A 460998-nucleotide genomic window follows, 5' to 3' on the forward strand; every position below is an offset into this window, starting at 1 on the left:
TCCAGAAAGCTATTCAGTAGAGAGGCTGACTGATTAATTGATTTTAATGAAGGTCTCCCTAGGCTCAAATTCGCAGACAGCTTTATTTAAAATTAAAAGAAAAAAAAAAAAAAAACAGATCGCTTGTCAGGAAGGCTCTCCTTCCCCCCTCCCCCCTTCTTCTGTTTTATATTAATCTTTATAATTACAAGATTGTACAACATTGTTAATAGTTTTGAGCAAAAGTGGTGCTAAAAAAAGCCTCAGAATCTGCATGAGACTCTGAATTGCATGGACATAAGTGGTTCCACTGATCCCGCTGACAGATTACAGTTCCAAGCTGTTATCTCTGTAGAATCAAGCATGTGCACAAGAATAAGCCTAGCCCTGGCATATCTTGTTACCTGTATTGCAGGTAAGGATGTTCCCAGCGTTGCTGTGGGAGCCAAAGAGTAGCAAATCCTAAAAATGCAGTAGAATGGTTAGTGAATAAAAAAATGAGTGTTTGCCTATTTCCTTAAAGGACAAAAATTCTTGGAGCTAGTTCCTGGTATCCTGTATATCAGAGAACTCATCATTTGTGTTGAGAAAACAAGCTTTAGCTTGCAGTTTATTTTAGTCATTTTCTTACGTGTTCACTTTAATATTTTTCTGATGTTTTCCCCTCGTCCATTCTATTTTTCTGGATGTATAAACCCACTCATCTTAGTTTACATCAAAACAAACAAAGCAAAGACAAAGCCTTTCCAGAAAAATACAATGTGGAGAGATGCCTTCTCTTACTTCAACACTCCACCCAAGCTGGAGTTTGTAAATAGAATTTTCATAGCCATGAGATGCTGAAACACAGAACTATTGCACTTTAAAAAAGAATAGTAGCATGGACACATGATAGTCCACAGTATGTTTTCAAGGTTCACTGTGGTCAGTGTATAGTTTAGAAGGTTGGAAAACTGCTGCTTTGAGGCATTTTATGGAAATGAATATTTCTTTTGAATAATACAGAGGCACATCTGTCATTTGGTCCACCTGTTTCAAGCCTAGCTACTTCACATTTTACTATTTTTCTAATTTCTGCACTGTCTTTCTGGTGTTACAAAAGGAATTTGCTCACGGTGAGTTGACTCAGCTCAGGAGGAGTTGTTCCTATCTAAGATGATCATCCTGGAAACTCATGCCACACAAGCTGCTGTCATGAATAATACCACAAAGTCAGGTTGTGGAAGTGCCCTTGTAACCAAGACATAAACAAACAAATGAGTGTGGAAGAGGAGTGAAAAAGGAAGATAAGCATCTTCCCCAGTAAATTGCAGGTTTAGAGGCTAATTGTAGAACCAAACACCTAGGCCTTTTAAACGTACAAGTAAACGTTGTGTTGGTGTCATTTACCAGCATAATTCAAATAGAAATTTTCTAAGGCAGTAAATCAAGATTAATCAGAATTAGTATTAAATATGAGAATTTCACGTAGCTAATCTATCAAGGTCAACAGATAGTGATTTAGTCTGTTATGAAACATAACTATGATGGATATTGTGTTGTTATCAAAACCTTTTAATACCTATTAACAAAGACACTAGTCACCTACAAAGAAATCAAAGTATGTTTGTAACTGACAAGTAATAAACATTATGGTTAACCACCTGCTAGTAACATACAATGTAATGATTGCTTTCTGATGTGTGAACTCTTCCAGTTAGCTGCAGGTCTCTTTTGATTAATTGTTTGCTAAACTCTCAGGATTTTTGTGACCCTTTGAGATAGAGAGAGAGCTTAACTCTTGCAGCAGCCAAGAAGAGCTGGAAAGCCAGGAGTTACTAGTGTCCCATAGGGATTCCATTCATTATCTTTTGATGAAATTACTGCTATTCCATAGGGCCTCTTTTTGCACATATTCAACTTTGATGGCTTCAGTAGAAGTTAGAACAGTTAAACCACTTCATATGTTGTTTCCTATGATTTAAAAACTTGGAACACTCTCCCTGTTCTTCCACAGAGGTGGAAGGGATTTCTCCCCTACACAATAAAGGAGTTTCTGCCCCTGGTTTTGATGTCCAGGCTCATAACAGACAGGCATGAACAGACACAGTGAAGAATGCCCCCAAAATTAACTCTTCCCATCCCTGATTCACTGTCATTATCATGTTACCATCTGTGTATTACAGACAAAATACATGATGTCCTGATAATTAGTGGTGCTTGTACAAAGAACTCCCACTCTTCCTCGTGTATTTGTTGTTTTTTTTCTCTAATACCTGGGAAGTGGAGTAGTTTTACTAAACTTCTTATCAGTAGTTTATCTGATCCAGTATGTTTTGAAGTTCTTTATTATGAATGATCAGAGTGTGAAGAGTGTTTGTCACAGGTCAGTGTTGGGACAGGCACCGTCTGACATCTTTGTTGGCAACAAGGGCAGTGGGATTGAGGGCACCTTCAGCAAGTTTGCCAATGACACACTGGAGGGAAAGTTCACCAGCTAGAGGGACCTTGACAGGCTTGAGAGATGGGCCTGTGCATTCCTGAGGGAGTTCAGCAAGCCAAGTGCAAGGTTCTGCATATGGATCAGGGAGATGCCAGGCACAGATACAGTCTGGGCAGAGATTGGATTGCAAACAGTCCTGCAGAGAAGGACTTGAGAGTGTTGGTGGATGAGAAGTCTGACATGACCTGGCAATGTGTGCTTCATCCCAGAAAGCCAAACGTGTCCTGGGCTGCATCCTGCCTGGAATCCCTGCAGGTTGATTCTCCCTCTCTACTCTGCTCTCCTGAGTCCTCGCCCAGAGGACTGCATCCAGCTCTGGAATCCCCAACATAAGAAGGATGTGGACCTGTTGGAACAAGTGCAGAAGAAGGCCACAAAGATGGTCAGAGGGCTGGAGCACCTCTCCTATGAAGTTAAGCTGGAACCTGGGGCAGTGCAGCCTGGAGAAGAGAAGGCTTTGGGAACTCCTTGCCTAAAAGGGGCCTATAAGAAGGTTGGAGAGGGGCTGTTGACAAGGACATGCTGTAATAGGACCAGGGGTGGTGGCTTTAAATTGAAGAGGGTAGGTTTATATTAGGTATTAGAAAGGAATTCTTTACTCTGAGTGTGGTGAGACACTGGCACAGGTTGCCCAGGGATGCCAACCATCTCTAGAAATGTTCAAGATCATGTTGGATGGGACTTTGAGCAACCGCTCTAGTGGAAGATGTCCTTGCCCATTTCAGAGGGAAGTCTTTAGGGTCCCTTCCAACTCAAACCATTCTATGATTTTATGGGCATTTTCTTACACAGGCTTTATTAGGATAGAGACCTCATGTATCCATATGACAAACTGCCAAAGTGCTCAGAAGCTGCCCTGTTATTTTGTTCTGTGGGAGAAATAAATGGAAATTAGGCCCAAGTGATCTGTCAAGCCAGAGCTAATTGCTGGGTAGATCCAATTCAGAGGTGTTAATAGCTACTGTAAAGGATCCTTCATATAAATGGAGCTGAGAAAGAGCTCAAAGAGCTGGTAGGACCCTGATTTATTTGTTTTTGAAGAAGTTATTTTGAAGACCCCCTAAGACCTTAGTTTAAAAATCATTCTATCTTGGGCAGACTCTTGGGCACAGCTGAGAGCAGGACTGCATGTGAGAAGGGTGTGCTGCCATTCAGACCTCCTGTACAAGGCTGAGGCCTGATTAACTGAGTAAATTTCTAGATCATCTTATTACCTGCTTTAAAATGCGTGTCTTAGGGCTGCATATTTTCTTCACTTACTTAATATCTTTGTGCCTCATTTTAAGTCCATTTTATAAAGTAAAGAACATGTTTAGAGTAATTTTCATTCAGTTCTACCTTGAACTGATGTTTTGTCGTCTTGGACCCCTTATCTCCTTAAACAGTCTGACTCTTAGACCCTTTCCAATGCCTTTTGTCTGCTGCTCTTTCTAATCAACAATTTTAACTAGTAACTTAGCAGTTAGATTGTGGTAATCAACTGCTTTAACTGCTGGGCCTTTTCTGTGGGTAGCTTACTACCAGCCACTCATACGGTTCTGGATTCCCAAAAGCCAATTATCCTGTCCTAATGCTTTCTGAAGGTTACAGGTCCAAATCTGAAAAACCTGGTAGTTGCTACAATTGGTGCTTTGAGGGTGATAAGATTTTTATTGAAGACACCAGCCCCCATTCAGATAGTAAGAAAAAAGCCAATACTTTCTTCAGAGTCTCATTTAAAGCATAGTTTAAGTACTTGTTTTCTGCTGTATTTATATTAGTTGACAACACAAATCTGTGAAATTTTTTTCAATTACTCTTTTAAAACTACATGTTCTGACTCTTACACTGCCAAAGTCATATTTGAAGATATTTACTTAAAGGAAAAAATAAACCAAGGGTAATAGCATATTGCAAGGAAATGATTGGCCTCACCTTCCCTTAAATAGTTACTGATTCATTCTACAATAACATTTTAAATCATTTTCTTTCTGCTTGCCTCTGCATACTGGCCATTATCAGAAATGTCACACATATTGTGAAGATTTCATAAGCAAGACATATCACTGCTGCAAAATAATTACACAAGTAAACCGTATTTTCACTGCTGCAAAATAATTACACAAGTAAACCATATTTATGCAGTTTGTGTCACGAGAATCCTATTTTTAATTTATACTGCTGAATTAGTTTTCTCTTGGCAGTGTACTGTATAGCTTCAGGGTGCAATGGAAATACAAAATGTTAAGCTGGGAAAACACTGTATTCCCCACTAGTTCCAGATGCCCCAAAACAATAGATAGAATTCCTGCTTAGTTTAACTTTCTGAGAGACTTCACATTTTGAGAGGACAAAGTTTCATATATACAGGAGATTAAACTACCTCTGTATTTCTAGTTACTTGTAGCCTATAAAAAAGAAAATTTTCTTGTTTTGACTACTTCAGAAAATTTGAAGCTAACATGATGTTATAGCATAAATTACTATTGCAGTGTTAGTCTGCCCTGGAATTATAAAATGCCAGCTATTTCAATAGTATCTTGTAAGAGCCCACAATTACATAGGTGTTGAATAACCTACTCTCTTCTTACTATTGATTATAGTGGAATACTTTGCCAAAATCTTATATGTTGTTTTACTCAGACAATTGGGGATGATTAGCATGGCCATTTTAAAATAACTGACTAGAAAAGTAATGCAGTTTTGTAAGTTTATCTTAATGAAAGGTAAACTTGTTCTTTAATGAAGATTGGTGGATGGAAGCTTTCATTTTTATAGTTTTTACAGCATCTTAAAACTGCAGAAATCTGTAATTTAAATTTTTTTTCCTTTTCCATTTTTACTTCCTAAACTGAGTTCTCAAGTTGTAAGCAGATTTCATGGCATTGGCTGACATCATAATTTGCAAAGTCAATTAAAAAAGACAAATTCTTTCCAAAGTATATTGAGATTATATTATCATTTTCACAAAAAAAATCTCAAATTAGAATGAGCATTTCTTAGTGTTCTTTCTTTGGAGTAGAAATGCCATCACAAATGAAAGAGCATCAAACTCTCTTATCCTCTGGCCCTGATGATAATTTATGAGACTGTAGTTACAGGGTGGTTTAAAGCAATTATAAGGCTATATCTTATATCATTTATCTGGAGTCCAAAGACATGGGACACAAATCCCATGTGATTTTTGTGCTAGGTCACATTGTCCTTCCTTTTCACCTATTCCTCTGCCCCAAATCAAAGTTTACTTGAGAAAATCCAAGTCCTTCATTTCTGGATTTCCCAGTCACAGGGAGCTGTGCATTTTAGAGCCTGCAAATTCAGAACAGACTCTCTTCTGTTTAGCCTGAAAATTCCCCATTTAAAAATTCTTCACTGAGCCAGGAATACTGGTGACAGGGAGAATTCTGCACTGAGGCATGGATGCCAGCAGAAATCTGCTTGCTAAATCACATGTAGGGTCAGAGAATCCCTGGTGTTGGAACAGTTATTTGCTCAGGGAATTCTTCCTCTTCTTAAATACATGCCTCTTCTCATTCTTAACTTAGGTGGGGGAAAAGAAGGGTTTGGCATAGAATTAACTTACAATGCTGGGGATGGATGGCAGTTTGTAAAAAAAAGAGGATCAGGTAACTTTTAACAGGAGGCTTGGCAGTTGTTGGCTGTGGAGCCTGACATAATTGGAAAGGAGATCCAGAGTTCAGAATGAGATTCATTTGCAAATGAAAGAAACGCCCATCTTAGTAAACTTCTCAAATGATCTTCTGGGCTGACTGAAGTGTCAGAAGCTGAGCTGTGAGAATATTGCAAATCAGTTGCTATCACCCCCAAGAGTGTTTGTCAAATAGATATGTATTTCTTGTGACAGCTTAAATCAGAGATACAGACAGTGTGCCTGTCATCATCACATGGATTGTGAGATGTGAATATGGACACTTCAATTCTGGACAAAAGAACAAAAAGCCATCAACTAGTGGAAGTTTAGATAGTTCTCCAGTAACAGCTGAAGACTTTTTTATCTTTTTTATAAAGATTTCTCTGCCCTCCACTGAGCAGATTGCTACCCATAGTTTATGTGGAATCACCTGTTCAAATCCACAAATACATTGTATCATTGGAAGCAGATATGGAACAGGAATAAAAGAAACAAAATCTCTGGAAAATCAAAGTGGAATAGTAAAATTTTGCCATGCCAAAAATCCAGAATGAGCAAATCAGGTGAATAGTACAGAGCTGGGAAAAAAAAAAAAGCAGTGGGGAGAAAATACATGAATAGTTACAGAAACTTGGGAAAGATGATCAAGAATGGGGATCTAATACTTTCACAGGCAGTATTTTATGTATGCCATCCTAGGCAAGGGATATAATTCTATATCATATAATATATGAATACCCACTGAAGAAAAGTGGCAAGTAGACCCAAAGGCTCCATTGTTTCCTTCAGAGGAATGCACAGTTAAGAAGGCTTCAAGGACTCTTTTGATACCTTTCAATGTGTATTACATCATAAATCTTATGTTGTAAAAAAAACCAAAAGAACAAAAAGTTGGCATGTTCCTACAACATTAATTCTTTCCCCCATCTTGATAACAATGTATAAGAGTTGGAAGCTGGGAGATACATAATTACTTGAAACCCACACTCGTTTTGTGTGCCTTCTGACTTCTGCACTGTGTGATCTTAGGTATTCAGCACTTTGCAGAATTTTGCTTGTAAACAGCTGCAGGAGCTCCTGCTTTACATAAACAAAAAGCTACTCATCCTAGTTGCAGAAAATCATGGGTTTCTTTCTAAACAAACAAACAAACAATCCTGTGCATAATGCAGTATTTGGAAAGAAACTTGGACATTACTCAATCTTCAGAACATCTTCTGATTTAGAAATTTCACATGAAACAAAACCCCCCCAAAAAGTATCACAGGACACAGTGAAATGAAAATCCTTACTCCTGATTTTCTCTTCTATATGGACCAAACAGAAGAGATATTATTTTCAAGAGCTCACTCACATCTATGTGCTCTTGTTTGGAGTTCAGATTACTTGTGCTTAATCCATTGTTTATACCAATCCATCTTCCAGTATAAAATCTAAACACCTAAACCCAACATTATACCAGAAGGAAAAGAAATTTGGGAACTTAATAAACAGAAAACTTGATTAGCTCTTTTCTGAAAGACAATCACCAATGCATGTGATTTTTTTTTTAGTCTACAACAATTTTTACTACTTTGTTTTATATAGTTTTGGAGTGTACAAGTGTGGGGGGCATACTCTTCTGTAGAAGAGTAGAATTAGAGGCTTTTTTGTGTTTAACAGATATGACTTCTTGTGATGATAGTAAAACTCTGTTCCAGCACTGGCAAGCAAAGTTCACACTTTGTCTTCAACTCATTTTTGTAGCACCTTTCCAGCTCAGCTGTAGCTTGAGACACCACATTTTCATATTGTATTGTATTGGAAGTATATAAATATCACCTCTTAAATTGTAAACCTCAAATGATTCTTTGATATACAAAAATAGAAAAAAATATAATTTAATTTAAAACTTTTAGTATGTAACACTATTTTCTTTCTATCTCCTCATTGGATTAATAATCAGATGTTGGCTTTTTGTTTTCATAATGGCTTTGTCCTTTGAGAATTGTCAAAATAATTTTTATATGCATACAAGTATAATTAGATCTTTAAACTTAGTTTATTATGTAGATTAGAAAGACTCTTTCAACTGAAGTAAACTATTACAGAGCCATAAAAGTTGGAGCATTCATTTAGGGTAGGATTTCAGAGAAAAGACTTGATCAGACTTATGTGTAACTCTGGCCATACCTGAACCTCCACACCCCACTGTTCCACTGGTGATGTAGGCCTTGATCACAGAAAGCAGATGGATTCCTTTCCCCCATCACTTAACTAACCCCAGCTGAAGGCAGAGGGGTTCCACACCTATGTAGTCTACATGAAGCTCACAGCTGGTTTGCAGTGCCAATGTTTTCTGTGTACAGTTCTTCTGTTGGATCTGCAGTGTCAGACTTCACAAGATTGGCAGTGGGGAATTTATGATTCACTTTGTTTTGGTTTTGTTCTGATTTTCTTTTGTTTCTGCTGTCTGGGAAAGCAAGAGCCAATTTCTTTTTCCTCCTTTCTCCAGGATGCTGGTTTGTTTGATAAACACATTCAAAGGACTGTTAGTACTCAGGCAATGTCCTTGATTCGGCAGTGAGCGTCTTGTGCACCTTTGATCTTGCTCAACAATGATGATGATGGCTCAACTTGTCTCTTGAGAACATGATTTCCTTGATGAAATGATGGGGATGAGCCTTGAAAAGGGTCTGCATGCTATATTTTCCCACCTCCCAACAATGCATCTGGGACAAAAAAAAGTGAGAGGAAGAAAAAATCCCTGGAGAACCACAGGAGGCCAGTGTAGGTGGTCATATTTCTCTTGCTGCTGTAAACGAGTTGCTTTAATTGGCCAGGACAAATCTAGCCCAGAAAGAAGCTCAGTTAATTGGTCTACAATAAATGCAGACAGTTTGGTAAAGTGGAAGAAATTGGTTATTCATTGGTTATTTTATTCATCACTGTTTAAGTTTAAATTGGTTATTTTATTCATCACTGTTTAAGTTCCAGAGGAAAGCATTTGACACAATACTGAATTTTAAGGACTTTAGTGAATCTGAAGACTGGTTATCGCTGAAAATAACTGTTAGTATTGATTTAAGCATGTTACCAGATCCCTTCTTCATTTTACAAAGTAGATTTGTGCAGGCTGTTTTCAGGTGAGAGGTCTATTTCACAGAAAGCTCCAGGCTAAATCTATTTCTGGAGCCATCAGGCCAGACTGGTGCTTCTCATCCTTAACTTTCTGCTCTCACACAGCACCTGCATAATCATAGTCAGCAGATTTAATTTGGCTGGACAAGATAAGTAAGCCAAAACCATCATTGCTCAAGCAAATTGTTTGAATATCCTTCACTGCAGGGAAGCTGCCTCTACTTCATGAGTGATGCTGCTCAATTCTGTCAGAACGGTTCGTGTGCAGGAGAGGAGCAGAAGTGCCACATCTTCATTATCAACATTTTTTGCTGGAATAATAGAAGTTTTGGGGGCACTTCTAATTCCCTTTAATGTTTGAGACTCATCTCCTTTTTTTACTTCTGGCAGTGTTTGGGAGGTGTTAGGTCCCACACTGGTGGTAGTGTTCAATGCTTTATTAAAGACCATAAACTGTTGACTTGAAGCACACAATTTTCTTATTGTCTAGTGATAATCCATTGTTAATTATTACCCAATACTCTTCTTATTACCATGTGTTACCTGGTGTTTTTCAATTTCAGTTTTGAGGCTGTATGGGAACAGTTAACACACTGACTTTTGGCCAGAGTGCTCCCTGACCCACATTATTTCATTTGTGAATAGAAAAGAAACACTCTAGCATCTCCCCCTGGAAGTGAACTAAGATCTGATGCTGATGGTCTTAAGCTTCTCACTGCCTTGAATCACAAAAATATTTTGTCTATTTTGCTACTAAAATAGTATGAGGTACCCTTTGGAGGGTAGTATTGTTGCCTGGCTGAGCATTTCCAATGGCCAGATTGTCACCTTACTGAGATCCATGCAGTACCTGCTGGTTTCCCTTTGTTTAATGTGCATAAGTGATTATTAGAGTGTACACATTCTGTGTCATTTTTACCCCTTTCCAACACTTGGTGACCAAGCTGGCTTTATTAGTAGCAGAAGAAAGTGGTTGTGATGGATAAGGGCCAGCAGTTGGATAAGACAAGAGCAAGGTGGTACAGCAATTGGAAGAGATAATGATGGTTTCTGTCTAATTGATTTCAGAAGATTTTGGACACCTAGATGCTCATTCTCTGGTGACTCTTGTCATCAGGGATAGAAGTTGGCTGTTCAAGGATGGCAAGGCTGTATTTTTTTGGGGATGATCAATGTCATTCAATTACAAGACAGAGCCCATGGGACAGAGATCACAGTGCAAAGGGCAGCAGACAACTACTACAAAGTAGATTGTGAAGGTGTCCTAAATCAGAAGAACAGTGCAGTTCTGTAATCTGTTATACCCTTTGGTCATTTTATGTAGACTACTGTGTTGGAAAACTTAATGTCTAACAATTTGGGACCACTGCAGAAAAAATTGGTAGTTTTGCTTATTAAGACACATTTCTTTCCCAGCTACATTGTAAGTCTAGCTTATGGTTGGCACTGTCTGCCTTTTGACTTTTGGAGTAATTTTTAGCTCTTAGTTGTGATCTGGAAAATCATCAATGACCAGAGTTCCACTTAGCTGAGATATTTACTCCAGCTCCATGATATACTAAATCACCTGAGGCCAGGTGAGTACCTGACTTAGAATCAATCATTTTTTAGTGTTTGCAGATCCCCTAAAGCTTTTTGAGGGACAAATACCTTGTTTTTCCTTTGGACTCAGCAGAAGTAGCGTAAGGATTCACTGGCATGTGTAAGTTTAAAGTGAGTTGGGAGTGAATGATCTAAGGAATGAGTCAGTCTTCTAGAGGGCCCTGGGCTATTGGATCTTCTTTCCCTGGCTTGTAGTATGTACTGTATTTCAGGACTACCTTTTTTTCTCTTGCTTGTAGAAGCTGAGTGTTGCTTGAGCAGGGATTTGACGTTTGAAATTCTGGAAATTATTAATAAAGTCAGTTTAAATTTTTTTTTATACACACACATTCATATATATATATATATACATATGCATGTGTATACATATACACACATGCATATATATGTATAAAAATATGCACATATGCACGCACACATACATGTTTACATTATTTGTGATAGAGTTTTCATAGTTGTGCTTATTTCTTTAGTGGAGTGCCTGGGTTTTTGAACAACATGGTGAAGAAGGAACCTGCCATTTAACCTAACAGGGACAGGGGATCATAGTTTGCAGTTCTGGACTGCAAAGCAGTGCCTTGTTCCATCTCATAGTGCTAACTGGAGAGTCAAGAAATAATCCTATTAGAAGGCTTCAATAATGCCAGAGGCTAGGAGAATTAAAAAAAAAAAAAAAAAAAGAGATGCATTGTTTCTATACAGCAAAAAGTTGAAAGGTAGAACTTTTAAAATATTTAATTATTTACAAATCTATACAAAACATTACAAATGTATATTGTTGGTTTAGGTTTATATATATGTCTAATGCAGAGGAAACACATCTTAGTGATTGTCTTTCTGAGAATGTTTCTTTTCCTTTTGTAATAAAAAATTCCTTATGCATGGTCTCAAACCCTTAAACAAAGAGGAAAAGTAACTGAATCTCTGTAAACAGGAATTTAGTTCCTATAGCTGAAGCTGTTCCTTTTCAATGCCATCTGAAACAAAAGAAATGCAATCAGGTTGCATGGTCATGAAGCAATTTGTTACAGCTGCACAACTTTAGTAGTGGGAATGGAAGGTGTTTCCTTCCAAATATGATGCTTCCTTCTCTGAAAATAAAACGGGGGCATGAGTGGGAATTTGCTAGACCTGGTCTGGGGGATGAGGGGGAATTTACTAGGCCTGATTTACTCAGAAATGCAACTGAGTTTCTAAAAATTAACTTTTGTGGCTTTAGAGCAAGTTTTTTGGTTGGCATTGCTGTTTTCAGTAAACTACTTAAAAGTGTATATACTTAAAGATTTGAGATTATCTAAAAGTTTCCAACCAGGAATTTGTACTGACCTAAATACATTGTGGTTTTTTTCTTTTCCTAAACCCATTTAACTCAAGCCAATGCAACTCCTTTGTACAAAAAATCTTTGTATAATCACAGAACAAGAACAGGCATTAATAAGTACCCAGGAAAGGTGAAATATCCTTTAGAAATCTTTTCCTTCTAAAATGAATGGAGGCTAGATTACTAGTGTGATCAGAAGGAGAAAAAGGCATTAGAGAAGTAAAATAAAAACACATACAGAAGCCAGGATTCTGCCTATAGAAAATACCTATCTCAATCTCAACTGCAAATATCTGCAATATTATTCTGGCAGAATCATTTAAATCACTGGGAGGGATGCATGCATAATAATCAAAGTAACAAAGAGATCTCTTCAAATAAAATTTTGAATTTGTGTCAGGAAAGGCTTAGGCTGGATATTAGAAAAAAGATCTTCATCCAGAAGGTGTTTGGGCACTGAAAGAGTCCCAGGAAGTGGTCACACCACCAAGCCTGACAGATTTCCAGAGCATTTGGAAAATATTCTCAGGCACATGGTGTGACTCTTGGGGATGATCCTGTGCTGGGCCAGGAGTTGGACTTGATGATCCTTGTGGGTGAGTTCCAAATCAGGATATTCTGTGAGTCCATGAAAATCTCCTGGGGCTTCTTGACTTTTTCAAAAAGGCATTCACTGCTAAGCTGAATGATGATAAATAAAAATAATTAAAAAGAAAAAGAAAGAAATAAAAAACATGGGACGAAAATAGTGATTTCCCCCAAAATGCAAACACAGCCCCACCAACAACCATTTCTGGTTTTATTTCACTATGTGAAGTTTTACAAAAGTTTAACCTGCTGTATTATATCCACCCCAAACTGCTCTGCAGTTTCAAACCTCTACCTTCACCTTTAATTGGTGTAAAAGTGGTTTGGTTGCATTTGGTTAAAGTAGTTGATGTAACACAAACTGAAATAAGCTCAGCCTGGACCAGATTAAGCCCAATCTCACCACTTCTTGCACAAGGTAATTAATATCAATTAAGAAAAGGGTTCCCCCTCACAGTTGGGATAATAATTCTTGGAAGAATAGTAACCACAAAACTGAAAGCAAGCTCTTTAGACAGACCTTCTCTGCAGAGGCAAAAAGCCATCCTATCTTAGAAGGAAATAAACTTCAGAAAGGGCCTTCTCTCCACAAGGGAATGCTCTGCCTTGTCACTGAACAGCCCACATTACTGAACATTGGTGGTTTTTTGGTTTCGTTTGTTATGTGTGGTGACTGTATGAACATTCACTCTGTGTATTCTGGTGAATAATGGTGTGGTTAATGATAATTTCCCAAACACTTAATGGCTTTTTAAATAATTTGAGCATTTTCAGAGTTTGGCACTTAGTTTCTGCCTTCAACACACAGAAGCAGTGACAGTGTGCATGATTTTTCTTCCAGAATTACATGTGCTTGCAGTTTAAGAGTCACAAATATCTCCTTCTTTTTTTCCCCCTCAGATACAATCAATTATTTAAAGAAATATTAAATTTAAAATTGAAGTGAAAATGATGGTATAAACTAATAAGACCCTAAAAATGAAAGTCTAATCAAGACAATACTGCTTGGAATGCAAAGCATTTTTGCCTTTCCTCTCTCTCTCTCTCTCTTGTATACATATATATGTATGCATATGTAATACATGTATGGTACAGAAGAATGTGTAACAGCATTTGCTTGTGAGTTTTTGACTCTCCAGTATAAGGATGCTGATATATTGTGGTGGGTTCAGCAGAGGGCAACCAAGATGATCAGGGGCTGCTGCACATGATGTGTAGAGAGAGACTTTCTTCATGAGCAGAAGAGAAAGCTACGAGGGGATCTTCCTACTCTCCCAACCCACATCATGGCAGCAGAGCCAGACCCTTCCCAGTGGTAAACAGGGACAGGAAAAGTGGAAGCAGACACAAATCAGATAATGAGAAATACTGATTAGGTATTAGGAAAATCTTTTTCACCACAAGGGTGGTCAAGCTTTGGAATGGGTGCCCAGAGAGGGTGGGCAATTTCCATCCTGCTGAGAGAGCCTGAATTTGGCTGGACAAAGCTCCAAGAAACCTGCTCTTGATTGGGTACTGGGCTAAGTAAAGACCCCTTCTGATCTAAATTATTATATGATTTTGTGGTTTCAATGATGCACAACAAACTAATCTATGCATATTCTAAGCCATAGTAATTAGGCAGCTCTAGCCACCTCCTCTCCTCTTGGAAAGTTTTTTAAAATCTCCAAAACTGAAAAAAAGGTTGTGACTCTGCTACACAGTAAAGCTGGCCCAGGAAAATTTATGAGCAATGGTTGACAACATACAGCACGGGATCATTATATTTAGAAGTATGGTTATTATTTTTAAAACTCCTGTTATGAGTCATATATATTAAAGCAACTTTTATCAGTCTGTTACTGAGACAGGTGGTGGCATGATTCAAGTTATCTGGCCAAGGGTTCTTTCATGAAATACTATTTTCCTACAGAAAACATTTTTCTTTTCTTTCCAATTAAAAAGCTGGCCTATGGAATTTTGAGATGTCTGTTGAAATAGTACATTTAGTGTACTTCGCATTCCTTAAGTGTTGTTCATGCTTGTAGTCCCTGGAAACCATGGGAGTTTGGGTTGCACTGTGGCCTAAGAATATCAGTTTGAACATTTTGTAAGCGTAGATTCTTGCCTTTTATATTTTCATTGCAAGTTCCTGTTTAAACTAGAATCCTGGCGGGTTTTCTAGAGAAGATAGGACTATTTCTTGTGGTATATGTATATTTTAATGGTCTTTTGTAATATAGAAATTGGGATATAAATTTATTGAGTAAAGACTTATTGACCTTCAGGATTTACCAAATAGCTATGCTGGATTTCATAGACTAGTACCTTTAACCTCCTCATCTCTTCACGTAAGAATGACAATATGATTGAAGCAAAAATTTTAATTTACTATGAGTAAGTTTTATAACTTTTCCAGATAATTCAAGGCCCATGGGTGCTTTCAGCCTCTATGCTAAAACACATTTTAAATACTTAAGGTCTTAAATATTTTTCTTTGCTTTGTTTTTTGTTGGAGTTTAAATGTGGCTTCATTTTTGTGTCTGAGGTTTTGCAGATAACAGATGATGCACAAATTTTTCTGTGACCCATTTTTTTTTGTTTTGTGGATTTGCATATAGCAAACTTTACCTTCACTTTAAAAATAGTGAGGCTTTACTGCTGAACAATATGGTCCATTTTTGCTGTGAGATGGGTGAAAAGAATAATCAGAAAGATGTATTGATGTAATCTCTAGATGCAAGATAACTTAAGCAGATTCTGTGTTGGAGGGGCAGCAGCAGGTAACACAGGAGCAGCCATTATTCAGCAGGTTTCTCAAGGACAGCAGGGGGTACTGCAAACTCAGGTTTGTCTGAATGGCTCAGAGCAAAAAAACCCTCCACTGTTACACAGAACTGCTTTTCTGTGGGTTTAAGTCCATCTTGACAAGTGTTGGTGAAGATACCAATCCCCGAAAAATATTGTCCTCTGTTTATTTATAGGACAGCTGTTGCCCTAAACTCCTGGCTATACTGGCTGCCTTGACAACATGCCTGAAAATCCTATGGGAATAGTTAAATCTCTGCACAACTTTGGCCTCTCTTGCTGCATATGTCAGAGAGTTCAAAACTTTATGTGTTAAGTCTCTTTTTTTGGCTCCTTCGACTCTCATATCACCTAGATGGAACAGAAAGCACCAAATGAACAAAGTAGCCTTGTTGTTCTGGCTTGACTCAGATTAGTAAATTATACCTCACTTGCAGTACTTAACAAATAACACCCACACATAAATGCTAACTTTATTCTCTCTGCGTTGCTTTCTTGAAATATGAGTTTATTAAATCAAGCTTTGCCTTTCTATTTACGTTTGCAAAATATACCTCATGGATACATAACCAAGAACTTGTAAAGTACATCTGTTTTCTGTAAATGATTTGTAAAATCAGGTGTTCCATCTTATTCTGAAAGGGGCGGATTGCATATATGTGGCATGAAATTACTCACAAAATAGTAAAAATATAAGCTCTGCTGGATACTATTCAGTATTTACTCTATAACACATTTTTTATTTAGTATATGCCTCACTATAACTTCAAAAAGGAAGGCTACATAAAAAATAGAAATCTAAACAGAAAGCTTCCTTGGAAAAGTTGCTAACCTAAGTACAGTCAAACAGTATAATTACAGAATTAAATTTATTTGGTTCTGACTCTAGCTCTGCTGGAACCTTCTTTAGAATCATAGGATAGCATGGCATAATTTTATTTTTCCTTTCATTCATAGATCAAGAATATAAGCTGTTTGACAAGAGAGATCATTCACTTCAGTTCCAATTTCATTTTGATTCAAAACTCAGTGGGTAGTAATTAATGAACTTTTAAAAAAACTTGGTTTTTAGGATTCCTAAATTCCTAAAGATGTTCTTTCATAAGTTATGTGATAGAAAAATACAATTTTTAACACTCTGGCTAAGGTTGTTATAAATTGTTAAAGATATACTTTCAACCTGAGATAAATAAGTCATCTGATATTCACACAGTAATTTGCCATTGCTCTGTATATTAAATATAAAATTGGATTCCTATAGGCAAAATACTTGACTTATCTCAGAGGGCAATGAAAATTGAAATCCATGGGTGATGAGGCATAAGGTGGTGAGTTCCATGACTGTTATCTGAGGCTTTTGGTGTAAGGTGAGCTCAGGAGATCTAGGTGGATAGGTGATTGCACTACAAATTGCATAACAAGGATTTTTTTCAGCAGGGATCTTTCATGGATGCTTCCTCTGTACTAAGAAAACCCCCCAGAGATGGAAGGATTTTCTGTGATCAGTGGGTCAAGGGATACAATCAACACCCTAGCAAGATTTCTTCACCTAATGAATGAGGGACAAGGAGCCTTGAAGTCAGAGACAATGCAGAATCACAGTGATTAATTCTTTTTTTTTTCTTTGAAGATACTCTAAGAATAGCTACCAGACCATGCAGAGCTAAAGTCATTCTATCTATACCTGAAAGTATATTTTATGTATATAATTATATATATTACCATCCCTAACAGTGTTCAAGAAACAATTCGGCGTGGCACTTTGTGCTATGGTTTGGTTGAAATTAGGGTGTTTGATCAATAGTTGGACTTGCTGATCTTGGTTACTTTCCAACCTTAATGATTCTATACATAAGAATTTGGAGGAAATAACTGCCCTGATTGCTTCAGAGGTGAAGAACCTACAGACACAATGGCATGGGTTCCAGCCTGACAGCATACAAAAAAACATTAACATTTTAAGCTTTCAAAATGAAGCTGGCCTCATTCAGTGATGTCAAAATTAAGGCTTCAAAAAGCATACATTAATCCTGAAGTACCACACTTTCTACCAAGTGGTCTGTAAACCATTGATGGACTACAAAGCTTATTCCTGTATGTACTGCAAAGAACCAAAATGGCCAAACCCAAACTTTGTGTTTAGTTATTTACTTAGATAAAGCAATCATAGGAGTGCTGCAAAAGGTAGTCTTGGGATTTTCTCAAGAAGCTTAGCTGGATCTCTGACTAAAACATAAAAAAGCACCTTTATGATGATATTTCATATAATATGTTTGTGACACAATTAGGGGGAGAAATAGAACTCCTGGAACCAATCCAGTGCATTAGGAAGAGTAGCTTACTGTTTGCCGAATGCAATAAAAGAATTGTAGAAAAAATATTATGTGATAGCCTGCTTTCTGCTATACATGGAGGGTCAGAGTTAACTCTGACATTTTTAGTATTTATTACATAGGCAACTTAACTTAATTAACATTGTTTTGACTGCCTCAAAATTATGAACAACTGAGAGCAGAAATTTGAAACAGAGTATTAGAGTTGTGTATGAGCTTGTTTGTCACAGCCCTGTAGGAAAGAAAAGAAAGAAAAGGAAAGAAGCAAAGAGAAAAAACCAGGTACCTGAACAGGTAGCTGATTAGTTGCAGTACTTAACAAATAATTGAAATGTAAATGTAGTTGGTAAACTACATTTATCACCCAACTGATACTCCATAGCTTGTAATGGATCTAAATTTTAATTCATTTCTCAAACTGGATCATGTACAACTGTGGTGGTTTAATATTGGCTAGGTACCAGGTGCCCACAAAAGCCACTAAAGCCACTCTATCACTTCACTCCTCAACTGGACAGGGGAAAGAAAATAAAATTAAAGGCTCATGCATGAGTTGAGATACAGACAGGGAGAGATCACTCACTGATTAATGCAATGGGAAAAACAAACTTGACTTGGGGAAATAAATCGAATTTGTTACCAATCAAAATCGGGGTAGGCTAATACAAGGAAAACAAATCTTAAAAACATCTTCCTCCCCACCTCTTGTTCCTTCACATGTCTCACAGGATTAGCTCAGTTTGTTAGAGCATGGTGCTAATAATGCCAAGGTTGTGGCTTCAATCTCTGTATGGGCTGTACACATCGGAGTCAGGACCTTCTGGGTCCCTTCCAACTCAGAATATTCAGTAGATGATAACTGTAGGTAACTTTACTCCTGATTTCCACTGCAGTGCAGGGAGTCAAGGAATGGTGGTCCCAGTCAGTTCATCACATGTTGTTTCTGCTGCTGCTTCCTTATCCTAAGGGAGATGAATCCTTTCCCTGCTCCAGTGTGAGGTCTCTTCCACAGGAGAGAGTTCTTCATGAACTTCTCCACTGTGGGTCCTTCCCACAGGCTATAGCAGGAACTGCCCCAGTGGAGGCCCCTTCCACATCAGCCTGTCCTTCAGGAACAGCCTGCTCCAGTGTGGGTTTCCTATCTTTACAAGTCTTGCCCAGAAAATCTGCTCCAGTTTGGGGTCCTCTCTATGGTTTCCCATGCATATATCACAAGTCTTATCTGAGGAGGTTGTCTATAAAATTATCCATTTAGCAGGGCTAACCCTAAACTTCAAAATAAAAACTTAAGGTACAGTGATACTTTTGTCAGATATCCACTAGCAGCTAAGCTGGAAAGCAGCTCACTTTACAGAGATCATGAAATAATTGTGGATGGGTAAGTGCTGTGATCATATTTACCTGGGCTAAATTGGAACAAGCAGCTGAGAGCCAAAGTGTCTCGGGTCCCATCACCCATGTAACATAGAACCTTCATTCCATCTGTTGCTGTGTTTTTGCATGTGACACAAAGAATACATTTTATAAACATCTTTTTTAAAGGATTAAGCTACATTACATTCTGAAATTTTATGTGTTGAAATCAACTCTTTATTAAGCCAGTATATACCAATGAACTGAAAACTGTTGATTTTAAACAGTACAAGGCAGGGAAGAATCCACCCTTCTCCTACTACAGTGCTTGCAATCTCATTTCTAGATCTGTATCTGTAGCATACAGCACCCATTTCTGTTCACAATTTCACAATATACTTCCCATATTTACACCTGTTACAGGCCCTTCCAAATAATTTGTCTGCAGAATTTGGTATTAACACAGTTTCTTCTATAAACTGTGCCATGATGAGAATATTTGTATAGTTCAGAGCACACAATCTTCACATTATCTCTGTAGCAGTGTGAACTGATGTCAAGAAATGTGGGGTTTAATCTGACTGAACAACTTATTTTCTTAAACACACTCTTGTCTTTTGGAGTCAGATCACTTCCCTCTGGAGTCAGTGGAAAATTCTTGTGAATTTAAGCAGAACTTGGACTGAAGCTTTAGCATAAGCATGTGTTTCTTTTTTATTGTATGCCTTTTAGAATAGAATAAATAGAATAAAAAAGAATATTGGAAGCAGAATAAGTATAAGAATAAAACACACAGAATATTAAAGAAAAGGAACCTTTGAAATCAGATGTGTTACAGTTTACTCAAAGACATTTACAATAATGTACATAGCAGATAGGCAATGGGACTGGGAGTTTTTTGTAATGTTTTAGTGCAGAGAACATAGCCATGTTTAATGAAAGATGAACAGTCTGCATTGGCTTGAAGGGGCAGCTGTCCAGGCTATTTCCCCAGGAATGCACTGGTGGCAACTGGCAGGGTCCCAGATGATGTGCCCCAAAACTGAGTGTCCTCTAGAAAATTCAAAATGTGAAAAGGACTGATTCAGAGCTCAAGCACGTTAAAGAAAGTGGAAAGATGCTAAAAATCTCTGGTGCAGCAGTTAAGATACTTGTTAGGAGTAAAGTGAATATAGGTGAATACTACCCCACTGAAGTAAGTGAATGCTTTAACAGGGACTTCAAGAATATCATGGTGATCTCCATAAGTGAAGAAAGTCTCTGTAAGCATGTGATCCCAGCCATGCATGTCTTATTCCTGCAAGTAATCCCTTTCCTAGCTAGTCTCCTTCCAAATGGTTATGTTCCTGTGTATAAACACTTGGCCTATGGTTTGAGCTCTGAATTCACTGCTGGTGAGTATTTAAAAGTCTCTGTCACAAGACCAAGGATTTAATTGTCACTTTGCTTACCAGTCCCTTCAGAGAGGCTGAAGCATGTGGGAGTAAAGGTCAGTCCTTCCCATGGATAACTAAAGGCCCTCCAAATCTTCATAACAGTTGATATAATACTGTTCAGCTACTAAAAATTGCACTATCTTCAAGAAGAAAAAGTAGAATTCCCTTCATGTTCCTAACTCGTCCTCTTCTGAATAAAATACTTGTTTCCCCAGATGAGGTTTCTCTTAAGAGATAAGACATCTTTCCTTTTTTTCCTTCTGTATTTAATAATTTCATCATCCATTATGTAGTCCATCTGCCCTCTTGTGGTTTCCTTTTTGATCTTTCCACTTTTACTTTTCATTTTTCAGAGACTTCTTGACTATTTTATATTTCCTGTTCTCTAAGTATGGGATGAGCTCACAAGTCAAGTTTCACCTAGCAATGTATTTTTCTAGTCTGAGTAATTCTGAAATCCATTTTTAGAGTTAGATGAGGCTGGGAATTAGTTGCAGCCCTGGAAAGACTCCAGTGTCATGAACAGTACAGTCAGTTCTTTTAGGACTTTTCCCAGTTTCTCTCACAGTCTGAGGGGAAAGTCCTTTCTCCTAACTCTCTGTTCTAAATGGATTTTTAAGTTTTTTTCTCAGCTGACTTGAAACACCTTTTCTTGGAAATAGAGCCTTTAACTAAGAAGTAGCCTGCACTACCCTTAGCCTGGTGTCAATATTGATGTCAATAGGGCTATTTGTTAAACATTGCTTTTTAAGAGAGGCTTTATATTCACCTTGTCAAGTCAAACTCTGTCAGGCAATAGGAGGAGATCTCTGTGGTGTATGGTTGTATCATGGGATACAGGATACTCACTGATGATAAGGTGAAAAAACTTTGTCCTCATTATCCTTTATTCTTCAAATGGAGTAATGGCTAAATCTCAAATCCTACCATCACCATGAAAGGATGTATTTGAGAAAAAGGTTCTTCCCAGTGTATCATTATCTGGTGCTCAACACAGATTACTGAATGAAAATCTAGGATTGGATTCCTGGTTGTTTGCAGTTTTGACCTTTTTAAAATGCTTTTCACATCTGTGCTCCCAGATGGGGCAGCTGAGGTGTGTGTGGCAGGTGGTTGGCAGGAGAGTCAGGGGATCCTCTACAGCTCTTCAGAAAGGACAAGGTCTCTCACTGGTTGGTTCTCTTCTAAATTCTGCATGGGGCAAGCTTTTTACATAAACTTCTGGACTGCCTAAGGTGTGTACTAGAATTTGCTGAATTATGTACTAAGATTTACCTTATTTGACATTTATTTTCTTCTTATTTTGGTTTACAGAAATTTTTAAATTGTGATCAACTTGTCAACCTCCTGTTTGACAGAAAAACCGTATACAATGCCATGAACCCCTCCCATTCTTCATGGCTCCTTTGAGACTCACAAAATGACCCTGAACCTTGCTTAATGAGACCTGAGAAGTGTATGTGTGGGGAAAGTTCAGTGCTGAAAACACCAAGTGTTTGTCAAAGATTCCCAAGACAGAGTATAGAAAGTGAGAAAAACAAAAATGGACCACTGCTACATTTTTATATTCCTTAGCTTGGAAAGAACAACTTAATATTATTGCTAAAAGTACCCCATAGGCATTTCTAAGCCTATATGAGCTCTGAAAATTGAGGAAGCTGGAAACTGCTTCCAGGAAGCCTCAGGGTATATCTATAGAGAGAGTTGCAGACAGAAGGAGGGTACTCATCCCACACTAAGTTTACTGGCTGCAAGCCAGCTGTGAGCAAGGGCCAGGTACAGCTATTTTAGCACAGTCCTGAGCTTCAGCTAGGATGCTGTCTGCCTCTAGGACAGCAGGCTCTTGTGTGAAGAGAGAATTGCTTCCTTTTAGAAATCCCTCCTTTAGAGTTGCTACTCTCACAGCCAATGAAAACTAAATTCTCACCATTTGTAACTATATCACTAATCCAAAGCCTTTTCTTTCTTTCTTTCTTTCTTTCTTTCTTTCTTTCTTTCTTTCTTTCTTTCTTTCTTTCTTTCTTTCTTTCTTTCTTTCTTTCTTTCTTTCTTTCTTTCTTTCTTTCTTTCTTTCTTTCTTTCTTTCTTTCTTTCTTTCTTTCTTTCTTTCTTTCTTTCTTTCTTTCTTTCTTTCTTTCTTTCTTTCTTTCTTTCTTTCTTTCTTTCTTTCTTTCTTTCTTTCTTTCTTTCTTTCTTTCTTTCTTTCTTTCTTTCTTTCTTTCTTTCTTTCTTTCTTTCTTTCTTTCTTTCTTTCTTTCTTTCTTTCTTTCTTTCTTTCTTTCTTTCTTTCTTTCTTTCTTTCTTTCTTTCTTTCTTTCTTTCTTTCTTTCTTTCTTTCTTTCTTTCTTTCTTTCTTTCTTTCTTTCTTTCTTTCTTTCTTTCTCCTTTCTCCTTTCTCCTTTCTCCTTTCTCCTTTCTCCTTTCTCCTTCCTTCCTTCCTTCCTTCCTTCCTTCCTTCCTTCCTTCCTTCCTTCCTTCCTTCCTTCCTTCCTTCCTTCCTTCCTTCCTTCCTTCCTTCCTTCCTTCCTTCCTTCCTTCCTTCCTTCCTTCCTTCCTTCCTTCCTTCCTTCCTTCCTTCCTTCCTTCCTTCCTTCCTTCCTTCCTTCCTTCCTTCCTTCCTTCCTTCCTTCCTTCCTTCCTTCCTTCCTTCCTTCCTTCCTTCCTTCCTTCCTTCCTTCCTTCCTTCCTTCCTTCCTTCCTTCCTTCCTTCCTTCCTTCCTTCCTTCCTTCCTTCCTTCCTTCCTTCCTTCCTTCCTTCCTTCCTTCCTTCCTTCCTTCCTTCCTTCCTTCCTTCCTTCCTTCCTTCCTTCCTTCCTTCCTTCCTTCCTTCCTTCCTTCCTTCCTTCCTTCCTTCCCTCTTTCTTTCTGAAAACCACTCTGGTTTCACAAAATGTATTTCAAAAGCTATAATAGAATTATTAAGATTGGAAAAGTCCTTAAAGAACTGAAGAATAGGATCTTCTTCATCCACATAGAAAGTTTACTTACTGCAGTGTTCCTCTCTCGCCAAGGTATTTGTGTGTTGATTTCCAATTTAACACCTAAGGACTTCTGAAAACAGATAAACAATAAAGAAATAATTGTATTTATCTTTATCCCTTGCTTTATTAATGAACTCAAATTATTTTCAACCAAACAAAACCCAGTTCCTCAAAAGATGGTACCTGGCCTTATGAAGGCTGAAATGAGAACTAACAGATCTGCACTTCCATACCTCAGACTTAGTTCACCTTTAGTAAATCATAGGTATCTGCTATCTCTGATTAGTTATTGCTCAGGATGAGAAATTGTATATTAAGACTCAGAAGGAGACAATATAGTTATTGCTCCTGCCCTTTTTCCACAAAGCAAAAATTAAATTCTGTCATCAGTGTTATACACCCTTCTAAATGCAGCTCCTGTGGTGTGAGCTATGAAGTGCAGCCAGCTGTATCTACAGCCAGATGCTCCAATTGTGGAGGTGCAGGGGAAAGAAGTGTATTGTCTGTGGAACCAGTAAGCCAAACCAAAACAAATCTTATCCTGAAGACTCTCAGAAGTTAGTTGGTACTTTAAACCTTACTTGTTTTCATCAGAAATTAGGAGGTACAGACAACCAAAAGAAAGTAATTTAATTTTTTCAATTTGTCCTGAAAGCCTGTGTAACTGAACTTTGGACTGAAGTAGAAGATTTTTTGTTCATTTTAGGACAAACTCCAGTTTTATGTACCATATCTTGCCTCCAGAATTACTTCAGGTAATATTTTAAACATTTTCTAATTTACACTTAACCAGAAGAATATAAGCCTGCAGAGGTTTCAGCATTCATGAGAATAAATTTGGTGAGCAAGAGTTACTCAATGCTACACAAAAGTTACTGTAATAATAGAAATTCTGGGCTAAATTCTGTGATGAAGTAAATGGCATGTTTTAGTCGATTCTGTGAAAACTCATCAAGGGTTACCACCATGCAAACTTATCCTGGCTTTATTTTCTTTAAAGCAACAGTGTTCATGTGGCTTCTGTGAAATGTAACACTTTTTTCCTAGCAAAAGTAAGTTGTAGTTAAATTTAATTTGTCCTATGATCTAACACTTAAGTTTAGTTACTAAAAGGTAAGTTTTCCTAAGTCATTACCAAGGAGTAAACCGGGATTCCAGGGGTAGGCTGTGTTTTTTAAAGAAATATCTGAGCAAAAAAAAGAGAAGTATTATAAAGCAGGGCAATTTACTGTTCTGCATTGTTCTTAAGACTGCATGAAAAATCAAAGGCTTTTGAACTGCTTATGTTCTGGCTTTGCTTTTTAGCTACAGTATTTCTGAGTTTAAGTAGAAGTAATATTTACTAAGAAACTATAAGCAGCAAATGGTTCTCTTGTGTTGCTTATTACACTCACATGATGTCACAAATATTATGAGATTGTAATATCACAGTTTTAGACAGATTGAGTTACACTCCTGCTTCATTTTCTGACTGTGGATACAAAGAGCTGACGTTTGTGGTGTACAGGGGTGTTCAGTTAATGAACACCACTGTCATTACTCTAGTGCCTAGTAATGAACCCTGGCAATGAACACTAGTGCCATCAGTTTTAAAAATTCTGACAGACAGAGTAGATTAATAAGATTACTACAGAATTAATAAGATCTACTAGTAGCAAAAGTGTTGCCCTCATAAGACACATGTATAGTGAGTTCAGGCTAGGCCATTATACCTGGAATTCAGCTGACCTTGAGCTAGCAAAATCACAAATAGCCTAACTAACAGCAGCAGCAACAATTCATTAGTACTGCAACAAGCCACAGAGTGTAATACTGTAACCTTACTCAAATGCATGGCCAGTGCAATTGAAAGATTTGTGTCTCATCCTCATAGGCAACATAAACTCTATCATATTTCTTTTGCTTTTGAGATCACCTATGTTATAGGTTCATATAGCATTTAGTATGTTGGGTTAACCTGACTAAGTTGATAAGACACAGGAAGTTCTAAAACCACCGAAGGAATTTTAAGAGCAAACTAAAGGAAAGCAGAGAACACAAGTCTTGTAAATTGTAGAGCACAGAGCTGTCCTTGAAAAAGTCATCCTTGAGGGGAATGTGGTTGCTAGCAGTTTCAGCAGAGAAATCACGAATGGAATGGGCCTCGAAACCACTGTTCTTTCATCAGTTTGAGGTCAGGTTGTGGCTAAAGTATATTGAAAAAGAAAGGAGAGTTTTCCTTGTGTCATCCCAAGAGGAACCACTGGAACAAATGCCTTTCTTACAAAGGAAGAAGGAGGAGGAGCATACATCTGTCTCAGGCAAAGGAGCAAGAATAGCATTTGTTTTCCTATAAACAATATTAATTCTTGTAGTAGAACATGGTCATATTGGCAGTGCAGCAAAACAAACCTCCTTATGCAACTCACGCTTTTCTCTTCTGGCAACTGCAGTCTCAAGAACACCAGCCTTTGACTTTCTCCAGCTGTCACATTCATACAAAGAAGCAGTATAAATGAAAGTGCTATTGCTGCCAATCATCAGACCCTCTGAAGGATCTTCTGTCCTCTCTGAGTACTGTGAAGCATAAACATTAGTCACTATTGAGTATTGTATTTTAATGTTTACCACTGTAAATGCCACAATTTTGAATAGATAAAGACAAGTAGCATAATAATGACTGGACTAGCTACATCAAAAATGTCCTGACTATTACAAACATGCACCACATCAGTATTTCTCATTGTGCCACCATCCTCAATGAGGAAGATTCATGCACCTCTTTTACCTTAGCTAACTCCAAATTATTTTGCACCCTTCCTAAGCTGATCTGACTGAGTTTCCACTCCTGTGGACCTCCCTTGGTCAGTCTTTGCCCACTAATAAAGTCAGTCAGCAAAAGGCAATCTCAGGACCATATCCAGTGCTAAGTAGGAAGAAAAGGCAATCTGATAAAGGCACCCAATCTAGCAACAGTTCACACTACCTGTGTCTGTCTTACAGCCATTAGCTTTGTGCCCTTGTCTTTTCCAAGGAGTCCTGTGATCTCTGAGCAGCCTGATCACTTTAGACAGGTTAGGCTGGGAGTGGATGTGATTGTGTAGCCATACCTAAATTTCCCCAAGGAACATGTCAAGAAACTCAGTGCTATTTAACTACACCATCATACTGATTTCTGAAACATGCTCACATGTGTTTTAGTGTGGCCAAACTATTGCATACCTCATTGATCAGCTTTTCTTCCATTGCAGAGTAATGACTGAACTTCCAACATCACTCAGGGATGCTGCACCAACACACAGCATTGTTTCATTACTGAAAGGGTCAGATTTTGACAAATCCACAGAAACGGTGTAGAGGCCACAGAGGATCATGTCTGAATGAAGATTTCTCTTCAGTATAAGTCATCAAATAGGAGGAGAGAGGACACTGTACTGCCTCTCAGGTGGAGTAGCATAAGCTTCAAATCACTGCAATTGTATATCTAAACACAAATAGTTCCCAACTGCTCTCTTCCTTCCTTTCGCCCAGGAACATTAAAGGGATGTAGGATTCAGATACAATAGCATCACTGCTCACCATTTGGAAATGATTGAAGGAAATTCTACCTGAAATATCTTTGGGTTTTCTTTATTTATCTTCTGTCTTACATCACAGGCAGTTGAGTATCTTCTCTCCCCTTTGACATGGGACTTTACAAGAAGTCAAAAAAGTGTGCATGGCTTCTGGATGCATTCAAGTGTGATCTAAGGACTGAGCAGCACAATTATTTGAAGTTACTGCTTACAAAATCACTTTACTTTAACAATATATTTCTAGAAAAAGCAGACTGTAGTGCTTTTTTAACAGCTTTGCAAAATCAACACAGAGGCTTTGATTGTATGTATTTACTGCCACTCACCTGAGTCAAACTGTGCAATATGCCCAAAGGATAATAACCTTCAAAACGAAGCACATAAATTTTCAGTGGCCTGGTCACTGTTTGTCTTACCTCCAGCTGGAATTGGTGCTGCTTCAATAAAGTCAGTCCATGGACTGGTCTTGAATATCAAATATAGTTGTGATTTTCAATGACCTGAGTCTGCAACATGGATTACTCTCAGTCTAACTAAACTTGACTCTTCATCCCTCCCTGTAAAAATGTCTGAAAGAAGATTTCTGCAACAATTGCCTGGATCCTCTACAATACAAGCCATTGCTATGATTCATGTGCCTGTGGATGAGGAGAGAGTGCAATGAAGCCTCTGTACCTTCAGTGCTGCTGTCCATGTGCAGTTCCATCCAGAAATATGGACAGCATTTTTCCTGCCTGTCACAGGTGTGTCCTAAATTAAATCTGTCCCAGTTCCCCTGAAAGGACAAGTAAATATTCAGCCTTGGTGAACTGTGGTGTTCCTGCTCTACAGAAGAGCCCATGTGAAGTAAATAAAGAAAAACAAAGAGAGAATTTGAATTTACTAAAATATGAATATGGAAAGATTTGAAAAAGTATTTTCATTCTTTATCAAAATTTAATCTATCTTTTAATCCTTTGGCCACCAGTGTGAAGCACCATGCATTCTTCTGAATGCAAAATGTAGAATTCCTTCCCTTCACTTAGCTCTGCAGAATTGTAATGTTTTATCCAATCATATTCACATGCTACAAGCTGTCAGAATACTGATGGGAGATACTGACCCTCCATCCCCTGCTGGGAATAAAAACGTGTTGCATCTAAATGGCTGTGCTATAAATAGTTAAAGCTGGTGATATTTCTTCAGGAAGGCTCTTCCTGGCTGTCAATGAGGTATCTTGGAAAAACACTTCAGAAATTGAATGTCTCCTGCTCCATTGCTGGCAGGAAAGAGGCCAGGGTCCCCAAAAGGAGGATTGTCACCAGGTGGCACATCTTGGGGTGTGCAGAAAAAAGTGAGTAGCTGCTCAACTACATCAGATGATAAATTCTGTCTCTCCATCCATGGAGAGACAGAATTTATCATCTGATGTAGTTGAGCAGCTTTACTGGAGGAAGTTGCCTATGTTGGTGTCAGAAATTTGTGGCTATTGTTTGCTCAAGTGCTCCACAAAGGGTTCATCAGCAAGCTGACATGAGACTTAATTGCTTTTAAAGGAACCTAATTTTTAGAATCCATGCTTTCTTATGGAGTGTATTATCTTAAAAATCAATAAATTTAGAAGTCCACAAGCTATAACTATAGTTATATAACTATATAAGTCCCCAAGCCCAGAACAATCACTGACCACTTGAGCTAATCTTTGTTGTCCTTCTCCTCTTCCCACTTCAATGCTATATAAATATAGAGCTGGGTCTAGTGTAGAACACAAATTACATAGGCATTCAGATTTGTGTTATATGACCTTCTTGGCAGTGAAGTTGTTTTTGTCTTGAGGGTTGAGGGGAGTAGAAGAGTTTATTCTGTTGTTGAGTTCATGCACTTCAACTTCCCATAGCACACAGTCAGAGACAGCAGTGCAGTCTGAATATTACAGATAAGCAAATTAATTTTTGCACCTAGAAAGACCCTAGACAGGATGAGTAGACTTGTGAGACACTGACTCAAACTGGGTCTCAAGCATCCTTGTTCACAACCTAACTTTGTTGCAATCTTTATATTTCCTGTGCTGGGCAGGTCACTGAGAATAGGGACATTTCTATCTGGAGGTGTAATTGCAGCTTGGACTTACTTATGTGGGCTAACTTTAAATTAGCTCAGTCAGTCATGACTGTTTGAGAATGGCAGGTTGAACTTCAGTGCACTGCCATAATCTCTTTGGGTTTGTGAGTAGACATTCAGTAGGTAACACTTGTGAGTTAAGTGTTTTGCACTGCAATATTTACTATTGTGCATAAAATCTAAGGAAGAAACTTTGAAGGTTTGACGTGGTGTAGGCTGCAATGTGAATAGTATTTTAGGACTACAACGGATTTGTTCAGTTTGTTCTGCAGTTCCCAACTGTGTTAGGGAAATATAAATATTATTCTTGCCCAGGCTTTTGTCTGTCTTGTCTACTTAGATTGTGACCTCTTTGGGGCAGGAAATGTCTTTTATTTAATGTTTATACAGCAAATAAGCCTTGGATCTTCGTTGTGATTTAGAGCAGTTATTGAAGTTATGAAGCCACCTCTTGTCTCCATCTGATAGTGTGTTGTTTCATGAGTCTCCTGCATGAAGCTTTTGATGGGACATTTTGCTGAGTTCTCTTCTGCATGGAATAAACCCAGCCAAACAGAAACCATCCTCAGGTTTCTCAGGTTGTGTGCTTCTTTTAATTCTCTTTTCTTTTGCATAGTTCTGAAGCAGTGCTTTGGACATTAGGGAAAAGCATTAAAATATAAATTAATAATGGAAAATAATATTTCTTTGTTTATGTTTGGTGCTCCAGGAAAAATTAATAATTTGCATCACCTTGAAACCCCACTGTGTGTGTAATGCCCACTGTCTTGTCTTGTCTTGTCTTGTCTTGTCTTGTCTTGTCTTGTCTTGTCTTGTCTTCTCTTCTCTTCTCTTCTCTTCTCTTCTCTTCTCTTCTCTTCTCTTCTCTTCTCTTCTCTTCTCTTCTCTTCCTTCTGTAGCAAAGTCCTTGTTTAATCAGTAAGCGATATCTCTTTATAATCAAACAGGACCAATTGCTAACTGTCAGATTTCTATTTTGATTAGAAGAAAAATGTTTATGGTCTGGCCCAAAATGCATGCTATTCTGAATAGTTCCTACTTATTTACTAGTCGAGATATTCTTTGTGTATGTTACTGTTGTTGACTGAGGTAGAAAAGAAAAACAGTGTTGAAAGTTTCCATTTTCACTATTTATGAGATGAGGAATTCAAAAGCATTGGTGTCATAAATCACCAGAGACAAGTGAAATGTGTTATTCGGTACATTATAATGTTGTAACTTTGCCATTGGAAACAATTGCTTAGCTAGGGACAGAAATCTGTGTGGGCCACAGGTTATGGTAGATGGGCAATGACAAAAGGTCTGACTTTATGGCTGATCATTTGTGTTGCAAATGATTTAGAGCAGACTCAAAGCTGGACAGGCTTGGGTCAAATTGAATGAGCTGGTGTCCACCCATGGCTGCACCTTTTGTTGGAAGGATGGGTGAGCATAAACATTTAACAAAATGTTTCAGATGAAACTGCTGTCCAAACCAGGGACACGTTTGCCAGGTACTGCATGTTTCAGCTTCAGGAAAAAACTCAAGCCGAGGCATGGACTTAGGACGTGTGCAAGCACATAGATATCTAAAGTCAGCACAGCTGTTGGTGTCAGTGTAAGCTATGCTTGCTCACAGTGGTTGCTCTGTGCATGTAATGCGCTGGAGATTCATTTTGCACAGAAATAGTATTTGGTACTAACAGGGATTTCCTTTTCCCAGGGATTTGTAAGGGATCTATGAACCAGTGCTTGGACTGCAGAGTAGTCCAGGATAATGTACTTCAGTTGCAGGAAAGACAAAATAACTCTTTTTCTTTTTCCTTATCATTTTAGAAGAGAAAGATAAAGTTCAGGACTGGCCATCTCTGGAGTTTTACTGTTATACTTTTTGTGCTGTTACTTTCAACTGTTATTCTGTAAGGTGATGTACACCGACAAATTCAGTAACACCATCCTTGTATTAATCCTTGTTCATAATACTTTTAATGACATTCTAGAATGAGAAAACTTACTGCAGGGCCAGTTCTTTATTCCATCCACTACTGTTTGTTTGTTGTTTCTGGGATTCTAGAAACGAGAACATTACACTGTGATATGTTAATGCTGCTGGAAAGGGGCATGAAGATTGCTTACCAGGAATATTTGCTGTAACTTTCTTCAGATGATAAAGTCTGACCTTGCTGAGTTCTCTTTACTTTTCCAACGGGTTCTTATGATGTCTTTATTATTTAAAAAAAAGCTAATTAAGTTTGTTATGCTATTTCAAAATAGGCAGAATGAATGTATTTTAGGATCATCCATATTTTGGAATGTTCTCAAAACATCTAAATTAAACGTCTTGCTACACAAGGCTGTAGAATTGTTACAAAAGGTTGACACCCTGGGCTAAGTCCTTGACTCTCCTCAAAATATTGAAACAAATTATTTGCAAAACTTTTTTTATAGTGTTGTCCTCTGTGTAAAGCGAATTAGAACATTCTTTTTGTTTGCTTTTTGTTATGCTTGCATTTGCAAGTCTGAAGCCAGCAGTACATTTTTTTTCCCTGCGTTTCCTTTTCTTCTTTGTTCATTGCTTAAACTCAAAATGGAATACCAAATCTAAAAAAATCTTAGAGTAGAAGGAAACATTTCACATCCAGGTTTTGCTAAAATGGGATGAATTTCAGAGAAACTTTGAAGAAAATGTCATTATTTTAGAAGAATTATTACTTAGCACATTTACTTATTAAATGTTTCTGTGCCATATTAATCTAAAACACAGTACTGCTATAAATTTTCTATAAAAACTGACAGGCACTGTTAGTGTAGATGAATCTTGCTTGCAAAGCAGAAACAGAACTAGGAATTTCATGGTATCCCACACTGATTATGACCCATATAAACTGTTTTACTCTCCTCTGAGAAGATTGAGCATCTGTGATGTCTGGTACTGTTTTGTGGGACACAGTAACCTGCTGAAAAACAGCAATTAACAGGTACATGGAGTAACTTCATACATTGCTCCAGGTCATGCCACAGGTCTCCTACTCTGCCTTTTGCTGGCAGTTACTTGCTGGGGAAAATGGTGTTGCCTACATGTAAGCTGTGCAATACTTGAATACTGTGAAGCTATGACTGTTACACTTTAGAACCTTTACTTTAAAAAAAAAAAGAAAAAAAAGTAGGTTTTGTGTTTGTTTGTTTCTTTGTTTTTAAATAAGGCTCCTGGTGATGTGCAGCCCTTCACATTATCTTCTTGTACATTGTGACTATGCCAGTGAGTGTATTGAACAAACAAAATCAGTCACCCAAAAATTGGAATAAAAGCAAAAACAGTCTTGTAGAGGGAAGTAGAGCTTCAATTTGTACATTATTAATGGGTGTTTAACTTACATAGTTATAAAGTTATTTAACATATATCAATATTAATCTATCTTTGAAGGATAAATTTATAGTGCACATACAGAAAGCTGCATCAGTGTTGCCTGCTGATCCTTAATAATTTTTAAGACAGATTATGAAAAGCTAATTTTTTTTTAATGGAGAAAGTAAGTTTTTAATACCTAAACAGCATGGGCTAGCCATCTGTTGGAAAGAGGATAAAGCAAAAATCTGAACTTCCTTCTTGTCTTAACCCATCCTGAGCCATTCACAGAAAGCAAGCCTTTCCCTCTCAAGGGACAGCCTTTGAAGGTGCTCATGTCCCATGCCAAGACAATATTGCTTCTCTGTGTAACTGGTCTGCTAAGGCATCTAACTAAGCAGATCCCCAAAAAATGCTCTTTTAGTTTTAAAATGGAGCTTAGTCAAAGTCTGCATCCTTTTTAGTCAATAACTGTTAGCTTTTGATATATGTCTGAAGTATTTACAGTTTTTGCATGACAAAATGTTTTCAGGCTTAACAAAACCCACACTCTTCTCTAGTGTCTATGGATTGTTCAGGTCTAACATTTCAAAGGTTTGCAAGATCCTCTCCTTATGTCTCTGAGGATATAAATAGCATTCAGTTTAATTAACATCAGCAAAGGCATGTTGAAAATAGATTTGCTCTGTTACTGGCTTTCTCAGATTCTTAATTTCAAGATGTTAAGCTTCCCAAAATAATTATATCTATATATACACATATACATATACATACATACATACATATATATATATATATAATATTTTTTAAGGAGGAGAAATGTCCTCCTGTTTCTCAATAGAGAGGAATTGTTTCAAACCAAAAGTTCATTTTATTGGTGAGAAAGCAGTGAGGAAGTGAAGTTATTGCTATGATGGACTAAGGATATAAGGCAGATTTGGCCATATAGAGCAGCTGGTATAAGCCAAATACCACATTTCCCTGCAAATCCATGTTTGCTTCTTTTTGTAGCACCATTTAGTAGAGAATAGGGGAAAAAAAATCCTAATTCTTGAGGCAAACGTGAAGAGCTTGCACTACAACAGTGACAGCGTAGCTCAGGACAGAGGGCTGGGCAGTCTCGAGTCTGGCTACAGTAAATGCCAGGCCAAATCTCATCATAATTAAAACCATTTTGGAAGCTGCTTCCAATTACGACAGCTGCGGTCACACCGTGTTCCTCCCCGTGCCCACAGCCCCTCCTGGTCGCAGAGGAGAGGAGTTGCCCCTGGAGCAGCTCCACACACACCCACAAACCCTTCAGCTGCGGCACGGGAGGAGGGAACTTTCTCCTGCAGTTGTCACCGGCACTTGCAACCGAAAGGTTGCTTAGGAGGCAAGTGCTCTGGTTTCCCAAAAGCAGGCTTAAAAGGCTGTAGGGTATGTTTTCAAAGCAGGATTTCAGCCATGTGACTCATTAATGTCAATGGGAATCATGTTGTTAAAACTTTGTGCAGTGCTTTGAAAATATATCCCTGTATGTCAGTTTTCTTTTCTAGGCAAAATTATCAAAAACAGACCTTGTGGGCTGTTTTTTTAAATGAAGCTTTTCAGTATTATATGCTAATAAATCAACGATCTAGCAGGCTTGATCTGCTCTCATTCCATCCCACTCCATCTCCACTTTCCATTTTATCATTGACTTTGATTTTATACAGAGTTATAGTAGCGTATAGTTTTTGCAGACATTGCCTGGAGGAAGACAACTGCAACATTTCAGGCACTGGATTGCAAATTGTGTGGAAAGCAACAATGGCGCTATAAAGGGATAATAGTATTCCTTGCATCATTTCAAAAATAAAGTAGAATCAGAAAGGAAAAGACCTATATTTAGATTCTTTTAATTACAGTTTTCATTAGCAAATTGCAACAAATCAACCCTTACTTATTAAAAAATAATTAGGTTGAAGGATTCAGAATTACCTTTTCAGGGTAACTCTGAGATCTACTCATAACAAAATATCAGATGGCAAGACTGTGTGCTTAGCAAAAAAGCAAACTAATATAATGAGATCTCTGATTTCTTGGAAAGAATTATACTTCCTTTTACTCCATTGACTACAGATAGAATTACACTGAAATGCTTGTAAGCTTGAACTACAACAGAGGGATGATTTGTGTATTCCTGTTAGCTGTGTTTTGTATTTTGTCACTGATATGTTTTACTGGAGCAGCAGGAGGGTGAATCGTTTCTATGTGCTCCAAAACTGTTCACCTTTAGATCATCAGCTCATGTCTGTCCTGGCAACCACATCTTCATTTGAATAAGCCTCTGTAACAAAATGATTGCTGTCTGTATGGATAGTGTACTATATGATTCTGTAGTTTTGTTTCTCAGCCAGCAGCTGTTCCATGCAGTAATTGCTCTTTTGCAAGTCTTAGCAAAGACACAAGACTAGAATTGCACTCTCTTTTTTTCTCTCAAGTCACTGTTGTGGAAAGTTTGGGGTTAGTATTGTTAAGAAAGCTTGCATGCTTCTGCTTTTTGACTGTACATGGCCGCTGGTAGTCCATCAGCAGGAATGTCTCCTAGATAATGTAAGTTGAAAATAACAGAGAAGTCTCTTCATGATTGCAAATAAAGGAATAAGGAACTGCCAGAATTCTCCAGCTACCCAGACACAGGTAGATAGAATTACTCCTAGAGAGCATAAAGAAAGTGCACCCATCTGCTTACCTGGTTACTTTTATCTTCATTCTTCCTTTCCATAAAGATGTCACAGTGTTGTGCACTCTCCTATGTTCCTTAGTTTTCTGATAATGCTGGATCTTAGCATTACTAGGCTATGTCTTAGCTTAAAAGGGTAGGATTATTTTATTCAATGATAATTCTGTGTAATGATGGTCTCCTATGTTCCAAGAGCTTAAAACATGCTCTTTTTTAATGACTTCACAGAATGTGGCATAGTGCCAGTGAAAAGTGGACATCTGCATTATAACACCAAATGCAAGGCTGCCACAAGGGTTACTTTGAGAGAGAGACAAGTTCCAGCACAGATTCCAGTAGTCACATTTCTTCCTTTTTTACTTACAATTTTTTTCCCCCTGGCATGCAAAAGCATTTTAATATACTTGTCTTGAATTGTTTGGGAAAGTTTAACTTCTGGACTGTCTAGCATTGTAAGTCATTTTGGTTTTGGGGGAAGACAGAACTCTGTTCTGTACCTGATAGTCAGTAGTCATCCAAAGTGTAATGCTAAGGGAAAAGCCTGAGATGCAAAAGTTACTTTAATTTGTTGTTTTGTCTCATAGTCAGCAGCAGTTACTTCAATACAAATCCTAAAAATGAGAGAGAAAGTGAGAGCAGATACCTTTAGATTCAGCATGAACAGCAATGTGAAAACTTGAAACTCAGCTTGAGCTCAACAAAGTAAGGTTTGTATGCCTTTCTCTCATCACTCTCATATTATTGGTAAGGAAATAATTTCTCAGTTTCCATGACACTTCTCTAAAGCTCAAGGCACTCTAGAAACATGCTTGTGCTCTATAAACTATGCAGGTGGAAAAACTGGCACATGGAGAGGTCTGTCTTCTGTCATGCTGCCCTGAAGTCCCACCTATCCCCGGTGCCCTTGTTAGCATTGTGGTTCTTGCCCTTCCTCTACTTACAAGGCATTAATTTTGCTCTCTGCAGAACACTGAAAGCTCTTACAGAGAGATTTAAAAGTATTTAGGTTTGGATACCATGGTGATAAATGTAATACAAAACTTCAGTGAAAGAATGAGTGCTATGTTTCTAAAAGTTAGGATTTGGGGATGTTTTACAAGGTACCAACAAAAGAAATTGTAATAGATTTCTATGTGCAAGGGTAGTAAGGTCACTTTTCTAAACTAAGTTGATATATTATGAATCTCATTAGAACCATTTATGTTATAATTAAGTAATCTTAATAAAACACATGCCACATTGAGAATGGGAGAATTTTATTTCTATTATGAAAATACTAGATAGTTTTATATACTCCTTTTGTGAGAACATGAAAGGGGAGCCCTAGAAATGACAAAAATATGTGTATTTTTTTCCTTAACCCTGTTACTCAGTACATTTTCATACTTTCAACAGGTGGACATGCTGCCATATTGCTTGCTTTTCCACAGATGTGTAGCTTTAGTCTCCAGCACTCAAGGTAAAGCAAATTATGTGAATCTGCAGTAAGATATTGGACGAGCCATGTTCTGTCTAATTAAGCCTAGTTCATAAAATCAACAGTTTCCTTAGACTTTTCAGGGCTTAATGGGCTGCTGCTTCTCATATACTCTTCCTCTTGACATAGCAAGAAGTATGCACCATCTTATGTATTATAATGTATTATTTATGTAACTTCAGATTATATCTGAGTTTGTTTTCCATTTTTCTGTCTCTTGGTGGTAGCAAAACATCTCTTGTGCTTATCCTCTGTATTTAAAGACTTCATTCCTACTAAGATCTGAAAGCATGCTGACAAACTCATTCCCTGATGATTATGGTGTTTTCCCTTGAATCTGGGTATATAATAACCAAATTACTCCTAATAACATATGACTGGGGTGACATAGAAATTGAATAAACAGGCTGAGGACCATCACAGCTCAGTAACCCAAGTGCTTACTCTATCATACCTGCACAGGTTCTTAACCTGCCCTGGGGTCCTCTTCTGAGAGTGCAGTTGGAGAGTGAACACTGGGCCTGCGATCACCCTGTTGACAGAATGAGATCTGTGATCTGGATCCATTACATGGATTGCTTTGGAGCTTTCAGGACTGTCTTAGAAGAACTGAATTGCTGCATGAGAAGTTTGAAGTGGGGATGCCAGCTAGACTGAAAGTTTGATCAAAAGCATGAACCAGAGCAGCAGGTGGAAAGACTGACACCAGACTTTTCAGTGATAATCCATTAGTTCTGTATTCTAACCTATTACGGAAAGAATTGTAATAGGTGCTGAGCTAAGTCAACTTGTTTATAGAGAAAATAACCAAAAGGGAAAAATAACTCAAGATCAGTCACTCCTTTGGCAAATTCAGTTTAACCTCAATTAATGGAAAACGTGGAAAAGCCTGATGTGCTCCCACACCTTGAAGCTTTGCAACCCACAGACCCACAGGTCTGCCAAGGTCTGGCACTTTGCCTGGACTAATAAACTCTCTGACAAGCATGAGCACTGGGGATCTGTGTGCTGAGATACCCTTGTGGCTCATGTCTGGCAGAGCTTAATGAGTCAGGTTCAGCATCGTGTGAGAGCAGCTGCACTACTGCTGGACCTGGTCCCAGAGCTGGCTCAAAGTTTCTCAACAGCATAATGACTCAGACTTGAAGTGGTGGGTGAGAAATTTTGGAGCAGGTAAAGGAGAATGGGGGAGGGAAATGGTATTGGAACAGTTATTAGGGGTTTTGTAGTGCTGTTCATGGAGAAGCGACAAAATTTTTGCATTATGATTTTGCCGAGGGAATGGACTGAGTGGAGTGAGCTGTGCTTTGAGCTGATGAGTCCATTGAAGACTTGACATATTTTGTGGATTACAAAAAGCTTTCTCTTCATACCCCTAGTTCTGGAACCCCCTTGTAGTTTAGTTTCATGAGTGTGAAGCCTCCTTGTCCTAGGTCTGCCTTCTGGAAGGATCATGGATCCTCTCTTCTCTCTTCTCATGCAGTCACCTGCTCTGAGCCCACCCTACACAGGCAACCACTTCTCCTCTGATGCGGGAGGAAGTCCAGGAAAGTTACTAAGGGGAAGAAAGTCTTGATTTTGAAGCCATTGTTGAGATTCTGAAAGAGCCTTAGGAGGCTTGCTGGGTCACAGAGCGAACATCTTGGTCCAGCTTCAGCCCATCACTGTCCCCAGGGAGGTGCCTCATGGCCGGGGCTAGGGCTGTCCCCACTGTCCCCTTAGCTGCTTTGCTGCTGGCTGGGGTGGTGGGATGGGACTAAACAAGCTGCAGTAACTTATCACTTGTGCTGCTTACTCTTATCCCTCTGTAACAGCGATGTAACTCTAGACTGTACACCTTGCATTGGTTGAAAATATCTTTTAAATGAAAATTAATCCATTTTATGGCATTTTTTTAAAAAGTGGAAAAATTATGGAGTCAAATTCAGGATTATCTCAGATTTCAGTAGCTACAATATTTACAATATTTCTAGACACCCATGAAATCAGCCATGGTTGCCTTATACTTTTTATTGAGTCAACCTTCTATTTTTGTTTTAGATTTCATAAAACTTGATGTCTTTCCCCCCATATTTTACTTCCTATGCAAGACTTCTTTCCCACCCATAATCTTAATTTATTTCGTTTCACCTAGATTTCATTGGCTGTGTTGGTGTGCATTAATTCTTCTGCAAATATTTTTAAGGTGTATTTTTTAACAGTTTAATCTGGTTATATACATTTTTTTTCATCTTAAATATTAGTAAGTAAGACAAATAAATAAAGGCAGGGAGCAACCCTTGTAGCAAAATTGGTTTCACTACTTGCTCAAAAATGTTGCAAAGTAATTATTACTGTTGCAAAACTTTGTTGAGCAAGTCTCAGACTCCTTGTAGATGCAGAGAGCAGGGTAAATGAAACTCAGCCCTTTGAAAAAGGTGAGCACAAGGTCAGCTGGCCACAGAAATCCCACTCTGACTCCATAATGACTGGAGTTTAAGATGAAATGTCACTTCACCTGTAGATATTACATTAGTTTGTATTTTAAAATGTTTTTTCTACTTTTGTTGCTATCTCCTTTGTTTCTTCTCACTTCCTTCCATTTCCTGTTTCTTGCACCATTTGCTCCTTTGTTCCATCGCTGTCTTTCTCCACCTTGCTCTCCTGGCTGATCATTGCCAGAGATAAAGGCCCACATGAAGCTTGATACAAGCACAAAGGAATATTGATTTTGTTATTAGTCACTAAGGTATGAATATATTCCAGTTCTCATGAAGACAGTTTTCACACATCTGACTCACTGGGGGACAATGCTGCAAGTAATTGAAATAATGAAGGTTTTGGTCTAGTTGCTGTGTGAATTGAGCTGCATAATTTCACTTATTTTATTTTCTATTCCAGTTTTTCTTTGTGTGTGTGAGTGTGTGTGTTAATTTTACCAATCTGGTTTTGTTTCAGGTGCCTCTGAGTACTGTTTTCACTAATGGTGTTATTACATTTAAGTTCTTTCCCCATATTTCATGAAAACTACCAGCCAAAAGATCAAAAGCTTTTCTGTGAAAAACAGATTGTTTAAACAGCTGAAATACTTCTTATACGTGTCTGCATCTACTGTAGATTTCTATGAAGTACTAAGTATCACACATTTAGGCATCTGCCATCTTCGAAGTGATTTCTGAGTAATGGATGCGAACAAGTCAGCTCTTCAGATGGCAACTTTCCATAACTGTATTCAATTTTGGGAGTGCTGTTATTTGATACTGCTTCTTTTTCTGGTAAATTTTATTTCTAAATTTCATTTTCATTATGTTTCTTTTTATACCATTTCCATTATTTATGCCAAGGGAGAAACCAAGAAAGTACTTTTGAAATAAGAACAACACAGAAACTACATTTGTATTCTTCTAAAGCTGGGGTTTATATCTTCTCTCACAAATCATGCAAATTCATAGCAATAGGCTCATCTGAGTACAAGATGAATGGAAAAACATTCCACCAACTTCAGAAAGTTTTGAATCAGGGCTTGTGCTGTGTTCTTTGGAGTATCAATGAAACATTTGTGCTTTAAAATATTTCTGTAAATTTTCTTTTCTTGCATTTGTCCTTCTGTCTTCTTTCTGAATTTTTGTCTTCAGAAGGTACTACAGGTGAATTGTATATGAAGAAAGCTCACTTCAAAAATTTTACTTTTACTACCTTTTGTTTTTTTTTCACTGTTTGCCTACCTAGATATGTATAATGCAAACTAGTGTCTGCATTATCTTTTTTTTCATAGATGTCTGGTATTTTCTAATCATGGCATGTATTAAGTTTTATCTTTGAAGCTGACATCTCCAACATTTTCAAGGTCTCTCATGGATATTTTCATGTCCTTTTCTGCTTCCAGTTTTAAATTCCATCTAATTTTGCAATACCTTTATTGAGATGTCATTCATACTACTGATTTATTTGTGGAAGAGCATGAATTCTTGATATAAATAATGTCATCATTCATATGGCAGTATTTCTCTCACCTTTTCTTTTGCATCCTCTTACCTTTTGTTTCCTTTTTCAAGCTTATCTGGGCATTGAAGTTACTTGCCTGTCCAGGGGAATGTCTGTGTCCCTCTATTTAAATAAAACTGTCAATTTAGAACCCACAGTCTTTAAGGAATTATTTTAAAATCTGTCTACCCACACATGGTGGGCTGTCTTCCAAAATTCCTTGATTGTTCTTGTATTTACTGCTTAAGAGGCTGTAAAATATGTTTAAAGTTTCTCACAATAACTGGTCAACAAACCTTGTGAGCTGGTGGGAAGAACTTACTCCAGAGGGAGGAAGAATGTTTTGTTCTCTGTAGGTTAAGAAGTTTTCTAATGGTGTTATGTATGAGGGTGGTATTGCTGCACTCAGTTCCAATTCAGTGTATTCTTCTCTCAGATATTAAAATAAACATTGTTTTAAGTCAGCGATAGCTTATTTTTTTAAAGTTTTCTTGCAGTGAGGGAAAAGAAGAAGTAAAGACACCTGAATGTGAAGGTCTTCATATGTGTACAGATCTCTAATTAAAACAAAACAAACCAAAAACTTAATTTTCCTTTTCCAAGGGTATTTGGGAAAAAAATTCAGTCCAGCTGAAATTGAATTCCTGGAGGGAATTTCTATTCACAATGCTTAATATAGGAGTAGACACCAATTCTTCCTCACAGGGCAGGAGTTTTGTCTTTAACAGTTCTTTGTTTAAAGAACAAGCTTCTCTGTCATGTATGTATTTGCTTACTCAGGTCTTTTAAGGATTAACAACCTCCTCAGTGCTGATGGCAAGACTTTTCCTGATAACTTTGGCATTTGGCAATGCCCTTCAAGTTGTTCAATGTTGTTGGACATTTCTTGAAGGCAAAGGAGGAGTAAATTGTTCAACCTTTCCAACAGTGTAGGATCAAATTGGGATGATGAAGAATAGTGCTTCTATGATTTTGTCTGAAGGTCTGAATTAACCAATGTGTTGTAATTAGTTACTGAAATTCTAAAAATAGTAACAGATGCTTTATCACTTCTTTAACCAACAGATTTTGAGACACAGGTTGCTTTAAGAGCAAAATAATATGAAACTTCTTTGTGCTAATTTCTTTTTTCTGACAGAAAAAAAAAATCAGTGGCATTTTATCTTGGATCTGCTATTAGTGACTGTTGGGTCAGCTTCATTTAAAAACTAGGATTGCCTGGGTTCTTGTAACTTGGCCATAGGTTTTGGAGGACATCTGCAAATCATTGAATGAATCAGAAAAGTACAAATTCACAACAGCTCTACTCTCTTGAGTTGTGTTTGATATTTCCTGTTTTTCAGGTTTCCTTGGTATCTAACACATAGCCTGCTAAACATCAGCTGTTCCCAGTGACTCAGATCTGAAGACCTTTGATCAATTTATCTTGTCATGATTAACCAATTTCTATACTGGAAGAAGGATGTTATTGCTTTTTGAAGTAAAAATATTACACAAACATCCTCTCTAATTCTGTGCAGAGCCCAGTTTCTGATGTGTCCTGTATTCTAACTGCAGGTCCCTTTCTCCCCATTAACCCAAATCCTCACAATGACATGAGGGTTTTTTGAAATTATTCTCAATAATGGATTGGAGTTGGAGTACTGACTAAACAGGACTTTTTTTTTTTTTTTTTTTGAGTGCCTATTTTCTTTCAATTAAATTTATTTAAATATTCTGATTTATTACCTGAAAAGGACAACAAAGGGGAAACATAAAAATGAAACAGTTATGGCATGGTGAATTCAACCTGTTACTGCTTACTAAGTAAGACTACTTCTTGTTCCTTAGTCTCCAAATGGAGGGATTTTAACTCTTTATACCTGCAAATGCTGTTAATGAACATGGACCCCTGTACAGCTCCAGTACTTGCTCTGCTCAGAAGATTTTGAAACTTCAGGGTTCTGTGGATCCTAAGCAAGGAACACGTCTATGAAGCATCATATGCATGAGAAAGGGAGATTGGTACATATGGATATACTAAAAATAATTCCATATGTATATATGCACATTTAGTCCATCTGTTAATCTGTTTTCTGCTACACCAGGTAAATTCCAAATCCATCCTGAAATGTGAAACAGAAGAAGTAGCAGCATGTGTGTTAAACCTGATCCTCCTTGACGCCTACACACATGTTCATTTCAATTGTTGAAATCCTTGATTCACTTGGAATCATTCCATTCTCTGGTCCCCTAACACCAATACAGACTAGTACATGCTTTCCTGGCTGTGTGCATCTATTCAATGTCTCTCTCCAGGTGTGCCTATGGACTCTTTTATTTTATTCATTTTATTGAGCATGCTTGGTATGTAATGATTCAATAATCAGATTATATAAAATAAATATATTCTAATCTTTCTTCAAACCAACAATGCACTAGTGTCCACATCACTCTGAATACCAAATTTAAAAATAGTTTCTATACAGTCCTAAAATGAAACTTTTCACAGCCATTATGCATTTTTAAAATTACTATTTTAATAATACCGCTCTCCAGAATGGGGCATTAGCCCAAAATGTTTCAGCAACCCAAAAAAAGTTTCATAAAGCTAAGAAAACACTGAATTATTCTGGAAGTCTGGTCTATAGAAGAGGGCTATTGAATGACTTGGCTAGGGATGTGTTAGCTGCACCCAAACTTTCAATTGCACAGGTCGTATCAGAGACACTTGTCTGATCCAAAGTGCATGCCACCATTATTCCATTGGGTGTTCAGATCCCAGGATCTCAGTGTGCCAGAGGAACCTAGGTTAGATGTAGATAGTGAAGAGGTCACTGAGCAGCAATCTTCCTGCTTCCCAGTTATTACAACATATGGGTATGGCACTAGAAATCCTCTTTGCTTAGACACCTATGATCCAGTCTGTTCACAACACAATGTTATTTATCCTTCTAGAGATATTTTCAGAAAAAGCATCCAAAATCAGATCTTACTGAATCTTATTTTTCATTGTAAAGTCTGGGGAAGTCTTCTTATCTCATATATGGTCCCTTCAGTCTAGCAAACTTTATGTCAGTAGTTGCTAGATTTTCCTCCACATCCCTTTTTCCTCTAGCCTTTTATATTTATCTATTTTTTTATTTTATAAGAATATTGTCTTAAGACTAAGACATATGGATAGTATAAGGAGAAAGTGGTTTAAAAAAGGTGGTTTTTTTCCTGCTGTTCTTAGGCATCATTGCATTTCTTACTGAAAAAAGCATCTCTCAGCCATCTGTGGCTTTGTCTCCTATTTTTTTCTTGTAGTGACACTTTCTGATACAGCTCTCTGTAGGCAAACAGGTGAGTAATAAGGAATATTTAGAATATTCATAATAAAGAAGCTGATAGATTTCCATTATTCCTCCATTCTCCCCTTTTTCTTCTTTTCTTTATCTTCCTGTAGAGAAAAGAATTGGGCAGGTTTTGTTCTTTGGGGAATTCCTGACTCTTTATCTCTGCTTAGGGTATCTGGTGCTGTCTTCAAATGACTTTTTCATGGGAAAATGTTTCCCTAAGTTTAAGAGGAGCATTTTCAGAGCTTCTCTCAGGTCTAATGAAGGTCTTACAACTTAGTAGGGTCCCCTTACTACATTTCAGTTTATTATTCTTGAATGCTTTGTTGCACGGTGCAGTAGATATTTCCGGTAATACCTGGACACGTTGAAAGGATTTTTTTTTATTTATTTCTGGTTTGCCATTCCATTATTGGGATAACACACTTCTGGTTTTTAATTGTTCTTTATTCATTTAATCAACACTGCATTTGGACACTTCTTCAGTTATTAGGCTTTTCATACTCCTGTGATCAGTTGAAATTATCAATTGTATCAGCATATGCCAAGATAAATCTCCTGTTTCTTTCAAAAGAGAAAAGAGATGTTGAAAAGTAGCTGAAGAAACCTAATTCTCAAAGTATTAAACCAGGAAGCTGGGAAGACCTACACATGTTCTGAATGCTGAGCAGTCTGGCTAGAGTGCCCAACAACCTTTTGGACTGCCATTTCTGGTCCCTGCCCAGCAGCAGCATGTGTTGCACATCACTCAGTTCATGCTAATCTACTCACAGGCTGATAATCCCAGCCACATGGGCACCCACAGTTTTGGTGATGTGCATGACTCTTTTATTGCGAATTGAGCTGCAAATCCACTGTCGCTCTAATTCTCTAATTAGCAGTAATCTGTCAATTCTTGTTTGGCACATGGGGTCTTGTTTCCAGCCCATGAGAACTGACTCAGCAGAGTCAGCGTGCTGTGCAGCAGTCAACTGCTGTGCAGCTCTGATGCTTTTCCCTTTCATTACTTTTCAAAAAATTATTTTTAGTTGTTTTTGCATCTTTATATTCTGAGAGAAGATTTTCTGACTCAACTACTTGAGTCTGAAGAGATGTGAAACATCTTAACTTGCTTCCTTCTGCTTGAAAAAGCACTTTTTTGGAAAGATGACCATGTTTTGTGAAGTCCTCTTCCCCCTTCAGGAATATTTCCCTGACTTCTCAGAGTAAAAGGTGTGTCAGTTTTTTCTTCAGTTTTGTGAAGAAATGACTGCTATTGAGCTTTTTCAGTTATTGCAAAATATAGATGCTTTTCCATAATAAAACAATTTTCCATTAATCACTGTCTGCTTACCTTGAGAGCAATTTAGAGGTGGTATTGAACTTAATTGTGTTATTTTTTGGTAATATTTGTACCATGATTAGGAATTTTAAAAGAAAGTCTTGGGAATATCTGAAAACTGCTTGTGCTTAACTTGCTTTTTTTCTGTCAACGGTCTTCTGACACAGTCACCTCATCATCCTTTGGTATTTATAATCATGTTGTTATGTCTGAATCAGGTAGCTTCTAGTACAAGTTCCCAAAGAAACAATATTCCTGGTGGTTTACTTTTTGTGGATGTTACACTAAATTGCATCTTGCATGGGGGATAAAAAAGCAGCACAACACAAATTTCTTTTGGTAGATATCAAATATACTACTTTGTACGATAGCAAACACAGCAAATTTGTATATAAAACATTGTTTTCATCTGTGGTTTCTTAAGGTCTTTGGTACTAAAAGTATAAATCAGACTTACCCTGGTACTAAGACTTGTCAATAGCCAGAGACCAAAAGTAAGCCAGGCTCTCACGAGAGCAGCACTTTCAGAGAAACATAAGGCAGCCATGTGTATGAGTACTTCATCCACACATATTAGGCATCTATTTACTTTTTTCACACGTTATATTGTTGGAAAAAACAAGCTATCAACTTCTAATCTTTGGCTGTTTTTCTTAGTAGTTTTTGTGGTTTTGTGCATTGCAAAAGCTCGTGGGGAAGAAAGATCTCTAAGAACTGAATACCAAGGCTTTTGAATATCAATATGGGCCTTTTGTACTTCACTTTGCTGGGCCATATTAAGTCACTTTAGGCTTTGTCATATTATAATAGTGTTCAGGAATGTTTCTAAAATTAGTCCTGCAAGAAATATTTGATGTGAAATTGCTTTGATTTGAATAAGAAAAGTGGCTGCAAATCAGCACACTTTGGACAATGTTCTGCAAGGTCTGTAAAAAAAGCTGTCAAAGTTGGGTATAAGTATCATTTTGCATTGTCTGGAAGTCTGGAAGCATTTATAAAGTAGATTCTATAGGTAAATTTGACTTGGAATGTTTGTGAAGGCAGTAGACAAGAGAAAAAAATTGCAAGCCTGAAACTGTATATATTTCAAAACTAGGCTGCTCTCAGAAATGGTGGCTGCAGATTATTTGGTTTCTTTTCTCTGTGGAAATACTGCCTTGGCTTGTTGTGATCTAATCAACAAAAATAAGCAAAGGAGTGCTATTTTTTCCAAGGAGCATGGTAGGGGCTACAATATATCCAAGAGTCTTTCAAGTGAGTGTGCAGGATCCAGCTATCATGTAGCTCTAAGTCATAATATAGTGGAAGATTCAAGACAGTATTTTTTGCTTTCTACCGTAATGTATCACTGAAGCTCAAAAACAGGGAAGGAAGGTGGGAGGGAGGGAAGGAAGGAGAGAATTGGCCTGGTCTAGACACAAATGAGTTAGAGCAGATAAACTGAATCTGTTCCCTCATTTGTAGACATTCAGCATGAGGCATCAGTTTTGAGAACAAGGGTAAGAACAAGGAAGCCTTGGGGATAAGGCACAATATTGCAGTCAGAGACTTTGGAGATATAAATGTTTAGATTTTTTTTTCCAGAATAATCCTTGGGCCCTTTGGGCTTGTGTCTTATTCATACACATAGATGAGCATCAGTGAAGCTGTTCTGCAAAAAACTCGACATGTCTTTAAGGCCAAATACTTTTTGCACTGTGAAGAAGTGGGACACGGAAGCAACATATCCTGGGATTCAGGGCAGAGGAAACTGTAGACAGTGTTTAAAAAATCTGACTTACGTAAAATCTGCCTTCCCTCCTGCTTCTACTCCCTGGGTCTTCTCAAAGGAGCATATGACTTCTGTGAATGGACAGGTCACACACTGAGTAATGTTTTGGCTCAGTGTTTACAATAGAGGTAATGGATGCTGGCGGGGGAGCACACTGGGAGATCTGTCCCATCTGTTAAGATCTGCTATGGACTCTGCTGGAGATAGCTCAGTGTATTATCTTTCTATGAATCATCATTGCTCCTCTAGCAGTGTGCAGAATTCAGTTCAGCATAGCTGATAAGGCTTTGAGTACACCTTAGGTAAGAATGCTATTTTCTACAGTTCCTCCTCTGTGCTGCTGTCCTGTGAATCTTATTTTTTAAATTCACTTTCACATTCTTCTCTTTTGAGAGCTGCTGCTGTGTTAACCTTCCACAAGAAACTCAGAGCAGCAGAGCACATTTGTAGCAGTTTAAGGAAAGGACCTGCAACTTTATGTTTTATTTCTTTTTGTTACAGTTTCACTTGTTTCTGAGCAAATAGAGTAATTTTGAGAGACTTTTTCCCAAGTTTGAACATACCAGGGGTGAATTTGGCCTGCAGACAGAATGTAAAATAATGGACAGAATGTGAATTATTACCTTGGAGCTTAATGAAATTTGAATGACCAGTGGAGTTTCTCCAAACACACTTTTTAAATATAAAAAGTGAGTTCTTGCTCTCTTTAATCAGATTATTGGCTAAGGTTCAGGAATCATTTGGCAAAATTATGTAGCTTATTCAAGCTAGGTTTACCTAATAGTTCATAATGGAGGAAAACCTTGCATTGTGCTCAACCTTAAAAATCACAACCAACCTTCAAAATTCCAGACTAAAGTACAAAGAACCACAGAAACGGATATAGCAATACCCAGAGAAATACCTTTATTCCCAAATAGCTCAGCTGTAATAAGCTGTTGCTGTTTAAAATAATAGGTTAAACCTTCATAAAACCAGGATTTTAATAAACAACATTCATCCCATATTGCCTTTGTATAATTTAGTTTTCTAATAAAGTTACAGTTTAGATAAGTAAGTAATAATATCTATTGATTATCATTAAATATTAGTTTTTTACTTAATCTATTATTTTCTTTTGCTAACCAGCAGAGTGCTTTGTTCTCATGTATCAGTGAAAAGAGGACTTGCCTTTTAGACCATGTGGAAAACCCCTAAATGTTATTATGTTAAAAAATAGTAAATTATATCTCTTATTTATTGGAACACTTGTTCTTATTCATTGTTGGGTAGAAATGCCTTTGGATAGAAAGAGAAGAAGAACAGCTTTCCAGAAAAAAATTGATCTGCCAAAGAAAAAGTATATGGAATATACTGGATACATAGAAAATATGTGATTCACTTAAAATTGATTTCTTTTAAAGAAATCTTACCCATGAATGATTAAATTAATCTTTCTGGTCATTCAGTCATTCAGAATTTTAGAACTAGCATGTCCAAGCCCCTCAGACTTTTTATTCATAGCTTGGAAGCAAAACACGAATTTACCTACTATTCAAATCCAAACAAATTTCTCAGTTTGAATGAACTGATTATTGCCTTGGCAAAGCTGAATAAACAGAAATGAGGAGGATGTTATCTCTGGAGCTGCAAAAGAGCCTATATTGGTCATGAGTTTATCCCCTAACATATTGTGTTTCCATGGGGTAAGGAAAAGATTCCTCCAACTCAGTTCTTGGTAGTGGTTAAAAATAACCGTCAGCAAGTATTTATTTCTTAATTGCGATTATTTAAAAATAATTTCAAAAATCTGAATTTAAAATAGATAAGTAGGTGACCATAATTTCAATTTAAACAGCTACAATTTTAAAAGGAGAGCACTAAATAAAAAAACCCCAAACCTTCTTATATGGCAGAGGCATGTTTGCTATCTGTCAAAAAATTTTTGTTGCCTTTGATAATAGCCAAGTGTTCAGAAATTGTGCCTATGGGTACCATTCTCACTAAAACTTCCAAATGAGGATATACCCTGATTGAGGATACACCTGTCCACAAGGGTACATCCTGAATCTAGGAATGGAGAGGCAGAGCGGCCTGCAGTATTTTTGTACCAAAGGGAATTACCATTCTGTGCATTAGGTGTCACTGCTGCCCAGTCACGTGGGATGAAGCCTCCTGTAATGAGCTAAGGCTTGGTAAAACATCCAGAGAGATACTGTGGGTGAGCTGTAGATGGACCCCATCCCTTTCCTCCTCTTCACAGAGCTCTTCTGTGCAGCTCCTCCTCAGATGAGGTTTGCATATGTTGGACCAGTCATTTCCTTCAGGAAACAGCCCTGGGCTAAGAGTATCTGAAGTATGGTGCTCAATAAAGCCTTTGGAAAGACAGGGAACCTCGTTGTGATGGCCCGTGAGGTCTGGCCAGAGCTGCACCACTCACCTGTAATGTTACACATGAGGGAAAATGTCCTGAGGAGTCAGTGTAGAGCAGGCTTCCATTTGGCAGGCAAATAAGACACAAATAACTGATTAGCAGAACACTCAGTTCCAAAGGAAAATGGACATTTAAGGCCATTGGGTTGGACTGCTGAAAGAGACAGCTACATAAAGGATGGTGAAATACTAGAGGGGGAAAATGTCTGTGTTTGGGGCAGAATAGGAAGATTTTCTGTGTTTGTTCATGAAGTATTAAAGTGCTCTTAGGTATTTTCTTTGCCTTGTGTGGTAGTCTCACAACCCATGGGTTTGAAGCTCTTTGAGGTCATACTCTCTAGTTTGAGAGTAAAAGTCAGAATCCAGGTTGCACTTCAGGCTATGCACTTCACCCAACTTTTTTTGGGTGATAACGCAGATAAAAGCTACTCTCCTTAGTGCCAAAAGCATGTCATTACCTCCCCACAGATCCTCCACAGATGTAGTTTCCTGACCTTGTTTTGTTTCCTTAATTGCATGTATGTCGACTGGGACATGGAGCCTGCAATCATATGCATTTCTACAGAGCTCTCTAGTGGAGAAGAATTTGGGAAGTCTTCCTCCCAACATTCTGCTGATTGACTAGTGGCTATTGTCCTGGTTCAGATGGGAAAATGAGAGAGACGGGCTTAAAATTTAGGATATCTTTAAGAAGTTAATGGTAGAGGTGGTATAGGTATCAATTCAGTGCAAGGTGAATAAAAAACAACCTCTGGAATTTGTGTATGTGTGTATGTATTTAAAATTAAAAGATTTAAAAAATCTATTCCTTTATTCCAGCTAAGTCAAAGATATGGAATGTTTTTTTCCCCAACAAAGTATGGTAAAACCATATAAAATAACAAGGATAGTGCCTTCCTCACTCTTTCAATACTAAAAATGCAAAATCCTAAAGGGAAAATAGATTTTTCCAGGTCTTAGATAAGATTTGAACTCGTTCCCATAAAAGGAAAGTTAAAACTTCCCATGAAAGGAGTTAGTCAAATATCTCTCAGAAAGTTGAAGTCACCAAAGAGCTGTGGTGTTTACCCCTGAAGCAAGTTTCTGACCTGTGTAAACCCAGCCCATCAGTGTGGGCTCCTAGAGTAGTGCTGCAGCTCGATTTCAGTCAGACCAGCCAATGTGGCAGCAGCAGCAGCAATGTGCGACTTTGACACTTTGGAAATGTTGTCATTGCCTGGCTGTGCTTGGGCTTTGGATCCAAATATTCCAGGTCTGAAAACAATCAGCCTGGGGGCACCCCTAGGACATCTGCAAGGAACACCTTGAAGAGAGCAACAAAGCTGGGGACAAGGCTGGAAGGTGTGTCCTGTGAGAGGTGACCTCATTGCTCTGTACAGCTCCAAGGGGAGGGACATGCTGATCCCTTCTCCCTGGGAACCAGTGAGAGGACTGGAAATGGCTCAAAGCGGCACCAGAGGAGGCTCAGACTGGATGTAAGGAAACATTTCTTTACCAAGAAAGTGGTCAAACACTGGAACAGGCTTCCTAGAGAGCTGATCTATGCCCCACACCTTTGAGTGTTTAACAGGCACCTGGAAAATGCCCTTAATAACCTGCTTTATCTTTTGGTCAGGTCTAAGTCAGGCAGTTGGACTGGATAATCACAGTAGGTCCCTTCTAACTGGACTACTCTATTCTGTCACTAATCTTCACATTTCATCTAATTTAAGATGTCTTCTCCCAGAGGAGAGGAATTGTGCCCTGGAAGTGCCTCTGTATTCCCAGTGAAAGCTAGCACCCTTTAAATGCAGATGTAGATACATATCAGAGTTGATCAGAGGAATCCCATACTTGGCAATTTTAATCACCAGTTTCAGCAATGATATAAAGAGTAAGCTTCTATTTTTAAAATAGTGATGCTTAAACTTGTTCTGCCTTTTTTTTCCTTTTCCTATAAAAGGCTAATTATCATTGGCTAGAGAAGCAGTTTAAACAAATAAACACTTCAAGCTCAATTTGATACTTGGTTGTGGCTTTTTTTTTCCCCAAAAATGGACATAAGACATCTAGAAATATTTATATAGCAACTAAATACTTTAATCTTTATCCAGACTCTTAATATTTATTTATATTTCTTCATACTAAGAAATGGCAAATAAAGCATTTCTTATTTACTGAATTCTAATTTCAACTTTGGGTTTTATCAAGCTGTATTTAGACAGAAACCGTTAACAGTCAAAAGCTAACATTATTCATTTTAGTAATTTACTTGTCAGAAAGTATTCAGTAAAGAAGAAAGCTTTTGAAATTTGGAATGGAAAATTAATAAAGCTAATGAGTCTACGAAAGAAACCATGATGGTACCACAGACTGGGTCTGGGCACCACAGGCATGGTATCTAAGAGTCATGTAAAGTAAGCTTTGTCCTCAGAAGGGTTTCTGAAATTGCCCAGCCAGCTCAGTGCTCAGCTGCTTGTATAGTAATCATTGAGGGACAAAGTCAGTGTGAATTGAATCCTCTGAAATCTTGGAGTGCTCTCATGCCTTTGGGAAGCAGGTACCTTTTCTCCAAGATCCTGATTTTCTGATCTGTGTAAAGGATATACTCTGTTTAATGATTGAAATGAGGATATAAATTTTCTTGCTTTTTCCCCCCAAGTGTCTAACACATTTCTTAGCAGTCTAAATGGAGGAAAGATTCTTCCCACTCCTGTGAGCTAACTTAAATGCTCATGGGAAATTCAGGCAAACTTTTTTTAATGTGCAATGGAGTCTGAACATGCTTTCAGTCAGGAGAAATGTAAATATCAGAAGTTTCTTAATTGAAAAGACTGAAAATAATGTAAATATTTAATGTAGTGCATGACTTTGCAATGTATTTATAAGGTGAGCTGACCTCAAAAGTTTCCTTAACTACATATAAGAGTAGCACCTTTTATCTCATTGGAGTTTAAGGAGAGCTCATTGATTCAGAATATTTTTAAAGTGTACATAAACAGTTTTCAGGTATTAAATCTTGGCTTGAATGTAGGGTGTTATAAAATCAAAAGTAACTTTAAGCAGGTCTATTTTTTTATAATAAAAATATGTTTAAATAGGAAAAAATATTAGCTGTTATAAAGTAGCAAATGTTATCCTGCTAGAATTGTTTAAAAATGCATCAGTTTTATAGGTTATTTTGGCTCTTGTAAATTAAAATCTACCAGGCTGGCTGAGGCAGGTGATGCCAATGGCCTATGTCTTTCTGACCAAGGGACTACAGATCTGCTAGTTAGACAGTGAGTTTGGAGTGGGCATTTCAAGCTTGAATTCTGATCAAGCTGAAGGCCTTATACAGAGAGACTATTTATTTCCTTGGCCAGGAAGATAAGAAGGCATTGTGGAGGTTGACAGACTAGCCATGAAAAGAGCTCCCTTGACTGCAGGGAGATATGAAGCCTACCTTCTCAGCAGGGAGTGGATGACCAGGCTGGAAACCAAGCCACATCTTCATTTGAAGGAAGAAGATATGCCCTGTGAGAGTCCTGGAGGCTTGTGGAAGCAGGTAGGTGCAGAGACAACCTGTGTGCCATTTCTGTGACTGTGGCTCATCTCTTCTGCCTGTTCCCTCTGCCACCCAAACTCATGCTCATCACCTTCTCCTTCAGCTGCCAGGAGTGTCCTGGGCAGTGGGCGATGAAGCATCCAGAGGCTTGCCCAGAGGCTTCCCTTGTGAAACAGGGAGAATAGGCATGAAAAGTGAAGAGAATGTGTGGGTCATGGAAAAATCTACCAGGAGCTCTATATGTTCCTTACGTAGCCAAACAAGCACTGGTAACACTAACACAGCTCAGTCACACTTGTCCTTGTGAAACTTTAGTCACTTTTTACACTGCTCATGCAACAGCAGGTAAGTACATAACTAAAAGGAACAAATTCAAGCCCAGCAGCCAACAACCTCCCATGTCTTTGAGCAGCATTATCTGTTGGGCCTTCGCCCTGGGGGCCATATTTCTTTGGGAAAAGCCAAGAAGATTGCTATGCCTGGACAAAATATTGCTTTTCTTTGCTGACATTTCTCTTTAAGGAAAAGGTGTTTAGAAGAAAAGTTAAGCTCAGAATATTAAGCCTGCCTCAAATGGATGTCACTTTTATTGGAATTCTAATTAAACATAGACTCATAAAAAAGAATACCTTCCCAATTTAAATATGGCTAGCTCTCATGTCTGTATGATTCCAAAATTTATGATGACAGATTAATGACTAGACTGAAAGTCTGTCATAACCTGGTAGGATAAAGCTAATCCAAAACGACTATATGCCATGATTTAATGACACAAAGTTATTGAAAAGTACAAGAATAATTAAGTGGAAATATAATGGAGGAAGCATTTTTCTGGGCTCTGGCACTGAGGACAGAGCCTGCCATCTGACATGGTTGGTTAGAATAGCAGGCCTGGAGTAGTAATACATTTTTATGTTACTTTTTAAAGAAGCTGTGGCTCAAGTAGTCCATCAGTAAAAATTTGCTCTGAAAAAAATCATGACAGCCTTGGCAGTTATAAAACAGAGGTGCTTTGTTTAACTGGGTGACACTAATTACAGGTAAGAGCTCTATAAACACAATCCTTTGTTCCCTGGAAGCTGGACAACATATCATAAAACTCTCCCATAACAAAAATGACATCTATAAAGAAACAGAAGATAACTGCATTTTAATTGAACACTGATAAGAAAAAAAGTTAGGGGAACTTAAGCTTAATTTTGAGGTTTTTTTTTCTTTCAACAATGTTATTGATAAGATCTTTGCAATACCTCCATCTGGGTCTTTCAGTGGTGACACTTATATGCAGGCTGAGCTGAGCAATGATCCAAGCTAGTCAGCTCCATAAACTCATTATGTTGGTCCAAATCTCAGTGTCTGCTTAAGACTAGCTACAGATGCTTTTTCTAATGATGACCAAAATCAGAGACAGAAGTCCTATCAGCATTACATTCTGTCTGAGACAATGAATGCTAGTCAGAGGCTAAATTCAGCTCACATTTGGTTTCAAGACAGACCTAGGATCCTTGCACAAGTCCTGTATTCCTCCAAGCAGAGACAGTTTCATTAATGCTACCTGGATTTGCCTGGCTTGTGTTTTCCACTGCACAGAGGAGATGTATGCTAAGAGATGTCAGTTTCTAAGGTTGTAGTGAAAGTAGCCAAGTGTAGGTGTCTATTGATAGAGAGAGATCAGACTGTTAGTAACAGACTAATTAATGGCAAGTATTACATAAACTGCCGGTGAAATTAATCTCCACTATCCTGTGTGTCTGAAACCTACAAGAAGGTCACTCATGTTATTTATCCGGAGTTCTCTGTAGTTGGTGGAGGGAGTAGTGCTATTCCAGAGGATGAAATACCACAGAGTATTCCTGAAGCATGGTAGGTAGGACATGCTTTGTCAATGCTTTACACACTCTTTATGACATCTGGCCTTCATATATTTCAGACACTTCAGTGCGAACAACATTTTAAGTATTGCCATACTGAGTATTAATGCAGAAAAAACTAAAATGTTCTGGTTTGCAATTAGAAATATGTATTCTTTACAGGTGAGGTATGTTTGGGATGGGTGAGAGAAATGCATGCAGCAGAACTCAGGGTGATGTATGTGGCTACTTTGACAGGTGCTGAGGCATCACAGCGCTCAGAGCAGGCTGGACTGTGCCTGGGAGGCCAATGTTTCATGGCCTGAATGCAGAGTGAGGGAACAGGTACCATGTCCCTGTTCATCCTTGAAAGCCTGAATTGAAGCCACTTCTCACAATTTCTGCAGAAGGGCTGTCTCCAAGTCACTTTGAAACACCTTCTTCCTGCAGATCCACCTCTCATTTCACTGCCTTTTGAAAATCCATCTGCAGATCGCTGTGGTGGTGGAGATGAAGAAGCAAGCAGTGAGCTCTTTGGATGCAGTGAATGTCAGAGATGTGAAGAAAGGAGGCTGTGGGCTCTGTTTATGGGATTTTTGTAGCCTACCTCAGGGCCCAGTTTATCAAGGATGGTTTCCATATGCCCTTTTATTCCAAATCCCATCCTATAGGCCAAACTATATTTTAACAATCTGGGAAAAGCTGTTTTAAGTGCTCTTTTGTAAACAGCTCGAGTTCTAACGATGCGGATGTTTTCACAAGTTGTACTGGCCATCAGTCACAAATTCATTAACAGCACAACTGCGTGGCCGGCACCAACGTAAGAACCTGCTTTCCTTCAGCTCCTCCTGCCTGCCTCCCCACGGAGGCCACTCGGGAAGCTGTCCCTGGGCACTGCCGGGGAGCCGAGGCGGAGCGGGGCCCTGAGGGCAGCGGGGCCCTGAGGGCAGCGGGGCCCTGAGGGCAGCGGGGCCCTGACGAGAGCGGGGCCCTGACGAGAGCGGGGCCCTGACGGCAGCGGGGCCGTGCCCGGAGCGCGGAGCGGCTGCGGCAGCAGAGGGAGCTCTGCGATGGGGAATGGCCCAGGCAGAGCCCGGCTGAGCTCCGCTCTCCTCCCGGCCTCGGGGAAGCCGAGCCCTGCGCAGATCCCACCCGTGCCGAGCAGCCGTGGGCAGCGGTGAGATCCTTTATTTATCGAGGAGCGATATTGCCAGCCGTCCTAGCCATGCCCAAACGTGACTTCAGCCCTTTCTCGGAGCTCGACTCTGCAGAAAGGCTGCCCAGAGATGGTATTTGTGTGGAAATATTGGCTGTGGGACACCAGAGCCAGAGCAGATGGGCCACGGGCATGGAGTACCAACGGGGAGCGCAAGGCAGCTGATCCACCCCGCGCCTCCCGAGCCAGAGAGGCGAGGTGAAAGGCCGAGGGGCAGGAATCACTATTGCAGGAATACAGGTGGAACCCCGAGTGCTTTCCTGGGATCAGAAAATATTGTTGGAGATGAGGTATTAAAAAAAATTGGTCAAAAACCCCAAGTACATTCCGAATGGGTTTTCATGCTTTTGTGATTGCTGTACTTGAATTACCAGGTATACCTCTCATTTCAGCAGACACTTTACTGAGTTTTCAAATAATATTTAATTGATATTTAGTTTCTTTTAAACTACTTGCTGCAGAGCAATAACAAAAATTTAGGACAATTTCTTTTCTAAACAGAACTAAACAAGGTAGCTTGCTCTTAAAAAAGCTGAAAAACTGAAATACTGGGAGCTAAGCAGTTTGCAAAAGGTGTGCTAGTTAGAGCTTTGTAACATGGACATAAACATGAAGTTTTATGTGCCTTTCTTATATTACCAAGTAGTATATTTTAAAACTCTAGTTTGCCCTGGAGTTGTGAAAAACATTAAATATGTTGCCAATTGGAAATGTGACTGTTCACTTTAAGTGTCACCTGTAAATTAAAAATTAAATAGAAAATCAAACTGAAAAGAGAAATCCATTAAATTGAAATAAGCCCAAGTGAATAAGTGCAATATCTCACTCAAATGAAAAAGCATAGGGCAAGAGCTTGTTTGCTGGAGACTTTTTGTCCTCCCTATGTGGCTTTTTTGTCCGACATTTCTAAATGGCATAAATGCTTACAAGTTCTGGGTATTTTCAATTACTATTGTTAGACAGAAAACCAGCTTCAGTTTCTTCAAACCTTATTTCATTGAATGTGTCTGAGTCATAGGAAAAGTCATTCCATCATGTCTAGAAACTGTTTTTACTCAGAGCACTTGTCAGGAAAGAAAATAAACAAGTATTAGTTCCTGCCACCATTCATTTCAGAACAGTTACAACCAATATAATTAGGTCTCAGTTTTTGTTTTTTTTTTAGAAAAGGTCTGAATGAAAAGATATAAGATTATATATGTCAGTTGCTGAACATTTGGCATGAACAGCTTTTCCAACACTTGCTCTGGTTATTATAAGGTTTGAGTTGTAAATGACGGCATTCAGCAGCAAACCTGTCAGGTTGGAGAGCTTTTCATTAAATGTTTGATCTAGAAATTTTTAATCAGTGCACAAATAAAACAAATTATTAAAGCTCTACATCAGCTGCAGTATGTGTAATTGGGATGAACGGGGTGATGTAACTGGTGGGGAACAGCACAAGCATTCTTGACAGAAGGCCTGGAGCTACAGAACTTGTTACCGCTGGAGATAAAACAGAGCCTGAGTCTTAACCTGTATCTTGAAAATGGTAAGATACAACTATTTAAGACATTCCCAAATAACCTGGTGATAAATCATGTACCTTGCAGAGCTTTGTTGGAGAAGATGGGGAGGGATCACCTTCTAGAATACTTTGTGTTTGTGTGGGGATGGAGTGTTTACTGAAAGCACATGAGATTTTATTTATAAAAGGAAAAATAAGGATTTTATATTCTTAAGCTTTTTACTGCTGCTCTCTGTCTTAAGTGAAGTATCTTTAGGAAGTTATCTAATGTAAACTATTTCATGATTTTAGTACATTAATCAGGGGTAGTAGTTGTAGCTGGGCTGAAATCAATGGACCTACTATGTCTTTGGTAGTTGAGATGTTGGTACAAGTTATACCAACATTTTAGCTTAAAAACAGGAGGTTTTTTAACTTGTTTGGTTAATGAAATTTCTGAAAATACCAGCAATTAGGTGTTGCAGGTAGACTAACAATGAAAAAGTCAGCTAATTTAGATTAAAAGCCAATGCCACATAACAATCAGATACAATTTTTAGGGTGTTTTTGTTTAACATTCATATCTAGACTAAGATAAAAAAATTTCTAGTTTTTAAGTTTTGCTTCTTGTCTTTTTAGAGTTTAAGTTAGGCAATAATACAAAAGCAGGGACATTGTAATGTTTTGCTCAGAAGTCTGCAATAAAGATCATGTTTCAGAGCTGAGAAATCTGCCTTCTGTCTCTCCATCTGAGAGTGTTGCTGCAGGTTTGTGTGCTTGAAGTCAGCAGCTGAGGTGAGTCAGTGAGTATTCCTATAGTCACACTCAGGGGTGAAGCCTTCCCCCCATCCAAATCACCAGAATTTTTACTGCTCTTTTCAGGGGAGCCAGAACTTTGCTTTAAAACATTAAATTTGTCAGCAGCATAGGATTCCAGCAATCTTGTGTATCACAGGGGTTACTGTTGGCTTTGTGCTGGGATGCCCATGCAAACCCTTGAGTGTTTTCATCTTTAATCCCAGATATAGCAGAGGTAGAAAAACTTGAGCTCTGTTTCTGATCCAGAGCCTCACAAGTCTGAAACAACAGGAAGAGAAATATGTCTTGAAATTGCAGGATCTGTCATGGTTAAACACAGCCCTTGTGACAAAAACTCAGTGCAGAAACCAGATCTGGCTCTTGGTCTCTAGACACACACATTGGCTAATGCTCACCACATGGAAAGGCACCAAAGGTAAATGAAAGCAATTTTTGGTCGAAAATCTTTTGACTCCCACATTTTAATTCTGTACAGCTGCCAGTCTTTGTTGGTGTCTCCCGGCAGGATGAGGAACCTGGAGGTGTTGGAGCCCCAGCCACGAGGGCAAGAATGGTGCTGTTTTTAGGTGTCTTTAGGAAAATATGTCTTTAGTGCTCTGTAGGATAAGGGGATTAAAAGGTTTTATTAATTGGTTTGATGGAAGCTGGTTTGGTTGTGGCTCCCTAGGCCACAGGCAGCTCCATGTATAGCTGGGCAGCCTCAGCTGGCTCTGCAGCTGACAGAGGTGTTGTGTTTCCCTCTCATTGTGTCACTGTAGGGATAGAAAACATGACTAATAAAATTTGCCATCATCTTTAATCTTTACTCCCGCTGTACCTTTAAAATAAAATGTTTCTTTCATTCCTTTTTCCTTGTAATTTTTTTTTAATTTATGTCTTGCCTTTAGAACAGCAATTTATATCCTGTGTGCCTTATCTCAGGTAAGATAAAAATAGTGGCTTCACTCCATCAGTGTAATCAGTTGTGTTAATATCTCTGATTGTATGCTTGGCTCAGAGTTTGCATTACCCCATACAGGCTGTGCCTGTGCAGGTACATTCTACAGATACCTTTAAAAACTACCACATTAAAGAAAAAAAAATCTGAATGATGAGACAGTAGTTTTTAAGAGATATTTTAGAACAAAAAAAATTTCAATGGTTTCCTTCAGATTACAAGTCTTTAAAACTTAGTTGAAATTGAACAACTTAGTGTATTTTGTCTCATTTCTCTATAACTTGCTAAACATGCTCTGACAGAGTACAAGCCAGTGCTTATATACACAGAAAAAAGTTCCCAGTTACAGTGTGAAAACAGTCATGTCTCTTTATGGTAAATAATCATTTCTCGATATGTAAACAAGAATATAATTAGATGCTACAATTTGCTGCGTTTGAAGAAGGTTGACTTTGGTATGGCCAAGCACCTAATAATATCCCTGTTGGCTCTCATCTGTTTATTTCTTCTCTGATTCCCTGAAAATCTCCCCACATACTACTTCTCATACTTTGCCTGGCTATTTTCTGCTCCACTTGCAAGATGAATGCTTCCAAAAAGAAATTAAACTCCTTAGAAAGGGCTTAGCTTCCTGTTTCAAAGTTACTCTTTCTTTTCTAGAAACACTCAGCAGCAGAGTTCTAGACAAACTTACTCTTTGTTATTTCATTCCTGAGGCACGGACAATCTTGGCATTTTTCTGTGCATGTCTTTTAGTAGCTCACAACATTTCACCATCTCTGATTGTCATACCTGCTGTTCCCTGTATGTTCTTCCCTGTGGGGAAAAGCTGGGATGCAAACACCAAGTCAGCAACTCAGAGTAAAACTTGCATGAGAATTGCCACATCTAGGATTTCAGCAAAAGTCTTTTTTCCCCTTGCAATTCCAGCAGGCTTTTTGCCATCTCTTAGGGCTTTCCCTAAACAAATTGATGTCTCAATCAGTCGTGATTGCCTTTTATTCTACTCTCCTGCACACAAATAAGCTGTTACACTTCCTAGGTATTTTTGTTAAGGAGAACCAGCTCTATCACTGTCTGGCCATTTGATTTCCACTCTAGCCCTGTGATCTTTACAGCACTGTTTATTTCATGCTACCTTGTGCTCAGCGTCATCGGATCTTCTGGCAAGGGTTGCGTCGTTTTTCTTTCCTGACATTCGCTATTTATCTTCGCTACTGAAACAATACTTGAAACCCTTTAGAGGTACAGCTTCAGAAAAACAAGTTCTCCCTTCTTCCACGATGCAGTTTTATTTCCTAGAGGCAATTCTAGTAAGCCTTGCTATAGCTGAATGATTTTTAGTGGTGCTGTTTGCTTAAAGGACCTAGGTAATCCATCCTGGATATAAAAGTGCATTCATCTTTTCTAGCAGCAGGGACTATGGAAAACTGTTTTATTTCCCATTCTGATTTCTCTTCAAGCTCGGATATGTACTCTCCAGCTATACAAGTGGTGACAATGGGTACTCTCTGCCTGGTTTGTGTGGTGGTTATTAAGGTAAAATTGAGGTTAAGTGGGATTTTTTTGAGCTAGAAGGATGATATTTATTTCTATGCTTCTCTATTACTTGCTTATATAGACCCCCCACCCATCCACACTTCCTTGTAATTTATTGACAGGGCCTTGTGAGACTTTTATGCTGACAAATATTCCAGGGATTCACTTTTATTCTTATGCTTACAACTGATATATGTAACTTTCAGCAGAAGGAGTTAATTTACTGTCTCTTCAGCATCAGGTAAGTCTGAATTTCAATTTCTTTTTTATTTACATAGCATGTTAATTTGGTGGCTAGCACTGCTATTAGCTAAAGTTAAGCTATGTCTGAATAAGGGTCTTATTTATGCCTTTGTGTCATATGCAAGAAAAATCCCTCCTTGAAAATTTAATGTACCTTGTATTTTAGAAGACTTTTAAAATTTGTTTGCCTTGAATATTACATTGCAAATGTAACTGTGAGATACAGTGTGTTGCTTGATCTGAGAGGAGGGGAAGGAGAAGGGGAAATCAGGTTCAAAATGTGTACCACATCTTTTGTCCTACTTCTCAATTTATTGCTGCTTTCATATGTCATTTCTTCTTTTTCACACTACTATGCTGAGGATGGAGACAAACTTAATGCATTGTAAAATAAAATAAATTACCTGCAAATATTTATCTATCTCATTTTTTTGCAGTATCATCTAAGATTAATGACTGCCTCAATTTCAAAAGTGAAGATATTTGAATGCTTCTCCCTTTGAAACAAGGAAGAAAACATGCAAAAGAAATTTTGCTTATTAAAAAATGAATAATTCGGAAAGAGATTAAATTAAAATCAATGTATTTTTTAATACCAAGTATCGAACATACTTCAAAAATCCTATCTGGAACTTGCTTCCATAAAATACAAGTTATTTCCCTAGGAGTAACTAGCAGAGGCATTAATCCCTGAGTCTTAAGACTCCAAAATATTTGGAAACTACTTAAAGTATTTTTCTGTAATTTTTTTCCAATGTAGTCATACATTGGACCCTGTTACATTTTAATAATTGATTACAGACATGGGATGAAATGTTGGCCCCACTGAATCCATGGGAGTTTTCCTATTGACTTCATTGAAGCCAGGATTTTACCCATGGAGTTACATCAGTAAAATACAACAAACCTGATTCTGTACTTCAGCTAAAATAAAATCCAGAGCATATTCTGTGTTACAAGAATGAAAGCAAAGCTTACCCTCTCTAAAAAAGGTTTTGTGCATCTACATGATTTTGACTAAATGAATGTTTTTGCACCTGTTGGGTTAAAAGCAATAAAAAGTAAACCTTTTGTCGTTGTTTTGGAATGTGTATCTAATTTTATAATACATACCACAGTAGTTTGTCCTAAATGAAAAAATTGCAAGTTTAATTCTTTTTTGTACACAAGTAATATAATCTCTAAGTCACATGTGAAAGTACCATGTAATTTATATAGTCATGATGTCAGCAGTGTATTATGTAAGTTCTTAATGGCAGATGAGGTTTAGTAGTGCAGACTGATTTTTGTTTTACTTAATGTGACTTTTGGTAATTTTCCTCTTGAAAAAAAGGGGTTTCAATCCTTGGGTCACCATGGCTTTTTATTTCTTCCTGATAGGGCTGTCACTAACATGTGTCTAAACAAAATCATGCTAAAAAAAAATTACTGACTTTCCTGACTGATGTTTGTGTGAAATGGTGGCAGTGCTGCATGGCAGCAAACACTTTACTTCTCTTGCTGCAATACCACAATTACAAATTTTGCAATTGCATGGGAACTGCTGGGATTATCCCTCATCATCTCCTTCTCAGTTTTTCAGCTAGAAAATAAGGAAAAAGTTTGATTTGCCCTGCAAAGCCTATCTAAGCAGACTATATAGAGAACAGTAAGAGTGGTTATGAATCCACAAACTGTGGGAATCTCCATTACAACCCCTCTTCAGCCCTCATCTGTGGGCTAGAAAATCAGCCCCTGACAGTCCACACTGCTGCCATAGAGTACCTGCACATTCTCATGCAAAATATTTTCTCTCATTTTGTTTCCAGCAGCAAAACCCAGGAAGTGAGTAATGTGAAGGTATGAATAAGACATCTTTATAGCACTTTTAAAGGAGGAGGAACACCTTTGTATCTCTGACACTCATGACATCCCCAAGAAGAGAACCAGTAGGAGACAGTCTGTTAAAAAAAACCCTACACTTAAAAATGTCTGTAAGATCTTTTTGTCATGTGACTCCATGATTTTAATCTGTAAATACAGCTTTGTGTTATTTGATTCCATTATTAATCAGAGATTTGACCAAATGAGACAGATAAGAATTTGTATTTTTTCCTTCTTGTTTAAATACAGTTTCTAAATTGGGCTCTCAGAAACATATAAAAATGTTACATCTTTCAACTCCTTTCTTTTTAAACCTCATTCTGTTCTAAGACAAAAATAACAACAACCCACCAACTAAAAAAAACAACAATCCAATAAACTAAAACCAACTAAAATCCAGTCAGAGGCCAAAAATCTACCTAAACCTCCATATGTGTCTAACTGGAGCTATAGTACCTAAAATTTGTTTAACAAATCAGACTTCCCTATAATGCACTAAACAATTAAATTATTACTAGGACTATTCCAACAAGCACAGCATTAAAAATAGTGAAATAAATAAAAAAGAAGTCACACAGAATCTCTGTGAAGAAAAATAATTTTGAATAATTTTGTTACCTCATCCCAAAAGACCACGAAATAATGGTGTCTGAGTACAAAGGAAACAAACTGTTCTTTGAATTGTTGTGAGTGTAGAAGGAAATACAAAGTCTCTCTTTTTGGTCTCCTGGAACAGAACACATGGCACACGGCTACAGTGAAGAGAACATTCAGGTTTCTGGGATCTGACCTGCTTGGAGAACCATTGTGTACCTGCTTGTCCACAAGAGGTGAGGAGTTAAATGGCATTGTGTATCAGAGCTCAGAGAACATGTACGCCTTGAACAGGCATCAAGAACAAATGTACACTGAGATCAGCAGGAGAGGAGGTTGGTCAAACCGTGCTTCCTGACATGCTGGCATCACTCATGAGTGGAGCAGGAGAAATTATGAAAAAAAAGGAAACAATTCTCTCTCTTGCAGTTCTGGGCCTCATGTGCATCCTCATTATTGTCACCAGGTTGAGGAGGCCAGCACACACCTTCCTGCATGAATGAGCTTCTGTTTGGGTCTTTTCTGTGGGAAGGACTGTGCTTCTCCATTATTCTGCTCATTCTTTTTATGTGGCACAAGCATGAGCTACAGCTACCCTTAACTTTACCAAGTGAAAGGAGAAACATGGAATAAAACTGATTTTGGCTAACTTAAGAAGAGTGAAAAACCATCATTTAAAGCTCAGTTAGATGTACCCAACCAACACATCTTAAAAAATTGTTAAAAGCCTGTGGGTCTAGAGCAAGCCTCCTTCCACCAGCTAGCTCTGTAGCTTCTCAGTAGTTAACACACACTGATTTTGTCCCACATATGCTCAGCAGTTCAGTTCAGACAGGGGAGTTTGGAGTTAAGTGATGTGATGCAGCCTTCCAGGAAGTGGAAAAGAAATGGCTGATTCCTGGGCTGTGGCTTCTGCAGCATAGATGAGGTGAAACACGGAGATCTCCGGCTTGGCTCATCCAACTTCAAGGCACTTTGCCTTTGCAGATAAACTCCAGCAAAGAGAATATGAATTCCCTCTTAGATTCATTTTCAGTACTCACATAATCTTGTAAAAACCAGGAGGTACTGCTAGGCATCTTCATTTCCAGAGGGCATAGTACTGTGGCAATTAGTACTGTTATGGGACAAAATATGCTCTCATGTAAATCCCTACTACCAATGTATGTAGGAACTTCCCCTTGCAAAACATTTTCCTGCTTTGCCTCTACTCCTACTGAGATCAGGCTCCCTATTTTTGTCACCTGCTTAAAACACAAATGTCATTAAGAAAATGTGAGATAGATCATCAGATGAATGGGTGAGGAGACGTAGGTAGAGCACAGAAATGCAGATGTGACTTGCTTGGCATCCCACAGGACTGTTTCACATCCCTGTGATGTATCACACTTCCTTTCCTCTCCAGTCCACTTGAGAAATGATACAGTTGAACAGGAACAGTGCATACCATTTACATTTCAGCTGATAGAACTTTTTTTTTTTTAAAGTTTGATACTACGTAACTTCTGGCTAACTCTACTTATTCACTAGTTTCTGTCTCAGCTTTAAAACTAATCTGGTACTTCCTAGTAACCTCCTGAAACCATAGAGAATACTTGGTTCCCTTCGCTGATATCCTGTTCAGTCAGTTACTAAAATAAGGAGAGGTGAGGTCTGAACAAAGATGTAATAATTAATAAATTGAGCATTTCATAAAAACACCAGAATTACATTTGTTCAGGATATCATTAGGATTGCTATATATTAAATAGCATAATTTGTACCTCCTTTTAAAATGCATTTTACTATCACCATGGATTAAAGTATGTGTTAAGATCTAGAAATCAATTTTTCCCCTTACCATTTTATTTCTTAGGCTTCACTTCTGTGTAACTAGTGCTGAATTACTTTTTTTGTGGATAGTTTCACATGATAAATGGGGAGATCTGAAGTTTTAGTAGCACATAAGGAGGTGAATAAATTACTGTTCGATTAGACTAAAAGATATTGCTGCAAAGTACTTGTAACAAGATAATTGCAAGTGCCAGAGCTGAAAGTAGCGCTCAACACTGGCAGCAGCTTAGTTAAACATGTGGTTGATGATGTTATAGGAAGAATGGGTATGTAAAATATTCAACTCTACCAGCAGTAAATATTCATTTTATGTGACAGCAATAGTGACTTGCTGAGACTGATATTTGACATACAAAACTCCTATAATTATTTTAATATCTTTACTTCCCAATGATTTTAATGATATGACAAAGATTTTAGGTGTTTGCTGAAACAGCACTACTGTCATTTACTATCAGTCAAACAAAATGTCATTCTAACTCATACCACTTCAAATGCCTGAGTAGTTTTAATATCTATTAAACTACTGTTGTAAAGAGTGTGCTCTTTTCAGGTTTTATACTTACAGACTAAAACTGACAATGACCTATATGTTAAACATTTGTTAGAACATACAATACAGAAAAGTATGTAAGTTGGGATTTTGCCATAAGAAGAAAGCAGCTTTATAAAAGCCTGAGTATAAAAATAGAAAAGCAGCGTATAACTTTGTACCTTTAAATTAGCTTATGAAAAAACAGGTAGTGCCTCATGGAGTTGATTGCTCAGTACTTTTCATTACAGGTTTCTTCAATCTCTTAAAAACATTGCCAAGTTTTGAACCATTCAGGATGGAGTTTTCCTGCCCTAGGCAGGAGTATTTTGGAAAGCTACTTCCACAATTCAATCACTCCTGAATAATATTCCATAAAAAGGAAGTTTTCTTGCCTAACATTAACCCGTATTTCACAAGTTGGTGTTTTCTGTTTGGTGGTGTTTTGTTTCTTTTTTTTTTTTTTTAACATATAGTGCTTTTGAAACAGGAACCTGAAGTTCTGCAGAATGATCATTTTGCTGTTCCAGGAGGTGCCTTTGATTAGCTTCTAAGATTTGTTCAAATTTGTCCCTCATATAGAGCATGTTCTCAAGTTACGGCTTGTCAGCTGAGCTGTGGTAACTGACTCTACATTCCTCATTTGCCGAGTGGAATATGCTAATTCAAACCACCTTTAGAGGAGTTCATATTAAAGAGTTGTTCTTCACGTGTGACAGCACACAAGCAGACATCAGCTCAACTTGAAAGCAGCAACTTTGCAGGCAGAGGAGCATCTCTTTTACTATCAGCATCCCACAGTTTAAATCAAGAAAGAACTTGGCAATTACACTTTCTCAATGTCCCTTCTCTGCTCAGTGTTCTCAGGCTGAAGGCATCGACACATTTTCTTCTCTGTGAACTGCTCAACCACCAGGGATTAAAGTGAGCATAGAACAAAACAAAGCTGCATCTCGGTGCTCCTTTTCACATCCCCATTGAGAGATCAGAGGAGTTACCATAGAACAGAGAGAAGGTTGGTAACAGGCAAAAGAAAAACATAGAAATAGAGAAATAAAGATCTGGAAGAGGGAGGAGAGCAACAGAATCTGAGGGTGGCAAGTGAAACAGAAGTTGGGCATGGGGAAAAGCAATAATATGTGACACATATTGCAGCAGATTTGAACCTCAGAGGAACCGTTGATGTTATTCTGTACTCATTCTCCCCCCCAGGACTCCAACTCATTTCAAGAATCTTTCCTCAGGCCCTGAGACTCATATCAGGAACCCAAAACTTCTCTGGCTCTGCTGTCAGTGAAAACCAAGGTAACCACCTGTCAGAGCATTTGTCACCACCCTCTGTGGGGCAGACACACACAAACTGCTGTCACAAGCTGCCTGTCTCTTTAAGTGGTAGAGATCTGTCAAAGTATCTATGTGGCAGGTAAAGCTATTGATCTCAATAAAGTGGTGGTCCTGTTCATCTTGCTTTTAGGATCTTTTTTTTTTTGCCATAACTGAATCGTACTACAGAGGTAGCCAGCAGATTTGGGCCCTGTTGTCCTTGACAGGCACCTGAAATCTCCATTGCCATTTACAGATTGATCTCATTGAGAAAACTGGAGAAAACCTCACTGCAATCCCAGGAAAACCCATTGATCAGCCACAGTGCCAGCTGCACGTCTGTGAGAAGTGTGAGTACATAAATTGTACAATGAAATCTCAATGAGAGATGCAGAGCTGTTTCCTGTGCTTAAATCTTTTTGTCATGGCCTTAAAAACTGCTGTGTTTGTGTATGCTAAAACCCTTCCTGTGAGACAGAAATAACTGCAATTATTAATTTAGTCATCTGTGCAGTTTATAATTCCAGGACGTTTGGAGGTAAGGCACTTTGCACTCGCTATGCAAGTTCCAAAGATAATACCTGACAAAACGAAGGCTTACAGTGACAGCATCATTGAGCTTTATCCTAAGGAGTTAAATGAGTTCAAAACCTATCATCAGTCACTGATAGGATTCGCTTCTATCTGCCTAAATCCTGCATAAAGTGCCAGTGAATTGTTAAAAGCTGAAGATGATAATTAGACAGCCTAATATAAACCTGCAAAAGAATGGTATTATTGGGAGTAAAGTGCTGTATTATTGCCATTTGTATAGTAGTTCCTGATTTTGGCAATGTGTGTTGTATTACTCTCTCCTTTCTTAATGGAATATCGGAGAAAAACCAAACTGAGCAAGCCATTGCAGATTCTGAGACCCTCAAAACACTGAGCTTTCCTCATGAGACATTTCAGGCTTAGGTGCTAAAACACTGCATCAGAATTAAGTCATACCTCCTGGCATGAATCAGCTGCTAAATCCAGTTCAATCGTGTATCTTTGATACAAATCCCTCCTGGATAACTGCAGTGTGGAGTCAAGTGCCAAAGTAACAGCCTCCAGACCCAGGTGCCAGAGGCACTGTTGAGGAGCATTATTAGTCTGAGAGTAAAAAAAAAAAAACAGAAAAGGAGGCACTGGAGTAGTTACGGGGTGGAACAATAACTTTGGCACCGGCAAGCGTCCCAGACGACGACTCAGAGACACTGCCAACTAGATGCAGAATGTTTAAATGTTCAAAAAGCAATGAGACACTCAATTATATCAGCTAAGATTCTTTGTGACTGCTCTGCTCCAGCGCCGCTGGGGTTCCGCCGCGGCATCAAACCCTGCCCGGCGGACGCCGGGCACACCTGGGCAGGTGGACAGCGGCGCATCCTCGCAGGGCTGCAGCTCGAGACGGAGCTTTTCCTCCCTTGTCGGGCACCGCGTTACTCTTTAAACATTTTCTAGATAAAGAAACTCGAGCAAACAAAAATACCCGAAAGAGTTCGGGGCTGCAGGACCCGAGTCCCAGCTGAGCGCGGGCCTCCCCTGCGGCTGTCACTCAGCAGAGGCTCCGCGCCTGCCGGAGCCCGGCACGGCCAGGACACCGCTTTCCCCTGGCAGCGCCCGCCGGGCCCGGCTGCGCCCCTTCCCGCCCGGGCATCGGTGCCGGAGCCCGCGGGTGCCCGGGACGCGGGGGGCGGGCCGCCGCTGCCAGGCTGACTCACCCCCGCTCCGCTCCGCTCCGCTCCTCCCAGCGCCCCGCGGGGGAGGGACCGCCCGAGGCCGCGCCCCCGCCCCGCGCTCCCGGCCCCCCCCGCCCGGCACGGACCGCAATGATTTAGAAGTTCAGGAATCCCACGTGACGTCACGGAGGGTGATGTAATGCTTCTCTAAATAGAACGTATTGTAACCGTCCCTCAGTCCAACGTGGTTCCTCCGGCCGCGCTGCCGGTCCCGTCCCCGCCGCGCCGGGCGGTAAGTTCCTAAAAATACGGGGCTGCCCCGGGAAGGCGCCCGGCGCGGCGAGCGGCGCGCCCCGCAGCGCGCCCCGCACGGAGCGGAGCGCAGCAGCGCAGCAGCAGCGCCGGGTGCGCGGCTGGGGAAGGGGCAGCCTGCGGCTGCAGGGGCTCTGCCCTCCGCCACCGCATCTGCTCCGCAGGCGGCAGCGCCGGTCTCCGTCGCGGGCGCGGGGTCCCGCCGCTTCCGCGTCCCCGCCGTGCTCGGGGAGAGGGGCGTGAGCGACCCCGCGTCCCGCGGAGGGTCGGGCAGGGCAGGGCAGAGCGGCGGGGGCGGGAGCGCACGGTCGCCGAAACGCGGGGAAGTCGGACTCCCCATCCGCACTTCGGGGAGTTTGGGAAGTCTGCGCGCTGCTTCCCGGGACGGGATGGGATGGGATGAGATGGGGCGGCTGCCGCGGAGCGCAAGCAGCACCCCGCTGGTGCTGCCCCGAGCGGAGCGAGCGGGTGGGCAGCTCCCGGCGGAGCGAACGCGGAGTCCCCGCGCCCGCGGCGGGCTGGACGGCTCCCGGCGATGACAGCTCGGCGGCGCGCTGCCCCGCCATCCTCTCTCCCCGCCGCCCCCAAAACTTCTGGATAAGTTTCGCGGCGGCGGCCGTGCTTCCCAGCGAGCCGGGAGCAGCCGGCGGTGTCCGCGGGGCGGTGCGCGGGGTGGTGCGCGGCCGCTTTCCCCGTGAGACACCCCGGGTGCCGGGCTGCTGCTGCCGGCCCTTACGTCATGCTGCGGGCCGGTGCGGGGCTGATGCTCCGCTTCTGATGCCCTCGGGTGCGGGGAGGGGGCGAGTGTTGACAAGGTCCCCCCTCTGCAGCCTTCCTCTCCCTTTACAGCCCCTCTACTCCGCTCATCATCCCCCTGCCTCCAGCTCCGCGTCCCCCCGCTACTGTCCTCTCTTACAGGGGTCTCTCTCTCCCCAGCGAAGTTTTCAGGACGATAAGAGCTGCAGGAGTGTAAGGGGAATACTTGCTAAACTCTGCCTCCTCTATTATTTATGTCCGAGCATGGTGAGTGATCCTTCATCTCCAGGGCTCAATATAAGCTTTATAATTGGAAAGAGAGAGGTAGTTTCAGAGATGGGGGTAGAAATAAAGGAAAATGAAATGTCCATATGTTGTTTGGTTTTTTTCTTTTCTTTTTTTAAATCCAGTCCAATATGAGAAGTGACTTAAGCAGCAAGATTAGAAGATTTCCATATATTATCAGTAAGAAACAGTGCTTAGCTAGATGAAATTGAAGCTTGAACAGAAGAATAAGAATTACTGTGAAGCATCTTACTTGGGCTTTTCTTGAGACTGCAGTTTTTAAAGAAAGATTCACCCGCTGGTGTGCACCAGACTTTCCTTGTCTGGCCATTTGGACAAGTAGCAGTGCGTCAAGGAACAGTGGTGTAGGAAAACTTTCTTGTAAGAGATATATGGGGATAATCCAGAAACTGGACTGAAATAAAATTGAGAGGTAGAAAGTGAGAGCTGAATGCAAAAATGTAGGTTAATTTGTAGGAATTTTGCTGAAGGAGGTATGCTTCCATAAAGGTACTGTTTATATTCAATATAAAAGTGTAGAGTGGTGAAAGTCCCTGCTCAGTGTTTTGTAACTTTCATGTGGCGAATGAGGTTGTCGGTATCAAAAGCTGGAAATTCTTAATAAAAAATGGCTAAACTCCTTATTTGTGACTCCTTAATCCTAAAGGGAGCTGTACAGGTCGCAAAGCACTAGGGAAAAGTGTGATTAATGATCAGTGATTAGTGATAAGTGATTAGTGGTTTTATTCAAACTGTTACCTCTGACCAGAAGCACACATCAGAGGATTAACAGGCTCTTTAGATAAATGCTCATTAGTGGAAGGGGGAAAGCAAAGATAATAGGCGTGCACACAGGGACAACTTTCTAGGAAAATCATTCCTGTCTCTGGCATAATAAGCTCTATTAGCAGAAAGGCTCTTTAATTTAAAAGTTGCTTTTATCTTGTAAATCAAAGATAGATGTAGAAGTTTGCTGCGCTATTATTGCCTAAATTTTCCCATATCAACTAGATGTGGATTATCTCAGTAGTGATATTTTATTAAAAAAACCCCCGCACCACAATTGAATCTGTAAGAAACGGAACATTCCCAAGGGCTAAAGCCCTGCATCCCGAGGCATCTGCTCCCCAAGCCTGCTGCTGGCAGCTGACTAGATGGCGCAGTCCTGTTGTGAGTGAATGCACACTTCTGGGTTATGAACTTAGCAAGTAGCAGCTTGCTAGGTGTCCTTCAACACTTACAACAAAGTTGATTCTGTGCTGGGTTGGAGGCTAGACAGTGCTATGAGTTTGTAGTCACATTTTCCACTTCAGTTAATCTAGGGAGTTAAAGGCTGCTGGAAAAATTAGTCTCATTTACTGAAAGAGATGGTGAGAGAAAGAAGAAGAGAATGAGAGAGGGGCAGATAGCTACAGCCCGGGACATAACTCTTGATTGCACTGTTTTGTACTGCTTAAATGAAGTACAGTTCTGATGGCCCTAATTAATGAAGCCTGAAAGCTCTTGGGAGTTTTTCCCCCAGCTATAACTGGCAAAGTGAGTGTTTTTCTTTCTTTTAAATAAGTCACTAAAAACAAGGAACAGTTGGTGTGGTGGTTGAACAAAACAACTTGGACCTGACTGTGCTTTACAGATTATGGTAAGGAGCCTGTTTTTATGATAACTAACCAGGGATTTTTCATTGCTCTTAATTATATATGGCTTGGGAAGAAGTGGTATCCACTGCTGTCGATAGACTTGGGGGTTTCCTTTGTCCCATTAGCTTGCATGGGATTTATGTTTGGTTTCAACTGTGGAGATCATCAAAGTTTCAAAACTTTAAGAGAAACACTTGAGTGAAACAGGAAATAGAAATAATGAACTTATGGCATGAAAAAGAAATGGCTGTAGTCTCCTATTGTTACATCTTTAATTGGAGACTCTTAGGAATAGTTGGGCTAATGTTTAAAATCAAAAAGTTTTGTAATAGCATATAAAAAAGGTAATAAGCGCTGTCTGCCAGTTGTGAATATTGGATGGCACTTTTCCAGGATTTAAAATTGCAATATTTTTAAAAGTTTACACATTTAGAACAAGCGGAAACCTTTTCTCCCTTCCAAAACACCCATTTATAGTTCAGCTTCAATTTATCACACTCCTCTTCTGCTAATTTAACCCAGGGAATGTAAGGGGAAAGAAACCACGTATATACATTTAAAGGGAAGATAGAAGCGAGATTGTACATGTAATTTTATTTATATCACCACTTAGCAGAATGACTTACACAGATAAAGAGTAATAGGTGCTTTTTAAATTTGATATTCATTTCCTCACGCTGAGAATCTAAAATGTGCTGCACTCACATTTATCCTGTTCAGTGCCGAGGAATCTTCTGTAAAAGATCATTGCTGTGAGAGCCGGAGTTCACTCTGGAGTTGATAAGAGAGAGGTAATCTCCCCGCGCCGTCAGAAGGCTGCTCTTACATACTAAACCTTTCAACTCTGTGTGGGCAGAATCTCTCTGAGCTGCAGGATGATTTGAAACTGGGTTATTAACTTGTCTCCTTGTGGCCCCCTCTAAAAACCTGTCTCTGTGCTCCCAATCAGGGTATGAGGATCTTAAATATTAGATGAATTCTTGCAAGGTCGTTGTTGCTTTTAAAACAATTTCTTTAGTCAAGAACTTTTCCTCTACTTTTTGTCATCCTGTGTCTCTAATTTCTGCCATTAGTTGACTTTCTGGATTTCCTGTAAACCTGTTGCTTTGAGGGTTTATACCTATGTCTGTGTATTGTTAGCTTTAATTTTAATTCCAGCGACCGTCTTTCTTATAAACTCTTTATTATGAGAAAACTATTTCAGGACAAGATTTTGCAATAAAAGAAGAACAAAACTGTTTTTACTTCAAACATTTAAAAAATATTATTAAGGACCATGTGATTTATTATTGGAACAAACTGGGTTTTTCTCTCAAGGCCCGCGAACACTGATTTTTCTTGTAACTTATTGCAGGAATACTCTACCCAGCAGACACAGTTGCTGGAAAAGCAGATGTATAAAGCAACAAGTCTTTCAGTTCTGCTTCACAGGTCTAGGTGATTCTTTTGCTTTGATTCTGTTTTGGTTATCTCATGCTAATCAAATTAATAGGCAGACATATATAACTAAGCCAGCCTTTTTGGCTTAATCTTTCATGTGTAAACTTTCATTGATACAAATACATAGAAGTCTCAGTGGAAATATTTAAAATACTTTGAGATTCTGTCAGTCCTAAGTACTAACTTCAGGGCTGATCAGAGAGCTTGGTAGGTCACTCTGCAATAGCTCAAAAAATTTTTGTTGATTTGTCCTCTCTTCATGCTGCAAACTATTCAACCCCTGTTCCCCCCTCCTCCATCCCCACCCACCCTTATTTCTTGGTAAATTATCTCAGCAAATTATAATGCTCCAGAGCTTTTAGGGCTCTAGCCTTAAAAAAGAACTTTTAAGGCTTTTGCATTTTTCTGCCTTGACAAATGATCGAAGTTGATCACAAATTTAAAGCAACAGTTTGGAATAAGAACTATGAAAACATATTTTTTCCTCCTACCTAATAAGTGATATTACTATGCTAATTTACAATTCTGAAGGTGTAGTATTCTTGGCCACAGACAAAACAGTGATCTCAGACAATATGTTATCATGCTGGATTTTAACTTTAGCTATGTTATAGCATTAAGTACAGAAATGAACTTCTGTAGACTTGACATGTAAAAACAAAATCCTGTTATGGAAATAATTTTTGTTTTGGTTACATATACAATCAAATAAATTATTTAAATAGTCTCAGGTATACATAACGAGCACAACATAATATACATAAAATTACTGTTTTGGATATGTGATGAAAGGCCTTGTTGAAGCAGATAAGCTCTTGTATTTTTTTATATCCGTGGAGCTCTTGTGTTACTTTGTGCACTGATTATTTTGCTCCTGTTATGGCTCAGGTTAACGGGGCAAAATTGAAACTCTAAAATAATACTTCATCTACTATTTTTTACTAAGGTGTCATTTTAGTCTGTAATTAAAATTACTGAGAGTCAGTGTTTCTTTACTAGCCGTTGTATGGGAAATGCAGGTGTTATTTGCCCTTAGAGAGTTAGGAAAGGGCTGGTTGCACTTGTTTGTAGGTTTTTAGGTTGTGATATCAAATGCTATTTCATAAACACAAGAGATTTTCCAAGGATTTTGCTGAAGGCTGTAGGATTTTCAAAGTAAAACATTGAAAGCTTACAACAATTTCCTTAGCTTAAAAGATGTTTTGCTTTTGGTTCTTGTTTCCGCCTTATACTTTTTTGAGAATTTGTTCAAGAAGTTGGTCCCACACACTACTCCAGAATAAATTCCTTGAGACACTGTCATCAGCAGTGTTTGTATAGGTGTGTGGTTTTAATAATCTCTTCCTTTGAAACAGCTCATATCGCTGTCGTGCTGCCCTGCCACGTAAGGTGATTTTAAGGCGTGGGGTGAAGCCTCACTTGGCCAGAAGGCTCCACTTTGTGGCTGATAAAAATGGCAATGTCTTTAGAAGAAGCCAGAAGGAATGAGATTTGAATTTAATTGGGGAAAAAAACCTACAAATCCTCTCTTACCTTTGCCAGCTGATTCTGCTTTTCTTTAGCTCTGAATGTTTTCATTGCTCTTACTGGGGTACTGAGACCTCTGCTAGCTCAGGAATTGGGCATGGTTTGATCTCACCTGCAGCTTTCTACCACACATAAACTCTACAAACAGTTTCTATGGCCTTTTTAACCTTTGTAGGGTTTTCTCAAGCTGCTTGCTTTTCTTTCATCTCAGCTTCTTTCCTTCCTAAGGGCCTTGTCTTTGTGTGCCCCCACTCACCACATCATTTCAATGCAGTTGAAATGTCTGGTCCCAATCACTGTATGTTTGTGTATTTTAATGTTTTTTGTCCAGGGATGTACTGGGTTCCAAATAGTCATCCTTAAATACAATGCCTAAAGTTAATACTTTAGAGATATGTAATTAATTTGGCTGATCTTTCCTCATTTAGAGGAAGCTGCCTTTTTTCCTGTTAACTTTGTGGGCTTGTGCCTTTAGTTACTCTCCCATTGCATGCAAGGCAGCATTGTTCATCATCACCTTTTTCTGAGCTGTACCCAGAAACTAATTTGTCTTTTCAGGGAAATCAACCTGGACCAGGGGCTCCTAGATCTAACATCTGAGTTTTTTTCTCCTGCTGGTCTAATGTAAAGAATGCTAGTTAATATGCTCAACACAGGGGGCTCTGTAGCATAATAAACAGAATCTGAGACTGGATTTGGGATGCGTTGTATAGAGCAGCTATAGCAGCAAGCAATTAATTGAGATGTTAGTGTCTTGTATTCCCTCTCTTTTTTCACTTTTCTGTCTTTTAAGTCTTCCAGTTCTGGAGTGCTGAAAATACTACCTGAAGAGTAATATTCTGCCTAAGTAAACGCTCCAAGATATGGACGATGATATTAGTAGGTCACTTGGTCATGCACTGATACTGCAAACCAGTAATTCAGTCATGGCCGAACTAGTTTGCAATCATTCCCAGTCCAAATAACTCTCACTTAACTTTTCAGAAAACTTTTATTCAAAAGCAATGCTCTGTTACTAGGTGCAGAGCTTTACATTATGAATGGCCTCAAGTTGCACCAGAAGAGGTTTATCTTGCATATTAGGAAAAATTTCTTCACCAAAAGGGTTGTCAAGCACTGGAATAAGCTGCCTAGGGAAATGATTGAGTTACCATCTCTGGAGGTAATTGTAATTACAAGATGTGTAGATGTGGCAGCTGGGGACATGGTTTTGTAGCAGATTTGGCAGTGTTGGGTTAATGGCTCAACTTGATGATCTTAAGGGATTTTTCTAACTTAAACAGTTCCTTGATTCTGTAATAGTAAATCATACCTCCATAGGTACTACCCTGAATTAACTTTAGGCAATTGGTTTGGTTACATCTGCTTTTGGTTCTGGTCAAGTCAGTGAACGAGTTTATCACAATTCTTTTTTAGGTGCCCAGCAGGAACTCCAAAGGTGACCTGAGTGTGTGATGGCAAAGAGCCTGGAATTCTGCTTGTCCAGAAATGACACTGTCTGTGCCATTGGGCTTGCCAGTATCTTACTTATATGAAACTTCTCAGAATGGTTGTAAAAACTAAAAGTGGAGCAATGGAGTAGAAACAGATAATCAATTGCTTTGTTCAGGACTGTCTATTCCTACCTGTTGTTTAACTTCATTACTGAATAAATGCTTTAGGAAGAAGAAATTTTGGTTAAGGGTTTATGATAATTTCAATCACGACATCAACTTCATTTTTTGTGACTTAAAAAAAAGCTCATTTTGCTGGTGATGACTTGGGCATGGGGGAAATGGCATTTGCATATTTTTTCCCAAATATGCAAATGAAGAGATCAGGATCAACATCTGTAGAGACTTCCATAATTTTCTAGAGTGCGCAAAATGAGGGAAAAGAAGGGATTCTGTAGTTAAAAACAAGTTAAGGAATTTTCCTTCTTTTCTCTACTTCCATCCTTAAGTGTATCAGTGTAGCACTTTAAAGTTGTTTTATATCTGTTATTAAATAAGTCCAGTGTAAATTTCTTTTACTGGATGTGTGACGGAAAAGTATTTTAAAAAGGCAGTGGGAGATCAAAATGAATGATGTAAAACTTAAACCACTTTCTCCAATTCCTGTACTGCCCTTTCATTCTTCAGTGCTAGTAAAGCAGTACATGGACTCAGGCATGAAAATGGGTTAAATTTGAGTACTTGATGGTTTTTCACAAAAAGTGAGAGAAAGCAGTAATCTAACATTTTGATGAGAATCTTTAAAAGACAAGCTTCTGTAAATAATTTGCTATGAAAGTAGAAAGGATCAAAAGAGCCATGGGTTTTATGACTGGGTAAGTAGAATACATTCTTGTGGATTTCAAAAATATCATAGTAGAGCCTAATTCTCCACTCACCCTGATACAAATCTGGAGCAACTCTATAGAAATCTGTGGAGTTACCAACTGCAATAATACTCATTGAAAAGAAAATTAGATTCACGGGGTCTATTCTGAACATAGCCTATCAGCTGTGCACTGTGCAAGTCCCATTATTGAAGTAATAGCCTTACATGTCACGTTAGGGACGGCTGTTTCCCCAAGATGAACATGTTTGCAGCTCTCCTCATCTTGTGGCTACTTTTTAAGGGGGCAGGGGGATATTGAGAATACTTATTTTCTGCTCAATTAATATTCCTTCCGTGCACTCTCCTTCCTCTCACGCGCTTTATGTGTGGGTGCGCAGTCTGCACTCTCCATCATCTATCTGTCTGTGTCTCTTTGGCTGTGACAGTCACCACTCTGGCCTCAGGCTTGCACAACATAGATGAAAAGCCCACCAAGCTTTTCAGTTAAACATGGCAGGATATAATTCTGCTCCTAAATATGATGTGCACTTTCACGATTAACGACGCAGCTGTGAATTGGAAGTAACACCTTAGACTTCGGTTACATTTTTTACGTGGAGGTTTTAGGTTTTCTTTCAGCATCTGAAAAAAAGGAGGCGATAGAGGGCAAAAGAAGCGAGGAGGCACTGTGGCTCGGCAGTTTTAATAAATTGGAGTATTTGTCTGCAGCACTGCATAAAGCAACACCCAGGACACTCGAGCATCTTGCATAGCTCCCAAGCTGGCCTGAGAGTGGGAACAAAGTCTTTGAGAAATGGGGGAAAAATGTCATCACTGCCTGAGCTGCTCTGATTTTGTTTTTTAAACAGCAATAAACAGGGAATTTTGAGTAAAGAAAAACATTGTAAAGAGTGATAAATAGGCAGTGTCCTGTGTACAACTCACACTTTGCCCAGGCCTAATCATGTACACTTACTTGCTTCCAATTTTCTTCATTTGGCCCAGCATATGTGGGGTCAGCTCTGTTTCTTTTGAAATTGGTATAAATTGCTTGACTTTTCTGAAACTGTGTGGAGTGAGGGTATGGCCCATGGTTGATTATTAATGGCACACAAAGGGCATCTTCTGTGTATATTCTTTTGTGAGAAGATACAACAAATATTTTTAGGCCCTATAACCACTCTGGTGTGCAAAGTCTCTGGATCCCTAATAATCCAGAGGTTAATTTATAAAAAAAAAAAAAAAAAGAAACAAACCCACAACTATTATTTCATTGCCAAACATTTTTAAAAAGCACTATTTATGTAGGCCCTATATAAGCACACATTGTTTTATGTTCCTTCTGCTGGCTTTGCGTTTGACTAAACCATTATTCTCGAAGCGCTGCTGTGCTGAGATCATCAGTGATGATGGTGTGAAAACAAACAAGTTTTAGCATGAGAAGTCACTATATAATTTGACAGGGAGGTTGTCAGCACCAAAACATCTACATTCATTTCATCTCTGGTCAAAGCAAAATAAAAATCAGATGGCTAATGGGGGAAAATACATTCTTAGGAGGAAAGAAAGAGGATTGGATCTAATTCTGCAAGGTGCCATGTCAATCAAAACTAGGACCAATCTTAATTCCCACTGAGGTCAATGGTTGCTCAGAGCACTCAGGGACTAGTGTCATTGGGCACCTTTTCTCCAAAGTTTAGTAAAACTGCTGAGATGAAACTCAATTCTTCATTAAGTCAAGCTGCTAACAAGTTATTGGGAGTAAAGCTCTCTTTGTTAAAAATCAAGATATGCTTCAGCTCTTCAAGAGAGAGCTAAAAAAAGTATGTGCTCTAATTCTGTAGCCTTCAAGGAGTCCTTCAACATGAAGAGCTCTGCATATACCTTAATGGTACAAAAATCCTGCTTCGGAGAAAAACATTTCTGGCCTCTGTTACATTACACAAAATAGGGAATTTTATTCTTTTGAAAGTGACCTTTAATGTTATCAAGAATGATTTTGTATTCCCTAGTGTTAAGTTAAAAAGCTTTGGGACTAATGAATGTAGCTCTATGTGTAGTCAAATAGGTCCTGTCAAAAATAAGCTATCAGCTATGTGAGCTATGTGCATGCCCCCCAACATTTTTTTCTTTGTTCCTCAGCAAAAATTATAGTGGTCTGTTTTTAACAGGAACAGTTAAAGTCAATGGATCCCAGATGAGTCAACCAACTTAATAATACCCTAAAATTTAGGAGTTCCAGATAGTTTATTTTACTGCTATGCAGTGGCCTTACACCTGAACCTCTTACTGGATTATCTGAATTGAGTGGAGCTTGCAGGACACACAAGCAAACACTGGGAAACATTGCTCTCTCTGTAGCAGTCAGGACTCTACATGTTGTATTTTCTCTCTCATGTTGTCTGATTCTATACGAATTTTCTTGCCAAAAAGCTGCTATTCCAAAATATTGAGACAGCCTATTTCTAGGCTGTCAGTCTTCCAGTTTTCATTTCAGAGTTTTGAGTCAGTGCACTGTCAGCCAAAAGCTTTTCAGCAGGCTGAAAGCTTTTAGGCACAGAAGGAGCTTAGAAGAAATATTTTCAGCATTGTAATTAATTCTAAATTAATTTATGATGAGGACAATAAGAGGCATGATGATGACTGTTTTATCAAACTAGTCATGAAAATAGATTTGATTTTCTTTTTAAATTTGAATTTGCTCTGTTGGTGTCAGATAGCTTAAATGTACTGAGGATGCCTTGCAAGCGAAGCGTAGCTTTGACATACTGGATATGCAGAGCTCCTTGTTGTATGTCTTCTTTCAAGGAAACGGCCTTCCTTGAACAGGGAAAAATGTGGCATTGGGAGTGCTGCTGAGCCATGTGGCTGTATGACTGTGGCAGTGAGATCCTCTCCCAACTAATAAAATTGTGGCCACCAGAGTTCAGGTGCTTTTGGAAAGCCCAAGCAGGATTTCAAACAAATTTCTCAATTGGCTCCAGTGCTTAGAAAATACTGGACAGGCGAATGCCCATGTCTACATTTATAGAGAGGTATGTGCTCATTAGCACCTGGAATGGGCAGGTATTGCATGGAGGATGCATTTTGTAAAATATCAATTTTTTTTGTATCCTGACATCACAGAATTTTAAGAGAAAAACCAAGCCTGCAGTTCGGCAACTGGTTTGTACAGACGGACTCGTGTTTACACAATAAAGGATACACAGCAGTAAATTGTATAGCTTATTGTTAGGTGAGAAAGAGGTAAAAGCCAGTGATCCATGACACGGAAATAACATTTTTTATAAAGGTTGGTTGTGAAAGAGTTAAATGAAAATCTAAACAGGAGTACTTTTTCCGGCCTTTTGCAATTCTGTGAATACCACTTTCCTCACATACCTAGTGCCTTCCTACTAACCATCTTCAAAATATATGCTAAAAAAGAATCAACCTTTTGGTGCCCACATTAAAATGCCACTTATTTCTCCACCTAATGCCTGACTCTACCTGTGCTCTCAAGCATGGTGGGTGTGAGATGGTCGAAGAAGCAGCAAGGTCCTGACAGAGCCTCTTGTCTCTTGCTAAGCCCCATATTTAGCACAGAGGGGATTTCCTTGCCGTTGTGTAGAGAAGACAGTTGGGCCACAAGGTTTTTTCTGCACCCCATCCAACCCTGAGTTAAATCAAGTAGCAGTTGCCAGGAGTTAAAGATGGTGGCCTCTGAGCAGCTTCTTTGGCCTTTGCAGCCAGGCTAGTGACATTTTTCGAGGGAAAAATATACTCACCAAAGATTTTCACACAAAGAACTTTACTGAAAAGGGAATGGAGGCCTGAAAGTATTCACTGTTAAAGATCAAAATTTCTGAGTAGCTTCAGCCAAAATAAAAGGGGAGAAAATTATATGAAAAAGGCAAAATACTCTATTTCAACATTTTTTCAAAATGAGGTTCATCTCCTTTGAAAATTTATTTATATTAAGGAAGACATAAGGCACTACATCTTTCAGAGGTTTGTTTTTTTTTTTTTTTGTGATGAATAAAGTCTTTCAGGTTGATGCAAACACTTTCATGTTTATCTGCATTCATTTCTCTGCTCTTGGCTTGGGAGGCTGGGGTCTCTTTATCTTTCTTATCTGAACAATATGGTCTGTGCATATAAGACAGGGACAAGCTCCTGGAAAGCTGTGTTGTTTGAGAACTTCAAATAGCTGGGTAGAGGCCTTTTGTTGGCCACATCTCCCAAATATTTCCTAAGACTTGGTCTGGTCTGATCTGGCTGGAACAGGGAAGATGATTGCCTTCCCTGGAGGGCATTGCAAAATCAATGTAATCAACTGACGGGATCGGAAAAAGATTGGCTGAAAGAAACCAAGTCTTGGTATAGCACCTTTGCTGAGAGTAAATGTGGGAGAGGCTGTCCTCTATTAAGAATACTGTCAGAAATATCTTGGACATTTTTGAATTAAGTCATTGCATAATTGGTAAAATTCAGAAATTGGAGTAGAAATTGGAGTAAATTTTTTTAGTTATGCTTTTTAGTTATGCTACTGGCTTAGGTTTTTAGGGTCTTTTAAAACATATTTCTTCTTTATGGGAAAGGTAGATGACTTAAATGGATTTCTCTTACTGGGAATTATCTGGTGGAAGTTCTGATTAATTTGAATATTCCAGGATGGATTAAAAGGGAGCTGAAGGAACAATTAATGCTTCCTAGGTATGGCTTCTTTTTTTTTTTTCCTTTGAGCAGATTAGTTTCTCATTTTTTATCAGGAGACATACTGACATACTAGGATTTGATGAGGAAGAAATTCTGGCTTATTCTAGTTGTGTGGAATTGCTTTTCTTAGACCATGTAAAATATTTAATCTCCATATGATGGCTCTTTAACTTGTCTTTTCAAGTGTGTGTTTTGGTGGTTTGATGGTATGTAGAACATTTCCTTCCTGTACTTCAGCATTTCTAACCAAAATCTGAGTATGTTTGAAACCTTAGCTTATTCACACTTCCTAATCATAATCCCTTTGGTTTCCTTGTCAGCACCTTTGTGGTATTTCTCTGGACACCTCTATCTAATATCTCCAGAGGTTATTCTACAGAGTAACCTTTGACAAGATCTATTACTTGCTACTTACTGCTTTTAGCAAGGTGAAAAGAGGTCAGTCTCTGTAAAAGGCAGGCATTATTAGAAGACTGCTGTAGAGTCTCTTGGTGGCTTGTCCATCTCTTCTAGCAACACTGCAAATCAGTTCAGGCACCTCCTCTACAGCACAAAGAAAATTACATTTTTGACTGGGTACGATCATATGTAGGTAATGCATGTCCTTGGGAAAGGGGCTCCTTTGTGCATTACAAAGCCCCAGGTGGTTTCTGTGTCAAGGCTGAAACACAGGGATGCACTCACTGGAATCTGTGGGATTTTTGCTGTCAGCTTCAAGAGTAACAGGACTTCAGCCTGTTAGTTTTTGTATGATCCATTTAATTGAACTTCATGGCCAATGCTAATGATGTTTGCTGCTGCCTTGAGTTGAATTGATAATTTGGTTACCTGTCCTGTCAGAATTCAGGATCTTCTAAATGAAGGTTGGTGTTGTCTGTTTCTTTAACCACATTAAGATGTAAAAGCTACCTCTTTCTGATTTGAAAAACACAGTTTGCAAAATCTCATTTTGCAATGTTACTCTCTCAAAAAAGTAACTACAAGATAATTTTGGCTGACGATACAAAATCCTAGAAATTAGAAAAAACATATTTTCTTCCAGATTAATTAAAAAGATGACAAATTTCTCAGGAGACTTTAGACAGATCCCAGAGGTGTTGAAAATACAATTTAAAATGAATGTCTAGTCAGTTTATCTGCGTGCATCCTCTAGAAATGAATGAAAAATCTTCCCAGGTAGCTTTGAAATATCTCAGTCTCAGGTTTTGTCAATGAAGGTAGCCTGGTTGTATCAGTTACTGATCACATGAAAAACACGTGTTTTCATGGTTTCTGTATATGTAAATTCTACAAAAGCTACTGGTATACCTTTCATATGCAAATAGTTACAATGCAGGGAAAAATGCCTTCTGTTTGAGCTTTAACAATAAATTATAAGTAAGGATTTTTCCTCTCATCCCCAAACACTGAAATCCAGGCTAACTTGTTGCTAACATGGCTTTCACTTTCTGTCCATAGTCTACCAATTAAGCACATGCAGATAGTGACTGAAATGCTCTGTCTTGGAGTAGAATTTAAATTTGATTTACCTAATGGGATCTCATTGCCACATGACTACTGTATGTGTATGGGAAGCTGGGAAGCTGAGCCTGAGCTCTTTGCAAAAATTAGGCATGATAGCTGTCTGAGAATATTTAAAAGTATATAGGAAGAACAGGGTATAAATGTGAAATATGTATTACTTCTTTTGCTTCCAATAAGAAAATGAATAATGAAGAGAAGTAATGTTTTTTTCAGTGTGATCATATAGAGGTTAAAATACAAACTGCCAAGGCAAAACAACTTTCTGCAAGATGAAAAAGAGGTTTCTGTGAAGTGTGGTGGTTCCTGATGTTCTGCTTGTTTTCTGTGTTAGCAACCTCTCAAAAATTAATTCACTAAGAATTTACCTGTAGGAGTGCTTGGCATATTCCTTTTTTCCAAGCCTGCTCTTTATTTTTAAGCATGCAGAGAAGTACTCGTGTGTGTGTGTATGTGTGTGTAATTTGAGTTTTATTTTTTAATTGCATCTTCCCCTTTGGTTCAAACTCTGTAGCTGGAGATTAAATAATTAACCAAGTGAATTGGCCTTGCACTCCAGTGTTACAACCCAAAGCTGTAGCCTGTGGTTACAGTTAAGGGCTCTATCCTTGCAGAGATGAGCAAGTGTTTGCAGAACATTCCTTTGAGACTGAACCCAAGAGAATAAGACCAAGAGGTTGTCAGGCAACTGGATGCATCAACATGGCAGAGCAGGAGAAGTATATACAAATCCTTACTTACAGAGGTGGAAGACCTTGCAGACAATTTCCTGGTCTGTTTTTGGAGTGAGAAACTAAAGACTTTCTAGTGGGGATGTTGGAGGCAGGAGGTGGTGTAGAACCAGGGTAGGACTAGCCAACAGTGGGTGAAATTTGCTTCTTTCTCAAGGCCTTTGGGTTTTGTGGAGGCTCTGAAAAGAGCCGTGAAGTCATCCTCCACAGGTGGAACTCTTCCCTGCTAGAAACTGCTGACCTTATACAGTAAATTAAGTCTCAACACAAATTTAGTACCTTGTACATTTTAAGTTCCAGCCACCAAAGTAAGGTGCTGTCAGAACAGAGAGTAATTGCTGCTCTATTTTCACTAAGATATGGTAACTCATGGTTGATGAATAACATCTGACTTATATTCTGTCTGAAAAGCTTGTATATGTGCTTCTTTGTTTGTTTATTTTATTTCTCTCCCTAGACCAGCCACAAAACCCCTACTGCTCATCAGTGCAAAACCTTGCACTGACTGAAGGGGGAATTCCATGCACAACCGCCAAAAAAAAAAAAAAAAAAAAAAAAAAAAGCAGACCCTGTAGTGAGGGAGAAAAGGAGAAAAAAGGGTTTCTGTTTCTTCTCATCTGCTTCCATGCTTCCTTTTACTCAAGATTTTCAAATATTATCAATGTTAGAAACTCTGTATGTCCCATTTTTATTGCATTAATGCTGTAAGGCAGATTTGCATGGATTTTACAGTTTGTTTCAAACAAGAAAAAAGCCTCTGCATGATGGGCAAACTATCACTTAAAATCAAACTCCTGCTGATCAGTTCCCTGAACCAAGTGGTAGGTGGCACCCAGCTTTGCTACAGCCCCAGAATTTGATGGCTGGGCTGTCTCTCTGCTGAACTACCAAACTCCTTATTAACTGTAAAAGACTGTGAAGCTGTAATTACAGAGAGTGTAAGTAGTTGCAGTGGAAGGTAAAGGCCAAAGAAATTAAGAGTTCAAATAAAAGAAGGAAAAGACTCAGTGAATCCTTGTGTGTGTGATGATTGAGAAGATTGATTCCCTCAATGGTCAGCTTTTGTTTGTGAAGAACTTGCTTGTGAAAATTTTGACCAATCTAAGTGCATTTTATACTTTGATAAAGGTACCCGTGTGATGGTCAACTTTATGGCAAATTAAATTACAGCTACAGATCTGTTAACTGTGGAGAAACTCACAACTCTCTACCTCTCCACCACATGTCCCTATGATAGGTCAAAAAAAGGGATTTCTTAAAAAATATTTGCTTTCACTTTAAGTGACAGTTGGAAATGGGAGGTCTGTTTGGTCTAGCTGGGTGCCTGCTTGTCCCCGTGGGTATGGCTTTTCCAAGTGATGGTTGATGATGCGCTCGGTTTGAATGAGCTGGAGCAGAAATCTGAGACCTGCAGGGACCTGAGGGTCTCCATCAAGAATTTGGGCTGTGTTAGCTCTTGCCACTCAGCTGCTTCCTGACTGGGAGGATGTATCTGTCCTCCCTTTTGGACAGGGGGAAGGCACATCCCTTGCCCTGCTTGTTCCTGTAACTTTCTCAGTTACAGGATCTGCCTGGGCTCCCTGCACCCACACAAGCTGTGCCACATCTATCAGGGAATTCCCCCAACTCTAGGGTCATCAAAATTACATATAAACATGGTGTCCTGCAGTGTTCCTAAGAGAAAACTCTGGCTCACCTAAGCAGAAAGTCTGTTTGCAAATTTCTGGAGGTATTCAGAGGTGGCATCAGTTGTGGTAGGTGAGTGAATATTCTTTCTCTGTAAGCTGGACCAGATGAGATGTTGCTTTCTAGCAGACCATCAAGAGAAGACCAGCTCTGTGTTCCTCCAGCAGTGTCTTCTGGTGGCCTCCTGTGCTCTGTCTCTTACGGTTGCTGAAAAAATCTTGGAGGAAACAGCCCCAGGTGAATTGGAAGAAGGGTGAAAGTGAGGAAATGTGATATTTCCCAATCATGATGTTCTCAGCCCCTCCCATGTCTCCAGGATAAAGTTCATTTGCCATAAGATAAGGCAGGTTTTCTTATCATGAAAGAATACTTCAGAAAAACTTTGGCTTTAATTTCAAAGCAAAGGGAAAATGCAAATTCAGATCAATCAGAAAGTCAGTGAAGGTGTTTTGTGTCAAAAGACATGTTCTTTTTTTGGCTGTAAACATTGTTACACTGTTTACAATATAATACTGTTGTTTATACTTCTTTTGTCCATTAGAACAAATTTACTTTCAAGATGATTAAAAGCTTTCAATTTTAAAACTTTCTATTTACCTGGTTATGCAGTGATTGTGATTTCTTTGGGAATAAATTTTTGAGGTTAGGTGATTCTGCCGTGCCAGCTGGATGAAAGGCCTTGCAGTAAATCGGTATGGTATTAAATCAGATTGCTGCTGTTTCTGCCACTCTGAGCTGGGATTCTGCTCTAAGATGCTTGTAATTTCTGCATTTCCAAAGGCTTGGAAAAATACTCTCATGAAAAACGAAACGTAGTGGGTAATGAAGGCTAAAATTGTTTATACTAATCACATCAATTGGAAAATGATCTTCACTCAGCAACTCTTCTACCAGCAAATTAAGACAGCAAATGAGTACGTCGGTGTTGGGGATCGGCTTTACTTTACAACGAACTTCTAGTGGGCTCTTGCTCTGTATTCTTCCTCAAAACAATGAGTGCATCTTCCCTTTCTTTTTGAGGGCTTTTCTTCTCAGTTATATGGTTTGTGTAAAAAAACCATTAGTATGTATATGCTGCAACTTGTTGCAGTTTATCCAGCAGAAGTCTGAGTTTGTGTTCTGTGCTGTCTGAGCTTCTGAGGAGTGACTGCAGGCTATGCACATCTGCCTGCACCTCACTGGTGCCTCTTCGCATCATTAAATGTAATTTTTGGTTACCTTTCACATCTATCTTTAGATAAAAGTTTGAAAACCTGGAGGAACTTGCGTACTTTTCTAAAGAGCAGGAAGGAAGAAAATCACAGCACTTCCAAGGGAAATACAAGCGGGCTTTTGCCAGTGTTTAATGCCGTGCAAGCACTCCTCGCATACTCAGAGATGCTCAGCTGCGGCCGGGGCAGCCGGCTCGGCTCTGAACGCGGCCCGGATTGCCGGTAGCGGACCCGGGGGCCCGCTCCCTGCGCCCGGTCGCCAGCAGAGGCTGCTGCCAGCCCGCGCCTGGCGCCGGGAAGGGGCGGGACGCACCGGCCCCGCCCGGGCAGCGGCTCCGGCCGCGCCGCCGGGAGCTCTGGGGGGATGGATGGATGGATGGATGGATGGATGGATGGATGGATGGATGGATGGATGGATGGATGGATGGATGGATGGATGGATGGATGGATGGATGGATGGATGGATGGATGGATGGATGGATGGATGGGCAGGCTCACCCACGGGGTGAGCGCAAAACGCAGTTTCAGAGGTGAATGTTTCCTGCTGTGAAAACACTCTCTTAACAAAGCCCAGTGAAATGGGGCTTATAAAGGGAGTTGTTGACTTTGCCTGAAGAACTCGGGGCATTTTTCTCCTATGTACATTTTCAATCCATTCAGCCTTTGCTTTCTGCAGCAATGCTTGGTTTAAAGCAGACTCTCATCTGCCAGTTTGTTTCATGTGTTCAAGCATTCAGTAACCCAAGGGACTCAACATCAGATGTACATAAATCTCTCTAAAGAGCAGGGAGACTATACAGAGAACCGACTTTTTGCAAAATCAAGACTGAATGGCAACAAATTGGTGTGTTTCTCTTATGGGGCATTAAAAACATGTTTATGTGAGCAGGCATTCCAATATTTTTGTGATAATATGCTACTCTTTAAAAAAACCTGAGCATGATAGGTGGCAGTGGCTATTTTCTATAGACAAATGAGAGCTCTCTCTTTTATTTTTTTTTCTTTATTTTTTTTTTTCCCCAGGAGTGCATGGAGTTTAATCAGCAAGATTTAGATCTTGGGCTTGTTCTCTCAGCATAATAATAAATCATTCCTAAGTCTTAAGGAGATGTGCCACAAATTCTACTGACTTTCAATGTAAGCCATCACATCCAAGAGCATTGATTTAAATATAGGTCTCTTGCCTTTTGAGAAGATACCATCTGCTTAAATTGTGTTTACTGTATGGAAGAAGTCAGGATTTTCCTGGTGAATTATAGAAAAATGATAGCCTGACTTACTCTGTAAGTGACACCTGTTTAGGAATAATTTGTTAATTGCTACTTCGAGGCTGATTCTTGTGTTCATCAGCTGAATAGGTTTAGTTAATATCACATACTAATTTACTGAATAGCTACTCAGTCTAATGCAGCACTAATAACATGTAATTACCTGCTGCGGTTACTCCGGTCTCCTTGCAGGGCTCAGCTCTGGGGAGAGAGAAACATGTGGGATAGAGAGGAGGTCATATTCTTCACTGGTGTAAAGTCACATTATTCATTCTTGTCAAGAGATTGCAGTTTGTAAATCTGCCACCCACTTACTTGATTTTGGGAGCCTTCTGTGGAGGGGCTCTGGTGAGGTACAGTCCTGCTTCCTGCAAAGAGGGCTGCCAGACTGCAGTGCTGGCATTTGCATAACTGCTCTTCTGAAGCATGTAACATCTTCATTTTAGTCCACTTGCAGTCCTAACAGCTGGCCCATGTTGAAAATGATAGAAAATTTTTCTTAGTGAAACAAGGGGAGTTTAATACTTTTTGTGAAGTAATTGTGCATACCTTCTTTCTATGCCTGGCTTGCACATGAAATATTATCTGACATTATAGCAGCCTATATACATGCATATATATATATGCATTAATGTACTTTTGGTAGTGTTATTTACTTAGGATACACATAAAATTGTTAACTGTGAATGTGGAACTTCAAAGTGAAGCTGGGCACATGAATGAAAATTGAAGATTCTCTGTTGGGTGTACACTGCTCTTACTGTTGTCAGCTGGAGCTGTAAGTGCTCAGTCAGTGAGAAAAAAAAATGCTTCAGATGTATGTACTGCTGCTGCAGGCTGGATTTTGGTCTATGAAAGTCTTTATTTAATTATAGTGAGGTCTTTTATTACTGAGCATTTAGCTGCTTTGCTCAGTATTTTTTCACAGTGTGTACTACACACGCCAGTAACACACACACTGCATAGAGATATGGTTTAGTACAGGACTAAACCATAAAGTTGTATTCCAGTAATGCACAGGAAAATATATCAGTCACTTTATTACAGGACATGGATTTTTTTACATTAAAAATTATGTAAGCAAATGTATACCAACAAGTACAGTGTGTGCAGTACGTACAGGGGAGTAACAATTGCAGTATTGGTGATTGATTTTGCACTTGCTTGTGGGTCTATGATGGTAATGAATTTGGCTACAACAAGGAAAACTGTGAGAGAAAACCTTTTGTTTTATGGCTCTTCCCTTCTATACAAAGGATACTACTGGGAAACTGGGGAGGTATCCCTGCCAAAAAAGGGCAGCAGCCACAACAGAGCAAGTGGCCATTTAATGTACGATATTGTGGGTATTGGCATGGGTGGACACCCTGTTGCAAGAGAAGTTGCCTTCAGTGAGACAGCCATTTACAGGGGTACTGCAGCTTTGGTCATCTCTAAATCCAGGTGTACATAATACATATGCATATGAGCTGGGTGATCTCACAAGTGAGTTTGGCTTGTTTTGTTTATCTTGGAGAGGCTGGGTTGTTGCTCACTCATGACTGGTGAGTGGGCTTGGGAGTGCACTGCTGAGATTTGTTTAGTCCATCTTAGCAACTAGATCTTTCACAACTTGACTTTATATTTTTTAAATGTTTAAATTTTTAAAAATTTTTATTTTAATTTGTCTACCTTTGTCTATTTTCATTATCTGGACTTTGCCTTCCAGACTCCCCACCACCTCCACTCTCTGTGCAAGGCTGGATTTTAACTGAGTACAAGCATCACATCATCACATCGCTGCTGCATATCAAATCTGGAATGACGGTCAAATACTCTGCCCACTTGTGTCTGGGTGTTTCTTGGGCGTCTTGGATTTCTTGGGATTTAGGATTGAGTCTCCATGTCCAAAGCAGAAAGTCACATTGCTTTTTTATTTCAGCTTACCAGTTTTCAGCCTCCTACTCTGCTGTGTTTAGGAATAACTGAAACTGGTTCTTACAGTCCTGAAATGCCTCTTCCTTAACATCTTCTACAGTGACAGCAACATTAATACATGAGTCTCTTCTCATGTCTGGGCCAGTTTACAGTAGGCAAGCCCTTGTATTTGCTAGCCAATAGATATGGCAGTGTGCCAGACCTACTTTTATCATCTTAAACTAAGATGCCCTGAATATATCTTGATAGTATTGCTTCAGCTGGTGCTAATAGATTTTGACCTCTTTGATCTGCCTTTTTTCTCAGCAATTTTGAATTGGGGTACAGTGGGTACAGCCTCTGATTTACTTATTTCCTTTTATTTTGCTAGGATGACTGATCTATTCTCAGCTAGTTTCTACAGCCAGAGTGCTTTTTTGCAGGGTTGCTGGATTCAGTAGCTCACCCAAAGCCTAACCCCCCCCCACCCTGCATTTTAGCATGGGCTTTTAAACTTTTTTTCCTTGGCTGTACCTTGTTTTCTAGGTGTTCTTGTCTTTGAAACTTAACCTATGTGTTCAGCCAGAGCACTGCATGACCCACAGTGACTATTCATTCCCAGGGTATTAGATGAAGGAGCCGTGGTGTTGTATTGCATTCAAATCAGTGTCTTGCTCTGCCCCGTTGCCCAGCGGTGGGTGGTACTCCTATGAGTCATCTGCTATAAATGCCAAATGATAGCATCTTTTGCTTCATGATGTTCTTGTTGGCAGCGTTGTGCATCACCAGCACTCGGTCACATTTTTCCTGTCTAATATTGCTGCTCATCACAATTGTGATCGTGTTGCACCTGGCTCCACAGCCCAGCTGCAATCCAGCGAGCTGTTTAATCCAGGGGCACACTTGCAAATACAGCTGATAGTTTTGTGTAGTATTTGTACACAGGAATCTTTTCTTACATTATGTGTCCTATATTCTCCTACTACAGTGATTTTTTCTGTCCTCAATCACTGCCCATACAACTACATTGTCTACCCACTCACCCCTTCCCCAGGATTACTGTGGCATTAGTATATAAAGCAGTTCTGGTTGCCACAGTTGTCCATAGTTTGTGTATTTTTCCTCTTTCAGCCTTTCCTGATGCTTTCCAGATCCTGTGCACAGCAGCAGAGTGTCAGCAATCTCAGTTAGTCTCTGTTCTGCCTTCTAAATTCTTCAGATATGTCTCTATGTGCCTAATCTTCACTAGAACTTCTCATTGTTTTGATCCTCTCCCTGTGTAATTCAGCTCCCTGTGTTGTTTGCAGGTAGTTACCCGGGGTTAAATTTGTTTGCTTCTACTGATAGTTCTACAAATGTTCTTGCTCTAAGTAATGTTTTTTATCTGTCTAAACTTGAAGTGGATGTCTGCATTCCTCATTCTCTAATACAAGCATCTATTCCTTCTTTTTCTACAATATCTTTTGAGGTCACAGAACCCATTGTAACTGATTTTTTCCCCCACAATATCTCAGCAATTTAAACATAATCTTCTTATTCACTTTTTGTCTATTCACTGTTAGACTGGGGTAGTGATGGGACAGTGTAGTAGAGTTTTTAAAAATTGGTATGAATTCAGGTCCTTCTCCTAAGATTGTGGAATGTATTTTATATGAAAATCTTAACTTTTTTTTGGTAGTCTGAATCCCTTCATGTTTCCAGTACTTTCTGTTTCTAAAATCTACATGAGTCTTTGTTTTTAATTTTCTGGCTATCCCACTAGGCTGGTTGCTGTCATGATTTTGGCATGTTGGGTACTGATTATCGATGCTGGAGGATTCTCTTCTGAAAGTGAAACTTTTAAAAACTAAAATCCAGCCTGCTCCTTTTGTCAATGCAAAATGCTACAGAATGCCTCTTTAGCTTTCTGAACCTGTGGGGCAATGTTAGTGAAGTCAGTGGGCACCAAACTGCTTCTCATCTCCTGGCCTACAGCTGCAGGGGGGTACCCAGCACACTGGGTACACCTGGATGGCACAGAGCAGGGATGCTGCAGGGATGTAGGGCAGGGCAGTCCAGGTCTGCCTGACCCACAGTGAGCCATGCTGATGCAGACCTGCCTGTGACAGAGATACTCAGGTGTCACTGGAATATGTTTCCTGGCACTCTGAGTCCTTCGTGGGTAAATTTGATACAAGACCAACTAGCCTGCATTGGTCTCATGATAATAGATCTAGCAGGAGAGCAATGCCAGCCTGACCCCAGAGCCTCACAGGCTCCAACACTGGGTACTGCTTTTCTCTGTTGGGAGAACAGTTAATCCACTGAATCTGAAAAACCACCCATAGATAATTGAGAGTTGAGAGTGCTGGTGTGTGCTGAAGCCTAAGAACTCAGTGGAGGGCTTTGATGAATCAGGGCACTGATGATTACCCAGGGTGCAAACCAGTGGGGAACTGGAACGAGGATTCTTGGGACCTCAATGGGAACATGGAGGAAGCAAATAAATTAACCAGATTTTAAATCTGAATTATAGAAGCAGGTGTGGAAATTCTGCAACTGCCCCACTCAGCAGTTAGCTTGGGGACACCAAACTCTTCTTTCCTGCAAACTTGTGCTTCCTTAAATTTTTAACTTTTAATCCTATCTCATTCTTAATCTGTTCTAAACACAATACTTTATGGCTCATCATCTCTTGTTTTAATTTGATACTGATGTTTTCTCTCCCCTGATGTCCCTTTGCTCATGTATCCTGTCAGTAGAGCAGAGGAAATACCTCCTCTGCACCTTCTAATGTTGAAAGTTTGTGGTAATGTTAAAAGATGGTAGCTGGCCCCATGCATGCTCTCGCAGCCCATCAACAGGGAGGAGAGCTGGAAGTGTTAAAGTCAAAAAAACCCTTACAATTTGGGATGAAGACAGTTTAAAAGGAAAAGCTGCACACACAAAGAAAGCACACCAGGGAATTCAGTCACCCCTTCCTATGAGCAGGCAGGTGTTCAGCCATCTTCAGGAGAGCAGAGCCCCATCAACCATAATGGTGACTTGGGATGACAAACGTCATCACTCAGAATGTTCCCCCCTTCCTTCTTCTTCCCATAGCTTTATACACTGAGCATGGCATCATTTGGGACGGAATATCCCTTGGGTCAGTTGGGATCAGCTGTCCTGGTTGTGTCCCCTCATAACGTCTTGTGAACCCCAGCCCCCTGCTTGGTGAGGTGGTATGAGGAGCTGAAAATGTCTTGACTGTGTCAGCACTGCTCAACAGTAACTAAAATATCCCTGTATTATCAACACTTTTCCCAGAGCAAATCCAAAGCATAGCCTGATACCAGCTACTACAATGAATAAAATTAACTCTCTCCCAGCCAAAATCAGTGCAAATTTATTTGTGCTAAGCTCTTTAAAGCTGAAAAGTGATAGTAGCAGTAGTTATTATTATTATTATTATAGCATTTTACTGTGAATCTCCTAAAATGTTTTAAATATTCTAAATAATTTAAAAGCTTTCATCTATCCTGCCTATGCCAAATCTTGAGACTCATTCTAGATTCAGGGCCAATAACATTATCACTGTTAGTCAAAACTTGATTGGAATGGGGATGTCTTCCATATTGGCCTACACTTCATCATGGCATTGAACTTGAAAGGTCTTTGCCCCTTTTCTGAGCATAGTTTCAACACATTTATGCCAAAGGAGAACAAGTAATTGGCCAAAAGTGAGTGATCATCATGACTTCTTTTTAAGAAATCATTATGTTAATTTTCCTTGAGGGACTTTCCTTTGGATTGTTCTGTAACTTATTTTTTTAATTAAAAAAAAAAGGTAACGTTGACTAAAAAGCTCCCTCACTGTTTATGAAAGGGTTGGTATTGCACTTATAGTGAATTTAGTGCTGTTTTTTTTTTTTTTTTTCTTTTTGTTTTGTTTTGGTTGATTGGTTTGGTTTAGTCTTTTTATGCACCAGAAGAAAATCAGTATTTTTTGAAATTAAAGACAAATGGAGAAAATGCAAATATTCCCTTGTGCGGGAGTAATATATTTCCGGGGAGAAACCAGGCTAGGAGTGGCTTTCAAACTTTTAAATCTGTTTTATGTGGTGTATAAGAGATTGCTGTCATCACCCAGATGCAGGAAATACCAGTGCTGGCCTTAAGGGGGACAAAGTAAACTCGACAATGGACTGAAAAGAAAAATAAACAATCGACCAACCGTTTTTATAGCTTGTTTTTTCTCTTGCTTTAACAGTAACATTCACCTTCATTTACCAGAGTTCTGTGAAACATCTGTATCAAGCCTTAAACTTGCTTGACCTTAGTTTAGGTTCAAGGTTCAATATATTCCATGTGCATGGATGATTGTACAAATCCACAAGAGCTCTGTCTCTATGCAAACCTTTTTCCCTGTCCCAGATTTGGCCTCTTTCTCGCTAAATAAATCCAAGGACAACTTTCTCTCTCTGTCTTTCTTTCTGCAAAAATTGCTGCAGGGGTGCCCTTGGGGCTTGCAGGGTGTTACAGGGCTTAGGAATAGAGAGGGAAAGTTGCCTTAGAGGATGGGGTCAACCTACTGTAACAACTGCCCCGGATGGAATCTTTTATAACTTGAAGAATTGAATTTAAAGGCCTCATTTTGCTAAATCTCCCAAAACAAATGGTTCAGCATTTGTATAATTTTTAAATCTGTACTTCTTCTCTCATTTGTAAAATCAGGAAAGATTTCTAAATGGCTCCGAGCAAGTCTCTGAGCTGAACAATTGCTCTCCTCCTGCTGCCTAGCTATATTTCTTCCCAGGGCTTCTGTGGGTTACTTTACTTAACAAATAGCTGCCTGTATAGGATATAATATTTGGGTCTTAAAGAAGAACTTGGTGGCAGCAGAAATTAAGTTTTGAATTTGTTACAGTTCCCAGCACAAGCTATATTGATATGATTATTATTTAAATATATTTAAAATAATTTCTCTATGCAATAGCATACAAGCTCAGTTGATATCTCTTGCACACCTGTTATCTGAACACAGATGTACTTTGGGGAAAGAAGGATGAGAAAACACGACTTGTTTTCAGTGTCTTAGATACCCTTTGTGCTGGATTGGCCCCATAGCATGAGATGCCACACCTTGCTTGGGGTCCTGCATCATGGTGGTTTTCCACCTGAGGAGGGTCTGCACCTCTCAGCTGGAGGGTTCTGGTGTCCTTAGGGAGTTCACCATGAGAGGGGGAAGCACTTCTTTCACATGGGATGGTGTAGGGCATTTCTTCTTGCTGATTCCAGCCAGGCCCATGGCCAGGTGGTGTCACTTGGATGAAGTGAGGAGATTGGAGCCAGCCATCTGCTCTGGTGACAGCAAAACTCGATCCAGTTGCGAAAGAAGTGACCTTTCTTGAGCAGTTTCTGAACCCATGACTTTCTCCTTTATCAGTACTTTATGAATATGAATAGCACTCTTCAGACAGGCAGCCAGCATTATTCTAGCTCAGACATCTGGGGCAACACTGGGTGTGGAAGAGTTGGTTTTTCTGACTGGCATCTGTGTGGTTCCTGACTTAATCCTACAGTCTTCTTTCAAAGCTAGTAGTGAGAAATTGGCAATTCTAGCTCATGATTCCTCTCTTCCCAGTGGAGATGTCTGTATCAAGTGGATAGTGTTCATGTGCCTGTTTCTCTGTTGACTGTGGAGGTCTGGAATGACTGATGGAGGTAGAGACGCTGAGGAAGTGTAAAGCCAAGATGATTATGTGTGTGTCATACAAACCAGAAACCTCTCAGATGGGTGTGGTAGGCAGACTTCTGTCTGGAAGGGGCATATCCCCATCAGCTAATTTTGTGTTTAACTTCACTAAAGATGTGGCTGCTTAGCTCAAGAGCACTGTTGTGCTGATATTACTTCCACAATGTGAGCTGGTTATCTCTGCCCAGCTCTGCACTGTGCTGTGTAAACAGCCACATTCCCTCAGAGTCAGCTTTGGTTATTTTGTGTGGCACAGTGTTAGCCCAGGCATAACTTTTTGAGGCCCCAGTAGATTTTGCATACCTGTAAGGCATTTTATTAAGTTGAAGGTTTTGCTCTCCAGAGGGCAGGAGTTTTGTTGAAGAAACACATAAGGGCACTGGTATTTGTTCTTATCCCCAAGTGGAAAATGCCTCCTTGCAGACTGGCAGGAGACAGCTCTTCTCCACTAATGACTTTGATGTCATGAGATGCAGGCCTTATTTATCAACACACCTCTGGGAAACTATAGATCCCTCCTGCCCTTTCATTCCCCCACAGTCAGTTCAATTTTTCCTTTAAGTAAATGAACTTTCAAAAGAGCTAGGGTTTATGGAAGAGAGTTCATGGAGCTGTGATAAAGCACTTCAGGCTGTAACTTACACTTGTTTCTGAGGCTTCACTTTTATTGCTTGAAAAAATTCTCATATGATCTCATTTTAGAATTGGGTACTTCAAAGGTTGTTCAATCCGTGTTCCTTCGAGGCTGCCTATGCAACCCTATAATTTTTTCCCATGTTCTGTTCTTTTTTTTTTTTTTTCTCCCTCCTTTCATCCTTATTAACTGGAAAACACCAAAGGGATTTTCACACACCAAAATGAGTAGTCTTGCAATATTGTAGCCATGCTGCTTTAAAAGTTACTGTAAAATCAGTCCATAGTGGATATGTGTTTGCACATTCGTGCTCTATTATTGAGTGCCTGAACTAGTCTTACTAACCAGGCTCTGTTATGGTAGATCTGCAGGCAGAACTGTTCTGGTAAAGCCTTCAAAAGGGATTTGATTTAAATTAGAAATAATTGTTTTACCAAAAGTGTTTTATCACACAATTACAGCCTTCCATAAAAAGGCACAAGCTATACAGGTTTTGCGAGAAGAGATGAAGGCAAGAAAGGATCTTTCCTGGCATATATGTAGTCTTGTTTTTTTGCTTTCTCCTCCTTGCTTCCCAAATATGGAGTCATATTCAGTAGTGAAATGAACTTGACCTCTCTTGAAATGAGGTTGGACAGTTTGAGTCCCATGTTCTCTGGTTGGAAGTTTTGATGGCCTCACTAATGTTGTTTTGTCAACTCTTGCAAAATGGATTTCACTGTCAGTCACATCATGTGTGTGAACGGAATAGCTGACCTGGAACTATAAAATTCCCTTAAAACAGCACTGAGCATGAAACCCAAAAAATTCCAGAATTTTCCTTTGTGACAAAAACATCTTCTCCCAAACATTTTTCACTGTGGTTTCAGTTTCTTTTTGCTTTTCTTTTTCAGTAGGAAAATGTGAGAATGGGAATGAGATTGCCAGAGAAAGACATTAAGAAAAGAAGACATCAAGTACTTAAAAAAGTGAACTACTTTCCTTTATTTTCTTGTTAGTGTTATGGACCAATATAACAGACATTTTTTCCTTTGCTCTGACACTTACTTGCCAAAGTGATTAATTTCAGTCCTTGTACCTAAGATTGAAATCTATAGAGAAAAATGTAGAGTCTACTTAAAGAGTTAAGCATTAGTGCTGGAAGCAAGACAACCTGTGAATACTTCTCACAAACGATTGAAATGAAATAAGATTTCAATGTATTGATCTTTGTTCTTTCATGTTTGTTAAAACTCAGGTAACACTCAGTGGAATTTTTTCAGGTTAACTTCAAGTAGAAGATGCAGCCTGTATCTCCACATATGTTTTTTGTTATTTGTGAAGTGATACCAGAAAAGACCCTTGTATTTTGGATAGTTACCCCAGATGTTCTTACATGAGTAGAGATATTTTGCTGCCTCTTTTTTTACCATTGTCTGCATAAAGAAGATAACTTTTTGAGTCTACAGCCCAGCCAAGGAAACAAGAGCTGTATTAGTATAGTATCAAAGTGCCTTGGAGATTGACCTTATTTTCTTTAAACACTGTAACAACAGAAGTTCATAATGCACTGTGTACTGCAGTCAAATGCATGCTATGATGTAATACAAAACAGTATAAAATAAACTGTTATATATGTAAGTGCAAAATGAAGGATCCAGGATCAGAGGCTTCTTCACTTCAGACCAAGGCATTGCTTGAGAAAGGAGAATATGAGGGAGAAGGAGGCAAGTGTAGCTTACAAGTCTGCTAGAGGAGATGGATGGTAGTGCTGGGAAGGAGATTCATGACAATCCTGTTTGTTCTTAATGCTCCCCAAATATTTTTATTCTCCAGAATTATGCAAAGAATCATATTATTTGGATGATCCAAACAAAATGTATGTTAAACTTTTTTTGCCTGTTTTGACAGATGGGAAGATAATAGCACCTATTTATAATTGCCACTTACTGTCTTGAAAGAAATTCTAGCAGCATTAATACTCAAAAAGCTATTTGTGGCATTGATAAATGCAAAAGCATTAGTCAGTATCTGTAGCTGTCCATAAAAATAGCTCTCTGTGAAGAAAACTTAGCCTTACCTATGAAAATATTGGATACGATGTCACACAAGATTATGACAACTAGAGTATATAGACTTAATGGCCTACATATCATTAGCAAACACTTGGAAAGGACTATCCTGCAGTAATATGGCTTTCTGAGAAAACTCCTGACTCCTCAGGTGACTGATTGGGGGCAGATGATATACTGAGAGGATCTGTCAAGTGCTTAGGATCAAAGTGTCTTTCAAAAAGTGCACTGCCTTTCCCAATACTGAAGCCTGCATTTGTAATCCCTTTATTGGAGGCAGTCACTGATCTTACTACCCTGTGAAATCTGCCTTTGCTGGGACACTGCCACCTCAATTATGCCTTTATTTTCTGATTATATAGCATAGGTACATAGATCTGGGCAGTTGTACAAGTGTACAAGTTGTACAAGTGTACATAGATCTGGGCAGTTGGTCAGCTGGTAGAAGACATCTGTTTGCTTTATAGGCACATAGATGGCAGTAGGCTTAGTGAATCTGTGTGCTCTTTGTTCTTTGGTTTTTTTTTTTTTTTTTTTTTTGTAATGGATTATAGTATCTATATTATTAGGGTGTGAATGCTTACATTTGGATTATTTTCAAAATAAGACTATGTTTTTCACTGCCCTGGTACAAATCTCAGTGTTTTTCTGTTCTTGCAAGTAAGGGAAAAGGAATTATGTATTCATATACTTGCTAGACCTTCAAAACAGCTTATATATTAAATTCTCCTTTTAGAAACCGAGGCAATTATATGTTGAAATAGCTTTTTAAGTTTTTTTAAAATTCTATTTTAAGTTCTCATACAAAGTATTCGTTAGTCATAACTCTCTGCACCCTAGTTCAAAATGAGATAAATTATATTAATTAAAAATGCAAAAAGCCAGATCAGTCTATGCAGTCCATTCCCAAAATAATGATCTTGTAGTTAATCAGTACATTGTAACTATAAATACATATGTATTTATTTCCTGACTTTGCCACCAACTTTGCATGACTTGGGATAGATCATGTAAGCTAGAATCTTCTAGATGAAACTACAGATAAAATATATCTAAAACTTCTTGCAGTTGTGATTGCAAGCATCTTTCAGGTCTGTTAAAAAGAATTAAAATCAGTCTTTAAAAGTGTGTTCTTTAGCCTCTTGTCTATAATTTTGGCATAGTATTTCATCTTTGTGTTAGAGAGACTACTGAGAGAATGAACAAAATAATGTGTGTCTGACTTTTCCTTATTTGCTTACTTTCAAAGATAAATATTCCCTAAAAGAATATAATTGGAAGAGGGTGTGTGCAGCAGGAGTTGAAAATGAAGCCTTTTAAAGTATTTCTGATTGGACACATAAAAACTGAAGGCTCTCAGTATCACTGCTTGCTCTTGAAAACCTTAGCCAAGATTTTTTCTTTTTTCCCAGAAGAGCTATGGCCAGGATGGCTGAGGCTTGAAAGCTGTGTATTTACATAAGCACAAGTTACAAATCTGTGGTTTTTAGAGATGTTTGAATTTCACCACTTTACACTTGCACTACGTTGTAAGATGCCGTGAGTAGTTCACAGGTTGTGAATGTACAGCCTACAGAGAATTACCCCTCACGTTGCCTCCTTCTTGTTAGGAAAAGTAGTAATTTTTTCATATGTGCCAGTTTTTAAGGTTCTTGTTTGCAGTTATGAATTGGTTACTGCCAGAAATTTGTGGCTAGTCACTGATTAGGAGTTGCTTCATTTTGATGTGCTGGCTCCTTCACTGAGGCAATAATCCATGGACCAGAAAGGCTGATTTTTAAAAAGTGATACAGCAGTCCTCTGAGAAGGGTTCTGGAGACTTATATTGCTGAGGATACTTATATTGCTGACTTACATTGCATCCCTATAGGAGGAAAGGAAAGGTCCCTTTGCACACTCTCACCTACCCCACAGACTTGCATGTCTGTGCACACAGACAAGCACAGCCACTCCTGGAGTGCAGAACTCTCTCTCTCTCTCTACTCCTGGGAGGGTCTCCTGTAGTTTGCATGGACATTTGCCAATGAGGGGTGCTGTTCCAGGTGATTCTGGAAGGCAGACTCATCCCTGTGCCCAACCACTGGTAGCAGTTCACTTTGCAGTTGCTGTATTAGTTGAGGACAGGGTGGCAGCCCAAGTCAGATGTCCCCTTCTTGTCAAGTGTCAGTGGAGCAATAGCTGCATTTATGTCCCTTCTGAATCCCAAATCTCTCATTCCTTGAGGCAGGGCTAGAGGTAGGCAGAAGTACACAGGCTGTGTATAACCTGTCTGGGTTTGTTACAGAGCCATGGAGTGCTCCCAAGGGACCAGCAGCTGAGCAGCATCCCCACAAGTGCTGTGGGCTGTGCTTCTGCTCCCCAGTGGAGACCACCAGAAAGGCTCTGTGTCAGGCACCACGGGGGTCTCCTGGGGGTGAGAGCCTCAGGGGGCTCATCAGGGTGTCAAGACAGGATCCATCCCACCTCTCCAGCCAGGGAACAAAGCAGCCAGAGCAGCCCCTGCCATGGTCATTGGCGCGTCTCTGCTTATCCCAGAGTTCCTCTGAGGGGCTGATGTTTGAGCTGCTCTTCTGGGTATGGAGAGGGAGGCAGACTTGTTTGTCTCATATGCAGCAAATGTATTTGCAGGACATTGTTAGTGCTGGGGACTGGAGGAGCACCTCCAACCCTCAGGAGTACTTCTGGAGTGTTCTCGCCCGAGGAGAGGAGAGGGATCACCACTTTTGTGCTCAAAGAAAGCATATATTTGCAGAAAAGCCTTTGAAGACCTGTGTTGGCTTCCCATCAAAGTTAGCTCCTCTCCTGAGTCCAGACCTTTAGTGGTTGAGAAGCTTGACCCAAGGCTTGTGGACACATCCAGGGCAGAGCAGGCAGCCAGAGCCTGGCTGGGGGATCTGCAGGAGGGCAGGGGAGCAGCACAAAATGGTCTGGGCTTTTTGTTTTGTTTTGGATGACTGCCAGGCAGTTTGTGGGCCATTCTGTTCCCTTCCCAAGCCAGGTACCTGAACTGCTGGGGCAGATGATCCTCAGCCTTCTCTCTGGTGCTGGCTGGAAGGAGGTGCTGTTGGGGACTCTGCCACCAGCCTGTGTCATGGTAGGGGAAGAGGGGCTTCTCTGCTGAGCCTGCCAGCCCAGGGCATTGCTTGCTGCTCCTGGTGTTTTTGGTGCTGGGCCTTGGTAATGCCTGACTTCAGAGCCCTGGGAGCAGCTGCGCCTCTGTGTTTGTTGGTGATGCCTGTATGGGACAATGTCCTGTGACTGCTGATGGTGCCTCAGGTACTCCAGGAGACTGAGCCTAAAATACCTGCCCTGCCTCCCCCAAAAAGCTTTCATTAACTGTTGTGAAGTATTCTTCTAGCTCATAGTTCTAACTCATTTAATAAGCTGGAAGACTCCAGTCTCACAAACAACTTCCATGAAGAGGTGGTTGTAAGGTGTAAGTGGGCCACAACTTACAAGGTTGTAAGGTGTAAGTGGGGACAACCTTTTTAGCAGGGACTGTTGCAATAGGACAAGAGTTAATGGTTTTAAACTGAACGAGGATCAATCTAGAGTAGGTATAAGGAAGAATTTTTTTACAATGAGGATGATTAAATACTGGAACAGGTTGCTCAGAGACGTGGTGAATGCCCCATCCCTGGAAATATTCAAGGTCAGGTTGGAGGGCTCTGATCTAGTAGAAGATATCCCTACTTTATTGGAGGGGGTTGGACTAGATGACCTTTAGATGTACTTTTTGATTCAAAATATTATATGATTCTATGAAAATATAAACTCTTGCTTTAATGTCTGCAGCTTCTTTGAGTGTATTTTTTTTCCTGGGTTATTAGTTCAAGCAAACACATGCTTACTGCTTTATTTGTGTTCTGCCCTTTCAAAGTCTAAATACACTGTGTTTATTCAATGCAATGGATGATTTGGAAGCAGCTTTTTAACTCCCAGTCTCAGAACTCAGACCCTCTTATTTTTATGAAGGTATTTCAACAGCAAGATGATTCCATATTTGATTTCCTAAAAACATAGAGATAAGCCTAAATCCAAATAAAACTTACTAAAAACAGGTTGTTACACTGCTGTTAGTAAAACTAGTTATAGGACTGGTGAGAGACGTGTCTGAAGATGAAGTGTGTGTATTCGAGGATGTGAGCAACTTCACCCACACACAATGTTTAAAGTGTTGCAAATCAGCCTGCCCTTGATTTGTCAGGGCTGAAAAGAACAGTTTTCAGTTTCTAGTGTCTAAAACTCTCTAGTGCTGAGTATTGCCTGAGGGGACCTGTGGGCTGCTAGTGCTCTCAGCAGAGATTTATTGCCCCAGAGGATTTTATCTCATATCCAGGAACAGTGAACACTGAAGGTTTGATACAGGACTTTTTTTTTTTTGGTCATTTTGCAGAGAGAGAAGTTTCCCAACTAAAAAAAAAAAATCTTTTAAAATGGCAATTAAAAATTGGTGAAAGTTAATAATTAATGGCTTGTAGCTGGTTTATTAATAGCCTCATTTTTCTATGTAATGAAAATCTTAAACTGTCTTGTATTTTAACTATAAAGCAAAAAAAAAGTAAAACGTGAGATTGGTCCTAGTTTAAAATTATTTGAAACATACAGAATTACAGAGTTTTTTTCATAAAATGTTAAAGTTTGTTTTCAGAGTTCTGGTTTAGGCATTATTTTATATAATAAAATATGGAAGGAAAATTTGGGCTGGCAGAATTTTCAAAGCTTGTGTTAAAGCCCCTAACTGCTTCTGGTATGAAAGTCAGCTAAGCAGCCTTGTGTTGTTGTTTCCCCCAGGATATCTTTAATGCTTTCTTTTTTTTTTTTTTCTTCCTTCCCTTTGGAAATCCAAGTATTTATTTACATGCAAGTTAGGTAAATTCTTTTATCTATTTGTGTATCATAAACCAAAGCAATTAGCATACTGCAGTTACAGTACACTTAAAAACCAAAACACCCCTACAAAAACCTTCAGTCAATATTTTTCCTGGAGGGACAACTCTTAATTAAATTGTATGCAAACTACAACGATAGGCAGAGTTGTTTGGTGTTTAATAATAACTCTTTGGGTCAGGGGGAAGAGTGAAAAAGTAAGTGTAGCAGAGAGCTTTGCATGCCATTAACCCAAGGATAGAAATGAGGTCAGTCTTTGAAGGGACAGACAACACACTTATCTGCCAGCATTGGAAAGTCCCAAAAGATTAGGTTATTTGCCAGATGTTACTGGGAGTTCATCATTGACACCCTCTGCTTCATGGGCTTCATCTCTCACCACAGTTGCAGTTGCCTTTTCTGCCCTTTGCAGGCTTCCTGGAGATCTTCTCCAGTGCATAATGCATGTTTTTTTTCCTTGAAGTAGGTTTTTTTTTTTTTTGTTTCATAGCAATAGGCATGGTGAACTTGTGAAGCTGATCTGAAGCCTCATTGTTTTTCTTTCATACACCCACGATAATCCTCTTGGCATAGGAACCATGGACATGAAGCACAGTGACTGCCACAGCTCCAGGAATGGGGCTGTGTTTGTGAAGAGATTTGTAGAAGACAGACTACTCACCTCACTTAATATTGGTAACCTTTTGAAAATTAATGAAAATTGGGGCAGACTTTCTCATAGCCTAAGAATTTTCTGTTGTTTTTTATCCCTTTGCCTGAAAAATAACTGTAAATGCAATTCTAAGCAGACAATTCTTATATTACTAGCAAATTTTTAATTAATCAAATATCACACTGAAGTGTATTTAAGTGTGTAATCCACTAAAAATTGGTAGTGAGGGAGAGTGGGTGCTATCAGATCCATGTTAGTAATGACTGTATCAACCTGGACTGGCATTCTCTGCATGTATCTTCTCCTTTAAATCTTTCAAGAGTTTGGTAGTAAATATTGATTTCAGCTAATGGTGGTTTTAACTTTGTGCGCATGCTTTGCCCCAAGGGACTCTGTCACATACAGGGAGAAGCCAAGACTTGCTCATAAAGAACAGAGCAAATATGTTTTTCCTTTAAAATGTTGGATATTAGTGGTGGTCTCTCGAAGCAAGATTCCTGCCACTTGTGTTACTGCAGTTGTTTTGCAGTTCTGCAGAACAATTTGGGAGATGGACAGTGACCTAAATAAGGACTATATTGTCACCATGTACATCTGGAACATTATATTATACACTGTATTATCACAATGCATCCAGTAAAAGAAGCCTCAGTGTTAAAGCTTTTAAAATAGTGCAGAGTCCTTTTGTCCCGCACCATTTAAAGCATTTGATGCTTTCAATCTGGCTCTAACATAGCCCATCCTTCCCTCCCCTTGCTCCTTCTATTCCCTTTCCTACCTTTATTCCCTTTCCTCCTTTTCCTCCCTTTCCTCTTTCTTCCCTTTCCTCCCTTTCTTCCCATTTCCTCCCTTCCTTTTTCTCCCTTCTGTCACTTCTTCCCCTTCCTTCTTCTGCTTTTTCTCATTTCCCCCCCTCTTTTCCTCCTCTTCCCCTCCCCTTTTTTTCCTCCATCCTTCCTTTCTTCCTTCCCTCCCTTTCAAGACCCTCATGTCTAACTTAGTCTTCTGACATGAGCACTTCAGTTAAATGTCTGATGATACAGGACAATGACAGTACTTGTTCATGTTGAGATAAACTTGACATTCAGATGCTGTTTGACTATCCATGGACACTTGGTGTTCTCCCTAACACTTGTCAAGTCCACAGACCTAGATACTGGTTTTACTTCAGTAGGGTGAATTTCCAGCACAGGAAAGCAGAAATATTGCATGTAGGGAAAATGAAGAAGTGCTCTGTTGGTGTGCTGAGTAGAGCCTTTTCCTTACCTCGGTACAGCCTGTGCTGCTGCCTGTTCTGTTAAGCCAACCTCGGTGCTGTCAGTGAGGTTCCAGTCTGGTCTCTCATGTGGTTTCAGACTTGTAACCAGGGACAGCAGGTATTAGGGTTATTCTGCAAATGCCATCAGTGGGGGACAGTTGCAGAACTACAAGCCTGGGCCATTTCCAGGTTAGGCTGGCCCTGTTTGGCCAATCACAGAGTGCAAAATAACCACATTATTCCTCAAAGTGTTTTTCCAGAGTTGAAGTAATAGCCATCTTGCCCTATAAAGATCTTATTTCTCCTATAGAATATTTCTGTGCTGAGATAACTTTCATGAACTGTTTTCAAAAGGGCTAGTTTTTTTGTTTTTTTTTTTTTTTGGTATTTTCATTTTAAAGTCACTTTTCACCTCTGTTCTCCTATTTTCATTTTTGTCTTCTGTGGCCTGTGCTTAGTAATTCCACAGCCATTTCTGTAAAACAGCAAATCCATTTGCACTATAGCAAGTGAATCCGTGATGGGCTTCCTTTACTGAAATGGGGAGTCCAAAGAATGTAATTTTTTAGACTTGTGCATTTCCACTAGACTTGAGAGACTGATCATCCAGTGCAGAGGACAAATTGTGCCCTCTACCAAGTACTTGCATGGGTGATACACAGTGCTGGGCTCTCACACTGCTGCTATGTGGGAAGGCAGTAGGTCATCTGCTTTCTATTTTGGGTTTCTTTTTCAGAGGTATCCTTTTACTCCCCTCCTCTTCCTCAGCCCAGTCCTCAGTGGTTTGCAGTCCTTCCACTGTCTTTCTTTTTTCCATTTCCACCGGGGTCTTGCCTCCAGTTCCCTTGTGGTTCTTTCTCCCTGTATTTCCCCCCCTCCTTAATTCTGGAGTTTTCCAAAATTCATTCTTGTTCTATTTTGAAATATGCTATATTTACCCCATATTCTTTTAGTTATCCCCAGTTATGCTCTTTCTTGAGAAGAAAGCAGCTCTGCATAAGCAGAGGAAAGTCAGAAAGCAGCTATTTGGCTTTTTTTGATAACAGAAACAGTGGGTTTTAGTGGACAAATGCTGAGTTAGGGGACCAAAAGCTTTTCTCCCTTGGCTGATTTGAAGGTAAATACATGTACCTGTAAGAGAGAGAAGGGACAAAACCTTAGGACTGTTGGGGAGCCTTCCCAGCTCTGGGTTTTGTTCAGGCAGGCAATAAGTAAACCATGTGTCCATTTAAAAAGAACGAGGGTGTTCAGAAGCATGAAAAAGGAATCTTTTTGATACTTTTTGCAAATGATCCTCGAGGGTGCCAGTGGCTAGTGACTTCACAGATGCCAGCCACGGGGAAAGGACCGAAGGAAGGCTGCTTGCTGTTGAGGCAATTCACACATCAACTGCTTTTTGAGAGCACTCGGCTCTGCCTGAAGATTTATGGGCCTCTCTTCTTTTAAAATAAATGAGTAAAGGACCAAGCTGAGTGTTTTTCCACACATAAATGTCATAAATGCAATCCCAAAAACTTCACTGGAGCACCAGCAAGGGGCTCAAGCCCCAGCTCAAATGTGCATCGTATTAAAGTCCTTCTTGGGGACTCCAGACACAAATTGCTTTCCAACATCCAGAACCATTTGGAAATGCTTTAATCCTGAAACCAGGGGGTTTCTAATGGAAATGCTGACAGACCCTTCGTTGTAGCAGCTGAACCAGGCAGGGCTGTGATAATGAGCCTGTATGCCTGCATGGTGGAAAGCGTGGTGCTAGCTCAGAAAACAAGCACTTCCACTGAAAAGCCCACGCTGAGAAAAACCACCGTGCACCATTCCAGCACAATGCTGCTTCAAATTGGCTTTGCTCAAGGAAGTATGTATTGGGAACAACCATGGGCATTAACCCTGCGTGTATTACGCTTCCAAAACCAACAAGTCTTAATAGCATTTCTAATAACGCTCTAATTATCTATAAATAGCACAGTATTGAATAGCCATGGCTAGCAATTTAAAATGCTGCATACACACTGATGGGGTTCTTTGCTATTCACAAGTGCAGTGTGACCATGTCTCCTCTCACTTTTTAAACATTGTGCCTGTGACCCTAAAAAAAAAGGCGATGCTTCATTTGCTGCTCATGTCTCTGCATAGCTCTGTTAGCGCTAGAGACCATGTGCTGTGTACCTGTATTTGGAAATCTCAGTGACCTTGGTCACACCAGGCTGAAGAAACCTGTCTTGCAAGCATGAACCCAGGTGATTAATTTCAACAAACAGGTTGCTTATAAGAGTGTAATTACTCACTTGTGCAAATGGCAGGATGGGTGCACTGACCTGCATTAGACACATTGTAGTGTACACCTCCCCATCGGTTCTTTTTCCTCTGTTAATCAGAGGCCTGAAAACCCTGCAACATTTAGACAGCTTGAGGTTGAAGGCTGAAATGTCACTTTTAAAAGAGGGTTAAAAAGGTCACACAGCTGCAAATAATAATAGCCCAATGAAAATCAGATTCTTACTGCAGCCTACTTCAAGAATAACATTGAAACAGGAAACAAGCCTGCTTGATGTTTTTACCAGTATGGCAGTAAGATTACTGCTGAGTTTAAAAAGGGGGAGAGAGAGACAGAAAGGAGCATGCTTTCTTGATCTTAGATGTAAGAACAGTTTTTCTGGTTCAGAAAAGATGATCCTGGGGCTATGCAAAATCTCCTTGAGGAGAGGACATGGGGTACTTCCCTCTGCATGCTGCTGAGAGGAGATGTAGTTTGTTGCTGTGTTCTGAGAGTGGTTTTGTTTCTTCTGTTTGCTTTTTTTTTTTCTTTGTTATGCTCTTGCATTCCTCACTGTGGGCTTCAGTTTTATTAATTATAATAAAAACTTTTTAGAAGACTCTTATGCAAAAATCAAGGAGTAGGAAAAAAATCTTGACTTGCTGCAGAACTTACTTGTTTCTCTACCATGTGCTGTAGGTTGGAGAAGCCTTTCTCTTGTATTTTTATTTATTTCTTTTTATAATTAGGGTACCTTAACTTCTCCTGAGCAAAGTGATATTTCAGGAGAATGGCAGGCTACAACAGCATAGCAGATTTCCTCACTTACACATTCTGCCAATAAGGCTCTTTACGTGGTCACAATAGGGCAATAAATGCTGACAGATGTTGTTAACATGTCTATTAAAATTCAGCCCCCTTTTCTTCTGGATTATACACTCATGGCTATTGTTAATAATATCAGAACTAATGCTGACATATTGATAATAGTGTTCGCTTTTATTTATAATCCTTGACTGTTTCTTCAAAAAAGTCACAAAGTTGCAATAAATTAAGCTATTGATAACAGAAGCAAAAAACTCAGACTGGAGCAATTTTTTAACTTTACAGTCATCATAGATTTGTCTGATATTCTTCATGTGCATTAATTGCAGTGGTTATTAGTAGTACTACAAGAGTTGCATGAGTGGACCTTGAATTTTTAAGATCCAAAAGGCTAATAAGCACCTTAATTTAGATGGAAAAGCTGCTGTGATATATTTTTATTAGGTGAAGTGGAAATGTTGCCATTGGTTGTGTTATTTCCTTCCTTCACCTGCACACAGTGTGGAAAAAGAAGATGTGGATTGTGTGGCCCAGCAACACCCGTGAGACACGTGAAGAGAAGTGTGTGCCAGAGGCTGTGTGCAGCTGTCTGGGCTGAAGGATGGGAGATGCCTACCTGCATTCTGAGAAGGATGCCATGCACGCTGTGCTGTGCACTGCCAGAGCAGCTCTGCTGCTGAGAGCCCCCATCCTGCTGCAAACCTGGGGCGAGGCCCAGTGGTGCCAGTGCCTCCAAGCTTTTGCAGAGTTCAGTGGGACTGAGGCATGCAGGAGGTTCACACTCACAGCCCAGAATTTCAGCTGCTTGTGTCTGGTCAACATTCAAGCACAACACTGGTATTACTTCCATATGATAACCAAGAATCAGACACTTGCAAAAAGCGTAGGCAGCAGGCAGCTTCTTCCACTCATTTACTGTTGTAAGAGAGTCAGTGGCACCAAAGCCTCAACTGCAATGATTGCACCACATGCAAACACCAATTCTGCACGGTGCAATTTGTCTTTAGGGCACTGTACCACCTGGTAACACGTTGTACAGGTCAAGTTCTCCTAGACAGCACTTGGAGTGCAGGTGATAGAGTCATTCTGGATTATTGCTTCTTTTATGTTTAGTGTCTATAAAGAATGATTCTCATGGAAATAAGCAGTTGCTTAAACATTTGGGAAAAACAATTTGATGTTGAATCTGATGCCTTTTCCAGGTACTCAGAGTAAACAACAAGTCCATGTCTTCTTATAGTTGATTTCCTGCAGCTGATCCCTGCACTCAGGATTCTAGTCCTCATCTAAGATGTTATTTTGCTGCTTAGTCCATGCTTATCTACTAGATAACCTTGAGAATAATTTAATTGTTATAAGAGCATCCGCTGATGGATTCAAGGACTAAAGGTCAAGCTCAGGGTGGGGAGGGAAGTCTTAGACTTGCAATACTCAATAAGAAATCAAACTCCAAATAATTCCTGGTAATGTTTTGAAATTCACTTGGACACTTGGGACCAGAATTATAACTATCTTGTTTTCTTTAACTGAGTCTCATCTGTTGTTTTGCTATTGAAAATGCTGTTGTCACTGTCCCCTGAGGAGGGGAAAAAGGGGTAACAGAAATCTTTGGCAGTGCTTCAGTTGCAGGAGCAATTGAGATATTAAATAAAGCCTTTCATTATCCATGCGTAGCTTCCTTTTTTTTCTTTTTTTTCTGTGTAAAGGAAAAAGTTGTCTTTAGGAAAGACAACATGCCTGGGGTCACATCCCATAAATAGAGGTGGATTTAAAAATCTAACTTAGCTGGAGGTTCTGGTTTTGTTTTTTGCGGGGGTTTGTTTTTCTAGTCAGTTATCTCTCTGCTGCTTGTTTCTTTCAGACAGGATAGTGTAATTCAGAGTATTTTTATGGCTTCATCTCTGAAGAGCTTGTCTATGCACAGTCTGGAACTGAAATGACTGAAATTAGAAGTAATTTAACACCTTAAGTTATTTTAGTATGCGAATATACTCTTTCATTTCTGATTATGAGTATCCTATTTCAGTTTAACATAGCTGTAAGTTAAATCAAAACAGGATATGAATAATCTTAAAGGAGTAAATTAGGTACAATTTTAGTTATTTTGGTTCTACCCTTGTGTGGATACATAACTTATGCCTGAGTTAGGGTCTTTCTTGGCACTTTATTGTATTATAAATCATTTGTCTCAGGCCAGATGTTGGTAGAGATGCCCATATCAGAAAGATCATTTGAGGCTTATTATCAACTTTTGGGAGAAGTGTCCATGTGGAGGTTGAAGGGCAAATGAAAGTAGAAATCCTTCACTTCTGGATTCTGCTTCTAGGAGTCAGTGGAGTCAGACAGAGTGGAGTTTTTTATGTCACAATTAGGAAAATATACTGTCAGGCTAATGTCCAGCAGAATGAAGTTTAATTAAAAAGAAAACGTTATCACCCAGTGACAAGAATTGCTGCAAGTACGGGTCTGGCTGATGTACAGGTTAATGGTGAATTACATTCTCAACTGTAAGCATGCTAAAGATAGTCCTGATGATAGGAAAAATGAACTGTAGTTTGAAAAAAATTCAGTGGGTTTGAGCAATTTTACCACCTGTCCCTCTGCAGATTTTTGCAGTTATAAAATCAAATTCTGCTTCTCCAACAAGATATTTCTCTTTGGGTCATGAAAAAAATTACCCAAACATCACCCAGATATTTTTCTAAAAGAGGCTGTGGTTAGGTTGTTTTAAGGGATTTCAGGGAATCTCTAAACATAAGTCATCTGCTTTAAGATGGGTCAGCCACTACATTCTAGCTGGTAAAAACAGTTGTTCCAACAGGCTGAAAACATTTCCCAAATAAATGACTTACTTATTTCACTCCCTAGAATTTTACTAAAATTTAATTTTTTTTTCCCTCAGGGACACTGCCCGAGTATTGACTCAAATTCAGGTGCATAACTGCATTCTGAGGGTGAATGTTTCACACCTTGCCTTTATTTAAGACTTGGGAGCTTTCCCTCAGGGTTTAGTTGAAGGTTACAGGACTGGAAATACTATGTGGAAGTGCAGTTTTAGACAAAACTTCACTGCTGAAGCTCCTGAGGCTCTGGTTGACCTTTTAAAGGATGGGGATGCACAGTTACCTTGTGTGCATGGAGAGCATGTATGTAATGTATTTAAGCTATTAATATCAGACAGTATGGATGCAGAACTTCAAAAAGTGGGCTCTTTCTCAGAAGTAACCTAGACGTCTGGTTTTAATGTTGTTCAGCAGGAACTGAAGGAGGAAAGGTAAAAACCTTTAATTCAAGATATTTCTGAGAAGACACGGTCTTATCTAATAACAGCACTGAACATATGCTATTTTTTGAGGCAGATTTATGCTGTGAAAGCTGAACTTTATTTCTTTCTTAACAGTAAATTGATGCTCAGGAAGGAGCAATAAGAACTTAGACTCTAGAGAGCCTGCTGAATATTAGCAAAATTAGTGCTCTGTTCTGATGTGTTTGCGGAGTTTGAAATAAAAGCACAAACTGCCATTTCTGTATGTTGCATGCATGTGTGAAGTTTAGAACGTATATATTCATAGGTTCCCTTTCTTTCCCCCTTCCCCTTTTAACATGTAGATTTATGAGGAATCAAAGATGAACTTGGAGCAGGAGAGGCCTTTTGTCTGCAGTGCCCCAGGCTGCTCACAGGTGAGTGGAGTCAGCGGTGATATTAATTGAGTCCTCAGCACTAGCTCTGGCTTGTATAATGCCTCCTGATATATTAACACATGTCTAATAATAATATGTGTGTCAGGGGTTTCTTTGTGGGTTTTTTTTTTAAGACCTGCTTCCCCTCAATTCTCTCCTTTCCCACAAGACACTGTTACAAAATATTTCAAGCAAATACTGCAGCCAGTCAAAAGCGAGATGGTACAAGTGCTCCTCAAGCTGCTTCTGTGATTTTTCTCATCCCAAAGCCTAATGTTTCAAGACATGTATTGCAGATTCCTTTAGGGACTATCAAGAAAGGACACACTAGGTAGAACACATTTATTTGTCTTCTGTTGAGATGTATAATGGAATATACTATGTTGCTATTAGAAGGCCCTAACCCTCCTGTGGTTTTCTTTCTATTTTAAATACTTAAATGCACTGATATCTTATTAGGTGATTTTTATTTATTTATTTATTTATTTTTAGTCTTTAAGACATCTTCCTACTAAATATTTTGTGTGCAACCTGTAGATAAATTTTGCCCAAGGGTGTGCATTTGGGATTCCTGTCCTTTTGACTGGTGCTCTGCCATATGTCTCCAAGGGCAAAACCTGACTTGTAACATTAGATGTTTAATGAGCTTAAAAAAACCCTGAAGTGACAAGGATTTTACCTGCTGAGATTTGAACTGGGGTGTGTGTGGTTTTTTCAGTGATTTTGCAGTGGTGAGGGAAGTTCCCCCACACGCAGTGATGAGGGAAATTCCATGTGTGGCACTTCTGACCCTAATTTGTTTTAGTAACAAGAGTTTGTGAGTAAAATCTTCAGACAAGGTCATCTTTTGGGCTTTTGCCATGGGCTTCCTGTGTGCATCCATGACACATGATACAGCTTACCCATTTTCCAGAGTCCTCCTCTCTTAATTAGTGAACCTTTCCCTGTTTCAACTGTATGTTGGGAGTTTTCAGCTGGGTAAGATATTTACAACTCCTTAGGTTCTACTGGAAGAGGGATGGGTGACTGTTAATGAAGTGTAGGTGTTGATTTTGCCAAGAGCTGAAATAAGGAGAGGCAGAAGCCTTCAGTCCAGTTAACAACTGGCTGAGTGGCTTTGCTGTTTCACTACGTGGGAGTTTTTCCATGGGAGGCAGAGTGCATCTTTTGGATTATCCCTCAGGCTGAGAATATGTCCCTTTAGATTTCCACATTCAGAGTTAAACTTTCACCATTCTGTCACAGACGTAGAATAGAAGTATCTGAGTTGAATTGTGATGTTTATTTACCTTTTTGATGAAACTAAATTCCACTGAAATCAGTGGACTTGAGTGTTTTCATGTCAACTCTCAATTAGTTTCCTCAGTGGAGGAGAAGCTGATCCAGACAAGCTCTTTTAGGTGTTCAGAGAGCAACTTTGGTTGCATGCTGTTACAATTTGGAAAGATGAACAATGTAGATGTAAATTCCATCTTAAAAAACATTTAACTTCCCATTCCCCAACATGACCCCTGTTTGTAAAAAATGAGGACTTGACACAAGTGCATAATGCAGAGCTGCTGTCCAGCTAAACTGGCTGGGGCTTCTCTCCTAGCCCCTGCAGATGTGTGCTGAGGGCTGATGGAGTCAACCTTCTGCACAAGGAATAAAGTAGACTTAGAAAAAAGACAGAGAAGTCTGGGCTGGAGGAACAGTTTCTCCTCTGTTGCCACACACCCTGTTTAAGCTGCCTGATTTCATCATGAAGAGAGAGTGTGGCATCCATGAAAGAAAATCCATTTTCAGGAGAAATAAATGTGGGGTTTTTTCACCCCTTTCATGATTTCATTGAGCAAAGTCTTTCTCCGACATTCCCCTTGTTCTTAACATAAATTCCTAATGCTGCATTTCTTCCAGATGAGTAAGCAGTGAACCAGGATTTCACAGTGAGAAAAAGGTCTTTGGGATTTCTTTCTTTTCCAGTTTTTTTTTCGTTTTTTCCTCCAGAGAATTCAATTCCATTATTTATGCTGCTTTGTCTACGGGTTTAGAGAGATTCTCAGAAGGTGTAACATATGGCAATTATTTATACTTTAGCCACAAGCAAAGTCACTTAGCCAAGAGTATACTGTGTTGAAACCATTAGGTCCCTTTAGCTCTGTTGTTGCCATTGTTTTTTGTCTCCTATGTACCTGTTGATTTAAAGAGCTGCTTTTAATTTTTTTTTTTCCTCAAGCCTTGGTGATACTACTTTTGGCTTTTGGTAGTCCTGAAATAATCCAGTTGAAACCTCTCAGTAGCAAAGTTCTGTGTATGCACATTCTGGTGAGGGAAACTTCACAGAGCCATTCTGCTGTTTGAGCCCAAATGTGCAAGTGCTTGGGAGTTTATTCAAACTTGTCTCTTCTTTGTTTTGTTCAAAAAAAGTTATTTCTGTTAGAAGTCTGTAATCAGATTGTAAAACAAACTTAGCACACTGATTAGTTTCTTACAAAAAACATCTCTCCACCTTCTCTGCTTGACAAAGGAGAATAATTTGATTTAGTATCATAAAGGGTCATAACTAGCTGCTATAAAACTGTGCACCATTTAATTGCCACTTCAAATCAAGTCAAAGTATCAGATATTTCCAAAATTAAAGACGTGTTTTGCCTGAATACTTTTGGATAGAAAAAAAGCTGGCTTATTTAGTTATTTTTATAGCTGTTCATCAGATATATGTTGCAGAAAGACACAAAAGCAGAAAAATCCAGTAAAGTGATTTAAGATTTGCCTCATTACTTAGCATTTGCCGTGGGCTAAGAGTATACAGAACAGCAGCTATTGCAGATGCTCAGGCACGTGGTGACTTGTGAGGCTGTGGTAGCTGGAGTGGGTGTCTGAGACCCTTAGAATCTAAAACTTAGACTGTAATTTTTTCCAAGCAGTTGCATGACACCTTACGGTTTGTCACCCTAGAGAGCACGGCAGCAAATGTGTTTCTAAATCAAGTACAGCTATTTGTTACTCATACTCACTTGTATTTTCAAATATTCTGTTTCCTGTGCCATTTGGACACATTTCTAGCGGGATAAATTTCTTTCTGTCTCTCATTTTTGAAATTCTGTCCAATGCCAAAAGTTTATTAGAGAATTAAATTCTTCTTTTTTTTCTTTTTTTTCTCTCTTCCTCTCTCTCTTTCTGTGTTTGCCTGACAGCGTTTTCCAACAGAGGATCATCTGATGATTCACAGGCACAAACATGAAATGACTTTGAAGTTTCCTTCAATAAAAACAGATAATATGTTATCAGGTAAGAAGACATGAATTCAAGAGTTGAGATAACTATTCAGATGATGTTGAAAGCATGACTCCTATTGGAAAGCTACTGGCAAAATCACTCCAAGATTGGTTTTAAAAAGCCTCAGCTCCAATTAAATAACCAGGAGAGGTGGATTGAGCTAGAATGCATATATTTGAATAAAAAGACAGTTGCCATTCTTCTGCCTTCATATAAGTTTGCCATGAGAGGGAAAGAAATCATTGAACCTCGGGCATGCTGGCAGCTCTATCATTGATTTCCAGTGAAATACAGGCACTTAAGCATGTGTCACTTGGGAGCCCAGCAGTGAGAGTGTTAATGAAGTACATTTGTGCTGTTGCTGGAAGAATTGCTATTTAGGCTGGACAGACTCCCTTCAGCAACTGGAAGAGGCCACATTGTGGGGGCCACCTGTGCGGTGACTCAGGAACTGGCCCCTGTAAATAGCCATAACCAGAAAGGTGAACAAGTGGGTGATATCCAGTGCTCTTTCCCCATCTCTCTCTGCACTTCCCCCTTCATAGGCAGGGTTATTTGGTATTAGGTACAATTGTACCCTATAATTTCTTGAGTAGTATATTTCTTATGCAGTCTTTCTGTGCTCTTCTCTGTGTAACCACATATCGATGGCTTGCTGGCCTTCAGCCAGTGTTGGGTAAAGTGAAGGTAGCCCTTCATTTTACTTCTTTCCTCTCCTATTCCCTTTCCTATTGTTCATTCTTTGGGCTGTAGTAGTGGACTATTTAGAATAGTATCTCTAGAATTTTTCAGGTTTCAAAATAATGATAGAAAACCCCTCTGTGATGCAAATGTGTGTGTGGATGTTCAGTAGTGTTTGATATCTGTCTTTTGCAATAGGCTTCTTCAAGATAAATTGTGCCATTTCAGATGCAAATGTATATTTATTAAAGGGACTCCAGCAGGCTAACTATTTTCTGGTTAAACTGTTACCATTTTTATGAAAATCATAATGAAGTAACAATGGCTTGCAAATATTTAGGGTTTTTTTTGTTTGGGTTTTTTTCTTGGAACTTTAGGCACCAATGAAAAGTTAGACAGCCTTTTTCCCAAATAAAATTTATTTTGCTTTTCATTTTTAAAATGCCATAGTGGACTAAGTTTAGAAAGAAACAGTACATGGCATTTTGAAGACTAGGTCTTGTAAAGTGCCTGAGTGCCAGCTATGCCCACAGAATCCTGTGTTTGCAAGCACAAATGAGGAAAAGCTTCTTTTGCATTTGGCTGCGTCCTTTGGCAGTGAAACTGCTCGAAGACATCTGTGCTGTGGGCACATTAGCCCTGTGCAAGTGCTGGCTTTTGTTAAAACTTTCTGTTTGGCAAGAACTTTTGTTTGAGTGCAGTTTCTAAGGAATCTATTCTGTCATCAGGAATCCCCTGAGCAGAGTAGCTCCATTTATGTTTGGTAACTTCTGTGATTTAGCCATCCTTCTCCTTGCAATGGGTTGCTTTCCTAAGCAAAAACAATGTCTGTCTTCCAGCACTACCACTGGTACTGGGCCCCTAAACCTGCAGTTAGCCAGCTGTACATACTAATGTGGAATTTTCTGGCCAGAAAGACTCTGAGATTGCTTCTAAGGGATGCATTCTTTGAGGTTTGTTTATGATGATCCTGTGTAGTAGTGAAAGAATAAAAAGACACATGTGCTCCCAAGGACTGTGGCCAATGTTCCTGACCATAATGCCCTGGCAAATTGGTTCTGCTGGTGTATTGATTCCTCTTTTTGTGTTTGTTTGCTGAATTTGTTTGGCATTTTGCAGTCCTTACTCAGGAAGCATCATAGATCATCTACTCTCTGCAGGAAGACATTGAAAAATAGTTGTTTCATTGCCCACTGAAACCCTGGGGAAATCTAAATACCTTAAAGTTTAAGATGTTTTATTCTTAGATTTCAGAATGAAAAATTAATGATAAATGGGGAAAAGAGACATACTTTTCTCTTAGACATTTGTCTTCATGTCTTCCTTGTTTTTTGCATTTTTGCTTATGTGACTTTTTAAAAAAAATGTTCCTGTCATCAGTAGGTTCAAAGAATTGCAGCAGCAATTGCCCTGTAATAAGCCAGGTGCAGTGTTAGTTTTCCCCCCCTCCTCTTTCTCCTAAGCTGCCTAGAAGTCAGATTTCCTAATTTTTTTCCAGTATGTTGTGTACTATCTTTTAATTTGTTGTGCATGATCCATATATTATCAAAAATTAGTCATGAAAAATAACACACTGTATGCTTTCAGGTAGACATTAAAATTATTTACCCTGTTTACAGAGGTGGCTTAATCCACAGTCTGGGTTCACTATAATATCAGTAATATTTAACACACATTAAACATGTTTTCTATAAACTGTTCCTGGAAGTAGGCACTGAAACTGTTGATTTTGTACAAGACATCTTAGAAACTAAGCAAAATATGACTTGGGAAGAAGTAACTTGTTTTTTGGGTGAAATCTGTGTTTGGATCTAAAATATAAGCTTCTAAGGCAGAGGTAAAGTTATGTTATATGTGAAGTTATATGTTGTTATGTAGGTGGGGTCAGTGTCTAATAAACAATGGTGCATGACCTGATTGCAGCAATTGGTGCTGTGCTGGTTTACCAGGTATGTCTTTCCAGGAGCTTCCAAGCTATCAACTAGCTTCACTATGTTTTCTGCCTTTGTTTTCATGCTGGCTTAGGAAGAACAAGTTATATTAAATCTGTTCAACCAATCTCTTGAACCAATTCAGAAACTCCAGCTACCCATGTACACCAAACTGCTTTCTGTTCTCTGAATGTATAAATGGAAGGAAAATCCACTAGAGGCATTGCACTAAAATGCAAGTGATACTTTTGTTGCACAACTTGACAATGCAATTCTGTCTTTTAGAATTAATTGTATTTGTTCCTCTTTGTTTTATATATTTTATTTTTGTTTGTTAGAAAGTCTTGTTAAGAATATGGATAAAGAGTCATTGGTGTTTTCCATTTCCATCTTTCCAGCTAAAAAAGATCTGTTTGAGATAACACAGGATATCTTATGTAAGTTTTGCATGCTAGTCACCATTGCAGGCCACTTTATAGCTAAACTGACTGAAATAGATATCAGCTCTTTGCTGTTGTAGAGTGAACAGTGTTTGCATTGCTTTGAAACTCTACATTGTGTTGTGTGACAAAGCTTTTGTGTTTAAACACCAAAATATTAATGTCTGTAGAATAGATTGCTTCCTCCAGGGAAATAATAAAAGCCCTGTGGGACTGAACTTTGGGAGCTGGGGATTATCTACATAGAAACCTTTTTTTCTTCCTCATTCTATTTAATGAAACCAAATCCTCTAGAGTTTTGGTGATAAAGCCCACTGTGGAGGTAGAAGCAGTTTTCTCTAGATGGAAGAAGTGCCTGTAATAAAGGAAGTGCAAAGGTATTCCTTTTCCCAAGTAATGCCTGTGCCAGTGAGGTAATTTGCATCACTCTTGGGTGCCTTAATTTTTCCCTCCTTGTAGTTTACACAGAAGGGTTTATCTAGGCATGAATTTTGAGGTGTGCGAAATGATTGGGTGTGAGGACTCATAGTGTAGTTTGTTTTCTTGCTTGCTTCTGTGTCCCTTGCTTTATCAAAAATGAAATGAAACATTTTCTTACATTTACTGGTCAGTTTCAGAGTGACCAGAAGACTTTAAAAATTGGTTGTACCCAGTATGTTTATCCCTCCAGGAAAGTCCAACCAGCACTTTAAAGAGTACATATTTAGGCAGTAAGGTTCTTGGTAGCCCTCATCTGGGTGGGAGCAGTTTCACCACCTATGTTTGGATGCACTTCTTCCTCTCCTCTTTCTCCACCTGGTTGTTGTGTTATGATGTTGAACTCCTAAGTACACTTGGGTGGAAACCTGTGTAATCAATGAAGAAACCTTTTTAAACTTCTCAGGACATTCCTCTGTCTTTGTGGCTGCTGGATGGGCAGCCCTTCAAATTTCTGTGCTAGCCCCATTACTCTGACTTTGTTATCATTGTATGAAAGCACAACATGGGTAAGTGTATAACTTCAACAGAGCCCACAGCTGAACAAGCCAAGTGTCTATTATTATTGCACATCAGACTAAACAATTTTTTTTTTTTTTGGAAAGAAAAATGAAGAATCAAGTTACACACTTTGCAGCTTGGCTGTTAGGTATCTTTCACCAAATCAGATTTTTTTTCTTTTTTCTCAAAATGAAAGCTTGTTTCAAATAAGTGTCCTTTGATTCTCCAGGGCTTTTTTAAACTGGTAGCATGCTTTAAAGTTTCCTTTTGTGTTTTGAGGGATGAAATTCAGGAATTCAAGGTAATTTTACAAAACACATTCTGGATGAATCAAGTAAGTTTCTGTATAGCAAGCTAATGTTGTATTTCCTTAGCTGTTGTTTTGAAAACAATGTATTGAGACTGAGTGTCCTTTCTGAGACTATTATTTCAATCCCCACTCCCCTAAATGAACAACAACAAAGAAACCCCCATGTATTGTCAAACATTGTGAGTACATAATGGAACCTTTTGACTTTGTTGAAGACTGCAAGTTCCCCATTGCCTTAACACACGTATATTTTTTATGAGTCTGAAAAATCAGGTATCACTTCAGACATTGAGGACAGGTATTCAAAAGTCAGCAAGCAAAATATACTCAGTATGTGAAAGTCTGGCCTGAATATGATTGCTGAGTGCATCTGAAATCCCTTCCTGTCAGAAACAGTAGGTTAACTTGGGATCATATTGGCTTGCTCTTGGCTTATATATTGTCCATTTACTTTTTTGAGACTTATTTAAACTTGATGTTTCCTGCAGCCTTTGTGGTCACGGCTGTGGCATCAGAGAGGCTGATTATTCTCCTGAGTAATAGGCTGAACAATATTTTCATTGCCTAGTCTGAATCTGTGTTTAGGCTGTTAATGAATTTGAGATAGAAAAAGTTCCTAAATAATTATCAGATGACAGGTCTACCTATGAAGTGACAGATGGCTAGAGGTAGATGCCTCAAAGGACAGTAAACTGCTTCTAGAGGATGGAACTAGTTGAGGATGGAAAGATTTTTCCCTGTTGAACGTTGGGATAGCTGATCAGTATCTTGGGTTAACCCAGATAATCCTGTATCCCAAGCTGCCAATACAAAATACAGTTTGTGACTAATATTAGAGCCCTGGGTTATGTGAGCAGCAGTGTGCCTGCAGAGCAGCTTCCTACATAGTGTGTGTCCTCAGCAGGAATGCTGAGAGTGGTGCTGGCTCTGTCTGAGTTTTGGTCCAGATGGGTCTGGCTCCTCCAGTTGCTGAAGTGCAACAAATCAGGGCCCTGTTCTCAGTGAGTCTGCAATAGTTGTGGGCGCTGGTGATAGCAACAAAAGCTTTGTTTGTACCAACAGGGAACAATGAGGTCAGGCACAAGCTGTTGGAACTATTAATGCATTTTTAAGTGCTGAGAATTAGGAATATTTTATTAATTCTGGGAGACCTGATTTTGTAGCTTATGCTAGGGTGTCCCTTGTGATACTCCTCCCAATTAAAACATAAAGGCTTGCTCAATCTAGGTAAGAGAATTTCTGTGGTGTTGAGAGTGATTTCTTCTACTAATTTGCCCACATCCTAAAGGAGAACTGGTGTTTAGCAGAGACAAAATATTTGGTTGCTTGGGAGCAAATCAAGCTCATTAGACTTGGGAGCCTTGAAATCCTGAGACCAATGAGTGCAGTGTATGTGCAGTGTAACTACTTTACTACATAAAGTCTTAACATTTTAAAGTCTGGATCTGTATCAGTTCTGCCCTCACAAAGACAGATGTTTTGTGACCTTCTGGTTCCTGTGAATGTTGAAGGCTGAAGTATTAGAACTAGGAAGGCAGGTCTTGTTTTACATCTGGCTGAGCTGACTTCCAGGAGGTCTGAGGATGAAGCTTAGGCTGGCTGGTTGGTGGTGCTCCTTCCTCAGCTGGGAGAAACGAGGGGCTGTCTGTTTTAACAAAAAATCTTGATGTGAATTCCTGGCAGTCTGATTTCTGGAAAATAGGACCTGCAGTAACAGTATGGGGTGACTGAGGTAATAAAATAAGATCACCATTTCGATATGTAGGTGGTGTAAACAGTGTCATTATCAGTTTTGATCTTTTGAGATATTAAAATACTCAATTGGAAAGTTCAGCTGTAGGTAACATCATTGGTAATCTTGTGGTGCAGAAGACAGATTTTCAGCATGAGTGGAGAAAGGAAGCCATTGAGGCCCTTGTGCATTTGAAGTCACATTCTTACTCTGGCTTGCTTTTTTCACTGTTAAAATGGATTTAGTTCAATGTGATAACTTTCTTTTATTTTGGTCAGTTCTGGGCCCAAACAACTCTGAAGAAACCCAGAATTTTTGGTTCTAATGAAAGTAGTGGCATCCACTTTATGAAACCATATTTTCTCATTTTGGCCATGAAATTGATACCTTGCTTATTTGATATGGCTATATCACTTCTAACAATAAAACATTTCCTCCATTTACCTCACATTCAGATACTAACGTGCCCTTTGTGTCCAGGAAGGCTTAGTGACAATTGTCTTTGATTTTCTACGAAAGAATGGTGTTTTTCACTAAAGTAGCATTTAATCCTTTTTGGAAATTAAATCTATTTCTCCTGCATTTTAGTGCCATTCATTTCCAGCACGAGCTCCAGTCCAAGGGCCGAAACCAACCCTGGTGTAAATCTACTGAGTTTACTGAGGTTACTTCAGAGATTTGTTTGGCACTGCTTATTTAGGATATGGACCTGTAAAGGGCCAAGTGTCCTTAGCTCCCATCAATGCCAGCACCTTGTTGATTCATCTCCTTGTGCTGAGTTCTTGCAGGATTCTTAGAAAGTTTTGTTTCTAACTCTGGTAATACAGTCGTTAGCTGTGAAAGGTAATGGATAAATAAGTGTGCATTCCCAAATACTTGAAGTTTGTTTCCTTTATGTTCATAAGCAGGATGCTCAAGCCAAAAGAAATGAAAACAGAATTTTAACATTAAGGACTTGCATTCTGATGTTCCATCAGAAATATGAATGTGAATGAGTGTCTTTGCCCTTGGATTACCTGAAAGTCAAACCTGGAGGACCATGCTTGATACAGGTGGAAATTGCCTTCTCCTGGCTCTATAGTGGAGGAGGCTGATCCTCTTCCTTAGTTTCTAAGTGAAAACTGCATTTTCTTTTGTGCACCTTGCTTTTGTACTGCTCAATTAAGGGCTGATGTGCATTTCTATCCTGATCATGTAAAATTCATGGTGTTAGGTAACTGCTGAAAGGGGGTAATATTAGAACTTGACCCAGCTTAGGTAGGTGCAAGAAAGCAATTTTTTCTGTGTTGAAGTGGGAAGCTTTTTTCTGAGGTCAGAATTGACCCAATATAGGCAACGGGGTTTAATATGACAGAGTTTTCATTCTTTAAAGAATGAAATGCAAACAATAGGTAGTAGTCAAGGACTATGCTGAAGATTATTTTTTAACAAAGTGAGTCCACTCCTTCTGTAAAATCAAGTACAAAGCAACTTGAGCTGGGACAGAGCCCTGGAAGAAGGAGCCAAGATGGAATAATTAAGAACTAGACTCAGAATGAATGGAGATACTTCAGACCTGTGCTTTGGGGAGTCTTTGGTTGCCAAAATTGGGCTTGATTTTTCATTTCCTGAAGAATGAAACTGAAGTCACTGAAACTACAGTCTGCATGGCAATTTTGCTTGTCTGTCTTGCAGGTTTTTGAAAAGGTATCAGAAAACCTTGCAATTTCTTCAGTCCCTCCTGCCTGTGGCATTAATGAGAATCCTTAATGTATTAATTCTGAGAGGGCAGAAAAATCCTAGAGATGAAGGCATTGAATTTTTTTTTACTCCAAATTTAATGGTTTTGCATGTATTATCAACACTTCCAGGTATAAAATGCAAAAGGATGCTTCTTCATGGCCAGAATGTCACTTTTCGTAGCTTTGCAATATGTTATTTAACTCTTCAAAAATTGTGCTGGAAGCAAAACCTTTTGCCATGGCTACCTTTTTTGCTAGGTATGTGTATGTTTGAGGTGGTTTTTGAGCACTTGAAGGCATTAACTAGTGTGTATCCACAGCAGTTATCATGCATGCTGTGGTCTGAATGTGCATTACGAGATGCGCTGTGCATTGTTCTGCATGAGACTATTTTTGGAGATTTATAGAGAGTTCTAATGACCATTTATACATGTTAAGGAGATGCACTTGTGTTATGTGCCCTGCAAAAACCCATGCTGTTGTCTTTCTACCCAAATGATGACTGCTGCCTAGTTTTGGACATTGATGGCAAGCATGGCTGCCTGCAGCGTTTAGTGTCAAAATTCAGTACTGTGTGTTTTTTTTAATGATGGTGTGGTAGGTAGGGGTGGGAAGGCAAAGAGAAGTTTGGTTAGAACCTCTCTTTTCCTGGAAGTCTATTTCATTGTCTCCCTCTCCTTTTAATATTGAGCACCAACAATCATTTCTTGTCTTGTTCTCAGATCAGACTCCCACACCAACGCGCTTTCTGAAGAACTGTGAGGAAGTCGGCCTCTTCAACGACATCGACTGCTCCCTAGAGCACGAGTTCAGGAAGGCACAAGAAGAAGAGAACAACAAAAGGGTGAGTGTGAGCACACCAAGCCCTTCCTCCCCTTTTGATTCCTTGAAATGGTAAGGGAATTGTCCTTTAATCTGGGAGAAAGCAGACTGAGCTCTACTACCTAGTAGTAACCTGTTGGTTAGAAACTAGGTGGCACTATAAATTGAGACATGCTTTTTAAAACTATTGAAGCAGTTGACAGAAATAAAAACCCCAAACCAACAAAAAACTAGTATTAAATAATAAAAAAAAAGTGTAACTGTGTTTGCCAGGGTTTGATTCCAAGTCTCTGCTTTTAAGTAAACTATAACACAAACCACACACCTCTTGATGGAGAGGCTTGGGAAAATTATATCATCTTTGAAGGGAGGATTGCAAACTGGCTCAAATATGTTACAGGGAAATTTGGCTTATGAAAGGGCATTTACTTAAGAGCAAATTTTTTTCTTTTTATTTTTTTAAAAATTTCTCCACAACACGTTGCGCCCTTGGATTTATTCATCATCAATACCAGCTTTATTGTGTTTCTGTACTTCTCATAAAATTGAGCTCGGAAACTTTGACTTGAAACATCTAGTAGATAACATATCCCATTTTCAATTAGTATTCTTTTTGTTTATTCTTAAGTTATTCTGTGAGTATTCTGAGCTTTAGGTTGAATTATATAGGCCACCTTGTATGTACGTGTACTCCTGTACCCAAAGACAGTTAAGAGTGTTTTCAGAGATCCTAAAGTGCTGTTAAAATTTTCAAAGAATGGTAAAAGAGCACGAGAGAGGCCAGCAAGAAAAGAGGTGAAGCTGCATGCTGTGATGCAGAACAGGAGAGGAGGCTTGTAGAAAGAGAGGGGAGTCCAGGAGCAGCTTGGTTTTGGCTTACAAGGAAGGGAGTCAAGGTATTGCTTATTTGTGGTTCATAAAGAAAGAGACTGGGACAGATAGAGGAGGAGAGGGGCTGTGTCATGGTATGCTGAGCAAGGCATAAGAGTGTCCAAATGTGAGGGAGTTCAAATTTTGGGAAAATAGCACAGATTGACCCTCACAGCTTTGTGTATTAGGAAACAGCCATGCATTGAGATAAATGTGTCTAATTTTAGACTTGTTAAAAAATTTGCAGTTTAGGTTCTGCTGAGGGGAGTCTTAGTTAGAATCAGGGAGAACATTTCTGTACATTCCTACTTCTTTGCCATTATGGGATTTTTAAGTTTTTCTCTGTGCCTGGTGTTTATTTTGCAGGAGTAGGAGAACAGGAGAAATCTACTGAGGTGGACCTGAGTGCAGCTAGCCCCAGACTGCAGCGCTTGATGTTGCAGAGAGATTTCAGTTTGTGAGGGATAGTTGCAAAATCTGATTAAAACCTAGACAAGGGCATCAAGTTACCTGATAATTCCAGCTGTTTAGCAGTCTCTGGGAGTCTTACTCTGCCCTCCTACCAACCCCTGCAGCTGCCATTGGTGATCTCCAGGGAGCAAATAAGTGATCACGGCGGTGGGAAATTAAAAAAAAAAAAGAAAGAAAAAAAGGAATGAAAAAGGAAAAAAAGGAAAGAAAAAGAAAGGGGCATAAGTCCCACTAGCTGGCTAACCTGTAACATTTACTCTGTGTTTCCAATTAGTCTGCTGTATGTTCATTCTTACATTACTGACTGACTGTCAGATAGGAATCTGAAGCAGGCCCCAGTAGGGCTTTGCACAAATGCAAGAGACAAAGGCCAAGACAGAAGGAGACTCCTTGGGCTGCAGCTGTCCCTAAGGAAATGCTTCCAACAGCCTATCCCTGCAATATGAGTGTGATGTAGTGTTGGCCTAATGGACCTACCAACACATGGAGACTAAGGTTAACTGCATGGAAATCTTACTCACTGCACAGAAAAGTCTTCCAAAAATATTTTTGGTCATATTAATTTCTCCGGACTCTGAAAGAAACAGTTTTGTTTATTTTAGTATATCACTGCAGCTTAGCACACAGCTTGACACTGAAATCTTGTAACAGAAAAACACTTTCATTTCTCATTGGCTTTTTTTGCTCCTTGAGAGTCAGACTTTGAGAAGTCAGAGGATAAAGTTCAAGTAGCTGCATTTTTTTTCCTTTCTTTCTTTTTTCTTTTTCTTTTAATCTTCTGGGTGGGAGCCCATGGATAATCCATGAGAATTTGTTGTGATGAAGCTGGTTATGCAGACTGGTAACTTTCCAAATTAGCTGTGAAGCTCTGAGTGCGTGGGTTTAGGAACACCATGTGTACCTTTTTTTGTAAAGGTACTATTGAGCGTAAAGCACTTGCATTAATATCCCAGTTTCCTATCCAGGAATAAATCACTTGACATCCTTCTGCCAGAGTTGCTCATGTGTAGAGTGGAAGAAGTGTCTCTTTATGCCTCCCATACTTGGTGTGCCTTGTGGTGGTGAGATCATCTGTCAAGGACCACCTCTGACAATGGATGCGGATTAGCCTTTGCTTGGGGACTGAGGGGACTCAAGAAACAATAATGATGATGATGACCTCCAGGACCTGAACTGAGAAAAATAAAGCTATAGATGGGAGTGAGTTTGTCTGTGGTTTTGGCTTGTCTGCTGTTTGTACCATCCTATATTAGCTGGAAATCTCTCCTTGAGAAAGACCTGCTCCCTAAATGCAAGGGATGCCACAGATCAGCAATAAGCATATGGATAAGCATGTGAGAAAGAGGCTTTTCCATCCTCCTGACAGCACTCTTCCCAACACAAGCCTCCTACCTCCCAAATTCACTACCAAAATTAGCACAGGTAAAAGCATATTTATACTATATTTCTACTTGGAAAATTGTAAATGTCAAAGTTCTTGGGAACTTGAGGCAGACAGCAATTGACAGCTCAGACCCAGACAGAACTTGCAACTCAACAAGGCAGGTGGTGCTGGCAGATCACAAGGCCATTTTAGCCCACTGGCTGCAAGTTTTAGGCTTGCACTGCCTGGAACATTAGGTATCCAAAGCATTTGCACTGAGTTGTAATTGCAAACACATGACCTTTGCTGCTGCTGGATAGGCCCTGTTGTCACATCTTGTTCTGAGCATTGAATTGGGGCTGAGAGGATCCTGTCAGAGATGGGAAGAGTCAGGGTCTGTTACTGAATACCTTAGTGGACCCACTTTCTTAAAATGCACCTAGCCTGATGTCCCTGTGTGGAATGAGAAAAAGTGGAAATATGCTGATTGTAGCAAGTAGAGTATTGCATCAAATAGCATTTACAAATAGTGAGCTGAATATTTTCAACGTGAGGGCATGTTTAAAATCACATTCTGTGTATGCTGGACTTTGGATGCATTACTTCCTAAGACTTATCTTGAAACTTTGAAATCTTCTCACCACTGTTCAGGGCTGCAAGATAATGTATGAATTATGCAAATGAGGCAGGGAAATGGCTATTCTTAATTACAATTTGGTTTTAATGTGGGTTGTTCAGTGTCAGTTCAGGAAGCTCATTAGTCCTCTGCATGGCCTAATGTTCCTGTTCTAAGTGTACTATCCTACGGCAGGCACCTCACTGCTAGAAAAGTATCATCACATTGAAGTAGTCCAGTAAAGAAGAAGAAGAACAAAACCAAATACAAAGCCTTTAAGGGTTAAATAATTTCAATCTGCAGAAGGAATAAAAATCCTGAGTATCCCAGTTTAGCTGTGTTAAAAAAGGGATGATGCTACAGACTGATGTGTGTTTGAAAGACATTTATTTGGTTTGTACCTTCTAGGACCTCCTTCTGTATATTTCTGTGTATCAGTATAAGAAGGTAGATAAAATGCACTTGTCTAGCTTATAGCACATCACTATTTCATGCTGAGCTCAGTGACTCTCTGACCTCCAGAAGAAATTTCTTGCATATATTGCTGAATGTAGCCTATGAGTGTAGGGAAGATGATATAATTCAAAGCAAGCTGGAAATGATAGAATCTGTTCCTAAAGTAGCATAGTTGGGTGAAAAAATTAACTTAATTTCCACATCTTGCTTAAATTTCATGCAATGTGTATCTAGCCCATAGGTTTTGCCCTCTTCTGAAAAGTAATACAGAAAAATCATAAAGGATTTTGCCTGTATTTAATAGTTGACATTACAGCAGCTGAAACTAGCAGTGCAGTAAATCACCCTTAGCCAGGAAAGGGTGATATGTATGGGGTCATATGTACCCTTATAGGAGAAGAAAAAATATTTATATGTTGACAAAGCACATTGTGTAAGTGTTTGGGTTTTAGAGGCCTGTATTGTAATACTAATAGGCCATGGGGAAATGCTGGCAATGCACTCCCTTGGTGAAAGAACAGGGATTAAGAGTTCATTTTGGTGGTTGGCTTGGCTGATGGGTGACAAATTAGCCCCAGTTTTCCCTGGTAAGTACTCTGAAACCCCAGTAGGGTCCTGGAGAAGAGCAGTGTGCTGGTACACATTTCAGAGGCAAGTGCTCTGAAAGGCCTGAATTTCACTTGTGAAATAATACAAACCAACAAACCCATGAGCCTGTTCCTGGAGCACTTTGCACTCATTGTCTGGCAGTCTGTACAATGGAAGTAATGACCTATGTTTAAATGCTTACTATTTTGATTTTTTAAAAAAATTTGCTATCATAAATGCACATATGTACATTCTCCCTCCATTTGTCTAAACATGATGTAAGACCATCCATATTTCTAAGTCAAAGGGCCCCCGATTTCTTATTTTCCCACTGAGATTAAGTATCTTATATACTCAGTATGTCATAGTAGACACAAAGTAAGACTAGAAATTAGTAAGACTAGAAATTGTTTATGTTAATACAGTGCTTAAGGGCCAGAGTACCATTGGTGTATGTATTGTAATAACTTCAAGCTGTTACTTTATCAATCAGTTAAGCTGTTGTCAAGGTGATAGCTCAAAACTCTAAATTTCAAAGTCCAAAATATCACCCCACATTCAAAGGTTTCAGTACAATAATTTCTATACTCTAAATATAATATCTGTATCTGTAAAGATGTAAGCATTCTCACACCATAACATTTTTTCTGGGTGACTCATTCAAGTACTGGAAAGATACACTGTAACTCTGTATCTGAGTTTTTCTGAGGGTTATTCTGGATTTTCATATGCATTAATTGTATTGGGTTATTGATCTGCTTTTTGGGTTTATTTTTTGGCTTGCAACACCCCTTTTCTCTTAATTAAGTTAACTTTTGCAGTATTCCTATGAAGAAGGCAGATAGTCTGTCTCTTATTTTATAAGGGAAAAAACATATTCCAGAGGACATTGCTTTCTATGTGGTGACACTTTGTAGTGTGTCACCAAGCTCTCAAAGGAATCACATACGTGGAGTGAGAATTGCAGGGTATCTGGGTCCTCTCCACCATTCTGCCAAAAGAGCAGCTTTCTGTCTCAATTTGGTTCCTAAATCTCTTTAGCAGCATGGCCCCAAAAGATTCATGGAGTCCCTCAAAGACATTTTGGTGCCTTGCTCTGGCTGAAACAAAGCAGGAGTAAATCAGAGAGCTACCATAAAGGATCTGGGCTCAAGTGACATGCTGAAAATTGCACAGGAAGTCTGTGGCAAAGCCTGGGATTGATTCCATATCTCCTTGGTCTCAGCATAGGGCATCCCACAGACCATGTGTGTTAAAGATTTATCAGCTGTTGTTCAGTGTTGCTAAAGACAGGAAGAATGCTCTCCTCCTCTCTCCAGATGGGTAGGCTTGCTGGATTTTAACTTCTTAACCTTTGTAGGTTTCATGGTAGACATGTGGTGGTTTGTTGTATTTTCTATGATGGCAGCTCCACAGTTGGTGCTTCAGTCCCCAGCTTTATGAGTCCTGTTTTGAGCACGTATCTGTGTCCAGACACTTCACTGCCATACTGGACTGTGTTACAAAAGGGGACACTTTCTGCATAATGGCACAGGAAAGCTGTCAGGACAACACTGTTTGTGACCTTGCAGAAATTCATAAGAACAGGCTTTAATTGAGGCTTGTTGCTTATCGTACAGTGTCTTGTCTTCTGCTGGCAGGCAGGACTCTCTTATCTTGAATGGACTTTTGAGTGGATTTATAGGTTTGGATCCTCATACTCAAAGAGAAGACCTGAATGTTTTTCCAGCAATAAGTTCCTGTTTCGTGCAGAAAGGCAATTCTTGAGGGCATACATTTTTGATTCAGCTAAACCTCCCTAACCATCGTCCTTCCATGTTCTTCTGAATTCCAGCTGATGAATCATCCTTCAGAGCTCAGTCAGGATGGTCCACTTTCCTCCTTCTTATTATTGTCTCTGTCCCAAAGAAGCTGAGTCACCCTCTTGCAATGTTTGGAGGTTTGTTATGTTTTCTGTATTTTGGCTACCCACAACAAAAGGAGGCCTATCTGATTTCATTCTAACATTTTTTTCACAGCAACACAGCAAAGTTGTGCCTTTTGCCTTGGTCTCCCTTGGAATGTTTTTAATGGCACAGCTTCCTTGTTACCAGTTCAGGTTTCAGCAGCATGGACTGGATGGCACATGAAAAAGGGATAAACCTTTCTGTAGTGGCATTTTTATAAGTCTATCTGTTAGGTAAAACCCCTAAATCTTGGCAGTCTCTTTAGAGCATAAGCTCTGCTATTAAACACGAGCTCTTTGCTCCCCGGAGTGGGCTGCAGTCTCTATGGTTGGGTGGGTAATAAGATACTGCTGATACACTTCAGAGCAAGGTGCACTTTTCCTTTATTTATGAAGATAGACATGCTGGTCAAGGGCTTAATCACAGCTGATAAATCATTTTAGAAAGCCTATTAGAACCATATGCTGATCCTTCGTATTAACATGGTGTGTCTGTTTTGAGTCTAATAAGGCAGAGCCTCTTTCCCCTCTCCCTTCCCCCTGCCTGGTGTGCAAATTATTTATCTGTTTAAGTGATATTGCTTGCCTGGGGGCATTTCTCTCTACAAGAGGTACTGTTAATAAAGCAAGGTGAACTGAGGAAAGAAGGATTCTTTGTCTCCAGAGAGCGAAGCTGAGTGTTTTTGGTCTCCTTTGTTGAGAGGGGATTGCAGAGCAATTGTCCGAAAGCTGAGGCAAGGAAACCTGTTGGTTAAACCCTGGGACACCGTGGCATGGCCTTCACTGCAGCATAAGGTTGTCATTTTGGCCCAGGTGGTTACAATCCTGGAGCCCAAGAACCGCCAGGGTTGGGTGTGCTGACATTTCGGTTACCTCACCTTTCCCTCACTCGGAGAGGGCTGCTGCAGGAACAGATTCCACAGCCATCTAATGAGATCCACATTGGTGAAGTTATCCAGAGCCAAGTCCTATTTATCATTAATTGGTGGGTTTGCTTGCAGATCTTTCCTATTATTTGCTGATTATACCCCTACACATTTTATTATCTTGCCAAAATTCAAATGCTAATAATTTCTTGATTTATTGTTTATTTATAACACTGTCTATTGCCTAAATAGATGTAGTTAGAATATTTCAAAACAGCAACAGCTCTTTTGCTGACTGGGTTTCTTTCACATTTTGCACATGGCAGTCAACTATTTATAAACCTCAATGGGGACTCCTAAACCTTTACAGTTGGGTTCCTCCCACAACTTCAGCCTCTTTTCTCTCTTGCTCCCCAAGGCAAGTCTTGTTTTTTTGGCATAAAGACAATGATGGTGATTGTTAGGTGGAGAAAATGTCCACAAGCTATGAACTGTGGGTAAGGATTTTAAATTTGTACATCAAGCAGGATAAATTGGAAGTTGGAGACATCCAGTAGAGTGAGGGTATCTTCACCATAAAGCGGGAGATCCACATCTGAGTTGCTAGTGTTCTTTAGATTTACAAAATCTGAAACTGAAAAACTGAAGACTCATTTGTAAAGTGAGTTTGTGTGCAGTGGTGTGCATGCTGTAGCATGTCCCATTTCCAGCAGTGCACAAATTTGACTTTTAAATCTGATGAACTTTAGAGTAAAGAAAGGAATGGTGGAGAGAAGAAAAAAGCCAGAGCAACTGGTCACATGTGATGGCAGTTAATGAACGCCAGAGTGGGATGTATAGCCTCATACATCTCTGGGGCGGTTTCATTGACTTAAATGGAATTTAAATTTTTAACCTATTACAACTAGGCAAAGATCTGAAGGGAGAAAAGCCTTGTTAAGAGACCAGAAAAAAACCTACTGTGCTCATGATGTGATGGGAAGTATCTGGGTAGCTGTTGATGTCTTGCTTATGTGTAAAAACAGGGCCTTTTAAAAATCACACCAGGGAGGTAAAAATTATACATATTGACTGTTTCCTCATTCTGGTTTCTCTCTCACATGCTTCTCTACAAAAGCTGCCAAACCCACTATTATTGAATAAATATCAGTATCAATATCAAGCTTTTATTTTCCCTTAAATGTGGGTAAGCTGTGTGTGGCTGGGTCTGGTCCCTGGGAAGGGAAAAGACATCGGGTTGCCATGTGAATGTACATGTCAAAGTGCAGCTCTGCCAGCCAGTCTGGGGCTGGGTGGGGAGAGACACGGGGAGAATGAACTCAGTGTTACAAACCGTCTCTTTTGAATTTCTACAACCTATTAGTCACAGCAAGCTGCCCTTATTGATTTTGGTAAGAGAGGTCACTTTTAATCCTCTAAAGTGGAGAGAGCTACATGCACTCTCCATAGCATGACATTAAAATTGACACAGCTCTGCATCAGTTCTATGAAAAAGCCCTAAACCTAGATGGATTATTGCCTTGCTTTTCAATGGATACAAGCTGCTAAGCAGACCATGCTAACCTAGATTAGGTGTAAAAGCTTTAAAATGCTTCGTAAGGAATGCACAACCAAAAGAAGCTAGAAAATATGAGAACATGCTAAAAGAGCTGGCCCTGCAGAAATAGGCCATTAGTTTTCAGATACTTATTTTCTCCATTTTAAAACATTTAAATGTCAACACAAAAGAGTGGAGATTATCATATAAAAGAACAAACAAAAGCTGACCTTACTCTATGATTATGAAGAAAGCTTTATTCTAGCTGATACCCCTTGCTAGTTTTGTTTATGTTCTTTAGAGAACTAAATAGTTGAATACAATCAGGACTCTCCGACTCGAATTTTAAGTGTGCCTCAAAATAAACATCGGAGGTGAACTCTCAGCAGTTTTCTTTTCATCTTTGTTGTCCTTGCTCTGACCCTTTTTTCCTGCCTAATGATCCTCTGTGGCATACTATTATTAAGAGAAATCTTGATAGAAAAACATGCTTTATGAGGATAGGAATATCATTATGAGCCTGGAAAAGTTTTTTTTTTCTTTCTTTGGAATTCCAGAAAATGACTAATGCCCCTTTTGATTTTATGCTCTTTATTTATTTGGAAATTTGTTCTCTGAAGCGTTTTCTGATTTTTTTTCTGTGAGTCTCAGTAAATATTTACAATGTAGTGTTTAGGGAAACTTGTTGCCTTGTCATGCAAGCTTGGTGTTCTCCCTTTTCATTAGTTGTAAGTTTGCACCACTATTTCTTACTGAAGCTTAGAAGTTCCCTTTCTAAATAAAAGACATCTGCAAAAGAAACAGTGACAAAAACCATTAAGGTACAAGACTGAAGTTTAATGTGTGGAGCCTGTAAGAGGTGCCAGAGCAGCTTTCAGTAAATGTTAAAAGTCCTCTATGAGAAGGTCTCTGATTAAAGTATGTGTGTGTCTGTGAGGCCAGCATGGCTTCCCCTCCTACATTAAGAGATACTCACTCCTCCTCCCCTTCCTCCCTCACCTGAGATGTGTGTGGGGGGTGCTGGTATTTCCTCCCTCTTCGTGGACTTAGCCTAGGGAAATTCAAAGCAGGCACAGAAAGGGAGCTGGCTTTTGGCTTTGTCACTGACACTGAGACATGACACTTAGGAGAAAAGGTGGAAGATGCCCAATCTGCAGATTGTCTGGGCTTCTATCTGACAGCTTTTTTTCTTGTCCTAGCCCTACCTTTCCTTTTCCTATCAAGGAAGTCTCTCCTTTGTGTTGGAAGAGTCCTCCCTGATGTCACAGAAGGGAGAGAAAGAAGGAAGATGAGAAAGTAGGGGTTCCTAAAGGAGGCAAGAAATAAAAGGAAGAAAAGTACCTTTCTTTTTTACTTATATAAAAGATGTATTCCTACCCCGGATCAGACGTGGTGGGGAAAATGGAAACGAAAATTCACGCAGAAGGAGGAAAAGAATATTACTAAGCCATGAAGAAAGCTGAGGGAGGCTATCATGAGGCTGTTCAAGTGAGAGAGTTAGAGTGAAAAATTAGCACTCATATGAAGCCGACATTAAAAAAGACAGCTCTTTCTTTTTTAAGAAGTGGGATATCAAAATATTCCTGTGGTGTAATTGGGGGAGCAGAGACTGAGGAGTATGAAGAGTAAAATTTGTTTTTCTCCCCATCATGCGCATCCTGTCCCTTCCACCCCCAATCCAAGGAAATGGAATTAGTTTCTCAGCTTAATATTGAAATGAGATGTCAAGGGATGTGGCTGCACACAAAAGAGGAGACATGAAGGTGCTAAGTTGATGTTGGGTATTAGAATAGCTTTTCCCTGAAAAAGTGGAAACGAAAGGCAGTCTGGATGCTCATGTTTCTGCTTTCTTTATAGTCTTTTCTAAGATATTTTTTCTCTCATCATACTCCTGTCTTATCTCTGAGATCTCTTTGTATGTCCCTTGGGAAGTATACATCTGTGTAAGGCCTGTTCCTGTAATGACAAAGTAACCATAGCTCTTTCCCATTTATGCTATTTTTTTCCCAGTACAGTAAACTCATGCAAATGTAAATGCCATCATGTATGTTTCAGGAGAACCAGGAAAACTATTATGTGTGTTACACCTCTGCACATAAGTTCTTATTTTGTGGATTATTGTGTGGCTGGAATCTTTTTCAGGTGCACCTCTTATATCCAAATTTCTTTTCTTTGCTTCATCCATCTCAGCCAGTTAAATGTGTATATAACTGATTTTCTGAAATGGGGCCAAAGTCCATGTACTTCAATAGCTCTTAAACATATGGTTAACTTCAAGCATGTGTGCAGGGGTTTGCTGAAGAGAGATAGTTTGCTGAATCAGGACTTCCCAACACCAAGATTTTAAATTGCAAACAATCCTGTATTTTAATGTGTTTTAACTACTGCCTCCCATGGACTAACAAAAGGTAACTATTGTTAGTTGACTCCTGTAGATGAAGAAAGTTGTACTTGAATAAACAGAAATTTAAGGGTAAACCAAATTTTTCTGACACCCTTCTGTGAGAACTATTTTTTTACTTCTTCCTAATAACTAATTATACAACTTGAAAGGGAATAATTATCATAATTTCATTTTATGATTCAAAATTTATTTTTCTGGGGTAGATAGAAAAGGTCCACTACTTAAAATAAAAGACATTTGTTACAGTTTTTTCTTCCTTTCTTTCTTTTTTTTTTTTTTTTTAGATTTCTGTATTTTTTGACTAAATGCAGTACTGAGATTATAATATATGTATGCCATGATTGACCAAATAAATATCAGCCAGCTATCCAGTCTTCTGGACATGTAAATCTATGTTACTTACAGAGAAATATTAAAAAAAAACAATGAAAGTGTGTATATATGTAAAAAAACCCAAACACTTAAAAGGCTTGAAACAAATAAAAACAAACAACCCAAAGTCCACCCACAACCAAACCAACCCAACTAAATCCCACCTCACAAAAACCCGAAAGAAATAGGAAAAAACGCAGCAAAAAACGCAGTTGCCTTTGTCCTTCACTTACATTCCTCCATGTGAAGGGATAGATGGGATGGGGCTGCCTGCCCTGTGTTGTTGTGGTTTTCCCCATCCTGGATCACAGGTAGTGTGGGGTGGAAAGTAGATCCCACAGAGCAAATGCATCTGTTGGAAGGTGCAGGCAAGGAGAAAGAGTCAGTGAGGGAAATGTTCCTTTCAAAATTGTACTTAATATGCTGTTAGTGATGGAGTGCTCAAATTGCCTTCCTGTTGACAGTTGGGTAAGGAAAAAAAGCATCTTTTGCTATTGAAGGTGATAGACTTATTACATTGTTTTAAAAGAAAATGTTCTTCCCTTGGTTTTGTGTAAGGTGGTAAGACTTAAAAGAAGTTGGGCTTTCTTCTTCTTTTCTTCCTACTTTTCAATATTTGTTTCCTCACATTCCATCTTCAAACAGCTAATCTGTATCCCCTTCTTCTTGAATAGCATTATCCTGACAACAGAGCAGTGAAAAAAGCAGAGACTGCAGGACTTCTAACAATGCCACAGGGCCCCAGGAATAGGAATGCCCTGAAAAAAATGTGCTTCCATCCAGCTGCCCTTCATATTGTTGTCTCCCTATCCAATTTACTAGAGAATTTCCCACTGGCTCTTGGCTCATTCCCAAATGAGAATGTAATCTTTTAAAGATTACACTGCATAATGGAGGGACAAGGAGCTCTTTATTAACTGGGATGGGGAGTCACTTGCTATTAGGCAAGGGAAGGGGATGGGATGTAGCAGTGTTTTGTGAGCTCTGCTTTCTGCTCCTTCTTGTCTTGTCAGCAGCAGGATGGCAGGTTGGGAGTGGGAAACCACTGCAGCTGCAATGTAGAAAAAGAAATAATTCAATGTAGCTTATGATTATGGCAATTACTTTTATAACATGAGGGATTATGCCATAACTATTATATTGCCAACAAGATTAAATTACTAACCTAATACCACAACATGTTTTCCAGGAAAATAAAAAAATAATTCTGCTTGTTCCAGAGTTGATGCATTCAAAGAGTATTAATACAGTGTCAAAGAGATGAGCAACCAAGGAACCTGCAGTGCTGTCTGTACAGACATTGTCTGGACTGGACCCCTGTCACTTCCATGAACTCTGCCAGCTAGACACCCTCACCCTTTCTGGGATGTAAAGCAATGTGGTACTCTGGTAATTTTAAATGCTCCTTCTCCTGTCAAGCAGATAAGCTTCTGGCAGTAATTGTTAGTAAAGAAATAATTAGAAGCTGCAGCTGCAATGGAGAAATTCTTGAAACTTCACGAAGAGACCAATTTTGCTCATGTAAACCCACTGAACTGATTGGAAAGCTTAAACTTCAATGTATTTTCATACTGGGCTCTTATTTTTACTACATAGTTTGAAAATATTGCTCAATACAATGAATATCTTTATGTGAAATAATTTTAGATCATCTCTAGTGTGAAGTCATTTTTCTTGAATATGCAAATTGCTGAAATGCAATATGCATTTTGAGACAATTTTTTTCTGGAATATGCAGTGTGTTTTTCAATGGTTTTTAAAAAATATTTTTCATCTACATGCATAGCAAGGTCATAAATGAGAATTTGTCATATAGCTGGTACAGATACAGCCTCATATAGAATGTTCATAATAGGAGTACAAGCTAACTTAATTATGCAGGAAGAGCAGTTTCCTTTTGTTCATCAGCTGGAAAATTAGTAGAAAATTTAATTTTGGAGACTTCAGAGATATATCATGTGTTGATCATTATGAGCAAATTAACTGGCTTTATGGAAAAGCCAGTTCTGATTCTGAAGAGAAAAGCAGGTTAACAATATAATTCTACAAATATTTTTATTACTTTTTATTTGGTATGTGATGAATGATACCTCAAACAGTTGTTTTCATTTTTTCTGCATGTACATTTAAGTCTTCTCACCATTGTGCTTTATGAAAATACCTGTTGTTACACAAAGATATCGGAAACATTTGGGAAGACTGGACATGCATTTGTAAATCAACCTCTTCTTTTTCTGCTGAAGAACTGGAGTTATGGATATCAAATTGAGGTCAAACAGGAGCGTGTTACTGTATTATTTTGTCAGGATTAGAAACCTCTGAATGACAGCCTATACCTGATTTTATTCTTTTTTTCCTCCTCCTTTACTTCTGAATATGTAAACACAGAAAGAAGCAAATATGGTTTCATGGTGGATATTTTTGTTCTGTAGCAGATACGACTAGTGCAGCATGCAAACTGTTTGTCTCAATGACACAAACTCTTGGCTTTTTGACCTTCCTATTCATTTGAGCTTTGAAGAGTCACCTTAGGCAAAAGGTATTCTCAGTTACCTTCTGGGACTGAGAGCTCTGGGCACTATTAAGAAGGTTTTATTGTAAGATGGTTTCATAATTTCCTTGTAGTGTCTAACCAGATGAACAAGGTTTTACCTCTCTTTGATAACTACAAAACATTTTTAGTCAGGTAAGGGTATATTTCTAATCCCTTGGCTTGTATCACTTTAAGACCGTTGTGTTTCCAGAGAGACATCCTGTATTAGTCTCCTCTGAGGGCTTTTTATTTTTGTCCCTGGTGCATTAGTTCCTAGCTGGTAGAAACAGTTACACAAGAAATCAACCTGTTTTCTTACATCTCCTATGCCCAGGGCATATTAATAAGTCTGTGGTTGCTGCTTGCTTTTAGAAAGAAGGTCAGTGTGGGTTTATTGCACATCTGCCAGTAGTTTGCAAAAGGCTGGATCCTCATAGTGACCTGTGTGCCCACCAGGCAAGTGTTACCTTTCACAGACTGCGAGGAGGGAACCATAACCCATGGAAAGGGGCCCAGCAAATGCCTGAGGCCATACCTCAAGCTGTCACAGGGGTTTCACCAGTTCTTGCCGTTCATTTGCTTTCCTGACCTCTTTGCATCGTGTGCTTAAGCACCTTAAAACCAGCCTGTGGCTCAGGGCTTTAACTGCAGGCGGCACTGCAACATGATCTGCTGGAAATTGTAAAGTCACTGATACAGATTTGGGTGGACTTCTGTGTGCCCCCTCACTGTTAATAGGTAACAAAATATTAACATTTCAGTTTGATGGGGGATTTTTTTTGTGTGAGCCTGTGCTTGACCGCCATCAACACACAGGTGTAAAATTATTTCAGTTACAGGAGAAGTACTTGAATATCACCTAGATACTGGTGTGTTCAGAAGGTCTGGAAGTAAAATTGGATGGTTTTCTTCATTTTGTTGGTGTTACAGCATGAGCTAGTTTGAATATAATTTTTTCTTTCTTTTCTAGAAATATTCCAGTGGAATTATTTTCAGCGCCAAAGGGAAATTTCTGTAAGACCTTGTCATAGGCCATGTTTTTGCATTTTTCTTGTTTTCCTGCCAATCTGTAACCTCCCTGTCTTTCTAACACTTGGAAAACTTTCTGCATATTTATGTCAGTTTCTGTGTCAGCTGATGTTGAAATAGGTTTCAAAACCACAGCCTGAACTTTTATTTACCCAAATATTTAGCTTTCAGTTTAACCTGACCCTAGACTGTGCACATCTGAGTTAAAGTAGCCCAACAAATCAGCTACTTTCTACCTCCCCTGACATGCGACTGGCTGTGTGGATACTCTTGGCTTGCCCTAAATATTATGAAGGGAGGGAAATAAGCATGGAAAGGTCAATGCTGCGGTTTACTTGAAGGACAGTGGTTTGTTATAAGCTGCTGTGACTCAATTATTTTTGATACTCTGTTTATCATATCTCAGCTGAAAGATGCTAGGAAAGCTTCTTAGCTAGAAGAGGCAGGTCTCACCAGCTTTTGTTTTCATGAAGGAACATGGACTATAAACTGCTTGCATGAAGCATGCTACTTGCTGTATGTTTGCAGAAGACTTGTGTTTGGATCCCATCTTCAAGTAACACTGTAGAGCACATAACTTCTAAATTATGAGCTTATTTTGACATTAAATCTTTTCAGCTGGATGATTTTTTTGTTGTTGTTGCTTTAAAACAACGGGTATTTTTACAACACATGAGTATAACATAGAAAGTATTTAGTTCCTTGCGATGATTTTGTTGCTGGATGTAGAGACACGGCACTAGCATCTAGCAAGCAAATACATTCCTGTGGTGTTTTCAAAAGCATATGAGAAACCATATGTTTTCATAGGAAAACAGCTGTTACCAAGCATATGCTTTCTGAGATAGAGTGACACATTAAAAGGGCAAAGTAGGACCACGGCTTGTCTTCTAAGTTGAATAAAGCTGGCAATAACTGTCTCTTTCAATGTACAGTGGCACTGCATGTAGATATTGCCATGTGGAGTTGTAGCTGGAAGGAGGGAGACAGATTAACATCCACAGTCTGCAGCTTGGAAGAGACAATATAAATCTCTGTCCTGCTCTGAGCTGTGAATGCCTCTGTAGGAGTTATAGTAACAGACAAATTAGCATAATGTAATTGGCTGGCAAGGTCAGCCCCTCTCCAGGAGCATTAGCAGTGTTTACTGTAAGAAGAGACAGACCAAGTATTGTAGGGTAGTACATTGTCTGTCCTTTTTTGAAGGAAGAATAATAATTTTGTACTCCCTACATCACAGACTTCACCATATCTTATTAAAATTCTGACGATCATATTTCTGCCTTAAAGCAAATAATCTAACAGAACAACAATGTATATTCTCTACTATCACACAAATCTTTATTCTTTATGGTTTTGCTTTGAACCTCATTGAGTTTTCTTTTCTCTCTTTCTCTGTTGAATGGTTTTTCTCTGGATGCTAAACTTCCATATGCATCCCTGCCAATACCTAATAAATCTTGTTGAGAGAATTAAAATTTCTGGTCTTATTACATGGGACACAATTAGTAAATCCAGAAAAACTTATCAGCTTTCTTGTTTGGCTCTTTGAAAATAAAAACTCTGAGCAAAATTCTGGGCCAGCTCTAGCAATCCAGACTCACAGAATCCAGCTTTGTAAACCAAATCACATCTGTAGGGTGAGAAATGTGAGGTGATGTGTTTTGAAGGAGACCTTCCACTGAGTCACAAGGAGCTCTGGCTTTTCAGCCTTTGCTTTCAAAAATGAAAATTTGTAGCAAGCATTTGAAATGAGTTCAAGCATTCCTTTATGAAAATGTTTGAGAAATGTCTTTCAGAATTTCATACAGAGGTCACATTGCCTTTTCCTATATAACCAACAGGAATGGTGAAGATTGTGATATTTAATACTGTCTGTGTCAGGGAGCTGCCACTGTAATTTTCCTAGACAACTGACAGAAAGGCTAAAACACACAGAATCACCTTCTGAGCACTATCTTACTGGAAAACCTCTTTCCTTTTGCTTAGACAGTGTGATCCAATGCATTTCCAGAGCACAGTCCATTCTGTTGTGTTCTGGTGATGAAGAAAAACCAGGTAGCATTTCCTGGAGCCTGCAGTAGCTATTTTTTGAGTCTTGTGTATTAAAAATGTAAGTTAGGTTGGTTTAAAATGAACAGTGTTTAAGGTTAAAGGGTAATATTGCTCTTCTTAATGTGGATACCCAGGAGCTAGCTGCTCTTGAGAACAGGATTGTGGTGCTATTTGTGCAAGGCTGGAACTCCTGACCCTCTTCTCTGCTCTTCAGCTTTCAGCTATCACATTACACAGGTTGTAAACATCCCACTGACAGCCACTTTCTAGGCAAAGCTGCTGTGTGAAGGAGAGGACTCCAAATTAACAGTTCTCCAAGTGTAGCTAGGTTGTGGCTCAAGGATGCCTGCCTGCCCTGTTTAATTCATGGCTTAGCTGAAACTCCTGCCTGAATCATGTTTTTCCTCCTTGAATGAAGTTATCTGTCTGGCTGGGTCACACCAGAAGGACCAATTATACAGGAGGATGAATAATTTTTTACTTAGGAAAAGAAGCATTGTGGCTCCTCAGATGCAGTGAGAACTTCACCAAGGCATTTCAGAAGCATGTGGTACTCCAAAGGAATGGGATGTAATTTCCCCAGGATGGCTCCACACCACATTTAATTAGTGTGACTGGAAGAGTGTACATCTGGATCGTCTGGTAGCATTATCAAATATAGTGCAGCTTCTTTGTTTTTCTCTCCATTTCCTTCACTCGGAAAAGAAGCTGAGCCAAACATATCCAGCTTTTACAACTGAGAATTCACCCCCTTCATCACCACCACCACCACCACCATATAATGTCAGTAAGATTTTTAGCCTGACTCTCCTAAAATGGCTCCTAATTTTTACTACCCGTATTGGATGTACAGCCAGGAATCCTTTAATTGGATACAATTTTCTGCAGATAATGAGCTCCCCTTTTCTGAAGAATAGATCCTGCAATGTTGTCTGGACTCTCTGGATTTGAGTATGCAGTCATTATTCTCCTTTACTGATTTACATGTCTTTCTCTCATGTTTACAGCTACCAAATAACTGTTCTTTTGTCTCACAGTTCTTATAATGGTATTCATTGTATAACTATTTTCTGTATTGGTTGAAGTATCTAGATTATGATTGCTTGTCGTTTTTGTGGGTTTGAAATGCATGCTATTTTAAAGTCCTGTGGAGTTCTCTTAGAAAAAAACCTTCTTCTGCTCTGTCACTGCTATGTTACATTGCCTTCCCAAGTACAATGTGCTGTCTCTAAAATCTATTCCTTTCTCATTACTTCCAAGCACTGTGTAGCTGTTGAAGGTCTTTGTCCTGTTTTACATGTAAGGCAGAAGAATTTGAAATAATTTGATCAAAATCATGCAGTAAATCTGTACAAGGGGGAGGAAAAGGATGGCTGTGCAGTTCCCAGTCTACCTGACCTGCAGAACACATTTGTTCTGTCCGAGGAGTTATATTTTTGATCTTTTCTGCTGTCCCTGTCCTGGGAAGTTGTATGTCCAAGCTCCATACCAGCTTGCTTTCTTGTTCTTTTTCTCATTAACAACAGCTCTTCCAGAGATCTCCATCTGTGTTTAAGACCAAGTCACATGCCTTCGTCAGTGGATGGTCAACTCTGTTTCTTGTAGAAGGACCAATATTGGTTTATCTTTCTTCCAAGCATGTTTATTCTCCTAGTCTTACTATTTTTTTCCCTGCCTCCCTGTCACTTGTTGAAACCAAGGCAGAGGTGGACAAGGGCTGCTTCTCCTCAACCAGACAGCTTACCAGCTTTGAAGATTCAGAGGACACTTCCTTGTAATCTCTGTTTGTCAGTAGCCCTTGCTGTACTCAGCAGAAGTGAACCTCCTTTAACTAGAAATGTATCTAACATTTTGCCTTCAGTGTAGACACTCTGTTTGCATTTCTAAACCTTACCTTTTTTAACTCCTATGGCTACAAGGTTTATAAATTTTTCTCCGAAGGCTTCCAAATTATGAACTTAATTTTATTTAAGTTCTTTCAGTTCAAGATCTAAACTAAACTAGTTCTCCTCTCCCAAAGCACCTACCTAAAATCGATTGAAGTGATTGTGGATCCTGCAAAACTGCATGATTGCCTTTGTGATTACTTCCCAGGAGACCTGGTGAATTCATTTGATCCTGACTTGACGTCTTGGTGTTGCTTTTATGATTTTCACTGATCAAGATGATTTTCCTACCAGCTCACTTGAAAATCCACTTCATTGGTTAAACCTATGATCTCTCATTGTGCTGCAAATGGTTTGTCTGGGTCTTTTTGACAGCACCATTAACCTTCACTCCTGGACCTTTCCCAGCCTCTTGTTTGAGTGCCCATGTAGTACTAGCCTGCCTGGCCCAACACAGCTGGCACAGTGGCTTGGGGTAACAGAATATTTAGGAGATGCATTTTATTACCAGGGTAGCAGCATTTCCACTTGACTTCTTAGCAGAAAAGTTAAACCTGCTGGTTTTCTGCTTGAAACTGCCTGAATGGAAAATCACCGGCTGTTTTGTTGCTACCATCCTTGCTCTCTTTACCAACTGCTCTGTCTAAAAAATGTTCTGGTCATTGAGTGCAGTCAACAGCCAGGGCTGTAACTCATGCATGATGCCAATAACTTATGCCAGTGAAATCAATGATGAGAATTTCAAAGAAGCTTTAAATAAAATACAACAAATTTAGATGCCAAAGTGCTGTCTCTGTGAATTTGCTATTAACAGATTATAAATGGTTTGCATAATGTTGAAAAGCCTAGTGCCTTCAGTTAGAAGTATCAAAGGCTTGTTTAAAGCAATTCCTGGAGGAGTGCCGCCCTCCCCCTCCCAGCTTTCTGTTTCATGATGGATAAAAACAAAACTCCTTACAATAAAGAAAGGAAGGCCAGGTTTTCAACTACCCTCTGACTGGCCTCCAGGTCTGGCAGCTGCTTTTGGATGTCTAATTGCTTGTCCTGCAAAAGTTGACATGCACCTACTTTGAGAAGGTTCTTTGAGTACCCACTTAGTATGTGCGCTCTGTCTGATTTAAAGAAATGAAATAATAGTGCTGGAAAAAACTCAAGCAGAGGTTATAATTCTGTTTCTTTTAATTTTTATCTATTTATTTAAACTTTTCTGGTCTTCTCAATTCATAGATAAGTACTAGATGCAAGGAAACAGTGCAAAGTAAAGGACACTGGACTGGGAGAAAAGAGCCCTTGCATTGAGTCCTGATATTTGGCTAAACAATTCACTTTCTCTTTTTCTTCTTTCCTCTTTCCTTGTTTTGTCTCTGGTCTCTGAGGCTTGTGGACAAGTGTTTTCCCTCAATGTGTCTATATAGGTTTTACCACAGTAAGGCCTTGATTTCAACTAAGGCCTTTAGGAATTACACCTAGTAAGTATCCTAGCAAATTTCTTTTCTTCTTCTCATGGTTCTTAGCAGCCCTTCTCTATTTGAAATGCATGGCAAGCTCCCTTGTTTACAGCAATCTAATGGGACCATAATTCTGTCCCTGAGATAATATTACAGATATAAGTCAGTTTTGCCTTAGACAAAGTTCTATGAAGAATGTATTTTCTTATAAACATGCTTTTTATAAAAGGGTTTGTTGTTTTGTGTTTATTGGTGTTCCATCTGCTCTAGAGAATACATTTGAGAAAAACTAGCTCCAGCATGGCATATAATGTTTCATTAGCAGGCATAACCTTGTTTATTTGCTTTTTAAAATTGTATTTAGAAAAGGAAATCAGTTTGCACCATTGACATGCTGCCAGGTTCCTGTTTATAAATGTCACAATAGGCAACTTAGAAGAAATGAAATAGTCAGTTTATGGCTTTTGCATAAAGAATGACAGAACTGGGTAGAGCCAGGCAGCCAGTTGTGCTCCCCCTGTTTTTTAGCCTCCCAATTAGCAGGAGTTAATGTGGTGTTAGCAGTGCAAAACACCCTGAGTGACCCAAACTGGACTTTGCACACTTAGTGTTACTGATCTTCAGCTGAACAGAAGAAGCTCTTTGTGCTATGTTGCTTTAGTGGCTATATTGGACAAGTAATTGTGCATGAAACAAGCCACCCTGAGGAAAAATGAGAAATATCTGTAGGAAACTTCAAGACATAAGCATGCAATCTGATGTCATCTTTTCCCATGGAGAAGCTATTTCCTTTCAAACTCTGGTGAAACCAATCTTCCAAAGTTTCCTTCTCCTTTAAAATATGTTCCTTTACATCACTTTTTTTCCCTTTGCTCTAGTAAATGGTTTATCATGGGTACCTCTGGTATACACCATATATTACTTACTCTGTGTGTGTAAAGAAGGCTTCATGTATTGCAAGCATAGTCTGGACAGACATGCTGTAAAGGGCACAAGAAGGGTAGTGGGGGAAGAGGGGAGGGAATTGTGGAAGACAAGGGTCATCTTTCAGTATTCATTTCTACTGATAATTAGAGGGCATCAATGAATGACTGTAATTAGATCATGTCAAAAAAATTAAGATAAAAGACCAAAAATTCTAAGTATCCTGCATTTTGTTCACAGCATCAGAGGAATGAGAGCATTAGCTATCAGAGCAGCCAAAGTGGAGGACAGGCATGGAGGCTTCTCTTGCCCGTGGAAGGAGTTCATGGGCATTTCCCTGAGAAGGTGCCAGGAAGGGACTGGAGGAGGTGACAGCGCTCCCTGGGTGCCCCAGGGGCAGAGGCACAGCGGGGCAGGCAGAGCTTGGCCTGCAGCACCAGCAGCATTACAGAGATTTGTGCAGGGCTGTCACCCTTCAGGCAGCGGCCTTAAGAGGATTAGTAGTGCTTAAATGGGCCCTTTGGACTTTGAGTTACAGTGGTGACTGCTAGAGCCTTGAGATGGCTTATACCTGGCTTAGCACTTCATATGTCTGCCCTGTGTCCTGTGCCACGCTGCTTAGCAGTGCTGTGCAGTGTGCTGGAGATTAGCAGATGAGGCTTGCATCACTCAGTGTATCTCAGAAAGCCTTTCTGATAACATATGAACAGCTATTGAAAGAAAACAGGATAAAAAGATTATTTATGGTTTTTCTTTTTTATTTTGTTTTGTTTTGTTCCTCTTGAGGAGCAAGCAGCATGTCTGTGCTTAAGAATAACTCATCCTAACTTAAAACAACAAGGAAGTTTCCCTGCATGTTCCAACACAGATATTTAGGATAAAATTTTGCAAAGCTCCTGCCAGCCCCAGCACACAGGCCTGATCTATTATTTAACAGTTATTGTCTAAGGCTCCAAAAACTGAAGGCATTTTGAAAAAAGGACAATGGTTCAGAGATACCTTTAGAAATGTTCTTTTTTTGTCAATAAATTCTAGTCACGGTGCTCCAATGCCATGTTTGGGTGGCAGTTAACTCTGGTCTGAGAACTGCTGGTGGTCGCAAAGCTGTGCTAAGTCATCTGCATCTGGTCTGTGGAACCATCTTGCCTTAATTACACAATTTATGATAAGAGCACAGAGTGCTCTGTGTGAAATTCAGAGGGTTGACAGAGGTCTGTGATCCAAAAAATTGGAAACCAGTGGCTGAGACTGATAAGTACAGATTCAAAGCTTTATGATTTCAGTGAGAGCAATGTTTCCCTTCTTTCCCCATCTGCCTATCATTACTTGTCATTCTTGAGTAAGGAGTTTAATTTTTCTTTACATTTTTACCCCTTTGGAGATCAGGTTGATAACATTTGACTGAGCAGCCGTGCCTGGGGTTCAAGAAGTCAGATATACCCACACTGCTCCTGGCCTTTCAGTCTCCAGCGCGGTGTGGATAGCTGCCTGGGTCCAGTTTAGGGGGAGACTTTGGATGGGGGCCTTGGGGGCAGGGAAGAGTCTTTCCCCATTCTGGGATACATCATGCCTGCTGTTTCTTGTAATGTGCCATTTTTATCAGGTAGCTGCTAAGTGAGCATTTGCCTTTCTTTGAAATGTTTTGAGGAATAGATCCTTTGGCATGAGTTCTGTATTTTTATGTGTCAGCCTCGCTCAGTGACTTCATACCTCTTGCTAAGTAGGGGAGTTAAATGGATTTTAGCAGTCTGCAATAAGATCTTCATAGTGCTTTGTCCTTATGCTTAATGTTACTACACAGCATTTTCCAGCAGTTTCTTTCTGTGTCCTTTTTTTTTTTCTGGTTTAGTGCTTTTCCTCATTCAAAGCTCTACAGATGTTACAGTTTAAAAAAAAGAGGAAAAGGTATTGCATTTCAGTCTCCACCAAGTTTACACTCACCCATTTCTTGCACAATGGAACTTTTTCTTTTTAGTTTTTATTAATTTAAATCTTGATAGCAGGCTTTCTTTTTCCTGTAAACCTTCAATTGCATTAGTAACATAATTCATTTTTTATCTCTGGTTTTTTCCCTAGTTCCTCGTCTGTGCTTTCTGGCCCTGAGTGGGCAGCAAGCTTCGTTCTGTGCTTATAGGAGTTTAGATTTTGCATGCCAGTAACAGATGAAACAGTTGTGATGGGCTGGCGTGAGGGTGTTTTCCTTCCATTCTGACCTGAGTCAAGAGAAAATAAATGAATTGATGCTGCTTCTGGGGAGACTTGCTAACTTTTGTTTTCAAATTATCTTTTTATCCTGTCAGGAGGGAATTCATAGAGGCTCAGTAATTTTAATGGAGATTATATATGATGAAAAAAATTTTGAAGCTTGCCTTTATTTGCCACATTTAATGTATCATTTTCTTTACAACAATGGCTTCCATGTTTTTAAGCCAGCAGGTTCTTAGGTTGTGTAAGCAGTATGTGCAGTGAGTGAGTGTGTCACTGGAAGCTTCCACTCATGTGTCTTTTATATATTATGAAGTTAGGATCTCAGTAATCAGGCAAGACATGACTTTACACTTCTTAAAAGTGCACATGAAGCTGCCATTTAAATGTGTATTGTCTCAGAATATTTTTCCTTGCTAAAATGTATTCATTGAGAGGACAGGCTGTATAAATTCAAAAGTACTGTTGTATATTTGATTTCTCTCCATAATTTTTTTTAAGTTGATGCTTTTTTCTTGAACTGTGGGAAAACATTTTAAGTTGCTGTGCAGGAAAAAATGGATACATGATATTTTGCATAAAACAAAAATGTGCAAAAATGGTTTTGTTTGTGTTTAAATTGACTGCTTTTTTATTTCAGTTTTTAATGGAAAATACCTTCTGACTTGAGAATTTACATAACACTCAATCTGCAAAATACCTTTATGTATAATTAGTTGTAGGTTACACCTCTATTGATCTAAAAGGTTACACAGAACAATCCTGAATAGTCTGCAGTTCATGTAAAACTAGTGTTTGCAATTCTTGGTAAGCCTCAGTTGAAAAATAAGAGTAGGAAAATAAAAACAGACTGTGGTTCAGAAACTAGATCTTATAGTTTAAAACCACAAACAAACCCTGAAGCTCAGAATATTACAGTAGATTGTGAAGGATGGATCAGTGTTCTTCATCCTTTGATTTCAGTAGATGGTGGTTGATGTGAGGTGGTGCTGTGTGAAATGGATGAGTGTTTCTCTGGAAGAACCAGGGTTTAGGGGAATTGGTGACTGTCTGGGTGTATTTTGCCTGTGTTTGTGTAGCTGTCATTTCTCTGCTGTGCTTGCCAACTGGGTGTGTGTTCTTGTGGAGTGATGTGTAATCCTCTCCACCAGAACATGGAAGCATGACTTCAAGAAGTTTTTAGCCTTTAGAAAAAAGAAGTGTGTTGTCTATCCAAACTTAAATGGTTGCACGTGGGAGAAAAATGCTCAAATGTTTTCTTCAAAGTCTGAAGCAAAAATGGGCCATGAAGTGTAACTGGGGAGAAGTTAATATGATGATGATCTGTATGCTTTCCTCTTGCATCTGGAAAGGTTGAGAATGAACACGTTGATTTAAAAATGGTTTGTGGATATGGTTTATTGCTTTTGGGTTTATTTATTTGAATCTTAAATACTGATGGAGAGTATATACTCCATGAGTAATACTCCATGAGCACATGGTTGAGGGGACCATTTCTATAAAAGCTCTTCAGTGTTATAATTCTAATTTCTGCTTCCTTGGGAGTGACTGGAAACTTCAGTGAGAATGCAACTTAGTCCTAAAGGACATAAATTCCTCTTCATATATTGGATCTTAATTAAGATTCACAAAATTAATCTTAAGAGCATGTCTTTTGTGTCTCTGCAGCTCCTGACATATGGGTGGCCTGCTCCCTGTGTGAACACTTAGGTTCAGTTTATAAAATAGATAATAGTATAAGCTCATATGCCCTCTTCTGATGCTTAAGCACAGTAGAGAAAATACCTGAGAAAACTCCAAGTGTAACTGGAGAGAAGTTATGGGTGTCATACACTCTCAGAGTATGGATGGGTCTTGGGAATGTTAAAAGCAGTGGGAGAGCTCAGTCTGTGTCATTGCTCATGTAGACTTCTCCGAGCTGGAATGCTGGGAGCTCCACACCGAGCATCAAATAATCTTTACCATGGGCTTAAGACCTGGAGGATTATGATAAGGGGAGTCAAAGGAGATTTTATTCACAGATTCCTGGTAGAAGAACACTAAGAACTCCTTAAAAGTAGAGCTGGTAGCAAACAACAGTTCAATATATAAAGTGGAGGTCTCAGTTTCAGTCAATGTTGCTGAGTTCTTCTTCTCTCTATAAGGGCCCAAAGTCAAGTCTGCAAGGAGCTTGTTAATATCCCATCCAGATCCATTCAGAACCAGATGCAGAGCTCAGTGCAGCGAAACCATTTAGGGAGGTCTGAAGACTGGCTGCATCACACATGCAATGAGCCTAGCCTTGCTGTGCTGGTGGTACAGAGTCATTCTGCACATCATGATGCACACAGTGAGATCAGCTGGGCTTAGTGTCAGATCTGCTGTGCAGTACCTTCCTGCTGCATTTTGGAGCATGCTTACTGTCCCTAAAGGATGAACTTCCTTGAACTCCCGTGTAGATTCACAAGCATCTCACTGATGCAAATTATTCTGAGATTGCCAAATCCTTTTCTTATGAATGTTAGAGTCATGCTGAGTTTGACTTTTTGTTGGGAAACCTTAGGCTTTCACTTGGCAGCGTGGTGTATGCTTGCCCAACAGCAGTGCTTGCATTACTGAGAAGAATGGACATCTAAAAGCATTGACTCTGCTTGTACTTTCCATGCACCACATACTCAACCTACTTTTTGAAAAGATGTAGCTTACTGGAAATTGATAAAATTTTGAAACATTGTTGGAAGTTTATGCATTTAAGATAACAACTACAATGTCTTATGGGCAAAAAAAATTTTCCATATCCATCATAATTAATCTGTTTGTACCTTAGAGAGTTCTGTAATTATAGGAGAAAATTGAAAAAGAAGGAAAAGAGAAAGGAAATATCTAATTTAGGAGCACAGGAATCTCATATTAAATCTTTAAGTTCTGCCCTGCCATGGTACAACAAAGTCCAGTAAAACTCTGGGCAAGTGCCAGGGTACCACTTGTCTAAAGCTTGTGATAGATTTCCATCCTATCCATTCCCAGGCCTTGCAGGCTCATGGTACTATACATGGTTCCTTTAGAGATCATTTTAGGAAGAGATAGCATTAAAATATTGACTGTACATGGATAGATATTAGATCTGGTTTTGCAAAATCTGGTCATGATAAAAAAACCAGGTTTGAATCCTGAGCTAGATTTGGCCATATATATTTTTTTAAAACTCAACAGGCTTTTCATCAGAAACCTGTAATGTGTTGAAGAAGTGACATTTTAATAGGAATGTGGTAGGTGAGGGAGAACTTCTTTTGGAGAAGTTTTCGTATATCCAAGGTTATTGCCCGATGGTCATGACATTCTTCTGTGCTATGAAATATTACAGTTAAGGTCCTTGGTCTGGCTTCCTCTTGCAATTCGTACTCCTTAAGTGAATACCTGATCCATAATGTGTAAATTATTTACTGTAAGAGGAACTCAAAGGTGGGTCCTCTTCACTCCAGGTGAGGTGGTGTGACCATTCAACTGTAGGCAGCACTTCTGCCTCTTTATGTGTTAATGAAGACTGGAACAACTCCTGTAAAAGAAACAGAGATCCCTGTGCCCACACTGTTCTGGGAAATCACATGACATATATAAAATTGGGAGATAAGGGGATAACAGCTAATGCCTTCAATTGGGGTCCTCTAATTATTTGCTCTCTTTTTCCATGAGGTGTAGTTCTTTATTTGGCCCATAATACAGTCTTTCTTTAGGTCTGGGATTCAACATGTTGGGTGCCTCTTCTGTTTTCCACATTTGATCAGAGCTCCGAGTTTCCTTTCCCACCAACTTTATCTACCAATATTTTGCAGTGGTTGTATATGTTTCCTAGACAAATTGACTCATAAATTGTAATTTTGAATGAAATAGAACTTTGTTTTTTAATCCTGAGTATTGCAGTGGTTAGGAAGGTACTTTGTGTGAGTCTTAGTGGCAGTGTGTTTATAAGGGGTTTTTTGTTCCCGTTTTCCTCAGCCTAGCATGAGGTGACAATGGAAAGTTTCTTTTCCTCTTGCTGCTAACAATTCACACGTTGATGCCTGATAGGAAAAATAATGCTCTCAAGGTTACCGTATTTTTCATGTGTATACATTGTGGCTTATCTCTGGCTTGAGAGTTTTGTTTGTTTTCAAACGCAGGCCAAGTCAAACCCTGCGGTTTAGCAGCAGTGTGTGTTGTGTGTACAGGCATAACAGCAAGAAGTCCTATTCCATGGCTCCTTCCTTAGCAGTATTCTGGTCTCTCGCTGGTTGTTTGCTCAGTGGATATGTTATCTGTGAACTTCTGTTTTTTTGGTTTTAAGAACTTTTTAAGAGCTCTTAGTTACCTGAAGCAAAGGTTGTATGTGGTGAAATACAGTGTTGTTCTAAGCCTCTGGGATATTTTTGCTCTACAAAATCTGTGGAGGCCAATAGAAATGGCTGTTTCATGATGTGCCATGTACTGTTTGTTAGTTTGGGGCTGTAAAACTTCATTTGCTCGTCAGTCTAAGCAGAGCCAGTACACAGTAAACAGCCCATGCACTAAATCAAGGTGTCATGTGCTCATATCATGTTCAGTCAGGAGAAATATGTGCTAAATATCCCCATTATATATCACAAGACAGAATCACAGAAGCATGATTAGTGAACCTATGGGTATTTTTACCCAACCTGTGGGTATTTTTCCACCTGTGAAAGTAAATATTTATTTTTCATTTCTTTATTGTTGTTGGTTATAATAAGATCTATTGACTTGGGATTTACCAGGAGCCAGTAACTTTTCATGTTGTTGATACTTTCAGATTCCAAATGGAATTCCTGTAGAACAGAAAACCAAGATAAGACATTTATTTATTTATTTATTTTCATTTTCTTCCACCATCTCCCATTTCCCTTCTTCTCACAGAATATCTCCATGCATAACACAGTTGGAGGAGCAATGGCAGGACCTGGGTCCCACCAGCTAACAAACACAAGGATGCCAAACCACGACACCAGCGTTGTGATTCAGCAAGCCATGCCGTCTCCACAGTCCAGTTCCGTCATTACACAAGCACCTTCCACAAATCGGCAGATTGGGTGAGCCCATTTCCATTTTCTCATTTCTCTGGTTCTCTGGCTCCTGCCTGTAGGAGCAGATGTCCTCAGGCCCTCATGCTTCTTAAGGTCCAGCTGCATGCAGGCCCAGATGTTGTTCTAGAGGTTTTTGAAGTTACAGAGTTTGCACTTGACCCTGCCAGGATGAGCAAGGACCCCTGCAGCACCTGTTGCAGACTGTGGGGAATGGCCGGGTTACTCCAGATATGGCACACTGGTTCAAAAAGGACAGAATGCTGTACTTACTGGGAAGTCCTGCTTTCTGCTGCCAGTTTGTTTTTTTTTAATCTTCTTATGATCATAGTGCATGTTTTTTCTATAACTGCTCTGGGAAGAAAGACAAAGTGTTTGCGAAGCTGATCCTTTGACTTCCTTCAGTTGGGAATTCTGGGTTTTCTATGGGTTTGAGCTATTTCCTATGAGGAATGAGGAATGCTGGAAGACAAAAAGACCATCAAGATAAATAGAGTCTGGCACAGTGTAAATAACTGCTCAATTTGTGATGATGGATCCATATTTATTAACATAAATTGACAGTATGGATGCTTATTGTATTAGCTTGAATGCCAATTGAGTGCTAATGCCTGGAGAACTGTATGGACAAAACCACCCAAGTTTAGTATATGTTTACACCTGGTTACTTCCAGTAAGTATGAGATCCTCATAAGTCATAATAACGTGTTTTTAATTGTACAGAAACTGCTCTGATGGCTGGAGGGTACAGTTTTTCATCACACAGCTCTGAGAATTTGGGGGTGGTGTTATACATGAAAATGTATGGATAAAAAGATATATTAGTGGACTAAGAAAGAAGCAGCAGTATAGATTCATTATCTGTCAATTGTAACTTGGTCACATCAATTAGTGATATCTGCAAAAGCAGTCACTGTCCTCGGTCATTATCTAAATAACTGTTTATCAACTTTCAGTCTTTTCAAAGTAAAATCATAAAGTGAAATCCTGGAATTGAAAACTGAAATTCTAGTTATTCTTGAGTTTTCTTTCAAGATTTTTGGTGTAGGGACAGGCTCAATATCTCCCATGGTAGCTGGGATGGCCCATGGCTCTGAGCTCTGGGCTACCCAGCTGTACACAGAACACAGATTCCATCTGCTGCCCTAGTTTTGTGCTCCTGGCCAAGCTCCTCTATTTTCCTTTTTATTACTATTTCAGTATTTGGTTCTTAATACATAAATCTGGTAGGATGGGTCACGTAAAGCTATCTGATAGTTGTGCCCTTTGTATATGTTACCTCTTGTCAAAACACAGTGTTCTCTGAGATTTCACATGCAATACCATTTGCCTGTGAATCCAGCAAAGCTGTTGTCTTATATATGTCCCATTCTGTTCAAAGAGAGGGGGCTGGAAGAGAGGGAGGGAGGAAGAAACAGTTTCTTTTTCAGTTTTAGAAAGAAAAACATTAACTAATGCCATTATTTGCGTTAAGGATGATTAAGCTCCTGTTCAAATTGTGACTTAATAGGTCTAGTGGTAATTATGATCCTAATTAAAAGCATAAAAAAACCCCAAACAACTTTTAATACTCAGTGGTGAGGTGTTTTATGTAAGACTGTACTTGGCTTCCAAACAATTGTTTCTATATAATGAGAAAAAAACTGCATGTGGTTTTGCAAGACCCTGTCAGTCAGGTTTTAGGTTTGTGTTGGTTCAGGGCCATGGTGATTAGAATCTCCAAAGTTGGTGGGGTTGAGGATAAAAAGGCCTTTTCCTAGTCAGTGGTGTGTCTCACTTGGGAAACTTTGCCATGACATATCTTAATTCTTCCCTGTGACTGAATCACACAAATGCTTCCTAACTCTGAGTCTAAAGCTGCTTTATTGGGAGGCAATTGTCAGCATTTTAGTCTCTGTGTGAGCTGGTGTGTGAATGAGACTTATGGTGTGACCTCCAGCATACTCTGTTCCCCATTCTTCCCTCTTCCTAGGAGGTTTTGTTTTTTGTTCATGGTGTGTCCTAGGAGATAATTGCTGTGTTTTCAACTTCCTCTACTTGCCAAAGTCTTGAGCATCCTTGTTTGTCTTCTTTTCCTTCAGTCTTTTCCCTGTGGTGTCTGTTTTACTTATTCAGAGAACATATCTTGTCATTTCCATTTATCTTTATCTTATCCTTCTAAATGTCCTAAGAATTATATCCACGACTCATTCATGAGGAATACAAACTGGACAACTGAAAAAAAGATCAGATGAATTCAGAAAATATTTGAGGTCTTCAAAGTTTGGTGGTTTTGATTTAGCCTTGCAAAGTTGAGGTTGTTTAGCTATTTAACAAGCCCAAATGCTGAGGTCCTCAAATCAGTGGGTTTTGCTTGAGTTTTCCCTTTTTTAGAAATCATCTGAATTTGCCCCAAAGGGTAGATGAGTCTTTACCATGAAGAATTGTGCCAGGGAAAATGCCTTTTAATGAGCAATAAAACCAGCAGAGAGAAACTGGGTAAAACTCTCACTGAGTTCTGTAAGAGCAGGATCAAGCCCTGAAGGTTATATAGAACCATCTTGTAGCAATATTCTGATTTTTATCACAACCACAAATATTTTAGTGTCAGACTATGGCCAAGCCACCTGCAAATGTTTATGATGGCCTTGCTCCAATGAAAACAGGGAACAGCAATGAAAGTCTTCATTTAGCCCCTGTTTGTAGGCTGTGCTCTAGTAACAGAGAATGGGACCCACCTGTGCCCGCACACAGCTCGTTTCATGGTGAGGAGTGGGTGAGTTTGTAGCAGCTGATGTTCCCAAGGGATGTAATTTTCCCCGACTTTCGTTTCTCCTTCTCTTTCTTCTCCCTCTCCCTCTAACTTTCTCCCTCCCTCCCTCTCTCCCTCCGTGCCTCTCTTTTTTTCCTATCCCCTGCTCTGGGGGCTTGCACATAAAATGAGATATTGACACAAGGCATGGGAAAACATGACAGAATGTGCATTGTTGGGCAAGCCTTACTGGCACAATGCATATCCACACATTGTTTCAGGTATTAAGCTTCAGCTACTACTGAACAGGCACCTGGCCAGATTAATCAGATAAAAGGAAGAGCATGAAGGTTATTAACTTAAAAAATAAGACAGGGTGCAGCCCCACTTTCCTCCCACCATGTTCCTTTTGTTGAGAACAAACAGCAACATTAGCATTACAGCAAGCTGGCAGGCTGGTATAAAGGTCCCTGATAGTATTTATGTGGTGAGGCAGTCTCTAACCTCCTTGCCATCCCTCCTCCCTCCCCACCAAGCCTTCAGCATGTGGGAGGAATGCTGGAACTAGTAACTACTTGTGCTGATGAAAAATCAGTTGAGGAACACTTGGCAGTGAAGGGTGTCTTCGGCTGATTAATAGCACATTATTTCTAGATAAGATACATGGAGGAAAAGCAGTATGGCATATGGAGGAAGGCAAGAAAAAATGATATAAGACATGCATTTGTCAAAGGTATAGAAAAGCAGATAAGCTGAATCAGCTCACGATATGGGACTCTGAACTAGGCTGTACAATAGCAGTGCTTGTCTTCTTTTTAAAATAACTCCATTTTTTTCTGTCACTGAATATACAGCAGTGTGTGAGAGAGTTCTGGGCAGACAAATTGGTGACAACACAGCGTGGTGGTTGCTCTATTTGGACACAACTTTTGCTAAGAAAGATGTATTTTTCAGGCTATCAGTTGCAACCCAACAGCATTCATGGAGAAGGTAACTTGCTTTCAAGCTAGTTTTTCAAGCTAGTAGTGGACATTAATAATATTTATTCCTGCTATTCCAACTCTCTGGTACAGCTCTGCAGCTGATAAAGAGCATGGGAGGTTGGAGGATTGTCATAAATGCAGCAAGTTGTTAACATGGTAGTAAACGGAGAGTGAGAGTCAGTCCAGTTTCAGTGAACTCAGGCTCCAAAGTGGACATAGAACACTAACCATGTGATGTAGATTATCTGTTTTTAAAGTGTTTTAGAGCATTTTAATCGAGATAAGATGGTCTTCTGGCACAGCATCAAACGGGAAAAATTGCAACCACATTTGGTGAAATGCAAGCAGGTAGGAGAAAGCAACAAAAGGGGTTTGGAAGATGCTCCTGGTGCCTTGATGTTCTGAAGAATCATGGTACCAGTGGGAGAACAGCCTTTCAGTCCCCACATGCAGCATTCATTTTAACACTAATGCATTGCCTTACTGTTCCTCTCTCTTTCCTCTCCTCACCTGTGTCTCTCTGGTTCCAGTTTATCGACTCTTCATGGCTTTGAAGGCTTTTCAACCAAAAGGACATGGGAAATGGAATAGTCAAAAAATTGACTACTCCATGCATGTAGTGGGACTAACAAAGGTTTGGTCATTTGGAAAACGAAAAAAAACCAACCTCTCAGTCTTAACTGGAGGGTCTCAGATGGCAGAAGGACAGACTGTCTCTGTGGCAAGCACAGGAGTTTCACAATAGCAAAAACTATCTGAGACTGGAACTGCTGGTTTAGTTTTCAGAGTATCCTGCTATCATCCTTTATAGTTCAAGGAAACAGAAAAGACTCCTGTAAGAGACAATCACAGGCAGAAACCCTTCCATAATGCAGCTAGCTCTGGAAGGCACTTGGAACAGGCAGGTGACTGAGAAGGGTCTTTGTACATCCAAGAGAAAGTCTCTCTTTAAGCTCTTAGTAAGTTGGTGGAGTGCATAGCATCAAAGAGGCCATGGAATGATGTGCTTTTATGAAATTCAAAGACTAGTTCCCTTTCCAGGAAATCTGTGATAAAAGCCTCTGTTCCAACTCATGTATTCGAACTGAAGTACCGCAATATGTTGTGAGATGAGAAGAAATGTGCAGTGAGAGATGAAGCATCAAATGACCACTCAGTGGCTTGATCAAGTCCATTCCATAGCCTTGATTGTGCAGCATGTAAGAACATCAGTGAGATCACTGGAAGGGGAGGAAAAGGGAAGAGAGAGCATCTGACATTGTCATTCTGTCCAAATTTTTTTTCTGTCTTTGTAGTAAAAGTGGGGCTTTAATTCCTGTTTAATGGTCCTGCTTCTTTTTTCTCTTTTTATGCTAAGATATGTTTTCTGTAGTCCCTTCTATCACACTGACCTTGGCCAGCCTTGATATGGAATCCCATCAAGCCACATGAGAGCAGCGGCCACAAGTCTCTGGGAAGCTCAGGTGAATGACGTAGGAAATTATTACAAGACAGCCATTCCCATACACAAGCTGTCTCATAGCTTAGCTTAATAGAGAGGGTGATGAGGTAGAAAATGGGCTGGACCCTCTCAAGCTGCTCATCCCTTTTAGCAAGCTGCTGCCCAGGTCCACACATGGGCCTGCAGGCCGAACCATGCTGCTCTGTCTGTGATATTTAGAAGCTCTGTCTGCTCTCCAACATCCTCTGCTGTTGTGTGTTCAGGAGTTGCTGACTCAATTTTTCCCCATACTGCTGAGTCAGGAAGAGAACAAACAAACAGTGCCAGTCTGTGTGCCAGGCACAGCACAAACAGGTGGTTGTTCACAACACCTCTCTTCTATCCTTAAGAATATACTCCTCTGCCTTCCCAAAAACTCTTCCTTGCTGTAAGATGTAGGAAGGGGCTGGAAAGTATTGCCATATATCAAGGTGACTTTTGGGGGACTGAAGGGAAGATCATTAGTCAGGTAATAAATAGCCTTGATGAATAAATAGCCTAATGAACACAGTGTTTTACATTTCATACTTTCTACTTGATAGAAGTCCTAAGTTTGTTAGAAATGTTGCTTTCCCGCAACAAGAGCACCAAAACCAAAAAGTGTAAGGGATATTTTGGGACTTGCTGCCCACTGGCTCTGACTAGGGTTGTTGTCTCGTGTTATGAGAAGAAACCAGCCCTCTCCCTCTCCTGATGGTTGTTTGAGATAGGCAGTGAAACTATGCTCAAGCCAGTTCTGATGCAAGTGATTTCTAAGAAATGGATCATGATGTTTTTGTCCTGAAAATCTTGTCCCACCCAAGAACTATAGGAAAACAAGGTTAGAATATGTACTGCACCCATAATTTTATCTGAACAGAAATACTGAGCTTTCATATGCATTTGTTGGCTCTCACATCAGAGAAAGTCATAAATAGAACTTAAATATGATATATAGAACTTGGAGAATATAGCATTGATTCCTTAATTTTAGTGGCTGGTATCTCTTACATACCTCCCGTATATATATAATACACACTGTATAAATCTTCTTTAAAGGTGTCATCAAAATTTATGGGCAGAGCTTCTGATTTATATGACTCTTTGAACTAAAACAGATGTAAAATCATTTTCGGATGGAAGAGGATCTCAGAATTGCAGTGGGTTTGGTATGACAAATCAAGCTTTTCCTAGACCAGAAAAAGATCATTAGGGCTCTGCACAGCCGAATCTCATAGCTCTGCTCTTCATCACAGGTTTGTGCTTAACATGCCCTGATGCATGATTCCAGTATGTGTTTTATCCAAGTGTCAGCCTGTTTGACAGGTAACTAAGCTGCGGTAAAACACTAACTCAAACAATACAGACTTTGTTTGGTGTAAGGCATTCTAAAAAATTTATTTTCATTTAAGAAACCAATTCGCAGGTTCCAGAGAAGCAGCAAGCTTTGGGGTGCTGCCTTACACCATGTCAGTTCAGAGGAGGGCTTAAAGGCTTGCTGGGGGTGGCACAATGGCTATAATGTTATTAAAAAATGAAGTCCTTTATGTGCAAAGAATTCTGATAAAAGATTAGTTGCCCACTAGAAGTTATGACTGTATCTGTTTCAATAAAGGAATTGGCACTGATGTGCTTAACAGAGAATGCCTTGATTTTATATGGTTTGTCTTGCCAGTGTCTTTTTTGAACACTTCCAAAGGAATATAAAAACATACTATAAGTTAATAAAGTGTTAACACTTTGGGTTGTTTTTTTTCTTTTTTTTTTTTTTTTAAGCTGGTACCTGGCTGCAAACCAATTACAATAGTTCAGAGGAAAGTGCCTGAGGGAAAACACAGGAATTACAGACTTTGTGTACAGTGTATGGATCCTATTTTACCACCTGTAAAAGTAGGCCTCCTTATGAACTGATGAGTTTTCAAAATCAATGGTATAGTATAGGTCCATTTAAGGGATATATATGGTTCTATTTATACTTATGGACAGGCCAAATACACATTTGAAAAAGAAAAAGCAAACAAAAACCAAACCAAAACAAAGCAAAAAAACCAAAACACCAACAATTTGAATCAAAGGCATGGGTAAATCTAAGATGACAACATTACCAAAATTAGTTCTTTACAAAAATGAAATTATGCTTGATTTAGAAGGTAAAAAAGTAATTTAAATAAATCTGTCATTTTGAGACCCTCTAACAAAGTTCCATGTGGTAAACCATAAATTTAAATTCTCTTAGTTATGTTTAGTAAAAAATCGCTGTGTTGAGCAAGGAGCTGATGGCTAGACAGAACCTGCAGGTAGACTGAGAGTGCAGGAAAAGTGTTCCTTGGAAGAAGGAACAAATTAGAGAGTGTGTTTTAGAAACATTTGCTGCTATGAGCATCTGTGTTCTGCGAACAGAGACGTTTATTCTGAGCTCACATAAATGAAGTGGAATTTTGCCAGTAAAAGAAGGGGTTGTGTTACTCCAGTCGTAGGATCCAGGTCCTAATTGGTTTATGAAATGAAGGGGGCAATCTTTGAGCTATTACCAGCTTCCTCTGCTGCAAGTGAAGTGAATCGCAGCTGTTCTGATAGGGTCCATAAAACTTGGTGAGGTAATAAAATGTTTGCAGTGAACAATTCTCAAAATGGGTGAAATCCAAATCCCTAGCTTATTTGACAGTATTAAGAGAATTGAATGTACTTCCTGGGGAATTCTGAATATTATGTTACTTTTATCTAGTTCTTTAACTGTAAGATCCAGGCTCGCCGGTGCTGTAAATGTAAGGGCTCAAAGTAGCATTCTTCTTTTTTAACCCTACAGATTGAAATGCATTATGTACATATATACATATGTGATACAGGAAAAAGCTGTGCTCATTGCTCATTTTCTAATGTTTCTGGCATGTGCTTTTTACTTCTTTATACTTTTCTGTCTCCCGATCTCTTGCTCTGTTTTGGTGAGATTTTTTTAAAAAAACATGATTAGCATCAAATGATCCTACACAGAAATACTTGTGGTGCTTCTAGTCACACAATTTCTTTAATGAAAACAATAGCTGTTGATCTTTTTAAGTTTTCTTCAAGTAACTTAACATTTGCTAGACCTGGTTAGAAGTCAGATATGTCAATTGTAGCTTCTTAGCAGAGCAGTTGTTCTGAACAGTTCAGTTCATAGTGGTTTTGACCTAAAGATCTTTGGCATGAGTTCAAGTCCAAACTGACATTTTTGGGTATCATTGTATTTACTGAGGAATTCACAATTTTCCTTGAAAGCCATTCAGTGTCTGTCTAGAGTTCTGTTGTTCTTCTCAGCATTGCCATAATTAAGCATTTTTATGAAGAGCTTGGATGTCTTTAAACTTTGTTTTTTCTTTTTATTCTCCACTTTATAGAAATGTCTGTGATTTCCCAGGCAAAGACAGGATAATCACACCTTTGGGAGTAAAATGACCTAAAAAGAGGACAAATAGAGAAGATAATGAGAAGTTAAGTGCCAGCTGGTTGGGCTTGCTACTCATCCCCTTTCACACCTGAAGCTTCCCCCTTTATATCGGTCCTTGTATGACAGAAGTTGCTCATCATATCTCAGACAGGCTGTTGCTTCAGGTGTTTGGAGAGTGACCAGCCAGCCTTTCAGCCACAAGGGTGCTGCTTGAAGGGCCTCTGATCCTTCAAGCACTTTGCAAGGAAGTGCTGGCAATGGTGGAATATCTGGCTTCCTTTTCTGAGGTGGTTGCTCATGCCATATGTCCCTGGCTTGTAACAGGCAGTAGGGCTGTCCCACGTATTGCACAGGAAGATGTGCAAGAGATGCACAGATCTGAATGGTGGTGGTCTCCTGGAGCTTCTGGGCAGAGCTGCATGCAGAAAGCTTTCCTGACATACTCAGGGCTAAAGCTTGTGTTTTCAGCAAGTGCTTTTGAGCTGTTATTAGAAAATGTCCCTGGAGAGATGAACTGCTGACTTAATGTGCCTGAAGGAAACTCTCTTTGGACATGCTGGACTTCATTAATTCATTATTGCTGTGAATTGTTGATGTAGTTTTTTAGGCACCAGATGTAAATTAACATAATGAAAGTGGGCAAAAGGCAGCAGTCGTTTTTAAATATTCAAAAAGGACAGTCTGTTAAGCTCAACAGGCTGTTGTGGACGACTGATTGTGGTTGAAATACAACTACAATATCTGAAGATATTAACTGTAGCTGATAACCAAAGCAGACCAAATTTGAACTGATCTTGTATTATTTTTCTCAATTTGTGCTTGTTTCAAGTGGTTTTGTCTGAGATTGTATGGCACAGGTAGTAAACCAAGTTCTGACTGACAGTATGTAGTCTGTAGATGACAATTGGAGCCTATCAATGCATACACCAAATGGAAGAGTTGTGTGGAAAACTTTACCCTCTTTACAATTAATTTCCTTCTTATTGTGTTTTAATTTCTTCTTTCTCTGCAGTCTGTTCCAAGCCTGTAGAGAAGAGAGACCAAGAGTGTTGTTGAATTTTTTCTGATCTGTGGGGAAATAAAATAGGAAGCAAAATAATATTTCTACTGTGAAGTAGCAAAGGAAGTTGCTACTTCAGTCAGTGAGTTCCCTTTGTGCAATACTAAATGGATGTGGAGAAAGGTATGGAATCTGGGCTCCATGACAGGGAAGAAAATCCATACTTTCTTCCAAATTTTCCCCTGGCCTGTATATTGTTCTATTGTTCCAATAAGAAATCTGTGACTCAGAGGATTTATTCAAAATCTATATAAAACATAATAGGCAAAGTTCATTCCAGAAGCCATCAAGTGAAACTATACTTCTCTGTGGGGGAAGCTGGGGTCCCTTCCAGTCTGGTCTTTTTCTGTATACAGCCTGGTAGCATGGAGCTTTTTGTTGCACATTAATGCAACATCAAGGGGTTGTGGGGCCCTAAGTCCTATAAAGCAAATGCTAGAAACAATATTGGACCCAAGCAGAACCCATAAATGCAGAGGGAAGCAAAACCCCTTATATAAAAGGAAACAGGGTTTGAGAACAAAAGCACAAAACCACATTTCAAGCCTCAAGGGGAAAAAAAGCCCCACCAGTTTTTGTTTTGGAAGAAGCATCCTTGGAAATGTTCAATTTTCCTTATGACCAAGTTGGGAAGCTGTAAGTTGTGTCCTTGAAGACAGTGTATGAATATATGTATAAATGACTCCTAGCCAAAAAAAAACTCTCCCATGTTGACAAGAAAACCCCACCACTGAGGTATACATTTCCTTCCTACTCCTCCTGCTTGTCCATTAGACAAACACAAAAGTAGAGACACCCCTGCCATGTTTACAGGGCTTACCTTGTTATTTGTATGATGGACAGAGAGCTAAGAGCTGTGTTGCCAACACGGCTTATTGGAAAAACCTGGAAATAATTAAGGGACCTCATTTGTTATTGCTTGTATGTTCAGTGGTGGAAATTACTTGAGAGAACAGTTCTACTGGTACAGAACAGTGCTTGGTAATAGAACAGTAGAAAAATGACAAAGACAAAAACAGCTTTGGGGAGTAGGATGTAAAATATTATTCTAAAAGAAATTTCTACTTTGGTTTTGAAAGATTTTTTTTGTGTGTGTGTGTTTTCCAGTACAGAAAAAAGAATGTAATTTGCCTTAACTAGAGGATGACTTGCAATGTTTTTACTTGTTACTGATTTATTTACTTGAATGAAACCTATGAATTACAGTGGGAGTTTCAGTTGAGTAACATTCAATATTGTGTTGTTATTTTATTACTGGGTCTGCTGAATGTTCCCTTCTTTGGTGTCTTCTTCCAAGAGCTATGAGCACTGTGAATCTTTTTCATGTTACTCTTTCAAAATCAAGGCTGTTCATTGCAAAACCAGCTACCCAGGCAAAGGGACTTTTAGTGTTTCAGCACACTGCTCCTTTTCTACCTACATTTCTCCTGAGCTGTCTGCTTAATTCCAGATTTGCTCCCACAAGCTGATACAGGTCTTTGTTTACAAGTCGGGTCACAGGATACGAGGTGAGTGTACCTGTTGTACAGAGCCTTTCTTGTTATTGGGATATGATGTGCTTTTCTGGGTGGGAGGTGGCAGTACTGTTGTTTCACTTGAGCAGGCATATGGCAGAACACAGTGCAACAGAGACAAGTGTTGATGAGTGAACAATGAATTGTTAAGGCAAAGCAGAGTATTGTCAAAGGAAAAAAAATCAACAATTCCAAATCAGCTCAAGATCAGTATCTGAAGATTTCAGGCTTTGTTGGAATTTCTGTTTGCAGTTGCTTCTCTGTCATGTAGTGTGTGTTGGAAGCATTCTCTGTTGTGACATTTGCTGTGGCAATGTGAGGCATGCATATGTTTGCATGCTCGTGCAGTTTTTCCAGACGGTGTGATCACGTCGAGCTGCACCTATGTGCTCTTGTTCCCTCCACTTCTCGTTTTGCAGAGTTGCAAGTCTTTTACTGAAAGTTGTGACACTTCTACTTCCAGTTCAGTGGTGGCTCCAGGGTTCAAACTTGCAGCCTAATAATGAGCCAGGCTAAAGGGTTGTTACTGTCAAGAATAAAGCCGTGTACTGTAACTGAGAGTAATCGGTTTGGATCGCATTCGCAGATTCTTTGTATTAGCTTTATCAGGTCAGGCCATCAGAGAGCAGATAGACAGGTAAGACCAAAAGACCTCTGAACCCAATTAAAGTTGTACCACAAAGAAATCAAATTCATGTGGTTTACATTTCAGAAAGTTACATTTGGTGGGCTGTACTTACTTTTATTCTGTAACCTAATGCAGACCATGTGAACATTTGAAACGCTTTTAACAGTTAACCAGCTCAAATAACACAGAACCAGAGCAGCAATAAAGAATGAATTAAGACTGATTGCAGCTACAGCCAATTCTTTTTCCTCATAAAGAAATATAAAAGGCTGATATATTTAAAAACTACCATATATACAGTAATTTTGTCTTCAGGTTTTAGCATGACAATAGCCATTCTCATATCTTTTAAAATAAATGTTTGGTTTAAAAAGCAATCCTAAACCCACAGTCTTTATTTTATTTGCAGTATTTTAGGATGAGTTTGGATGTGCTGTGGAACCACTGATAGTCCCGTTGATGCACATAGTTTGGGAATTGGTCATACAGCTCTGAGATAATCCTGAGGAGCTGACATTTAAAATACTTGGCACAATAAGAGCATGAGAGGATAAGAAAATGGGTGTTTTATTATGGGTGTCCACTTTCTCAAAAATGGGTGTCCACTTTCTTAAAAACTGTAGATTGTGTGCAGCTTTTCAGTCACAAACACTTCTTGCTTGCTGACATTAGATAGGCCTTACATGTGGAGGAAATAGTTTCATCTGATGCAGACTGCTATGTGCTCAGTTTTCCTTTTTTCCTAAACCAAGAGCATGAATGAAAGTCTTGAAGCCTCCAGGAGACTAGGCCAGAGGAGGACAGTGCTAAACGTGCCTGTGTCCTGCATCTAACCTCAGGAAAGTGATGTGGTTTACATGCCACAGAAAAGTGGTATGAAGTGGAAGAAAAGTGACTGGCTTGCTCAGCAGCAGAATCATTCATTTGGATCAGTTTCCTCATTTTTGCTCTTTAAAGATTCTTCAGAACTTTGAGATGTTCTTGTTGGGGAAAGAGATCAGGCCCACAGCTCTTGCCCATGTGTTACATTCTCTCCTGGAGAAAGAAATTCCTATAGCCCCAGCTCTTTCCTAGGGTCTCCAAGACACTGAAATGCAAAGCTGGTGCCATTCTGCTTTCTGGCACTGAGCCACCTGGCTACCAGCAGCTTTCAACCTCAGGAGCATGCTTGCTATCCTGGCTGGATGCAGTTCCTTTCCTGCAGCAGCTCTCCTGATGTGCCTGGGTACAACAGCTTTCCTCTGCTCCTCGTGGGGAGCAGGTTGCTCTCCTGTCTCTTTCCCCCCTTTTCCCATAAGCTTTTGGGGCTGATGTGGTAGAGAGGGCATTCAGGCATGGGGCTCTCAATTTGGCTGGATTGAAAGCTAAGGTGGTATTTCATCCAGATACTTTTGTGGCTGCTATTCTTCATGTGGGCCTTAGAAGCTGATCTTCTCTCCCTGGGCTGAGTACCTTGAAAATCTGTTGTCTTGCTTACTTTTCAGAAGCAGACAAGTAGAGAGGAAAGAGCTGGGTGTTTGTGGTTTTTTTGTTTGGTTTTTTTTTCCTTTGAAATCTTAGTTAAATATGTAGCAAACCACTTGTCTTCTGTGAAGGAATCTTCCTTGTATCACCCTTTCCAAGCAGTGAGTGATGTATTGCTCATGGAATGCAAGCTGTTTCAAAGTGTGCATGTGAGACACTGGGGCTGCCACTGCTAATTCACAGAAATGGGACTGGAAGAAAATCTGCACCTCCACTCATGCACAGAGACTGTTCTACTATGCACAGACCAGAACTAGTGGGGTGAGAGGGAATACACTCCTTACTCTCCCTCATTTTTTTTATGTGCTGGGTTTGGCAGCCTAGTTCAAGATGCTTGCATGGAATTAGTAAAAGAGGGGTATGTCCTGGGAAGGTTAAATGGCTGCTGCTTCTAATGATCCCCTGACACTCAAAAATTAAAAAAAAAACCAAAAAACCAAAAAAACCACCAAACCAGAACTTTGTCAAGTTCTTTACAGAGCAGAGAGTAAAGGGGGAAAACATTTGAGTTCTGATGATTAGAACAACAAAAGATTCATCAAAGAACAGATCAAGTGGATGTTGGACAGAAAGCAGTGGCAGAAGTTATTAAAAGTGCTAGTCTGAACCTAGGAAAGTTCATTTTGGTTTCTTCTTCACCACTGATTCCTTTTGGCAAATTTCTTGGACTCTCTCAGATTTAGTTCACCAATTATAGAATATGGAAAGAAATACTCCCTACCTTTACAGGAATGTTACAATGAATTTAGGTATTACAGGAGAAGAAGGTAAATAGGTTCCTCTGATACAATGTCTTGAACATTTGATATAATTAAACATCAGGAGTTTTACTCAGATTATAGTTCTTTGCCACAGAAATAGAGAAGAACTATGGTATTATGTCTAAAATAATATGCTATTAAAGTCCTGGAAGCTAAAATGACTGGCTGAAGAGTGAGACAACAGAGTGAGAAAAATGAGAAAGATTAACATCATGCGTGGAGAAAGTCTAGTATAAGCAAAGGCCCACCTATGGCAGAGGGGATGGACAAGATAATCCTCAAAGAACCCTTTCAGTGCAAATTATTCTATGATTTTATGTTTTGCAGAAAGGAAACTGAAATGGACGTTAATTATCAGACATATTTATTAAAAGAAACAAATGGTAATATACAAAAAAATATAACTAAAAGTAATTTCCTTTAACTTTTCAAAATCAAGATAAGGCAAAACTAATAAACATTAAGATCTGCTTCAAAGGTGTTCAACATATTGAAGTGTAGGAAGGCTTTTGTTTTCTTTCTCTTTCTTCTTTTTCAATTAAAATTTGAACTTTTTCATTAATTCCATGAAAAAAAAATCCTCTTAAATCTGACATTCACAAATCCTGTAAGCACTGATTTTTCTTTTGAGCAAGTATTATGCTTTGGTTATTTTTGCTTTTTTCATTCCAATTAATTAATTCTATTATAGTAGCCCTCAAAGACTCTAAACCAGACTCCATTATTTGCAAAATACTCAAAAAAGAGTGTTATGTCAAGAGAAGTACAAGCCTGAAATCCTCTCTCTTGTCTTCCATCTCTCTATTACAGGCTTTCTTCTATCTCTTTAGAAGGTATCCATTCATTCATCATCTTTTGTGTGTGTGTTTTCCTTGTTTTCCCTAGACTAGGCTATGCAAACAGTCTTAGTGGCAGACAGACTCTGAGGAAGCTTTCCATCCTAATTTCTTTCCATTAATGAAAGTTATGAAGCACTGCCAGTGTGAATACTGCCTGTAAACAAGAAGTGAGTGAATTCAATGCACTTCCCTACCCCCTCTCCTCCAGGGGAGAGTGGGACACCCGCAGATAAAAGTGACGCTATGACAACAAACGCCGGAGGCGTATCCATGCAGACTATTTACATGAGACAAAGCATTTTAGAAAAGAGGAGATTTAAGGTTCCCCATACGTCCAAAGGAGGTCCTTTTGCTGCCTCTCAATGGGAAGAGTCTGTAGAATTCCAGGAGTTCCTGCATTGCCTTCAATGGACGGGGCAACTGGAAAGGTGATTAGAGGCTCTAGAAAAGCACTGCATGTGCTCTCATGCCAGCAAATGGGAGTTTCTCACTTGGGTATGAGAATAGCAAGCTAAAAGAGTAGGAGAGGAAATCCATTGTGCTGTACTCTGAAAATGTCCAGCTTCTATGAGCAGGGACATACCAAACACAAACACTGGACTATCCAGCAGCCCATAAAAGTAAAAACCTTTCTGAAATAACTTCCACCTGGTGTGCTCTTAGGCTCTCACAATGGATTGTTCCAAGAACAATGAAGTATTTTGGGTTTTTTTTCCAGAAAGATATTAGCAGCAGCTCAAGAATTATACCCTCTAAACAATTAACGCAGCCTATGGTGGCCTAACCAGAAAAATCATTATTTCCAAAAAGTCCTATTGACAGAATGCTGCAGCAACCTTTCAGAGCTGCTCCCGCATCCGATGACAACAATAGAACACTGTGCTATTTTTCTTACCTCATAAAGTTGTCATCTCAGCACAGCTAAACGTCTGAGCTGCCACCCAGCTTGTAAACATCCTTATGTGGGGAAGGTTATCAAATGGGTCATGGAGAAGCAGCTCTCCCATTATCTAGAGTATTATCTAGAGCCCTCAGATTTCCTGGAGTCCTTTCTATCTGGTTTAAGACATGGTAATATTACAAAAACACAGCCATTCTTTGGCCATTGCTAGTCTCTGATTTACTAGCTTCTACTAATGGATAAAGACTAAGTGCTCAATCTAATCTGACCTCTCAGGCGTGCTGGCTGTCAGAGTGTGTTTGCAGCCGCCCTTTCTGTCTTAAGAGCGTCCCTCTAGGAAATGCAGCAACCTCAGGAGGAGAACGCACTCCCTTTGGGTTACCAGCTTTAATTCTGTGCCCTTCACAACTTCTGCTGTTGGATGTGATAGACTCAGCTGCTGCTTCTTGGAACTGGAACAAGCACTCCACTTTCCCAGTTCTCTTCTAGCAGGCCCCCATTCAAAATGTCCTGTGTTGGACAGGTAGCATTCTGTGCAGCATTCACATCAGTTTGATAACCTTCTTTAGTAGCTATTTGCCATGCCAGCCTCTAGACTGCTGGCTGCCATGCTCTCCTTCCTCTGCTTTCATCAATGCTACTAAAACAAGTAGACCTCACTATCCTCTTCTGCAGATTCACTTTTAGTGGTTCTCTAATCAGGTTTTCTGTCATTAAAATTGAGATTACATGAAATATGGATGCCTTGAAGTATTAAAAAATAGAGTGGGCAGGAACATTATCTCTAAACATCAGCTTTAGCCATTTAGAAGCAATGTATTCCCAGATTCTGGGTCTCCTTAAAGCCTTCTCTCTTTGCACAGCCAAGTGCCTGCACCTCATCAGCAAACAATGGAAAAGATTCAAGTAGCAGGATCCTGCCCAGTTCAGATTTATTTAACCCTTTGTTGCCACTATATTCTTTTGACCAGCCTTCCTCTTTATGTCTAAAACAGATGCTGAGATTGTTGGTGCCAGAGAGTTAATCTTATTAATAGTTTCTGTGTTTATTGTCAGAGGGACTTGGTTACACTCTCCTCTCTGGGCCAGTAGGTCAGGGGATTCAAGTTCCCCACTGAGGCTTGGAGCAAATCTCAGTGCTGACTGTGCACCTTAGACTGGAAGAGGGAGAATATGCTGCATTGGTACAGATTTTGAATTTCCAGTAAGACATTAAAGCAAGGTCTTGCCTGCTTTTTTCAAATATATTCCAGGTAGAAATTACTGAACCACTTCTGCAGCAGGGAATTTGATTGCACTTCATCTCTTCTACATGATGGGAAGACGTGACTTTGTGTACCCCACACCGAGAACCAGATCTAGCTAATTTACTACCTTGCCACCCAGCAGGGAATTGTCTCCTTACATCCTTTAGGAAAGATGGTGGGGAGGCAAAGTTTTAAGTGTCTGGGAGCAGAGTCTGTGCACTTGAAGTACATGGGTCTGACACACTCACTTCAGACCAGCAGTAAGTAGCAGATATGTTGGAAGGAGGAAAAAACTATGAGTCTAAACTCTTTCATAATATGGAGTGATGACTGAGTTAAAAAAGGTGAAAGGAAAGGAAGGGAAAAAAGCTGAGGAAGATGTTTTCTTTGGGCTTTCCTTGGAACTGTCCCTCTGTTGTCACCAAATGGAAACTTCAAGAGTTCACTTCTGCCTTTCACCCACCACTCCTCTGCTCTGGGAGAGAGCAGCAAAGGAGTAAGAATGGAAAAGTGCTTGTGCTCAAGTGTTTCCAAATGTTTCACAGCCATAAGCATTTATTGGTTTTCACCCTCCACCCTATCACCACGCCCTCCATATAAAATCAGAGACTGAGCTCCAGCATCCAGGCAATGGGAAGCCTTCTTCTCATTTTTAGAAACCTACATGTTCTGGTGCAATGCTTACAATGCACTCACACTCAGCTAGGACAGCTTGCCAAAAAGCAGCGTCAGAAAGCTGCTGAAAGAAATGTCTTTCAAAGATATCCCAGAGAGTCAGGTCATTTGGTGTGGAAAGCAGGCAATAGTTCTTTCTGGGCTCATGGATATAAGGAACTTCAGCTTGACTGAGTTGAAGGATTAGCAAAATTATTCTCCCACTGTACCCCCTGCCTTTAATACAAACCCAGCAGTTACTTTCCACTCCACTCTGTGTGTAAAACAAGGCTGAAATACGATATTTAAATTATTCCCAAGGATGCATTTGATGAAAAGGAAGGCATGAGCCAGATCCTTCCATGTGCTTGTTCTTTCTCAGTCTTGAATTTTGGATCATTATACAGAGGGGGAGAACACACTAATTCCTAACATTGCTAGTGTTTCAATGAGCACTGCTATCAATCATTTAGGTTCTCATTCTCTCTTAATATTTGGATAAGTAAAATTGCCAATAGTGCAACAAAATCAACCAAAGTCTGCCCACAGGAAAAAAAAAACCCAACACTGCAAAACAATAGACTTGAATGTAGTCCATTGTCTATTTCTGTACAGAACAGAAATAGTAAACCAGCATGAGAAGAGTCTGTGCTTAGACAGAGCAGTGGCACAGCAGATGAGGAGCTTATAAATAAAGGCTGCCATACTGCAGTACCACTTCACTGCTGGCAACTTGAATGGCTGGTTATCTTGCCTGGTCATTTAAGCACTCTGGGTCCAAATCCAGCTTCTCTGCAGCTATTCTGTCTGCTTCACATGGACACTGCAAAGAGACTCTGTTGATATATCCAAGGATTGAACAGACTTTAGAAACTTTCACTCATGCCATTATTTTCAGAAAGAAAAATAAATGCAGCAAACTGCATTGCAAAACATGCATTTTCTTCTTTCCAATTAAGCCTGTTGCTGTTCCTTGTATTACCAATAAAGAGAACAATATTGGAATAGCTAGTATGTTTTCACATGCAAGATTTCAAATAAAACAAAAAAAAAGAAGAGAATGTAGGGGCTCTAGAAAGACACCAGAGCTATGTGCCCAAAGTAGGGTACTCCTTGTCACAGCATTGCCCCCGAGTGATTTCCTCACACATCTTGCAATTTGGGGTTTGGTTCATTTAATGAAGCACCAGCTTCCACATTTCTGCAACTCTCGGAGATGCTTATCTCCCATTTTCAAGACATTTCAAATTCTTACAGCTGGAGATAAATCTTGAAAACATGAGCCAACAAGTTTATAAGAAGAGCAAAAAAAAAAAAGTTTACTTCTTTTTAATCTTTTTGGCTCTAATCAGGGGTAAGGCACAGACATTAATAAAATTGATAGTAAAATAGGTGTTCCTTTGCTTGACATCTGGGTTTTCATCCTGTGGGGTTATGTTGAGACATGCTTTCAAGTCATGCTTTTAAGGTTTTCTCCGTGTCCATGAGGGCTAGTAATGTAAGTTTTCTTTTTAAATGGAGCATCAAAGTCTTCCAGAGCCAGTATTTGAAGAAAAGAAAGACACAGTGATGCTCTCAGTAATAACACTGACATTTGAACTGAAGTGATAATAATGGAAGGCCAGAAAGGGTCTCTGATCATCCTGGCAGAACTCAATTACCTCTTTTTTCAACATCTGGTTTGGTACTGTGGTTATTTTCCTGCTCTACTTGTGTAGCTTATCACATCTTTTTCTCAAGTGGCAGAACCAAGTGAACTATTATATATGAATGATAGAGAAAAATAAATTGAGTCGTTTGTCCTGACTCTGAGGTTTCATCATGGTACTTAGTCCCAGTGAAGCTACTGGCAAAACTTTTATTTGTTTCAGTGTGGTTAAAACTTCTCTGTTACACATTACATGCATTTTGAGGAGCAATCTGGCATAATCAAATCTACCAACACTATCCATTTTTGTGAGAACTGAGCACTGGCATCTGCATTTAAAAGGAAGGGCACCTAGGAAGATCATTTTGTGCTAAAAAATTAAGTTTTTCTTTGTCATGTTGGTTTAGTAGAATTACCACAATATATTTTTTTCAAACCTCTCTCCTTCTGGTCTATTCTACAGAACGTTCTCTGTGAAACACAAAATAGCACAGGACACAGGATTTCTGGGCTATGTCACTGGTAGAGAGAATTGTTTATCAGTTCTGACACAGAGGCATAGATATTTTCTTATATTTCTTCATCTAGTCCTAGACAGATTTCCCCAAACCCCCTCTGTTTTTCTTCTCCATTCATGTTTGCCCTTCCTCTGTCTGAAATCAGGATGTGGATTTCTTTCAAGTGCCTTTAATGTTCTTTTTTTCTTTTGTTTTGTTTTTGTTGCTTCTTAAATGGTTGATAAGTCTGAAAGTTAGTAGAGATGATAATATGGGAATGTTACCCCAAGAAGAACAAAGCTCAATTTCATGGTTTAAATTTTGGAAAATGGGAGATGAATTATAGAAAATTTATTAAATAGCGACTTTGATAAATGCTGACTTGGACAGATTTGGAAAAAAAATCAAAATTCATTTTAAAGAACCATATTTCCTCTAAAGAATTGCTTCTTAACTGAGGCTGGGTTTGCCACAGTTGACTTCTCCCTCAAATGCTATTTCAGATGTACTTTCTCTTTCCCTTCTGCAAAACCCAAGCCAAGGAGTGACACACGTGGTGCTTGTTGTATTATCAGGGCATCTGTCTGAAGATTGACACAAAGCCAGTATAGCACTTTGTTCTGCCTGTTCACCACCACTGCTCATTTAACACCTTTCTCTAACCATGGCCGTGACCACTCTTTTGCCTTGAAATAGCTAACATGGACACACTGGTCTTGTTTTGTGTCTGGCTTGTCAAAATCTTGGTAAAAGAATTTTGACATGGGCTGAAACTTGTTAGGAAAAGGGGAACAAGAGTAAAATGGTGTAAGATTTAAGTCAAAACTATTTTGAGGCTGTTGCAAATTTGTTTCACAGGGCTTTTTTTCTCTTCAGGCATTCCCAGAGCTAGGTCCACGTTCAAATCCGATGCAGCTGAAAATGGCTGTTTTCAGCTTCAGGACATCCAGCCAGGACACTGTAAAAACTTAGGGATGTGCAAACTGCACACATTCTGCTGACTTTGCAGCACTACTTACCTGCTTGCAGTGAAGCCCAAGCTGAAATAACTTACTGCCTCAAAGCTGTATCGTACTGTTTTGCAAGAACTTACACTGTACAAATTTACTTGTTGGTAGTGTCACTGCTTGAGGTCATTCAAAACACTGAATTGAAGGATATTCTGGAGGTGTTTGACAGTGTTTTAAAGAAGTTTTTTAATTTCACTGAAAATTAATTGACTATATTCCTAAATAACTTCTGAAAATGAATTTACTTACATTTACTGAGCCATAACACTAATCCTGCATTTACCTAATTTGATGTTTGTTTAGGCACACTACTTCCACATGAACAAGCTTAATGCAGCTTGTGTTCTACACTGTGGCTGTAGAACTGAATTTAAATCAGTCAGCTGCTTACCTGCTGTCCTTAAGCAGAGTATCTGCAGTAAAGATGAAGAAAGAAAAATCTTCTCCCTCCTGCTGCAAGGGACCTCCCCCTGACATGTCAGTGGGACTGGTACCAAAGTGCCCACGATGGCAGCCAGCTGCTGCAGAGCACACTGCCTTGTGCTGGCAGTGCTTTGCTCCCTCTGCACTGCCCTTGCTTTGGTGATAGCTCAGGCAGGCTATCACTGTGCAGCATGTCTAATCTTGCTCTATCAGTGCCAGCTCCATAGTGCTCTCTGACCTTTTCCAGTCCTGATGTGTGTGAGCTGATAGCAGCTTAGGACAAGCTTGTGCCAAGATTTTTTTTTTTTGTTCTGTGATGATAGACGAAACATGATGTAGCTCAGCCTTGTGCTGTGCTCTTCTGAGCTGCACAGTGAATGACACTGAACTTCTCAGAGTTCTGAGAGTGTTGAATTGGCTTGTAAATAATGGGAACTGTTATTAATAGCCATTAAATACTTTATTTTCTGCAGTTCTGTCAACTTTGTTTATTCCCTTTTTTTTCTCTGCTCAAAGCCAGAAACTGGTAAACGAGTGAAATTGCAGGTTTCTGCATGATCACTTTTGTCAATTCAAAATCCAGTACTTGAATTTAACTACCTGTAAGGGCTTGGATGCCATATTTCAGTTTATGGTGTCTACTGAATTTCTTTTAACCATAATCTGTCTTAAAATGAGACTTTTCTCCACTTGCTTTGCCTCTGTCAGGACCCCAACTGTGAAGCGTCAGTGGTGGTTTGGTCTTCCACACCATCTACTTCTTTTGTGCCATACTCCACCATGCCCATCAGCTCAAGCCACATTCCCTGTGTGCCCCAGCCTGCTCTTGGGGTGAGCAGGGGAGCCAGGGTGGGTGCCAGTGAGGGGTGGTCATGGGCAGAGGGAGTAGACTGTTGGGAGGATGCCGCAGCCAGCAGCAGAAGAGCTCCGTCATACAGCAGGAATCTCTGCCCTGGGTGACGGACAACGCTGATTAGAAAAAGGCTAAATGTCAACATTGTTCTGAACTGGTAATTGGCAATTTTCCAAGAGCATTTTAGACATGAGACTTTGGAGATTTTCTCCTCCCAGGCTGCTCTCCCTTCTCCTACTCCTCCTTCCCCCTCTAACCACTGTAACTCATTCTGTCAAGAACTGAGTGCTGTCCCTTCAGACCTTCAGATAAATCCTTTGCAGCAACAATTTTGAAAGCTGCCGTAGTGTCTCTTTCTGTCTGTCTTTCCCTTCTTGCCTTCCTCCTTACTAATTTATTTTGTGGCGAGGAGAAGGTGGCCCTATGAGCAAGGTGGGGGTGGTGCAGAGCAGAGGGGTGAAAGCCATGTTTTGACACATGTGGCTTTCCATTTTTGCAGAGGTCATTAGCACTCTTCTTAGTGACCAGAAGTTGATTACAAACACCATGTAGCACAGATGCTTTGCCAAAACACTCGGAGAGGAGATCTGCGCTTGTGCTCCCCTTGTCCAATTTGTCTTAAAATATATTATTACCAAAAAGATTTAAAGAAAAATTTATTGCTTGCAAAGAGGGACCCAAATCCCCAGGGCAGAATAAATAAAATAAAAACATGAGAAGTGCATTTATGGTCCTCCTGAAAACAAGAGTGCAGTCTTAAAAAGGTTTCCTTAAAATGAAAAATGAATGACTGAGTCGCCAACTGCTACTAATCTAAAAGTTAGTGCTTTTGATAGTGATGACTGTGCTGCTAACTCTTCGTTAGCAAGGGTATTTAGTTGTAGAATAAGAGTGCTTTATAGAACATTTGCTCCCCTGTGGTTTAGAAATTAGCCTGTATATGGAATAAGTGAGCAAAGATGGAATGTATTTTCCATTGCCCTAGTTATTCCTGTGCATGTGTGTGTGTGTGTTGGTGTGCTTTTGCATGTGTGTGTCTGTGCACTAATAGCTTTGTGGTGATGATGGAGATCATCAAGATGATACAGAATGGAAATACTGTGTGATTTTTTGGAGTCAGCCTTTTAGGACTCCCTTTAGATGGGGAAGGCAGTGATTTCTGGAAAGCAGGTTTGCCAGCAGGCTGCACTTAAGATCCTTAGATGGTATTTACTGCAGAAATGTACATTACTGTGATGTATTTGAATCTGGAAATAATTTTCTCCCACAAGGGAAAAAACACCTTCTCATAAAACATAGTGTATTTTACTTGTTTATTCAGTGTTATGTTTTTCTAATAAATTGTGGACTTAGGCTTGTTTTCATTTATGTTAGTGGAAGATTTTCACCTGCATTCAATCCAGCAATATTGACTGTATCTAGCTCTGATGCTCAGTGTGAGATTCGCTTTCCAAAGCTTATGCTGGCATTTCTGAGGGTCAGGAGCCACAGCTGTTCCTCAAGCCATCAATAGCAGTGTGAGCCCCAGCAGAAAACCTGTGAAACCTTTTTCTCCTACACACAGCTCATGTGTTTTCAGCCCCTATCATACTTTGGCTGAGGACTCTGTCCTCCACCCTCCAGTGGTCTCTGGGCAGAAGGAGCAGAGGCATTCAGGAAGAAGTACACTGGTATTTTCCTCTCAGCGTGGCAGAAAAGCAATGTGGGCTGGTGGGGTAAGAGAGTCAGGGAGCTACATGGGCAGAACTTTCAGTTCAGCTGCTAGATCTGCTTTTTAAGAGCAGCTGGTAATAGGGAAATGAGTTGTACAAACTGACTAGAATCTTGCTTGTACTCTAGAAAATGGGTCTATTTTCTTCTTACTAGGGTCTACTGAAGGGAGTACTGTTTTCTGCTCTTTCCTGGAAAAAGAGCTAGGAGAAATCCCATTTTTCTGTATTGTTTGTTGAGCTTTCCTCTCTGCAGGTGAAATCCAGTCTTTCCCTGTACTATGGTACACTTAACCTCATCACCTTTTACTCAATAGGTTACAGTGTTGAACTGATAAATGACTCGTGCCGTGGGGCGATGCCTTAATGTAATTAATAACAATCCTTTAAGCAAAATTTGTATTTCTTTGAATTGAAAGTGCTGATAGCAGTAGGCAAACCTTCCCTTAGGACCCATGGTGGTGAAAAACCTTGGAGGCAAGAGAAGAAGGTCTCTTGGAGAGACTGTACACACAGCATCATGTCAGATTGCAGTTACTCTGTCTCACGCAGCGCTGGACGTCCTTGGCAGAGTGACAGCCAGGCCTTATTCCCTGAAACCCTTCCCGGCGCTGCAGCCACAAGAACACCCCAAGTATTTTAAGTTAGCTACGTAGGTCCTATTCTTAACTTTTCATCTCATCAGATACTTTTCTTATTAGGACTAGAGAGCCTTCCCTCTAAGGTGATGATGATGTACATAAAACATCCACGATCAAGTCCTGGCTTGTGCATTTCTAATGTGTTATGACTGTGATCCGTGCAGTAGCTGTGCTCCAGCCCTGCTGGGCCATGTGACATAATGGCGTTTTTAATTTCCTCCTTCCAGCACCATTGTCTGCTCTCGCATGTAGGAAATTACTTTGTTTTTCGTGTTAATTGGTAGCATGACCTGTTTCAGCAATTCACCATCTCAAAGGTATGTCTGAGATCTCCAAATGACTCACTGACATAAACGTAGATGAGCTAAAGCCACTTACAGTGTTACAGAAGGGCCGAAAGCCAAAGCAGGGTGTCTTGATATCCGAGATAGCCTTTTAGCCTGCAGGACCGTGAGCCCGTGGCCCACTTTGTTAATGACTGCATTGAAGTCTAGTGGCAAATGGTAGGTTGTAAGAGGCAGCCCGCAGAAGTAGTCATGTTAAATTCATGGCCTCTAGCTCACTTGATCAATTGCAAGCTGGTAGACATTTATTTAAAATTTATACCACATGAATGTCTGAGGTAATAGGTGAATACTGTAAAGGGTTTATTTAAAAGAATATTTGACCAGTAGGGTCTTCAGAGATCAAATATTTCATTTTCAAGGGTGTCCTGCGTATTTGTAGAGGAGGAGGGGGAAGTAAAGAGGGATTTGGATAATGTGAAATACCACAGAAAGCAAGATTTTCCAAGGAAAACACCAGGAAGCTTGGTATGAGCATTTAATGTATGCTGAAGTTTTTAAAAGGAAACATTAATGGTGAAACATGCCCTCAAAGGACAAGCCAGCAATAAATTTTGTGTCACAAAATTACCTGTCAGTGAGATTATGTTTAAATAACGTAGAATTGTTCCTGCTTCTTCAGGGTTTGGGAGAAACTTCACGGGAGATTGTTCAAAGTATTCAGAATTATGTGCACAAATCCCATTAACAATAATGGGATTTGTGTGTTCAGCCCTGCTCAAATGGCATTGAAAAATGTGGCTGTTGGTTGTTCTTCCCCAAAGCACAGACATAGCAAGGGAGCAATGAAATCCAAAATATTTTCTCTCAAGATTTTTTTTTTTATTACCTTCCAGGCACAGAGTATCTGACTACCAGCCTGTGTGTACTGCATTATGATTAAAGCCTACAGGCAATTCTCCTTTTCCCTAGGTCAGGGGTGGGTGGGATATAGCAGCAACAGCAAAAAAATCCCACCAAACAGATTTGACATGTCAGCATTCCCATTATCTGTGTCAATGGGGAACATTATTACATAAAAGATCAGCAGGACTATGAGCATTTTGAATGAGTGGACTCCAGTAAAAGGAGTTTGGTGTCGGCTTTTTTTTTCCTTCTAATGTCCTTACTTAAAAAAATCGTAATCTTTGTTTTGATGTATTGTAGATGAGACCAAGTTCTTACAAATTCAAGTGTAAGGCAGAGAATGCTCCAAAGGTGGAAGGCAGAGGAAGAAAGGGGAAAAATATACAATTAAGTCAACTATGACTGAACATGTTGCCATGGGATTTGATCTTATCTTATTTACAAGAGAAAACTTATGACTCATGGGTTCTAAATGATCGAGTCATTACTCATTTATGGAGTAAAAAAAATGGATACCTTTTATGGGATTTTTATAAATAATGATTACTTCCCCATATTTGTGAATGCTGAGCAAAGACATGCTGCAGTCATAAAGCTCTCTGCATGCATGGCTTCTGTGCAGACTTTTTGAGAAGTATTTAGTGTTAAGTGATTGTTTCTGTTTTCCAGCTTTATTCTCCGTGGGGTTCTGCTCATTGCCTGTGCTGAGTTTTAACCCTTATTTCACAAAATCACAAAGGAAAAATAGGATAGGTTTTGCCAAAATCCAGACAGATGATACCTAAAGTGCAATTCAGGATGGACTTGTAAAAGATATCTTTTTTTAACTATTTTCTTTCCACCTAAGTCTGGGAGGGCTCTGCAGGATTCCAGCAGTTTTGGTTGCCAGTGGTCTGTTGTGATGGTCATGATGCTGCTTACCACGCACTTTTGCCTAGTCAAGTTTTTTCAGCTGTTCCTGAGGAGATTAAAAGACTTTAGCCTGCCCCTTGCAGCCTTTCTAGACACTGCTGATTTGTGGGTTATCACCCTGTGGCTCTGTGGTCCAGCTTTAGTACTGTTTTCTTCTGCTGGTCTTTGTTAGGTGCAGTAAATGCTTTCTGTAATCTTCACCACTGCCCTCACTCACAGGATTATTAAAACAGTGACCATTATGATCTGTTATTGAACTCTGTCTTTTTGCCCCAGGAGGAATCCCTGCTCTTGTGGTGGTACACGTGAAGTGTTAACCTCTTGTGCTGCTACCCTTCCTGAATGGGTTTGAAGAAGTGCACGAAACCATTAACAGGAAAGAGATATCTGCGTATCGGATTAGAATCTGATTTGGTGAGAGGGAAATCTGTTTAAGGGCTTGTGTAATGGAGACAGTCACAGAAAACTAATCTTTTTTTGAAATTTTGATGTATGACAGCTGGGTAGATACATCAGGAAAATGGATTTTTCAAGGGGAGCAATTGTAGTTTTAAATTTTATTGTTTGATGCACAGCCTTTGCAGTGACGTTTCTCCTTGGGTGGGCAGTAATTTTATGATGGCCACAACTGGCTTCTGACTGAGTTCAAATCTAGAATGTTCCGGATCCTAGAGATCAAGCCCAGTTATAAATTTTGCACTTGAAGTTATGCACGTTTTCCTGAGGGAGACTTTGTGAAGAGGAGAGGATGTGGGAGCAGTGAATGCTACATTCAGTGCTTGGGTTACAGTCTACCTATTATATCTTTCCAGTTGTGTTTGGGTATCCATTTTTTTCATATCCCTGAAAATATGTCTCTCTGAAAATCAGACAGACTTATACAGAGGATTCATAGATGTGGATTCTTAAAGCAGCTGGCCATGGTATTGAGATAAGCTTCCAAGGCTTTACTTGATTCTCTGGAGAAAAGAAACAATTGGAAGAGAAGCATAAAATGAGTAGCTCGTACAACAAAGACATCCCATGGACATAAAGATCAGAAACCCCTTCTTGAAATTCATTCCTAACACCTGTCTAGTTACGTAGAGATGCATTTTTTAGAGATGTATTTTTTATGTAGATTGACTCTGGATACCAGAAGAAAGTGGAATCTGCTTTCTTGTTAATTCTGTTTCTGTGCCAAGCTCTGTGTTTGTGGGAGATTTCAGCTTTTAATATACTGGGCAGTAAAATCTAGTGTTTGACTTAACGTGATTCTAGATGGCTTATGATGTCCTAAGTGTTACAGTACATTCACACATTTTAGTGGTTGCTCCAACTCCTAGAACCAGTCAAAGAGAGCTACATGGTGCCCTTGGCATGGTAGCACTGTCTCAGAAAAAATGAGAATTAGAATTTATATTTTACCCTTTTATATAAATTTATTTATTTATTTATACACCTGTACCATTGAATTTCAATCTGTAAGGAATCCATTGAAGAAAATGGAAATTACTACACATGGGTAAATATGTACAAAAGACAATACATTTGTAGAGGAAAAGAGAGAGGATACTTGCAGCCTTTATGGACTAGCAAAAGGTTTTTAGTTCTAGTATGCTTTTCTTTGCACTACCCAGTGCTCAGAGACCCTTTATGCAAGTAAAAAGAAGCATTAAAACTTCACACATGCTTTAACTTGAGGATGTGGAGAGAATTCTGGATAGCACTATTATTCCTGTGAGCAAAGCCAATAAACTATTATCCAAATCCTTTTTGTGCTTTGGTGTCAGACAAGGAGATCAGCCAAAATGCTGGACTTATCTGGCATGTATTGGGTGTCAGTTATGAACAAAATCTTGGTTCCAGCTACCAGAGTCATATCTCAGAGCTGCTCTCAACAAGTTAGATCAAGAAAGCTGTTGGTTTTTTTAAACATTCTGCTCTGTGCAAGTGAACTAATGTCAGTTGTGTTCTGGGTGGCTGTTGGACGTCACAGCTGTAACAACAAAAAGTCAGATTTTCTTTTTAACATCATACTTCAAAAGTTAAATTAAAAATTCTCTTGCAAAAATAACTCTGTAATAAATAGAGTATGCATCAATAAATGTACCAAGGAAGGGCAATCTGCACCTGATATAATAAAAATATTTCTCATGAAACTTCTGTTCAAAGAAGTGGAGCATTTAGTTGAGATGGGTGACCTCTCTACAGAATTTTCGAATTCAGTTTTGGGATGGAATTTCTGTTATATTAATGTCCTATTTACACCATTTGGGCCTCACAAAAGGTACTCAAGTATATAGGAAATATCTGGTCTATAGAACATTTTGTGCTCTGAGAAGAGTTCTTTATTAAATTTTACAGGTTGCCACAATTTTCAAGTCCTTTTCTGTGGAACTTAGAAATTTTAATCATTGTTAGTGTAAATATGGTAGGCACGTGTGGCTTTAATTTGCAGCAAAGCATTCAACACTTCCTGTTTTAGAATTGCACTTAAGCTCAGGCTAAATTTGTGCTTACAATAGCACAGAAAGATGCTGAACTCTCCTGAAAACACTTTGCAGCATTCAAACTATATAAAACCAAAATCCTGCTGTTGGACAGAGGTGATTCTTCTAGCAACCTTTTTTTGTCTTGTAAATAGTTAGCATGTGGTAAAATCCCTGCCTGATTGAAAAATGTACTTGGGAGGAAGGTGTCTGACCTTGCATCAAGTTGGTGTTTTAAGCTGGTTTTTATTTTCTCTCTCTCTTTTGTCCCCCACTGTGGTTTTCTAAATACTTGTATATAGCTCTTCAACTACAGACAATAATATTATAGTAATATTCCAGTATTTGAAAAACACCCCAGATTTAAAACTACAGGTCCATATATGTGAACAATTGGTGATGCTGCATCAAGCTTCCCATAACTTTATTTATTGAGAAATTAGATTTTTTCTTATACGTGAATACACTGCTATATTATTTTTAGGATAATAGTATATTGACTACTGTGACACACTCTGCTGTGAACTAACTTCAGATGTTCATGTTATGTGATCTGAAGAATATCTGCATGGAATTGGATTTTGAAAGTACACATGATTCTGCAAACTGAACCCAATGATCTAGCACACTTTTATCAAAAGCTATTTCAATAATCACTCTTTTGTGGTATACCCTAGTGTCTCCTGTTACAGAAATAAATATCATATCATGATAAACAGAGATAGGTTTTTCATTTGTTGTCAAAACAAGATCTGCCTTGATAACAAAAATTACTTACCTAGTGTCACAAGATGTAGTTTCCATCCATTAAACTAAAAAGCTGAAGCCTTTTAATAATGGTATGAGTGGAAAAATGGAAATGCCAGATTTCTGCTCCTTGTACTGGAATGGTGCCCCAGGAAGGGTGTGAAAAGGTGTGAGGTTCTGCAAGCATGACCCAGGTTATACACATGCTGCTGATCTCTTCCTGTGCTTGAAATCCTGCTTGTGCACATTACTACCCACTTGGAACAGGGATCATTTAGGGAAAGGGAAATCTTTCACAGTCTAACACCAAGAAATATAATAAAAGAAGAGGAGGAGCTGTAGGTTGGTGTCAACATTGGAGAGAATGCTCCCACTGTCTCCCATGGGTCCTGCCTCATAGTGCACCTCTATGGTTGTTATATCTCAACTCCTGACACTGCATCACATCCGTTCATCACTTTCTCTTCAGTTCTAACTAAATTTAAAGGACTTTTGATTTATTAGATATTATTCTTTTTTCTCATCATTGTTATATCTTTCTGTTATTGCTGCATTTTCATGGCAGAAGAGCAAGATATTGCTCAGAGGTGCTGGTTTTCCCCCTTCACATTTCGTGGTCCTTTTTCCCTCTCCTTCATGTCCCCTAGGTTATTACACTGAGAAAACTTGTCTCTCCTGTCTACCAGTGATAGCCTTTAGGTCAAGCTATTGTTTAGTAAGAGCCTAAAAATGGCTCTTACTCCTTGATCTGACTCACTGTTTTACAGTACAATCACAGATCAGTTTGCTTTCAGATTCTCAAAGAAACATATTCTGTGGGAATCTATTTTTTCTGATCAAGGGATAGTACCAAACTAAAATACACTGCTGGAGGGAATATGCTTTCAACTTGGCCCTTAATATAAGGACCCTCTGAAAGTTGTTTCATAACACTTGAATGTCAGTTTCACCCTTCTGCAAAATTTTGGGAACAGTTTAAGGAAAAAAATGCAGGAATATAGACACTCTCATGTCCTGTGAGTTATTGTTTACTGCTTTTTTTTTTTCCTACATACATAGGTAATTTCTTTGTTGATGGAAGATTTTGCTCCTGTCTGTTCTATGAATTTTCTTTTTCTAAGATTGGAGATGTTGCAGGGGAAAGAATCCAACCGCACATTGTCATACAATTGTCACTCAGTGTTTGAAGTAACTGTTTGGCACTTTTGAGATGGTTTTCTTTGTGTTTTTCAACTCAAAAGTAGAAGGGTTGGGAGCACTGCGTTACACTCTGTGCTCACTCAGTCCTACCAGACAGAAGTGGTTAATTAATGGTTCTTTATTTATTACCTGACATTTCTTGGTTTTTTTTGAAAAATGGTAAATACTGCACAGAGTTTATATTGGTGCATCATAACTTCTACCTGACATATTCCTCTAATATTGTATTTTTCTTTTAAATTTTTTTTGTCTTTTACATTTTTAAAGAAATTATTAATGAAAATATATTAGTCTGCATGTCAAAGTAACAATATGCTGTCTGTAAGAAAGGAGGGAGTCCCTGGACCTACACGCTGCAGACCTCTAACATTCAGCCAAGCCCCATCCAGATGCTGATACGTAATTGAATGTTTCTGTCTGCTGAATCCCAGACAAGCAATATCATGCTGTGCAGTAAATCCACTAGGGAGAAAACACATGTACACATCTAATTAAAAAAAGAAATCCACCCCAGGCCTGAGTACAGCCCTGTGATGTCCTCTCTATTTCAGCTGAGGGTGTCATACTATTGAAGGCTGTGAGGAATGCTGTAACACTATTTAGTTGTACTGTTCTTCTGCAAGGTACCTAATTGCTTCAGATGAGGTTGTTTTTATCCAAGGGTGTGTTATTTACAAGTATAATGTAAGGATAACTTCCTGTGTCCCTGCAGTGTTTTAATTGTTATTCTTACAAGTTAATGTTAGAGTTAAAATGTTATTCTCAGTACGTTAAGAGGGTAACAGCAAGACGATCTAATTTTACCTCTTCTTGTGGAAACCAGTGCTTCAGCCATAAACTGTGAACACTTTTTTAATACTAGGGACACATGCAAGGATAAATAGCCTGAACTTGCTGCAACTGGTAAATAATTTTTTTACAGGAATGGCAGAAAGCAACAGTTTGCCTTTTCTTTTCTGAAGAAAGAAAGGGAAGGAAAATAAGGAAACAAAACCAGCCATGCCTTTTTCTCACAAACAGAAGTGCAGAACACAGTCTGATAAAGATGACTTCCTAGAGCAATTGTTTTCCTTATAAAGAAAGGGAATAAAACATCTACAACAAATTTGCTTACAGATTTTGCTTTTAAGTGTGTGAAGGAGAGAATATATGGATTTGCATTCTTGTATCGCAGCCTTTTGCAATCCCTCTGGCTATTGCAGAGACTAATCCCTTCTATTTGACTTGGTATTAAGCACCTGAATGTCTGGATTGTGGACCATTCTGGGGTCTGCCATATGCTGACAAGCAGTCAGTGAGGTGAGAATGAAGCACTTGGGCATCAGGCAACATGTGCTCCACAGATAACCCAGGAGGAATTTTGGCTGAGTTAGGGTTGTCCTTAGGCTATCCCTATAGCTTACTCCCTATGCTCTTTTCAGCTAATTGTAAGAGATAATGCTTCTCCAGGCTTTTAGTCTTTTTGTGTATCCCCACAAGAGAATCTAATTAATGCCTATTATAGCATTGACTCTGTGAGAAGTCATTTAAATGGGGCTATCAATCTGCTGTCCAGCTGTTACAGATCCAAGTGGAATTTGAATTGACAGCAGAGCCTGAGAGGAGCTGTTTTATCTCTTTACTGTTTTCTGATGCATCACTTTAAAAGCATGCGTGGCAATAGATGGGGTTACCAAATCTATATTTTGGGACCTGACTTCCAAAGGAGGTGAACACCTGCATCTTTCATTGAGTTGGGCTGAAATTGCAGATGGTACCTCTGCAGATCAGGCTCACCAGAATTCTTGAAACAGAATTTCAGAGGTGTGGTCTGTGGGCAACTACATCCAGGGATCCTTTTTGATCACCATCACTTCTCACATGTACCAGCAGGGCTACCACAACCACATCCTCCCCTACATGAGTAAAAATGGGAACTGAGATCCCTCAACAAGCAATTCAGCTTCCCCTTCAGATGACTAAAGCTTGCTTGATGCAAGGTTGCCAGTCATAGAGGAGAGTGACACCATCCTTCCTGCCCACACTTCATCAAGGCCTCCTGTTGCATACTGTGCTAATTTTTGAGTTACAGGGAAAACCACAGAGGTTTAGTGGAGGTAAAGGCATTAACCCATCAACTTTAGTACATTTGACTCTAAAAAAGGGCAGTGGAAAGGAGATGCCCTATGATGTGTGAAGTAACCAAGCAGAACAAAGACCTTTAAACTTTGAAAGAAGTTAATGCATTTACATGGTTGCCTGTGTTTTGGGCTCTAGGCAGGGGGAGATTGGGATGGAGGAGAGGGAAGGGAGGAAGTTCATTAATTCTTTAAGAATTTTGTTTTTTCCCTAGAATGTGGTATTTTTTAAAGGCCAAAGTTCATTTAATACCCATGTGCTACCACTTCGAGCATATAACATTTTTACTTGAATTTTACAGTGATCCATTTGATAAAATTTGTGATCCTTTTCTGTCAGTGATGTACTTCAAGAGTACTGCTAATAAGCTTTGGGACTTGCTTAGAAAAAAAAGACCTTTGACATCTTCAAACTGTGGACAGCTTTTGAGCTGGTGGTGGTAAAGTCCTGTTACTCTGGCTGTGGTCTAAAGCCTGTTGAAATGTGTGGGAGTCTTTCCACTTACTGCAGTGGGTTTAGATCCATATCCCCCTCTATAAGCAGAACTAAGTCTAAACCATTTAATGTTTGGAAGAAGAGAGCAACACAGATTACATTTCCTGGCTCTGGAGTTTCCTTTGTGTTGTCCTCAGGTCAAAACTTGTCTTCAAATTCTGTCTCTGCAATGTTTATTCTCACAAAAGGAGATAAAGGTCTTTGTTCCTCTAGAAGTCCCTAGATGACTAGATTGAACAAACAGAGCAGTAGTGTTCTCACTGTTTTCCATCACCTACTAAAGAGCAGAACCTTCTCCCTCCCCCAGCGTTTCCATTTCCTCTACTTCCTGTCTTTGCAGATTGGGTAACAAATGCTGAATATTTCCTGAAGTTGACTAATGACAGGACATTGGTGTCTGCAGCTGAGCAGTCTGGTTAGTGCTGGGTTGAATTCTTGACTGAAAGGAGGTGCTACAGCTGTGTTTATGGAGTCGTCGTGTCACCCCTCTGCCCCCCATATGCTTCTGTCTTTTTACTACCCTTAGGGTATGGTATCAGCCTAGTCTAAGCATCCTGTGGGAAACAGACTTCAAATTACTTTTAATTTTATTGCACTATTATTATTCCCTCAGAAAGATTATTATAGGCCAAGCTGAGATGCAGTGTTTATATGGGTTTTCTCCACATTTTGCTCAATAAAAGGCCATCAATGATGGGGGAAATTCATTATCTGAAATGAATGGTTGTATTTGGTTTGTGCAGGGCTAGCTACAGGGGTGGCTTCTGTGAGAAGCTGCTAGAAACCTCCCCTGTGTCAGAGCCAATGCCTGGCTCCAAGGTGGGCCCACTGCAGGCCACATCTGAGACCATCAGTGATGGCGATAGTGCCTCTGAAATAACAGATATAAGATGGAAAACAAAATTATTGCTCAGAAATGAGTATGTTCAGAGAAGATAGGAGTGAGAATATGTGAGAGGAGCAACTCTGCAGACACCAAGGTCAGTGCAGTAGGAGGGAGAGGAAGTGTTCCAGGTGCTGGAGTGAGATTCCTCTGCAGTCCATGGGGAAGACCCTGGTAAGACAGGCTGTGCCTTGGCAGCCCATGGAGGTTCATGGTGGGAGTAGAGATTCTCCTGCAGCCTGTGGAGGAGACCCATGCTGGAGCAGGTGGATGCCAGAAGAAGGCTGTGATCCCATGAGAAGGCCATGCTGGAGCAGGAGCTGTGGACCCATGGAGAGGGGAGCCCACACTGGAGCAAGTTTGCTAGCAGGACTTGTGACCCCATGGGGGACCCACCCTGGAACAGTCTGTTCCTGAGGACAGCACCCAGATGGACAGATGGACAGATGGGATCCTTCTCTGGAACAGGTTGTGAAGATCTGCAGCCCATGGGAAGGATTCATGTTGGAGAAACCCATGGAGGAGTTTCTGCCATGGGTGGAGCCCTGTGTTGGAGTAGGGGAAGAGTGTGAGGAGTCCTTCCCATGAGGAAGAGACAATGTGTGATGTACTGATTGCAGGCTCCATTCCCAAAGGGGAAGGGGAGATAAAGAAATTGGGGGTAAAGTTGAGCCCAGGAAGAAGAGAGGGGTGGGGAGGGGTGTTTTAAGCTTTGATTTTATTTCTCATTATCCTACTCTGATTTGATTGGCAATAAGTCAAATTATTTTTTCCTCGAGTCTGTTTTGCTTGTGATGGCAGCTGATGAGGAATCTCACCCTGTCCTTATTTTGACCCATGAGCCTTTTGTTATATTTTCTCTCCCCTATCCAGCTGAGGAGAGGAGGGACAGTGGCTTTGGTGGGCATTTGGCATTCAGCCACGGTCAATGCAGCACAATGGCCTGTTAAAATTAGTAGGAAGAGAAGATAAGATCTTCCACAGGTGGAAATCACATTGGGTTTGGTTTACACAAAGTTTGGTTATGCACTCCCAAAACCGACAATGTTTAGAACTGGGTTTTTTAGGTCTCCTAGCTGTCCTTTATACTGAGAGTATAACTGCTGAGAGGGAAAGGAATTTTATTTTATAGCTTAGGCTTTTCCTCTGAAATGGCTAGACTGTCTGTCCTTTTGTCTGGGGGATTTCTTTTTCATTATGTCATTAAAACTTCAGTTGCTCAATTTCTTTTGTGCTGACAGAAATGCATAGATCTGTGTTTCTGTATGTATCAAATTATATGGTCTTCTATGAGAAAAAAAGTCAAATATCCATGTGTCCCTTGGCCTGATTAGTAATGGCATTCATGTGAGCAGAGAAAGTCCAGTGGCAAAGAAAACCAGATTATTTCCTTAGCTGATATGCAATGGCTGTTGATTCCAGTGTCCTAAAATGCTACCAGATATGCTTGCTTTGGAACTGGAAGCACCTCTTCAAAGACAGACAAAGATCAGCAAACAAAACAGTGGGCAGCACGAAAATTTAAGCTCCTAAACAAGGAAGGTGAAAATACAGCATAGAAATGGCTTGTGCAGGGATATGAGGGTTAAGATAAACAAGGAATTACAAGGAATCTTTCCCATATGGCAGCAATGTTTGTGGATCTTTGATCTAAAATCAGATTGCTGCTTTGTATGTGAATCTAATGGATGGAATTCACACCTGCTGGCATATATACCTGTGAAATAAATCTTAAAATGAGTGGGCTCATCTCCTGGCATACTGCAGAAAACTATTTCTTTAACACATATGCTTACTTTGGCGCCATTGGCTTATTCTTGACTTAAATAGGATTTTAGCCTTGTTTAGTAAATGAAAGTAGAGGACATATTTGGGTTTTTACATAAGCTGAGAAAGATTGAAGTAATCTAAATTTAGGATACACATAGAATACTTGTGACTAGTTCTGGGGCATGTTTATACGTGCTATAACCGTTTGTCCTTTTTCAAACTGAATAATATCTTTGCTTTTATATAAACGTTTGTATGCTAGCTATAACAAATGTAGGAAAAATGTGCAGTTCAGTAAAAAGCCCACACACCATCAAATCCACAACACTTTTTCTTCCTTTTCCCCATCTTCTCCGTAACTATTATTAATTTTTTCCTTTGCTATGTTCTGATTCTCCAGTGTAGAGGCTTTCAAATGAAAGTTAACAGATGCTCTTCCACACAATCTGACTGCTCCTGAGGGGAGCTTGTTCCCACCAGACGTTTTACAACATCTGTTTGAAGCTCACTTCACATTCCCTCTGTTCCATCTCAAACTGGAAGCCCTGACGAGAAGAGATGAGAAGGTACATGTACAGAGGCAGGGCTTTGATCCATGATGCCACACACTGACTGACATTTCCACTTACACTTAAACATGCTGCTCTCAGTACATGGCAATAAACAGGACTCTTCAGCTGGCTAACAGAGATGGTGTTGAGACAGCAGGGGAAAAATTTCACCTTTGTTAGCAGAAAAATTTCTTTGTATCTAAACCTTGGAAATATATTACATTGCTTATACAGTCTGGTAATTTTTTTTTTGTTTTTTTCATGTAAAACATGAAATTTTGTAAATTTAGTGATGTGCTAGCACACTTTTTCTAGTGGGTCTGCTGGAGTTTGTAGGCAGAACTTCAGGTTTTTTCCCTATACCAAATTTTATTACTTCAAACTTATGCTGCTACGGTGTGTAAATACATTTTTTTTTTCCATTAGAGCAATGCAAACTTCTGTGTTCATTTTAAACTTTTCTCATTCCAACTATTTTGTCTTTCTGCTCTTAATTAAAATTAGTTGTCTTTGAAATTATAGCATTCAATGCTATCTCTTTAAAAAAATAAGGAAACAAAGATACACATTTTTCAGAGGGGGAAGGATATTGCAAAATTGTTTTCACAATTCTTCAATACATCTAAAAATATAACACTGCAGAAACAAAGAAATTATTTCATTGCAGCGCCATAATACAAGCAGTTCTGAAGTCAACTGAAAACTTTTCCACTAATACTGATGAAAGAGTAGCTCTAGAGTTTTCTAGAGCTCTTTTTTTTTTAACATGTTATCTTTTGATTGCTGACCTGTGAGAATAAAGAAATTTTTTGCAGCATTTAAAAAAATTGATAAGATATATCTTATTTTCCATTTTTGAAAACTGCATGCTTTGTTATTTTAATCTATAGCCTGAATGCCACTGAAAAATGGTGAGAACCTTAATTTATTCTGGGCATTTTAAGTAAAGGTTCTGGAGTGACTTAAAAGCTTATATATTCTGAAAATTAATAGTAATTTTACCAAAAATTCTCCCTGCCCAATGATCATCTCATCTCTGATTCTGTTCTGGCTCCTCAAGCTTTCATGAACTGTTGAATTCCTAGTCCTCTGAGACAGTAATTTAGGAATAAATTGGGTCATCTTTCGAAGTAGTGGTATTGACCAAGTAATAATTTTAATAATATTTGATTCATCCTTCATGTATTGCTATGGTCTGTTCCAGCCCTTTTCCTAATAAGTCATCCTCCTGACTTACTATTTCACTGTGCTGTGTCAATGGCTGCTGGAAACAGGGATTGCCAATGATGCAGCAACCCTGCCATGTCTGTGAGAGCCACAGTACTTCTGAGATTCAGTATTTGAACTGCTTTTAGTTGAAAAATCTCTTAAATTGTCTCCACAAAGTTCTGGATGAATCTTTAAGGGTACCCAGTTGCTCATGTACTATATTCCATGCATCATGTAACAGTGATGGACTGTCTACTTGAAGATCATCACCTGGTCTCACTATGAGAACTCTCTTACTTTGTTCTTCTGCAAACTAAATAGCTTGGACCAGTGATATCTGCCAAGATCAGTAGTACAAAATCAGTGAGCCAGGCAGGGGAAGTTGCTCCAAGATGTGAGGACCCACTATGAGAGTTTCTAATATTTTAGGCTATTTGGATTTTATTGAAGCTGGTTTTTGAAAGCACTGAGAATCTTAGCTGAAGTATCTGACAGGAGGCCAAAATGAATTTCCCGATCATCCAGATCTATTGTCAATTACTGTGTCATGGCAGAGAGAAAGTATGATATTATCTTGAGATTCAATCTTCAAATCCACAGCTCCTTCCTTCCCTACATGGTTGACTCCAAGAAAGATTGGAAATTTAGACAGTCTGGTCATGTCACTTCAGATTTGTGGTGGTAAATCTAGCAGCAGTGACATGGATGAATGACTTCAGTAGAGAAGTACAGTGGAATAGCATCTTCCACAAACCTATTTGCACCTATATGTCATGGTCCCAAATGCTGCTTTAGTAGAACCCACAACCTTGGGGCCTTCTGCTTGTTATTAGAAACATTTGCTGTGAGTTCCTCACCGCTTTTGGTGGTGGTGGTGGTGGTGGTGGTGGTGTGGTGTGGAGAGAACATGGAATATCTGAAAACAGTAACTCTTACTCTGTTCATTGACATAAACCGGCTGCCAGTTCCTTGTGGGACCCAGGCTGATAAAAAACAGGGAAAAACTATTTTATTTGCAATGTAAGGAATTTTAGCCTGTGGAGATTTTTAGTTCAACTGCAGTAAAGGTAGGGACAGCAACCAGTGAGGCTGTTAAAGGTTACATTCTCTCCCACCCTCTCTTTTTTCCCAGTCCCTTGAGTCATAATTAAAACTCCAGAAAGTGAGAAGCTGTTACTAATGCTAACATAGAGTTTGGCACAACAGAATCATGCATTTACTGACTTGTGGTTTTTATTTAATTTCATTTTTTATAGGTCAGGCTGAAATTTTACTTTACTATTTGGTTTACAAAGGGCTTTTTTTCTGAATCTGGAACTTTTAATTTGATTTAAGAGTTTCCCAGGTATAACAATTATAGAAACAAACACCTAGTTCAGCAGCCTGACAATAATTATCTCCTAATGGAACAATTAGGCACTTTAATCAGATGTGACTTTAGAGCTCTCAAGTTGAAAATGCTGGAGATAGTCTCTTGTGCTTTGGACTGTTTAGAATTTCTCCCAAGAAATTAGTTGGACACAGAGATGAATTAGTTGCCCTTTGTATCTTTTTGAGAGCGGCTCAGATTTGAAGGAGTGGTTTCATAATAATGATATTTATATACTATCTTTCCTGGACTGAAACAGTATACAGGGTTACTTAGAAGGCCCCTACTCAGACAAGACGTTGGTGGGTAAAGTCTGAGAAAGAATTTAGGAATTTGTAATGCTGCTTTCAGCCGTTTCCTTAATTCTCTGAAATGTTTTGTGACTCATTTATAAGAAAGGCTCTCTGTCAACACAGGATTCCTTTGAGTACCTGCTGGAGAGGTTTATTTATAAGCCTTTATGACTGTTCATGTAGAAGTTAACTACTGACAGGTCTTAGAAAGCCATTCCTCAGTAGAAGGTGATTATTTTTCTAAGGCAAATGGAGGTGGAAGGCTGTTGCTCAAGCCTGAGACTTGTATAGGAGTCTTATACCTCCCATACAAATATCATGGAGGCAATTTAAACTGGTCAGTGAGATTCTTGGAAAATCTCACAGTGAAGGAGAAAGAATTATTGGCACCTGTTGGATCACCATTGCCATTTCTTAAAATACATAGCCCCTTTTAAAGTCATCTGTTAAACTGCTGGCCACCCTGACCTTGCAGTCTGGTGTGAATTCACCCCAAGGTAATATGAACTAGTAGATTTAAAAAAAAAGTTTCCCTCCTGCTGCAGATGCATTTCAGTGCTTAAGAGCCATTTGTGTTTTCTTTTTTCCCTTTCTTGTCTATGGGATAATTTGAGACCTACCTTTGGTCTCAGAAAGCCTGGAAAGCCTTGGACTGCAGATTACCTGATGGGATGCTGTTCACAAAAGATCCCCCTTTTTCTCATGTACTGAGACCACCAGGTTTAGATCAGCCATTCCCTGTTTCCTGATTTGGCATTGCTGTGCAGGATATGGCAAACTGCAGGGCATGAGTTTTCATGGATTTACTGCGTGACCCCAGGCATGCAGATGCAAAAGACAACAGTATCTTCTGAGATGCAGTTACAATCCTTGAAGAACACTCCAGCTGCCATCCTCATTCTCACATTATTTCTTGATGCTGACATCTATCTCTCCAGTATGACATGAGAAATGTGAATTGTGGGGAAAGTTTGCCTTGTTCTCATTCAAAGGACAGTCCATGGGGATTAAGTCTTCTCCACAGATTGCCAGTAACAAAAGTCTATTAGATCAAACTGCTTGCAGAGAACAAGATGTTGTAAATTGTGGAATCAAAGAGTATTTCCCCTCTAGCTGTCCAGATAACATATCAAAGTGTATCTGTTGCCATATTTAATAAGGCAGAATTAAAATTTTGCATTAAATTATGAGATTGAAGCCGAAATATAAGTGTTTTTTGCATACTAAGATAGGAAAAGAGAGTGGAATTGCTTGGTAAGCTTACCTGTGCTGCTGCTGCTGCTTGGAGTACTATTTTGTAGTGCTTATTTTCTACAACTATCCATTCATCCGTTTTTAATGAGTGAATCTCAAACCAGGATACCAATTTCCAGATGCATTTCTGCTATCCTGGAGAGTGTTTATTTTCATTCTGAAACAAAGTGAATTTTACTGCCATAGAATATTTTAAATAAAAACAAAAAAATCTCAAATTATGTATTGATATAGTGCACTTGTTTCTAAAAACCTCAGAAGAAGCCAAATAAGTATCCATAGTGATTAAACAGATTATTTGCTTTTTAAATATTTTTAGCTTCTGGTACTGCTCCTAGTGTGATCCCTGGCTTCTTGATTATTGAATCCTGAGGGTTGGGTCAGAGAGTCAGATGTTCACTGTCTTGTTTTAGGTCAGGAGTTGAGAATACTTCTTTCATGGTTTGTGACCTGTAGACACCACCATAATATAAGTAATAATAAACACACTGATGTGTGCCTGGTGGAACTCCTCTGAAGCCAATGGGGTTATGCTAGTATAAGGTAAAAATCAGGCTGATTATTTGCCTTAGTGTCATCCTACACTTTATGTATCTGTAAAAACTACTAACAATTGCTCTCTGGGTAGCGTTTACAGCTATGGTGCAGCTGTATGAAGTTTTTCTGAAGGTTTTAATCTTTTTCTGTGTCAACAGTATTTAAGTATGTGCTGCCATGGAGGCTTATTAGTGCATCCCTGCTGTAATGGAGCAGCATTATAAGTGGCAGTCTGTAGTGCCTTTCACAGTAGTGTATCCCAAGCTCCCAGGACTGTTGATCTATCTACATGCCATGGCAGGAGATGGCACTTGGATTGACATTCCAACACCTTTCTTGCCCACACAGCGAAGCTCCAGCATTGCCAGCTGACACTTTCTTTTCAGGCTGGAATTCAGTAGTTATAACTCAGTCTGTTTGCATGTCTCAACTTCTATTTTTAAGCACTGCTAATCCCCAGCTAAGGGCCAGCCTTCATCTGGCCTTACAAGGGTGTGCGGTGGCGAGGGAGGTGGCGAGCAGGGACTCTCCCAGACCTTGTGCGGTTGTCCTTGAGAGCCAGGCACAACTGTTACCTTAAAAACACAGACAGACAAGGTGCTCTTGCCTTGTCTCCCCATTGAATGAAGAAATGCCAGCACCTGGAGGAGCTGTGCCCCACCACATCCCATATTTCCCAGAGAAGGAATGCTCTCTCTCTGAAGGACATGCCGCAAATGGCAGTGTTGACCTACTGCTCTCTTCTATTGTGAATGTTGTCTGCAGAGGGCAGTTGAGCTTTGGGCTGGTTGGGTATGTATTTTTTTTTAACTGTCAAGGTCCTCATTTTGTGTGCTTTCCCTCATCTTCACAGAATTATAAAATGGTTCAAGTAGGAAGAGATCTTCAAGATCATCATGCTCCAATCCCCCTGCCATGGGCCAGGGACACCTTATTCTAGGGCAGGTTACTCAAAGCCCTAGTCAAGCTGGCTTGAACCCTTCCAGGGATAGGTCATCCACAATTTCCCTGGACAATATGTTCCAGTGCCTCATCACCCTCACAGAAAATAATTTCTTCCCAGTAGCTAATCTAAACATATTCTCAGTTTAAGCCATCAGCCCTTGTCTTATCAAGGTTAACAGTTGTCAGTTCACTCAAGGAAATTTGGTCTGTAGTCTGTGCAGACCTATCCTTGCATTTGTTGCATGTTTTCCTAAACAACAGGAAAATAGAGATAATAGAGTGGAAGTCACGTTGCAAAATGAGCAAGCGGCCTGTGTGCTGCTAAAATGAGTAAGGAAACTCTTCTGTTTGTCAGGGAGATATTGTTTCTGCTGGAAAACTCTTGGAAAGGAGTAGGGCACCAAAAGGGCAGCACTTAAACAAACAAATAATTGTTTCCTTGAGAGCCCTACTCTTGTTTTTTTCTGTGTGGTTTTGCAATCCACCCCTCCAGCAGCTCTGTGAGGACGATGTGGAAGGTGACTTTCCTGCCACAGACTCTTCTGACTACCTGGCTGCTCTTGCATCCAAATAGACCATGGAGACTGGAGAGCTGATTTTATTATCTTTTGAAATACCTGGCTTATTGAAGCAAGGAAGGATCAAGCCTGCTCTCTTTTTTCTTCTGGGAATGTTGAAGACCTAACAGATAGGGAATTATGTTATGCTTTCCAAAAGAAAGAGTGTTAGTGCATGCTATCGCTTCCTGGCAAAGGCACTTGTTCATTAAGTGGCCAGCAGGAATCTAACTGCTAAAGCTTGAAGAAGATATGGTTTCAGAGTGCTTTTGCAATCAAAGTAGCTGAGAATCATATGGTCTTTGGATCTTTTATTCACATTCTGTTTACATAATATCCTTTTTAGTGAGATGTTGAAATCCCTTTCCTGCAATATCTTATGAAACCTATTTAAGTCCAGAGCAGTGTTTTGTTTCAGCTGGGCAAGGCCTTTGGCTGATCAATTGGAAGAAGGATGGTGATTTGGAGGACATTCATAAAGAAGATCTCAGTAGTGATACCAAAGGTGTCAGCCAAACCGGTGCTTGCAGGAGGTGTACAGAAAGTCTCAATGCCTCTAGGTTTAAAAGCATCTATCCATTAACATTAACCTTCTGTGACAAAGTAAAACACATTCAATTAACTTTTTCCTTCAAGTCAGAGTTTGCAATTAAAGGTTTGTTCATCCAGACACAAGGTGGACCTTTCCATCTTGCCCCTGGATCCCTGATGTTAAGGACCAGCTGGGGAAGTCTATCACGATACAAACTCATCTGCCATGTGTTACATTCAAAGCCTAAGAAAGAGGCTGTGCAAAGTAAGTAAGTTTCATTTCCAATAGGTATCTTTCTACTCGTGCCAAGCACGTGTCTTGCGACTCACCAAATTTTCCATTACTCACACTGATGTTTAGCAGGATGGTAAAGATTGTGGAATTTGTTGTGCACTGTTATTGATATTGTTCTGCTCTATTTACTAACTTCATTTAAGATATTTCCTTGAGTGATGGAAAATTAGTATGAAATTGTCCAAGTCTGGACCTGAATGAAATGTACTCATTGGTATCTGCCTCAAATCTGATTCACTTGAGAGTAGCACACTGTTCTGAAAGCACCAACTATTGAAACTTCATCTTTTAATTTTTAACAGTAGAAATAAGAAAAGGAAATAATTGGCACTCTGTGTATGGCGAAGCAATTAACAATAATTCTCTGCTTATTATTTTACTTTTTTATTAGGGAAACAAATATACTATACATTTTGTTTTGCCTGAAATTATATAGGCAGTAAAAGTTTGTGAACGAAGGAACACATTTTGCTCTAATACCACAGCACCTCTATTTCATTTTATGATTTTTTTTTATTTCACTTCTGAGAGTACTTTTCCTGAATTCAGGGAACAGTAGGAAACCCACCCACTGGCTAATTTACCCTTTAAAATTTGTTTTTCTTCGAGTGGAAAAAAAAAAAGTAGCCTGCTGACTATTTTATATATGTGATTTCTGTTTCCAAGATTGTTAATTCATATCCTGCTGAACTTTGATTTTGTTTTTAGTTTGTTCTTTTTCCTTGAGTTTTGTTTGTTTGGTTGGTTTACTTTGTTATTGCTTGTTTGGATGGGTTTTTTCCTCCATTCATTTCATAATGTATTTCTGATATTAATCTAAACTAGGAATAAAGAGCCAAATTAGGCATGTGCTTAGAAATCCAATCAACAAATGTGCAAAAAATATTAACTATATCTATAGATTCAGAATCTATTAAAAACCGCAGAAGGAAAAAAGGCCAGCTTTTTTCCTGGTCACGTAAAATAAGACAAAAACCAGACTGGAACTGGGATTCTATGAAGAAAAGCATTCTAAAAGGAAGACCTTTGCAGGAAAACATTTAACCCTATTTTTGTATGGTTAGTCTCAGTATAGTTTATATAGTGAGCCTTTATTGACATGCCAGCTTGTCTTGGTAAGGCAACTTTATATGGGTTATTTGCCCTATTACCGCTTGTCTTTTAAACTCCCATGTGGAATATTTTTGATCATCTGTTATAATCCTGTTTGATGCTTATCTGAAAGCATTTACCCTCATTTAAAAAGTCTAACTGAATGTGTCTGCAATCTTTTATTGTACTTCAAAATTGTTTTATTGAAAATATTGGGCTACTTTTTCAGAGCAGAGTTTTCTTTTTAGCTATTTTCTTCATACAGTCACTGTAGATTCTGCTAATCAGATAATCACAGCTATGAAGTTCTAGAGTAAACTTTGAGTACAGAAGAGAATAAGGATTTGAGTTTTACATCTAATAGACATCTTTACACATCCCTTTTCTATTACTGTGCTTTAGTCCGTGATTCCAACTCATTTGAATTATCATAAGAAAAAAAAAATATTTTCTTGTTCTGCTCTTCTTACAGACACATGCATTCAAAAGACTTTGAGCCATCATGTTCCTTCCCATTATTTATGACCTGCAGAAAACATGCTTATTTAGAAAGTTATGTGACTTAGCCAACAAATGCTGTTCAGTATCCAAAAATTAAACAGTGGAAACAAAAGAACTTTTATTTAAGAGAGAACTTATTTGATGAGATATTGTACTGAATTCCTGGAAAATTCTGATTTTTGGGTTGAATTAAAATTTAAAAAAAGTTTGCGACTGCATGTGGAATAAATGCATGTGAAAATGCACAAGTAATCTACACATGCAGTCACTTCAACCCTGCCTACTGGGCTCCATCTGTACTTGATATTAAATGAGGGATTAGTGAGCCTGTGTGTAGCACTGCATGGGCAATAGGTGGGGGGTTGACCCAATCAGTCACATGTGATGTTAATACAAGTTGGGCTGTGCATCAACTTTCTTATAGGAATAGGAGGCTTATACTTCTGAAAAAGATGCATTTTAGGGTGGATTATGGCGTGGTTCCTGCTGAGGTTTTGCTCTTTGCTTTTTATTGTGTGTCAGACTGCTGCCTTTTGCACTCCAGGACAGCCTGGAGTGTGTAGCTGGTCCTGCTGCTTTTTCCAACCACATGGGTAAAAGTTGATGTTTTCTTGTTGGTTGAGCATCTGGCCTGGGTCATGAGGCTGAAAAGAATGGTGTTATCTCCTTTTTCCCAGCTCTTTGCCCTTTGTTTGGGTCAAGGTAAGCCTAGCTTAATAGCAAACTAGCCTTGCAGGAAAGCAGTCTGAAGGCTGCTGTGGAAAGCAAAGAAAGACACTGGTATTCAAACACCATAGAGCAATGTGTGGTTTCATGTGTACCTTTTTGCTGTCCACTGCATCTGATGTGCAGAACTTCTCTTGTTCCCCACCCTTCTTTTTCAGCCCTTTCAATTCTTTAGTATTTTATCAAACAAGCCTCATGTGACTATCTGTGGTGCAGCAGATGCTAGGCCAGCCAGCATTAACAGTTCAAAATCTGTGATTAAGGGGAGTACTCTACCTAACTTATCTACACAGAGGCTCTTGAAGACAAAAAATTATTTGAATTGGTACTTAAGATTGAGAATAAAGTGCTAAGCATAAGACTCATGAAAAATGATGGGGGATGAGCGTAATTGCTTCTCTAAGTGGTGTGGACTTCAAATGTAATCTTGCATAGCCCTGCCAAAAAGCTCCTAATGCCAATACAAGGATTTGACTTGTAGTCAATTGACATTCAGCCAGTTTTGACTCAGAGGGTAGAGTGCTACTGACTGAATTGTTAACACTGAGCAGCTCCTAGGAGGCCACTAAGCCAAAAATATAATCTTGCACAGCAATGCAGTACCTAATGAAACATGATGAAATCATAATTTATACGCTGTGATCTCCTCCAGGCTGATAACTGTTAAGACTTAGGTGGCCATCAGATCTGGGCTGATGAACTAGACTTTCTAGGATATGAGCTGTGATGACTGCAAGGTTTGCTTTTCCACTATTTGCAGCTTTTCTCCAGCTATGACTGTTACCTGTGAGCTGGGAACATCCATTCTGTGGTTTGTGGAAATTTAAACAAGCTGGCTGAGCTCCTGTCATCCCTGCAGGCTGTGCCACAGGGAGGGTGAGCAAGCTGTGCATATTGACCTCTTTACTGTGGACCTCAGGACTGTGGTGCTAACAGATCCTGACCTACATAGCATCAGACCAACTCCAAGTGCTCTGTGAGTTACAGTCAGCACAGCAGAGACTTAATCCAAGACCGTGGTGAGAACTGCTTGGATCAATCCCAAAGGAATACAAGTTTGGCATCAGTGTAGCTTTTTACCTTGAAATATTTAGTTTTAAACCCAAGTTATTTGTCAAGTCTAAGGTGTTCCCTTACTGTCATTTTATGACATGGCTTTTCAGCCAGCTGTGCACGTGAAGTTCATGCTTGTGTTTTCTGTACTGACACATATTCAATACCTCCTTCTTTATAATGATTCCTTGTCATTGCCATGAAACCTGTGTGGCAGCCTAGGCTTTGGAACACCAATCTTTAAACACAGTTTGCCAGATTAATATGTAAATGGGTCCCAAATAGAGCCTCAGTTCATATCTCCTACTATTTGACCCTCTGCATCTGGAGGTGTGGTTTGGACTGTGTGTCTGTCTAAAGTTATGCTCATGGTGGGATAGTTTGTTGTTATTTGAGGCTTGAATAATTCCTTTTCCTTGAATAATTCATTTTGCAAAATTCTAGCTGATCAGTCTCTTGTGTAATAAAGTAGAACCCGTTAACCATCTTAAACTGGCTGGTTAGATAAATGGTATAGCTGTTAGTGCAGCCACATCCCCATTCACTGAGAAATTCTGAGATGTTTTCAGTGCTTTATTATGTTTGTAAATCTCTTTGTGCACACTGTGCACTGATTGAGCAGGATGATCTAGCCATAGTTATAATTCCCAGGCCGTTTACTGAGCAGGTATAATAGCCCATCTTATGACTCATGCTTTTCAATCAGCTGCTGCTGAGACTGCTCACTCTGCACCTATCACCTCTTTAATGAATTGGCACAAAACAGTATAGATGGACAATACCAGCTGCTGAAACACTGATGGTAGTTACTGCTAGCAAAATGACAGAACATGATGCCAACCTTGACTTGCCTCCATCCATCCATCCAGTTGTCGAACTGCATGCTTCTCTGTGTGGAGCTTTATTGGTTATCTAGGAGTCCAAAAGTAAGCCCCATTTCAGACCCCACCAGAGCATTTCACAGCCATTGATAACAGTGGCTGCTCATTTCTATACTTTTGGAAATACTTTCAAATGTGCCCCCCTGGAAATACCTGGCCCTGATCAGTTTTTGCTCTGCACCTGGCTCTTGTGTGTCTTTAATGTATCTTTTAGTTTTCACTCTTTTGTTATCTGCTTTCTGAAAGATCACTCAGATCTCACAGCTGTGCTCGAGGCTCTGGCGCACACCAAAAAGAGCATGGCTGCACTGATTCACACAGAAATGCAGAGGACAGTATCAGATAGACAGCTAGATGAGGTCTAGGCCACTGGCCCACAGGCAGCTCACAGTGTTCCCAGGAGGACTTAGGCTGGGTTTCTCAGGCTCCAAGCCGATTAAAACAAGAGGTAATGTAAAGGCCATATCGCGTCTCAGTTCTGGGGCTGGGGAAGAAGCTGACAGCTGTCTTGCAACTGGAGGTAAAAGGGGCACAGATAGCAGCCACAAGTATGGGAAAATCAACTGTAGGGACTGATAGTCAAGAGCAAATTAAATTCTGGTATGCATGTGTTTTTCTTCAGGATATACATACATTCGCAAAAGAGTCATTACTTTTCTGTGTAGACTTTGAGGGTCAAAATTATGCACCAAGTTCTGTGCTTACTGTCTCTTAAAGCAGAGCAATTCTGGTTAACAAATTTTAAGTATAAATATTGCTAATTTAGTAAAAACCATGTGTAGGATTGTAGAAAACACATGATGTAGAGAGCCCCTGTAATACAGACTCTAACATATGCTTTGTCTGACACAAACCCAACAGAATGCACTGGGAATAATTAGCAAACATTCTTAACATGTGGTGGTGTTTATGTATCTTATAGTTGTGATGAGGATTGTCACTGGAGATGCTTTTGAAAAAAGTGATGTGCATGGTTTGTCCCTGGGCATCATGTGAAAGTATCCCTTCTTTCTGAGGCATAGGGATAAAAAGAGGCAATGTGTTAGGAAGGCAAAAGCAGGTATTGGTTTGGAGAGCTACAGAGATGCTTGTAGGGAAAGCTGGATATCGGTGCTGCTGGCATATCATGAAACTAGATAGAGATAATTACCACTCTAGAAACACAGGTTTGTTGTTAAAATAAATATGCTTAGGTCTTTTTGTCTTATAAATATACACATTGTAGGAAACTCAAATCTGAAAATTTACGGAGTATGGCATGAGGGGTTTGTAATTGCATTTCTTCCCTGCAGCTTTTCTCCTAAAATATATTTGCGACATTGCAAAGTGTCTGAGAACAGTTACCAAAGCTCTGGTCAGATTTTTAAAGCAGGTACCAAGGCCCATTGAAAATGTATGATTGAGATTTTATGCTTAGTTTAGCTCTTGTTACATCCTGTAAGGTGAGAAACTTTTTGCAAATTTGTAATGCTGAGTCTGAGAAATGTATGAAGTTCAGAGGACTTGCAGAAAGGATTTTGATTCTATAATGCCTGGGGTGTGAAGATATCAAATCTTATTGTCAAACTTGTGATTCTATCTAGAAGTCTCACCAGTGACTTCAGTCAGTAGCACTTAAACAGAAAATTAAGCATGTCTAAGTTAGATCTCTTCGATTTTTTTTTTGTTTCTGAAAAAGCTGATGCCTAACTTACTTATGATTCCTCCAAAAAGTACAATTAAGTGTTGTGATAAATAGCCAAAGACTTAACCCTTTTCTCAAAGTATTCTTTCTTAACTGACAGGCCACCGTCCTTTAAATTTTTGCTGTGAGGATTGTTCTTATAGGTAAATTCAAGATTGTGTGGCTTCAGTGAGATTATTGTACAGTTTGCAGTTAAGGATGGGCTGAAGTCACTTTGCTGTAGTCCTGGGTTTAAGTCATCACCCGTGTAGTCCAGGCTTAACTGCCAGGGTATTGAGCAATGCACTGCATACTGTGTCATCTCCTTAATTATTTTACCTGGTCCTTTAGCTGCCTAAGTAATGGAAAAGAGGAAGAATATTGACTGCCACCTCTTTCCACTAACCTCTTGCTCCTTGGCTACTTATTCTTTATAATATGAAGTGTCTCAAGCTGCTGAAAATGACCACCACAGCTTGAATGTCTTTTGTAACAGGCAGATAAGTAGCTGCTCTGTCAGGTTGCGGGGATTTAGAAAGGTCTATAAAACACTTCTTTCTCCATTCTGCAGTTCACTAAAATTAGGTGAACTCTAGAATCATTCCACCAGTAATTACGCAAACTTTATGACAGCCTTTTACAAATAAATGTATTTAAAAAAAACCCATCATATTCAAACCATCAGATGTAAAGATTACTTGCTAGTGTAATAAATTCCTGGTATTAAAAGAAAAAAATTATTTTAGCTGATTTGGGTGCAAATTTCTACTCTACTTCCATGTACTTGTATTGTATTCTTCAGATATCCAAATGCTTTTTAAAATGTAGCTTAGCTTTGCATGGTTATTGTAAGATCTCTTTGACACTGAAATATGAGCAATTTTTTGCTGCAAGCCCTGTAATAGTATCACTATTAGCATCACAGATGCCCCAAAGTAGCATACATGACAGATAATAGTGTACTCAAGTAATAGCTAATAGATATTTTAGGAGACCTTATTCCAGAGAGTGTAGTTTCCTGAGCTGGATCTGAGTTGTGGTATCAGCCAGGCTGTTTCAAGAGGGTAACCAAGGGGTTTATTTCTAATTTTTTAAAAAATGTATTTTTCTCAGGAATAAACTCATGCCAAAAATTTCAGTGGGGAATATCTGACTTTTCATTAAACACCCAACAATTTTGCGGCGTCAGTTTCCTGTTGGGCTAGGGAAATAAATCAGGATGTTCTTGCAGAAAGCAAACTTTTTATTTGAAAATGAGAAAGTACAAAAGTTCTAGATTTTTAAAGCTTCTTTCCTCTCCCCAAATTTAGTAAAATGTTTTTAACCATCCCTTACCCACACTGTTATCAGTATTGGCATGGGTTCTTTAGAGATCAGAGACAGACTGCATGGTGTCTAGTGGACAGTGAGGATGAAATGCTTGTTTTCCTAGCTTAATATCTTTTTCTGATAACTTAGTATCTTTCCTGATACAATGCTCAGAAAGCACAACAAATGTCTTTGCCTAGTCTATGCATGCATGAGGCTGATTGATGTAGCTGGGATTTCTTTGAGAAGCAGATGTGAGGAATGGGAAATGCTGCTGATGAGAAATGTTGCCTGAAGGGATGGGATGTACATATTACGAGGATAAAGGAGTGGCTAAGCTGCTTCCTTAAAAGGCAAATTTACCCTAAAGTGATTTTTATGAGCTGTCATCCTGAAAGGAATCATGCCTTATTTAGGAAATTGAACTTAAGGAGCAAGGAACGTGCAAAGTATACACCTTGGACTTTACAGAGTATTAAAGAAGCTGAAACAGAGCAGAGGGACTGAATGCTGCTTTGAAGAGCCTGGGAGTTGCTGTCACTGGTAGGGCTTTTGTAGAGGCTGAAATAAATCTTTCTTCTGTGAAAATGTGGTGCTACAAATATGTTGCTACAAATGTGGTTTCACAAATGTTAGTTATTTAGTTAGCCAGACTTTGAGTATAAAGGAGTACCTTTCTCTTTTCCAAGTTGCACACTGACATGGCGCACGTTTGGGAGTAATTGCAGTCACGTCATGCTCTGGGTGTAACTTCACTGCAGATTGCAGTGGGAAAGGGTGGTGCCCATTTCTTGAAAAATCAGCAAGTACAAGAATGTTGGAGTTGATTTTTTTTTTTTTTTTTGCAGAGACATCATATATTGCAGTGTGGAAACATAGTCATTGTGCTGTCAGTACACAGTTGGTCTTGTACATCTGTCTTAGACATTTCATCCATGTGGAGCAATTTAAGCATGTGCCCTGTTTGCATTTGGAGAAGGAGCAGGCAGTGTTGCTCCTGTGTGTGGACTCCATCAGAGCTTGCACAAGGGACTGTTCACACAACCACAGGAGCACCAGGGGGATGCATGCCTGCCTGGCTGCTTCAGAGTATGTAAAAATATGTCCACAGGAGAGTCAGTCTGACCTTCTATAAAGCAGTTCCCAAAGTGCATGTCTAGTGTTCTTTCAGCTTATTTTGAGGATTCCCCCCCCCGCCATCACTAGAAGGGTAAAGATATTCTGCAGGACACACATGTTGGGAGGGAGGAAATTAGTTCAAGGGTGCATAAACAACAGAATATTACTGAAGTGAGTTTAGGTTTATAAAAATAGCAAGAATTTGCCTTGCACCCTTCTAATTATTTTGTTATATTAAAAACCAACTAATCCATTAATTTTTCTGGTCACAGAAAACTAACTGGACTTTATTCTTTTCTCTAGCATGGCAGCACAGGTCATGTATTTCTGTTGTTATTTTTTAATTGCTACCCGTTTTATGTTAAGAACTTTCAAAAACACGTTGTAAGATAAGCCATTTAGATTAAAACCACAGCAAGAATCCCACATGCCTATACATGCATCTAAAATACAGTGAGAAAAAGGAAAGTTATGAGCAAATGATAGTTGTCCCTGAAACAACAGGCCAACCAGCCAGCTGTGAAGGAAACTAACATGATGTACTAAAGCAGAAACACAATATAATGGGGAAATGCGGTTCTTTGTTCAGATCCGTTTCCTATTAACACTTATAATGTTATGCTTGTGCATGCCATCCCCTGAGGACCACTTGGTCAGCCTTAAATGAATAACAGTGGAATATGTAAAAACTGCTAGATGCATAAAACTTCTGTGCACCCCTCGTCTGTTGTGTGTATGTGTTCCTTTTAAAGGAAATCTGAGCTATTTATTGCATGGAAGTTTGAGTTAAAACGCTGTTGTGTTGCCAGGGGCCAGCCACTAGCAATAATTTTAAAGGGTGAGAGCAGAGGAGATTAGGGCAATTTGAGCATGATACTTAAGGTCTCTCTGGCTATTAGTGAAGGAGAAAATGTTTTAGCATTGAAGGAGGGGAAGAGGACTTTGTAATGCCACTCAGCTGGGCTGAGAGCAGTGAGAGAGGCTTCTGTGAGGGGCTGTAAGTCTGATGCCCCATCGAAGTCATCTGTTTCTTGGCTCTGTAGGGTACTGAAGCAGATGCTAGTCAGGTGTGTGATGAGATTCATGGGGAAGGCTGCTGTGAAACACTCCTTCCTGCTGATTTGGAGCTGAAGGGCAAGATTTAAAATAACTGTCCATATGTCTGATCTTACATCCTCTGCCTAATTTTGGGATAGATGTCGAAGTCAAAGGAGTAAACATTTCTCATTTACAAAAATGCATTCATTTGAGGGTGAGTGGGCATTAACACAAAAAGAAGATAATGTGGATAAATGTAGGAATACCTGTTTTATTGGCTGCTTTAGTTGCAGAAGTGTCCCCAGGTATAAAGAGCTCACCATTTTAGGTATTTAAGCATCTAGCAGCCATTAGAAGTTTAACACTCTATACAGTCTCACTGAAAACAATTCTGAAAGAAGCTGAATGTAAACTATCATTGACATAGGAGCTGACATTTAGATTCTGAAAAATAAGTAAGTTTTTTAACTGATACATGGGTTGCCACCTGAGAGGATGTTCCTCTGAATGTGGACTATCTCCTAAGGTTGGTGTTTTAAGAACTGTCCCACTAAGAGCTTCACTAATCTGCCTGATCCAGAGCTGTGGTCTTTCCTGAAGGGGATCCTCTGTGATCAGCACAAGAGGATATGATGCCCATGGTTTGAATGTAAACTGTTTTTTAAAGGAGAGTATTTTTCTGTGTTAGCTTCTGGCTTACTTAAAGGAATAATTGATAGCCTTCCTTCTAGGGAAAAAACGAATTTATAATGCATTCAAATAATAAAATAACATTTTTCTGTTTAGTTCTATTATAATGTGGAGAGAAATCTAGGTGTTAAAAATGAAACAAGCCCTTTAAAGTGTAACAAAATTGGGATCTCAGAGTCTACAAGGGCAAAAGAAGTGCATTTTGTGTCTTGGCTTGTTAACTACCTTATTTATATCACTCCCAAAAGCACAGCTTCAATGTCTGTAATTAAGCAGAATTACTCCCCTAAAACTCTCTTACCACAAGACATTCTCTCAGTGTCTCCCTGTACAACACTTCTGAACACTCATCATGTCCATTTCTCCACCCTGAGGTCTGACTAGTTGAGACTGATGAAGTCTGAACACAGACTTTGAGGGATTTCTAATGGTATAATCAGGAGGTGGCTGTTGAACTTCAGAACATGTAATTTTCAGGCTTCAGTGTTTGTTTTAAAGCTTAAAGGGCACCTTAGGATTCCTAAAAAATTAGTGAACAGAGCCTCCCTAATGCTCTTGTTGGTTGGTTTGGGTTTTTTTTTTTTTTTTTGTTTTTTTTTTTACAAAATTGACAGCATACTCAAGAACCTGTTAGGTAAAGGAGATAAATATAATGGAAGAGCAAAAAGTGGGAGAAGAGAGGACTTGTGTGATAACATATTCTTCCTGGATGTCATAGACCATGTGCAAATAATGAGCACACTGAACGAAAGGCAGAACCTGGTTAAGTATTGTGTCAGGAGAGCCTGTGATCTCAGCTATTAAATACTACAGCACTCCTTCAGAGCATCATCATTCAAAAGGAAGGTGACAGGGTGGTACCCGTGAGCTGCTGCCTGGCATAGGGCTGGAAGGGAGGGGGGAACAAGATCAGCACAGGCTTTGGGATGAAAGGAGGTTATCTCATTTTCATAAGGAAGATTGCTCAAATACCTGCTTTGACCTCTTGTGTTAGAGCATGAATTTCAATGAAGGGATAAATGGTGACATCTCACCCCTTTGCCAGTTTGTGAGGATTGAGCTGCGTTATATTAAATTGTGCTTGGAAATCTCTGGTTAATACATTTAGAGAAACAGCTCTCAGAAACATCTACCTCCCTTCCTTCCTCCTTAAAACAGTAATGAATCCAAATTGCTAATAAAATATAAGAGCTCAAAGATGTTGTACACAGACCGTGTTTCTGGGCTGAGTATTTTTTTAATGTCAGTTTTCCCACAGCTGTTAAAATGTTACAATCATTAAGGTATCAAAACTGTCTAGCCAAGAAGAGAGACTTTTCTTTCTTTATGCTCTTGAATTGTTTGACTATTTTGTTTAGAAGGGCTCAATTCTTTGCTTCATTCTGTGGAGAAAGTAAACTTGTAATCTGTCTGTACTGTAAATCTTAGTTAAGAGCCATTCATTGAAGAATAAACTATGCTTTCTCCTGTGAGGCTATTTTTCTAACAAATAAGATTACGTGCCTGCAGACGAAGAAAGGAGATTAACAGATACATGTTGTCCTATATGCATTTTGAAACTGCTTTCTTAATCATAGGAAAAACTCATTTAAAGGTTATGTTTATTAAAAAATAAAAAAGTACTGACATTCAGGATTTATTTCTGCTTTGCCACGGGTTGCCAAGCAAAACCAGAGAGGCCGTGTTGCAGTTCGGAATTAGAAAAGGACTTGTTGAAGGGATCAGGAATATTTTGAAGTGTATGTATTTATTGCAGGAAATTAGGTCCTTTTTGCATGAGCATGGGGAGCAATCAAAGGACCAAGGATGTCTTCCCTTCTTCAGCCCCGGACCCCTGTACTCAGCATCCCGACCCAAGAGCATGTTTTTTCTCAGGGCCACATGCCAGCACTGCTCAGGCTGTGTTAAACCTTTCTTCTTATTACATTTTCATGCTGCCTCTTCATCTCTCTCCAATGTGACAGCAATCAACCCACACGGCTTTCCCTATGAAATAACTTGGCAAAAGCTTTTCCCCCCGATCATCCTTATTACTGAGTAACTTTATACTTTTTTTGTCTTTGTTCAAAAGAGAACAAAAAAGAATCAACAGAGAAAGGAAGGATCGTTTCAAGGTAGTTTAACCTGGACTTTAGCAATGTATTTTCAGGGAGTATGTTCATTGCTAGGTTTTTTAATGCGGGGTGCAAGAGGCCCTGTCAGCTGGAAGGGTTATCAGCTAATACCAGCACCGTAATTTCTGCTCCAGGGGGGTGATCCAAACTGCTCTGAACTCAGCTGCTAAACTGGTACCCAACTGATGAGAAAACCTCTAGGAAAAGTTGGTGTGTTTCTTGAGGTCATACATAAATATCAGAGAATGTCTTCCTTTTCTCCTTTATGCATACTTTCCCTTTTTTCATCTTCAAATAAAAAGGATCTGACACTTCCACAAGCATTAATAAATTTTTCGTTGTTTGTGGCATTGTTTATTGATTTAGATGTGAAACTCAGATTTTCTCTGGGACATTTTGAGGAAAGAATGGTGGAAAACTCTGGTTACATCTATGTAAAAAAAAGCCAAGTGAGCCAGATCGCAAAACTAATCTTGCTTAGACATCTTAAGAATGGGAAATTTTTGCAGTCATCTCCCTAAAACCGTGGCACAGTTTTTAAACCTCTTTAATGTCATGTGTTTTAGGCTTTTTTTGGTGGGGTGGACTTATTGTTTTAGAGTTAATATAAATAGGAAGAAATCTGTAATCCCAAAGCTATAAATATTTTGCTTTCATAAAAATTATGGAACCATTGAGCTATATGGCTGGAGGGGACTTCAAGTGTTCATCCAGTGCTCTGCCCAAAGTAGGATTAAGTAACATCTACATCATTTCTGACAGAAATATCTTTAATGTGTTTTTGACAACCTCCAGAAATGCAGAGCACACATCCTCTTGCTGTGCTTAACTCTATTCACTTTGAGACAAGTTTTTCTTTCAGGCTAGCCCAAACCATCCCTGATGCAAAAGCAAAAGTTCCTTTTATTTTTGATTCTACTTAATATAGAAATGGAGAGAGATATTATTTCTTCTTTCTGTCTTCAGCAGCCTCTTGTGTATTTGAAAACTCATTATGTCCACCTCTGCCTTGTCTTCAATAGAACAACCAGGTTGCTCAGTCCATCCTTAGTCATCTTCTAGACTTCTGAGTATTTCTCCAGCTGTCCAAAGGCTTCTCCTCTGCCTGACACCCCCCTTAGCTAGAACAGTACCTAAAAGTGGATGTGGTACTTCCAATGGGACCTACTGAAGCAAAGGAAAGGATTCATACACCTGTTTTCAAAATGTTGGGTAGGAAATAAAAAATTCACTCCCTATTGGTGAACACCAAGAGGTCCAGCTACACTTACAGATGGTTCCCATTTGAAACACAATGTTTGCCACTGAAAAAAAAGCTAGAAATCAATTTTCTCAGCTTATCCAAAGCAAGGGAGCTCTGCTGCAAGGACTGCTCAGCAGCAAAGACTTCTTTGTTTTAATTGCAGAATCTATAGCATCACTAATAAATCATGACATTGTGACAAATGACCCATCTCAGCAGAGGAACCTGCCTGAAATCCCATTTGGTTAATGGTGTTGCACCTACTAAGGTTTCCGCGGGAGTGGTTGGTTCAGAGCTGACTCCAGGGGAAGTGTGCCACCTACTGAATCACCAGCTCTGCTTCCTGAAGCACCCTGGGATTTCCTTGGAGGGCTCCCAAATGCATTTGGCCAAGACCAGCCCTGTTTAGCTTATGAGAGCAGAGCAGATCACAGCCTGAGGCTGTTATGGCTGCTGGCCATATTACTCATTGGGGATGTTTAGTCATGTATCTCTATGAAGGGAGACCATATTGCATTAAATGTCTCAAGTTAGTTCTGCATATATTGTTTGTAAATTGCTTTGTGAGCCTTTCTGAGTGGAAAGAGCTGCATATGTATAAAATATTAAGACTTAATGGAGTGTATATAACATGTATGTATACCTTGAGGTAATTTTTATAATAACCATTCACATATAGCTGTGTCATTGAAAATGTAATAAAACAGAGCAGGAAGGCAGCCTCTCTTAAGTTCTGCTGTTTCAGTTCTGAATTATTCTGATTTAACTGTTGAAAGTCTGGCTTTGATATTTTAATGTTGCTAAATTTCAACAACATGGTTTAAATCTAATAGAAATGAGTACTGGGATAAATACTGTACAGCTTACATTAATTGGAATGCAATTCCACTTGACTGAAGTAAGTCTTCATTGATACTTTATTATTAATAAATTCACAAATGGTAGATGTCTTTGCAATGACACACCTCATCTTTCCATTCTAGGCAACACACCCTCCTCCAGTAGGTAACTTACAGCTGTAGTGTCCAAGCCTCCCAATATTAGGAAGAGTTATAATCTTAGGAGAGTGGATGCTGCTGTATTGTATGAGATATTTGCTCCCTCTCTCTAAGTTTTGCAGGGGATTAGAGTTAGGCAAAACAGACACTGGTGGCTGAGTATCCTCACTATTGGGTGGACTATTGCAGTTGATTTTGTGTTTCAAAAGTACGGATAAACCCCAACAACTACAAATTAGCATGCTTTACACCTCTGTTCAAATTACTAAACTTGACATTAATTTTTTTTTTTTTTGGGTCTCTTTTAGAGGTACTAGCCCTAAAATATGTCTTGTCTTCTGTGAACAGTCTCTTATCCTGGCATTAATACCCCTTATGACTTCCCTGTCTGCGGTCTTTGCCTCACAGTATCCCTGCTTTGACTGTGTACAGCAGGAATACAAAATAAAAAAGCATTAAAGAACTGCTGGCACCTTGTGGTAAATGTTTGAAAAGCATTTTTAGCAACAGTTTAGACTGTAAAACATATGAATTTTATCAGTCATTAAAACTATTCTGATGGAAAAAAAAAGGATCCATACTATTTTATTCTATTTACCTCCCTTCTATGACCTTCAGTCTATTTTCTGCTTGCAGCCTACAATGCTACCCAGTACATGCTAAAAAAAAAACTTTTTTCAAAAGCAGTTTGCAAAGTTACAGTGGGCCTGGCTGCTTTCAAATGTTATAGTTTTGTTTGCAAGGTTACTGAGTGAGAGGCAAGACTACTGGGCCAGAGCAGATTTGTATGAAGGAAAGAAAGCTTAGCTCAATGGAAATATGTTTAGGCAGAGAAGACAACTCAGATGTTTTCTCGTGCTGGTTTTGCTTCTTATTAGCTCAATGCAGAGATGCAATATGAAAGACGTGACTTGGGTGGGATTTGAGAAAGGCAGAGCAGTGGTGTGGTGAACTAAGTTGGGAGGCTTTGCTCAGGAAGAATGAGGCTTCAAGGAGCCTCATTTCCAGGGAAGAGATGGGGTGGAAGGGAGCAGAACTGCAAAGGTCACAAATGTAGCCAAGAGTAGGCCGAGTAAGTGAGAATAGGAAGAATAAGATTGGTATCATACACCAGGAGACCCAGCAGGTTAGATCAAATATATGTGTGAGGAAGACAAAACAGGCAGCTCTTATATGAAAACATTTCTTGGGAATGAGCTGAGCTGTGTTTCAGACAGTGTATCAGCCCGTCTCTCATCTGTGCTTGCTTCTAAATTCACTAGAATTCATGCTGCACTTAACAGACCTTTCCTTTCTGTAAATTTTTTTAGAAGCCAGGTTAGCTGAAATGAAAAATTGAGTTGTTTTTCATAGGTGCATGATTTCAAGCTTAGCGAGAAAACTTGGGGAAAATATAATTGGCCTGAACAAAATAAAACTTTGAAGGGCTTCACCAAATAAAATCTAATTTTTTATCAATGCCCTTTTAAACATTTTTTAGTGGACTGCTTTCATGGCAAAGTTCAACTTTGTTCCCAGGGTTTCTGACTGAACAACTTTTTACACTTTTTGCTATCCTTAAAAAAGATAGGCAAAATGGTTTAAGGAAATGTTTTTTAAAATATTCATTATCTGGCAAAGACGAGGCCTGCTGTATTTCAGCCTAAAAAGGGAAAGTTTTGGAGGTTTTTAAAATTAACTAAAAAAGGGAGATAGAATGAAAATGAAGATATAACTGCCAAACGTAAGTTTTCATGCCATTTATTCTGCATCTTTTAAAAAAGTCAGCTTTATCTTTTTACATAGTCACATTTAGTATATATGCATAATACTTTGTGTATGATAATATCTATTATCTAGACCTAATATCTATTATCTAGACCCTACATATAGGGCATATCTCTCAAAAATGCCCCTACATATGGGTATTATGAGCACAGCAGTGAGGCACATAAAATCAAAACAGTCATAACCTAGAAGTAATCCTGGTTTTGCTTTGTATTAACCCGATTGGCTCTCCATTGACTAAATCCTTGGAGCTGCTTTTGGGTAGCTGCAGCTTGCAGTTCTTTTACTGTACTTGTGAGTATTTAATATGTTTTTGTTTGAGCACTATGGAAATGCTGACCAGCTAAGGTATGAGATACAACTGAATAGAGATTTTCTGACTTGACTCCAAAATATAGAGGACCAAAAATCTTAGAAGCCGTCCTGGGTAAAAGTTAGGTGATGACTGTGAGGGCTGCCCATCTTTATGTCTCTTTAAGCTGGAGGCACAGAATTGCTAGCGCGGACAATCAAAGCAAAATAAAAACACAAGAAAGTGAAGACATATTAACTGACCAATAAAAATAATAACATTCATGATAATCAAGCAACCAGACTGTAACTTGTGCTCTGAACCTTGCCAAATTTGGGGCTGCTGGCAAGCCACCAAGAATAGCACATCCAACAGACAAGGGCCCCTCATCTGGGAGAGCCTTGCTCTGGTCCCCAGAGAGCTTTGCCCTATGAACCCGCAGCGAGAGCATGGCAGCCGCTCCGAGCAAACCGCCCGAGATCGCTGGGAAGGGACACTCGGCTAAACTGCTGTGCTGTGTGAATTGAGATTCAATGAAGGGACTCAGTTGTTATTTAGTAAAAACAGTTTCCTAGGTTACCTTGGAGTAATTTTTACTGTGTTGGTATGATGTAATCAGCTGGTTTAACATTTAAAGCTAGTAAAAAATGTGCATATAAATTTTTTTTTAAAAAAAGATGCGCCTAATCACTTTCATTTTGCACCCACTTAGCTCAATATTAATTGCTTGCGTTGGCTGAGGATTTACAAACAGGCTTAGGAGTGTAATAATTTAGATTTCTACATCTGATGGCCTGAAAGTTAGAGGGAGTAAAGAGTTTTGTCAGACTCCTAGATCTTTCCTCCCACACATGCTGGCCACCAGATAAATCATGTGTATGAGTTTATAGTGGAGTCAGTGCTGGATGTTAAGCAACACCCAGAAGTGAAGTTCTTGAAATAATTTCCTGTGAAAGCAACAGTAGACAGATTTGTAATCACAGATCACGACATTAATCAAGTAAACAAACCATCCATTTTTTCCTGTGACATTATTGAAATCCCTTTTAGGAACACTGAAAATTGTACATAATGACACTGCTTAATAACAAGCATAACTGGAGCAAAATGTTACGCAGTGCAGGCAGCTTCTCAGGTCTGTGGAGCACAGATGTAAAATTCCTCTCTAAAACGTGCTGAGTGCCAGCAGACATCTGAAATACTGCTTAAATATTCTAGTAGTATTAATGCAACTACTTATCTTCGTTGTAATTAAAACATTTTTCCTCTTTAAATTTTTACAAAAAAGTTGCTTATTGCACTCTGTCAGCCAAGAGAAATTTCAGGCAGGGCTGAGAGTGAACCAGTAAATAAGGGTAAACTTTGTCCTGCACTGCTATTCACTCTGATGAATTCCCACTCAGTAAAAGCTGCTGACAGCTGCAGACTGCTCAACAACTGCAGCTAATGTGGAGGAGTCTGTCCTAGGAAATAGGACAGGTAGGTTTCACTCAATGTGCTTTAAGATGAGGTTTGCTGGAGGGGAGAGAACTGTGTGGTGTTAAAAGGGGAGGCTGCTTGTGGGGCTACACAGTGCCCAGTATAGTCATGATTTGGTTTAGTGCTATGTTCTCATTAATAATGGTAGTGAAAGTATGTCAAGTCCTGCTGGTGACGCAGGCTTTGGAGACATTGGCAATACTGAGACAGACCTGGATATCATACAGAAGAAAACAAAAAAGGAAAACCAACCCAAAAAACAAGGATGAGCTTTGAGTACAGAAGTAATGGCAAAGGAATGAAATTCAGTATTAAAAAATGCAAGGCTGTTCCTGAGGGGACTATTAAAAATTTCTAGAAGCAGAAGAAGAAGCTGGGAGCTCATCATCTGGAAATGTCTGTGTAGGAGGAGGGCTCATGAATCGGAGTAAGTGGTCATGGAGTGGCAGCAAGCTTCTGTGATGATTTGCTCATTTCCTAGGAACTAGTACTTGTAAATAACACTTATCAGGAAGATGGCTTTCCAAAGGGGATGGGAAGTATGAGATGGCACGATGAATTGATCTGGATCTAATTTTAGTACTGATGAAAGCATGCTAATGAAGGTGGGAAAGGTTGCAGGAGGAAAAATTAGGTGATAAAGGGATACACAGAGAGGGTTGACGTGTTCAGCAGAAAGGGCTGGGAAAAAATTCCTTGCAGCAGGAGTCTGGGCAGATATGAAAGAGGTACAATTACATTGGTAAAAGCCAGAGAAAACGATGTTGCAATTATTGACGTGCAGGGTGGTGAGACATATGTTCCGGTTATGAAGCAATTACAAGAATATATAAGACCTGAAGTGTTTTCAAGCTAAATTCAGGTTGGCATTCCAGGAAGAATAATTAACACACAAAAGCTTGAACATAAAGAATTCTCCTACAATAAGATAGTAGGAGAATTCTAAATCCTAAGAAATTAAATTCATGCTACTCAAAAGGGGGAAAGAAAGATAAAGTTTTGGGCAGACAAGAAAGAAATAGTAAAGGCTAAGAATTTGGAAGGTTAAAAACTGAAGGGACAGATCTCAGCTAGGAGGAGAAACCAACTGAAGGGCTGCTTCTCTTGCATCAAAACTATTCAGTTATAATCACAGAAATGTTCGCTTGCGTTATGTCTTGGGCTATGAATGAACTCTGCAGGTTCTCAGATGAGTTAGTCATCATTGTTTTAATCTGTTCATCCTGTTTCCATAATAAATATATTTTTCCTCTTTAAACAAATTTTAAGTGTAGTTTGTTTGCTGTTTGTTTTTCTTTAAATTGAGCTGTGGATTGTTTTTCATCCTGATGCACTTTTTCTAACACAGAATTTACAGAAGTGCCTCATTTGTATGGGCTGCAGCCACTACGGACAAGCAGAACCATTTGGGTTTGTACAGCAGAGCAGGAACAAGCTAGTGTTAGAGCGTATCCAAGGGAAGACTGTGTAAATCTAGTAGAAACAGTTTGTGAGGGATGTGTACATACTCACTGTGTACTTCAGAGTACATGCATGTTTTGTACAGATACTTTTTTATTCCAGAGTTTGTTTGGCTTTTTTTTATGCAAGAATGGAAAAGATGTACATTTTTATTTGTAGAAACTGATGTTGAAACTAAAGCAGCATCCTGCACCACAGAATGTGAAAGTGAAGCTACAAATTATTTCTCTTTCATTAATCATCACAGTAAAACTAGTGGTGTAGCTCTGACTCTGATCCTTTCCAGTCAGTCCTGAAAGGATTTATCTGAGTGTCTACAAGAGATCTGTTTGGTTTTAATATGTTTGGAGTTAATAGATAGCCATACTTTTTTCAGAAGAAAAGCACTGGAAGACTAAACAAGTATGTAAATCCTAAAACCATAAGTGGGTACAGATGGACCTCACTTGATTTCAGAAAGGGTCTATCAGATAATGATTCTGTGGCTGGAGAAGTTCCTATGAAAGAAACTGAAATGAATTTCCTGGTTTACTCCTATTAAAAAAAAAAAGAAAAAAAAAGAAAATACATTAATTATTCCATTTAAAAATATCTAGTCATGTAATAACTTTATAAGTTTTATGGCTGACTTGTAATACTGGAAACTTTACATCACATTATGTTTCAATGAGAGTCACTGCAAATAGGGAATTGCAGGCTGGCCCTTGGTTGTGGCTGCATCTCAGTTTCTGTGCTACAGACCTGTGTGATTTTTAGGAAACATTAAAAAATTTGAATTTGCACAAGAATAGGCTGGCATTCAGGTGTCAAGATTCTGGATATAAATTAATTTCAGATTATTGGATAAAGCCAAGTTGAAAATGGTACCTCCTGGATCGTGAATTTTCATCATCCTCACAGAGATTTAAAGCCTGTGTGTGAGGATAAACCAGGATCAACAGAATTACTTGGCTACTTGTAATTCATGGAACTCCAAAGCTTAAGTCAGTTTGCTCAGCAAGAGTCCAGAAAAATTTCCTAGTGGACTGTTATAGCTGTTCATTTTCAAGGAGGATATATTGCACTATCAGCTGGATTACTAACAAAAGAGGGCGTACCATATAAACAAGCTATCTTGTGCATGTTTTTATCAAATAGCACTATGAATTTGTCCTGCTGTAATGAGGTTACAGTCTGAGTAAAATCTGAGTCCAAGTGCTCTCCTTTTCCAGTTGGAACTGAGTTCCAGATACTTGCCTATTTAAAAAAAAAAGTTTCATTAGAACATTAATTATTGCTATTGTGCTGAAAAATAAAGATGAGAGCTAACAAAAATGCGTGGAGATGACAGTTTAGGGGAAGAATAAAATTTGGTTCAGTGCTAAAATTTGTTTTAGAGCTCTACTATTTATTTTCAGTGCTTACCATATTGTACTTCAGAGAAAATATTTTCAATTACAGCATATGCTCTTACATGTTTGCTCTTTCAATCCAAATTATACTATTTCAGCTTACTTTTCTGTCTACTAGAAGTAAAATGAAAGAGCATCAAAACCAGATCAGTTTTCCTGTTACAATCTCTGAGATGCAGGTATATGTGATAAGGTTTTCACTGTGTCCAAGACAAAGCCTGTGGAGTTTTGACTAAATATGAAAATATTTGAGATCTAGGGTCAACATATTTATTGTATGTTGACGTATGTTGACAGATGTATGGTAAAGCTTCTTTGAGCAATCCTAAAAAGAGCAGTGGCTCCACATTTTGACCAGCATATAATAATTATCTGTTTGAGTAATTAGAATCTCAGTGGGGGAAAGGCACCTCCTATTCATTATGCATGAATATTAAAGATTACACAATGTTTTTTACCTGATTGCAGCTGTTTGCTTCTGTCCTTTGTCAGCATCTCCCCTCCGTACTCCTGTGCCATTGGCTGGCTGGTTGGGATCTCCCGTGTTGGGGGTAATTGCACCACATCACTTTCAATGGCTGGCCTGCAAGATGCTCTGTGATCCTTCTGGGTAGAAGGTTCTACTGAAACCTAAAACATTATTAATTATTTTATATAAGTTGCTACATTATTTGTCTTGGATATTTGTGGTTTACAGCTCCAATAAAAGAGGAGGCTGACCACACTGCATGACTCAGTGATATGTAACTGAATACAAAGCTCTTCACTTCCAGGTCAGCCACTTGCCACTTGCCAGCGGCCCATGGCATTTGGTGAGTAAAAAGTAAGTAAGCTATTCTACTTCCTAGTAGTTGAATGTTCCCAACACAAACCCCCCCATGATCCCAAGTGGCTTTAACGTGCTTAGAACTGTTAGCGGGAAAGTTTTTCTTGAGATCATTCTTGAAGATTCCTTGCCAAAATGTTTTGGGGAAGTCTACTGGCCATCATGCCCATTGCACATTTCTGTCTCCAGAGAAGTTGGACCCAAACTTTGGCAGGTCTTCTTCCTTAAATATTTTCAGTGAAGTGTTTCTAATGGAATAGTACTTTTGAGCATGTGTGTGAGAGTGGGAGATCTTTATTCCAGGTTTCATTTAGACTTCGTCCAATCCAGTGCTTATCTTAGAATGCTTATGTTCAATAAATCTGGGGCAGTTCTCACTAAGGCTATTTCCAGATATTTTATTTCATTACAATTTGGAGAATACATAGGAAAACCTTTGATACAGCTCAATGCTGAGCACTTTGATCTGAGCCTTCTTAAACAAAGAATGTCTTTTTCTGAAGAACGAAAGTGACTTGGGAATGTGTACCCCATTTTCTTATGAGTAAGTCGACAAATCCATGCTTAGCACTGTTTTACTTTAGTTTCTTCTGAAATTGTGGATATTTACATTTTTATGTCCTTGCTAATGACAGCTAGCCTGCCCAGACAGCCTCCATTGTGCAGACATTTGTTCAGACAGTCCCTCTGTCCACTACAAAAACATGGGACACCCAAGTTGAACTAAATGCTGAATACCACCACATGGGTTTGCAGTGGTCTGTAACTGAAAAGGTTCACTGGAAGCAATTTGCAAAGAAATCCTTAGGAAACCACCTGGATGGTTATTTTAAATTAAAAAAGGAAGAGATGCCACTTTAAAAAAATAATTTTTAATACTGGGTTTGAGGTTCCATACATGTGATAGTCATTAAAGCTTATTTAACCCTGAAATTATCTGGCCTCTTTAATTCCACAGGGACTGTAAGGCTCTTGGGTTAGAAATGAAAAATAATGTCAGAATGAAAATGAGACTTTCCTGAGTGCAGGACCATTATTACAGAATATTTTCTTAATCAAGCCTCTTTAAGTGCCAAGCAGTGGAGGAAAAAAATAGTCAGGTTATGCTGCTTTTTTCCACAGGGACTTTGCTGATGCTTTGGGCCACTGATTGACATAGGCAAAAGTCAGTCCCAAGGGCTGGATGAGACACACTCACCTAAAATGGGTGTAGCACCTGTGATTTGTCCTTCCACAGTCTCAACTGCAGAACACCCAGTTCCTTTTTACAATACACATTTTGGATAATCCCAGTGTACTCTGACGTTTGGGCTCTTAAAAGTCAGAGCTTTCTGGTTGTTGAGACTGGAAACTTTCAGCAGAAGCAGTGATTTTTGTCAAGTTTCAGTTACACCAAACATCTGTGGTGTGCCCCACCACCCTTTCCCCAAGGATGAAACATTCTGCAGGGAGGGTGTTGCAAGAATTCCTGAACTAGACAGCTAAGCTGGAGTCATAACTGTCCTGGCCAGGGCCCTAGTTTGAAGGAGGCTCCCATTAGAATTAAAACATCCCATAACTCTCATCACAACAGCCCTATTCTTGATGAACATGGAAATTTAAGGCTGGGGTTGGAATGGGAGGAGAATGAAAAGACAGACAAGTAAACAGATAAAGAGGGAGCTCTTGCATGCAAGTGGAATTTCCTCTGAGCACAGGACATTCTTTATCATTAACTGGTCTGTCACAGGAAGGAAAAGGGGAAAACAGTGTTTCCTGTTAGGGGGAAGGAAAAAATCAATAGGCTTTGGAAATACCTGCCTGGAAAGAACTTTTTGTTTTCCCATCAGCAAGAACAAATATGTTTTTAACTCCTTTGGAACATGTTGTCTGTTTTAAAACAATTCCTTGAAATAAGACTTCAGCGTAAACATGAAATTTAGAAATGCAGTTCAGACTACTTTGATCTTTCTTGCTCATTTCAGAAAATGCTCTTACTCCTAGAAATATCTTGTATAAGACACTGTTTTGAAAGCAGTTTAATTCTTCTCAGTCTCTGTCTATGAACGTAATAAAAATTAGAAAGGCCATTTGCCATGTACACATGGTGACTCCTGTGATATTATGGTTAAGATGCTCACAGATGGGCAATGGTCTGCTATTGCCCCATCTGGTGAAGAAAATTTTCTTTTGGAAAGAGAAGACTTACCAAGCAAGTCCTCAAAGCCTCAGGAGGATGACGAAACTACCCTGTGGCTCCTGCATCACCTCTTTGGTTGTATTTTGCTTTGAATATCTACAGTGTGGGTTTTTCAGAAGAGTGAGAAGAGGCCTAAAGACTGCAGGAATGGATGTATTATACGCACAAGCAGCCCCATGCTAACCTGAGTTGCTCAGGGTAATTATTTTTCACTTTAGGTGGCAGCTTCCCTTTGCAAAGCTGGACCAGGGGATTTAAAGTCGTTCCTCAGTTGTAGCCACATTCCCGTGTTCTGAGCCAGGGATCTGTCCTGGCCCATGACAAAGTTTACAGCAATGTCAGTGGATAACTGAATGAGCAGAAGCTATGTAATCCAGTAGTGTCAATGTAAGAAGACAAAAAGAAAGAACGAGGGAAGATGACCTCTTAGACATGCACAGAAAAAGGGGTAGAAGTTTCATTTTTTTAAATGGAAAGGAAGAAGTGGGATAAGCTTAAAATGAAACTATCAGCAAGGCTGGAATTAAAAGAGGGCTTTAGGAATGATCTAACTTTTATTTTATTACATGACAGAAGACAAAAAATCAATAGCTGGTAATTCAGACATAAATGAGTTATACAGGCCATTGACACAATGGACCAAACTTTATAACAACCACATCTGATGCTGTCAAGCCACAGGCTTCAGTGGCGCCAGTAATAATTATGGCTGATCACCTCTAATTCAGAGCTGCCTTGCTTGATAAAGGTGTCACTCTGAGTGGCTGCAGCCTCAGTATCTATTGAGGATGTCATCCAGCAGGTCAGGTTGCTGTAGAGAACTGTGTTTTTTTAATTGAATAGGACAAACCCTTAGTTTTCTCCTCTTCTCATTCTGTCTGTAAAAATCATATATATCTTAAACAAAAAATCACTTGAATTCATGACTGAATCTACTTGAATTCAAGATCAAACTGTGACAGAAGCTAATAGTGTTGATGCCTAGAAATCAACACTATATATATTCTAAACTATATATCAACATGATATATATTCTAAAAATAATTTAAAACCATAGGAGTATTCTCAGGAGGATACTTTGGTGCTTTGCAATAATCTCTGTTGCACTGCTGCTGTAATCAATTAAACAACCCACCCCAAAAAACCCCCAGTGTGGTAAAATGCTGCTAAGCAATAGAAATTGATTTTCCATAAACTCACATCATCATAAGGAAGAAAAGGAAGCACTGACTTTCCTGTTTTCCTACTGTTTTCTAAATTTGGGGGGCATAAGTGTTGGAAAACTGAGTTTCACTCAGAGATATGAGGTGAAGTGGCTTTGTGAAATAATTATTGATCTAAAAAGAAAGGAGACAAATACCTCTATGGTGTTTCATGTGCCATTAATACTTAAATCCGCAGTTTGATGTCAAAACTATTAGTCTCTGAATTGCTAAGGGATGCTATGTGTGCTTAGACATTTTCATTTATTATTATTATGATTATTATGAATATTATTGTCGTTACTTAGGCTTTGCATTCTTTTGTGCACCAACTGCTTGGTACTGCACTGACTACAATCAGTTGGGAGTGATGAACAGTGAGAAAGCCCTCTGTGGGGGAGGACATGAGAGGTACCTCAGCCGCAGCCCACTGTGGCATTTAGCATCAGGAGCACTTCGATGAGGCAACGCACTTTACACCACAATAGCTTACCCTTGCGTGCGTGAAAGTTTATTATAGGCTCCATTTAGAAATACTCTCTATGCTTAAAGAAACCAGACTTGTGAGAGAGACACGGGAAAGGCAGTAAGAGCAGCACAGCAGTGAGTTAGTTATAGGCTTGCTGTGCTGTGAGGCTTTTCTGGTACTTTTTTCGTTGTGGGGAAAGAAGGTGCCTTGCACCTGTGTGTTTGGATACGGAGGAATACGGTGCAAGAAACAGCCCCCTCGTTTTCCTTCAAAAACGCGGGGCTCAATTCCAGCTGTGCTCTGCTGAGGCAGAGAAATCCCGGTCCGAGGCGTGACCTGCGAAGCAGCGCTCCGCATCTCCCAGACCCACACACACCCCCGCTGCTCCTCGGCTTCTCCGCTGCCCTCCTCAACTCAGGCTCCATCTCCTTCCTCTTCCAGCGGCGGGATCTCCCCGAAGCTCGGACCGTGCGGGCGCGCGGGAGCGATGCAGGATCTCCTGGAGATCCCCGGTGGATCCTGTCAACCCCGCGCCCGGTCCCAGGGTTTTCCTGCGCTCCGGCCGGCAGCTGCGCAGGCCCTTCACAGGCAGAACTGTTTCTTTCTCTGTTTACTCGTTTCCAATGGCAATTGCACCACCGAGTCTCAGTACGTCTGGAACTTGGCCTGGGGCTGTTTTGGTTACATTGAAGTTTTTGCTTCAGCGCTGCCAGATTTAAATGGTGACTTCACCAGCACTGAGCTAAAAAGGAGAAAAGGGGAGGAGGGAGGTAGTGCAGCGAGCGGGAGCGAGGGAGAGGGCCAGGGCATTACATCATCGCTTGGACGGGAATCAAATGGGAAGGATATGACTCACTCGGGCTAGTTAAGCTTTGGCTCAAGTTCTACATACACTCATTCCAGGGCTCTCATGTTCTGCACCTCAGCAGGGAATTCAGGCTCAGTGATGTCCATGAGGTTTGTTTTTAATTTTCTTTTCCTTTTCTGATTTCTATATAGTTTCCCCCCCTCCTCGCCTTCCTCCTCCTCCTCTCCTCTTCCCCTCCCGAGTCCCCCTTTCCCACTCTTTTCCACTTCTACAGAGTTTGTTTTCTGGTGCGTGTAACCTCAGCTCTTAGGAGCAGAAGCTGCTTTTTCGACCAAACCAAACCCAAACAAGGAGCACAGCAAACTTGAGAGAAGTTTGGTAGTTTGTTGTGGTTTGGTGTCCCCCCCTCCATCATTATGTTGCTCCTAATCGGAGGAGACAGGGAGAGAGTTAAAATGCGGGAGCCAATCGCTTGGACGGTGATGTAATGCTGGAACTGCAGGGTTGTTAAGTAATGTGAGAGGAAGGGGGTCAGGGTTGCAAAGCATTTACCTGCTGTCAAGGGGCTTTAAGTTTATTATCAATCGCAGTGACTGTAACTGGCTTCAGACTGCACTCTCTAATTATTCACAGACTCTCCTTTTTTATCTTTTATTATTAAAAGTAAAACTATATTACGGTATTTTAAAAAATGTGATATTATCACAGCTGTGAATTATTTTCCACTGGGGTTTTTTGATATTTTTAAAATGGCTTGAAACTGGATGTCTCTTTCACAAAAAGCCCGGAGAGAGCAAAGAGAAAGGCAAAAAGGGGTGGTTCTTCGAGCGTGGCTGGCGAATTTGAAACTGTTTGAAGAAAGCAGCCTCTGCCTAGCAGAGCGAGTAAAAGCTTCTGCTGTTGGAAATCCGCTGTAGAAAATAAAGCGTTTAAGGGAGGCAGTTTGCAGAGCTCATCTCGACGAGCCTCAGCTTTTCACCCCTACCACTTGTCAGCAGGATTCTGATCCTCAGCTTACCCCAGGCTCGTGGCTGTCTTGCCTTTGCTGGGACCGCAGAGGTCCCGACCCTGCACAGCAGATCCCCTCCTGTCACGGTTCTGCTCTCCAGAACTGCCGGGCTCTTGGGGCACCTGCCTACATGCATTTCCTTTACAGGACGGAGCACTGCACTTGTCTTATTAAGTCTGTCAGTCTCCCTACAGACCTTTTAGTCTTTTCCACATAGCTAACAGTCTCTAGGTCTGATGTGGAGTGAGGAAAGGTACCTCTTTCCCAAGTTCACTGTGTGCACTTAGCCCTTAGGGTGGGCCACAGAGTTTAGCACTAAGCCCAAGCTTGGGCATTGGTCGTGTTTAGGTGTGTGATGAACACGAGCTATCAGGTGTGTGTTGGTGTCCTGAGGATACCCGTTCTGCTCGGAGGAGCTCTGCATCAGGTTTCTGTGTCAAGAGCTGTCTGCTCTTAAGGTATGACTCTCAGAAGTGCCTCTTTCAAAGGGAATTTTTGTCTCTCAGGGAAGCACTGTATTGGTACCCACTGATATTGCAGTGAACTACAGATTTGCTTGGTTAACTAAAGATAGCCTTAAACATGCTTTTGAGAGTTTAGTGATTTTTTTTTTTTTGCAACTTGTATTGGGGACTAACAAAATAGCAATCAATGTTGTTCTGTGGTTGGAGGCAAAACCTCCCCCTCTCTTTCTGAACAAGACAAGAGCCCATGGCCAGCTCCTGCCTTCCCTTCCGTCTGGTAGCCCTCTGCAAAGCCGTCTTATGTTGACCTGTTATGTTCCTGCACTTTATTCACAGGTTTTCCCTAAGTGCCTCTAAGTGATTTTCAAGCTCCTCAGTCAACTGCTGAAGCACAAACAGTTGCTCACGGGCCAAACCTTTCTCAGTGGAGAGCCCAGCGCTAGGCTGCAGGCAGGCCTGGCCCCTGTTGCAGTGCAGATATACCATAGTGCAGATATACCATATGGACCGGATTACGCAGTGCTCTGCTGAGGAGGTGTGGGTTGGGGAGGGAGCTGTGCTGCTGCAGGAGTTCCCGTAGGATTTCTGACTCATACTTTCTCCTAGAAATGTTGGGAAGTGCAGCTCCACAGACCATCAGAATAAAGCATAGTAGATTCTTCCCTTTGCCTGCCCGCTTTAGATGCTGGGGTGGACTTGTCTTCACTCTTTCCCTTCCTGCCTTTCCTGGCTGGAGACTTCAGGAAAAGTCCGTCAGTGTTGTCCTAGGATAGTGTCTAGCCATGCTGGCAAGATGCTGGGCAGAGGATAACAGACTGTCACACTCCATCTTTCCTCTGCAGAAACGCATCCCTGCTATTTCTTGTATAAAAACACATGTAAAATACATTGTGCAGCGTGGCCTGAAAGTCTTTGGGTATCAGATTGCATTCCACAGGGGATCAGAGCCTCACTTGTCTGGTATCAGCTATTAACATGTCACCTGTCTGGAAGGGCAGCAAAAGAGAAGTCGTGGTGCTCTGGACAGTGTGGACTGGCTGATGACCCTGCTGTGTACTCAAACTTTCAAAAATTACCCACCCTGCTGATTCATGCTCGGTGAAGTTAAGGAGAGGGCGTAAAGATGTAAATCCTTCTTGCCTTTCAGAAGTGCGCTGCAACTCTAAGTAACAATTTACTGCTGCTACGTCACTGATTTCAACACAGCACCACAGGAAAAACAGTTGTAAGAGCTTCTTTCAAAAAGCTGCAGTTGTGAATTCCATATGCATATGCACAGAGGTGTGTGTATGTATGTATCCATATTTGGTTGTTGAAGCAACAGAACATATAGTTAATGAAGCATAACTGTCCAGGTGAGTGTCAGACAGCTCTGGTTGTGCTTGACAGGTGCTTTTGCAATGCACCAAAATTCTTTTGGACAACAACAAAAAAAGGAAAGTAGCTGCCTGTTTGGATTCCTCTGCTGCTAGTTGCTGGGACCCAATGTGCAGGTTTGCCAGTGGACTTGCAGCTTCATGGTCAGAGGTCAACAGCCCTGACAGTCAAGTTCCACACATTTGAAGCTGGGTCTTTTGGCAAGAGGATTTTCTTATTGAAGGATGATATCTTTAGGGACCTAATTTTTAAACGGAAGCCAAGAGAAATATTAACAGTGCTCTGAAAATGAGCATCAGAAGATATATTCAGAAGCACATGTAACCTGTCAAACAAACCAGAGGCCAAACACACCAGAGCTTGGGAGTGATGTTTGCACTGGAGAGCCAACTGTGCGTGGTCGGCCTGTGAAGAAAGGCAATCTGCTCCTAGCAGAGCCTGGCTGGACGAGTCCCAGTAAATTTCCCCACCAAGATCCCAAGTAACATTTCCGCCTGCATTGCTGAATGTGTGCATTGGCAGAATATCTGCTCTATAAGCTCTGTGATTTTAAGCCATAGTTTGGTGCTCCTTAGCCGGTCTCTGCATGCACAAAAAAATTGGCTCTGTTGCTGGGGTGCAAAAGCAAGAGGTAAATAGCAGACAGCGTGTTTTTATTTCACTGAATGTGGTCCCTCTGCTCCTGAATTTCTCAGTTTCCTAGCTCTAACTTGAGACCTTTCCCTTAAACCTTTTTGGAAGACTTGTTTGATGTCTGTGAAGCCCCATGAAGCTTTCAGAGCTGGTGTCATGTGTGCTGAGATCAGGGCAGGTCAGGTGTTGGACAGAGGTGGTGGTGAGCCTGGCCACTCGTCAAGCTGTGGACACAGCAGGCAGGAAGACAAAGTTGTTTCCTGTACTTGGGGGAGGATGCTGGGACAAAGCAGCCTCCTGTGCCCTTCCCCATCTCTCTGTGCTCTCACCTTCCCACCCTTCTTTTGTTCATCCTGCACATGCCTGGGCCGTGTTCAGCCCAAACTGTTGAGATCAGCTTTGCTGAAAATTACACTTCAGATCAAAATGTGAGTTAGGTTCCTCCAGTGTGAAGTGAATTCTGGGTCTGTCTCTGCAGCTACAGATAAACCAGATAGGAAGGTAATTACATCTCATTCCTATCTGACTCTCTTATTTACCATAATCTCTTTTAATCCCTTTGATACTCATCATAATAATGTTAATCTTAATGAACTCATTTGGTATTAATGCGGATGTGATTTGTAAGTTCAGAGCAGGCTTGCCATCCTTGTTTAGCGTTCATTAATATCCACTTAACTCTGTTTATGCTCTCTTTCTCCTGCAAATGGACTTGCATATCTTTGTCTTCCACCTAGATGATGTGGCAATTCCCATAGTGGAACTCTCTTTCCACACTCAGGTTTGTATTTCCTTTCTGTTCTTCTTCCTACTTGCAAGATCCCAGAGCAAAGAGCTGTTGGAAACACTGCACCCATCTACTAGTGGCTCTCTGTACCCTGTTGCTTAGTCATTTCTTCCACTTTTGACTTTAAAATTGAAGGAACCCTTATCCTCTTATTTTTCATTCATGTGGCATTCCTTCTTAGATCACTCCAGAGATATTACCTTACTATAGCCCTCGTTTTATTGTCTCAGAGGGTGAACAAGTAAGAGACACAGCCCCTAGTCTTGGCAAAGAGACAAATTATTTGTTGCTTACTACAGTACTCTCCCCAAACGCTCTGTTTATGGGTGGGGTACCTTGCCCAAACAGTTTCCAGTGTGACCAGCCAATTTTAGTGAGTGAGGACTGCATTTGGATGTTGAGCCTGATCCAAAGCTTATTGCAGTGAATGGGAGAGAAGAGTTGATGGGCTTGGGATAAAATCTGTGGAACTATCCTCTTTTCAGTCCTTTGAGCACCCACATATTTTTTTCAACATCTCTAGCTTTGGAATGTGCCCTCTTGAAAAGCTACTTGTTCAGCCACAGTGATCCCAGAGACTGATGAACCTTGGATCTCTATTAATGTGTGATTTCCTCTCTACGTGGGTGCTTGTGTTTGTTTTTAAATGTGGCATGGAATTTTTGTGTTGTGGTGCTTGCTCCCTCTCGACTTCCTGCAAACACATTTCTAAAGCCTGTATTGTCAAATACAGTGAATTATTTTTCAGTCCCAGTGACACACATTTTGCTTTTTAGGTCTTTTAAATCCTGACAGAGCCAGGAAAGTATCATTTACTTAACACAACACTGTTTACTCCATCCTCACTTCCATTCTTCATTTTATGGCCTGATGTTTCCTTGTAGCATCAACTTCAGTGTTAAAATGAGTATCTCCATTGAAAACACACAACTTTTAATTTACTGAAAGATTTCTGCACATTATAATAAAACTAGCCATTCTCTTAGTAAAAACTACTAATTGAGAGTGAGAATTGTAGCCTCTTAGATCACCACAAGCTGTATTTCTGTGGTGCTCTTTATTTTTACATCATATCTTTAATTCAAGAGCATTGCAGGATGTTTTCAAAATTGCAGCCACTAGTCAAACATATTAGAGCTCTGTATTAATATAAGTACAAGCTGTATTAGTTTAAATAACAAGATGAAGAGTTTTACTGCAGATATCTGCAACTGTCATGCTGCTCCATGTCAATAAAGAATATGGGCAATGTTCTTCAGATATGCACTACTTTCTACAGATCAATAAATCTGTGCCCATTAGCAGAAGAAAAATTATAATTATAGTAATAAAAAAAGTTCATTATTACAAGTTCTGTCTAAAGTAATGTCAGTTGAATGTTTTACCACACTGGAAAAGCCCATCAGCACAGGTAATTTTATATGTCAAATTTAAGATGAGCTAGTTTTTTCCAAATCTTACAAACCAGAACAGAAAAAATGTGCTAGACCAGGTTCTTCCTTGACCTCAGTTTAAGGCAACTCAGTATCATGTCAGAAAAGTTCCAGTACTGTGTTCTTTGTTATCATTTGGTTTCCAGGTCAAAATGAACTTTTCTTTCACTGCAGCTAAGGACATGAGCTCTGTTTCTCTTGTACCATAGAACTGCAGGAATTCTCATTGTTCTGAATACGTTTCAGTTTTCTGATATGCTTTAATGAGTGAGTTTCTTTAGAAAACTCATGTAGAAATAAGATTGGCTAAAAATTTAATATAAACACTAAATTAAGGTTCATTTTATAGTTTGCCTGAATGAGCAGATTCCTTGCCATTGGAATCCAGTGTTGACAAGTATCTCCTGTGGCCATTAGTATGAAGGAGGGATTTGTTGCACAGAGTGCAGATTGGTACACAGATCTCTGTATGTTTGGATCTGTTTGTGTATGTAGGGGGGGTGTGTGTGTGAGTGTGTTTGTCCCCATCTTTGAGGGGACAAACACACTCACACACACTCCCTGCAAGGCAGAATTATCTCCTGCTATTCCTAAGCAATCATACCTGAAAGAATTTATCACCTGAATAAGATTTCAAGTTGCAGGACTTAAGGTGGTGATATTGGTATATAAATTTGATTGATGGTTTCTTTCTTTCTTTTTGAAGTCGACACTCTATTAGCACCCCTCAACTCTCTCTCACATTTCATGTTTTTCTTTAAGAATGAGAAATCAAATTTAAGCAACAGTTAAAGGGGGACGTTGCTGGGCATCACTAAGTGTTCGGTTTGGCTTTTTATTTGCTAATCTTGTGCAGCATGGAACTTTTCCCAGCTACTGCAATTCAGTAGATATTCTAATATTTAGTAATTAATTAAGCCATTTTTTCATTTAGTTTAAACTCTTTTGTCAAGGCTTTGTAGAGCCCTATAAAAATACTGCAGTACATACATACTTCAGGAAAAGTAAAAAACCTTACCAGCAACATTTGTAAAAATATGCAAAAAATAAGTTAATGTTATAGGGAAAAAAAGATTATTGAGATAGTTGGAAGAGCATGAATTTATAAAGGTCTTCTTAGAAAAGTAAAATGAGGCTGATTGAAAAGTTTTCAGTGAGGCTCAGCAATTATTAAAATTTGAGCTTTTCACAACATTTTTTTCAAGAGAAATTGGGATTTTTTTTTTCTGACAAATAACTTTTTTATTTAAGAAAGGGCTTGAAAAGAATGTTTTTTACTTGCTATGCACTGAAAGATGATTAAGCTTTGTACATTTCATTTTCTGTTTGATATTCATTGTCACTTCTAAAGGGTTCTGTTACTTCTGATTTGTTTCTGTGGTCAAATTCCAAGAAAGTGTGACAAGTAGCAATGATAAAACAGGCAATAATACTCTGGCATCTGCACATGCTACATGCCACAATTTTAAACCTTGGTCTCACCTGGTCTTGCCCAGAACAAGTTCTTGACTGAAAGCACAGCCAGCTGCAACTGTAATACCTGTTTCTTTTCTCTCCCTTAATAGACAGTTCTTTATCACAGGGAGACTCATTTTAAAGATGCAATGCTGCAATAACAGGATGTTCTGGAGTGCAGATCAGATTGAGCTGGATGTAGGAAGGGTCTGTGGCTTCCCCATGTAGCACTGAGCACAGGAGCACTGAATTTCAGCAGTACATCTGCACTGGCATGTTTCTTGTGCAGAGCAATTATCAAATAGGACAAACATTACATATAATAATTAACTGATTGGCTTAGGGTCAGATATTTGGGTTTGCCCAAACAATCCCCAGAGAACTCAGAGAAATCTCTGTTGTGAGGGCAATACAAAATTTCAGTACCCAAACAAGTCTGGGGCAGTTTTGGGTGAAATCTACTTGGACTGTTGAATAAATCCAGACAAATGGGCACACATGTTGTTGTGTGAGTCTGCAGTGACTTGCTGGAAGGTGGGTCAGTTGCACAGAGGACAGATGGCATTATGGGCATCTTCCCTAAGCTGAATGGAGAGAGTAGCCACAGAAGCAGAGATTGGGGCATCTTGATTTATTTACCCTGAAGAGACAGCTACCAGGGGATTTAATTGCAGCCTTTAGCTACTTACAGGGTAGTTACAGAGGAGACAGGGTCTGGCCCCCTTTGCAGTGTGAAGGCAGAAGACCACAGGCACAAGTTTCAGTGAGAGAAAATTCCGTGAGACCTAAAGAAAGAAAAGGTTCCAGCAGGAGAACTGTGGCAAGGCACAGCAACTGGCTGGAGTCGGTCTCTGCTGCTGCAGATTTTCACACTTTGTCTAAAAACAGGCCCCCAGCAGCCTGCTTGATGCTGCATTTAGTCCTGGCTGGAGCAGGAGGTTGGACAAGGTGACCTTCTCTGGGTGCCTTCTGACTGAAACTGCTCTCTGGACCTGCCCTTGGCAATGATGGCAGCATGGGCTGTCTGTGCAGGGGGTGGAAGCAGGGAGAATTTTGATGAGTGAAAAGCAATAAGAAAAGCAAAAGGTGAGATAAGAACATAATGTCATCTAAAGCATATCCTGTGCCTGCTTGTGTCCACCTTGAAATAAAGAATGAGAAATAAAGAATGCATGCACTTGACGTAACTCTCTAAATGTGGACTCTGCATTGTTCTGTGCTTCAAGGTGCTTCATTTCCTAGCTTTCCCATCTCACTTACCACTTGGTAAGTGCTAGGCACTCAAGTTTTGGTAGATGCCTGATAAATGTGCAAAGATAAAACAGTAATCATGAAAACTGGCCATTTTTTGGCTGAAATGTTAGCCAAAATACAGCCAAATATGTTTTCAGTCTATAAACAGCTAAAGGGATCTTTTTCCCTCCTTGACTAAGCATCTGAGGTTTTTCTTTATAGTGAAGAATTGCAAGAGAATTCTAAAATACTATGAGAAAATCCATCTCTGATGTATCTCCAAATTAGTCAGCTCTTTAAAAGTAGGCTTCCCCCCCCCTCCTGTTCTTATTTTTAAAAAAATTAATGGAATTAAACCATAGCAAATAAAACTTTTGAGCTCCCCCATGGTAATTTTCAGCATGTTTTGCAAAACTAGGAGACAAGCTTTGTCCATAACCATGTGAGGGATACATTTGCTAATATCCCTATAAGCTCAAATGTGTGTTTTACAGGAATTTAGCTAGAAAAAGCTGCTCCCTCTATAAAAGTAATGGCACATTAATGCCTTTTTGCAGTGAACTCCCTGTATACCTTATCCTGCATTCATGTTTGTCCATTAACTAATGACTATCCAATATGTTGTCACTACTGACAAAATTTTCTGGAGTGACACTGACTCAATCTTATATTTGCCTTCAGCTAAAAGGCTTAGAGAAGCATGTTCAAACTTATGAAGTTTCTAAAAGTGCAGTCTTGGAGTGTACAGCCCTGTTCTCACTACACCACTGGCACCTTCTTTATTGTCATGCATTCACCCTGTTTGCAAACTCCTTTCTTGTACTCTGGACAAGCTTTGTCCTTTTAAAGAGCTGCTCGTGACGCTTCGGTAAATGTCAAAGATGATTTTGCACTGCTCTTGGATGCAGAGAAAATAATGGAATTTGGACGTGTGGTAAAAGCTTCCTGGCTGGAAGATCTCCTTGGAAAACAAAACAAAAAGTCCCATACTTTCCTGTAGAATTTCGTATTTTCCCCTGAAAACAGCATTCCTACCCAGTTAATTTATTACTGAATCTAATCAGTCTTTAAGATAGCTTTGGAATACCAGTGTTTGTTCTGTTTTTCATTAATACATTGATATTGATGTTCAGATTTCTAACTAGCTGTTAAAATCCACAGTTAGGAAAAATCTAGGAAAGAAGACATACAAAGAGGAATGAGTTGGAGTATTGGGTTGTTTTTAATAGAGCAGGAAATGAAGAAAAACTGACAGATTTAAGGTTTCTTTTGTGTCATTGCTGTCATTCATGCAGGTGAGCTATAACGGTAACCAGTTTTATGTGAATAACAGGGTTGTTGACTTAGTGGCTGAAATTAAAAACAGTAATTTAGTTCAAGTCAATATGATTTAATTTCTTAATTGTTCTGTCCAAATAAACAACAAGGACATTCTCAGGTTTACAAGACAATTATATTTTTAAGATAACTAGGTAAATTTCCAGATTAATATGCCATTTCAGATTGGAATGTTTAGAAATGCTAAAAAATTTCTGCTTTTCCAAATATTCTATTCTTCTCCACTTCCAAGATTTATGTTAGTTAATTTGTTAGTGAATTTAATAATTTTGGTCAACCTGAAAGTGCTGCTTTAGCTTTTGAGCTTGGCTGCAATTTTCTGCATAAATCACAGCAGTTACCGTGCAAGTGAATTCACTGTGATAGAGTATATTTAATTTGCACATACTCTCTAGATAATTGAAGTCTCTATCCTCATGTAACTTCAGGGGTTTGAGTTGATATCAGGAGACTCTATAAAAAGCTTTCTGTCATTTCTAACACAAGCATGGCACCATTCTCACAATGAAAAGTAAGGGGGTTGGTGCAAAACAGGCTTTTGCAACTTAATTTTTTCCGGTATATCTTTGTCCTCGCCTCGTGCAGGTTTCAGGGCCAGCAATGCATTATGCTGTACTTTCGTCATCTTTTCCCCCGGTAAAACTAACTGCAAGTTACTGTGGCTGAAGAAATCTTGCAAGGTTTGTAAAACTGAGGAATATTAAAGGAGGGCATGTAAATTCATGTAGCTAGATGATTGCAGGATTGGAGACTAGATGTCCGTAGAAGAACGACTGAAAAAAAACTTGTTTTTTCACCAGTGACGGATTAACAATAACTTTTTACTTTTAACAGCATTTCCAATCTTTCAGGACCTCTGGGAAAGAGCTTTTTGTGGAAAACTAGTGACCTAGAGAGTTAAACAGAGTTAAATCTTCTCTTTGGTGCCTTTATTCCCTGGAGTTTCAGTGACTTGTTATTTTGTCAGTCTGGGGTTTTGATGATTTGAAATACCAAAGGGAACTCTAAGGGATTTCACTTTCACATAGTCCTAAGGACTGGTGGTCAGCAGGGCAGGTGTGACTGGATGCCCACAATGTTGATTGCATTTGAAAATCATGTTTTTGTTCCAATGGGGTATTCCTCAATTATTTTTTCTTCTTCAGGTAAGAGTCGGAAGTTAATGAAGAAGCCCATAAAACTCCATTTTAAAATTGCATTCTTTAAGTCATAAAATGAAGGTCTTTTGAGTGAGATAAGATGTACTAAATATTAAACACATAATTCAGAATGACTATTTTTATTTCATGACCTTTTTTTCTCAGAAAAGAGCACAAATGAAAAATATGTAATGCTCCGTCTAAGAAGAAATCTATCAAAACTTGACAAGTTTTCAGGTTTTTTGTTTTTGGTGAATAGCAAGTTTTGCCTGTGTTATAATTTCAGTTGGTAAACTTTTTATCCATAATGTGTAGTTCTCATTTTGTTACTTCTCTTTGCACTGATCCCTGATATGTTGCTTAAAAAAAAGTCTGAGCAGTTAAACCATATGTTTATATCATAGCTCCTAATGTCAAAATTTTAATTGATTTTCTCATATTAAGGGTTAGGAGGGGGCCGTATCATGTTCCACTACGTCATAAAAACAAAAATATTTAAAATATGTTTCAAATAAAATGAAGGGGGAGAAGAAAAAAATGCTTAACTTAGAAAAGATGTGGGATTCATTAACAAAGGAAAATACTGGCCATGGACCAATGGCAAGCCAAATGTTTTGCCAGCAGTTTGCAGTTCACAGTCATCATTGCATGTCACTCCGCCTGCTGCGCCAGCCCCTCCAACCATATAGGCCTTCCTTTTAAAGAGAAACCTGTCTGGTTTGAGTTGAATAAATTAATTTGGGTTTACTTAGTTTAAAAACAAAAATATAGAGGCCCCAATTTTATTTCATTATGCCCATGGGTAAAGCAGTCCAAGGTAATTACAACCACAGTGCTGGTTGCTCTATCTTAATTAAAGAGTGTTTTTTTGCACAGAGGTTTTTGCACAACATAATAAAATAGTTTGTGGTCTGGCTAGCCTCAGTATCACAAGAGTGTACTCACTTGAGAAATAGTCCAGCTCTTCCAAAAGCTGAGGCCCTTCCTCTGGAGAGGAAGCATGGAGCTGCTGAGCAGAGCACAGGTAGTTTACAGTAAGGGCACCATCATAAATCCTGCAGCAAACAGCCTTTCATACAGTCTCGTACACTAAGTGGCAGGCTTGTCAGCAGCAATGAATCTGGACTTCAGTAAGTCTTTAAGCAATAATGTACTCTGCAACGTGCAGCACTGGTTACGCACCTGTGACCAAACCTCTTACTTTTCCAAACTTTCCTAGCGGTGTTTTGGGTTGGGTTTTGTTTTGTTTTGTTTTGTTTTGTTTTTTTTTTTTTTTTTTTGGTTTGGTTTGGTTTGGTTTTTTGTTTGTTGGGGTTTTTTTTTTGGTACGGAGGCTGTGTCTTCTTTGCAAATAAATATGAGTTATTGCTTAGCAAATAATTTTAAAGAAAAGGCATCAAAGACATTTAAATAATGTATTTGACATGCTAATTAAAAAAAATCTCTGAACTCAACTCCCAACAAGCATGGGTGAGATGGCCTGTTATTAGAACAGTCAAAGGAGGCATGTTTGCTCATTGAATAAATCAAGCAGCGTTGTAAAAACACTGTCTCAGGGATGATTAAGGGTAAGTGGTTTTCATTACTATGTTAAGTTCTACTTTCTGTTGTGGTGCTTTTTATATCACATCAAGCTTAGCTATTTACTTATGCTGCTTTAAAAAGCTCCAGCCCCTCACTTGCTTAAATCATGACCCAGTGCATTGATTCAGAAAGACAGCAACCAAAGCTAACTTGACTTAATGCTCAGGAACCTGACACAGGTCCTTCCCTTATAAGCCCTCTCTCTACATTTGGTAAAGCTGAATTAAGTTTTGTGAATACCAGTGGACCAGACCCCAGGGTGACCCAAGTCAGTAAAATTTCACTGCTTTCAACAAATTCTCCTCCCTACCTGGTGCTAGTGGTTTCCTTCAAGTTGCACAATTTTCCTTTTTCATAGATCTGAATACTCCAGTTTTAGGGTCACCAAAAAAATTGTCCTGAGCCAGATCATGTTGCACATTGGCAATATTTATTTGCCAATTATTTCAGTATTTATGGAACTAGCAGGAAGGGTCTCAAGGCTGGCATAAGGAACATCAAAGGTCCCTAGATGCCTTACTCAGTGAGTGACTGGCAGTGGATTTTGTTTCTTTCTGTTGGGGACATGCATTCTCCTACAGAGGGACAAGTGAGTTTAGCTTCAACTGCTTGAACTGGCACAGCTTCACTTGAGCTTGCATTTATGGAGAAGGAAATGCCAATGGGATGTGCACTGTACCCCAAGGCAGGGCTCCAACCAAGGCGAGGGCAGCCCACAGCTGCATATGAGCAGCTCTGAAGCACCACTAGCAGTGGCTGCCTGCAGGACGAGGGGAGCTGGAACATGTGGTGTTTGACAAAGCTGAAATATCTTCCAGCCTCCTTAGGCATGGCTCAGATCCTTGGCAGCACTGGCTACATAGTTCTGAGTGTGTGATTATAGACAGCTGGGCTTCCTAGAGGTCTTCAAGCCTAGAATTAGCCATGTGTAAATGGGGAGAATTAGCCTAGAGGTGGACCTGAGAGACTTCCATCCTCTGCTCTTAAGTTCAGAACATGAAAACCCTGGCTTGCTTTCCACTCTGTGTGGCAAGGCTGAAGCAACAACATCCAAATACGCTTCCAGGATGCAGCTGCCAAAGAAGCATTTCACAATGAACACAGAGGGGCATCCCTGTGGCAGCCTCAGCTGAGGTGCTAATGATTTCATAACCTGTTCCTTTATTATGCAAGCTACAATACCTGCTGAGACTGTTCAGCATGGGAGGGAGTGCCTGCTGCCAGGGCAGGAACCAGGGCACAATGGTGGATTGATAATGGGTTTGCATGTGGAACAGATCTGTACTGTGTGTTTTACATACATGGCTTTGTAATTACAAGAAAACAGCCACTTTCTATTTCCATTTGCATTAGAGGCTTCTTATGAATATATGAAATAGACATTTATTGTGACCATAACTCTACTACAAATTAAGATCAGATCCTAAGTCCCCTGTGAAAAAGCTGTGCATTATAATATGTGGAGATGTCAAAAATTATACTAAATGACACTTAACTTTAAATCCCAAGCACTGTGCTTATCCATCACTTAGGGTTAAATCTACACTGTAAATAAGACCAGGAGCTAAGCAAGGTTTACAGGGTGGGGGATGTCCCAGTAGATGTATAGCCACAAACTGAAGAATAAACAGCTGGTTGTATCTTTCTGCCAAATACAAAGTGTCTTGAATACATATTGCTGCATTTTCTTTTCTCAAGTCACATATTACCTTTGTTACATATCCTACATGGACTGGGTCAGATTTATACAAGGTGCAATGTTGTTGATTCAGATGGCTTGTTGCTATAGAGAGATAAAGACAGATTTCTGGTCTAAAGGTACACATATTCCTAAATGCTTAGTTTCTCGTCAAATTTTATGTACGAGGCATTTTAAGGACTTGTTATCTGGTAGGCTAATGCAAGGTCTAAATCCATGCTTCACAAAATACAGAGACCAGGGGAAAATAAAATACAAACATGCTGGTGACCTGCAATCTGACTTTGCTCCTATTCTTTATGCTCATCATATTTGCCTTTCCCATTAAAAAAAAAAAATAAAGAAAGAAATAGAACAACAGCAGAAAATGTGGAGCAGAGTGAGTAAGCCATGGCTTCCGACCTCTGGAAATCAGCCATACTCACTGCTGTGCAAATTCCTGCTGCTCTCTGAGCTGAGATCATACTGTTGGAGATGCCAAGTGTATAGAGCACAGATCTGTATCTTTCTTCCATTGCTAAATATTAACAGTAAAAAATAAATGCAGGTGATGCAACAGGCTTTGACTGGGTCTATTTATGTGACTGTTGAGATATTTTAACCAGATCAGTAAAATATTTGGCTCCCTGTGACCAAAGCAAATAGATATGATGTTAGTGCAAACTGAGTGGAGCTGCCACTTTGCTGTTTAGGTAAAGTTAATATTTTTTAACATGTTCACCTGCAGTGCATTGATGTGTCTCCGGGTGCATGGGACAAACACTTATTTTATAGGAGACATCTGGAAAAGGACACATCTCCTTTCCATTATTCATCTTCTGCTTTGTCCCCTCCCTAAGTTGAGTTGTTTTCCTCTGCCCTCCCAACTGCTCCAAGCAGTTAAAAAAAAGAAGAAAACCTCACAAAACCAACTAATGTTTCTTGAATGTCAGCAGGCACTGACTGTCAGGCCAGCAGGACAAACAAATTACATTGTCAGAGGCCTTCCACTGACAGCTCCAGCCTACCCGTTCCCACAGTTTAAATCTGGAAACTCTTGATGCAAATGCTGCAGTTGATTCTGATGGCTACAGTGGCACTTCACTGAAAAGGGGTACTTTGGAGTTGGGTTTTGCAGCACTGGGGGTTGGTGGGAGTTGAAACAATGCTTGTGTTTCTGGGAGGGCATTTTCCATCCTGCGTATCTACACGAGACTCAGGTCATGTCTAGATCGTTGGCATTACTTCAAATGTGCAAATACAGGAAGAGAGCTCCTTCTAGCCTGGTCAACCTGGCCTTTTTGAAGTATTTTATGCAAGGATTATTTCCTCCTTGCTGAATGTTGTGTTGAAAACCGTGGGATAAAATATCATAAAGTTATCCAGTACCCACAGATTTTCAAATTCACGTGACTCAGCTTTTGTCACTGCTGATCATAATGCTGTTCTTTTACTTCTCCTGGTATGGCAACTTTCTAGTTAAAGCGTTGTTTCAGTGGCAGCTCTCAAAGGGGAAAAAGTGGAGGAAAAAAGTAACAAGTTCAAACTGTGACAATTCATGGAGTATGCATGAACACTTATGGTTCATGTAAAGACATTAAATAAATAATTAGCAGTCTGTTAGTTCATACTGCAGACTCTTGGAAGCTGGCAGGACAACCTGAGCTTTTTTAACATGACTTTCTACTGACCACTAAGCCCTTTACTCAAAACTGATGCAAAGGGTGTTATTTTAATCTTCAACACAAAGTTCTGGTTTGGGAGAATGTTTCCTCTTTAAGACAGCATTTCTTTCAAGAGAAAGATAAGGTAAAATAAAAAAAACCCTGCAAACAACAAGCAAAAAAACCCCATCTGTGAAACAGTAAACCAAACACGTGAGTACAAATTGGAAGGTAAAGATGTAAAATAACTTTTTTTTCTTAGTAGGATGTAGCATGTCATTAGCAGGCATTAAGGCAGTATTCAGGGTATAATTTAGGAAAATGTCTTCATAGGGGTCATACATTTTTATGTGTCTCATTCTGTTCTAAATGACTGTATTAGCAGCACTCCTGTGAACTTCAATGGCAAGAGCATTATGCCCAAAAGAACATCTGCCACCTCTCCTTGTCTTTCTCAACTCAACTGCACAAGGCAAATAGGCTCAACAGAGTGGTAGAAAGGTACTTTGCAGATCAGCATAGGCTTCAGTGATGGTATCAAGAAGAGCAAGGGTGGAGTTTGGCCAGGAGAAATTTTGTTAATATTATGGTGATCCCTTTTCTTCGCTTCACAAGCTAATCATGCCCAGGGATCAGGACAAATTACTTGGTAGCAGTCCACAGATGTCAAAGTGGAAGATGGGGATTTTTGTTTTCTTTTGAAGCATAAGACACAGGGTGGTGTCAAAGCTTGTTTTACAAGTGGATGTAGTGCATGTTATATACTGTCTGTTTATGGAGTGTGCATGCATGTGTGTGTATGACTGAGATTCCCAGTTGGTTTAAATCCATTGTCTTTGGCAAAGCTATGTGCTATACACCATTGAGAATTGGCTCTCTTGCTGTTGATGTATTCGTTCTATTCTTGTTTTCTCAAACGATTGTGTTAACTGGGCTACAGCTCATGAGGTCTCTTTTTTTTTCAGGTTTATATTTCCTCAGCAATAATTTGGTCATAAATAGGCACATTTTGAAGAACACCAGATAGAATAAAGTGGAAATATTTTTAGGAGAAAATTTTTGAATATGATTATTGATTGTCTCATTTTAAAGAATAATTCAAAAGAGAACATCAAATTCCTGGTTAAAAAAAAACAGCTTAGAGATACTTACCTTTTCATATTTTATTCAATTTCCACTTGCTTCTATTTAGAACATTTCATAACAGTTCCTTTCTGCTGTAAGCTAGAGAGTAAAAAAAACAAGTGTGCTTTGGTATTTGCATTACTGGTCACTTAGACTTGCTGCTTTTTATCATGTTTATTGGCTGGTTTGTATGCATTTTTCTTAAACCAAGATTTAAGATTTACATATTATCTGAAATTTGATCTATAACTTGAAAGGCTACTGTAGCCACAATAAGAAAGAAAATAACCCTGAACTGTTGAAAATTCAGCTCAGAGCACCCAAAGTGGTAATGACTGCAATAGTAGTTTTGTCGATATTTATAAATCAATGCAAACCAGAAACTGGATGTTTTAATTTAGTACAGTTTCAATGTAACTGATACCCTCAAGTTTAGAGCTTTAAGCTTTGTGAAGTGCAATGTTATTGCAGGGCATGCATCCAATTTTTAAAACATTATATAGATTGGAGACAGATGAGCTTTTCAGTATTATTTTAGGCCTATTTTGATTGAATGCCTGAGATGCATTTTCCAGTGGAAATTAATTGCATTGATGTGAAAACAAATGAACCCCAACCTCAAAATTAGCTGCAGGTTCCTGCTTGAACCAGTACTTAAAAGAGAGGGAGTGGGCACGGATAGTGACTGGGAATTACGATGACAACGTACACTTTGTTGGTAGAATAAAATAACCTCTCTTCAATGCCTGCTCTTTTTTGCTGTCTCTCTTAGCATTCATGCATGCGTAGAGAGAGAAATTTTCCCATGTATCTGTGGCTGGACATGAGTGGACAATGGCTTTTATTTGCTATCATTGCTTCCCTCTGGGCACTGCTGGAAACCTTTGCTGGCCTGTGTCAGCAGCTAAGTGTCAGCAAAACCTCCCGCAGCCATTACCTGTAGTGGGTATTTTTCTGGAGCACACATTTCTTGGGGATTGTGCTAGGTGAATTTATTAGTAAATAGCAGCTACCATGATTTCCACCTTTCTGTGTAATTTGCCTTAGCTATGTAAAAACTGCGTTTGTGATTCCTGTTTCTTTGACTGATGCTCACAATCAGTGGATATGTCCCAGTGAGAGGTAAGCAGAGAAGGCATTGTGAATCCTTTAAATTACAAGAGCAAACAACACTGGCTTGGAGCTGATCTCTGTTGAAGTACAGCTGCAGCAGTTCTCCATGACTTTGTTCTGTGTGCCTTGAGATTCACCTCTTCCCTTTGCTTCTCATAATTTGTACTAATATAGCTGTCAGCTGGGATTTTTAGCATGTTTAAGAGATGAAGCGTGTGCAAAGGTTCCTCCCCAGAAATGGCATATATTCATTTTGATCTTCATGAAAGTTTGAAGGGAATCAGTGAAATGGGTTGGGGGTGGGAAGAGGTCACTGAAGATGCATAGCTATTTGGCAGCATTAAAATATTTTCACACCTGGCGATGACTTGCTGAACAGATAATTGAGAGAACACCCTCATGAATGTGCTTCTCTGCCTCCTCCCCCACTGCCACCCAGGGAAACAACCAGGAGCTTTGAGACACAGAGCATATTTGGGGCTGTGACCATGGTGGGCTGTGCTAACTTTCCTCTAGGCTGTAGAAAGAGGTTGGCACTGCAGGAACAATGTGCTGGGGCAGAAGTGCTTGGGAAGCAATGAGTGTGTAAAAGCACAGAGTTTCCCTATGGCATTCTTGTTAAAGGATAGGATTAAGAGCTGGATTTTGGCCTGATGCTGATGTCATATATCATCTGAGAGTTTTTCAGGCTTCTAATTTTCAATTTTGCTCATTTCCTATTTTGTTTAGGAAATCATGTAGAATGATCTTTTATAATGCCTTTCTTAAAGATTTCTACAGTATGTTTTACTTTTACAGTATTTTTAGTGTTGAGTGTAGAATTTAAATCTCAGTAAATAAACAATCTCACATGTATATACATCTACATATTGTCTTCATTAGTGACTGTGCTCTGCTAAACAGAGCAAACTCTGCTTTCCATAGTGGATACAGAAGACTTGTGACTTGTCAGCAGGAGACACACTGAATCTGCCAGTGACAGATGCTGGACTGGTTTTCTCTCATTTAGGCTGTTTTCTTTAGTCAATCTATTTTCTAGCAAAACTGTGATCAAACTCTGCTCCGTGGCCAGCCATAGCACTGGGGCTGCCTGTGCTGTGAGTTGTACTGGCACATGTCTTGAGACTCAGCAACACTTGGAGCCACGGTCTTTGTACAAGCTCTAGACTGATGATCATGAATGAGAAACTGATGGCTACAGTTTTATTAGTTTATTAATATGGAGCTGAAGAAGAGTGAAGATTCAGATTAATCACCTTTTAATTAATACTATTTTATATTTAAATTGCTGGAAGTTTCCTTTGGGGTCTACTTTGTCTTTTTGTGGACTACCCACAGCAGCTGTTTTTCTGTGGGGACCTAACTGAATTAGCCAAGACGAGAAACTGGCCTGCCATTTAAAGACTTAACTTAACTAGCAATCTAAATTTGATTAATTAATGCAGGACCCTTTTCCCTTTTCTCTTTGTGCACGGCAGCCTTTCCGCTCCAACTTTTACACCGTTGGATGTGGGGGCCCACAGGGGCAATGTTGAGGAAGAAAAAGTCAAGAGAGGTAAAGCCACCCAAAGTATTAGTACAGCAGTGCTGTCTGCCTGCAGGCACATGAAGACATCAGCAAGTACATCTTTCTTAGACACCCAGGCAGGCAAACATCTCTGGAACACAGGGGCATGAAACTGCTGCCACAGCATCCATCATCCTGTGAAGGACAGTGAAAACATGTGCTGTCATCTTTGACATTTTAATTGAAAAGAAAGCTTACACAGATTTCGACCTTAAGCAGTATGTTTATACAAGTGTATACAGAGAAATAATCTGTCAGTTCAGTGCAGGCTCATTGCTATAGGAGTTGGTTTAGTAGCTGAACAATCCAACATTAGCTCACACACCTTGCCTTGTTCCATGCCTCAATAATTTTTAGTAGAAATACTTTGCCTAGAGGCATGCAGTTATTAAAAAAGAGGCTCAGCTTGCTTAAAGTCTGGAATTATTAGCTCATGGTAACAAGCCTGCACTGGAGAAACTGTTGGTTCTTTGTTTTCATAACTTTGCTGTAATTCACCATCTTATTTTCAGAGACAAACTTCTGCATTGTTTGGGAAGTTAAAAAAAAAAAAAAGAAAAAAGAAAACGAAAAATAAATCACTTCAAAAAGATTTTTAAAATATTTTTATTATAAAGAGGGTTTACAAAGCTCTTTTATCTTAGTATTTCTATTAAATTGTGCTGGTCCAAATAATAATGGTAAATAGAAAGACAATTTTGAGAAATTTGTTTTACCTCATTTCCAGTGTAGGAATCAGTTGGTAGTGAGCAATCAGTGAGAGCTCCCTGTAGACACTCTCAGTCCTTTAAAACTCTTTTAAAAAGTGCTTTTTCTCCATCGTTTTTGCAGCCTACTATCCCTTTCAGATGCAAAGTTGTGAAGGTCAAATAAAATCCATTTGCACTGCTGTAACACATGTGTGAAAGGATTCACTTGAGTAAATGAGGGCTTCAGCACCTTTAGATAGCCCAAACCTGGCAGAAGAGTTACTAGTGTTCAGTTGTCACTTCACCTGGATGCTGTGTGTAGGTTTCTTTCCAGCTGTTTAACCTGTTGATATTTTTCTCAGTGAACCTCAGATTTTCAAATTTTCTTGATTTTGCTTGCCAGGCTGGAATCTTAAGCCCAAATTTTAAAAAGAATGGTCATGATAAAAAGTGTTTATGTAAGTTTTATTGCCATTATTATTCCTGGTTTTAAGTCAGCTGCCATTTCATGTATTTGTGCGTTATATCTACCTACTTTTTCAATGAAAAATAATACACCTTTATTTGTGAGGCTGAAAAATCCTTTGTTTACCTGAAGAACTAAGCTTGGTTCTGTCTGTGTTGAGAGACTGTGGTGGCAGTGGAATCAGTTTGACATCGCTGCTTGCTTTTATGATCAAATCATATTTATGCTGCAGTTTTTTCAGTTAATCCTACTTCTTTTTTTTCTTATTATAATGCAAGAATGTGTTTTTATATGGGGTAGTTCTTTATTATCCTTGAACCTGCCTTTTGCAGTGTTTCCCTGTTTTGCTTTAACTATGCCCTTATCCTTCACATATCATTTGTGAGCTCCAGCTGTGTGCATAACACTGTACAGAACATAAACTTCTCCAAGGAGGTTATAGTCTAAGAAACCATTCTAGCTTTTCTTATTTTTCTTGTAATGGGTCACGCAATAAGACCCAGTGAAATATTTAGAGGGAAAGAAAGATTGAAACCAGCAGTTTCTAAGACCTGTAAGAGCCAAAAGGCAAATGTTAATGGGTTTTGTGAGGCTTCCAAGGCCTGCTGGTCCTCGTACTTGTGCTGAATTTGCAGAGGTTCCTTAAACATGTGTTCAGGAAATATAGGTGGCATTAGCAGAACTGGAGTTTCTAAAGGCAAGATTTATCATTGACTAGAACTTTAAATAGACTTTGGCTCACTAAATACATGATGGGGCTGCTGATTTGTGCGGCTTTTCTCCTACAAGCTCAGGTGAGAAGTACAGAGTTCTAAACACATTTTGAAGGCATTTTTCCACAGGATGATAGAATTTTACTGGAGATATATATATCCATTCTCTGACTGGTTCTTTTGGTTGTATGTTTGTTTTACTTATTCTTTCCCTTCATTTGGGTGTTCTGTCCTTGTGTATTAGAACAAGTGATCAAGAATACATTTCTGATGGAGTTGCTTCGTTTCCAACGAACAGCTTCTTCCCAGGTGACACTGAGGGACATTTGAATTGAGAAATAACACCTCTTTAGTTGCTTTTGGCTTCTGTTTCATATCATTTCACATCTGCATGCTGCATCTTGCTCCTTTTGTAATGCTTGCTGCCGAATTCCTTCTTCCTTTGGGCTGATGTATAGCTTGTTACCTTAATTGTGCCAGCTCTTCTGAGACACTTACATGGGCTTTCCCTTCACTTCTGAATCAAGCTTCTTGTCTTTAAGACTTTTTGAAGCTTAGCCTTATCTTATCTCAGTCCTCCAGTTCCTCATTACAATGTCAAGCATCACTTTCACTTTGTCAGTGTTTTTGCCATCAGCTGGTTTCTCTTTCTCCGGAAGAAATCTCTTCTTGTCCAACACTGGCAAAATACCTAAAGGTAAAAAATGTATGAAGATACATGCACACCTCATTAAAAATCTCTACAGAAAGCATAGCTTTGTCTGGATGCTTCCCAAATCCTCTAAGTTATGAGCCACAATTTTCACTCTCTAGAGTGTTGCCCTTCTTGTGTCTCAGTCTTAGCTACTCCCTTCTTCTTGCAAACTTTCTCGGTCCTGTCATTTCTGAGCATACCAGCTAAATAAAAAAACACACAAAGAAACAAAAAGGCAACCAGAGTTGTGCCTCTAAATTGTCTCAAATTCTTTAGCATATTTATTTGCTTGTGTGTTCTATCTCCTTCTTCTACTTTTCATCTGGTTTGTGTCCCTAGAATATAAACATGCTCTGTATGAATTGTCTCTTATCTGTGTTTGTACAGTGCCAGGCTCAACGGGGTCCTGGTCCCAACTGGGACCTTTGGGCACCACCACGGTATAAATGTCTGCTACTGATAATAATAATCTGCCCACATCATGCAGATGTCTGAATTATCTGAGAAATACAAACAAGGATCTTTACTGGGCTGGCAGGGAGCCATGAATTCTAGGTGCCAGTTTTCTTTTCCCCTGAATATGCTTTGACTCCCTGAAAAATCCTGGTGACACAAACCTCCCACTTCTTGGAAAGCTTGGCTGTCTGGTGGTGATGTGATTAAAACATCGTTAAACATGGGATACAGCAGGTCAGGTGAGGTCCCTTGCAACTATGTGAGGTATTCCAAGTACTGGTCTGATGCTTTGCTGTTGCTTTCCCTTGTGTTTATTTTTTTCTTTCCTCCTCTGAACAACAAATGGATAAATTGAAACTAGACACAACTGCCCTACTTTGAGGGTGGGAAAAAATGGATCACAAATAAGGAAAGCCCTAGTTTGACTGGTAGGCTTAAATAATAGCAGTGTGGATCAAAAACCAGCAGACAAGCAGTAAATGAAGCAGCCCCTCCAGTTAGAACACATTTCTCAGATTAAAACATCCTCTCTGTGTCTTTGCCTCTGACTAAATTATTCAAATATTGAAGGTCCATGACAGCACTTGGGCCAGGTACTCTGGCTGCAGTAGCTGCTGTAAAAGCAGCTTGCAGCTGGTCTGTGGAAACACATGTTCCAGGAAAGTTACTTTCTGCAATGAAAAGTTTAATTGTGACAGTACCTGGCTGTCAATGAACTTTCAGAGGGTAGACTGCAGCCAGCTGTGCTTATTCTTGGTAGGGTAGACTACTTGGGGGCTTCAGCCTGAAAGCCACCCAAACCACATTCACATAATGACATTCCTTGAAAAGATCCAGGCTGCTGGCATGCAGTGATTGCTCCTCATTACATTGGTTATAATGATATCATTGATGCCTTATTCACCTCTGTCTCCCTATTGCTTCTACTCACTCTCCCTCATTTTTTCCTTGATTTCCAAACTTTTTGGGGCAGAACCTCACCCACCTCACTATTTTAAACCAAGGTTTCTAGGCACTGTTGTAATAAATATGTAGATACATGCATGTTTATACATATATATAAAAATGATGAAAGTCTGATCAAGTGTGTTGTGTAACGGCAGTGTGGTACAGAGATCTCTCAGCCAGTGCTGAGCTCACATGGCAAATTCCCACAGCACAGCCTGTGGGCTGCTCTGGTGTGAGCTGGCTGGATCTGAAGGCTATGGAAAGTCAAGAGAAGAGTTCCTTTACTCCAGTGCAACTTCATATACTTTTGGCTAAACTTTTCCACACCAGAGCTAGCTGAAGTGGAACAAACAGGGTTGTGATGTAGGTATTCTTGATGACCTTGCATGAATGTTACGTGCAGGGGAGTAAGGAGCAGGAGAGACGTCATGGTAAGACCCACTGACCTGGAGTGCTTTACCATAGTAGAAAACCTTTTGTAGTGATACCTTAAATAGCATCAGTCCTTTTGCACATAGCCCCAAATGGTCTAGGTGAGTAGGAACCTACTCTTATGAGAGCTCAGCAACAAATTGTCATCTGCCCAAATTGTCCTTGAAGATTTCAAGTTAAGGGAAGCCTAGTCCTTTAATAGACAAGTGTAGTGTTTAGTCATCAGGCATCAATTACATCATGTCAGACAGAGTATTTGGTATTAATCAAGGAGGCAGACACTGAAGTATATATCCTAGATATTTGATTGCATTAGAGGATTTATCCTTAAACATTGGTAGAGTCATATGATGGAACATGATCGAGTCACCATGGCTTAGCAGGGTACCACCCATCGGTTTAAATGTTAGTAAGTGTGACTCATGGTGTTAGCACGGCCATGCAGAGGAAGAAGAGCCACGTGGTCAGTTGCAGCAGCTTGGCTAACATGTGGTATTTTAATGAGCCACTGTAATGCTGACTATCCAGGCCACGTACACCCAAAGTGTACAAATGCTGGCTGAGACCCCATCATATTCAATAGCATGCTTCCACTGGAACACAGTAAAAATTCCTAAATTTTGGAAAAATTTCACGGGTAGCCAGATTTTCAGTGAGGTTGAGCATCTGCCAGTTCTCTATCTTATATGTCCTTTATCTGTGGGCTGTTTGCCCAACAGCCCTATTTATTTAGCAGCACAGGTGCCAAGGAATGAAAATCTCCCAGTCAGCAATATTGATTGACAGTCTGCAGGCAGTACATCATCAGCATTTACAAAGAGAGGAGCAGATTCAATATGTCCACCAAAAAATAACAGTTATAAACTCTCCCTGACTGTCTTTGCTGCCAGATAGAAAGCAACAACAAAAGAGATTGTGTTGTCCTTGGAAGAGATGTCTTAGACAAATTGAGTATCTGAGTCTGTATGGTTCTGTGCCATACATATTTTCTGAGCTCTGTGAGAGTGAGTGTGAAGGAGAACATGCTAAATCCATGACCTGTGTTCAGTGTAGAAGCCATGGAGATATCCATGAGTACTGGCCAATGTCAGTTTCCCTGATATGGGAGGGGGGAATCCAGAGTGCATTATATAGCATTTTTATCGATGGTAGGAGCACTGCAGGCTTTTCAACAAAGAGGCTCAACCTTGAGGTGCAAGTCTTCTCTGACTGCTCTGCACCTCTTTTAAAAAGCAGACTTGGGAACAGACTAGCAGGAGTGTAGTAAGAAAAAATATTTGAAGAACTGAAGATTTTTTTCCCCTCTAGCTAAGTGTAAAGTATGTGCTTTCCCCTAAAATGAAGCAGTGTTAAAGGTAAAACTGGGGGCATCAAGGAAGCTTCTTTGCCATTTTAATAAATACCAATAATTCCCTTTTTCCCATGCCCCATATTCCCCAACTCATTAAAGCAATTTTGGAAATTTTTTTGGCTCAGGAACATATAAGCAAAACCCAAACCATGCAGTCCCTTGAGAATCACTTGCGCAAATTGTATAGGTCAGGCCAAAAGAAGTTTCTGTCAAACAGCCTAACACCTAAGCTTATTAGGAAACTGGTGAATTGTACAAAGGGTCTGTATGTAGGGCACTCTCAGAATGAATAAAGGGATGGGGAGGGGCCTCTTTTCATGGTGCTTGTTTTACTTTGACCCCACTGAAAACTCAAGAGGTATTTTTATTGAATGCGTGGCTCAGGCCAGTGCAGTTCCCATAGATTCTCTTCCTTTGATCTAAGTTCCCACACATCTGAGCTGGTGGACTCAGAGGACTGCAGAGCGGGCAGGTGGGTGCACACCTCAGTCTCATTCCAGGCCAGGCAGGAGAGTGCACCAGTGCTTCCTCCTTTCCTGCCCACTCCTCCCACCCACTGTCTGGGAGGGAACCCCATGGGCATCCCCAGCTGGGGTTGCAGCACATTCTGTTCTGCCCCTCAAATGCCCCAACGTGGGGCTCCAGCCCTTCCATCTGGCACACAGACTTTAAAGCATGAGGTAGAGAAGACCTGTTAGAGTTTGTCATCTGCTCTGCAGGGCAGTAGTTCTGGTGAGGATGGGCCAGTGGGAAGTAGATCCCTGTAGGGATCATCACAGCCTCTAAAAACCAAACTGAGATCTCCTCTTCACATTCAACCCAATAGCTCCTCACTTTTTTCTTTTCAAAAGAGCACTGTATCTGCTTTTCACACTATTTTGACCCTGTCCTATTGATTTGTCAAGTCTTCATGTGTGAATGAGTGCTGGTACACGGAGCAGCTGAGTTTAGGTGGACAGCAGAATGGGTCAGGGGCTGTGTACTTTGAGTATATTTTCTGAGCTCATTTTTCCTGCAATGCATCCATTCCACTTATGCCACCTCCACGGCACCCCAGACTCAGCCCATGTGCTGAGCTGACTGTAGAGCTGCATATCCCAGAAATTCAATCATGCTCCCTCACAGAACTTACTGCACTCTCTCCCAGGATTACACCACACATTTGGAAAATGTTGTCTTGAGTTTTTTTAAGGTGATATGAAGATGTTAGTACATCACATTCCTCCATCAGCAGATAACAAGGGAGGAATAGGAAGAACTCCTTATATCTGAGATACATTTGTTGTTATTTTTGGGCTTCTTTCTTCCCCTTCTGAATAAGTACTGTATGTGTCTGGGAGGATTTTTAAAACATCCTTCAAAACACAGGCTTTTTCTCTCCACAGAGAACCAAGACAAAAGGATGGGTTCAGTTGTGTGCAGCTGCTAAAAGAGGGCAGCTGAGGGCAGGAGGGTGGGAGGAGCAGAGTGCCTTAGTATGAGGGAATTGTCAGGGCAAGGATTTTGAGGTGGCATTTGTTGGGATAGAAATGTTTCTAGGGAAACAGGGTTGAAGACATGAGGGTTGAAGGACTTCAAGTCCAAGGATGGGAAATACTGGGGAGTTTTAAAGAAAAGGGGATTAGGTGGTTTGAAGTCTTGGCAAAAGAGAAGGAGACTTGTATGTCAGAAGAAGATGGTTTTGCCATCAGACAGGGACCTTCAGTTTAGGAGCCTGGATGTGGTGCCCTCCAAACTGGATGTCTGTGTATCCCATCGCCCACAGCCTTTGGGCTTTTTGCACGATGTTTGATAGCTGGAAATGACAGCTAAAGTTAGAGGAGGGTTGTATGTATTCATTGTTGCCAGTACCACTTACAATTGGAGGGGCAAAATCCCATCATTTGGTGTGACACAGTTCAGGCCAAGCAGGATAGTCTTACCTCTTGCTGCTCTAGGGTTATGACTCTGCTTCCCTTGACCAGCTCAGCCCAGTTTTGAGGCTTTTATGGCTAGCTGTGGATTGATCACTGAAGAAAAGGATGCTTTTGCCAAGGCTTCAAATCAGCCGTGATGTTTAAAGGCTCTGAACATCTTAAGCTTTTGCCATGATTGCCCCTGCAGAGGTTCCTCAAACTCCCAGATTATGCACCCTCTTCTCCAGTCCGTCTTTAGGGGCAACTCTCCTTCCTACTAAACAGTCTAAACCATGTGCTGTACAGAAAAGCATCCTGTTCTCTGAGAATTTAACACACCTACTTGTACTCTCAGTGTTTGTCGAGGCACTGCATGTGAAAATTATTTTCAAGGTTTTTGAAAGCTTGAAAAGGTAGCAAATTACACTCACCCAAAACTTCAAGCAACTCACACTTCAAAACGAAAAAAAACCCAAACCAACAAAAAACTGCTAAGATAATTCCCAAGGTCACATTCTTAATGGCTTTTTTCAAAGTGTAGTCCCAGCATTGTTTAATCCATTAATTTTATGATTCTTTTTGTAAGTGGGCTTGCTTTCTCACATGCAGTTTTCCCTGTGCTGTACTTTAAAAAATCCTTCTAAATCTTTTTAACCCCTTTTGCCAAAATAATTTACTCTGCTTTTCTGTAGTCGATATGTTTTGCTTTCATAAACTGCTTAATCTGAATGTAATTTTCCTAAATTTATTTCTTCTTTTTTTTTGTCTTTCCCATTTTTTGTGTCCTGGTGGTGTGCTAAGTGTTAAAATTAGTAATTTTTTGTTTTGGAACAAAGGCTTGGTACATTTTCACAGGAGAGATTATCAAGAGTGATTTGAAATACTCATTTTAGAGCAGCTTATTTACAGGTGATACAATTTCAAAATTAATTTAAGAGTGGTTAATTTTCTGTCATAGTCTACGAAATTATCATCCAGATATTTTTGTTCCTGAGGGCTAAACTTGAAGCACTGCACTAATGCCAGCAGATTTTTCTGGTTTGTCTGTAGAAAATCTTTTTCATACTATCTTTTTCTAGCCACTATGCTGTGCAGAGTTGCTGAGACTGAGACCAGCTGATAGGTTTACATTCAGGTTATATCAGATGAACTATGCTGGAGCTTTAACTGATGAAGAGCATAAGGAAGGTGATTCATCTTCTTCTCAAAAACTTTATGTTCCACTGATTTATGCAGGAAAGGACAAATCCTGGATTGGTTTATCTGTGCCTGCTTGTCTGGAGCTGCCTGTGCCTACCAATGGCTGGCAGGGTAAGGCTTGTTTTGGTCTCCACAGCCCATGACAACTTTCTTTTCTGTTCCTTTCTTCTAGGCCTGTCCCAGGTTCTCTGTCTTCACTACTGCACCTACACAACCGACAAAGACAGCCTATGCCTGCCTCTATGCCTGGCACCCTGCCCAACCCTACCATGCCAGGATCCTCTGCTGTACTCATGCCTGTAAGTTTTCTTATTTGGCTTTTTTTGCAGGGTGGAAAGTTGTGTTGTGTTTGATTCAATCTAAGCAGAGGTGAAAGTCTTCTCGGTTTCGTAAAAACCCAGTGTGATAAGGAAGCTGGACCTTCTTTGGTGCTTCACCTTAGACTAGAGTATTTCTGATTAAGTTAATGGCATGCTAATTAGTGTGAGAGTGATTAGAAGCAGTTTACATGAGACTACAATTTGTGATCCTCATACTTGTTCATGTAGGTGAGATTGGTATGTTGTGATGGAACAAAAAGATTTTTCTGAATTCAGAAAAAACCTGGAAAAGCAATGCACATAAGTTATGTCAGTGAGCTCTAAGTGATCCTCTTGTGTGGGAGATAACCACTTAGCAAGAAAGAAATGTGATTTACTTTTCTGGCCTGTTAACTTGCACTTATTGAGAACTAGGTAACAATTGCTGCTCATCTTTCATGATTTCTGGAGAGATAGGAATATTTCCCATCTTATGGAAACCAAAGAGCTGCTTTACAAATGTAACTTCAAATTTTAAATTATTTTAACCTTTTAACCTTTTCAGTTGAAGACATTTGGGCAGGTTAGGGGTGGAGAAAAGTAAGGATCACATGGGGAAGAGGGGATGGAGAAAGGAGAAGTTTTTGCTTCATTTCACTGTGTTCAGTTTGCAAGACAAACCTGAGAGCAACTGACCATGGGAGGGAGAAAAACACTGCTTGTTCTTGCTTTGCTGGATCAAGGGGAGCACTCCACAGAGATACAAAGATTCAGGTTTAGCTGCTGTTTGAGCAATCATGAATAAGTTATTAATTATTAACTTGTCAATAAGGCTCTCCTGGAATATCGATCAGGAAGTTTAACAAAAAAAACCGTAAGACGTGTCATTGTGGGAAGTCTTTTTCTGGCATGATTCCCAAGGAACCCAAAATGCAACAAACATCCAGCAGCCGTGTAAGTTCAGTGGCCTCAGTCTGCTGCTGGGGAGCCCTTTGGGCAGATTTCCTTCCAGAGGAGCAGGTGTGCTCTGGCTGTGAGCCCTGGAGGGACGAGCGTGGAGGTGAGACAGACCCTGTCAGCACTGGCTGCTCCTCCTGCCCCACAGCACTCCTGAAAGGGCTGCAGGGGAGATGGCGCTGGGAGCTGCTCCTACCCCATGGAGAAAGGGAAAGGGGGCATTGGCAGCTTTTCTCTGCCAGGGGAGAGTGGAGTATTCACATTTCCCTGAAGCCCAGCACCCATTTTTGCAGGCATCATGGAGGATGGGAGACAACTCCTCACCACAGGGCACAAAAAAAATAGCTCCCCTGCTTGGATTGCTCAGAAGGACCCAAAATGTTCTTTTTTGTAAGAGCCAAAAATTCAACAGACTGGCTCAAAGCAAGGTGGGATGCTCAGCTCTGTCTGGAAGCAGCACCATAACCATGTTTACCACTCCTTACAAGGCCTAGCAGTGTGCAAGGCTTGTCTTTTTTTGGGGGAATACCCCCCAGGAAATTATTTTATAGAGGATTTACTGCCATTAGTTTTTTTTTGTATCCCTCCCTCCCAGCCTAGTGAGTCTAGCTTGCAGAAAGGGCTCTGAACAGCCAGGAGAAGTTTTGCTTTGTGTTTTTGTTATCTCAGCAGTGCACAAAAGCTTCCCTTACAAGACATGTGGAAAACTCTTCCCAGCTGAGCAGTCCGAGTGGAGGAAAATCAGCCAACTTGTTTTCCAAGTGCTTGAGATTGTAGATTTTTATTTATGCTTTTAACAAGCTAAGTTGGGCTGCACTGGGAGGGGAAGCTACAATTTTATACAGTGATGCTTTTAAAACCACTTAACTCTGAGTGTTGTTATACTGAAAGGGAGAAAATCATTACAAAAAAGCGCAAACTTGGGTGGCTGCTACATTTGTTTATTAAAGAAACCCTTTCTTTATAATTGGCTGTAAGTTTTCAGGGCTGATTCTGATGAAACACACACTTATGTGCATACACACATTCAATTCATGACACAGATTGTTATTTTCCCAGTCATGACTTCAAGAAATAAAGCTGAGTCCATTTAAATAGAAACCGAGAGTAAATTCTTGCAAATGTCTCCAGATGTTTTCAAAGCTTTTTTTTTTTAATTTGTTTTAAAAGATGGAGCGACAAATGTCAATGAACTCCAACATCATGGGGATGCAAGGGCCGAACCTCAATAATCCGTGTGCTTCACCTCAAGTTCCCCCAATGCATTCAGAAGCCAAAATGGTAAAAGAGAATTTTTAAAAATTACTGTATTTTCTCATATTGCTGTTGCATACCAGTTACCCAGACAGTGGGGGGGGGGATGTAGCCAGACACTGCTTACTTCATTCTTAGTCATACGTTATACTCTTTTTTAATATGCTGCAGTAAATTGCCTTTGTGACTCTGAACTTTCAAGTTGTTCTTAGTCCTAACTGATCTCTCAGTGAGAGGGAATTGAAGGGTGAACTATCTGATCCATACTGTGCTAATTGGGATTTTTGGTGCAGGTCAGTAGAACTTAAGCAAATGGCCTGGTTGTTTCTCTAATGGTGTCTGTGCTCCACAACTTGATCTAAGGAAAATTGTCAGTTACTAAAGACTGCAGTATAAAGTGGGTGCTGCAGAGCCCTTGTTCTTTCCAGATAGGAACACAGTGTGTCAGAGAAGCATACAAAACAATACCTATCTATATCTATCTATCTATCTATCTATCTATCTATCTATCTCTGGGATATTTTCTTTTTCTGTGTTCCCATCCAAAAGAACTGTCAGAATTTGAACAAATGTAATTTATTTATACAAGTCAAATGTCATAACAAAAAAAAATTGTTTTTTACAGTTGTTCTACATCTTAAAATGTCAAGGCTTCTCAGGCATATGTGCTGATATAGGATTAATGTTCTTAAACTAAACTACAAGTGGACATATATAAGTTTTTCCCAGCTTTATATGCACTCTTGTGGCGGCATTTGGGACTAATATCCTTGGAATCAAGTTATCAGTGTAGAAATGCTTTGGATTTTAAGTTTCAGAATTGCCATTTGCTGGTGTCTAATGGAAATATGAAGACAGAAGTTTTTAGTTTTAACTCTGTAGGGCTTTTATCCTCTCAATATATCTCATCATAGTGAAAATGACGATTAACTTCATTGAACTTTTTTCAGTGGCACTTTGCCAAGGTAAAATTGTCATAAGTGAGAGAATGAAATCAAGCCGACAAAGATTAAGCAACCACATATTTTTATATCTTTCTACTTTTCATGACTGGTGCAGCTTTTAAAATTGTTGTCATCCATCCTGAGGCAAAGAAAAATATCTATTTGTCTATGGGTATAGTGCATACAGGAGACTCTAGGTTAAGAGCAACAACATAAACAAATTTATTCTACCTCTGTTTTCTTAGGTTGGGTAGGTCATGCCTTTGCCTCACTGTTGGTCTGGGTTAGGCTGTTAACCCAACCTCTGTTAACACTCTTTCTAAAACCACATTCTGTAAACATGCAGCCATTTGGCCAGAAGAAGAAGGATAGCCAAAAATGCTGGCTCCTCCAGCCAAGGAAAACCTGTGGTCGAGAGTTCTCTCTGCTGTACCACACAGTGACGGTGACATGCCAAATGGCAACAGCATCTGCAGCAGAGCTTGTTAAAAACTTTTTGGAATAGGCAAGTGTTTTTTCAATGCAAGTGTAGCTGAGCCAAGCTAAATACTCCTTTGCTGAATAAATCCAAAACTGGCATCTGTTTTGGGGACTAAAGGTTCTGTAGTTTACTCTCTCCCCACACCCCCTGCCTCTTTTTTACTGGTAGTGTGAGGCTACTTAAGAACAAGATTAAATTATTGGTGCATATGGTGAGGATTCTGTGCTTTAATAACTGAAACTGTATTTTAATACAAATTACCTTTTAATCTGGGTAAGCAGGTTTTGTCCCTAAATCTAATATATGAAGGCATTTTAATGTATGAATAAATTGCTATCAGTTCCAAAATGTGGTGCAGTGAACAAGCAGAGCCTTTACTTCTGCCACTCTTCAAAGAGTAGAAAAAAATCTTCACACATTAACTCTCAAGAGGTATAACTCAGAGTTCCAGGACTTTTCCTACTTTCAAATGCAGGTTTGTGGTTTTAAAAATATTTTATATTTCTATATTCTATTTTTATATTTTGTTTCTATATGAACACACATGCAACATAAAAACTTCTTCATTTAGTCACTGCTTTGAGGAATATGAATCTATTAAAAATATTCTGCCTGAATACAAAGTAGAAAAAGTGTAGGAAATTTTCAGAGCAAAATTATTTCTTACATGCAAATTAATGGATTTTAAATCAGAATCATCTGTGTTACAGGGATATTTGATCTTATTGTTAACTGTTTCACTTTGCCTCATGCTTTCACATGCTCTGGTGACTTAGTTAAAAGTTAAAAGTCAGGAAGCTTAGTACCTTATCAGACTGTGTCCTGCATGAGGAAAGAATTTCCCTGGATTTCCCTGGATTCTGCTAATGCTATTACTGGTGGTGCATTCAGCATTGCTTATGCCTCCTTTGGCTGGCCCACCCCGAGAAGAATGGATGTATGCAACACCAGATAGAGTCATCTAAGATGCTTGTAGCTAGTGACTGAAGTAACTGGAGAAATCCAGGGGACTTTGGGCCTGATTCACCAGGTGCCCAAATCCATGGGAGTATCAGCACTTTTGGGAGGCCTGCGGGAGAGAATGTGGGACAGGCTCCTCTAAATGTGAGACCAGATGTGAGACCAGATCCTTCTGGCCTCATGGCAACATGCACCTAAGCAGTGCAAGCACAGTTTGGCATGCAGCAGTCATAACACTGTTTGGTGACTTAACTTGCCTCTGTAAAATGCATGTCAATAAATAATATCAGTAGGGATGCTGTGTGATGCCAGGTTTTTTAAAGAAAGCTGATAGATGACAAAAGATTCACACCCTTGATTGTTTCATAATTGGTTTATAGTGGGAAATGGAAGCCAGTCTGATAAATATATACACTCTGATATACAAGAAGATCTACACACAAATATAGAATATGTGTGGCATTAATGTAATGTTTCTATAATAAGCAATACGTATTTTAATCACCTTGTATCACCTGGCATTTATGGAAAGCCACACTCTGCCACCCAACTGCTTGCTTCCTGGTTTAATTTCTTTCAGAAGAACATTCCATCAAGTATTAAGGTATTGTAGATGACATCCCAGAACCGATTTAATTTATCACAGCAATCTCAGTTTCCCTCACAGTATGCCTCTCAATTAGGTTATCACCTAATGCTTTAAAACTGTCCTAGTAAATGAATGAGTGAACATCTAAATCAATACTGCTTTCTTCTTAGATTCACAGCCGAGTAGGTAAAACTCTTATGCTGCCCACCAAAAACACACATTGATTTTATATTAAAATATATTGCACTGGAAAGAGAAGGAAACATATAGCTCCTTAGTGTACATGGTAAAAATATGGCAAAAATATGCAGAGTCGCACGTGTAGCATATTAACATGTGGTTCAGTAGGCTGAAAATATTATGAAGTTGGAACTGTTGGCAGTGCCTTTGCCTTAATATACTGCCTACACACAGCCTGGTTCTGCACTTTCAGAGTACTGGAGGTTTTAGAACTCGGAAGTGCAATACTGCGTGGATTACTGGAGTGCAAGATAAATAGTGTGCACTGAACCACTGGAAGCCTGTGTGATAGCAGGTCTTTTCCATGGAGCTGATGCCTTTCTGTCAGAATTTTTCATGGCACTGATCTTTACCTGCAGAAATTTATGTCCTCTGAAAAAAGATATAAAAAGCAGACCGGCAATGAACTTAAAAACACAGTTCTCAATTTAATCTATTAATTTTTTTTCTTTTACAATTTCTGTCTGCCACTTGCTCAATATGTAGTTTTATAAAATTTAAATTAAATGTTATATGTGTAGATTGGCTGTGCCTGTGATCCTGACAGAAGGTGTATGTTTCTTTAGAAAAGAAAAGGAAAGATATTATTTCTGTATCAGAAACACATAGGACTGTGGACTGTTGTTTTTGACTGTCAGGTGAAAGAGTGAAAACATAACCAGAAAATAAAAGTTATAACAGTAAAATAACCAAACTTCCTAACATACCTAAGAATGCTGGACAGCTTTGGCAGAGGAGGAGAGAAGTGAAAGAAATTGCAGTGTCATCAGCACTGATTTTTATTCAACTTAATTAGAGGTAAGGGTCCAGATCCTACTGGTGGCTGTGTAAATCCCAGTGCAAGCATCACTCAGCTCTCCATCCCCGAGGAAAGGCCAAGCTGTCTGCAGAGACCTGGCTGCATTTTGTACGGCTCTTAGACAAGCACGTCTCCCTATCTTCAGGAACACAACAGCCAGCCAATGGGAAAGGCTTGGCCACAGAGGTCCAGGGCTTCCATCAGATGCAGATTATGGTCTGAGTTTGGATGGAGCCTTCTGCTGCTCCTTGTTTTACAAATAACATTTTGTTTTACAAATAACGTGTGCCCATAAGCTATGATGGTGCAACCAGCACAAAGAGACAAGCAGCTGGAGGAAGTTCTCACCCCAGCCCTGCTTTGGTGCTTGGCTTATCCATTGCAGCAGCCCTTGGATGTGGAAGCAAAGAGTGCTGCCCAAACGGCAGTGGCTGGAACAGCTGGTGGCCTTGGGAAGGACATCCCTCTGGATTCCTGCTCTGGGCCCGGGTTTGCAAGGTTTCCATGCTGATTTCAGGCAAGGGGCTGACATAGGCAGCCCAGGCAGGATCAGAGCCACTGAAACTCTAGGTTTAGATACTTCACACTTTGTGACTGAAGATACTTGTTGAACAAAATAAATGGTTTGAAGTCTATGTTTTCCTATCAAGCTGTCTGGGAATAGAATCACTTTAGTAGAACAGCACACACTGCTTCAGGGCCCGAAGGCTTTTCTTTGCATGGATTCTGGACTGCTGAGCAGAAAGAAAAATTGAAAGCAAAAAGAAAAAATCTCTGCAGAACTTTCAACAGCAATTGCTCATCTTGTACTTCACAATAAAGCAATGAAAGCATCATAAGAGAAAAAAAAAAGTGCAAAGCAACATCTTCCAAATAAAAAAGAGTCGTGATGAAATTTCCTGTATCAGTAACTGAGAAGTGTTTTCACAGAAAGAGCTGTTGTATAGTTAAAACCCACAGTGCTTCTGCAACTGTTGACAAAACTAACTATTCTGAAACTGTATCTCCTGTTATATTTGTGCTTATGTTTTAAAGTCCTCAAAGCCAAATTTTCAGTGTGGTCATGATCTGTGCTTTAAAACCATTCCTGGGCAGTAGCTTTGCCTGCAGACAGTGTGCCTTGCTTGAAGGTATTATTGTGATAGGTGAAGATAATCATATTCTGGTTTGTTTACTGAAACAGGACCTTGTACCCATCATGCCTAAATTCTGGATTATGTACTAGACTGGGTAGGAACTAGTTCTTAAGCTGTCAGTGGCTCAGTAAGTTCACTAGAGAAGCAAGGCAGCTCAGTTACTTGGAGCTGCTGCGAATATGTGCCGAATATCTGATCTTGTTTCTCCCGAGTGCATAAGAATTGCGTTGCTTCTCACAGGCACAAGTTGTAACAATTCCTTGCATTTTTCTTTCTTTGTGTCACTTTATCCTGTGGTGATCTTATCAGCACTATTTCCCTAGAAGAACTTGGATTTTTATTATTTTGTTTGCCTTGATTCAGCTGGGTGTTAAAGTGACCTCGCTTTCTCCCCCACCCACCAGCCCTCACCCTGTCTCTTTCTCCCTGTTTCTCCACCACCCTCTTTCCTTAGAGGGTTTACTGTCTTTGTAGATTTGTTTCTCTTTCTCCTTTTCTCCCCAGTGTCCACCCTGATTTTGTAACCATAGCAATAACTGAAATACAATCCCAGTATTTGCTTGCTGTGGCTATCGTCTAGCTCAACAGATGAACTGTTGGCTTTTGTGTCATAAGGTTTTGAGACTTAAGTCTGATACATCCGTATATGTAGGGGTAATTTGTTTGGTGCCCAACTGTCCCTTATAGAAAAGGTTTTGTTTGTGGAAAGTTGTGTGTCAGTGGGTGCTGGTGCAAGTAAAATCAAGCCCTTATGGTAGTGAAGCCAGGGAGGGAAACTGTCAAAGTAAAAACATGGTTGCGTTACAGGGAAGTTCTGCTTCACACAGATATATTTCAGTCTCTTTCTTGGAATAAGTGCACCTTTTATTTTCCAGGATTTTTGCAAGATCCACAAATAATAGAAATTGTTTTGAGCTTCAGGCTGTTGCACATTAAGCCCAGCATTTGATTGGGATGTGCTAGTGCATCTCATGGCAAATGGGTGGGGGAGATGGTTTTGCACACTTTACCAGCCCCATATTTTAACCACTGAGGACACAAGAGCTGGAAGAAAAATCCTCATGGCAATAAATTTCTTCTTTATGGGCAGGCTTAAAAAGTATTTTCTAAAAACTATGCAGTAGCTAATGAAGCAGTTTATTAATTATGGTAGTCTTCCTAAGAAATAAATAATTTCAAACTGTTGAACTGAGAGAGAAAATTGACGTGACTCACTAGAGGCCACACAATTTGTCAGTGGAAGAGCTGAAACAAGCACAGAAGAATTTCTGGCTGCCAGTTCCAGAAAACACAATTTCTGTCTGAGAAAAAATTATGTATATTTTTTTTCAACTTAATATTAATGTTGGTAATATCAATATAATTGTTGAAATACACTGTTTTTTCATGACAAGTGGAAGAATGAGGAGACTGAACTCCTCAAGCTCACAGGGAGTGCAGGCTCAAATTTAGGACTCAAAGCTGAATGAAGGTGGCGCTTTGTGTTTGGATTTAATGCCCCTGAAATTTCCTGAACTTTACTGATGAGATTTTGGCTCAGAATGACAAAAATTAACTGATCTTCTGAGACTTCTGTCATCTGAGATGATGGAAGCCTTGTGAGATCAGCTTCCCTGGCATCGTGGCTTTCACTGAAATCTCAGGAGAGCACTTACTTTCACATAATGTCAACCATATCCAAACCAGGACTAAAGAATACCCCTGCAGAGCTCCTTGTAAGATCACAGACATGTTTGAAACCCTGCTACAAGCTGTGTGCAGTCCGAGGGAATGTTCACAGCATTTGTTGTTTATTCTATCAGATATGGCCGGTGACACTTCTCAGTGCTGGGAAGGATATACACTGTTCTCCAGATGTTCATTAGTGCAACTCCTCATTTATGTTCAGAGGAGGCAATTTAAAAACTGGGACGGGCTGGGTCTCCCACCCTGGAAACACTTACGTAGCAAACTGTGCTCAGCTCTGGTTTTTACTAGCAAATTGCTGGCCAGTAAAGTTTATCTGAGATTTTAGTGTATAAAATGCTATAAATAATCTTCCCAAATGTGTTCTGTAGTCAGATTGCATGGGATGCAGCATAGTTAGTTGTGTCCTCTGCACTCTGTATCCCCTTTATTCTGACTGCTGCACAGCCCATTTTATGGGATGCCCCCCCAGGGGACCTGAGCTGCCTTTACTCCATTAGAGGCTCATGTGCTGAGGACTGACTCTGGCAATGTGGGCACATCCAAGTTACTCTGCTTTAGATAGTTCCCTTCATTTCAAAGAACTTGCATTACAAAGAAGACAGTGAAATACTGGACATTGCTGGAATATTGCAGAGGCGGGGGAAACATGGACTTTGACCAGCTGAAGGTGAACTAGCATGAAGATTTGACTAAAATACTGTCAGGTTATTTAGGAATAGAATTCAATTTATGCAAAATGTTCCTCTTCTATTCATGGGTTTGCTTTTTTGTCCTCCCATTTTTTATATTAAAGTCAAACCGAAACCAACTGTTTTTCATATTGAAAAAATGTTCCACAAATCTTACTTTGGGACAATATCAGATTCTTCATTTTGTAACAATATCAGTGGGGAAGAACTTTAATTTAGGATTGTTATCTTCATGATATATATTTTCATTCATGAAAGCTTGGTCTTAAAATTATGTCATTAAAAAAAAAGAAAAAAGAAAGCTTTTGTAAAGTAGAAAACAGCAGACAGGATTTGCAGTTTTGTTCCTGCAGTTTTGTTGTTCAGTTTACTCGAAATTATTTAAAACCAAATGTCCACCTTTTCACTACTACTCCTCTCCTCTCCATTTTATTTTTCCAAAATGAGTGCTCAGAAAGGAGACAAGCCCCATAAGCAACTTAAAATAGAATTTCATAATCCTCTACTTTTATAATATCAGAGTCAAGAATTACAGTATAGTCGAAGATTACTTTTCTAATTTAGCCCTGATCCTCAGCTGTACACTTGGATGAGATGACTTCAAATGAGTTGTATGTTTTTTGCATCATAGCTGAGGACCCAGTTTATACTTCTGAATTTCAAAATTTCCTTTAGGCGAGATTTGGCCCTGCCAGAATTTGATACTGACAGGTAAGCATTTTGTTTATTTTGGTTTCAACTTTTTTTGTTTCTGACTACAGAGCATATGTGGGAAGGTTTTTTGTAGCATTTTATGCACTAAATATTTAATACATATTTACCTCTTATTCTTGCACATTGGTGTTTTGACAACTGCTCCAGAATCTCATATGAACTTTATCTGACTTCACTTTTCAACTCAGCTTCCTGTAGGTGTTCATTACATAATATTTAAGGATACATTATTTTCTCTAATCCCCAGAATAATACCAGATGATTTTTATAATTGATTCATCATACCAGACAACCACCAGCAATTTTGTGACAGGTATTGGTATCTATCCCTAGTGATTCATAATGAAAAATTGCCAGATATTTCTTTGAAAGTGATGGATGATTCATGTTGTTATATTTAGGTCACATTATTCTGGAATGTTTAAATTAGACTGCAAGCCACCTTTGAATATACACGTGCAAACATAGAGTACATTTTTAGTTTCCCATCTGGAAACACATATAAAGTCCAGGACTGTTTGCAAGTCCTGAGAAATATTGTTATCTTTTTATTTTGGTATTTCAGTTCACACTCATACTAATATGAAAAGTTTAGTAATGGCATATCCTCAATACTGCCCTTAAATGCCAAGGTTACACATGAAGTCCAATGGGATCTAGCAAATGTTTAAACTTCTATTAAAGCCCAAAGCCTAAAATAGACTTTACTAGACCTGTACAAATTATTTTAAATTATGTAAATATTTTTAATATGTCTGGCTTCTGACAGAACACCACTATACACTGAAGTATGACATTCGCCTTACTGTGCCAACTTTTTAGGTTTTTTTTTTCTTCCCAAAATACCTAGCATCATTACTGGATTTGACTAGAGTCTGCTTTATGTGCTGCTTGTGGTTCAGGAGAAATATATGTGAAGAGGATGGACTGTGTTCCCCGACCGTTAACAGAGGCTCTTTAGCATGAGGTTAAGCGTGAACATTGTTTCGGCTGCCAACAAAGCAGCCAGGAGATACCCAGGCTAGGGGTGGGGGAAGTCCTGATCTGCTTTCCATCTAGTGGATGTGTGCAGCTGCTCTGCAGGCTGGTGTTGGTGTGCAAGTGTGTGACTGTGTCAGAGAGAAAACTATTTATTTGGAGGTTTGTAACAGATACTGCTCTAACTTCATCTTCCAGGAATTTTATTAAATTAAAAAATACTGCCAAAACATTAATATATGGATGTGTACAAAATCTGGGGTTTTGAGTTCTTCATTTAAACTAGAGGCAGTTGTAGGTGATAGTAAGAGCTAGCAGTCTGAAGAGCCCTAGGTTTATTGGTCAGATATTTGAACGCGTGCATGTTTGTGCACATGTCCATTTTTCTTTCCTGTGGTTACGGTGGGTTTTTTTCCTCCTTCATTCCATGCAATTTTGCTATGCGAGCATAATCTTATCTAGGCCTGTTTGGGTAACTTTCTCCATCTATTTATTTGCATATTACCTTATCTTCTGTTTAGAAACCACTTTTCCTGAAATACTTTAGAATGCCGAAGAAAAATAAATGTCTGAAAATCCATGTGTGTTATCCAAAGAACACTTACTAACACTTAGGGTGGCTACCATTTGCACAAAGCAAAAAACATTTTTTCGGCTATGTGAATTTGCTGAGGCTTGTCAGTCTTCTAAATCATGTTAGTAGTGGATTAGTTTGATTGGAAACTTGATCCAAACAATGTTTGAATTTGTTGCATACCGAGTTCCCAGAGGTAATATAGAGTTTATGTGAAAAAAGGTATATAACCACATAAGTATTGAAAATTAAAATAGAAATGAATTGCCCTTGGTAAAATTTGTGGTTACTGGGATTGTTCAAGGACACTGAAATCTTTCATTTAAATAAGAAATAAGAAAATAAGGTAGCTTAATCTCATTTAAGGATTTTAGAAACTAAAACTTCCTTTTCTACTACACTTAAAATTCAATATGTGTTTATGCTAGTCTTAGTAAAACTGGTATATGTGACTCATGATGCTAGTTTAATACTGCCCACAAAAATCCAAATAACATAGCTATGACTTGTAGTACCCATCCAGTATGTTCTTTCCTCCTACAGGAGGGAAGGAGGAAAGCTATCCCTAGGGCTTCTGGTCACTGCAGCCTGAGTGATGACCAGATGGATGAAGTAACCCTAAACTTCCTACCATCTTTGGTTTGTTCCCTCCATAGTGAAAAAATCATGAACATGCATTTCTCTGGAGCCTGTAAGATCTCCCTGCAGGGACTTTTTAAGGTCTGAAGTAAAAGTGAAGCTCTCTTGAGTTGCAGGTGTGAAGGATATGATAAGCAACTAGGATTAAGTCCTGGATATCTTTAAACAGATTCTAAATTCTGTTTAAAAAAAGTCTGCTGTAGATTCTGTTGAGTCTCCTGCCAGTTACAGGACAGGAGAAACCATGATGCACATGTAGCTGGGAAATGGCATTTGCCTGAAGCCATGAGGTGCCTCCTGTCACTCTCCATCCTTTGTTTCTCAGTGGGATGTTACCATCACAAGCAATGAACCATATCCACACCGATGGTGACAGCACTGTGCCAGGAGCCTCCCTGCAGAGGTTGAGGAAAAGGGAAGGAGAGGAGTCCAATAGGCTCTATTCAGGCTCTATTCAGGCTCCAGGTGCTTCCAGTGCTGATACTGGGCCACCATACCCAGTGAAGACAGGCCACAGTCCTGGTGCTCCTGAGGTGAAGGAGCCTAAGTGTCATCTCTGCAGGCACTAAAGCAGGACCCCTTCCCCCATAACATTTGTGAAAGCCTGAGAGCCCAGTTCTCACCAGCAGACATCTCCTGACCCTTCCCAAGCCTTGGTGTAGGGTAGGCAGGGGCTGGTGCTGGGCTTTGCTTTGCAGGACAGCCAGCAGTGCATCCAGGTCCCTGTGGCTGCTCCTCTTCTGTGATGCAGAAAGCCACTCAGGACACACCCCCAAGCCCTTCTCTGCTTTTACACACCCAGCAGGTAATGTTAGCATGGTATCAGTGAAAACTCTACCTGTCCACTTGAATCTCTGTGTACATCTGATGTATCTCCCATAATAAATTATGCACTTGGAGGAGCAATAACAATAGCTGAGATTCTTGAGACAAGAAGAGTCACATTACCAGAAGCACCAAAAAGGCTGATTAAAATTAAATCGTAGCAGACAACAGTTGTGTTACAAAGGAAGGCTCGATTACAGCCAAATCACTTTCTTTGCTAACCTCTGACTTATTTATTTCTCCTGCATGCTGCAGTCTGCATACTCTTTCTGATTGTAATGAGCATTAATTGATTAGCTGGATCTATGAAGAGCTTGAGCACTCGTAAGTACTATCCCAGTGGGTACACAACTAAATAGTTTATGAGGTAATTAGTATTTTAATGCCTTTTCTAATGAGCCTTTTCAGTAATGAAATCTCATGAGAACATTATTGGTTCATATATATTTCTTCAGACAAAACAAAAGGTAAGCTAATGCTATTAAGAGATTTTAAAGCTAGTTTATAAAATGGTTTTCAGTAACTTATTTTTGAATGCTTGCCTTGATTCATTTTGCTTTATTAAAAAAAAAAAGCCATCTTAGTTTTTTCCCTGCTGTGCCTCTTGCAGTCCTCTCTTTTGACAGAATTCTTACACTATACTGCAATTTCAAATAATTGGGATAATTTCTGAGGCTGCCACCCGATCTCCTAAGCTCAGCTGTAAGTAAATAATACCATACTGTCTGAGAGTGTTGTTTCAGATGTGTTCTCATCCTGGAAAAAAAACCAACTCTGTGCCTGGCTGCACAGTGCCTTGGATTTATGACTCTGTCAAGTTTGATGGAATGACCAACCTCCACAAAGATTTTCAATGTCAAGCTGAGCTCTATTCTGGAGGCTTGAAAGTAGCACAGAACTTTCAACTGTACAGGCAGTCTTCAGCTTTGTTGTATATACTCCATTTTACCTATGTTTAATCCACAGTGGAAAGGACAAGTCCTTTGCCTTGAATTTTATTTTTCTGGTACCTAAGAGAAGACAGCTGAATATTGCTTTTCTGGAAAAAAGATTTTTTTAGTGTATGAATGGCTCATTTTATCATTGGCCACAGAGATTTTTGCTCTCTGGAGATCACAAGGTCTCAAGGTCACAAGTAGCTTTTATGTTCTCATCTCTCTTAGGGCTCACTTCTAGATGGAAAGTGTAGTCTTGTCCTGAGTGGGATTTCAACTGCAGTTTAACAGCAGATAGAAATGTGGGGATACTGCCTGAGCCAAATACTGAAGCATCTGTGTTTTGGAAACATGTTTCATAAATTAGTTTTACATAATCTAGGTGATGTATTACTTGAAATGCTTTAAAAACTTCATTTAAGTTTAGGGATGTACAAATCCTATTTAATATTAGAGGCTGTAGGAATAAAACTGTAAGAAATTCCCCTATACAGCTCTCATTATGTAATGTAAGATGTAATGAGTCTAATTCATCCTTAGGGTGTCTTTAATGGTGTTAGCACCGTTTTTGCAAAGGATAGATTTGGTCTAGGTACATCACCACCATAAAACCTGTCTTCCACTGGCATTTCTCTCTGTCTCCAAAGCTTTACTGAGATATGTCACTATGATATATTAGTAGCCTAGTACTTTTTGATGACTCTAAGTTAGTAGTAGTATGGGTGTTGTTTTCTTCAAATGAATATAAAAAGCCCCATTTCCAATTATGGCAACCCTTAAAGCCCCCTCCAGAACATAGAGAAATGGTGCCTTTGGCTTCATGTGTGTGACACTGCTTGCAGTACCATGCATTAGCAGCATTTATGAGATGAAGAACGCCCAACACTGACCACTGCTTTCCACATTGCCTGCCATCTCCACACCCTTTTGCAACTCAAAATCCAACAGCGCAGGCGAGGGTGACGCCTCCTGTGTCAGCGCCCGCAGATCGTCAGGCTCTCCGTGCTCACCCACGGTGTGCTGGAGCCCTCTTGTCAAGGCACAGCCCAGCATGCTTTTAGGATGGGAGCTGAACAGCCTAATCTGTTCCCTTGGCTAGGATGAGGTAGCTTCTTGTGTCCACGTTAAGGGTTTGTTCAAAATGCAGAGTGAATCAGATTTGCCTGCCTTTGCCTCCCAAGGTGAGGCAGCCCCAGCTGCCCTGGGACCCTCTGCATGGTCTGCAACCCCACAGGCTGCCACCATACCAGGGCCCAGAAAAGCAAGTTCAAGAGAGAAGGTGCACATCAGGTTACCAGCCCAAGAGCAGAGGAAAAATATTCTCGGAGAAATATTTTGGTTTCCATTCTGGAAACTTCAGAGAGGGTGTTTCTGCTCTATATTCAGAAGCTTCCTCAGGGGACAAATGATCCCTCATCTGTCTGAGGGTCGGAGCTCCTAACTGCCTGTCTTTCATGGCCTTTGGATTTTGCTGAACACTAATGGAGCACAGTAAGAATTAAATTGGGGTGGTGGGAAGACCAGTTGCCAGATGTTGCTTTTGATTTGGTAATATTTCTTTTAAACTTGAAACTGGCTGCAGTTGTTTTCCTTACTTTTTCAGAGACTCTATTTGTTTGTGCTTCCTGAGTCATCACCTGTCTTTGCCAAGACTTTATTATATCTAACAAAAGGTATATTATTGATGCCCTGTGGCATGCACAAAGCCTTTCTATGAACTCCACTAGACATGTGTTCCTTCCAGATTCATTTTGCTTCCTGTCTCTGCTCCTGAGCAAGTCCCTGCTCCAGGCTCTGCTCTGACAGTGTGTAAATGCTCAGCAGGCTTTGACACCTCATCCACTTGAAAGCACAGCTTTCTCAGCTTTTGATGCATTTTGATCAGTCCTCTTACCTTTCTATAATAACACATATGTATATACAGGTAGGCACTGAAGAAGTGTCTCTATTAGAAATACTTGGAAAAGTAAAAGAAACTTAAAAGAGAAGTTTGCCACTCTCTTTCTTTCTCCTCCATGTGTTTACCATGAGGTCATGATTAATGGCTTTGGTGATGTTTGGAGGGCAGAAATCACTTTATGTTCAATTCAGGAAGACCTCTGAATCGGCAGGGCCAGGGGAACCGGCAGCTCTGGGGCTGGAAGGACCCATGATGTCATCTCATGTGGCCACAGGGGACACAGCTATTACTTCTTTAGGCATTATTCTTGGATAGCACTAAGGTGTGTGGGTTTTTTTGGCCTTGCAAATGCCTCAATGCCTTCTGCCCTGAGCAATGGAAAGATTCCCTGCCCTCAGGGGAGGCTGTTTAGGATGGAGTGAGTCTTAATGTGCAGGACAGGGGGCTGTTGAGGGTGTGCATGCAGGACAGTCAGAGGACTCTGGGCTTTGCTGATACAGTTCTAGGGATGCAAACTGAGTGCAAAGGAATGAGAACCTCTAAATGAAGTGTACTTGAAACAAAGCTACTATGAGATGGAGTATACACAGTAGAGAAATAGGATATCTTGACACTTATTCATGGCTTTCCTGGGATGTCTTGGACTGTACAAACTCACTGCCATTGTGTAAGTGAAACTCTAGATTCGCCGAGGCCATAAATGTTACTGAACTTTAACTTCTTTTACTTTGAAGAAAGAAACAGAAAAAGTAAATTTATTACAGGAGTGTAACTCTTGTCAGTCCCACATATAAAGGAATTATGAAAAATATATAATTTAAGAAATTATGGACAAACTCATAATTTTGTGATAATTTCCTTCCTTCCATTTTGAGAATATATATTTTCTATATAGAGGGAGGAGTGGAGTTGAACCTCCCTGGAGGTTCAAACTGGAGTTTTCAGCCTCTTGTTTCAGTAAAAGAAAATGCTATTCAACACATATTGGACAATCTGTCTGGTGTCACTGAGAAGCTCTGCAAGAGATATGCTATCTCTGTTTTGCTTTTAAGCTAAATGAACACATTCAGAAGGCATGGATAGTGTAAGCATGGTATTCTCAGGAAATCTTATTTCCTTACAATCTACTAAACTTTAATTCAGAATAATTGTTTTGCATTTGCAGTTCAATTTAGATAATGTTTACTAGTGTTTACATGTTGCTCCTGGCTAATAGATGGCAGATATAGAATGAAATTAAAATACAGAGAATCCAGACAATAAACATCCCAGTTCACAGTTAGTCTGTGAGTGTTTGTGCTTCTTCATATTGTGATTTCAGAATCTAATTAAGCAGATGCTCAAATAGCTTGGGGATCCAAGTCTTAAATTGCTCTATTAAATTACTTTTCCCTGTCAGAATGAGCTTAAGTGTCAAGGATAAATTTACAATAAAGAACAAATATTTAGGATGAAAAGAATGACATCAACTAAACCACCTCAAAAAGCCAGAAATAAACTGTTAGCTAACAACATAAAAGTCATGCAAACTAGAAATGTGGGAAAAGTACATTATTCAACAGGATTGCTTATTGTGAAGAAGATAGAGCAAAAGATATGCCTAAATGCCTGAACTGTTTTCTGGGAATATGGCATTATTTTGCATGCAAGTGTTATTTACATTACTAAGTAGGTTCATTTCCTTTCCCACCTGTCTATCACATCTAAATATAAAAATTGTCCCAGTGCATTTGGGAGGACAGGAAACAGCTAGTGGCATATAGTTTAAACTAAGTAGGAGGAATATCCTAGTTTATATGTAAATAAAGTAAAAATCGGGGATGTCTTAAGTTGTAATGTCTCTTTATGAATATCACTGCTTTATTTCTTAATAGTGTAATTCCTCAGCAAAGAAAAAAGGATTTCTGGATTTGTAAATGAAGCTGAAACCACGGGGTTCGCAGTATGAGGGCCACCCTGAGTACAATGTCTGCATTAATCTTTGCTCCTTGCAGAGAAGGCTGGAGCTGCCTGCCAGAGCTAATGAATGGATTCTGACTCTGCCACATTAGGCTATTACCAAATACAAAGGCTGGTCACACATTATAGTTTGTCTGATAGCTCCAGATATAAGCATTAGAAAAACATTTGTTCAACAGCAATAATTAGTCAGCGACAGAGGCGAGTTTTACAGATTGCTTTGGAGCACTGAGGAAAATGCGACTTTCTGTGGGAAAAAACGTGTTGCCTGTCTAGTGATTCATAAAAAGCATAAAAAGGCACTTCAGTTGCATCTCTTCTAAAGGTGAGACCAAACCACAGCATTTCTGCAAAACCCTAATAGCCCCAGTCTTTACTGCAAACACTGTAGTGTTTTAAGAGCACTACTTTTCCCCAGTTTAACAACGAAAAAATCTTGTTGGGGAGTTGTTCCTGGCTTGGGTTAGGGTCATGCTTGCACAGATACAGTGCTTCACTGAGTGGATTCTTTTTAGCTTAGACCTTAACAGTTAAATTAGAAGAAAACTCACAACTGGCTCAGAGGAGCTCAGCAAATCACCAGGCAGCCTGGGCTGCTGAGATGCTTTCGTTCTTTAGCAATGAACTCATACCTTGGGCTTTTGTATTCTCGGGGAGAAGAAGCCATAGTTCAGAGAACTGCTAGAAACAGGATGGTTAAATGAAGCCCAACAGTAAGCAATTCGTGTTACTGAAGCATGTCATTGAAACTTGGCACAAGTGCTAGGTGGGAGCTTGTGCTGTGGAATGGCTTTAAGGGCTTGTCATCCCATAGATACCGCTGCAAATGTTCTGTATTGTCCCTCCTTTCCTGTGCTGTCTGGGAGAGTGAGTACAAGAATAAGTCTATGCGTTTTCATTTGTTTGACTTAAGAGTTTTCTGTGCTTTGGTTTCAGTAGCGTGGCTATCAGATGAATGAGGTTGAATCCGTGCCAGGAGGGATGCAAAACAGCCCATTACTTCATTGTGTGGTTGATTTGCTTGTTTGTTTTAAAAGTTTGCATGTACTGGTGAATGCGAGGGGATGATAGCATCTAATAATTGTAGTGCTGGCAGGAGCGATGCAAGTTTACCCACACAGCCTGCCAAGGTACCTCTAGTCTGGCTTGCAGCACCTTTTTTTTTCCCCAAAGGTTGTCCTGCTGCTGTATCACAGACCCAGAGAGCAACTTTAAAGTACTCACAACTGACGCATGCAGGGAGACCACCAAATTAATTTTCCTTTTTCATGTGATTAGTTCTTGACTGCTGTGTTGCCATATCTTGTGCCAAGGTATTTAACAGGGGGCTCCTGCTGTGAGAGTCCTCATTTCCACTTTTGCACTGATGCAACTAAAGGGAAATTATTCCCTTCCCAAGATGATTGTTCTGCAAAAGATTTTCAGAGGGACCTACCAAGAGCAGAAAGTATGAATAGATTAAGAAATGATGGTAATCCCTGCATTGCAGAAAGATGGACTTGATCTCTGTATATTTGCAGGCTTGTGTCAATAGTCCAGAGAAATATAAGATTGTTCTAAAGAGCTGGTAATAATTTCAGTGCATATAGTTTGCTTCAGTTCTTATCATTCTAGAGTTCCAAGGACAAATTACAGGTGTCACAACAAGGGCTTCCTCTGTTGCCCATATTCTCTTGGCATGGACTCAGGCATGTAAGGACTTCACTGTAAGAGTGACTTCTGTGATCTAGAGCAACAGAGCATAGTTGGTCATTAAATAAATTGTTTCTAAGGACATCCTTACCGATGCTAATTAAAATACCTGTAGTTACTAAATTATTTCATTAGTTAAGATAAATCTCCAGATTATTTTCTGTTTACTGGGTTGCTAGGGGTACCTAATACATCAATATGTGTAGAAGTGTTCAGTGAGGCTGCCAGGTTTTTTGAAAGAGTTTTACATGCTTCAGAAGTAGACTCCAGTTGGCTAAGGAATTGGCCAAAGACTAAAAATGTGACATCATTCTTGGCAAGTCATAGAGATATTTTTGTTAACAGACACTACATAAAAAGTGTGCTATACTACTTCTAAGCAAAAATCTGTGTGTAAGAAAAATGAAATATCTTCTAGTTGGGAATAATTTTTCAAAGAAATGCAATTTATTGACTAGTCCTTTGTATGAGTCTGCTAATGCAATCTATTCGTTCTTCTATATCCTTTTTCTCTTTAAATACAATTAATGTGTATGACCTGAATACTTTTAAATCAATACCATTATTTAGCAGACAAATGCAATTATTCCCTATTAATTCTTCCATCAATTCCATGTTTGTGTAATAGACATACTGCAATTGTCTTCTTGAGTCCAATCACATATTTCAACTTCCAACAATTATGTTTAACTTAATTCCAATGACTGATTAAAACCATGTGTATTCAGGTTTAGATAGATGTGCTTACTACAGGATTGCTAGACCTGCAGAAAATATGTTTTTAATAATCCATTAGTATTTAATTAGCATGCAATAACCGTCTTATTAAATCTAAATTAAAACCTTATTTGAAGCATGTAATTGAAAGTGCCACTGGGTAAAATCTAATCTGTCAGGGATTAATTTACATTGAATAACAATGCTAAAATTTTCTTTTTTGCAGTTTTTAGGGTCTTCCAAACATTTGCTTAGTCATCACAGTGGAATCTTGCAACAATCAGTTTTCTGCAAGTGCAGCATTTAAAATGTGTTATGGGTCAGAGTTGCCATCTTTTGAGAGTTCATCTCAATTTGAAAGATGATTCTTTGGGTGGAAGATGAGGAATTCTTAAACCTTAACCAGATGCCAAAATGTGTGTGAATGCTTCCCACTAGCCAGTGAAGAAGATGGTTTGCAACACACACCACATGCTTAGGTGTCCCACAGCATACCCTGCAAATATGAGAGGAAAAGAGGGGTTTGAGACTCTGTCTCTTTATAAGAGAGAAGGTTTTATGTTGTTGTGTATGAGGGAGTCACACAACACAGCTGGTGAGAGCAAATTATAGCAAAATTAGACTATTGTGACACTGTTCTGGGATAAGGGGGATCCATAATCCACCCAGAAATGTGAACTCGTAAGTGCTACTGGTGGACCTGCTTCAGCAGGACAGCTGGAGGAGTTTGTGTAAATTATCAGCCCAAATTGCTTGTAAAATTCTTAACACCATCAGTTTGAGATGAATAGCTATTAGAGTCCCTGTAAAGATGTGTTTAATTAACTGGCTAACAAATTTATAGCAAAAGTTGCCTCTCAGATCTGCTTTGCAGGGTCCATGTTTGCTGTTTCCTTTTCTCATGGCAACCTTGTCCCTCCTTGACAGTGACTGGGAAAACTGCAAATGCAGGAAAGGCAAGACAGAAGAGCAGTGATTTAGCAGGTAAATAATGGGAGATAATTTTCACAAGGTACTTTGTATTGGTGCTTACCCTTTGTCAGCCTCAGTCTTCACTGGATGCCAAGGGAGGACTCCACGGACATCAAGATCCCATTTGGGAGCTAACCATTATCTTACTTATATCATTATTATTACCTTGGTCTGGGCAATGTCCCCATGAACCTGCTACAGTTCACCAGATTGGGATTTGGCAGTAATGCATGGGGTAATTCCAGATGTTCATGGGGTTGTCTAAGGATCCAAGACTGTGGTTAGGAAGGGAATAAAAGATTACCAAGGATGGAGAGCATGGAGAAGGAGAAAAATATTTTGCTGATTCCGTAGACAGTGTTGGCCAGCGACGCCTAGAGTGTTGACAGACCTCAGTTCCTGAGTTGCGGTGGACAGTTCTGTCCCTTCTCAAACTGCTCACAGGACAGAAATTTTTCTCCTCTGTTTTTTATTAACAAGTTGAGGAGGATGAAGACCAAAAAAAAAACATCAAAGAAGGATGAAAACTAAGTAAACTTTCAAAGGAGAAGGAAGAAAAGTGAGAACAATCTCATCTATGGACAGGAACCTGGCCTTGGAAGGAGGACAGGAATTTTCAAAGACATGTACAGTACAACAAGTGAGCTGAACAGAAACGCATCAGGCCTCTTTTGAAGAGGGCCAAAAAAAATTATGTATCCAGTGATGGGAATAACCTCTAGAATTACCCAAGTCAAATTAAATGGTTCCTTTTACTTGAAATATCTTTATGCTTAGGCCACACATGAATAGCTGTCATGGTGAAAGCAGTACGTGTCTGAATTGTGATTTGTTTATTTGAACTTGGACTTTAAGTGTTACTGGACACCCATGACAAACTGGAATGCTCTTATTCTGGAGCTGTGAAAAGTGTCATAATTTCTGTAGATAGCTCCATTTTGCTGCAATTTACTCCTGTGTTGTGTGATTGTTTACACATAGCAGCATGCGATAGAAACTCTTGTTATAAACAAATACAGCCCATGAAAAGCTCCTGAAAACCCATGGGCAGCAGAATTCAGTCAGACCACCTAAGCTCTGTAGTAGGAACCATCCAAGTACACGAAACACAGTCAACACAAATGACTGTACCCCATGGAGCTGTTCAGAATCAACACTGCCATGGTGACATGTTGTGGGGGTAGCAGAGGCTGAGAACCACTGAGCAGAGAAAATAGGGTGCAAAATGATTTAATTGCTCATCTTCATTTGAAATTGGTGGAATGTCAGGTCTAGGTATGGAAACTATCTGGGGTTTATTTACATAGCCTGATTTGAGGCACCTGTCTAAATCAGGAGCCAGAGCTCCTAACAGGGTTAATAGATCACTTAGGTTAAGAGCTAATTACAGCCTAATGTGAAGTTCTCAGAATGGCTCTCTGGTGGCACCAGCGGACCGCCCAGCCAGGCAGCTGATTCAGGTGGTGTAAGTAAGCATTTAGACCCTGAGCTTCAGCAAGTTCAACAGTGGAGTAATTCTAAATTAATTCTAAACTATTCTATAGTTTTCATTACTATCTGCATGGTTAAAAACAGTGCAAGTGACAGAGAGAAAGATATTAACCACTTAGCAAAAAGGCATACATGGTGGAAGCAGCTTGGGATTAAGGTTTCAGCAAAAAGGAAGTGGTATCTATAGAGCTGTGCTTACTTCAGCAACACCAGTTTACACCTGCTGAGAATCAGACTAAGGGTTGTTTTTTAAGAATTAATCTTCTATCCACTCTTGATGTTTGCATGTGCTCTATTTCCCTCTCTTGCTAATATTTTTAAGCAAGAAAAGCTGCTGTGGCATCACTTAGGACAAGGACATTAACATGGTTATTAGAGAAATTATTACACATGGTTCATTGTCATATTTTTCAGTGTTTGCCTGTAGAATCAGTATTACAAAAAAATAAAAAGTCTCTTGCAGATTGCAGAAAGTAGAAGCATTTGAATTTCATTTCTAATCAAACAGGCTAAATATTCATGTTTATGTGCCTAAATGAAACTTTTGTATGCAGTCTTCCACCCCGTCTGCATGAATAGTGGCATTGTAACAGGGTGAGGTCACTGCAGAAGGGAAAGTGAGGTAAGAACACAGCTGAATCTACAGCCTCTGTGCTACATGGTGCACCAGCTTGTGCTTAAAGGAATACAGTGCTTTTGCCCAAGCCAGAGTCACTGTGGGCACTGCCTGCAGAGCTGAATGCTTCTTGCAGGGCTCTAGATGCATTCCTGGCTCTGCTCTATGGTCTGATGCACAGTATAAGTTTCCTCTGCTTTTACAAACTACTCTACAGAGACCTCTTTACACATCTAATATAAGTGAAAATCCATATGGTTTATTTTATTTTAATGAAGGGTGGCCCCTTCATTAAAAAAAAGAAAAAATAAACAGTTCTCAGGCCTCATTTTGCTTTGACTTATGTGGCATAAATCCTGAGCAGTCCCTTTGTAATATTCACTGATGTTCAGGATTTATGCCAGCATCAGGGGGAGCAGTGTTTGGCCCATCAAAGGGCTTTTCCCCTCTCATTATTTTCAAAAGAAATGACTCAACTTTATAAAGACTGATGGCTTCCTATTGGCATCACCTGTGTCCCTAGTGGGAATTCTCATATAAAGAGAGTATGGCATAACCCAATGTGTGCATCTGAAGGGCAGTGGAAGGGTGACATAGTAAAGAAGTATTTGAAGGAGTGTGAGATTTGCTAAATCTATGTGCCAGTTCATATTTTACCTATTCCTTGCAGTAACTTAAAAGGCCCTATAAACAGGTTGCCAAGGGTACACTGGCAAATCGCCGTCCCTCGCCCACCATCATAATTAGAATTCTGAGAACTTGGAAAATCCTGCCTAGTGAGCAAGCCCTTCTCGCCCTTTTTCCACAGGATTCTCCAAGCTCACAAACCTGGGTAGACTTGGAGCAGCTGCTGCTTCAAATGAGACTGTCCATCCTAGTCTCACCACTTAGCACAGGAGCCAACGGGGCTCTCTTTTCATCCCACGCTGCCCCTTGCTGCTTTGGCTTCCCAGCATAGCTCCCTGAATTTCCAACAAATTTGTCTGAAACAGAAATACCCTCTTGATTGCCTTTGCCACATGATGCAGCAATGAACCCTCTAGTCTTCCCAACCCAGATTAACTGGAGCAGCCTGTTTCTATCTCACCTATCAAACCCTTCCCTCAGTCAGCTGCTGATAACCTTGGGATCAGACTAAAATGCTGTTGGATGTTTCAGAAACAGGACACTCAGTTCTGCTGCAGCAGGCTCAGTTCTGATCAAGCCAATACCAGAGTTTACTAACCAATTCTGGATATTTTTAAACTTTTTTTTCACCTCACATCATGGGCAGTGGGTTGAGTCACGAGTGTTAACAAGGTAAAATTGTAAACATTTTAGAAAGGTTTTTCAGCTCATTCAGTACCCTCATCTTTGTGCAGCGCAGGAAAAACATGTAGGAGGTGGTGAGGCAGTCTGCAAAGGCTGTAGATTCTTTTTTCTGTGAATTTCAGCTATTTTTTAGTTACCTGCGCCAAAACCTTGTTGACCCTAGGTTGCCAAGCAGGACAGTGTGTGTGGGTTCTCCCTGTAGAAAAAGTAGCTCAGAGGTTCTTTTTTATCTTTGCTCCATGAATTCCGCAAACACCAAAATAATTTCTGTTTATCCTGCTCCTGCAACATCCAACTTACTTATGAGCACTGTAGCTCAAATGGCATCTGTCCTTGGTCAGTCCTGGTTTAAAATCTTCTCTTTCCTTTAGCCTCTCTGACCCATCTGGGAGTTTGGGATTGTGGCAGCACAACAAGAGAGAGAGGCGGAAAGAGGGGGGGAGAGAGAGAGGTACAAGCTTGGGTGATGGGGAGAGCGATAGTGGGATGTAAAATGGCATAAATGTAGGGGAAAAAGTGAAGCAAACTTAAAAACCATAATTGTATAAAGACCCTGCAAAAGGAAAAGGGTGCCCAGAGAACTGTGGGCAAAAAACTAGTATCTGGGTAGCATTTCAAATAGCCACATTCAGTCTATGGAAGCTAGACATGCACGAGAAGCTGCTTCTAGTTAGGAAAGCACAGTAAATGCCACACAAAAGTCAATGCCTGTGCTTCTTTCCAGTTCTGTCCTTTGGTGTAACTTGCATCTGACTCTATTATAGCAAAGGAAACATTATGGGGCGGAAGCAAGGGAAACTTGCAGGGCTGCCGGAAGGAGCAGACTGTCTGCTTCCCTTCCCTCTCTTTCTTCCTCCTCCTCCCTTTGGCCACCTGTTAGCATCCCCTCACCCCCTCCCCCATCATCCTCACTCCTGCCAAAACCTCTCTTTATCTTAATGTGCATTTTGAAGCCTGGTCTTGTTATGCTTTAATTATATTTTCTGGTGGCTGTTGCTTCTTTCCCAAATGTCTGTGCCCTGTTTTTGTCAGGACAGGAAAGGCTGAGAATCAGAAAGTGGAGGGGGAGGAATTCAGCCTTGTGCAGCCCAAGCATAAATGAGCCTTTTGCTTCCAGGTCAGTAGTTCAAATCTAGCCAACAGAAGTCAAGTTGAAAAGTGATAGCTGCTTTGGAGCGTGTAAAGCATTAGTTGGTGGTCTCATTTGGGTTCAGAGCAGACAGGTGTCCAAATCCCTTCTGGCCCTAATTGGCATCTTTGCTGGCAGCTTCAGAGGCAGGGCCAGAGTGTGTGGGCACCGAGCCCGCGATGCCCTTGCCTGGGTGGTCCTCCTAAGTGGCATCCAAGCAAGCTGGCAAGGGAGCTGGGGGGCTCAGACTGCTGTTGTCTGTGCTGTACCTCCTCTGTAAATAAACAGGGATATTCAGCTCTGTGCTGTTCCTGCAGCTTTGATCCCACTTTTAAGAAGGTAATATTTCTTGTCTTTGCACTAATTTCTTTCTTTTCTTTATCTTACCTTTGAAGTAATTACTCTTTGAGGAAACTAATGGATTAGAAATGTGGAACTAAATTTATAGAGAGGCAGCTCAGGCAGAGAGCCATTTTGGGGAAGCTGGTTGAGATGGATAAACTGGAGTTACTGGAAGAGCCTCAGTCCAGGACATTTTAAATTACTTTTGTCTACCAAAGCATGCCAGCCATGATACCTTCCTGTTCTTGGTGTAATCACCCTTGTGCAAGTCCAGGATCAGTGAATGTAACTTGGAGCAGAATTTTGTCTTTATGGTCCATGATGTTTCTACACTATCTACCTATTTCTACTTATAAATAGTAGCTTCCAAAAAGATAAGGCTCTGTAGGGTTTTGGCATGCATTTCTGAAAGCCTTGGGGAATCTTACTTTAAATATGTGTACTTGCATCCTTCAGCTTCCCCTTTTTATTTTCTTTGCATTTATGCAGACCTCTCAAGTCCTGGAAATCAGATACATGAGGCTGTGCAATGCTGGTGTGTGATGCAGGCAGGCACGCAGGTGCAAATTTGTGTGATGATATCCTCCAAACACAGTGATGATGGGGTGGTAGAGGCTATCAGGCTGTTGCTGAGGATTATGAGGTCTTTTAGTGCTGCCTGGTTGCTGCATAACCTTCCTGTCCCTCTCCTGCTTCAACACCCTGCATGGTCAGGTAGCTGCTGCAGGTAAGATTTCAGAGCATGAGAGATGCAGTGGTGTCCAAATGAAACTCCCTGAGACTCTGCTGGCCCCAAACAGTGGAGCAGGAGATGAGGCTGAAAAGTTTTGAGTCACTTGGAACTAGCAAGTCTCTGTCCTCACTGAGCAAACAGGGTCAGTTCCCCTGGCCCTGCAGTTCGCTTAGCCCATGTCCAGGCAGTCAGGATAAACTAAATAATCCCAGTGTCCTCCTGGTGCTGTGCTCATCTCAGGGGTGCTTGGAGAACTCTCACAGTTTTGTCTGCCACAGCTTCCAGAGCCCTGCTAGGGACAGGGTTGAGCAGCCTGTGGGAAGAGTCATGTAGGAGTGTTGGAGAAATGGGGAGCACTAGGAAACATCACATGTGATATACTCAGCTTTGTCCAGTGCTGCAAATCATATTCCCAAAGTGAATGTAAATTGCCACTGTTCAATTGATTTCAGCATTCTTTCATCCACTCATTCCAGGTGTTGTTCTTCCTCATGATCTTCAAACAGTAAAAATAAATTTAAAAATGTTCCCCAACTTTGCTCTGCTGTTGTGAAGCTCTTAAGCCAAATTCTGTGTGGGCCTCACTGAGTATGGTTGCTGCTTGTAGATTGTTTAACTCTTGCAGTGGTGCTGTCCTTGCAGAATGCTGTAAAATTTTCTTTTTGTCTTAGTCCAGGTTATTGTTGCTAATTTTCATCTGCAAGTGCCAAACTCCTTCTTTAAAAAAGACAAAAAACCCCCAACTATACGCTAAATTCCTAGCTGTGTATAAAGATTGATTACATGTGTTTATGTGTAATTTAAAAATGGTTAATTCAGGAAGTGTATGGTCTTTTAAAGGCAAGTTTAAAATCTTCAATTTTACCTGTTTATTTATATTAGGAAAATGGGCCTGGAGTACTAAGCAAACCTCCATGATATATAGGGTTCAGCCTGAGAATTCTCTGAACTGTTTTGTATATTTTTATTCTATCAATATGCTCTTTCATGGCTACTAATTAATTTTTTTAGTTGACTTACAGAAAAGCACATATAAAATCAGGAGCATAAAATTCCATAGCACTAATAGTATTAATGAAAAGCACAAAGTCTGGAGGCAATTGTAAAAGCACTATTTAAACCATAAAATAATTTTCATTTGAATTAGCATGATTAATTGCATAGATTTTCCTTGTCACAGCACACTGAAATTGAAATAGTGAGGATGTTCTAAAGCTTTCAGTGTATAATTCCAGTATGTGTTAGAAAAAAGGTGTACGCACATTGTGTTCACATGCATAAAATAAAGCTATAAATAAACAAGAAAGTCTAAACTTCAGTTCTACTTTTAGCTGATTGTTTCAACTTGAAACAGCATTAGATTTAATTGCAGAGGAAAGTAAATGTGACTGGAAGTTGGCATTGGTTGCTCCTCTGTCATGAAGAGGGATATTTGGATCCCCCAGCTTTTGCACTACGTGCCTAATTGGTTTACAGGCTGGATGCATTCATGCAGGCTGCAGCTGTTTTGCCCAGAGCGGTGGAAGAGGAATCACCTTGTGTAGTATTTGCTTACTATGTGCATTGACTCTACAAATGTCACACTCTTTGCTGATTCTGAATGTGGGCTGGTGGAGGGCTGCCTGGGGCACACAGAGGATGGTAGTGGGTGTTGTGGTGTCCATGTGCAGCACTGGGTGTGAATTGGTTTCCTCTCCAGCACCGCACATCCTCGCGGTGTTCCTGACATGCCCAGGTTCCCCTGGGCCTGCCGTGTGCCCTGGGTGTTTATTATGCAGAAAAAAAAAGGGAAATCCTGCCAATCCACATCAACACTGCAAGTTTGTCAAATGACATCAGCAGCAGAGGAGAATTTAGTTTCTAACCACATGCAAATAGGTCCCAAACTGCTGGTTATGCCATGATGTCAGCTCTGATTTCTCATCCATTATTTGATGGGCTTCAATGTGTACATGCCAGAGAAGTTCCCTCTCCATTTCCTCCCTTCCCATTCAGTACTTCAGGGTTTGTTTTGACTTTATTTGTGAAAAATGTGTTTTGAACAACAAATGTAATTCCTTAGGAGAAGTTTATTTCAAGGCTAATTTCCTACTCAAGCCTCCCTTGTCTTTGTTATCATTTTGCATTAGGGTGAGCTGTTAAATACTCGAACAGTTCCGATATTTTCCCCAAGGGACTCAACTAAGTGTTAGTAATCATTCCAATATCCTTTGTCATGAATTGGCATTAACTTTGTTAATAAAAGCTACTGCATTATTTTGGCCACGTGAAGCATGTCAGCCTGCCTGCAGGTATGCCAAGACACAGCAGCAAAGCAGGTCATGTCATGCAGGTTAATGTCAGGTTAGATTTTGTGGCATGTAGAACTGCTTGAAATGGCATGGGCCTCCAGACTGAGTAATTTGGGATACTGGGACATGGAACTTGTCACTGCTGGGTGTAAGGATTTAAACCAGCTGAGCTATGAAAAGTGTGTCTTTTGTCACCAGGCATTAGCTGTCTTGTTCAGCCTGGATGGAGCTCCTCCTGAAAGCAGTAATCACATTCATCCTCTGCAGAAATAATCTAGATATGTGTTCTAGACTACTGAGCCCTTGTTGAGCTCTCCCTAAGAAGCAGTTCATTGCCATTTAGAAACCAGTTCCTTTGTTTCGGGTATCTTTCCCAGAGAGATAATCAGGGCATTGGCACCTTCTGAGCATGGGCTACATCCCTCTCCCTGAGGGATGAGAGATGCCTTAAGAGGACCCTGGATTAGTTGCTCTTTCTGTGAAGAATCATGAAGGACTTGGGAGTACTTCATTACTTTTGGATTTAGCCTGGATCCGTTATTTTCAGAAGAGAGCTTAGAAAAGTTGGGAAGAAGGGAAGCTTACGCAGATGTCACAAGAAGTTTAATTTGGTTTTCAACCAGAGGTCTTTGGGTCACTTAACTTCACAGAGTCTGCACACATCAGTTCAAACTGTTCCCTTATAAGGCATTCTGTAAATAGTATTTCCAACACAACGGAACTCAAGTCTATTTGCAAAGCTACTGAATAAATACACAATACCAGAATAGAAATCAAATTACAGGGGCTGATGTCTTTCTAACCACACTTAGGTCAAGTAATGGAGGTAGCACAGTCAAGTGAGAGAAAACCCCCCAATCACAGATGTAATTAATTAATGTCTACATTGCCAAAAAAAGGAAAGTATTTTGACAACAGTTATTTAGAGCAATTATGAATTGCTTTTTCTTAAAGCCCCAAAAGGCAAAAGCAGGAATGTAACTACAATGCATTGCCCTTTTTTCCCTACTTTTTCTTTTCGATCAAGTCTTAGAGCTCACATATTGAGTAACTGGGAAATATGCCAAAACCATTCCCTTTACAAGTGATTTTAAACTATGCATGAGGTGTGTTTTTTCCTTTTGTTTCATGGAAACATCTCTGGTTTTGGCAAAAGTTTTAAGTTAGGAAAGTTGGTCTATGATTCTGTATTGCCAAGGTTTCAAGACCAGGCCTAGATGGTCCATAAAACTATTTCCTCTTGAGTAAGAGTTCCACCTTATTAAAAACAGAAACCGTAGCCATCCCATGCCTTCCCCTGATCGCCAGCTCTCCCTTCTGGGGATGCACAGCTGGTGGGAGGTTCAGCAGCCCTGCATCTGCCCCTTCCTTTTGCTGGAGCTCTGGGATCTCTATGAGGTTAGTGCTGAGCACTGGTTTGAGGCGATAGGGGGGTGGTGCAGAGGTAGAGAGGGGCGTTTCTTCCCTTGGGACCCTGCTGGTGTTTTTGGGGATACTTAGGGAGGTCTTGAAGCAGTGGGCGTCTCCTGCATCCGCTGTCATGCGGTCATGATGGGGACCGTGCCAAGAGCCGCGTGCTTTTGGGGAGGGAGCTGCTAAAAGAGCTGATGGGGGACAAATCCGTTATGGCCCTTCCCTTCAAATCTGCTCAGGCAGGAGCATTCATACCTCAGGCCTCCCCTAGGGGAGGAGATTCAAGGGAGACTCAAACAAGGGAGGCAAAAGTCTGCAAGTAACGGGGCGTCAACCGAGTGGGACTTGGCTTCTGGCTCCAGTTGGCAGGTCTCTGAAATCATATTCTGAGAACTGACTGCAAGCCCTGGCTGGACCATCATGTGCTCCTCAGGCCTGACAGACAGACAGACAGTAGTGCCCTGACTCAACCAGCTCACAGAGCTCACAGGCAGCCAGCACCTGCCTCGCTTCTCCCCTGCAGCTTGATGCAGGTGTGGGTTTATGAAATGGTAAAGCTGCTTGGGTTGAGCCACCCCTCATCAGGGCAGTCAGTGCTGTATGACCCAAATCTCTGCTGGGGCTTGGATCTCTGCTCTTATCAGTGCCAAATTCCTTATCTGTTTACATGCTCACCCATCTTTCTTTTCCCCAAACATTTTTACAAATTTATAAGTAATAACCAGAGTTAAATAGACCTCTGCAGATTATTGCTTTAACTAATTCAATGTAAACAATATGCATGAGTAAATGAAAAGGGCTTGGCTTGTATAAGAACCAGAATGGTAAATAAGGCATTTGCATGTTAGTTTCACAAACTGCTTATGGTAGAAATACAGATAGAGGCTAATTGAGGAGAATGCAGTTAACCCAGGAAGAGAATGAAATTTAAGAATTGCTCTTGTGTCTGTTTCAGAACTACCTGGGAGAGCTTGTTGGGTGCTTTATTTGAAAGCAGTCTTCTCATGGGTATTTATCCTCATCTGAACAGACTGACCCAGTGGCACATGGGATATAAGTTGAGGTTGCTGAGTGCGTTTGTGTCTTGTATTTGAGCTTTTCAGGTATATGGTAGTCAATTGCACTCCCATTAGCATAGGAAGAGACAAAATTTGATCTCACCCTGTTTTTTCATGCTTGCAGCCTTGCTGCAGTTCTTCTGGGTTTGTTCTACCCTGCATAAAACACAGATAATATATGTGATGTGGACTGAGGTGAAAATATCACTGCTTGCTTTATTTTGAGGAGGAGGAGGAGAAAGGCTGATGCATATCGGACTCAATACAGACTGAAACCCAGTGATGTTTTTCCTCTCTAATTTATATGAAAGAAATGTTAAAAAAAGCCCGTTATCATTTTTTAAAATAAAAAAGTGATGTTTCCCCTCTCTAATTTATAAGAAAGAAATTTTTTTAAAAATGTCCGTTACCAATTTTTTAAATAAAAAAGTGATGTTTCCCTTTTCTTGTAATTTGTCAGCTGCTGGAAAAATATTGATACTTACAAAAGTAGACAGAATGAATCAGACTAGAAAACGATGCAGGAGGACTGTACAGATCTACATGCTGTGCTTGTGAATATGGGCAAGTTTCAGCTGACCAAATTAGTTGCCAGGTCCTTTTCCTTAGACCTCTCAGTGCTTCACACCTGGACACAGCTTCCGAATTGCTGCTTTTCAAGTGCAAATGTCCCAAGCGTGATGGGATGGAAGATGTGTCAGAAATTTGGTGGGATTTGTTACTGTCTGGAAGTGCTTATGCCGTGAATAGGCTATAAAGGATGTTTTGGTGACAGGGTTGAACAAATTTTCTTGTTGTTGATGTAAAGATAAATACTTTTTAAAATGGGTTTACTGCTGAATAAAAAGGGCCAAACTGGTACATTTGATGTCTGTGCAACCTGATTGGTAATACTGAAGATGTCTGTGCAGGGGATGATTCCTGTTGGAGTTTATTTTGCACGGAATATTCATTTCCATTGAAGTTCCCAGTGTTTCATCTGTCTCTGAGTTCAGAGACAGAGTGCATGCTGTACATTCATGTAAAAACTCCTGTTAGTTTTTTTGTTTTAAATGAATGCCGGCAAGTATACATCCTGAAGAGTCACTGTTGCTGTTGAAAGTCTTAGCAGTACTTCTGTTATTTCTTCTTGGCACTTCAGAAGGGCCATGTAAAAAAAAAAAGCTAAATACATTTTTAAAGTAATATGTTTCATGTGTTATTTCACATCATCCATTCCCATGAAGGTTGGAAGCAAAACTGAGGCTGATGTCAGTGGGAACAAAGTTAAGTCTACAATGTGGAGTTCAGACCCAGATTTCACTTCCTGTTAATATGAAAAGCAGTTTGAAGTAGTAGACTATAAAGTCTTTACCTACCATATTACCTGCTATTTTTCCTGATGCTTCTGTTGTTTATAAAAAAATCTTTCATACTTTACCTTAGACTAATTGGAGACTGGAGATCTATAATGATCCTGCTATTCCCACATTTCAGTTGTCACCTAGGAATTTATACCTATACTTAGGATAATGAGATTTAGTAGGGTCATTTACACTCTGTGAGCATTCTATAAATCACCATTACCCACTTGTGTATCATTTGGCTTTTACCTTTTCTATAATAGATAAATATTTTATACAGTCTGTTACTATTCATATTCTCTTTATAAAATTCAGCATATACTATTCATTCAGACAATGACAACAACAGGAGATAATGTGAGATCCAGTATTAGTCATTTGAGTGCTGTTTGGGGGGTTTTAAATAAAAAAAGAACTGAAAGCATAGGTTGCCTTTCAGTGCTCTATTTATTGTTTTCAGATGTTAAAAAGGCTCTTGCTGTACAAGAAATGGTTGTAATCACTTGCTATCACCAGAGACAGTTAAAGCAATTGTGTTGTCAAATCACATTTTAAAAATCAAAACAATATTGTAAATTGCTGTATATGTGATCATTCCCAGGATATCTTTGATAAATATCCATTCCAACACATTCCATTATGTTATTCCTTTAAAATTCCTCTTTCTTCCTTTAAATAGAAATAATGAAAATCTCTCTTTTCCTACTTAAATTAATTCAGAAAATCTCTTTTAGGGTCTTTGCCATATCTTCTATAACTCTGACTCTAGTAAAGTAAGTGAGTGAACACACTGATTTCATTTTGTATTTTTGTTCTGCTTGGCCTGGGCTCTAATTTCTGGCTGAGCCATACTTTACTACCATTTGCCCAGACATTGTGGCACAAGGCAGTGCTAATTTTGACTAGGGCAATGTAGACTTACACAGGCAAACAGAGGAGATGAAAAAGCACTGCCTCTCCAGTCCTGTTCTGCAGTCTTCTCTGATTTGAGCAAACTTTATAATTTCCTTTATGTTCACAACTCCAGACAAAAGGATGGACTTGGGAGAACCAGACTGCACTAAGGGCAGTGGGGGAAGCACAATTCACCAGAGCAACTGACCACAGCACCTTGGTCTGACCTTGTGTCCTGGACCTGCTCTGCATCCCTGCATTGCTCTTACTCACCCCCAGAATCTGCAAAACCCAGTTGGGCTGAGGAAGGAGCACCACCCTTCACTCTATGTGTTTAGTCATATGTTGGTGATCTGTGGTGGTTTGAGCCAGCTCTTACTTTGCCATCTAGATTGCAAAGAAATAAAGAGAGAGAATCAGGAGAAAGGACATGCACCGACAGATTTCAGAGATCCAAAACTCCTGATTGCATTGCATTTGGACAATAGTCCTATTAAATGTGAATCATTTTGTGTATTATTCTTATTACTCATTCACCTCATGTAACAGGCTCGATCCAAGCACTGCTGAAGTCTTTCCACTGACTTTACTGGAGTGGGATCAGGTCCTCAGTGCCACATTAGCTGGGTGCTTCCATGTCTAGTTGCAAAGCTTTTGTTTCACACAGCCTGGAACAAAACTGCAGGAAACACATCCTTAATGTTAATTGAGTCCTTTTTGCCTTCTTTAGGTTCACTTTTTTCTACCGATGGAGTAGACTGATTTACTGATAACAAAGAAATGTATCCACATAATGATCCAATTGTTCAGGTACAAGTTGTAGCAGGGGAGGTTTAGATTAGATTATGTATTAGGAAAATTTTATGACGAGTTGATAAAATTTGAAAAGGTTGTAAAGCATTGGAACAGACTGGTGGAGTCACCATCCCTGGAATTGTTCAAAAGACATATGAATATGGCCCTTGAGCACATGGTTTAATGGTGAACATGGTGGTGCTACTATGCTGATGATTGGACTTAATGATATTAAAAGTCTTTTCCAACCCTTAGGCTTCTATGATTTTATGTTGAAGTACAGAAATTATTCTGATAGCATTCAGAAAGGAAATGGGTACTTCGGGTCTTTGCCATGTCCTGTTTGCTTCGACCTCTGTAGTGAAAAGTCAGAAAAGGCTCTGGGTGAGCTTCCTTTGACTTTGAAATGGCATATTGGAATAAGTCTGCTGGACTTATCTATTTGGAAATATTTTAAAACAGTTGTTAGGTTGAAATGGTGTAAGTCTCTACGCAATAAAGTTATCATACCCAATAATGAAACTGTATAAATGAAAATTGATGTACATTTCTCTGAAACATCTCTGCATGCAATATCTTTCCCTGAATATGTCTCTTTCTTTTTCCAAAATTGGGCCAATGAATTGTGCCCATTAAATCCTAAATTTACTAGCTGGTGGTTGCTGAATCTGGCCCTTATTAAATGTCCAGACAAGCTTGTTGTAGTTTATTTTGTAGGACGTCTGGTTAGAACATTAAATACAACAAGGAAAAATAAACTTAAAAGTAAAATGGTTCAACCCCTGCCCTACTGGGAATTTTTTTCCTTGAATGGATAGAAGCAGAAACAGGTCACTGTTTCCAAGTGAATTATCCCAAATTTAAAATTGGATTAAATAATTTTTGCAAGTGTAAATATTACCAAGAAGCACTAATTTTTTTTAAAAGGTGGTGGTGTTATTTTTTGTGGGGTTTTTTTTGTTTTATTTTGGTTTGTTTTTTATTTGTTTGAGTTTGTTTGGTTTTTGTTTGTTTTTTGTTTGTGGGGTTTTTTTTGTGGTTCTGGTTCATGTGATTAGATTAGTTTCTACTAAAATGGGAAGATTTTGCTAGAACCAACAATATTTGCCAGTAAAAAGATTTTTTAAATAACCTTGCAGTATCACTCAGTAAAAGTCCTGTGTCTATTCATTTTTTTTTGCTTATTATGATTAAAGTTTTTCTTCTAACTGAGATCCTAGCTGTAATTCTTTTTGAAAGATAAATGAAAATTGTAGACTATAAAAAATATTGCATGTGAATGTGCCAGCCCATGACAGGCTGTGCATCTGCTGCTGAAAAAAAAAAAAAAAAAGCTGTTCCTTTAAATTTTTTTGCCTTTTGTCATGTTCTGATGTCCTCAGCAAATTTTTAACTTATCATCAGAGTGAGCAGTGTTAGGAATGAGTTTCTGTATTTCTTTAGCAGTCTAGCAGAAATTCCCACATTAATTTTTAATTACTCAAAGATTTTTAACAATCTAAGATCTGTAAAAGTCAGTTTTTCCCCCTGTTATTACACAGTAACAGTGATAATATCATATAATTCCCAAATTTAGTACTTCTCTGTATTAGACTGAAGGGGAATGGACTGTCTAAGACATACTAATTAGGAAGTTCATTGACAGTAGGTCTGTAATCCCTATAATAAATTATTTTGAGAAATTCTCAGGAATGTGTAGTTACTATAGACATCACATGCACCAGTACACTCAGCAAGCTGGGATGTTTTCAATAATGAAGCTTTGGTACACTGTGTGTTAAGATTTGCAATATTCCATCACAAAAGCTCTCAGAACAGTTTCAGGGAAGGGTTGCCTACTCTGTCACTCCCTTTCCTTCCCAGTTTGAATTCTGAGCCTTGGGACATGTTTGGTTTTGGTTGTTTTAAAGTGGCAGGTTTTGTCAACTTACTGCTCCATCCAGTCCTCATTAAATATCAGCTGTCAGGTCACCATCCTGCCAGGCTGTTCATGTTCCTTCCTAATCTTCTTGATATTTTTAATGCTTTCCTTACAGTTGCAAATACCTTCACATAATGTTGAACAAATTGGGTGAAAAGTAGCTGTTCCATGGTTTTGATTAGGAAACCTCCCAAAATTAAAGACACATTTCTATCAAAAAGTGGGGTCCTGAGTCATGTTCTGCTGAAAATGAAACATTTCCCACTTAGATGGAAATAAAAAAGGGTGCAGTGATAACAGTGCTGGGCTTTTCCACACATCTCCTCTGCACCACCAGGACTAAAGTAGCCTCCTTAGTTGGTCACCATGTGGCTCTCTTGGTAAAGCTCTAATTTGTTAGTTCTTCACTTCAGAAGTTGCTGGAGAAAGTAGGATGGGTATGCAAATGTATAGTAATGTAATTATTATGTATCAGCATTGTCATAGTGCCTGAAGAGCCCAATAAATTGTTCGGAGAATCTGTGGGCGGATGCTGAAGTAATAGGAAATTACAGTGACTGTGGGTGGTAGAACAGAAACCCAGAGGTAAAAATACCGTAAAATGGGAGATATTAATACTGAAAGTATCAACCAGGAACACAAACCTTTTCTAAAGCATCCCCTGAATGTTTCTGTAAAGCAGAAACATCTTCACATCTTTAAAACTGGCAGGGCATCTCACTGATATGAACAAACTCCACCGATAATGTTGCATCCCAGTGTTGTTTAGACATGGGGCAGGGAAAGCAGGGGTGGCACTGGTGTGATAGATGAGCTATGCAGCACTTATTGTCAACTGAGTATTACTTTGTGAAGTCATAATTTTGTATTGCTCTAATTACCAACATGTTAATTAGACACCAACATAAATAGGGCACTCACTCCCAGGTAGAACCCTGCCTTTAGAGAGTGATCCCTGAGCTGCACAGTAAGCTGTGCATGAATTTCCACACATTTCACAGACCACCTTCTGATGTTGACCACCAGTTGAGTAACACTGCTCCAGGACATACTGGGTTTTACCCTACAGGTATTTGGCATTTGCTTTTTACACTTAGGTAAGATGCTGTCTTCATTGCTCAGGTGGTGGGATGTTGCACTTTACGTGGGTCCAAATGACTGTGTGAGGAGCAAAGAGAGTTAGATGTATTGAATTTCACCTCAAAGCCTTTAGTGAGCTTGAATGACTTTTTATACTAAAACGCTTTGAAGTACAAGGTACAAAATTCTCTAGCTTCTTAGAGAATCAAAACCTCTCAATAACTTCAAACAGAAAAGGGAGATGCATGTTTTAGATTTGTGGTCATAATTTTAAGGAGGTAGAACACAAATATTCTGGTTATCTCTTTTCACATGAAAATTCTAGGTAAATTCTTACATCCCTTCAGTTATTATAAGTGACCCAGGCTTTTGTTTGAAAGAAGAGAGGAAAAAGCACTTTCCACCAGTGAATTTCTGCCACCCCTCACCTACTGCACAATGCTGGGTGACTGTTTTTGCTGAAAGAGAAAGCCATGTGCCAGCTGGATGGCTTCCTGCGGGAGCTAGGTTTTCCTTGGAGGTTTCCCATCTCTATACTAACTAGGCTTGACTACACTTGGCTTATTAGCTTTTGTGAACATCCTTGCCAAGGTGGGATGACTGTAGGTAAAATGAGTGCAGCAGGGAGACAGACAGAGGCAAATAAGTAGGAGTGATCAAAGTCTGGAGGTTTGCTGGCAGCCGCGCCTCCTTCCTACGCGCTCCAGCCAGTGGGTCCAGTGCTTTCCCCTTCTCCTACGGATGAATCAACACATCCAAGCGAGCTGTGCCAAAGCAGGGGGTGGGTGGGAGACAGCCTTAGCACTGTACGACAGCTGTTGTTGTGCCAATATATTCAGTAGGAAATTCAGAACAAAACTTGCCTTTTGGACCACGAATCTCATTAAAGTTCACCAATGACTGGGAAAGAGCGGACTTAAAAGATTTTTGCTGGTTTAGTGCTCTTACAATACAAGAAAGATACGTAGATGTTATAAAAAGCTGTCTTAAAAGTTTGGTGAAGGTTTCTGCTGCCAGTCCCAGTGAGACCCTAGAAGGGGTAAAAAAGTGAATTTGTCAGCAAGAAACATTTATTAGTGCATGGCAGAAAGTGCTTCCTGTTGAAATGGCAAGATTTGGCAGAGATGCTGAAGTCAATTCCCTTTAGTTTCTTCACCAGGATTTTACAAGGAATCAGTGGTGGGAGCCAAAAGATGTAGAGTAGCAGTGATACTGTCTCAGAGTTTCTTTGTTCTTGGTCTCTGCTTCTAAATTCAGTAAAAATATGTACATGTATTTTTACATGAAAGTATGTAATATGTATTTTATATGTACGTTAAAATGCATACATGTATTTTTAATTATTTTCTTTCGTGGCAAACGCCTTAAAAACCAAAGTTACCCCAAAACATAGAAGGAAACCTTTAGCTGGCACTGCATGAAATGTTATAGTGCCAACTCCCAGTTTGCTGGGCAGTTAGTGTTTGATTTATACTTTCACATATGGGTTTGAGTGGGTGGCTCACAGCTTTTTGGTGCCTTATTTTCCATATTTTGTAACTTTGGTTAATGATTTCATTCACTGCAGTCCCTGTTTCCAACAGCAGAATCCTACCCTTCATGGGCGGCATGTTTGTAACTCTTCAAACACTGAGCTCCTCCACAATGTTAGATCCTCCACCCTTCTCCCCCCAGTTCCAGTAATGTCTTTTCCTTGCTATGCTGGAGGAGGAGGAGATCCTGTGCCAACTCTTTGAGCTCTCACTCAGCTGCTGCCTTCACAACTATAAACGTTACCAAGCGCCCCCGTTGTTTTCATTCTCCATCCGTATACTCTATACTCACTTGGAAGTGAACCTTATGGAAATTCTGGGTTTGTGAAGAACCTCGCAGATATTTCCACTTGAAATGCCATGGTAGCAACAACACACCGCGCTTGCAGTTTGCTGTCCACCTAGTGACCTTGAGCTGCTTTGCAGCCACTGAAGAGTGAGATGCTGAGGTGGTGGCAGCTGTGCCCAAGGACCTGTGAGGGCCTGAACAGGGGTGCACAGGAGGGTTTTACAAGGGGTCAAATGAAAGAGAGTACAATGAAAAGGTGCCCACACACACATGGGTGTGTGCGCATCTGCACAGTCTTGGGTCCAGATGAAGGAAAACACTCACTTCAACTACTGTTAGATACATATGCAGCAATTCACCTCTGCAATCTGTGTGTGCAATCACCGACAACAAAAATTCAACAAAACATTCTCCTTCACCATCCTAAATGCCACTATGATAATTTGCAATCTCATATCCTATCTGTTGTTTAGACAACACTGTCCTTGTAACACTAATGCAAAACCACATCAGAGCAATGTGCAAGGTGACCTGCAAAATGTATAAACTCTGTGTCACCGCACTTGTATGAACAGTGGAATTTCTGGGATGCTGGCTGGCACTTTGTATTGGGCTTGTGTTGATCATCTGTATTGAAGAACCATAACCTAGCTGCAAAAGTTGGCTTTGGTGTCAGTGACACATCAAGGGGCATGCATAATTCTGTTCAGTTTGCCACACCTCTTGCATGTAGGCTATGGAATTCAGAGTAATGCACACAGGCATAGCTTTTCTGCAGTAAGCAGTATCATGCTCAAACTCTGTGCACTTTGTAAAGCCTCTTACCCAGATTGCTTATGTTATCTAGTTCATTCCTGGGGAGTGGGGGCGTGTTAGGTTTGCGCTGTTTTTTTTTCAGGGTACTGCTCCAGCACAGTATTTTGAGGAAGAAATTGAAACAGAGGAAGATAAAAGGTGTTCTGTGGTTTCTTTTTAATTGGAGACTGGAGGCAAAGTGCCTCCAGATAATTTCTCAGAGAAAAGTCATTGTCTTCTCCCACTCTTGCCATTAATCTCTAAAATTATTGCACAATTTCTGTTTAATGTGCTAAGATTTCTTAATATGTTAAGACAATGTGGAAAGAAAAATTTGAACAGGAGGGAGCATGTTTCTTTGAATGTATAATTTTTAAATCTTTTTCTGAAGTCTTCATCTGTCTTGCCAGGCCTTTTGTGGTTAAAAACTTCATCAAACTCAGTACGATTAAAAATATGTATTTTTATAATGGCAATTCATCAAAAGAACTGGAAATTCCTACAAATATTGGGAGTGATGGTCATTCAGATTTTGCGAAGGTACAGATTGCTTTTGCTGTTGCTGTGTTAACCATCACTGAAAAAGGGGATTCCCATCATGTGATATTTTCAGTTCCAGAATGTTTTATGTATTACAAAGGACATATGTATTGACATATGACAATGTCAATGTAGTCTAACGTAACATGGGCTTAAATGTAATAACATGCCTTAAAATATTGCAGTACATGTATGTTTTGCTGTGTTGCACAATAGCCATTATATTGTTTCCACAAACAAAAGTTTGGATTCCCTCAGTCTAAATTTCTATTTTTATAATTTAGTGTGCTGTTTCATTAGTGAAGCCTTTTTTAATCAAACAGAATCAACAAGCCTTAATTTGAAGTATGCTGTGAATCCATGGAGTCTTCATACAAGTGTTTTTGGATGATTTGACCCTCACGTTAGTGTGGAATAACTCACTGGGATAGTCTCAGCAAGGACTCCCATTTTTCCAGAAAGAGGGTCACCAGCAAACTGTTGTTATCCACTCTAATTCTGCTGTCAGCACAAGCAGTCTTATGTTTTTGGTCAGCACATCACTTTGAAGTTTAGTAAGTCAGTGCAGGTATCTTTGTTGACACTGTGATGCTGAGTGTCAATCAGAAACACCAGCTATTCGTACATGACCATGGCATTATTTGCAAAAACAGTTAGTCTGGATCTTCCCCCTCCCCCAGATCACTCTCACTCCCTGGATTGTTCTATATCCAGCTCAGAAGGACATATTTATAAGACTTGTTATTCTGACTCACTGAGTTGAACAGTATTACACAACTATTTCTCTGTCAGTCATGGGATAATATTGCCAAAACCTCTCTGTGGCTTTTCCTCTTTTCCTATGCATTTGCTGGTTTTGGTGGATGTTCTACTACTCAGCAAGGTGGGAAGTATTGAATGGGTATCAAAACACAGCCCCTGCTGCTGCAGAGGGTTACTCAAGCAACACTGTATAATGTAGATGCTCAGCAATCAACTTGGGGCATTGCGACAGTTTGAGTTGTTTTTGTTAATAGAGATCAAATTATGGGTGTAACTAGCTGGCAGTCTTCAAACAGACTTTTGCAAGCTGTTTACTCAGCTGTCCCACGGCAACAACTGCATACGTGAAGTGAATTCTTCCAGTATCTCTCCTGTGGTATATTTAATTTATCTTATTTTGCCACAGTGTGAGAGAAACAAATCTTGAAGAAAGTAGGATTCATGTCAGACACTGCACTGCAGACAGGCTGTGAAACTAGCTGCACAGTTTGACATGGTGGGTGAAGATTTTGTTACTTCAGAGTATACTCTTACTTATTTCGCAGTCATTTAAACCCCCAGAATCAAAAGGAAGAAGAGACCAAAGAAAAATAAATCACAGTATGTCTAGTATAGATGAGTTTTATTTTTATATCAACATGGTTAATATTAATAATAACAATACCTTCTGGAAGCAGCTGCTGAGATTTGTCTAATTCTAGTTTAAATTAGTATATGTATAGTTTAAGTGGACATTATTAGGTCCACCCAAGAATTTACCAATTTATGAAACACTTGTAAAATAAACCATTATTTTCTTTTGCAGGGAAATCCTGTTAGATACATTTGCCTCTCAATCATATAACTTCTTATTTAAAATACAGTGATTTTAAGATCAGAAAAACACATTCATCTATGCCTCCATGGTTTTCAGTAAGAAGAAGATAACAAAAAAAATACCCTTTTCAAAGTATGGACTTTGAGGACTGATAAAATTATATAGACCCTCCTTTAAAAAAAATGAAAATACTAAATGAATGAGGTTATCCATTAATCTTACTAAAATATTTCAGAATGCTGTTTTAATGCAAAAAAATTGCTGATAAAATTAAAGCGAAAGGATTGGGAAAAATTTAAAACAACTTGCAGGCAGTTTTAACTGCTACTATATCCCATTACATTTTCTCTTCCACCTCAAATATAAGGAGAAAAAAAATAGCAATAGTTCTTCAAGCAGGAATGACAGAAAAGGTCTTGTGGTAAGAAATAATACTATGGTCTGATTCAGAATTGTGCAGGGCCAAACTGCCTGTAATACTGAAATACAGAGCAAACATGAAGCACTGCTTGCTGTCCTGTGAAGCTCTGTGTATGTGACTTGATGGATGTAGTGGTCTGAGGCATTTCTGGAGCAGGGAGGGAGGAGAGCTGGGGGAGAAGAGGGAAGGTGAGGCATTTGTAAGGAGTGAGGCCAATCGATCACTTCTGTCGGCTGCCCAGAAAATTAACTACTTTACAATTCACTGGTGTATATAATATGTCATATTCCTCAGCTCCAGATTAAAAAGGTGTAGCAGTGCCACAGCTACCACCAAGACTAGCTCACTGTCTTGGGCTGGTGATCAAGTTCATTTGAGCATGTGGAGCTGGTTTAGAATTTTATTTTTTTTAATAATTCAGAAAAATTTTAGTGGGCTGCTTTCGACATTGTTTTTTAAAACTTGGTAATGTCTAGACTGATTTTTTACATTGCAAAACACACTGAGTGTCCTTTTCCCTGAAAAACGTTCCTTATGATTCATAGATCCTGGACACCCAGGTCCCTTTGGACCAGGGTACTCAAGCTATAGATTTTCATTGTCATAAAGGTGATAAAATGTATAAACCTAAACAAAAATATCCCTGGCTGCCTTCTGAGAACTGAAACACAACCAGATGCGGTGCTAGCCGGCAGCGCTGGCGTGGACTCGGATGGACTGACGTGTCCAGGTTCTCAGATGACATGGAGCAGTGTAGCTGCCCTGCAGCCACCACCCAGCTGGCAGGGGAAGGGGCTGCCTGTCTGCCTGCCCACCTACCTGCCTGTCCACTGCATTTGGTCTGCAAACACTAGCCCTGCAGAAAAAAAAATTAAATAAGCAGCAAAAGGTATGACCTCCTTGCTTAGCGTTACTTGTTTTGATGAGCAATTTCTGAATTGCTTTTTGACCGCTGAATGGTTGTTTATAAACCAGGGAAAGATGAGAGACAAGCAAAATGAGACCAAAAAAAAAAAAAAAGAAAGAAAAAAGCCAGGCAACCAAATTTGGAATCACTGTCCTGCCAGGTGATGACAGAGTTGCTTCAGACTTTCTCTTTGAAGGTGCATTGCTTTGCTGACCTGGCCAGTGAAGGAGTGAATTTTTTAGCTGCTGAGTGGGCTACCTTGTGTAGAAAAGATAAGCTGTGAATCAGAGGAGAAAGTTGTGTGAAAGAACTTTAAAAGAAAAAGGCTCCTTATCGAGTGCATCTTGGTCAGAGCTTTGGGAAAGCACAACTGCTGAATTAAGAAGGAAAGGGTGTCAGAGAAGAGAAATAACTTATTAAATTGTAGAGCAAAGTACATCCCTACATACACCCCTATGTTTATACCCACAACCCTATGCACATGATCTGTTTATCTGAATAATTCTGTCTTTGACACATTACATGAGAAGAATTGTACATTCACTGATTTGTTAGATGAGTTGTATCATTGGATTTTTGTTTGCATGATACTGACTACCCAAAGTAGCCACCTAGTTAAAGCTAAAATATATATCAACAGTTTTTCTATTTTCTGTTCCTAAATTAAGTTACTGCCTCTAGTAAGGCACACAAAGATTGACTCTTTTTGCACCCTGGAGACTTGCAATTCCATTGGCAGAAAAGAGATAAAAGGAGCAGTACTGTTGCCTGTTTGTAAGAAGGTCCGCACTCGGACTGTGGTTCTGGCTCTGCCACTAAGGGTTTCTCTGATATTGAGGCAATCTCCAGGTTTTAGTTCAGTGATGTGTAGAGTGGGTGTCCCACCACATCCAGTGACACCGCCTCCATCTTCAAAGCAGTGTGAGGTATGGCAGCATGGACCTATGCAGAAACACCTGGCAACTTCCACAGTTGGGTCTGATGTTTACAAAATGCTTTAGGATTCCTGGAAAGCATGAAGGCTTGTTGTTCACTCACAGCAGATTGTGTCACCAATTCCCAGGTCAGTTGCCTCATAGACCTGAATTAACCAACCCAGCACTTGGATATATAAAATATTTTAAGTAGTGTGAAATTGTGCCTGCTATCAGAGAACACTGATACAGCTTCCAGCAGAGCCAGACTCCATGAGTGCTGGCAAGTTGCCTCCTGCCTGCTCCTATCTGAAGATGGCCACCAGCTAGGTAGTGGTAATTCTCTCCTAAATTAGGCCTTTGCTGGATAGGTCTTTATTTTCCTTTGTGTCTGCCTGATGTTTGAGTGAGCAATATGATTACATGTGAGTTTATTGAAAACCCAGGCTGCTGCTGTACTAAATAAAATCAATGAAGGCTCAGAATTATATGGAACAGCTTTGTATTTAAATGTAATAGTTTAATTTCACATTATGCTGCTACACATACCAGATTTTCTGCAATACGGCAGCAAATGCTTGTTTCTCTTCTTTTTCTGCTGTTGGCAATGCAATACCTGTAAGCTTCTGGTTTTGTCTTTGGGTTAGTTGCTTATATTTATGATGGCAAGGAGTAAAACATATTGAAACAGTCATGGTTGCAATATTTATAGATTCTGAATGCATATTAAATTAGAAGCAAAGGAGAAGCAGAATTACATTTGTTTTGTAACACTGTACAGTTGAAGGCCAGAACCACTTCTGCCAAAGCATCTGCAAATGCTTTAGCTCCTAGCTGAGAGTCAGAGCTACATTGCTAAACATGGGTGGATGGTGTAGCACAGCACAAGTGTCACCCATTGAATGAGGAATCCCTCAGAGAATCTGGCGAGAGTAATTAATGAATCCATTTGGAAAAGTCAGTGCCCTTCAATTAGCCTGAATGTAGCAAAGCAGATGGGATCCCATCCTCCAGGGAGAAAATTGAGAAAGATCCTAAGAAATACTGCTTTGGACTGATTTATCTGGGTAATTATTAGCCTCATTTGCATGAAACTGTTCAATATGGCTGCAGTGAGAAAATTAAGAATTTATAAAATGTTGATAGGTGGTCTAAACTATCAGTGGTAGTGGAATCATCTGTCAAGCAGGATCTTGGTTCAGAATATTAAACTAATCATCAGCCAGGAGAAGTAAAGACAAGCTTGAATGTGAAATTGAGGGGTGGAAGAGATATATTTACAGAGAACCTTTTTTTATAGAGGCTCCTTTGAGCTTATGTGTAGTGGAAACATTCACCGCCATCCTGATTAGATATTGTGTCCTGCCTTGAAATATCCTGGAAGAGTTCAGAAGGCAGAAGAACAAGTCTAAAGAAACTTAAAGAAAAAAAATTTAAAATGCTGATTTTCCTTAAACATCTGGTGGTGCAGGAGCAAAATGAGAAGAGCAATGAAAGAGCATTTGAGAGCATGTGTGTCTTAGCCTTATCTCAATGAGACCCTTCTGTCCTTGTCAGTGGTCTCATTTTTAAGTCAAAGCATTGCAGGACTTACCTGTATCAATGGGAAGCCATATGTGCCTTTTAAGTAGACACATAAAAACTGGAAGCCAGTACAGCTAAATTGCAACTGTGTTTATGTATGACAAAAAAAGAAGTGAGAGAAAAATAAACACTGTTTATGACAGCATTGTAATTGCATAGAAATGATGGTCTGCAGGTTCTAGGGCTGGAGGATTTTTTTGCTACAGGGAATGACACTCCAGCACCCACATATCTTATGTTTTTGGAAACACTTCAGCTCAGATAGCTCTAAGAAGCATTTTGTGCAACAGTTCTGAATTTGGAGCTTCAACAGTCAGAAGTCTGAGACTTTTTAAAAAGTGGCAAAGAAAACTGATAGTCCTAGATAGGCAGAATGAAGAAGTGGCCTCACCACTTTTCCAGCCCTCCTAGCTCAGGGCATTTCTCTGCCATTCCAAAGCCAGCCTTTCCCCCCTGCAAAATTTTCTTCCTCCTCCACAAATATCCCTTTCTCAAAGATGACAAGTGTTGGTGGGTACCTGGGCAGCCCACTCCTTGCCCTCTCCTACCCCTTCCAGCAGCCCAGTCCTGTAATCATGTGTTGGTTTGAACACTCTCCCCATTGAATTCAAAATTCAAAGTGTATTCAACTGTTCTAATTGAGTAAAGAATTCAGTTCTGAGCAGAATGTCAGACATAACCAATACTTTTAGGGCATGGAACTGATGGCATCAAAACTGTGAGACTTTAAGTCTGCTTTGGACATTCACTGGTGTGCATAATGTGTGCTGTTAGATTTTTTATTTTTTTCCCTTCTTACCTCAGAAGGCCTGAGATATGCAGGGATGAGCACACTGGCCGGAGAGGTGGGGGCAGGATGTTCCCCCTCCGAGTCATCCTCTCAGCCCGACAGCAGGCGAGACTGGCACAGTTTGGCCTGTGACTGCACCTTCTCACCCTCTGCTGATAAATAAGCAGGCTAATTGAATTAATAAACAGATAGCTCTTTTCCCTGCCAGCTGGAGCACCATCAAAATATATGATAAATTATCTGTCAATGCCTTAACTGCAGAGAAAAAAATGAAAAAAATAGCTGCCTCAACATTTCCTCTCCAATTCTTCTCCCACTTTTCCCCTTCCCCTGTCCACCCAAGCACCTGATTTGGTTTGTCTCAACCCTCCTTGCCCCTGGTCTTTTGTCCTTTGGCAGAACTCCAAGGAGAAGTAGCAGTGAGAGGTTCACTCATTTGGCCAGGCCGCTAATGGGTTATTAAGACTGTAGGCAGAGCAGACGTTCCTGTGGCTCCCTGGGAAAGAGGAGCAGAGGCACAGTTTTGGGGCAAGACTGTCTGTGTCTCAGCTGCCAGCGCACAACCACCTCTCAGTTGTGACCTTTGTCTCAGACAGAAGCTGCACATGAGGGACAACGAGGGCTGCAATCAAGCAGGAGGGGCTGTTGTTTAATATCTTCATCCCTGTCACAGACAGAGGGGTCAAGTGCACTTTCAGGTTTCAGATGGCACCAGGCTGAGTGGCACAGTCAAAGCTCCTGAGGGATAGGATGCCACCCAGAGGGACTCTGGACTCGCTCGAGAAGTGGGGCCATGGGAACTCATGAGGTTCAGCAAGGCCAAGTGAAGGTCATGCAACTGGGTTGGGGCAACTTTCAGTATCAATACAGGGTGGTGAGGGGATTGAGAGCAGCCCTCCAGGAGGGACTTGGGAATATTGGTGAAAGAAAAACTGGACATGACCCAGGAATGTAAACTTTCCACAACTGTATCCTGGGCTGCACCCAAAGCAGCGTGGCCAGCAGGTCGAGGGACAGGATTCTGTCCCTCTGCTCTGCTCTGCTCTCATGAGACCCCACCTGGAGCACTGCATGCACCTCTGAGTTCCTCTGCACAAGGAAAGACATGGGCCTGTTGGAGTCAGTCCAGACAAAGGCCACAAAGATGATGAGGGGGCTGGAGCATCTGCCCTATTACAGGCTGAGAGAGATGCAGCTGTCCCGCCTGGAGAAGAGAAGGCTCTGGGCAGACTTTATTGTGGCCTTCCTGTACTTAAAAGGGGACCACATAGCAGGAAGAAGATTGAAGAAGATTCTTTATGATGAGAATGGTGAAACACACAGAGAAAAGGTAGATATTCCTGCTGATTGCAGGAGGCGGAACTAGACAATCTTTGAAGGTCCTTTACAACACACACAGTTCTGCTGGTCTATGGTTCTATGAGACAAAGCATCAGGAAGCCTTACATTGACTTGCTGGTGTGCCAGACAAAAGGGAGAACTTCATCTTAACCTTTGATGTCACAGACATGGGTAATACCTGACACTTTTTTGTTTCAAAAGAGAGGAAAATGATGAGACAGAAGGCATCAGGGATTTGCATCATACAGACAGAAAGTCCCTGCCATCACCTCTCAAAATGGTGTTCCCTTTTGGAAATATCTGTGTTCCTCAATATTCCTAAGTAACAGGAGATGAAGAAGATTTCACTGCTTCAGATTCTTAAGTAGGATGTAAATAACTGAACTTCCTGTGGCATTACCTTGATTTCCAACATGCTGGTATAAGTGCTTGTGTGCCTTTGCTTGGTCTGGTTTCCCATTACCCATCTCCTCTGTAAGTTTCCCAGTAAGCAAGCTGGAAAAGCTTCCCAGTCCAGCAAAGTCTTGCTGCTTTTTCTAAAACAGCAAGAAATGGGAGGTGCTGCAGAGTCTGAGATGGGAATGAGATCACAGTGTTATGTTCTTGTTCAGAACATGACATTTTTTTTCTGGTGCATATGTCAAATGAATCAGACAATGGTGGTGTCAGGAAGATGTATAATGCTGTCTGCAAGGCAGGGAGAGGAGACAGGAAGATGTGTTAAACAAGACGGTATTTATGCCTTTCTCCCTCACTTCATAGAAGTACACAAGAAATATTTTAAAAAGAAAGATAGGGTAATAGCAGGAGCAACTGGATCCCTCTCATGCTTTTCAGAAGACTCATTTGTGCTGTGAAGGACAGTGAGCACAAACAGATAACTGGTGTGCAGGAATTGTCTCCTCCCAGGATGCTGGCAGCTGCTTTGGGTACATGAGGAAGTGTCTGGTAAAGACATTGCCCCATTCCCAGGTTGGTGCTCACCCAGGAGGTTCTACCTCTCTCAGGGTGCAGGTTGCGGCATGGACCCTTCTCCTATCTGTCCCCAGACAGGCACTCCCTTTCAGGAATTTGGCCTTAGATGGTTATTTATGCTCTCTTTCCACTGTCAGGAGGAACAGGGAAGAGTCCACAATGAAGCAATTGCAGGATACACTGTACCTGTCACTTGGTGCTGGAAAGGAAATCCTGTTTGTGAGACAGCCACTGAAACTGGGGTCTAGCCAGGCCCCTGACCTGTGCAAATTTGTTCTGTATCCTGTGGTACGTGCCAAGGGAAAGCCAAATCCAGCTGTCCAGAAATGACAGGTTGAGTCAATGGCTTACCAAGCAGGCAGCATCCTTCCCTTTGGTGGGGAAGGTGGTTATTTTGGTTTGCTCTGCCACATTGCTCTGAAAAGCAGCATTGCCAAAGAGTAAATATGCCACATGCAACAGAGTAAGCTGCTAATATATTGCATTTTACTAAGCCATTGCTTGTCAACTGAGCCATGGGGAGTGTGTGAGGATGCATTCGTAGCCCTTTCAAATACAAAGTAAAACCCATTAGTATAAATCACCAACTCCAATAAAAAAAGAATGGTTGACGGCTTCATTCTTTTTCTCTCTTGTTTCACACTGTTACTATCCCAAAGTGTATTAAAAAACCTTGTGGCACTGATAGAGTAGGCAGCTGGTATCTGGTAGAGGTTTGAGATGTTGCTGCTCCTGGACCCTCAAGTGGCTTTGAAATTCAATGCTTCTGACCCAAGACACCACTGTTTGAAAGCAGCTGATACATGTGAAGTGGTGAAAAACAAGGCAGCAACTTGAGCTGTCTATGAACAAAGGGGATGGCATTGCAGGTGGAGAACAAAAGGGGCAAGATGGAGGGAAGCAGCTTAAGGGATGGACTCAGGGGGACAACATGGGAAAACCTGGAAGGGCATAAGAGACCTTACATGGGGGCATAATAGGACAGTACTTATCAACACCGATGTATTCTGTGCTGAATGTTTATGATATCCATTCGTATAACTCTCAGCATAAATTACATTCATTTTATAACAGTGAAAATTGACACTAAACTAACCTGTTCACACTTTTTATGGTTTGTGTCTACCTACTACATGCTGTACTGGAGTGCATGTATTGAAAAGCCACTAGACATTCCGTTTTCACAGCTAGATAATTGAAAGCTGTCTGTGAATTAAAATGCTATTTTCATTCTTCATCTGGGTTAGATGAAGAAATAAAGCTTTAAAAAATGTGAAATAGCCCATAAGTACCCTCTCATTCTATATGTCCTTGTACTGTACTTTATATTCTAGTCATTTCTTCAGGAAAAAAAAATCCATGAATGCTTTAAAAATGTTTCAGGAATTGCTTACCTTTAGAAATGAAGAAGAAAAAAAAACTTCACCTGAAACTGCGTGGTAATGAGACAATGTCTAATTACCTGCAGTGAATTCTCCAGTCAGGCCAAGGGGCTAATGAACATCAATACTCTTTCACAGAGAGCCCTGGGATCTCTAATGGCTGTAAGTGGTCAGGCCTCCAGTTTTACATTTCAGAGTCTCGTTGGTATAATCTTGAAACAAAATCTACAGACCAGATCGTGTCCTCTGTGCTCTGTGTGTGTGTGTGTGTGTGTGTGTGTACGCCCTTGAGCACTGCACATCTGGGACGAAATCAAAGGACTTTTAAGTGCGCATGTATCCAATTTCTGGCTTGCTAGTAGCCCTTTAAACGTGCTGGGTTTAATCCAGGAAAAACGAGTATTCAAAAATCACACCAGTGAAAGGAAAAAATAAAACCCCAAGTTTTATGTACTTGGATGGCATTTTTCTTTGAATATGAATGACTTAATCATAATCAGCCTTAGTGAGAGGTGGGTGATGAAAGTTCAGAAATCTTCTGACAGGAAAGACTTTGAACCTGCCCTTCTTGTGTTCTTGGTGTGTGTTTTATGCTCGTGAGAGGGAGAAGGAAAGTAAGCAATTTGCACTGTCGTCAAAAAGCTGAAGTACACATTAAGGGGTCTCAAGGCTTCAGAGCAGTATTCTGAAGGGAGAAATTTTTGCAGTGCTAATCCCATCTGATCTGATCTCTGAGTACAGATTAAGATATGCAAGCCTAGTGTTCCTTGCAGTGTTAGAGTGCCCTGATTTGAGGATTTGCTCTATATCTGGCTTGTATGGGAAATTCCTCAACTTCCTCTGAAATAAATTCCCACTTTTCCCATTAAATACAATCATAAATGTTCGTTTTGTTCTCAGGCAAGATATATATATATATATGTATCGCAATGCAAGCCTGTACAAACACTTTCCACTTGCATTGTCCTGGAACATGGAAACATGATTTTAGAAACTTAAAGCATTTTCTTGCAGGAGTGAGGAAGACCTGAGCTGCAACCCCTTTGCCAAATACTTTGCTAAAAATGCTTAATGTCCAATGTGAAGAAAGAATCTATGGTGCCTCACCTTGGGAATGAGCTTTAAAACAGATCTAAGAGAATAGATCATGAAGATGAGCAGTACAAACTCAAGTTCCCTTAAGCCCAAGTTTTCATAGTGTCTTACAGTGTGTGATTAACACTGAGTGATTTTATTGCCACCTCTTTTTCTGTGTTTTCCGCAGGTGACAGTGTAGCATGCATGGACTAGTCCATAGATTAACCTGGAGGATTAAGTTAGCAAAAGACTATTTGGAGAACAAGAATGGTGATTTGATATGTGCCTGCCTACTCATAGCTTGCAACTCAGCCCCACTTTCTCTTGGTGGAATGGGGGATTGATTCAGAAGGATAGAGGTGAGAAAATGCATTAATTGAGATAAAGACAGTTTAATAGGTAAAGCAAAAGTCACTCAGAAGCAAAGCAAAACAAGGAATTAATTAAATTCCATGAGCAGGCAGGTGTTCAGCCATCTCCAGGAGAGCAGGGCCCCATCAACCATTAAGGTCACTGTGGAAGACAAATGTCATCACTCTGAGCATCCCTCTCTTCCCTCTACTTCCCCTCACTTTATATCCTGAGCAGGACAGCAGATGGTATGGAACATGCCTTTGGTCTGTTGGGATCACCTGCCCCAGCTGTGTCCTCTCCCAGCTTCCTGTGCACCCCCATCCTGCTGGCTGGTGGGGTAGGACAAGAAGCAGAAAAGGCCTTGACCCTGTGCAAGCCCTGCTCAGAAATAACAAAAATGTTGCAGTGTGTTATCAACACTGTGTTCAGCACAAACCCAACACACAGTCCCATAGTGGCTACTATGAAGACAATTAGGTCTGTCCCAGACAAAACCAGCAAGCAGGTAATTAATCCCCAAGTGTCAGGAATTTTGCTGTCAGAAACTGGCCTCTCCAGGGGTAGGTAGCAGCTAAGTAGCTGCTTTTCTTTTGGACTCTGGCACACAGTGGGGAAATCTGTCAGAAGTCGGTTGTATTTTTTGGATCCTTCCATTGGTATTGTGTGTTGAAATTATATGACACCATTTGCCAGTAATAAATCACTTTGCTGTCTTTTGTGTGATTACATAATTAAATATCTCTTGTCATGGATACACATGGAGGGATTGACTTAGACTTGGTGGGAATTAGAGGTTTGATTTTTTGAACTTTACATTTCCTGACTCCTGTGCAAATCAAATCCAGTTGTTTAATACTGATTTGATAAATGATTCATGCAAGAAATAGTATATGGTGAGAAATATAAACCATGCTTTCAGTGTATTTTCTGCCTTGATAATAATTTACTTGTTCATTAAAAATGCATGTAGAATAGGAACAGAGAATTTAGTCTTTTTCTAATCCTTAAAAAGGTGGTACATTGCACAAAGATACTGGCACTTATCTCTTTTGCAAGGTGTTCTGAGATGAGCAGGAGGAAATTGCTGGGTGGAGCTGGGATGTAAACTCACTTATGTTTTCTGCTGTCCCTGGAGCCGTGGCTGTTCTCAATGAAACACCATCACCAGAAGATGGCAGTTCCAACAGAATACCCTTGGGCCACCCTGGCTTCGACCTGCATGGGATCACTCAAAACTGGCAGTCATGCAGAGAGTCGTCCATCACTGGGGCTGATGTCAGCGGGCAGTGTGACTTCTCAGAGCTCCCCTGTGCCCCCACTCAGGGACACTGGAGCAGCTCTCGCAGCTGACCTGTCCTTGAGCAGTGTGCTATTAGTTTTATTGCTGCTTTGATTGTTTGCAGTTGATTCTTGCTGCTTTCCGCTGAAGTTTAATTCAGTTTGCATTTGGAAATACAAGGGAGAAAATTTGTTGTTTTTATTAGAGGCTGAGCTGCACTGAAGGCTGGATGATGATCCATTGTTCATGTTGTTACAAAATCTGACTAAGTGGGGAAGCAAGCACAAAAGGAGGGGAAAGTATAATTCAGATTTGCCAAACAGCCTGAGAATAATTCGAAGATTAGCAATTTGGCACTGTTTACTGGCAAGTTGTGAATTAAATGTATCCCACTTTTCTCTTTACATTAGTGTAATGTGTCACTTCAGTTCTGGATTTCATGTCCTTCTCACACATCTTACTCTTCCTTCTGTCAATAGGCAGGACTGTATTTTACTGCACAAGAAACGTAGGAGAAAGCATTTAATGTGGCATCAGAGACTTTCTAATTGCCAGTCTCTGAAATGTGCTCGTATCTGCAGTTTGCTTATTGAGTGGAGATGAATCGCTTCCAATTTACTTTTATGAATGCAAATGGAACATTTGTGAAGAGTGGTTTCTGTTATTTACACTGTGAAATGCTTGTCAGCAGCCAAGTGTAAAAGACCTGGGTGACATTTATGCTAAGTTCTCTTGTTGCAGTCATAGTTAAAGGAAAGGATAAAATTCTGTGTGATGCTCTGAAATGCACTGGGTGAAGTTCTGTTCACAGCTTTAGCTGTCCCTGGCCTAACTCTGTATATTCATTTTGGGTATGATGCTTAGAGTTAAAAGGAAGCTTGACTATTGCAGATGAGAAAACAGTATTAGTGACACTGAAGTCAATGGTATGCTTGCCATGAAGTTTGGCTAATCACGATCATCACTCTGAGGTTGCTACTGAACTGCAGATGTGTGGCGATGCTTGATGTCTGTAATCCTTTCTGATTTCCCACCCCTCTCTAGACTTTTCTGTCCCCTGTGGGGAACTTACTAAACCCTTGTATTATGGAGACTAGAATCACAGTCAGTAGTGCAAGAAAATATCTTTGAGATCATATTTCATGTGCCTTCCAGGGTCTGATATAATTTCCTGATAAGAATATACCAGACATTAACTAGATACTGCAGCTGGTCTTGTCTCTTTCTAATTTAGTGGGATTTGGGCATGCAGACCAGAGGGAAGAGAGCTTTTTTTCTAAGTGCAGCAATGCATACTTATTTGGAACAATTCAATCCTATTCAAAACCAGCATTCCATGTCTGTCCTAACCTAAAATTCAGCTGGGTGTTATAATAGCTCATTGTTTGATGCAAGCACAGAGCACCTGTAAAATTTAAGATTGTTATCATTTCTCAATTGAGAGATGAATGGAGAAAGTTGTATTTTATAGTCATATACAGATTATGGAATAAAACATGTATAGCCTGTTTTAAATATAATGTTATATAAATAATATAAATATTGATTAAATATTATAAGTATTAATATACACATGAAACCCAAAAAATTGTTTGCATTTTTAAGTGTGGGAAAAGCAACCTCCAAATTTACAGGTTGGTTTTGGCTTTTTTTCTTTTAACAAACTGAAAAAAATGCTGTTTGTTTATTGCTAACAATTTTTGAGAAAGAAAGGGCAAAAACCAAGCCAGCTTTGAAATACATGTCACAATTGAGGAAAATTAGAAAGCAGCAAGATCCAGAATAGCAGAAGTATTTGGGAAAGTGATACTGTTTTTCATTCAGGATCTCAAATGCTTGAAGGCTGTTTTTCACAGATTTGGGGTTTGCCCAAAGATGTTCAGTGTATAAGTTAGAATCTATGTTGATAAAAGGAAGCATCAAGCAATGAACTGCACCATGATGTCAGTCTTTATGTGGAAGAAGCACTGTGAAAACTCTCTTGTTTCCAAAAAAAACCCCAATACTCCAGGTACAAGGGTAACTTCTTTGAGGTGTTGCTTTCATATGGCATTCAGTGGGGTAGCTGCAGAGTAAATGTGTCAGTTAGGGCCATTACCACAAGGAACAGTTCTGTGTTCTGTACAGGGAACACAACACTCATACCTGTGAAGCACCAATACCCGCTGTTTCCCTCTCCTCCTCAGAAGATGACAGTAGATGTACTTCTGACTTCCTGTAGGATCAAAAGGGAATTATATTTATTCACTTGATCAGAGGCAAAGCAGGCTGCTCTCTATGAAAGGTTTCTCTTGCTGTCTGTGTCACTCACAGTCACTTATTGAAATGTTATGACTGAGTGGAAATCAGCTATAACTGATGTTGGCCACTATGTTACTTTGATAAAATAATAAAAATCATCAGTAAGGGCCAAAAGTCATGAAAGGTGAGACCTCCATTTCCTCTTGGCTTGGTGGGGATATTTTAAAAATTGCCTTATAAAAGGGAGAGAAAATGGGATTGTGCCCTAAAAATTTCTGGTATGAGGTTAGCAGATATTTTATGTTTAGGTGAAAGCAGGTCTGAGTAGCAAGTCTTCTGTTTCAGTCCCAGTTTGCAAACTGCCAGGTCCCTGCAGGCTCTGGTGGAGTCAGTCACACAGTTCCTGAAAAAACTGAACGGCTGCAGAATTGGATCTTGGGTTACCATTTCATTCTAGAGGGGATTTGGTGGTGTCGTCAGTCCAGTAAGCTCAATTTTTATGCCATCACATTTTATTTGACACTAAACTAAAACAGCTGCTTGCAATTAGCACACATGAAAGAAACAATAACAAAACTGCAGCCTGCCCTTCAAGCACTACACATACTCAGTGCAAAGAGTTTACCTAAAGTTCTGGTGATTTTCCCTCCCTCTGCTCTAACTGAAACATTGAAAACAATTGATCTCACTGAAAACCAAATTAAAAAAAAATGTTTATCGCTCCCTGAATGTTTCTGATTGGCAGCAGTGACTGGTTATTGGAGAATTTAGGCTGCTCCAGATGTGGGCATGAACAGGACTCTCGCTGCTGCGGAGCTGATCTAAGCATGAAGTTAAAGGGAGGCAATGGCTGTTGCTGCCCTGGGACAGGATGATGTAGAGAGCTGGTTTCTTACCAGGACTGGGATCCAGGGCAGCTGGCCCACCCTCCCATTGGGAACAGTGAACAAGGAGCTTGTAAAATACACAGACCAAATGGAAATGACCCCTACTGACTGAAACCAGCTGCATGTCAGACCTCTCACTGTCTCTCTTGATTTGCTATCTCAAATAAATGGATGTGGTAGAAGGGCTACAGAAAGAAAACAAAATAATTTATTCTCCTTGAAGTTTCACCACACTAGCAAGCTTCAGTTTTTACAGCTGAAAAAAAATGTTTATTCACAGATTAAGTTTTTCCCTCTTTTTTTTTTTTTTTGCTTTGAAAGTCTGCAGTTTAGAAGACATACTGTAGCTCAGTTTCAGAAGTCTTTGACAAATAGACATGGTAGATTTTGTAAGGTATTTGTCACATAAAACTTCTGGCTAATGAGAGCTTGGTTGTTTTACATTTAGATTCAAAAAACAAAGTTATAGCAGCTTTTGTTGGTGCTTTGTCTTAGATGTGCATGGTGGCTCAGCTCCATGAAAAACATCTTAGTGAGTTTTGAAGAAACATGACACAGAGAAAGATTGGACTTATTGATGCATTTTCCCTGTTTTTTTCCTAATATGCTCCTGGGTAATACCAGTTATTCTGAGCATTATGAGGAGCTGCTTGAAGTAACCATGGTAGCATTTGAATTCAGCAACAGTTAAGGACAACAGCTTCTCCAGTCCTCCATTTAATGCCCAGGATGGGTTACTGCTATTGACATTAGATTGCCCTCTGTTCTGACTTCAGAGGTAGAGGAGGCACTTAACCTCACTGTCACCTTTGATCTCTCATTTTGAGAAGATTGTCAGGATGGGACACATCCTTTAAAGGAAACTTTTAAGAAGTTTCCTTTAAAAAGTCTATCAAACCATATCAGTTATGGTTTGACAGACTTTAAAGGAAACTTCTTAAAAGACATCAGTCTAGACTTCATTCTCACAAACTCGTATACTAATGTGTTTTGCAAATATATATATATATTTTTTTTTTTAAGTCTTGGTCAGCCAATTGATTATTAGTGAAAGAAGCCACCAAATTTAGATTAATAGATCTATTAGAGTGTCTTGGTAGAATGACCTTCATGAAGTCTGAAAAAACATGTGGATACAAAAACTTGAGGATGACACTTTGAAGTGAATGTTACTTCTTTTGCCTTCCACAACCTTCTATTTTCCCTCTATTTTTTCTTTTATTTTTTTCCCTTAAGAATTTGTTCCTTTCTCACTAACAGTTGTACAAACACAATACAGTAACAGCTTTGAAAATAGAAGACTTTACCTGTGGCCTTGCAGTGTTGCAACAGCCAGATGTTATTTCAATACAAAATAGACTGCACTCCACATCTGCAGGTTCTGAGAGTCCTGTCAGTCACTATTTTTGCTTTAAAGACAGAACCAAAATGCAGTTCAGCCTGGCCATTGTTCCTCTGCTGGCATTTTTTGGCTTATAGGATCTTCTGACAATCATCTGTGACCAACAGATAGATATTGCTATGGGGAAAGACTCACCTCTGTGCCTCCTACCATTCACCTCTCTGGCTCCTACACTGCATTTTTTATCTGACTGAACTCAGGTGAAATCTCCTACAGATGAGTTCTCTGCTATTCATTCTATCCTCTGGCTGGATATGATGTAGTTTTTGAGTTATTCAAATTGTGCTGGTTTGGCATCAAGTGATACCATGCACCTCCTTCCTTTCTTTTTTATCTTAACATTTTCTGCTAATTACTTGCATTAGTTAGAGTAAATCAATTTACTTCTTTGAAAATATAGAGCTAAAGAGGTCTTGGGTGGCTGCCTGTAGATAATGTTCTATGTTGAGCAAGAAGCAGAACCATGGATGTGAAGGAGGTTTCGATGGGTTTGGAAGAAACTCTTCTCCTAGCTGGCATCTGTGAGGCTCTACCTTTGGCACACTCTTGTAGGAGGCCAGTGATTTCAGTAGGCCAAGGGTCAGATGACACCAGCAAGGTGTTTGTATGCCAGTACAGCTCACGGCTTTGGGATGACCCTGTAATTGTGCTGAAAGGGAACTTTTTTACTCTGTATTTCCGCAATATCCTTTGTACACAAAGGCCCTATGCTGCAGTCCAAAATGTTTCAACCTTTCCCACTGTCTTTTAGTTCTGTTCAGGTAAAAGTGAACAAATCCCACTGTTACTAAGGAAAGTTTTGCTCAGGTCAGATTCCAGGGCCCAATCCAGTGACATGTGGCATATAAAACAGAGAGAGGTTAGCATGTGATGAAAGGACAACCCACACTTGAACTTTTCATCAAAGAAGGAGGATCAGATTGAGGCCATCCTCATTATTTTCCCTTCTTTATGATGAAAGAACAGGTTGGGTACTAGTACAAAAGAATTTGAAAAACATGTAAATATTAATATATTTTTCAATGAGTCTTTTAATAATATCTGAAGTAAAAACAAGATGGGCATTTTGTTGTGTCTTTATTTTAATCATACTTTCATTTTTAAAAGTTGTGAGAATACAAGCTTGTTGAAGGTAACTCTCCTTAGCTGGCCAAAGAGAGAGAGTTATATTTCCTCAGAAGCATAGTAGGAAATGTGTAACTGTTAAATTTCAATTCAGACATTTTAATCTTTAAATATTTGCAGTGGAAAACTAGATTAGACCCCAAGAATATGTTCTTTTTGAAACTGAAGTAAGATGCCTTTTAGCAAAGGAACAGCAAGAGAAAAACTAAGTAAATCTCAAAACACAGGACGGGGCACCGTTTCTGCCACAGCATTTCTGATTGGTCAGATCACCATGTACGAATGTTGAATTTTCTGCCTTGTTGTGTTCCAGAGATTGAAGGCAGCACTGACTCATCATCCTGCCGCCATGTCGAATGGGAATATGAACACCATGGGCCACATGATGGAAATGATGAGCTCGCGACAGGACCAGACACCACACCATCATATGCACTCACATCCTCATCAGCACCAGACACTGCCACCTCATCATTCATACCCACATCAGCACCAGCATCCGGCACACCATCCTCATCCTCAGCCTCATCACCAGCAGAACCATCCCCACCACCACTCCCACTCGCACCTCCACGCACACCCGGCACACCACCAGACCTCGCCGCACCCACCGCTGCACTCGGGCGGACAAGCACAGGTAGACCATCGTGTCCTACTGCATCTCTGAGTTTTGCTCTTGGGTGGAGTTAAAGCCTGATCTCAGTATTGTTTCTTCTTGCATGCATGTCTTGTTAGATACAAACCCGTTGGGCTGCTAGCAAATGTCTGCTAATGGGGATGCTCAAACTTTATTTAGAAAATGGAGTGAAGCAACAACATGTTTTGCTGCCTAATTTACTAGACATTTGTAATTTCTTACTTTATAAGGAGCTCCAAGGCTTTTCAGTTCTCTGAGCTCTGCAGATTGCCACATATCCTTTTATGGATGAGGTTTATTACAGAGATTGGCACATTATATATGTTGCTTAATGTGCTTGAACCTGAACTTCCCAGGCCAAGATTTAACAAGCTTTATGAGTTCTACCTGGAGAAATACATAACAAAGTCTTTATGAAATGAAATGGCACTGGTGTGTGTGGCCAGGGGTAGTATTTAAGACTGGAGATAATAGAGGTAGTTCTAATTAAGGATACACTGGCTTGGAAAGGATTAATTGATCCAGACCTTGTGAAGAGGACAGACATCTGCATAGTATGAGAGAAAGAATAGCTGTGAGTGCAACCAGTACTTGGTGCTTGTGGCAGGAGAAGGAGGAGGATGAAGCCCGTCCAAGGAGAGAGATTTAAACAAAGAAGGCAATTTAGACTCGTATTCATGTGACAAGTCAGTGAAGGTCTCCACTGAATGAGATGGAGGACTAATTTTTTTGGACCAGGTATATCGGGTTCAGCAATTTGGATAGTTCGTTATCTGAAGCGAATGTTTCTTGAACTAATGAGCTAGTGAGCACAAACTTTAGCAGAGTCATTTTTAAGAGGAATTCTATTAATGTCTTAAGATGATAGGCTTCTGCATCAGGATCACACAAGAAAATAAAGCTTTGGAAGCAGTTACTGTAACATGTCAGGTCTGGAGAGCAATGTTGAGGAAGACAAACAGGCAGTGCATGGAATGTGAGGACAAAGAGGAATGCCAGCCATAAGAAGTTCAATCTGTGAAGTATTGTGTTGCTTGCAAATACCTTTCAGACAAGCTCTTAGAAAACATTAAAGAAAATGAGAGTATTTGGCTGGCATCCCAGTGTCCCACAACATTAACTATTTACTAACATCTAGCTTTCTTACTGCAGAGTCTGCAGCACATGGAATCTCCCTAAAGTATTTGCTAATGTAAAATGAATTGTCAGCTTTAGAGAAACAGTCTAAGTAAGAGCAGCAGACTCCCCTGTGAGAGGATGTCCATAGCTTTCCTAAGTTTACTTCAGTTTTTACTTTGTGAATTCAATTATTTTCCCATCTGTTAATGAGTTATTTTCCTTGGAGTTGTTTAAAAACTCCAATAAGCAGACATCATCTCGTATCAGAGAAACCAAAAGTAACCTGATTGCTGTATTGGAGATCACTGAGAGAGTAAGGATAAAGTTGTGCTTAGCCAATTGAGGACTCCATGGATGAGATGGCAGAAGCCACTTAACTTTCACTGAGGGGTAAAGAGGATAAACATGTTAATGCAGTTGAGGTCATCAGATCCCATGGTATGGAGCACTGCTGCAAAACATTCACAGCACTACTTTAAACAGATGAGGAGAAAACTACTGGGGAAAACAGCTACCAGGGGAAACAAACCTCACAGTTTTAAGGACAAGATCAGTGAGCCAATGGCCTTCCTCTAGACCACTTGGACAGGGACCTTGACTTTCTTACACAGTTAGGACGGCTTCAGCTTCTTGTGCTTTGTATTCCCTGCTAGCTGGCACCACAAAAGACTCTCAGGCAGGCAAGAAGACATACCCCACACATGGGTAGGTGGATGATTAGCAGCCACACAGCTGTCAATGTCCCTCTGTGTTCAGTACTACATGGTCTCTGGAGCTGGGTCTGTGCAGTCAGATGAGCTTTGCCATGCACAGTATGTCACTGGAGGCAACAGACCCCATGGGAGATCAAGAAGATCTTCACCTTGTCCGTGGGTGTAAGTATCACCAAAGGGATCAGACAGAGGGTGATGGAGTAGGAATCCCAGGGTTAGTGGCTTCCCCAGGCAGCAGAGTTCTTGTTGTGCATCTGTTCCTCTGGTGCAAAGGCAATAGTGATTTCTGAACAGATGCACTGGAGGGGGGAAAAGAAGGGCTTGCTAAGTAATAACCACATAGTTATTACTTTCAAAGCTCATCCATAGTCCCCATGGTAATGGCCTCTTTGGGGATCAGATTGCTCCAGCAGACGTTAATTTTATGGTGCGATTTTCTAATTATTAACCTCCTTATTCTTCTGAGCCAGATTCTTCCATTCCAAACCACCTGCCACATGACAGCATGGTCCATGCTGCTGTAAGCTGCATACTCCCATGCCGAGACTGTTGTTATTCTGCACCGTGCCCTTCTGTAATGTTAGAATTAATTTCATGCTTTTCAGCTACCAGTTTGATACACAGGAGCCCAAGGCATTATGTTTTCATAGAATGAGTGAATGGGTATTAGTATTGTGGTAAATTGCAAAGAACAGCAGTAAATATTGGATAAAAGTAGAAATCAGCTTCTGAGAAAGAGATCTATCTGAGAAAGAGAGATATTTTACCAAGTTCTAGCTATGCTGCCTCAACTACTACAAAAATTATAGTGTTATTCTGCATTGGTCCTCTAAAGTTTTTTTTATATCAAACTTGGTAGAGTGATAGCTCAAGCGGAGTTGGAGTTTGGATGCCATTTCATTCTCTTAGCTATCCTATGTTTGTCTTCATGATGGATACCTGATCAGCATCCTCTAAGAAGACCAAAATTAACTTACATTTTTATATTTAGTTCATTTGCTTTCTTATGTCCTAGGCAGGGCAATGAAATCCTGCTAGAAAATGATGCTTAGACGGTTACTAAGATATAGTCTAACATATTTCAGGGTTAAGAGCTATCAAGTAAGAGTCAGTTAATTATCCCATGTGACATTATTAGTGGAATAATGGCAGCCCTTATAATTAATATCTTCCTGAGATGGAGAGAAGATTTTGTTGTTCTGAAAATGCACTCTGACAACCCAGACACTGCCTGGTATATTCTGAAAACAAATCTACTCACTAGTTATTCAGGAGAAAATGACCACATAAGAGAAATTATAAAAAAAAATATTGTATCATTACCTTTTTCTGCCTTTGTACCGGATTTCACCGAGAGAGTTAAGAAACAAGAATTTTTAAAGCTGAATGAGAAAGGAGCAAAAAGGGATAAGGAAATATAAATAGCAGATCTCTGAAGTCTGGAAAGGTGTTATGTATGGGAAAATGAAAGGTCTTTGATGAGATGTTGACATTAAAAGTTACTTGTGAGACCTCTGCACTCAGACATGCTGTTAAAGAGGCAGCATGCCCAGCCCTGGTGGACAGGGAGCAGCTGGAATCCCTTGGCAGCAGTCTCCTGGCAGAAGGCAGGGGATGCTGGTGAGAATGGGGGATGTGCCCACTGCAGCTGCCATGGACCTGGCACTCCGACCCTCAGTGTTGGACAGCATGTTGAAGATTTTATCACCAAACATATGGAGTTCATGCAAGCTGAAATTTAAAAAATCAGTCAGAAAATGTGGGGTGGCTTATTTATTTTAGAAGGTTATTCTTAAAAAAAACCTTTTTCTGCTCCTGTGAGAGAGATTCCCTGACGGTGCAACATAAAGCTGAGAATAAATTCGGCTTTATGCAAAAAGCGTTATCAGATGTACAGAATAATTACACATAAAATTGCCACTGTAATTGCCACAAGTCAGCAGGGGGAGGGAGCAAACTAGATTCTAGACAGAAAAGCCACCTCAACTTTGCAAGACTCAAGACGATAGTATCGTTTTAATTGAGACAGACTGAGGTGTTAGGCAAACACGTTAATTGCGGCAATTGAAATTCAGGGCTCAGTCTGACAAAGCACTGAGTGCGTCCACTCCCTGGAGTCAAAAGGAAGCACCTTGGAGGTTTGGGCCTTTGCCAGAACAGGAGGGTTAATTTTGAGTCAACAATTCCAGTTTCCAGACTGTTCCAGACTGTGCAGGAGTGGCAGCAGCAATGCAAGCTGAGTGTAAGCAATAGGATCCATGGACTGGGTTCCCAGAGCCCAAGTAGAAGGAGAGAGAAGGTGTCTCTAGAGCCCCGTAGCCTGGGTGCCACAGACAGGCAGGAAAGTAGTCCAAAAGCCTATTCCCAGGGAGGTGAACATTAAATCTGGTGCTGGTTCCTGACAGGGACGCAGGAATGTTACATCTGCCCAGGAGTCATTTGGAAAATAGTTTACATGGCACTGCTGTCACCATGCACCTTTTTCTGCAATATTGTGGGCCAGTTACTCTCAGGAGCAGGACCTTGTACTTGAAAAAGCAGAAATACATAACTTTTTCCATAGTTTTGTAGCAATGGACTGGATGTGGGGTTCCTATACCCTCAAAGCCAGGGATAAATTGAATAAGAATAGTGTCAACAGCACAGAGGTCAAATGGAACATGGTAAGAGGAATATCCCTTATCCACACAGTGCAGAGACATCAAAACATAGTTTCAAGTTCAATTCATCAAAACACAGGTTCAACCTAAAGTCTTTCTTTGCCCATGAGGGGCAGTAAGGTCTTCTGCCTTTGTGCAATCCCAGCCCACAGCTTCCCAGCTCCATGCAGGCTCAAAGAGCTCTCTGCAGCCCCTGTCTCCAGAGATGGCAAAGATTGAGGTAGAGATGGTGAAGCTTGGAAAATATAAATGGCCCAAAATTTTAGGCAACTGGGGGACAAGGGGAGAAAGAGAGACACAGAAATTAGACCACTACAGTCCTCTGCTTTGATTAAGACAGATCCTGAGAGAAATTGGACATTTCAGGTTTGAAATAGGTGGTGGCAGAGAATGCATCTAAGTGAATTCTTTTAAGAACTAACTCAAGGGACAAAAAATACTCAGATGATCATTTATAAAGAAATCTCTTCTTCGACAATGGCAAGGATTTGCCAGCAGCTGCTTTCTGTGGCACCTGGTGCAGCTTTTGACTTGAGCCTGTTGCAGACCTTGCTGGGGAGCAGGCAGAGTGTGTGCAATTCCCCTTGCCATTTCAGCATCCCCTTCTGTAACTTTCTCCCCTCGCCGCCCTCTGCAAAACATCTTCTTGCCCTGCAGGTTTCGCCAGCGGCGCAGCAGATGCAGCCCACGCAGACGGTACAGCCACCACAGCCGACTGGAGGTCGCCGGAGGAGGGTGGTGGATGAAGACCCAGATGAGAGGAGGCGGAAATTTCTGGAAAGGAACCGAGCTGCTGCCACGCGCTGCAGACAGAAGAGGAAGGTCTGGGTGATGTCACTGGAAAAGAAAGCAGAAGAGCTCACCCAGACAAACATGCAGCTTCAGGTGCGAGCCACCGTCTGCGCCCCTGAGGACACAGAGGGGCTCTTTGTGCTTGACTGACGGTGCCTTTGGGGCTGCCCCCGCACAGTCAGCTCCTAGTGGGAGCTCAAGCACAATCAGTCTGTTAATCAAGATGTGCGTGCTTCAATTAAAGAAATAATTACATTTTAGCGGGATAAGCCAGGAAAAAGCTGTCTTGGGATTTAGAAGCCTTCACTAGATGGAGTTGTATTTATTTTCTTCCCTTGTCACTGTTTTTTGTGGGGATTTTTTTTGAAGTGCCATTAACATGTCTGTAAAAATTTCTTCAGAGCAGGGCATATAGTTAAACCCTCGTTCAAAGCCAGCGAGAGAGAAGCACAAATAGATCAGTCTATCAGTGAGGAAAACTGGATAGATGGAAATACCATGAATATGATAATAAAAGCCTTTCTTACAGTGCTGTCCTTATGGTAGGCACAGTACTTCTGCTTCATGCAGAGGTGTGCCTGTGTGCTTCCAAGGACAGAAAACCATTTGTAGAATGGCACTCTTCCAAAACATTCTCCCACAAAACTCAGAGGTGTGAGCAGCACCCAGGCACTGGCTGCAGCTGAGCTGTAGGTGACAGCAGTCCTGCCCCTGAGCACGGCAGCATGGCCTTTGCCCCCACTGGTCTGCCCCTGGCCTCATGCAGAGAGCCCCAGTATTTCCCGATCAGACTGAAACATTGCCTTAAGTATCTCTGGTGCTGTGAAGTTAGTTCATTTGTCAGACTGCCTTCAGAGGTTACAAAATAATGTCACTGACAAATGTTAAAAGAAACCCAGCACACAAGCTCCTGAATGCCTTTTTTGCTCAGTTCATTCAAAGTTATGGAGCAGGTTTTATGTTCTTGGGTAGAAGCTTTGTGGAATAGCGTGGTTTAAGCTTTGTTGCTAACCAAAGTCTCTCTTTCCTCTCTAGAACGAGGTTTCCATGCTGAAAAATGAGGTAGCACAGCTGAAACAGTTATTGTTAACACATAAAGACTGTCCGATAACAGCTATGCAGAAAGAATCACAAGGATATCTAAGTAAGTAGCTGGTATGTTTGCGCTGTCTCCACACTCCTCACAGGAAAGCAAACCTTTCAAATCTTCCCTCCAGAACCCTTTCTTGGTCATGTTATCACTTGAACCTGTCTTCTCAAACATCATCCCAGCCATCCAATCTCCTGCCCTTATTTATCGAGCCCCGCTCAAAACCAAAAAAGCCCTGGTTTGCATCCCACACAGCAGAGCTAGTCTTCCCCACCCCTCCTTTCGGCAAGGAGATGCACACGGATGGACGCTCACTCCCCTGTGGAGGATCCTGCTTGAACTCACAGCTCCAAACCTGCAAGAGTCCTCCTGGGCACGGCGCTGCCAGAACCTTAAAATAACTCTCAAAAGGAAAGTTAAAAAGGAAAACATTACAGTCCCCTCCAGCGAAAATGGTACTGTGCTCTGACAGTGGCACAGACCAGGCCTGGCGCAGGTTTTCAAGGTTTGTTAACTCTTTTTTAACTCTCATCTTTTTTTCTTTTTTTTTTTTTTCCCAAAAATTTCTCAGTTAACAGAGACATTTAATCAATTCTTTCTAGTTGACGCATTTTGTGGGTAGTAATTTAGCGACAAATTCTCTGTTTCATTCTAGAACAGTTCAGAAGTGCCTCAGGGCTTGCTAGATTGTGACATTGTCTTAAAATAGAGCCCATTTCTGTCTCCTCTGCATCACTATGCATCTGTCTCTTTAACAGTACTCAAAGAAAAAAACACATAATTGCATTACATGCCTATCAGCTGTTGCTTGAATTAGATTTTCTGTGCTGCAGCGCACTGCACTCTAATTTTGATTCCTGCTGGAACAAATAAAGCATTTAAGCATCCCAACTGATTTTAAAGACCTTAAGATATCAGACTTTTTATCCCAACATTAGTTTCAGTTATTAAGGCCTTGGACTTTTTTCAAGACTCAACTCCTGAAGTCAGGTTGATATCAGAGAGGCTAGCTTGAAAAAAAAAAAAGAAAACTAAAACTTGAGACAGAGAATGTTGGCTAACTGCGATTATATTTTGAAATCCTGGGCCTTGTGTATGCTTCAGGTCATCAGTATTTCCAAGAGGGTCACTCAGCCTAGGTTTTTTACTTGGATGGAAAAATGAATGTGTGTTGTCTCTGTGCCCTCATTCCCTTCCCAGGTCCCGAGAGCAGTCCTCCTGCAAGCCCGGTCCCAGCTTGCTCCCAGCAGCAAGTCATCCAGCACAACACCATAACGACCTCCTCCTCTGTCAGCGACGTCGTGGGAAGCTCCACTCTCACCCAGCTCGCCAGCCACAGAACAGACATCAACCCCATCCTTTAAAAGTGGTTGATCAGAAACTGCTGGGGGAGTGTGGTACCGTATCAAAGCGTCCTCTCTGCTAAGGACATTTGCAACCGTAACTCAAGCCTGGAAGATTCCTCAGTTCTTGAAAGACTCTGGCTATTCATTTTTATAGTTATTAAAATGTCTTTTATACTTAGTTACATGAAAGGGAGTTACGCAATTAATATTCTGTCAGCTTGAGAAATGCTTTGGTGCTTTCTCCATGTTTTTGGTACCAGTTACTTGTTTATAAACCTAACTGTTTCTGTACATAGTCATGTTTCCTTCTCACCAGTCTAGCCTGCAGCCTCAGAAATACAAAGTTGTGTTAAACTGCAGCTTGTTAGCCAATGTGAGGCATGAAAAGTATTAAACAGAGTCAAACATAGGTAACTAGGAGTAATTAGGCTATAAATATAGACCAAGGGCATCTGCTGACAGCATAATAAAAAAGAGTTAGCGTTGTGCTATCAGCAGACCGCGTCTCGCATTCAGAGCCTCTTTCAGAGCAGTTATATAGGATGTGGCTTCAGAACAAAATCAAGGCAAATAGTGTGCTTTTTTGTCTAGCCCTCCCCCTTCTCCTCTTTCCCCTACCCTGGCCTTTTTCTCCTCCAGTTATTCTCACACCTTTCTTTTCCCTTCCCTTTTCATTCTCCAGCTGGTTTTTTCCTTGCTTTTTTTTTTTTTATTCCAAGGCTTTCTCGCTTCCCTCTTTTTCTCAAAGAATGGTAATGAACAAGAAAACTTCAAGCCCACCTAAAAACTGTCGGCACGCCTGCTGCTTTCACTAGCTCTTCACCCGCAGTTGGGCTGCGCCAAGCATTTGTCTTTTAAAAAATACAAATGCTCTTGATTTAGTGTTTTTAATAAATAGGGAAAGGTGAAAACAGCGCAGCCGCAGGTGAAGCAGGATGGTGAGCCAGCTGTGTTGATGCTAGCAGGCCTGTAAGCTTCTGTGGTGCAGTAGAGGCATAGCGAGCAACACCTGAGAGTCACAGCAATTTTTTGCACTGCCAGTCATTAATGCAGGAAAATCCATGTAGTATATAATAATTCGGAAAAGTTCTGTTCCCTAACCTGGTTGCGTTGTTCTAGCAATGAAAGCTAAGAGCCTCAGGCTTCATGGGCTATAAATGAGAAATAAATCAGTGTAATGGTTCTGACCAGTTGGAAAAATGCCATTTTTAATTCCCAGGGAAAGACCTGCTCTCTGCAGGCATTCCTTTAAACTTTCACGGACTGATCCCAAGCTGGCAGACGGCATCGTAGCTTCACTGACTTTAATGGCACTTAACACCCGCTTACCACGGGTAAGGAATTGTTCTTTAGGACGCTAAATAATTTTTAGAAGGCACGCAGCGGCTAAAAAATGCTGCAAGAATGCCAAGTCCCACACTTGGGATAAAATACAGTCCTGCAGAGAGGGTCTGGAAAAGAGCCTTATGCTACAATTAAGGTTTTTGTTTGGACTCTGAGCCTGCCCCTCAGCACAACTGATTTGCATCCCCGAGTGGTCCCAGTGATTGATGGGAAAATCAGACAGAGATGATGCCAGTTAATTATGCTGCCTTGCTGTATATTGGGACCTGATTTTGCTCTCAAATCTGTCAGAGGCAAAACCTCCTGCTGCTCACCCACGGAGCAAGCTCCAAGCTGGTGAAAAATGTTCAAACATTTTGAGCTACATGTTCAAGAACAAAATTCACATTATTCCCAGCAAATCCTCTAGCCCCGAACACACTTTGTTCTGAAGCAAAACTCTCTTCCTCAAAGACTGCGTCTTTGGAGAGGTCATGAGTTTTTAAAGGGTGAGTCTTCTCCATGCAGAAGGGAGAGTGAAACAACTGAAGTGTGAGGAGGCTCTGTAAGGAGCAGGGCCTGTCTGGAAGGGAAAGCAAATTTCTCAGCATCAGTCATTGCCGAATTAGTTCTTATCTTGGTGACTAACTTTTTATCAGTATCCTTTTCTTTAACAGCTCGCTTTCCATTTATGCAAATACATTCAAAAGAAGATTTTTAATGTACAGTGTAAATCTTGACTTGATTATATAGTCTAAGAACCAAAAAAAATTATGAAAAAATACAAATGTAAAGGATTTTCTATTATATTTTAGACAAACATATACTTTTAAAGTGTTTTAAATACTGAATCTTTAATTTTTTTTAATCTCCAGTTGTAATAGCTAAATGGTTTTGCTTCATCATGGCTCCCAAGAGAACTTTTTTCAAATATGCAGTCGAGAGAAATGTTCCAGCTGAGTATCCACTATGTGAAAAACCTAAATAAGCATTTCCCCCACATCTGAATTTCATAATTCACCTTCTAAAAGGAAATGCCATTGCAGGGTTAATTTAAAAAACTTTACCTCTATATGGGTAGCACTTAAATACATTAAAAAATAAAAATCAAAGTTGTTGGTAATATTAGAATACCCAGTTGAGCTACACTGCACTAGAATTACGGTTTAGCTTCATTTTATTCAGTCTCCTCAATTAAAATATTTAGCTGTTAAAATGAAAGCCTCTACATTAAAAAGGAAAAAAAAAAAGGAAAAAATACAAAAACCTTGCCTAAGTTTTGTTAAATTCAGCAACTTGACAGTTTGACTGATGTGTATTATATATAGCTCAATTATTTCTTTTTTTAATGCTAACTAGGCAAGCCAACCACACATGTTGGCCTAAATGTGTAATTACAATGAAATGTCTCCTCTCTATACTATTGGCCTTTAGGTATAATCCTTGCTAGTGATGTGGAAATAAGTAAAGGATGAAAAGCTATTTGCTATTGCTTCTTGTAACTCTGCCGCAGGTTCACAGGCCAAGACAACATGCAGCATATTTATATCAGCTCTATCATTGGGAAAAGGACCAACCATACCAGGCACCTTATATTATTCATCAGATTTGCTTCCACATTAAAATGCTCTTGTTTTCCAGGGGAGTGATCCTGCAGCCTTTCCTCAAGCTGCTGGTCCAACCAGGCACTGGAGGCTGCCTGAGCAAGGGCTGCGGGAAAAGCCCCAGCCCTCTGTCTCCAGGATATCCCTCTGCCATGTGGTCAGTGGCAGCAGCCTCTTCCTAAGCACATCACTCTAAATGCACTTCCTGGGCTCTTTCCATCAAGGAGGAATCCTGCTTTTCAGCAAGCTACTTCTGGAGACTGCTCCACTTTCCTCTTGCCCTACCAGTCCAGCCTGTTGCCAGGCTCACCAGGCTCTGTGCCCTATCCCACTGCCAGTGAAGGACAGCTCTGACCACTTCCATCATCCACTCTCAAGAGCACTTGCAGGATGATGAGCCTTGGCCAGTGCCTTGTTCAGGAGGAGGTGTTACCACACCATAGACAGCATCTCGTGGGTGTGACCTTGGAAGCAGGTTGGAAATCTCAGCCACGGAGAACTGCAATACTTTGATCAGAAAGAATGATGCTGCAAACAGCTCTGGCACCCCCAGCCCCCCTTCCCCAAGTCAATTTATGCAAGCCATATTCATAACGCTGCCTGTGGGAGACAAGTAGTTTGTGTGCTATCATGGTGTGTTTTATAAGGACAACAACGATGATGATGATGATTTATGGAGAATTTCATGCTGTTGGGAGTTAATTCCTGCTATGAAGCTAAATGTCTGCTGCCCATATTCTGAATAGTGGAAAGTCAATGGTTCAGTGCCTCAGTGCGTGTGGATTTAGTGTTAATGACTCAGTCCTGTTAACTAACAAGCCAGCTGTAACTGTTGTTAAATGCCCAACTTTTGAGGATTCATATTTTTTTAAGCAACAATATTTAGTGGTGAAAACTAGCCTTTTAGTTTAGGCAAAATGTGCTTTTTAGCAGCTAATACCTTTTTTAAAAAAAAAGCGTATAGAGTGAATTTATGAAAATTCATGAGGACCAAAGCAATTTTAAAACAGGAATCTATTAATTTAGTATTCACATAGAATTTTATAAAGTATTTATTAATAAATGTTATTTTAACACATTCCATTTGAACAGTATTCTTGTACAGAATCTGTTTGTTGTTTTTTTCTAAAGTTACAATATTAGTTTTGCAATAAACTACTCTAGGTATGTGTGCATCTTAATCTTTCAGGGTCTCAAGCAGAAGTCATCCATCTAAGATGGAACAGTTTGCTGAGGTCAGTTGTACAGAAATTCCTAGAATTAAATGTTTTCCTTAAAGCAGCATCTGCTTTTTTTTGTTTGGGTTTTTCTTTTTTTTTTTTGTAACAATGGAACGAATTATAAACCCTCAGTTGTTTCCTTTGTATTGCAAAATGTGCTTTCTCATTTTAGAAAGCATGAGTCAACGTATAACTGGAAAGCCTGTCTCTTTTTTTCTGCTTTTTTTTTTAGGGCTGATTTTATACATCACCACAGAAGATCTAACCCCATCCTCATTTCTTGTCTAATATCACATAGTGAGTTGCACTATACTGCCTTATCATTGCCTCTTCAGTCCTCCTACTAAGCAGTGTTCCTTAGATTTAGATCATTGAAGCTCCATTATACATCAGAGAAAATTATTAGAGGGGGAAGAAGAGAAAAAAATTGATCTGTAGACATAAAACCTAAACTGTGCCTATAAAACAAAACCAGTTACAACTAATTAGTATCTTATTTCTACATTTCAATTATTTATATTCTTTTAAAATTGCACTTTAGCTCTTGCTCTCTTTCTTGCTCTCCCTTGTTGAATCATTAATAAATACTCTTGTAAAAGTTTTGCACCAGATACATTTATATGCTTTCACTGGTGGCATATCTACAACTTGTCTCTCACACCTGCCCAAGTGGAGAAGCTGAGATCAGTCAGTCTGCAGTGTGACTTAGACTTTACACCCTCTTCATGACAGCATATAAATGTTTTATTATGCAATGTGTGTGATGTGAGGCAGCATTTAAGCTACATTTATATTCTCTCATCCCAAGAACCAAAGTGTCCTGTATATCCTAAGGTCAGGAGACTGGCTCTGTTGTGCATTGTGAGGCACTTTGACTGTTGTCCAACTCACAGTAGCTGCAAAGCTGCAGTGGTAACAGTGGCCATACTATGTATTAGAGTTCTGAATCAATAAAATATGTTGCCTTATAACTTGACTAGGGACAGCACCTTTAAAAAGAAAAAAAAAAGAAGAGACAAAAAACTTCTAAGAACAAATGAAAGCAATAAAATCTCAAGCGATTTGAACACCAAAAGAAAAAAGGTTCAATTTTTCAACATCTGAAATCATCACCTTACAGCGTAGACAAAAGAGACTGTTTACATCTATAACCTCTTTTTGTTGTTGTTGTGTTTGTTTTTTTTTTTCCCAGAGCTTACAGTTATCTCAGTTTTATCAGTGGTTTTAAACTTAAGAGTTAAATTGCTCACTATTATTGGTTTTCCATAGCTTTCAAAATGACTTTATAGCAAATCCTAAATTGCATGAGGCCAAAAATGTCAGTGTTCACACACACTCAGAGACAAGATTGATTCTTTAAGTGGAAATCTGATCCTTTTCCAGGCTCTCCTTGGACTGGAATCAATAACTGCAACTCGTTATATTTAGACCAATGTGTAATACCTGGGATTCAGGATCTCCAGTTCTACATTTATGCAAGTTAAATGTTAGCATTGCTGAGTTTCACCTGGTGGAACTGTTCACAAAGCCCATGGTCAGATCCTGCTATCTGATGCCGTGAGGGTCTTAGACCTAAATATCTTTCTTGACTGAAAATCTGCATGACAGCCTTCTGAATGAAGACTGGAAGCTCCTTCCAGCTTTGCAGAAACTGCAGCAGTGTCCTGGGGTGAGGGAGGTGGGAGGATTGATTGGGCATTTCCAGGGAAATTCTTCCCTTGCTGGAATCTAGGAAATTTCAGAGAAATATTTTCCCCACCCCACAGAGCTGACATTGCAAGGAGTTCTCTGACAGAGATCACTTTTAGCATGCTTCCACAAGACAAACTTCTTTGCACGAAAGGTGTATTTGCTCTTCTGAGTAAGAACAATTGCCACTGAGAGTTTTGCCAAGGATTTTATCATTGGGACCCAAGTGTTTCCCAGCCCGTGGCCGTGAGCTCTGTATCCCTCTCTCTGTAGCAGCTCTCTTCAAACACTGGGTAGCGCTCATCAGTGAACATTGCTTCTTTGGACTATTGCCATTGTCCTGGTTTTAAGGAACTTTTAGCACTGCTTGGAGTAAGCCTAAACTATCGAAGTTTATATATAAATATATATATATATATATTATATTAAAAAAAAGGTGCTGTCGCAGTAAGTTTTGGGCTTGAGGTTGTTTGTATTGTATGCAAAGGTTTTGTGTTTGTATGTCTGTTTTATTCTGTAAAGCAACCACCTTCCTTACTGGAGGGAGATACTTTTTTTTTTGGTACATAAATGTAAATACTTGCTGCAGCATTTAATATGTTTAATTTTATGTTAAGCTTTTTGTTGCATTGTGAACCCATTATTGTTACAAATGGACAATGAGTTCATTGAGACTGTTCAACTAGGTCAGATTTTTACATCTCTTTCTAGCTAGAAGAGAAAGGATTTTTGTGCATTTGTACAAATGTTAATAATATCACTGCAATTCCAATATAATAAAGCACTCAAATATAAATAATTCTAATAGTTTGTCTGTATCTATACTCCAGACATTTTACCACACGTGTAACTCCTGCAATTAAGCCAAGCTATTCTTCACTGATTTATCTTATGACCTACAACCCCTCATGTCCCTCCAAACTGGAGGAGGACCACGGTGCAGGGCACACTGCTGTCTGGTGGGAGGAGCAATGTGCTGTGCAGACCTTGCAGCTCACCATTGTCCTCCAGCAGCCAAGGTGACTTGGTAAGAACAAGTTCTCTGAACCTCTTCCAAGCTGGGAGGCTGCAAAGCCTCAAACAAAAAGACTTACGTGGTGGAGCCTGACATGAGGCCTCCGCATAAGGATGAGACAAGCTGTTACTTTACTTTTCCTTGCAGCTGGAGTGTGCTTGTATCAAAATACACTCCATGCTTGTTATCCCGCCAACCTCTCGTCTTGCCAAAAGCTGCCTGGAAATGGATTTCCTGCTGGGCTAATTAGCTCTAATTGTGATGCCCCTGTTATCTTGCCAACCTCATTTCTCACTATAAATTGGTCCAATACAGACCTTGGCACAATAATGCGTAAACTGTAATCTAAAGTTAGTCGGGATGAACCCATCTCTCCAGTGGGAATCAGATTAGCTGTAGATTAATGCAACTTGATGTCTTGCAGGCAGTCCCAGAGCGAGGGCCTGACCCAAGCGGTGCAGCCTCGGTGACAAGGACCAGCCTGGCTGCAAGCGCTCTGTGCTGGTGTCACACTGCAGGATATCGGCCCCATGCGGTGTGACCGTGCTGCTCCCTTGGGGGCCCTGGCACAGGCACGGCTTCTGCTGCTCTCCCCCCTGGTTTTTAAAAGGCTAAATCTGGCCAAGAGCATTCACCCTCCTAAAATGGGTAGGAAAAAGGCAGAGCCGTGCCCCTGTTCCCATCCTCCCCTTGTAAAAGCTGGAAGATGGGGCAGTGGGTGCACATGGGGTGTACCTCTTTAAGGGGGTACAGCAGATGTTTTCACCAAACATCAAGGCATGGCATTACCTGGATACTTTTCTGAGGTCATATACTCCTGCATTTCCTTTAAAGCAGGGATGTCATGCCACTGCTTAACATGTATTTATAAAGCAGGGCTCTTGCTCTGGCGCCAAATACTGAAAGAGGATCATCATATCTGTAAAAATAGGTGCCTCTCATGAAGACATATCACAGGATAACTTTATTGTCCACACAGTTATATTTACACCTGACAGTATGAGCTAAGCAAGATGTATTCAGACTGAGGTAACACTGCCCTTTACAGCTGATTCATGGTTTCCCAAACCTGATCGTAGTATTTGTTCCTCTTCCAAGCAGTCCACTGTTACTATTGCTCTCTCCAGGCTGCTCTGGACATCATAACAAAGTTATTATTAGCAAGAAAATGAATCAGTGTGAGCGCACATTCTTCTCCTTTGCAGGGATGCAGCCAGAACTAGACTAAGCTGAGGACGCTCTGCATCAGCAAGAAGGTTGCCCCAGGTTATGCTGGTCAGAGCCGCAGTACAGAGAGACTCCTTCCCTCTGCCACACCAGCCTCTCATGCTTTGGCTGGACCCACTTAGCTCCTCAACGTGTCCCAGCTTTTTCCTGAACCCAGGTTGCAGCCTCCTTGCTATAAGGGCATTCAAAACTAATGGCAATATAGCACAGATTTCAAGGAGGGATGATAAGCAAGCACAGAGGACACCATAGGTACCCAAGGACATTGGCAAAAGGACAAGGCAGAGGGTGGTGAACCTCCATGAGCCCAGACATAAACAGACATAAGAGCTGAGAAATTGGAATTGAACTAGTGCTAGAGAAACCCTTCAGCATGAGGATGAAAAAAATATGGCAGACATGAGTGGGTTTTTTTTGTTAAAAAAAAGTTTACAAATACTGGGATAGAGGGAACACTGTACCTGCAAGGATGCAAAGCTCTTCAGTATCACACTGACTCTCAGCATAAAAGAGACAAAGCCTGTCTGACCTCCTTTTGGATAATTTCCCCACATGCAACTAGTGGGGAATCTCCCCACATGCAGCTCTTGGGGAGAGGCTCAGAAATTATGTGGTTGGTTAGGTCCCCTCATTAGCAACACTTTGTTACCCACAGCTCTAGCAAAGGCTTGCAGGACAGACCGACCTCTCAGCCTTCCCTGCCCACCTGGAGTCACTGTCTAGCTGGAGGCAGGCAATGGATGTTTTCTTCTCCACAATAGATACTGGCTGCTGAGGGCCCACTACAGGAGACTCCAGCTGTGATCCTCTCCTCAGAATTAACCTGTTACACCCACTTTCTATACACTTTACTGACAGGCATTTGTGGGCTTACCCACAGGGAACAGGCACAAGATAAATCACAAAAATTTATTGAGAACTTTTTGCTAGGGAGTCAAAAAATTAATCAAGCATCAGAAAGGAAGGATCAAAGTTAAACCAGGACCACCACTACCATTTAGGTCAGAGGCAACAACTGATGGTCTGGCACTATTTGCTCAATTCTTTAGTCTGCTTTGTTATTGCAATTGCCCTAATTTTTATTTTTTTTTTTGCCTCCAAGCTGCTGTGCAGCAACAGGGACATTTGTTTTAGTGGCTCTAAGAAGGGCATTAGTGCTGCCATGCGCTTAAAGCTCTCTTTCTGCAGCATTCTTGAGCAGTATTTTTCCTCTAGCCTCTATTCTCCAGCAATACAATGCCAGAGTATGAGAATGACCCAGTGAAGCTGATAAAATATTTAAGACGCGTGTTCTGATTGTGTTAGGTAAGAAAATACCACCAGAGCCCGACCATTAGTGAACCTGATCAGTCCACTCCCCCAGGAATCAGTCCATTCCTGCCAGCAGAGCAAGCCAGAGCAGTCTGAACTAGAAGCAGTAAGGCAGCTGCCTTTCCCAAAAGAGAGGGAAGCTTGAAAGTGTATTTTGCAGAGATGAGGAATTTGCAACCTGTGGCTCCTGCTCTAAAAGCAAGAAAAAGAGACATATAGGTGTATAGACAAGCAGACATAGATTCTATAGATACATATAGACAATAGAGATATACAGATGCAGACAGCAGAGATGTGTGCCTGTGTGTATACACAGCAGGTCAGCAGGTGTTTTCACAGGGCATTGCATTCAGCTGACAGCAAGTCAACTTAAAAGAAAGAAAAATATTTGACATAACTGGCCAGTTCATGTAGGAAATTGAGTTGAGAAAAAATAAATAAAGGCAGAAACGGATTAGTTTAAATTTGGGGCCCTCTGGATTATAATGGATCCCATAGGAAGACAGGAGGCTTTGTATGGAAGGACTCTATATCCTCCTTGCACTTTCCCTTTTGTTTCACTGATCATTTTCATTCTGTGTTATTTGGTGGTTGAGCCAATTCCAGCTTAGTAGAAGCTTTTCTTAGCTTGAAGAAGCTGTGCTACAAAGACAACATGTAGCCATGGATAAGAAAAAAGAACTGTCCATAGTGGGACACAGCTGTGGACTCCAGTTACACTGGGTTGTGTAGGGTATCACAATACCAGTCGTTGTTTTGACTTGCGTTTTTTGTTGTTGGTATTTTGCTGTGGTTGCTCCCTGTACTTTGATCTATACGTTAAATAGTCAGAATTAAAGTCAGTCAGTCTTCACAAGCTGGATGGGGAGGATGAGGAAGGGGTAGTTTTGCTACCAGAGTCCTTCTACAATGGTGGCTGACTTTAGAGGCAAGGTTTTATCATTCAGATGCACTGACTGACTCCCCCTTGAGTGCCTAATTCCTGTAATCCTAAATTCATCCCCTAGAATAGCTGAGGGACTATCAGCCCTTTGTGAAGGTTCTTCTGCTACCTCTTTGTGGTAATACTGTGTGGCATGAGGTGAAGGGCCTGGGGGGACACCCACAGCCCCACAGTTCCACAGTAACACAATGTGGTAACATCTTGGCAGCAAGATTTGCAGGGCTCCCACTGTACTGACACACCTGACACCGCACTGCAGGTGACTCCTGCCACTACACTGCAAAAGCTGAGCTAAACCAATGCCCTGCCATTAGTCTGACTGTGCCTCAAGCCAATCTGACTGACTAAAACTAAGGAAAAATGCAATGGAAAATTATTTATCATGTTGCCAGTGTAGCTAACTGGTGTGGCAAACCATGCAGCTCACCATGTGCAGACCCTGGCGAGGGCAGGAAGGACAGTGGGCAGGTGAGTGGGCAGGGAGCGAGCAGAGAATGAAAAAATGGCCAAAATGTTTGTGAGTTGCTGCGTGGTGAAGCTGTACTCCTAGGCTGTGCCCAGACAGAAACTCAAGTGAGATGGTGTCTGCATCTTGTGCCATTAGTGGCAGTGGTTCTGCCCTGTTGTTCCTGTGAGGTTTCTACACTGACCCATCACCAAGGCTTCACCCAGAGCTGTCCTCCCCCTCCAAAGCCCATGAAGCCAAAAGTAGCCTTAAAAAATGACCTGCTGTCTGCCTTCAAAGAGTCAGCAATACTCACTCTGCAGAGACAGGGAAACCCAAGCTACTGATTACAATGTGCTTTTAAATTCTTTTTACAGTGGATCTCCATAGCAGAACTCACATTTTTAGTTGATTAGAAAGACCTTCATGCGTATCTCCACAAGGGCAATTTCCTCTGTCATGTTATCCCTCATGTCACTCCAGGAGAATTGTACAAAGATCCTTTTTAGCAGCAGCAAAAAGAGGTACCATCTTGATCTGCCCACAAAAATATGTCTGCTTTCCTTGCAAGCCCATGCTGAGCAAAGAAAGTGTGCAGGGCTGAGCCCTGTCAAGGGACAGTGCCACAGAAGGAAGCATGACACCCACAGCCCTGGCACTCACAGCTTGTTTCTGGGACAGGATGAGAAAGGCCTGTTTTTCCCAATTGCAAAATAAGACCCTTTGGCTTGCTGAAGCCGTAGAAGTCAGGAACACAGCAGTCCCTTTTCCAGGAAAACTCTACTTCTAATGCGGTATGGGAGCAGTAGGAACCCATCAGAGCTGCAAAGCAGAGCTCCATCACTGCTGCTGGGCTAATCTGAGCCAGCAGCTGGGAGCGAAAGCCAAGGACAGCTTTTAAATGCACGCGGCAGAGAGGAATGAAAAATATTAATTTTAAATGGATCGACACTGGCCTTGGAACTAGGCAGGCAAACATCCAAAACTGTCAGGAGGGAGTAATGAGGGCTTTAAAATTAGATGTGATCACCTATCTGCGGCTGTACAGAGTGTTTGCTGTGTATCCCTCATACCTTAGGGAGAACCCCAGACATGTGAGGTTACAAGTGGGCTGTCTGTCTATGGGCTCTTTCATCTGAAAGTTTCAAGTGCTTCTCAGGCTTTAATTTAGTGCCTTAATTACCCAGGGATTTAGGTAAATATAATTGTCTTCATTTTTCCCAGCAGTACACAGAGAGGAATAGACTGACAGAGAAACCAGAAAGCATGAGCACGCCCCCCGCTCTCCTACCCCCCTTTCCTGCTCTTGCCAACAGCCCGTACATCAGGGCCCTGCCAGGAGACTGCGGGCAGGCAAAGCTTTACCTTCTGAAGGCATACCCATGCAGTCCTCCCTAAGAACTGTAATCCTTGCCCTCAAGGAGAAATGAGCTGTTTTGCTTTCCATTTGTCTTCTTCAAAGCTCTGGCCAAACTCATCCTCATTAGGAGGCCATTAAAACACCGATGTTCCTCACATTACGATTTCCTCTTGGATTAGATGGGAAGATTTTTACACGCTGTAAAAAGATTCTCCGGTTCTGACATCTCCTTTTTTATTTGCCCAGACCAAAAGCTTGCAAAGAACAGGAATGGGAAACCATACCAGCATTCAAATAAAATGCCACAATCATCCACAGAGGCGAGGGGAAAGCCCTACAGTCTCGTTAGCCAAACTTGCACATGGTTCTAATCAAATGGGTGGGAGGGAGACATTCCCTTGGCCACGGATACCAACGATTTTTTCCTTAGGTTCCAATTCTGTAACTCTTATTCATCTGAAGATAAACGGGCTTTTCAGGCAGGGAAAGAGGGCTTTGGGACCAGGCTTTAAGGCTTTTCATGTATTCATGAAGTTGTCACTTGCCTTTTACATTCAAATTCTGATGGGTCAGACTTCCTAGACGGTGTCTTTCAACACCTAATAACTCACCCAGCAAGCTCCAGTGCTAATACAGACGTCTTCTTATCAAGCTTGAGACTGAGAGGTTTGAGGATTATTTTAAAGACACTTTTTGGATTTATACTGAATCCTTCACAGGGATTATTTATGTGGCATTTCTTTCCCATTACACAGTTGAAAATATCACCTGTTTTAGCAGGAGATTTCTGGGGTGAGGGCAGAAATATTTTGAGGAATTTGGTCATTGCCATTTGCTAATGGAAAATGTAGCAAGTGAAGCAGTTTTTTTAAAACCACAATAAATTTTATATTTGTTACTGCTGGATTCCCATTAAATGCATTAATTACAGGAATGTTTAATGAAACAAGTGAAAAAAAAAACCCCTCCATTATGTATAGAGCACTGTGAAAAACAAGGTATTCAGCAGCATGTGCTCTTATATACTCTTAATAAAGGACCTTACCATAAGGTAAAAACCCAATAAAATATGCTATAATGTGCTGTGGGACCCACCATTGATTTACAATACATTTACTCCTTTAGCACTAAGCAAGTTTTGTACAATACACAGCCAGCTTTTATATATTTATATATAAGAACCATTTTTGTCTCACAAAGATTTATTGAATTTCCCCAGAGCATATTCATTTTCTAAAAAGTTCTTTGTTTTGCTTGATATTCATTGTAATAAAGGCAACAATCTTCTTCCTGATTGATACCCACGATATTAAAATTACCCAAAAAAAGAGAGCTGATATCGTAATACTTTATAAGGAAATATTACTCTGTAGGCTCTGTGAGACTAAATGCAAACAGAGTTTTGCTAATCTGGCATTTTGCAAAACTGCAGCATGTTGGGCAAGTTCTAGAAATACATGGCAAAATTATTGTGAAGTTCCAGTTTCTAATTCTTCCAAGAAACTATAAATGAGTAATTTTAAAAATACGTTCATACACCTTCTCTTCCCCCAAATTTAAATTACAGACATGTAAAACTCATAGCAGAAAGTTCAATATAACTGCTGAGAAAGTTAAATTATGCATAACATAATGAACATGGGTCGAAATCCTTGAAGAAATGAAGGGGGATTCTCTGAAATGCACTTGCCAATCCTTTGCATGTCATCAAAGACTATTTTTTCAAGCACGATGTAATGTCTCATGATATAATGGAACAGTTCTCGGTGTTCCTTATTAGTCACACAGATTATTATGGTTGGCAGAGGGTCCTCTCTGCATTCCTTCCTTAGAGGTACATTTGCTCTCCGATGCCCATTCAGTCCACTATAAAATTCAGCCCCCCGGACTTAAAAGGGCCCCCTTCTGCCTCATCCTCACCTGTAATAATGGGAGGGGAACGTGCAAGACGCTCGTCCTGCAAACCCGCGCCGCGGGCCCGTCCTGCGGCGCTGCGCACAGTTCGCCCCATGCGCACAGAGCTGTGGCCCACAGCAGACCGAATACATGAGGCTTTGAGAAGAAAAAGCTTCTCCGCTTGCCTTGCCCAACTGAGGAAGGTCAGCTTTGCTGACAGCAAGTGTCGCCCTGTTTACGCACACCTTTGGGGCAGCCGAGCTGGGCCGAGATGCTTCTCTGCCTTCCACAAATCTTCCAGCTCCCGCACGGGCGCTGCCGAGGCCGTTGCTCCGCGCTCCGAAGCCCCGGGGCCGGCGATGAGTGTGAGCATTGCACAGCCCCGCTCCCAAGCCCCGGGGCCGGCGGTGAGTGTGAGCATTGCACAGCCCCGCTCCCAAGCCCCGGGGCCGGCGGTGAGTGTGAGCATTGCACAGCCCCGCTCCCAAGCCCCGGGGCCGGCGGTGAGTGTGAGCCTTGCACAGCCCCGCTCTCTCAGCCCCTCACCTGCGGCCATCCAGGCCCGGCGGGCACCGGCCCCGCTCCTACACGCGCCGCGCGGGCCGGTGGCCGAGGGCGAGCCCGGAGAGGCCGCAAGTTCTGCACCATCTCGGGCAGGTGCGTTTGCCCGGCCCCGCCGCACGGGCCCTTCACGGACGGGGCATCCCCCCGGACCCGAGCCCGTACTACCCGGGACCGGCCGCGGGCAGCTGCGGCATGGCGGGGCGAGGGACGCTGTGCGCACCGGGACACAGAGCTGATGCGGCTCGGCTCGGAACGGCACGGCACGGCTCAGCTCGGTTCATTTCGCTGGGCTCTTGGCGCGTTCCCGGTGCGGCCGTGCCCCCCTGTGGCGCGGCCGGGAAGCTCAGGCGGCCGCCCCGCCGGTCCCCGCTCATCCCGGCCGCTGCGGGGCCAGGCCGGACGGGCCCCGGGGCGCGGGCCGCTGTCAGCGCCTCTGGTGCTGCTGGTTTTCTCTCCTCGGTTTTTTATTTCCCCGGTGGCTACGGGGCAAACTGCCCCGAGAATTGATCCGACCGACACCTAACTGATCAAATCCCAGCAAAGGCGAAAGTTACTACCAAAAAGTCTGGAATTGTTCCTCCCCGTGTTGGCCAGCGCTGACTGCGTGATCACTGGGTGTCATGGGAGGAAGAGACAGAGCAATGCCCTTTTTGCCGGAGCAGAGAACCGTTCATCACTGTGATGGGAGACCCACAAGACTCCAGGGTAGCAACAACGGGGAAATGCTGCCCTGACCCATGGAATGGGGTCTCTTCTTTGTCATAGCTGCTCTTTCGTCTGAGGCAGGGCACATGGGTTCGAGAGACTGGCTTCTCACTCTGCCTGCAAATCTCCCCAAAGAGAAAGGAACGGGGATTCTCTGGTGGTTTCTTCAATTTCCTATTTCAGAGCAGACAATTTTCAGCAAGAAACCAAATATGAGACTGCAACTGTAAAAATGTGAATGAATACTGAGTGAAAGCAAGAGAATTAAGAGTTATTATAAGTAGCATCCTTACTCTTTATATATAACTATGTGATCTTCAAGGTCCCTTCCAACCCTAACCATTCTATAATTCTATGAAATATATATCTCAGCTGCTTTTTTTTCTGTGGACTATGCAGACTATTTGTGCTCTTGACTTCAACCATTTTAGAAATGACAAATTTAAAATTTGACAAGAAAATGCTCTGTTGGAGTAAAGCTCTGAAGATTATTGAAGAGCACACACAGCCACATGCTGTGAATGATGCAGCTCTCTATTCAGCACAGCAAGGACAGTCTTCAGCTTTCTGAAGCTTTTCCTGTTAAAATGCTAAACCTGGAAGACCTTAAATGAATAGTGCTGAGTGAGGTCTCTATGGAGGTGGCAGCACAGCCTGCAGAGGGACCCTGTGCACTGGGGATAAATGGCAGGAATTTGGCAGCAGGCAGTGACCAGTGTGGAAGGAGGGCATGAATCACAGAATCATTAAGGTTGGAAAAGACCTCCAAGGTCATCAATCCAACCAGCACTGCTGTGTGACCACTAAAGCAGGTCCCAAAATACCACATCTTTTAAATATCTCCAGGTATTTAAGTGGTGATTCCCTAGGCAGCCTGTTCCAGTATTTGACCACTCTTTCCATGAAGAAATTTTCCTAATATCGAATCTAAGACTTCCCTGGTGCAACTTTCACTTCATACTTGGGAGAAGAGACTAATACTCACCTCCTTACAATCTCCTTTCAGGTAGTTGCAGAGAGCGATAAAGTTTTCCCTGGCCCTCCTTTTCTCCAGCATAAACAACTCCAGCTCACTCAGACACTCCTCATAAAACTTGTGCTCCAAAGCATTCACCAGCTCCAATGCCCTTCTCTGGACATTCTCCAGCACTTCCATGTCTTTCTTATAGTGAGGGGCGCAAAACTGAACGCAGGATTCGAGGTGTGCCCAGAAACGAGGGACAGTCACTGCCCTGGTCCTTCTGGCCACACTGATAGAGGCCAGGATGCCACTGACCTTCTGGCTGGCTCATGTTCAGCTGCTGTCAACCAGCACCTTCTCCTCTGGGCAGCTTTCCAGCCACTCTGCCCCAGCCTGTAGTGCTGCCTGGGGCTGATGTGACCCAAATGCAGGACCCAACATTTTGCCTTGTTGAACCTCAAACCATGGGCCTTGGCCCATCAATCCAGCCTGTCCAAATCCCCCTGCAGAACCTTCCTACTCTCCTGCAGACAAACACTCCCGCCCTACTTTTCTCTGTACTCTCTAATTAGTAATCAGAGATTTATGTTAATTGGCAATAAGTAATAAAGTAAAAATTCCACAAATTGAGCCTATTTTGCCCATAACACCCTGAGCACATTATGCTGGTTCACATGAATAAGGAGGCCATAACCCCTTGTAAGCCATTTGCATTGTAAATCTACCCTAGTACAGCATACCTTGCACTCACCATCTTGGAAACTACATTATTCATCACAGAAGTTTCTCATGCATTTCCAGTGATTTAATTTGGCTTTGGACCTGTATCTTATGGGAATCTGGCAAATTATCATTTAGGTGATTAAGGCTTGAGGCATCACTGGGGAGGGCAGTAACTGAGAAGAAACCCAAATCTTTTGATCACATGGGACTTCTCAAAGAAGCCAGATAGATTTTGCATGAAAGTATTTGAAAGTTTCCAGGCCATGTGCAAAGATTTCAGTCCAAAGGAGTGCTCATGCCTTTTAGGTAAAACCACTAAACCAAGGGGGTTTAGGAACTAAGAGAAATGTCAAATATCTGAATAAAATTCTGAGTCGCACACATCTTACAGTTAAATCATTGTAAAGTTAATAGGAAAGAAAAATGTTGTTACTTTTCACCAGGAATTTTTTTTTCGTATTTTGCTGTGTTTCAGCAACTCCTTTTTTTGAAGGAATCCTTAACAATACAGCACAGCTTCTTAATTCTGTTGTTTGGAATGAAAACTTGAAGCAGAAGGCCCAAACAAATAAAGCAACCCTTTGAATTGTGCTATTGAGAGTGGGTTTTGCTGGAAACTACTTCTAAAAAACAGTCATTAGGTTAAAACCAAAACTGAAACTCTCCTTCTTCTTACTGATACTCCAAAACAGTACAAAAGATACCTGTGCAAGTGCTGATTTTTATGCCTGTGTTGAACTTTTAGTATCATGGGACTATTTGTGGTAGTGCAGATAAGCCCACATGTGAGTGTTTGCAGAAACTGAGCTTATCTCCAGCCCCTTTTAGCTGGATTCAGGGTGCTCAAGCAGACACACACTGCTTTCTCTCAGGAGCCACAGGGTGAATACCCTCCAAGTTTCAGATCTCCTTTTCCACTCTAAAGTTAAAACTTCAAAAGTCTGCAATAAGAACCTTTGGGGATTAATGTAATTCATTCTTTCCTGTCCAAGTTTTACGTTGTGGGGTTATTACGCTGCTCACCACAACTGCAAGCTCTGGGCCAGAGACAACTGTTTCAGTTTATTTTAACAGGGTGTTTACCTTATTAAAGTAATAACAAAGAGGGATGATTGCATTAATTACTACATCAAACTAGCTGCCATGGCACTCCCCTGCCAACCCTCAAATCAATTAGGTGCATCTGTCAGTTAAGTGATTGAAGGTTTTTTATTATTATTCCTTTCCCCCGCTATTTTTCTTTTAATCCATTTTGCCACTTAATAGTGTCTCTTCGAGTGAAAGCTATTGTTCTTCACTGAGAGGATGAGAAGATTTAGATGGACTCCCAACATGTGGTAAGAGGTTCAAAGCTTGATTTGTGGTTACTCAGACCCATCCAAAGTGATACATACCCAACAAAGTGATTTTAAAATGCTGCTTTTTTTACTGATAGCAATTTAGACATGCCTTGCCCTGGATTAATTGGTTACAGAGGTTCAAAAAAGCAGTAAACCTTGGGGGTTGTCATATCTCTGTGAACAAGTGGCATTGGTGGTTTCACACTAATGAAGATCCAACTTTAGGAACATGACCAAGTTAGGTACTTTTCTTGTTTTTGTGTTAAATCTAGTTTCTTAATGAAACAGTGCAATGTGCTGCATGCAGGGCAGTGAGTGTACATCTTTATCTCCCTCCTAGTAAAGTTGAAACCATCAGATAATTTCAAAAAAGCAGATGGACAGCAGTCAGAGCTCCAACCAGTTTCATGAAAGGAATGGGCTGGATGAAGAAGAGAGAATGCTTGTCCCATCATTGAGGGAGAAGTGAGCAGAGATCTCCTTGTCTGCACGTGAGGCACAAAGCCACAGTTCCGCCAGTGGGCTGGGGTGTTTGGAGACACCCACTCCACTTCCCCACACAGCAGCCATTTCAGAGGAGCACACAGGGGGTTTCTTTGCTCCCAGGACTTTGAAAGGACATGTGCAATCAGGGTTTTTTAGGAATGGAGTTAATTTTTACATCAGAGGGAGAGGCAGTACCTCTTTATAGGAAGCTGCCTGCCAAGACAGCAGCAGGCACAGCACAGCCTCCTGCATGTCCAGTGGGGATAAGCAGCAAGTCCCTCAGCATTTTTAGCAGTACCCTACAGCTGCCAGTTGCAGATATAAGGTAGAAGGATAACAATGGAGCTGGCTGCTGCTTCCCAGTTCTAATTTGATCCAAATCAGATCATGAGCAGTTAAAAAAAGGCTTGGGGCTGCTTTAAGTTAAACCAGCTGTTTATCAATAGCCTGCAAGGACAAGGAACAGCAATACTAGTCCTGTCATCTCCTTTCTTCAGCATTCTGCCTGCCACCAGCTGCAGAAGCCACTGGGGCTACAGATTTCCCAACAATGGAATAAAATGCACTGTGGGAAGATCCATCTCCTTTTGGTCCTATTGTTCTAACAATACAAAATGTCTCAGTGCAGCTGAGAATCTGGCTTTTCACATCTCTCCCAGCTTCTAATCGGTTTCAGCAAGAAAAGTTGCCTGTCTCATTTTACTGAGAGTACATAATTGCTGTCAGAGAAATCCAAACTGATTTTATTTTTTCTGAAAAATTGTTGCACGTCAGACATGTCACCTAAAGTTGGTTGAGATGGGAAAAGGGGGAAATATAGGAGAGGTTTCTGCCTGTGTCGTGGGGGAGGTCTTCACAGCAAATTTATTGTGGTGGGGGACATCACTTTTTAGTGGTATTATTAACCTCAGCATCACCATTGCAGTCAATTAACAGGACTAGGAATTCCTTTAATATCTCTGGGCCAAATTCTGCTAGTTGATGCTCCATTTGGCTTCCCGCTCCATTTTCCTCAGCTGGGTCTTATGTATGCATCTAGGAGTAGCATTTGGCTCAAAAAGAGGAATTGCCACTTCTGTTACACACAGAAGCATTTGGTACACCTCATGTGGGTTTTCATTCCCGGGTGGAAAAGTCTGGGGAGATCCACAGGGTTCCTTTGTTGCCCACTGATTTAAGATGTTGCATGACACCTTAAATTGAGGTTGTTTTGCATGACTTTATCTTCTACCTTCCAACACTCACAAGGCTTTACTGAGTTAACTGGAAAGAAAGAGAGGCAGCACAGGAGTGAGAGAGAGAGTGGCACCATCTTACATGGATCATTCCTGTGTACTTAAAACATTAGAGAATTCCTATGTTTAGGAAGAAAAAGAAGAGAGCCCACCCACCATTGCTGTGCCCTGGTGCTTACAGCATTATGCCATGCAAGTAATAGAGGGTATGTTTGTGTTTAAAAGAGTGCCAAAGCCAAGGATGGTAAAGAAAATATCTGGTGTGATAATAAATCACTTAAAATGTTTGCAATCTTACAAAACAGGGATTGTTGAGAATTTTTGTGTTTCACTCCACATTTTCTTACAAAGGAGTCGGAGGAGAAAAGGTTTTCAATTTGTCTTGCAGACATGTAATTTTCATGTTCATGTTATGTCTTTAATTATGTCATTGAGAAGCACTCAGCAGAATTTGCCTCCCTTGCAATACCTTCCAAAATGAAAAATTAAACTCTGTTCTAGTTGTAATAATAGGAGAATTTTCATCTTCAAAAGAAAAAAAGAAATGTGTTCAGGCCAAGGCATTTAACCAGGACTCAGGGCATATAAAGAACAATCTGAGTGCTAAAGCACAGGCATTTAATGCAATAGATGCAAAGTAGCCTTTGATGCCCTGTAGCTCCAAGACACCTGCTTGAGGCCGGCAAATGTGACACAGCACATCTGCAGCCTCCTGAAAGGGAGGTGAAGGGCAGGCAGGGTGTCTAAAATGGCACTGGTTACCATTGCTTAGGAACTAGAATTTCTACACACTATTGTAATTTATTCCTGCATAGGTTTGACGTTCATCTGATTATATATTTGATAGGAAGCACATGTTACATTGTAGTGACTCTAGAGTAGACATATATGAGCAAAAGATGCACAAAAATGATGCCATAGTGTCCTTCTATGTTACTGACAAGATGAAGATTGATCAGGAATTAACTGCAGGTGGGAAATCCAGAGAAAACCAAGGGTGTAAAGTGTGCTCAAAGGCACAAAGACAAATTCAGGAGTATTTTATACTTTCTTGACATAAGTTACCTTATGACAACAGTCAATCAGCTTCTGGTCTGAAGGAAAAAGACCTCACTGGACTTTTCTAAGTTGAACATTTAGTGAAATAGCTAGTCAGAATAAATGTCCTTAGCAGCACTTACCCAAAGTAAACAGAGTTGAAATCAGAATTGTATAGAATAACACTGTATATGACCTTATACCAAAATAAAAATTCTGAAAATATTATCCTGGAGAAACTCAAGATTAATTAAACCTATGGCCTTGCAAAGAAAATAAAAATAACTTTAAACAAATTCTATTGGCATAGTGCTTTAAAAGTTTCCCTCACCTTTTTGGTTTTAGTCTAGGAATTACATTTCAGCTAGAGCTTTACTGCTTTTGGAAGGTAGCAAAATAGAGTACTCAATTGTACAAAATTGTGGAAATTAGGACTCCTTTGGCTGCCCAGTGTGGTGCTGCTCCCCATGGGCTCATTTGAAGGAGAGCTGCCCAGAGGCCAAACTGTACCCGTGACTGGGAGCACACACATTTCTCACTCTTGCCAAGAGAAATTCCACGCACAGACCAAGGCAATAAATTGTGCTGCATACTTACTTTAAAAATTGGTGATAAGGAGAAACATAGGACATTTTTAAGGAGCTTGTGCTTTTTAAGAATGATTGATATCATCATGCATAAAGTATTGAATATTTAAATGGGCTGGGGTATCTCATCTGCTGATTACTTAATGTTAAAATATGTCATTTCAGAACTCAGAATACCCTTTCAAAAATTTTGTAACTTTCTCACTCTCTCTGGAGTCATTAATTATACGGTTTTGAGAATCAGTCAAGGGATATACTTGGTTTCTTTCTCCACTAGGCAGAGAAATATAGTTCAAAGTACTCTACCTAGTCTCTCAGCAAATTAATAGACTGGCATATGTGCTTCCTTGGCTAACACTTTTCACCTGTGACAACTGCAGGTAATTATTTTGCCCAAGTGAAACTGATTCTGGGCATTCTCAATGAGAAAACCTTTCTTTCTTTCTTTCCAGGTTCAATAAAATTTGGTATGCATTTCACCCTTGGAACCCAGATCTTTCATTATAAAGTTGTATGGCAGAAAGAACTGACTCTTTGCATTTGAATATTGGTCTCCAAAGAGACAGTGAGAGTGGGAGCAAGAGTGCCAATGTTATTCTTTAAAGATGAGGTAAGTTACATCCTGTCTAAACTTAGGAGATAAATGAGTTTGTGACAGTTATATTTATTATGATAGGGCTGTCTGCATTGGTTAGAAAAAAGCATCTGCACCAAGATACATTTTTTTAGGATAAAGTTTGACAAAAAGTTGAGTAATTCCCTTATTTCAGGTAAAACTGCCGACAAATTTATCCTAAAATCTGAAGGCCAAAGAGCTCTGGCAAACCCACTATTTTAAAACTACTGATTGTTGCTCAAATATTTATGGAAATCCCATCAGAGCAACATTAGATGAAATATTATGGTTTTTAGGTAGACTTTTGTAAAAGTGTGTTCTCCTTCGCAAACAAAATAAACCTCTGACAAAAACACAACCCCAAACAAAACAAAGCAACTCCCACAAACAAACAAACCAAACCCAAAAAACAAAGAGAAAGCCACAGGTTCAAAACTGGAAGCAAAGTAAGGGTTCTCTGGCCATTGCAGACCACATTGGTACTGCTTGCCTTCCAGTGTCACTCTTTTCAGCCTGACACTGCCTCATGGTGCCATTCCTGATGGTGATGCCACACCTCATGTCCCAATGAGTTTCCCCATCTGGTTTCTGTCCCACTTCCAGAGCTGTAGGGCCATTTCAGCATCCTGCTGCAGAGTAGCTCATGCACACTCCTAGAAATGTTAGGGCTGGTGTAAGGAAGGAAGGAAACAATGGCTCTGCTCAGCTTCTGTTATGTCTTACACCAATAACCTTGTCTGTTCATCTGAATGATCTGAGAAGAAATAAACATTATACTAAGGAGACAGTGTAGAAAAATCATGGTGTTCTAAGACTTGTTTATAAAGCACTTTCAAATTCTCAAATGAAATACAGTGGGTGTTGGGTTATTGCTAATAAAATCTGAGTAACTTTTTGAAGTATTCATAAGGTGAATGAAATACTTATATCATTAGTCTTCTTAAAACTTTTCACAATTGAATTCTACAAATCAGCATACAATGAAATTGGTTATTGGGTGTGGTAATATCTACTTCATCACTGCAAGTTGCTTTTATTGGGCATTATTACGTCAGCTAATCATTAGCAGGTCTGCCCTTAGGAAATTTTGTTTAGCAAACCAAAATTATATCTCTTTTTAATGTGAAACAGTTGACAGGAAGGATTATGGATATTACATGAGGATTTGTATTTCGAAAGGGGGAGCTGAAATGTGAGAGGCCTCAAAGCACATATATTCCTGAGCCATCTGTTGTGCCAGCTCCACAAAAGCCAAAGAGGAACAGGAGCTGCTTGAGCTTGAGAGTGCTGCCATGAATACCAAGGGAAAAAGGATCCACAGACAGTACCCTAACAACCACAGACTATAGGGCTGGGAGGAAAGAGAAGCATCTTAGGGAAACTGAGGATCCAAACTGCATCCACTTTGGCTTTTGGACTCCAGTACTCCCTCACCCACATGCTAGAAACAACTGTAATCTTAAGAACAGTGAATACTTCAAAAACCTTTAGGGGCAATACTGGAATTTGGATGCCGAGGAGTGCTCCAAAAATTCATTTGCCCTACCTCCTGTTGAGACTCTCTGCTACTGGTTTTTTTTCTTGAATGGCCAGCCTCTCTCTCCCCTGGAAAAAAAAATGGAATACAGATGAAGACTGAGAAGAAATTTGAAAAACCCCTAAGAAATACAAAAAAGCTTTTCCCTTTCATCCAGGTATAGAGGAATCCTAACCCACTTTCCATGACTGTCAGAAACACCAGAGCTGTTGGTTTTCTTTTTGCAGTAACCACTGGAATTTTTGCTCAGTTATTTTACACTTCTTTAAAAACTGGATTCTATCATAAACTTCTGGAAATCAAGTATTACTTTCTTTAAAGGTCAAAAAGTACTATAGGATCCATTAAAATAGACATGCAAAATAAATTTAAAATCATGGATGCACTTGATGACAACTTCTGCTGCAGCAGAAATATACACTACTCACACCACAATGAGTGGAAACATGGGAACTGTTTTTTTCAAGCCCCACATTTTCCCTCACAATACTCAAACACTTCTGAATGCTAGTGTAGTTTTCAATATGTGCTTAACTGAGATTTAGTGTTGAATACTATTTGTGGGAAAATCACATATATTTCTCAGTCATTCTGTGACTGATTCATATCTTCTTGATTTCTAGGCTGGCAGGTATAGCATTTATGAGGACTTTTTCACTGTTCCTGTCATCTTTGGCTGACCCAAAAGCCAAGAAGACTAAATGCATATAGTGTTTGGAATCCACGGTTTAACAACCTCAAACACTCTGCCCCTATCCACATACTCACCACCTGGTAAGGACAGGGTTCTCACCACCATAGGTGATGAAGAGCTAATTTCTCACTTGTGTGGAGAGCCATAATTTCTTTACCAAAAAAACCCCCGGTTGTTTATTTTGGTGTTTATTTACCGTGATGTAACTGGTGCCTTGCTTCCTTTTACACACTTGCAACCATAGGTCCCTCTCTTCCCAGCACTTTATCCCCACTTTATTACCCAGAACTGCATGTGGTTGCAGCTCAGCTGAGCACCCAGACTTTGTGGGTTGATATCTTGATACCAATGTCTTACAGCAGCCAACACTTGAAGATGCTCAAGGTCGATTCAAAAGGTTCTATTTTTCTCTTCTTTGTACAATTAAGGAGGCAGCAGTTCATTGCTGCTCTCAGATGGGTTATAGTTCATCTTCTCACGTGGAAATCAGTAGATAAAATCGCAAAAGAGAGACAGCTTGGCTCTCATGGTGTCTGCTGCAGCACAGTCACTGACTTCAGGGTGGCTTTGAAGTCACCTCGTACCTTTTACTTGAGCTAAATACATTGCATGATACCTCTGCTGCTTATGGTCAATTTGTTATGTACCTTTCAAGCTGTTGAAAAAGGACTTGATTTCCTTTAATTTGGCAAGGAAAGGAGATGGGTTTTTCAAAATAAATTCTCCATTGCACTTAAAAAATAAAAGTAAAAAAAAAAAAGAAATAAACTACAACAGACTAAAATTAGGAGAGTATGAAAAGTAAGATCTAATGGGTTTCCACAATTTTATTTGTAGTTAAATTAGTGTTTAGAGAAGTTGGATAAGGTGTCTAGATAGATAATACTCAATATAGCATCACAGAGGTTTCTGTGTTGTACTAGAGACGTCCTCAGTTTTCACTGAACCACACTTAATTTAACCTCACTTATATAAATAACACAAATTATTTATTTGCTTTTCATCAAGAGAAAGTTAGATAAATATTACTGAAACACAACATGACCTTTTGAGCTTTTATTTACACTGCTTTCACAGCAATGCACATCTTATAAACAAATGTTCTTCAGCACAGAGGCTTGATGCCTGAAGAAGTATTTGATCACAAAACTTCAAAGGCAAGACAAGGAACAGAAATTTAGAAACATCTTTCACATTTAAAGAAACCATTGACTAGGCTCTAATAATTGAGATAGTTCAGGTAAAGCTTGACCAGTTGCTGACTGGATCTCACCTGCGTTTCAGGATTAAGAGATTGGCTGCAATTTCACTTTAAGAAATGACCCAGGAATCTCAAGACAAGACACTTGTTATCCCCATGCTATGGCAATAAAACAACATAGAAACATTGTAAAAATTTAGTACTGTAAGAGTTATGTGCATCTGAAGAGAAGCTATTGAATATATCAAATGTATACAGGATGTGTGGAGATTAAGTGTTTCACTAAGATTTCTGAAAGGATATAGATTCTGTCAATCCTAATATTCAGCAAAATTCTAATTCTATTAATTACTTACTGTTTATCTGAAGAGTAAAAATGGGATTCAACTGAAAATAGCTTCAAATGGTAACATATCCCTCAAAGGTCCATCCAAACCCTTTCACAGTTTCTGCCTATGACTGCTGTCACAGGATTCATGAAATTTTCTACATTTCAAAGAGCACTCCCAAACAAATGCCTCCTTTTTAGAATTACCTTAATCCTAGGACTCCATTCATGAAAGTCACATGTTATGAAATCAGATTTCCAAAACTGAAGCAGTGTAACACTTGTAGAAAGTTAAAACCAAAAACTTTATTTGGTGTCCCAAGGATTTGTGTTGTTCCTGTGAAAAGAAGCCATACCTTCCCAAGCACACATGTCATGTGCAACTGACATTTTGGAGACTGCTGAAAAATGTAAATTCCTTTATCACAAAGGGAAAATTTACATTTTTATGATGCTTTAGGAGATACCTATACTGTTCCTTACCTTACTGTCCCTCAGTAGGGGTTCAATTCATAAGAATCTTTTATTTGCCTTGCTGAGTTTTTAGGGAAAGCCAAAGGATAAATTTATTGAGAGACCATTATTAATATAAAAGCTTTGTTTACTAAATAGAAGCAGGCATTTCAAAGAGGCTTCTGATTCTGAGTGCACCATGCTGGCCTACTTTTTAAAAATGCTCAGCACCTGCAGTTCCCCCTGCAAAGGAGTTTGGAGAATGAGACATTCAACACTTCAATTAGTGCACTGAAAGCACAAAAGCTTTAATTAACATAAGATCCAATGCAGTGATTTATGCAGATTAACCTTATTTACAAAGTTGAGCTCTAACAGGTGTTTAGCTGTCCTCCAAATTTAACAGTGTTTTAATTTTTCACTTAGGCAATCAAACTCAAACAGAAACTCAGTTGAATAAGTACATGGATCTGCTTTTGCCATTTTGACATCACAAAGATCATTAAATCACACAAGACTGGACATCATCATAACAAGAAAGAATGCTTTACAAAAAGGGGAAAAGAATTATGAACAATCCTGCATGTGTAAGAATGCCTTTCAAGGAAGACAGAATACTGAACGAACCCTTGCAGTCCCCACAGTAAAGCTTCATGTATTGTACCTCCACTTATGGACTGTCAGCATTATGCCTTGCCAATTCATAATTAACATCTGCTGTAGCCAAAGAACCCAATGCCAGATGCAAACTGCTAAGGTCCGTTTCAATTGTGGCACCACAAGTGCAGAAAATTATTTTCCACTGAGAGGGAGAAAGTTTCAGAACATGCTCTACAGAATGATTCACTTAGAAGTCATGCATGGCATTATTTAGCTAGGTTTTTTTTCCTGTAGTTATCTGAAAAGTAGGGGTATGGAGTCAGCTGGTGAGAATACTCCAGACTCTCATGCTTGTGTCAACCATCACCTCAGTGGCCTGCCTTTGAGTCTTCATCTTCACCTGACGCCTTAAATCAGAGAGGTTGTTTTGCCTATGTCTTACCCAGAGGAAAGACTTCAACTCCATTTGGACTATTTGGCTGTTCATGAAGAATTTTGTTAGGATCACCTGCAAAGCTTTTTAGATGGTGCTGTATAAAGCCAAGAATCAGATGTAAGAAAGTAACCTGGAGATCTCTGGTCGAAAAAATCCTCATATCCAGTAAATTAGGAGGTGAATTTAAGGGTGACACGAACCAGAACCTTCTCCAAAATTGAAATTCACTGTGGTATCTGCAAGCAAAGCTGTGTGTGTGCATACAAAATTAACACTGTCTGTGAAAATAAATAGCCTTGGCAGCAACACTCCAGAGCTAGAGCATAATTGGCCTGCATTTTACTCCCCTTTTTTTCCTTGTAATTTCTTTGTGCTGTGTTTCTTTGTGTAAAGAAACCCTCATTCGAGGGATTTATAGCCTTTCAGGGAGGAAATTAAAGATTCAGTGTCTCTCCGTCACTCACAAAGAGCAAGATTTGATTTTTAAAATATTGTTGTTATTTGTGACTGCAGTTTATCTGCATATCTGCAGACAACATTAGCTGTTCTTGCATGAGAATTTGAAATACAGCAACTAGTGAGTGTGATGGGATGGAGTTAAAAAAGGAAGCCCTTTCTTTTCCCTCCAAGGCATATTAGAGCATGGTGTTCACTGAACATCATGGAGACAGCCCATATTTGTACTTTCCCCCTCACACTTGTGTGGATCAGCCTGATGAAAGATCCAGATTTAGGTTCATAGCATTCCTTGCCATACTCCTCTGAACCCTTGATAAAAATAAAACTCAGGCAACTGATTATGGATAATCCAACCCCCCCGCCCCCAGACATTACATTGAAACTTCAAAAAAGCGTATTCTAAAGGGGCCTTAAAGAGCAGGATGAGAGGTTATTCACTGCCTCCTGTGAACTGGACTGCGTTAAGTGCCTGGTCCTCAAATAGATCTGATCCTGCAAGAGGGGGGAAGGCCTGGGTCCCACAATGGGCTCAGTGTGGCAACCCCCCCTGCCTACACAGAATCCCATTGACAGCATTCAAACAATCTCGCCCACTGATGGGTGTTTAAAGGTCTACACTGGCCATGAGGTTTTTTCCAAGAATAGCTACGGTTATTCATCCTAAATGGCCCAGAAATCCTGGAGAAAGCTCACGTATTTTTGTTGAGCGTGATGCGCACAAACATGAGCTCAAAAGGGTTAGTTGCAGACTTGAGGAGGGAAGGATCTTCAGTGTAGGTTTGTTCTACGTGTTTGATCCATTTTCTTAGAAAACTTTGAGAATTAGTCCCGTCTCTGAAGATTGCAGCAAATGGAAACAATGAGAAGTGCTAAAGCTAAATCAACCCCTGGGTAAATGACATAATTCTCCCCAGTGCCAAAATATTGTCTAAGGAATTCTTCAGTTTTATGCTAACCTGCTGTAATTCTTTTAGGTGTCCCTTGGCTCTCATACCACTCCCCCAGGCACATGAAACCTGGCTATTTTACTGGACTCAAGTGCTGGGACTGCACAGAGAGCAAAACAGAATTTCATAGGGAAAATGAGCAGGTATGTTATGAAAACAAACCAAGACAATTTTTCCAATATACATAGCCTACAGATTGTCACTGTCTCTTTCCTGTAAAATTTTCATGCAAATAAAAGACAGCTGGTCTTCTGACCTTGTTCACCATGGCTAAATTTCATTCCTAGTTCATTTTGCCTGATCATTCTAGGACAGCCATCCAATGTTTCACCAATGGACCTTTCACTTCTCATTTGAAAAATCTAATCAGCAGAAGAAAGTCTCTTTGGTTTAAATTTAACTAGACTTGAATCTACTTGATGCAGACTAATGCTTTCAAAATAATACACTTCTTTGGGCATATATATCTGTTTCATACAGCAACATCCCAAAATGCCACAGTGATAAAGATTTCTAGTAGCAGTACTCTTAGGAGTTAAAACCAAAAGCAGTTTTCTTGGAGATAGTCTGAAAAAGACCTAAGAAAGACCCTGAAGTATGGAAAAACACTCTAGCCAAGAGGCAAAGGGAAATCATTGCTTCTTCTAAAGAAGCCATAAAGAGAGCATTCAAAATATCTTCCATAAAATACCTGTTTTATGGCTTGAAGAAGTATGCAAAAGGCTTTAGTAGATGTAATGAAGTTATGTTTAAGGAATATTATGATCATCTGAATAATTTCACGGAAAACAGGGAAGAAAAGGCTCTGATACCTCATGAATATATTTGAGTTCATTAAGCAAACCAGTTAGCCCATGGGAAGCCCATATGGAAGCTAAACTGCCACAGAGCAAGAGGAAAGGTCTTTCCAGAGAATAGGAAGAAATACTCGGGTTTCTCTGCTGGAGAACATCAAATGCTCTGGTAGAGTCTGGTTCTGGAAGCCACACTATTCAACAAATTCCTAAAACTGTAGAAAGACAGGTGGGTACTGAAGCAACAAAATTGTTGAGGATTGTAAGAAAAAGGACAGCTGGGAAGAACTGAACAAACATCAGAAGATAGTAACTGGGTAAAGAAATGGCAAGATGAAATCTACAGGGAATAGAGACTGGAAAACCAGCCATCAGTGTATATTATGTACATGATGGAGACTTCTAACAATTCACAGCTACTCAGAAAGAGATTTTGAAGTTAAAAATGTGTACGGATATGTATCAGTTAAGAAAGGCAGATCATATTACATGAAATAGGAGGAGAAAGGGAAAGAATGAAAAGGAGAATGGTCCATTACTGCGAATATGAAATGGACATCACTGTGCAGTTCTAATTCTGCTCCACTTGAGATGTTACAGAGGACCTAGAAAAGGTGGGGAAAAGGCAACAAATGTGATCTGGGCTAAGGTACAGCTGTCGCCTCAGTGATGATTAGGGAGGCAGATTCTCCAGACCTGATTGAAGGGTGGTACGCTACAGGCTAATGAAATCATTAGTGACAAGAATAAGGTAAATAGGGAAAGAAAGATTGTTTATTGCCTTCTAATCCAAGAATTAAAAAGGCATTTAAAGGAAAAAGGAAGCACCAGGTTCAGATAATCAAGGGGAAATACTTTTTCATTTTTCATATTCTAAGCCATAGGACTGTGCTATGCCTAAAAATATCTGTGTCATTTTGGAGTTTAAATTTATGGAGATAAGTCTACAGCACCACCTTGGGTCCAGGCAATCCCTGAGCATGAGCAGCTGCAGCTGGAAGAGCCTGTCAGGGAAGCATCACTACATGTTTTCCTCTCCTAAAACTCTCCCCCAGGCATTTATTGTTGACCAGTGTCAGACACTAATAGATTTGGCTTCTATATGTGAATTGAAACAAAAAAAGAGCCTCATGAACTAGAGCTACAGGAGAGCTGGGATTTAATGCAATGAGCCAGCATTTTGGAGCAGCAGTGAAAAAAGCAGACATTTGAACAGTAAATAAAACAATGCATTAGTCATGGAACAGAGGCCAAAGAGAAGTTCCTAATCTGTTTTGTAACATGAGCTTGAGGAGGCATTCAATCAAAATTAAGTGTTGACAAAACTCCAAGCTGGCTGAGGAAAACACCTTTCCGCATGATGTGCAAATAGGCTTCAGCATTCAGCTGTCAAGGCCATGAACTTAGCAAGAGTCAAAAATGAACCAAGTATTCATGTGGATAAATCACTGTTAATGATCATAACTTTGGATGGGACATGGAAATCCACACTTCTGAGGTTAAGCCTATCCTCAGAGGATAACTCTAATGAGGGAGGCAAGTCATCCAAAGCATGCTGATGCAGGATTCTCACACCTTCCCTTCTCATCAGGCAGTACACAAACACCCATATTTCCTTGGACCAAATCACAAGCTCTACAACGGGAACAATTCTGTAGCTTTTAAAAAAAAGGTTTTGCACCAGTTGTATTTTTCAAACTGATTTATTATATGCTTCATCCTGTTTTTAATAAGAATTAGTAAAAATATTTATGGTTTCTTTGTGTCTTTTCTGTTCTTTGGGGAATCTAAGAGTGGGGGAAGTGTGGAGGCTCCAAGCATATTGTCTGTGACCATTTGCCTGGGCCAGGAATCTGGTTTATTGGTTACGTCACCACATTCTTGATAATAATCATAATAACTAACCTGTGAGAAGGGGATGGAAGTGTTCAGACATATTAAAAAGGAAATCACAGAAAAAAACAAGGTCAAAGTGATAAAGCATGGAGCTATTACCCAGTGCCTACAGAGCAAGTACAGTTATGGTACTCATAGAAGGATCTTTAATGGTAACAGAAAACAGCACCAAATGAATCCATCCAATTAACAAAGATCATACTTAGAATAATACCCAGAAAAAACTAAATAGGCTATTGAGTCTGTCACATATAAGCACTAGCCTGGATTAGGATTCCTGGGCAGTCAATAAACCCCCCAACAAAGTTTCATCAGCTGGGAATGGTGCAAATTATTTTCAAGCACAGCTAACTGGTTAATTTAACCACAAACCATTTGTTTTCATAAAACTGAAGTCAGTCTAAATCCAAAAATGTTTTCAGGTTAGAAATTAAAACAAAATGATCTCTCCAGAAAGCCAGAAAGCAAGGCATGAAAAGACTTTTCTGTCTCAGCAACACTGTATCATTCTGTGACATGAACTGAAAAAGGAGGAAAAATAAATCTTATTAATATATTTGCATGTATAAATAATGGAAAAACTGAATACAGTAAACCTAAGTAATAAAAAATGTTTTCATATTTTAAAGTGCTTCAACAACCACGGTTACTGGTAAAAACAGATATAATTCACACCTTTTTTTTTTTTTCCACACATGTGAAACACTTAAAACTACTAATTTAGTCAATGGTGTGACCTGTTGACCCAAAGCTATCACATTTCATTATCCTCAAATTGGAGACAGTTTGACTCCATGGCAGGAGACACCTGCATCAGCCCCACCGACACCATCCAGCCAAGGGTTGGGCTGGGAGCATGAATAAGCAGGTATGGGTAAGAAAGGAGGACATGGGTAACTCAGGCAGGACATAGTAAAAGCAGGGAGGTTGAGATTTCCTAGGAAGGACTATGGAAAGACACTTAAGGAGTACTAAACTTCAGTTCTGGTCATTGTTCCCCACTCTTTCCCAAGTTATCACATTTGTTAACTTCATGAAGGTGGCAGGAGGCTTCACTAACATCTGTGAAGTACTTTAAAATTACGTAATGTTATTAAATGTGCATTGTACGTGCCAAAAGTAAATCCTGCAACTCTGGCTTGCCCAAATGGTTGAGATAAAGCCAATGGGAACAATAATATATGGGTGAGCAGGGAAAAAAATCCTCCTAAGGAATAACATGGAGCAAACTCCAAGGCATTTATTGTGAGAAGAAGGGAAAATGCGTATTTTATTCATTTCATGACAAATATTGCACAAAGCTGCCCTTGCTTACCCCCAGGGGGTTATACCCTTTCCTGCAATAATGGTCTTTGCCACTTCCATCAGCCATTTTGGTCTCAAGCTCAGTTCCTGTCAAAGTTAAAAGAAATTTCACAGGGTCCTGCCAGGGCAGGCTCCCCAGCCTGGCTGTCATTGACATTTTGTGCAATTAATCTTATTTCTATCACTGAAGTGAGGAACTGGGTAACCTTCTGTGCACATAGTTATCAAAATAAGCATTTATAAATGAATATACAAAGGACTTATTTAAAAGCAACACAAAGAGGACTTGAGAGGGTGCTGGACTTCATGACCCCTGAACGCAGCTAAAGAGGATGGACAAAGGAGTGGGAGGAGATATGAAAGAGTTAAAGATTTGTAAGGATAGAGCTTTAAGAAGTTATTTGGCATGGGAATTAACATGAAAGGGAGACCCAAAAGATTCCTTTTCTTGGATGAAAACCTGTCCTGTGTATGTTTAAGGAAGGCTTGTGATTCAGTATTTACCTTAAACCATCCTGCTACAGTCAGAAATGTTTTTCTCCCTCACCCCTCTTCATGCTGCTGGGCCTCACCACCTCTCCAAGATGGCTCAGTGGAATTGATCCAGCTTTTCTGGTTTACTCAGCAGCCAGCCCAGTTTTCAGACCTGTCTGCCTCCATAGATATTGTTGGCACAAGGTGGTGCAGGCAAGGAAAGAGCTAAACCACAAACAAGGAAGGGACAGAAAGGAGGAAGCCAAATCTACAGGGGAACTGATTTACTAGGAATTCCAAGAGAGATCCTTTCCCACCCAAAAAAAATGCAACAAACCAAGAGTAAAATAATAAACTTTGCAACCTCACTAACTTGCTGGTCTCTATAGCAATTTACAACACAGTTTGCAAAGGTATATGTCGCTCCCAAAAGAGCAGCACACAAAAATATTCAGAGACCGCCATGTTCCCACATACTTAGCTCCCACCTTTTTAGAGGCTGAACAGGATAACTCCACCTGGATTTATACCACAGTAGTAGAACCAAAAACCCTACAAGAGTAACAAGAAAGTAGGTTTTAAGGAAGTGTCTTACAAAGTGTCTGTTTAACCTAGTTCTGGTGGGAATAAGCTGCACGAAACCTTTGTGAGCACTTTGTTCAGCACTGGTGAGAGTCCTCTGTAAAGCTTCAGGGTCCCCTGTGGTCAGCTGCTGAAATATCAGTGTAAGCTCTGACATGAGCATCTCTTAACCACAGCACAAAAGCAGAAATACATCAGCAAAACCAAAGGAGATTATTGCCAGTCTTAATGGACTCAACAGATTTCAGTACATTGAAAGAACAAGTTAAATTAATTGCATAATTAAAATAAACCTGTAATATAATCTCCGACATATAACTTCATTTATTATGTCCTATATTAAAAAAAAAGTTGTTGACGAATATCTTCTCTTAGGGTACAGTAGATGAATCCCTCTTTCTCCTTCATTTGTTTGTTATTGTTCTGATTTGTTTGTTTTTAATTTGCCAAACTAGAAAGTTGAAGTGTAGCACCAGGAATCATGTTAAAATATTGCAGGACCAGACCTACTGTTGAAATGTGGACTAAAGTCTAGTGAAAAACACAGGGTCTTCAGAACCCTACATGTTTGATGTAACACATCTCTAGTGACAGCTTTCTTACTTTAAAATTCTTACATTAAAAGAAAAAATAATTATTAAGTTATTGAAAGTTATATATTGAAAAACCTTATTATATCATTTAAATAATTACTCACCATACATTCTCTGGCACTCTTCAGGCTCTACTTTAATCCAAGTCTGAAATAGTTTAGATTGCAATGAAGGCCTTGATGAAATAAAATAACTTAATTGGCTGGTTTTGTATGTGACTAGGAAGACTTTAGACTCTTCCCAATGAAGATAAAAAGGGGGAAAAAATCATTCTGTTACGTATTTTTTGCTGTCAGTGGTAGATTTCCTTTTTACTTTAGCTTTGTTTCTGATCTAATTTTCCCAGTTCATACAGACCAGCTAATCACACAATGAATATACTAGGTTGAAGGTGGGGGTTTTTATACTTTTGCTGCTCGGTTTTTAGTTTCATGAAAACCACCTGCTGTATTCAAGATCTTATTTTCACAGTCTATATAGAAATCAAATAATTATGTTTTAAAACATTTTTGGTCTGGTAGAGATAAAACAGGTTCAGACTTGAAAGCTTTCTGTAAACATAATATAGAACTGAGCTTTACAAATGTAAAATAAACCAAATAATGCATTTAATGATAACACGGCAACTACAGCATATGCTCTGTTGTAGTTAGATCTGTTTTCATTCTTGCACCATTTAACAATCATTTTCTCCATTCCTTGTAACTCCATTGAAAAAATTTTAAGAGGGGTTTGCAGCACTTGAACAGTCTTTGAAACCTTGTTAAAGACTTCCACACATTAAACAATATTTTTATTTCCCATTTACAAAGAAGCTGTGATCACTGACAACATTACTTTTTTTTTTTTTTTTGAAGATACATAGAACTTGTGGGTTACCAAAGACCTGAAGTTTTGCAGAAGAATTTGACAAAACCAGAGTAGGACAGTTTGAAACGTCCCAAACACAAACAATTTATTTGCATCTGAAGGAAATAATGCCGCATACCTTTATGACCCTCTAGTGCTTTTTTGTTTCCAACCCCGTGGGAATCTCATGAGGTTAAACAAGGCCAAGTGCAAAGTCCTGAGCTTGGATCAGGACAATTCTCAGTATCAATCCAGTCTGGGGGATGAAGGAATTGAGATCAGCCCCACTGAGAAGGACTTTGGGGCACTGGTGGATGAAAAAGTGCCCATGAGTCGGCATGTGGTCACTCATCACAACAGCATCCTGGGCTACATCCAAAGCAATGTGGCCAGCAGGTCAGGGGAGCTGATTCTGACCCTCTACTCCACGGTCATGAGATCCCACCTGGAGCGCTGCATCCAGCTCTGGAGTGCTCAGCACAAGAAAGACACAGACCTGATGGAATGGGTCCAGAGGAGAGTGATTAGAGGGTGAGTAGGGGGATGTTTCATGTCTCCTGTGAAGACTGTCTGAGAGAGTGGGGGTTGTTCCAACAGGAGAAGAAAAGGGGAAATTATTGTAGCCTTTCATTAGTTAAAAGGGGCTTGTAAGTAAAATGGGGACAATCTTTGTAGTAGGTCCTGTTGCAATAGGACAAAGAGTAAGGGCTTTAAAGTAAAAAAGGGTTAATTTAGTTCAGATATAAGGAAGAAGATTTTGACAATGAGGGCAGTAAAATACTGGAACAGGTCGCCCAGAGAGGTGGTAGATGAGGAAATACCTAAGGTCAGGTTAAAGAGGGCTCTGAGCTACTTGATCTAGACGAAGATGTCCCTTCTCCTTGCAGGGGGGTTGGATTAGCTGACCTTCAAAACCACCCTTTTCTTATGATTCCATGATTTTACAGCAACGAACCTAGAAGTACTGCTTCTGTTTCTTTCTCCGCTGCCCAGCGGACCCGGGCATTCGTCAGGGCCGTCCCCGTGCGGCTGCAGTGGCCGCCGTGGCCGCTGGGTGGCGCTGGGTGCCCGCGAGAGCGCATCCCGCACCATCCGCGCGGCTTTCCCGGGAGCCGCGGGCCCCCGCTCCTCCCGGGGACAGCGCTGGGACAGCCCGACAACGCTCTCGGCCCCTCCGACACTGCTCTGGCTCGCTCGAGAGGGCAGAGTGGGGCAAAGGAATGGTGGCGCTCCTTCCTGCGTGATTACTGGTTCCAGCACGGCTGGCTCAATCCTCTTCCAGTTTTAAAAAGAAAGTTTATCTAGACACAAATATCATCTGTAATACCATAAGTGAAGATGTTCTTATATGGAAATCACTGAAATATATCATAATATATGACCCATATGCTTTTAATTTTTTTTTTTTTTTTTTTTTTTTTTTTTTTTTTTTTTTTTGCAACTTTACATATATAATAAGCATTGCTCCTTAATCACAAACTTTTCTTTTAGTAACTACCAAGTGCCCTCAGTTATTTTAACCACTGCTGAGTCTGGAAAGACAGCTTACTTTTAAGCAGACAGTATCAGTGTTACAATCACAAGCAGAAACACTGAGTAAACTATGCTGAGCCCCAGTGGGGTCAGTAGGGCTCCACAGGTATTTTCAGCTTGCAGAAATCTTATAACTTGTGATAGATGAGCTGGAAAAACACAGCTTCTATCTCAAACAGCTGAATCCTGGGACCAGAAGTTACGAAAATCATCTTTCTACTTCTAAACTGAAGATATACCTTGCAAAATGATTGGAGAGAGCTAAACATAAAAGTAATGTACCTCCTTTCAAGCCTTCCTAAACAGGCCAATGAATCTTATTACAGCTTGTTCGCCTTTACCAAAATTACTTTAAAATCTTAGCACACTAAGGACATTTTCTCAAAATCATACCATATTCTTTCACACCTCTGGAGCAGTAAGCAATTTCTATAGGCTTGACCACACTGTGGCTCAAGTGAGGGCTGCTGGTTTTTTCTGCCAGAAGCAAAACACTGGGGAGGAAAAAAGTGAACTATATAAGGGAGATGCTGGATTAGCAGCCAGTGAACTGTTGTAATGATCCATTGCAGCAGCTCTGTGGCCTTGCTATCTTGAGCCATTAATCACCAAAATTTCATCATTCTCTCTAGCACAGGTCAGTCAGCTGATGCTTAAAACACCATATAATCATGCTGTGCAGGCTTGTGCTTCAGGGCTGAAATTTAGGATTATGGTTGAAGATAATCCATTCAGCCTTTGGAAGTGTCTGTGATTTCTCTCTCTTTTTTTTTTCCTTTCTGTTTTTTTCTTTATTTCTGCTGCAGAATACATTTATTTGACTGCAAACCGAGCCAGAAGAAGCACAGAAAGTCTGTGACCATCTCACTGATTTTGGCTTCCTCTCCATCTCTGGACATTGAGCTGTGAGCTGCACTTCAGTGAAGCTGAGTATTTGAAAGCCAAATTGTCTCACACAGCCTCTGTCTGCAATTCAAGAATGATCCTAAGACTTATTTTCAGTTTTCCACTCCAAAGACAGCAGCAGAACTTTTCCTCTTGAGATCCTATTAGAGCTGGAATTGGTGGGGCTGCAGCAAATATACTTAAAATGCATTTATGTGATTTATTTTCTGTGCAATTCCCCTCCTACCATGCACTCTCTGCAAAAAGGGCTGTAATTAGTGCTACTCAGTGCACTGTGGATATCTTTATTTAATTAGTGTTGTTAAATTACATGGCAAAAAAGCAACTCCTCCTCTCCTTTCATGTCCATGAAGGTTCCCACAGACAGCAGAACCAGCATCTTCCTGGGAAGCAAATTTTTTTGACACCAGGCAGGAATTGCATGTTCCTTGACATACTACAGACAGGCTCAGCAGATTCTGTGTGACTGGAGACAGGAGCAAGGGCCTGAGGAGGGAAAATGTCAGTTCTTAGAGCCAGGGCTCAAACACTGTTGGTTTCTTTCAGCCCTGTTGCTGGATCACTGCTGTCTTGAACAAGGAATACTTTTTGCCCTATTTCTACATTTTTTTCCAAATACTAAGTTTGGACAAGGTACAGAGGAGTCATTGCTGAGTGTCCAATTAGCACAACAACAGGAGACCTACTGTTCAAAACAATGAGTAGGAAGTAACTTTTGGGCACATTTTAAGATTCCATGATCTTAAAACTTGATCTCTCACTAATGCATCCCACTTTCAGAAAGATGAAGATTCTAGTACTTCATCAAGGTTACCAGCTTGCTTGATACCCAAATAAAATAACTTTCTTGCAAGCATCTGACCACTGAAGCTGACTTTTTTATTACTGTTGTTTCCTTTACTTTAAACTGACCTTCTCTAAGAGCAGTATATCTTTCCCTGATTTAGAAGTACCACTCCAGCCCATAAGAGCAGTTTTATTCTGTAACAAAATTGTACAGGGCAAGGAAATGAGAGGGGGGTCTTCTCCATCTGGCAGATGATCCTTAGAAGTAGAAAAGAAGATGTGCAGGCTTATGCTATTAAACCTTTGAGTTCAAATGGGATCCAGCTGTTTGGGATCCACAGCATTCTTGTAGTTTAACTGTTCACAGTATGTATACTTTCAATCCCTTTATTTTTGTTTTCTTCAATTGTTGGGGCCTGAGATCATAAACGCCTCAGCCTTTCAAACGTGAAGTGCAGCTCTTGGTAATTTGTTCTAATCAACTACAGTAAGAAATGTCTGCTCCATAACCTTGAATGCTTTTTCTCTCCCTTGACAACAGAATAGACTTCTTACAAAAAAATAAACATCTGGTTTGAGTTGAACATCAAATTGCAGTTGGATTAAGTGCCAACTATTAAATTACCTCAAATGTTTTATGTTTGAACATGATTTTTCAAGACAGCTAAATTTTTTAACTGTAGCACAAATGTACATTTAAAATTGCTTTAGAAGGTTAAATCCCTTGAACACAGAGAGTTTTTTTTTTTTAAATCATGAGTAGTTTGGTCACTCTTCTTTCTTTCCATTTACAGAAATTATTATTGACAGAAATTATTATTACAGTTTTTTATACGATCAAATATGCCTCATCAGATGGTAACAGGAAGAAAAGCTTTGTCTAGAATTCAGGAACTCTGGAACACAGGGAGGTGCTGTCAAGACTGTCCAGAACTTACTGAGTCAAGCCAAAGACTCATATGGACCAAGATTACAGTCTGTATTTTCATCAGGAAGCTAAGCATTAAAACTCCTATACAAGACTTCCCTCATCTGAAAAAAGCCAACCCTTTTTCCTTATCTAACATTATTTTCTAGAGATGAGTTTTACAGTCTGATTTGCATGACAGCATATCAAATTTACAGCTTTACATAAATGTTGCTATTTTCCTGAAACTACCCAATTCTTGATCCACCACATTTTTGCAGGAGAGATTTTTCTTTTAATTTCTTTTTTTTTTCTCTAAGTAGGTTTCCAGTTCTCTCAGAGGGATTTTTTAAGATAGAGAACAGTACAATTTGAACTATTGAAAGCAAATTAAAATGAACAGCAAATTTGCTGTTTTGCTAATGCTTGCAATTTCTGTATGACTGGAATTGACAGTGTTGCTGAGGGATTTTTATGATGTTTCAGGGAGAGGAAAAAAAAAAAAAGAATGTTTTATTCATTGTGAGAGGGCTCTAAAAGGGCACCAGGGAAGTGTAAATGAAAACCATTTTCATATTCTCTTCAGTATTTCAGCAAAACCCTTCTCCAAACCAAAACACAGTAACTACAAGTGCCACCCAGTAATAGCATTGTTTACTTCTTCCCTGATCAAAGTGAAACCACAACGAGAATTAACAGAAAAAAAAATTTAAATTAAAGCACAGATGACTGCAGCTGGGCAAATTACTGGCAATTACTCTGGTGACTTCTAAATTGGCTGTGACCCAGTGTCAGTGGTTGTCTGTGCCTGTGTTTTCACCAAAGGTGATTGTAATTGTTGTGATGATAGTTACTCCAAGGAGAAATTAGTAATTACGGAGGTGAGGCCATCTGATTAAAGTTTCCATATTATTTAGATGGCTATTCATAATACTGACTGACTTTATCTAGAATATTTGAATTCTGAAACCTCGATCATAATAAAAATCTGCTGATTGTTTCAGGTACTGCATGGGAAAAACAGTGACTGTGGACTGCAGATAGATAGGAAGAATGACTGAATTTACCAACTGCTTTTTGCTGAAAGTGACCTGAACAGGTTCAAGGGACACAGGCCCAAGTGATCTTTGAAATCCATCATAGACAACAAAGAGCACATTTTCATTCCAAAAAACATCTAAACCAAACTTGACTAACCAATCCTACTACTGCTAGACATACAGAGTGTCTAGAAAATGGATGTACTTGATTTTCTTTGCCTGAACTTCATCAGCAGATATATTCTGGTGTATGTGATTAGGCAAAAAAACAATACATTTCTTCAACCAGCAGTTCTTCTTGTAGCTTGATAGAAATGCTTTCAGTTACTACTTAAATAATTCAAATGGATAAGGATGAAAATTAAGTCACAAAATCACAAGAGGTGAAGTGTGAAATTGGAAGAGATCTCTGAGGTTATGAGGTCCAACACTCTTCTCAAGCAGGGACACACAGAGCCAGTTGCCCAGGACTGTGTCTAGATGGCTTTGAAGTCAATTTCTCACTAGTTCTGTTCTCTAAATCCTCTAGTCTGATGAAGTTATTTCAGTTTATGCTACTTATTAGCAAAACTTGCTAATAGGAATTTGCTGGTAGAAAACATGATAAAAACTCTTTGGTTTCCTTCAGTACACTGAAAGAAGTGACACTGCTACTTAGGTTCTAGAGGAAAACCGGATCAGGAAGTAACCTGAAAATTGTTGCCACAGAAACAACAAAACTTGCAAGAAAAATAGTAAATGAGGAGATAAGTCCTGGAGGCAATGCTCTTTCTTGTCAGAAGTGCCATAGGACTTTTAGGTGAAGAAGAAGCTGAAAGAGCTAAAGAAGCATTCTGGAATGTAGTGACTAGCATGGAGTACTCAAACAGGAATGCAGTCAATACTGTTTGCATCTCCATATCCTATCAAATAGATATATTCCCAAATACCTCCTCAATTACCTCAGACAGTTTTTATAAAAGGCATTTATTATTTTCCTTCCACTTTTTCCCCAAAATTCACCTGTCTGGTTAATGTTAACAGTAAAAACCAAGAAGAAGCAATACTCTTCAGCAAGTTTTCACCTGAAATATGTTTTGAGAACTGCTGAAGAAACCCCCAGATTCCTCAAGAAGCTTGATTTCAACCTAATGCATGAGGCTGGACAGACCCTAAGGATGTGAGGTATGTTACGCTGTTTAAATGTTCTCCAGTTGAAATAATTTGTGCAAATCTATTTCAGTTGAACTTATGATGTAATAATGGAATAACAATCAATATCAGAGCAGGATTATATCATTACTTTACCACCCAAGAGTCTCTAGTCGGTGTTTAAACCAAATATCATCTACTGAACTTTATGTGCCTCCAGCAACAGGGAGGGTGAAACTTAAGGAAGCTGTTTTTTCTGTGTCTGTGAAAGTGGTTAGAGACTGAAAATTACTAATTTCAGAATAAATATACTACCAGATTTTATGAAGGAGACATAAATTGATTCACCAATTCAAGTAAGGATATTTGAACAAAGAAGAAAAATAAATAACTGTGCTTTTGTATTGGGAAAGGGAATCAAAGTAAAACAGGAAGAAAAGGGTCAAAGAAAACTAGCTGCCTTAGAAATGTTCCACTGTTTTCTGGAGAAACCATGTACAGTGATAAAAAGGCCTTGAGGCATGGAAGTTGCAGACTACCAGGGCAACTCAGGCAGAGAATACATGTGCCAAGGTTTTTTGTGTCATTCAGTTTTGTATATACATTATCAAATTAATTACTTGGCTTGTTTATAATCTTAATACATCAACTCTGTAATTATGTGCGACAACATCACAATTCTGAAGAGGTAAACTGTGCATCCCCAAGGGTGAACTTGGGAGGAAACCTGCTTGAACTAAAACTTTCAAAGGGGTTTAAATGAGTTGATTTTTAAGCTTCACATCTCCTTTGAAGGAAGGAGAAGGGAAGCTGTGCTCAGGAGAGGGGTCAAAGTTACTATGAGAAAATCTGTCAAGAGAGATGCTGGGAATCTTCACAACATAATTAATCTACTTTTTTCTGCAATATAACATAAAAGGTTAATGAACACTCAGCCAGAAAGAACACTTTAAGGGCTCTAACAGATGTGCGGGAACAATGTCAGTAAGAAGTTAAGAAAAGTAGAAGTTAAGGAAAAAAGGGTGAAAAGAAAAAGACACAAGAAAGAAGCAGAAAAAGCCAAAAACTATACAAAGCCAAAAGAGCATAAGGGTTGCATTTAAAAAATGCATGCATGTTTGTGCTCCCTTCTCTCTATCCCTAGTTCCATAAATTCAGCTACTATTTTGGACATGCAGTACACTGTTATCCTTCAGTCAGCATCTCTGGCCTTACAGTCTGTAGGGGTTTTGGCTCTTACCAAGCTCTGACTCTTGAGTAGAAAAGAAGGGAGATTCAAGGAGGAGAGGTATATGCAGAAAATCTGCACAGTGCCTGCAGTGAGTAGCCTGACTGAAGGGATGATTAAATAACTGTGTGCCTTGCGCTCTTCTCAGGGCTGAGCCCGCCACATGCCAGGGGGTATGCACCACTGCCAGTCAAACTCTCTGTCTAGGAAACTCCTCTTCCTGAGGCCAAATCTCCCCCCAAGAGCTTTCCTACCAATCTGGCCAAGTCAGCTGCAGCGGGGAATTTCTCCACACCCTGCACGTAGCAGCGAGATCTCATGTGAGAGCAGAGGAAGATCACATTCATACTAGAACACCACCTACAGGACTCAATTACCTTCTTGGTTTGTGGCTGAAATAATAATTGAGTTTAATTCCATGTAGCTGCCCACATATCATCATGTCTCTTATCAGTGAACTCCATGACTGTATACCTTCACTTGTAAAAAGGATCCTATAGCATCCTGGCAACTGCAGCATCACCCTGATGGGAGCTTACACATAGACCTCATGCAGCAATGCAAGTTTCCCATGACTTTCAGCAGCTTTAAAGAAATTGCTTTTATTTCCAAGAAATGTGATATTTGCCATTACTTGTAATTTGACAGCATCAACCCACAGCTGCAAGTCTCATGCCAAGAGCCTGGGAAAGTGAGTGCAGCATACGGCAACCTGTTCAGGGAGAAAGAGAGAAGCAGAAATGCTGCATGGCAAAGATGGAACTTGGCTGTGGAACCTCTCCTTCCAGCTGCCCCAGAGCCAGGAAGAGTCTGTGATCCTATTTCTATCTTATATCCTATCCTGCCTTTAGACCTGCTTACTGCTATGATTCTTTGCTGCCAGAGGCAGCAGCCCACAGTCTGTATGGACCCTATTTTTTCAAGAGAATTCTGTCCTCAGTGGCCTCTGACTACTCAGTGCACAGATGGGCAAAGGGGGTTATAGAGTGGTGAGAGAGTTGAAACACTCATATTCCTTTCTTCTAAAAAAGCCCAAGCAAACAGGAAGATCTGTCTCCTGTCTGTTAGACAGAGATGTAAGAATGAAACAATTCAGCTGGCCAAAACAACCCAATGAGCACTTTTGGCCTTGAATTTTCATTACCTGGTCAAAGGTTCTGCATGTTGCTACCCTGTTTTCCTCACCAAGCCCTTGTTTGGCTTTGGCCATCATTCTTGTGGTTGCTGAAGCTTTGTCTCCAGGCAAAATCTCCCTTTTCTTGTTTTCCCATCCCTGCCTATTGGCTACACAACTGGTCTGGAAGCTGCAGTTGGTCTTCTGGGCTCCTTGCCCACATACGGCTGCGGTGGAAATCTCAATGTCCTCATGCCTTCCCACTCTTCTTGCAGCTGCTCCCCTCTGGAAGGAGGAGGAAGGGTGTCCATAGCATCCCATCCAGTAAGGAGAAGCCTGCAGATGTTAAGCCCTTGCACACAGGGAAGGACTCCAAGATGTGAGCAGGCTTGGACAGAAGGCAACAGCACAGAGCGAGGCACCACGGAGGCAGGCTGCAACAGGTAGAGAATCACCTGGGGTATTGAACAACCAGCTTGAGCAAACCAAACCAAGCAATCCCTACTGCACATAAGGTCTAAGATTTAACCTCCTTAAGTGAGTCCTTAGTGTACTAAGGACTACTGCATAATAATACAAATCATTATAACAGGTAAACATTTGCATTCACCCTCCCTTCCCTGAGGAGTGCCTTATCCATTCACCTTTTAGAGTGGGATGTCCTTTGATCATAGATCTGTAATTTGCTTAGTAGAGCTGACTATCCTTATCATTTGTGCATTGTCAGACGCAAATAAACAGCCCAGTTGCCTTGCCAACAAGCAGCAAGCAGCAGCAATGTATGTTATCAGTAGTGTCATTACCCAGCATGTTCTGGATGGACAGATGGAGGGGATGAGCATCCATCAGCAAACAGGGCTGTTATTTTAACAGCATTCTGAAAAGTTTGTGCCAGCTTAACCTTACTGGGAAACTACAATTTGTTTCCCTCCACCAGCTTTGCTTAGCACACCAACAAACAAGGGAGTCATAGAATAACTGAGGCACAGGGAACTTTGAAATCCACAGTGTTTTAAAGAAATACATAAAAAAATATTTAAACCCAGTATGTTTACATGCAACAAGAACACTGATACCAAAACTGCAGTCCACTGGGTTGTTCACCCCTAAGAAATAGCTTTTGAAATAAACCCATTTCTCATAATGTTTTCTAGTCCTTTGTTTTTCTCCATCCCCTCCAGTCTTATTGCTGCTTGAGATAGCCCTTGTCATTGTCAGGACAATCTAGACAGCCTTCAAGAGGTGCCAAATTACGGGGACCTCAGGTTTTTCACAGTTAGTTGTTCTTTCCACTGCTGGACTCTTCTAAAGCAAATGAGATTGAAATGAATATGTTTTTACTGTATCTGTTCCTCTGCTCTGCTATTTCCCATGGCCTAGCAGAGGAAGTGTGATTGCCAAGTGTTTTCTCATTTTGTTTAATCTGATACAAAAGGTCACCTCAAGTATCCTTTTGGTATTTGCTTCAGAGCTGAATGTAAGTGGTGGCAGCCCCAAGAAGAATTCATGTTGCTAAACTTCAGAAATATTTGGGTTTTTAGATACAAACAGATGTTTCCTTTTGGTAGCTTGATTTTCCGTGTGATATTCCAAGAAGCATAACGGGTGTAGCTGAATCACAGATGAATATTTTCCGGAAATCAATTTGTTTCACACACTGCTTCACCAATTATGAGAGTATAGCTTCACAGTTATGTGAAAGAGATAAACAATTGATTTGTTTAATCAGATTCCTATTTAAATGGACCACCAATTCTTCCTAATATCCACAGCTAAATTTTGCAGCAGAAGCAGGAAAACAGAAAAATTGGCTCAAGTTCAGGTCTGATTTAGATCCATCAAAATTAGCAAAAACTGGGCTACCTTGGGGTCAGTTGTGCTACACCAGTTTGGCACAATGTATTTGCCAAAATACAAATAAAACAAATAATTATAGGAATAACTATTTAATCTGGAGGATTCATAAACAAGTGTGGGTTTATGCTCTAATCCTGTAGTTTAAATTTGTTTTTAATATATAATAGTTTCAGTTATATCCAATGCTGTTCTCCAAAACAATCCCTTTTGCAAAGTGATATACAACTTCACGTAATTTTAAATGGATGGTTAATAAAGTCTTCCTGGGTATACTGAGAGGGCTTCTGTCCCCTCAGGAAAATACATGCCATTCCGACCTTTTCAGCTGAAAAGTATGTGCTCTTTGGAAGTTTGTATTTATGGGTCAGACATAATGACTTTACATGGAAAAGATGAGTCAGGAAAACTCCACTTACTTTTTCAGAAGAGTAAATTGACCATTTGAGGACACTAAAAGGGCAGAGGAATTATGAAACAAAGGTTGTTTAAAATGTTTCAGCATTGCAGTCAAGCAGATAAAGCATCAACTCTGACCCCTGACTTCAAAACACAGAGGTCATGACTCAGTTTTGGCAGCTCTGCTATAATGACTCAGTTGCCATAATCCTGATGTTTAAAAACCTGAAAAGGCAAAGAAGGAGGGCACATGGACATGGCCTATTATACAGCAGGAAAAAACCCCAAACCAAAACCCAAGAAGCAAATCAACTGCCAAAGGCTTCTGAGAAATGCATGCTGATGCCAGCAGTGCACAGAGGGGTGGAATGGGACAGGGGGAGAGCGCTGCAGGGGAGACCAGCAAGAGAAGCTGCCTAAAATGAAATGAGTGCCTTAGAGAATCATGCCAGATTCAGAATTCCTCTTTATAATCTATGAATTACTCTTGTTTTGAATATTCAGATTCCTGGACAAAAATCGATTTCTCACTGTTCTTGTCTGATTTTGATCACTTCTGGTCCAAAGGGCACTGTCTGAAAAACAGGAGCTACGCAAGCTCTTTGAAGTGAAACCACATACAGGTGATAAAAGCCCTGCTACTGGCCAGGTATGTCAGTATTTTACCTCTGTTTGTCAAGAAACTTAAGAAACTAGTTTCAACCAAAACAAAAAGATCAGAAACATAGAACAGGAGAAGTCCAACAGCTTTTCCATCTCAGGAGGGGCAGCAGTTGTTCTGGAGAATCAGACCAAATAGATCACATAGATCACTGGGGCTGTCTGCCTGCATTATTGTCAGCTGAATGATAAAGATGTTTCCTAAATCCATAATTCCTCTTTCCTTGTACTTTTTTGATACTGCATAAAAACAATACCCAATATTTTTGCTTGCCACTCTGCAGAAAAATGCAACCTGAGTGGCTGCAGAAGAACTAGGTCAAAACACAAAGTAAGAGGTACAAAATGTGACACCTCATTACAAACCACAAAGAGAAACAAAACAGCAGCTAATAGTGATATATAGGGAGGATAACAGAAGAGACATAGTGGGAGGAGATACAGGGAGTATAACGCATGAATTTCAACAGCTATCCATGTAATAACCATAATGTTGAACTTGGATGCCTCTTGAAATCTGTATTTCGCACATTTTGTAAGGCAACATATTTTCTAAGCACCTCCAGCTTCTCAGACACATTGAGAGGATGCTCAGCCTCCTTATATACATATTCCAGTCATTCTTACTATATTAATCCAAAAGCCTCTAGCCAAGTGGAGAAGCAAAATAAAATAGCAAAGATGACAAAGAGCATTTCAGGGGAAAACCCCCACAATATAGTAACTTATAAGTCCTAAAGTATGAAATCAGGTCTAGTGATGTTTTCACATGCTCAAATTTTGTAGTGTTCCAAATCTGAACAGCCTAATGATTATTCTAGTGCATTCATGTTTGAGTCCTGCCACTACTCTCAGTTCTGGTAGACTTTGGCAAAGCTCTAATCCATCATGGTTTTTACCATGAGGGTGTGGGTGTTTGTGTGTGAAACAAAAATCAAAACAAACCTGTTCTGATTGTTAGAGTTTGACTGTATTTGGAAGGTTGGAAAAATTATCAATTCTTCTGTTTCATAAGCAACTGCATACCTCAAGGCCTAGGAGGTTGTAAATTAAGATGATTTTCTACCACAGTATAACTGAAAAGGCTATAAGTAAAAACTTATAAGTGAGAATGGCAGAGATTTACAGGTATAGCTGTGCTAATTAGAATGGTAGGTGATTTTAGCAGGTTGGATGAAAGCATATGATCAGACTTAAATTCAGGTATGCCTCAGGTGCACTTGCAAGTGCCAATAAAAACAAATGAATGCAACATCTGGGTAGATCAGTATCACTGGAAGCTTACAGTTTGGCGTTCATTAGTATTTTCTGCCTGGGATTTATTCTAAATACTTCTGAATGAAATATATGAGAGACTATTTGAAAGTGCACCCAATTATATACTGCACCCAATTATATATTAAAAACACCTCAAAGAGCTGTTAGCACCTTCAGCAAACTGCCAGTTACTTCAGCCTGTGCTGACTTCAGTTTTACAAAGGAAAACTAAGGAGACTTCATCTTCAAAACTGTCAGGGTTTTGATGTTCCCTTTAGTGTGAATACTATTTATAACTCTCCAGTTACCAAATCAGCTTAGGTCAATATATATGTTGTAGAATAAATAAAGTTCTTAGCCATTCTGATGACAAAGATGCTGAGCCTGAATCTCTTTTCCATCTGAGCCACAGAAATGGAAGGAAGAGATGTCTTTATTTTCTGCTGGACCTCTATAGTCTCAGGTTCTTAGGGATATATCCTAGCAGGAAAACCAAAAGGCTCTGCACTTCTTGCAGCAGAATAGTACCAGTGGGATCCCAGTGAACCATTCCAATCACAAATCATTCCTGAACAGAATAACTTCAACTTAAGCAGCATTTATTGAAAATTCAATATTCCTTCCTTTTCTTACTAAGAACAGATTGCATTTTGGCTGTTATCTGTAGGCTGTAAATGGCTGTTATCTCTTATTTCAAAACAGATAAAACAAATCAAAACAAACTCCCATTATACAGAGTTTAAAAATGAGATAGGAAAAAAAAATAAACATCTGCTGGCCTAAACACCCCAAATTTCTTGGAAAAACCCCCTATGCCAAGGAGTGAGAGATGCCAGAAGGTAGTGCTACACCAGGAAGAGCACTGAGGTGGAAGGCACAAGTAGAACTGAACAGCAAGGATCCCAGCACCTTCACCAGGCTTACAGATTTTTGGCTAATTTACTATTTCATTCATTTTCACATTGAACTCAGTGAGTACAGATAGCTCTGGGTTATTTCTGCCACCCTTGCATTAAAAAGCTGCAACAGAGTTTTATACTGCCAATACCTAATACAGGAGTGATACTGGGAGGAAAAAAGCCCCAAAGGTTTTGGCAAAATGTTTTAAATTATATGGTTTAGGCAACAAGAGGAAAAGGAGAAATTTCGTTCAGGGACAATTAATTAATTGAGTCCTTATGGTAATGTATTTAAATCTCCAACTTAACAACTTACAGCAATGCTTGTGAAAGATTGTCCCTCTTTGGTAATGATCAGCTGAGACAGACATTTCCATGTCAGTTAACACTAAAGTTCATCTCTCCAATTTGATCAGATCTGGGAAGTTATGTATTTATTTTTAAGCCGAATGTCTTAGAGCCTAGTTCTCCAATACAATTAATTCCATCACCACAGACCTATTACTGATGGGTCCCTACATTAAGAGCAGTCCTGTCTTTTCACTCTCATGGAGTGAAAACAGAAGAAAGATTAAGCTGTTGCTGGCAAAAAAAAAAAAAAAAAAGGCAACCTAGAACATCTGCTGTATGTACTGAGCAACACTCCAAACTGTCTCAGAAGTCTAACATATGCTCCCTGTCTTGCAGCATGCATGTTCAAGATTTAGATCGAGACATAGTAACGGCAAATAAACCATGTTATCCTTCAGTTATAAACAACATTTTTTTTTCTGAAACCATTCTTTTCCTGAGAGTGTTCCTCTACAGTGAAATGTTTTTTGACCTTTCATCCAATTGGTATCACTACTGTGTAACCCCCCCCCCTCCCCAACTTCAAATTGTTTTACAGTAATCAGATAGAGGCTGCTACAGTGCTGAACAACTTTAAAATTTTAACTTCAATGTTTAAATATTTAGCAAGACAAAGAAGATAAGTGGTACAATCATAGGTATGTCAATGGTACAATGACAGATGAGAGGCTAAAGATTGTACTAAAATATGGATTTGGACATATCAAAAGAGGTCTTTCTCACTGTCAGGATGAAGTACAGCAGTGTAACAATGAATCACAGATACAATTTCAGTGAACTTTTCTGGATCCAGACAGGATACATGTGTATCTCCATGTAATATAATTTGTGAACAAATGCCGATCTTGGCTCTTGTTGGCAAGGAATTAAATGAGAATACCACGTAACTATTTACAACCTTCCTACCTTCTTCATGTTCCATGGAAAGAATATTCCTTTGTTGACTTAATACTGACATTCAGGTTTATTTCAAAGACAACATCCCTGAACTATTTGTCCCTTAGGAGATAAATCAATCTCTCAATGAGAAAACTTGTCTCGTTATCTTTCTGTTTATGATTCCTATCTATTATATTTATCCAGGCCTTCTTCAGCTATTCAAATTACTTCTAAATATTTACTACAAGTAAACAAACATACACTGAACTAATGACAATGAAACAAATTGCACAAATGAGAAGCTAAGTGAACCAGGAAAATGCTGGCTAAGGATTTTTGCCAAGCACTTCACAAAAAGCTTAACTGCTCTATTTCCTTGAATTCTTGTCTTATAGTCAAGTTTGGTTTTTTCCTAGTCTCACATGGCAAATCAAAATGAACTAGACCAGCCCAGACTGATGTATCAGGTGCTACATTACAGTAAGACATTTGCCATCACTAGAAAGCACAGCTGTGACTCTGCGTGAATGTTTTGTTGGGCATTCATTCTCACAATATTCTAAAAAATAAACCACTCACTTCACAACCTCTGAGCACTTGCTACATTACAAAGTGCTATGCATATGTTGACTGACAGATTGCTTTAATGTTTGTTCAGATTCTCTCTTGGTACAGGTTCCACGTGGGTGGATCTCAGAAGTGCAATAAAGTATTTTGAAATAATGAATATACACAAAATTGAAATATTTGGGGGAAAAAAAGTGATTAGAGATTATGTTTGTCTGGACATTAAAAAAAAACACCTCAGTAAAGTAAAGAACAGGATTACACCTATATCTGAAGTCAAGAAACACCACAATTTATTAGCTAAGAACTGCTTTACTTGGCAATAGCTTCAAATGCACTTTGCAATGAAAAATCAGGTTATATTTTGGTGAGAATAAATATTTTTAACAGTATGCCAACTTTTTTTTTTCACACTCAATAGCTTCTGAGATTTATTTATGTGGGGGTCTTCCCATTTCTGGACAAGAAACAGTTTATTTCTATATCATAGAATTATTACACCTAGATTATCAAACTATAAATAAATGTACCTTTAAAAATCCAACAACAAAGGAGATGTGTGTCACAGCATAAAACTCATAAAGTCTCTTTAAAGTGTCAGATTCCCACTTTGTTAGTAAATATCTCTACTATGTTTAAAACAGTTTTCTTCCAACTATTTATTCATACTGTATTATTCATTCTAATTCTTATGGTCTTGTTTGTAAAAACAAATGAGATATCAATTTATTTAAAAAGACTTATCAAGGAGCATCTCTATAAATAAAGTCATGTACAATGATACTAAGATAAATATTTGTGTTTAAAGACAATTGACTATTTTTCTACAGGAATTTAATTTCTATGGGAATTAAAGTATGCACTTGAGAAAACTCAACTTTTTATGGAGAAAAACACAACATCAGTATTTGGACAGGCTGCCAAAACAATGCTATATTTAGCATGGAGCAAAAAGGATAAATCCAACATCCAGCACACACTGTTTCCTAATACTTATTCCTCATTTCTACTTAGAAAATATCAGATTATAAATTCAACATTTATGGAACAACTTATCTCAAAGGAGTTGCCCTCATGAAAAAATCAAGTACATCCCTATGCATGCATAATTTGTTGGATTTAATTAATCCATTTTAATTTTAAAAATATTTCTTTAAACCAAAGTTTTGCTCATGGATCTTACACAACATATGTACACTCTTGGTGGCCAGAGAAATATGAATTATTGGAAGCAGCCAGGTTTTTGGAAATCAAGTAGTATTTCCCTTGTTCACCAGTGGAGTTTTCTAGAAATATGTACACTGTCATGGAAACAAATGATTTTTGTAGATTCATCCCCTACAACCAGAACGTTAGTTTACTAGTTAAATAAAAAAATAAATAATGTTCTGCAGCAGACCTTTTTTTCCTCTCAAATCCTCATTTTTCAAATCTCTTCCAGGAAGGAGCAGAAGGGAGAAGGTACAAGAGACATGTATACTATACAGTTCCTTCTTCTAAGGGTTCAAATGTTGATGATATTTTAAAATGCACTTGCAGTACATTGTGAAAAGTAAACAGCACGGCAGAAAGAAATCAACATTTTTATAAATTTAACTGTGCTAGCTCAGGCTCTGATAGTCAAGCAGTGCTTTTTGGCAAGGGGCATTCATCCACATGCACACATTCACTGACACCATTGTACCTCTGTTCTCTCCAGATTGGTTCTCTCTAGCCCCATGCTGTAACCTCAATATTTCTAGGATCTTAAAGAGAAGTTCTAAGCATTTTCAATTCTGCTGATCATTAATAATTTCCAGTAAAGTTAGATCACCTACAGAGGATTTCTCTCTAATTGTGAATAGCCTAGATTTTCTTAGACTCTGGCCAAACTGAATGTCAAGACTAACCAAGATTGTCCAGCAGCTTTCCATCCTTCACTGTTCTTTCCTGTCTCTGAACTCCACACCCAGTACTTGTGTGAGTTAAGCAGAATCAACGAAACTGAGCTGGATTAAAAATAGGGGAGAGGGGAGGTGCTAGGAAAGGTTATTTTCCAGAAGGATCAGTTTCACAGTTCACCTTCCAGCTGCACAACCCACCATGCCAGCTGGATGAAGTTAAGTCAGCAACTGATGAGGGGGAGCAGGAGGTGACAGAGTCTGACAAATCAGGCAGTGCTGACACTAGGGAAGCCCTGGTACCTCTTGCAGACCCCCCAGCAGCAGCCCACTTAATTTGATGGGGCAGTATTTTGGTGATTTTCAATCTTTGATATATGCCATGGTCAGCAGGTACAGAACAGTACTCAGTTCACTCTTCCCTGAGTTGCATGGATTCCATGAGAGGACATGGCAGTAAAACTCTATTTCTCCTAGAAAGATAAACATTTTGAGCACAATTTCAGGCCAGAGTCATCCATTTAGAAAGGGCTGTTTTTGCAGTCTTCTTTAGGAAGGAGCTTACTTTAAATAATACCCAAATACATATAAATACTACTGGTAAAAACAGAGTCATGTTGTATTTACATTTTTCAGTCATTCAAGGTCACTGACATTTCTTTCCTCAACCACCTGCTAGCACAGTTCCCTCCCTGCAAAGATGCTGCAAGTACTATCTGCAGACAAAGCCTGTAAGTATTCCTAGAGTTACAGAAATTGTGGCTTTTAAAACACCAACAGCTTCATTCTCTTAACTCTTTTGTTGTTGCTTTGTGCAGATCTATGTATCTACTTCTCCTAGGCTGAAACAAAAAAGCCAGTTCCATTTCATTCTAGCATTTCTCCAGATGTTTGCAAAAACTCAAATAGAAGCAGTGAATTCTTAATTAGAACAACATGCATATGCTCAACAAGACACCCTGATATCATTAGCCTGATAATACCGAAAAACCCTCAAAACTGTAACTTCCAATGAGCATAAACTACTGGTATGATCCCAAGCACTCATTTTTTCTTAATTTTCCTCATAAAGGATCCCAGTTCCCTGATGTAACAGCACCTTATTAGCTTACCTTGAGACAGCAGAACTTTCAGAACTGCCCGTTTTAGTTATTTTCTGTTTGCACTGTCCAAGCATATTAAAAACAAAATAGGAAACATTATGTATGTTCTTTCATATCAAAAGATATTAAAAGAATGATGAGACATTGTCCAGAGCCCTCATGCACATAAAATGAAGGAATTCCAGCCAATCTATGATTGAAGAAGGATGCTTGATGTGATACAAGGTAAGACACAAATTTTCTTTCAGCAAATGGATTTATTGACAATTGACTATAACCATGTACAGCATCTATGCATCTCCCATTGGAAGAATATCCAGTGATAGAGCTAACGTTAGTGTGATACACAGCTTTACTCAATAATCCCACTGCATTTCTAACAACAAACAGTGGTGTATTTTACAATCATAAATGGCCAAAAGCACCCAGGTGTCCAAATGAACAGAAATTTTAAATTCTTAACAAAAAATGAAACCTGATACTGCATTTCCTCAATTTTAATTCCATTCAACATGGTGTCTATTGCAGTGAATTTTAATCTATACACTCATGATTGAGTTTGGCCCCTGATATTCATGAAAACTACAGCCTGTCAAAGTGAAATCACAAAGGATTTCTTGCTACTGACCCAAGAAACAAGACTTTAATTTTTTCCCTCCATAGAAAAGACAAAGATTAAGGCAATGATCCCTACACTCTCTCCCTCAGGATATAAAGTCTTTTCTCTCTATTCAGTCACTGAACTCCAACTGAAGGTACCAGTTACTATGGGTATCTTTTGTAAACACTTGTTCATCTGAAAAAAATGGAAAGAAAAAAGAAAGAGAGAAAACCTCCAAACTGCTCACTTGCAATTATGGTAATAAACAACTTGTAGTCACGAACACCTCGGGTCAGCAATGAATGCACGATATTGTGACAAATGTGTCCATAGTACACTAACACTTCCTTCAAGCCATTCAGTTCCACAAGAGTTCATCTGAGGTTGCACATTAAATTCAAAGGAGCAGAAGTTGTATCAATGGTCTCAGCAATTTACCAAACTCCTTCTAAAACATTTGCATTTAAAGTGCAATCCCGATTTGGACCTCTTTAACCAGCTCATTTGTAGACCACACAGAGAGATTTATTAATGTAAACTAAACCACCATATTTTGTAATAACAGAACCACATTCTCTAAATATTTAGGAAAAAGTCTGAGAAGTAGAGAGCAACTGACCATAAAATGATTAGCATTGGTCTGAAACCAAAAGCAAAATCCTATTTAAAAAAAAATAAACCACAACAACCAACAACAGCTCAAACATTATATACTACTGCATAAGGGTTTAACTCTAGCATTACCCACTCAGCTACACAAAACACATAATCTAGATTAATACACAAAATGTTTTATTCCACAGTGAGGTACATAAAGCTTCTAACTTTAGTAGGCAAAGGCTAGGAGAGAATTGCCTGTTAGGATAAAGATTGTTTCACATTCCTGAAATATTCTCACCTATTATTGTTTCTGAAATAAGGCACCAATGATTATTTATCCATCAATAGTTCACCTCTGCACCCACCTATTTAGAAATGAAGATGGATTATGTGAGGGTCAGTGATCTGCTGACCATCATGGACCCAGACAACTACAGCACACGTTAATGTGTACAAGTACCAAGCAGTATTTATTCAAAAACAATTTAAAAATAGCTCATTTGTAAACATTCTACAAAAAACTGTTAGTTTTTTCTTAGTGGTGTCAGCAAAATATTCCTGTAGAACTAACCAGCTGCATTATTGTTTCTCGTTTACAGAAAAGTATAAAAGCACACTTGTGCACATTAAATTGCCTCACATTCGGTTTGAGTTGAAACGGCACAGCCTTCAAACCATTGAGCACAAACCCTTACATTTCCAGCCCTCCAGACAATCCCTGGTTGCAAACAGTTCAATGAAAAGATGACCCTCGATCCAAATTTTTGATTAGGAAGGGCTGGTGCCTTGGAAAAGACCTGTTCAAAGCTCCTCACACAGGGCCAGGCCGCTCACTGGAACTTGTTCCCAACCTGCAGTCGGAGGAAACCACCTGTAAAATAGCACACTTAAATTAACAGCTCGGAGTTTCCTTAGGGGAGGCACTGGCTGCTCCTGGCAGCAGCTCCTGCCGTTTGCTCCTCATGGCAAGGCACGGTTACCGCCTGTCAGGGCTTTTCCTTGGGTTAGCGGTGATTCCTGACAAAACGGTGAGGTGCCGCCAGAAGTAACCCGGTCCCACAGGCAGCCTCAGCCCCGGCCCGCAGCAAGGGCGGCTGAACGCAGCCCCGGAGCCGCACCATCCCCTCGGAGGCCGCGACCCCTGGGCCCGCACCATCCCCGGGCAGAGCGGCGCCCGCCTTCCCCGCCGCGGGTCCCGGCGGGCTCAGTCGGCGAAGCGCTGCAGCAGGTGCTCATCGCCGTGCCGGCCGCCGCCGCTGTCCAGGAAGCGCTCGCAGGGGAACTCGATGAGGTCGGCCTCGCTGAGGGCGCAGGCGGCGGCGCCGCGGGGCGGCCGGTGGGACTGGAAGCCCGAGAAGTCGGCGGACACTCCGGTGCCCATGGAGCGGAGCGGGCGGCGTGTGGAGTACAGCTGCCGCACGTGGACCGGGGCCGCCTTCCGACGCCGACGGCCCAGCACCTTCTTGCGGAGCAGGCGGGCGGCCCAGGCGGCCAGAGCGGCCAGCAGCAGCAGCGCGTTCACCGCCAACAGCACCAGCGTGAGCAGCTGCTGGTCGGGGCCGCGGGGCCCGCCCGCCGCCGCCGCCGCGGTGCCGCCCTCGGGCAGGGTGACCAGCCCGGCGCAGTGGTCCCGCGGCGCCACCGGGCACACGCGGCCGCCCAGGACACCCTCGACGCACACGAGGTAGGGCGTGTCCGGGCGGAGCTCCCGCAGCGTGGCCGCCGGCTCCCCGCGCTCCGGCAGGTACACGAAGCGCTGGAACTTGACGGCGGCGCCGAAGCGGTCAAAGAGGAGGCGGAATCGCGCCGGCCCCAGCAGACGGGGGCTGCGGTGAGGCCGCACGGCCCAGCGCACCGTCACCCAGCTGGAGCCCACCGCCTCCACCGACAGGTTGTGCAGGAACAGCTTGTTGAAGTCGCACGGGTCGGACACCAGCGGCGGGACCCCGGCGGCAGCGGCCCGTCGGGGCCACGCCGCTGCGCTGGGCAGCGGTGCCGGCGTGGCGCTGGCGGCTATGGGCACCCCCATCGTCAGGCGGGCGGTGGAGGCGGCCGGCGGTGGCCCTGGGGGCAGCCCCGCTGCACTGTTGTTGCCGCCAAGTCCCTCGGGGGATGGCGGGGAGGGAGAGGCACCATCGGGGCAGGGGCCGCCGTCCTGCGGCAGCGACAGCTGGGCATCCTGCAGGTAGTCGAGGTACTTGCCGGCCAGGGCGGGTGGCAGGTGGCACTGCACGAAGACGGTGAGCAGGCGGCCCTGGGAGTGCCAGGCCGCCAGCCAGCGCTTGAGGCCGCGAAGGCGGCAGTCGCAGCTCCAGGCATTCCCCTCCAGCTCCAGGCGGTAGAGGGCCAGGCTGGAGGCAAAGAGCTCCCCGGGGAGCGTGGCCAGTGCGTTGTCCCGCAGGCTGAGCTCCCGCAAGCGGCCGAGGCGGCCGAAGGCGGCCGGGTGCAGGGCGGTCAGTGCATTGCGGCTCAGATCCAGTGCCTCCAGGCTGTCCAGCGGCTCCAGTAGGGTGGCAGGTAGGTGGCTCAGCAGGTTCCCCTCCAGGCGCAGCTCCTTCAGCGAGCCCAGCCCCCTGAAAGCATCCGGGGCCAGGTGAGACAGTCGGTTGCCGCTGAGTGAGAGCTTTGCCAGGCCAGGCAGGTGCTGGAAGAGCCCCCCTGTCAGCTGCCGCAGGCTGTTGCTGGCCAGCAGCAGGGTGTGAAGGGAGCGCAGCGGCCCAAAGATGTCTGGGTGGCGAAGGGAGCTCTGCTGGTTCCCTGAGAGGTCGAGGAAGCGCAACTTGGTCAGGCCAGTGAAGGCACCGCGACTCAGCCAGCGGATGCGGTTGGACTCCAGGTGCAGATAGAGTAAGTTTGGCAGCCCTGAGAAAGTGGAATCGCCCAGCGAGCCCAGCTCGTTGCCGTCCAGCCGCAGCTTGACAAGGCTGTCGAGGCCAGAGAAGGAGGCAGCGCTGAGACGGCCGATCTCATTGGCGTTCACGTAGAGGATGCGCAGCTTGGCCAGGGTGCTGAGCGTGCCAGGGGCCAGCGCTGGCAGCAGGTTGTTGCCCAAGTAAAGCTCCTCCAGCCGCTCCAGGCGCTCAAAGGCCTTGGGGTGCAGCGAGCGGATCCGGTTGTACTGCAGATCCAGGCGCTGGAGCCCTGCCAGGCGGTGGAAGTCGAAGGCGGAGATGTTGGCGATGAAGTTGCCCCCGAGGCTGTAGGTGAGGATATCCTGCGGCTCGGCAGTCTTGGGCACGGAGCGCAGGCCCCGGTTGGTGCAGAGGAGGTGCTGGTGCTGCTGGCAGTCGCATGGCTCGGGGCAGATGGGCTCGGCCGCGGGCAGCAGCAGGAGGAGGATGAGGGGCACGGAGCCCCAGAGCACCCGCGGCAGCAGCATCAGGCGGACCCGGCGCGGCGCCCCCATCCCGGGACGAGCCGTGGGCTGCTTCCCCCGCCGGCTTTGTGTCTCTCCGGCATCCCCTCCGCCTCCTCCGCGGCTGCTAATGGGCCCCTCCTCTGCTCCGCGCCGGGCTGAGCAACGCACCGGGCAGGCAGGCGCGACGGCGGCGGCTGCAGGTCGCGGTGCCCGGCACCATGGGCTCGGCCGAGGCGGCCGGGAGCGCTGCCGGGGCCGCCGCCCGGGCTCTGCCGCCCCTCGCGGCCCTCGGGCTGCGGGGCGGCGGTGGCGGAGCCGGCGCTGCCGCGGGGGGCGGGCGCGCTGCGGAGCGGAGCGGGGCGGCTGCTCGGCCGGCGCTCCCGGGGGCGGAGGGGACGGGCGGGGAGGGACGGCAGGGGGGCGGCGGGCGGAGCGGGAGAAAGACGAGCTCCGAAAGTTGTCGAGAAAACTCAGCGGAAATTCGTACTTCCCACACTGTGCCCTGGGGGACCGGAGGATCGGATGGAGCGGGGGAGAGGGAGGACGGCGCGGCGGGGGGCGGGGGGAGGAAGCCCGCGGCCGGTCCTGGCTCGGCTCAGCCCCGGCAGCGAGCAGGGGCGCAGAGTGGGAAAGTAGGAATTGGAACCGGCTGTGGCTGCCTCCCAGCCACATGGGTTGCAGATAGAGCTGCTCATCGGGGAGGGGGAAGGGAACAGAAGTAAACTAGACGTCGTCTGCCCACCCCATCTCTATTTTTTTTTTCCCTTGTATTTAGAAACCTGCCAAAAGCAATAGTTACGGTTTACCACGGATTGAGGACTTTTCTTTGTGTTGAGCAAACGGCAATCAGAGGACTAAGCCTCCTGTAGTACATAAAGGAATGAATTTTCATTCTTTCTCTGCACCGTCCTGCCCACTAGGTTCCCGAAAACGCTGCCAGTGAGGATGCAATTGAACAGGGCTCCAGCTCCATGAGGGGCTCGTCAGAATGATCCAGATGTTCTTCAGAAATTCCCTTTTTAAAGATTCTTCTTGCCCAACAAGACACAAATTCAGAGCAAAAGGAAGGTGTTGGAAAGCATACTGAAAACGAAACATAATGGGTACCCATCCTTTCAATGACTTGCCTTTCCTTTTGGCATTTTTTGTTTTCTAAGGCATCGCCAATCAAATAAATAAGTGCCTAAGGTCAGAAGGAAATCCCTAAATACTTAGGTATATAAGATATCCAGGGATGATGAGGGAAATAAGGTAATGAGCAGACTACTGTGTTGCAAATTTAGTAAATATGTTGGAAACTGATTGCACATGAAGTTGTATGCAACTGCACACACATAGAATACATTTCTGGACTAAAGCTATGCAAAAACCCCTCCTCTTTCCCTTACCAAAAGGCTTTAGATAGCTTTTGTGGGAACTTCGTTTTAATGGCCATGTCAACATGAGCAGGTAGCATGAGTGGTACTTTGTGGTCAGGCCCTGTTGTCTGCTTTCACATTACTTTGATCTAACTCTGATTTGGTCCTGAAGAAACCTTGCCATCATACAGGCCTATTCTTAGCTTACTTTGTTTTAAATTTGTGTCCTAAATTTTTGATGTTTTCTGAATGTGGACTCAAGAGGCTTGTTTAATTCTTGAATGAGTTAGAAAGTTTCTGTTTAAATTATTTGTAACTGCTGTATTTTGAACATGCTTGATTAGTAAGATGTTTTTTCTGGAAATTCGTCTGAATAAGTTTCACAAGAAGAACTTTTTGCTAGCCTTTTTATTTTCCAGGTTACTTGGAAAGCAGCATTTATTCAGGATTTGAATGACCATGGGTTAAGAATTCAGACATTTTATCTCAGTCTCTTCCTTATTGACTATTTTTTCACTTTTCAGCTTTTTCATTTCATTACATCACATTATGTCTAATATTCAGGGGGAAAAAAGTATAAAAATATTGACTATTTTTTCACTTTTCAACTTTTTCATTTCATTACATCACATTATGTCTAATATTCAGGGGGAAAAAAGTAGATATACACTTTTCTCCTGCAAAGATTCCATATTTGTTACCTCGTTTCTGAAGCCCCCATTGTTCAGGGAAAGGCATCCTGGCTCTGAAAGTTTTCTTTAATTCTGAGCAAAAACTGACTGATGACACATTTGCTTTAAATAGTAGAATTTTGGAAAACCATTAAACCATTCTGTATAATGGTATGCTTATTTTCCATTCCTTTGGGTTATTCTTTTGAAACATGGTTAAGCTTATAAGGGCAATTTATTAACTGCCCTTCCTGTAGGAGCACCATAGATCTTTTTCTAGTCATATGTCATTGCACATACTAAACATTTAAGTGAGATTTTGTCTTATGTATTGCTTTTGATTTATGCCTGCTGAAACTTATGATTATTTTCACTGTGTTTGGGAAATTAAAGGTGGCAGGAATTAAAAAAAAATGAACTAGTGATTCTTTGGAAGACAATTCATCACACACTTGTTCTCACACTGAAAATACTTTGTACCAGAAACAAAATAAACAATTGCAATGGATTTTTTTCTGTTTTTTAAAATTAATTCAAGTAGGAAGTTTAATATTCAAAATACATTAGAAACACAGTTGTTGAGATGAAAGATGCCACGTTTGTTTTCTTATTTTGGAAGAGGAACTTTCCCATTGCTGTCGTTCTTGTTTCCTTATCCAAGCAGACAATAAAATTTTAATGCATGATTGAGAAGTAGTAATCTTTTTCTACCCCAACCTACAAAAGCATAAATCCACCTATAAAAAATTGGATAGAGGGTGAATTAGAAGTAACCTATTCTTAAAAGCTTTAAATGCTAAAGCTTAGATCATACCTTCATGGTTAAGATTTGAAGTCTGAGGACTTTGAAGGGCCAAGAAAAATTAGTGAGATCAGAAATACCCTCTTTCCACTGAGACATATCTGTTCCTATGATAATTATGAGAAAACTGACCTTAAATAAGGTATTGTTTCCTAGCTAAATGGTAACCATATGTTTGTTATACCTAATACCTCTGGTTTTCTTTTTTTTTTTGTTTGGTTTTTTTTCAAGAGATATTTTTAGGCACTGGTGACAGGACTGGTGATTGAAAGTGGACACATTTGTAGGCAGAATGCAAAATGGAGTGAAATCAGCAGCATGCTCAATGTAGCCTATCCTAGCATAGTCTGACTGTGGCAATGCCCACATGAGAAAATTCCAGTAAAGAAAATTAATATTTCTTGACTCCAGAATAAGACAACTGCTGCTGAACTGGTCAATTTAAGGGCTGGTATCTGATAGATTTATGTAGTTGCCAGGAATGGTAACTAATTATCTGTAGCTAAATCTTGAAAGAGGAATATTTTGTCTAGTCTATACAATTTTTCTGCTCACTGCACATCACAAATGTTTTCATCTGGATTTGTAAAAAATGTTTCTAGAAGTGTCAGCTTTGAACTTTCTCACCAAACTAACTGGCTTCATAGAAACTTTATTCAACCTTAGTGTCAGAATTTCTCTTTAAATGAATAAAGTTTCTGTAAGTTGATAAAGCAGCATGTTTAGTTGGTTACAATATAAGAACTTAATTTGAAGTTATTTGACTTACACTGTCATAGGAAGTTGTTGTATACAACATTACTCCATGGGTCATGGCAAGTTCCCCTGAAGTAAGAACAAAGAAAAATGAAGATACCACACCATTCCCATTCTCTAGCTGATGAAATGTCACTCTATGAATCTATACTTTTACATTTATTTTTGCTTTTAAAAGAGATAAAAATCTTGAGCAGCATTGTGAAGTATTAACAAAACTGGTTCATACACCATCTTTTTAGTGGCTCCTACAGCCAATGGATTAAAGCACCTTTTAATTGGTCACCAGCTTTTTGATATTGCATATGTCAGTGGAAAATATATATATATATATGTGATGTAAATACTATAGTGTATGAAAAATAGCAGAATTCTAGTGCCAAAAGCACTATTTTTTTTCTTCAGAATTCCACGGAGTTCACCTATACTGTGTAATTTAGGTTGGTTGTGCTTACTGTGAATAATTAAAATTTTAAATAAACCCTTTCCTGATACCATGGTTTGTGTGTAATGAAATGTCACTAGCTGCATCCAGTTCTTCAGGAATAAGGCATGGCTCTCAGGCCAGCAGCTAATATTTCAGGCCAGTTCAGCTCCACAGGATGAAATCTACCAGATGGTTAATAGATATCTGCTCCTATCACTTATAGAAGTCTGTGGCCTACAAAACTCTGCCTACAAATATCTTCAATTTTTTCAGAATAAACATCTGAGTAAAGTGGTTTTGGTTTTTTGATATATGATACCAGTCTAGACATGCATGTACCATTGTGTGTGTGCTTTGTCAAGCAATGAAACCCCACTGGATTTTGTATAGTGTAGGATTTGCCTCTTTGACTTCCTCTGGGCAGGCGGTTCCAGGACTTTGTGTTGAATACAGCAATTGCTTCCTTTGTGCATATCAGTTTACCTGCCAAATAATTTCAAATCTGGTTTTTTGGAGTTTCCCGGCCTGAACTGTGTGAAACCAGTTGTTGCTATATGCACAGGTACACTGTATTCATGTTCTCCCTGCAAGTGAAAATCAGCTAGCTCAATCTATACACTTAAATGCAAATCAAGCAGTGGATGATGTTGCTGTAGTTTTAGTATTTCATAACAATAAATGGAGAGTTAGGTGTCTGTGTACTTCCTGTGCAGTGATGTCTGCCAGTATGTATCACTTACAGAGGTGAGATTCACTGAATCATACTTGCAAAAGTCTATTGAGCTGACATATTTGGCTTTATCCAACACTTCTTTCCTGAGGGAAAAGACTCCTTAATGGAAGTACATACTTTTTGTATGGTTCAGCATCTGTGATGGTAAGAAAGGAGAGATCCCTACTTGTGTAGTGATAAGAGTGGTGTAATTTATGTAAAACAAATGCATATGTAGCTTATGCAGGGCCAATCAGCTGTTGCAGTGTCTGCAATTCTTTCACATAGTTATCTATCTGTTTTTATATCCAATCTTTGCAGTATTGTTAGACCAGTTTTTCCATAATGGGGTAACAAATCAGGCAAGTGTTCTTGCAAACATTTTCTACTTTTTTTCCATAAAAGGGTATGTGTGCATATGCCAATCTCTTTCATAGTGGTTAATACCCTTGACATGTTTTTAGTGTGATAGATGCTCTATTCTGTTCCTATCATCCCATAATTTGGATGGGAGTCTGTAGCAGAAAAACCCTAAACAAAAAGCCACTTAGACCAGTACGCCTATTACTAATTGGTAAAACATGTTCTGATAGTTATGCAGAAAAATAGAAAACACTCACTGTTTGATGCAATTTTCCTGCATCAGGTTAGAAGGGATTGCTCAGTGCCACTTAATCCAGCCTTCCAACTAGATCTGGTTGCTTAGAGCTCTGACAATTCTCCAAGGGTGGATAATCATGATGTCTCCCACTGGCTAGCTGAAGACAGCAGAGGTCTCTTACAGCTAAAAAAATCCTTTTCTTTAAGTCACTCATACTCTGGGGAGCTTCAGCCTCATGACTATTTGTGGGCCTGCTCTGTACTTTCCGTAGATCAGTGCTGTTGTTCTTGTACTGGGGCAACCAAAAATCCCAAAGCCAGTAAGATGATTAAGGGACTGGAACGACTGGAGCATCCATTGTACGAGGACAGGCTGAGAATGCTGGAAGTTTAGCCTAGAGAAGAGAGGGGGATCTCATCAAGGTGTGGTAATACTTGAAGGTAGGGTGCAGAGAGGATGGAGCAAGCTGCTTTTTGGTCATGCCCAGTGGCAGGACCAGAGGCAATGGGCTTAAAGAGGGCTAGAGTGGGCTGGAAGCTCTGTACGAACATCAAGAGCCACTTCTGCATTGTGAGAGTGATGGAGCACTTGCACAGGCTTCCCCAGGGAGCTGTGGAGTCTCCATCCTTGGAGATATTCAGAAGCTAAATACAGTATTCAATGACTTTGCATTTGCCTTTGTTCAGTTGTCTCTTTCCTCCAGTCACTTGAGGTCCCTCTGAAAGATCACCCTTGCCCTCCAGCCTATTGGGTACTCCCTCATGCCTTATGATCCATGATGCTGCAGGATGTGCATTCTGTCCCATTCTGTTGCTTGTTAACAAGGATGTGAAAAAATTAAATTATAGCAGAGTAGATAAAGACCCGCTTTTGATATGTGAGGCATGACAATAATAACTGGCTGCTAGTTAGACTTAGTATTACTGATCAGAACACAATTTGTATGAGAATCCAACTGATTTTCCATCTGCTTTATCCACTTATTTAGCCTGTGTCTCACCAATGTTGCTAGAGTGATGTTATAGGACACTATTGATGGTTTTGCTAAAATCAAAGTAAACATCATGTATTACTCATCCTTTGCCCACTCACCCTTAGTGACATTATCACTAAAGGTATTTAGGTTGGTTAGACCCAGTTTATCCGCAGTGAATCCAAACTGGGTGTTTTCAGTCACTTTTTGGTCCTTTATGTGCTCAGAAATGACATCCCAGAAGGCTTACTCCAGAACCCTCCTAGGAGCAGAGGCAAGGCTGAGTGGCATGTGGTAGCCTGGTTCCTCATTGCTCTCCTTGAAGATGGTCTTTTTCCAGTCATTGGGACTTCCCACAATTCCCATAATCTTTTGAAGACAGTGGAGAGCAGCCTTGCAATGCAATCAGCCAATCAAGACAATTGATGGGCCTGACTAGGACTTGTATATACACGATTAGCTTCAGTGGTTTCTGATTTGATCATTGCTGTGGACAATGCTTTATTCCTACAGACTCTGCTACTGACATGAAGGAGCAGGGACACCTAAGAAAAAGCTTGCATTTAATACCTCAAACTTTTCCATTTCATTTATTACTAGATCCACTGCCCTGTTAAGCAATGGTCTCAACTCTTCAGGTTTTTTTGGTTTTTTTTTGTTTGTTTGGGGTTTTTTGTTTGTTTTTTTTTGTTTTGTTTTGTTGTGGTTTTTTTGGTTGTTTGGGTTTTTTTCTCCTGGTACTGAAGCCTTCCTTATTTTTTGTTTTCATTTCTCTAGGTAGTTTTGGCTTCTGCTGAGCTTCGGCTCTCATGTCTACGTGCCTCCCTGCTCAGACAGTAGTCGTCTGTTGCATTGTCCTGTCGTCTGTTCCATTGTCTCCTGTGGTCTTCTGCCATCCTTGCTTGTTTTCCTGAGTGTCAGGAAGGACCATTCTTGTGCTTTGATTATGTTGCCCTTGAAAATCAGTCCTGTTGTCCTTCATGGCAGTATTCCACGTGTCCTGCCATACAGGTCCCTGAACAAGGCAAGATCTGCCTTCTTGAATGCCACGATTGTAATTTTTAAAATTTATCTTGCTCACTTGACTCGGGATTTTAAACTCTCTAGTCATTGCAGCTAAGGTTTCCCTCAGCTTTCACAACCCCAACTGATTCTTGCTTCTTCATGGAAACAGGTCCAACAGAACACCTACTTAGCTTGTCAGGTATTTGTATCCAAAAATTGTCATCGGTATGTGCTCCCTACTTAAATAGTTTTAAATAATTGAAAACTCTGTACTAGCCCCTGAACTGGAGTCACTAAGGAGTCACTGGACTCACTAAGGTGACTCAGCCTACCTCAGACATTATTAGACCCACGTGCTTGTATGTTTTCATAAATAAATATCTGACCTAAAGTCCTAGATGGTTTTTAAGAAATCATTTAAGCATGGCAAAGTTTTGGTTAGAGAGACTGACTGGGTCATCAGTTTTAGTCATGTGCTGTCAAAGTGTGTCATATGAGTTTGTTCACATCCTTTTGAGAAATTATTTCAGTGTTTTTTTGCTCCTTTTGCTTATACTGGAAGAATGAGAACATTCTGGTTTTAGTAGGCAACCTTCCAATTTCTGATATAGCTTCTTCCTACTTAGTATGCCTTTCTTCCTGAGGGTCTAAATTACCCTTTAATTAAAAAAAAAAAAAACCACCTTTACTTATCTTTGGCATTTATTGTTGTCATATTTATGGAAAGCCCAGTCCTGTCTCTTCAGGCTGTTTTGCTGTGATAAACAGTCCAAGCTGGTTAAAGCTGCCACAGAGAGATAGTCTCTTGATTCCCTTGATTCCCAGATGCCAATCTGTCTCATCTCTTTTTTAATTACTCTTTATTGGATATGAGTGATAGAAATCTACACCAACTCCAGATGAAATCTGTATAATGCCTGAAGAGAGTTTCATATGCTTAAAATTATGCTCACTTTGAAATCACTTAAGGCCATTTCATTCAACCCCCTTCACTAACTTGTACATTTTTGTCATATATAAACAGTGAAAACTCTGTATTTAATTGAAAAATGGCTAAGGTTTTGTCACTTTTTCTTAATACCACATTTTTTTCTATATCTGGTGGTCTGTGGTACCGAGAATCATAGTTTTGAATGAATATGGGCAGTAAGGCAGTGCTAAATAACCCTTCCATCTTAAGCACTGAGCATTTATATATAAATTGACCTGTGGACATATGTGTGTTTAGTGGGGGAAACATAAACATTTTGCCTTAACTCTGTAGACAACGAGCCTTTGAAGCAGACACACACATATTTTTTAATCCTGTATTGAGAGCTGTTCTGTGCAGCCACTTAATTTGTGTAAGAACCTCGATAAAGTATTTGTAGAGTTTTTCAAAGCATTTCTAATTAAAATGAGGGGACCTAGAAAATTGAAGTGGAAGCAAAAGCATTGTGGACCTTATATTATTTTATTTTTATAAATATTTGCATTTTGATTACACAGTACTTAATACCACATGGTGAAATGTGATACTGGATCAAAGCTGTTGTTCACGCTGTAGCTGAGACTTGTTTAAAATGGCTGATTTATTTGTAGTATTCCATGATACTCCATGCTGTTGAGTTACATGTTACTTTAGCTGAATATGTTCCAGTTAGCTCCAAACAAGAGTATATGATATTGTCTGGAATTGTGGACAAAAGAAAGGCTTGCTATGACATGTAGTTTAATGTATAGAGCTGGTGATGAAAGTGCTGTAAGAACATAAATAAGAAGGTACTCTGATATTCTCAGGGTCTTGGACCACATAGGCTAGATGATAATATTCTGAAGTGGGAATAAATGTGGCTGGAAGACAAAACTGATCTGTGTTGATCTATAGTTTCTTTATAACTTGTCAGGTTTATCAGTTTTGGTTCTTCATGGATTTATCCTCTGCTGTGCATTAAAAATCTGGATGATGGAACAGAAAATGTTTATTTAATTTACTGGCAATTCTGCTCAGAGGAAGAGGTGCAGATAGTGGAGGGTAGGGTCAGAGATCACAACTACTTAAACGATTAAATAATCTAAGGAAAAAAGTAATTCATAATCCCCAAAAAGAATGTGGTGAAGAGAGAATGTAGGCAGGGAGAGAAATAAGGATGATGAGTGTTACAGCAGTTTTGGTAGGAGGAGAGGATATATAGGCTGATTTAATGGGCATGTCTGTACTTTTAACGTCTGTAAGTAAGAGGTCTTAAAAACAAGCTGACAAGACAAGAATTACTTTTATTTTTTGGGTGGTTAACTGAGAGCTCAATAATTTTTGATTGTCTAAATTGAGAGTCTCATCACCTGGTTTATAGTAATCATTTATGTAGTATTTAAATATTTAGTATTTGGCTTCTGCTAACTGAACTTCCACCTTTAATTTAGAGGTCACTCCTTTTGAAAATCAGGCTTTCCAGATGTTTCAAATTATACAGCCATCAAATAAAGGACTCCAAAGTTGTGGGGGTTGTGGGTTGATCTGTGATAGAGACAAAGATAGAAACAACTACTCCATGGAAGCATGTAAGTATTTGGACTCCAAAAATGCTTTTTCTCCTTAACCCTTCCAGTCCGCGTCTCCCGTATAATTTGACTTTCATGTCCTGTTCATAGCAACCTCTTCAAGGCTTAGAATTTCCATGCCACTAAGCCAAGATCCCTGCTTCCTTCACAAAGAACTATGCAATATTTAGTATCAGAACATATGGAAATATAGATGTACATAAATTCTGACAAGGTTTAAAGGCGTGGTTTCTAAATTCTGAAATTTCTTAAGATGTTTAAATTTTAGAATTATAGAATAAAAGATCTAAATAAATAGGTAACACTTTTTGTTTTCCATATTAGATTGTGAAGAACCATGCTGTTTTTTCCCAGGTTTCACACAATAACTGATGATCCAGTTTGAAATTAACAATCTTCTGTGAAGTCTGAAGTTACTTGGACAGTGGATTGGTGTTATATTCTAAAGTAAGAGTTTTCTTTGATTAAGAGCTCTTACATATTTCTCATGTAGCACACTGGACTTAGAATATTAATTTCTATAGTCATATATAATATAGTTTTTATCTCTGTATCTTTGTATAATATGAATAATGTTGAAGAGTCTTGATAGGACTTCTGCCTAGTCTTGTTCAATTAATCATTGTAAAATTGTCCAAAAAAATCCCTATTTCAGATTAATGCTGAATATTTAGATAGCTACACCAGCATTGTTCTAGCAGTGTTGTTTTAGCTCACTTGGATTTTTTCCACCTCCCCACCGCCATTTGTTTTACATCATGGATAGGGGTTTTGCACAAAATTACGAAAATAACCTTGTACCAAAATTAACATCCTGAAAGTAATAAAACTTAATAGAAACCACATTTGTGATGGACTGCTTGTTAACTGTAATCTGTAGGATCACTGCAAATGTATTATGTAACAGATATCTCATTCTCAATCAAAGCAGGTTCAGAAATTGGCTTCAGAGGCAGAGGAAGCAAATAGAGGCAGAAAGGAGAGCTACAACTTAAGGGGAGAATCTTGTAGATTTATATTTTATGGTATTTTCAGGTTACTTGTTGAGGAATTCCATCATTCTGCTCTGTTGTTTCTTACTGTAAATTTATTATTTGATTGGTATTTCATAAATATTTTTATATTGCAGTGGCTTATTAATAGCTGACCTACTGTTGATTGTACAGGCCATGTGAGAGAAGAAAGTAAACAGTAGTGACACCAAGGAACTCGTGTAACACAGCCCAGTGCTGTCCAGTCTGAATGGATGGAGACTGGTCTTTAAAAAAATACTTATTTAGCTAGAATCTCAAATGAAACAACAGACTTGAGCCTTTACTATAACATGCATGTACTTTTCTTAGGGGAAAGTGCAGTAAGCACAGAATATTTGATTTTTAATGATTTTTCTGCCTCAGTGACTTCTCTCTTAAGCTGAATATACACTACATTTTGGGCCAGACCTTCAGTTGGCATTATTTGCAATACCATTACAGGCTTTTCCTTACATGAGTCGAAGTGCTGGTACATCAGGATGCAACATTTTTACTCAATCCCTCCTGTAAATATTTAAGAATCTTCTATAACCTGGAGAGATTGAGTTATGTATGAGGTCAAATTACAATAAAAACGAGATATATTCAACAAAATTCATATTTTTCCCCAGTGGTAATATTAGGTAGTATTAGGTAGTGTTAGTATAATATTAGGTAGTATTACCATGTTCAAGGGTTGAAATATAGTAAGAAAGGTGCAGAAAAATTGCAACTTTTCAGTTATAACTTCCATTTTGTTCATTCTGTAGAATAAAAGTGTATCTAAAAGAAATAATTCATTTAAGAATTCCCGGGGACTTCGTCCTGTATAAGAGCTATGATATGAGAGATTTAACATTCAGCAGGAATCACAGTGAAAGCATGTATTAATTATATACACTGTCTATAATGACAGAACTGTTTAAGCACATTATTAAAGTTGCTAATAAAAGACTAAGCAGCTTTAAACCATTGTAAAGTAAAAAAATCCTTATCTGATTTCTTGCATCACTTCAAAAATTTAAGGAGGGAGGACTTTCTCCTTTCTTCTCCAGTGTTCCTGTGTTAAAACAGCTTTGTGTTTTGGGTTCTCCTCTCCACCTTGCCTTCTTGAGTCACCTTTATTTGAAAAATCTTGGTTTAGATCAGGTATTATGAAAAAAAGATTTACTGCAAGGCTGATGAGGCACTGGAAGAAGTGGCCCAGAGTGGCTGTGGACTCCCCATCCCTGGAAGTGTTCAAGGCCAGGCTGGATGGGGCTCTGAGCAGCCTGGTCTAGTGGAAAGTGTCCCTGCCCATGGCATTAGGGTTGGAACTTGATGATCCTTAAGGTCCCTGCCAACCATAACCATTTTATGAATCTAATAAGTAAATAAAACCTTCCTCCATGGGCTGTTATTTGTAATTTTCATACTTGAAATATCACATGAAATATAATTTATATAACTACTAAACCCAAACCAAAAGAATAATTGTATTTATAGCTTAGAAAATAAATATCTGAAGTAGAAGGAATGTAAGAATTCCCATCATTTGCCACTTGGCCATTAAGGCTGTGAACTTTTATGTCATATGAGAGACTCTTTCAAACTTCCCCATCTCAATGAAAATTCTTTTCTTTTTCCATTTCAGTTGTCAAGTCCACTAGTAAAATAAACACAAAGTAGGATGCTTGGACTCCTTCAGCTTTAGGCATCCCATGTAGGCAAAGTCAGTCGTGGTGAGGTCACTTTGTCCCCTGACTTAGTAAAAGTGCGAGTTTCTGGTATTGCTCCCATTTAGAAGGCCTGGTTCTGGCATAAGAAAAATAGTTGCTAGGCTAAAGAATAAAGTAGACATTATTCTACAGCTATGTCTGCGTTTAAAATGCATGTATTGTAAGAAGTGGAATAAAAATATGGAGACTTTGATCAATGGACAAATATGCAATAACGACCAAGTTTCTTGGGGGAAAAAGGCAAGAAACAAGATTGTAATTGTGTGCAAACAACTTTATGTAATTATTTTAATTTAAATGGGTTATTAAAAAATGTACCTGGATAAGAAAATATGCAAAATATGGGACTGAATATGTCTCCTGTTGGCTTATCATTAGCTGTCCTCACACATGACAATGATGCACTACCTAAGAAGAGAATGGTTTCTGAGGCCAGTCCAAGGCTATGTGTACAGCATTGTGAAGTAGGGTTGTTGCTCTAATACCAACTCATATGTCAGTTGGAGATAGAAAAGAATTCATTCTGCCAAAATACTGTGATAACAACCAACATCTAAGAACATTTTCAGAGGAATATGCAGGCTAATCTATCCTACCATAGTTACGAAGATTTCCTCTTGTTCAGTAAACTTTGTCTTTTAATGTTTTTTCTTCTTTTTTTTCTCCTCTTTTTTTTACGTATGTCAGATATTTTTGCTTTTTACACCCTCCTGAATTCTTTCCTTTGATTTAGATCTAAATATGTATTTTCTGAAAATTAAACTTGCTTTGACAATAGCAGAAGATTAATAAGCTCTCTATGTGTCACTACTAGCCCTTCGCTGTGAAGCTGCTCTTGTGCAGCCTGCTCAGCTATTTCTGTTGGCACACAGCAGAGCTGGAGTTTTGCCTAGAGTAGCATAATCTTTTTATGTGCTGGAGAAACAGCTAGTCACCACCTCAGCTATATGATACTCTGCCTACTGCTATGCAGGGACACAGTTGCAATATTTGTGATAGTGCCCTCATCTCTAAAGCTCTGTGATGTCCACACTTTATAACTTTTTTCGTAGCAGTTCTCTGTATTCCTGGTTTTTATGTGTTTTGATGGTTTCTTTCAGCTTCTTACTCTCAGTCAGTGCCTGACTTGACTACTTGCTTAGAGTTGTCATGCCAACTCTCAAGCTTGAAAACTGAAGTAGAGAGAGTATTTATCCTTTTTTTTCTCCTTTTTTTTTTTTTTTTTTTTGTGTGTGAAGTACTCACTTCACAGTTCCCAAGCTACATGAACTGAATGCATAAGTATGGTAAACAGCTCTGTGACATTGGTCTGACACTTAAACTTCTAAATATCTGTTTCTGTTTTGTAAAGACTTTGAACATCCCTTCCTTTAGCCTTGTCGCTTTTCTGCATGCTGAAAATCAGGAAAACTAAAAAAAATCGATGATGTGGGGAAGGAATTTTATAGACAAATTGTCACATTTTTATTTAAACTGAACTGCAAATATATATCAAATACCCTACATAGAAGTAAACTTTAAAAAATCCATGAGTCTGTTCAGTCTTTTTGAAAGTTAGATTTTACTCAAGTTGATTCACTTTTCGTGCCAAATCGTTCAATATTTATGTGTATCAGCTTTCCAAATAAACAAGTGAAAATACAAGAGAGGTACAGGAAATCAAAAATGCAAACTCTTAAGTCCTTGTATTGAAGTCATCTGCAATCATTATGCTTGTTAGTAATGTATGTAACAAAGATATGGTTCAGTGAAAAAACCTGTTATCCAAAATAAACAGTAGTTTTAATAGATTTACTGTAATTGACAGATACATTCAAGGGTAAATTGCATTGGAAAATATAATGTGTTTAAAAGGAAGAAACACAGAAATTTCATTTCTGGTAATATTGCTCTGTGGAGATTCCTGTGGAGGTAAGTTTGCTCTAGTTTTCACAGGAACCACCTGTATGGCTTGTGTACCATTGCATCTGTCTCCTGCTTTTCTTAAATTAAAAAATGTGTCCTTTTAACTTAGGAAAGAAATTGAAGGAATAAATTGAGTAAGTTGAAGATATTTCATTTATAAATACTTGCTGTACATCTTTTATTTGAAATTGAGCTTTCTGGGCTGCAAACTTTTTTTGAGAACATGCTTTTATTTTGCATTAAGAGCTTTAGAGAATCAAACTGGCTCAGCCTTTTCACAATTGTTTAACAGTAAAGTTTGCTTTAACTGAGCTTGTTCTAAAGTGAAAGGCTTTCATATCTCATTGAGAAAAAACCAAGAAACCTCAGTTATCTAAAGAAGCTTTAACTTAGTAGACAGCTGGGTTCTGGAGCTGTATTAAACGTTACCTATACTTTGACAACATTGTAATAATCTCAGACAATTTAAAACCAAATACAGGAGACTCTGCAGTTTATCTGAAGCATTGACTAGGTCTCTCAAAGAGTCTATGACTTGCTGTGGTCCTTCATACAGACAGAGGAGGAAACGTAATTGCATTGGTCGAGAACTTCAGGCCTTAGTGGTTGTGGATAACTGCAACAGATGCTAAATCTAAAAGGATACAGAGACCATTTGTACCTCTACAGAAGCCTGTAAAAAGACCAAGTTACAAACTGCCATAGGAGGAAATATGAAGCATTGAAAATGCCTTGGGATCCTGTGGTAACACAGTCTTTGACCAATTCTTTCTGCATGATCTTTAGAAGTGTGTATATGGTGTATATGTAGATGCTAAAGCAAGAAATCCCTGACAGGATTTATCCTTCTTCTCCCAGTTCTGATGCCTTAAGTGGGGATATGAGCTGTCCTTGAGGGGCTTTAATACTTTGAGGAGCACCAGCACAGCTCAGCTTGTTTATTTCATCTTGTGCTTTCCATCCTAATACTTGTTCTTGATGAGAAAGGGTAAAAACCACATAAAAACAGATGATCAAGCAACAAGATGACCGAGAAAGATTGTTTACATTCTACATCTGCCAAGAGGAAATAAACTCTAGCCTTCTATGCTAGGAATGCAGCTTGAAAAGAAATGTTACTTTCACATCATCTCCTTGGTGCTTCCTTTATACTGAATTTTATGCATCTTTTCCTAGCTAGATTTATTGTGAGAAGATGCTGGGATGGGAGGAGACAGAGCCAATTAGAAGAGCTAATCAGCTGGAATGCTGAGAACCTTTGCTTTGGAGGCCTCCCATCCACACGGCACCGTCAGATGCACTTTGCTGAGCAAAGGACAACTTGTTTGTTTTGGCCATGCCTCATGTGAGCAAAGATAGTAAAAAGCCAGGGAATCTAACTGGATAAAGAACATCTGCAAATGATGTTCTCTTAATGTGTGTTCTATCCAAAAAAACCTTGATGCTTGGTCTCAACTCTGGTTTTAGCCACACGGGCAGGTTCATGCAGAATTAGCTTTGCTTTCCTGTAAATAAAGGGGGCCAAGAGTCTATTTCATGCTAACCCACAATAACAGTGTAAACTATTTCTAAAAACAAATAAAAATAGTGTTTGGTATACGCAAATCCATTATGGAACTTACTTTAAAAATTGTGGATTGAGAAGTTTAATTACATTTTTCATTGTTTGAATCTTGCTTTATTTCTGTATGTGGGGTTTTTTTTTAGTTTAAGAAGATGGATTAATTTGGCAAGATAGTATGAGAAATAAATTGCCTGCTGCGCCATGTGACATAGAGGCTAAAAAGTTAAATATAAAATTTTGAAGAATATGCTAGGTGACTTTAGAGAGGTAATGGGGTCATATTGCTGCGGAAGGAGCTATTTGTTACCAGTTTTGTGAATTAAGTTACAGTCTAGGACAAAATAATTTGCCTTTCAGTTTGATAATCTTTTTCTTAAGCTGAAGCATCTTTTTAATTATTTACTGTCATGGTCCTAATATATTAATAATCATGAATAGCTGGTTATTACAGTTGTATAATTTCTCCATTCTGCATGAGTTTTCGTTCTGTACTCTGGTGTAAGGTGGGATAAGCACAACCTTTAAGTTGTTTCCAGAGAGAAAAACATATATGATTTTAAGAACATAGAGTTGAAGAAATTTTGCTTTTGGGACAAACTCACATTTAATTCAGTTGCTTGAAAGCACAAGCTGAGTTTCCTGTCTTGTACACATGCTTTGCATGGAATTGATAGCTGATATCATGTCCAAGGAGATAGTGCTGCAATACCTTCTATGAATCTTCTCTCATAGATTCAACTCTTGATAGAGATTTTGTTCTCTGCAGCCTTTTTCTAAGTGAAGAGAAAAAATAGATTCTTCACAGAATGACCTATGGTATTTTGTATTTATGGTAGTCTTCAACAAGGTAAGCAATAAGTTAACAGCCAGTATTTGACAGTCTAACAACTGCAAACATTTGTATCTATATGTCCCTTTATCTGAATTTGCATTGTTTGGTAAATTAAGATAATATTGAATTAAGACAATAATCCTTATGTATTTTACTGCAAACTGTTTTCCTCTTAAAGCTATTTAACATTTATACCATTGTTGCAAATTTAATTTTACGAATCAAAGAGTTTTAGTATGAATTATTACTTGCACAATACGCCACAATAAACCAACCAATTAAGCTTTCCTAATTGACTTTCTGCACTGACTGTTGTTGGGTTAATTCAAACATTTTTTCCTCTCTTTTTTGTTGCTAACATATTTTATGTAATGGATTTTTATGATTTGGCTTACAGTTTTTTGTTTCTTTTTTTTTTTTTTTCTCATCTGAGGTTCTTTGATCATCTATTTAACTGTTTCTGTTAAACTGATAAGGAAGGAACATGCATGGTCTGTCCTGGCTCTCAGCTGCTGCTCATGAGACCATGGTACCATCTTTATGGAGAATATATAAGAAGACAGTGACATTTCAAATATATTTTCATCTTTATGGGTAGTGTATTTTATCCCCTCTGTTTTTCAATACTGACATTATGTTTAAATAATAAAAGGTGTTTTTTTCTCCATGACTATGGTATATCAGACCAGCTTGTCAGCAGTTTGGACACTGGGGATAAGAAAGCTTAAACTGAAGAGATTTAGCTCTTCATACATATATCACCAGTCTAATCTATGAAAAATTAATTTTATAACAACATGTGAGGTAAAAAATCTTTTCTGATTACTTATATAATTTCAAAATTTTAAGGAGGGAGGACTTTCTCCTTTCTTCTTCAGTGTTACCTTTGTGGTTTTGGGTTCTCCTTTCCACCTTTCATTCTTGAGACACCTTTACTTGAAAAAATCTAGGTTTAGATTAGATATTAAAAAATATTTACTGTGAGGGTAATGAGGCACTGGAACAGGTTGCCCAGAGAAGCTGTGGATGCTCCATCCCTGGAAGTGTTCAAGGCCAGGTTGGATGGGGCTCTGAGCAACCTGGTCTGGTGGCAAATGTCCCTGCAGGGCTTGGAGTTACGTGATCTTTAAGGTCCCTTCCAACCCTAAGCATTCTCTTCCTAAAACTCAGCTGTATTCAGAGGATGGTGAATTAGTGTCATTTTGAATCACTGCTCTAAGGTGAGCTCAACAAATGTTGCAGGATCTGCAGCAACTTGGTTTTGGAAGCCTATGTCCCTTGCCTATCTAGGACTACAGAAAGGGAATCTGCAAACAGCTGCCCACTAACCCTGAATTTTGTTACCTCTCTCCAGCTGCAGGGATTGCAGCTCACCAGTTTTTATCAGCCCAAATTGTAGTGCTACACCCTCTCTGAAATTTATTTTTCAGCCTAAAATCTCACATGAATGCCACAATTGAGTATAGCCAGCTGGCTGTAGAAACTCTAAATACACCTTGATGGACTCATCTTTAGTAATTCAAACTCTCCCATCCATCCAATCCTTTCCTACAACCTCTTTGTTTAGGAGAATAGTCAAATCTTTCACTGCATTTGGGAGGTGTTAGTAATTCAGTGCTTCTTCACCTTATACAGAGATATATCCCTTATACAGAGACACTCCTTCACTGTTAATCAGGGGTAGAATCCCTCTGATTCAATAGGTTACTCTTCCTCCTGAGCTGCTTTTTAAGGTGTAGTATTGAATATGTCTTTCACAGCCTGCTGAAGTACAGAGCAAATTTTTCTTATCTCCAAAACACCATATAGTACAAAAAAAGAGTTAAAGTTTCTGAATTTCTTTGATTGGCTAGTAGGGGATTTTGAAATAGCAATAAGGAAAATGGTTTCAAGTGCCTTTAAACAATAAAAAGATTGACAGTCTCTCTTTTTATTAGTAATCTATGCTATGCATCCAGTTTGCTTTTGAGAATAGGATATTAGTGACTTTTGAAAATTTCTCAATATATTAAGATAAATTTTTTAAAAACCTACTCTTCACCAACTAGACAATTGCAAATAATTACTCCTATAATATTCACTCTATTAAAACTTTTTGAATGGATTAATCATGTCAAAAACTGAGTACAACTAACTCAGTGTATATTAGGTTGCATACAGCTTCAGCACAACTAGATACTTCAATTACCCAATGAAATCTAAATATTCTTCCAACTATATATAAAGTCTATTAACTAATCTTTACTGTTTAAAGAAAAGTAAAGTAAAATAAGAGGAAATCTGACTTTAATTACAGAATAAAAGATTTTTTTTTTTACTTCTCTGCTATGTTTTCTTTTCTAACAACATATATCTTAGATCCTATATTATTTACGCTTTCTTGTATTTTGACACAAAAGACCCTAAACCAGAGTATTACTTTCAACTCATAAAGTTTACCTTTAAAAACCAAATTACTTCTATCCAACTCATTTTACCTGTGAATTATTTTCCGAGAAGTAAATTTCTGTATCTGACTTTCTAACGTATAAGATCCTCTTTTCTGGATACACGTTTAAAATGTTTAATTATTCCCATGAGAAGATTAGTAGATTTATTTAAAAAAACTCCATGTTCCATGATTTCTGGCATTCACACAAGACAGGAAGAAAATGCAGGAGGAGAAGCATCATTGCATTACCCTGTCTCACGTTGACACTGAGTATGAAAACCTGGGCTCCAGAGGGTGAGAGAAAGTTCAGACTTCATGCTAAATCAGTTTTGGGCCTCACTCCCAGGATTTGCCAGCCATGCCAATTTCCATAGGACATAAACTCTAAGATAATGTTAACGGAAAGCAAACCACAGCCACCACACTTATTTTCCTTTGGCAGGGGGATCAGTTTAAATCCCCAGAGCAGTCAGTGCTGTATCCTTCCAGACAGCACTCTCTTCCCTAATCCAATCAGCACCATGACCAGAAGCTGCTAACCACGCTGTGGATATCCAGATTTCTGCCCTAATTGCTGGTCTGCAGGAACTGGAGGCACGAGACAATGGCTGGCACAGTCAGGTGGGTGAACATCTGCAGCTCCTCTGCTGCAAAGCACTGCTGGGAGAGGCTGCCCCAGCAGAGCCCAGTGCCTCACCTGCAGATGGCATGCTCCTGGGAAACAAAACAAAGGTAGAGGTGGGAGATGGTGTCCTTGTCACATTAGTTGTGACCCAAGCTTCCTCTTTGACCTCTGTGTTGTGGGCAGGAAAGGCACTGGCTTTAGGATGTAACCACCCCATGCAATTGTACCAGAAAAGCGTGGCAAGCAGGACCAGGGAAGAGATCGTACCCCTGTACTCAGCATTGGTGAGGCTGAGGATCCTGTGGTCAGTTTTGGGCCCCTCAATAGAAGAAAGACATTGAGGTACTGGAGCGTGTCCAGTGAAGGGCAACAGAGCTGGGGAAGGGCCAGGATCACAAGTCTTGTGAGGAGTGCCCAAGGGAACCGGGGTTATTAGGCTGGAGAGAAAGCTCAGGAGGGACCTTATCACTCTCTACGGTATCTGAAAGGAGCTTGTGGCAAGGTGGGGGTTGGTCTCTTCTCCCAGGTAACAAGTGACAGAACAAGAGGAGTTCTTGGCCTTGAGTTGTGCCAGGGGAGCTTTACATTGGATATTAGTAAAACTTTCATGATGAAGGGGGTGATCAGGCACTGAAACAGTCTCTCCAGAGAAGTGGTGGACTACTTTAATACCTGGAGGTATTTAAAAGATGTAGATGTGGCACTTAGTGACACAGTTCAGAGGTGGACCTGGCAGTGCTAGGCTATCATTTGGACTCAATGATCCTAAAGGCCATTTCCAACCTAAATGATTCTTTGACTGTGGGTTTAAATAAGCCAGAATTTAAATAAGACAAACAAACATCAAGTTGGTTGAATGACATCACTGAGGTGTATCTTAGTGGTTTTACTCCTGTTATGTACAGTCCCAATCAAAATAATCCTGGCTAAAACTGGTCTGGTCTCTGTTTTAGGTTGTATTAAGGCTTGCAGGAGAGATTGCATGATCCCTTGCATATGGCAAACCCTCTGTGTCAGAGGTAACTGCAGACAGAAGTTGTGGCTTTCACCATGTGTCAGGTTTACCAGATGTGGGGACAGACAGCAGGTTTGCCTCTCTGTGAAGGAATGTCCAGCAGCTGACTGACCTGGTGCCCTGGTGTATCCCACAGGTCAGTGACATGCTGTGCAGGCAATGTTTCTTTCTGGATTATATTTACCTTCTGCTCACTTAAAGCCACATTTTGCTTTTTTGTAAATAACACGCTTTAAAAGGAAACTGAGGCTCCTTTTTTTTCTGTAATGTACCTTTTCCAATAGCTGAAATAAGTGCCTCCAGCTATGTTTTTCATATCCATTTCTCTATCCTTTCCTTCCCACCAATACTTCTGACAACTATTATCTCCTGGATGAACCTTTACAATAGCTCTGATCAACACTGCTCGGGTGAAAAGTGATCAGGTCTCCACAACATACCTCCTGCAGAGATGCCAAGGTCATGATGGACATAAATACTGTTATTTACTGTGCTCAGCTATGGACAGAATCCAAACAAATGTCTCTGGTGGCTTGCTGTCAGAAAGGCTTTGGAAAGTCCTTAAGGCACTTCTGCAGCACTGCACATGACAGAGCTGAAGGGAAAGGATTTCTCTGTGCTAGAGTTTTCCAATGCAGAGAAGCATTGTCTCATATCCTAGATGAGCACCAAACAATGTCCGACAAGTGATGACTTCTGAAGTTTAACCTAATTTGTTAAGTGGGTAAGCCTATTGTTTACAATAAATACTAAAACAATCAGTGGAAGTAGCCAGTCTCCCCAGAGGATATTATTAGAGAATGAATGAATTATTAAAGGGAGTATGTTTGTTCTGGATCCCACTAAAACCAAGCTCTCACTGACATCCTTCCTTTAATCCAAAAAAAGTCATTGCTAAGGGCAAGTCAAAGATTTAGAGTAAAGACTGCAGATATAGTAAGTAAAAAAAACAAAAAATCAAACTTATGTATGTAATTAGCAACATCTGCAAAGACAAAGTTTATATTTATTTCCATGGTGCAGAAATAAAGATTTATTTTTGCCAAAATGCTGCTATTTCTTTGTCTTTCTTTCCTCCTTTCTTTGTTAGCTAGCTTTATGCTATGGTTCCTTGTGGTTTGTCTGGGATATTGGGAAGCGTGTTCAATTAAGCCAATGAGAGGAGTACTGCAAAACAGATGTGGACAGACCCCAGCATAACTGGGGGAGCGAACTGCTGGAAGCACATAGCAGAAAAGGCCAAGTGTGCTCTTGTTTTCTGATCTCTGGCATGGGACTGGAGGTTGGCTGATAGTGGGTGTTTTGAACAGCCCTGTGGCTTTGTGGTAATGCAGTGCAGTATCATTTGGGACAGCAGCTGGATTCCTGATGTGGAATTATTGTTTCCTGGCTGAGATGTGCTGGGGAAGCAGTGAGCTCTGCTCCAAAACTCAAAGGGCAACCTGCCTTGCATGGGTAAAGCTGGAGAGTGAACTGATAGGAGACAGCTTCACTCCTCATGCAGATGGTTGGCAACTGCAGGAAACAGAGATTCAATGTGTGGTGAAATGCAACCAAGAGCTGAGGGGTGAATGGAGATCAGGAGCCTCAGATTGATTTTGGAATAGCTCCGAGTTAGTAGAATGATTGCCTTGGCTTACAGTCTCATCTGCAGTTCCCAGTAGCTGTAAAAAATCAGCACGGAATATGAAATTAATAAATACTAATGTTACATAATTCATGTGTTAAGAAGTTTGCAACCAGATTTTGTGCAGTCCTTAAACTCTTTTTCCAGGCTGCAACTGACAGAACAAGAGGACAGAGTCTTAAGCTGCGCCAAGGGAAATATAAGTTGGATATTTGGAAAAAGTTTTTTGTGAAAAGAGAGATAAAGTACTGGAATTGTCTGCCTGGGGAGGTGGTGGAGTCACCATCCCTGGATGTGATCATAAAAATAGTGGATGTGGCACTCAATGCCATGGTTTAGCTGAGGTGTTAGGGCTGGGTTGGACTCGATCTTGAAGGTATCTTCCATCCTATTGATTCTGGGATTCTGTAAACATTACTTACATACTGAAACTATGAAAACTTAGTATTCCTAGTTAAAGCTGCATGAAACATTCCAAAGATATATTCAAGTTTTCTTAAATTCAAAATCTATTTTAAGCATGCATTTCTCTAAACAATATACCCTGAACTTACTACGATGGCTTCAGAGTAATAAAAACAATGAGAATTTCATGTAAGCCCACTCACATATCCAGCAGGAAACAGCATCCTGACCAAACATCATTTTAAAATCAAAGCCAATTGTACTGTATAAAATATAAGGCCAATTTTTTAGAAGGCCAAGCGAGTGTGCTTCCTTTGTTGACACTCACTCTACATTAGCACTGGGAAAGGTTTATTTATTGTCCTTTGCTCCTCTACTTTTTGCAAGAGTTAATGCAATGGAAGAAGATCCTGCTTCCCCTAAGGAATAGCATGCAAGACAGATTCAGTCCTCTCTCCACAGCACACCCCAGAGAAGTCAACACTGAGTTGAAATCAATGCTTGCATGCACAGGCAATGTCTATTTTGTGTCAGCTGTGAACACCAGGCAATAAAGACCCTTTTATTTACTGCCACTTACTTCTACAAAACAGAAATTTGTGCTATTAAAAGCCCCTTTTTTTCTCTGCCAGCATAAATGAAAGTGTCTCCCCAGCTATTTTCCATACACCATGGGCTTGTGCCTGCCCAGTTTGACCCTCACTAGCCAGAATGAATGTAGTTCTTCATTCTGCACATACCACTGGCAGCACATTCCATGTTTGGAGCAGGCTTCATAAGCTGTGCATTGTGGCTGCCCTTGGGTTGGGTGTAGTGGTGGTATCAGCTGCATCACTCCCCGTCTTGTTCCCTGGCGATTCAGCAGCTAGCTGGGGGAATTTGGAGCTTCAAAACACAGCTGAGGTCACCAAGAGTTTGTTTGAAGTTAGTTAAAACCACCATCTTTAAATAAATGCAGCTAAAATCTTGGAGGGGAAGGTGAGAGAGGTTGCTTGCTCACTCTATCGAGAAGTTCCCCTTAGTGAACTAGACTGGTGTGGATCCTGCTTTTTCACACTTTTATCATTCAGAACTGGATAATTTATTAGTAAAATATTGGTTTACTGTAATGCCTATGACATGCCTAAGGACGACTTGTTTTCTTGTATAAAAGATCAACAGGTGTAGGGGTTTATTTGGAGTCCAAGGCAGATCTTGGGACTTAATTTGCAGTCCAGTCTAAGTGATTTATGGAAGATCACTTCCATTCAGTATGACAGTATGGTGGCAAGATAATTGGTCCCAGTGTTTTTCAGGATATTTTCAACATTTACTGCATTTTTGCTTGCATGTTTCCCTCAACCAGAAACTACAGAAGAAGGAGTTAGCTTTTTTATTTATGTACATATGAGTAACCTAATTAATTAAGTTGTATCTGTGGCAGTAGCAGCAGTGAGATATTCACATCTACTTCATTGGGTGAAAGAAGGAGAAAGAAATGGACAGGGAAACAATGTTAATTTTTAATAAAGCTAAAAGGTAAACTTCTTAGTGTAAACCATGCAAGCATTCTTGTTACTCAGACTATTTCTGGAAGCCTTGACTGCTGCTGAAGTCTTGGAGGGACAGTAAGCAATCTAAGATGAAACTCTTTTACCACATGTGGGCCTGCAGGCATTAAATCCCAATTTCATGAGCAACAGTTCAGGTGGAAAGCCACAAATCATTTGGCGTGTTAGCTTGTTCAGTGGCTGGACAAGAAGTGTTTATTTAACACATTAGGGTTACAAAGGCTGTGAAAATAAGCAGAGTCACAATAAAAAATTTAAACATTGATTTTGACACAACGACAACTATGAACATTAAAGATGTTCTAAAATCTCATTCTAAGAAGTTTTATGGTCAGCAAGGATAAGCAACTGTTCTGTTACTTCCTAATTTATGGAATTGCTCCCTATTTAAAATCACTGCTAACTTGAGAATGTAGAAGATGGGTTGATTTCTATTGTATTTGACTACCCAAACAAAACCCTAGTGTAGTTAAGCTTTCAATTCAGCCTGTGGTACACATGCTTAAGTTTTTTTGGTAGTATAACTGCAAAATGAACATACACTGAGGATTATATTTGGGGAAAAAGGGAAAGATCTAAGGGTTACAAAATGTGTACCTACTCATTTATCAGGTTTGCACACACATATATTTAGCATTAAATACTCAGAGAATTAAAGAATTAGCATCAAATACTCAGAGGGTCTATGCTGCCTCTGTGCCATACTCAAATTGTCCACCAAGTTTTCTTTTCAAAGACCTGTGCCTAAGCAGTGAATGAGAATCCAAATGCAGGCTTCACAGAGCAGGCATCTGCATTTTTAATTTAACAAAGACAGCAATAAAATCAAGGTTTTCTTCCTGAAAAAGAGCTGGTCCAGGAATAATTAGCCCAAATCTATTTAGCAGCTTGCAGATTGTCTAATATAATGTAATGCAATGGGGCAAACCAGAACTATCTGATTAGGATTTGTCAGTTTGCTACCTGTATTTTGTCTTTAAAAGACCTTGCTTAGAAAGTTGCCAGGCATTTGTTTTTATTTATTCAATTTTTTTTGTTAAAATTCTGCACTACGTCCTCTGAGTTCATTACATACATTTAGCCTAGCATTTAGGCTTTTAAAATTGTGTAGCAAATAATAAGGTTTGATGGGCATTGGCATCATTGAAATTAATCTATACTTTCTTAGGCAAAAGGGTTGAATTTCTTTGGGGAATTTTGGTTCATTGCTAGACCAATATATCTAGATCCATTCTAGTTTGGTTTAATAAACAGTACTTTGAAGAATAATCAAAACCCATTTTGAAAATACAAATGTATCAGCCTATTCCTAAAATATGCTTTAATATGACTTTATCTCAAATACTTTGATGTTTCAGTATGTCTACCTTTGCAATTTGTAATTGTTCATTGCAAGTTTTTTCTTATTTTACCAAGGTATCCACATGTGACAATTTTGCAACTGTTTTCCATCTCTGTCATGTATTCCCACAAAGGTTAAATACAGCACAAGTTTATTTTTCCACCCTCTGCTCCCTCCCACCTGAAAGTGTTAAGATGCAGAGAGGAACAGGAAGAGAAACAAGAGGCAGTGTCCACATAATGGCTGAGCAAAGCAGGTCTCCTCAGTCTCCAAAGGGACATTTGAAATAAAATGTGCATCCAGTAAATCATGAGAGGCACAAAGAGGGTGGATAGCAATTGCTTGTTCTCTGTTTTCAGTGTAGGCACTACAGAGTAACTAGTAAAGCTAATAAGAAGTGAAGTTTAAAAAAAAAGGAGGAGCTTCTTCATCTAACTGACAAGTAGTCTAGGAATCTGTCTCACAGTTCTGTGAATCCCTGAAATGGAGAGGGAGCCAAAGGGGGACTGCAGGGATTGCCAGACATCACAACTGATTCACATGGTCCTTGAGCGATCAGTGGCTGCAGACTGGGACTGCCATTGCTCAGCTCCCACATCTTTCCTAGAAATCTGCTTCTGGCCAGTGCCAGAGAAAGAACTCTGGATTAGCCTGTCCTTGAGTTTTATCCAGTTCCTATAGCACCAGCTGATCTGTGGACCCATCAGGTACAGTAAGTTTCATATTATTGTCAGTACCAGTGGCTTAAAACATGGTTGTAGCAGATCCTTAAATCTTCATGTTTTCCATTTTTTCCTCATCTATACTGGGAGATTGTACCAGGTACAACATACTGTAAAATGAATCAGCCAATGGTGCAAACTACAAAAACATATTTACAATTAACTGTCTTGTGCTTGACTTCTGTCAAACCAGTTTAAGTTCATAATATTCAAAAACTAAGTTTGCACTGCATTAATGACCAAAACTTAACTGTACCAAATTTCTTGGAGTCATGTTTCTTTGCTCCTAATTTTATGGCTTTTTTCTTAAAGACAACAGTTTCTATGTTCTCTTTGACACATTGAGCTTAGATAGTAAGCATCTATCATACTGTAGTTCATTTTAAATTTAAGAGCCAAAAGGTTTGGCAGAAAAAGTTTTCATTTTTGTCAACACAAGCACGTGCTTCTGTTTTATGTAACTAATGCTGAAATGAAAGTCCACTGCAATTACAGCCCATTTTTTCATTTCCACACACTTACCATTTGTAAAGTCTCCAAAGATTCAAGCTGCATGGAGAATGTTTTTTTGATAGTGCTCAACAATTGTATTTGATCTTTGAGCAGTGAGAAGACCAGATATCTGCTAACATTTTAAAATCAGCTATATAAAAAATGAAAAGGCCTGGATTCAGAATTAAACACCACTTAATTATCACAAACACATGTAAATCTCCTTTTTCCCCTTTCTGCATGTTACAATCTCTTCTCAACATATGTGTAGAGGCTGTATAGTCTATGTGTGGATAAATCACTAGGCTCAGACTTCTAAGACCCAGATTCTACCATGGATTTTGTTGAATGCACAAGGGAAAATCCATCCCATCTTCTTGAACAAACTTTTTGCCAGAAAAGTGTAATGACAAGAGAGAGCCAGATAAAGGGTATTTATTTATGATTACATGCATTATTTTATGGAAAGAATGAATTGCACCCTTTAATTTTCCAGTAGTTTCTGACAAGGCTTTCAATGAAATAATTTTACTTCTCTTTTCACACGCAATTTGCTCATTCTGGTTTAAATTGGATTCACCTTCCAGATAGCTGAGTACTTTGTGTGTACCAGTTATCACAAAACCAGGTGTAGATGTAGGAGGGTACATGCACAGAAGGAAAACAAAGAAGAAAACCTGAGGGTTCCCCAAGATGTTGTTTTCAAAAGGGGAGCTTTTTGTGCTTAGCATTTTTCTTCTACCTACTCTGTATCTCCTGACACAAACCAGAAAAAAGCCAGCCCACGAAAATTAACTGTATCTAGTTTGCACTCTCTGTGGTAGATTAAACTCCAGAAAGGCTTAGTTATGTTTCACTATACACAGCACAGGAGATGCTCGGGCAGGCTACATAGTTCAACTAATCCTCCAGCTGCTGACCCACAGCAAACACACAGCCCTTCTGTGCATCAGAAGAATCACTGTTGTTACAGTGGAGAGCCTTGGACAGAGCTGTGACAGAGATCCAGAGTGACCTTGCAGGCTGCCTGGGGTCAGTTCAGCCCCTGGAGCACAGAAGAAAATCCCTGTTTCTGTGCTGCAGTACGATGCTCTCCTAGCACGTGAGCAGGGGCAAGAGTCATACACCCCCTCTCCTGCCGTGGAGAGAGGGTGTATGAGAGGGCAGCTGCTCCATGTGCTCCAGGTAGTGAACTGATAACAACACTTTTCTGCTAGAGAGGCTTTCTCCTCAACAAAATATTCAGAAGGCATTTCTGTGACTTCCCAGAGGCAAGGAACTGAACAGCCAAGAGGTGCACTGTCTCTGGGGGGCAAATTGAATAGGACAAGAAAATTCTGTGAGTTGAGGACAGAGAGGGCAAAAGGGGGAAAAGATATACATGGTAAGACTGCAGGGCTTATGGACCTATTCTCAAAAGAGATTACTTCAATTTGCACAATAAAAAATGTAGGCACAGACTAAATTCAACCCCAACCACTTACAAATCCATAGGATGTCTGTGCTCTCCAGGGGCACCATTTTATGCCTCTCTGAATTGGACCCTGAAGGTCACAGGCAAAATTATTCTTGGCTTTAGCTATAAGATCAGTATGTGCTCTGGCTCTTTTCTTCTTAACCATTTCTGTGTAAGTGGAACAGAGTCTAATCAAGTTTCTTTTTTTAACATGTTTTAATTTTCTTGGTACTTCCAAGAAAGAACTACAGACGCTGTAAAGCATATTGTAGCAAGACAGAGAACTGAAAGAATATTCAGAAGAAATATAACTGCTCTGAAGTGCTATTTAAGAAAATTGATGTGTTTTCTTCCACCCTGACAAACTTGAACTCACCCCTATCACACCCCTGTATATATTTTGGTGTTTTTTTGAATAGGTCACTCAAGAGCTCAAAGAAGTTATCTGTTGTGATATGAATCTCCATCTGTTGCCAGCCTCCTTTGAGAGCTTGTCTTTCATATTACAAGACATTTAGTGGAGTATTTTGCCAGCTTTTTAGAATGACCATAAGAGGCCTCAGACTCTCAGCTTTCAAAGCTATATTCCAAAATTAGAGTGTTCTCACAAATTGGCGAATTTCCAATTTTCAAAACAAAGCATAGCAAAATCCAGCACTGTTTTAGCACTTGTCCACAACATCCAATGTTAAGCACCTCTGCTGGTGCTCTCCAGCTACCCACAAGAGTTACCTGGACTATGGTAAAGAAATTACTTACAGTTGGAACTGTAATTCAGTTACCAGGAAATTTAACAAGGGCAACAAAAAGGTCATATTTAAGAAGAAAAACATCACAGGAACCTTATGAATATACTTTAGACTAGTACAGAACACAGATTATTTTGATACTTGTCTTCCCATTGTTTATTCTGTAATAATTATTACTGAAGATGCAGCAAAGATTTTGAAGAAATTAGGGTGGATCTCCTTACTAAGTACTTTTTCAACTGGGGACAAAGCTCTTGTTTTAATTTTGGATGAGAGGATAATCCTTGCAAGGAACTGTTTTGAGGCTTCAAACCTGACAAGGTTTGGCTTCAGACAAGAGGAGCCAAGGGAATGGAGCCATGCAGAGGCAGGTGTAGCATGGCAGAGCCCTCTGAAGGGGCAGCAGAGCATGGAATTGAACCAGCAGAACAGAGCAGAAAGCAGTGGTGCTGTGCAGTGAGGATGATCCAGCTTTTTTAAGGGTTGATCCTTCATTGTTTCTCTTGGCTTGGCCTCAGGGACAGGAAACCCTGGCTGCAGGAGGGCCATCTTGTCCTAGTGCTGGGAGGCCATGTGGCGTTGGGCGCAGGAACACCATCCTGCCATCCTGTCTTGGAAACAGGCCTGTGTCACTGCTGAGCCACAGGAACATCCACCATCCTGCCTTTGCCTCAGAAATAAGCAAACATCACTGCTGAGCTCCAGGAACATCCCCCTGCCATCTTGTCTTTGTCTCAGTGGCCATGCTGAGCTAAGAAGTCAAGGTGGTGAATGCCTTTTGGGTGTAAAGCACCTTCTCTTTTTCTATACTTTTGTTATTAGCACTGCTGCTGTCACTGTGTGTTTCTTTACTCCATTGCTGTTTGCTTTCAGTAAATTGTTATCTCAATTGAGTAAATTGTTATCTCAACCCACAGTCTCTCCTTTGTCCCTCCCTCACCAGAGGGGGAGAGGGAGAATAGGAGTGGCTTATTTGGAGTTTAATTCCCAGCTGCTGTTAAACCATCCCAACAGTCTATATCCATCCTCCAGGTTAATAAAGAAGGTGTTGAACAGTATTGGACCTAGTAGGGACATCACCAGTTCTTGCTTGGTAACTTTGTCACTTTTGGAAGCAGCTTAAAATTTCAAACTAAACCATCTCTGCCCATATACTTTGCTCCCCTCCTTCTTCACCAGGGTTTTTGCAGGTCATCAATTCCCAGCCCTGCTCTTTTTTTTGTGAATCCAATTACTAGCTGATGATCACTGGCACATTAATAGACTGTGATAGACTCAAATTTCCATCACAAATACCTAAAAATCCAAATTCTATATGTCACTCCAACATTCTCCATAGACTCCTGACAACCTCCAGAATAGAACAGAAAGCTCACGTTTTGAGACATCTCAGTGGCAGCATTTTATCTGGTTATTCATTTTGCTGTACAGTGTATGTGCATTTCATATTTCAATGACAAAGGAGGAATTCACAAAGGTTCACTTTAATGAGAATGTGCGTCAGTGATAGGGAGGTTTGGGGGGCGACTCGGAGCAGGAGCTTAACTTTAGACACTCTAAATCATAGCTCTGAAGGAACCCTTTTCTTTCCAGTGCCTGTAAATGAAGTGCAGAGAGATTAGCCTCCATCAACACTCCTCTAAATGTCAATGCAAAAGATTGCATATGATGGCAGTTAGGAAATCAGATAGTTTAATGCAGCCATTAATTAAACACAAACATTAAGGCAGTCTCACCACACATTTTCATAATGCAACTGAACTAGAATTTCAGTATTTAAAAAGATTTTTGTAATTAATTGCATCTGTAGAAGCAACGAAATACTAAGTGTCTGAAAAATTACCCCTTGATGCTCCTGGTACATTTAAGTGAGCAAAAAATGTACCCTGTCTTTTCATAAGTGCACTTACAGTACAAAAAGAAATGGTTTGAAGAACTGTCATTCAAAACATGGTATATAACTGTTGCAGCATATAAATAAAGCTGAATGAAAACTTTGGTAAAATGTTTGTGCACACTGTAAGATTTAATGTTTCCTTAAAAACACCATTTACAAAAGAGGTTGATATACTAAAAAATGCACTTAACCTTTGGACTGTGTGTCTGAGCATTTCCTGGTATAGGTTCATGGTAGCAGCATAAGGAACCATAAATCTGTATAAGACACCACAGTGAATGTGGGAATTGATGTTCCTGGACTCCATCAGGTTAGGGGGAAACAGGCAAATGCTTTTGGCCAGGGAGCAGGAGTAAAGAAAAAAAAGACATCCCTATGTTGAAAACACACACTGCTTTAGAAGAAACGTACTATCAACAGTCAACAAAGGAATACATTGGGTAAAATTAACTTCTAAATTCCAGGCTGAAGTAGTATTTACATTTTATATCAACAAGGAGCCAGCAGCAATTTTGTAGGATTTAAACCAACAAAAAGACCTTTTCATGTGCAAAGTATAAAGGTCTTTCCTCTAGGAGCTACTAAAAATCCCAAGATAGGCACAAGGGTTTTTCTGAAGAGTCTCATCCCAATCAGATGAATGAATACTTGCAATATTTATGTGTGTGAGGGATGTTGAGAGATCTGTACTCCTCATAACATCGAGAAAATTTTCTGCAATTGAAATATTTACCAGCATAGACACCATTAAATCCATCTTTTACACCACATTATGGATGCAAAACCAGAGAATTACTATATGCCCAGGATTATGCATCTTAACTCTGATATTCTCCTGTAAAGTATTATTTCTGAAATGTTAACAAGCACCCAGATTAAATTCATTGTTAGCATTAATTTCTTCTCTTATTTGCTACTGTTGAACGTTTTTATTCAAGTGTGTATGTCTTTATCTACATAGAAAATGCAATAAGATGCATTACAATGTAATGTAAATATGGAACTGCAATACTACTCAGGTAGAAATCATAGTATTTTTCCATCATTTTTTCCATGAGTAATTGTTGGAATAGCACCTTATTTGACACAGAAGAATGAAATGCTACTTTAATGGTTTTTGCTAAAAAGAACAAGATCTCTAGCATTAAAAGAATTCAATATGGAAAGATGAGGTATTATGCATTTCAGTGCACATAAAACATTTTCTCATTAACATTATTTTATTGAGAGGCTATCAGAAACTTATTAAGTGCATTATCAGTTTGCTAGAATTTCCTTTATTATCAGTTGATATATTTTCTCTCTATGTCTCTCTCTCTCTCTCTCATTTTTCTCCTCCTAAGGCTCTAGGATCTCTTAGTGGTAATTATTAATATGTTATCAGTACTTTGGCCCCCGGCATATAAACGTGTGTTAGATATGCAGGTAGTGAGCCATACAAACAGCGTTAATTTTCAGGGGAGGAATTTTGGGGCACATATTCGTGGCAGCTGAGTTATGGTAGATTCAGTGTTATGTCTGGGCTCTGAGCCAGCCTTAAAATCCTTCCCGTCCTACCAACCATCGAGGGCACACAGTCACTGATGGGGGTGGCAGCTCCAGGCTGTGTAAGAAAGCTGAGATCCAAGGAAAGCCAAATATATGGAAGGCAGCTCTGAGGCAGCTTGGCAGCAAGTCAGAATCTAAGTAGTAATGCTTGTATGAAATATATTCTGCCTTCTCTGCTTAATAGTAATAAAGTTTGATTGAAGTCATGTTCAAATTGCACTCTGTCTGACGCCAGGTATTTAATATTAAGCAGTTTGGGGAGTTTTGCTATCTGAAGCAAAAGGGATTTAGATTTATTTCAGACTTTCACAGTAGAAACTTGCTCAATGGCCTGGAGCCATTGAGTTGGAAAAAAAATAAAATAAAAGAAAAAGGCTACTGGAGATCTGATCATCTTCCTTTTGGCAGAAAAAACTCAGGATTTCCTTGCATGCTTTTCAAAATTGCTCTGCCATAAGAGGAATTAACCTATGCTGCAGCACCAGGAAATCCCCATTTTGCCTTGAAACTGCTGCAGGGTCAAATATGATGATATTATTTCTTTCTGCAAGCACAGAGCTCATAATTTCTGTGGTGATGAACTCCCATCTCCCTTCCCCCCCTGCCTCTTTTGCTGAGACCCTTCCCCTTGTGTTTGCAAATTAAGTTTGCTGCAAATAAGAAACTCAAAACAAGAGAAACAAATTAAGTTTGCTGCAAATAAGAAACTCAAAACAAGAGAAGCAAAAGAAAAGAACCACAAGTTCCATATTATTTTTCCTGTGTTATTTAGAAAGCCTCCTGCTCCTGTGGCAATCCAATTATATTTGAAGCCTGGCTCATGACTTTTGAATACTCTCTGGCACAACAGATACCCTTGGGGACCCAGAGCAGGCTCTGATCTTCCATAAACCTGTATTAGGTTAATACATAATTCACCATTTAGAAGACAAATAGAGGGACAGCCTTTCCAACACAAATTCTTTGTTTACTTTTAGGTGATAGGAAATACAGAGCCTGTATTTGAACTCTGATTAAAAATTTTATTAGCTCAACATTTCATATCACGGGCTAACAGCACACATACAAGTATGTGTTGTATTCATTTGGATTTGCATTTGCTTGGGTGGTTTTACCTAAAATGCAGCCATAGACACTTACAGGATAAGAATTGTCAATAAAGTAATCCATATACTGAGGAGATAAATCCCTACCTGGAGCATAAACAACGAATTTAAAATTCAGAACCATTGGCATAAAAGGTTTTGAAATGTGCCTACAGGGTAAGTGTCCTTTTGAAGCTAAGAGCAGGTAGCAAGAGGACATCCTTCCACACTGAGCTGTGGCCTGGGAAAGCAGGAGACTGGCCAAAGTGTGCAACTATGTTCCCTCCTCCTGAGCACCCTCAGCTACACCCTTGCAGTAACACCTCAGGGCTGTTTCAGGCTCCCTGCGTGTTGAGGAGAAAGTTTTACTCTCCCACCCCACCACCTTCTGTGTTTTTAAACTATTTTTAATTGTTATATCTTGGTGTACTCCTAGGAGATGATAAAATTTTGCATAAAAACCTGCAGGCCTTTCCCTATGAACCAGTGATCCCAGACTCCAAGGCTTTGTGATTTCCTGAGTGGGGAAGCACCAGAGCAGCAACCTCAGCTCCTTCTGCAGACAGATTCCAGCTGACTGCAGTGCATCTGCATTTTCACTGCTTTTCTGTTCACTGGCCAAACCAAGTCAAGGGTCAGGATGGCAGAGAAACATCTGCAAAGAAGAGAGCACATCTCTTCCTTCTGCTGCTGGAAATCCTGGCTAATTTTGGAATGCTTTTGGCTATGGCAACACGACAGTTCCAGCTTTGTGCTATTTTGTGCCTCCTGTGTTTTTTCCTTGCAGCAGGGGAAGTGGGAGGAGAGGAAAAAGATTTTCCTTGGCTTAATTGTTTGTGTCAGGTAAACTCTCCATAAATCTCTTCTTGAGGAATTCAGTTCATTAAAGCCCAATTAGACACCAATGGCTTGATTTAGCTCATTAAGGCTAATTTAAATTAGCAGAAACAGCAAATTACTGTTAGGGATTTATAGCTAGAGTTTTAGTGGACTGTTGACAGACAAAGCAAAGGATTTACTTTTCACTCAGTCATATTTTTGAGCATAAATACACATTAAAAGAACACTTACTAAACCTGGAGTCAAACTGAACTTGCAACAGGGAAGACATTGCCAAATAAAGTAATTTATCTTTAATTCTTTTGGGTGTATGTGGTGTTTAGATTTTTTTGGGGAGGGGGGTGTTCAATTGGGTTTTTTTGGGGTTTTTTGTTTTGTTTTGTTTTTTATTTTGTTTTTTTTTTCTTTCAGTTTTTTTGCTGTTGTTCCTTGTATTTTTTAGAAATATAAGCACATTTTTCTTTGAGATATATTAAGGGAAAAGACAAAAAAAGGAAAATAATCTGGATGAGTTTTTCCTCTCTCAAAAAACTTGTAGTAAAAGAACTAGCATTTGCATATGTTGCATCTGCCAGCTTTGCAAAAGCACATTTGTTCAGTTTTGGAAACAATTATATATGCAAGAGTCTGTGCACACATGATGGAGAAGAGTATGGACACTATAATGCACTTGCCATTTCAAGAATTTTCACAGTAAGTCTTCTGAGTAAAAAATGACCCAGGAACAAATCCACCTCTTTCAGAGGCCTGGATCCATGTGAAAAGGAACTTCGGTTCTTTTCTTTAGCAAGCTGAAAATGTTATCACTATCCTAGAAATGGCTGCTTGAGTATGGCAGAAAAGCACCTACACACATTTATGTGAGTCTATAATTCCTTAATTTGGATTCATAAAGCCAATTGGTGTTCCCAGAGGCCTGTATGCAATCCAAAAGTTTGACATCTGACCTATACTGCTCACCCAGTCTCCCTCTCAGGTGAAGAAATATGCAAGAAGACTTTTACAAGTCCCCTACAAGAGTTCTGTGGTCATCTTGTCTTTATTGCCAGATTCATGCTACACTACTGTGTGTGCTGGGAGTGTGTTGCTTTAAGAAGGCAGAAATTAAGTTAGGTTGTCTTTTTTTTTTTTAGCTTAAAATCAACTGTTATTGGAGGGTTTACTAGAGGTAAAAAGTCAAGATTTTTAGTAGTCATTGGTATTGAGTTTGCATGGCCAGGTTTTGGTAGTGGGGTTGCACAGGGGTAGCTTCTGGAAGACGTTGCCAGAAGCTTCCTCAATGTTCAGCAGAGCCAATGCCACCTGGGTCCAGGATGGTCAGGCTGCTGGCCAAGGCTGGGCCAACCAGAAATGGTGGGAACGCCACTGTGATAGGAGATAAAAGAAAAGGAAAAAATTATTGCACAGATGTAACTGCAGCCAGAGAAGAGCAGGGTGAGAATACGTGAGTAGAGCAGCTCTGCAGACACTGCAGTCAGTGGAGAAGGGGGGAAGAAGGTGTTCCTGGTGCTGGAGCTGGGATTTCCCTGCAGCTCATGGTGCAGATTGTGCTGAGGCAGCTGTGCCCCTGCAGCCCATGGAGGTCATTGGGAGTGCAGAGATCCACCTGTAGCCTGTGGAGGGGACCCATGTAAGAGTGGGTGGTGCCACACAGGAGACTATGAACCTATGGGAAGCCCATGCTGGAGCATGGTCCTGGCAGGGACCTGCAGATCCATGGAGAGAGGAGCCCACACTGCAGCAGGTTTCCTGGTAGGACTTGGACCCCATGGGGTACCCACGCTGGAGCAGCCTGTGCCTGAAGAACTGCACCCTGAGGAAGAGTGACCCATGTCGGAGCAGTTTGTGGAGAACTGTTGCCTGTGGGACTCATGTTGGAGAAGTTCAAGAAGAACTGTCTCCTGTGGGAGGGACGCCATGCTGGAGCAGGGGAAAAACTCCTTTCCCTGAGCAGCAGCAGGAACAATGAGTGATTAACTGACCATAACCTCCATTCCCTGTCTCTCTGTACTGCTGAGGGGGATGAGGTAGAGCTGGGAAGGAGGGGGTAGTGGGGAAGGTGATTTGAAGGCCCTATTTTACTTCTCATTATCCTGCTCTGATTTTGTTAGGATTAAATTCAATGAAGATCTCTAATTCAAGTCTGCTTTGCGTGTGATGGTATTCAGTGAGTGATCTCTCCCTGTCCTTATCTCATCTCATGAGCCCTTTCTTACATTTTCTCTCCCCTGTCCAGCTGTGGAGGGAAGGGTTAAGAGGCTTTGGTGGGTGTCTGGCATCCAGCCAGATTCTACCCACTATCACACACCACACTCCAAAAACTGTACTAAACTACAACATGGGGACAAATTGTGTGTGTGTGTTTGTGTATATATGCACCTATAATACCCCATTTGACAAACAAAGGCTGTAATAGTACATCTTCTGATGTATGCAAAAGGTCTTCCCTGTGAACAGCCAATCTCAGGAATTATTTCCACCCCAGATTTATATTCACTCATCTAAGGTTGCATGTACTTAAGATAAAAATACTCAGATAACATTTGTGTTTTTTCAGCCTAAGACTCTTAAAGGAGGAGGGACAGGTTGCACGAACCAGGTAGTTGAGCATTTGAACTCAAATGTTGTAACTGTAGTAAGTAGTAAAGTTTTAGATATAGCAGAAAAATTGTAAGTTTGGATCACAGTTTTCTCTTGTACTGAAGATATTGCAAAGATGTGCTCTGTCAGGAAGGGGTTCTGCTAAAAACATCAGTTCTCTGCAGTTAAACACTCAGGCTACAGGCTGGGAGCTCATCAAAGCCATTGAACCATGTCAGACAAATCAAAAAAGGTAGGTATGCATTGAGCAGTCAAGAGCAAACACAAACATTGTAACAAAAATATTTATCCATCCCAAATGGAAAGTTATTTCTGATATTCTGAAGAGCTAAAGCATTAATGGCAAGAGAAGATAAAACATAACTGCTTCCTCAAGGTCACTGAAAGTTCTGTTGAAGGCTTATAGTTGTGTCTTAGCAACCGAGATAAATCATAACCTTCTACTTTTGGAAATTCATCTTCAAAATACCCATAGTTGCCACAGCATTCTGTTCCCATTGCTCTCTCTGACCCATCTCAGAGTGCTTGAATGGAAATAGGATGCTGAGAAAAGACTGTGTCCCAGATCTGGAAGTTTCTTTGTACTTTTTTAATCTTCCTTCTCTGATTTTCCTAACAGTCATTGCTAAAAAATGCCTATCTCTTCTGTGCCACAGATTACTTTGCTTTTGAAAGCAGCGTTAAAATCTAATTGTTACATCTGGTAAAGTTTTCTCTGGTGATGTTCATGGGAGAAATTTGGAGATCATTTTACACTGAAACCCAGAAAACTGTGATTGCAATTTAAGTCACGTGAAGCCAGTTCTCTCAATTAAACTGAATTTTCACTTCTCCCCCTAGAAGACTTAGTATGTGAAAATTTGCAAATGCCAACTAAGGGGAATTTCTTTTTAGGAGCTGTGCAGAACAGCCTTTCTCCATCACTGCCTGGACTGTGAATGAGCATACATTTACCCCAAAGTTAAAATCAACAATTAAACTTTTAATGCTATTAACAATGTGGTCTGGCAAGCAGCTGAGCTGGTCTGAGTCTACTGTTGCCAGAAGGCAGCACCTTCACCTTGTTGTCCCTTCTCTTCCCACACTTCTTCCCTAGGCTCATCCCCTCTTGAGAGCTGCAGCCCCCCTGCAAATCATCCACAGCCTGAGCAAGAAGGGAAAGCAGAAACTGAGCAACTGCCTCAACATAACACATTAGGCTGGCAGAAAAGAGCAGACCAAAATTCTGATCTCTCAAATGACAGCCCCCTTAACAAGTCTGCTCTGTGCCTTGTCTAAACAGTCCCAGATAGGTCAGCAAGGGAAAACAGGAAGAGGTAAAGTAAGCAGAAGGTTTCTTTTTCCCTCCTCCAGGAAAACAAAATGGTCAAATCAAAAGAACTGATTATCTGCTTATATTAGATGAAGGCATTGACATATAGAGATCATGCTTCAGTTTGACAAGTGATACCAAATAATACCTGGTTTATGCAATTCCCCTGGGGGAGTGTAGCAGCTCCATTTTTATCCTGATTTTGGAAGAGATGGGACTCCTGCAGCTGTGGTGTCCATCTGGCTCTCCCCACCATACCCAACCTCTTTTGAACCCACTGGCCAACTTCAACTCAATGTTCATGAAAAGCCATTTCTAAACAGAGGAGAAAGATACACAGATTATTAGTCTAAGAAAAACAAGGCTGTGGTCTGTGGTTATTCAGGAAGCAGAGGAGAGAGATCATGGTACTCTGGGAGATTTAGGAGACACAGGCAATTTAATGATACTGAAGCAAGGAGTAAATTGAGCTCAGGCTATGTCACGGGAAACAATACCGCAGGAATCCAGGTTTTTTAATCCTATTCTTTCTTTCATGGACGAAAAAGTGTCTTTGTGGAGGTTTTGAAACAGCATCAAGTGTTTGAATCTTTCTGTTCAAAATCTTGTCTTCTGTGTGATCTTTTGCTTTCAAAGAGGCAGTAGGAGATCATATGTTTATGTCTTTTGTGGATGAAGATCTTACACAGAAATAACTGATCAATGCATTTATATAATTTTGAGTCTCTCATGTGCAGTTTTCCAAAACAAAAAATAAATGCACATACCCGCAACAACATCTGTATTTATTTTGGCTTTTCAAAGTGATGTTCTACAACTTTCTACCAGTGTGTTTCTAATTGCTTAAGTAAATGCAACATCATATCCAAAATTTGAAATGAGACACCATAGTGCCTTTCCTAATTAGGAAGAGATGCTTCTGCTAATTTTTTTCCCATGAGTCAGAGGCAATGCAATAAAATTCCTGAGCAATGGGACAAGTTCAGAAGAAAGCCTATGATCACAAGCAGTTGCACATCCCGTCCTTTGGAAATTAATGAACAAGGTATCCTTAAAACAGCCTTAACATTTTTGAGTTCATTCAGAAATAATGCTGACTAACATTCCTTTGTTATTGAAAAGTTCAGGTAAAGAAAGTCAATTGATTAAGTCAATGTCATAAATTTTATTAAGTAAAGTTTTTTATGCCTGGAAGAGCAGTGGAACCCCAGTGGAACTGCAGTCAGCCACTCTGGCTGGAGGAACTTCAGGATTTAAACAAACCTGCCCACAGGAGCCAAATTCTCCTTGTTGTCTAACAGCTGTATCATAACAAACTGAGGCATTTCAGCAAGATCAAGCAGTTTCACTTTTGGGAAGAGTGACAGAATGCTTTGGTATATAAAACAGGCTGCATGAGGGATATCCCACCTGGACTGTTCATCTGTCCTATACCATGCAGACTAGCCAACAATAAATAAAAAAAAAGAGGTCTGAGGGAAGACATTTGCCTCCGGTACTTGATTAATTAGTGCAAATTAATAGCTGCTACGTGATGAACTGAAAAGTCAGAGCTGAACATTTGTATTTCTGTGCAGAGGTATGCAGGAGCAGAGTGTCTCAGCATCAGTCCAGAGAAGAAAAGGAAAATGCTCCAAGATGGCTCTTGACCAAACAGACATGCAAAAGCCTTGCAAGCTTTCCTGGGGAGCTTGGAACACTGCCTCATGTATTCCAGATGTAACCTACAAGACTCATTTGTTCTGATGATGGCTAGATAGAGATATTTCATACAAAGGTCTCAAATGCTAAGTGACTAGTGCTTAAAAATAGTCATCACACAAGCACTGTTCACATCAGTGAGCAGGAGATCTGGGATCAAACTTAACAAACTTTTACTTCTGGCTCCATAAAACATGAGAACATGACACCAAGAATGGCACAGGATAACTCTGCTTGGTCACCACGTGAGTTTAGCAACAGCTCCTCACCATTTTCCTCTGTAATTTACCCAATGCTAACTTCTCCAGCTCTTGGTTTTTTAATCTATGAAATAAAGAGATTCTAAACAGGACTCAAGTTCTGCAAGACCTGGTTTGTTAGTATTTATGAATTTGCTCTGGTGTGCAAAAATGTACATCTCATGAGACTGTATCGGGGCAACAGACTTTCTGAACAGGAAAAACTGTGCTGTGATCCTCTTGGGATAAGTAATAATTATTATCCAGGCACCAGTATTTAGCATCAGAAGATTGAGGGGTGATCTTGCAGAACTGCATTGCCACTTTCTGCACATAAAAGTGTAGTTTTATGAATATTAAATGTATGCTGTATGACAGCCTAGAGAAATGTTCTTGTTTTTGGTAGATTTTTAGATTAACTGTAATTTTTTTAATTTTATGAGGTATCTTCCCCTCCAGGATTGATTGCTATCACTTTCAAAAACACAGAATGTCTGAGAAGACAGCTCATAGGTAAGTGCAATATAATTAACAGAATCAATCAAGGTAAACAAGTATAACAAAACTTAGTAAAACCAGCTGCAATATCTAATGTGTCAACATCCTTCTTCACAACATCACCTCCTAATAAAAAAAATCACACAATGACAATATATCTTGAATAGGAGACTTTACAAATTGAATTTATTTACCAAATAAATTCATGTGAAAAGACTCTTAAATCTTGCATATCAAGGTGGAATAATGATGATGAAAGAGTAAAAAAAGCAGAAACTTCATTGGAAAAGGCAAGAATTTTTAATTTATTTCAGTGATCTGAATGCTAATTATAGTGGAATTATTCCAACTGCTACAAAAATTCTTAAACTTGCAAAACATATATACTACTTACAGGTCTTTTTCTAAAAAATAAGAGAAGACTTCTGTCAACTGAAACAGGCAGTTTTGGGAGAATAAATAAAAAGCTGTATTTTTCTCATGATCATATAAGCATAACTGAAAGTGATTAGTTCTTTTAACTGCAAAATAAAAGTCAATGTTTCAAGATAATATGATGCTAAGGTTGTTGCATGCCATCTCCATTTTCAAAAGTCTATCCTGGAGAAAAAAAAGAACTCTATCACAACTCTGACTCATGGATTGCTTCTGAAAGTAGTCACCTGAAATGATGAATGATTCTAAGCTATGAATTTTGCTTCAATTTGTCCTAATAGGAAATACCAAGAGGGAGGGTGCTGGTGGATGAGAGGCTGGACTTCACCCAGCAATGCACTCACAGTCCAAAAAGTCAGCTGTACCCTGGGCTGCATCCAAAGCAGTGTGGCCAGCAGATCAAGGGTGGTGATTCTGCCCCTCTGCTCCCCTCTGGTGAGACCCCACCTGGAGCATTGCATCCAGCTCTGGGGTCCCCAGCACAGAAAGGACATGGGCCTGTTGGAGCAAGTCCAGAGAAGAGCCACAAAGATGATTAGAGAAATTGAGCACCTCTCCTATGAGGAAAGGCTGAGAGAATTGGGATTGTTCAGCCTGCAGAAGAGAAGGCTTTGGGATGCCTTAATTATGGCCTTCCAGTACCTGAAGTGGGCCTACGAGAAAGATGGAGAGAGACTATTTATGAAAGAAAATAGTGATAAGACAAGGGAAATGACTTTCAACTGAAGATGGGAGGTCTAGATTAGATATGAAGAAGAAATTCTTTACTGTGAAGGTGGTGAGACACTGGAACAGGTTGCCCAGAGAAGCTTTGGGTGCCCCAGCCATGGAAGTTCTCAAGAAAAGTTTGGATGAGTCTCTGAGCAACCAGATTGAGTGGGAGGTGTCCCTATCCATGGCAAGGGGGTTGGAATAAGGTGATCTTTAGGGTTTCTTCCAACTGTAACCCTTCTATGATTCTATGGTTAAACTAGATGTTATTTATATTTTGTACATCCTACAAGATAGGATGTATTCAAGCATTCTTTTTCAGCTGAACATTGGCAGTAGAGCTTTTTGTATATGAAAATATTTGAATTATCTAATGAAATGTGGGGGGGGGTGTTATTTATAGCAAATAACCACTTGAATATTTTTTCTTGTGATTTTGTTTATGAATAATTTCTTTGGTTGATAGAGACATGGCTTTTTCAGCAAATCATACGATGACAACAATGTGATAGATAATTTATAGATAATTCTATAGAGAGGTGTTCATGGGAAGGAACAGAAGGAGTAAAAGAAGTATGATGAATAATAAATGAAAAAGAAATAATTTTCATGCACTATCTTGCACTAAAAAAAAAATATAATTTCCTCTGCATTTCCAGTCCCTTCTGGGAATAAGCATTTACGTCTTGAACAACTGAACTAAAAGATTGAATAACCAGGGTACAATTTTTAGTGTTTTGAACAAGTTAAACCTCTACATTCCATTGTTTTTTGTACAAGAAGCGACTAAAATAAGGGAAATCAGTTGGATTTTAGGATTTCAGTGTGCTAATTAGGCTCAGAAATATTAGGACCTGGATACTAGGGTGAAGCTGCAATTAACTGAGATTTAATGAGCTGTGTAATGAAAAGTGGCAGGGCTATGTAACTTTACAGCCATAATTTCCTGATTAGATGAACTCCTAAACACTGCAATCCTGTGTCCTACCCCAAGACATGTTGACCCTTCTAGCTGGCCAGAAGAGAAACAAACTTTTGCCTGCAAAGCTTTTAGGACCTACACAGTATTTTAGCAGCAGGAAATTCCTATAGTTTCAGGGCAATTTCTCACTCTGATCAGAGCAAGCATCATTTTCCATGCTAATCTAAACATTTTTTTTCCTGCTCCTTTTAATCTAGTTTATGTGGCTAGGAGTGTTTGTCTGATGACAAGAGGATCCTCTGAAGTAGCCACGGTCGGATAGGATATCAAGGGCATCCAGTATCCTCAGCCACATCAAACACAGTTTGGGTGATGGAGAGGATGCACAAAGAAAGCCCATAATAAAACACCTCATAAAAGAGGACCAGAAATGCAACCCCAGAAAGCAAGCAAATCCCAACTTTAGAAGAACTCTGTTTGTAACATTCATGAACATCAAGGGAAAAGTCTGCCAGATAAACCATGGGTCTGAGGATCAAGTGACTTGCTACCATTAATTGTTTCTGACTGTCTACTAATTTTAGAAAATTCTCTCAAATTCTCAATTTCTCAAATTCTACAAATTCTCTCTACCAATGTATTCCATGGGGAATATTAGAGATAAAAATTATTTGAAGATGATAAAGTCCTCAGATTCCCTGTGGGAGACCATAACATATTTCTCATGCTTTCAAAATCCAGTAAAGGCAAGATTTTCTTTTAAATCTTAAACTTACTAGGATAGAAAAACTTTTACATGTGCCATACCTGTGTAGTCACTTATATTTTTTTTCCTTCATTCCTATGTCTCCTTCAGCACAGAGCACATATTGGCCATGACTGATAAGCACTCAGTGGATTGGGCATTAATTTTACCACATTTTTTTCCCACCACCATCCCCTGTCCTATCCTTTCACTTTAACAGAATTTATAGTGAACAAGACTCAGAGATAATGCAAAGATAGAACACCCAGAATATTTCAAAATGCCTATATCCTACCTAGAGTGAGATTTGACCAGAATTTAAATATCTGGATGTTTAAGAATGATAAAAATCTCCTTCTCCTGCAAGACATTTCCTTGGAGGCACCCAAGACCTTGCTAGACACTGGCACTGCCAGCCTGTTCCTGCAGCAAGAGGCTCCACTGAACACTGAGTTCCCACTCATGTTTGGGCATGGTACAGAAATTCTGCATAGGCCATGGAGATACTGAGCTGCTGGAATGTGGCAGAAAGCCCATCAGCATGGTTGCATCCTTGGAAAACATACACAAACCATATATACACACAAGTCATGGCACCACCTGGCACTTCAAAAACATCTTTGGAAAGTGGGTGGCAAGAGAGGGAGCAATGAAGGAAATAGATGGAACCTGGTGTTCCCCAAATGCCACATCTGCCATCTTTACTGTCATGTATTTGTTATGGTGGGTGTATGAAGCCAGCAGTATGATACTGAGCTCTTATCAAAAGTGCCAAGGAGATAATAACTGCTCTGATATGTAGTTCAGAGCTTCTGGGGCTGTGAAATGTGTAATGGCATGGAATTCTTCAGCGGTGTTACCAGCTGTGATATCCCTCTGCCTTTCTCCACTGCCTGCCTCTCTTTGCTTCCTCAGTGGCTTGACATGCAATATAATTATATTTTTCTGGGGTTGATAGCCAAATAGACTTTTTTTACTTTGCTTTTTTTGTCTTGTTCCCCAAGCTGGTGCCCAGCCTGGCTGACAGGTAGCCACACTTATGCAGCAGAGAAGGCACAGCTGCTGTGACAAGGGAGTAGGAGTATATTAAGCCAATTTTGCTACAAGAAGAGTAATGTGTAATGAGATTGTGTGAGAACCATGACCTTATCTAGCTGTGAAAGGAGTCAAATACAATTGTAACTCAGTTGACATCCTTAGGAAATAATTGCCAACTACCTTTTGTGCAGGAAAGCTGGCCTAGTCCTGGACAAATATTACCATGCTTCACTTACACTATCACCAACACCTACAGCTATTCAAAACTGCCACACAATCTCCACTATTTAAATAATTAGGCAAGGAGGAACATGATTAAGCAAGACAAATTTTGTATTTAAAGATTGCAAGTTCTTTGCTGTGGAATTCTCCTGTAATCAATTTCCTGTTTTATCCTACCTGCTGGGACAGGATGCAGGCAGGGCTCAGGACACAGCTCCCTTGTGTCAACCTTTTTCTGGGACATGCCCCTCACTCTTTTTTTATCTGAAATAGGCAAAGGCAAATAGCAGCAGTGGAGAAGGACAGGGATTTAGTTGATGGATGCAGTCATAGGGGCCATGATGAAGAGCAACATCCAGTAGTGGGAAGTGTCTCTGGGGGAAAGGCAGAGCCATGATCCATCTCTCTTTGGAGAACTCCAACCCAGGACAGAGTCTGTACAGGGGAATCCCCTTTTCAGCAACACTGTGGATTGTGTTGAGGGAGGGCAAGAGTGGGAAAAGGAAGCAACAAAAGGTTGAGACATTTGGTTACTACTGCCTTTGACCCTGCCATGGCTAGCTGCCTGCTCCTTTTGCAATTTTGTGGGGAGGCTACATCTTTATAAAAATCAGAGTTTAAAGATTGCTGCTGGCCTTAGTTCTCTTTATTTCTTTGTTCATTTTGCTTGCACACTTCTCAGGTTCTGCAAAAAAGGCTTTAACAGATGGGTGGATAATATCCAACTATGACAAAAGCTTTCAACAGTCATCTAATGTTCCAAATGAGTAACTCAGTGTGGAACACAAAGACCATGGAATGAAGTGCCAATAATGATTATATCCAATCTTTCCCAAATAACTGCCACAACATGCACAATTATGCCTTGCCAAGTAACCTGAGAGTGAAATGTGATGTACCATCAGTCTTTGGGAGATAAGCAGAGGCCTCACACAATTCACACTAGCATGACACAGACCAGCAAATCATCACATGCTCCTCACAGTATTGGGATTTTGTGCCCCTCTTACATACTGGTGGCATAGCAGAATCACTGGTGAGTGGATAACAGGAGTTTGCTATGTTAATGTCATTTTATGAAACCTGTTTCTCAGCCACTCACAGGGATTTGAAGGATAACGTATACCATTCACCTTTTTTCTATTTCCAATTAAAATCGCAGGAGCCAAACACTTAATGCAAGAAGATTAAATGTATGTGAATTATTTCCTGAGGTCCTTTTCTCATTTCAGTATGAACAATGCAGCCAAAGTTGTGGAAAAGCCTGGATAAATGGCCAATTTGCTCATGTGCCATACTTTAATCACTGCCTAAACCTGTTGGAATAATATTTCCTTGAAAGTGGCAGTATAAAGCATATTCTAGAAAAGCTTAAAAAAATCTGTAAGCAATGTAATTAAATACTTCAACTTCAACCTGCAAGAGAGAAAGGTACCAAATTATTTTTTTGCCTTAGAATCAGCTTGTAGGCAATCATATGTCCAAGTAACAGAGAAAAAACCCACAACCTAATCTCCAAACCATAGCACAGAAAAAATATACCCATGAAAATAACCCATGTCCTATGCTCAAGCAGCAAAAATGTTTTCATAAGATTTTGCAATTTTATCTTCAGTAAAATAATATGAATTAGTTAAAATCCCTTCTGAAACATTCTGGAATATAACATGATTTGAGAGGAGGAAGCAGCAAGAGTTTTTGATCCCTCCAGAGGACTAAGTCTAATATAGTCATCTGTTTTAAAAGGCTTTCCAGACAGACTTTCCTCTAATGCAGCAACTGCCTCATAACTGTCATTTATCAAAAAGATAAACTGGTGGAAATTGTCCATCCCTGTTCCAGCATGAGCAGTGCATGAAGAAGAGTGTCATCATTTGGAAACAATCACCTTCCCTCTGTTCCCTCCAGTTTCATCCAGCAATTCCAGTAGTCCTCTTAAAGTAAGATTTATATCAGAAAACGCTTTCCCAGGAACTCTTTAGCTTAGTAATGCTATTGCATTTAGTAAAGAACTACATATATTGATAATGCCCCACCAACACAATCTCTGGAATCTAATTTTCAAAACCAGCTTCTGGCAACTAATCACAAAAGCAGCTTTCACAATAAATCCACCTGCTTTAGCTGCCACAGTAAATACTCTACTATGATCAGGGCAACATGGAGCTTGAATCCCAGCTAGTGTCTTGGATTGATGGCATTTTTAACCTATGTGCTACAAGGCAATGCAAAGGTTGTTCAACTGCATAGTTCTGTATCTGTTTCATTTTCCTTGAAGTTCAATCTTAGTTTGAATTTCCTGAGGATGTAATGCTTATTCTTGTGGTAATTATCTTAAATGACTGATTTATACACAAACTCAATTGCAGTTTAATGTTGTCTCTAAATAAAAGGACTTCCTTCAGGTTTTTGTTGGGGTTCCTTTTGGGAGGTTTGTTTGCTTATTTGTTGGTTTGTTTGTTGGTATTTTGGGGTTGTTTTGGTTTGGTTTGGGTTGGGTTTTTTTTAATGAATAAATTTATGTGCATAATTGAAATTTAAAAAGTCAAAGAAAAAAAAAGTTGGTACAATAGTTCTTTGAGATTATGTACCAGGAGAACACATCTGAGCCAGCCAGAGGAGTTGGGGTGATTTCCAGCATGGACTGGCCAGGTGAGAAAAGTATTGAGGCTCATGGGCCTTGGAAATGGTGAAGGCAACAAATTTGAGAAGCTGCAGGAGCCTCAGAGGTGAATTTTGGGAAAATAGATGGGTAAGAAATTGTGAACAGTGTAGAAAACAAAAATTGCAGTGAGGGCTAAAATCCCCAATTCTGGGGCATTCAGAGGAGTGAATAAAGTGACTGAGGCTGGAAGAGAGATCCTTCCTTCCTTCCTTCCTTCCTTCCTTCCTTCCTTCCTTCCTTCCTTCCTTCCTTCCTTCCTTCCTTCCTTCCTTCCTTCCTTCCTTCCTTCCTTCCTTCCTTCCTTCCTTCCTTCCTTCCTTCCTTCCTTCCTTCCTTCCTTCCTTCCTTCCTTCCTTCCTTCCTTCCTTCCTTCCTTCCTTCCTTCCTCTCTGATTTTACTGATTTTTAACAAAAGGAGATGTTTAAAGGTCTATGTAGCTATTCATAGCAAAGACATTTTTTTCTAAATAAACATTACATTTCATCGAAGAGGTTTATTTATTCTTATTTAAGTTTTATGCCAAGTAATTATTAAATCTAGTAATATTCAAAATTTTGCTCTTCACATTTGGAGTAAGTGTGTGATGTCATTTGTACTTAACAAAACTCTTGAAAGCAAAATTTTACTCATACATGAGGAAGTGACTCATCTAAACAGGAGAGGGAAGTGACTGAATTATTTCCTAGCAAAAAATTTCCTTGGAGAGAAAGAAACTCGCACCAAGCAGCCATAAAACATGACAATGGCTGGAAATTAATTCAGACATGTACAAAACTAAAGCATATTGCACAGGGCTTGAGCTAATTGTAATCACTCAGTTTAAACCCCTTCTGGTAGTTGCTTTGGTTTGGATTTGCATTCTGCAGAGATAAGCTGAGTGATACCTGCCTCAGCATGTGCTCAGTCAGGATCTGTGTGCTGGTTCAGTCCTCACTTCCAGCTTGCAGCATGCAAGTTACAATCTGTGACAGGAATTGTTTTCCATTTTGGAGGACAAAAACATGTATCACTCATCAGCACAGAAGTTGTGCAGCTAAGAAGCTTTGTAATTAAGAACCCTCACAACTGCATCCCATAATTTATTCATAGTATCAATTACAGAATTCCTGGTAGAGGAAGTCAAACTAATTATATTTTTTAAAATTTAAATTAGTTTCTTCTGTTCAATTAAGGGAAGCCAGAAGCTCTTCAGGGTACCCATACTGCCAGTGGCAAAGTGTAATAGCTTTGCAGTGAGACAGTCAGCTGGAGCAGCTGCTGAAGAACACTCTCAAAAACAAAAAGCACCAGTAAAACAATGTTAACCAGCTTCATCTTGGAGAGTGTCGGCTCAGCCTGCTGGGTACTTGAGTGCTACTGGCTTTATACATGGTTGCAATTCTGCAACTTTAAAAACAGAATGAGCAATATATTCAATATTCAATATATTCATCACTTTCAGGGTGATGAATAACCCATCTCTGACCAGATGAATAAATGCAGATGGTTGCTTGTAAGGTGTGTGTTAGGGACATCCTCATTCCAGACCCAAATCTTCTCCTGTGTCCTCCTCATCACCTAACGGTGGGCAGAGAACAGCAATTTCCTAGGGCAGACCCCTCAGATGCAGGAGGGGAAAGTTTTGGCCCTGCAGTCCAAGAGTGCAGCTGAGCAGTGTGTTCATGCCATCCCCATGTGATGTGGGTCCTGTCACACCCTCCACGCTGCCACTGATGGTTCAGGGGCTGAACTCAGCAGAGCTCCCCTCTTACACCCTGGGCTGCATCACTGCCTCCCCCGTGCTCATTTCTCTGCTCAAGGACATCACTGCAGCTCTTTTGTGGAGTTGGAGGGAGAAGGGAACCATAAATTTGCACATAAAATGAAAGATGCTTTATTTATATTAGATCCTCTAAAAAACCCACAATTGCTTGCAAGGAGAGTGATACAACAAGCAGCATTTCTGAGAATGCTGTTGGCATTTTGCTGACATACTTTCAATTACCAAATAAAAAAGCTCTGGGCATGCACTTCATCTGCAACTGCTTATGCCCTGAAAACAGAGCAGAGGGCCCCAGGACCCATCACAGCAGTTATTACAGGACATTCCTTCACATATCCCACACAGTGAGTTACAGCGAGCTGTATTATAAATCCAGCTGTATTTTTAGGTGCATTAGTGGTCGCTTGACTACAACTGAGTCTGGTCAGAGTTCAGATGATTGGTGGAGTTTTTTTATTCCCCACTTTCCTCCTAAGAGCTAGGATATTTCACTCAAAAAACTCTGCCCTGCATCTTCCATCTACTGACTGGAACAAGGGGAGTGTGTGTGTGTGTGTGTGTGTGTGTGTGTGTGTGTGTGTGTGTGTGTATTTCTTTCAGGCAAAAAATCCAGAAAAAAAATTATATACTTCAAGTAGTTTATCGTATTTTCTAATTACAAACATAGCAGGCTACCAGATCAAGCAAAACCAACACCTTATCTTGGATCCATTCCTCGTGATGCAACAGTAACTTTTGGTAAAAACTCCTCAGTGTCTGGATCAGTGATTTGTGCATGGCTAGGATATGGGATATGGGATATGGGATATGGGATATAGGCAGTATGTAACCAGCAGGGAAAATAATTTCTGCACAGAAAAAAGACCAGACTATGTGGTTAGAAGTTCTTGTATGCATTAATGCAGCTAACAAGGCTTTATTGTCTTCAACACATTTTCAGTTTAAAACTATGCAACTACAGTCCAGTTGTGCAAAGTGTGGTTTCTCACATGGATGAAGTAATTCAGTCTGGGAGCAATGAAAATTTTCCAAATCACTCTACTCTTCAGGCTCCTGTTCTAAGGAAAATTTCTGTGAACAGAATAAAAAATACCTCAAACAATGCAATCAGCACCTATTTCCAACATCGCAATTATCACATAAATAAGGAAAAGACTCTCCTGATTTATGAAATCTCTCTTAGCACTTCAAAGTTTGACATCATTTGATGCATTTTATCTTTTTTTTTTAAATCAGAATAGAGAAAACGGCAAAGTAACCCAGCTACCTCTCGTGACCCAGAGAACTACATGTTTTCTAACAGAAGAGAAGGTAAAAGATTTTCTTTGCAAAACAGTTATGCTTCAGTTACCACATCTGCAATCTCCCTTTCTCCCCAGAGAAAATGTCACAGGGAAGCAAAGGTGATACACATTGTCTTTCCTCCCACTCTGTGAGAAAGGGAGTGAGTAGCTGTTTCAATTTACATTTTATACATGCCAGGCAATGAATTGAAGCTAATTGTATCAAACCCACTTCCAGCAGTATTTTAGCCTATTCCTAGTCATTTGAACTCCATGTTCACAAGGTCTTCGCTTCGGGACTGTACCATGGGATGCAAAAATGTAGTTTGTACAAAAGGGCTGAATCACTTGAACTATAAATTAAAATGTTAGTCTTCTAAATATCTTTCTAGCAAAATGTCCAAACTTTAAAGTGAGTTTGTATCTTCCATCAGTCATTTATATAATAACCTGCTATTAGCCCATGTCATTTATCTAAACTCCTTTCAGATCCAACACTTACAAACAAGAGTCTGTTAAGAATTGGTTTTCCCCTTTTTGGATAATTCCATAGAGAGTGTGAACATCTTCTGACAGGCAAAAAATGATACCTGTAATATCACTTTCAAGCTAAGAAGACTCTAAAAAAGCAGATTTATATGGGGACCCAAATATGCAGTTATGACATGCTCTTATAAAAAAATTGGCTCATTATTGTGAAAATTCAGAATGATCCTGTCTCTAGAAGAGATTACACCAGTTATGAGGCAGGAAATCAGATACCTCATTTCAGCCTCTAATTTCATATCCAAATGCCAGAAAAACATAAGCAGCAGCTTTCAATGGTTTGACTTCAAGCACCAAGATCAGATCATAATCCTTATCATTTATGCTGGTCATAGCCATTCTGAGTGAGTCCATTGCAATCCTCAAATAACCTCTGCTGTGAGGGGAAATGCCTTCACCAAAATTGAATTGCAGGAGAAGTCCATGACTTTGCAGTACAGCTGTTTCTGAGGATGGAAAGAAATTTCTCTCCAACCAGAGACCAGGCTCTAGTAAAAAAAGTGATTTGGTTTAGATAAAAAAAAAACTATCAATAAACTCATTAATGTATAAAATGCCATTACTATCAGTCTCTGATAGTGTAAGCTTATACAAAAATGAGTGTGTAAGTCAAATATTATGTGTTTGAGTAGCCTCTTTGAAATCAGTGCAGCTCCTCCTCCTCTTGGATCAACATACACTGAAATGCATGACCACATGGCAAGGATAAACCAAATTTTAAACTTGCTGCATTTAGGCTATTTCCTAGTGCTGGTATAAGAATAAGACATCTATTTACATTAAAACATGTTTCTTTTCTTGCACACCAACCAGGTGGCACAGCAAGGTGATTTGTTTGAATCATACTGAGGGCTTGCCTGGCAATAAAAGACATTATAGAAGTTAATATATTCTTTAATAGTCTGAGAGAGGGAAGGAAGATAGTTTTTATTATTATATAGCCAACCATATAATATCTGGAGAAACATACTGTAAACCAAGATGGATGGCTGTACTTCAAATATAACCTCTCTAATAAAAAATTTTCTTCTACATGAGTTTGTTTTCTAGGTCACATTCTGTAAGTTTAATTTTCAATCTCCTTCCAAGTATTAGTATTAAATGACTGTTTACATTTTTTTATATCAAATCCACACTGAGAGAAGAGAACACTTTCATATTACTAGTTCAATAATATGTCACAAAGCGTTCCCTCACACCTGGATGGAATTGAATTACTTTTTAATTTAAGCAGTTTCATATTTGCAAGCTAACTCTAGTATATAGGGAGGAGTCAAAGGTTATCTATTCTCCATGGAAGCTAACTTAGGACTATTTACACAGTGTAGGACGGATCTGTTAAGATTTGTAATTTACTCACAGTCATCCAACACTCCTTTCTGTCTTCCATTTTCTATAGTGGACTAAGGTCTGCACTTAACCTCAGAGAAAATTCAGTCTGAACTGAATTATTCTGCTCTCCCATGAATAATGGAGATTCCCTTTCTTCCCCATTCTCCCCCTGCACCTCCTCTCCCCCACTTACTTAACACTAGGTTCTGTATGGTTTAGTTTCTTGGTACCATTCAGTTTGAAATATTTAGATGTCTATGAATTCATGACATTTTTAAGCCTGCATTCAACAATACTTGAATTTGTGCCCAGTTCAAGGTGTTCTCAGAGAAGCTTTCCAGTTTGGATTTTAGTTCAAAAGACTTGAAACTAATGTTTTTCAAAGGGATCTCTTCTTTGTTTCCAGCCCTAAAAATAGCCCTAAGGGAAGGCTTATACATGCCTGAGTAAAAGTCCCTGCAGAGCTGAAGTGGACTGTACTTACCTGTGTTATCACTGCAGTAAAAAATACTCATTAGAAGACAAAATCCATTATTGCAGGTACAATTCAAATAAATAGAGCAAAAATGTGACTTTTTCAGCTAATTTACGGCTTCAAGAATAGGTTTATAAATAGTTTCAACTATTATTTTACAATTGTACTAGAAGAAAATTTCAGCTATGTTGAGTGTTAGCTAATTATCACAGAACTTCTCCTTCAAAGCAATGGTGATGCAATTTATTTTCCTCCACAGCAACCAATAAGTGTTGAATTATTATTTGTGTTCAGCTTCTACCATAAAAAAAGCAGTCCTTGAGTTTGAACTTGTCTTATAAAATGGCCTGGCATAAATTGGTGTGAAGTCTTTCACCTTGTTTAGATTTGAGGTGAGTGATAGCATGATTTATTTCACTGTTTTAACAGAGGCCTCATCAGGTACATTAAACCTCTTCTAAAATTGCTGTTTTTCACCTTGGCTCCCCATTTTCCCCGGGCCTCCCATTTCTAAACACCAAAGTTTGTGGTCACATGAAAAAGCATTGAATTGGGTTTAGAATTGGTCTGGAACACCTTGTGTTGCTCTATGACATTTCTGTCACAAGTTAGTCCCTTAAGATGAAACAGTAGGCTCAGAAAAAATAGATTAATGATACCATCACAGTCACACTGAACTTCTGAACAAATATCCCTTTTCTAGCATACTGTGATGGTTTTTATTACTCACACCAGTGTAATGTGTGAAAGAATCTCTTGGATATACTACATCAGAGACAAAAAAGCTTCCTTTTAAGGATTCCCACATTACTTCATTTCTACTGAGACAAAGATTAATGTATTCAGATAGTGCAAATCAGTTTTGTGGTCTTATTTTTTTTGTCTTTTTTTTTTTTTTAATTGTGAGCTTATGAAAGCCACCTTTAAACATTTTTTTTCTTTCTATTTGACACCCTGTGATTCAAAACATTTATTTTCCATGAGTATTGATTGGGGCATTAAGAGAAAGACAGAGCAGCCCTGTAGAAAGGGATCTGGAGGTAGTGGTCAGCAATGGGCTCAGCAGGAACCAGCAGTGTGCCCTGGCAGCCCATCCTGGGGGAAGCTGTTCCAATGGCATGACTCTGAAACACAGAGAGGAAAGGTTGTTGGGAAAGATAAAATCCTTTATTTGGTGAGTTTGGAATTGGCTTCTGTAAGTAAAGATACAAACAAACAAACAAAACTGTAGGCCTTTGGAGAACGTCCGCTGTCACAATTTTAGAGCTGGATATCCCAAAATTTAGCCCCCCAGACAGGAGTCAAACTTTGTTTTCAGCCACACAAATATGTCTTCACTGGAGGTGAACAGTGGCAGATATAATTTTTGAAGAAATGACAAGCTGCCTATACATGGACAAAGATAAACAGGTGTTTATCTGACCTTGCTTCCTAGAATGTCTGAACAATGAATTTTCTTTAAAGAATTAGTCCTTGAAGCATTCCTATGAGATGAAACAAACACCTTTGCCTACTTTACAGGGGGACACGAGCACCTGAGGCCCCACGGCCTCAGTGCAGGCCTTGAAAGGCATTGAGGTTATTAGAAACAGCCAGCATTGGGCCTAAAGAGGGAATTTGTGCCAGGTGAATCTGTGCCTTGCCTATGTTAGAGATTTTCCAAGTTTTGAGAAATGGGAATATTACAGCAGTTTATTATTTGCACATATGCAGCCGTATCAGCAAAATGTGCACTTTATGAGAGGGATTTCCCCAAAACCAAACAAGACACATCAATACATGCTGTCAGAAGCTGCTAGGTCATATGAAATTTTACCAGGCTACTTTCTTCACCTGCTAACTGAGTGCAGAGGTACATCACCATCTCAATTTCCCTGACACAGCTGTCTCAGTGTTATGGATAGGCTGCTCCAGGGCTGGCTGTGGAGTGGGATGATAGCCTGCCTTGGCTGCTGAGAGGGCTGGCACTGTGCTGCTGGGCCAGGAGAAAGGAATTTTGATAACCACTGCCTAGTTTTCTGAAGTCTTACTCACAGGCTGCATGTTTTGGCCCAGATCAAGCATGAAGTGTCCAAGGACTTGGAGGCAGGTGTCCAGCTTTCAGCACTCATGCCAGTCAAAACCTTTCTCTGTGGTGGATATGTTTCATGCTCCAGCCTTATCAAACTGGCTAATTGTTCCTTTCCAAAATGAGTAGTGTACTGCCAGACCTCTTGGAAGGCTAAAAATAATGCTGCCTTTTTTTTCATTTTTTCTTTCTTTTTTTTTTTTTTAATGTAGCATTTGTCTTCATTTATTGCTTTCTTTTGCTGATGTTAATGAGCGACAGATTTCTGTCTATTAAATGTGCAGTAATCCAGATACATGAGATGAGCAACAGTTATAAATACGACGTGAAAATACTTATTGAAAAGCCAAGTTACACATTAGGCATACAAATGATAGGATTATGACAGTAGAGCTTGCTGGAACTTTTTTGCAGTGTATTAATTTGTGCTTAGAAAATGTCTGTGTCATAAGCTCTAACAGCTATGATCTGGTATCCACCAAAGAGCTCAAGGCTTCCTCGAGATCTCTGCTCAGCAGTGCCTTAAAACAGAGCGACTGCTGCTGAATGTGAAACTCATAAAGCATGTGGTCAAGCCCACATCAGCTCTCCCTAGGCTGCATATCTTCTGATTTCCATGGGATAAGTCAAACCTTCAGGGCCCACAGAGCCTTAGTTAAAGAAATTAAAACAGCTCTTGAAAGACAGGATTGTATAAACAGATTGTGAAGGGGCTCTGTTTGAAATTAGGCCAAAGCAAACACTGAGGCCAGCTCTTCCTTTCCCTTTGGTTGCGTCTCCGCCCTCGGCGCCGCCGCAAGGGACACCTTTTCCAGACGGCTCCTGACCTCCCTCACGCCCCTTGCTGACCCCCAGCCTCTCAGATGGTTTTAATTGCACAAGGCCAGCTCAAGGTCCTTCAGCACATACTTCAGTGGCATCTCTCAGTTTCTTCTCCTGGATATTTTTAAAGGCTTGCTCAGCCAGCTGCTGGATGTGCCTCTCCATCTCTTGTCCCTCAAGTCTGTCACTGAGGGGACTCTGCAACCTACATCTTTCAGACAGACATGCAAAATCCAGTACAGGTTCCTGGAGAAGGGATGTTTTACTTCTAAAAGATAATTTTAATTTGCTTTTGGTAACTAACAAAGACCTGAATGTCTTGGAACACATTTTATATAAGTCAACAAAACAGAGAATCAATTTGGAGATGTCTGAATTTTTTTGACAGCTACTAGAGGTATAAATCTATCAGAAAATAATTTGAAAAATAGCTTTTATCAAAGTAGGATAAATGAATCTACTTAATTGCAAAGAGAATAGAGATAGAAAGAAAAGGTAAAGTTAATGCTACCCACATCCATAAGCAATTTCTTTGACATTGATCATAATCTGGAGTGTAGGATTATAGTTGTGAATTTAGCACCAGATAGTTGGTGCAGATTTCCCATCCTATGATTGAAGGATTGGAGGGAGCACTGGGGCGATTGAATCAATGAGGTCTTTTAAAATGAGATCACATGGTCTGTTTTGTGTTAAGGTTGAAGGATTTCTCTCTTAGACTACCTCACAATATTTTTAAATTCAGCTTTCATAAGGTAACTATAGATTTCTGGTCTTTTTTGTTTCTATTTTCTTGCATCATTTGCCTAATCTATTCCTAATGGGCAAAAATTACACTTAATGGCATAACCAAAGGGATTCCAGGTTCTATGGGCAAAACTGTCTAATCATCTAGAGGATTTGAATAAAAATATCTCATTATGTACAATAGAAATTGAGCAGTCCACATAGAAACCTGATCCTTTAAAAGTATTTTTTTCAGAATTATTTTAGTCATTATCGAGGAACACAGAAACATGACATGCCAGCTTTGTTTTCAAGCTCCTAATTCACCATGCACAACATTGGGTCTATTTAACCTGTGTCTAAATTGGTCATGGCTGCAAAGAAAAAGGCCAATGTCTGAGCAGAACAACAGGTGCAGAGCACCTGGAACAGCAGCATTCAGACCAATGAACTGCCCTATTCATCCCAATGAGCCCAAGGTGTAGCTTTATGATACAACTGAGCCTCTCTGTGCAAACTGCTCACAAACAGCCCTTGCCCTCCTCCTCCACCATTTCCTTTGAGCCAGCTCAGGCATTGGCTTGAGAACAGAGTAAAGCAGATCAGAATTATTACACGGAATATTTTTTTTTTCTAACACATCTCTATGCCCTAAAAGAAGAAAGGAATAAAGAAAAGACTCTTTTCCACGAACTGAGAGGATAAGGAGAAATGGCTTGGAAATCTGTGACTTGCAAATGTATGAATCTGGCAACTTATTCCTTTCCTCAGGTGATATTCAGTATATGATTAAAACTCTTCTATTTACCTTGTTAAAGACCCTTGAGCAAGCTCTTCTATTTACCTTGTTGAAGACCCTTGAACAAGCTCTGATGGTGCTGACATGTCTGTGCTGCACTGGGACAGGCCATTAGCCACAGCATCATTGTGCTACTGTGCAAGCAGCCATGGATGGAAGAGAAGAGGGATTCAGCCACCAGCAGGACCCCAGTGACATGGCACCTCACTTGGGACTTTGGGCTGGCACAGAGGTCACTATGTTTTGGGAATGACATACTGCACACTGCAGCTCCCTGAGGAGCTTAAACCTGTTGTCTCCTCCTTCTCCCCAGCTGATGCCCACCACTGTGCTGGGAGAACAATTTTGCTCATTTCCCATATTTACCCAGTCAGGAGGTGCATGATCCTGGGCAACAGACAGGACTGCCTGGGTTAGATGGCTCTTTTTGCCACCATTATACAGGCTTAAGCCCATGAGAACTTTCTTATATATGCGGGTGGTGATTCCACATGACATTATGAATGGCATAACTATGCCAGCAAAACTTTCTAGACTGGCCTGCCCTGTTTATCTTGCAATGTGGTGGCCTACATTGCCATTATTTAGGAGACTGATTGATTGCCTCTCTGGGCTTAGCAGTCTGGTCTGGACCAGAGTCCTATGAAAACAGGTTGTGCACAACTTCCAGACACATCATTTCAGAGTCTTAGATGAGCTGCAAATGGAAGTGGTCCACTCTTTTCCTCCTAATGTACCCTTTGGGCTCTCTGGTAGGAAGGTTTTGCTGTTAAGTTATAATCAAAATCAATGACCCATCAAATAATAGAGCAAAACTTATTTGTCTCTGCTCTAAATTTCCTATTTCATACAGTGACTTTGCCATGGTATCTTCAGGAAATCAAATGCTGAATGAGAAGCAGCTGGCACAAACTGAATCTGGCAGGAATACAGTAATTCTGGTCAAGCTGGATAAAGAGAAATGCTTCAAAAAGTATGTGGTACATAAACATTACCTTTGCTTGCCTCTATCTCTGCTCATGCCAGCATCCATGTCCTAAATCATGCTAATCTCATCAAGTTAGAAAACCCTTAGAGGACCAGCAAAATATACTTTTGACTTTCCTTCCAAGAGAAGATCTGGTACCAAACTGCTTCATTGTTCTTGATGCTAGAAAAGTGAGGGCTGGAGTCAAGAGTCTCATTCTGGCAGGAAAATGCAGCCTACCTGTGCTGGCAGCTGCAGATGTCCCTGCTTGTTCAACCATCTCTTTGTCTTCCCAGCATTGCTGGTCAAATTTCAAAATTTAATCCTCACATTTCACCAGCACCTCCAAATCCAGCTATCCGATTTCCAAGATTAATTATATAAGGCCAAAAGAAAGCATTTTTCTTATCAAAAGGAGTTTAGTTCTCACAAGCAGAGACTGTGGAATAAAGTCTTAGCAGTTAAAATGGATTTAATCTACCCTTAAAGCATTCTTTATCATTTCTTCTAGGACAAAGATTTTCTCATTTTTTTTTACTGTGGGCATATTTTCATTACCATAACTGCACTTTTGCCCAAGGCAGGAAGAGAAGAAATTTCCTGAAGCACAAACAAACAAGCAAAAAAAAAAAAATAGTTTAGCATAATTTCCTCAAGGTAAAGTAAAAACCAGTGAACTAGGGCTTCTTTACTCTTATAAATCTGGAGAAAGGCATAGGTTCAATACCATAAAAATCCAGGTAACCTATAATATTTCCTATGAGCAAAAAAGCTGAAGGTGTCATATTTTATTCTGGAGGTGGACAGTGCTTTACAGGAACATGAGACAGGTTTCTCTTTCAGGAAATGAGAGACCAATTTTACTCTAATGTGTATATGAGTTATGTTGGTAGGTAATCAGAATGGCAGCATACATTCTTTTACAAAGAGTAGAGTCTGTTTTACTGCTTTTCAAAAATAAGCAGCATAACTAGTTTATATGTCTTTTCTGATCTGAGCTGTATGGATTAACCAATTTCTGTGAAAACAGGCTGAGTTGTTTTCCAGAAAGTCAAAGCATAATGAAAGGAACCTGTCCCAGGCATTAGTGTTAGACACTGTCTAACCCATGCTAAGATTTTTAAACAAAACCAACCATTGTCAGAGTGTTTTTATGCTTTCTGTTGTTCATTACTACTGCAGCAGTGGCTTTCCTAATGAAGAAATCAAACTGGAATCTGACACTTCAGAGTCCGAGTAGCTGCAGAGAACAGAACTATAATGAAAACAATATCCTGGGAGCAGAGTTTCACATGTGGTAGCAGTTACTCCTGCTGCCTCTCCTCTCCCAGCACTGCCTATCTGCATAATCATGGGCTGCAGAGCGAGTTCAAAAGGCTTTTCTGCAGAGGAGCCCCACACTGCCTCGGCTGCAGCACAGCACATCCCTGCATGGATGCCCAGCAGTTAGAGCTGAAGGCAACACCTTGACTTGCTTCTGTCCTACCGAGCAGCAAAGCTTGGGCTAGGGTACACTGAAAGACAGACCAACTCTCCTCTGTCCACTTGGTCACCTAATTATTTTGTCAAGCCTGTATTAAATACTGCAACTGACTCAAGAATTCTCTGGCCCCCATATTGCTTGTCCTGCTTTTGCAGGTGTTGTTATTTCCTGGCTGCCATGGGCTGAACTGGCTGTAGATCTGGTATGATACAAATATTACCATATTTGCATTTTAATACAACTCTATTTAGAGCAAGAATCAACACTTGGCTCTAATCTCATAAATTATACTTTGCCATTAGCTTCAGGTGGTCCAAGATTTCACCTCAGACTTTAAAAATCAAACTGTCTCCTTATATTCTGTAGATATATATATATACTGTCTAGTTATATATGTTCTAGACCATAAGCTAAGTAAAGGAACAGATCAGCCATGTCCTTTAAAATTCACTTCTGACCCCTTCCAAAAAATTGATTCTGACTCAAACTACCCCATGAGAGAAGAAGGACCCTCAGATGTTTCACTGGAGAGTTAAGTGAAGCAGACTTAATAGTTACCATGCTGTTTCTTCTACAAGTCCCTCAAGCCCATTGTGCTGTTGCTGAATAAAGGATGCCTTGTGCTCCCTCAGCTGGTTAATTCGTGAACGTTTCCCAGAGCTGCGCTGTTACTGGTGCTTGAATTTCCCGCAGCTTGCCAATGTCTTTACACACACAAAGATGTTCGTCTCTCCAAAAAAACAAAAGAGCTTACAGCAGCGATAACAGCACGGTTTGGAGAAGAAAAATGACGCAGTGCTGGGACACTGCCTGTGATCTTGAGTTGTCTGACAGGGGTATCGAAAGATAACAAATGAAAGCAAACATCCCTCTCATGTCCATGCACTTAATTAGACTCTACCCTGACAAAACCCTATTCTTTAAATGAACAACCTTAACCCATAATTCTGTGCTCTCGTGCAGCAGTTCACATGGTATTGCAATTAATTCTGGAAAATAGTGGTTTTTATTATGGAATTCCCTGAAGTTTTAATTTTTTTGTTTTGTTTTGTTTTTGTTTTTTTTGGTTTTTTTACTGCTATTCTCAATGCATTTTTATTATTGAAACACTGGCCTCTCAGTGAAAAGCACGCAGGGCTGACCACAAGCTCTCAGCAGAGAGAGCAGCCTGTGGAATCCATTCCCTGCAGCAACCCAGCATAGGCTAAAATAGAAAAGTAGCAAACTTCTCATCCAATAATCTGTGGTTTGTTTGAGGTTTTCCTTGGGATACCAGGAAATTCCATTTTGTCTCAGTACCTTTTTATTACCAAGCAAAATTATTTCCCATTATCTTTTATTCAATTATTTCCTATACTTATTTTTCTCCCTTTGCCTTCCCTTCTAGGCAAATCTAATTGAAACTTGGTGTGCCTACTTTCTCTTATTAAGTTACTGTAAAAATAAAACACAGTTTCAGTACGTTTAATGAAAATATGCAATTAAGTGTCAGCAAAGGAAATTTAATAATTCTGTTTAATTTACACCTTTGAGTAGATTAAAGCATTATATGCTTTCAATGAAAGTGGAGACTTCCTTTAGATGCAAAGAAGAAAACAAAGGAAAAGTAGGGCCTCTAGGATCTAAATTCTCCAGTGAACATGTCTTCCATTTTTTGTGTTTCTTTATGAATAGTCATGTGTATTACAGGTGTCTTCCATGAAAAGTTGTGTTGGATTGTTTGGATGTTTTCTAGTATGGTCCTGGTATTTGCTTTTACTAAACAAATAAGTTGAAATAAGGTCATAGGAATCTAGCTATTATTTTGTCATGCAAAACTGTCACTAAATAGGGCTTCTACAAAAGCAGCTTGTACCTATAGCACCAAATTTGGAAAAGAAAAGAAAACTTTTTTTTCTCTATCTCCATATCTGAGACACAGCTAATATTCTACAGAAATAACAAAATTTCTGTAAGCAATTTGGTACAGAATCTACTTAGAAATCAGATTAAGAAAATTTTGCAAGTCCATTTGAAATCAGAGGAATGTAGCTATCTGCCAGAGGCTCCTATGGAGACTGATTCCTGATTCTACTTAATTCCAAAGTTGTCTTTATATTAATGAAAAAAGAATTGCACAGTCTTCAGAAAGGACTCAGATTCTTTTCAGAGTTCCTTGCAAGGATAAGGCCAATTTGGCACAGGAGAATAATAAAACGTCAAAGTGAATTGAGTGCAAGTTGACAAAGGAGACAAAGCAGCAGCCCTGGCAGATGAAGAATGTGTTTTTCTCTGGGTATGGCGAGGCAGTGGGGATACCAGACCATGGTCAGATGGTCTTTCACTTTTGCTTGAAGGTCCTTAAGGATATTCAGCATGAAATATCAGCTTCCAGCCAGCCCTGAAATGTGAGCCAAGGTGATGCTCAGGGTCCAAATCATGGTGGTTCACGGGGTGAAGGCCACAAAAAGAGCTGGCCTGCAGCTTTTCTGAAGCATTTTTAAGGTCAGATGATTAGATAAAATATTTGTATACCTCTGGGTCATCCTTGCAGATAGCCACATCACATTCTCTAACCAGAGCAAGGAAACCCAGCAAAAGTCTCAGAATACTACTTCCCTATGGAGTGAATGATGGAAAATAAAAGCCTTTCAACCAATAGAAAAAGACCTTGCAGTAAATTATTTTAAAACATAATATCTAGCAGCACCTTCTAGAGAGCTTCCAGATAACTCCAGGACTCAATTACAGATGAATTTGCTAATTACCAAATACAGTGGGGGCCTAGCTTTACAAATCCATGTTTCAAGATCCAGGCTTGCCTAACAGCAGAAACTGTTGCATATTCTACCAAGAGGAGAATCCAGTGAAAATCCAATAGTACTGTAAAATCTCCAACAATACTTTCATGGACTTATTGTAATAAAGCATCATATAAAAGAACTGAGATGAAGAAGAATCTATTGCAGTCAGGTCTCTAATCTTAAAATGTAAATCCAGTGTGTAACAGAAGTAAAGCAAATTTAATCTAACATTTATCTCTAGTAAATCTGGGGAAGATGGTTAATAATTTGTCACATACACTTTAAAAGCAATGGTATCATCTCCTGATTGATAGACTGCTGCTCTGAAATAATTTTCTGAAAGAACTGGGGAGGAATGTGCATAAATTGAAAGATGTGTGTGACTACTCTCTCTGTAAGGTATAGAGAGAATTTAGACCCACCTTTTTGTCAGGTGATCTGCTAATCTGGTTACAAAGCTGAAATATGCCAAGAGAGACCTTAAGAACCAGACTCTGATGCAGAGAATTACATTCTACTTGAAATGCTTCATATTCACCTAAGACAAGGAATACAGGATTTAGAACAGAAAAATGTTCCTATCCCTCTTTACCATATGAGGATCCTAAATTTTCCCTATCATCATTCTGCTCACTGGTGTCTGTCAGAGAGTAAAGCAATGAAGATTTATTTCTTGAGCTCCCAAGTAGTTATAAAGTAAGATAGTTTCCAGGGACTGGGGGCTGTTTTATCTGAAGTAATTTCTCCAGTCACATAAAAATAATTTTTCTGGTAACACAGAAATCACTAGGAAAAAAATCGGTAAATGTACTTGGACTATAAATAAAAATACAAATCAGGCTTATATAGGAAATGTTCTCCCAATTCAATCAACACATTAAAAGTACATTTACTTGAAATAAATAGCAGAGTTTCATATAGTTGTGGTTGTTTGGATTGGTAGTCTTATGATTAGAAAACTCATTTTGCTATGTTTATGGCACTTGAAAAGATATAACTGTCTCATTACTTGGTGTTGAAAATATAACTCCAGCCTGAGCAGTCATCTCATCCAGAATTCACATAGTTTGTGGGAAATGCAGCCAATACTAAAGGACATCACAGGTCACAACATTTCTAAACTGACCTTTGGAGGCAGCAATTTTTTTTTTTTTTTGCAATGAGATGATATTTAGAATTTCCTGGCTCATTTGAAGGAAATCTGCATTGAAGCTGAGCTAAGTTCTGTTTTCTTAATTCTGCAGCCAGCAAATAGGTACCACTGAGTCTCAGTGGAAATGGGATATGACAGTTTTCATCTGGTGAAGTTATAAACAGTATTGTTGAAGGAAACAGATCTCTCCTTTCAAGAAGACAGAGAGGGAAATGCAGCTGGCTTTGGCTTAAACCCTGGCCATAAAGAGGGCTGTTTTCTCTGAAGTGCTGTATGCAGCCCCTGGTTACAAGCAGGTAGTAAACATGGTTAAGGTTGGAGAAAAGTTTGTTAGGCTGCAAGGCAACCATCAGCAACAACTGAGTATTTAAGTGAAGGGACACAGGGCATAAAAATGGCCCACCAGCCCTTAATTTCCTGTAGCTAAGCATGCCTTTCTGGAAATTTTAAACTTGCTTTTACTTTTTTCTCAGTTCTAGGAAAGGGAACAGCATTAGAGAGGGGGGAAGATGCGTGAAACAAAAAAAAAGTGAACCTATGAAGAGACAGCTGAAATCAGTTTTCTGCACTAGCCTTTGATTAGCTGTTCCCCAGCTTTAAGCCCCTGAAGCTAAAAGAACTAAAAAAACCCATCCATAAACAATGAACGCTTTGAATTAGCTTCTCTTCATATGTCATGCAAGAGGAGAGGAGTGACGTGCCCACAGTGAATAGCCACAGAGAAGGTCAGCTGGAATCTGCAACAAAATCCAAGGGTGGAAACTAGCAGCTAAAAGCATCTTTGGGACAATTAAGGAAAGCTGCATAAAAGTCAAGACATCTGTTAATTAAGCAATAAAACACTTGTTAATGCAGGAGAACAGCCACAGTGTAAACCCACCTGAACATGGGGTGGTGGTGGTGATGGCTCTGAGCTCTGTCCCCGTGCTGCCCAACACTTCTGCCCCACTTCCTTCAATGTTCAGCCTCCTCCAATATGAGCCTTCCTGCTCAGGGATGCGAGGAGACAACAGATCTAGAGGAAAGTAAATATATCTAATCAGGAAATTCATTCCAGCCACCAGGAGATTTTGTTCCTCAAAACACCAGTAAAGCCTCAAAACACCAGGAGAATATCTGCTTCAACTAGGAATAAAAAAAAGGCCAAAAAGATATCTGATCAGTTGATAATATAGTATTCATTCTGAAGAATCCATTAACACTGAAATCACTGTCTTCTTCTGACACATATACAAACAGGCCTGTAAATATCCAAGTGGACTTTTCACTGACTGTGTTTATTTAAACAAAAAGATCCAGGCTGAGGCTTGCAAGAGAGCCAGTGGAGGCTTCTTTTTTTTAAGAAAAAAGGAAACATCTACACCATGATGGTAGCAGAAGAGTTTAAAGACTTAAACCAGAAAAATCTTAGGAAAAATAAATTTATTTTATTCCCACTTGTTCATGGGAACTGGGTACTATGGTTGAATTTTTATAAGAATGAATTACAAGGCAAGTGATTTTTCTTTTACCACTTTGAATCATTACTTCCCCATTATTTTTTCCCTGAAGTTTTTTATTTCTGATTTTACTTCAGTTAATAATTTATATTATGGGTATTACAGACAATTTGGTGCCCCAGAGAGATTTCTTAACACCAGTGATTATCACTAAAAGCACTAGCTTCTACAGGGCCCCTTTTAACATAAATTTCTTTAAACTATAAAGGGGAAAAGTATGAAATGGAGAGATTTTAGAAATTGCCCAGGAGATGTTAGCAGTATCAAATTCTGGGAGTGCAGAGGGCAAATGTTTAGAAAACAACAATAATATAACCTAGGAAGCAGTATTTACCTGTACCAAAACCTTTCCACAACATCTTCATTTACTACACCTCCTGTAACATTAAAGCTAAACATCCTGCCCAACTAAAGCTAATTCCAAACTAACAATAAAGAAAAATCTAGGGCACATGAGAAAGAAAAGCCTGCTCCTAGCTCTTCATCAGTAAACCAGCTTGTAGGGTTTTGCTCATTTTTCCTTTTACCATCTAGAAACTAACATCATGTTGCTTCTTGATATTAAAATGGATAAATTATACTTAGGGCCTCTAAATTTTACGGAGAAAAGATTATCTTGCACTTTTCTCTTATGGCATTCTACATAAGCCCAAGAAGATGGAAATCCATTTTCAAATGTATCAACCTCTTTTTAAAAATCAGAAAGAAAACCCCAAAGTGCTTTGGATTTTCTGTCAGCTCCTTAGCCATTATGCTCTCACCACATTCCAGGAACAAGGGGTCTTCCATAGGTTGCAGACTTGCATACATCAGGATGATTTTTTTTTTTAAATATAATTTCTCAAGCAAGAATGATAATGTATGTAAAAGTGAAGTTGCTCATTTAGCCAAAGAGGTGCTCAGAAAATTTTTAGATGGCTATAAATAGATGTGTACTTTCATAGATCATAGAATCATCAAAGAATCATAGAATGATTTGGATTGGAAGGGACCTTAAAGATCCTCTTGTTCCAGTCCCCTTGCCATAGGCAGGGACACCTCCCACTGGATCAGGTTGTTCAGAGCCCCATCCAACCTGGCCTTGAACACTTCCAGGAATGGGGCATCCGAAGCTTCTCTGGGAAACCTGTGCCAGGGCCTCAACACCCTCACAGTAAAGAATTCTTTCCTAATAACTTATCTAAACCTGCCCTCTTTCATTTTAAAGCCATTCACCCTTGTTCTGTCACTACATGCCCTTGTGAAAAGTCCAACAAGTTGCAAAAGCCTTTTATGCAGCTGTCCCTGTCCCTGTGCATGCACAGGGTTCAGAAACTTGTCTCCAAAGGTTTCTATGTTTCTTAAGAACCTCTTGCTGAAGGGATGTTGGCAAGTATGGGCCATTTACCTTCAGGTATGAAGGAGGAAATTTGTATTCAGTGTTTGTGCTTACAAGGTAGTCAATAGAAAACCTGGATGTACAAGGAAACTTGTTTATTCATTGATAATAGATTCTTTTTTTGTCAGCCCTGCCAATTTTTGAATGATGGAATTTTTCTATTAAACAAACCAAACAAACAAACTACTACAGAACAATATAGTAGACGTCTCCCTATTTTCTTTGACACGTGCTGCTGATTTCAGTGCCACATGTAAGAAATAACTATAATGCCAGTGTTATAAAGTTAATATGACCATGGAAAATGTGCACAAGAGACACAGTAGCTACTGTATTTTCCCAGTATGTTCTGCATTATCAGTGTTGAAGCAGTTATAAATCCTGGTTTCAGTTACCCAATTTCAGCCACATTAAGTTTGTATTTTTCAGTCCAGAGTTTTGGCCTAGGACAATTTAGAGAAGAATGTTTTATGATTTAGTTTTTCAGTGATTTTCAAGAGTTACCTTAAAACATCCTGGTGATCTTCCCTTGAAACATCTCCTATGTTTCTGGCTTTGAAACTGTCCTTTGGCAGGATGATTACTCTGTCCACTCTGTCCAGAGGAAGTAAAGCTGATCTGGAGAGCAGTGAGCATGGGAGAAGATGGGATGGTAGATGGGGAATGGAAAAAGAATACACAGATGGTTGGCATGAGGATGGTGGAAATGGTCATTTTCCCTCAAAGGCTGGCTATCAGTGTCTCAGAATGGAGAACATTAAAACTGGAGGAGAAACTGCAGGAGGAAAAGTTTGGGAATGAGGTAGCAAGGGATAAGGAGGAAGGAACAGAAAAGGGATGATGCTGTGGGGAAAGGTGAAGGTGGCAGAACAAAACATGTGAGCAGCTGAGGAGTCCAGCAAGCAGCTGATATGGGGCTGGAAGCATTAGGGAGAAAATTTAGGTGGAAGGCCTGGAAGGATTGGCTGGGTAAGAAAAATTATACTGGAAGATGAAAAAAACTAGGGAGGAAGATACAGAGCCAGAGGGAGAGAGGTTTGGCAAAGAAACACATGGGCAGGAAAAGATAAAGCAGAAGGTCAGACCAGGGGCTGGCAAGAAATCTCAGAAGAACCTATGCCTCATTGGATAAACAATAAATAGCTGCCTTGTTCAGGAAAGTTTTTTTCAAGTGAGGAGTTCAAAAGATAGAAGTTTCAGATTAGGGCTGACTGTGTAACCCTAGCTCAATCTTATTTGGGGTATTTTTATCACAATTCTCACTCCGATTGGCAACTGCTTTCTTTTCATGGCACTTCATCATTACAATTAAATGAAATTATTATCCTCGCATAACAAAGAAAACACAAAGCAGACAATGTTGGTGAAAACATTTTTTCAAAGAGTAAAAGTGACAGAGAAAGAGGGATAAGAGAGTTCATTGCAAAGAAAATGCTATAGCATACTCTGGATAAGTGAAAGCCATTAATAACTTCATACTTTTCTGAAAATTATATATAATGAAATATAATGACCAGGAAAATAATTGTATCAAAACAGCAAATAAACAAGCAGCACACTGGAAGGCAGGAAGAAGCTTAATCAGGTACATCTATTTAAGTGCAAAATTTAACTGTTATATACGTTGAATGTAGGGGGAAAAAAAGATATTGCAGAGCTAAGAAAGTTAAAGAGGCTACAGAAGAGTACAGACAAAATATTTAAGAGCAGTTTGAATGTTTCAGATTTGCACCAATAGTCTATATATTGGATCCTCAGGATTCAGGCCCCCTTTACAGTCTGAATCAAAAATCCAGTCAGGAGATTCCAATATGAAGTAGAAAGGCCAGAAGTTATGGGGAGGACAAACAGTGAACATTCAGAAGAAGGTGTATTTTAAGTTTTCTACTATGGTTCCCAGTAAAGTTCACTGTACTTGTACTCACAGGGCAGCAAAGAAATGTGGATGCTACCAACAGTGCTATTTATTCTTATAAATGCAACAAAACCCTTCAACCAGGATTCAGCCCAGATAATAATGCTGCAAGGCAGCCTATTCCAAGATAAAGAAAACAGAGGAATTTCTGAAATAGTCTGCCCTATTTCTCAGAAACTTTTAAAACCTTCTAAATCCTATTGTCAGTGGTGACAGAAGCTCTCTTTCCCATGACATTCTGTCAAAGTCTCTGCTGATAGCAAGAGTTTGGAGAAAAAATGGAGTTTAAAACCCAGTCTTCCCTTATCAAGACGCCAGGAAAAAATAAAACCCAAAACAAACCAGAAAAGATGTAGTGAAGTGTCATCCTCTCTTTTAGTCAAGTGTTTTTCCACCTTTTCTGATTTAATGGAAAAAAAAAACCATTTAGGGGTCACTATTGCTCGAGAATTACAGTCAGAAAACAATGTTTAGTTTCCATTGAATTCTTTTGATGCCCCCTGCAGGCCATGACGGATAGGAAGCCTGAATCCTCCTTGGAGAAATCCTGGAGGTAGTATCCAAATATCTATTTTATCAAGGAATACAGCTGCTACCAGTTTAGCTTGCCTCATGAACCTACTGACATGAAGTCCTTCCTGTTCCGACACGCAGAATCAAAATGTAAAGCAGTTCTGGATTCCTTCCCACTGACCTAATTAGGCAGAGTAACGAAGGCTGGGGAGCAGCACAGCTCAGAGACGTGCAAGGCCAAATATGGGGGTGAAACTCGAGACACCCCTGGTACGTGGGGCTTGCAGGAGTCTGCCCCATCCCTGTGGGGACGCGCAACTTGGCTGTTTTCTGTCCTAAAGATACCAATCTCTTGTCGAGTGCTTTCGCCTCCCGGTGATATTGACTCCTAGGGATGAAAAAACTCCTGGAATTAGTCAATAGCACAGCATAGGTGGAGTCAGACACCTTCAGGAAGCTGAGGGTTTCCCATTAGGGTGGCTTCTCCACACAAAACACCCTCCAAGACTTCACAGTACCTGCCTGAGAGTCTTGCTAGGCTCTCCTCTCCAACTTGGTGCAGGTTCAGGATCCTCAGGGACAAACGCGATAAAACTGCACTAGCTGGTTATTTTTCATTACTTTCCTTTTTAACCTTGGAGACTACACACTTTATTCATTTCTCATAAGGAATCTGTTTTGCTAGCAGTTTGGATGAAATATGCAACTTCAGTACTCAGGAGGAGAGAAAATCTGTAATCACACATCATTAAGTGAATCACCCCACTAGCCCAGCAGCATGTAATAGGATATGGTGTGCCATGGAAACCTGCTTTAAAAAGTTAAAATGAGGCTTTCTTTAAAAATCGGGATCAATCACTCTTTTTTTTCTTTTTTTTTTTGAGAAAAACTACATAAGGTGTAGAAGGCATGAGGCAAAATGAGGTGGGATAATTCACCATAATAAAATATTAAGGGTATAGATTAAAGAAGAAATAGAAGACAGAAATTTCTAAAGGATGTTTGTGAGATAACTTGCAGGGAAGTGAATAATACTGAGAATAGATAATTAGCAATGGGAAATTAGTACAAAAGAATGTAAGGTTCTCATAACCTTTTGTTCCTGCTGTCATCTGTTTTTCAGGAGAAAAAAAAGCCCTCTGAGACAGGTAGTCGAAGTTTGATGGACGCACACAAGCTGATCTGGGATCATTCTAGACTTCTTAAATCAACCTACAGCAGTTTGGAGCCAGCATGCAGCCAGTGAGAATGATATGGGTAGGAAAGAAAGGACACAAGGTGCAAGCAAGTCTCTCCAGAGGAATCGCTGCTATTTTCTGGTTTTCGTTAAACAGATGTTAACTCCAAGCTATTCTGTGTGCTTGTTTGATAGCTAGTGTCTAAGGTATAGTGCTTTTCTTCTGAAATGTCATCTTCCTATTGTGAACAATGAAATAACTGCCATGCTGAGGTTTTGGGGGTGGGTTGTTTATTTTGTAGGGTTTATCTCTGCCAGCCTCTTGCAGGATAACTCTGCCTTGGCAGAGAAGCACTCAGAAAAGATTGCTGTTTCAAGTCTTGCTCAGTTCAGGGAAACCAGAATAACTTTTCACTTTTATTCCTTGGAGGCGACCAACCAAACTTAATTTCCTTCCCAAAGAATGAGAGGAAATTAAAACAAGTGTTTAAAAGGAGTGGAGTATATGCTTAAAACATTTGTGAGAGAGTCAGTTTTAGTTAAAGCATACATATGCACACACACACACATATACACAGAGTTATTGGGTAAAGTTTTCAAGGCATCACATATTTGACTCATATACTGAAAATTAAATATATTTACAATTTAAAGCACTTCTTTGTACACAACATTATTCACCTTAAGACTTGTTCTGATTTATTCTACTAACTGAGGTGGCTGTGCTGATTCAGACAGCAAAAGAAGTGGCTAAGTGAGTGAAACTCCAGGCTTAGGCAGACAGTAGTGTGTAGTTGTTTACTTGGACAGGGTGTCAATGGGAAGACACTGGCCATTAATTTTAGTGAGTATGTCATTACAAGACATAAACTGATGGACAGAGATTTTTTACACACAATGAATGGAAAGAGAAGAATAAGAAGGGGATAGGCCAACATTGTGTATCCTTTTCCCTGAGCAAATATTACCACCTGGGCATCCACAATTCCAGAAGCTGATTCTTCCTTTACAGGCTGTTGAAGCAATGGAGAATAGGGGATATCCACACCATCAGTACCTTAATTTAGGGTAAGTGCCACAAAGACTTTGGTTCCCACTCCCATCTGTGGGATGTCCAGCCCACGGTGCAGTGAAAATTGCACAGTGGGCCCTTAGGCCAGTGAAGAGGGAGAGTCATTAAGCTTACTAATAATCTTGTTTCTTCTGCCATCAGACACTTCATTTGAACTAGTTTCTTAGGATCCTGGCTTCTGCTAGTTATTTAGAAGTAATTTGGAAAATGTAAGCTCTTTTTAATTTGTTGTGAGAGAGAATAAGACCAAAAACCTGTTTGGTTAACACAAATTTTAAATCTCATTATTTTGTTTTCCAAATTTTCAGAAAAATTTCAGAGCAGAGTCTCATAACACCAAGAATCCCTTTTAAAATTAGCTGTTTCACAGTGCATTTAGTAATATTTTAAGCCCCAGCACAGTTAATGAAATCTGCTGTTTCTGAGCAGTACATTAGGCTATGTCATTGCAGTCTCATTTAATCTCTTGCTTTGATTCTTAAACTCTTGCAGCTTCAGAAATTGGCAGTGACGGGGAGCTCCAGATCCCTGGTGAAGAGTCTATAAAATAGTTTTAACTGTGCTGCCATTTTCAAATGAAAGGGTAAGCAAGAGCAGCTGCTCTGGGTGTCCTCTGGGTGGCTTGCAGTCCTTTATCTCTCCAAGCAAAGACTTCTGCTGACTCCTCAGGTTCCAGGTATGCTCAGCAAAGCCAGGAGAGCTGTTGTTTTAGACAATGTCATTTAATCATCCCAGGTAGGAAAATGCATCACGGATCTGAGACAAGAATCTGCTGCTGTGCTTGCTTTGCTCTGCTTAATGGGCTATAATGTCATTCTATTTTATCTGCATCTCAAGATGGTATGAGGAATCCTCCAGGCACCCTTTATCTAATGCCTCCTGCAGAACAAATTGCTTTAACTTCTTTAAGTTGTTCTCACTTTCACTGTGATACAGCAGAGGAAAAGAAAGTTTCTGATGATTTACAGCAAGAAGTAGATAATGTGCCCTCCTGGCAACACTGAAGCAGAAAATTTTCATAAACACATTTCTTAAAGGAATATCAGAAATAGCACATTGCAACTTCAGAAAAGCCTCTGCTACAGACTTTGTATTTATGTCCACAACCTCTTGCAATTTGGGATTTTTCAGCTCTCAGGGAGAGATCTAAGGCTGCTTTTCCATGATAACACAATTTAATTCTGAATTTTAGAAACAGCATTTCTAAGAGGTTTTATGTGTTGATGCCACAGTTCCCAAAAGATAGAAAATTATAAGAAAAAATATTAGCAAAGACTAGGAAGGGTAGAGCAGCTGGAAAGTTGCCTGCTGGAAAAGGACCCTGGGGGTGCTGGTTGGCAGCACCTGTACATGGGTCACTGAGTGCCCAGGTGTCCAAGAAAGTCAGTGGGATCCTGGTTGTGTCAGAAACACTGTGGCCAGCAGGACCTGGGCAGTGACTGTCCCCATGTACTCAGCACTGGTGAGGCTGCACCTCAAATCCTGTGCTCAGGTTTGGGCCCCTCACTGGAAGAAAGATATTGAGGGCCTGGAGTGTGTCCAGAGAAGGGCAACAGAGCTGGGGAAGGGTCAGGAGCTTATGGGGAGCAGCTGAGGGAACTGGGGGTGTTAAGCTGGAGAGAAGAAGGATCAAAGAGGATCTTCTCATTCTCTACAGCCACTTGAAACATGGTTGTGGCAAGGTGGGGCTTAATCTTTTCTCCCAGGTAACAAGTGTCAGGACAACAGAAAATGGCCTCAAGTTACATTAGGGGAGGTTTAGATTGGATGTTAGGAAAAATTTCTTCATGGAAAGGGTTGTTTAGCATTGGAAAGGCTGCCCAGGGAAGTGGTGGCATCACCGTACCTGCAGGTATTTAAAAGATGTGTAGATATAGCACTTTGGGACAGGGTTTATTGGTGGACTTGGCAGTGTTGGCTTAATGGTTGGACTCAATGACCTTAATGATGTTTTCCAACCTAAATGATTCTTTGGTTCAATGACTCAAGGTATTTAGGTCAGAAGTCTTTTTTCTTCTGTGTATACAGTGCCCTACAAAGAACTGCTCAGGAGCTTGAGACTGAGGGAAGAATACTGAAGGAAGATTTTAGCTAGATAAAATCTCCAGGAAAAGCCTCATGGACTTGGTAACAGTAACATTTTTCAAATGCATGTTGATTTCAAAGGAATATTTGCCTAGTACAGCAAAATAAGCTCCATCATTTTGACACTATCGAAGTAAAGGGAAAAAACTCCTAATTCTAAACACTGTTTCATCTAAACTGGAAATAGGTTTTCTGACTGTTCTAGAATTTCCAGCAAATGAGATAAAACCTCTATTTTATGGAGTTTGGCTTCAGATATTATTCCAACAAAGAATAGATAGTAAACCTTCCTTGAGGTCTCCTGACATGAGATTTTGCAAATGAAAAAAAGGCAGGATTTTTTTAAGTTCACTTATATTTCCATAAGGATTAAAATAGAACAATATAACAAATGGATGTTAGGCCCTCTAGAATGTTCAGCATTTTAAAATAAAACCGTATAAAAAAAGGGTATCAGGCCCTGTCGAAGGTTCAGCATTTTCACAGCTCAGGATTTGGGAAAAAGTAGTCCACAGATGGATGTAGTTCCACAACACCACATGCTCATATCTGGCAATAAAAACGAAAACCTGCTGTTCATTTGAAGACAGGATCTGTGGCAAGGTACAGCTGTTTGTTTGAGCTTCAACACTGAAAAATAAGCCAGATAACCAACAGCACAAGTTTGCACCCACATCCTAAACATGTCCATTCAAGGCTTTAATTGCATTTATAACACAGACCAGAAAATATGCTACAGGAGGGCTGGAACAAAAAACAGCTTCTGTGACTAAGAGAAAACAGACATGTGTGTGCTAATTCAAAGAGCCAAGAAAACTGTGAGGTTGGAAAAGATGGGAAGAAAGGTAGCAACAGCCTGCAAATAATATTAATATAGCTCTGTGAATAACTGATAGTTTTCTAGAGATTGTCCGAGTCCTAGGGAGAAAGGCAAGGAAAAGGCATTTTTTGTTGCTGAAATGAAAATCTGAAAGAACTATTTGGTGAGCAAAGTCACTTGGTGGTTTTGGACACAGGATAGTCCATTCAGTCTCAACCCTTTTGGAACTGAGTCAAGAGAAACAATCTAAAGAAAGGGTTGGAGTCAGAAAGTTGCTTGGGCTGTTTAAATGACTCATTAGCTAGAACTCTCAGCCAGCAGAAGAGATTGCCAGATTTTATTGATTCTCCCTCTTTCAGAGGCTGAAACTAGTATCTCTTGATCCCCAGGAGAGATCTGTTTTGATTTTCCTTTCTCTATGAAAGGGCTGCAACAGGCAGTTCCATGCTCTAAAATAGTTTACCAGACAGTATTTGAGTGAGAAAACAGAAGCTGAAGTGTTGTCTCTCAAGTCCATGGAGCAAAGATATATCCCAAGGAAAACAAAGAAATAGAAAAACTTCTACACTCATCTATAACTGCAGTTTACTGAAAATCTTCACAAATTTACAAAATATTGTAGATGGAGACTTATTCATACAAAGGCTTAACTGTATTACAAGCAAAGCTCTTTCCTTCATGGTGCTCTTTACAGATCATGCTATAGGCCAAAACAGGTTAGACAAGGGCCTTGGTTAATCAGTGGATTAATTTGGGTTCAGCAATTATGTTGGAAGAGAGATGTTCTGTGTTTCATAAGCTATTGCAGTATTCATTTGGACACTACAGGCTGTATCAGAAGTAAGCTGGTGGCTACACCTACAGATATTTCTCAGTCATAAAAGGTGTGTAAGCTTATATTGTTCCCTTGATCTGCCTTTCCATTTTTTGCCTTAAAGAAAACATTGCAGGAAAAAGCAGTTTAATTGTAACATCCCTAAAAAAAAGCTGCACTTTGCTCCTGTATCTGGATTAGTGGAAGTGATTCATTTGAAGATGATACTGTCTGCTCAGCAAGCATTGTTCACTCCCTGATTTCTTTACAAGGCAGGAATCAACGCTCCATTCACCAGGTATAAAACATTACAATTTAACTTGTGAGCATATTCTGATTTCCTGGCATTACTGCTCCATAGACTTCTCTGAAAAGTTACTTCATGCAAATCAGCCCTGTCCTTTACCACTGGCTTAATGCTGATTGCACAGGCCATGGGAAGAAAACACTTCAGAGCAAATCCTTGTGCTAGCACTTCTTGCAGCACATCAGCAAGAAAGCAAGGCTGAGAATCAGTTTCCAGGAATTTCAGACATACATGAAACCTTAAAGAAATACTCACTTTCTCACTGGGGTTCTCAGACTAATTAAGCTGACCCACTGTTCTTGCAAAAGCCTGCTTCTGAAAATTAGTGCCCTTTTGAAAATTAACTGATATTGAAGGAATTTGACAGCAGTGGCAACCTGCTGTGTTTCTCTTGACCACAGTCCAAAGATATACCCTCTGGTTAGTGTGATCAGTAGGACATCACTATCTCACAGCTATACACAGAACCATTAGCCTACATTGTTGCCTCTCTCCTGGAGCAGCTGCAGGTGATATGGATGAATACTATCCATTAATATCAGTTATTATGATCTCATAACAAAATCATACATGGAAGGGTGGGTGTTGGGATTTTTTTAATCCAATCACTTACTTCCACATTATTGTAGAACAATAAAGTCACAATTTTAGTGCAAAAATAGGCGCTAAAATTCCTAGGAAATTAATCTCTTTTCAGATGCTGAAGAAAGTGCAAGTGTGCAATAAAAAGACTGGTTTTTCTTTTCACACACACCCTCTATGACAGAGCCAAGTATTTAGTATTCTAGGCCAGACTCCTCAAATCAGAGCAGCTACTTGCTACTCTGCTGCCTGGCTAATCTATTAAGCAGTCTTAATCTGACAAATGAAGGACAACGGCATTTTAGTAATGGACTTCCTATTTGCTTGGGAAGCCTGCAAAGGGGCTCTGAGCACTGCCACTCTCTTCCCAGTGCAGGGGAAGGCATGGAGCTCTCCCTGGCCGGGCTGACAGCAGCAGGGTGTGCAGGACACAGCAGCAGCTCTGGCAGAGCTCTGTGAGCTGCGGCGTGCTGGGAGCAGCGTGCGGCATCGCTGGGCTGCGCGCCAGCACCCAGCCATGGCTCTGCCCTCTGGCTGGGCTCCCACAAACACCAAACTGGCAGCGTGACTTTCTTGCACTGGCAGGGCTAAAATTCATTTATCCTGCTGATTTAGGGTGTTAGTCACTCTGCCAGGACCCTTGCCAACCCTCAGGCAATCTCCTGCATGATTTCCCCCAAGGCTGACTTTTAGACTGTGCGTATGTTGGTACAGTGCTTATTTTTGTTCACCTAAACATTTTTTAAATTCCTCCCTAGCTCAGCATGGTGATACCTGATGAAAAGCAGGTAGTTAGAAGGCTATTTAAAGGCCCCTTGCCCTGCTGGCCTGTGCTGCTATAATTCTTCAGCAAGTAAAGGAGATGGATCAGAAAATAATGCAAAATAAATAATGCAAACACTTTTGCAGCAGTATGAGAAGCATATTGGTTCCACTCACACAAAATCAATCAATCTTTAGCAAACAGACCACCCATCACTGTGAGTTTTTCAGGGGATTTCAAGGAGGGAACAGTCAGCAGGAAGGCTCCAGTCCTGAAAACACGAATCAGAGATTAGACAACCAGGGTGCCCCAGGGCACTTCTGATATAAAATATCAGATTTAATCCCCATCCTGCAGTGTTTCAGTCATCACTCTGCATTTTCCTGGGTGCAACAATCTGAAAAGCCTGGGATGCTTTTTTTCATGGCCTTTCCTTTTTTGGAGGCTGGGATGGATGGGAGGTTTTCATATCCACACCTGTGGAAGGACTAGCTGAAAGCACAGGAGCACACAGAGGAATGAATGAATGCACCAAACTAGAAATCAGGTGCAGTACCTTGTTGGACCAACACAAGTTATACAGCTCCTTCCTTTTAATCCATTTAACCCTTGCTGCAACCTTTTGACTTAAAAAAGAGTTGAAGCAAGGTGTTTCTGCTGAAGATGTTAATTTTTTATAAAGTTAAGTCCCTAATGCAGAGTTAGGGAAACAAGTGGAATTCACATCAAAATGGGATCCTTTGATTCAGCTCCCTGCCTAAAGATAAGCTTTCTGACATGGGCAAAATGTGTGTCTGTCAGCTAGATATTTTTCCAGCGTGGTGTTCATGCGTTGCCTGTGTTTCAACCATCTGGTGAGCACAAAATTCCTTCAGAAAAGGCAGAGACAGCGGCAAGTGAGGCAGAGATTTGCGCAGTTTACATTACAGCTTTACACCCAACCGTGAGGCCGCAGCACCGCGCCCTGGAGCAGAGCTTGGCAGCAACCACCAGCACGTCAGAGGAGACCAGACACAGCCCTTGCACTCACAGGGACCACATTTCTTCCTCTCTTGGCAATTGACACAGATTTTTGAGAGCACACGCATGAGGAAAATAACCCTGAGCAGACTGTCTGCGGGAGGTGCCATCAAGGCTCTCCAAAGTGCTACCACAGTGCACCACGGTGTCCCAGTCTGGTTCAATCACTGTTTTCACAACATAGCAAGAGCAAGACACAGGAAATTGTGTGAAAGGAGTGACAGCGTGGAGAGGACACTAAAACCTACTCTAACATCAGTTAGGGAAAACTAACGCAAATAAAAGCTGGCAGGCTGTAACAAGCAGGGTGGAAGATCTGCTTTCAGAAAACAGGCAGGAAAGGTGTGAGGGAACATAACTTCCTTTTATAATTGTTGGTTCTCCTACCTTGGCACAAAAAGAAAGCACACAGATTTTATCCTCTGACTGACTCCAGGTCACTGGAACAAAACACTTCCTTTAATTTTAAGCACAACTGCTAAACAAAAATTCTCTACTCCTGTAAGAGGTGATGGTAGGTAAACTTTCCCCTTGTCACCTCTGAGGTGTTCTCAGAGGAATGTATCATTTAGTGTGGCTGGGAATGATGCAGTCTGTCTCCTTTTGGCAATGGATATTTCTGTCCTCCTTTGATAATTTAATTTAAAGCTTTGTGTGAGGCAGAATGGTCAGTCACCTACTGCCATCCATGTTTCCCCATTCTCTTCCACTGTTGCAGCTTAGAATGTTTAACAGGTTGAGCCAGTTCAGGTATAAAGGAAGGTGGATCTAAAATCCTTCACTGTGGTTTGTCATTACTTAAGGCAATTTTTGGTTTTGGCAGTGTCATCATAAAGCCATCAGAAATTTGACCCCATTTCATTTAAAGCAGACAAGATTTTATTATAAGGTGCATTGAGATGACTAAAGTAATAATATCCAGGATTCCACATCTCAGAGTGCAGATAAGTATCATAGAGGAATCAATTAAGTGATTTCTGGAAAAAAAAAATTGGGCCTTTCCTATCGCCATCAAGTAACATGGAAATGCTCTGAAGTTTCACTGGGTACCACCTTACAGTTTTGAAAAAATGAAAAAATGAAAAACTTCCTCCGGCAGAGGTCTTCCAGATGAGTGCAAACCAAAATATTATTAAGATAGCAGGGAACAGATATTGGGCATAGACCCTATGCAGAACCCTTTGTATTTTCAAAGCTTTACACCTAAAGTTGGTGATTTTCACTGTTGGTTTTGTGATTATACAAAGGGGATAGGAAGACAACCCTGAGTGTTATGTTTCTTGAGCAGTTCTGCAAAGGTGAAGAGTGTAAGAACTTGGCATCCAAAACTGTTCTAACTTGACAGCAAATCTCAAGACAAGGACAGGCTACGACACTTATGCCAAAGCTCTTTTTCAGGAAGTAAATAAAAGCAGACATCTTGCAAGAGGTTGGTTTAAGAAACTTGAGATTTTCTGTATCTTTTACCTACAAGTAACCAACTCACTGAGGAGTCCTTGGTTTTTCATATGAATGACAGACTATTAATTTTTAAAAGGAAAGTTCTGTCGCGAGTGGATGTGATACAGTGAAAAATGGGAAGGCATGTTGCATTGCCATCAGTTCACAGCTCTGACATAAATGCTATTTTATTCACTTCCATCCACAACCCTAAATAATACAAAGGATACAGTTTACAGAAACTAAATTTCTCTACAATTAAATTCACAACCATGGAATTTAATACTGTACTCAAAACCAATTTATTTCATTTATTTTTCGGGGCAAAAGCAGAGTGTGAAATTTCATCATACATGTTTGTTCCTGCAAAATTACTACTATAATTAAAGAAGGATCTTGTGGTTAAGACATGACTAAAAGACAGCAGTGACAGAGGATGTGTATAGCTGCTCTACAGCTTGCAGAAGTTCTGGTTTGAGTCTGCAGAATTAGGGTAATTTACTCATAGCATAAAGTAGACAGGACAATGTGTATTAAAATCCATCTGCAGAAATAATTCATAACTCTGCATTATCCCAAATGCAAACTCAGAGCAAGTGGCTATATTTTATTTTTTTGAAAATGCATTTTACAAGTTTAATGAATACTAGAAGCATCAAGAAGTTCAAGGCACTGCACTGGGACTTGATCTAGGAGGTGTTTTGTTTCTTTCCTATAGTGTAAACTAGAGAAGTTTATAGTATCACTGATATATAACTAATGCATTTAAATTGTTGAACCCTCATGTTTCAATATATGCTTAATAATCAGAAGGCCAATATTATCGCTGAACACATTCCAACTGCACTTAATGCAATTAACTGGGTTTTAAGAGAACAGAATTGTAAATCCAAGCATACCTAGTGGACAGAAAGTATAGATTAACCTCAGTTCAAGGGGGGAAAAAAGTGGTAATTCGTTCCTTCGTAATATATTTTTCATGTAGGTCTCATATTTTAACAGCTTTAACCAGAGTAATTCCATGTTACTCACATGCACATCAATTGTAGTGAATCAAGGCTTGCAAATTGGAGTTTTATTAGCCATAGCAAGGTTAACAAGTAATCTTTCAGTGTAATACTTCAATGTTATTTACTCTTCCATTTTATCTGACAGAGGCTCTCTATACCCTCATGAAAGACAGAAATTATTCAGCCTTAGTGGCAACTATCAACACATGTGGCCAATTGGTCTTGAATGAAGAAGCCACAGTGGCAAAAAAAAAAATTCACAAAAACAACTGCACAGCTTTGCAACCCCATCAGAAACCTGAATGCCTTAAGCAATTAAATTATTGTATCTTTCTGCAGCAAAATCTCCTAACTAGTTTGTAACTAAAGTCACAGTAACCAAAAATTTCCTCCCTTGAAGACAACTGATGATATTTGCTCTTATGTGTTAATCTGTTTGAAAAAAAGTCTTCATTTAAAAGTGCATTGGCTGCTGCTTCTAGGGGCTAGAGCTACATGTGTGGTAATTGTTATCAGCTTGTGAAACATATCCAATATGATAGTGAGAGATCCAAAGAAAATAGCTAAGCACTAATTAAATCAACATGCTTTCAAGATGCCAATACAGTTGTGCACTTCTAGAGCACAGATCAGCCTTTGACTCCTGTGCAAAGTTCTAAATCTCTACTTTGAGCTTGCACCCACTTTTCTTTACTTGAGAAGTCATTCTGGACAGTGGAGGCTCTTTAACAGGAAAGAGCCCACTGTTATTTTAGAGTTACTCACTTTCTACAAAGTAGCAGAATTTCTTTCTAAAATGTATTTTTTGAGACAGTGACCTTAATGGAGAGACTCCATGCCAGCAACAACTTAACTGGTGTGTTGGCTTCCAGACTGGTTCCAATATATCTTTATGGTAAACTTATTTGCACAATGTGTTTTGTCAGGACAGACTGAGAGTCACTGTGCTCCCCTTGAGTTTGTAATAGATTTGCATTCTGGGATTTATTTGAAAAGCTTATTCAACCATAACTTTGGTTGGAGAGATTTGTTTGGCTTCTATTTTATTTTAGGTGTTAAAAATGCTAGAATTTTTCTTTTAAGGGAAGCGTAAGATTCCCTAATCCATTCTTCCATTACAATGGTGTGAAGAAAAGCAACAGGGAGATGGGACTCCTATGACAGTGTGACCATAATTGAAGTGGAGAGAAGGAAGTACCTTCTCTCACCACACCTACCAGGCCTAGGAACTTTTTGACCCAGGGAGCTTCAGAAAACCTAGAGAGCACCTGAGAAAGTCCATAACATTTTCTATTTCAATAGCATTGAACTGCCCAAGACTGTTTAGTTTCCTCAGCTTCAAATGTCTCAGCCATTGCAGGCTCCTGTTTCACTGTACATGGCACATTCTCAAGAAAAAAAACCCTATTTAAATAGGTTAAGATTATTCTCAAGCATAAAAAGGCTCAAATAGAAAAAATAAGACTGTATGTAACATATCTTCCCTGTGTGATTACTGAGGCCATCACAGGGCAATTGCCTCAAACAAAATTAAGTAAAGAGAATAGATTGGCCAAGTAAAACAAACCCCTCATTCTAATCAAGTGGACTAAAACTTGTAAATCAGATCTTGTTCTCTGAACTTTGTAGTTTGAGCTTAATAAGATGGAAGATTTAGAAGAACATCCAAGTTTTTTGAAGATCTGGCTTCATCTGCTGATGGGATTCAGTTGCAGCAGAGCAGAATCAGCATCTCTCTCTAAAACAGAAACCTATTACCTGAATGGCAGCTGAACAGCTTTTTGGGATCTGCAGATGACACTGATAAAATCCTGACTTGCTATAATGGAACCTAAGTCACTGAGACATCTAGATGCCTAAATTTAGGTGTCTTCATATCATGGATCCTACTCATTCCAGGGGGACTTGGATGGTTCATTGTAACCCTTCTTGAGCCACAATTTCACAAACTAGATTATCCAAGGACCTAGAAGGTATGTCAAACCCTAGTTAAGCCTGAAAGACATTCAGAAATCAAATCAAGGAGTAAAAATAAAGATCACAAACTGTAGTTTTCACTTTCCACCCTATTTTGAGATATATTCTTGCAATTAGAAAGAAAAACCAAGACAAAATCTAAAAAGTGCAACTAAACATCGAAAGATTGCATCTTGTTTCAAGGTCATAAAGATATTCTGTGGCATAGTGAGCTTATAATACAAAGCAAAATCCCAAAGTTTAGGAGAGCTAACTATAGTTCTCAGAAAAAATCAAAGTATAAATTGTTCATGAATTGCAGTGAAAAACTACTGTCCACATTACTAAACACTAAAATAAATCATACTGAAAAAATAATGCCGATTCTAGATTTTGATAAATCTATTTCTTATGTAATTTCTCCTCTGCTAATTTGATCATCAGTTTTTATCTGTTAATACTGACTTGTTTGCGGAATTGAGTAACTTCAATGAATCCTGCTTCTTGATGCTGTCGATGGCATTGGTACGAGCTCTTTCGACTTCACTTTTCTTAACTTTTAGGCTTTAAGCTGAGCTCACACATGTTTTATTCAGTAGAGTTCTGTCAAATTATTTTCCAAGAGTGTATCTACAACAAGAGATTCACAATACTACAGGATCCCTCAGTCTCTCAAGTTGCAGACATTCCCTCACCTCACACCACTTCTGGGACAGTTAGGCAGGCATTACTGACACGCTCTTCTATTC

At 40.0% G+C, this 460998-nt stretch overlaps 2 protein-coding genes across 6 annotated transcripts; one reads left to right on the forward strand and one right to left on the reverse strand.

Moving 5' to 3' along the window:
- Positions 1 to 69225: 69225 nt before the first annotated feature.
- On the forward strand, positions 69226 to 326093 carry CREB5 (cAMP responsive element binding protein 5). 5 transcript variants are annotated; one of them, XR_013181630.1, is made up of 12 exons: positions 69226 to 69319; positions 70276 to 70362; positions 112186 to 112257; positions 115434 to 115527; positions 124031 to 124152; positions 152586 to 152758; positions 251501 to 251627; positions 253755 to 253865; positions 311415 to 311738; positions 316888 to 317115; positions 318058 to 318617; positions 319313 to 319449. XR_013181630.1 is itself a non-coding variant. In XM_077176335.1 (12 exons), the coding sequence occupies exons 2-12, from the start codon at positions 70360 to 70362 to the stop codon at positions 319474 to 319476; spliced, it is 1527 nt and encodes a 508-aa protein (XP_077032450.1). In that variant the 5' UTR covers positions 69226 to 69319; positions 70276 to 70359; the 3' UTR covers positions 319477 to 326093. The 5 variants fall into 5 exon arrangements, 4 of the variants coding, with proteins under 4 accessions (XP_077032450.1, XP_077032451.1, XP_054496449.1 ...); XM_077176335.1 differs by having other exon boundaries at positions 318058 to 318166; positions 319313 to 326093; XM_077176336.1 differs by lacking the exon at positions 70276 to 70362 and having other exon boundaries at positions 69262 to 69319; positions 318058 to 318166; positions 319313 to 326093.
- A 47532-nt stretch (positions 326094 to 373625) lies between these two features.
- On the reverse strand, positions 373626 to 378462 carry TRIL (TLR4 interactor with leucine rich repeats). Its single transcript, XM_054644649.2, has one exon. The coding sequence runs from the start codon at positions 377993 to 377995 to the stop codon at positions 375794 to 375796; it is 2202 nt and encodes a 733-aa protein (XP_054500624.2). The 5' UTR covers positions 377996 to 378462; the 3' UTR covers positions 373626 to 375793.
- Positions 378463 to 460998: the final 82536 nt, after the last annotated feature.

The sequence above is a fragment of the Agelaius phoeniceus genome, chromosome 1 (assembly GCF_051311805.1).
Source record: "Agelaius phoeniceus isolate bAgePho1 chromosome 1, bAgePho1.hap1, whole genome shotgun sequence".
NCBI classification, from domain to species: Eukaryota; Metazoa; Chordata; class Aves; order Passeriformes; family Icteridae; genus Agelaius; species Agelaius phoeniceus.

Bases quoted from the DNA above. Each gene is read 5' to 3' on its own strand.
- CREB5 (XM_077176335.1), top strand. The intron at 115,528-124,030 runs GTAAGAAGACAT...TCTTGTTCTCAG, and splicing joins AACAGATAATATGTTATCAG to ATCAGACTCCCACACCAACG. The intron at 152,759-251,500 runs GTGAGCCCATTT...CCTTTCTTCTAG, and splicing joins TCCACAAATCGGCAGATTGG to GCCTGTCCCAGGTTCTCTGT.
- TRIL (XM_054644649.2), bottom strand. From the start codon at position 377,995: ATGGGGGCGCCGCGCCGGGTCCGCCTGATGCTGCTGCCGCGGGTGCTC.